Below are 487,587 nucleotides of genomic sequence, written 5' to 3'. Positions count from 1 at the left end.
CTTCTTGTGTTCCCTCTCTCACTGTCTCTGTCAAATAAATAAATAAAATCTAAAAAAAAATACTTAAGAAGCCTGGATTAGGACAGATTTGTGAGGTTTAGGACAATGATGAACTGAGGAACAATGAAAAGGCATTAAAATTCAACTAAGAGAAAAAGGAAGAGAAATCCCTCCGTGCTTCTTAAACAAAAACAGTATAAAGATCGCATAACACATCTTAATTAATTTGAATTTTATATTAAGGGTAGTAGAATGTCACTATAGGAGTTTAAAGAGAGGAGTACATAGACTTTTATAAAATATAAACCTGGTGGCAATGTAGAGACTGGGATTGCAGCCTGGTCAAATGGTTAGGTGGCTAAAGCAGTATGAAACATCTGAAATGATGGTGGCTTGAAATAAGATAATGGTAGTGGCTATTTGGAAGAATTGGATACACTGGAGAGATATGGAGCTTGAAGCAAAGGGACTCAGTAATGGAAGTGCGGGAAAAAGGAGAGTTAGAGAGAAAAAACCAAGTTATTACAATAAAGTATATCAGCTGCCATTGGTCTGCCATCGCCTTTTTTTTTTTTTTTAAAGATTTAATGTATTTATTTGACAGAGAGAAATCACAAGTAGATGGAGAGGCAGGCAGAGAGAGAGAAGCAGGCTCCCTGCTGAGCAGAGAGCCCGATGCGGGACTCGATCCCAGGACCCTAAGATCATGACCTGAGCCAAAGGCAGCGGCTTAACGCACTGAGCCACCCAGGCGCCCCTGCCATTGCCTTTTAATCTTAAATGCAAAATGAAGTCAAAGCAGTGAACTGAAATTTCTCTCTCCTTATTGTTTCTTTTTTCCAGTTTGTTTTGAAATGTAATTTTATATTCTTAAGATTTACCTCTTGGCAATCAGGAATTAAATTTCTGAGATTGCTGTAAATTATTTCCTTTCCTGGTTTCTCTTCCTCTTTCTTACTTCCCTGTTTTATGCGCAGTGCTTTCTTGTTTTAGTCGTATGCTAAAATACCTCACCATAACTTACCTTTCCCACCAAAATAACTGGGGAAAAACTGAGTATCTGAAAGTTGTCTTCAGGATCCTGTAAATTTCGTCCAGTTTCCTAGTTGCTACTCAGAAATGCTGAGGAAAAAAGTGTAATTCTCCTGTTTAGGTACCCTTTTTCACTGGAGACATTTAGCATTACAATCAATCCTTACCAATTCCTTTTCTCAGGCTCCTTTTCGTTGTTAAAGCGACGTGCGTTTTCATCACCTAATTCAATTTTGCACAGCTACTTCATATTTAATTTTCAAATATGATTTACAGGTAAGTCACTTACAAAAAACAGTAAAATTTAAACGACAGAAAAGATCGGGTTCTAGTAAGTAAATGCGGTCCGGGGGCCAGAGAAATACAAAATGTCCATCTCAAGACCCTTGGCTACCCAAAGCAGAATAACAAGGTTGCTCCGCCGCCCCGCCGCCCAGCGCCCCGCGACCCGGACGGGAACCTAGTTCGCAGCGGTTCTCCCCCGCGCAACACCGCCGCGTCGTTCCCGCCCGCCCTCCATAGAACGCGGGGTCCTCGCCCCCCTGCCTGAACAACTGTCTCCCTCCGAGAACAGACTCTTGCTGTTGCCGGACTGCGCGGTCACCGCATCCAGACCGCAGAGAACTTGCTTTGCATCGGCTGGAGACCACGGCGGCGAAGAAGGCCATCTCGCAGCCGGAGGAACAAGGACTATCGGCCGCGCCCGCGGCGGCCTCTTCTCCCGCGCTAGCGCGCCCACCTCGGCCCCGGAGGCTCTGCGCCGCGGGCGGGGGGCGAGCGAGGGGCGGGGCGGCCGCGGGCGCCGGGCGCCCCCTCTTGGAGCGCGCGCCCGAGTACCCGCGCGCCCGATCGGCCCGCCCCGGCCCGCGGCGCCCCCGCCCCTTTGGGCGCTCCGTAGCCGTGACGTGCGCGCGCCGGGGCCGGGGACTCTGCTGGGCGCCGGCCGGCGGGCGGAGACGGACCCGGGATCTGTCCGAGCAGGAAGCTAGCAGGATCCCGGTCGCCGCCTCCCCGTCTCCGAGCTTGTCCACGTCGCCGGCTTTTCGCTCAACTTCATCACCTTTGACCCCCGCCCTTCACCTCTCCGGCCACAGGTTGCCTCGCTGCCGCGCGCACCTGCCTTCGCCTCCGCACCGGTGAGTGACGCGGTGCCCCTGCTTCGGGGCGTCAGCGTCAGGCCTCGCTGCCCCGGCGGCCCGCCCTGCTTCGGGGCCTCTTCGGGCAGTCCGGGGGACCCACGGCTAGTTTCACCTCCCGAGGACGCCTCGGGTGAAGCAGGTGATGGGTGGGCCCGGCCGGCTGCTCGCCGTAGTGCCAGGGCTGGTTCTCATTTCCACAGGACAATGAGAGTCCCCTTTCATGGGTTTATCGTCACCAAGATACCTTTGTGTATCTACTCTCGCTCCTAGTTAGAAGCAGAGCTCTCAGGTGACCCACTCAGACTTGACACTGCGTGATAGTTTTCTCTTAAGTAAACAAGCTTAAAATTTAGTGTAGGAATAGGGCCGTTTGTTCTGAGCTATGAGGATCAGGTGACGGCCACTATTAAAGTAATAGTTTAATCGTGTAGGAGACCAGGCTGTGATTTTAGTTTTCAGGTTGTCTAGTACTTTGAGTATATTAATTTATATAGGTGCAACTGAACAAGCGCTTTTTAAAAAATTTGTTAATTTCCCCAAACTTCTTAAAACCATTAAAATGCTCCAATTCCGGAACAAGGTATTATTAAGTAGAAAATAATTTGGTAAGGTTATTGCTAGAATATCCGTGTCAGAAATACCATTTCTATACAGTTTAAGAAAACAGGTGATATTTTATCTGGCATAAAGTTGTGGTGGAGGAATGCTTGCATCCTAATCTACAGATATTAGTGAACAACTAGGAACACCGTCCCAACTTCACAGATCGCTGTACATGCTAAGCAAAAGTTCCATTTGCTGTTATGCTCTGGTAGTGTAGATGCAGTGTATCTTAATATATAGTCAGGGTTTGAGAGTTTTAGAAATTCTTAAGATTTACTTGAAACTATTCACACCATAAAATGTGAATCTTGGACTTGGGCTGGAATGGTCATGGTACAAAGGTTGGCAGCCAAAACAGCAAGTCTGTACAAATTAACTAAACTTCATAGATATGTTGAGCTGTGGTTTTACAGTTGGAAATTGATTAGTGGAAAAATTACCTTAGTGTTTTTTATCATTAATTTTAGAAATATTACAAACTGGGCCATAGCCAGAGCTTGAAACAATGCAGCCGTTCAGAATAACTCATTGACTTTTAAATATCCAGCTCATTTTGAGTATCTGAAGTTGTGCAGGAATTATATCCACAGTGGTAAACAGAAGTCGTTCTAGTCTTAGACTTGCCTATTACGTTTGTATATTTTATGCGACATATTGTTCTCCCAGTTTGAGTTACATTTTCGTTTTCAAAGACATTTTAAAAGGGAGTAACAGAAGTGATGAATGACTTTAATAAGATTATCATGATTAAAAACTCTAAGTATACATTATATAAAACTGTAATATACATATATTCTTCATTAGGGTCTAGAAACACGAGCAAGAAAAATGTAGTGTAAATTACATTATGTTTATATAGGTGCTACTGAACAAGAGCTTTTTTAAAATTACATCAATTACAAATAAAAATGTAAATTAATACAAGGTATTAAAACAGAGATCGTAAATCATAACTCATTGCACTTATCTGAAGTGCATCTTTTCCCTCTGTTTATGTTTATGTGATCAAGTTTTAAAATAACAGTGGCCAGGAAATCTGAGAGAGACTGAAGGCTCTTTTCTCATCCTGTTGTGACTTTGCCTGGAGACTGTGGTGTATCATGTAGCCCATTGTTTAGATAACTGGGCTGTCTCTGGGTTCTAAAGTACAGCTCTTTTCAGAAAGTTTTAAAATTTTTGACCATGTGAAGTTTAAATAAATATAAACACCCAAAACATTTTATGAAAATGAACCCGTTTTCACTGTTGATAATTGAAGCTTCATTTTGATATTTAAAAATGTCAGTTTTAAAAAGATTTCTAACCTCTCTGAATTTTTCATTTTTGTATATTAGAACATTTTCAGTAGAAGATTGAAAAAGATATTACAGCTTTAATAATTTTCATAGTTTGTGATCCCCTTAATGAGGTACTTCATAATAACTTCTGAACTTGAATAGTATAAGATCATTACCCCTGTATTAGGCATCTGCCATACTCAGAACACTAACTGAGGGATTTGATTTATAAAATAATTTTCAAGGTTGGTGGTCTTGTCCTTTTACATATGAAGACATTTAAGCTTAGAGAATTAAATATTTGCTCAACGTCTTACAACTCCAGAGGAACAAAGTCTGGATTCACACCTAAGTCTTCTGACCATGAAGCCCTGTCTTTTCTACCAGACCAGGTTGCCTTGATCTCAGTTCATTTGGTAGACTGCTCAAATAAACCTGCAGAACTGGTATTGTGTTAAAGAATGTAACTTGAAGAAGGCACATAGGAGTGAGGATGATAAAGGTCATGAATGTGGTTCTGAAACTGATGTTGAATTTTCTGCTTTTTTTCATTCTTAAGTTGACAACTTTGACAGTGATAGGGTGTTGCTTTCTCGTTTCTGATGTAAATTCCAGAATATTATACAAATTGTGCACTTTTTATTTTGATGGGTTTATAGGAGTTAGAATTAAGCTGTAATGTAACACTGGTTTTCATTGTAGATAAAATAAATAGTAGTCTTTTTGTTTCAGATAGAACTTTATATTTTCTTCCAATAAGAGAACGTTGTCCATAAATGCAGTAGCTATCTTTTAAAAATACTGCACAATTAACTTTGTAATCCTTGTGAGGGGGCTTGTTTTCAAAATATGACTAAATTCTCACCTGTACTATTTTCAGCTGTACTATTAGGACAATTTTTTATGGCCTATGTTTATTTCAGGAATGTCCCTTGAGGTATAATAGACACAAAGGACAAAAATGAGTATACAAAGTCCATCTTTTGTCACAAAGTAGGAGTCATTTCAGCAGTAGAATGTAGTTGGGTAAATGAGAAGAAAAATGGTAAGAAGGCTGAGTTGGGTGATTACATTTATAGGTATTTCATTATTTGGTTTGAACTCTAAGGAATGTTGCATCTCAAGGATACTCATATTCAACTGTAATATAAATTATTAATGGATATCTATAAGACATCTGCATGTGTGTGTGTATGTATGTGTAGATAATTAAGAACTAACTAAGGTCAAATAAGCTTGAATTCTGTTTTTGAGGAATTATATAATATTCAGAGGAACCAGGAAGTTTGTTGTTTGAAACAGCTATACTTTTATTTGACAAATTTAATTGGACTATCTGTAATCTTAAAATATGAGTGTGAGAATTTTTTTTCTGTTCATGGTCTTGAAAGAAAACTTTTCATATTTAGTATAAGAAATACATGGTAATTTAGGAAATGACCACAAGTCCACAAAAAGTTCTCCCTGTAAGTACTGAAGCATAGACTGTAAAACCAGAAGAACAACTCAGACATCTTTAGAAAATTTGCTAGGGTTAAAGAGAAGGGAAGTACTTTTCTGTACAGAAGGCATGCCACCAGTGAAACCAAAATACTGAGGAACATTCCTTGGGTGATATTCACATAGGTGAATATTTATATCCAGGCTGAGTAATGTGCACAAAGGAAGGCGGTGCTCTTGACAAAACCACAGGCATCTTTTATGTGAGTTACATCACTTGTTATTTTACTTGAAAGTAACCTGCTGCTTAACCTTTACAAGGTAAGGTATTGCATAGAGCAGAATCTTAGAATTTCTATTATATGTGGATGAACATCTTTTTCAACAATATTTACTGAGGGCCTAGTCTGTTTGAAATATGACTGTAGGTGGGAACTTTTTACTGGCAGATCTTTGGATCTAGGAAATATAAAGAGTGACAGAGACATAAAAAGAAATATGAATGGAAATACCCATTTAAAATCTGATGATATTTATATCAGATTTAACAACTTACATTTGTATGGCACTCTGTTGTTCTGGAAATCATTTTTTGTATCTTTGGTCCTTAAAACACCTTGTTGAAGTAGATGTGGTAAACTTACTCTTATTCTGCAGATGATAAAATGTTGGCAAAAAAAATTAAGTGCCTTGTTCAAGGTTACTTATGTGGCTGCTTAGAAACATAGCTAAGAAGGGAACTTCTGTGTATTCCCATAGTAGATCACAGTTATCTTCTAGGTGTTAGTTAGGGTTAACCTCTTAATGAGCAGTTACTTAATTTTGTTGCTTCAATTTGGATGGTTGCAAAAATTATGAAAAGTCAGCATCACTAAAGTGATAATTGTTAAATACTTACTAGGTTTGTTTTTGTTCTTGTTTGAATATAAGGTAGGAGATGAGCAGGATGCATTATTATGGGGCTCCTTTAACATTTTTAGTAGATTAATGGAGCTGAGGTTGAAGAGGTCCCCCCCCCATTGGAGAGTTTTTCAAGATTATTTTATTTTAGAGTGAGAGAGAGCATGCACGTGCATATGCAGGTGAATGAGTTTGGGGAGGGATAGCAAAGGGAGAGGAAGAGAGAATCTCAGGCTGACTCTGGGCTGAGTGTGGAGCTGCTGCAGGGCTTGATCTCATGACCCTGTGATCTCTACCTGAGCTGAAACCAAGAGTTGTCCCTTAACCCACTGTGCCACCCAGAACCCCTGGTTGGAGAGTTTTTAAAGGAAAGCCCATTGTTTGTTCTAAAAAAGAAAGGAGGGGTGTCTGGATGGCTCAGTGGGTTAAAGCCTCTGCCTTTGGCTCAGGTCATGATCCCAGGACCCTGGGATCGAGCCCCACATCGGACTCTCTGCTCAGCAGGGAGACTGCTTCCTCCCGCCCCGCCCCCACTTGCCTCTCTGCCTACTTGTGATCTCTGTCTGTCAAATAAATGAATAAAGTCTTTTAAAAAAAGGTAAATAAAAAGAAAGAACTCTGGAAAAAAAAAAAAAGCTGACTTCAGAGGCAGCATTGGTGTCTTATGTGAGGAAAAGTCAGAGTTCCATCTTTCCTCTCAGCCTGGGGGGTTTTCAGAGGGGATGGTCTCTGTGTCAGAAAAAATGCAGGTAGTAGACTTGGGTCTCTTGGAGGAAGATGGTGAGTTCAAGGAGTTCCCTGGGCTGGTTTAGGTAAAGATGAAGGTGCAAATGTCTGGAGGATGATTGGGATGAAGACAATGTAGATGATAACTTCTCCAATCAGGAGCTGAACTACAGAAACTTGGTTATAAGATGGAGACCTCATAGCATTCAGAAGAGCAACCTAAACTTTAACTGTTTACTAAATTCTAGGACAGAGAACCCAGGATGGGACACTTAAAAAAATATGTTTATTTCATTGCCTGCTTGGATTTATGTTTTTATAACACACACACACACACACACACACACACGCACACACACGCAGTTTTGCTCTTAAAAAAAAAGGAGAAAAATATTCTGGGGGAATTTTGAAAATAACTTTTGTTACTTGACACATTGGTATTGACCTGATAATTATGCTTGTTTTTGTAAAGATTCACTAATGAGCTAATTAATGTGTGTCTGCATTGGTGTCTTTATGCCTTAATTCATTTGACAAATATTTGAGTGTCTGCCATGAACCAGGTACAGTTCTAAGTGCTAATGATACTGTGATAAATTAAGACCAAGTTCCTGTGCTGAGTGATATTTTATTGTTGTTTTGAATTAAGTTAAATTATAGACTCTTATTACTAGAATGTAATCAACAGGGCTGACCCTAAAGTTGGGAAATGGATAGTTGTCAAAGTGGTAGAATTTGAGGGTTACCAAAAGACTTATTTACTAAAAAATATTCTACTCCTGGCCTTCAGTTCACTGTTACCAGTCTGCTCCTTATAAGTAAGAGTATGTTCCGTCTTCATCCAAGTCTCAGGAACGTAAGGCTGAGATAAAGGGAATATAGGATTGATATGTTAGCAGCTATTGTTTATTGAGTTTTTGCTATGTGTTTGTGTGTCAAGCAAGTACTTTGTGTACATTATCTCAGTTAATTACTACATGACTTACTTTAGTGCATTTGACATTATGACCCACAATTTACAGATTGGGAAACAGAGGCATAAGATGTTAAATTTGCTCAAGCTCATAGCCAGTACTTGATGAAGATGGAATTTGCATGTACTTAGCATGTAGTAGGTAGGAGTAGAGGAGTACTGATATACACACGGAGTTGTGATGTCCTATCAGTATGGGATGGCATACTGTGTAGGTGGAAGGCCTTGGTGAGTGATGGGTGGAGAGTCAAGAGAGCTTGTTGTGGGGAGGGAGTGGATGGGGATGATTATTGCTTGTGGAACTGCTTGGTCCTTAGGCGTAATCCTTTTTGTGGCAGTCCTGAAACTGCAGAATTGCATTTATATACAAGTGCTTGCTTACCCAGCTTGTAGATAAGAGGGACTGGCAGACCTGAGATGATTCTGGTTTTGCCAGTCACTACTGTAGTTGGATTACTTAGTGTCTCTGGGCTTCAGTTTTCTCATGACCCTGTGATCTCTACCTGAGCTGAAACCATCTATAAAATGGAGGCAACAGTGTTACCTACCTGTTACCTACCTGGTGTGGTTCTTGTGGGGAAGGAATTAGATAATACATGTGAAGCACATATCATTGTGATGTGTAGTTAGTGTGCATTATTATTGTTACTGTGTTTTTGTTTTTTGGTTTCTTTGGCCATGTTTAATGTGGAATGTTTATTCAAAAAGAATAAAGTGTCCTGGAGATTTCGGTGGAATCTTAAAGTTGGCCAAATTGAAGAAGTTTTGAAGTGTAGTGTTAATCATAATTATCTGGGAACTGGTAAAAACATTTGTCAGAAGGGTGTGGGTGAGGCCTGGGCACTAGCGTTTAACAAGTTTCTCGGTTGATTTACTTGCACACCAAAATTTGAGAAGCACTGGTTTAAAACTTTTCTTTATCCTATGCCTGGGAAGGCTTCAGTAAAACAACAAAAAGTGTTTGGATTAACCAGGCAGTGTATGGTAGAAGAAAGTGAAATATCAGTTACCGGAATCCCTTCCTTGATTTTGTGTGTGTGTGTGTGTGTGTATTAAGTTTATTTGGGGTTTATAAGCATTTATCTTTGAGAGGGGCAATGTTAAATTGCACACCTAACTTTAATTGTAATGAGTTTTCAGCTTTTAACAAGCTTCATTTAGAAGTGAGCTAGTTATATTTAATTTTTAAAGTTATACAAATAATAATAGGTAGTACTTGAATAGATCTTAAGACCTTGTTAAAATTTTTAAATTGGATTTCTTTAGATAATGTACTGTTTTGAATTAACCAGCTTTGGTATTGTTAACTTCATCAGGCAAGCTCCCAGCAGGAAAGAGATTTCATCCTGGTTGGTGCAAAAGAAGAGATTATAGAGGTTAGGGAACAAACAAGGGTGGGGGGGGGTGCACCCAGGGAATAGCAACGGTGGAGAAGCCGTTAATACTCCAGAGATTACCAAAACTGAGAGTTGAGAGCTGGCATTGGGGAGGAAGGCCCCAAGGAACTGTGGCTTTGAGACAGTCAGGCAGGGAGAGGAGGGGGAACTTCCATGACCTCTCCTCAGTCTTTGGGTCTTGTACACTGGCTTGCACTGCTGGAACCCACCTGCGGAGCCTAGGTGGTGATCTATGCAGGCTCATCTTCCCAGGGCAGGAACAGAGCATACATAGGAGGGGTGGGGGGTTTGATGGAGCAGGTGGAGAATAAATGTGGAGAATAAATAGGGCATTGATTAGAACCTTTGGGAATTTTTAGCATTTCTTGGTGTAGTTTAAATAACTTTGGGACCTGTGATACATCTCAAAAATACTGAGTCTGCTTATGTTATACATACTTAGAAAAAAATTCATTCACTTTCTCATCTAATTGGACAGTTATTCTAGGAACTTTTTTTTTTTTTTTAAAGTAATCTATCTCTGCCCAATGTGGGGCTCCAGCTTATGACCTGGAGATCAAGAATTGCATGCTCTACTGACTGACACAGCCAGGCTCCCCTTAGGAACTTTTATGATCCATATAACCCAATGAGAAACATAACCCAAGTCTATTAACATAAAACCCTTTTATTAATATATTGTTATACCTTAGCGAGGTTTCTGAACTTAGTCTTGGTTTGAAAGAGTACATGTCTTTCATAAGAAAAGATCTTTTTTTTTTTTTAAGATTTTATTTATTTATTTGACAGAGATCACAAGTAGGCAGAGAAGCAGGCAGAGGGTGAGGAGGAAGCAGGCTCCCCGCTGAGCAGAGAGCCCAGTGCGGGGCTCCATCCCAGGACCCTGGGATCATGACCTGAGCCGAAGGCAGAGGCTTTAACCCACTGAGCCACCCAGGTGCCCCTGGTCTTTTTTTTTTTAAACAAATAAGTTTACAAGCTTGACTGTAAAAGAATATGGGGCCCTCCTGGATGGCTCAATCAGTTAAGTGTCTGACTCTTGATTGCAGCTCAGGTCTTGATCTCAGAGTCTTGGGCTCCAAGCTGGGTGTGGAGCCTACTCAAGGAAAAAAAAAAAAAGAATATGATATAAAAAGAAACCGGTTTGAGGTAAATCACAGAACACCTGTGCTTGAAATAATACATTTAGATATGTTCTCTCTAAGTGGTCTTTTTTTCCCTTGAGAAAGAGATTTCATACTTTTTTGGGATCTTCTAAAAACATACTCTTTGTTTTCATTTGGTGCTGATAGAATTAGTATCCTGAAGGGGAGAATTGAGGCTGTTGGTTTTTCCATGTTATGCTCTTTGAATTTCCCTGATTTGAGGATTGAGTTATTCCAAAGAGAAATTTTCTTCAGTTCCTTGTTATTTTTTTTCTAAAATTAGATGAAACAACTGTGTTTTGGTTTGTGGGCATGATTTGCTGTCTGTTATCCTTTTGGTATTTTGGGGAAGAACAAAGTGTATTCATGTGTATGTGTTTTCAAGAGGAATGTATTAGCTTCTCTGCTCTTCCTGTCCATGATTGAAGTTGAGAGCAGTTGATTTTATGTATCTTTAATCCTTTTGTTTGAGATTTCAAACAAAACTACGGCTGTTTTGGCCAATGAGATGTTGGGGAAAAACAGATGAATGCTTAGTGTAGAAGTAGGCATCGTGTATTCAATGGCAAATTGAGGAGATTTATATTAGTTTGAGAAAGAATTTCTATCAGGCATGGTTGGGAGGGGAGAGAAGGATGGGAATTGAATGAGTTGAAACATGGGACAGATTTCACCACAGATGTTTTAGAAAACAGAAAAAAAACCCATTTATTTTAGTCAGTATTTTTTTTTTTAAGATTTTTATTTATTTATTTGACAGAGATCACAAGTAGGCAGAGAGGCAGAGAGCCTGATGCGGGACTCGATCCCAGGACCCTGAGATCATGACCTGAGCCGAAGGCAGCAGCCCAACCCACTGAGCCACCCAGGCGCCCCAGTCAGTATTTTTTATTGCATAGATACATTCTACATTTTTTTTTGAAGGTGTGGTACAGCAAAGTTAGGAATTTATAGACCAGTTGTTTAATTTAGTGATTTTAATGAGTTATTGGCAAAAATGAGGCTAACCTGATAGTAGTATACAAGAACGTTAATGTGTCAAAAAATGGGCTATTTAAAAAATTAAATTTAAATTTAAATTAAATTTAAATTTAAATTAAATTCTGGAACTTGTCCAGAATTTCATGGACTTTGGTTCTATTCTCTAGCATTCTATTTTTTGGCATACAACATTGACATAGTATTTTTAGTATGATAGAATAGTCGAACAGTGAAAGGTTTATGTCATGGGTTGGAAGGTGCTAATGTATTATAATGTTGGATTGAATGGGTGATCCAGATCCAGAATGCTCCTAGAACAGCATATTTCTAATGATTCTTGAGGGCCAGTGATATGCCACCACTTGAAGTGTTTTATAGTCATTTTCCCATTTCATTCTAATGTTGATGGAAACAATTTCCTAGGTTGATTTGAGTAGTAAGGTACAGAACTGAGAGATATCTTTAGGTGGTTTGGATCCAGAGCCTTTGACCCACCCATTTAGAACTCTAAGTTACCTTTTTCTGTGTTCTTTTTAAAGACTAAAAGCTTTGAAAATCCCTTCAAGATTAATCTCTTCTGTCTATTGTATCCAAACAAGGGATGGTAGCATCAGGATACTCTTAGAGCTATTGCCTGCTTTCAAGTGCAAAGCAGATAATTCCTCTATCATATCCTCTTTTGTTCCTTGCCTCAGATTGCTGTTCCACACAGTGCTCCAACTTTCCCTGCCCGCTGATGAGAGAGGGGAGACCTTCTGGACACACAGTGTCTAAACTATTCTTTACAATTTTTAAATCCCTTGACTATACATTTTTATTAATACTTCATGAATTTGCTTTAAACAGATGTATTCCTATAAAGTTTCATGTAAATTAAATAAAAATTAAATTGTAATTTCATAATATCCTGGGAAATATTCTTATTTATTTATTTAAAGTATTTCAATAATGATTTCTTTTGTAAACGGAAGAATCTTTTTGTTGAGTAGTGTTTGTTTTCTATATTATGTTAATATATATATTTCATATATTACTCATATAAACTTGGGTCTGGCTAAATACACATTTTATATAAATATGTGTAAATTAAGATTGATCTCATATTCTGCTTGATATTTACTAATAAAAAGAGGCTGGGTAATAGCGGTTTTTCTTAAATAAATGCTGTTTGTTGGAATTGCCCTTAAATGTTCTATAGTAGACCCATCTAGACTAAGAATAATACTCTTTTAAGGAGTAGAGTGAGGGTCAATATGTAACATAGTAGTATATATATATATTTTTTGAAATTATTTTTGTGTCATAAAATTTATTAGGTAAATGATGGTGTTCTGTTTTAATGCTAAAATCAGTGTTTTATGTGACTGAAATAAATTGAAAATAACAGTTAAATTTAGACATAGTTTTATTAAAAAATTATTATGGTTGAAAAGCAGACAAACTGTTTTTTGGAAAATATACTTTCTTGTAGCTCATTTATTTCCTGTACCTAATGCCATGCTAATGAGGCTATTGTAATCTGTGTTCTGCCCTAAACACTGAACAGAGACTACTCTGAAACCTCATAATTAATAGATCCAGTGGCCTCATTTAGATCATTATTCTTTTCAAACCTGTTCAGCTATTCACCAACTAATCCTCCTTGAATTCTTTTCTGTTAGCTTCTTTGGTCGTGCGTTCTCTCAGGTCTCTGACTTTTCCTGTTTTGTTTTTACTGCTTAATTCTCTCTGTGCATGCCATTACTGTTCATTTCTCATAAACTCCTGTACTTGGCACTTTGCTCTACTCATTCTGTTCTTATTTTTGATAATTATATTAGTCCCATGGTTGCAATTCTTATTTTTTAGTGCAGATTACCCCAGATTTCTTTCTGTATCAGCTTGACCATCATTTCTAAACTGATGGTCTACAGACGTCTTTAGATTTCATAATTCCCATCAATTGTACATCCTTTGAGAAACCTGGATCTTCTTCTGTTTCTTTCTGTTTCTGTATGATAGCCACATGGTCCTAGTTATTGAGGTTCAGAATTTTCACTCATCTTTTCCCTCTTGTCATATTCTTTCACTTGCCAAACTCTGTTCTGCTTTCTGGAAGGTCATCCTTCACTTTCTGTTCCCTCTGACTGAGTGCGGCCTTCATTACTTTTTTTTCCATGCACATCTTGTATTTGGCCCTTTTCCTCCATGTACAGCAGAGTCTATCCTGTGCTTTGCCATTAGAGCTGTGTTTCAAAGTAGAAATCTGATTGTAATATTTTCTTGCTGAATAAGAATCCTTATTAGCCTTTATTAATTAACATTTCAGAGTCCAAACTTGTACTGTGGGGTTGAAACCCTTCATGGCCTAACCTCTTGGCTCACTTTTCCACTTCAGCACTTGTCACACTTCTGCCACTGTGCCATGCTCTAGCCCCATTGACCTATTCCCTGAACATGCCCCCATTCTCTCATTTTTCTACTCTTGTTCAAAAAGACCTTATTCTGGAATTCATTTTCTTTTAGTCTTACCTATCTTTTAGGAACTGTTGGAATTAAATCCTTCAAAATAGTTTTCCCAGATTTACTGTTAGAATTATACCTGTATTATAAATGTGTGTCTTTTTTCATTGTCCCCTGCTCTCACTAGATTGATTATGAATGACTAGAGAATGTGAACTGCCTTGCAAAAGTTTTGGTAAGATTTTACGTAAATCAGCGGACCTCAGGTTTTAGGATTCTTTTGTATTAATAATTGTTGAGGACTCTGTAAAGATTTTGTATATTGGTTATATCAATATTTACTGTGTTAGAAATTAAAATTTAGAAATTAAAAACTTATTTAATCCATTTAAATACAAATGACAAATGCTTGTTAACAGAAAATGACATTTTATGAAAAATTACTGTTTTGGGGGTACCTGGCTGGCTCAGTCTGTAGAACATCTGACTCTTGATCTTGGGGTTGTGAATGTAAGCCCCACTTTGGGTGTGCAGATTACTTAAAATTAACAAAAAGAAAAATAACTATTTTCCAAGACAAAGATTTGTGGAAAAAATAGCACTATTTTATATTTTTGTAAATTTATATAATGTCTAATTTAATAGAAGATAACTGGATTTAATTTTCTTGCATTATGTTGTTTTTGGTTGAAGTATAATTGAAGAAATATGGCCTTTACACGGATAAATCCTTGGGGAAGGAAGTAGTAATGTACCTTTTAAGGTAATTGTGTATATCCTTCTTTGATCCTCACCAAAACTCAGCAGGTGATAATTTCTTAAAGTGCCAAGGTGGAATCTTAAATCATACTAATGAACTTTTGTACTCTGTTATATTACAATCTGCTGGTGTATTTTGTACTCTGAATGTATCTTTTACCCATGCATAGTTTTATAACATGATTATATTTGTCCTTTGAAACACACTTTTGCTGAATTATGTAGATCTCCCCAATTTTTGTAATATCAAAAATTATATTTTGATTTCATCAAAAACGTCTTAACTATTTAAACTTCAGTAGCATAAGCTGTTATGGTTAAGGTGGCAGCTACAGGTTTTCCCAGATTCTGCTTGTCACTTGAATTATATTGTCAACAAATATTGTCAGTTGCTTTCCTTGAGGTGACAGGCTTTACTCAAAAAACAAAATAAATCCCGAATTTGCCAATATCTCAAGTTTGAATAACCAAGATTTGTTAGTCAGTGTTTCCAGGAACCATGGTATTTTATGGGGAAAAAAAAAACGTTCTGAGGATTACAACTCAGACATTCACACAAGTATTTTCCTTGAGACAACCATCTTATTTTGTTTTACAGCAGAAGTACTTTATGTGCAATTCCTATTTCATCATATAGAATGTTAGGAAGATATATTTAGGATCAAGATATACTAATATTAATACATTTTACTGCTTAATCAAAATTATTCTTTTTTTTTTTAAAGATTTTATTTATTTGAGAGAGAGTGGGGAGAGCACAGAGGGAGAGGGAGAGGAAGAAGCTGACTCCCTGCTGAGCAGAGAGCCCAGTGTGGGACTCAGTTCCAGGTGTCTGAGATCATGACCTGAGCCTAAGGCAGACACTTAACTGACTGAGCCACCCAAGTGCCCCCCCCTTTTAAAAAAATATTTTATCTATTTATTTGACAGAAAGCAAGAGAACACAAGCAGGGGGAACAGCAGAGGGAGAGAGAAGAAGACTCCCCACTGAGCAAGGATCTCGACATGGGGCTCAATGCCAGGATCCTGGGATCATGACCTGAGCTGAAGGCAGATGTTTAATCAGCTGAGCCACAGGGCACGCCAGTCAAAAGTGTCCTTCAGTGAAACCAGCATTCTTTTACTCTGGGTGCAGTGACCACTGTCTTGGTTCTGGCTAAAGTGGTAGAAGTTTTACCTATCTTTGGTTCTGCATAATTAGGGTAAATATGACTATAGTGAAAAAGGCAAATGTCTTTGTATTATGAAAATAGTTTTGATCTTGTTGACTCTCTAAAATGGTCTTAGGGATCTTCAGGGGTCCAATGACTTGGAGAACTGCTGGTCTTGGTAATTGTCCACTTGAGTTGTGAATGTGTTCAGGTTTCCTGTAGGCCAGCCATGTAGAAGCCTAGAAAGTTAGAATTGGACCTTACCCTGGAGTTAATTTAATTCTAATTCCTCATTAAAAAGTTGAAGAAACAGGTTTAGAGAGGTTAAGAGACTTGATGAAGGCCATACAGTTAAATTAAAGGCAAAACTAAAAAGATAATTCATGTGGCTCTTAGTTCAGAATTCATTTTTTTCTATCAATATTATGAAATTTAAAAATTTAGAAGATGGGGCACCTGGGTGGCTCAGTCACTTAAGGGTCTCACTCTTGATTTTGGCTCAGGTCGTGATCTCAGAGTCAAGGGATAGAGCCTTACATTGTGGGCTCTGTGCTGGGTGTGGAGCTTGCTTAAGATTCTCTCTTTCCTTTTTCCTCTGCCCCCTTCCCCTCCAAATCTATAACTAGAAAATTTTTTTTGTTTTGTTTTTTTTAATGCTATAATAGGGATACTGTCATATAGAATTCCTTAGGGGGTAAATTTTTGAACTCTGTGAACCAGAACTCTAGGATCAGCTTTCATCTGTTTTTCACCTTTTTTTCCATCTAGTTGAATATGAAATTGTGGTGGTCACATGTACAGTTGAGAAATTGAGATAATTCAACAATTAATGTATAATCATTGCTAAGAAAAGTCTTAAAATACACCCTGGTAAAATCAGTATCATCAGTTTGACATTAAAGAGAACAGTGTATAATTATATATAAAAATGAAAAGTAATTGAGCATATTTAAAGAATATATGCATATTTTAAAAATCATTTTAGAAAGTTTTAAGCATATTAAGAAAAGATCTATGAACCACCATGTGCCTATCACCCAGATTCAACAGTTAGCAACTTATGACTGATCTTATTTTACTTTTTCATTATCTTAAATACCCCCCAAATTATTTTGAATCAGATTCCAGATATTATATAATATAATCTATAAACACTTAAGCTTGTAAAAGGGAGTATTTCTTAAAACTTGTAATTAGGTGTATATAATCAAATTAGGTGTATATAATTCAAATAATAATTTGAATGAACCTCTCAGAGTCTTTTCTAGCTTAACCAACAAAAACCAGAAACAAACAAAAATCCTTCTCCTTTTGATCCTGCCATTCTTCTTGTTCTTTTGCCTTGTATCTCTTAACCTTATTCTAAATTTCTTGAAAGAGAAGGCTCTGTGAGCTTCTATTATGAGTTTACTTTAGTTTTTTTTTTTTTAAAGATTTATCTATTTGAGAGAGAGAGAGCGAGCACAAGTGGTGGGGAGAAGGTCAAAGGGAGAGAAAGAAGTAGACTCTCCTCTGAGCAGGGATCCCAATGTGGGGCTCGATCCCAGGATCCTGAGATCATGACCTGAGCCAAAGGCAGATGCTCAACCAACTGAGCTCCCTTTTACTTTAGTTATTTAAATGTGTTTACTACAAAAATTACATTTTGCCTTTCCAAACATTTTACTCTTAGGATTTTTAAGATTGTGTCTGTTGCAAAATGCATAAATAACGTTTTTTACCTGGTAGTTTTAGACTATTGAGATGCCAGTAATCTGGTCTATTTTGGGTGAATTTAACACACGAATTTTTCTTTATTTTACAAGAGGGAGTACAGACTTATTTTAGTTATAAAATAGAACAAACAGATGGCTACCAGAGGGGAGGTGGGTGCTGGGATGGGTGAAATAGGCAAAGGGGATTAAGATTACATTTAAGATTATAATTATCGGGTCACCTGGGTGGCTCAGTGGGTTAAGTGTCTGCCTTCGGCTCAGGTCATGATCTCAGGGTCCTGGGATCAAGCCCCACATCGGGCTCTCTGCTCAGCGGGGAGCCTGCTTCCCCCTCTCTCTCTGCCTGTCTCTCTGCCTACTTGTGATCTCTCTCTCTCAAATAAATAAATAAAATCTTAAAAAAAGAGATTACATTTATCTTGAGTAATATTTAGAATTGTTGAATTGCTATATTGTGCTCCTGAAATTAATGTAACGATGTTAACTATACTGCAATTAAAAAAAAAAAACCGGAACCCAAACCAAAATAAATCAGATATGGGAATATAATGTACAACATAGAGAATGTAGTTAATATTTATAATACGACTGGTGACAGATGGTAGCTAGATTTACTGTGATAATGACTTTGTAATGTATTTAAATGCTGAATAACTATGTGGTACGGCTGAAACTAAAATAATATTGTGTATCTATAACATTTTAATAAAAAAAATGATACCATAGAGAGATTGTTGTAAAGATACATAAAGAGAGTCCATAGATACCTATTTGAAAACATGGCCAGAAATAATTTTCTCTTATTGTTTTAGTAAAGAATTAAATATTTGTTGTCTTCTATTTAGAATTCAAACTTCTAAACCACCCCCCATGTCTTTAGTTTTATAGACATTTCCCAGTGACTTATTATTTCTCTAACTGAAAGTTAGATCTCTCTCTTTTTAAAAAAATTATATGTCTTGTAATTGATTTATCTTTCCTGAGTTGTTTTTTTTTTTTTATAAAGATTTTGTTTATTTATTTGAGAGAGAGAGAGATCACAAATAGGCAGAGTCAGGCAGAGAGAGGGGGAAGCAGGCTCCTTGCTGAGCAGAGAGCCCCATGTGGGGCTCAATCCCAGGACACTGAGATCATGACCTGAGCCGAAGGCAGACACTTAACCCACTGAGCCACCCAGGCGCCCATTTCCTGAGTTTTTTTGATGTTATATTGACAATTCAGCTGAACCTTGATGGATAATAATATAATTAAAGAATCTTAGATTTGGGGCACCTGGGTGGCTTAGTGGGTTAAGCCTCTGCCTTCGGCTCAGGCCATGATCTCATGGTCCTGGGATGGAGCCTCGCATCAAGCTCTCTGCTTCAGCAGGGAGCCTGCTTCCCCCTTTCTCTCTGCCTGCCTCTCTTCCTACTTGTGATTTCTCTCTCTCTGTCAAATAAATAAATAAAATTAAAAAAAAAAAAAGAATCTTAAGATTTGTTAACAAAGGTAATGTGGATAGCTTTGTCCCAAAATATATAAAAATGTAAACTATAAGACACATATACATAAGTTAGCAGTGTTGTTTCTTACATTAGTTTTCTTTGTAAAAGAATTCTGCAGAGGGCCCTTTTACTGGCCTCTGTTAAAGTGTGTGTGTGTATATTATATATATATATATATATTTATATCTCTCCAAGAAATTGATTAATGAACAAAAAAGGAAAAAAACAGATACATTTATTATTATTAACAGCGGATACATTTATCTGTACTTATTTCTCATCAAAGCTGGAGTATTTTTTTTTCAAAATTTTTTTATTTTTTTATAAACATGTAATACATTATTAGCCCCAGGAGTACAGGTGTGTGAGTCACCAGGTTTACACACTTCACAGCACTCACCATAGCAAATACCCTCCCCAATGTCCATAACCCCACCACCCTCTCCCTACCCCCCTACCCCGGCAACCCTCAGTTTGTTTTGTGAGATTCAGAGTCTCTTATGGTTTGTCTCTCTCCCGATCCCATCTTGTTCCATTTATTCTTTTCCTTTCCCTCAAACCCCACATGTTGCATCTCCCCTTCCTCATATCAGGGAGATCATATGATAGTTGTCTTTCTCCAATTGACTTATTTCGCTAAGCATAATACCCTCTAGTTACATCCACGTCATCGCAAATGGCAAGATTTCATTTCTTTTGATGGCTGCATAGTATTCCGTTGTGTATATATACCGCATCTTCTTTATCCATTCATCTGTTGATGGACATCGAGGTTCTTTCCATAGTTTGGCTCTTGTGGACATTGTTGCTATAAACATTCGGGTACGCTTGCCCCTTCAGATCACTACGTTTTTATCTTTAGGGTAAATACCCAGTAGTGCAATTGCTAGGTCATAGGGTAGCTCTATTTTCAACTTTTTGAGGAACCTCCATGCTTTTTTCCAGTGTGGTTGCGCCAGCTTGCATTTTCACCAACAGTGTAGGAGGGTGCCCCTTTCTCCACATCCTCACTAGCATCTGTCATTTCCTGACTTGTTAATTTTAGCCATTCTGACTGGTGTGAGGTGGTATCTCATAGTGATTTTTTTTTTTAAGATTTATTTATTTATTTGACAGACAGCGATCACAAGCAGGCAAAGAGGCAGGCAGAGAGAGAGAGAAGGAAGCAGGCTCCTGGCTGAGCAGAAAGCCCGATGCGGGGCTCGATCCCAGGACCCTGGGATCATGACCTGAGCGAAAGGCAGCAGCTTAACCCACTGAGCCACCCAGGCACCCCTCTCATAGTGGTTTTGATTTGTATTTCCCTGATGCCGAGTGATGTGGAACACTTTTTCATGTGTCTGTTGGCCATCTGGATGTCTTCTTTGCAGAAATGTCTGTTCACGTCCTCTGCCCATTTCTTGATTGGATTATTTGTTCTTTGGGTGTTGAGTTTGCTAAGCTCTTTATAGATTTTGGACACTAGTCCTTTATCTGATATGTTGTTTGCAAATATCTTCTCCCATTCTGTCAGTTGTCTTTTGGTTTTGTTAACTGTTTCTTTTGCTGTGCAAAAGAAGCTGGAGTATTTATATTTGGACTCCAGATGTTCAGTATAAATAAATAAAATTTAGGGGAAGAAATCAGCTAATCAAAGTTATAACCTGAACAGTAAAAATTCCCAATTGTGCAAGACAAAATATGAAATATTTCCCCTATTCCTATCTGCAGTATAAATGAGAATTTGGGGTGACTTTCTAAATAGTACCATGTCAACATAAGTGTGATTTGATTTGTATTTGTTACTGTTGGAAGTGAAGGAAAAACTTCTTGGGTTGTTTTAAAAATCCTGATGTCTGGGGGCTCCTGAGTGGCTCAGTTGGTTGAGCACCTGAGTCTTGACTTTGGTTCTGGTCATGGTCTCAGGGTCCTGAGATCCAGCCCTGCTTCAGGCTCCCTGCCTCTCTGCCTACCCCCCAACCCCCTAGGCATTCTCTCCCTCTCCCATTCTCTTTCTCAAATAAATAAATCTTTAAAAAGAATCCTAATGTCTGGGCCACAGCCTGGACCCATTAAATAAATCTGAGATTTGGGGAGGGTGAGACCTAAATGTCAGTACTTTTTCAAAGGTCTTCAGATGACTCCAGTGTGCAGCTCAGTTGCTTCTCTTTTTTTTTTAGTATTAAATCTGTGTAAACAAAACTTTCTGTCAAATACTGAGAAAACTTTTGATGATCAAAATGTTTTAAAAAGGGGTGCCTGCCTTAAAAGCGTCTGCCTTTGGCTCAGGTCATAATCCTAGGGTCCTGGAATTGAGCCCCGAGTTGGGCTCCCTGCTTAGCAGGGAGTTTGTTTCTCCCTCTGCCCCTCCCCCTACTCATGCTTGTTGGAACACTCTTTCTCTCAAATAAATAAATAAATCTTTTAAAAAAATGTTTAAAAATTTTAAGAATGATTTTATTTATCTGATAGAGAGAGAGCACAAGCAGGGGGAGCAGCAGAGGGAGAGGGAGAAGCAGGCGCTCTGCTCAGCAGGAAGCCCCATGTGGGGCTCGATCCCAAAGTGTGGGATCATACCCAAGCTGAAGGCAGATGCTTAACCAGCCATCCAGGTGCCCCCCAAATTCAGTTTTTATATAGTAATTATTAAATGTTGAATATCTCATGGAGGAATTAAAGAATAGAACACATTCTATGGTGTAGACTTAAGAATTACTGAAAATTATTAGAGCCACCTGTGTGGCTCAGTCAGTTAAGTGTCTACCTTTAGTTCAGGTCACGATTCCAGGATTCAGGGATCAAGCCCAACATTGGGCTTCCTGCTCAGTGGGGAATCTGCTTCTCTTTTTCTCTCTGCCGCTCTCCCCACACTGATATGTCACACTTTCTCTCTAATAAATAGAAAAAAAATCTTAAAAAGAAAATTATTAAAATGACATACTTGTTATTCATTACAGAATTTGGAAGCAGAAGTTAATTTTGTTTAATTTAGTTTATAGGTTACTTTGTGGACCAGTGAATCCTGTTTTAAGCCTCTATACAATTATTGTTTGTTCATTATGGAGATTCACGTAACCAAAAGGAAGTGGATAATAATCCTTGATATTTCTACTCTGTATAGATAATCACTATTGTTGGTATTTTGCTGGATGATATTTTGGTGTGTGCCTGTATGTACACCTGTATATTTTTAACAAAAATGAAATTAAAGTAAAAATAAGTCCCCTCCCCTTTATTGGATGGCCTTAAAAATTAAATGCATTTTAATCTCTGTAAGGTGATTCGAGAAATTTTATTTCTGTACCTGGAATTTATGATTTTTGGGTTCTGTGACTATTGCTTCTGGATAAAGAAAAGTAATTATCCTTAGATGCTGCCTTAACACTTTGCTATAGCCCCGCTTAATAACTTCTTGATGATTTATGTAGATGAATGTTCATTTATAGTCCAAACCAAATATGTTTTTCTTGAGGTGTTAACATAATATAAACATTTTTGTCTTTTAATTTTTATAAAAAATGGTTACAAATTATTTATTTACTTTACTAAGAATATTATTTAAAAACATGATTTCAGTATTATGGCACCAGGTAGGATTAATGAATTTATATTATTTATAGCCCTGTACAAATTTAAAGAAATTGTAGATTTTCCTTCCATAATCCAGTAGGTTAAACAAACTTATCTTTTATCTTTGACACGGTCTTTTTATATAATTATGTGTCTTAGTGCCACTAAATTGCTCATATCCTCTTATATTCTGTTGGATCTTTTTTGCCATTGTTAGAGAATAACTAGCATTTAGTGTGTTATGTGAGTGTTGAGATCTTTAATGAAAATACTAACGCAGTGTTGTTTTTTACTTTTCATGTAACAGCTGTCTTTTACCTTTTGTTTATTTATTTAATTAATTTTGAGAGAGAACAAGAGGTGAGGAGAGGGGCAGAGAGAGAGGGAGAGAGAATCGGGGTTTCCTTACGCAGGTCTCCATCTCACAACCCTGAGAGCAGACAGAGCGTAACCTGAGCCGAAATCAAGAGCTGGATGCTTAACCAACTGAGCCACCTAGGCTCCCTGTCTTCTACCTTTTAAGAAATGATCTCTTAAGTATAGAATGTTATGGTGTATTTCTTAGAGATTTTTCTTTAGTGAAGAAAACCAAGGAAATGAGAATTTTCCCCTTAGCTTTTAATCTCCTCTCCCTTCCCTGATTTGGTGAAGTGTGCTTAAAAACTTGGGTGGTTCAGATGGGGGATTGTTTTATTGCAATGTATGCAAGATTATACTTTGATAGAACCATTTCTATGTTGTAAAGAAGCTACTATTTTCACAGAACTTAGTTATGTCCCAATAGACCAAAGTGTTCTCTCCAGTAAATATGATCCTCCTAGGACTTGGAATTTGCGGTTGCTGGGTTGCCACTGGTAAGTTTAGAGTCAGAATAGTAATTGGGCTGAGCAAATTCTCCTGTGGCTATCAACAGGCATAGAAAAATGTGTGCAGGTTACCTCTGGGTTGAGAATATGTACAGTAAGTACTGCTGCCTTGGCTTCTGGCATGGGACGCTGGGCTGGCGCTTGTCCCTGGCTACTTTGAATGAGACACTTTGGCAACTATCCAGATTGGAAATATACCTTCTTAGGTTCCAGATCTACCTTGGCTCATATGAGGTGAGTGTATGGGGATAGCAGCACCCCAGGTGGATGCCTGGTTTTGCCAAAGATCAGTCTTCTGCCTGGAGAGCTGTGCTGCTTATCTGTTGACAGTCTGGGAGCAGATTGCCAAATATAGGTCAGGAGGTATATATGACCTGTAAAAGGATCTTCTGCTTTTCCAGTTAGGCTGTTCAAAGCTTGAGCTTTGTGTGGTTGTTATTAAAAAAAATTTTTTTTAAGGGTTATAGTATTTTTTCAAAATACTTAATATATTTAAGTAATCCCCACACCCATTGTGGGGTTCGAACTCAGTATCCCGAGATCAAGAGTCATATGTTCTACCAGCTGAGCCAGCTAGGCACCCCTAAAGGGTTATATTATTTATTATTATTATTATTATTATTATTTATTTTTTAAGATTTTATTTATTTATTTGACAGACAGAAATCACAAGTTGGCAGAGAGGCAGGCAGAGAGTGAGGAGGATGCAGGCTCCTGGCTGAGCAGAGAGCCTGATATGGGGCTCGATCCCAGGACCCTGGGATCATGACCTGAGCCGAAGGCAGGAGCTTTAACCCACTGAGCCACCCAGGCGCCCCTATTTATTATTATTTTTTAACGTAATCTCTACTCCCAGCATGGGACTCAAGAGTTGCATGTGCCGTGGACTGAGGCAGCCAAGCATCACTGGTTGTTACTTTTTAATGTTATTTTGTTATTGGTTAACAATTTTGATGTCTAGTCAGAAGTTTAGTAATACATTTGAGGGACTATGGCCTATATCAGAAATTCATAGTGCTACCCTTAATAAAAGTGGCTTTTTAATGGAGTTGACTAGTGCATTTCTAGTAACAGTAATCAGTAACAATTACAAGATAGTTTGAATTCAGATATGTAGAGCACATTGGTGTTTTGTTTTGTTTTTCTGGAATGAATAACATATCACCACTTTACATTTTATTCTACTCATCTTTTATAATATTTCATTGAAATGGATCTCCTTTGTCCTGGGCCTTGTTTTTCACTACCTCCATCACCATTAGTCCCCATACCTGTGAATACTTTGTGTTAGCACTTTAAGTGTTGATTACCTACAGTTTACTTGTCTTTCTCCTTCAGTTACTTGTAAACACTCTGGTTTTATTCTTGGGTGTTCAAGGCCTTATACTTTGCCCTGTTGTAGTAGATACCCAATTAATATCAATTCAGGGAATAAGTTAATTATAAATTTCAACTGTGAATATATTGTCTACCTTTTCTTTTTAAGATTTTATTTATTTATTTGACGTAGAAAGAGAGTCACAAGTAGGTAGGGAGGCAGGCAGAGAGAGATGAGGAAGCAAGCTCCCCGCTGAGTAGAGAGTGGGATGTGTGTGGGGCTCCATCCCAGGACCCTGAGATCATGACCAGAGTCAAAGGCAGAGGCTTAACCCTCTGAGCCACCCAGGCACCCCTGTCTACTTCTTTTGAAAATTGTTTTCTCCAAATATAAACTCTAGGTCAGCCCACTTACATAAAATCATTTAGAGATGGTGAAATTGGGATAGTGGGCTAATGAGCCCAGGAAGCTGGAGAATTGCTTAAAAAAAAATACTCATAATAATGGCGAGAAAGGATTTTTATTTTTTAAGATTTTATTTATTTATTTGACAGAGAGAGAGAGAAAACACAAGCAGGGGGAGGGGAGAGGAAGAAGCAGGCTTCCTGCTGAACAGAGAGTCCAATGTGGGGCTCGATCCGAAGGCAGATGCCTAACGACTGAGCTTCTCAGGTGCCCCAAGATTTATTTGTTTTTAGAGAGAGAGAGAGGGGAAGTGGGCATGCACTCATGAGTGGGGTGAGGGCAGAGGGCCTCTCAGGCAGACTCCCTGCTAAGCGCAGGCTCAGTCTTAGGACCGAGATCATTACCTGAGCTGAAATCGGGAGTCTAATTTAACTAACTTGCAGACATCCCTGAGAGTTATTTTAAAGATCACTTTTTTTTCTGATATAAAACCAATAGCTATCCTTCAGAAAGTTTTAAAAATGGGAACGTGTAAAGGAGAAAAGAAAAATCATTTATAATGCCACCACTTAGAAGTAGTATTAATATTTTTATATATCTTCTGTTTTTAAAAACTTTATTAATTCTTATTGCCAAATCAGATAAATATTATGCTCTATTTTCTTCAAAAAGTCTTTTCTCTTTTTTCCTAATTGTAATTTATCTGAATTTTTTTTGGATCATGGTTGAAAAGTTATTTTGAAGTTATAATAATCATTTTTCTTTTTCTTTCTACTGAGAAAGAAAAGTCTGATCTTTTGACTGTTTTTAGGGAAGTTTTATTATTTAATTCTTTATATTCTTTGTCATGCCCTATAGATTTTTTTGAAAATTATTTTTTATATTGCCTTCATTTAAAATTGATCACTTATAAGAGAATGCATTCTTTGCCAACAGCAAATCAAAACAATATGATACAGATACAGTTGACATACCCCTAGATCACCACCTTGTTGTTTTCCATCTAGAAACTGAGCGTTGTTATCATTTTTGTTTGTATACTTTTGTATCTTTTACTCTTATTGCAGTTTTGGGCTTGTAGAAATAATATAGTGGGTTATGTTTTGTTTTAAGTTGTGCGTGGAGCCCAGCATGGGGCTTGCACTCATGACCCCAAGATCAGGACCTGAGCTGAGGTCAAGAGTTGGACATTTAACCAACTGAGCCATCCAGGTGTCCCAAAATAATGTAGTTTTGTATGTTTTTGACATTGAAGAGTTGTATTCTACAAATGTTTTGCAACTTCATTTTTTTTATGTAACTTAGACCATAGGTGTCTATCTTGAAAGGTAAAGATTCACTTTACTGTTTTTATTTTACTTATTATTATTTTCTTTAAGCTGTGTGCCCAGTGTGGGGCTTGAACTCATGACCCTGAGATTAGGGGTTGAATGCTCTACTGACTGAACTAGCCAGGTACCCCTCGCTTTACTGTTTTTAAATGCTGCATGACTTTCTGTAATTCAGATATAGCATAGTTTATTAAACCATCATTGAAAGGCATTAAGGTTGTTTGCATTTTTTCTTTTATTCACAGTTGTACAAGAAATATCCTTGGTGTATACTGAGTGCTGGTTCAGAAAATTTACTATAGTCTCACTAACAGAAAACTTGACATTACAGGTTTTTAATTTTTGTCACTGACGTAGGTGAAAAGTAACTTGTTTTAATTACATAAAACAATACCTTTCTTAAGGAGAAATACCAGAATTTAATGATAAAGATGAGTGAAATATGGTTTCTGGTATAACTCTTCACAGAGATATGGCTGGCTCTTTGAAACAGACTTTGTGTTTAAAAGATTAATAAAAAAGTTGAAGTTGTCATTTTTATATGAAGAAGCACTGAATCTGCTTTTCCTAATTCATTTTAGTTAGTTTAGTTTACATTTGAATTGAGTTGTAATTCGGAGAAAAAAGCCTTCTTTGCTTTTCAGTTTCCAGAATCAGATTTTTTAAAAATCTAAGACCTTGGGAAACAGTCCTAAACTTGAGAAAACACAATTTATCTTGTGAAATATGAACCATGACAACCTTTTATATTCTGATTTATAGGAATAGAGAAAAAAAGAATAAATTTTAAAATGGTGTGGAAAATAGGCAAGTCATAGATTAATTAGAATTCACATATTAAGAGGGTTGCTTTTTAAATTTAAGTATTTTATATATGCATTGTTGGTATTTGGTTGGTAGTATCATGATCTTTAAGATAAGCAAACTGAAATAAAAAGGAATATGGTTTTAAAAGGAAATGATCATATGGGCTCTCTGCTCAGTTGGGAGCCTGCTTCCCTTCCTCTCTCTGCCTGCCTCTCTGCCTACTTGTGATCTCTGTCAAATAAATAAATAAAATCTTAAAAAAAAAAAGGAAATGATCATAAAGTAACCCGATCAAGTAGTTCCTCTGATGTAAATTTCACTTAAAAAAAAAAAAGATTTTATTTATTTATTTTAGAGAGAATATGAACATGTTTGAATGAGCAGGGGAGGGGCAGAGGGAGAGAGAATCTGAAGCAGACTCTGCCCTCTGCACGGAGCCCCTCATGGGGGCTCAGTCCCATGACGATGAGATCACAATGGCGTTGAAGCCAAGAGTTGAACGTTTAACTAACTGAGCCACCCAGGGACCGCTAAAGTTCACTTTTATTAGTGATTTCCTATGTCTGTTTTGATTATAATTTTCAAATAATGGTCAAGGTCTAAAGTACCATATAATTATTATACAGTATAGTATATTTTCTTCTGAATTTTATTATTTCTTGAGAATTATGCAGATAGTAAACAATATTTTTGAGTTATTTTTATGGTATTGTTAAAATTTTTTTTAGAGAGACTGCATGCAAGTGGTGGAGAAAGTTGGAGGAAGAGGGGGAGAGAGAGAGAGAAACTTAAGCAGGTTCCATGCTCAGCAGGGAGCATGGTGTGGGGCTCAATCTCATGACCCTGAGGTCATGACCTGAGCCAAAATCAAGAGTTGGACACTCAACCAACTGAGCTACCCAGGTGCCCCTTTGTGGTGTAGTTTTATGTGTCCTTTATTTGTTTAGTGAAAATAACTAAGAGGAATAGCTTTAAAAAATTAAATCCCTTTGAGGCATAGACTTGGTCTCATTCATTTATAGTATCCAGGCCAGAGTAAACCCTTGCATCCTTAGATGCTCCTTGAAATCACCCGCCAAAGCCACAATTCTCTCTCTCTTTTTTTTTTTTTTTAAAAGATTTTATTTATTTGACAGACAGTGATCACAGGTAGGCTGAGAGGCAGGCAGAGAGAGGGGAAGGGAAGTAGGCTCCCTGCTGAGCAGAGAGCCCTATGTAGGGCTCGATTCCAGGACATTGGGATCATGACCTAAGCTGAAGGCAGAGGCTTTAACCCACTGAGCCACCCAGGCGCCCCAGCCACAATTTTAAAATAGGTTCTAATACCTCTTTCTGAGAAGCCCATCATTCTCTGTAATGAGAATTCTCCCTTACTGCAACAATAAACCCAACTTATTCAACAATTAAAAAATTAAAACTCTGCTGTCACTTTTCTTATTTTCTGGAGGGGGATAAACACTTTAAAAGTAGGGCCTTTAACTTTGCTTTTTGTTTTTGTTTTTAATATTTCTTTCTTTCTTTTTTTTTCTTAGTAGGTTCCACACTGGGTATGGACTTGAACTCACAACATGGGGCTTGAAATTACAACCCTCAGCTGAGATAGAGTCTGACACTTAACCTATTAAGCTGCCCCATATCCCCATGCCCCTAATTTTGTTATTTAAATTCTCACTTAAAAAAATTTTTTTTTTAAGATTTTATTTTTAAATAATCTCTGCACCAAACATGGGGCTCAAACTCACAATGCTGAGATCAAGAGTCACATGCTCTACCATCTGAGCCAGCCAGGTGCCCCTTAAAATGCCTTTAAAAGCATGCATATTTATAACAGTATTATATTTACATGTTTTAATTCACAAAGTTGTCTTTCATTTGTGATACTTTATTGTAATGTGTCAGTTTTATTTTAGGAACTACATGTTGTATTCAGTAACATTTTTGGATAATGGCAAATATCATTGCTAAAATGGAACACTTTAAATATGTGATGTTAATATACTGAAAGCATATTATGAATCTCTTGTTCTTTGCAGAGGCAAGGGAAGGTATGTGTTGGATTTGAAATTCTGTAGAGATCAAGCAGTGGTGGTACATCCCTGCTTCCCCAAAACTTTGTTGTTTGTACATGATCTGAACTAACATGCAGCTTTGTTTAGCTATCTGACTTGAAGAGGGCATTCATTACTCATCTGTTCATTCAACAAATACTTAATTCCCCATATTTGATATACTGCATAAAGTACTGGCAGTATATGGGTGAACAGGACATGATTCTTGTCTTTAAACTCTAGGAGATATTAAAATTTAACAACAAAGTACCAAAGTAGAGAGAAACTAATGTTTTAGAGAGTTAAAAGCTGGTGCAGAGGGAGAAGCATCTAATTTTGAGAAGGGTTTTGTGAAAGATTTCAAGGAAGAGAGATTTGCTTATTTTATTTTTTTAAAGATTTCATTTATTTGAGAGAGAGAGAGAGGGAGAGAAAGTAGGGGAAGGGGCAGAGAGAGAGGAGCCCAATGTGGGGCTGGATCCCGGGACCCTTGGATCATGACCTGAGCCAAAGGCAGACACTTAACCAACTGAGCCACCCAAGGATCCCATATTTGTTTAATTTTTGAAACAGTGAGTAGAAATGCAATATGTGCAGAACAGTGGAGAGGTTTTTCTGGCAGAAAGAATGTAAATTGTGTGGGGGTAAGGGTGACTCTTGAGTGTACTTGGGGCACAGAATACATGCTGAGTGTAGAAGGTGCTCTGGAGAAATTAAGCCGCGCAGTCTAGTGAGAAAAGATACAGTCTGAGTACCTTCATCTCCAAAATGGTGTTGACATGTTGATCTGTGCTCTGTGATAAACTCAGCTTTCCAGGTTTTCAAGATTGCATGTGTTTCCTCTAGTGTCACTTGGAGAAACTGTTTCTTTCAAGATAAGATAAGACAAAGGGATGGGAGGAGTGGGGTGTCACCTAAACCACACACAGACAGATGAGGAGCTGTGCTGGAGCTCAGAGTGAAACTAATTATTCTGAGTAACCTAACTCCAAATATTGAACTGAGGTGAGTCTGTTAATGCACAGGCAGGGTAATGGAAATAACTTTGGAATGGAATTCACAGTTCATGGCTGAATAGAATTTTCATTAATGTGTTTTATTTGCATTTTGAACCTGAGCTTGTGCTGGACATTTTGTTGGAAGTTAGTGATAGGTTGAAATGCAATTAATATACATTAATTTTCTTAATTCTTATCTGTTTAAAATAGCTTTATATTGTTGTGAATTTATCTTTTTTTTCCTGTCCCTTCCTTACCCTGTAGTCAAGATGAGTGTCTCTTATTGCTGCTTCCATAGAATCTTGTTTTTTTAATCTTTTCTATATAGCTGCTGAAAAATAAAAATAGAAAAAAAGACATAATTTGGGTATTTAACATAGCAATTATTACATTTTTTTTTCTAATTTTCCCTTTGCCTGCTATTTATTTAGTTTACCATGTCAAATAAATTATTGTTTTCTTAACCAGTATGTTGCTTTGGTGGTTATATTTATCATCCTTGCTCTGATATCCCATCTCTAGATTCATGTTTCCTTTCTCTTCTTTCCCTTTTCCCTTTTAAGCCTGTTTTCCATTTGTCCTTGTTTCCTTGCCCTGTATCTGTTATTTTTGTGCTTCCTGTCTCTTAAATTGAAAACAGATTCTCTCTCTGACCAAGGATTCTGGCTGTCTTCATGAACCTCTCTGAAATCTATGTGTTGCAAATTTAGCTTTTCACAAAAAGACAAGTGATAGTCTTTGATATCCGTAGATAGCCTAGAGTCTCTCATTCCTCAAAGTGCCTCTAGTTTACTCTCAGAGCTTTATTTTTCTCTGTCCTTTGGAAAATAGGCTACTGGCATAAGGTCTGTGTTTATTTCAAATGAGGAATATTACATGGGTTACATGATTATTTTGTTCACTGAACCAGTAACCCAACTTATGAAATTAGGACGCTGAAGTGGCCTTGTTAAATGGGACTTTCAGTGCTCCTTCCTTTGACCCTTCCTATATTTTGGTGACAGCTCACAGGGTGGAGCTCCTTATTTTAACAATGAGGTATTTCATGGAGGGGGTAGTTTACACCTCTAAGATGACATTTGGTATCTCATTTGTTATTGCTCTTTTAAACATTCTACTTGCCTCAGTAATTTGGACACATACTATAATTAGACAAGGCCTTGAGCTGTATCAAGAGATCAATAAAATCGACTGTTTTGACAATAACAGCAAGGCTCCTCATTAAGGTCCAGAATTATTGCTATTTAATATTTGGTAGTAGTTTTGAAAGAGTTGGAAATTTATTCTTTAGATTGAGTCATGTTTGCATGAATTTTACTTATATTTGTGAATCTTTTAAGTGAGGCAGAGCAAAAAGGCAGGCTGTGTTTTAGGGAGAAGTCAGTTTCTGCCTTAATGTGAAGGAATGGAGGGAAGAAGTTGGAATGTAGTCCTTATTCATCAGTTTGCCTTCAGTAGGACCATGGTGAAAGGACCTATCTGTATGAGTAGATTAAGAGATCCTGGATGAAGGTGACTTTATTTGAGGATTTGGGTGTTGGGATAGAAGTGTGATCTAACTCAGGTTGGGCATAGAGAGTGGAGTGAAGTTGAAAGCTAGAATAAGGAGTGTAATCAAGTCAGGCTGGAGAAAACTAACAGACTGTAGGATGTGGCAGAAAAGAGCAGAGCAGGGTGAAAGGGATGTTTGTACTGCTTTAAGGAGGCAGAGAAAAAGATGAGGATGGAGTAGAGGAATAAAATATCAGCCTGCTTGAGATGGAAAAGTATTGTAGTTTGAAATCATTATAGAAAAACTGAAAGCCATTTATCTAATCTGCTAATCCATGGAAATGGTGGAAGAGGTAATGATGTAAGATGTAAGATGTAAGATCTTACATGATGTAAGAAATCCCTTTGTAATTCATTACATGTTAGTATTCAATGCATACTTGTATTTTCCATGTATAGATTCATTATACATGTAATATTTCTCATTAAGTAAATGTAAATTTTCATATATGTAGTCATTTATTGGTGACTTTTTTTTAAAGATTTATTTTTTTGACAGAGCGATCACAAGTAGGCAGAGAGGCAGGCAGAGAGAGGAAGGGAAGCAGGCTCCCTGCCGAGCAGAGAGCCCAACTTGGGGCTCGATCCCAGGACCCTGAGACCATGACCCGAGCCGAAGGTAGAGGCTTTAACCCACTGAGCCACCCAGGCGCCCCTATTGGTGACTTTTTTTTTTTTTTTTTTTAATTTTACTTGTTTGACAGACAGAGGTCACATGTAGGCAGAGAAGCAGGCAGAGAGAGAGAGGAGGAAGCAGGCTCCCTGCTGAGCACAGAGCCCGATGCAGGGCTTGATCCCAGGACCCTGGGATCATGACCCGAGCTGAAGGCAGAGGCTTTAACCCACTGAGCCACCCAGATGCCCCTATGGTGACTTTTTTGTTGTGTGTCAACTAAATGGTAGGGTATCCCAGATCAGGAAAAGGGAAAGAGAAATGTGAATAAGTATAATCTATTCTATTGCTGGGTTAACAGAGGAATGGGCTTCATATGATGTGGAAGTTGCTTTGGTTTACCTGTGATTTTTCCAAACAAGTTAATTCCTTGAAGCGTAGGGTAGCAACCTTTCTCATATTGAAGAAAGTCATACCAACTTGTGAGCCATAGAAAAAGATGAAAATTTTGCTAAAAGTGCCTTCTTTGAGGAAAAGTAGTGTAGTAATGAGGAACACAAATTGTCAGTTTTATTCATCTTTTTCTTTTGTGGTTAATTTTTTTCTCCTGTTTTGAGTTTCCCCTTTCTGAGGTCATGAACGTAATCTCCTGTATGAATTTCTAAAATCTTTATTGTTTGCCTTTCACAATTAGATTTATAACCTGCTTATGTATATTTGAATATAATGTGAAGTAAATCTCAGTTTATATTTTTTCCAAATGTATACTTAGTTTTCCTTGTAGCATTTATTGACAAGTTAACCTTTCCCCTGGATTGCTTTTATTCTGTATTGCTGTTTTTGTCATAAATCATATCATATATGTACAAATCTTTGTTCTCTTTTATTGGTCTATTTGTCTCTTCATGTACCATTACCACACTGTCCTTTTGTAGCTTTATAGTAAATCTTACATTTCTGTTTTTTCAAGAATGTCTTCACTATTCTTGGCCCTTATATTTCAGTATAAATTTTAGAATCATTTTACAGAGTTAAAAAAAAAAAAACTGTTGAAATTTTAGTTGGGATTACATTCAACCTAGAGATCACATTGGAAAGAATTGACATCTACCATATTGAGTCTTCATCTAGGATCATAGGGTATTGCTTAATTTATTTAGGTCTTTGCTAATTATTCTTAATATTCTCTGCAGTAGTTTTACATTTTTTTTTAACTTTTACTTTGCTTTAATTTTAGACTTTTGGAAAAGTTGCAAGAACAATACTCTCTCAAAGTTCCTGCATACCTTTCACCTAGATTCCGTAAATGAGCACTTTGCCACATTTTCTTTATCCTTCTTTCTCTTTACAAACACACACACGCATATGCAACCTCTCACACTTAGATTTTTTTGATCGTGTAAGTTGCATACTTATACCTCCTCCTTTACCCCTAAACACTTTGGTGTCTATTTCCTAATAACAAAATCATTATTTTGCATGACCACAAATAACACTTATTAATGTTTATAATAATTTAAAATCTGCAGACATTATTCTGAGTTCACAAATTGGCCCAAATATGTCATTCATAACAAAAATAAATCCCAGATCATGTGTTACATTCAATTGTCTTGTTCCTTTGGTGTCCTGTCACCTGAGCATCTCCTCATCTTCCTTTGTGTTTCATGGGCCCTTTAAATTTTTGAATAATTCAAGTAGTAGTTGTTTTGTGTAAAACCTTCCCACCCCTCAATTTGGGTTTGTCTGATATTTCCTCATGATGAAATTTAGGTTATACCTTTTTGGCACTAGTAGTACAGAAATGGTATGATGTACTGAGCAGAATTTTGATCATTTGGTTAAAATGGTGTCTGCCTCCTTGCATATAAAGTTACTGTTTTTTGCTTTGTAATTAAATATTTTTGGGGAGATGCACATATTTTAAAGTTAGATTTGTTCCTAGGTATTTTTTTAAATATTTTATTTATTTATTTGACAGGCAGAGATCATAAGTAGGCAGAGAGAAAGGCAGAGGGAGAGGAGGAAGCAGGCTCCCTGCTGAACACAGAGCCTGAGGACCCTGGGATCATGACCTGAGCCGAAGGCAGAGGCTTTAACCCACTGAGCCACCCAGGTGCCCCATGTTCTTAGGTATTTGAAGTTGTTGGATGCTATCTTAAATAATATATTTTTAAAAAGTCATTTTTTTTTTAAAGACTTTTAGAGAAAGCTAGAGCGACAGTGAGAGAGCACCAAGGAACCTAGGGGAAGAGCTAGGGGAGAAGCAGACTCCCCGCTGAGCAGGGAACCCCATGTGGGGCTTGATCCCATTACCCTGGGATCATGACCTGAGCCAAAAGCAGACACTTAACCGACTGAGCCACCCAGGGGCCCCAAACATTCTTGATATATGTATATAGCCACACTGTTTTTCAAAATATAACGCCAGTTTACTTTTTTCACAGCAGTGCTTTCAGTTGTAAGTCCCACCATAACTTCTTCAGCATTGGTTATTACAATAAATTTTTTTTTTCTAAATCTGTAAATAAAATTGGTAAAAAAGTATTGCCACCTGATCTTTTTTTTTTTTTTTTAAAGATTTTATTTATTTATTTGACACACCGAGATCACAAGTAGCAGAGAGACAGGCAGAGAGAGAGAGAGAGGAGGAAGCAGACTTCCTGCCGAGTAGAGAGCCCGATGCGGGGCTCGATCCCAGGACCCTGGAATCATGACCTGAGCCGAAGGCAGAGGCTTTAATCCACTGAGCCACCCAGGCGCCCCACCACCCTGATTTTTTATAAGAATCTGAATACTTTTGAGGCAGAAACCTTTGGTTTGAACATTTAAAAAGATTTCTCTTGAACCACACTGACTGCTATCCATTTCTAAATGGCTTTCAGTTATGTTATTGTAGCACATTATTGAATCTTTCTCTTGGGAACAAAAAACAGAGTATTAAGTAATATTAGGGGTGCCTGAGTGGCTCAGTCTCTTGGGCATCTGCCTTCAGCTCAGGTCATGATCCTGGGGTCCTGGGATGAGCTCAGTTTTGGACTCCCTGCTCAGCTGGGAGTCTGCTTCTCTCCCTCTGCCTACTGCTCCCCTGCTCTTGCTCTCTGTCAAATAAATAAATAAAATGTAAAAAATAAAAATAAAAAGGTAATATATATTAAAATGCAGAATTTTCTTGTGACAAAATATTTCTGCCAGTGGGCCCTCATAGAAACAGATTTTTAAGGAAAATAGAAGTGTTGGCACAATTTTTTTGAAAGCAAGTGGATGGACAAAGAGGATCCTTGTCTTAGTGCTCTTTGTTAATGTGGCTATGGATGAGTCACTTAAGTTTTCCCTGCCTTTGTTTTTGTATTTGGAAATGAGCACAATAACATGGGTCATTGACTGTTCATATTTTAAAAACAGATTCTGATATTCTGCGGAAGAGTTGATGTACCAGTCACTGTTTTTTCTGACTCGAAGTTTCTAAGTTTTGGGTTAAGATAGATTTATTTCATGACTTGATCCAATCCAACACATTTTAAATGTTTTTGCTTTGTTGATATTAATGTGGTACCCTGTATGATGATATGAATTATTAGTTTTTTATTAACAAAAGAAGCTGTTATCATTCTCTAGAAGATAGGCTGAAGCATTTATTTTCTGTAAAGTTAAAAAAGAATTTGTGCCATAGAAATTAAGATACCAGATATGTGTTTTTGTTGTTTTGCCAGAAAATAATGGTGGGTTCTCTCAAAAATATTCAGTGATAGAGTATCTTTGAATATTTCTACATTTCTTTTTATCCAATTGTAGGACTTCATTTAGAACGTAGCAGTTATTTATTTATTTATTTAGCATTTGCGAATATTGAAATGAAGCAAAAATACTAAAGATGTAGGCTGTTTTGGGGATTGCTGCCATGTGGTGGGTACAGTATATGAAGAGTGATGACCAGTAGTAGTGGTTTTGCTAGTTTTGGGTACTTATATTTTTCCTTTATTGCACTGTTTTATTTATTGTATACTTTTGAGCAACTGTAAACTTCTTTTCATAATGATTTTAAAATTTAAAAGATCATAAATGATTTTATTCTACCCTGGGAGTAAACCTCTTTCCATTTAGGGAACACATTTCCAATTTTATAAAGAAAGTTAGTGAGAATACAAGTCAGTGAAAGAAAGCATAATTCACTTACCTGTAATCCATTTCATGGCAACCTTTCAAAGATTAAGCTCCATCTCTTAAGTTAGGAATAATTGTATTAATAGAATATTGGAGCTTTTAAAAAAAGTGATTAAAGCTTCAAATGTGAAATTGTCAGATTAACAAGGTTTCTTAAATATTTTCAGTGCAATGATGAAAATAATTAACAGTGCATTGTATCAAAATATTTTTCCTTGTTAAACCCGAATTTCTTGTTTGCATACATTTATCTCTTTTTTTTTTTCCTGTACTTCATTAAAATAGATAGTAGAGGAATAAAAAAAAAAAAAGAAATCTAAAAGGGCAAAGAGAAGAACTAAAAGTAGATGAGGGATTTCAGCAAATTTGGATAGAGGAATAGTACCTGACTTAGTTAAGCAGAGGAATCTGTATTCTGAGTTCTTGCAGTGAGGAAGACCAACAAGAACGGATAGATCAAACTGAAGAATCCCTGAAAGATGTAGGGTTTGGAGGTTTCATTTATCTCTAAAGGTTAGGGTAAAGCCTTGGGGCCGAAAACAGTGGTGTTGGTTGAAAAGCTGTGGTTGAAGAGGTTAGGCCTCCAGGTCCTTAATTCTCTTGCCAAACACTAGAGGCCTAGTTCTCTGGAAAACTGAACTTAATTATAGGAAGACGAACAGATGCTAACAGTGGGAACATCCCCACAAAAAAGTTGGGTACTGCCCAGTTGCTTTAGAATGAAATATGCCAGGTGATCGTCTTGAAGTATATACACAGCTTTTGGCCAGCTTTATTGCCTTCTAAATGTGAATGGAAAACTAGATGTGTTGAGGAAGACCTTTCTACGGAAGAGAACAGAAATGGTAGGGGAAAAAAGCAATGAGAAAGCAACAAAGATAATGGAGGGATATAAAAAATGTGATTGTAGAAATAATATTTCCAGTAGAAGAATTAGAAAGTCAAGTGGGAGACATTTCCATAAAAGTAGAATAAAGAGAGAAAGAAATGGGAAATAGAGGAGAACATGGGATTATTAGTCTCATAGAGGTAGAGCATCAGATTATAGAACTTTTAGAAAGAGATAACAGAAAATAGGGGAACATGTTTTCAAATAAATAGTAGTAGTAGTAGTATCAGAACATCTAAGCTTTGTATGGTGTGTGCCTCAAGACTGCATCTGTTCTCATAGTGAGGCAGCAATGTGAATTCAGGCTGTGTATGTTTAGCTTTTGTCATCATGGAAATTTAGAGCATCCATTAAGAAAAAATCCTTTAAACTTGCAGCTTGGAGGAAGAACCAGAGAGGGGTATAAAATGATCAGGAATCTGAAAGATAGCAGTTCTGGATGCTGAAAATATTTGTTATACCTTTAAAATCCTGAAGAAAAATAACTTCCAAGCTGGAATTCAGGCGTGTGTGTGTGTGTGTGTGTGTGTATGTTTTCAATCTGTCATTTAAGTCTGAAGGTAGAATAAAGACTTGGACATGAAAGGACTCCATTATACTATATACCCAGGAGAGATCCGTGCAGGGAAAGTCCTAGAATGATAGGCAGCAAGTTTACAGAGCAAGAATGTAAGGGCTGGGGAAGGGTAGAGTGAAGGGCAGGGCCCTGTTGTTGGTTGTAAAGCCTTTTAAAGTAGCGTATTTGGCTTTAAAAAAAGGCTGCTCCTGGGGTGCTTGCGTGGCTCCATCAGTTAAGTGTCTGCCTCAGCTCCAGTTGTGAGGATTGTGATCCCATGGTCCTGGGATTGAGCCCCATGTGGGGCTCCCTGCTCAGTGAGGAGCCTCCTTCTCCCGCTCCTCCTGCTTATGTGCTAATAAATAAATAAAATGTTAAAAAAAAAAACCCACTTTTTTTTTTAAATCACTTCAATAAACAATTAATATGAAAGTACATTTTTATGAAGCTCTATCAGTATTGAATGGGGCTTATGAAAAGGTTGTGGTTAGTACTACTTTAATGTGAACAACTAAACTGAAGGAAAAAAACAGGCTCAAACCATGGGTATGAAGAAATTCTTCCTTCATGAAGAGTACTCCTCGGTAGTTTTAATGGATTGTATTCCAGGATGGTAATTCTTGTGAATTGAGACTAAATTGTAGCTGAGTTGAATTTTAATTGTTGAATAATCACTGTGTAATTAAGTCCAGAAAATGAATGAATTATAAAAGTAGTAACTGAGTACTTAAAACTACTGTGACTTAAAGTTTTGGACTCAATTGACCTTAATAACTAGGGACTTTCTAAAGTTGATACTGTTAAAGCTCAAGATAGGATTTCGGTGTAGGTGGAAAGCAGCAGCTTTAAAGAAAACCATTCACTGCTGCGTTGGTGGTTAAGCGTGAAGGCAAAATGCCCAGTGTGTGGTAGTGGAGAGGATTTTCACTGGGAGATCTACTTAAAAAAACAACACAACAGTTTGCTTATTTTAAACTGTTTAGGGAAACTGAAGCCCTTTAACCCTATAAATAACATTCCTTTGAGATATTGTCAGGCTTTATGAGCTGAGAAGAAGTATGAAGCTTTGGATCATATAATCACTATTTTACATATAAAAGAATGATTTTGTTTGTGAAAAGTTAATTATTTGATTACTTTTTGGTGTGCCTTGACAAAACCATTGTGGTTTCGTAGAACACATTCTATTTACTTATTTACTTTAAAAGATTTTATTTATTTCAGAGAGAGTGAGAGAATGTATGTAAGCATGAGCAAGGGGAGGGCAGAGGGAGAAGCAGACACCCTGGTGAGCAGGGAGCCTGATGTGGGACTCCATTACAGGACCCTGGGATCATAAAACACGTTAAAAAAAAGATTATTTATTTTGAGAGAGAGAGAATGCACCTGCATGTAGGGTGAGGAGTCGCAGAAGGAAAGGGAGAGTCTTAAGGAGGCTCCATGCCCAGTGTGGAGCCTGATGCAGGGCTCCATTTCACAACCCTGAGGTCACAACCTGAGCAGAAATCAAGAGTCAGATGCTTAACCAGCTGGGCCACCCAGTGCCCTAAAATACTTTTTATGAAGGATCATGATAACACATGAATTGTGTTTATCTCAGGTCTTGCTCTGAAAATCAAAAGTCCTGGTAGATTTTTCTAACTCAGAGAAATCTCCATTATGTTGTTTGATTTATTTGGTTACTTGGAAATCTACTTTTTATTGATATCTACTTGAAAAAAAAGTCTAACTCTTGCCTAAACTTCGGCAGCTGTTAGGTGAAACTTTGTGTTTTCAGCCATGTTTTGAGAATGTGTTGTGTTGCTCTATTTCCTTAATTTTATTTATCCAGCACATTTGTGTGAAATGCTAAGTTGAATGAGCAGCAACTAATAGATCTGATTTGAGGTGTTATGTACAGTCCAACAGATTATAATATCAGAAAAATCTAGTTGCTGAACAATAACCGTAAAAGATGATTGCTACACTGAATTTGCTATGTAGTAGATCTGTGAGACAAGTCTTCTTAAAAAAAATTTCTTTTTTAAAGCTTTATTCACCTGGGATGCCTGCGTGGCTCAGCTGGTAAAGCATCTGCCCTTGGCTCAGGTTATGGTCCCAGGGTCTCAGGGTTGAGTCCTGCATCAGGCTCCCTGCTCAGCCAGGAGCCTGCTTCTCCCTCTGCCTGCTGCTCCCTGTCTCATGCGCATTCTCTCTCTCTCTCCAATGAATAAAATCTTTACAAAAAAATTTATTCGCCTATTTTAGAGAGAGTGTGCATGTGAGTGGGGAAGGGTCAGAAGGAGAGAGTCAGAGAGAATCCCAAGCATAATATTCTCTACTCAGTGTGGAGTCCCACCCGGCACTCAATCCCAGGACCCCTGAACTGAAATCAAGAGTCAGTCGCTCAACCAACCCAGCCACCTAGAAGCTCCAAGTCTTATAAAATTGATAGCCAACTAACTATCTTCATACATCAGGGATTAGATTTCTCATATAATATTAATTTTTCTTTCCTTTTTTTTTTTTTTTTAAAGATTTTATTTATTAGAGAGAGCAAGTGAGCATGCTTGAGTGGGGTGGGGGCAAAGGGAGAGGGACAAGCAGACTCCCTGTTGAGCAGGGAGCCCAGTGCGGGGCATAATCCCGGGACCCCGAGACCATGACCTGAGCTGAAGTCACATGTTTAACTGACTGAGCCGCCTAGGCACCCCTTAGTGTTTTTTTTTTTTTTAATATGGTTTGAAATACCCAGTCAGCTACTAAATCTGTTAAGTTTATTTGTTCATTCACGTACTTAGTAACTCTTTGCTATCTGATATCTATCCCATTTTGTCATTCTCTCTGATACTGCCCTCATTTTGATATCTTGTTTTTTTTCCTCTCATCTTATTGAATTCTTACAGTCTCTTCTACCAGAACACAGTAGTCTTTTCAACATGCCAATTTAATTAGCTTGCTCATCATTGCCTATAGAATAAAGAATTAGAGTTAAGGACCTTTATACTTTGACATGGGCCTATCTTTCCAGCTTCATCTTCCACCAAATCTTTTTTCTTCTCTTTCGTAATCTGTCCTCCAGTTATGGTTCCACATTTTTAAATTTGTTTGCCATTTTATTTGTATAGAATACCACTCCATAATTCTCTATTTGTTGAAATTCTTGGACTTTCAGGATCGGCTTAAACTGCTCTTTCTAAAGCCCAAGTATGTCCACTTGGGCTGACTTCACTCAGGCAAAGTAATCCTGCCTTGATGTTCCCATATAAAAGTATTTTACTTTGGTCACTTAATTATATGAAACACTTCAGCCAAAGAAGAACAAAGATGTTTATCGGTGAGAGAGGGACAGGATGAAAGATCAGGAAAAAGCAATGTGAACATAGTACATATCATCAGTGTTTGGAATGTTCATATTAATATTTAAAAAAAGTAGTAGACCTAAGGAATTAATAAGGCACGCAAATGTAGACTTCTTTATAAGGCAAGAAAATATTTGCTTTGTCACCCAACCCCCACTCCTGGCCCCCATTTACTTAGTGAAAAGTAAGGTTTGTAGTTTGAGGTTTGAGTGTTCATCTCAAGGAATTAAAATAGCCCTTATGCCTTGATTTTTGCGTTTTTTTGGGCCTAAGTTTGTGTTCTCAGTTGGAGAAAATACAAGGAAAGAGAGGGTGGTTTAGATGGACTTTGTCCACTTTATAGTGCTTAGAGACATCGCACAGCACTTAATTCTTGAGTACTTCTTTCTAGCCTCTACCACCTGCCCTCCCCCGCCCCAAAATAATTAGTTGGAATTCTTTTAATGACAATGGGAGATAATGTTGTAATTTTAGCGATTTTTAGGATTTTATTTCTACATGTGCTTCTGTTTTGTTTTGTTTTAGAAAAAAGTGTGCTTTTGTTTTTTGTTTAGGATGAGAAATACAATTTTTATTTTTTTGGTGCTATGCCTGACATCATAATAGGAATTCAGTACATCCTCACAGGATGTATTTGTAATAATGCTACTTCATGGTGCAGAGCCCCTTGAAATTTCACTTTCCCCAAACAGTTCCCCCATAAATATGTGACATGTGCTTAAGATATTAAATTTTGTAGGAAGACTTATTGTTAAAGTACTTATAGAGTCTCATCATTCTATTACTGCTTGAGGGTTAGTATTTGTCATCACAAGAGAAGTATATAGTTCTTCATAAAAGTGAGAAGAACTAAAATCAAGTAAATCTGTATTTTCTATAGGAGCTATTTTAGAATGGATTTGTCAGAGAATTAGCATTTTAGTGTTCTGATGGTTGCCTTTTCTGCTGGTGGTTGGTAGTTGAGAAAGAAAAATTGTTCCTAAAGTTCCTAAGTATTTTTCAGTTTATTCTTTCAAAGTGAGTGAAATTAGTGTTATCCCCAGAGACTAGAAAATATTATTAGATAACATATGGTTCACTATGAGGCTTTTACCCATTTATGCTAGGATATCTGGTTGAGGACTAATTCTGTGAAAAAGATTTATTGATTCTATTACATTAAGTTGACTTTTTTTTTTTTTTAAGACTTTATTTATTTATTTGACAGAGAGAAATCACAAGTAGGTAGAGAGGCAGGCAGAGAGAGAGAGAGGAGGAAGCAGGCTCCCTGCTGAGCAGAGAGCCCGATGCGGGACTCGATCCCAGGACCCTGAGATCATGACCTGAGCCGAAGGCAGCGGCTTAACCACTGAGCCACCGCAGCGGCTTAACCACTGAGCCACCCAGGCGCCCGACTTTTTTTTTTTTTTTTAACTCAAATGTCTGGAGGAATCTGCAATATTTGCTCTATGACTAATTAAAAGTTAAAATTTATGCCCTCTTGTAAAACTGCTTCCTAAAAGCCTTTCTCATTATTTAAGAACATTTAATCAGAGACCCACCTCAGTATATAATGAACTTTTGGAAAGTTCTCCTGTGAAGTGAGAATGCCTAGCTAAGAATGGACATTGGCCTTCTTTTCCTTAGATTGTTGTTTGCTTAATATTTAGTTATATAAGAAAAGTGACATCAGGCCTTACTTTAACCAAAGAAAATTCGGAATTGGTATGAAGCTGAATGAATTTGAATGGATTAACACTACCATTTATAAATGTGTACCATGGTTAGGTATGTTGCCTAACAAAATCAAGAGCAGTCAGGACCTGGGAACTGCTTAAGAAGTACTAAGATTCCTATCTCAAGGGCCTTCAAGTATAAGTGGATCTCCTTAATCCATTTTCAGTATTTCAAAAAGCCTGATGGAAGGTTTATATTTGCTGTGATGGAGGTGGTGTAGGCCAGCTGAGCTGCTGTTTTTTTGCTTTTGGTTTTTTGCTTCACTGTAGTAACACTAGCTATTTTATAGGTGACAGAGCTATAAAATTAATTTGTCAGTTTAACAGATGTCTGTTTTGTGCCAAGCACTGTTTTTAGGCTTCTACATTCATAGCAGTGAATTTTTTTAAAAAGCCTCTGGGTTCAAGAAGCTTGTACTCTAAATAAGTAAATAATATATGTCAGATGTTAAGGGCTGTAGGAAAAACAAAGTAGGCAAGGGTGTTAGGGTGTGCTGATTTTGAGTAGATGGATGGGGTTGCTATTTTATGAAAGGTGGTGTATGACGCCTCCTTGATAAGATAATAGAGCAAAGACTTAAAGAAGATAGGGAGCGAAGTTTACTGGTATCTTTTAGGCAGAGGTATTGAATGAGTAAGTGCCAGAGTCCTGAAATGGATGCATGCCTAGTGCATTCAAGGAATAGCAAGGAGACCATCATGAATCAAGTAGAGTGAGTAAAAAGGGGAGTGGGGGGAGACTACACCAGAATGCTTATGAGCAGGGGATACAATTTGTGAAGAATCTTGTGGGCCACTGTGAAAAGTTGGGCTTTTATGTGAGTGAGATGGGAGGCACTGGAGAATGTTGAGCAGAGAGTACCACATAATTTATGTTATAAAAGGATCAAACTGCCATACTGAGCACTGACTCTGTGTAGGCAACAGAGGAAGCAGGAAAGACAGCTGCAAGTTACGACAGTACTTTTGGTGAAAGCCAGTGTTGACTAGGAACAGGGTGGAGCTGGTTGCACTGGTGAGACCTGGTCGGAATCTAGCTATAATTGAAAGAGCCAACAGGATTTGTCAAAGGATTTGATGTAGGAAGGGAGAGAGGAGAGTTGAGGATGACATCAAAATTTTTGGCGTGTGTAAGAGTAAGGATGAAATTGTCATTTTGTGAGAGAAGAAGAGGTCTATAAAAGGAGTAATTTGAAAGGAGAGACGGTAGGTCATTTTAGAATATGATAACTTTGAGATGGCTGTTGGTTTCCTAAGTAGTGATATTAAGTAGGCTATGAACTCTATAGATATCTGGAATTCAGTGGAGAGGTGTTACCTGAGGATAGAAATTTGGGCATTATTAACATGTGGGTAATGTTTAAATATTTGACTAGACAAGAAAGCAAGGGGATGAGAATGGAGAGACAAACACAGTCCAAGGATTAAGCCTTGGACTTTCCTGATGTTGAAGAGGTAAGGGGGATCCCAGCCAAAGGAGACCAGACTTTTTTTTTTGACAGATAGCTTTGTAGATATGATCATCAAAGCAAGCTATAGTGTGGGATTCAAAATAATTAATTAAATTTACATTTAAAAGAAATTCAAGGGCGTCTGGGTGGCTCAGTGCGTTAAGCCTCTGCCTTCGGCTCAGGCCATGATCCCAGGGTCCTGGGATCGAGCCCTGCATCAGGCTCTCTGCTCAGCAGGGAGCCTGCTTCTCCGTCTCTCTCTGCCTGCCTCTGCCTACTTGTGATCTCCGTCTGTCAAATAAATAAATAAAATCTTAAAAGAAAATAAATCTAGCACTAAGTACAAAACTGAGTAACTTCTAGGTGTAATCATTGGGCAATATACAAGATTAGTCATAGGGTATGGAAAATCTGAATCACCTGGGATAAATTAGTATCTTGCTATTCTGGTATTTCACCCTCTGTAAAAGAAATTTTGGGGTTCTGAAATAAACTGAGATATTTAGTTTCTGAGAATATAGGACTTTCTCTAGAATGATCTACATTTTGACCAGGTTATCTTAGTATAGATTATCTCCATATTATTGTTATTATTTTTAATTTCAACTCAGACCTTTTATTGTTATTGTTGGCATTCAGCCGTGCAATCTGTATAACTTTTTAAAAAATTTTACTAGACAAAGACTTTTTTAAAATTTAAATTCAGTTAATTAACATATAGTGTATTATTAGTTTCAGAGGTAGAGTTCAATGATTCATCAGTCTTATATAATATCTAGGGCTCATTACATCATTTCCCCTCCTTATGTCCATCACCCAATTACCCTATTTCCCGCATCCCCCCTCCCCTCCAGCAACCCTCTTTGTTTCCTCTGATTAAGAGTCTCTGTCTCTCTGATTTCATCTTGATTTATTTTTCCCTCTCTTTTCCTATGACCCTCTGTTTTTTTTTTCTTAAATTGCACATATGAGGCAGATCATTTGGTAATTGTCTTTCTCTGGTTGACTTATTTCTCTAAGCCTAATAGCATTTAGTTTCATCTAGGTCATTGCAAATGGCAAAATTTCAATTTTATTGATGGCTGAGTAGTACTCTATTGTGCCTTTTGTATCCATTCATCTGTTGGGGACATTGGAGCTCTTTCCATAGTTTGGTTATTATGGATATTGCTGCTATAAACATTGGGGTGTAGGTGCCCCTTCAGATCACTACATTTGTATCTTTGGAGTAGTTACCTAGTAGTGTATTTGCTGGGTTGTAGGATAGCTCATTTTCAACTTTTGAGGAACCTCCCTGCTGTTTTCCAGAGTGACTGCATCAGTTTGCATTCCCACTAACTGTGTTGGAGGGTTCCCCTTTTGTCAAATCCTTGGTAACACCCGTCATTTCCTGAGTTGTTAATTTTAGCCATTCTGACTGGTATGAGGTGATATCTTATTGTGGTTTTTGATTTGTATTTCCTGACGCCAAATGATGTTGAGCATTTTTTTCATGCATCTTTTGGCCATGTAAGTGTCTTCTTTGTATAAATATCTGTTCATACCTTCTGCCCATTTCTTGATTGGGTTATTCTTTGGGTGTTGTGTTTGATAAGTTCTTTATAGATTTTGGATACTAGGCCTTTATATGATAAGACATTTGTAAATATCTTCCCCCATTCTGTTGGTTATCTTTTGGTTTTGTTGACTATTCCCTTTGCTTTTCAAAAGCTTTCTATCTTGAAGAAGTCCCAGTAATTCATTTTTGCCTTTATTTCCCTTGCCTTTGGAGACATGTCTAACAAGAAGTTGCTGCAGCTGAGGTCAGAGAGGTTGCTGCCTGTGTTCTCCTCTAGGATTTTGCTGGATTCCTGTCTCACATTTAGGTCTTTTATCCATTTTTGAGTCTAATTTTGTGTATGGTATAGAAAATGGTCCAGTAATATTCTTCTGCATGTGTCTGTCCAATTTTCCCAACACCATTTGTTGACGAGACTTTCGTTTTTCCATTGGATATTCTTTCCTGCTTTGTTGAAGATTAGTTGGCCATAGAGTTGAGGGTCAGTTTCTACATTCTCTGTTCTGTTCCATTGATCTGTATGTTTTTTTTTTTTTTTTTTTTTTTTGCCAGTAACATACTTCTTGATGATTACAGCTTTGTAATAGAGCTTGAAGTCCAGCATTTTGATGCCACTAGCATTGCTTTTCTTTATCAGAGCATTCCTCTGGCTATTCAGGGTCTTTTCTGGTTCCATACAAATTTTAGGACTTTTTGTTAAAGCTCTGTGAGGAAAGTTGATGGCATTTTGATAGAGGTTGCATTAAATGTATAGATTGTTCTAGGTAGCATAGATGTTTTGACAGTATTTTTTCTTCCAGTCCATGAGTGTGGGATGTTTTTCCATTTCTTTTTGTCTCCTTCAGTTTCTTTCATGAGTGTTCTATAGTTTTCTGAGTTCTGATCCCATGCCTCTTCAGTTAGGTTTATTCTTAGGTATCTTACGGTTTGGGGTGCAACTGGAAATGGGATTGACTTCTTAATTTCTCTTTCTTCTGTCTCATTCTTGGTGTTTAGAAATACAACTGGTTTCTGTGCATTGGTTTCATATCCTGCCACTTTGCTGAGTTTCTGTATGAGTTCTAGCAATTTTGGGGTGGAGTCTTTTGGACTTTCCACATAGAGTATCATGTCATCTGCAAAGAGTGAGAGTTGGACTTCTTTGCCATTCGGATGCCTTCCATTTCTTTTCTTTTCTTTTTTTTTTTTTTTAAAGATTTTATTTATTTTATTTGACAGATAGAGATCACAAGTAGGCAGAGAGGCAGGCAGAGAGAGAGGGAGGAGGAAGCAGGCTCCCTGCCAAGCAGACAGCCCAACGCGGGGCTCGATCCCAGGACCCCGGGATCATGACCTAAGCTGAAGGCAGAGGCTTTAACCCACTGAGCCATGCAGGAGCCCCCTTCCATTTCTTTTTGTTGTCTGATTGCTGAGGCTAGGACTTCTAGTACTATGTTGAATAGCAGTGGTGATCGTGGACATCTCTGGCGTGTTCCTGACCTTAGCAGAAAAGCTCTCAGTTTTTCCCCATTGAGAATGATATTTGCTGTCGGCTTTTTGTGTATGGCTTTTATGATATTGAGGTATATTCCCTTTATCCCTATACTGTGAAGAGTTTTAGTCAAGAAAGGATGCTGTACTTTGTCAAATGCTTTTTCTGCATTTATTGGGAGGATTATATGGTTCTTGTCCCTTGTTTTATTAATATATTGTAATATATTTATTAATATATGTTATTAATATATTTTATCACATTGATTGATCTTGCAGCCCTGGTGAATAATCCTTTTAATGTACTGTTGGATCCTATTGGCAAGTCTATCTTAGTGAGAATTTTTGCATCTGTGTTCATCAAGGATATTGGTTTGTAATTCTCCTTATTAGTGGGGGATCTTTGGTTTTGGGATCAAGGTAATGCTGGCCTCATAGAAAGAGATTGGAAGTTTTCCTTCCATTTCTGTGTTTTGAAACAACTTTAGAAGAATAGCTATTAATTCTTATTTTAATGTTTTATGGAATTCCCCTGGGAAGCCATCTGGCCCTGTACTCTTGTTTGTTGGGAGATTTTTGATAACTCCTTCAATTTCCTTGCTAGTTATGTGTCCATTCAGGTCTTCTCTTCCTGTTTCAGTTTTGGTAGTTTATACATTCCTAGGAATGCATCCATTTCTTCCATATTGCCTAATTTGTTGGCATATAGTTGCTCAAAATAAGTTCTTATAGTTGTTTGTATTTCTTTGTTGGTTGTGATCTCTGTTTTTTCATTCATGATTTTATTGATTTGGGTCCTTTCTCTTCTTTTGGTAAGTCTGGCCAGGGGTTTATTGATCTTATTATAATTCTTTCAAAGAATCAGCTCCTAGTTTTGTTGATCTGTTCTACTGTTCTTCTGGTTTCTATTTCATTGATTTCCGCTCTGATCTTTATTAATTCTCTTCTGCTGGGTTTAGGCTTTATTTGCTGTCCTTTCTCCAGCTCCTTTAGGTGCGAGATTAGGTTGTGTATTTGAGACCTTTCTTGTTTTTTCAGAAATTAAAATCATTTTGTAAATATTTTTAATACTTAATAACCATATAATGAAGTTACCAATAAAATACTAGCTTTTATTTTTTTAACCCTCTTTTTTTGGTTGGCAAGTTAATTTTAGCTGTACCAGTTAAGTTGAAGTTAGCCTTGGTGTTCTGAGTCTATTTCTAAGAATCACATGGTCATAGACTTAGCTTTAAATATTAATCAGTACATTGGGCTTTCTGAGGCTTATTTGGAAGTATAGTATAACTGTACACAGGATCATGGCTAAGATCAGTTGGACCTACTACTATTAAAACCAGAAAGAGTGTCATAGCTGACCTAGACATTTTTTACTTTTTTTTTTTTTTTAAAGATTTTATTTATTTGACAGAAGGAACACATGCAGGGGGAGTGGCAGACAAAGGGGAAAGGAGAAGCAGACTCCCCCCTAGCAATGAGCCCAATGTGGGACTTGATATGGAGCTCGATCCCAGGACCCTGGGATCATGACCTGGGCTGAAGACAGATGCTTAACTGAGTCACCTAGATGCCCCAACATTTCTTGTCTTTTTAGATGTAGACTGAGAAACAGAGCTTTTATTTTTTCAACAATATCTAAAGCTGAAACAGTGGTTGGGTTTTTATAGGGCTTGATAAATATTTACTTAAAAAACGAGTGCATATCAGGCTTCTTAATTATATTTAGGTAGGTTTTAGATCTTATTATCTTGATATGGTTTCTGATTTTTTAAATTATATTTTTAAAAAGATTTTATTTATTTGAGAGAGCACATAAGTGGGCAGAGAGAGAGAGAGAGGGAGAAGCAGACTCCCCACTAGGCAGGGAGCACAACCTGGGGCTCTATCCCAGGACCTTAGGATCATGATCTGAGCTGAAGACAGCCTCTTAACCAACTGAGCCACCCAGGCATCCCTCTCATTTAATTAATTAATTAATTAATTAGTTAACTGATTAATTTGACTGTGCCACTCCAGTGCTCTTAGGTACCCCTCTTTATTTTGTTTTATTTTATTATTTTTACTTATTTATTTGTGCCACCCCAGTGCCCCTAAAAATATTTTAATCAGAGAAATGCAATGAAAAAAGAAAAATATCATTTGGAGAAATAAACAATAGCAGGAGAGTGGAGTGATTTAATCTGGCCTCATAAAATATATTTGTTCTTACATCCTTTTCCCTCAAAGGTTATTATTATAATTTTTTAAAGTTTATTTGACAGAGAAAGAGCAGAACGAGGGGGGAGCAGCTGAGGGAGAAGCAGGCTCCCCGCTGTACCCCTCTTATTTTATTTCTTTGTCATGAGTTTGGACTTTGTGGTAGGTATTTTATCCCCCTTGTTAATGAATGGTCATTGCTGATAAAACCAAGGTAATAACAATTTTCAGTACTGATGTTTAATGAATGTGTTATCCAGTATTACAGCAATCATATAATTCCTATACTTCGTACAATTAGCAGAACAAGATTAACTTGGAAATGTTTTCTAGGAAGGTCTTTTCAAAGGTAATTTAGTGACTAGATGGAACCCTGCTGAAGTATTTTGGAGAATTTTGTTGTATAAGGAAGTTCTTATGGAACTGAAGTGCTCAATGAAAGATTGCACTAGGTACACACAGAATACACCAACCATAGCCAGCTGTTACCTTGTGCCCTGTTTTTTCACAATATTTGCACACCAGAGAAGCTAATAACCTTCAGGATATACTGATATAGAGGAGAGTAGCTGCCAGTTTAAAGCTTGTGTGCCAAAGGTGCGCATAACATTCTTTTGACCAGAGAGGCCAGAGCCTGGCCAGATGAAAGAGTAGCAGATTTAATACATCTATGCCACTTTCTTACCCCCAAGTAGAATGTAAGATCCTGGAGGGCAGGGGTTTATGCCTGTTTTATTTACTGCATTATTCCAGCTGGTTATTTTCCTATTAGAAAACTGCATGAGGACGGCATACCTGGCTGGCTCAGTTAGTGGAGCATGTGACTCTTGATCTCCAGGTTGTGAGTTCAAACATCACATTTGGGTGTAGGGATAACTTAAAAAAGAAAAAAGAAAGCTGTACAAGGCCAGATTGTGTCTCTTTTTGCTCACCATTATATCTCTACCAGTTAGCAGTATGTAATACATAATAGGAGACTAAGTAATTAATTCATGGAATAAATTATGTAGAAGGCAGACTTATAAAGGTTCTGCACACTTTGCTTAATGCTCCTTTCTTCCTTTATGATATCTTATTCTGGCTCTTTTAGCCGAGCTCTAAATTACCTTTAGTTAGTACTCAATTCCTAATACCCTAGACAATAAAATATAAGGCATTGTTATGAATCATAGCTATGGTATTTGAGGTGTAATCTTTGAAGGTAAAGGAGTAGGTAATGGCTCATGTTTTGTGGTATGGGCCTACCCTTTCTGCTTGTGGCCCAGAGTTTTTATTGTGATTATCACTGGAATTGTTGAGAAGGAAGAACATGGATGTATTTTGTTTGTTACTGTAACCTTTAATATGTCTGATCCCCAGGGAGACTTCTGGTGCTACGCTTCTGACCTTTAAACAAAGAATAAATGAAAAGTTAGCATAATGCCTCTGGAAGGCTACAGATTTCCTTCTGTAGATTAATAAGTGCTTCTGTAGATTACAGTTGACCCTTGACAACATGGGGGGATGGAGTACTGACACCACCCCAAGAATTGGACATCTGCTTATAACTTTAGACTCCCCCCCCCCCAACTTTATTGATAGGGAAACTGCAAGAGATCACTTTTTACTGTAATACAATTTGTATTGTACTGTAATACAATTTGTCTAATTTTCATACTGAAGAAATGAATTGCTCACTGAGAGATGATTAGTGTCACATGGTATTTTAAGTGGATACTTGCAACACTCGAGCTTACTGCAATAGCAACAGGAGGTGGTTATGAAGTTATTATCATAGTACAGCATGCACTATAGTTAATTTTATGTAGCTATGATTCAGTACTGTCTATGGTTCTCTCAGCTGTGAATGGTATCTTGTATGGTCTGTGTTTGTGCAAATTTTTATAAATTCTAACTTTATATTTACATATATTTAATGGTATCAAGTGATAAATTAGTTTAAATGCATGTTATTCAATGGTCAACTGTACTTCTATAGATTACTGTAATGCTTACTTAAAAAAATATGATTGTCAATTAAGTTCTAAAAACTAGGTAATTTTTAGTTGATGACGGCATATTGTAAAATATTTTCTCTAAAAATCTTAAGGAATTTCAAATTTGCTAACCTAACTCTAATGATACATATATGTGATCAGGCTTTAATGTGTTTAAGGTTTCCAGTATAATTGCACTGGGAATTGAGATGTCTTTTTAAAATTTCCTTTGTAGTTTCTTTTTAAGTATTCTTCATAAGCAAACATGCTTTAATAAGTGTGAATGCTGATTGCATGGGTTTTTTCTGAATGGTTTTCTGGGAACAAATAATAACATGTCTAAAAAAATTTTGTCTTTTGTGGGTTGAATAAATTGGACTTCATTGTTAAGGGATAATTTGTTATAGGTAGGATTCTAAAAACCATTAAGTGAAACTTTATTTAAAAAGAGATTTATTCTAATATAAATTATGTACTAGGTAGAAAATAATATTTAATTTAATAGGGGAGGATATGAAGTATCCACAGTTTCTCCAGACACAAATACATAATCGGTACAGAGTTAGAGTAAGACAAGTTTAGATGAGAATCTAGGCCAACTTCATGAGGTCCAAGGTCAGTAGATACCTTTGATGATAGTGCTCAACACGGCTGTTTCTTGGGTCATACTGTGCCAGTTTAGGCTGCTTGTTTGCCTAAGTACAGGGCTCTAAGTTGGAAATAATTTTCCTTTGGAATTTTATCAGCATTGCTTTGTTGACTTCCTGCTTCAGTATTGCTGACGTCATTTTGATTTATGATCCTTCGGATATGGTCCATGTTTTTTTCTTCTGATATCTCTAGATATGTGTAACATCTTCTCTTTATTTCTGGTGATCTGAATTTGACGTGCTGTCTTTATGTGCTTGTGTTTGTGTGTATTTGTGTGTGTGTGTGTGTTTCCCAGTTATTGAATTGAGGACTTAATGGGCATTTTGGCTAAACTCTAAAAAATCATGCCTTTCAGTTCAGTTTCTTTGGATATTTTAATTTTCTCCCTTCTGTTTTTTTAGGGGGGCAGGATGTCTGCTGTTCCTGGTATTTTGATGCTTAATCTCTTTGTCTAATTTTCATATCTTTTTCTTTGCCCCCCTTCTATCTCTTTTTTTCTTCACTTTCTGTAAAATTGTATTAACATTATTTTTTTACCTTCTAGTGAATATTTCATTTCTGCTCTTACATCATTAAAGGAAAATTATTTCAACACTTGTTAAAATAACAGGGAAGACCATTCAGGATTATTGCCATAGGAGTGTATTAGTCTATTTGGTCTGCCATAATAAAATGATATAGATTGGATGCTTTAAAACAACAGAAGTTTATTTTCTCACAGTTCTAGGGGCCGATGGCCTGAGATCAGGATACCAGCATGGTTGAGTTCTAGCAAGGACTCTCTTTTTGGCTTTCAGATGGCCACCATCTTGCTGTTATAATCACATGGCCATTGTGGAGTTGGGGGAGGGATCTGGGATCTCCTTTCCTCTTTTCATAAGCCACTGGGCCTATTGTATCAGGACCTCATCACTTATGATGTCATTAACCTCATTACCTCCTAAAAGCCCTATCTTTAAATATAGTCATATTGGGAGTTAGTATTCACGTATTAAAAAATAAGAATTCTGTGGGAGGAACAACAAAATTAAGTCCCCAGCAATCTATAACAAAGGGTGTTAAAATAGAGAGAGATGGGGCTCAGTTATGAATATAGCAAAGACAGCTGGGGTATATAGCCAATAAGCAGAGTGAGGGGTCAGTGAATACAAAATAACTAAGAGAAAACAGCAAGGATAGGAGATTCTTGAAGGTAGTTCAAGGATTATACGTCAAAGTTAGGGGATGAAAAACTTAACCAGGCATCAAGGGAGAGGGAATTTTTCCAAATTGGCCTATCAGGATTCTTACTAAAACTGGCCTACGTAGACCCAACAAGGATTGGACCAACATGGAAGGCCTAGTGTCATGGCCTTGTCAAGAAGCAGGGTGAGAGTTGCCTAACTAAAGTTTGGTTAAGGAGAGAGTTTTTTTTTTTTAGCATGTGGCAGTGTATATATATATATATATATATATATATATATATATATATGCACACACACACATACACATTCTTAATTGTTCTGGTATTTCTCATTCCAGAGAATGTCTTTTTCAGAGAATAACCTTGAAGCTTCTCTCAGGGTAGTGATGGGAGTGGGGGTGTATTTGCCTAGCAATGTGGAGTATGTGCATGTTAGAGGAAATCTCTTAAACAACTTTCACTTAGTCTTTCTTATGTTAGATTCTCTTTTTTTGGACTTGGTTCTAGAAATTTCTTTGCAGTAGAGTTATTATGTCTTTTGAGATTCAGTGGTATAATTTGGGGTTTCTTCATCTTTCCCTATTCCTGACTTGAGATTCAGCTCTCTCAGGTTTGCTGAGTCAGTTGCCTATTAACCATTTGCTTTCTGACTTCCAAAATACTGTTGCTATTGTCTCCTCTTTGTTTTTTCCCATCCTAGTGGGCTGATTTCTTTTTAAGCAATCAGTTTGCTGTAAATTTAGGAATTTGATGAAGGGGCAACATTAGATATGTGCTTTTAAATCTGTTGTCATAACTGGGAAGTTGCAGCTAATGATTCAGAATGAGAAAGCAATTTGAATAGTTCAAGGGAATTTGCCATTTTTTTTTTTTTTGACTTTGAGGATTTTCCTGTGTTTTTTTTTTTTTCTTTCAGATACTTAATTATTGCTAAGTGGTATTTCATAACTATTCTGTAATTTCTCTCTGTACTTAGAAGAATAGCAAGACTTTTTGTAAAATTTATTGGTGGCTACAAACAACAGATATTGGAGAAAATAAGTGAGAGCAGTATGACACGTATCTGTTGGGTACCATTAGGATGATGATCTCAGTTTTATGTCACTTAATCCTCATAGCAATTCTGTAAGGTAAGTGATATCACTTATGGGTAAGGAAAGATAATGATCAGAGAGATTAAGTAACTTGCTTAAGAGCTAGTCAGCGTTGGAGCTTAGTTTCAAGCTTAGGTTTTTAAGACCTTTCACCTCTTTTTAGTTCACCATCTCCTTTTGCTCTTCAGAACTATGTACACAATTCATTCATTCACTCAGTGACTGTTAACTTGCCTGCTCTGTGTTGGGCCTTGGGAACACAGAGGGGACTAGGTCATGCCTTGATGGAATAGGGATGGACATGATCAGATTTACCTTTCAGTAGGATTTCTGGTGATCCACGCAGATTGACAAGAGTAGCAACAATAGGCAGCTTAAGTTAATTACAGAAGTCCTGGTAAAAGACTGTGTTGGTTTTAACTAGATAACAGAGGCAATATAGAAAAGTGGGTGAAAATGAGATGCCTATTGGAGATAGAATTGACAGGTTTAGGGGAGTGATGTGAATTTGCAGGGAGCTGGAAGAACTGAGGATGACTCCATGTTTGATCTGAATTGAGTGCTGTTGGTGCCCTTACTGATACAAGGAATAACAGGCTGGTGTGGTGGAAGAGAGTAATAATATAATCATAGCAATGTTACATCTTTTAGAGGTACCTGTGGGAAGATGTCCAGTAGGCACATAAACACCTGAGAACTCAACTGAGTGCTGTTAATGGGCTAGAGCAATAAATTTGGGTGTCACTCACCTAAAGATAGTACTTAAAGCCATGGGACTACATAGAATTATTTAGGTAAAGTGTGTAGACATAGGTGTAGTAAGTCTGAAGCAGTGTTACTGATTCACTTCTATGGAGAATCATCATTAAACTTCTTATCTTGGAATTACATATAAACCTAATAGCATTTGCTGTTTGGGAAAAGCAAATCCCACTGTGTAGTCATGTCATAAAAAACATTAACCAACAAGTATACTGAAAACATGTCAGTAGTTCACAGCTTTTTGACTGAACTACGTACTACACGTCCTTGACTTTCATGAGAGAATAGACCTGACAACATTCACATGGGAAATCCCAGATTTGCAAATTCAGCAAAAGAGGAGAGTTTATGGTATGTACATCAACTTTTCTTTAAGTATAGATAAGTAAAGAAAAATAAGTTCCCACTGAGATGCTGAAACTCAAACATCTGGGATCACTTATTAGCCAATTCACTATTACACATTAGTCTCATAGAATCCGAGCTTTTTAAAATTAAAAGTTTTACATTTCATGAACACTTCAGGTTGAATTATAAATGTTAGATATGCTAAGCATGAAAGAAGCTTTATAAGAACACTTGAAAAATTAGAATTTACAATAGGCAAAACCTGGAAGCAATCCCAGTGTCCATCAGTAGGACAGTAGGTAAATAATTGTGGTATAATTGGGCTAGTATATACAACAACATGGTTGAATATCAAAAACATTTTATTGAGTGGAAAAAGCCACATATAAAATCTATAAAATTTCATTTATATGAAGTTCAAGAAAGGGCAAAAACTAATTTATAATGAGACAAACCAGAACATTGAATCCCTATGGAGATTATTGATTGACCATAAGGGAACTGCCAGGGGATGATGGAAATGTTCTATATATTGATTGCCGTGTTTGTTAAATGGGTGTATGCATTTGTCGAAACTCACCAACTTGTATACATAGGATTTGTACATTTCATTGTGTATAAGTTTTACTTCAGTTAAAAAAAAATGTGAGGATACATACAGGGAACCACACTGGTGAGGCATTCCTGTTGTCTCAGATAATCAGGATAAGTTTCTCAGGGGAGGTAGTCTTTCACATGTCTCATTTTTATCCCTCAGGTTTAAGATGACTTTTGTTAAACTCTTAGTTAACTCCACACAATAACAGCTATTCCTAGGACAGCTGTTGAATTTATTGTGTGATTTAGAATACTTGAGGTAATAAAAGGAACTGTTGTTATCAGCTACACTGGGGCATTAAGTAAAAACTGTGACCATTTTTCCCGGTTTTTGGAGTACTACACTCCACTACAGTCACAGTTGAAGGAAGGCAATAGCAGAGCAGGTATTACCTGAGGGTATAGTCTCTGCTTGGTCCTTATCTAAAGGTGGATAAAAGGGGTCAGGGTTGGCAAAATGGAGAGAGGTGGAGATTACTTGTGGCGGGGCTGACATGTGTTTCTGTAAATTGCAACTTACATGTTAGCTTTCTAGAAAGATACGTTATTTATTTTTATTTCCAGAGTTATTCATGTTGTTTTATTTGTTCCTTTCAAACAGGAGATAGTGGATACTCCCTTCAAAAATGGAGGATGGAAAGCCCGTTTGGGCTCCACACCCTACAGATGGATTTCAGATGGGCAATATTGTAGATATTGGCCCTGACAGCTTAACAATTGAACCCTTGAACCAAAAAGGCAAGGTGAGTTTCTCAGCTGAGATTTCAAAATTTGATTTTTTTCTAGAGATATCTTCCTTCTTAATGAAATAGATATTCCTAGCACAGTGTAAGGGAAAGCAATTTTCTGGTAAGTGAGTCTTAATTTTCTAGTGAGTTATTTAATTTATTGTGTAAGTATACATCCCAGGAAAAAAGTGATGTCCTATCATAAAATCAGACAGAAATCTAGTGAGCCTTTTATTATCTCATTCTTAAGATATAGCTATATGATAAAATATGAACAATAACTTTTATTCCTTATACTATTTTGCTAAAGCTCATGTATCTGTGATGTAGTCAAATGTTATAAAACAAAAATATGGGAAGTGAATGGGATTTTATCAAAGTTTTCTTTTTGCTTTAGCTTCTAGATGATTTTTTTTAAAGCTTTTTATTTACTTAAATTTATTAGCGTGGGGTTGGCATAAATATATTTCTAAATTTTTTTTAAAGATTTTTAATTATTTATTTGACAGAGAGAGAGATCACAGGTAGGCAGAGCAGCAGGCAGAGAGAGAGAGAGGGGAAAGCATGCTCCCTACTGAGCAGAGTGCCTGATGTGGGGCTCGATCCTAGGACCCTGATATCATGACCTGAGCCGGAGGCAGTAGCTTTACCCACTGAGCCACCAGGCACCCCTGGAATAAATATATTTCTATTAAATAAAGATAGTTAATTTTTTTTTTAAGATACTTAAGTGTTGCAAACCCATCTATTATTATTAATATTTTCACTATAATGATAGGGTTTTTTTTTTATTATAGTGATAGTTTTTAAAATATAAAAGCGTATTAAATTTTGTCTACATGGCGTCTATTTCTTTTTTCCTTAGACTAGATAGTATTACAAAATGGGAGTTTGGGGAAAATGTGATCAGGAGTCTCTCTGAGTGTTCATGGGGACTGTAAGGTCCGTTTTTGTGGGAGAACTTCACAATTTTTAGTTTAATAAATATTCCTGTTAAACAGATCTTCTGACTAAATTAAACTTGTTGATGTCATTTCTGTTTACTTTAGACTCTGAGACTGTACGTGAATAATTTATATTCTACTGATACATGGTTAACTAATGCCATATGACTGCCATCCTTCTGGGAACCTTAGAAAAACAAGGTGGATCTCTCATGAGGTCTTTTCACAGAGAAAACTATTCTGTTACTGTAAACAACCCAGGAACCTAAATGCATAATATATAATGTGCTGTGTTAGAGGAGGCCAATTAAAGATACTCTGAAGAAAGAAAACACAAAGTGTTTCTAGTTTTTCCTCTTATTAACAAGTACTTATTTGTTCTTACAGTGCTGTACATGTTCAGAGAATGACAGAGTTAAGAAATAAGCACAATTATTTTCATATATTTGAAGTTGTAGGGGAGGGAAAATTTCCTCTATGCTTTCAGGTTTCCGGGTGGACCTAAGAATAAAACTGATATAAGACATGGTATAAAAGCTTACCATTTTTATTACATTTTAATGTGTATATGTGTATGTGTATATCTTCACAAGAGAATGAAGATCCAAAGAGGTGACCCGAGCAGAAAGCTCTTACATTTTTTTGACAAACAATAAATTTGTGGAGAATTGATAAGACAAAGGGGTTTGGGTTAGGGGCAGTACATTGTGAAGAAGGAATTAGGAAGGTAAGAGTTAGTATGACAGAGTTTGTATAGATTTGTCTTGGCCTTGATTTCCTTTCTCTGGTGATAAGAATATCTTCTTTCTGCCTGGTACAGGCAGGGCACTTTTCACATAGGAATTTTATCTCCTGATTTCAAGGATAAAAAGGAGGGTGAGAATGGCTTTTTTGCACTTGCTTCTTCTCAAGAGCTTTTAATTCAAAATTATCAGTATGTCAAAGTAGCATATTTAGGGTTATAGAAATTTAGTGAGCTTTTCAGTATCCTTCAAAAAGTTTTTTTTCATTTTTGTGTAGCATATTTTATAAGGACAGTAAATTGAAGGCTGCAATGAAATGAGAAGTACTATTTCCTAGGTATATTCTGTTGTATATATTTTGTTTTATCCACAGGTGACAAAATAATTCAGTTCAGGCATAGAGGAAACTTTATGAGTATATGCTTTTTCCTATTTTAAATATTTGTGTGCTTTCAACTTTGCCTTATTAGTATTAATCTGTACATACATAGAAGCAATAAAAATATTTCAAATTTAAATTGTGGAGTTAGTTATGAAAACTTTGTGGATCTGTAGTTAATTCTATAAACTAAGAAGCTTCTTTCCATAAACATTTTTTGGAAGTTAACAAGTTCTCAGGGATTGGTTCTAATTTTAATTTTTTCTCTTACTCTCTCATCAGGGTCTTAATAAATTAAAACATGTCATAATAACCATACAGTTGAGAAGATCCATAAGAATAGCAGTCTTTTGCTTAGGTAATTCGTGGTAGAGAGGACATCATCTTTTATTTTTTTTTTTATTTTTATTTTTATTTTTTTTAAGATTTTATTTATTCAACAGAGAGAAATCACAAGTAGGAGAGGTAGTCAGAGAGGCAGGCAGAGAGAGAGGAAGGGAAGCAGGCCCCCTGCTGAGCAGAGAGCCCACGGGCCTCGATCCCAGGACCCTGAGATCATGACCTGAGCTGAAGGCAGCAGCTTAAACCACTGGGCCACCCAGGCGCCCGAACATCATCTTTTAAATATGAAGAAATTAAGTGCATAAATCGATGGACAAGTCAAGTGGATCTGTTTGCTGATATAGTAGAAGCATGAAAGAGGGAATTAGTAGCTCTGGTGGGGAACATGTCTGATGGTAGTAATGGCTTTAAAATTTTTTGATTGTGGCCAATATTAAGAAATGGATTTTACATTGTATTTGATGTGTGTATTGTGCATGTGTATATATTTATAAGAAATAGATTATATTTGTCAACAAGTATGTGTATTGTGTGTGTATGCATACTCATAAATTAAACATCTTATCACATGTGATACATTTTGGTGTTTTTTAATATCTTTTTTGCTGTTAAAAATGCTGTCTTGAACCTCTAAATTGATTTCATGTTCCTTATTTGCAGCAAACTGGACTTTAGGCTAAAGCCCTAAGTATATGGCATATTATGGGTCCACATTGTCTTTTTCTCTCCACTTTGCTAGTCTTATCTTTTATCAGTCAACAGTCTCCTTCTCATGCTCTTGCCATATGCTTATACTTGTGTGTCTGTTTTTCCTTTTCTTCCATCTTTCCTCTCCAGTATTTATCATGCCCTCACCATATATCAGGTGGTTTGGGGTACTTTGTGTCCTTGCTCACAGTGCTCTTTTTGTCACTCTCTTTAGCTTTTTGCTTAGCAAATTTTATTTATCTCGTAAGACTGAGGTCACCTTTCTGAAATTTTTCCATAGATACCCAGTCTCTCCTTCCTCCTCCCATGCAGTAGAATTTACTGTTGATTATTTGTTCTTTGGAGCAGTGCTAAAAATTCTTAGCTGCCTGTAATATTTTATCAGAGATATTTGTTTATATTTCTCTCCTCCTCCCTACTAGACTGTAATCTTCTCAAATGCAGAGACTTTTATTTGTCCGTTTTGTCACTGTAGCTTGATATGCTGTGTTTGATGTGTGGTAGATGTTTACTGCTGGTGATCAATGTGTGCTTTGTTATGTGATCGTCCCTTGATAAGAGAAAATGCATCCTCCCTCTAAAAAGAAAACAGTTGCTTTAATGAAACAAATTTTCTTTCTCACTGAGTAGGCAATAAAGGGGAGAAGATAAGGGGTGGTGATGATTGGGGGGTGAAGGGGAGAGAAACTATCTTCTAAGATTCATTACTGGCCTCTTACTCCTGCTCTTAACCTTCCCATTTTAGGAATTTGTTTTCTTCGACTGCTGCCCCACTTTCAGGAGCCTCTTATATTTGATATGTCTCCAAACAAGAAAGAACCAAAATCTGGGGTTTGGCAAGTCCTTACCCCCTTTGCCACAGCTATGAAAGAAGGCTAATGTCTGTGACATGACCAGTTATTTTTGAATACATTTTCCTATAGAATCATTGTTAAAAGTTATAGATCGCTTTATATTGCCATTAGTATACTTAATGTACATTATGGATCAATTCTGATTTTGTGATTGATCTTGTAAACCTTTGCACATTTATAACATTAAGAGCATGTGTTCTGGGTTCCAAATACGTAACTTTCAGAGTTTTTAGGCCTAACAGTTTTCTAATTTGGGTGTGACTTAGAATAAGTGATCTCAAATTACATCTAAAGAGTATTAAATTTTATTCATGTCATTCTAAAAGTTATCTTTAAATTTATACTTCTCAAACAATTACAATCACTCTTGTGGTTGAACTTTCCATCCATATCAAATAAAACTAAGGAAAAATGGTCAATTATTTTAAAATAATATTTAGAGTTCTACACATGTACATACATGCATGAGTATAAGACTACTGCTATAGTTTACAGAGTAAATCCAGGCTGCTGATAGTACCTTAATTCACTCTTCCAAGATACTATCTTAATGCTAGAGCCATAGCATTTAAGTGGTATAATAAATACAAACTTATTTTATGGACCAAATAGTTTTGGATACTGTTAAATTTCTGATACATTTCTATATAGGAATTTGGGTCTAATATGCCTTACTCAAACATTACCATTAGTTAAATAATACTCTGTAGTGGTCACATATTTAATATATATATTTAAACAATAAAATTGCTTTATATACAAACATTAAATTTAAGAAAAAAATTGTTAAAGTATATACCATGTAAATTTAATATTAATATGCTTCTTGTTTTGCCCCATTGTAGGTGTTAGAGCATAGGATCTTTTTTATTGAGTTCCATTATTTTTTTTTCTAAGATTTTATTTATTTATTTGACACGGAGAGAGAAAGAGATCACAAGTAGGCAGAGAGGCAGGCAGAGAGAAAGGGGGAAGCAGGCTCCCTGCCGAGCAGAAAGCCCGATGTGGGGCTCGATTTCAGCCGAAGGCAGAGGCTTAACCCACTGAGCCACCCAGGTGCCCCTGATTTCCATTATTGATTTCATGTTCATGGTAAATGGATAATATTTGAGTAAGGGTATTATCCTCTTTTTGGGTTAGTGACTTATTAAATAGAAGGATCTTGTATTACATTTTAATGAAAAGCATACTGTTGGCTGTTATTACAGGTATGCACCCAATTAATCACCTTTATTTTTCTTATTATTTATAAGCTGCTAGTTTAATGAGCTCTTGTTTTGTTTGCTAGACATTTTTGGCTCTCATAAACCAAGTGTTCCCTGCAGAAGAAGACAGCAAAAAAGATGTGGAAGATAATTGTAAGTATCAGGTCAAGAAATAGTTCTCAGTGCAGTAAAGGAAGTTATCCTTCCAAAAAGTAACTTAGTGGTTTTATTACTAGGTATACTATACTGGTTCAAAAGAAATGTAGCCTTTTGATGTGAAGGTTCATGTGAATGGAGGAGCTCAAACGTCCTGAATTCATTATTGTCTTACATTTGTACTTTGGTGAAAGAGTCTTACATATCCTTTTAAAGTGTTATTTCGGTTGTGTAAATGTGGGAAATGGTCATAATTTACTATGAAGTCTGAACCAAAAATCTCTTGTTAACAGTTTTGAAAGAGTTCTTTTGAAGCTCATCTAGAATCAAATAGCTTTTATAGTAGTATGTATGGCTAATTTGGAAGTTGAGTCAAGAGGTCCCATTTAATGTCACTGTTTAAAGGAAACAAACATTAAAAAAATGTATAGTAAGTACTAATTGAAAAGTCGCTTTTATTTATTTATTTTTAAATATTTTATTTATTCATTTGACAGAGATCACAAGTAGGCAGAGAGGCAGGGAGAGAGAGAAAGAGAGGAAAGGCTCCCTGCTGAGCAGAGAGCCCGATGCGGGACTCGATCCCAGGACCTGAGATCATGACCTGAGCCAAAGGCAGAGGCTTAACCCACTGAGCCACCCAAGTGCCCCGAAAAGTTTATTTTATTTTTATTTTTTTAAAAGATTTTATTTATTTGACAGAGAGAGAGAGATCACAAGTAGGCAGAGAAGCAGACAGAGAGAGAGAGGGGAGGAGGGGAGAAAGCAGGCTCCCTGTGGAGCAGAGAACCTGACGCAGGCTCGATCCCAGGACCCTGGGATCATGACCTGAGCCGAAGGCAAAGGCATTAACCCACTGAGCCACCCAGGTGCCCTGAAAAGTTGATTTTAGAACCTTGAATTTTTTTTTTTTTAAAGCACAATTTGCCTTCTTTTTTTTTTTTTTCAAAGATTTTATTCACTTATTTGACAGACAAAGATCACAAGTAGGCAGAGAGAGAGAGGAGAAAGCAGACTCCCCAAGGAGCAGAGAGCCCGATGTGGGGCTCGATCCCAGGACCCTGGGATCATCACCTGAGCCGAAGGCAGAGGCTTTAACCCACTGAGCCACCGAGGCGCCCAGAACCTTGAATTTTATCTTAGCCTGGTGAACAGGCTATGTTTATTGTTACATTTTCAAGGTTAAGCAGTTTTATTTTTTATTTGGCAGTAGTTTTCTTTAAAGATTTATTTGTTTTAGGGAGAGAGTGTGCAAGCTGGGGAAGGAAGAGAAGGAAAGAGAGGAGAGAAGCAGACTCCCTTGGAACCCAAGACAGGGCTTCAAAGGGGGTCAGTCTCATGCCCCTGATATCATGACCTGTGCTGAAATCAAGAGTTGGACAGTTAACCTGCTGAGTGACCCATGCACCCCTCTTTGGCATTGTTTAAGAATCATGGGTATCATTAATTGGGTCTGACATCAAAAACTCTCCATTTAAGGAAGAAAGGGACTCCCAGCTGGTTTAGTCGTTAAAGCGTGTATTTCTTGATCTGGGGGTTGTGGGTTCGAGCCCCCAGTGGGTGTAGAGATTAACTAAAATCTTAAAAAAAGGAGAAAAAAGGTAAGAGAAAAGAATGTATTTTGTCCTTGTTGATTTTTCTCTGGAGTTCACATTTGAGTACGTGTATAATGTCCCCATATGTGAATGGGACAGCGTGGAATAGTAGAGTAATGGGAGAGCCGGGGACTCAGGGAAAGCCTGAATTTTGATTCGGACTGCTGTTGGGAAACTGTGTGCCTTTGTCAATTTATCTCTCCTCTTTGAGCTTTTCACCTGTAAATTGGGAGTGATAATGTGTATATTGCATGTTTAGAGATGATATCTTTAAAGTGCTTGATGCAGTACCTGACCTCTAACAGTCTCTCAAATGGTAGCTGTTGTTATTAGGTGTAGGAGATTGAGGAAAAAAAAAATATGTGGAGTTCCTTTCCAAAATTGTTGGAGAATTTGTCTTATGGGATATTTTTTTGAAGAGTAATCAGAACCAAAACAAAACAAAAAAAAAAAAAAAAAGAAAGAAACAAAGAATGAGATTCTACAGTATTTAAAATCAGAGAAATGGTTTTTTTCTGTTAAAACTTGCCGGCACATTCAGAACTACAAATTAATCCTTTTTGTATATTAAAATAAAACTTTTTTGTTTACGTATCCACATGTAGCTAAACATAATAAATGGTTTTGAATTACTTTTAAACCATTTCTTAAATTAATATTTTAAAACATGATTGTATTATATTCTCTGTGCTTCCTTTAAGTTAGAATTCCTAATCTCACAATATGTTCCCCTGAAAAAACTAGTAATTTAAACCTGTACTGACATGCGAATGACAGCTTGCTCTTATTTCTTTACTTCCTTCCATACACACCCACAGCCTTATCAGGAATATCTGTTAACGAAACTAAATAAACCCCTACGTAATAAAATATCTGCCAGTGGACACAAGGGTCTTCCTCTTAAATTGTACTACTCGAGCTATTTTATTTCATTAAGACTTGGAAAGGTAAATGGTATTTCAGAATGGTAGTTCAGAGGAATATGAGAGAAGGGGGAGTGGTTTAGCATTGTGTTTTGGATAAGAAAAAATGACATGTAGATCACAGGCTCTTGGGGGATGAAGGTGGAAGTAGTATAGGGATATAGAAAGGTTGGTGCCCAGAAGCCAGACAAGTATACCTCTGCTGCCTACCTTCTCCAGATCTTTCTCAATTCAAGGGAAAGATGCCTTTCAACTGTTAGGAGTCTTCACTCAGTAACTTCTTGTTGTATTCTGCCACAAATGGCATTAGAAAATAGTGAGATGGGCACGTGGTAGCTCAGTTCATTAAGCATCTGATTCCTGATTTCAGCTTAGGCCATGATTTTGGGGTTATGAGATCTAACCTCATGTTGGGTTCCACACTGGGCATTGAGCCTGCTTGGATTCTCTCTCTTCCTCTCCCTCTGCCCTTCCTGTCCCTTTTGTCTTTCTCTCTCTTTAAAGAAAAAAAAAAAAAGAAAGAAAAAAGAGAAAACAGTGACATGTGTGCTTGGAAAGTGAACTGGCTGCATTATATGACAATAGAGGCATAAACAGTCTTTTTTGAGGCAGATATCATAGGAAACTCTTGTTTGACAGGACTGGTCTGTGGTAAGCATCATAAACAAAGTACAAAGAAGGAAGTAGTTCTAGTGGTGATGGTGGTAGGGGAATTATCCTTTGTGAAATAATTTTTTTTTTTCAGATTTTATTTATTTATTTGACAGACAGAGATCACAAGCAGGTAGAGAGGCAGGCAGAGAGAGAGAGAGAGAGAGAGGAGGAAGCAGGCTCCCTGCTGAGCAGAGAGCCCGATGTGGGACTCGATCCCAGGACCCTGAGATCATGACCTGAGCCGAAGGCAGAGGCTTAACCCTTTGAGCCACCCAGGCGCCCTGTGAAATAATTTTTGAACAGACCTTAAAATATAGGTAGATTTTTGACATATAGAGATATAGAGGGTAGAGTCCAATGCATGAATATATTTGGGTTTGATAAGTAGTTTAGTCTGCCTGCAAGTTAGTTAGTAAAGGGAGTTATGGACAATTATATAAAAATTATATGAAAAGGTGAGTTGAATGCAGGTTTAATAAGGGCCTTGATTATCAGACTTGAATATGGATTTTGGTAGTTGATGGAGACTCACTTATGTTTTTTGAAGAGGAGAAAGATTTTTTTTTTTTTTTAGATTTTATTTATTTGACAGTGAGAGAGAGGGAGAGAGATCACAAGTAGGCAGAGAGGCAGACACAGAGAGGGGGAAGCAGGCTTCCCTCCAAGAAGAGAATTCAATGCGGGGCTCAATCCCAGGACTCTGAGGTCATGACCCGGGCCGAAGGCAGAGGTTTAACCCACTGAGCCACCCAAGCGCCCCGAAGAGGAGAGAGATTTAATTAGTGTTCTAGTTCAGTTAGATTTATGTGCTGAGTAGTCTGGATAAATTAGAGAAGAGACAGAGTGCTAATAATAGAAACAAAGAGATTGGGGAAAAAGAGTGGTTTGTCTACTATAGCATGTGGTAGAAATGGAGAAATGAAACCCAAGGGAGTGGAGGGCTGGGAGAGTCTATATTAGACTGGGAGAATAGAATAAGTCAGATATATTATACTATGATAATGTATGATACAATGTATGTTAACAATTATATATATATAAAATACTGCATATATATATATATAGAGAGAGAGAGAGAGAATTGCACTCTGATGTATTAGTAGAGCAGATTTCAGAAAAACAAAATTTCTACCCTGATTGTATTGTTTAATTAGCTGCATGTGCTGGGTTAACCCATATAATTTTCCTGGGACTCTTATTTCATATCAGATGTAAGGTACTGACTGAATGATCTCATGGTCCCTTCTCATTCTAAACTTTTATCTTTTTTTTTGTTTTCCCTGTAAAATTCTGAGCATCTCATTTGATTGGTATAATCACTTTATTATATTGAAAGTATTAAAATCAGCGCTCAAGTAGTACTTAATTTCCACTTGACTTGTATTCAACTTCTTAGCCAACTTCCATTAATATGTACTCACCTGTAATCACTAGATGTACTCACCTTTTTGGAAATTCATTGTTTAAAAATACCACTGTAACACATAAGTAAACTGGATATATTTTAATTTGGCCTCTGCGGTTTTACATGTCCCAGCGTTTTAAAAAGATGGAATTAAATCTAACCTAGCCAGGTGGATTTTAGCTTGAATCAGAGTGATTCAGATTAAGGTAGTATTGTTTTATTTTACTTTTCTTCTTCAAATATTTAGTGTTTTACAAATTTTATGTTTCAGGTTCACTAATGTATTTAAATGAAGCCACTCTTCTTCATAATATCAAAGTTCGATACAGTAAAGACAGAATTTATGTAAGTATTTTACAGATGATTTGGGTTTTTGTGGGGATAATTGTTTTAAATGCTGCTTTGTGGTTTTTGTTAAGCTTCAAATTTTCTAACAGGAAAATTTTATCTGAGCCTGTTGAATAGAGTGTGACCTCCATAAGGATAAGGATTTTTTTTCTAGTTTACTGCTCTGAACACTTAATGAATATTTGTGGAATGAAATAATGAATTCAGAACATCATCTAATATCTTTCCAACTTAACAAGTCCAATTTGGTTGTTTCAAAAAACACTAATTATTTGGGATTTTGATTTCTTATTTTTGGCATATGTCTATAAATATATTTAATTAATTCACTTTCCATATTCTGGAAAAAGTTAAGGTAACTTAAAAAGATAAAGAATGTATATTGAAATAAAAACTTTAATGACAAAGAAATGTAAATTAAAATAGTACCTCAGTACCTGAGGAAATCTCAAAAACACTAAAACACTGATCATAGAGCCTAATAGTTGCAATATTTCATTAAATCTTATATAACTTACCTTATAAAACCAGAACATTAAAAAATGAAAGAAAGTTCTTTTAATATTAGTTAATAAGATTTATACCACATTGTTCAGATGGATACTTAACTAGTATGTTTTAATTATAATTATTCATTGGGAATGTATGAGGTTTTATTCTAATATGACCTAGTTGTAGATTCCTTTGTTAGTTGGAGATAAATGTAGTTCTCCTGTTGTAAAGATGGGACTCCATTATTTTTGAAAGAAGAAAACACATGGCTTCTTTGACTCTTCCCAGATCAAATGGCAGTCTTAATCTTTTATATCACTATCAATTTGCCTAATTATACTGACTTAATTCTGACTAAATTACCTTTAGTCTTTGCCATCTGTCCACATAGTGACAGCTGGGAAATAGAACTAGTCTTGTCTTTTTCAGGAGAGTTTACTTGCTGTCTTTCAATTGTATACAATATTAGTCTTCACTTTCTTTTTTGATTTTTTTCAGAATCAACTGAACAGGATATATTTGGGTTGATATGTGGCTATTTTTGATAGGAAGTATATTTAGAAGCAAAATTCACTCAATCAGCAAACTAATATTGAGAAGCTGCTGTATGCTAAATGCTGTTTTAGTTACCAAAATAATACACATTTTTTAAAACTTGTTAAAACAATTGAACTGTGGTAATAAGTTATTAAAAGTTGATTTGGAGCTAACCAGGAAGCATCACCTTTCAAATAAAAAAGGTCACTATTTTTTCTGTACATGCCTTACATCACTTGGTGGTAGAGCAGTCATGTTTATTTTAGCAAATTTTAATTGTTTTAATATTTTTTCTAGAAATTTGGAAAATTTCTATTACTTTTACAAGGAATGATTATACTTTTTAAGAATTGAGATACTTCATTTTAATTTGGGATATTTATATGAAAGCTTGACACTCATGGGATTTTTATTGGCCTTTTACTAAATTTCCTGTGTTGCAGTGTATTGCACATTACTGACTCTGACCATTAATAACTGGAGATTTATACGCACATTAGTTACACTTTAAAGAATATTAGTTGTCTTTTTATCACATATAGTTGACCTACAAGTCTTTTCCTAAATTGCATGATTGATTAAAAAAAAAATTACCCGCTTTAGTTTTTGTTTTTCTTGTATAATGTCTATTATCACTAGAGTATTTTAAGTTTATTCCTAGATTTTTTGATCTTTCTTTTCCTAAAATATGTATGCAGTTGGGCAAATGACCTCTGTTAGATTGTGACTGTCTGGCATCATCAGCTTCTGTTTGGAAAACCAGTATTTTCAAAGTTACCTGAGGCCATGATTGGTATGTTTTTTCCTAGCCAATTATGTCTTTTAGTTAAAAAACTATTAAGAATCAGCAGTGCATAACTATAGTTATTATTACTATAACATATGGAAGAAATGGAAGCAGTTTGGAATAAGAGTTTAGATTTGATTTTTTTCTATTTCTCAACAACCAAAATGATCACTTTTCTTCCTTAGACTTAAGTAGAACAACAGCTAACTCAAATTTAACATTTTCATTTGTTGCTAAAATCTGTTATTTTCCTTTGTTTCCCACAGAAAGATTATTACCTGGAATTTAAGATTTTTTTTACTCCACTGCAGTAAACATTTTTGAGAGCATTCATTGAATTTTAGATTAGTAGTCTGAGAGTTCTTGGTTTCTGCATCATTTCCTTTCTACGGCTAGGAACAGAAAAGAGAAAAATATGGTCCTGTCTGCCCTAGTTTAGCTGATAAACAACTAATTGCTAAACCACAACTTTTTTTTCTACCCACAAGGAATTTTATAAATCCTATTGGTGCATTTTTCTGGTATTTTAGAGCCACAGTTAAATTCCAAATTTAAAAGCAAACTGAAGTTGCTCATTAAACATTTAGCCTGTCAATATTCTAGGCAATGGTTCACATACCTTGTTTTGCAAAAATGTGGGACCAAGTGGTCACCAGAGCACTAAATTAGTCCTTGGCTTTCAGTGATGGAGATTGGCCTAGAGGATCCTATGAACTCTTTAAGCTCTTTAGTAACAGGGTAAATAAAGTAGTCCAGGTAAGGAATATAAATGACTAAGACTCAAGCTGTAGGAATAGAAAGAAGTAGGAGAGTAGAGTTCTTAAGTAGAGTCAACAAAGAAGGCTGATTGAAATGGAGGCTTAGACTCAGCCCCTGTCTCAATGTCTGTGGTGGCTTGGTGGTGATGCTGTGAACCAGGGGGCAGGAAGGAGCATATGGGAGGAGAGTGTGTTCTTTGAGGCAAAGGGTAGTCAAGAGAGGTAATCTTGATTTTGGATCTGCTGAGTTTAAGGTGCATATCAGGGTGAGAAGTTGAAAGTATTTATTAATTCATATCTCTCAATAGTTACCCTGAATGTGAATGGGCTAAATGCCCCTGTCAAAAGACACAGGGTATCAGAATGGATAAAAAAACAAAACCCATCTATATGTTGCTTCCAAGAAACACATTTTAAGCCCGAAGACACCTCCAGATTTAAAGTGAGGGGGTGGAAAAGAATTTACCATGCTAATGGACATCAGAAGAAAGCAGGAGTGGCAATCCTTATATCAGATCAATTAGATTTTAAGCCAAAGACTATAATAAGAGATGAGGAAGGACACTATATCATACTCAAAGGGTCTGTCCAACAAGAAGATTTAACAATTTTAAATATCTATGCCCCCAATGTGGGAGCAGCCAACTATATAAACCAATTAATAACAAAATCAAAGAAACACATCAACAATAATACAATAATAGTAGGGGACTTTAACACTCCCCTCACTGAAATGGACAGGTCATCCAAGCAAAAGATCAGCAAGGAAATAAAGGCCTTAAATGACACACTGGACCAGATGGACATCACAGATATATTCAGAATATTTCATCCCAAAGCAACAGAATACACATTCTTCTCTAGTGCACATGGAACATTCTCCAGAATAGATCACATCCTCGGTCCTAAATCAGGACTCAACCGGTATCAAAAGATTGGGATCATTCCCTGCATATTTTCAGACCACAATGCTCTAAAGCTAGAACTCAACCACAAAAGGAAGTTTGGAAAGAACCCAAATACATGGAGACTAAACAGTATCCTTCTAAAGAATGAATGGGTCAACCGGGAAATTAAAGAAGAATTGAAAAAAATCATGGAAACAAATGATAATGAAAATACAACGGTTTCAAAATCTGTGGGACACAACAAAGGCAGTCCTGAGAGGAAAATATATAGCGGTACAAGCCTTTCTCAAGAAACAAGAAAGGTCTCAGGTACACAACCTAACCCTACACCTAAAGGAGCTGGAGAAAGAACAAGAAAGAAACCCTAAGCCCAGCAGGAGAAGAGAAATCATAAAGATCAGAGCAGAAATCAATGAAATAGAAACCAAAAAAACAATAGAACAAATCAACGAAACTAGGAGCTGGTTCTTTGAAAGAATTAATAAAATTGATAAACCCCTGGCCAGACTTATCAAAAAGAAAAGAGAAAGGACCCAAATAAATAAAATCATGAATGAAAGAGGAGAGATCACAACTAACACCAAAGAAATACAAACTATTATAAGAACATACTATGAGCAACTCTACGGCAATAAATTTGACAATCTGGAAGAAATGGATGCATTCCTAGAAACATATAAACTACCACAACTGAACCAGGAGGAAATAGAAAGCCTGAACAGACCCATAACCAGTAAGGAGATTGAAACAGTCATTCAAAATCTCCAAACAAACAAAAGCCCAGGGCCAGACGGCTTCCCGGGGGAATTCTACCAAACATTTAAAGAAGAACTAATTCCTATTCTCCTGAAACTGTTCCAAAAAATAGAAATGGAAGGAAAACTTCCAAACTCATTTTATGAGGCCAGCATCACCTTGATCCCAAAACCAGACAAGGATCCCACCAAAAAAGAGAGCTATAGACCGATATCCTTGATGAACACAGATGCGAAAATACTCAACAAAATACTAGCCAATAGGATTCAACAGTACATTAAAAAGATTATTCACCACGACCAAGTGGGATTTATTCCAGGGCTGCAAGGTTGGTTCAACATCCGCAAATCAGTCAATGTGATACAACACATCAATAAAAGAAAGAACAAGAACCATATGATACTCTCAATAGATGCTGAAAAAGCATTTGACAAAGTACAACATCCCTTCCTGATCAAAACTCTTCAAAGTGTAGGGATAGAGGGCACATACCTCAATATCATCAAAGCCATCTATGAAAAACCCACCGCAAATATCATTCTCAATGGAGAAAAACTGAAAGCTTTTCCGCTAAGGTCAGGAACACGGCAGGGATGTCCATTATCACCACTGCTATTCAACATCGTACTAGAGGTCCTAGCCTCGGCAATCAGACAACAAAAGGAAATTAAAGGCATCCAAATCGGCAAAGAAGAAGTCAAATTATCACTCTTCGCAGATGATATGATACTATATGTGGAAAACCCAAAAGATTCCACTCCAAAACTGCTAGAACTTATACAGGAATTCAGTAAAGTGTCAGGATATAAAATCAATGCACAGAAATCAGTTGCATTTCTCTACACCAACAACAAGACAGAAGAAAGAGATATTAAGGAGTCAATCCCATTTACAATTGCATCCAAAACCATAAGATACCTAGGAATAAACCTAACCAAAGAGACACAGAATCTATACTCAGAAAACTATAAAGTACTCATGAAAGAAATTGAGGAAGACACAAAGAAATGGAAAAATGTTCCATGCTCCTGGATTGGAAGAATAAATATTGTGAAAATGTCTATGCTACCTAAAGCAATCTACACATTTAATGCAATTCCTATCAAAGTACCATCCATCTTTTTCAAAGAAATGGAACAAATAATTCTAAAATTTATATGGAACCAGAAAAGACCTCGAATAGCCAAAGGGATATTGAAAAAGAAAGCCAACGTTGGTGGCATCACAATTCCGGACTTCAAGCTCTATTACAAAGCTGTCATCATCAAGACAGCATGGTACTGGCACAAAAAACAGACACATAGATCAATGGAACAGAATAGAGAGCCCAGAAATAGACCCTCAAATCTATGGTCAACTAATCTTCGACAAAGCAGGAAAGAATGTCCAATGGAAAAAAGACAGCCTCTTCAATAAATGGTGCTGGGAAAAAAATTGGACAGCCACATGCAGAAAAATGAAATTGGACCATTTCCTTACACCACACACAAAAAATAGACTCAAAATGGATGAAGGACCTCAATGTACGAAAGGAATCCATCAAAATCCTTGAGGAGAACACGGGCAGCAACCTCTTCGACCTCTGCCGCAGCAACATCTTCCTAGGAACAACGCAAAAGGCAAGGGAAGCAAGGGAAAAAAATGAACTACTGGGATTTCATCAAGATCAAAAGCTTTTGCACAGCAAAGGAAACAGTTAACAAAAATCAAAAGACAACTGACAGAATGGGAGAAGATATTTGCAAACGACATATCAGATAAAGGACTAGTGTCCAGAATCTATAAAGAACTTAGCAAACTCAACACCCAAAGAACAAATAATCCAATCAAGAAATGGGCAGAAGACATGAACAGACATTTCTGCAAAGAAGACATCCAGATGGCCAACAGACACATGAAAAAGTGCTCCATATCACTCGGCATCAGGGAAATACAAATCAAAACCACAATGAGATATCACCTCACACCAGTCAGAATGGCTAAAATCAACAAGTCAGGAAATGACAGATGCTGGCGAGGATGCGGAGAAAGGGGAACCCTCCTACACTGTTGGTGGGAATGCAAGCTGGTGCAGCCACTCTGGAAAACAGCATGGAGGTTCCTCAAAATGTTGAAAATAGAACTGCCCTATGACCCAGCAATTGCACTATTGGGTATTTACCCTAAAGATACAAATGTAGTGATCCAAAGGGACACATGCACCCGAATGTTTATAGCAGCAATGTCCACAATAGCCAAACTATGGAAAGAACCTAGATGTCCATCAACAGATGAATGGATCAAGAAGATGTGGTATATATACACAATGGAATACTATGCAGCCATCAAAAGAAATGAAATCTTGCCATTTGCGACAACATGGATGGAACTAGAGCGTATCATGCTTAGCGAAATAAGTCAAGCAGAGAAAGACAACTATCATATGATCTCCCTGATATGAGGAAGTGGTGATGCAACATGGAGGCTTAAGTGGGTAGAAGAAGAATAAATGAAACAAGATGGGATTGGGAGGGAGACAAACCATAAGTGACTCTTAATCTCACAAAACGAACTGAGGGTTGCCGGGGGGAGGGGGTTTGGGAGAAGGGGGTGGGATTATGGACATTGGGGAGGGTATGTGATTTGGTGAGTGTTGTGAAATGTGTAAACCTGGTGATTCACAGACCTGTACCCCTGGGGATAAAAATATATGTTTATAAAAAATAAAAAATTAAAAAAAAAAAAAAAGAAAAAAAAAAAAAAGAATTGGAGAAATATGGGTCCTATAGAGTATATGTTTAGGGCTTGAAATGCAGATTTGGAAGTCCTAATTTATATAAAGAATTAAAGGTGTCTTATTTACTGTATTTTCTTTCTCCCATGAGCCTTGTTTAGTTTTAGATTAAAATAGTAATTGGAAAATTTTATGTTCACGCTTTTTCTATTTAGACGTATGTCGCCAACATTCTGATTGCAGTGAACCCATACTTTGACATACCTAAAATATATTCTTCAGAAACAATTAAGTCATATCAAGGAAAATCTCTTGGAACAATGCCACCTCATGTCTTTGCAATTGGTAAGTAATTTAATTTTTTTCCTTATATTGTACAAATTTGATGTTTTTCTTTTGGATTAATAAAAGCTGTGAGTTGAATACGTATTTTGGTGGCCTTTATCTATTTTGAATGTATCGCCATTATTTAGGAGCATGTATCTTACACAGGATGGAGAAGACTAGTTTTGCAGCTAACTCATGGGGTAGTTGTACATCATTATCTTTGTTAAATGTGTCTGTGTCTTCCTAAATATGTTCACCCATTTGAAAGTAGGATGTAATAAAAGCTGACCTAATGGTTCTTTTGACTCCTTGACATGATCAGCTCCATCTTACAAGTGTCCTCCTTCATAGCTTTGAGGCCCAGGCCTTCCATCGTTATCCAGGTCATCACTTGTGAGTGTGTTGCTAAGGCTTAGATATAAGCCATAAGAGCAGACTTCTTCCCTACCTTATCTTGCATCAGGGCTCTATAAGTGTTAAGAATTAGAAAAGATATATGCTTCTTATCTCTAGGGAATCCACGTGGAAAGACAGCAGTTTTTGCCTCAGTTTTTCTCTCATCTTTAGCTCTGAGGAACACAGAGATGGTTTTTTTTTTTTACACACACACACCCCTACCATAGCTGGTGACTGCAAGTACAGAGATGTTAGTTAACCCTTTGGATCCAGACATAACCAGCAGTTAAATGATGACATGTTTTGTTAGTAGTTCTTAGTGCAGTCTGTTTCTCTTTGGGCCTTCTTTTCATGCCTACGTTTTGACCAAACCAGGCTTCACTTCCCAATTTGGCTGACTTGAATACTAGGTAGAGTGAATAAGTCAGCCAAATCCAGTGCAATAGCGGAGTGACTTTTGGTTCTGAGATGCTTTGATGGGCATTAGTATGTTTCGTATTAGCTAGAAAATGGTTCAAAATCCTTAGAACCTGAATATGACCAAGCTCATCACTGGAGAGAAATTATGTATTTAAAATGTAATAGACTGACTTATTTTTAGTTGTTAACTGCTAAAAAAAAGTGTCTAGAATAGTATCATGAAAGTGGGTGGAACAGATTGTTGATAAATTTTCCCCTTATCCTAACCCCTGGTCAGAAGGATGAATATACTCTTGCATGGTTTCCATTTGGTCCAATACAGTAAAAACCATTTGTAAAGCTTCATTTGTATGGGTAGCACATGTCTGAAATGAAGAAATAGTTGCCTATAGAGCTAAATTGGCTAGGACCTAATTTTGAATTAAAACTATCTTAATATAAGACCATTTAACAGAATCAAATTGTGTTCAACTTGTCTTTGTAATACTACTACTACCACATAGATTTTACAGTTATGAATTTTTATTTCCAGCAGAATTTTTGGTTGCCTGATTTCTTAATTGGTAGCTGTTACTTCTTGCTTTTCCCTTGGCCTTCATTTCCCTGGGACTTCAGTGAATATTGTATTATTATTATTATCATTGTTATTATTATATTGTATTATTATATTATATATATTATATGTATATTGAGCATTCTTTTTTTTTTTTTTTTATCTTCTCTGGAATTAGGAAGAACTGAGCCACAGCTAATAATATGAGACATGCTAGTACAAACATAAGAGTTGTTTATTTGGATTTCATATTACTTATTTGTCAGCGTAATAAGATAGGACATTTAAAGTAAAAACTTTGAGAGATATTCTGAACACTTTTGAATGATTTTATTTTAAAGTGTTACTATCTATAAACACACATTTATTATTTAAGAGTAAGTGTTCTTTGATAATAAAACAACTTTGTATCATTTAGGAAATTTGTATTTAGTACACCTCTCATCATTAATGTGTTATTTTCACCCTAGCTGATAAGGCTTTTCGAGATATGAAGGTGCTTAAGATGAGTCAGTCTATCATCGTATCTGGAGAATCAGGAGCTGGCAAAACAGAAAATACAAAATTTGTTCTAAGGTGAGGTGTTTTTAGCTAACCTTTTAGAATCTTTTGAATAGGTTTATTTATTTTTTTTTAATTTGTGGAAAAAATCTTTAGCATAACACTTAGCAGTTTAAACATTTCTCAGTGTATAGTTCAGTAGTATGAAGTATATTCACATTGTTTTTCAGCCAATCTCCAGAACTTTTTTTAATCTAAAACTGAAACTCTCTGCCTGTTAAACAACTCCATTTCCCCCATCTCAGCCCATGCCAACTACCCTTCAGCTTTCTACTTCTGATTTTGACTACTCTAGGTACCTCAAATAAGTGAATCATACAGTATTTGTCTTTCTGTGACTGGCTTATCCCACTTAGCATAATGTCCTCAAGTTTTATCCTTGTTGTATCATGTGTCACGATTTCCTTTTTTTTTTTTTTTTTTTTTTAGTTTTTTTATTTAGACAGAGCAAGCACAAGCAGAGAGGAGGGTCAGAGAGAGGGAGGGAGAAGCAGACTCTCTGCTGAGCAGGGAGCCCAATGCGGAATTTGATCCCAGGACCCTGAGACCATGACCTAAGCTGAAGGCAGAGGCTTAACTGACTGAGCCACTTAGGTGCCCCTTGATTTCCTTTTTAAGGCTGCATAATATTCATTTTGTTTACCTAGTCATTCATCAGTGGGCACTTCAGTTACTTCTGAATCTTGGCTATTGGGAATAGTACTGCTGTTGAACATGATATGAATAAAGAGATACAAATATCTCTTTGATTGAACAGGTTGACTTTGCATACCTTTGCACACTTTATTTTATTGTATTTTTTTAAAGATTTTATTTTGAATTTATTATTTATTATATATCTTTTTTTAGAGAGGAAGAGTGGGGAGGGGGCAAAGGGAAAGGGAGAGGGAGAGATAGAATCTGGATCTCACAACCCTGAGATAACGACCTGCGCAAAAATCAAGAGTCAGATCTTAACTGACTGATCCACCCAGGTGCCCTAAAGATTTTATTGTAAGTAATATCTATACCCAGCTTGAGGTTGAGACCCACAACCCTGAGATCAAGAGTTGTATGCTCTATCGACTGGGCCAGCAGGGTGCCCAGTGCATACTTTATGACACAGTTTGAATTGGTAGGTTCTATCCCTTTTAAAAACAGACACCTTATGTGGAAGCTATAGATTGTTGAAAACTAGTTCTGACGTGTTCTTCTTAAATGAGGATCCTAGAGGAGACCGATGCTAGTCAGCCTTTACATTCTGTTCTCAGTATTCCTGCTGTGAGTGTGGTTGAAACCATTTTTTACCTTAAGCTTATGACAGTTGGCCTTCTAATTCTATCTCCTCATAACCCTGTCTCAGTGTATCCCCTTTGTGGCCATCAAATTAAATTCCACACTTTGTTTATAATCATTGCATTATAAATATGGAAGGAACTATAGCACTCATTAGTTTCGTTCCTTCAGTTTACATACTTCAGTTAACTTAGAAAAGTTAAATCTAGCGTTGAAGCTACTGGTAGGACCAGTGCATTCTGAATTCTCTCCAGTATTATTCCCACTAATACAGTCTTAGCCAATTGCTGATGGGTCCCTTCTTGACATTTTCTATTTTTTTATGCAAATGTATGCTATTCAGTTATTTATATAAAATTAATTTAGAAGTTTGTTATTGTGCGTTATGTATATGCAATTCTGATTAAATGAGTGCTTCCTAATACTTTGGGAATTTTAAGTGGCTCAATTTCTTACTTCTCTTCTGTATGTAAGAATCATACATTGAGTCTATAGTTTATATACAGCTTTGAAAATGAACAAATAATTTAGAAACTGTAAACTTCTAATACAAACTTATGTTCTAAGTTAAAGATTACTTTTTGTTTTGAAATGTTCTGGGAAAATAGTTGTTCAATTATATTTAATCTTTGGATAAAACAACATGAAGAGTGGTAATTTCCTCATTGTTCCATGGCAAATTACCTTATTTTCTCTAACCATATAAATTGAATTAATATGCTATCACAGAAGACTTTGGAATCTTATATAGACAATGAATATTCTTATGTAAAATGTGTCACATCTTTAAAACCAAATAGTTGGTTAAATTCAGAATATTTCCAAAAACAGTTTAAAAATAATGCTGATTTTGATGTTCAAGGTAATCCAAATTGCATTTCAGGTGTTTAAAATGCTGTAACAGGCATCTGGGTGGCATTTGGTTAAATGTCCAACTCTTGATTTTGGCTCAGGTCCTGATCTCAGGGTTGTGAGATTGAGCCTGAGGTCGGGCTTCATAATGAGCATGGAGCCTTCTTAAGATTCTCTCTGCCCCCAGTGGTGTCAGGCTCTGTGCTCAGTGGGGAGTCTGCTTGACAATTCTCTCTCTCCTTCTGCCCATACCCCTGCTTTGTTTTCTTTCCCCCTCTCTCTCAAATCTTAAAAAAAGAAAGGGATAGCAGAATAGTTGCATTTAAATATAAATTTGTAAATTTTAAATGACTAGTTACAGAAATGATCCTGGTTTAAATTTTATATGTATTAAATAATACTAAAGTTTCAACTATGGGTCTCCTGGGTGACTGAGTCAGTTGGTTAAGGGTCTGCCTTCAGCTCACATCATGATCCTGGGGTCTGGGATTGAGCCCCATATCGGGCTCCCTGCTAAGTGGGGAGTCTGTTTTCCTTTCTGTGTCTGCCTCTCCTTCCTTGGGTGTGCTTTCTCTCAAATAAATCAATAATATCTTTTAAAAAAAGTTACAATTATAATGTATACAATGTTGTTGTCATGTAAATTTTTTTATCCTATATTTTAAACAGATATCTGACTGAATCCTATGGAACAGGTCAAGATATTGATGATAGAATTGTTGAAGGTATTGTTAATCTTTAAAATTTTTATTTTTTATTGTTAGATATATACTGAAATAAACTTGTGAGAATCCTCTAAGTGATCTGGAATGCTCTCCCAGAGATCCAAAAGACTCTTCCATCTCCTACAGATCTTTGCTGAGATATCTTTTGCTTTATTTAATGTCTATTGTTTTCCCTCTCACCCAATGTAAGTGCTAAGAAGACAGGGATTTTTATATATTCCAGTCTCTTAGAATAGTGTCTGATACATGAAATATGACCCATAAGTATCTCTCAGACGAATGAAATAAATACAGGAAGCTTTCTGGCCTCTTGTTTGTTTTGTTGACCTTGTTTTTTGCAAAGGAGAGAGGAAGAGGGTTATTTAGAATTAAAATGTTTTTTGAGGGGAAATTTTAATGACTTAGTACAGTTGGAAGGCAGGAGTCTGTAAATTGATTTCCTGAAGTTTAGTACTTGCATACCCCTTAGAACGTTTTCTTACACCTGGTTTGGAGACTGCTGGTCTGGTCAACCACCAGGTTGAATCCACACCATACTCCTGCATCATAGATTCCTTTCTGCTCCCCCCACTTACATTCTTGTTTCCCTGTAATTTGTTCTCTATTTGGAAGTTGGGATGATCTCTTTTGCTTTTAGTCTTTTAATGGCTTCATATTGCTCTCAAGATAAAGCTGTAAATCTGTAACACAGAAAGTGAGAGGAAGTTCTGGGTAGGCTAGGGCAATGGCTGCGTATGTGGTTGGCCTGCAGGCAAGCCAGAGACAGGGAAAAGGGAGAAGGTAAAACCTACCCATGGATCGTAAGCATGAGAGCTGAGGTGGGACTATGACTGTCAAAATTGTCTCTTGACTTCTCACCAGGTGGGCGGGGAGGGATCTAGTTCCTGAGGTACCAAATGAGATAACTCTCTTTCTTCTCATAATGATGATGAAATTAACATGTGTAAGATGTATTATGCATTGTGTTGCTTGCTGAGTATCTTTTCTTAATTTAAATCCCTATAGAATGAGGTAGGTACAATTTTATCCCTACAGTACAGATTAAAAACTGAGGTTAAAAAAATTTTTAAGTGGCTTGTTGAAGAGCATATAGCTCATCAAATGTGGAAATGGGATATAATAAACTCAGGCATCTTAACAATGTGCTATATACTAAGAGCATATTTTAACACTGTTACTATTTTAAAGAAAAATTTCAGTTGAACAAAAATTTATTAAGGTCCTTCTGTGTTCATACGTTTTGATAAATCACAGCTAGCAAATGTGTATATTTTTTCACAATTATGTGAAATATACATGTAGATGAACATAAATACTCTAATAAACATTTTTATTAAGTTTGCATCAATGAAGTTTTTCATGTTGATATAAATTTATAGTTTTACTTACAGTTCTCATTGTGGTATTATAACACACCCAGGTGTGAAGATCTCATAAGTAATGCTTTATTCACTATAAAGCACCTCTCTTTAATGAGGGAATAACCTTTTAAAATTGAATAAATAAATAAACAAATTATGGACTAATTCAATAAAGTACTAATTAGTATTCTGAGTTGTTTCCTTGAAGTACAAACTTAACTTGCAAATTGGATATTAACCTGGTTCCTTCTGTGAGAATGTGGTGTATGTATACATAGTGTGCGATAGTTGAGAAAAGTTGGAAAGTATTCCAAACGTTTCAGTAGAGGATAGTAGATATTAACTAGCAGAACATAGAAATCATTTGATGCCATTTTTAATTGAAGATTGGTTGTTGGTTTTAGAATGAGTACATCAGTAGCATTACTGTAATCTTCTGATAGGCTGTTATCCTAATTTTGGATATTTTACTTAATATATTTGATACTTCAGCAAAAACTAGTCGTTACCAGTAAAGAAGTTGGGGAGACCTGTAATTGAGTTCCCTTTTGGCTGGAAGCTAGTCATGTGGCTTTTCACAAGTCAGTTGATTTTGTTAATCCATCAGAAAGGTTAGGTATATATGCAAACTTTTGTTTCAGTTTTAATATTTTCTTACTTTTTTTGGCAAATGAAACAGCCAGAGAGTAATCTTTAAAAGGATTTGGATACTTGTTAAGCTTTCTATGGTAGATAGAATAAGAGAGATGAACTTTAAAAGATTTCATAAGAAAATTCTAATAATAAACATTGTGAAGCAATTTATGAGGTTGCAGATAGAAAATATATAATATTGGCACAAATCTGGGATGTTTATAGTTGAGACTGATGATTATAACAATAGACTCTAATGGGGAGCCTGGCTGGCTCAGTTGATTGTGATCGACTCTTGATCTCCACTCAGGTCTGATCTCAGGGTTGTGAGTTCAAGCTCTGCATTGGGCTCCACACCTAGTGTGGAGTACTTAAAAACAACATGAGAGAAAACAAACAATAGACTCTAATAAACCTTTTTTAGTCATATGGTATGTATACATTATTATAAGATAAAAACAAAATTTTACATTTGTTTATTGGGAGTTTATTTTCATTAAAAATATTTTTATTAAGTTTTAAATTTTAATTCCACTGTAATTAACATACAGTGTTATATTAGTTTCAGGTATAAAATACGGTGATTCAACAACTCTTTACATCATTACTCAGTGCTTATCATGATAAGTGTACTCTTTAATCCCCTCCACTTATTTTACCCATTCCCCCATCCACCTTGTCTCTGATTTTTTTTTTAAGGTTTTATTTATTTATTTGATAAAGACACAGCAAGAAATGGAACACAAGCTGGGGGAGTGGTAGAGGGAGAAGCAGGCTTCCCACTGAGCAGGGAGCCTGATGTGGAGCTCGATCCCAGGACCCTGGAATCATGACCTGAGCCGAAGGCAGCCACTTAACAACTGAGCCACCCATGTACCCCTGATACGGTTTGTTTTAAATGAGTACCCTCAAAAGTTATTTTTTTTTCAACAAGAACATTTTTTATTGAAGCATACATTAGGAACCATGGTTCTAAAATATAAATATAATATATTCCATCCAAGAAAAATAGAATACACTTTCTTTAAGTACACAGAAGACTCCCTGACTAAATCACATAGAAAGAGACATGGCAATTATTAGAAATTTAGGAAGACTGACGTCATACCAAGTATATTCTCCAACCAAAATGGTACAAGACTAGAGATAAAACAAGGCTGGAAAATCTACAATGTAAATATTATATATTTAATGGTAAATATTAAATAACACACTACTGTAGAAGCAGTGGACCAAATAAGAAATCAAATGGTAAATCAAAATATGTCTCAAAACAAATGAAAAAGAAAATACAATATTCCAGAATCTATAGAATGCAGCAAAAGCAGATGTTAGAGCGAAATTTATACTATAAATGCTTGTATTAAGAAAATAAATAACATTACACCGTAAGGATCTAGAACAAGAATAAATTTAGGTGAAATGCTGAAATTTCGTAGAGGAAGGAAAAAACAAAGAAGAATCAGAAATAAATAAAACAGACAATAGCAGTATTATAACATGAAAGTAATGACCAGTTTTTCCAAAAAAAGATAAAGTTGACACTGCTTTAACTACATTAAGAAGAAAAGGAGAAGTGGGGTACTGGGGTGGCTCAGAGGGTTAAGCCTCTGCCTTCAGCTCAGGTCATGGTCCCAGTGTTCTGGGATTGAGCCCCGCATTAGGCTCTCTTCTCAGCAGGGAGCCTGCTTCCCCCTCTCTCTCTGCCTACTTGTGATCTTTCTCTCTGTCAAATAAATAAAATCTTAAAAAAAAAAAAAAAGAAAAAAAAGGAGAAGACTTGAAAACTAAAATGAGAAATGAAAAACAGTATGACAGATAACCCCAGAAATACATACATAGTGTGATAATAGATTACTATAAACAGTTAATACTAACAAGTCAGGTAACTTAGACAAAAACAGGATGATTCCTAAACACACACAAGTTACCACAATTGAATCATGAATCTTGAATCCAGGAAATAGGAAATCTTCTTACCCCAATAAAAAGAATGGAAATTGAGTTAGGAATCAAAAATCTCCCAGCACAGAAAAGGCTAAGACCACATGGGCTTTGTGAATTCTACCAAAACATTAACAAAATAATAATAATGACAGTCTTTATCAAAGTCTTATAAATAATGGAATGGAGGGAACATACTTAAAATCATTCTATGAGACCGTGCCACCCTGTCACCAAAGCAGGATAAAAACAATACAAGAAAAAAAAGTCTAGTTTGTCTGATAGAAGTATTGCTACTCTGACATTTGTGTGATAAATATTTCTCTACCCTTTCACTTTCAACCTGTATGTGTCTTTACATCTAAAATGAGTCTTTTGTAGGCTGGGAATTTAAAAACTGTTGTTCTGAGGATCTTTTTTAGTCATTCTCTAACTTATATGTTAGATTTTGTTGGATGTACATGAAAATATTAAGTATGGAGGCTTTATTAATATATAAAAGATTTTAGGAAAGTAAGTCAACTAATAACTTCTTGCGTGTATTTTGTTCACCAGGGTTTTGCTCTTTACTCTATATTATAGTTCCTATTCCTTTAGGGCTGATGTACTTGTGAAAACCTTTAAATATATAGGGAGTAATTTTTAAAGCTGAGTTCTGAATTTTGTAACCTAATGACTTTAAAATTTAGTCTTTCCTTTACCATTTACATTTTCTTTTTACATAATTTGAGTAGTTTCCCCATCTTCTGTACTTTACTAGAGCCTGAATATAGTGGTAATCAATACATATTTGAGGGATTTGACATTACATGTAAATTCCTGCATGGTAATATTTTTGAAAACATTTTTTTGTATTAATAAGGAAACACACTATGCATATTGTTTTTTAATTTTCCTTCGTGCTGTTTTTTTGATGAAATATTTTTATTTCTTTTTCAATAGCTAACCCACTCTTAGAAGCCTTTGGAAATGCAAAGACTGTTCGCAACAATAATAGCAGTAGATTTGGAAAATTTGTAGAAATACATTTCAATGAAAAGGTAAGTGAGAATGAGTTTTGGGATGGTATCTTTGGGAAGTGTTTGTGAAAAACACAAGGGTCTTGGGGCACGTGGATGGCTTAGTTGGTTAAATGTCCAACTCTTGATCTCAGTTCAGGTCTGGATTTCAGGGTCATGAGTTCAAGCGCCATACTGGGCTCTGCATTGGGTCTGGAGCCTACATAAAAAAAAAAAAAAAAAAAGAAAGAAAAAGAAAAACACAAGGGTCTTGACAAAATTGGTGCTGTCACTGAACTCCTGGTAAATCCATTTGCGTTTCTCTCTTTACTTTAGGTAATTGGGAGAATATATATATATTCAGTATGACTTTCATAAATATTGTAAGCTTACATTTATTTAGTTATCTTCTTTTTTTCCCTTTACTTGATAACTTTTATAACCTCTTTGATATAGACAAATGTTCATTAGAAGAATAATTCAACATTGGTAGGTTATACTTTCAGTACAGACAAAAGGTTGATATCCAGGATCTATAATGAACTCCTCAAACTCAACCCACACGAAACAGGCAAACATATCAAAAAATGGGAAGAAGATATGAACAGACACTTCTCCAATCAAGACATACAAATGGCTATCAGACACATGAGAAAATGTTCACCATCATTAGCCCTCAGGGAGATTCAAATTAAAACCACATTGAGATATCACCTTACACCAGTTAGAATGGCCAAAATTAACAATACAGGAAACAACATGTGTTGGAGAGGATGTGGAGAAAGGGGAACCCTCCTACACTGTTGGTGGGAATGCAGGTTGGTGCAGCATCTTTGGAGAACAGTGTGGAGATTCCTCAAGAAATTAAAAATAGAACTTCTGATTGAGAGTCAAGATGGCGGAGAAGTAGCAGGCTGAGACTACTTCAGCTAGCAGGAGATCAGCTAGATAGCTTATCTAAAGATTGCAAACACCTGTAAATCCATCGGCAGATGGAAGAGAAGAAGAACAGCAATTCTGGAAACAGAAAAACAACCACTTTTTGAAAGGTAGGACCTGTGGAGAAGTGAATCCAAAGCGACGGGAAGATAGACCCTGGGGGGAGGGGCCGGCTCCCGGCAAGCGGCAGAGCAACGGAGCACAAAATCAGGACTTTTAAAAGTCTGTTCCGCTAAGGGACATTGCTCCAGAGGCTAAACCGGGGCGAAGCCCACGCCAGGTCAGCGTGGCCTCAGGTCCCGCAGGGTCACAGAAGGATCGGGGGTGTCTGAGGGTCGCAGAGCTTGCGGGTATTGGAACAGGAAAGCTGGCTACAGAGACAGAGCTGACAGTAAGATCACAGCTCGGGGTTACCTTGAACCGGTCCCAGGCTCGGTGAGCTCAGAGCGCGGCCGGAGGTCAGGCAGATGGGAGTAACTGGGCGCTGTTCTCTGAGGACACACTGAGGAGTGGGGCCCCCGGGCTCTCGGCTCCTCCAGGCCGGAGACCAGGAGGCCGCCATTTGTATTCCTGTCCTCCGGAACTCTATGAAAGCGCTCAGGGAACAAAAGCTCCTGTAGCAAACCCGAGTGGATTACTTAGCCCGGCCCCTGGTAAGGGCGGTGCAATTCTGCCTGGGGCAAAGACACTTGAGAATCACTACACCAGGCCCCTTCCCCAGAAGATCAATAAGAAATCCAGCCAAGACCAAGTTCACCTACCAAGGAGTGCGGTTTCAATACCAAGGAGAGCAGCAGAATTCCAGAGGAGGAGAAAGCAAAGCACGGAATTCATGGCTTTCTCCCTGTGATTTTCTTTTTTTCTTTTCCTTGTGATTTTTTTAGTCTTGCAGTTAATTTTTTTCTTTTTCATTTTTTTTCTTTTCTTCTGCTAAAATTTTTAAACTTTTACCCTTTTCTTTTTTAACGTTTTTGAACTAGTTTAATATATATATATTTTACTTTTTATATTTTTCTTTATTCATTTTCTTTTTTTAAATTCTTTTATTTATTTTTTCTTTTTTATTTCTTTCTTTTTGAACCTCTTTTTTATTCCCTTTCTCCCCCTTCACGATTTGGGATCTCTTCTGATTTGGTTAAAGCATATTGTCCTGGGGTTGTTGCCACCCTTTTAGTATTTTACTTGCTCCTTCATATATGCTTATCTGGACTAAATGACAAGGCAGAAAAATTCACCACAAAAAAAAGAACACGAGGCAGTACCGAAGGTTAGGGACCTAATCAACACAGACATTGGTAATATGTCAGATCTAGAGTTCAGAATGACAATTCTCAAGGTTCTAGCCGGGCTCGAAAAAGGCATGGAAGATATTAGAGAAATCCTCTCGGGAGATATAAAAGCCCTTTCTGGAGAAATAAAAGAACTAAAATCTAACCAAGTTGAAATCAAAAAAGCTATTAATGAGGTGCAATAAAAAATGGAGGCTTTCACTGCTAGGATAAATGAGGCAGAAGAACGAATTAGTGATATAGAAGACCAAATGACAGAGAATAAAGAAGCTGAGCAAAAGAGGGACAAACAGCTACTGGACCACGAGGGGAGAATTCGAGAGATAAATGACACCATAAGACTAAACAACATTAGGATAATTGGGATTCCAGAAGAAGAAGAAAGAGAGAGGGGAGCAGAAGGTATACTGGAGAGAATTATTGGGGAGAATTTCCCCAATATGGCAAAGGGAACGAGCATCAAAATTCAGGAGGTTCAAAGAAGGCCCCTCAAAATCAAGAAGAATAGGCCCACACCCCGTCACCTAATAGTAAAATTTACAAGTCTCAGTGACAAAGAGAAAATCCTTAAAGCAGCCCGGGAAAAGAAGTCTGTAACATACAATGGTAAAAATATTAGATTGGCAGCTGACTTATCCACAGAGACCTGGCAGGCCAGAAAGAGCTGGCATGATATTTTCAGAGCACTAAACGAGAAAAACATGCAGCCCAGAATACTATATCCAGCTAGGCTATCATTGAAAATAGAAGGAGAGATTAAAAGCTTCCAGGACAAACAAAAACTGAAAGAATTTGCAAACACCAAACCAGCTCTACAGGAAATATTGAAAGGGGTCCTCTAAGCAAAGAGAGAGCCTACAAGTGGTAGATCAGTAAGGAACAGAGACAATATACAGTAACAATCACCTTACAGGCAATACAATGGCACTAAATTCATATCTCTCAATAGTTACCCTGAATGTTAATGGGCTAAATGCCCCAATCAAAAGACACAGGGTATCAGAATGGATAAAAAAAACAAAACCCATTTATATGTTGCCTCCAAGAAACTCATTTTAAGCCTGAAGACACCTCCAGATTTAAAGTGAGGGGGTGGAAAAGAATTTACCATGCTAATGGACATCAGAAGAAAGCAGGAGTGGCAATCCTTATATCAGATCAATTAGATTTTAAGCCAAAGACTATAATAAGAATGAGGAAGGACACTATATCATACTCAAAGGGTCTGTCCAACAAGAAGATCTAACAATTTTAAATATCTATGCCCCGAACGTGGGAGCAGCCAACTATATAAACCAATTAATAACAAAATCAAAGAAACACATCAACAATAATACAAATAATAGTAGGGGACTTTAACACTCCCCTCACTGAAATGGACAGATCATCCAAGCAAAAGATCAGCAAGGAAATAAAGGCCTTAAATGACACACTGGACCAGATGGACATCACAGATATATTCAGAGCATTTCATCCCAAAGCAACAGAATACACATTCTTCTCTAGTGCACATGGAACATTCTCCAGAATAGATCACATCCTCGGTCCTAAATCAGGACTCAACCGGTATCAAAAGATTGGGATCATTCCCTGCATATTTTCAGACCACAATGCTCTGAAGCTAGAACTCAACCACAAGAGGAAGTTTGGAAAGAACCCAAATACATGGAGACTAAACAGCATCCTTCTAAAGAATAAATGGGTCAACCGGGAAATTAAAGAAGAATTGAAAAAAATCATGGAAACAAATGATAATGAAAATACAATGGTTCAAAATCTGTGGGATACAACAAAGGCAGTCCTGAGAGGAAAATATATAGCAGTACAAGCCTTCCTGAAGAAACAAGAAAGGTCTCAGGTACACAGCCTAACCCTACACCTAAAGAAGCTGGAGAAAGAACAAGAAGGAAACCCCAAGCCCAGCAGGAGAAGAGAAATCATAAAGATCAGAGCAGAAATCAATGAAATAGAAACCAAAAAGACAATAGAGCAAATCAATGAAACTAGGAGCTGGTTCTTTGAAAGAATTAATAAAATTGATAAACCCCTGGCCAGACTTATCAAAAAGAAAAGAGAAAGGACCCAAATAAATAAAATCATGAATGAAAGAGGAGAGATCACAACTAACACCAAAGAAATACAAACTATTATAAGAACATACTATGAGCAACTCTATGCCAACAAATTTGACAATCTGGAAGAAATGGATGCATTCCTAGAAACATATAACCTACCACAACTGAACCAGGAAGAAGTAGAAAGCCTGAACAGACCCAGAACCAGTAAGGAGATTGAAACAGTCATTCAAAATCTCCAAACAAACAAAAGCCCAGGGCCAGACAGCTTCCCGGGGGAATTCTACCAAACATTTAAAGAAGAACTAATTCCTATTCTCCTGAAACTGTTCCAAAAAATAGCAATGGAAGGAAAACTTCCAAACTCATTTTATGAGGCCAGCATCACCTTGATCCCCAAACCAGACAAGGATCCCATCAAAAAAGAGAGCTATAGACCAATATCCTTGATGAACACAGATGCGAAAATTCTTACCAAAATACTAGCCAATAGGATTCAACAGTATGTCGGAGGCAGGCCCCTGGCCAGGCGGCCTCTGCCATTAAACGATGGTGCCTGGCTAGTTGCCAGGTTAGGATTGCTTCGTGAGACTAAGCGGAACGCCCAAAGAGGAAGTAAACAGCATTGGTTGCTAGCGAAGTTGTTCGTATAGGTGCACAGCCTGATTCGCTCCCTTCTGTACCCTGCTCGCTGATTGGTCATGTAAGTGTATATAAGTGTGTAGACTTGCGGAAATAAAGAGAGAGAAGATGCATCCGAACCAGGCTTCTTGTCGTCCTTGTGGGTCGAGGGCAATAACAGTACATTACAAGGATTATTCACCATGACCAAGTGGGATTTATTCCAGGGCTGCAAGGTTGGTTTAGCATCCGCAAATCAGTCAATGTGATACAACACATCAATAAAAGAAAGAACAAGAACCTTATGATACTCTCAATAGATGCTCTGTTACTGGTTCAAGCTCTATTACAAAGCTGTCATCATCAAGACAGCGTGGTACTGGCACAAAAACAGACACATAGATCAATGGAACAGAATAGAGAGCCCAGAAATAGACCCTCAACTCTATGGTCAACTAATCTTCGACAAAGCAGGAAAGAATGTCCAAGGGAAAAAAGACAGCCTCTTCAATAAATGGTGTTGGGAAAATTAGACAGCCACATGCAGAAAAATGAAATTGGACCATTTCCTTACACCACACACAAAAATAGACTCAAAATGGATGAAGGACCTCAGTGTGAGAAAGGAATCCATCAAAATCCTTGAGGAGAACACAGGCAGCAACCTCTTCAACCTCAGCCGCAGCAACATCTTCCTAGGAACATCGTCAAAGGCAAGGGAAGCAAGGGCAAAAATGAACTATTGGGATTCCATCAAGATCAAAAGCTTTTGCACAGCAAAGGAAACAGTTAACAAAATCAAAAGACAACTGACAGAATGGGAGAAGATATTTGCAAACGACATATCAGATAAAGGACTAGTGTCCAAAATCTATAAAGAACTTAGCAAACTCAACACCCAAAGAACAAATAATCCAATCAAGAAATGGGCAGAGGACATGAACAGACATTTCTCCAAGGAAGACATCCAGATGGCCAACAGACACATGAAAAAGTGCTCCATGTCACTCGGCATCAGGGAAATACAAATCAAAACCACAATGAGATATCACCTCACACCAGTCAGAATGGCTAAAATAAACAAGTCAGGAAATGACATGCTGGCGAGGATGCGGAGAAAGGGGAACCCTCCTCCACTGTTGGTGGGAATGCAAGCTGGTGCAGCCACTCTGGAAAACAGCATGGAGGTTCCTCAAAATGTTGAAAATAGAACTGCCCTATGACCCAGCAATTGCACTACTGGGTATTTACCCTAAAGATACAAACGTAGTGATCCAAAGGGGCACGTGCACCCGAATGTTTATAGCAGCAATGTCTACAATAGCCAAACTATGGAAAGAACCTAGATGTCCATCAACAGATGAATGGATCAAGAAGATGTGGTATATATACACAATGGAATACTATGCAGCCATCAAAAGAAATGAAATCTTGCCATTTGCGACAACATGGATGGAACTAGAGCGTATCATGCTTAGCGAAATAAGTCAAGCAGAGAAAGACAACTATCATATGATCTCCCTGATATGAGGAAGTGGTGATGCAACATGGGGGCTTAAGTGGGTAGGAGAAGAATCAATGAAACAAGATGGGATTGGGAGGGAGACAAACCATAAGTGACTCTTAATCTCACAAAACAAACTGAGGGTTGCTGGGGGGAGGGGGGTTGGGAGAAGGGGGTGGGATTATGGACATTGGGGAGGGTATGTGCTTTGGTGAGTGCTGTGAAGTGTGTAAACCTGGTGATTCACAGACCTGTACCCCTGGGGATAAAAATAAATGTTTATAAAAAATAAAAAAAAAATAGAACTTCCCTATGACCCTGCCATTGCACTCCTGGGTATTTACCCCAAAGATACTTTCAGACCTTAAATGCAAAAACTGTATTTTCTCTCTGTTTTGTTTTTCAGAGTTCAGTTGTTGGAGGGTTTGTTTCACATTACCTTCTAGAGAAATCTAGAATCTGTGTTCAAGGCAAAGAGGAAAGGAATTACCATATCTTTTATAGGTTGTGTGCTGGTGCTTCTGAAGATATTAGGGAAAAACTTCATTTGAGCTCCCCGGATAATTTTCGGGTAGGTTGGATTAAAAGAAATTACTTAGAGTTTTTGCAAATTTAATTGACTTCAATTCTAAAACTTACTTTAATGGATTCTTATATCTAGTTGTATGTAGCTTATATTGCATCCAGTGTAACATGATAGATTGTAGGTCTCTATTGAGATTTACTGCTGAATTTATAATATAATACTATATGAAAAGATATATAATCAGAAAGATAAAATGATAGATGGGAAACCACTTATCATTTTAAACTCAATAAGAAATCTATAATAGTTCTGTCGTAATGCTACTTTTTAGAGTTATCTTTGACTTGAATTCAACAGTAAATATTTATTGCTTGCTTTTTTGGTACCAGGCATTGTACCTCGGTGAAAAAGATGAGCAGTTCCTGCTCATGAGCAACTTAGAATCTGGTGTGAAACACACACACGTACAAACACAAAGCCTGACTGATAGGTTGAAAGATTAAGAAAGAGATATGCATAGGATGCTGGGAATTTTGGAAAAACTTCAAGGAACAACTGATGTTTGATCAGAATCCTGAAGGATTTTCAAGTGTTAACTAGAGAAAGAAAGATGCAAAGACTATTCCTACTAGATGCAAAAAGGTGAACAAAGAAAGGCAAGAAACAGCTGAAAGGGTAAGGCAGGAAATGGTGGGAGTTGAGGGTAGAAAGTTTGGTCTTCTGTAGTTAATAAGGAGCTATTGAAGGGATTTAAGTATAAATTTGGATAGGTCTGTGCTTACCTCTGGCTTTAAAATGGAGGGTATCTTGAAGAGGGTGGGGTTGGGAATGGATTGAAAATGCAAGTAAGGGTAAATTTGTCGGAAATCTTATGGCTATCACTGAAGTAAGTTACTTAGGGCCTGAATTTGGTTAGAGAGTATGGGATGTCCAAAATATTGGGAGGTAAAGTGATAGGAATTGGAGACTGAGTATGGTAGGGAGAAGGAGAAAAATTTGACTAGGGTAACTGGGTGGATGTAATTACCACACGAGGGCCAGATGGAAGATTTGTAGCATATAGGCTCAGTTTAGTTTTGGAACTTATGATCACCTTAGGGAGAGGATTAGAAGATGGTTGGGTATCCTAATCTGAAGATTATTATTAGTGCTGTCATGATAGGTTTGGGAGATGTCAGTACTCTGGTGGTAATTAAAACTATGACAGTGAGTAGATGAGATTGTCCAGAGAGATTGTATAATGTAGAAAAGCATGTGCTGTATCCAGACTCTGGAGTTGAAGAGTATGGTTGGTGAAGAGTTGCCCAAGAAGGAAAGCCCAAGTGGGATTATACGATAAGTACAAGGAAAATGAGGAGTGCCAAGAATCACAAGCTAATAGAGTTTCAAGAAGTGGTAAGACTGGAGATGGCTAGCGGTTTATAAATTCACAGCTAGGGAACAGTGTCCTTGTGAGGAATATGCAGGATTATGAGAATGGGTAAGGAATGAAGTTTGAGTAAAGTTCTACAGGTGATTCTGGATAATCCTCTTTGGATAGGAGTTCTCCACATAAGAATCATGACACATATTATATTTAATTATTGTTCTCTGTGTCTGTGTTTATGTTTGCAATTCAGCTTTTATTACTTCAGTTAGTTTCTTTTAATATGTATTTGGAAAACCTAAAACTACTGTTTTACAATGCTTTACAACTGTGCCTATTCATCTACTTCTACAATGTCTCACCTTCTCTAGAACTCATTAAATCAGTTGGAATTTGAAGTTAGTTGCTCACATTATAATCAGGAAGACAGCAGAGATACTTCTATACAATGATTTTTAGAAAAGGAGTATAAGTTCCTATGAATCATATGAAATTTAATAATAATGATGTGATGTTGTTGGCTCTGAGTTAATGGTAAAGTAATGTGACTATTCTTAATTTAGCATTTCTTTCTGTTTGGAGGCTTGAGAGCATATTTTTTTGTGTATCTTAGAATGTATAACTTTTCCTGGCACAATGGCAGTCATCCTTAGAAGGTAGTTACTGAAATTCTTTATCAGGTTAGAGAGTTTCCTGCCTCTGTAATATGAACTGGGAGCCTTGATTTCTTCACTTCCCAGCGTTCTTATACTGGTTAGGAGGAGACTAGACGAACAGTATTGTCTTTCACCCAAATATATCTGCTGTCATGGTTATTCCTCTCATGCATGCACATGCATATCTCTGTATCCCTTCCCCCAAATGATTCTGCCTTCAAGTGCCCTTGAAAGTGTGTTGATAGTTTCATCAGGTTTTTCTGTGGATTAGTTTAGGTCTTCAACTCATAGATTACAACTCATAGTTAAGGTCATAAAGACAAAGAATTCCAAAGTAGTGTTCAACAGTTCCAAAAAATTTTTTGTCACTACTTTGTCCAAAATAGTACATTAAGAATTGTAGGGATACTATTTGAAAACATTTGTAACTACTCATGTATTTTAGAAAATAAAAGGTTTAAAAGATTGCATTATTCAGATATTCAAATATTTTTGATTATGTTTTATGAGCATTTGTTACAGTCATGCAAAGATCCTTGAATAGAAATAAAGCTTGGATAGAATAAGAATGGATAGCAAGAATAGTTATAGTTTTCTAGCTATAGGGAAGTTGGAAAAAACAAGTAGTTGGTTTTAATACTGTGTTTAGCTATCCAAAAGCCAAGTATTTGATAAAGCAATCTAGGGTTGTGGAGATAAAACCCTTGCTAGCAAAGAAAACATTTGTTTAATTAAGCTACTATTATCTTACTAAGTAAAATAGCGTTTTTTGAAATAGTAAATTGAAATTACTTAATAATATTATTTCTCCCTCTTTTTTATTTTTTTTTCCTGAAGATTCGAAGGTGGAAAGAACAACTCATTGTATATCGTTTTCTGGTTTTCTCTGTGTTTTAATATTTCATTATAATGGAGGTACACAAATAAATGTATTCCACCTAAATTAATATCATCTAGAATGTTAATTTATTCCCAAATCATTCAAAATGTAATGTACATTTAAAAAATTTATTTATTTATTTATTTGATAGAGATCACAAACAGGCAGAGAGGCAAGCAGACAGAGAAGGGGGGGAAGCAGGCTCCCCGCTGAGCAAGGAGCCCGATTTGGGGCTCGATCCCAGGACCCTGAGATCGTGACCTGAGCTGAAGGCAGAGGCTTAACCCACTGAGCCACCTAGGCGCCCCTGTAATGTACATTTTTTTCATAGCATCTATATGATGTGTGGTGTATTTAATCTCAGAATTCATGCCATGGTACAGTGGGATCATAGTGACCTGATTAAAGAGAAGCTGAGATGTTTAAAAACATTTTCTTTTCTTTTTTTTTTTTAAGATTTTATTTATTTGACACAGAGAGAGTACTAATAGGGAGCAGCAGGGCGGGGGAGAGGGAGAAGCAGGCTCCACACTGAGCCTGATGTGGGGTTCAATCCCAGGACCCTGGGATCATGACCTGAGCTGAAGACGGTCACTTAACTGACTGAGCCACCCAGGCGCCCCTAAAAACATTTTCCATTCTGTTTCCTGTGTACTTCCTTCCTGACTATACCCCCACCTTCAGTGTGGGTAATAGATTCACTTTGGGACTAATAAATTATTTTCTTCTCAGCTGCTTCCCTTCTTCTATGTTTTTAGTGCTTAATCTTTAAAAGGGCATCTTAATCTTCTGGGCAGCAAAGTAAATCATTGAGATAAGAGCTGAAATTGTAATTTGGATACCTGTGAAGGTTTGTAAAGCAAGTATTATAATTTATGTGTGGTCACTGTTAACTGTCAACAAATATGGATGGCATGTTTTGAATAACTCATTTTAAAAATCAGAAATTAAGAAACTTAGGGCTATTATTCTGTTACTCAGCATTAAAAATATTACTTGAAATGTTAAACCACAATGTGTAGGTTCTTATTTGAGACTATATATTTAGTAGAAAGGTGATTTTCATTATATCTATAGTACTTACTTTATGAACTATATTTTTAAGACGATATTTGACATTGAGATTTAAAATTGCTACCCTTTAAAAACAGGAAAGCTTTATGGTACTGATTTTTATGTTACTGTTTAATTTAATCTGCTTTCAAAAATCAGAATTTTAAATATCCCTGGTTTGATTAGTAGGAGTAAAAATGTTTACAATATATAGAAGTTATCAGTTGTACTTGAGAGATTATTTAGGTTATATTTAAAAGTTCTTTTTGTTTACCACTGTTTTGATAAATTGTGTTTTCTTTTGTATTATTTTCATGTGGATTGTATTTGTTATACTTATATTTCTTTTTCCTAGTATTTAAACCGAGGCTGCACTAGATACTTTGCTAACAAAGAAACTGACAAACAGATTTTACAGAACCGAAAAAGTCCCGAGGTATAGTAGACTGTTGTTTTTAAATTAAAATCCTTAATACAAAAAAAAATCATACTCAAAGATATATTTTTTATTTTGGAGCCCTAATAATATTTCTTACTTTTAGGCTTATACTTAAAAAACAAAATGCTCATCTAAGTCTTTCTTGCAGTGTAATACTTTATGCCTCTGTTGGTATCTACCAAAGCTATAAGTTTGGTTTTTCTTAGTTAGGCCTCAGTGCACTGCTATCCTTCTGTTCTTTTTCCCCCACATGAGGGTATTATAATTGCCTAAGAATTATCCTTTGCTAATAAAATTTTTAACTTACTCTCACTTACCCACTTGGACTTTAGTATAAAATATGTCCATAATTTATTTTCTACTTTAAGGCCAAAGTAAGCTTTGAAGTAGACATTAAATAGAGTAAGCATTCTTGTGAACTAATGCTTATGTATTGTTATATTTCTCTTTAAAACATTATATTTCTGCAATATACTATGGAAAGTCTTTTTTTTTTTTTTTAAGATTTTATTTATTTATTTGACAGACAGAGATCACAAGCAGGCAGAGAGGGAGGCAGAGAGAGAGAGGAAGGGACACAGGTTCCCTGCTGAGCAGAGAGCTGGATGCGGGGCTTGATCCCAGGACTCTGGGATCATGACCTGAGCCAAAGGCAGAGGCTTTAACCCACTAAGCCACCCAGGCGCCCCTATGGAAAGTCTTATATTTAGGTTTTACTTATTATGTTTCTAAGGGCAATTAGATGTAATTATACTATTATTATTTTTAAAACATTAAATCCTTAACCTAAAAATCTATAACTCTTACAAATTTCAATATGTAATGTTCAAGTAATAAGTAGTATTACGTTATATCTACTCCACGAGGTTAAATTATGAAATACTGAGTCAGGATTAATTTTAGGGACTAGTTCATTTTGTCTCTCTATTTAAAGTTTTATATGGAATGTTGAATTGTACAGTTTTTATTATATCCAGTTTTAAATGTGTGAATCAGATGATTTTGACTCCTTTCAAAATGAGTGAGATGAATTATATCTTTAATATGTTCCTTGAAAAGAACAGAAAACAAACAAAAATTCCCATTATTTCAAATTCTAAACAGATGAGTACAGTTAATTTATTTGTTAACATTTATCATTTTATTTTTATTTATTTTTTAAAGATTTTATTTATTAGAGAGAGAGAGAATGCTCATAGAGTGGAGGGAATGATAGAGGGGACGGGAGAGGGAGAGAGAAGATCTCAAGCTCCCCGCTGAGCATGCAGCCTTCTGGGGGGCATGACCTCACAGCCCAGAGATGATGACCTGAGCTGAAATCAAGAGTCAGGTACTCAACCAACTGAGCCACCCAGGTGCCTCAACAATTATTTTTTAGGCATAAATATTTGAATTATAAATCATAAACTTTAGGTGAAATTCATGGTTGGAACTTTAAGAAGTAATTTTAATATTTATTATGGTATCTTCCTTTGTCATGATAACCTTTATTTTTATGAAGTATCATCAAAATACAGAAATTTTATTCTTCCTACTAAAATAATGGAAACATTACCTAGTGGAATAGGGATAGTGCATCTGTCCTTAAGGAAGAAGATAGATCTCTAAATTTTATCTTTAACATGGAAAAAACTGAGTAAAGAGGGAGGAAAACTAGATTTGACTCTCCAAAGAGTAACATGTACTCTTTGTATTCTGATAAGATGAAAGTGTACTCTTTGTGATTCTAGAGTCATCAAACTTTGTGAGATAGTTTGTTCATATTATTGAGTGTATATATAAAAATATATAAGTGAATAATGGATTAATATGTTTAAATTACTTTTTATGTCTTCTTTATCAGGAGGATGAGGTGATAATTTTTAACTAATTAGAATCCTTTGCTTAATTCCATTTGAGTGTCTAAGCTGTGTGCCATTTTTAGGAAAATGCAGTATTTTTAGTCTACCACAATAATATATTCTTAATATTTGATTAGAAAGATTTTAAATGAAGTAACCATTCAGTAGCAAGACTAAAAATTCTGCATGATCTGTGTTTTCTATTAACTTTGGCTGCATGTGATTATTTCCTTTGCTTCTTTTAAGAATAAAATTAAATTTCTTTATCTAGACATTTTCCAGAAATTTCACCCAAGCATAATTAAGCATTTTAAAGAATTTTGTGGATGATAATCCAAATTTAGCTGGGAAGGAATTGGCATCTGGGAGGGGGAAAAAATCTCCTAGAGATGTCTTTAGTGGGCAGTTAATTCTGGTGCTGCGTTACCTGTTTAATTTTACCTATTCATTGTCAATTTCTGGAAAATTCCTAGTCCAATTTTTCTGTGTCCAGTAACTTTTATTTTTCTACTTCTATAAGGTTTCTGCAGCCCTAAATTTCTTATTTTTTCTTCTGAGCTTTTAAATAGGTTCTAACAATTGAATACTTTAGATGTAAATTATTTTAGGAGAGAAAATTTTTCTTTATTTTTTCTGAAATGTGACTCATTGCAAAAATTCTGAGTAAGCACAATGCTTACTAATACACCTTACCTCATATGCTTATATAGGAGGATCTAAAAATCGATTCTCTGGTTATGAAAATTGTTATTAGTCTGTCCAGTATTTATTATTGCTGAATACTGATGCAGTTGATGGCAGTTAACCTAAAGGAATATAATGCTAAGTGTTATATTTGAATTTTTATTATAATTTTTCACCTTAGTTCCTTTTGATCTGTGGATTCATATTGATTCCTTTCAACCACTGATATTCCCTTCTTTTTCACTCAATTTAGATTTTTATCTAATGTATTTTAGCATTATAATGCCTTAGAATTAAAATTATAATTTAACTGGTAAACCTCTCATTCCATTTTGACTGATATTTATTGAGATAATTGTAGAGTGACAGGCAGTTGAAAGAAGTAATACAGAGAGATCCTGTGTATACTTTGCACATTTAGTTTTTGCATTGATAGAATAGTAAAGTTTTTCTATTGACATTTTGTTTTTGCATGTCATTTAGTGCATTAATAGACCTTGTGTAGTAGTTTTAGTATACTTAAATAATGACAAAGAACAATTAATTGATGTCTTCTTGTTTTGTAGTATCTTAAGGCAGGTTCTTTGAAAGATCCTCTGTTAGATGACCATGGAGATTTTATTAGAATGTGCACAGCCATGAAAAAGATTGGTTTGGATGATGAAGAAAAACTTGATCTGTTCCGGGTAGTAGCTGGTGTCCTGCACCTTGGAAATATTGATTTTGAGGAAGCCGGCAACACTTCAGGTTTTTTTGTTTGTGGTTGTTTTGTTTTGTTTAAAGAGGAATGAAAGAAGTTCTGTCATTTCTTTGTCATATGTAAATTCAATCTGTTTGTATGCATGTTTTTAATACCCTGAAATTTCTAGAATATATTATGTTACATAGTGAATGTTGGGAATGAAGGATGCTGCATTACTAGTCATTATGAACTCTGTTTTGAACAAATCAGTGATAGTGATGGGAAATAAGCTCATTTTATGAATGATAAGTAACTGTGACTGTCAGGGTCATATTTAGTTAAAATATTCAACTAATAATTATACTTCTGCAGTATGTGCACATACTATTAAGGAATTTTGACATTTTTTCCAGTTCATTGATATAAACTTTAATCCATTAATTAGGGCAATTGAACATGTACAAGCCCATATACTTTATTACTTGGGAAAGGAAATAGGTCATACTTTATACATATTGAAAAGAGCATTTAATGCCTGCATGATAGTAACTTTTCAACTTAGGGGTTTCAGTCTCTACATAAACAATAAGACATTTTTTGTATAATCTTAAATTTGATCCATGAATTACAGGGGTTGGAAAACTATGGCCTATGGCCAAATTTGACCAGCTGCCTGTTTCTGTAAATAGCGTGTTTTTGGAACAAAGCTGCACCCATTCATTTATGTCTTATCTGTGCCAGCTTTCATGCTACAGCAGCAGAGTTTAGTAGTTGTCATAGAAACTGTATGGCCAGCAAAGCCTAAAATCTGACACTTAGGAGAAAAAAAATGTTGACTCCTGGTTAAATACATTATTAAAATATTTTATACCAAGAATGAGTTAAAAAAATCAAAAGGATCATTTAATATAGTAGTCAGTAACATGGGCTTTAGTGTCAGATCCCAGAAGCTTTCTGATGCTTGCTTTTTTCATTTGTAAAATAATGAAGAAACAGTCCATTAGAAGTACTTTTAAAGTATATTACCTAGCCATTGTATATATGCATATAAAGAAGGAGCATCAGAAGAAAGAAGAAAGAACATTTTAAAAATGTGCCTGCTATGTGCAAGACCTTTCATATACTGTGTTTCATCGTAAACAACATAATCATAATCTAATCTAAACTTCGTAAAAATAATGGGGTAGAGGGCATTATCTATATTTTATGGAAGTGAAACCTCTGCATCAGTAATTTATTTACTAATGAAGTTGTAGATGTGAAAGCTGGGTTCTCCCCAAGTCTGACTAACTTAGGTACTTGTGATCATTGTCCCAAATTGCCTCCAGTCACTGAACCTCACTGAGAGTCCTGACCTGTGAATGAGCAGACTGAAACAGTCTTCATGACTTTCAGATTTAATATCCTGCGATGTTGCGCAGTCGGTAACATCAGATGCAGCACAGTGTAGTGTTGAAGAGTACGTGCTCTTGAGCCAGAGTATTCGTCACAAGCATATTATCTTGTGTGGCCTTGGGCCAGGAACTTTACTTCTCTGTGTCTCAGTTTCCTTACCTCTAACTGGGAGATAACAACACTCCTGCCTCATGTTGTATAGGGGAATAAATGTGTTAAATATTAAATGATGTCAATATTTATGTCCAGCACATAGTAATCACTGTAAGTGTTTTTAATGAATAAGTAAAATAAAAATACGAATTAATTCTAGTTTAAAATGTAAAAAAGCAAAATCAGTATGTTCTTAATGTACACTAAAGTTTTAGGTTTTATGAGGGATTCAGTATTCTTATTTTGAAAATGTAATGAATGTTAGAATATATCTCATTTGCTCTCTAGTATTGTTATACAAAGGGAGTATGTGGAAAGTTCTAAGTAACACAAAAAAAGTTTAGATTAAGGCCCACTTTGGAAATGTTAGAAGTGATAGTTGCCATTTTCACATCTCATTATGCTGTGGTAGAGCGTGCAGATATATACAGAGGATCATAAATGTGATGTGATCCAGTTAGTTGAAAAGCACTTAAACAGTTAAAAGGGAAATAGCACATATTTACATTATCTTTTATCTTTCTTCTCAAAATTCTTTCTGTTGAAAGGAAAATGAGCAGAAAGCAGAGGAGATTGGAGTGAAGCAACAAATTAAGGAAACTAATAAACTAGGTTATTTTGGGGTCCCTGAGTGGGTCAGTTGGTTAAGCGTCTGCCTTTGGCTCAGGTCATGATCTTCAGGTCCTGGGACTGAGCCCCCTGAAGGTCTCCCTGCAGAGAGTCTGCTTCTCTCTGTCTCTCTCCCTCTGCCTCCCCATTGCTCATTCTCTCTCTTCTTCAAATAAATAAAATCTTTTAAGAAAATAAAATAGGTTATTTTAATTTTAATAGCTCAGATTTTATTAATTTTCATCTTTTCTGTGATCCTTACTATAGAACCAAATGGTTTTTTTTCTAGTTAGAATCGATTTTTTTCCCTCCTTGAGAGCTCAATTTTGGCATATCCTAACAACTCAAAAAAGCTGTGGATATTTTTATAATTATTTTATCAAAAAATTTTTCTACTGTAAATGTTTAGAAGACTCCTACTTGTATTGAAAAGGTTTTACGTGGTAGCATATGCAAAAAATGCCTGTTTTTTAAAATTCTGCATCACAAAAGTGATTCCCTAATTCCTGAAAGTGTGTAAGAAACTTTGCAAAACAGTAAAAAGAAATGTTTAAATATATTAATGAATTATTGCTGGTCAGTTTATTGAGAGCTATGTAATTTAGATAATGGTGTGTGTGTATGTGTGTAGAAGCTAGAAATCAGTAGTAAGCTTATTTTCATAGAATTAAAGGTTCAGTGTATCTTCTAAGTATTCTTGTCCCCTTGTTCTTTTTCTTTGGTAACAGCTTTATTGAAATATAGTTCATAGACTGTTCAATTCACCCATTTAAAATACACAATTCAGTGGTTTTTAATAGAGTCAAAGTTGCGCAGTCATCACTTCGGTTAGTTTTTAGAACATTTTCATTACTTCAGCATTTACCTCTCATTCCTTCCCAAATCCCTGTTGTTAAAAATAGCATTTATGCTATCATGCAAAAAACCTTTTCAATATAAGTAGGAGTATTCTAAACATTTATAGTAGAATAAATTTTCTGATAAAATAATTACAAAAATATCCACAGCTTCTTCAGTGTAGCTGTATTCATTTCATGTTCTCATCAGCAGTGTATGAAGGTTCCTCTTTCTCCACATCCTAACACTGTCTGTGTGATTATAGCCATCCTAGTATGTGTGAAGCGTTTTACTTCATTGTGGTTTTTATTTACATTTTTCTGAAGGCCCATGAAATTGAACATTTTTTTCATGTCTTTATTGACCTTCTGTATCTATTTTTTGGAGAAATGTCTATTTATATCCTTTGCCCATTAATTGGGTTGTCTTTTTATTGTCAAGTTGTAAGAGTTTTTTAAAAACTACATTCTAGACACAGGTTCTTTATCAGATATATAATTTGGAAATATTTTCTCTCAATCTGTGTCTTGTCCTTTAAATTTTGGGGTAATGTTCTTTGAAACAAAGAAGTTTTTCATTTTGATGAAGCCTAATTTGTCTGATTTTTTTGTTGTTTGTGCTCTTGGTGCCATATCTAAGAAACCATTACCTGGTCCAAGATCACGAGTTTAATAGTTTTAGTTCATAATTTAGGTCTTTAGCTCATAATTTTTATTTATGGTGTGAAACAGGGATCAGTCTTCATTCTTTTGCATGCAGAAACCCAGTCTCAGTTCCATTTGCTGAAAAGGCTGTTTTTTCTCCAGTGAGTTATCCTGAAGCCCCTCCTTCTCCTCCCTATCCTCCTCTCCCTCTTTCTTCTTTTAAGATTCTGTTTATTTTTTTGACAGAGAGAGGGGGTGTGTGTGCATGCGCAAGCAGGGGGGAAGGGCAGAGGCAGAGGGAGAAGCGGGCTTCCTGCTCATAAAATACCCATCCTGGGTTTGATCCCAGAACCCTGGGATCATGACCTGAGCTGAAGGCAGATACTTAACCAACTGGACCACCCAGGTGCTCACAACCCTTATTCTTCGGAAATCTCATGGTCTGTTTCTCCTGAGACAGGGTATTAAATAGTTTACTAATTTGTCACGACAAGCTTATTTCTTTTTATAAACTTAGGATTTTTTCACATTCTTTATAGTTTTGAAGTTAGTCTTGCGATGAATTACTTACAAACATTAAACCTTAAAGATATTAGTAAAATGTTTACTTTTAAACTATTAGTAGTAACAATAAAAATGATAGTAGTTAACCTTTATATAGTGCTTACTGTGTACCAGGTACTATTTTGAGAACTTCACATATATAACTTCATTAATCTCTATAACAGCCTTATTAGATAAGTACAGTTATTATCTGTTAAATGGATGAAGAAACTGAACACAGAAAGACTTGTTCAGGATTACACAGCTAATAAGTCTTACAACCACATCAGGCCAGAGACTAAAGCATTATAGTATAGTTCTTTTTACATAATATTTTTTAAAACATCTTCCATTACTAGAAATCTATGGATATGATGTACAGGGAATAGCAGTTATCTCCTGAGCAACAGGAGCACATACATACCCAGCATGGGTACACAGAGATATACCACACACATAAATAAAACCTCATATGTTGACTGCCAGCCACACTGACCTACTGAAACGCCAGTGTTTGCTATTAAAATTATTCCTTAAGGTTTTCAGGAATCATATGAATTTTAATGATAAGGTACTATATTTTTCTAGAGATTTACAAGGATTATAATCTATCAGTATATTCTGCTTGCCAGGTCATAAAAAATGAAAGGTCCAGGTTAATATTGATGGGCTGAAAGATTATATCGTGGATGTCTTGTGTGAGGGTCTCCCATTGACCTTGGCAGTATGACTTTTTTTTTTTTTTAAAGATTTTATTTATTTATTTATTTGTCAGAGAGAGAGAGAGAGAGAGCACGCACAGGCAGACAGAGTGGCAGGCAGAGGAGGCCAAGAGAGAAGCAGTCTCCCCACTGAGCAAGGAGGCCAATGTGGGACTTGATCCCAGGACCCTGGGAACATGACTTGAGCTGAAGGCAGCCACTTAATGGACTGGTCCACCCAGGCATCTCTCTCTCTCTCTTTTTTATTTTATTTTATTTTATTTTATTTTACTTACATGACAGAGATCACAAGTAGGCAGAGAGGCAGGCAGGGAGAGAGGAGAAGTGGGCACCCTGCTGAGCAGAGAGTCCACCTCAAGGCTTGATCCCAGGATCCTGATCATGACCTGAGCCAAAGGCAAAGACTTAACCCACTGAGTGGGGTGGTGAAAAAAAGTGAAGTGAAATTAAAAGTCACAAATAAGCCTGGTCTATTCCATAGATTTATGTAAGTGAAGTATACTTCTAAGAAGTGATCTTGGAAATCTGGTTTATAAAATGTCTGTTAACTTGAAATTTAAATGTATTTTCATTAGGTGGTTGTAATCTGAAGAATAAATCTACTCAGGCATTGGAATATTGTGCTGAATTACTAGGTTTGGATCAAGATGATCTTCGTGTAAGTTTAACTACAAGAGTCATGCTAACAACAGCAGGGGGCACCAAAGGAACAGTTATAAAGTAAGTTCCTTAACTCACTGCTCTGTAAAAATGCTGCCTTATGGTTTGTCAGGGAAAAATCTTTGAGAACAATAAGATTTAAAGTTGATCTTTATGATCATTATAATGTTCTAAAACATATGCTTGATAGGTAAGAATTCTGTGCATATTACTGCAGTAATCTACTATATAAGTAAATGCTGCTCTTAAAGTTGTTCCTTACAGATATGCCGAATGCCACAGATTTGTAGTTTATAAAGTTTATTATTTGTAGTTTATAAAGTAGTTTATAAAGTTTATTATTTGTAGTTTATAAAGTAAGAGAAGTTTACTTTTGTACAACTACAAAAATATGAGTTGATTATGTTAATATTTGTTTTAGGCAACAATTTTTTTCCAAATTTTCCAGACTTTTTTTTTTGAGAAATAATTCACTCTTCTAAAAGGTACAGTTTAGTATTTTTAAAGTGTATTTACAAGGTTGTACAACCATCACCATTTAGTTTCAGAAGGAAACAGATCATTTTACTTTAAAAGTCATTTTCCTTGCAACTGTCATGTTCTAAAACTTATTAAGTAAAACTTACTCCAGTAAAACACACAGCAAATGGATTTCCCCCTTACCTCTTAGAGTCTTCATTTAGAGGAAATTGCAAATGATAGGAAAATAAGAGCGTAGCCAAAGTTTCTCTGATCTGTAACCAAGAACTTCTAGGTTATATTTGGGCGTCTGTACACTTTTGGCTCAATATCCTGTGTTTTAGGCATTTCTGGTTTTGATACTATAAAATAAAATCGATATTCAGCCGTCATTCTGAAGCACTGGAAGATCTTCATTTGTAGGGAAAAAAGTCAGATCCTCTATCCCTTGCTAAATAAGGCAGTCAGTGAGCTCTAGTGACCTATTTCAGGAAGATTTTCAACAAATTTATCTAAGAAGGATTTAAAAACAAACTTTTAGCCACACAGAAAGTTTGGTACTTCTTTCATTTTGGGAAACATTAACAAGGTATGTTTAGCCTGATTGTTTGCTAAACTAATTCCAAATTATTATAAAGTAAACCTTACCAAGGAGAATGTATAGTAGTACCATACAGTTGCTTTTCCTTGGAAATATTTCTGGGACACAAGGGAACTACAGTAAATGCACACGTGTGTGATCTTCAGGTAGCATTTCCTTCATTTCTCCTTTGTTAAAGCACTTCTTTTATGTGTTTTATGTATGGGGTACTCAGAGAAGTTTCACTTTAGGAACGGGTTCTGTTGCAGGAAGTTTAAGTTGGAAAACCAGTTTAGAAGAGATTCAAGTATTAGTCTGACCTGAAAAACTTTTTTTCTTTTTTTTTTTTTTTTTAAGATTTTATTTATTTATTTGACAGACAGAGATCACAAGTAGGCAGAGAGGCAGAGAGAGAGAGGGGGAAGCAGGCTCCCCGCTGAGCAGAGAGCCCATCGGGGCTCGATCCCAGGACCCTGAGATCATGACCTGAGCTGAAGGTAGAGGCTTTAACCCACTGAACCACCCAGGTGCCCCGACCTGAAAGACTTTTTTTTTTGTTAAGATTTTATTTATTTATTTGACAGACCGAGATCACAAGTAGGCAGAGAGGCAGGCAAAGAGAGAGGAGGAAGGAAGGAGGAAGGAGGAAGCAGGCTCCCTGCTGAGTAGAGAGCCTGATGCAGGGCTCGATCCCAGGACCTGGGATCATGACCCAAGCAGAAGGCAGAGACTTTAACCCACTGAGCTACCCAGGCGCCCCCCGACCTGAAAGACTTTTAAGGTTACTTCCAAATTTGACTTTTTTTTTTTTTTGGTGTTCCCATGGTGCCTTCTACTTACCCTTATGATAGCATTAAGCATGCGTTTTGAAAATTCACTTTTATGGTAGTTTCTTCATTAGAGTATAATTTTCTTTAGGAAGAGGGCTCTGTGTCTGTATCTGCAACATCTAGCATTGTTGTGTTGTCCAATTCTACTATTTTAATATAGTAGAATTGGACAGTCCAGATTTTTAGATGTAAACATTTCTTCCTAAACAATGTTAAATAAGGTACCATACTTTAAAGTTACCCTGAATTAAACACGGTTTCCTTTGCATTTAAAGTAAATCTTTGAAGGTCGAAAGGAAGATTATTCCTCTGAATAATTTTTTATATATTCATCATGTGCAATAAAGCATAAATTAAGACGAAACCATTTTTTGAGCCTAAAGTTTTTACTCAATAAAACTTTTTTTTATCTACGTGTAGATAACTTCTTTAGTTCTTTTACTATGCTTCTTAGCCCCATTTATTTGTGCCTATTGGCAGATGACCTTCTGTAGCTATTTATTTTGTTCTTCACAGTGAATGTTTTGGATACACTTTGATCTTGATATCTGGCATTATTTTCCCAGTTATTACTGTAAAAAAGTTTCATTGGTATAGTCTTCTTTTATAGGGTACCCTTGAAAGTGGAGCAAGCAAACAATGCTCGTGATGCCTTGGCAAAGACTGTCTATAGCCATCTTTTTGATCATGTGGTAAACAGAGTAAATCAGTGTTTTCCTTTTGAAACATCATCTTATTTTATTGGAGTCCTAGATATTGCTGGTTTTGGTAAGTACAGTTTTGTTCATGAATCTGTATTTGATATTTTTTATTCAGTTTTTCACATATATTTAAAATGTAAAAAAACCTTTTTCCCTTGTAATACCTTTCACTTGATGTATTTTCAGTTATATGTCCATACTTAGATTTCATTTCATAATGTTATTTAAATAGGAAGCCGATGCTTAAGAAAGGGAAAAACTCATAGATTTTGGTCACACTAATGCTGAAATTAAAACATGTTGACTGAGGGGCGCCTGGGTGGCTTATTTGTCTAAGTGTCTGACTCTTGATTCTGGCTTAGGTCATGATCTCAACATCGTGAGATTGAGCTCTGCTTGGTGTCTGCACTAGGTGTGGAGCCTGTTTAAGATTCTCTCTCTCCCCCCCTTGGCCCCTCCCCCACCTCAAAAAAAAGAAAAAGAAAAAAACATGTTGATTGAAACCATTATTGTTAGGGGATGTCTCTGTACTCCTAAAGGAAAGCAACTGAATAAAGGTAAAGTCTTGAATGCTACTAATAAAGAAGATTAAGTCCCTAAAACCACTGACAATAGTGTAGTACTGGGTACTAGTTGACCTACCATATATGTCAAACTCATTGCTCTATGTAGAAATTCATCATTAGTGTTATCAACAGGTAGCTATGTCCAGTGAATTCCCACCAAATGAAAAAACATATTTTTTAAGGATATAGCACATAGTATAGTACATAAAGTACATACAAGATATTTTATGTTAATATATATTCAAGATAAATATTGAGAACAACCATCGGGCTCTGCAATCAGAAATGAAATGGGTCACTAACATCTGAATGCCATGTTGTTTTGAATGACTGTTTTGTAAAAAATCTCATAGTAAATCTGACTGATTTTATATTGGGCTTTATCAATGTGGGTGTTCCTTCTGCCTGTGTATGAGCGGTGTTTTCTTCCTGTGTAGTTTGTTTGCTTTTGCCGAGGGAAAGTTTGCGTGTTTACTTTTTGGGGGAATAGAGTTTTGGTTTTGAAGTGATATATATGTTAAAACTTTTTGTCCAAAGGTAGGCAAACACTCATCACTGACTTAAGATTTCTGAATCTTCAGACATTTGTTTCCTGGTCTGCACTAGGTTTAGTGTAACAGGCACATACACAGAATCATAACATTTTAGAGCTGCAGGGATCTTAGAGATAATGTAATATAGTCTTTTCATTTTAAAAATGAGTTAGTGTTCATGTTTTTTTATAACTGTAATTTTACAGATTACACAGAAAAAGATCTAAAGCACTTGCATTTAGGTCATTTTTGTTCTTTAGTTAATTTAGATTGCTGTTAACACTTGCGCTTAAGAAAATTATGTTGTAAGTGGCTTACATTTTGTATCTTACACTATATAATATTTATCTCATTCAACACACACTGTTTTTGTTGAGTAAAACACAGTATTTTCAGTACCTAAATACTTAAAACATTTTGTCTTGAAATAAGAGCATTTGAGGAATCTAAAAACAATTATTTGAAATTTTTTTAACCTAATTTTAAACTAAGCATTGATACAATAAAATTTTATCCTAAGATAAATTTATAATATGAAGTTGATGACTTTTGATTCTGGTTTTATATTTTACAGAGTACTTTGAACACAACAGTTTTGAACAATTTTGCATCAACTATTGCAATGAAAAACTTCAACAATTTTTTAATGAAAGGATTCTGAAAGAGGTAATTGCTATTACAATTTAAATTAAGAACCGCATTATGCTATTTTAATTTCAAGGAACAGAGACATGCTGCAGTTACACTGATAGAAGGGGTATAATGTAAGATGGTTCAGGAGATCAGAGATGGCTAGGACAGGCCCCCAGTGGCTTAGCTGTTGCTCAGGTACATCAGAAGTGTTAATTGTACACCTAAGCTTAGGAACCCAGTAAAAACTCTAGCAGGCACCTCTGCAGAAGTGAACATCTATTGCTTCGTACTAGTGTCTTTTGCTAGACTGGGAATTTCCGTTGTTTCTTTTTCTGAGTCTGTTGCCCCTACTTCTGCCACTGCCAAACAACTTTCTACTCTCATCTTTGACATTGGCATCTCCCACCCTTCCTCTGCTTTTACCCACTCTGCTACGTGCTCACCCTTTCTGTGTGTCACAGGAAAGCCACCAAATCAGTGTGGCCAATGGCCTGGAGTGCCTCTGGCCAGTGCTTTCTCTGCCAGGCTACAGTGTGCACTGCCCAGTTGCCACTGCTCCTAGTGAGTAACTGTGGGTGTGACCAACACTCACAACCCCAAGTCTAGGAAGTTATTTTATAATTCTTTACAGAATAAGTAAAGATAGGTTTGGATCACTTGATGTGTGATTAGACTCACCATTCTTAGCTTGTATTTGAATTCTCCTTTGTACAAATCCTTTGTATTTGGCTTTCCTTCCTTTTTGAGCTATTGGAGATATGTTTTACTGAATGTAGACAGTAGAGTTACAGGGAACTCAGAGATGATCTATTTCAGCTTTTTATTTTACAAATGAAGAAACTGATTACCAGAGCAGGTTACTGACTACTGCAGGTCTGAACCCACCTTCGAGCGGCTGGCCCACAACCATGTTCTCCTCATATTAGTACTGCTGTTTTCTAAGTTCTCTTCTCCACTGTATCTGGTCTTGAAATGTGAAATATTCTTTCCTTTTCGCATTCCATTAATCTTTTCTCACATTTTTATTTTATTTTGTTTTTATGGGTTTCCGAGCACTTTCCCTGTTATACTTTTTACTTGTATACTATACTGTAGGTTAAGCCAATTCTGGCATAAATGAATAGGTAAACCAAATACTCATCAGTCCCTTCCGCACCAGCCCAGCAAGCTTTATCTAGAAACATGACCATGAGATGGTATTTTGATACATGTTTATTTTTATAACAGTTCTTTAAAATAAATGTTTGGATTTCAAATTCAGATTGGTTCTTAAATGGATACTGACTTCTAAAATGATAGAAACCTTTTCTAGTATATCTTGTGGGAGGAAATATTTAAACATTTGGGAAAAAAGATTAAAATACATATCAGCCTAAGTTCAATGCATTGCTCACCCATCTTTGATAAATCCTTTTTTTTTTTTTTTTTCTTTAAGAAGGTACCAGGCTTATATGTAGGAACTCAACTTTAACTTGTATATTATTCTTCCAAATTACACTTACTTTTTACAATGTTATATTCCTTGTATGTATCACTGTGTAGCTACTAGAGCCCATTTGCAATTAATTGCGGTTTCTTTGATTTTAGTGCCTGTGTGTACATGTTAAAAATCTCTCCTATCTTTGGACAACAGTTTAGGACTATTGAGGAAATAGAAGAAGAAGTTTCATGTCAAAGGGAGCTACTTTGTTTAGCTGTTCTTTAAACTTTTAAAAACTATCACAGCAAGTTCTTATGTTCTTCTGTGTATTCCAGGGGTTGATAGACTATGGCCTTTGGGACAGATCCAGCAGGCTGCCTATTTATGCAAATGAAGTTTTATTGGAACACAGCCATGTTTCTTCATTAACTGTTATCTATGGCTGCTTTTGTGCTGTAGTGGCTTAATTGAGTAGTTTTGACAAAGACCATGTGATTCACAATTGAAAATATTTACTCTCTAGCCCTTTACAGAAAAAGTTTGCTGACTCTTGGTCTATTTTTCTAATAAGTTTGACTTTAAAATTGCTGAAGGTATTTCAGAGCCTGGCCTTTCCTTGAGTTTGAACAGATCTCCATATGTGTGTGTAATTTCTCTGCATATTTCAAGAAAAGTGTGCTTATCTGTAGGTGGGAACATTTCCACATATATAAATCATATGTTGGTCATTAGTTTCTGACTTTACATTGCTTTAGGGGCAGGGATCTTTCTTCCCTAATGTTTTGTATGTCTCCTTAACCACTGAACTAGTTGGTATGAGCCTTTGTACTCTGGACTAATCAACAAAAGTTATGAGAAGTGGCACAAAACACACCATTTCATATCATAACAGTATTTCCATATCTGTGATTATGATTATTTTATTTTAGGAACAAGAACTTTATCAAAAAGAAGGTTTAGGTGTTAATGAAGTGCATTATGTGGATAATCAGGACTGTATAGGTATGTGGGTTTTTTTATTCTACTTTTGGAAAGTATGGGAAGATATAGTACATGCTTTTACTAGTAATTTTTCTGTGCTCTGTGATTGAAATTAATTGTTATGGGACTTGAAACTCTGGTATTTGAGAAAAGTTTTACTTCTCTTGTTCTGCCAGGAAGTTTTTTTCCTACCAAGGCATCAAATTCAGCCATTGGCTAAAGTTTTCCTTAAATTTCTTTTGTTTACCGTGATGAACATTTTCATTCTTAAACAGCCAACATGTGAGTAAGTTAAGATGGGAACTAAATGCCTTAAGTAGTAAAGAGATAAATTATCTCACTTGAGGAAGCCCATAGGTTAGCCAGGCTCTGAGTGAGGTTTTTCAGTGTTTGACTCTTCTGTAGTTTAGTTCCCTTGTTTTGTTCTCTGCATTGTCAGCACCCTCCGATCCATTGCAAGTTAGCTTCACAAGTTTCATGTGTCAGATCTGGATAATGCAGTGCAGCCAGGAGAACAGGGTTTCTCTTTTTATCAGTAAGGAAACCTTTCCCCGTCACCTTCCAGCTTAGTGCTCAATCTTTCTTTATTTTCCTACCTCATCATGAAAATCAACTGTTGGGCTGACTTTGTTTTCAAAACTCCATATGACAATTGAGTCAGTAACTCATGTGCTACATTTGGAAACCATGTATAATAATAATAATAATAATAATAAAAGTAATAGTAATAATACTTTATACTGATACAACTTTCCAAAGCATTTTTACATCCTAGCTGGCTCACAGAGTGTTTCCTTTACACATCACAGCTTTTCTCAGATCTCTGTGCCTTTGACTTTATATCTTGGCTGGAACTCCTCCTATTTTGTTTATCTTTTGCCCACTTTCATATCCTTCTATCAAAATACTCATTTATAGCTTAATTCAGCTGCCCCCCTTTCACCATCACCACTTGCCTAAAAAGTATCATTCTCTGAACAATGCAGTTAGAATTTTGATTTCTTTTCATATGTTCTATGCTTTTGGAGTCTTGTCCCATTTAATAGATTTTATATACTTTTTTTAAGCACTTTATATTTTATAGATATTTTGTATAAGCAGGAAATTCAAATTACCTGAATGGTAGGAGGATAAAAATGTGCTGTTACTGAAGTTTTGCTGGAAAACATTTGAGTCAGTATTGAAAAGTAGTTTTAAAAGCTCTGCATGTGAAAGTTTCTGTAGTTTTACTTCATTTTGAATGTAGGTATTATATGGAGAGGAGGAATTTTTGGTTCTTTAGCCTCTCTCATCCAAGCCTGCAGATAGAATGGTTATTACATTAATTATATGTGCCTGGTATTATTTTTCTAAAACTTATATTAGTTTCCCCTGCTATCTGAAAATAGAGCATTTTTATGAAAACTTTGAAAGCCAAAATGGTATAAATCAGAGAAGCAGTTACCATTTTGTAAGTGCAAATATTCTCTTTCGATTTCTTTCAGCTAGTGAAAATAGGCATTAATGTAGGTCTTCCATAAAAGCAAAGTGGCATAAAGCAGACTTTTCCATAGTGGAGGAAACCTGTATATGATTTTACTTTCCAAAAAATTGTCAGATTTGAAATAAAATACCTGCTTTCTGTACCTGTGAGGATATTTACAAATCTGCTATATTGCTTCTGACCAGTACTTTAAATTTGTGATTAGTAAATTGTTCATATATCTTTAAAATGTTTTTACCCTAACATATTTTAATTTTTTTTGGAATAGATTTAATTGAAGCAAAATTAGTGGGGATATTGGATATTTTAGATGAAGAAAATCGCCTTCCCCAGCCAAGTGACCAACACTTTACATCTGCAGTTCACCAGAAGCACAAAGAACATTTCCGACTCACTGTGAGTTTACCATTCCAAAACTGAGACTCTGTGGTGGGAAGAGAAATCTTTAGAAAGATATACTAGATACTGCATATTAAATAATCAGAATAATAAATTATATGGGGCTGAGAATAACTGTAATTTTTTCAGCACAGCATCTTCTGTAGATAGGCACTGAATTTATACATGTATAGTTTGGGTGATGATGATCTATCTAATGAAGACCCTTTTAGCTGAATAGAAAGTACATTTTATCAATCTAAAATGTACAAAATGGTTTACCTGCTGTTTTTATGTTCTTCCTTTTAGTAAAGTGGCCACGGGTTGCTTTTTTTTCTATCATGAGACCTTGATCATGTTCCAGGGTTTGGCACCTAGAATCACAAAGAGCCGCCAGTCTGCACGTTTATAAGACGAGCAGTAAAGTTCATGGCTTAGAGACTGACTGGTGCAAGCAATCCATATTAGGTAACGGGTAGGCAATTTATTTTAATGTTCTTTCCTAGGGAGTTTTGAATGGAAAATATACCCAGAGACAGACATAGAAACTGAAGCAGTAGAAGAATTAGCTGAGGGGAAAACCAGACACAGAGCTATAGAAATAAATGAGAAGTACACTTGTTTTTTTTCTATCCCTTTTTGAAGATTTTTTTTTTTTTTTAAATTTTAGAGAGAGAGCACATGTGCAGGGGTAGGGGCAGAGGGGGAGGGAGAGAGGATCTCAAGCAGACTCTGTGCTGAGCACAGAACCTGACAGGGGGCTCAATCTCATGACCCTGAGATCATGACCTAAGCCAAAGCCAGGAGTCAGCCGCTCAACTGACTGAGCCACCCAGGCGCCAGAAGACTTAGTTCCCTGCACTGCTGTTGGGATATAGAGCTGAGGTTGAATCCTTGCAGCAGTGAATTGTAGGGCTGTTCTGCATGAGGCTGGCCCCTGTGGCTCTTGAGGTTTACCTTATTCACCTAATTCTGTGTTTATCTTTACACTCAGCTGTTATTACTTGAGGTAATACAAGGACACCTCCATCCTTGTGCCCAGTAAGAACTGATTAGCCCAGAGAAATGTGGATGTTAATTTGATCCAGGAAGATAGGTGCTGCCTTAACTTACAGAGGACAACAAAGGAAAGGCAGGAAAAGGAAGAGAAGCTGCTTAGAGTGGCAAATGCCTCCCATTCTGTTTATTGTTTTGAGATTGTAACCTAGTGTAACAGCCAGGACTTTGATAGCCCTAAGAGCTGAAGTGAATGAAGACAAATATTCTTGTTTCCATACATCAGTAACTAAATTAAGAATGTGTAAGGTAAATAGGTTGAATGTATTTCCTTGAAAAGCTAATGTAATTATGGTAACCTCAAGGGGACTGAATCTAACAATCACCTGTCCCACTGACTTGGAGTTCTTCTGTTTCTCTTCAGTGGAGATTGAAATAAAACAATATGTATCCTCCCTCAACAAACTTTTGCTATGATTGAAGAGGTGTTATATCCAGTCCTATTTATTTACTGTTCACTGGTCTTTGTAATGACCAGCCTGATGCATGGTTACCTTTAACAAGAGTACTGATTGCTGGTCAACAGAATTGTGACTACCTGGAGTTATATAGTACATATAACTATAGGGACAGCAAGCTAAAACATCAAGAATGGACTTTGGCTGCTTGTTTCAAAAGAGAACAAGAGCAAGACAGTAAATTCTAATTTTTATAAACCATTGATTTTGTTATAATTCTTTGGAAATAAAAATAATAATCATTATCTATTGAACACTTAGTATGTGCTAGTCATTGATCTTGAAGTATTTTATTTAAACCTCATAATCCCTGCAGTGGATCCTGTTTGTATCCCCATGCCAGAGATGAGGAGACATACACAAAGAGGTTAAGTGACCGGTCATGTATAGCATAGTAAGGAAAGTGGTGGAATTGGGAATCAGGCCAGACATTTTGAGTCCAGCGCCTTTACTCTGACTCATGCTGGTGTTATCACCTCAGAGAAGAGCCTCCTTGGTCTGCCAGCTCTCTCACCTAGAAAAGGCCTGGTAAGGCTCTCAAAGTCTTAGCTTCTGCATTTTTTTTTTTTAAGATTTTATTTATTTATTTGACAGAGATCACAAGGAGGCAGAGAGGCAACGGGTGGTGGGGGGGAAGCAGGCCCCCCACGGAGCAGAGAGCCTGATGTGGGGCTCCATCCCAGGACTCTAGGATCACAACCTGAGCCGAAGACAGAGGCCTTAACCCACTGAGCCACCCAGGTTGCCCCAGGCTTCTGCATTTTTAAATGAGAATGTCTTTCTTATCCTTAGGTTATTTTTTTTTTTTTTTTTAAAGATTTTATTTATTTATTTGACAGAGAGAAATCACAAGTAGGCAGAGAGGCAGGCAGAGAGAGAGAGAGAGAGAGAGGAGGAAGCAGGCTCCCTGCTGAGCAGAGAGCCCGATGCGGGACTCGATCCCAGGACCCTGAGATCATGACCTGAGCCGAAGGCAGCGGCTTAACCACTGAGCCACCCAGGCGCCCCTCCTTAGGTTATTTTGAGGGTCAGACGTATACTCTTATATGAAGGCATTTTGGAGATTTTTAAATATTAGATGCTATAATTGATAGTATAACCCTAAAATGATTCAGTGTCCTTCAGATAGATTCAGGCTCCTCTATACACATGTTAGAATGTATAGCCGTAATAGTGGAAAAGTTCCTGTACTGATTTCAGATGTGTTTTAGAACGACCTTGGCTGTAGCTAGGAATCATCGGATATAAATGGTATGGGATTTAGGAGGTTTAAAAGTTTTTTGGGTAAATGTTTATAGCAACAATATCTACAATAGCCAAACTATGGAAAGAACCTAGATGTCCATCCACAGATGAATGGATAAAGAAGATGTGGTATATATACACAATGGAATATTATGCAGCCATCAAAAGAAACGAAATCTTGCCATTTGCGATGACATGGATGGAACTAGAGGGTATCATGCTTAGTGAAATAAATCAATCGGAGAAAGGCAACTATCATATGATCTCCTTGATATAAGGAAGTAGAGATGCAACATGGGGGGTTTAAGGGGGTAGGAGAAGAATAATGAAACAAGATGGGATTGGGAGGGAGACAAACCATAAGTGACTCTTAATCTCACAAAACAAACTGAGGGTTGCTGGGGGAAGGGGGTTGGGAGAGGGGGGACGGTAGGGGAGGGGTTATGGACATTGGGGAGGGTATGTGCTATGGTGAGTGCTGTGAAGTGTGTAAACCTGGCTATTCACAGACCTGTATCCCTGGGGATAAAAATACATTATATGTTTATTAAAATTAAGAAAAATAAATTTTAAAAAGTTCTTTGGGTAATTTGCCAATCAAGATCAAGAACCACTACTTTAAACATAAATAGTTAACTTTATAAAAATGCCCATTGTTTTGCATACTTACAGTGTTGTTTTTTTGTCTTAGTTCTTTTTTCTTTTCTAAGAGATTATAACCAAATACTTGCTAGATTTCATTGGTAGTTTAAAGCTTACTAGATGTTTCAAAGGTAATATAATTGTGTGAAGTGTGAAAATATCCTTTAAAAGTTTTTTAATTTTTTAAAATTAACATATAATGTATTATTTGTTTCAGGGGTACATTTCTGTGTATCCTTTATAATTTAAGTATTTCACATCCCAGATGTTTTCTAAAGGAAATTATGTAATCTGTTTTTGATATTTTAATAACTGATATATGTACTCTTTTCAGATACCCAGAAAATCTAAGTTGGCAATTCATAGGAACATCAGAGATGATGAAGGCTTCATTATCCGGCATTTTGCAGGGGCAGTGTGCTATGAAACAGTGAGTATGACTTTTACCAAGAGAAAACCATCTGAGGTTGAAGCTTCACTGTACAGAATGTTAATCTCTAGCCACATCTGTTATTTCCATTTAAATTTAATAAAGTTTAAAATTTAGTTCCTCAGTACACTAGCCATACCTCATGTGCTCCGTGTCTATATTGGTGGCAACTGTGTTGGACAGTGCAGATACAGAACAGTTCTGTCATCTTGGAAAATTCTATTGAACAGAGCTATATCAAAGGATATTACCATAGAATGGACTGAATCATTCCTGTTCCTTTATTTTTCAGACCCAATTTGTGGAAAAAAATAATGATGCTTTACATATGTCTCTTGAATCCTTAATATGTGAGTCCAGGGATAAATTTATACGAGAGTTATTTGAATCATCCACAAATAACAACAAGGATACGAAACAAAAAGCAGGAAAACTTAGCTTCATCAGTGTGGGAAACAAGTTTAAGGTATTTGTGTTAAATTTATTACTTGAAATATTGTTTTTGTTGCATTTAGAGTAAAATATATTGTTTTATACTTATAGAAGATAATATAGATTACTATAAAAAATCCCTTGAGTGAAATGCAAGAGCAGACCCTGCCTTGTTGATATTTGCATACAAAATAACATAAAATAGGTGTAGTAATTGTACATACAGAAATTCTTAAAATTTTATGAATCTGTTCTTTCTTGTTGCTTAACATATCCGATTCATACCTGCTTCTCCTAATGTTCTTGCTTCTGCTTACTGTTTGGTTGACCTTCAAACCTTCTCTTTCCCATGTGTTTTCTGTTTCCTTCCTCATTCAACAGTTTTGTTTTAGCTGGAGTAGTCCAGCTCGGGATGGCTAGAGAGGACTAGTTGAGTTGAGAGAGAAAAGCAGGCACAGCCAGGGGCTTCAGGTAAATGATCACTTTCATAGACTCTTATTTATAGAATGGCTGCCATGTTAAAAAGAGCCCGTCTCAAGTCAATGATTCAGTTTTTAATTTATTTTCAGTGTGTTTTCTTTCACTGTGATTTATGGGTGTATGTATTGCATTGAAATTTGATTAAAGCTTTTAATAACTTTGTAAAAGATAAGTGCTTTGTGTGACAAACCCTTCAAACTGCTTATTTAACATTGAAGAACATCTCGCTTGTTTATTTTGGATCAGAAATTTATTCTTTGAAGTCTGACAAGGAATTGTCACATGATGTGTCTTAGAAATGGAACACTACTAATTGGTTTGAATTGTTGAGTATTTAGCATAGAGAAAGGTAATTTAAAAACTTTTGTATCATAAGTTAAATGAATAAAAAATCATAATAAATAGGACAAAGACATGAAATGAACTTCTCTTTTATGCATTTCCATAAAATATTGTTGTTGTATTTATAAGAAAATTCTGCATGTGGGTTTCATTATGAGTATTTTAAATATTAAAAAATGGTGTAATTAGAAACTATTTAAGCATGAGAATACTATAATAATAACAACAGTGTAAGGCTCCTGAAATCCCTTGTGGATTGAAATAAGCTCTAAATAACTACCTTCATAAAATAATGTTTATAAAGCTAGATTTTTAAAAAAATAAATATAAATGTAAGAGAAAGCTTTTAATACTTTTCAGGTAATTGAATAAAAACTCTAACTTTGTTATAAGTTATATTCATTAATTATGAGTTCCTAATTCTCTTGAACAATATTTTTTCCTCTTATTTTGATACCCTGAAATTCCTGAGTAGACATATGATAGCAGATTAGTTTAAATAATATATTGACCTAAATGAAATGGTTATTATTATTGTTTTTGTACTGTAGTATTATAGTAGTATTGCTGGTAAGAACATACTTGAAATTTTAGAAAATATAAATAAAAACAAAAACATTCTTAAAATTCTCTGAATTAAAGTATTATGTTGACACTTGAAATGTCTAAATATTGCTTATGTGCAAAATAAGATATATTTTGCATATTAAGCTGCTAAAACCTATAACTGATATTATTAATAAAATTTTAAAATGTTTTATGAGATACTTTAATATGAAGTATTAATAATTCTTTTTAATTTAAATTCCATTAGCCAACATATATCATTAATTTCAGAGTGGTATTCAGCAATCCTTCAGTTGTGTATAATATCCAGTGCTCATCACATCATGTGCCCTCCTTAATGCCCATCGTCCAGTTAACCCATCCCCCCATCCCTCTTCCCTCTAGCAACCCTCAGTTTATTTCCTATAGTAAAGAGTCTCTCATGGTTTGTCTCCTGCTCTAATGACTTCCCATTTAGCTTTCTCCTTGATCCTCTTCCTCTATGATCCTCTGCGATGTTTCTTAGATTCCACATATGAATGAAACCATATGATAATTGTCTTAGTATTAGTAATTCTTAATTTAAAATAGAATAGCTTGTTAAATTCAAGTTATTTGAAACAATAAAACAAAAGAGGCTAGCGTTTACACTGAGAACTTCAGTTATCCATCATTTCTGAGAAACAGCAGTTCTCTACTGAAAAGTAACATTTTCAGGTTATTGAAACATAATTCTTTTACTGTTAGTGTTTTAGAAAAATAATCCTTTTTGATGGAAATCTTACTCTATTATGTATATAAATATTTGTATGCTTTAAAATGAAAATAAAATACAAATAAAGCGTGGGTTTCATAAAACTCTTTATACCTTTCAGCCATTGACTGCTTCCTTGGTAACTGACATTTTCCCCTCCTTTCTCAAGTTTGTTTTTGCTGCTTCTACTCTGTCTCCATTTTTTTTGGAGAGCACTGTGTTTAGTCTGTGGATTAAGAGGCATGGACTTTGTGACAGTTTTCTTTTCAAATTAGTGGCTCTCATACTTGCTCTTCAGTTATTTAGTGATCCAGATTGATAAAAGTTGTCCAAACTCAGTCAACCAGATAAGTGGGGTATGGCTGTATTTTTTTAATCCATTGGGAAATTCATTCCATTTTTATGACTTAACTCTATGATATCTGAAGTACACTTCAGTATCATAGGTGAAAGAATGAACTTTATTAGGCCTTGTTGGAATTTTGGCTTTATTATTACTAGTTCCATGGTCTTAAGCAAGTAAGTTATCTCCTTGAATCTTAATGCTTGCACCTAAAACATGAGGCTAATAATATAGAATTAGAATTATATAATAGTATTATATAATTGTATATTTAAATTACATAATAAAAATATATAGAATTATAAATATAAATAAATATATTATATATATATATAATAATTAGAATTGTTGTGCAGATTAAACATGATAATGCCTGTGAAAAGCTTTGAAGCAGTGCCTGACTCATGGAATGCATTCAGTACAATCTACCAGTTATTATTATTATTATTATTAAATATAGCTATGATCCAGTATGTTGATTTAAGAATTAGCATCTTAATTTAATCTTTTTGTGAGTAGTATAGCAAGCATCTTAGTATAAAATTGACATAAGAATTTTATATAATTTACTTTGTAGAGAAATAAAGCAAATCATGTTATTAATGTATTAAACCAATTTAAATTATTACCACTTAATATTATTATAAATAGGAAAATATAGTAACTCATAGTGTTTATTATCAAGTTGTTTTTGAGAAAATTGTCCAAGCTTTTAAAAATAACTGGAATGTGAAATATTTTAAAATAACAAATGGGGGGGCGCCTGGGTGATTCAGTCATTAAGGGTCTGCCTTCCGCTCAGGTAATGATCCCAGCGTCCTGGGATCAAGCCCCCCATCAGGCTCCCTGCTCAGTGGGAAACCTGCTTCTCCCTCTCCCACTCCCTTTGCCAGTATTCCCTCTCTCGCTGTCTCTCTGTCAAATAAATAAATAAAATCTCTTAAAAAAAAATAACAGAGGGTTTCTTTAGCTAGGCAGGACAATTCATTTAAGATAAGTGTTATATAAAACATTTCCAATATATACCGTTAGTATGTATTTTAAGTATGTCTTCATTCTTCAGTGGAATCTGACAGCAGCTACACCCAGCTTGCTACATATTCAAGTACTGCCCCGTTAATCTCTTCTGGAATGCATCTGCTGTATTTTCATTTACTTCCTTTGTTGCCTGTACACTTTTTGCTCTTCCATTCCACCTGCAAGTGTGCATGTATATTTTTTAGCCTTGCTAATATTCAATCTTTTAATGATATAAGTTCTGTATAAGTCGTGTAAGTTATTGTCCTTAGCATTATATTAGCCATATAGTGCATGTTACTGTCAAAGAATTTATGTATCAGTTGTTAAATTGTACAGTGTTGTATGTTGATGTTATTGCATGTTATTTTATGCTAATGTTGGAGAGCTAATATTAACTTAATAACATTGCGTACTTTTGCTTTTTGAAATAATGAAGTGATTTTCTTTCTTCTACAGACACAACTAAATCTGCTTCTGGATAAACTTCGAAGTACTGTGAGTACACTTACAAAAATCCAGGGTTTTTAAATGGTCCTCTTTAAATTATTAGTAATTACTCAAATAGGCACAGTAAACCTGGAATGATTAGAAATTTTTTTTTTTAAAGATTTTATTTCTATTTGAGAGAAAGTGAGAGAGCGAGCGAGCACAAGCCAGGGGAGGGGTAGAGAAGCAGGTTGCCCACTTGAGCAGGGAGCCCAACATGGGACTTGATTCGAGGATTCCGGGATTATGACCTGAGCTGAAGGCAGAGGCTCAACCAACTGAGCCACCCAGGTGCCCATAGAAAGTAATTCTTAAACTGAATTGCCTCATTTTGAAAAATCAGTTTTTAGGGGTGCCTGGCAGGCTTAGATGGTAAAGCTTCTGTCTTCAGCTCAGGTCATGATCTCAGGGTCCTGGAATTGAGCCCTGTGTAGGGCTCCCATCTCAGTGGGGAGCCCACTTCTCCCTTTCTCTCTGCCTCTCCCTCTGCTTGTGTGCTGTCTCTTTCTCAAATGAATAGATAAAGTATTTTAAAAAAATTAAAAATCAGTTTTTAAAATGTCATTTTGGTTAGGCTTGTTCTGAAGAAAAGTCAAATATATATGTGAAGTCATGATTTTAGAAATATACAGAATTCTCCCAATGTTATTAAATTAAAGTTTTCCTGTAGTTTCAAAAAAGTGAAAATAATTAGTTATGTGGAGAAGAAAATGTATTTTTTAGGATTAAACATAATGCATGTAATTCATTTTCATTTTATTATTCTATTAGTTACATTTTGCAGCATGGCAGCATTGATATGGAAAAAATGGGCATGATATCTTTATGCCCTGTTATAGAGGCAGAATTTCTTAGAATCTATTTTTTAAACTAGTTTTAGTAGTTCACTGTATTTTTTATTTTTTAATTTTTTGTTTTTAAAAATTATTTATTTGAGAGGGAGCAGGGGGAAGGGCAGAGGGAGAGGGAGAGAGAGTCTTAAACATACTCTGAGCTGAGTGCAGAGCCCAATGCAGGGCTCTTATCTCATGACCCAAAAATGATAACCTGAGCCAAAACCAAGAGTCTGATGCCCGACGGACTCTGCCATCCAGGTGCCTCAGTTCACTCTTTTTTTTAATGGAAAATTTATCAGAGAAACAAGTCTGATATGTGGGTTATATAAATGAGGCATGATTCCAAGGTGAGACATTTTTAAAATAGATCTGCTGAACTAACCAGGTATTCTTCCTTATCAAGTTGGCATTTTGGAAAGCCAGATATTTATTCTGTTGGTGCTGTTATTGCTTAACTTATTGTTAGACTGGCTTTGCGGACCATTAAGAAATTTTTGCACATGACCTCATTGTTTGCAAATATTTATCTCTTGTGAACCAAACATCTTTAAAAACCAAATCTGTTGAGGAGGGTGTTTTATTTTTGTCACCCAAATATAGTGCTACTATAAAATAAGGAGAATACTTTTGTGATTTATAAGAAGAAGGTATTTCTAAAAAGTGTTCTGAAAGTGTTTGCAATGAGCATCATTGTTGAAATAGATATTCAGTGTTCTGCTGGGACTACTGTGAAAAGAAACAGTAATTTGAAAGTTGAGTATATTCACTTTAATACCCAGCAGTTTCATTGTGTACATATATATATATTCTTTCTGCCTCATTCAGCATAATCTGATAACTGATTCCAAATGAATGCCTTTAAAAGCTTTTTAAACTACTGTTTAACAAATAGAACTTTAAAATGTGCAGTGGTGCAGCTTCAGGACTTACTGTATACTTTTGAAGTAGAATGATGAAAAAGTTTGAACTTTTCTCCCCACTTTGGTCTAAATTTGAAGAGGCAGAACTTTATTTATTTCTCCTGTTATAGGACAGTTTTCTTATCACAGAAATATGGCACATCAATACACTTAAATGTAGAATAAAATCATATATATATATATCAGCCTGAAAAATACATTGTTTAAATATGTTAAAATATTTTATGATGAAAGAGTTTTCTTTTTACAATAATACAATTTTTGGCACTCAAATCTACAATCCTTCCTTCCTTCCTTCCTTCCTTCCTCCTTCCTTCCTTCCTTCCTTCCTTCCTTCCTTCTGATATATTTGATTTGGAGAGAGAGCATGAATGCAAGGGGCAGAGGGAGAGGAAGAGAGAATCCCAATCAGGCGTCGTGCTTAGTGTTGAGCCTGACGTGGAGCTCTGTCCCACAACCCCAAGATCATGAACTGAGCCAAAACCAGGAGTCGTGTTTCCAATGAACTGTACCACCCAGGCATCCAGTATTTTTCTGATATTAGTATATAATGCAGAGATTTGTTCCAAGCTTGAAGTTTTAAAACTGTCTATGTTTTAAATTCTTTAGTGATAATTTTAAAAGAATTCAAATAGGGGCGCCTGGGTGGCTCAGTGGGTTAAAGCCTCTGCCTTCGGCTCAGGTCATGATCTCAGGGTCTTGAGATCGAGCCCCACATCGGGCTCTTTGCTCAGCAGGGAGCCTGCTTCTCCCCTCTCTCTGCCTGCTGCTCTGCCTACTTGTGATCTGTCCCTCTCTCTGTCAAATAAATAAATAAAATCTTAAAAAAAAAAAAAAAAAAATAAATAAAAGAATTCAAATATTAATGTTAACATGTCTGAAATTTACTGATATTCATAAAAATAGAAAAGCAAGAATGCTCTATGTGTAGTCTTTAAAAAGTACCTTTATTCTCCTAGGGTGCAAGCTTTATTCGTTGTATCAAACCTAATTTAAAGATGACAAGCCACCACTTTGAAGGTGCCCAAATTTTATCTCAACTTCAATGTTCAGGTATTTTCATATTTTTGTATTTATATTCATGTGTGTTGGGAGTCTTAACTCAGATACACTTTACTATGTATAGTGTTTTCAAACAACTCACAGTTATCTTGATTGTTTTTAAGTGGATTGATTTTTACTTTCTATTTCTTTTAATTATAAGAAAAGTATGGCTAACAAATTATTTGAACAATACTGGGGTATAGTTTATTGTGAAATAAAACAATTTTACAGCATTGAAGTAAAATTTATGAAAACTCTTTAACTGCAAACCTAGGTCTTCCTTAAGTAGGTTGCTTTCCAATGGCCTTCTCAGCCTGGCAGCAGTTCATTTCTCATGCCCCATGTAGCTGGGGCAGGAGGTAGGTTTGGGTGTCCTTGCTCTCACTCTACCACTTTAAAAAAAAATGAAAACACAATGCCCTTGGCTGCTGCAGAACTTCTGTGCACTTGGTTAAACCACCTCCTATCTCTCACCTGCCACATTCTAACTTTGCTCAGTCACAGAAGTCTTGGGCTCTGTTTTTCCTGTACTGATGCATATCCATCTGCTGTCTCCACCCATTCTACTCCTACTTTCTCCCAAGGCATTAGTCTTCTCCTTGCTTTTTGATCTTTCTCAGGCTTGTAATACTTCCTTAAACTGTCTTGTCTTTCTCACTCCTTATATTGTTCCTCTTAAAATCAGATTTATTATAGAAGTACTTTTTTCGTAAATTACAATTATATAAACTTTAAGTAGACTCACCCTATTCTCCTTAAATCTGAGTCTCTGCCAACAGACAGCCTTACTTCTTTACTAGAAGATGGAAAGCTTCACCTATGTGCTCCCGAACACTGCTATCTACCTGCATATCCTTCCCTCCTATGAAGAAGGTGGAAGTGCCTCTCTTCTTAGTTGAGATAATAATTCTTTGGAATCATTTCTCCTACCTTCTTATGAATCTTCAATATCGATTAGCTATATTGAACCATTCCCTTTGAGGTGGTTTCTCTCATTACCATTTAAATATGTGGAGACCTCATCTTAATTCCCTCTGACCCACATTCCCTTCCACCTTCTTCCTTATATCTCATCTCACTTTTTGCTCTCTAGTTTTTCCCTTTCAGTCCAAGAGTAGTCTGTTCTTGCTTTCTCGGTTTCCTGCCTTCCACTCACTCTTAAACCCAAGAGAATTCAGATTCCACCTTGATCAGTCCAACAAAAAATTCTTGATAAGGTCACCCGTAATTTCCCTGATCCTAAATCAGATGTTCATTTTGCAGCCTGTCTCTTAGTAGATGTCACAGTAGCATTTGACTTGACCAGTCCCCCTCACGTATCTTGCCTTGGCTCCTGATTCAGCTCATGTTCCTGCTTTTCTCTTTAATTCTCGGGTAATTCCTGACTCCTCTATAGGGTCTTCTTCTTTTACCTGGGTATTATATGTTAGAGTTTTTCAGACTTTGGGTTAGGCCTCGTTTCTTTCTCACTCTTAACCAGTGCTGTCTGATACAACTTTCCATGTTGATGGAAATATTTTGTATCTGTGTTATATAGCATGGTAGATACTTGTGGCTGTTGAGGACTTGAAATGTGGCTGTGTGACTTAGATACTGATTTTTAAATTTTATTTAATTTTTTAAAATTTAAATAGTCACATGTAGTATATATAGTATATATACACAGACCTATACCCCTGAAACAAATAATACATTATTTGTCAATAAAAATATTTTTTTCATAAAAAGGATGTAAGATTTGAATTCTACACTGCCTTTCTATTTTCATTATTTTTTTCCAAATAAAGTAGAATTAATTCATTTAGTACATCATTTACTAAAATTACTATCTTCTCATTAGCCAACATCAGGGCAAAGTAGGGGAGGATAAGAGAAGGCAGATGTTCTTCCTCTTTAACCTTGGGGTTGTGCTGCCTGTCTGTGGCAACAAAAAGCATTCTGAGTATAACCAATCAGACTGCATCAACAAGCCCCTCACCAAACTCTCAGAGAAGGAGCCAGGGAATGGAAATTTCTAGAAGGAAGAGTACTTGATTTGATGTTTTTAATTTTTATTTTTTAAGTGTTGAAAGGTCTTTATTGTAAATTAGCTTCAGGTGCTGAGAAAGCAGTCCAGGTCTTGGCAATTTGTTAAGCTTCATGATACTCTTAATGAACTTTTGTCAGACAGTTCATATGCTGTCTTCAGCTATTGGGCAAGCCAGGAGACTCAGAGGTGGCAGATGTATACATTCCCTAGGGTACTTGTTTATTTGATATAAATGGACAAGAATTGTAACGATACCAAACCTTTAATTTCTCCTAGCAGAGCCCAGAACTAATTAGATTTAGTTTTAGGTATTTCTTTACATAGGAATGATTGCCTTTATGTGCTTCATTAATTAGTATTAAAAATTACAGAAGTTACATTATTGACTCTAATGAAAATCAAATAGTACAGAATAATATAAGTAAAAAGTCTCATTTCTCAGGGACGACCACTTAATTTTGTTTTGGGTATATTTATTATACAGATTGAATCTCTGCCGTGTTCTTTTTAATGAATACATCATATTCTACCATATGATTGTAACACAATTTAATTGATTGATATTTAAGTTGTTTCTGTTTTTTTTTTCCTTTCATTACAGTGACACAGTGGACATGTGTGCATTCTCTATGAATATCTCTATCCACATGTCTGATAAATTATAGGGCAGATTCAAAGAAGTAGAAAGTACTGAGTCAAGGGAATAAATATTTCCAAGTTGCTATCCAAAATTGTTGCACTGGTATACTTTCCCAATGGTAGTATAGGTGTGTGTTTTCTTACATTGTCATCAACCCTGAGTACCATTGGTCTTTTAAACCTTTGCCAGGTAGGTTAAAAGTCAATAGGTTAAAATCCAATTTGACTGCCTAGAAAATATATCTTTCCTATGAGATTATGTCAAAATAAACATCCACTCATTTAAAAAAAAATTTAGTAGTCTCATTTTGCTAATTTAAATTTTTTTTAAGATTTTATTTATTTATTTGACGGATATCACAAGTAGGCAGAGAGGCAGGCAGAGAGAGAGGAGGAAGAAGCTCCCTGCTGAGCAGAGACCTTGATGTGGGGCTCAATCCCAGGACCCTGGGATCATGACTGGAGCTGAAGGCAGAGGCTTTAACCCAATTGAGCCATACAGGCACCCCTGAATTTTTGACCACCAGGAATTTAATTTGATATAAGGAGTGAGATTGGGATCCAGTGTTATGTTTGTTTTCTAAATGGTTGGCCATTTGTCCTAATATTTTTTTGTTGAATTATTTTATTCCTGTTGATTTGAAAGTCCTAGACAGTGAAACCTAGCTATTTTTATAAATAAAAGTACTACCATTTTCTATAGTTGTTGAGCCTTCCCCTGACTACTTCATACTTTTCCTAACATGAAAAGTTCATACTGATTCAAGGCTCAAATTACAAGCTCCTAGAGTTATACTGAAAATATTCATTCTAAATAGACTAGTTTCTTTGAGAGGTGAGTGAAAGGGGATCTTTATAGTGAAATAGTGAGCTCTCCTTTCTTTTTCTTTTGCTTTGTGTAAGCATAGGTAAGAATTTGGAAATGTGTCTGGCTACTTCTTGGGGATTCTATCAGGAATCTTGTTTTAAAATTAGCCTCAGAACTGGGAAAGTGGCTTAATGCAGGCCTTTATCTCATATGCTATTGATTGTGACAGACGTTTCTAGCAGGAAAAAGAAACTAGGTTGAGCTTTCTAGGGACCAGTAATTTATCCCTAGAAAATAGTTAGGAAAACTGATTTTTGAGGAAATTTGCTATAATAGTTTTAGGTAGCGGGTATGTTCATACTTACTGAATATGAGTATGATACTCCCTATGTAATATTTCATTGTTGATGATTCCTATAAATTGCCCTTTTCTAAATATTAATTTGTAAAATTGTTAGATCATTTACAAGTTCTTTTTGGACTTCTGTTCAGAGATTGGCAATAATTTGTGTTTGTTTATGAATCTAGGTATGGTGTCTGTTTTGGACTTAATGCAGGGTGGTTTCCCATCGCGAGCCTCCTTTCATGAACTCTACAACATGTATAAAAAGTATATGCCAGATAAACTTGCAAGATTAGACCCAAGACTGTTTTGCAAGGTACGAACACTGCTTAAACTGAAATTTCTTAGCTATGAACTATCTTTCTTACTAATTACTGTTCGGCATTTAACTATTGAACTTTTATTTTTCAGGCTCTTTTTAAAGCTTTGGGCTTAAATGAAGTTGACTACAAGTTTGGATTAACAAAAGTATTTTTTAGACCTGGCAAGGTAAATACGTCTTATTTTCAACTTTAACATGATGAATATGGATAGTAGGAGTCAATGCGTATTTTTGCGTTTAGTGATTTGTGTTATTCATGAATTATGATCACTAACAGTATATGTGTATATATATACACAGTTTCCCTGCCTGTGAGAAGTTTGCAATGTGTAATATTCTATACAAGTTTTACAACTTCTATTTCACATTTGGAAGTACTGGAATCAGGGCATTGCTTGTTTTTTTTTTTTTTTTTTTTGCTTAAATAAGGATTAACCAGAAAATACTTACAATTTATTTTTTAAAATTTATTTTATTTAATACATTTTTTAAAGTAGGCTCCATGCCCAATGTGGGGCTTGAACTTTCCCGAGATAAAGAGTCCCATGTTCTAGCACTGAGGTAGAGCACCCCTGCCAGAAAATACTTACTGAAATCTTTTCTTTTTCTTTTTCTTTTTTTTTTTTTTTAAAGATTTTTATTTATTTATTTGACAGACCGAGATCACAAGTAGGCAGAGAGGCAGGCAGAGAGAGAGAGGAGGAATCAGGCTCCCTGCCGAGCAGAGAGCCCGATGCGGGGCTTGATCCCAGGACCCTGGGATCATGACCTGAGCCGAAGGCAGAGGCTTTAACCCACTGAGCCACCCAGGCGCCCCTGAAATCTTGTCTAAAACATTAATTCAGTTTTCAATAATTAAAAATTTTGCAGTACCTTTGAGTCTTCCTTGTAAGAACAAGTTTTATTGGCATATGATAGTCATATAAGGTATAGGAAATTGGACTGAAGTTTGTGCCAATTTCTGTCAAACCCCAGACTGAGTGAATGTATGTACTTTTGTATGTAACATAATTATGCTAACCCATAGTTTTTGTATTTATAGATTTTTGTACTAAATTACAAGACTGACTTACAGAGTATTTCATAGCAAATATGTACAAAACAAAAACATCTAAATGCTATTCACAGTCTGTAATATTGTCACCATTCCTAACTTTGTATTGAATAATAGCATCCTCATAATTTTAAGCACAACTATAATTATATAATAGCCAACTATGCTTGTTGGACTTAGCAATATCATTAATAAATATCTCTACTGCCTTGAAAGCTAGATTAATGATAATCTGATTTCACATTTTTGGGCACGAGATAAAAATCTATGTAATACCTCTCTCTGAATATTTTTACTCCAGAGGACCCATACTATATCTTGTATAAAAGAAAAAATATTAAAAGAAAACAAATAATATATTCATAGTTGGCTTAGCTATAATCATACATATTTATCATAAGTTCAACATTTCTCTTATTTCAGGGCTATAGTAATAATTTTAGAATTAATAGCCTGAGAAAACACTTGGTCTTATTTGCCCTGAGAAAAATTAATCAGAAGAATATGTTGAAAACATAAAGCAGGCTTTCAAAGATCTTTATTCTTGTTATGTTACCTTTAACTTTATTTTTGATTATAGGAAGCCTTTGTATTGATAGGTGTGTGACATCCTTAGTATATTGTCATGAGGTATTTGATAAAGGATAGAAATCATTTTATAATTTGGTGGTAAGTTGTGAAAATAATGCATTTTATTTTTTAATAGCCTAATAGCTCTTTTATTTGTATTGTCTTTCTCTTAGTAGCGATTTCTTATTATCTGACCAAAATGAGGATGGAGGTTGGGAAAGTCAGTAGTTTTAGTGGTACCTGATTTTATTATATAGATGACCTTTACTTGTCAGAAACTGTACACAGTTATCTACATAAGTATGTGGATAAGCAATTCAGAAACTTATTAGCCCTTTTATCATTCTTTCCTCGGTTAAACTTTTTTTCCAACCATCTGTAATTGTCGTTTAAGGTTAAGGTTTTTTCTACTTTTATTATTGAATCTGTTAACTAGTAATGAGTAACTCCCTTTTACCCCTCCAAAAAAGGATGCTGAAGGAAGGAAGAGAAAGGCAGCAAAATATAGCTAAATATGTTTGAGTTTGCTGAGACTTGTGTCTGTAATTGGTTTGTGATCATTTCCAGGAAGTTAGATTTTTGACTTGACTTCTGGTTATTTTGTATCTCTCTGTGTGTTTAAGCACATTTGTCTTTTGATATTGATGCTAAATTATTTCATTTCCTAGTTTGCAGAATTTGATCAGATTATGAAGTCTGACCCTGATCATTTAGCAGAATTGGTTAAAAGAGTCAATCACTGGCTTATCTGCAGTCGCTGGAAGAAAGTTCAGTGGTGCTCACTCTCAGTCATCAAATGTAGGTGTTTTCTTTTACATCAAGATCTGTAATTATTTTGGAAATGAATTGGTTTATGGAATGTTATGCGTTACCACAGTGGTGAGTGCTGGGCCATAGGGACCACTTTGCTTATTCATGCTGTGTTCCTGGTTCCATGTAACACCTCCATGTAGAGTACATGGTAAATATTGAGACAATATTTTGTGTGTGTGTTACTTATCTTCCTATCCAGATACATTATGGGAGAATTACTTTCATCATATCCTGAACAAAGCAGAAACAGAGCTCATGGTCTCGATTCCTTTCCCTCCCTCCACATCATCCCCTCATTTCTCAGAGTTCAGCCAGAACTTTTCTCTTTCCACCTGCATGGCATCTGCAGTTCACACACCAGAAATTTCAAGATTGTGATTGTCTGTCCTTTCTTGTCCCTGAAATCGTGTCAGTGAACAAATCCTGTTGATTCCTTTCCCAAATACTATACGTTCTTTCCTCTGTATTGCCAGGGTCTTAGTGGTACCTCACTCTCCCACTCACGTAATAACTTCGGTAGCTCCCAAACTGGGTTTTCTCAGCTTCTTAGGAGTACTCTTCCCAGAGTTTCTTTCTAAACTAAAAGCCTTTTATTAAGACTTTCCTATAATATAGGGCAAGGTCTTAGAATGTCTTTCAAGACCCCGTGAAGTGGGGTTTTCAGCTTCTCTTTCTAGCCTCCACTCCTGCCACTGCTCTTTTAGACCCTGTTCTCTGACGCGCTGCTAGGTCACAGCCACTGTTTATCTCTGCCCAAAACAAGGATGAGGGGCAAAATGTTTTTACCTGACAGTCTGTGGCAAATAGTTAATTGTGTAGAATTATTGTCAGTAACTTGATTAAATTTATAATTGTCCCTTCCACCTCCCCACTTGCCAGTGCTAGGCACTCGAAAAGGATTAAGTAAGATATATCGTATTAAGAGAAAAGTACGTCCCTTTGATGTAACCAAAAGGGACCATGCAAACAAAGATTATTATTGAGGTCTTTTGTTAGACAGTCATGAATATAGATAAAAAGAAGACAATAAGAAAGAAAAAAAAAACAGTTCTTTTTCCGACAAGTTTTCCAAGTAAAATATAAACACATTTGTCAGTATAGTTCAGTGCTTTCAGCTTTATACATTGCATTATGGTAGAAAACACATTATATTTAAATTATTGTGCTACACCATTTGTGGATTGTGTTATGCAATAGTTTAATCAGTAACCAGACAGGATCTTTGCAGGATGTTTATAGAGAAGTTCTGAAAAAAATGTTTCAAGGTCATTTTGTAGAATATTCAAGGTCATTAGTGTAGAATGTTCTGGATATCTGAAGTTAAATAGATTCCTTTACTGTAGGGCTCTCAGAGGCTTCACTGTGTGTGTTCATTGTGAATCTTGTACAGGAGGTATAGCGTATAGCTTTTCTTAAATTCATTTGACAGGTGAACCCTTTTTATCCCAAGCCAGACCTGTTAACATTTAATAGACCCATATTTCCTAGGACAATTTGGGAAGCAGTAGTGTGACATAATAAGGAAATAACACATTTAAAATGTAAATCTAGCCACACACATGATATACTTTTTATTTTAAGAAATACAAGGAATTAAAGAAATGTTCAACTTCATGATTTGTTATCTGGTATAATATGTTCATCACAGTTTCATGTGTCTTGAAAATTGCTTTGTGGAAATGAGTGGTTTTTAAGAATATGATATGCCTGATATAAACTGAAAAATTGTCTATCATTGTATTTTCCTCTTACACATAGTGAAAAATAAAATAAAATACCGAGCTGAAGCCTGCATTAAAATGCAAAAAACTATTCGAATGTGGCTTTGCAAAAGGAGACACAAACCTCGGTAAGATGAATAGTGCCTAAAGAATCCTACTAAACCTATTTACCCTAATACAAAATGGTTATAAAGTCATAATGAAGAGCACTTTGGATACTCTTAGAGTTTTCTCCATTCTCCTGTTCTTTGTAAAAAGGCATATTATTTGTGATTTTTTATTATGTACTTGGAATTAATTAATTAATTAATTAACTAATTCAGTATTACTTGCTCATACTACAAAAGGATATGAAGTACCTTAAAAAAATGTAAACACTATAAAAAGTTGAAATAAATGGCTAACAGAAACTCTTTTATTCTGAGTATTTTATTATCTTGAGTTGTTTGATAATCAAAATGTTAAATTGGGGTTGTTTTTAAAAAACCTCATTAATGTTTTCATCATAACTCTCAAGATTATCTATAGGAATTATATTATCTCACTGTAAGTTTGGTCTTTATTTTTGAGTCTTATTAATTTAGACTTTTAAAACTTAGAGTTCTGAATAACTGTTAATCCCTAAACCTTTTTAAAGAGATTAGATAACTCTTTTAAGTTCTATAATTAGAAATCTCAAATTTTCAGAGTAAATACAGAAGGCTAAATATTACGGATAGGCATCAGTGTCATTCACACTCATACTTGATTCTTTTTTTACCTTTAATAAGAGATCTAAAAAAGAGAATCCTGGATAGTATGAAAACAGAAGTGAAATACCCTATTTAGCAGTATGTTTGGCATTTTATTAAGATGAAAAATGTATGCATAGCATTAAGTGGTGAATTTAAACTCTGATGAAGTATTTCTTTGCAGCATTGATGGCCTGGTTAAGGTGGGCACACTGAAAAAACGACTTGATAAATTTAATGAAGTTGTCAGTGCATTGAAAGATGGAAAACCAGAGGTGAATAAACAGGTCAAGGACCTTGAAATTTCTATTGATGCTTTAATGGCCAAAATTAAGGTATGTAATTTTAATCCAAATGGCTGACTTGTTTTTTTTTAAATAATTTAATACGCTTGTTATTGGTATTGAATTTTATAGAAAAAAATTCTTTTTAAAAAAAATACAAATGTTGCACAAGTTGAGTCTCAGTGATGGCAAGTGATTCTCATTATAGTGTTCTTTCCGTGTTTGAAAATTTTTATAGCAAAAAACTGAAAAGATAATTTTTATGCAGCTTCATTTGTTAGGAAAGTCCTTCTTCCCACCCAAAGTAGTAACTAAAATACTATACTCTGTTAGTAAGCTTTTATATAATCATTACTGAGACAGGAGTAATGCGAGTTATTTTCATTTGTCTCATTTTTTTTTTTTACCTTCAGAAACTAATTTTCAAATTATAAAAGTAATATTATGGAAAATTTGGAGAAAACCACCAAAAACCCCTTTAACCCCAACAATAACACATTCAGCTATTACTCTGTTGCAGTCACCTTTCAGTCTTTTTTAGAAGCACGTTTGTATGGTTCTCCTCACAATTTAATTTTGTGCCCCTTTTGTTATGTTATGTCTTGTTCCTGTTATTACATTATCTTTATATTGGCTATATCATGAACTACTTAGGTGTTTTGAGCTTAGCAATTAATTTTCCTTCAAGCTTTTTAGGGAAAAAATAATGGGCCTTTTTTTTGGTCTTAATTTTCATTTATTTGATTACCAGTGGGACTGAAAATGTTTTTGGTATATTCACATTGTGTGGCAGAAGATAATTTTTAAGTACATGCTTATTATTTTTTTTAAGTCCACTATGATGACAAGGGAACAAATACAGAGAGAATATGATGCACTAGTGAAAAGCTCAGAAGAACTTCTTAGTGCATTACAGAGAAAAAAACAGCAGGAAGAGGAAGCAGAAAGGCTGAGGCGTATTCAAGAAGAAATGGAAAAAGAAAGAAAAAGACGTGAAGAAGATGAACAACGTCGAAGAAAGGAAGAGGAGGAAAGGCGGATGTAAGATATTTATATTGTTTTGAATTAGAAACTAACAGCATAGTGAATTCTTGGTGTTGAGGCTGGTTAATGAATATTCTTATTTTAAAAGTTATATTCTTATTTTAAAACACTAATTTTAGAATTAGTTTAAAAATAGAGAAAAGTTCATTATATAATAATAACATAATGATTTTAACTATAATCTGGGTTTCTTTTTTAATTTTTTATTTTTTATAAACATATATTTTTATCCCCAGGGGTACAGGTCTGTGAATCACCAGGTTTACACACTTCACAGCACTCACCAAAGCACATACCCTCCCCAATGTCCATAATCCCTCCCCCCTTCTCCCAAACCCCCTCCCCCCAGCAACCCTCAGTTTGTTTTGTGAGATTAAGAGTCACTTTTGGCTAAACTCTTACACCTGATGATTTCTTAACTTTTTTTTAAAGCTGTGACTTGTTATTTTATAAGCAAGAAAAAGGGCACTTATACTTTTCTGCATTTTTGAAACAACTTTTTGGAAGTTTACCACATAGGGCAGTCAGGAGTTGTAAGAATTGTTTAATTGGGGGAGGAGGAGAGGGAGGACCGTGTGATCAGGATTTCAGGTAGGCTTTATAACCAAGTTAATCTACATGTTTAAAAGTTATAGAATATAATTGTATTTGTTTTTGTTTATTACAGAAAGATTACTGTCAGTAGAGTTAGATTTTGTGTTTTTAAAATAAGCTCATAATATATATAGCCAGGAGGTTAATTTGAGTTCTCACTCTATAATCTCTGTTTATTAATAGTTAAATTGCCTTCTGAAGGATTTTTTATTTTCTATAAAATTTTAGAGGAGTTTTCTATTTTTTGTTAGGAAACTTGAGATGGAAGCAAAGAGAAAACAAGAAGAAGAAGAGAGAAAGAAAAGGGAAGATGATGAAAAACGTATTCAGGTATATAATTATTAGACAGGTTCTTTCAGAATAGAATCTATAAGATTATAGCACAAAAGGAGCTGAAAACAAATTTTGATTTGCTACATAAGCTGTCTTTGGTTTACCCCAGAGACAAAGGCATCTTCTGTGGTTGGTTATGGGAGGGACTTTGGAACTAGGGAAGTAGATTCAGATCCAGGCTCTGTCCCTGATAGAAATTGTGACATTGCACAAGTCACAATGAGTTAACTGTGGGCTATAGGTTTTTTTCCTCTGAGGAATGGGCATAAATGATAGTTGTAAGCATTAAATGAGTTGGCACATGTTTAAAGCATTTAGAACCTGAGTGCCCAGTTAATAAATATTAGTTTGTTGTTACTGTTATCATACTCAGGGGAAAGTCAGATGAATGGTCACTTAAAACATAATTGTAATTTTATATCTTTGTAGATACTAATATCAGTAAGTTAGAATTGAGATAGTCTCCTTACCCCCATTTTTAAAAAAGTCCGTGTCTGAGAATAATTGATCACGTATTTGAGTTTCTGTTTGTCTTGGCTTTCATAATTCATCCTGAGTGCAAACAACCTTTAAATCACTGACATCTGCTGTATAGCTGCCGGTGTTAATGTGATACCTAGGGTTCTCATGCAATATTTGGGATACTGTTGGTGATAGAATGGTAGAAATGTGGTTTCCCCACCTTCGCTTGGATTTGAGAGAGATAGGAAGCATTAGTCAAAATCTAGAAGAGGATGGAGACTGGAGAGATTTCTGATTAAACAATTTGTATTCCTTAGTAAAGAACTTGTGTGGGGCAATTTTAGATAGGATCTATCAAGTAAACAAGTGGCGAGAGAGCTTGTTGAGGTAGCCTTCTGTCATTGGCAGGCTGAAGTGGAGGAGCAGCTGGCCCGACAGCGGGAGGAGGAGTCCCAGCAGCAGGCAGTTCTGGAGCAGGAGCGCCGGGACCGGGAGCTGGCCCTGCGGATAGCCCAGAGTGAAGCTGAGCTCATCAGCGACGAGGCCCAGGCTGACCTGGCACTCCGGAGGTACTGGGCCCCTGGGTGGGGTGTGATGCCTCTGCTTGCTTTCCCTCCCTGCTTCTCATTTCAGTGTGAAGGGCCTGGGGGAAAATCATATTCTTTAGGTCCTGATATATTTTAAGTAAAATAATTTAAAAATTATTTGTATCCACTTTTACACCCAAGCAAATGAAACAGTTGATTTCATCAAATTGTTGAACTATTGAAAATAAAATTGATATTTCAGCTCATGAAGCATCTCAACTTTTACTCTGAAATTGTCAAGGAATATTGTATAAAAAGTTGACATCTAATTTCTAAATACCTGCCATTAAATATGGGCACAGAAATCAGTATATTATAATCCAGTTTAATATATTTGAGGTTGGGATTTATTATTTTCCTAATGCAATTTTTTAAATAAACACCCTAACACTTAGAATGAGGAAAAATTTTACATACACACCCATCATGTTTCACAATAGATTTCCCTTTCCAAGAAGGAAGGTTTATCATATTGAAGTGTTTTAGCTACCCAGGTTTCCAAATTATCTCTAAATACTGAATTTTACTGGAGTGTAAAAAAGTATGGATGTTCTTGTAGAAAGTTGCAGGAAGTCTTAATATAAAAGATTCATTTTTAAAAATTTAGAATATAGAGACATTCATTATTTTGATTATTAGTAAAAACAGAGCAAAACTAGTTTGTGGGTTTCTTTGTACTTAGGTGTATAAGTTGTATATATATTGAGATTTATGTAACCATGCTTTTCAGAATGTCAGGGCACTGTTTGTAACAAAATATAAAGTGTAACCACTAGGTGTTGCTGTTTCCTCATGAAAGGAAAAAACCTCATTAAAATGGCAAGGCAGTGATTGGATTCTCTTTAGCTAAAACAGAATGGGAAAGGGTTGTTGCCTTCATGGTTTTTCTAGTAAGTGTTTACATTGGGGAGCCCTGGGGTCTGAACTGTATATGAAAGTATATTATATTAAATAAAGTGAAAAGGCCTACCAAACACAAAGTATTATAATAATTAATAAGCTCTTGGGTTTGAATCCAATATTTGAGCTCTTTGTTTACATTTCACTGGAATTTAAAAAATATTTTCTCTGGGCTGTGGCTCTTCTAACTGCAGACTCAACTCAGCTGCTCTTCTGTTCCTTCCACCTGTGTTATGTTGGAATGTCTGGGGGCCTTTGTGTGTAACTGAGTAGTAGCTGGGCCAGTCTCCTAAATGAACCAAGCTTGTAACAGCTGCTCTCCCTGATGTGTGTGAGGAAGCATTGCAGTTGACCCAAGGTGGCTTCACTATGGCTGAAGTTCATTTCTCAGGGACTAATTATTGGAGTCAGTATTGGTATTTATGGCCAACCAAGCTTTACGTTTAAGCATTTGAACTATTAAACTACATCCAGTGCCATTCCAAATAATATGTATAAGATACTGGCTCATATGTGGGCTCCTTCCCATCTTCAGACAGGTGCACGTCTCACAAGGGTGAGTGGTCTCTTGGAGAACGAGTGGATCATTCAGTAACTTTAACATAATGACAAGTTACCTGTGATTTAAGTTAAGCAGAATTAACTATGTAATGATACCACTACTAAGTAATTCGGAGATATTTAAACAGTTATGATTTGAATTGCAAAGAGTTAGTTTTAGTTTTCCTGTGAGACAGCTCCTGGGTTGTGGTCCCCACCTCTATGGAACACCCTTTTAAGTCCTTTTTGGCAGCCCTTTCCAGGAAAGCTTTCCCTGACCCTCATGTCCTCATGAGGTCCTACCTTCAGAACCTCCTGGTTATTTTATATTTTGTACAAGCATTAGCACTTCATTATGGATGATGTTCTATACATATTTTCCATGTTTGATAATTTCATTTTACTACATGGGGTACAAGCAAATGTTTCTGGATGTCTATGTTACCTTTGTTAGCACTGAATTATTTCTGACAAATTTATGAGTAAGAACTCACTTAAGTAAAACTGTTCTTAATATATAGCATGAAAATGTCATTCTTGGGCTCTGTGATGCATTTAAAAATATATGTAAATGGGTTCTGCTGCATTAAACAATTTCAAAGTTACTTTTCCAGCTTGGATTCCCGTCCAGTAACTTCTAAGTAAGAATTGTTTTCTACATATATTTAAAAAATATGATCTTAACTACACATATGATCCTTGATGCAAAGTGATTTCACATTACCTAAAATTATGAAATAATATTCAGATTCTGTTAAAAAAAGCGTTCTTCATAGTATATGAGTTTTCTAATCTAAATGTAATAAATTTGCTCTTTAATTTTCATTGAATGCCTTTAATTTATGCTTTTCTCATAATTTTTAGGGAAAATTTTAAACATTAAAATTTTGAGTGATCTCGTAGATTAAAGATAATGGCATTTTTTTAATGTCAGTGAGTAAAGTCATTGAAACACAAATTTGTCACAATCCAGTTTTTCGTGATTCAGAATTACTTAATGACATTAACTAAAATATATTATTTTTCACAGAATCGATGGAACAAGACCCAAAATGACACCGTATGTCATTTCTCTTTTCAAAATTTGATTTAGTTTTAAAACTTTTTTTTTCCTTTAACAGATGGCTGTTAATTTTTAGGAGAAATAGTTTCCTCACTGTAGTAAATTTTTGTGTGTTTTTTTTTTTGCATATACTTTATATATATATACTATATATATATAAAATTCTGGAATATTTATGAAATCTGAATTTTAACACTTTAGGACCCCCACTGTAACATTTATAATGATGGTTCTCAATTTTGTCAGAACCTAATACCAATGACAGTTGTTTTATAAGTCATGCAACCTGCATAGATAATTCTCTCCAAACATGACATGTAAAAGAAGAATGAGAGGACAGTAATATATAATAAAACAATATTTAAAATGAAAGTGCTCGCAACTGTAGGAAAACATAATCAAATACTGAAATATTTTTATTTATACGTAGCATCACCATAAATGTGACAGCGACACATGCAAATTGCAAATTGATATAAGAATGTTAGATTGGTCAATTGAATGCTGTGAAATTGTGAACAGTGCTTTGTAAAATTCTAAACAGAGTTAAGTACAATCTTGTCTCCCTTTAGTAGTTGCATTCCTAGAAAAACTCTGTGAATGTTAAAACCATGCCAAAAAGAAAGACTCTTTACATGTAAAAGTTTGTTTACATGTAAAACTGCTTGTATGTGGATGTGTTTCACCTCTCTTAGGTGGGCGTGTCAGTGTCACATGGGACCCGGGACAGTTGTTCCTTGTGGCACCCCTGACCCCTGAGCTCCTCAGATGCCAGCAGTGCACTCTCACCACAGCATTGTTTTCATAGGGCACCGAAATTTTTGAAAACATCTCTGGGTGGCTCACTTACATGTCCAACTCTCAGTCTAGGCTCAGGTCGTGATCTCAGGGTCCTGGGATCAGATCAAGCCCTGAGCTGGGTTCTGTGCTCAATGGAGAGTTTGCTTGAGACTCTCCCTCTCCCTTTGCCCCTCTCCCTACTCATGTATGTACATGTACTCTCTCTATATATAATAAATATATTTTTATATATTTATATATATAAAATATTTATATATTTATTATATATATAAATATATTTTTATATATCTCTCTGTATAAATAAATCTAAAAAAAAAAGAAAAAAGGAACCTTGAGGTACAGTGATAATAGAATTCAAAATATTTATCAAAATCATGCCAAGTTTGAAAGTTAGAAAATTCTGACTAGCCTAATTGGAGATTGATAAATGGATTGCTCAGTAGATAATTTTATACATATTTGGGCTTTTTACTTTGTATTTAGAATCTCTGATCATCAGTTTTGAAAGATTACTTTTTCTCTGACTGTGCTTATTGGATAGACTTCTGTCAGCCTCTATTCTTAGCCAGTGTTCATTACAAGGAAGGAGAATTACAGGAGTCCTTTGCTCCTTTATCATCACCTGACAGGCATGCAGGAAACTGCACCCTAATGCAAACATACCCTTTCTCTTTTCTTATGATTTTTACTCATTTGTAAGAGGTTGCCAGAGTCTGATGAATAGAATGAGCCATGAGAAAATGATTAATTATGAAGGAAGAAAGAAAGAACAGGAAAATAAAATAATGAGATTAATGAATTATTGATGAGCATGATGAAACATCCATCCCATTTCACAGAATTAAACAAATATTGGGAAAAGTTGCATTCCCCTGAGTAATAAAAGTAAGTTTTGCCTTTGGGAAATGTTTATCTGTAGACTCAGAACACTTTGGTGTTTAACACATACTTGATGTATTTGAGTTCTTCTACTTTTTTAAAAATCATGCTTTGATTTAGAATTTTTGAGTTTAAATATACTAGACTCTTAAATTCTGACACTAGAAAATAGCTTAACTAGGTATCACTGTTTCGTCATCTAATTAATATATATTATGCAACCCCAGTGCAAAAATCCTTCTATAGAATCTATATCTGCCAAGGTGGTCCAGTATGCATTTAGAACATGCAGATTATATGCCATACATAAAAAAATACCACAAAAGCACTTTTATCTAAAAGTTCCTACTGCAGAAATGGAGTTCAAGCAACCTTAACTGTATTTAAACAGAAGTTTGCTGTATTTTATGGTTATAGATGATGTTGAAAAGTATATTATTATAGTCTTTTACAAAGTGAAATGATAGTGAATGATTAATGAATCAATAATCCTATTGAAAAGATACATTTTAATTATACTTTTAGATCTTTTAGGTAATGTATGTAGTTTTCTTTTATATGACTGTGCTGTATTATCATTTTTCTTATAGGGAACAAATGGAGAAGGAAATGGCAGAATTTCTGCGTAGGTTAGTGCAGTGGAATTTGGGGAAATAAGTGTCACCTCAAAATCATGTTTTTAAATCACTGTTCAGTATTTGGACCAGAACCTGTTATATGAATAGTCTATTCTTTCCATATAAATTTTCTGTACAGGAAATGTCACTTCACCCTTATACCACTGTAAAAGAAAAAGACAAAAACAGTGCTCTAAATTGGTGCCACTCAATGGGGACACCATTGGCATTTTGGATGGGCCTCTTCCTTGTTGGTGGTATTGCCATATTTATCACTGGCTTTACCAACTCAATCTCAGTAGAGGAACCTTTCCTCTCAAACCAAATAAATGTTTTGAAACTTTCTATGGAGGTGGTGGTGTCCCTCTCCCTCTTACCCACCCCCACATGTCAGCTGGGAACCTCTGTACCTAGTTCCTAGTTGAAGGGGAAGTAGAAAAGAGTGTGGTTTCTGAGGGCCTTCTCCCCATAGCACATGTTTTAAAAACCACTGATATAAAAATTGAGCCACCACAGACTATGACCTCCCAGCAGGATCTGGTCCTTTACAAGTGGGTATCAATCAGTAACATCTTAACTGTCAATTTTGAAGTTAGAGTTAATTGAAAGTCTTAAAATTAATACACTTTTTTAAAAATCAGAAGTCAGTTTTTCTACTACTTCGTATGTCATTTACATGATTGTCTTTATAACAAACCTAAATAATCAGTAAATTAAACCTTTATTTTACTATTTTAATAATTCCAGAGATGGGGAAGAGCATTTAAATGCATTTCATTCATGTATTTAAGATGCTGAATATGTTTTTTAGCATATGTATTTTGATGTAATACAAATGAAAAGTTAGTAATAGTAAGCCATATTTTAAGCAATAATAATTTGAATTCAATATTATTTTTTAAATTATCCAAATATATCTTATGTATGTTGGCACTTCATGTGTATTCTGACAATCTATAGAACTGTACATTATGTAAATTCACTCTCTTCCAAAAGAAAATAACAAAAACCTGTAATAATTTTCAGCTGCTCTCCTAGAAAAGACTCTTAGAGGTGCTAGGAAGAAAAGATGATTTTTTTGTTAGTTTACTGAATGGTGGTTTACGGATGTAGAAGAGAAAAAAAAAGAATATTTGAATAAATGTTAAAACATAATTTATTTCTAAGGGTAATAGAGAGACCTTGCTGACACACAGCTGGCTCTTTTTGAACGAAGCAATTAAGAGGAAAAGCTACATGGAAAATTGCCAGTCACAGTGCTTATGAAAAGGATAGATTCTGCAATAAATCTAAAACAGATCCAAACCTAAAAAGCAGGAAGAATGCAGGAAGAACTAACTGGCCACACATTATTCTTTAGTCAGGCTTATGTGTTAGTGACAATCATCATGTCTCACCATTGTTAAGTAGATAGAGTGAAGTGTGCTATTTTTTTATTCTCTAAAATGAAAGTATAAATAGGCCTTTTATAGAGGCCCACAGTACCTTATTTATTTCATTGCTAAGCTTCATACGGAGGAATCATTTCCTTTATTTCAGGAAGAAGTATACATATTTTCACACATCATTTCTCATTAAATGTCTATGTCTTAACTGCCAAGATTGCTGTTATCTTCAGAATGTGAAATAATGAGGAAATATGACCTCATTTTCAGGTATTATACCTTGATCATCCCTCTTTAAGAGGAAATATTTTCTAAGTAGTGGATGATAAGAGTAAAATTTCTTGTGTGATACCTGAGTAGCAATATTTTAGTACTTTTAAAAATTTAGCTGTTTTCATATTTGTGCCACCTTTCTTTTTATGTCTTGAAATGCGATGTGTTTAAATTCTTCCTTTGTTACATTGATCTTACTTGCGGCTTATTCTAAGTGTCTGCTGTGTGGCAGGAGTCATCTTTTGCTGAAAAGTAATGTTTATTATTACAGAAAAGAAGTCATGTCCATATTTTCTGAATAATTATTTCAAATTATGTATATAGAAACAAGTTGGAAGCCCTGAATAGCACTGCTATGAAGAAGTATTTATCCCATTTTATTTTTTAATTTATTATTTTATATTTATATATATATTTCATTTATTTCTTCTTTCCCCATTCCAGTGTTTCTACTTTACTTGTGCTCTTTCAAATCTATTGTGTCTCATGACCTAAACCTCTTCTTTAGTTAATAATAATAATAATTTTTTAGCTTACACATCTCTGTGTCAGCTCCTTGCACAGGTGAAGGGCTGGTCTAAGTGGGTGCTCATTAATGTTTGTAGAATGAATAAACCAAATAAAGGAAGGCAGAGTCATGACTAAGACCAAGGCTTTAGAGTCAGAACAAGCTGGGTTTCCATCCCAGGTGCAACCATTTTACTAGCAATGTGGGACCTTGGACATGATCTTTATTTCACTGCTCTGAATCTTGTCTACTCATTTTATTTTTCTTTATCATAAGTGTACTCTTTAATTCCCATCACCTATTTCACCCATCTCTCTCTGGTAACCATCAGTTAGTTGTCTATAGTTAGGAGTCTGTTTCTTGGGTGCCTGGGTGGCTCAGTGGGTTAAGCCTCTGCCTTTGGCCTTTGTCATGATCTCAGGTTCCTGGGATTGAGGCCCATATCGGGCTCTCTGCTCAGCAGGGAGTCTGCTTCCTCCTCTCTCTCTGCCTGCCTGTCTACTTGTGACCTCTCTCTCTCAAATAAAATAAATCTTAAAAAAAAGACTTAAAAAAAAAAAGTCTTGGTTATCTGTTTTTTTTTTCTCCTTGCTCATTTGTTTTGTTTCTTAAATTCCTTGTATAAGTGATATCATATGGTATTTGTTGTTCTTTGACTGACTTCACTTAGCATTATACACTCTAACTCCATCCATGTTATTATAAATGCAAGATTTCATTCTTTTTAATGGGTGAATAGTATTCCATTGCATATTAATACCTTATCTTCTTTATCCAGTCATCTATCAATGGATACTAGGACTGCTTCCATAATTTACAACTACAACTAGTCATATTACTCACTGAATATGAGAGCATGATTTTATTTCCTTCTAGCACTTTCCTAAGTGTTCTATTTAATAGTGATGCAAAAAGTTATAGGGGGTTTCCAGACTCTGGCTGTTCTTTTAGCCCATCTTTAATGAGGAAGGCAGGGGATTGTAGTTTGGCTACTCACCTGTTGACCCCGCAAACATCCAGATACTCAGGGAGGTTCTGAGCCAGTAGCTCTGGCTGGGACTTGGCTATCTGTAGCTTCAGTAATCGGCAGGTGATTGTACTGTGTGGCCTTATGGCTCATAAACCCTTAATGGTTCTAATGATTTTTTTGAGAAATCAGGAGGATTTCCTTTTTGATTTTGAGGAATATATATACATGTATTTTTAACTTTAGAAGTTCTGATTGAAAACACAATATGGCTATTAAATGGCACATTGGAAAATTTTAATTTACCTAGGAATCCTATAGTATACCATTCTTAATCTCATCTGTCAAAAATACAAAAATTATGTTTTTCTAGTAGTTATTTCCATTTCTCAAACTTAGATTCATTTTCTTGCCCCTTTAGTCAACATTTGATTCATGTTTCTAGTTTAAACATGCAAAAATATATAATAATTACAGAGGTCCTGCTGTACAAGCCACCAAGGCAGCTGCTGGTACCAAGAAATATGATCTCAGTAAATGGAAATATGCAGAACTACGTGATACCATCAATACTTCTTGTGGTAAGTGTATGGAGGTCATGAAAAATGGGAAGCCTCTGTGGCTGACAGGTAATAAAGAAATACCTATATGGGGGTGTAATTTTTTCTATTTTTTGGCGCATAAATTAAGCCATTCTCTTTGTTATTCTCACCTTGAAGTGAAGGCATAGTTTACTCACAAACATAAAGGGAAGGCATACTCACTAAATTCATTTTGCCTGTCTCTTATCTAGGTAGGAGAGGAAAAACATGGAGAAATTGTGGTATGGCCTGTGTTAATGATGTACTTTGCATACATAGGTCAGAGTCTTGACCTGTGTATGCAAAGTAAAGAATGGCAATGCAGTCCTTTCTTTTTAAAGCTATTTTTCCTCCAACAGAACTGTAAATGCTATATCCAGTTGATTCCATATAATTGTGTTCTTGTTTAAATCATAGTGTTTGAGTTTAGGATGTTATGCCTAGGAACTAACGTACCAAATTGTGTGGAATTTGGTATGTTCTCTCCCTCCTCACCGAAGTTATCTGCATAAATACAAACATAAAAAATCTGATTAATGTAAATCTAGCTTGTATTTGAGCACAGTGACTTTTTACTCTATTTTTATGGCCTCTGACCTTGGACAGGTAACCTAACCTCTCTGATTCAGGTTCACCTGTAAAAGACCTAGTTAGCCCAGGGTTCTTGTGTAGAGCAAATGATATAGTAATAATGCATAAGAAAATGCTCTGTAAATGTAAAAGATAATATTGCCACAAAATGCTTATCTTTATCAATAATGTGCTTACTTTTGATTTTGTACTATTAATTTAAAAACAAAAAATTTATTATATGTATAAATATATGTTTATGTCACCAACTAATTATTTTAGATGATTAAATTAGGATGCTAATTCCTTTTTTTGGGGGGGGGGACTCTTTCCATATAATCCATAGATATTGAGCTCCTGGCAGCTTGCAGAGAAGAATTTCACAGGAGACTAAAAGTGTATCATGCGTGGAAATCGAAGAATAAGAAGAGAAATACTGAAACAGAGCAACGTGCTCCAAAGTCTGTTACTGATTATGGTAAAAACAAATCTGTACTTTTAAATGTTCCAGAGTATCTGTATATAATGTATGTAACTATACATAAGACTTGGGGTAAAATATTCAGTACAAAATTTCTCTTACTGTGCAGCTGTGATCTGTTGAGCCTAATACAACCACAATGCCTTATCTTTCACAGCATTATTTCTGTTATGTCTTTAAAGTCATATTTATTAAGAAGTATTTGTATATAGTCAAGATAAATTTTGGAGATAAGAATATTGTTGTCTATACTAAAGAAGTTGTGCAGTAATGTTGTAAATATGTATTTTTTCCACATATACATATATATACATATAGAATGATTACATGTGGAAATGTAAAGAATACTGTGAAATGAAAAAGAATGTTTGCTGCAAACATAATTTTACAATACTGTCCAAATATAAGAATGAGAAATAGTAGCTTGGTTTAGACCAGTTTTGCCTATACCAGGATTTGATTTTTTGACTGAGATTCAAAAACTAAATTGTGACTTTGTTATGTATACAGAAGACAAAGTTGTATACTTGAAATTGGAAAGTAGAGGATAGACCTAATCTAGTAAAGTATGCACTAGCTTTAACATTAATTGAGAATACCTGTGATATATGAATTGTAATTTCAATCTTAAAACAATAATTGGAATTTCATTTGTTCAGTTTGCTACTTTCAAACTGGCATAATTTATTGGCTTAATTGTGTCCAGTGTCAAAGTGACAACATGTTTAATGTTTTCATTTAAAAAGTATATTCCCAGCACCTGGTAGTATAATTTAATAATACATGACCCAAGGTGAGATAGAAAATGAGCTTTCCCTCACTACCTTCCTAGCAAATAAAAGCAGTGTTTGATTAAAATCAATTAAATGTTAGAGTTTTAGTATTTCCAAGTTGTTGTAAAGAGTGGATTGGGTAAAGGCAAAGTATTAATAAGAGAGAGGTTACTGCTAGTGATTATGTAGGAGGTGTCCTCAGTACAATGTGCTCAATACAATGTGCTGGAAGGGCCGTGAGAGATCACCCAGAATGAGGAAATGGCAAACGGAAGGCCCTCTAAACATTGATATTGTGGCCACCTCTCTCTTCGCCAATTTACCAATTTGTCCCTGCGAACTGAAAATAATAGGATGATTCCATTAGCAGTTCACTGTACCAAGTTTTTAGCCAGTTACCTTTGTTTTATAAAAATGGCAAAGGGCTATTCCTTCAAGTGATAACCTTTTTAGCTGTAATGTTCTAATTATGGCCTTTAGCTGAAAGGCTTTCATCATGTTGTCCCCCCCCCCAAATGTAAACATCTGAATGATTGCACTTTTTAAAACAAGAAAAGTAATGTTGTAATATATGGCATATACATTTTTAACGAACATATAAATGTTTCTTGTGTTTTTAAACCAAACTTTGGTACTGTACTCATCCAGCTTTGCCCTCAAAGGGGGAGGTGATACATGGCACGCCTTGCTTTGTTCTTATGTTTCCGTTTATAATATACCCTTTGAAAGAACAAAAGAGTAGATTAAGAAAATTTCCCAAGAGTCCCCCATCTAGGTATATGTGAACAAATTCAGGAATTTTCTGTGAACACACTCCACAATATGTTGCCTTCAAAGAATTTGATTATGGGCAAATTTCAGGATAAAACGTAAGTTCTGCTCTGAAAAGTACTTATTGCTCTATTTTTTTTTTCCATGTAAAATACATTCTGACACAGAAGTACAGCATAAAGGAAAGGTGCAGTGCCTCAAGATGCTTAGCAGTTGAGAAAATTCTATACTTGGATAGCTTCCTAATGGGACAGCTAATCAGCCTTTAAAAGGAACTACTCTGCATTTTAATATTTAGAAGGGTTAGAATTCCTTAATGTGAGAAAATAAATTGACAACTTATGGACAAAAACATAATTAAATATTATTTTAGGGTAATACATTGATAAATCATGGTAAAGTCTTGTAATTGGGCGGGGAGAGCCTCAGCCCCTCCTCCTGTGTGCTGCACTGGGTGAACACATTCTCCTTGCATCTAATACAGAAAGAGATTTCCAGAAATAATTCTTGGGGCAGATTCCGTAGTAAGAATTCACAATGTTTAGTTGATTAAAACTGACTTGGGAGAGTGGTTTTATTTCATAGTTCCTAAAATAAAAATTGCATGAGTTTAAGATTGAGATAATTTGAAGAAATTTAAACATACTGAGTGTATATAAACAACATGGCAGTACTTTTTCTCTAAGGCATCTATTTTTTTGATGAATTTAGAAGTTTTTTATTTCTACAGAATTTCTAGTAATGCTTTGGAGGTACTAGAATGACTATTACTGAGTCATTGTTTTGGATTTATGTTTGAATATTATTGTGTCCCAGGATTACAAATGAAATATAATTTTAAAATTTAGGTCCTCTTTATATGTCCATCAAACAGAGTTTCCTAAAGAATAATCAAAATAGCTTTTTTCTTTCTTTCTTTCTTTTTTTTAACCTTTTTAAATCAGAAAGCAGAATCTACTTGTAGGTAATTCTGAGAGTATTGGTTGTGGATAGGATGTTTTCTTGTTAGTCACCACCTCGATTGATTGGGAAGCCTTTTTTATAAATTACAAGAATGCTCATTTAACAGTTCTGCCATTTTTATCTTTTCTTCAACATAAAATATTTATTCACAGATTTTGCACCATTTTTGAACAATTCACGTAAGTCAATGGGTGGTAACTTATGAGCTAACTGGAAGATGGGTTAAAAATACTTTATAAAGTACTAACTTCTGTTAAACATTGTTTTGCTACAATTTTTAAGTGGAGTTGTAGTACATTAATGTTGGTTTGTCTTTACTAAGATATTTAATTTCAGATGATGCTTTTATTTGGGTCACTCCAAAATATATTTGCAGAACAAAATTAATTTTTTTATGAAATTACTTCCTTTTAAAAAAATAACTGGCACTTTATGCTGGGAATATACACAATTCTCATTGTAGCAAAACTCAATAAGCAGCTGATCTTTTAGAATAAAGACTAACTTCAGGTGCTGGTTTCACACACACACTGTTACAGTATGAACACTTCTGTCCAAAGAGATCTGAGTTTTGTATGATAATGTACAAGGTTTAATAGGATGCCTCCTAATAGGAGATTATTCTCTGACTTGTATATATCACACCCTGTGATGCACATTTTTGATAATTTAAAAGCTTGGAGTCCTCTTAATATGTAGTAAATTTTTTCTGCTTCAGATGATCAATAATGATTTGGATATAATGCCATATTTGTTGCCAGCTTGTTGGACCTGGATTTTTTTAAGTGTTTCTAGTAATTTATAGGGCCAAATTTAGAACTTATTTCATATGTTAAAGATGACACAATAGGATGTGAAAGAGTCATGTATTAGTTTCAGATGTTCAACATTTGTATCTTTGTGCTTTTCCAGATGAACATTTGTGGAAATGAAGGCTTCCTTAATATAATTTCAGTTCTCACATAGTTAAAAAAAAAAAGCTATCAAAACTTTCCCTTGAGTTTTATTAACTTTACTTAATATATTACAATATAGGAGACTGTTAATTTAATAAGAAAAAATAAGTGACCATCAATACCATAGTAAGTTCCCTATCAACTGGGTATTCTAAGTTACTGCTTAATATGGAGGGAAGGGTTTGTTTTTGTTTTTGTTTTCCTTATCCTTTTAAAGTTCCTTAAAGTAGAGTTAGCATATTTTCTGAAGAGTAAGGAATTTTTAAAACTTGAAATAGAAACACTAAATTGTAAGTAGTTTGGAGGGACTACAGGACCAAAAGATTAAATGAGCTCCTCTCTGTTAACACGCTAAAGGTGACGCGGCTTTTTAAGTCACTAACACAACGGGGCCTCTGTTTCGTTCTTTCACTGGCATATATAGCTTTGCTAACTGCTTTTTGCTTTCTCTGGTTTGCACAGAAATGAATTCAGCTGCTATAAAGCTTTTGCTATTGTGTAAAAAGTTAAGAACAAGAGTATTTTCATCCTTTCAGTATTTGGAAGTTCTTACAAAAAACCCTGTGGCTGTTCTTGACTTACATATATTCTGTAATTTTTCATTGACATACTTGAGCATATCAGTGAGATTCTTAATTGAGCTGCAGTAAATGGTTGGCCAACTTTTAAAGTTGTGAGAAAAAAGCACATTAAACAGACTTGCTAAAATTACAGCTGCTGAAGCTGTAAAGTTATTATCCCAGAGAAATGTTTATATTTGCAGATAAAATAAAAACCCCACTGTTTCATTATGAAACTTGAGCAAGGGGAAAAAATTGATATAAGTGCAGTGTCCAGTCCTAGCAGAAAAGTAAGGGTTTTTCTTTTCTGTAACAAAGAGAACAAATACTACACTTTCCACTTACTTCAGTGGATTTTATTCCAAGAGAAATCTGATTTTAGAGTAAGCAAATATCTCTGAGGGAAATTGTATGGTTTTACTGGTTACAGTTTTTTGTTGTCATGAACTTTTCTAAATATTACTAGTAATATATGTCTTCTGGCCATTTTAAATCCCAAAATCAGTTGGCAAAAGAGCAAACTTTTGTCTTCTACTTTTCCAAGGAAAGTGATTAAATTGACAGATATCTATAATTCTTTACATTTGTGAAATTATGTTCATTTGTTTTATCATAAATAGTCCCATTAAAGTTATTCTGTGATCTTTGATTTTGAACTCTTTGGAGATAAAATATAAATCCTAGCAAATAATACTAGTTTGCTATTCTGCCATGTGAGTTTCAGGTTACTGATACAGTCATTTGTGGGAATCTACTTGGGCTAGTTTGTTTTATTGCTGGTGTTGCAGTGTGTGTGTGTGTGTGTGTTGCAATGTTAAGGAACATCTTTAGGGAAAGAAAATTCTAAAATCTCACTAAATTTTATTCATTTATAAGTAATTAATATTTACATCTTGTTTTAAAGTTATTACTAGGAATCCTCTTCTTCTTTTCTTAAAAATGTGTAGTGCATTTTAGGATTAAGGCTGTTTTCATTATCCCCTGGGCTGCTGGTGTAACTTTCCTTGTTCTTTGTAACAGCTCAGCAGAACCCAGCCTCTCAGCTTCCTGCCAGGCAGCAGGAGATCGAAATGAACCGACAGCAACGCTTCTTCCGCATCCCATTCATCCGCCCTGCCGACCAGTACAAAGACCCGCAGAATAAGAAAAAAGGCTGGTGGTATGCCCATTTCGATGGACCGTGGATTGCCCGGCAGATGGAACTCCATCCTGACAAGCCACCCATCCTTCTTGTGGCTGGTGTGTATGATTCACATGGAAAAAAACCTTATACAGCAAAAAAGGAGTATGAACCCTCTGAATGAAACAGTCTAATATATAATGTAATAACTCATTAAATTTCAGGATTAAGGAACGGTGTTCTGCAGTTGGATCACATTTCCAGTTAATTGAGGGTTAATTTATTTATGATGTGAAATCGCTTAATTATGTCCTTTTAGAGCACATAGGAATTTGTCTGTGTCCTAAGAACCTTTTCATTGGTGTTTACTTATATCAGTTGATTTTTAATTGTTTAGAGAAATGTAGCAGTTTTATTAAGACTGGTAACTTGTTTGATCAACTGCAGTGTTAATACTTTCTGAAAGTGTTCTTGGTGGAGGACAAATTTAACTTGTTTCTGGTAAATTTATTAAGCAGATTTCTGTCGTAAAGAAAGAAAGTTTTGAAAGTTCTTGAATAGATGAGAATTGATAACTATAGCAGTTTCAGGAATAAAGTTTATGATAAGTGCTTCTGAAGAGATTGATGGCTAATTCTCTGATGTCTCCCCTGTGCAGGTAAGGATGACATGGAGATGTGTGAGCTGAATCTGGAAGAGACAGGCCTGACTCGAAAGCGTGGTGCTGAGATTTTGCCAAGACAGTTTGAAGAGATTTGGGAACGCTGTGGAGGCATCCAGTACCTTCAGAGTGCAATTGAGAGCAGGCAGGCTAGGCCCACATATGCAACGGCCATGCTGCAGAATCTGTTAAAGTAGCAGCCTTCCCTGCCATGGGAGCCCGGGCCATGGTACCAGGTCGGGTGTGTGCCCAGAGGTGGGACCATCCTGTGATCATGTTAGAACTGCTTATACAAAGTGAACAGATTTCAGTAATCATGGCTTTTTGTTGATTTCAGGTAAATGATGGTAGTGAATTGGGGACCTAAACATTATTTTCCTGTATCCAGCTGTAACTGTTAAACTTCTCCTCATTTTAATACTTGTTAACACTTGGACAGAATCTGACATCTCTCCTCCTTTGCCAATAGACTACCTTGAAGTCCATCATAATTGTTCTCTAGTGAAAGAAATTTTTGAAAAACTCAAAATACTTGCATTTGCAAGGATGGCACAGAACCCATAAAGCTGAAATAATGAAACCTTAGCTTAAAGTTTCTTACAAAAGTTAAGGCACTTAAAATAATCAAGGCACTGATATTTTGATCTGAAAAGCTGTGTACTTTTTTAAATTTACTTTTTCAGAAATTCATGGAAATTTGCAAAGATGGGAATTTTTATTTTCCCCCCTCCTTTGTAGTGTGTCTTAGTTTGAGTAAAGCAGTTCATTTGAACTTCTAGAATTCCAGAAAAAGCCTGAATGTATTTGATGTACTCTGTGATAAAGAAGGTACTCACACAGTATCTTGCACAGACTTATTTTTCTTTTCTATCACACTGTGTTGCTATAAAAAAATATTTTCTTCTATTCCATGGACAAATAAAGGAAATTCAGACAATTTAAATGCTTAAAAGTTTTGAGATAACTTGTTTCTCTAAAAAAGGAAATAGGTTTTCAGTGGCTCTGCGGCTGAACTGGACTGAATGCAAATACTCTTTCAACTTCATCTCAATTGTGATTTTTATATCAGAATCCTGTCCAAGTTGTTTCATATGATTTAAGCTAGTGTTCTGCTGCAAAACATCTTTGTTTTTAAAAAATTCCTAGTGTCTTTTTTTGGCCTTGAGATTTTGGTAATTGTAGAGCTGTTTTATAAGCTTTGTGATTCAAAAGTCCAATACTTAGTAAGTAATTGCTTATTACATGTAACTGATAACTTAATTTTTTTTCTTTGTGTGGTGTTAGTTTTGATCAAATATCAGCAGTTTTAAGCCTAATATTTATGACTTTATGTTAGGAATTTGGAGACAAAGATACATCAAGGAGTTATGATGACATTAACTCTAATAAGACCTTGTTAGTATTTTGAATAAAATTAGAAGAATAAAATTATTCTTTGCACTTTTTCTCCCTAAATTTTAAAGACCTTAACCTTTGAAATGGATTTCTAGTGATTTTTCTTTTCTAGAAAGAATACCTCAGTTAGGAAAATATTTCCCAGCTGATTAGATTAGTGCTTTTGAGCCACAGACACTGTTTTCAGAATTGCTTCTCTCATAATACGTGTCTTAGTACAGAAATATTTATTTATTATGATACTGTGCAAATGAGTGTCTCCTGGTAAAGAAATTAAATGGTCCTGTGTGTGCTGTTGAGAATGTGAATACGATTATACGTAGAAGGCTGCGTTACTGCAGAGATTCACCTCTCCCCACCCCACCATGGGTCATTTGGTCCCTGCGATTGCTAACAGAAGCTCTGGTTACTGAAAATAAATGACCTATTCTCTCTCTTCTCATCACTCGCCTTTAACTGGTGTTTTTATTTGTATAGGATAGAGCATGATAAGCTTAACTAGTAGCAAGTAAAGTCCTTGAAGAAAATTTAATAACCAATTTGATTTTTAGTGAGTTCTCTCTTTAGTGCTGTTTTCAGGAGTTTTTTCATTTTATATCTCCTAGATACATATAGGCACTAGATGAAAACTCATCAAACAGGTTAAAATTATTGTAATGAGAAACTTAATGTCTTAAAGACATTTATCACAGCAAAGCATCATTGCAAGTCTTTAGTAGATAATAAAATTATAGTTTTAAGCCATTTTGTTGCTAATTGTGTCACACAGCTGTCCTAGAACTTAGCTATTTCAGGTATTCTCCTGAGTTAATTTTGGCTACCAGGAGAATTGCCCTAGTTCAGATAGACTTACGATAACCTACATACACACCCAGGCCCCTTTGCTGGAAAAATTTAGGACCCTGTCAGCCTTTAAGGGAAATAGCAGAAATGGCCTGCTAATAGATATTGATACAGCTGCTTTAGAGTATTCACAATCACACCCATAAATGTTATGTGAAAACTGTAGGAATCAAAAGTAAATTCTTATTTTAATGTCATTTTAATTGAGATTGAAAATTTGACCTTTAAACCAGCATACTGTATATTAAGAAATAATCTTCTCTTAATGCTTGTCTTATTCAATACATGTTCCTTCCTTAATGTATACTTTGCAAAAGTAGACATACATAAAATATTAAAAACGAGAAGGAAAAATGTTTTCACATTCACTTTAATTATAATGTAATTCCTAATGCCACTAACACATTTGAGAAATGTATTATGAGTTGTAGGTATGCACTGAAAGTTTCTCTAATACACATATTTCAAGAGAACAATGAATTTTCTTAGTTGTAAAGTTGAATGGATGGCACCTTCTCAAAGGATTATGTGAGGAAAAAATAAAATAATGCATGCAGAAGTACAAGCCCACAAAAGAGACGTTTTATTGTAGCTCACATTCTGCTTCCTATGACTTTTTAATAGGTCATTCCTTCCGGTAACACAGTGAACACTTTTGTAAGAAAATACATCTTATGTGGAAAATAGGTGGTATTTATGGAAGCTTAGCTAGAGAATAGAGAAATTCACAAGCAAGAATAATAATGAGGATTAATTATAGAGCTTTATTAATTGGATTTTAAAATTTTTTCTTTAAATTTTCATTCACAGGTTATTACTATGGTTCTCAGGGGATCCAGACATGTAGATTTTTGGTTTCTCTACCTAAAGTACCTTAAGAGTACTTGGATAAGTAGAATAAGTATTTATTGGATGAATCAGTCAGTTCGTTAATACATTGTTAGTGGTAGGTCTACCTCCTTTTACAGAGGAGGAAAAAGAGATTGAGAGGGGTCAAAGAATTTCGTTCTGGACCATGAAAGAGACATAAATGCTTTTGCTTCAATCAGATGGAAGAAAAAGAATCAAAACAAGCAAAGCTTCTTGAGTTGCCCCTTACCAATTTACAAAGGGTTGCTCCTTTGTCATTCCACATCTTCAGAAGGTGTGACATATTTTCTGCGTGTATCATTACCAGAAATAACAAGTATTGAGAGTTTGTACTTCTCTAAGAAGAAGTAAAAGTAAGCTAACAAGGGAGAGGAGGACAGAAGATCTCTAAAAATGAGAATAAGGACAAGTTGAGGCGATCAGTTGTAAAAAGAAAGAGAAAAGCAGTGGTGGAAGAGAAAGAATGGATCTGCCCCTGAAGACTCTACATCCCCAGGTTGAAAAACACTGACACTTTTCAGGTGACAAAACACTCCGAGATCTTAGCTGAGTTCTAGAATGAACTGTGTGTACTACAGGAGCAAAACCTATGGTTATTAAAACTTGGATCAGGATAGACCTGGGGTATAAATTCTTAGCCTGTAGAAATGGCACTGCCACACTGGAGAAGGCCAGCAAGAGGGAGACATTCTGTGCATAAGCCTCACAGAGGAATAAAGTTGGAGAGACTTTGGGAGGGAGAGTCTACCCATGTTAGGACCAGATCATTGAATACAGTTAAGTTCAGTTCAGGTCAATGTATTCCTTCTTCCCCAGCACTCACCTAATGTATGAAGTAAGTTTGGTTGTCATATTTTTCAAGAAATTTTTAAAAAGATAATCAGGAAAAAAATGTGCAATTAAAAAGAGAATCTTTAATACTAATTTGTATCTACGCAGCAGATATCTCACCTTCAGAACTTACATAGGCTTATTAATTGGCCATTTTCTTTTCACTTTTCAAAATCCATCTAATTGCAACTGTTACTTAATTTTTCCTCATTTCTTTAAAAATTGTATATCTGATTCTTTCCTAAAACACTGATGTACTGGAAATAGAAATAATAAATGCTATCTCTGTAGAACTTCCTCTTGTATCTTTTTTGTGCTTTTAATACAGTTACAGCGCATTATGAGCAAAACAGTTGTAAATGTTGCTCTTGTTGCTCCATGTCTCAGATGGACTAAGTTGGAGAAGTCTGGGGTGCCAAGTTTCATGGAGTCACCAGAGCTAGAAACACTGCTCTATGTGGCTGGGGGAAAAGGCAAGGGAACTCGGGTGACTGGAACATCCTTGAGTTTTGGTCCCAAACTTCCGTGGATTTTCCATCCAGGGAATAAGCAGGACCATGTGTGACCTGTGACTGCTTGCACTGACTAGATTAGAGAAAACCTAAACCTTGGCTGTCTTTACCTAGGCCCTTGCTAGTCTGTTTACAAGATGACACAGGATGTAAAAACTGGGGATCCAAAGAAGAGGCCTTCTTGCTGAGACTTTGAATATAGGTAGTCTCTCTAGGCTACTACATGCCCCCCATCTGGAACCTGCTATATTCCCGGTGAGACTTCTGAGAGGGCAGGTCAAAGAGCTCTTCTCCAACTGGTTGAAAAAACCAATCCAAAATGTGGGTGATCCAAATGAGAGGCCCTTGTTTGAGAGGGCCACCTTTCTAACAGAGGATGGAGTGTTTACCTATTTCTCATTCCCCATCAAAAAAATGACATTCCCTGTTCTTGTTAGAGCACAACTTCAATGTGGAGGGTGGAGGGCATGTTATGAGGAGGTGATCATTGTTAGATTTCCTTTCTAATATTTTAAAAGATTTTATTTATTTATTTCTCAGAGAGACAGCGCGCATAAGCAGGTAGAGTGGCAGGCAGAGGCAGAGAGAGAAGCAGGCTCCCTGCTAAGCAAGGAGCCCGATGCAAGACTCGGTCCCAGGACCCTGGGATCATGACCTGAGCCAAAGGCAGCAGCTTTACCTACTGAGCCACCCAGGCATCCCTCTTTTTAATTTTTTAATTCTTTTTATTTATTTATTTTTTTAATGATTTATCACAGAGAACAGAAGCTGAGCATGGAGCCTGTCTCCGGGCTGGGTCCCAGGACCCTGAGATCACAACCTGAGACAAAGGCAGACGCTTAACTGACTGAGCCACCCAGCTGCCCCTTGTTTTCTCTCCTGATGGAATTATTTTGTGTTTTGGTCAGCCAATCATGCATCTAACAAGCACGTTTTCCTTTGGGTTCCAAGGCTATCGAAGTGAGTAGGTACATCTCCTGCCACCGTTCCTCGCTTTGTGGCGCTCCCATCAATATATCACAGTTTGAAGTCCTTATCCCATAATCACAGCTCCTCACTTTAGCGGGGAGGACCGGGGTGGGGATAGGGATGAATGCTATGCATTTCTGAGGCCAACAGGAGTGGATTTTCAAGGGTTTGTAATAAGGTGTGTGTGGGGGGAGAGTGTGTCTATTATTAAGAAACACTTGTTTTTATTCTTGAAGTTTTACTGCTAAAATACTGCTGTCGATGTTGAATATTTTGCTATCTTTTGGTAGCATGAAAATCATCATTTACCATATTTATGGATTATGGATTATGATAAATCATTTATCATAATCCATAAAGCAAATCCAGGGAATAGCTAGTAAAACACAGACCCATTTTATTATAAATCTATAAATATGGTGCTTATATTTTATTGAAATTAAGGTTTTGCAGCAAATATATTAATAGTGGAATATTTGAAATAGATACAGAGAAATCATTTTTCACTAAGTAGTACATTAAAAACTGGCTAAAATGGATTACCTTGATGTCAATCTACCTGTGCACCCAGGAAAGTTAGAGTCCAGAAGTATTCAATGGAATTATTAAATTAGAAGACATGGTTCATCTGTGATGGAAAACAGGCATTGGTTATGTCATAAAGCATAACATTACTTCCCTCCCTCCCTCCAATATAGAGTCTTCCTTTAAAATAGCTTTATGTGGTCATAAGAAGAGTTAGAGTTCTCATGGCGTGTATATGTGAACCCCAGTTCCTTTTTCTTTTAAAGGAACTAATTCAGAAATTATTGGCAACAAAAATATCTACTGTGTAAGCACTAATTTCTTCTAAAACTAGTGTGCCTAAGGCTGAAGAGGGATATGTGTGTGTGTATAACAGACATTGTGTGGAGCAATATACCTTCACCAGTGTTTGCATACTGGATACACCATGATTCAGAGAGACCTGCATCCCCATGCATAAGTAGTCCTCTTTTATGAACATTGTAACATGAAGAATTTTCCTGATACATTGTTCAACCTCCTCTAAATAATAAGTAAGTTGCACTTGTATATGATCTGGAAGCAGTATTTTAAGGGCAGCTGGAAGCAAATCTGTCTTGCTATACTTTGACTATCAGTCTGGAGTAGCTGAAATATGTTTTAATGATTGTGTTTTGGGTTTTGATAATAAGCTTTTTCTGTAGAAGGTAGCAGTCATCAAGTACACGATTCTTCTCTATTTGAAACATGGTATGTGTTGGTTCTCAGTTTTGACTCTATGCCTGGATTCTGATGACCAGTGAATATGCCTGCGTGTGTTTTCAGAATTTTAACAGAGTGGATACAATTTTCCTTGAGAAAGCAAACCACTTGTCTTGAGACAGATTAAGTTATCTGTATATTTTTAGTTTTTAATTTCCTTCCCAATCTTGAAAGTTAAATTCTTCATATCCTCCAGTCAGTAATTCAGAATCTCTTCTCCTGATTATCTGGAAGAGAAATTGTTTTAAGAGCTTAAGAAATGCCACTTGAGGTCAAATCCATATTTCATCCCAGTGTCACTTCAACTGGTGTTTGAAAGAACATGCTTGCTATTTAGGACATCTTTGAAAGGTTTGGAGATGCCCTCCAAAATATTCCTAACTTTATAATGTAGTAGGGATATATTCTCTCTCTTAGACCCATTTAGATTCTCAGGTTGAGCCATCTTTTAAAGCAGAGGGGGCAAACAGACATGATGATTCCATGCTTCTGCTTCATATGAAATGTGACCCTTAATTCTCCCTGGGACTTTAGTATTTACTTGGTGTTTGCTTCAACCCAGACCTTTTATTAATATCAGATCTGGTGTTTCATTGCCATTTTATGTCTCAAGTTTGAACTTTTTCTGTCTTTCTAATTGCCTTTGTTGCAGGAAATCAAAATGGCACACATTACTTTCTGTATGCACCTGGATACATGAAATTATGATTGGCCTTTGGTGTGCTTGTCTCAGGGTCCTTGACGTCTATTGTAATAACTTGGTTCAAGTACAAGCTTTGAGGTGTTTGTTTCCACCCAACACTACCGGTCTCAGGTACAGCGGGCACTGGCTGATTATCACTCTGACCATCAAAGATGGTTTGATTTTTTTTGAAATTTTTTATTTTAGACTAAAAGTTGTCCAAGATATTTTCTCAAAAGTTATTTAAAAAAAATCTATATTTAACCTGGTTACAGATAAGTTATTTCCCTTCATAAGACAATTATTTTAGTAAAATAAGTTGGATGAATAATTTGGGATACCTCGGACACTTGGAGGGAATGTTCATCTGAGGATGAACTTCTGGAATTTTTGAAGTTACTCCCAGTTCACAAATCACATTTCCTCTATTTCTCTACATATTTTTGCTTTACTTCATTATTTGAAATAAAAAGATATTTTAATAAGAATAGGTACAAAATTATTCAGTTCCAAGAATACAAATTGTTGTGAAAATTGCAACCTGTTGCAATGCATTTGATAAATTGCACGTATATTTTTACAAGAAAAAGTGAATATAAATACTTGGATTGTTTCTGTTTTTTTATTGTTTTGTCTGTACATTTCAGTTAATGTCAGCCTTCCATCTCTGTCTTTCTCACACCAAGGAATGCATTCCCCCCCCCTTCCAATACTAAATTAAAAATCTTGGCAAATAAAGCCCTTACTTATCTCTTACTTCTTATTTCTTGCTCTTACTTATTTCTATTTATAACAACAGTCAGACCTAGAGATGTTTTAAATTTTCTTTAAAATTCAGTAATCAAAACCAACATATAGAAGTATTATTTTACCTTGTTATCTTGCTGATGTTGGAACTTTTTAACACTAGTTTTGTATGCTTGATTTTTAGAGTGACCTGGTGACCTACAAAAGAAAGCAAAAACATGGTATCCTATTTCATGGGCTTATCACCATTAATAGCAACTACAACTTTCTATTATTTAAGCTTTAAAATTAATATGACAATGAAAACGGATAGCCTATTTTTGCAGGTGCTTTCCATCAGGGCTGGCAGAACTATGCTCTCTGCCTCTGCTCCTGAGTTCGGCCTCCCAGCTGGCCTGCTATTTCTTAGGCAGTGGTATTAGAAGGACTGAACAAAGCTCATGGGAAAGATGAGTGATAACTTCATCTTGCAAAAAGTGGAGTTATTATTATTTTTTGGCATTATTTTTAAAATCAGGTTCTGAAAAACAACTGCAATGACATTTGTTCATAAAGTTTAAAAATAAAAGTTATTTAAAAATTTGATATATATAATTCCAGACTTTTTAATACACATATAATTTCTGATGATAGTGTATACACATTTTGCATCTTGCCTTTTCCCTCTTTACATTCTAAAATGGATATAATATTTGGGGAATGCTTTCTGACATATGTTCCCTTATGAGTAAATGGTTTTCTTTCTCCCAATATTTTGTCCATTGTCATTTCAGGGAAAGGCTGAGAGATGGCATCACGCTAGGAAAAAGGAAGAGCCTATCTGGGAGGTGTAGTTGGAAGACAAGTTCCTTGTTCTTTTTACCACCAGCTAAGATAGCATTTCTGGTTCCTACTTACCCTGGCTGGGTGACTTGGAGGCTCAGAGAACCAAGGGCTCAGTATGTGTCTGGGGTCAGAACTAAGAGATCGCAGGTGGGGGAAATAAGAGGATAGAATCTTTCCGAAGGGATTGGTGTCTTAATTAGGGAAGGCTTTTTTAGCTCAGGATTATGGACGTGGTTTTAAAAATAGTTTTCCTTGGGTGGTTCCATCGTTAAGCGTCTGCCTTTGGCTCAGGATGGAGGCCCACATGGGTCTCCTGGCTCAGCGGGGAGCCTGCTTCTCCCTCCCCACTCTCCCTGCTCGTGTTCCCTCTCTCTCTGACTCTCTGCCAAATAAATAAAATCTTTAAAAAAAATAGTTTTCTGGGGCGCCTGGGTGGCTCAGTGGGTTAAAGCCTCTGCCTTCAGCTAGGGTTATGATCTCAGGGTCGTGGGATCAAGCCCCGCATCGGGCTCTCTGCTTGATGGGGAGCCTGTTTCCTCCTCTCTCTCTGCCTGCTGCTCTGCCTACTCATGATCTCTGTCTGTCAAATAAATAAATAAATAAATAAAATCTTAAAAGAAAGTTTTCCTCACATTTTCAACGTTTTGATTTTGTTTTAATCTTTGATACAGAATTGATTTGTGTATAGTAAAAAAACTAATTTTATTTTATTTTCTAAATGGAAGGCCAATTGTATTCTAACTATTACTGGCAGTCCATACTTTCTCTACTGATTTGAAACTCTTGTTAAGATAAGTTCTCTAAATATAAGGGTCTATTTGGGGCATGTATATATATGTGTGTGTGTGTGTATGTGTGTGTGTTTGTATATATATATATATATACAAACACACACATATATTTTTATATATTTATATATATATATATATACACATACATACATATTTGTTCTGTGTACTTACTGTCTGTCTTAGTGTTCTAAATATTATTTTATTTTATTTTTATTTTTTAAAGACTTATTTTTATTTTTTATATATTTATATATTATATATATATATAAATTTCTCATGACGAAAGCTGTATTTACAAATAGGAAAAAAACTATATATATATTTTTTATATATTTATATATTATATATATAAAATAAATATATATTTATTTTAAAATAAATATATTTATTTATTTGATAAATAAATTTATTTAAAAATAAAATAAATTTATTTAAAGACTTTATTTTATTATTTAATAAATAAATTAAAAAGTCTATTTATTTATTTATTTATTTATTTGACATTTTCATTTCCAGAGCAAATTTAGAACCAGAATGTCAAATTCCATCTAGAATCCTATTGGAATTTTATTTGAGATTAACTTGGAGAAAGTTGACAGCATTATCATAATCCTCACTCACTTGGATACTCTTGTGCTTTATGTTCTTTGTAAAGATGCTTTATAAACAGAAGTTCATATACCCTTTGCAGTAACCCAATAGATGGGTTTTATTAGTCTCATTATCAAATGAGGGAATTGAGATTTGGAGATGTAATTGGTCCAAGGTGACTTGATTAGTAAGTTGCTAAGCCAAAAATTTTTTAAAGATTTATTTATTTGTTTAATTGATAGCACAAGCAGGGGAATAGCAGACAGAGGGAGAAGCAGACTCACCGCTGAGCATGGAGACTGATGTGGGGCTCAATTCCAGAACCTTGGGATCATGACCTGAGCCGAAGGCAGCACTTAACCAACTAGCCACCAAGGTGTCCCTAAGCCAAAATTTTAATCATTTGTCGGACTCCAGAATATTGCTTCTTAACCATCACTGGGTTAAATCATTGTCTTTTAAAGTGTTAATACTTTGAAAGAACAGGTACTTTTCATGAAGAGAAAGGCTAAACCTCTCTAGCTTCTTGTTGATGGAGTAAAGCAGATGGCCATGAGCTCCCTGGTAGGAAACTAGAGATGGTGGCCACTAAAATAAATGGGAGGAAGTAAAAACAAACACAGGATTATCTACTCAAGATATGGGTCTAAGCTGATCACCACTGAGATGTTCCAGAGTGTGTCACTGGAGAGACTTGGCTGAGAAAGGTGAGACAGGCTCAGGAAGAAGCTCTCCAGGGCAGAGTGCACAGTATGGACTTGATCTGGGTGTCACAGGACTTGTAGAAGAGTAAGGAGTCTGTGTCCCCTGATCATTCATAACACCACCTACACCCTAAAGTCTGGTTCGTGAATACAAGGCCAGTAATATCTAGCATTCTTTTCCTCGTCTTAAGAGCTTCTCTTAACCTTTCTGTTGGAAATAAAGGATGGATTAAACATGTATCTACTGAATAGACTACTATTTAATCATTAAAATGGCACCTGTGTGGCTCAGTTGTTAAGCGTCTGCCTTTGGCTCAGGTCATGATCCCAGGGTCCTGGGATTGAGCCCTGCATCAGGCTCCCTGCTCTGCGGGAAGCCTGCTTCTCTTTCTCCCCCCCCCCCCGCTTGTGTTCCCTTTCTGCCCATGTCTCTCTCTGTCAAATAAATAAAAATCTTTAAAAAAATCATTAAAAATGATGGTACAGAATATATTTAATGACATGGGGGAATGTTCTATGTGAAAGAGCTGAGTATAAAAGAAGAAGCCAGTCTGATTCCACTTTGCTTTAGGACATTCTACGTAAACATTCTGTATAAACATATACATCAAAAGATAAGAATTAATATGAATATCACATTTTTTCCCTCATAATTCTGTATTTTCCAAATTTCTCATGACGAAAGCTGTATTTACAAATAGGAAAAAAACAAGTATCTTTCTCTCTCTCTCTCTCTCTCACACACACACACACACACACACGCTTCAACACCAATTAATGAAGGAAACCACACGGTATTGGGTCTTGAAGCTGATGCAGGCTCTTTTCCCTTCCTTATTGGTCTTAATGCAATACGGCTGCGAGGCTGGAGCAGTGGCTTTGAAGTGTGGTCCCTAGACCAGCAGCAGCAGCCTTACTTGGGCCCTACCCAGACCTACTGCATCAAAAAAACTTGGCAGAAGCCGGCCATGTGTTTAAAGACGTCCTCCTCTGGGAGATTTTGATGTTCACTGGAGACGGAGAACCATGGGTTTAGAGGAACGTACACATTCATTCTAAAGACAGGTTTCTCAAAAGCAAGAAGAGCAAATTCCTGGGTCTGTAGGTGACCGTGCTCAACCTACCTGCATGGAACTCCCTTTCCCTGCAGGACCTCACACTCCTCGGTGGGGCCACAGAGGCCTGCGGCCCGGTGGTGCTGGCGCCCTGGCCTGCAGCGACACTCGGCTTCCCCGGTCCGCTCGTTTTTTACACACTCGGCAAATTCGCCACAGGCCAGGAATTTGCAGGGATCTGCTTGGTCGGCTGTAAGAGAGGGACCAGATTTTAGTGGATACATAGCTGCCCAAGTGGAGGAACTGGTGGAAATCAAAGGCCAGAGACCAGAGATAATGGCCATCACTCCATTTTGGAGTGATTGTCCAGTAGTGATGACAGACTGGAGTGAAAAGTGAAATGCACATTTCTGTCTTTTTGAGTTTATGGACACAGGTGAGAACATATTTACTCAGAATATAATTGTGCACAAACTTAGTTGGGCATCCGAATCAGCTAGAGGCCTTGTTAGAACACAGGTTCCTGGCCCCATCCTCAGAGTTTTGGAAGCAGAGGGCTTGGGATGGCGACTGAGAATCTATATTTCTAAGGAGGTCTCAGGGGGGCTGATGCATCTGGAGGGCACATTAGGGAACCAGTGCATTAGAGAATTAAGACTTTTGTTTGCTAGGTTTTTAAAGTAAGCATTTTCTGCAGAGATGAGTTCTGAAAGTATATATTTAAGACCAGGTCTACCTTACAAAGTAGTCAAGTAGTCATGTATGTGGACAGTTTTGAGAACTCAGGACAATTTCCTCACTATTAGTCCTTTGTTAGAGATCTTTCCTTTGGATTAATAGTTTATCTTCTATTAAAGTTCAAATAGATCTCTAGTCTCTGTTTTTGCTTTTTGTTGTTTTGTTTTGTGTTGATTGTTCTCTGATATTCTAAATTCGGTAGCATTGTCTCAAATTTTTTTGTAAACTGGATTATAAGTCAAGGGAATCTCAGAATATTTAGATCCAGAAGGCCTGTAGCCCCCTGTCAGCTTTTCCTTGTTTTTTTGTTTTTGTTTGTGTGTGTGTGTTTAAGATTTTATTTATTAACTTGGGAGAAAGAGAGAGAGAGAGAGAGAATGTGCCAGCAGGAGACGGAGTGAAGGGCAGAGAGGGAGAAGCAGGCTAAGCAGGGAGCCTGAAGCAGGGCTCAGTCAGGACCCCGGGATCATGACCCGAGCCCCAGGCAGGTGCTTAATGGACTGAGCCACCCAGGTACCCTTTCCCCTGTTTTTACACAGGTGAGCACACTAAGTTGTCGGGCAGAGAAGCGAATGGTCCGAGTCCCCACATGCTGATGACAGAACCAGAACAAGCCTCTGGTCCTCAGACCATTGCTCTATCTGCCCTGGGAGGGAATCCTGTTGAATCCCAGCAGTCATTTAACCTTCAGGTTATTCTTTCCATAAGAACCTATTCTGGGGGCACCTGGGTGGCTCAGTGGGTTAAAGCCTCTGCCTTCAGCTCAGGTCATGATCCCAGGGTCCTGGGATCGAGCCCCACATGGGGCTCTCTGCTCCGAAGGGAGCCTGCTTCCTCCTCTCTCTCTGCCTGCCTCTCTGCCTACTTGTGATCTCTGTCTGTCAAATAAAAAAAAAAAAAATAGAATCTTAAAAAAAAAAAAAAGAACCTATTCTGTGCAAGGAGCTAGTGCACAGGCAGCCATGCATAAAGCTGTCCTTCCAAGAAGCCTAGGGGAAGGTAAGAAATATAGACAGATATTTCTATATGAAAAACCCAGTACCTTGTCTAGTATAAGGGCTGTAAAGATGAGCTCTAAATATAAATTAGAGGTCATTGTTTTGTTTATTTAAAGTGATTGGCATTTGTATGTGCAAAGACTATAAAAGGCTTCCCAACTGGACCCGGCAGCATGAACAGAGGCACAGAGGTGATAACGCATCAGATAAGAGAGCCTACGAGATCCACTTTGGGGGCAGCAGACACTCATGGGCAGGAAAGAAGGGAACTCAGATTGGAAAGATAACTTAAGGCCAATTTTCTGGTAGTTCTTGAAGGCGATGCTAAGGAATTGGACTCTATAGGGAGGGGGAAGCCATGGAGGATTTCTGTTCGAAGGAAGGGTCTCATCAGAATTGTCCATTAGAAGATACGTAATAGAACTGTCAGGGTTAGGATGCTTTCAAGTGGTCATCTGGTTCTGTGTTTTCCATGAGGGAACATCTGCAGAACTCTAATTTAGCAGGACTTAATGGGTTTTATACTAAGAAGAGGTTGGTGGCTAAATAACCCCCCCCCCCAATGCAGGGTGAAATAAATTTAACAAGTTTCTCTCTTTCCCTTGTTCCTCTTTCTCTTCCCTTCAAACTTACCCCCTTCTCTTTTTACATTTAAGTTTCTTAGGGTCATTAATAAGCTAATGTCTATTTTGAATCTTCAAGTGGAGAACACAGTCAGCAGCTTTGCCAAGTTTACTGCCCCCAGAAGCTCTACCTAGGGTCACTGGGGTTCAGGTTGTGGGGTGAGAATTCCAATGAACACTTCTATTCGCGGCTCCGATCCAGCGCCTCCTAGTGGTCCAGAAGTGAAAGCGCGTGAGATTAGTAAAACCGCCCCAAGCTGTGGGCAAGAGCAGGTCCTGGAAAACACCTGTTTTGGTCTCCTAGCAGGTAGACCTGCTAAAAGACTTCACATGAACTTGTATCTGCAGCATGAGGGTCCCTTATGGACAAGCAGGTCTCACTTATGTGAACTGGCTTCCTCTGCTTGAAAGTTCTAAAGCTCACCATGTTACAGGATCCTTGTCACTGTTTAGAAAATGACTCAGATTTACCCGGACAACCCAGGCGATTCACATCAGGGCCTGGCTTAATAAATAACAGCTGTCAGCAACCTTACACTCAACACTTACCGTCTTGATAACAGAAGTTAGAGGGAATAGTTGGAGCTCCATTTCCTTCTCTCTGCCCCAGAGAAATGTATCAACTAGGAAAGCTGATGGCCCGCACAGATTCTAACCCTCTGAAGAGTAAATGTGTGATAACCAAATGAGTTTCCCATTAAAAAAAAATATTACTATTTTATTCTCATTTCCTTCAAGCCACTCAGGCATAGTCTAGGCACCAGTAAAGCCAAACAGAACACAATAAGGCAACACTGTCTTGAGAAATAAATTTATCCACATTTCAGGCCCTGGATCAGATATACTTGAAGAACAAATGCACCTAGTTTTAGATAACTTGCTTTCCCCGTGTTGTGGATTCAGAACCAGTCTACAGAGAAGTAGGAGACTTCAAATCACGGAGCTTAGTTTTTGTTCGCTGTGTGTTTGCTGTGTACACCTTCCTGGGTAACTAAGACAACACTCGTTGACTCAACAAATATCAACTTGGCCCTTCAGAATCTTCAGCACTAAGAATTTCAGGCCAACTAATTGCTTAAGATTTTAATTTTAACCTTATATAAAATTTTACATTTTAGATAGAGTGTTAGAGATGAAAGGTATTTTAGAACCTTCTCACGAACTGGCTCACTTTGCTGATGAGGAAGCCGAGACTCCGAAGTTGAGTGTTGCAAAGCCCAAGGCTGTTTGTGAGGGTCCTCTGCGTGAGGAGGAAGTGCCAGGGAAGGAAAGAGCCAGGAGGGGGCGCTGTGGGATCAGGCATGAAAAGGCAATTATGGTTAATTAGAATCGTTAATAGAAGAGATCATATATAGAAATGTAATTTGTGAAGCAGACGGTACTGTTCCATTATTATATCTCAAAAATACTGTTCCTATCTGTGTTGATGGTCCTTTACTTACCCACTAGTCTTGGAGGGGCACCTACAACTTTGGGCTAAAGGCAAAGACTGAGAACTAGATGTGGCTGATGATGGGGAGGAAGGGCCATGGAAGAGAAAACATTGTACAACGGATGAAAATTTTGAGGAATATTTTTAAGCGAAGCTTTCCCTCTACTGTTATTATTTTCTTTCCTTGTCATATCCCAAAGACATTTCTCCTTAGAATGATGGACTCATCCATCAGTCACCGTTAGGCTATATGACTATTTGCCTCCTCCTTAATATGTCCCCAAGACTTGGCACAAAACAAAATTTGCACAGAATCAGTCTGAACTTCCCCCGTCTGCTCTTCATTTGGTCAATACTGACAGTGTGAACATTAGGTAACAACAACCTGCAGTGCTCTTTTCTGAACATCTGTAGCTTGGAAAGAGGGGGGACTCTGACTGGAGATCAGTAGTTGATGAGGAAGAGTGGAACCAGATGCCATTTTTTCTAGAAGAATATTTTCAAGTCATAATCAAGTTGTGTGTGGATTTGAAGAAGTGAAGTCCTCATGATTGGTGCAAAGACTAGTTGGCCGATAATTGCCTTAGCTTCCCCAATTTGCTTAAGCCCTCTTCCAATATGTTATTTTTATGGTTGGCACTATAGAAAGGTTTCTTCAAGAGCCTGTACCACACCCACTAGGGATCACGATCCTGAACCTCCAGTTTCACCAGGAGTGCAATGACAGTTACTTACAGGAACAGGGAGCTCACATTTATTGAGGCCATTTTGTGTTTGGCGGTGTGCTGGGCACTTCAAGCATGTCTTCACTCATATGCATAACCACCTTCCAAAGCAGATATTATTGCCCTCATTTTCATAAGTGAGAAACCCGAAGTCCATTTTAGCTAGAAAGTATAGCCCCAGACTAGCATCTGTACGTCTGCTTACAATGTTCAGCTTTTGACACCATTCTAATGGTTTTCCAATATGGGGTTTCCAGGAGACCCAAGGGGCTGACAAAGGATGGTGGGGGTAGGGAGAGGCCCAAACATGCCAGCGTCTCCCCTCTTACCAGTTCACATATGAGACTTCCACAAATGCTTTCTTTTGAACAAAGGCTCTCTTAACTAAACAAAAGGTCAAAACCACAGTCTGCCAAAACTCCTTCATTAGTTAGAATGTTTCCTTAGAGAAGTACAGTCTGACACTATAGCAACTCCACATTTGTTTCTGTTGCTCAATGTGACAGCAATGGACACGGCTTGAAGGAAGTGAGCTGCTACGCGGGGCCTGGACGTATGTGTGTCATTCCAAGATGTACAGCGTAAGCACATTTTCTGTATCAGTTTCTCCCTGAATTTGCTTATGTAACGTCTTTTAATCTCTATCCCAAAGGTCCTGAAAAGCATTCCCAACTGCCTCATGAGGATGTCCCTTAGCTCTTTATCATGTGATAGAAGCCATTTAAATAAATGTCCCTTGCCTGCAGGGAACACTTTGAGGCATTTTACAGTTAACATTAAAAAGATTATGGTCTTGGTCACCAAGCAGTTTATAAATTCATAGGTCCCTGATGTCCAAGGCTGTCTTTCTCAAACTTCTTGTCATGCTTGTCAGGCCCGATAAAAGGATCTCCCAGTCTCTCGGGCCTCTGAGGGTCTGTGGTGCGCATGTCACCAGCTCGAGTTCATTGCACGGCGCCCCTTTCCCACATACAGCAGTCGGTCCTGCCACTTGTCCCCCCAACCTTGGGGCTGTGTCCTGACTGATTGTCTTTCTGCCCTGTTCTTTATCGTTCTTTATAATTTCATGATGCCCTTCTCTTGCGCTCTGTGGCAACACTCACGTGTTGGACAGGAATGGAAGCATCGCCTTTGACAGGGTCCGGTCCTAAGGCAAGATTTCAGCTCAATTTGGCTGAAACTCAGGCTTCCCCTGGGCTGGCGTGGGCGGCGGACCTGTTGGACGCCTCTCCTCCCGCTCCAGGAGCCCTCTTCAGTGTGATGACACCGAGTGTTCGCTAGATGGCGCTCAATAGCAAAACAAGTAGGAAGAGACTTCGGGGATGAAACTGTAGGAGCCCCAAGTGCTTTCGGTCTTCCTAAAAACCACTGTGCGGTGCGCGCGGGTGGAGGGAAGAGAAATCTGGAAGGAACTCGCGCCGTGGCGGAAGGAGCTCCAAGGGACGGCTGATAGAGCCACGAGTACTGCGAGATGACCGCGACAGGCTGGGGGAAGGTAGCGGAAACTCCTGGATCCCTTTTCCCGTTCCCAAAAGGCAGACCTAGGGCTCCGGAGTTCGAGGCAGGGGGGACCCTCACGCGCCCCGGCGCCCAGCCTCACCAAGCCTCACTCCTGGACGCGGTGACTAGATTTCCCGCGGATGGAGAGGGAGTAAACCCGGCCACGTGCGCGCACCTGCCGCTGCAGGGTGGGGGTGGGGAAGGGCTGGGTGGGGGGAGCTGTAGCGCCATCTCTCCCTCCCCTCCCAGCTCATTGCCAAGGTTGTGAGGTCCGGGTTTCTCTTTGCCCAGAGCATGAGTGGATGACAAACCTACCCGTCACTGGCAGTCAAGGCAGTACGCAGGGCGCAGGACACCTGCTTACCTCACCATACTTCTAAGTACTCAACATGTTTTAAATTCTTTAAAATCCGAAAAAACCCCACAATATAATCCACATTGGGTATTCGTCTTTATACCAATAATCATAAGATATAATTTTACGTATTTTTACTTTTATTGATTTTTTGACTGACTTTAAAGATTTAAAAAATATTTGAGAGAGAGAGGGAGAGATCACGAGCCGCAGCAGGAGGGGGAGACGGAGTTTCAAGCAGACTGTGCTGAGCCGGAACTCGATCTCAGGACTCCTCAGGACCCTGAGATCATTACCTGATCGGAAACCAAGACACTGGGGTGGAATTGACTACGCCACCCAGGACCCCTTAATTTTAAGTATTTTTAGTAATTGTTAAGTTTTTATTAATATTCATGAAAGGCCCAGAGCTCACAAAATCTTAATGCAGCATTGGTGGTCTACCTCCTTCTCAAGATGGGAATGTTGCCAAAAATACAGTGTTTGGTGCTCAGCACTCAGTAATGTATATGGCTGTGCCTATCCCCTAAGGGTTCTTTTGAGCTCTACGCAGGGACCTCACCTTCCACATAGGCCCAGCTGGTTTATTTTCCCAAATCCTGAGAATATTCCAGGATTTGCTGGACCAGCGGAGGGAGTGAGTTGGCTTATGGCTGCTGTCAGCGTTGCTGCCCCCAGGAAAGTGCCCTGGGTGGAGGAACCACCCCGGGAACAGTCTGTGCCCTTGGGAATGTAGCTTAGCATCTTTAGTCCCACTCTGCCCTTCTATAAAATGGGTTATTTAAACCAGATCATCGCTAATGTCCTTGAAGCTCAAATATCTATCTCCAGTTCTAGGTGTCCTAAGGGAACCTCACAGCTGGACATTACTGGGACATGTCCCTCTAGAACTCCTCATGGAACTCAGTGATGAAAATAACGTTAAGAAGAATCTATAACCTAAGTTGATACTTCATTGTTTTATTTTATTATTGGCCAAAACATGTTTTGCTCCTGCTTTAGAGCAGAAGGACAGGATTAGAGAATAATCACTCAATGACACAGCACCAGGCATGTGGCTGGAGATTAATTAACACACATTTGTGGAATTGAGTGAGTTACTAACAGTTGTTCTTTCTGGGTGAAAGGGACATGTAGGGTGAAAAATCTTGGGTTTCATTTTAAGCATCCACCATTCTTAAGAACAATAATCACAAACTGTTTAGCGCAGGTACTCAGAATCTCTTCCTTCTGTGAACGGATGTGAATGCCCTTACACATCTTGTCCTGGCTCAGAGACTAAAGGATTCTTTCTGCTCTCCCTCATTATTCCTGTTTGCCACACTGAGGCATTTTGAATGCATTGGTGTTAGGATTTCAATGTCCCAGGAATCAGCTGGTGGATGGAGAGCTCTTAGAGCAGGGGCTGTGGGAGGCGGCCTGACAGCAGGGCTGAAGCCCAGGCTTCCATGCAGGCTTTGCACTCAGGGGTTCCGTGAAGGATTCCGGGAGCATCTTAAACTCACATGTGGAATGAGGACCCTGGCTGAAACTCTGGAGAGGGCTAAAGGTACCTGGAGGTCTAGGCAATGCTGGGGTTCCCTAATGGAAGCAGGCGTTAGCAGAAAATCCCCATGATGGCATCCCAGGACGCACAGGGCAGAAGCAGTGGAAAAACAAGAGAGGAGGCCAGAGTCAGGATGGGGGTGGGTTGGGGGAGGGTGGGGCGGGGAATGGGGGGCAGAGGCTGGGAGTGTCTCCTGGAAGAATTCCTGTGGGTGCCTCAGCTCAGAAGGGACATTCCTAGCAGAGCCCGGAGTACCTGTGAAGGGGACATTAAGAAGTTCAGGACTTTTGTTTCTGAAAGTGAACTTTTTTCTTTCTTTTCTTTTCTTTTTTTTTTTTTTTTTTAGCATTCTAAAAATATAACAAAATATAAGAAATTTCACTTGGTGAAATGTGAAATCTAACAGTTCATTTAGGACTAATTAAACTTGTGTGTTGTCATTGTTTTCTAAGTAGATTAAACATTTGTATACCCAGTAAGAGGGTTGATAAGACTCTATAGGGCGCCTGGGTGGCTCCATCGTTAAGCGTCTGCCTTTGGCTCAGGTCATGATCCCAGGATCCTCAGATGAGTCCTGCATAGGGCTCCCTGCTCGGCAGGGAGTCTGCTTCGCCCCCTGCCCTTCCCCCTGCTCATGCTCGCTCTCTCTCACAAAAATAAATAAATAAAATCTTTTAAAAAAAGACTCTTTATAAAGAGGCAATAGACAGACTTGAAGAAAGCACACAAAACTGCTACCAAGTTCCAACTGCAGCCCTCAGTGATTGTGTGACAAGTGTTAAGTTACTTACAATTCTCTAAGATACAGTTTCTCTGTATAATGAGGAGAAATACCTACTTTTCATAGTTATTTATTAAGATTAAAAATAACGTCAATTACTAGTAGCTGTTATTGTTCTTATGGTCACTACTGCGATACGTGACATCTATGACCTTTCCAGAGCTGGCCACTAAAGGGTTTGTTCTGGCTGGAGGCATCCTGGATGCCAGTGTATAATTAATTTCAGTGTTCACCATTTACCAGCCTTGAAATTTCCCCATTTTTGAAGAGACTTTTTGGGAATTCAAGGAGAGAGTGAGTTAGAATAAGTATGTGTAGTTTTGCATTGTTGAAATCTTCAACCTGCGCAGCTAACTGGCATAAAAGCCGTACATGCTTCTAAAGAATTTTCAGAGCAGCCTAAATGAAAGACGACTCTAGCTGCCAGGATGCCGGCAGAATCGTGAGCAAGCTGTGATTTATTCCATCTTTCAGTTGATAAATCACAGATAGTTCTAACATTGGTTTATACTTTCTATATCATAGATTCCTTTATTCGGGTTGTTTTCAAAAGCTGAATGGCAACCACACGTGGTGATAACACGGTGTCACTTCTCCTACGTGTCTGTACCTCTGCAGATGTCATTTGGCTTAACCCATTACTGGCCCTCATTTAGACACACAGCCAGGAATTCAGACGCTGATCTGAATGTGGAATGCTACCCACCTAGAAATCTCATGAGAAGTTTCAAAATTTCTCTTCTTTAGTCTAAAAGTAACCATGGGATATTTCCCCCTCCCAGTATTACCATGACAAACTACATTTCCACCTTGATGTTAGGCCAGAAAAAAACAAATGAAAATGACTTGACTGGATTTTGTCTCAAGTTTTGCCAATAGAATTAAATAAGTGATCTATTTGGACATTTCCTATAAATATGATAAAATCAGGGCTAGAAGAGAAATGCTAAGTCCTCTGACCAAGAGTGCCTTAACCCTTCCCTCAGCTTGACTAACTCTAGACCCCTCACTTCTCTTAGTGTAGCTAGTTTACAAAACTTGTAAATTCATTCTCTGCTCCTTTGAGATATCAATCTTCTTTAAAGCTTCTTGCCAGTATTACAACTCAAGACTGTCTTCCCCAAGGACCTAGGAACCATTCCTTTGAAATGTAAGCATCAAAGAAGTAGCACCCCTGTCTCCCAGTCTCTGTGGGAGGGTAGGATCCTTGCTCTGTATTGTGAGACAGGCGGGGGACAGGCCATGTGGATGGTCTCCTTTTCTACTTCATCCCAACCTCACTAAGATCTCACCTCTGCTCTTGCCATTCTGTAGACTGCTTTTCCGAAGGGTTCTAGCAACCTCTGGATGATCTGCTTAAATGACTGCCATGCATTGTTCACTCACAGCTGCTGAAATAGCTGGATGTCCTTCTCTCCTGCTCTTCTCTCCCCGGCTTCAGCAACGCCGTCTTTGGCTCCTTTCAATGACAATCCTTCTATTCCCCATTAAGTGTTGGGGTTCCTCAGAGATCCAGTCCCAGTTCTCCTTTCCTCCTGCCCTACACCTTGTCCTGGACCATTTTTTCACCTGTTCTCTGGTTTCAACTGAGGTTTCCCAAATGTGTATTTTCCATGCTGGCCTCTGGCCTCAAGACACCTGCTTCATAGGATAGCAGTCAGTTCACCGAATGTCCATTTCTGTAAAACTGGTTTTCCCCAAAACATTTTTTGAGTATTTTTATGTCCTTAAGACAGCTTATTAATTTCACTTTGTTTTCTGCATTAAAAACTTTAATGAAGTTAAATGTATGCAGCTTTTGTAGTTTTATATTTTTGCAAAGTATTTTTAAAATTGGCAATATTTTAGGAATGATGAAATATATATATATACACACACACACATATATATATATATTTTTTTGAGAGAGAGAGTGCACCCCTGTGCACGCAAGGTGGGGGGAGGGGCAGAGAGTGAGGGAGAGAGGGAGAGAGCAAGAATCTTAAACAGATTTCACACCCAGTGGGGAGCCCATTGTGGGGCTTGATCCCAGGACCGTGGAATCATGACCTGAGCCGAAATCAAGAGTCCAGAGATCAACTGACTGTGTCACTCAGGTTCCCCCATATTATATGTTTTAATTTTATAATTTTGAGACTACTTTAAGGACTGTTTAGTACCTAGTTTGAAGACTCTTTGAGTTTTTATAAAATTTTATTGAACCGTAAAAGACCACAGTCATAAAAAAAGAAAGGAAGAAAGAAAAGAAAAACAGGACACCAAAGTGGTGCACAGAGATCCAACAGGGGCTTTTAGACATCCTGGCCTCAAACGCACTGGCTCAGCACGCCCTTCCCTTCCAGGCTGAGCTCCCTTCTTTCCGTACTTCACGTCCGAAGCTGCTAGCACAGTGAAATAACGGAAGTACCCTGAAACTCCTGCCCTTTTGTGGGGGGAGGGATGGGGGAGCCCAGCCCTACCCTTCTCAGCCTGGGTGACGGGGTTGGGGGAGGATGAGGGGGTGGGGGGGTGTTCTCCAAGGTATCGCGCACTCGACAGCGCCATCTGTGGAGAAAGCCTGCCATGACATCCCCTGGCCTCTAGAATTAATTGCTGTCTCTCGTGGGTCATAATATTTCTGCACATATCCTGATCATTGTATTTGGTAAACTTAATTATAGCTCTTTGCATATATATCTATTTCTCTTGGCTGATAGGGATTTGGCTCCTTGAGGGCAGGGATACACTTTTGGGGTTCTAGTGCCTATAATAGTGTCTGACTGGTAGCAGATAACCCCTACTTAATATATGAACAGGGGCCCAATCATGATTGTATTATCATTTATTTGTCTAACTTTTCTATAGCAGCAAAGATAAGGGCCAGAGGGAGTAAGATGCTGGTGGTTTAAGAAAAACCATCCAACAATAGGAAACAAAGAGAAACATGGACCGCATTAACCTTAAAAGTCATCCTAGAGCACTAACAAGCCCAGCAAGCCCCCCCTCCTCAACCCCCCCAGCAGACAGGGATCACCTGTGGGCCAACCCAGCCAGCTGCCTACATTTTTACGGGCTACAAGCTAAGAAGAGTTTTTCGGTTTTTAAATGGTTATATAAGTACCTACAATATACCCTTGATTTGCCTTTTGGTTTACAGAGCCAAATATTTACTATCTGTCCCTTTTAGGCACATTTTGCTGACCCCTAAAATGCATCAACTTTGTCTGATTTACCATTTGCTCTTGGTGATGCTGTCTTACAACTCCAGAGAGTAGGAAGTTACACTGTATAGGAAACGGATAAGATGAAAGGGTGGTACTTTCTGTTTTCTATTGAGTACGACATCCTTATTTTATCATTCTGCTTTGTTCTCTGGCTGTGTCGAGTTCCCTTTCCGGAGCCTCTTTACACCAGATTTGTCATCCTAATGATTCCCTCATTAATGAGTGAGGTAAAACTTTGATATACATCACTCGCTGTTTGTATGAAAATGACGTTTTCCACATTTTAAGGGTTATTCCTTGATAAAGGTTGGGCGAGGAAGGGATGGGTGGGGCTGGTGGCTCCCAGGCCTGGGCAACATTGGACATGAGGCAGGGGGACCTCCAGGGTCTCGCAGCCTACTTTTTTTTTTTTTTAAGATTTTATTTATTTATTTGACAGAGAGAGATCACAAGTAGGCAGAGAGGCAGGCAGAGAGAGAGAGAGGAGGAAGCAGGCTCCCTGCTGAGCAGAGAGCCTGATGTGGGACTCGATCCCAGGACCCTGGAGATCATGACCTGAGCCGAAGGCAGCGGCTTAACCCACTGAGCCACCCAGGTGCCCTCGAAGCCTACTTCTGATCGCCTGTTTCTCCCAAGAAGAGAAGCTAGGGAAGGGCAAAGGGTGAGACACAAAGTAAGTGTTGCTGTATTGGGCCATCCTGGTTGGGAAAAGGTTAAAATTATAGGATGCCTTTTCTGTTTTCCAAGCATAGATTATTGGGATTTTCTCCCAGAGATCAAGCTGGGTATTTATTCCCGGCACACGGTACTTCCTGCAACCACCTCCTCTTCTCTTTAAAGTTTTCCCCCTTTTAATTCTCTTTCCAGGAGAGTTTTCTCAACGGACTGGGCCAGTACCAGTGAGTTCAAGTAAACACTGGCGAGAGCAAACATGAATCAGGGAGGTTCCTTGTATTTGCTAGATGACCTTCTGGAACTATCTGGGATTTGAAGTGCCCCTCAGACCTCTTTTAATACATGCTGGCAGCTGCGCACTGTTGCACATCAGCCCGAGCCTTAGACACTGGAAAAGACTATGCTAGCAAGAGAGCCAGGGGCTGTGTAAATTGGAATTTGAGTCCCTGTTCTTCAGGAACCTGAAGTAATTATCTTCATTTGGGGTGCAGGGACCTGAGAGGCAACATGATCAGCTGGTTGCACTGGTTGGTTGTACTAGGAGGACATTTTAATCAGCTTGCCTGTCAATCACCACGACAGCTTGCACTCCAGCATACCACTAAAAGGAGAAAATCTGGATCAGTCAGTCACATTGAAAACCTAGGAGCAAAATAGCTGTCATATTCTAGATTAAAGAAAAAAAAAAAAAGAAAAAAGGAAGAAAACTATTGGAAATCATCTACATTTGTTTCCTCAATTTCTTTTAAAATCTAGACACCCATTTTTTTCCTATGACCACAACACTAATATTGTGCATATTCCCCCAAACTAAAATCATACAGGAGAACTCAGGCTAGACACTCACGCTAGAGACAGTTTACTGTAACTACAGGTTTTTTGTTTGTTTGTTTTTGTTTTGTTTTGTTTTAAATGGTGTTTTAAAATTCAGGTTCAAGAAGGTTTATAAAATAAGCGGATTAACAGACATAAGAGTTCATTACCTCTGTTGAGAAGCAATGGTGGTGAATGTTTTAGGGTTGGGGCCATCCCTGCCTGGACTGCGCCAGGACGTGAATAGGAAGGAGGAGCTGTGGACAGTGCGAGGAATAGGTGGGGGTCGGCGGGTCTGTCGCTGGGGTGGGCGCCTGACTGCTACTCACTCTTGGGGGTCCTTCTCTCCTTCTTCCATCCCCAACCCCTTCCAACTGCAGGGGCACTACTGCAGTAGTGCAGTGTGTGTGTGTGTGTGTGTGTGGCTGGCATCCTGCCTCTCCAGCTCTGGTGCTGACCAAGCTCTACTCAGCCTCCCTGGAAATTCTCAACTTGGTCTCTACTTTTGAGCTTCAGTGTTCCCCTCTTCGTTGTCCAATTTTAGCAAGAAGAATTTCTTCTCAGTAAGTTCCATCCACTGCCCTCCACCCTGCTCTTTGGTTATAAATTCCCACTTGCTCATGCAGGAGAGTCCCCTCTCCCCTACATCAAGACCCCACTGCAGTGGTCCCCACATCCATCGAGATGGCCCTCCTTGAATAGTCTTCCTTACCATCTTGCCAAGTGTCATCGAATTATTTTTTTCTTTTTTGGCAGTACTGGCTACCTTGGTGGCTGCTCAGCCCTCGCCAGCACCAGCCACCACAGGTTGTCTCACTGGGGGAGACCAGCCCAGAGGGACTAGAATTCTCTACATTAATATCTAGCCCTAAATGCTCTCTTGCCGTCAGACAGTGGGTCTCAGTGAAATGGGATTTTATAGGAAAATTCAGTGCTTTCTTCATTATGCTTCAGTGATTCCCAAACTGAAGCAATTTGTAGCTGAAAGTGGCATATCAGAAAGTGCTCATTACAAAGTCTTTTTGAATGAAACAGGCAGAAGTCTGATCACTCTAAAGTATCCCCCTTTGGGCATCCTGCAAGTTCTTTCGGGCAGGGACTGAATTCCATGTATTCATGTCTTGTGTGGGGGTGGATAATGTTTATTGTTTTGGATTAAGCATGCAGAAGATGGTCAAGGTCTGATAATCAACCACTTGCTGGTTGGGCAAGTCTATCCTTTGCCTTTGGGAAAATAATTAAACCAGGATCTCTAGAGACGTGGTGAGGAGCTCACCTCTACTCTCGCCTATTCATACCTTCTTCCTTTCCACCTCTGCCTCCATTGATTGGAAGAAATGCTTTTGGGGGCAGGTTGGCACAGTGGCCTTTCCCAGTAAACAGGAGCCCTTTTAGGTATTGGATTTATCCATTTTGGTATATATATAGAGGAATTTGTAAAGTTACATTGTTATAGATTTTTAACTTTTATAAAATCCTATTTTGACTTTCTAACTCTGCTGTCCTCAAATCCTTTGGTTCAGGCTTTACTCATGTCCCAGCTGGCTCACTACAGCCAATTCTTGGCAGACTTCATCCATCTGTCCATCTGTCCATCCATCCATTTTTCTGTGAGTTTTCAATGTATCAGAAATTCAGATTTTTCTCATTCTCTAAGTATCTAGTAAGAAAGAGTATCTAGTAAGGTAATGTCCCAGGCAGTCCCTTGTTGTTCTAACATTAAAAGAATAAATTGCCCATGTACCCCACAGTAGACGAGGCAGTCCGGAGGCAATTCTGGGATAGCTCCGTATAATTTTGTCTCCAGCAGGGACTGAAACCAAAGTTAACAGCATCTCGTTTTGGTTGCTTTTAGCTTTTTAGAGGAAAAGCTACATAGTCCAACTGGTCCCAGGAAATAAGCACAATTTCAGTTCCAGCCTCCATACAAATACCCTGTCAGGGTACTTTTTATTGTTCTCACTGGTGCCCTGTGTTTCTAGAAGGACCCTTTGCACAAAGTTATTAAGGACAGTGTTACCGTATTAACTACCAATATTCCTTAGTTGGCTGTGATGTAGTAGTTGTGAACACTTCTTCACAACTGGGTGTTGTGAACATTTGTTCAGTTAATCCTCACAACTGTTTATGATCCCCATTTCCCAGTTGTGGAAATTGAGTGCTGCCATTAGCGCATAGGATTCATATTCAAGGGCCATATTCATGGCCCTCCCAAGTCATTGCTGTGCTGTGTTTCCCTCCAACATCACACGGTCCTCTTGGCACCCCTGGCAATGTGTTACCAGCTTCCTGCTGTCTTTCTAAGGCGCTACTTAAGTGGCACCTTCGCTGAGAAGCCCATCTCCAGAGCAGCACACCTGAGTTCTCCCGTCTCAACATGGCTCCTTACGCTGACCTTCTCATGCTGTTCGATGGGTCTCTAAGTCAACTGTCAGTTCTCCAAGGGAGAAAGGAGGCTGGACACTCACCTCTGTTACACTTTCTAAGTTTTGTACAGGTCCCTGCTCATTGCTTTCAACTGACTGGAGAAATTGGTCTCCTGATCCTACTTGGCAGGGACCCCCATGGTTCCTTCTCAGTTCTGAGGTGGTTTTCAGGGGAAGAGGCAGTATATTACCAGCATTTAGGAGGTCTTTGATTTCTTAGGGGGTCCTTGGGGCTTTCTTAGCTGCCCCTGTTCAGAGGTAATCACTCCCAGACTCAGTGCCTAAGGGTGATCTGTCTTTTTAATGATCCTGTTTACTGAAATAGGAGGCAATTTTCTTTAAGTTGCTCAAAGTTCTGTTCTGTCAAAGGTAAGTGTCTCCCAACTGAGTCTCTTTGATCGCATTTTGCCCAAGGCCCCTTTTCCCTGGGCCTTCATTGTGAGTCCACAGAAAGCTAGAGAGGATGTTGAAGATTCACTTCACTAATTCACAACCAATTAGGAAACTTTGTTTTGAACCTGACTAGAATGTAGCAGGGGCAGTAGATTTGGAGACTTGCCTCTCCACACTCTGGGGTATTTAAAAAAAAAAAAAAAATCTTCCTTTGATTGGTTAGAAAACAGAATTTTGAAAGTAGTGATGGCAACACTCATTTAGGCATAGCTGGTTACAGTGGTACACACAGCATGTTTTATTATCAGAACGAATATAAAATAGAATTTGCTTTCTACTATGTAGCTTTGGGCTAACCCCCATTATCATTATCTTCTAAAGTTTTCTTCACATCTAAGACTGCTCTGTTTTAACCTGAGCACGGAAGCTGATCTAGGCTGTACAAATGGGAAGGGACATTATTTTCTCCTTTCCTTGTTGATGGTGCAGTGGCTTTTTTTTTTTTTTTTCAAGTTTGGATTTTGGTCTAATGATTAGTTTTCTTTCCTCAGGACACTGTTTTAGTTTCATCCTGAATTGTGTTATTAGGAGGCAGTGCTGATAGTTAACTATGACTGGAAGGTTTCTTAGGTAGAAACCCTCCAGGTTGCTGCAGTTTGCTAAGAAAGTGAGTCTGACTTCTAGCAGAATGCAAAGTAGCTTGGCTGTGGGGTACATTAAAAAACAACAACAACAAAAACAATCTCTGAAGGCACAGCAAAAGTTGTGTTCTGAGGGGGAAATTAAAGCTCCCAGACTGTGAAGCACGAGGTGTGCTTGTTTTCTGCTCTTTGATGTAAGAAAATAGAACCTGCGTGGTTTAGGGCCCTATCTTTCTAATAAGGTGATCCATTAGCTTCCAAAATGTTATTTAACAAGTGGGATTTTAATTTGATTTTTGTGGCCTCACAAAAACTGTGAGTCAAACTTTGTGGCCTCACAAAGACTGTGTGTTAAACAAACAATCAAAACCAAGAAAACTCCCACAGTTTTCTGGGTTGGCTTTTTTTTTTTTTTTTACCTGGTTCGATGTTGAGAGAGTAGCTGTCTATCTCCAGTTCAAGTCGTTGGGCTGCAGCAGAACGAAAATCCTCCAAGACCCCCTGCACAGCCTTGGTGAGGTTATAGGGCACTGACTTAGCGAACCTCATTTTGCTATTCACGATCACACTCCCATTTCTGAAGTTAAGTATTTCAAGTTGTTTAAATCCTGTCAGATTGGAGCGTAGATATGGAACCAGCTGCAAAACAAAAGATGGTATACCCTTAACTGTGTTCTAAGTGCTCAGCTGTTGCTAATTCCATTTATACTCACTTCTCATTATCTGAGGCATAAATTTCAGTTCCTTTTTGATTGTCTTTATTTTTGTGTTTGGATTTTATGGGAGACCGGAACATGATTATTTAATGATCTATTTGCACTGATTATGTCCCATATTTCCACCTTTCTGTTTGTGTATTGAGATGGATGGGCAGTGATTTTCTTCATGATGAATTGTGAGAACAGAGGATTTTTAAAAATCTAGGCCAATGTTGTCAGCAAAGCAGGAATGCCAGGTTAAGTTACTAAAAAAAAAAAAATCCAAGCAAATAAAAACATGTTCCAAACTGAGCCCAGGAGCAGACTGACCTATGCCTGTATAAATGGGACGTCTATTTGGAAGCAACCAATTGAAATGACCTATTGAAGGAACAGCTTACATATCAGCTTGTCTGTCTATGCAGGACATGCTTCCTGGTCAACCAGTAGGTCGTACAGTAGGAACAACAGGAGACTGGCCATCAGAAGACTTGGTTGTCAGTCCTGAAACTGTCTCCAGCCAGCTGTGTGACCTTCATCAAACCATTCATCCATTGTATTGGACCTCAGTGCCCTTATCTGAATTGTGAGGAAGAAGAAAAAGTGGTTCCCTGAGGAACTTTCCCAAATTGGAATTTAATAACCTCAAAAGCATGCCTAAGGGCATATTGTGGTTCAGATTCCCAAACCTGCCTATTGTGAGCCACAGCCACCCCTGAGATCACCTTCCAGAAATGTCTGAAACTCAGCAGTGTCTGCCTTGTTCTTGGCCCCGAAAGTTAACCTCCTCTTTAATAAACTGACACCTATGAATATAGAGAATACACAGATGCAAGCTAAAATCTCCCAGGCCTAGCCCAGAACTACTTTTTCTTGTTTCTGTCTCCACCCCACCAGAATTTTGACTCTAACCTTGCCCACATTCCAATAGCCATCCCCCCAGTAGGCAGATCATTGGCTGCTCCCCTCTCCCAAATCCATTTTCCTCTTCACTGGAAAGAGGCTGCCTGGCTAGAAACCACATTTCCCAGTCTCCCTTGCAGCAAGGTGTGGCCATGTGCTAGTTCCCATCTACAGAATATGAGTGGAAAAGTTGTGGGGAAATTTGGTATCACGCACTTTCTTAGGGAACTGCTTGCCCTGGGCTTCCTCTCTTGCCTCTTCTCACACGTGGAAACAAGGATTTACCGGTGACTCAGCTTTGTGTGAATGAGAAGACACCATTGGGGTTGCCAGAGTTACAAGACAGAGGAAATGTGAGTCCCTGGATGACACTGTAGAGCAGAATTGCCCTGCCCATCAAGTTGAAGAGAAATAAACTTGTATCTTATTTAAGTTACTACATTCCTTTTTTTTTTTTTTGAGGTAGAGTTGACAAACAACGTTATATTAGTTTCAGTTGTACGACATAGTGATTCATCAAGTCTGTTATGCTACCCTCACCACAAGTGTAGCTACCATCTGTCACCATATTTAAGTTACCATATTTTTGATCTCTTCATTATGGAAGCTTAGCACGTACTCTAATTAATACACCTGAGCTAGGTGCACAGGGACTCTGTTCCCTGAGATTGTCCCAATATCTACTCACCTCACCTCACTGGGGTGGGGGGAGACCTCACAAAGTCTTCCTTTAAAGTTCACTTGAAGACCTCGGTTTTTATGTGGTTTTAATTTGTATAATGATTTAACTTACATGAAGCTTACAAATATTTTTTCTGTTATTTTCAGAAATTCTACAGTCTTTGCACTGGGTACTTTAATTGGCTGTGACTATATACAGATATCACAGAGTTGAGCATGTCTTATTATCTGTGTGTTTCTTATGGTACATGTAGAAACAAAATAAACATGTGAGCTTTGGGAGTATTGTATAATCAAAAGTATATGCCATCACGATCATCATCTCACTTTCTTTGTTAGGAATCAGGGATGATATGCCATTTAGCTATTTTTTAGTTTTATGAGAACTTAAGGGTAACTAAGAAATGAGTGCTTACACTTGAACTCTGGTCTCATGTGTTGTGGACCTTTCTGGTTTTGACTCCTTCCATTTGATGGCTGGAAAGCAGCCTGTGGCATTATAATTAGGGAGAGCTTGCTCACACTGCTTTTAAATTCCACGTTCAGTACTTGAGTGGTTATGTATTATTCCTGGGAAAACTCCATTAAGAAGAACTTAATGAAAAGTTCTTAAGGATAAGATCTCATGGGGCTGGATGGCAGTATCTGTCTGGAGTGTACACGGCAGAACTTTCTTGCTTATTGGATCTGAATCCATCCCCACACTTCAGCTGAATGCCCTCGGCCATAGCTATGTCAGAGGCTTGTCTTTTGTGACCTTCATTGCTCAAGACAACCAGTGATGATCTTGTAAAGGAGAAAAAAAAAGAAAAAAAGAAAGGATGTGCAGGGACTTGGAGGCAGTGCTTACTCACCAGCTGTGTGAATTGTTGCTCCAGAGCTTGGTACTCCAGAGAGCTCTTGTTGAACAGGTTGTTGGAGAAGGGCATGTTGGCGACTCTCAGGCTGAAGAACACCACCAGTTCATGGCCCTTGGGGGCAATGGTCATGGAGCTAGTGGTGATGTACTGTAAAGCTGGGCTGGGAGTTGTAGTCTCCAAGAAATGACCTGCGGTAGAAACATCCCCACTGAGTCTTGGCACCTCAGAGGTGACGGGAGTGTTCGTTAGATCCATTATGGCTAAGTCTCTCCCGCTATCTTGGCTGCCTGAAGATGCAGTTGAATGTGAAATTTCCAGAGCTGACTGGCTGATGGCAGAATAGCCATCCGTGGGGATGATTAGTCCTGGGATTGGTACTGTCTGATCAACGGGCATTATGTCTATGGTGTTTTGATCAGTCAGAGAGAAGATGCTGGATGGTGTAAAGAAAGGTAGATTGTCTGATAGTGAAGCAGAGGCCTTAGCAGAAGGAGACCAAGAATGGTCTGTGGAAAAAGCTTCTCAGTCCAATTCATTTTGTCCAGGTATTTTCCCCAAAGAGGAGAAAGCAAAAAAGGAAATCTAACGTTAGACTTAACTTAAAAAAAAATGCATTTGCATTGATTGTTTTAATGTGATTTTTTTTTAAAGATTTATTTATTTATGTATTTGACAGAGAGATCACAAGTAGACAGAGAGGCAGGCAGAGAGAGAGAGAGAGAGAGAGAGAGAGAGAAGCAGGCTCCCTGCTGAGCAGAGAGCCCTATGCGGGACTCGATCCCAGGACCCTGAGATCATGACCTGAGCCGAAGGCAGCGGCTTAACCCACTGAGCCACCCAGGCGCCCTTAAAGTGATATTTTTAAAGAAGAAGAAATTGGTATAGAAAGGACATGCAGTCCTGTGTTCAAACCTAGGGAAGGAGAGGGTGGGTCCCCGCACTCATTGTATTCAGGCCCAAGTAGTTTCAGATCGATGAGAGTAAAAGACCACCAGTAACCCCAAATTTCTGCTTAGCCAGAAACAACACATCTAGGGACCAGCTGGTAGAAACTCACTAGGTCACCAGGTGGTGCCAAAACACAGATGGCATTAGAATAGATTTGGATTCCACATTCCCATCTGGAACTCCCAACCAATTAGCTATGCAGTTTGGGCACAGAAATTTTATTCACCTTCCAATCATGCAAGCCTGCAGTTTATGCATTTGGAGTTTTTTTTGGATCCGAGTTATCACATTTTTGGTAGTTTTACCACTTTAAATTTAAATTATGCTTTTCCAAAATTGGATAATCTGACTGAATAACTTGCCAATTTTCAAAATGATTTTGAGAAAGTAAAGGTGTGGGCGACACATATAATTTGAACATTATATTGGCCATTCAACTTGTTAAATATCTGATAGCATTTGAAGGTCTTTCCACTTTTACATGAGTATACCTTGATAATTTCTACCACCACTTTGCATTTCTTCCTTGGGTAAGAACACATTGAACTACTAAAGTCTATTCTCTTTTTGGTACAAAATTAAAATCAGTAAGTATTTATGAACCAAGAAAGTGGTTATATGAGACTTTCAGATAAAGAGATCGGTGGGTTATTAAAATATTCCAATAAACCTAAATCCAGAGCCACTGATGATATTTAAGGCATCAGGTAGATCAAAACAAGGAGCTTTCTGTGATTACTTCAGTGGCATTCTGGCAAACATGTGGAAAAGCTTGTGCTGAAATCCGAATGCTAAGCATGATGAATGGCCTGTCTGGATGCAGATAGAATCTTTGGACTCTCAGTCAGCTAATTTACTAGAGTGCAATCACCCAAACTGAAACTCCAAGTGATAAACAGCTCTGAAACGTGGAATCATATTATTTTTATGAGTTTCCAAAATAAAACCTGCTTGTTGGTGAACTGTACCCAGATTTCAGAGAAGTACCCTCCTTTCTCTCACCCAAGGAGAATGCCTGGGCATGTCACCCATCCTTATTCAACTGCCGGAGGATATTTTCTAACATGCACAGTCTCTCTGGATACACACCCGTAGTTTTAAGTCTTCGCTGCCATGGACTGACTGTTTTCTCTCTCTCCCAAATGCATACTTTGAAGCCCTAATCTCCAATGGGACAGTATTTGGAGGCGGGTCTTTGGGAGGTAATTAGGTCATGAAGGTGGATCCAGCATGAATGGGATTAGTGCTCCTATAAGAGGAGACACGGAGAGGGAGAGATGATCTCTCCCTCTGCTATGTGAGGACACAGCAAGAAGGCATCTTTCTGCAAACCAGAAAGAAGTGCTCCATAAGGGGCCAAACCAGCTGACAGCTTGATGGAGGGCATCCCAGCCTCCAGAACTGTGAAAAATAAATTCCTGTTGTTTAAGCTCCCCTGTCAATGGTATTTTGTTGCAGCAGCCTGAGCGGACTAAGACATCCCCAGAAGGATCTCAGATGAATAAATGAAAAGGCTGCAAATACTCGTGGTTTGATTTGACTTCTTTGTGTCATGGGGAGCTGGATATGAACCTGTGTTCCTATGATGTGATCTTTCTGCTCCTCCAGATGATAAGGGTTTGGGAATAAACACAATGATATCTTCATTCTGCCCTTGGGCCAGAATCTTATTACTCACACTTCTGTTACTAGATAGACTTTAGCCAGATTAAAATAGTCTGCGGCCTTAATGTCATCAACCAATAAAAGTGAATTTCAAACTCCTTCCCTTTGTGGCACTTTAACATTAATCTTTTACATTCAGAACAAACCTAACCAAGTTCTTTCACTGATAGAACAGCTGGCTATTTCAATGTAGGGTTACTAGGGATGTCTGGGTGGCTCAGTCGGTTAAGTGTTTGTTTTTGGCTCAGGTCATGATTCCAGGGTTCTGGGATCGAGTTCTGCATCAGGCTCCTTGCTCAGCAGGGAGCCTGCTTGCCCCTCTGCCTGCCACTTCCCCTGCTTGTTCTCTTGCCTCCCTCTGGCAAATATATAAATAAAATCTTACAAAAAATTAAATGTAGGGTTGCAAGATAAACTGCAGGATTCTCATTGGAAAATACATTACAAATTTTTTACATGCTTATCTGAAATTCAGATTTAGCTGGGTGTCTTATATTTTTATTTCCTGAACCTAGTAGTCCTATTTAAGTGTGGTTTTACAAGACTCTATTCTTTCTTTACTTGAGATTGAAACTATTAAGGCTATGGCCAATTCTTTTGAAATAAAAATATTATCAAACCTCATCAGTACTTACAAATGTATTTTAAACAATTACGTTTTCATTTGGTTTTTATGTAAAAATTAGACATGTCAATGACACAGGCCATTTCAACATTAAGTTTTTTACACGGTAACAGAGAAGTCAAGCACTAAAAGCCAATGCCATTTATTTTATCATGAGGTATGCAAAATAAGCAGACTCAAAATAACTTGACTTTTAGCTGTCATGGCTAAGTGTGCGTGGGGTTCCTGTGAGGGTGTGGGGTGAGCTTCTATGTCAGTGTGCATGGTGAGCGTGTTGGTTAGAATTTCAGCTACTGTGTGTAAAATAAATGGCTAGTTTGGCCACTTTCTGGGCAAGAGACCTGTCCAAAAGCAAAGGCCACAGATAAAATGGTCCGAACCAAAGTATATAAATTTAGGTTTAGCTGAAACCCACAGTGAGTGATGCTGGTAACGGGTGAAGATGGGCACAGTGGGGGCAGCCAGAAGCCTGACTTACTGCCAAAGGAAGGCAAAGCAGAAGATGAATAAGGTGTGAGGAACAAGTACAGATGAAAGAATATTTTAAATGCTTCTAGAAAAAGATAAACACACTTGACATAAACATCAAGTGGACATCTAATTTATGTTTACACTTGATCTTAACCAAAAGGCTGAGAAGCAATCTAATTTATGTTTAAATAGCTAATCTTTTAAAAATATTCAAGTGGCATGACCAACAATTGCTTAATTCCATATCAAACAAATCCATTCTTATTTATCATAACAAGAAAATTATTATTTCCCTTTTGGCATAGTATAGGAATAGGAAATAAGTCTTTAGTACACATTCATTCAACAAATAAATATTGAGAGCCTACTATGTGCCAGGCACTGTTTCAGGTGCTGGAATAGATCAGTGAACAAAACAGATGAAAGTTTTGGCTCCAAGGAGTTTACTGTCTAGTGGAGGAAGACAGGAAGTAGACAAATAAACAATGGGAAATAGATAGTATACCAAGTTGTGACAAGTGCTATGGAAATAAAGTAAAGTGGGAAGTGGGGTGAGAGTACTGGGTTGACAATTTATATAGAATGGTCATTGAAAATATAATATTTGAGCAAGACCTGAAGGAGGCCGGAGAGTTTAGCATGCAGCAAATGCAAATAAAGAAAGCCAAAGGAAGAAGGGTGTCTTTCATGTTTCAGTAACAGCTGGCTAGGAGGGCAGCATGGCTAGAATGGAGTTCTGTTCTAGCAATCAAGTATGAGGGTGATGAATGATATTTTCAAACACTCAAGACTCAAAGAATTCCTCCTAGGCTTCCTTTTCTAGGACGTTTTCACCTAAAATGATGGCAAACCAAGAAATAGGAAGAAATGGGATACTGAAAAAAACTTAGGGAAACCCCCTGACAGGTGGTGAAGGGGTCTTTCAGAGAGAGAGGTACTGTGGGTGTCTCAAGTATATAGAATACTGGTATCATCAAAGCCTCTGCCATTGTGGTAAATTATTTAACTAGACAAAACTGCTGGAGGATGTTCTCTACAAGACAAGAGAGTAAATCCAGAGAGAGAAAGCCTTGAGATCTAGGGATCAGGGAATCCATCTCAGTAGAAAGGCCAAGGAAAGTATAAGGATGACCGAAGAGGAGAGTCCCAGTGACAGCTCTCCAAAAGGCTTAGAAAGTAGCACTCTAGGAGAAAGAGAAGAAGGTCTCTGAAAATTGGAAGAGTTAAGTTACCTGATGTGGAAAAGTATCTTGGAAAATTCAATGGAAAATTTGGGAATAGTTGACATTAAATACAAAGAAAACAAAGCAAATTAAAAAAAATCAAAGAAAACATTAACTCTAACAGAAAGGAAACACAGAGCAAATAGATCAGCTGTGAATATATAATATAAGTGCTGAGTATTGATTTAATAACAGTTATCACCATTTTGGGAGATGGGGTAAAAGCAGAAGGATGGTATTGTAGAAACACAAACCTTTATTTACGATAATAGGAAGACAATAAACGATATATAAAACTGATGACTCAAAAAATTTATATTATTTGAAATTATAGGATGAGTAAATGCCAGAAGAAATAGCTGAGTTAAGACACTACTTTTGGTAACTGGGATTGCACAGTGGGGAGGTGTGAGATAGTGAAATGCTGTATTTGTCAGAACACTTTAATGTGACTTGACTTAAGAAAACTTAAGTGTTTTATTTTGGGATAATTGTACATTCAAGTGCAGTTCTAAGAAATAATAGAAAGTGACATCGGTAAAAATGGCATAGTAAGAAACTCCAAAAGTCAAGTTGTCCTTTACATTCAAAACTTGTAGCGAGTAAGTAGTTGTGATATAATAGGAAATATATATTTGGTCTCTGCCTCCAGTTCCTAACACAGAGCTCCTAAATTCCTTGTAATTTCCTGGGTGATAGGAGCATCTTTCGTTCTAGTAACGTGACTTTTGGTGGGTTCTTGCATAGCATCAGGATGGAAGCTGGACACTGGAATGACCAAGGCAGGATTAGAAGCTTGGAAAATTTCCCCCACCCCCTATCCTCTGAGGAGGAGGGAGGGGCCAGAAATTGAGTTAATCATTGATCATGTCTATGTGATGAAGCCTCCATAAAAATTCCTGAACTATGGGTTTTGTAGAACTTCTGGGTTGGCGAACACACCCATATGCCAGGAGAATAGTGCACTCCAGTTCCACAGGGACAGATGCTTCTGCACCTGGGAACTTTCCAGAACCTCACTCTATCTATCTATCTATCTATCTATCATCTATCACCTATCATTCTCCATGTCCTGAATCTAACTAGAATTGGTGTAGTTTGTCCGCTTCCTTTTGGTTCTCTAGATACATCTAAGGATGGTGCTAACTATTCAGGGAAGCTGGGTGTTCTAGAGTCCTATCCATCTGGACTAACAGCAGAAGCCATCAGCCCACCCCTCCATACCACACCCTTCATTTGGCTACTCACTTATATATTTTTAATGTCCTTTATAATAAGCTGGTAAACATAAGTATTTCCCTGAGCTCTGTGAGCCATTATAGCAGATTATGAAATTGAGAAGGGGCTGGTGGGTACTGTAATTTATTTTTTATTTTTCTAAATGTTATTTATTTTAATAAAAATTGTATATATTTAAGGCATAGAACATGATTTGACATACATATGCATAGTGAAATGATTGCAAAAGTCAAGTTAATTAACCTATCTCCTCAGATAGTTATCCTTTTCTTTGTGAAAAGGACACTTGAAATCTCCTGCAGTATTCAATACAGCATTATTAAATGTAGTCATCATGCTATACTTAAGATCTCTAGACTTACTCATCCTATGTAACCGCAACTTTATATCCTTTGATAAACATCTTCCTCCCCACCTCTCTGCCCCTGGTGACCACCAATATGCTCACTGCCTCCAGATATTTGAATTTTAAGATTCTACATTTAAGTGAGATCATGCAGTTTTTTCTTTCTGTGTCTGGCTTATTTCACTTAGCACAATGTCCTCAAGGTTCATTCATGTTGTTGTAAATGGCAGAATCTCCTTTTTAAATATATATCCCACAATTTTTTTAAAATGTTCATCCACTGATAGACACTTACAGCTGGCTGATCAGAAGTACAAGTGGTAAGTGACAGCCTGGGACTTGCAACAGGCAAGTGGCGGGGGGCGGGGGCAGTCTTGTGGAGCTGAGCGCTTAACCTGTGGGGTCTGCACCAAATGTGGGTAGGTAGTGTCATACTGAATTGTTCGATATCCAGATGCTGTCTGGAGAGTTGGAGAATTGGTTGACACTGAAAACCCCTCCATATATATAGTTGATGTTAGAAGTATTGTGAATAGAGAAATAGTTTTCCTTTTAGTAGGTAAGCCCTCAGGAACTTTGGCACCCATGAGACCCTCTTAAAACAATTATCTCATGACACATTCCTGCCAACTCCAAGATAAAGCAGAGAACTCAGGAATGTAGAAGCTGTGGTGTTTGAGAGTGAGACTTACATCCACTTAAATATGGAAATCTGCCTAAGAAGCCATAAGAGTTGTGACTGCAGAACCATTTCTAAACTTATGAAATGTGACAATTGTAACATAGTCATCTTACTACCAAAACTGGGATGTGGGGGAGTGAAGATGGCTGGATTATGAGTGTTTTGATACATTTATCTTTCATAGCAGTACATCAAAAATGCTGCCTAGTGTTGATACATGTAGTGTAAATGATAACAACTCCAAATTAATGTTTCAGGTAATCTTTCTTTAGGGATGTCTTAAGAATGAATATGTCATGAGGTAAGCAAATATTTATCTGAAATTCAGCAATTTCTTGCATGTCATTTCAGTTTCTTTTTCTTCTATTAAAGTCAAGCAAAATTAAGTGCAGTCCATTTGATTAGGATGACATTGTAGAGAAATTCAATTTTTGTAAAAGTACTTCTATCCTTTTTTTTTTTTTTTTAAAGATTTTGTATATTTATTTGACAGAGAGAGATTACATGTAGGCAGAGAGGCAAGCAGAGAGAGAGAGGAGGAAGCAGGCTCCCTGCTGAGCAGAGAGCCCGATGTGGGACTCGATCCCAGGACCCTGGGATCATGACCTGAGCTGAAGGCAGCGGCTTAACCCACTGAGCCACCCAGGCGCCCTATCCTATCTTTTTAATTATATTGAGAGATAATTGAAATGGTAGCTATCATTTAGCTATTTCTGAGTTGCAGAACTTTAGCCATGTTACTTCACTTTTTTTTTTTTTTTTTTGGTAATTTCCTCCATCTTTTAACATTTTATTTTATTTTATTTTATTTTTTGAGAGACAGTGAGCATATGTGTATGAGTGAGGGGTGGGGGTGGAGGTCAGAAGGAGAGAGAGAATCTTTTTAAAAAACTTTTTAAAATTTTTTATTTTTATTTTTTAAAAAGTTTTTATTCAAATTCAATTTAGTTAACATATAGTGTATTATTAGTTTCAGGTGTAGAATTTAGTGATTCATCAATTGCATATAACACCCAGTGCTCATTACATCAAGTGCCCTCCTTAATGTCCATCACCCAGTTATCCCATCCCCCCACCCACCAGAGAGGGAGGTTCTTTTTTTTTTATATTTAATTTTTTAATAAACATATAATGTATTTTTATCCCCAGGGGTACAGGTCTGTGAATCGCCAGGTTTACACACTTCACAGCACTCACCATAGCACATACCCTCCCCAATGTCCATAACCCCACCACCCTCTCCTGAACCCCCTACCCTCCCCCAGCGCTCAGTTTGTTTTGTGAGATTAAGAGTCTCTTATGGTTTGTCTCAGAGAGGGAGATTCTTAAACAGGCTCCACCCCTAGCACAGAGCTCATCTCAGGGATGGATCTCACAACCATGAGATCCTGACCTGAGCCAAAATCAAGAGTCTGATGCTTAACCAACTGAGCCACTCAGGTGCTCCTGATAATTATTATTTTTTAAAAAGCCTCTTGTTTAGTCATTCAATATAAATATATACTTACCGTTTTTCTCATAGACATAGATACTTTGTAAACCTCGGTGGAAAAAAAAATAGCTTCATGGTTATCTGGAGTAAATGTGAAATTTCAGATATATCTGCACTTTAAGTAAAAGTCTTAAGCAGAGCCACCAAAGAAGCAAAATATTTTACTATGAATTCTTTATTGTTACTAATAATGTTAAATAACATCTGGACTAAAACTGAAGCTGGTAAGAATCTTAATTTGTAAGCCCTGGAGAACTTCATTGTGTTTTCTTACTATTTTAATTAGATGTTTCTATCAGGTTATGTCTTAAAGTCTAGTCTTAGAATCTTGGGAGGCAGGATTGAGGATAGGATAGGAGGAAACTAATATTTATTTGGCACCTGTTATGTTCTAGGTCCTATACAGTGATATTTAAAAAAAAATTCTCCATTTAGTTTAAGCTGTTTTATATATACCCAAGTGATTATAAACTCTGCATTTGCTACTTAAAGTGAAGTATCAGAGTCTTGAAGTATCTAATTATGGCTTCTCAAATGATGTAACTGGGTAATTAAGAGAGGTACCTGAAGGCTACAAAGATGAGTGTCCCCTCAACCAGTGGTCATCATTAGAATGAAATATGGATGTCTATGTACTCTAGCCTGATGCATTCCTCTTTCCAAATATCAACAAAGGTACTTTTTTTTTTTTTTGCAGTTTAGTTTATTACACTTTTCCCTCATTTAAAAAAATGCTGAACCTGAGAAATCTTGTGAGACTTAAACTGTGCCTTATATAATATAAAAATTTCAGACCTCAGAGCTGCAACGCACCTGATTACTTTCTCCCTTCACTGTGGGTAACGTATCTTTAATAACTTTCAATTTAAAATCAGACCTATATAAGAAAATTGTGAGGATGCATTTGGAAAAAGAGCCCAGCTATGTCTTTCCCTCATTTGTTGGTGGTCTTAATAAAATTTTTGGCTGTCTGCTCTGAAGAAATAAACATTTTGGGACAAATGAAGTAATTGTTACATGGATATAACATGCAGTGATGCTATAGCTTTTAATAACTCAGTCATAATTCAATTCTGAATGGCTTCTGAATTATTTATTCCAAGATTATTGAAGAGGTTGTTTTTCTAGCTCTGGCTTGCAAAGCAAAATAATCAATATTTTTCTCTTTATTAATAACTTCATATGTATCTAAGGAAATAATAAAGATTACTATAAAATAAAATGTGAGTTTGGGAATATGGAAAGCACACAAAATATTATGTGGTAGACAGCCTCTAATATGGCCACTGATGACCTTCACTTTCTGTTATTCATATCCTTGTACAGTCCCTCCTACATGCATGGAAGTTACCTCCACAGAATGCTATGGAGGTAATGATTAAAAGTTTCTGGCACCCAATTTCAATGAGAAGGGAGTTTCCCCACAAACCAAACAATTCTCTAACACCAGCTGGGTATAACACAATGTAACTCAATCCTGATACCATTTACCTGGATTCCACATGTTAAGGGCTCAGCCCTGCAAGACTTGTCTTCCATTTCAGATGCCATTTGTAAGCCCAGATTGTTACCTGTGCTTCTGACTGACTCGCTACATATTGGGGGGTTCCCACAAACCCCTCCCTGAAGTAAATTTCCTACAGTAGCTCACAGAACTCAGGAAACCCATTTACTCACTAAATTACCAATATATTACAAAGGATATTAAAGGATACAAATCAAGAGCCACATGAAGGATACATAGGGCCGGGTCCCAAACATAGGAGCTTCTGTCCTTGTGGAGTTTGGAGCCCAGCATGGTGGCATGTGGAAGACTTTTGGCTCTCCAACCTGGAAGTTCTCCAAACCCCTTCCTTTGGGGTTTTTATGGAGGCTTCATTATATAGGCATGATTGATTAAATCATTGGCCATTGGTGATTGATTCAATGCCCAGTCCCTCTCCCCTTTAAGAAATCAGGGGTGTACTGAAATTTTCACCCCTCTATTCACGATTAGTTCCCCTGGCAACGAGCCCTCCTCCTTCAGTGCTTTCCAAAAATCAACTCATCAACATAAACCTAGTTGTGGTGAAAAGGGCTTGATATGAACAACAAGATGCCCATTTCACCTTTATGTCTCTGAAGTGATTTCAAAGACAAGAAGACAAATATAAGAAGAGACGTTCCCATTGCCCTTATTGCTCAGGATATTGCGAGGGTTTGGGGAGCTGGGACCCAGGCCCTATGGATGAAGACTAAATATGTATGAGAAATGTTTTTGTTATCCGAATAGCCAAGCATATATTTCCTATAAATCGCAATATTGCAGTGATGTATGGTTATGAGTCTAGGTCACAAAAGATGTTACGTCCTTTGCCTTTCTCTCTTGAATCAATTATCCCAGGGGAATCAGCTGCCATGTTGCGAGGACACTCAAGCAGCCATGTGGAGAAGCCCATATGAAGAAGAACTGAAGCCTTCCTGTAACTAATTTGCCAGGTGTGTAATTCACCTTGGAAGTAGCTCCATCAGTCCCTGTCAAGTCTCTAGAGGACTGCAGCCTTGGTTGATATCTTGACTGCGACCTCAGGAAAGACCCTAAGCCTGAACTACCCAGTTAAGTCACTCCTTGATTTCTGATCTACAGAAACTGGGAGAGATAATAAATGCTTGTTGTTGCTTTAAGCCGCTAGGTTGTGGAGTAATTTTCTATGCAGCAATAGGTAACCAATATACACAGAAACCCTTAAAGGTCTGGAATTACAAGATTGTAGGTATACCAATCTCTGACTCTGGCTTTTATCAGAATACCACAAAGAATGTCACTTTTGGTTTAGAATAATTATTTTTAAACATGCCCTTCTTATTTTATAAGAATGCATCATAATTTGCATTAGACAGGCTGGAAGATTATATCGGTATTCTGATCTGCACTGGAGACATTAGATTCCAACTATTAATAGTAAAGCTTTTAGAATGGAGTATGGGTTTGTATTTATGATATGAAAAGGGGAAGAATGAGTAGAAGGGACAGAGAAAAGATAGATTACAGATTTAGGAATATGGTTTCTAAGATTGGTTTTGCCACTCTGAGTTGCATTTACCTAATCTAGGTTGCAATAGGCAGCCTCCCTGCCAGGTGTTCCCAATCAATCAACTCAGTACCCCCTTTCCTAACAAATACTTTGTAATGCCACCTTACATTGACCTAAGTGAACTTAATCAAGAATATAACCTAGCTAATATGCATTTCCAAAAAAGTCAATGCATTGTTCAAACTGTGACATAAAGGAGAAATAAAAGGAAAATAATTTATTATAATATATATCTCAGAAGACAGTACAACACCATAAGACACAATAAAGCAGTTAGATGCTTGTACTTATATGTAAATATCTATAAATATCACCGGATTCCACAGATACAAAGACAGACTGATTCAGCTATTGTTCTGGCAACATAAATACCATGATCAATCACCACTATCCTAAGAGAACTGATTTTCTGAAATGATGGTTAGCACTTAGTAAAGTTCAAACAAAACAAAATACAATCTCCCCTTAATTTATGTATTAGTTGCATTCCTAGAAAAGTCACATTAAATAAAAGTTTTGCAGAATATACTTGCAAATCATACTTATGTGAAAAAAGAAAGGTCAGGAAAAAATGTGAACCTTTTAAGTGTCCTTAGTGTAACTGCTAGGTTATCTGATTTATAGGGGCCTGCCTTTTATTGCTTTGCGATCTGTTAGTTGAAGGATGCCTAGAATAATGCAAATCATTGTTGTCCATAGAAAGGCAAAGGATTTTCATCAAGCAGAAAAGAATTGCTTATTTCCTTGTGGATATTCACCAATTCTGCATACAATGGTATATTTATTTCCTTTTTTTTTTTGGGAGAGGTCACCCAGATTCCAACTGCCCTCATTTTTAATTGCTGATCATGTGTTGTTTGAATTCTCTTTCAAAGTGGTCATAGCATCTTGTTTTCCTGTTAATTAATTTGTTAGGCACAATTTTTGTTTGACACATGTCATTTTATAAATGTGTAAGAGTCATGATTTTACTTTTTAATAAAATTTTACTTTGATAGGAGCTAAGGTCTAGGTTTAGAAGTTAATAGTTTTTTTCCCCCACATACATGAATGTCTAGCAAGATAAACAAAAGTCTTGTTGGAAGCAGATGAATTCTTTGTTGTGTAGTATTGTTCTCAAATTCTAGAATTTCTCTTCCCACTAAATATTAGTGATGCCCTCCCATTATTGCAGCACTAAAAATTGCCGTTTTCCCCCAAATCCACAAACCATATCCTACAAGGTTGTATACTGCCCCATTGAGAATTACTGCTGACAACGTTGAACTTTAACCTGAACTTTACCAGAAAACATTTATGGTTAAGAATCCCTCACCTCAACAATTTTGCTTTCTGGAATCTCCCCACCATCTTTTGTTCTGGGAAAGGGCTAAATACAAAGAATCGCCTTTCCTCCTAGGACTCTGGTAAGACTTGTCTACTCTTTCCCATGACTCCCATAAGCCACATAGATGACTCCCTTTTACCTGCCTTTATAAAACTCCATCTCCTCTGAGACAATCTGGATGGACCTAGAATGTATTATACTAAGTGAAATAATTTAGATTGAGAAAGACAAATAGGGTATTATTTCATTCATATGTGGAACCTAAACAAACAAAATAAATGAATGCACAAAGAAAAAGCAGAACCAGACCTATAAATACAGAGAACAAATTGATGGTTGCCAGAGGGGAGGGAGATAGGGTGTCAGGCAAGATGGGTGAAGGGAAGAGGGAGATATAGACTTCTAACCATGGAATGAATAAGTCATGTGAATAAAAGGCACAGCATAGGGAATACAGTTAATGATACTGTAACAACGATGTAACAGAACAGATGGTAGTCATACTTGTGGTGAACACAGCATAATGTATAAACTTGTCAAATTGCTAAGTTGTGTACATGAAACTACTGTAACATTGTGTGTCAGCTACACTCAAATAAAACAACAACAACAACAACAACAACAGCCCATCCATACTTTCCTTTGAGACATTCCTCATTAATGAATGTTCTCCATATTCTAACAGTGTGAATAAAATTGTGTCCTTAATTATCTGGTACATTTTGTTTTACACACTGTTCTAAGCTCTAACTTTACAGATTGTATGAATGTACACATTCTTCATTGATTCCCTAAATCAATCATTCCTCAGTTATTGAACATCTACTACATTCCAGTATAAAATGGTGATTTAAACCAATTGCTAGCGATGCCTTTATGGTTATTTTAAAGGTACATTGGCTTTAAGTCATGGACTGGAGCGGCAAACCAGAAAAGATATTTCCAGTTAATCCGATGATCAGTTTTATAGAGAATCAGTGGATTCATTGTTTGATAATTTACTGGAATCTTGTTTTCTAAAATTAAGCTTTCTGTATATTCATGAAAACATGGGTGAAGAGTAAAAAGGCATTGGCCTTGGAATATTTGAACATTTGGTTCAATTCTGCCTTACTTCACTCAATCATTCATTCATTTAACAAATATTTATTGCTTATTGATAAGTGCCAGGCATTTTGCTAGTTCATAATAACAGCTCTTATTTTTTTTGTTACTTGGTACATATTAGACACAGTTCTAAGCGCTGTACACATTAACTAAATCTTCACAAGAACCCTCCAAATTAGTACTATAATGACCATTGCACAGATGAAAAATGAGGCACAGATAGAAGTTAAAAAACTTGCCCAAGGCAGCGCATGGTTGAGCTGGAGGCTACAGGCACACAGCACACACTCCAGAACCCATCTTCCTGCTCTGCTGAGGCTGGGGTAATTAATGCAACAGACCCAGGCCTTGTCTTCAGGGAACATTCAGTCTTCAAGATTAGCTATCTAATCACAAGTATGCCAAGTGCTGTGAGAGAGGACACTTGGAGTGCTTTGGGAGGCATAAAAGGGAGACCTAATTTTCATGAGCTGGTAGAACTGCATTTGTGAAATGAAGCTGGGAAGAAGATCTGCTCTCTTGGCTTTAGGGTTGGGGTGAGGAGCAAAACCAAACATGATATAAGGAAGCAAAATTTAGCAAGTGCAATTCGCCAAACCACAAGCTGTGCTCATTTTCAGAAAACAAACAAAACTAGTGTACATTGGAGATGCCAGTCTGGCTTCAGGAGAGAGTCTCTTCAGAGAATGACCTTAAGTAATTTTGATTGTGAACTGCTAAGCTCAAAGCAAGTGTTATTTATTTATTTATTTTTAAAGAAGGTACACATTTCAGGGCAAATTTGGAAAATTGTTTACTTCACAAAGAATCTTTATAAGAATATCATAAAAACACTGAAGGTATGTTTAATGAGGATTTTCTTAATTGCAATAAATATTCAACAGTTTAAATGAAAATAAGGTTTATTTAAAAGTCAAGCATACTTGGGGCGCCTGGGTGGCTCAGTGGATTAAGCCTCTGCCTTCGGCCCAGGTCATGATCCCAGGGTGCTGGAATTGAGCCCCTTGTCCAGCTCTCTGCTCAGCAGGGAGCCTGCTTCCCTTCCTCTCTCTCTACCTGCCTCTCTGCCTACTTGTGATCTCTGTCTGTTAAATAAATAAAATCTTAAAAAAAAAAAAGTCAAGCATACTCTTTAAAGGATGATCAGGGACTTGGTTTTTATGCAGGTTTGTTTTTCTACTAGTCAATGAAAGAAATGCAGCATGGATAGGAACTTTAGAGGGATGTTGCATTTTCTTTTGGGAACATAGGAGGCTATAAATCATAAGTCAGTCAGACCTAAAATAGAGTATCTCCATTGGCTTGGAAATGCCCGTGCCAGGAATGTATGTTCCCTGAGGGCAGCCTGGGCCCTCCATTTGAAAGCATCTTGAACAGAGCACTTTGCACATGCCCAGTAATGACTCATGTTTGGTCGGTTGACTGAGAAGCTGGCAGAGATCATTGAGTTGGTGGTGAGTTCCTGGTGTGTGCCAAGTTCATGAGGCAGAGAAGGTGAGCTATGAAACAGGGTCTGGCCATGCTCTAAATATATCGGGACAAAATGAATTCTGTTCAGAGTCTATCTCTGATGTCCTAAAAAAATTAAAGTAGTTTAGTTTCTGCTGGGAAACATTGGGAAAAGTTGTGAAATGAGTTTAAAAGATTATTAGGTGTCTTTTCAAGAAGATACTGAGCAACACCTAGCAGACCTTTGGAGGTTATGTGATTTTTAGAGGGTTCTGTGATTTTCATGGTCTTTGAGCAATTTTATAACTCTACAAGCTATAGAAAACTCATGGTAATTAAAATAATTTAGTCCTTAGAAATGCAGGCAAATTTTTTTTGGATGGGGATGCCATTGATTTCCTTCCTATGGAAAAGATAATTCTAAACATTCTATTTTTATTGCTGAGTGATTCTGACAGGTTTTGCATCATTTTGCGAATTTGTGTCAGCATTCCTGATTGCCTTTATCATGGGTTGGCAAATTTCTTCTGGAAAGAGCCAAATAGTCAATATTTTGGACTGTATAGGTCCTGTGGTCTCTATTGTAACTGTTGAACTATGCTGTTATAGATCTAAAGTAGCCACAGTAAACCATGGGTATGGCTGAATGTGCGTGGTGAAACTGAATTTCATATAATTTTCACATGTCATGAAATGTTGTAATTTTTTTTTTAATATTTTCTAACCATTTAGAAACATAACCACCATGCCTATCTTGCAGGCTGTACAGAAACAGGCAGGAAGCTGGATTTGGCCCACAGGACTGTAGTTTGCTGTTCCCTGGCTTATAGTTTGTCTGTTCTTTGGATTCTCCTTTGAACCATCTGCAACATCTTATTGGCTCCTACATTAACTAATGAATTAAATAAAATCTTCGACTATGTGCTCACTTTCACTTTATATTTGAATGAGAGTCTTGATCTTACCTTAAAAAACTATTCTTTTTTAAAATAAAGATTGATTTATTCGCTTGAGAAAGAGAGAGAGCGAGCAAGCAGGGGAAGAGCAGAGAGAGAGGGAGACAGACTTCCTGCTGAGCCCAAACTGGGGCTCCACCCCAGGACCCTGAGATCATGACCTGAGCTGAATCAACAAAGAGTTGGATACTCAACCAACTGAGCCACCCAGGTGCCCCTAAGTTTTTTTCTTTAACATTTGTGAAACGCAGTTACTAGAATTCAATTGAGTTATTTGGAGAACATGAATCAAAAGACTGAGATTTTCTGCCCTAGGTAAATATTAGACTCCTGGGAAGTTTTCAGAACTATATCAATATCTGGGCCCTTTTGTAAAGGAATTAAGTTAGACCTTTAACGGACGGCCTCTACATTGGTATGTTTAAAAAACGTTTGAGGGCATTCTCATGGGCTACAAAATACCAAGTGATTTTATTGCTATCTTACACCGTGTACCTGGGAAAGTTTTTTTTACATGTTTTATCTAAAATGATCCTCAAAATTTTAGTAAATATTATAAAAAGTAATTGCATTGCATACAAATTTGTAATTTATTTCCCATACCAAACCAAACCCTTTCCCATTATTTGATTTAATATCAGTTAACTAAATAACAAATACAAACTTTCCTTTGGCTTTTTGTTTCCTTCCCTCTGTGTTGTCTGCATCTGGACCTCTCTCTCCTGACTCTGACATTCTCACGCAGTGCAGCTAGTCAGCTGTTGCAGGGAGTCTTTGTATCCAAGACAATGCATTTTTGTTCCTTCTCCATCTTTCCTTTTAATGAGTTCCAATATACTCTTTAATTTTTGGCATATTTTGTTATTGCCTTCTTTTCTCTGGGCTCATTCTTTATATAATTTATGTCTTTTAACAGCCCTGTGAGAAATGGGGTTGTACTCTATTTACAGACAAGGAATCTGAGACTGAGAAAATTTAAAAGTCCTACTCAAAATTAACTTACGACACAGCACAAAAGTTCAATTTTCCTAACATGTCCATTTGATTTCCATACAAAATTCTTAAAGTTGCTGACATTTCCCTCTTTGCCAGGGCTTTATTCATTCGTGTATGTGAACCTGCACTCATTCAACAAAAATCACTGAGTATCTACCATTTGCCGGGTACTTGTTAGACACGGGGCAATTGCAGTGAATGAGAGAAATACATTTCCTGTCGCAGTGTTTAGAGTAGCTAAAAATACAGCAAGAGCTCCAACTTATTGATCATCTTCTATGTATGTATTTTATTGTACTGAAAGATCACATCCAAGTTTTAAGGTGTTACCATTCGCACTACACAGATAAAGAAACTGAAAGCACAGAAAAATAAATATTCTTAAAATAAATAAAAATAAATTCTTAACATAGTACCAGTGATGAGTACTTAATAAGGCTGGTATTGGGATAATATACTCTTGGTCTCAAGGAAAAAGGGGAGTTTAGCAGGTGGTAGATGTAATATATGTTATGAGGGGGTGGATGGAAAAGGGATGAGGGGTGGGGACATTCAACGAAATGGTGCTGCTGAACCTTTGTGGATTACATGCTATTGACAGCACAGAACAATGACCCTGCCAGTTGGGGGCATGTGGATTTACTAACATAGGAAATAAAATAAGAACTTGGCTTCTCGTTTTTTTAATAAAAAGTCTCTAAACCACTTATGCCACTATTTTCCAGGTGGTGTAACTGTCTCCAACTGCTGGGAGAAGTCGTCTACTGACAATGTCACCACCACTTTCCATTTTTGTTTAGGGACAGCCCGGAAGCTGAGATTTGTGTAATCGCTAAGCAAGGAGTCCACAGAGACCTTTTTTCAATGAAAAGACAGACTGGAGAAACTTCAAGTTAAGGAAAATTATGTCAGGTACAATTTAACAATTGTGAGTCTGACAATGAAACAAAATCCTTGTTTATATTCTTATAAGATTTTATAATAAAAGAGTAATTGAATTTATTAGCAATAAACTTTTACTCAGAAGGGCAGCTTACCCTGTTAAATCCCAGGCTCTGATGAGGCTAGTGCTGAAATTAATGAGCCAAATGGAAAAGTCAAAGAAGAGTCAAAGTACTTATGATAAGAAAAAAAACATATTGAAGCAAGGATGAGAAATGGGAATCTGAGTCCACAGAGTATTGGGGGATTAGCTCCCCAGTTTTCTATTGATGAGTACGTCTCACCAGACACACCACAAGACAATTTCCAACAGAGTCACACTCTTATGGAATGGTGAATTTTTAAAAAGACATACCACAAAATGAACATATTTGAAGGAGAAATTGGGTTCATGAATACTAAAATGAAGACAAAATAGATACATATAAAAGACTAACTTATCCTGATATAATATTGTACAGCAAATCTTATGAAACCCCTTTTCCAGAAAAATTTAAACATAAGTATCAGGGTATACCAGGAAGAGAAAACAATATACCCAAAGACACAGAAGTGGAAGAGAGCTGGGGTCCCCCTAAGGCAGGGACTGAAATCAGCCCTTTGAGCAAGGGCTGGGTGTGAGTGGAGAGAGAGGGGAGTCCTAGATGCTTCCAGGCGTCCAGCTTGGGCACTTTCCTCGGTGGTTGGTGTATTCAATGAGACAGAGAATAGAGGAGAAGAAGCCTTAGCGTTTTTCATTTATAATCCATAAAATGAAGAGAATTGGCTATTTTGTGCATCTTATGGGATGGTTTAGAAATGAATTAAATAAAAAGGCAAGAAGGGGCCCTTGGGTGCCTCAGTGGGTTAAATGTCTGACTCTTGATTTTTGGCTCAGGTCATGATCTCAAGGATTGTGTGATGAAGTCCTGCACAAGGCTCCATGCTGGGTGTGGAGCTTGCTTAAGATCCTCTCTGCCCTTCTCTCTCTCTCTCTCTGTTTCTCTCACTCTCAAAAAAAAAAAAAAAAAAAAAAAAAGACCTAAAAGAGCCTGGAAAGTATTAAAGCCCAAATGTCAGTCGTAGCTGTAGCTGTCACCATGGAGCAGTAGATCCCTAAGGATCCCATGCCCAGCAGCATCGAAATCCCTGGAGAGTTTGCTAGAAATGAAAATTTGCCCCATCCCAGTCCTTCAGAATCAAAAATCTGGGGGAAGGGCCCAGCAATCTGTGTTTGAACAAGGTCTCGGGGGGAATTCTGATTCACGGAAAAGTTTGAGAACCTTCGTAATGGAAAGGTTCTATAGGGTATTATGGGAACGTTCACAGTGATGGAAGCCCAGCTAAGATCTGCTCCTGAGGAGGATGTCAAACACCATTGTTCTTCTGCCCTCATGCCTTGAGAGTGGCTCCATCTACAGGTACCTCTTTACTGTATTTTTCTGTAAAGACTTGGGTCAAGAAGAGCTACATGAACATTTACATTTAATACCAAAGTCTGCGAAAGGGGAGCTCTTCCTTAGAATTAATTTAATTATAGGCAAGGAAATTCAACTTTAGGCAGTAGCTTTGTACTCTGAAGAATAAGAAATTCATAATGTGATCACACTGAAGTTCCTTTAGAAATGTTCTTCCATTTGACATTTAAAATGCTTTTTATATCAACGAATGCCATTTTGGAAAAAAAATGACATTTTGTGCAGTATATTTATAGAACTTGTTAAAAAGCAAATACGTGTTAAAACGCATGTTTGAATTTCCAGAATGTTGTCAATTCAAGCTGGTTAACACCTATCTTTGCTTACTTCTTAATGGAATATAAATCTCCCATAGAAAGAGAACTAGTTATGATCATTATTCATGGTTTTGCTGAAGTAATGGTTGCAGAAGATATTTGCATTTCAGCCACTTAAAGCAATCACTTCCTGCCTCAATGCGTTTTGTGAGTTGGTTCTGCAAATACATACTTTGAGAATATTCCTAGAGTACATCACATTGTACCAGCTAGAGGGAATCATTACGTTCAAAGAAGGAAAGAATGAAAGAGACTGGTTCTAAATTTCTGTTTTTAAAAGACAGTTTAGAAGCATGAACATTTTTCTTATACTTTAATAGTTCCAGTTGGAGTTATTTAAAGCTCAAATTTCTAACCATTATTCATCCCCAAGTGATCTACCAAAAGCACTTGAACTGCCTTTAGTGCATTTTGTTAATTTCATGTTCTCGCTATTGACAATTATACCTAAAATACATTTCATATGCTTTTATTTTACAATAGATTTTGAAGAATTTGCAAGATCTATTAAGAATAATGAACTGCACTTGAAGAAATCATAGTCTAATCACATATTAACATTAACTCATTAAAAAATTCAACTCCATAGGATATTGCTGGTGGTGGTGGTAGGATTTATAGCATCCTGCAAAGGCAGAATGCATAGGGAATATGAGCATTAAAAGAAAATCTGAATAATTCTGGCAACAGCTTATTATTTATTATCTGGATAAAGAAAATGTATCCATACTCTCCTTACTTGCAGTGAAGAATGCCTGAATCATTAATATCTTTCTAAGCAAATCATCTCCCTCTACTTTCAACATTTTAACTATGGTTAGGCAATAAAATATCACATTAATTAGGTTTACATTTGGTACCTATGACCCTGAAATCAACTAACCATAACAATCTTTGAGTCTCACTGCTACAAAAAAAAAATGCTGGGAACATCTCATTTAAAATCCAAGGACATCATAATTATTATTAATATCCATCCATCCTCTATCACCCATCCACACCCACCCTCACCCATTTATCTATCCGTTTATCTAGAGAGTGTCTTGGGGTAGAGGAAGACAAGATAATGGTCAAAAGTTATTGTAGAAAGATAGAGATTGCTTCAATTCAAGGACAGTTAAAATGGACCACCACATCTAGATGTCAGCACTGGGAACTATCCCAGGTGATTATGCTGTTTATCACTTTATTGAAACTGACAGATTTGGGTACACAAGAAGACATTTCCATGGGAAAATAGGCAATTCTGTAGCAACTTTAAAATTACTCAATACAGAGGGAGAGAGCCTCCTTCTTTTTATTAATTCAACCAATAGGGAGCTAATTCTGAAATACAATGGCATGTATGTCTGTGGTTCCCACAATATTGGAATGGAATGAGTGGACAGCGAGAGCTCTCGGTTGATGTTGGCTGAGCAGTGTTTCATGATGTTACTCCAAATGCCGCACTGCTCCTTGATGATGGATCCCCTTATGAAATGGGCCCTGAGCTGATCCTGGGCTGGGTTTCCCTCAGTCATTCTTGCTCTTTCCTCGGCTTGGACACTGACCCCTGTAGGTTACATTTCAAAGTCCTCTGTACCATCTGGTTTCTGGGTAGGTTTGGCCAACATGAGCAGTGGCAGACAGGGAAGGAAAAAGTGGGGCTTATTTCTTCTCCTCCATGTGTGCCTCAAGTCACTGTCCTGGTAACAACTGTCTCTCCTCTGTGTCTGCACTCCCACTGGATTAGGCACTCCAGGTTTCCAGATTTCCACAGATAAGCTGGCTCCTGGATTCTGGTGATACCATCTCTTGTTTTTAGCTCCTTAAGCTCTGGGCAGTAGCAGTGCCTGCTCTTCCTAATCTCTGCGTTTTCCCCTAACCTCTCTTGTTTGGTTTCTCAGCTCCTTCTCTATCTGAGTAACAAATTCCCTGCATTAAAGTCCCTTTCTTGGGGCGCCTGGGTGGCTCAGCTGGTTGGGCGACAGCCTTCAGCTCAGGTCATGAGCGTGGAGGACCGAGTCTGGCGTCAGACTCTGCTCTAAGGGAGCCTGCTTCTCCCTCTGACGCTCCCCCTTCTCATGCTGTCTCTCCCATTCTTTCTCTCTCTCTCAAATAAATAAATAAAAATATTTTTTAAAAAAAAGTCCCTTTCTTGTAAATAATAGTTTGAACCATTCTATACTGCTGATGTTTGACTGTTTGACCTTTAAAATTGGCCACCTCATGCCTAAAGTAGTTTGTGGGTTTTTTTCTAGTTAGATTCTGACTGCTATGGGTCAACTAAGAAGAGACACTTCCCACCAAAAAGGGACTTTAAAGTGCTGGCCTTAGCAGAGCGGTTGCAGTGGGCATAGAGCACAGGGGCCCAGACACAGCACTGGGTGAGCAGGCAAGGTGTGAGAGAATCGCCTGGCCAGTCTGGGGAATGTGCATAGGTAGCCAGCGCTTCCCACATGAGACCAGATCAGAGATTTTAACCTTAAATAGACTGGTTGAGTCATTAAGGAAGAGAAAATAGAAAGCTGATTCCAGAACCCTATGGAAAACTTAATGCATTTCTCACCCAAAATAATGCTTAAGTGATTTACAACAAACTCTTCAGCATCCTTATAGGTGCCCCTTTTTATACTATTTATGTCATTATCTGGACCGTTTTAACCCTACCACTCCATTATCTGGCACCAGGATGCTGGACAAAGCTTGGAGAGCAGTTCTGCTTACCGAATATGGTTTTAGCAAGATTTAGTTCTCTGTGTGTGGAGCCTATTGGATCTTGAGGCAAAAGGGAAAATGGGATCCTCTGTATACACTTACCAAACAATCCTCCCATATTTTAACCAAATAGACAAAGTTAATAAAAGCACTACAGCTTGGGGTACCTGGGTGGCTCAGTGGGTTAAAGACTCTGCCTTCGGCTCAGGTCATGATCCCAGGGTCCTGGGATCAAGCCCCAAATCGGGCTCTCTGCTCAGCAGGGAGCCTGCTTCCTCCTCTCTCTCTGCCTCTCTGCCTACTTGTGATCTCTGTCTGTCAAATAAATAAGTAAAACCTCAAAAAAAAAAAAAGCACTACAGCTCAAAATCATGACTATATGTGAAGCTCCATGTTGTTTCAGTCTGTTTATACCCATGTCAATCCTTGAAAGCCTGCCTGAAGGGGTACACAAAGGCCATTCAGGCAGGAACAGTGGGCAGGCTAGAAACGACTGTTCATGTCATACAATAAAGCAGGGTTGTAAAATAAATGATGGTTTTTCTTTACTTTTTAAAATTTTGGTATTTTGTTCATGAATTTTTTTTGCAATTATTCTGAGTTTCAGAAATCTTGCATTTAAGTATAATCTTGACTACTTAGTTTTTTGCTTTCCTTGAAATTTTGTGTCAGGAGACTAGTGTCTTACTCACTGTCCCATAGCGCAGCCCTACCCGGGCCCTACACATTATACATGCACAGAGTGGGTGTTGGGATTGGGTTGAGAGAAAGAAGAAAGAGAAAAGATCAGGCAAGTCTTGCAGGAATCCATGGAAGAGGATTCTAAAGAGTCGGCATTTCAGTATAGACTGGAGGTCTTAATAATTATTACAGAAAAATCTGAGGAAAAAACTAGGTCCACCAAATCCTGGAGAAATGGGTTTTGGATTGGTGGTGAGGCCACTGAAAACACAGATCTATATGGCAGTCTGCATAAAGATACGTTGTAGTAGGGGCACCTGGGTAGCTCAGTGCATTAAGGATCTTGCTCTTGATCTCAGCTCAGGTCTTGATCTCAGGGTTGGGAGCCCAAGCCCCACACTGGGCTCCAAACTGGGCATGGAGCTTACTTAAAAAAAAAAAAAAAAAAGACACTTTATTCTATGTCATGAATTTGTCAAGAAAAGTTGAAATTGGAAAAATGGCCTCAGAGAGCAGAGAATGACATTTGTAATATAACCTGGTATTACCAAGCAAAGTTGATGTCAATAATAACGGTTGAAAGATAGCATCACAGGGACGTGGCTGTAACTGCATACCATGTCACACTGGGTCTCTCCTGCAGCCTGTGCTTTGTGAGAGGAAGAAACAAGGTTAAGCAATGAGGAGAGAAAAAGAGGCTTCCCTGAGGCAAAATGAATTGAGGAATTCATAAGTTTGTGTGTGGAGGCTGCAAACTTAAAGAAAAAAACAAACAAAACAAGCCTACAAACCTACAAAACCTCAGATGATACTCATGAAAACAAGAGAGTTTCGTATCTTTTGTGGATGATGAAGGAATGGATTGAATTGCTCCAGAACTGTGAATTCTAATGTCTAATAAATCTCAGAAAGGTTTTTTCAAAATCATTTTTTCCTTTTTCTTTTTTTAGCTAGGAATTCAGGGCAGGCACTCCTCCATGAGTCATGCCAAGCAGAGGTTCCATTTTCCATGATGAATATTAAGGCAGTGAGGGCCCAGGTACTGCAGCACTCCTGTTGTTCTGTGGTTATGTTGAACTTCCCTTTTGTCAAAGCAGAAAAACCCACATTGAGAGAGGTGGTGAGTGAAAAGTTTACCTGGACGAGTTGCAGCGGGGCCCTCAGCAAGGGCCTTCCACCTGTCTAACCCCTCTGTCATCCCCGAGGAAGATGGGATGCTCTCTTCTTTCTGGACTTCAGTCGGCTTCCATAGTCTCACTCTCACTTCCATGGGCAGTCATTCCAAATACTCAGCCACTTACGGCAATGCTAGAACGCTAGAGTAACGTTTATAAGCTAGAAAATTATAGGTGCATAGCATAGGGTCAGTGTCTCTGTCCAACTTACAAGATGCATCTGCTTCCTTGAATTAGTTCTGCTTTTCTCCTTTCACTGAACTAGGTGCTCCTCCCCACCCCTGGTCCTTGATCAGGCATTGCTCTTTTGAATTCACTCTCCCAGGGAGATGCTTGAGCTGCAACCCAGCTTCCGTTCCAGGAGGCCCCTGCATTCCCAGTGCTGGTGCTTCTTTGCCCAGCACCTCCCACTACTGTTTTATTCCCAAGATCTCTCCCCTTACTCAGCTTCTCTCTTGCTGCCCTCCAGATCCCGTAGTTAAAACAAATATTCCCAACTATTAAAAAGCCCTTAAGGGGTTCCTGGGTGGCTCAGTGGGTTAAACCTCTGCCTTTGGCTCAGGTCATGTTCTCAGGGTCTTGGGATCGAGCCCCGATCGAGCCTCTCAGCAGAGAGTCTTCTTCTCCCCCAGCCCCCTCTGCCTGTCTCTCTGCCTACTTGTGATCTCCGTCAAATAAATAAATTAATTAAAAAAAAAAAAAAACAAAGCCCCTTTTAGCTATTTAATTGTATTCTTCCTAACTTATTGTCCTTCTCCTGGCCCTCCTCCTCCTCTCCACTGTCCAGATCTCCCAGCTATAATATTTCTTCCTCTGTGTCTTGAAATTGCAAAACATCATGTCCTACTACTACTTTTTAAACTTAACATTCAAAAGATGCTCAAAACAAAAAGTGGCACACATCATTTGCTTAGTGTCCTTGGGTCACTCTGACTTTCAAAGTTGAAGAAATTTCCTGAAAGATCATTTGAGAATGTCACAAATATGCAACTGAAAGATCTGGTGGACATTATGGCAAACTCTCATATAGAAACTCTAATCAATAGGAAATTTGTCATCCTCCAGAATGAAGGTTTGGATGGAGAATCTAAAGAGACAGATTTTCCTAAACTCCAAACATATTCTAATTCAAAACAGACAAACAGATAAATACAAATAGATTTATTTATTTATCTTTCTACAAATGCTTTAATTTGTTTCATCTCTATAAATAAAGTTTGGTAAGTTTTGTAAATGCTGACTTTGGATGATATTTAGTAAGCATTTTATTAAAATTCTGTGGATTAGCACTTGTTTCAACATTCCAAATAGCATAAATCTAATATGTACCCTCTGGCAAGCATTCTACTTAACCTACCATACAAAGAACTTGCCAACTAGAAGAGGAGAGTTGTTTTTCTACCCCGATCATTGCCAAGCTAGAAAAATAGAGGTAAAAGAAACTGAAAATCCTCTTATCTTTTGGTACTCAGTGGTCAAAAGATGTTAATTTTTTTTCGGAGATGAATAGGATCTATTTAAAGATCAGGGTCCCATTTTCCTGAGATTTACATTTTTAAGTTCAAATGGAGGACGGGACCTGTCACAGAGCAGAACTGCATGACAATGACAAAAGTTTGTTCAGTTGCCTGTGTAGACTGCCCTTCTAGAAACTGACCACTGCATGTAACTTGTAACCTACTGACAATTTTAGAAAAGCAGTTTCATCTTAAAAACTAAATCAGGGCGCCTGGGTGTCTCAGTTGGTTAAGCATCTGTTCTCTCTCTCTCTCTCTCAAATAAATAAAAAAATATTAAAAAAAACCCTTAAAAATGAAAAGAAACTATTTGTGAGAGTTTCCATCCATGCCCTCCAATCCCCTTACAAATGCTGTTCCTGTTTCTACTTTAGGATTGCTAAGATGTCACTTTTCTTCAATGTAAGAGTTGCTTCTTTGATTAAAGTGCTGATCATATTATCAACCTGTGATTCTTCACAATAGGACCCAAAGTGACGTTCCTTCCCCACAGTCTCAAAAGTGACCTTGTTTGCTCCTGGTTACTCAAATCATTTTGGCCATCACTATGAGGCCATGACTGGAACCTTATAGTATTTGTAAAATTAGAGAAAAGAGGGGCAGAATTACTTGGCTTCTCTCCTTAATTGCATAACCTCGTGTGAATCAAGATAAAGGTATACAAGATAAAGATCCTTGTAGCTATAAATGCATCATATCCCAGTAAGTTGGGAAGTGATAAATGGTGGTAATGGATGACTATGGAATCAGTTAGATGCCATTATGTCCATCTAGCCTTGTCACCCTGTACCTCATTTGTCATGGCTTTCTTCTAGACAGCTCTCTTTCTAGCTATTGGGTATGTATTTTTTGCTGCTGTTTCTACCTTGGGTTCCTTCCAGTTCCACAAATACTGACTACCTATTATCACTAATGACATACATCTTTTACATTATGATTAAGGGCCTGCCATGAGGCCACCCTGTTTTCTCTTTGTACCAGATAAATTGTCTGATTATGACCAGATTCTGCCTGTTCTAGTTCTGGCTTTGCATTTTTTTTCCCCCTGCAGATCTAAGTATAAAGCATCCTCTGTTTGTTTTGTTTTGTTTTTACACCTACTAGGCAGAGCCATTCAAGAGATACTGTGATAGTTAATTTTATGTGTCAAGTGGGCTAGGCATGGTATCCAGATATTTGGTCAAACATTATTCTAGATGTTTCTGTGAAGTTTTTTTTTTTTTTCTTTTTAGGTGAAATGAACATTTCAATTCATAGACTCTGTGTAAAGCAGGTTTTCCTGTATATTGTGTGTGGGCTTCATTAAACCAGTTGAAATCCTTAATTCAAAAAACAAAAAACAAAAACAACAACAAAAAAGTTCTCCCCAGAGGAAATGGAAATTCTGTAAGCAGACTTCTTCCGAGTCTCTAGTTTGCCCATCTATCTTATAGATTCAGATTTGCCAGTCTCCACAACTGCATAAAACAATTCCTTAAAATAACTCACTCTCTCTCTCTCTCTCTCTCTCTCTCCACACACACACACACACACACACACACACCCTATTGGTTCTGTCTCTCTGGAGAATACGGACTAATACACATACTGAGCATTTGACTTACCTCTATGTAAAATTCTGATCACTTAAGTGGGGGGTTCCTAATACATATTAGAAAACTCCTATTGTCTGACTTGTACTGATTTTTCCAAGATAGAAAGAGAAGGAGGGAAGGAGGGGGAGGAAGAGAGATACTGACAAACATGCAGAGAGAACATATTGTTATTGTGTTCCATTAGACTTTAACTTCTAGGGTGGGAAGAAATTTGGTATCTTGTGTATAACATGGATGACGATAGGGGGTGTTAAACCTGATGGTGGTCCAAATCCTTCAACCTGTCCTCCTCCATCCATCATTATCTAAATTAGTCCCTGGTTTATTCTATTTTATATTATTTTATTTTACATTTAAACTTTATTTTTTAAAATAAAATCTTCCATATCTCTGTTTCCTCCTCTCTTCCTCTGCTTCTACCCTCATCCATGGCTCCAAAACGTTGTATCAGATATGGGTCAAAATCCCTCACTGTCCTACTTTCAGCCACCAAAGCTGTGGCCAGACTAACTTTCCTAAGCCTCATTTTCATCATTCATTTCCTGAAAACTCAGAAGAAACTCTTTTGCTAACTTTAAGCCCTGCTTATACAAATCCTTTATCTACTTATTTCTCGTATTCTTCTCTGAATCATACTCCAGCCTCTGCTTTTTCTTCTCATGAAACTTCTTCTATCTGAGGGTCATCTCCCTTTTCTTTAGCAAAGTGCTATGCTCCCTTTGGGGCCCACTTACAGCTCCATGTGTGCCTTGTTTGTTGCTTCTGCTTCTCATGGATTTTCTTCCCCTATGACCTAAGACAGACACATATGCTTTGTCTAGAAAATAATTTTAAGTAGTGTTTCTCTCTTATGCATAAATCTTACATTGTTTCTATTTCATATGTGTAGGTCTTGAATAACGGAGATCCATGGATGAGCCTGGTGGTGGGTATTAAGGAGGGCACGTATTGCATGGTGCACTGGGTGTGGTGCATAAACAGTGAATCTTGGAACACTGAAAAAAATTTAAAAAATTTTCAAAAAAATATAGATGGAAAGTGCACTGTAGTCTAGTGTGAACTGAATTTTCTTTTTCAGAGCTGTTCTCTCTGCTTGTTGAACAATCAGGCTGATACTGTTGTAAATAAGAGTTCTCCAACATGAAATTTTAATTTACTCCCAAATCTAGGCCTTGGAAACACTGCAGATGCATGTGACAATGCATTCTTTTTATTTATTTTTATTTTTTTTTAAAGATTTTGTTTATTTATTTGACAGGGAGAGGAGAAAGAGAGTGAGGAGGGGGAGAAAGAGCATCCACAAGCAGGAGGAACAGGAGAGAGAGAAGCAGGCTCCCAGATGAGGAGGGAGCCAAATTCGGGGCTCGATTTCAGGCCTCTGAGATCATGACCTGAGCCAAAGGCGGACGTTTAACCAGCAGAGCCACCCAGGCGCCCCAGGACAGTGCATTCTTATCCTAAAGATGGGATTGCATTATTGAGGGTGAAGTATTTCTTCCAATATTTTCCCCAAGCAGTATCACCTTAATCTCTCTCCCCGTTTTGTCTTATCTTCTTTCTGAAAACTTTGTCTCTTATTTACATGTAATAATGGAATGATAGGTTTTTAGATTAAGATCTCTCTTTTTTTTTAAGATTTATTTGTTTATTTTAGAGACAGTGAGTGAGCATGGGGGAGGGGAAGGGCAGCAGGAGAGGAAGAGAGAGTCCCAGGCGACTCCCTAGTGAGCGCAAGCCCGGAAGTGGGGCTTGATTTCGTGACCCCGAGGTCACGACCTGAGCCAAAACCAAGAGTCAGAGGCTTAACCCACTGAGCCACGCTAGCGCCCTTAAGTTAAGATTTCTGTTAAAATTGTCATAATGGCTTAATTTTGAAATTCATTTAAGGGCTTATTCATGTAAACATTCTCCTTGTCATTATAGCTGTCTTCCACTGAGGGATGATCCAGGAACCAGAGCCCAACAAGTTTGTTCTCATTGTTTGAGTGCCGCCAAGTGCGAAAGGAAACAGAATGGAGCTGGTGTCCAGATAATCTGTGAAGAGGCTGTCATGCTCTGTGGTGTGGGGCACACCTCTTGCTGAGCCAAGAGCTGCTGCATGCTGGTTTTCTGGCACGAGTGAGGAGCTGACATTTCAGCTCCACTGAGTAAAATACAAACACAACTGCAGTTTGCTAGTGGCCACTCCAAGAAATGAGAAGGGATAGAATGCAGATGCTAAACCAAAAGTGAAAAATAGGACAGATGCCAAACACTGAAATTAAAAAACAAAAAACCAAACATTACTGGGTTGTTAGAATAGAACCTCTAAATTGGGATGTATAGGGGATCAAGTCCTCATAGGTGTTACTAGCTCTGTAGATTTAAAGTAATCATGGAAGTAGCTTCCTGGAACAGTCAGAAAAAGAATTCCAGAGTCCTCCTGAATTGTTATATTTACTTATATATGCAACACAGTTCTTTATATTTGTGGGCCTCTTTGTAAAATACTGGACAGATCAATCAAAAGCATTTGATTGATCAATAATAATGGATCCTCATCCATCTTTCTTATTAAGTAAATTTAAGTCAACAAAAATTAATGTAAGTGATAAAAGTGACCATGTCAAGGATCTGAGAACCAACACATGTTGACATCTCCAAGAATGTGCTCACCAGTCAGATGACAATAAAGTGCTAACAGGGAGGAAATATCTGGATATCTGAGAGGCATGGCCAAAACCAGTTCACCAGCCTGTTACAGACTCTGCAGACATGTGTATTACTACTTCCCACTGATGAGCCTATAACAGATATTGCTCATTAATCAGATCAGGCTTTCTTGATGAACCTGCTCATGGCTTCAGAATTCTTCATAATGATTTTGCCTCTTAAATACCACTCAATCAATTCACGTTTGTTCATCTCCCCTTCTATCACTCTAGACCAAGCTATCAATATTCGTAGTCCAGATTGTTGTTAAGACTCTTCTAATTGATTGCTTGCATTTTCCCACCTCCAGCCAATTTCCCACAAGCAGTGAGATCTATTTAAGCTCAAAGTTGATGTGTCACTCCTTTGCTTAAAACATTTAATGGTATTAACAGGGCTTATCAAACTCTACGTTTCTAGAGCTTCACTGCCTTTTTTTTTTAAGATTTTATTTATTTATTTGACAGACAGATCACAAGTGGGCAGAGAGGCAGGCAGAGAGAGAGAGAGAAGGGGAAGCAGACTCCCTGCCTATCAGAGAGCCCCATGCAGGGCCCAATCCCAGGACCCTGGGAACATGACCTGAGCCAAAGGCAGAGGCTTTAACCCACTGAGCCACCCAGGCGCCCCTAGAGCTTCTCTGTTTTCTAACTCTCTTTGACTCCTTGTGCGCTAGCTATGCCGGCTTTCTTCACTTTCCTTCAATATGCCATGCTTCTTCCAGCTTTCACTACTCGCCTCTGCCCAAAACACTCTTCACCATTCCTCCCCAATCCTTGTTTTTGTCTTCCTGCCATTCAGATCTGTGTACATATTATTTCCTTAGGAAAATCAATTGACTATATAGAATTGAAAATAAAGAATATATATATTATGAATTGTGCACCCCATATCCTTTGTATCAGCCAAATTTTATACTAAACTTTTGTATGCATATGTATCACACTGCTTTGTTTTTTATTTTGGATTTGTTGTTAAACATTCACCAGCACTTCACAGAGGAACTCCAGTGGTCACAAAACTAATGGGCTGTATTGGTTTCCCTCCCTTTCCTGTTTTAGTTTCCTGTTCCTTTACTGGTTTTCTTGGGATCATCTCCAAAATACCCCCTTATAATCAAATCCTTATCTCAGGCTCTATTTTGTGGGAGACTCAAACCTTGCCAGTCATGGAGTGTATACGTAATCCACTATTTTATCTCCATATCTAACAAGCACAACATAAATATTTGTTGAATGAATAAAATAAGCACAGGATCCCAGAGAGCCACTACTAGCTAAATGAACTTGTTGAAATCTTTTTTACTCTGGTTTACTGGCCCAAGGCGGGTTTGCTTGGATCTGTGGCCTGCAGTGCTGCTGCAATTCACCTGTGATGGACCAGTCTCTCATCTAAAGATGTGCAGGGAATCTAGATGGAGCCCTTGGAAAAAAGTCAATGTGTACCAGTGCCAAATGAGACAAAACCAGAGAGTGGACTTCAGTGAAATGGAGGAAAAAGTGAGCTCCCCTGAGAAGGGAAGAAGAAGAAACGGTGGTGTTAAGGTGAGATAAAGTTGCCACGGGTTACCGCAAGCTGCTTGGTACCGACCATCCTCTGAATATCTACGTGAGTGTGTTTAAGGGAAGGACTATGAGGGTGGGAGGAAGGGAAAGTTGCGATTTCTAACGACAACTGCTTCTACCTGCTTTTTGCCCTTGCAGGATTGGCAGAATTGATCTTAGAAACATGGTCTTGGTTCAGTATAATGTTAGCAAGAGATTAAACAGAACACTGTTCTGCATAAAAAATAGGATCATAATAAAATCGGGAAGAGTCTAGAAAAAGAATGGTCACTGAGGGGGGGTTTTGAGAGAATAGGGGCTGACCATGGAGCAGCAGGGAAGTTCCACGTGGGGGCGGGAAGTCAGAGCACAGATCTCCTTGGGAATTGCTGAAATTTGGGTCATGGCCCTGAATTTCCCAAACTTAAATTCTGAAGGACAGCACTATCTCGCCTGACATCTAGGTGAAGTTTAGAATGACCAAATTAGAGAGTTGGACGGACTTCAATTCACTCTTCCTCTTTCTCTGGGCATTGTGAAGATCGGATCTACAGCCCAAGTGTAATCGCAAGTCTCAGCGGAATGGCTATTCCTTCCTTCTTCCAGACGCTATTTTCCTCATAGACCTCTCTGAACAATTTTTATCAGCAACCTATTCCTATTAGGGAAACTTACTGTTTGAGCCTCAATTTAAAGTACGAAGAAGAAAAGGCAAAAATATTGACCACAGTGATTTAAAGTTCAGGTGAGTTTTTCTTAGAAATCTTTCCAAGTCTTTCTATTGTCCTTTCATCCTAAAGTGGAACAATTTAAATAATGCCTTTGCCAGGACTTCATGGTTAAGTTAGGATATGAAAAGTTTTTGGTTAGCAGAATGGCCGATGGCATATTTTTTTCACTTCGTGACTACACATTAATCAGTGTGGAAGTTAATGTATCAAGTGTGGAGGAGCTGATGAAAGTTCTTCAGCACTCTTATTTTGATTAAGGTATTTACCAGTGAGGAATAGCACCTTGTATCACCTTCCACGTGAGGCTGTCTGTCTCTAGCTGCAGAAGAACTGACACAGGGTGGGGTGCACCTTCCAGAAGTTTGCGGTCTGAGACTTACTACAGTGGTAGACTCATTAAGGTTGACAATAGTAACAAATAATTATGAAACCCTAATCATGTGCCACACACTGTGTTTAGTGCAGGAGGTTTTGTTTTGTTTTGTTTTTGTTTTTGTTTTTGTTTTTTTTAAACGTGTTCTTTTATTTTAGGAATTCAGTTTTAAGGGGTTACCAGACATGCATAGTAATAATTTCAGTACGGAGTGGTAAATGTTTGATGGTGGTATATATGGAGTCAGGAAACAGATGGTAATTATGAGTTTTTTCAGGGAACGGTTGGGGAAAGCTTCGCTGAGGAGGTGGCACATTAGCTAGAATTTAAAGCACGAGTAGGAGGTCATTAGGCAAAAGGAAAGGAAGGGTATTATAGGCATGAGAGAAAATAATTGGTGCAAAGTCACAAGCATGAATATGGATGACGTATTTTGGCAGTGATGGGTGGTGTGACCAGAAGAGATAGCAGGCTACTGTTTCTGGATCACTGAATTGGTTTTCTCTGAACTTCTTAGTAGGTAGGGCAAAAAAAGAAATAATCAAATTTATTCTTATGAACTCTGACTTTCATGGAGGTATATGATACAAATTCATTCTTTTGCTCCTTCAATTACTCAACATATGTTAATTGCTTGCCTAGTAGATGCCAAGCATCTGGCTGGACACTGATGATACTGCAAAAATAGAGATGGAATGAGTCCTTAACCTCATGAAACATTAGCAGCTCTCTCTATTGAGTTCTCTATTGAGTTCATTCAGTTTAGATCATCTCACTGCTTCCTTTCAATGGAGTCAAATGCTGAGGTGAGATTAAGAAAATTTGGAAACGTGAGGTGATTTTAATGTATTACCTAGATGGGATGTGCTTGCTAATTTTATGTCAGCTTGACTGGGCCATGGGGTGCCCAGATATTTGGTTAAAGCTGATGTGGTTGTAAGGGTACTTCCAGATGCATTTAACATTTGAATAGGTAGATGAAGTAAATTGCAGATTGCCTTCCCTAATATGGGCCTCATCTAATCAGTTGGAGACATGAATAGAACAAAAAGCTAAGTAAGGGAGAATTCTCTTTGCTTGACTGTGTTTGAGCTGGGACATTGGTTTTTCTGCCTTTGGACTTAGACTGAAATTATACCATTGGCTCTTGTGGGTCTCCAGCTTGCTGACTGTACATCCTGGGACTTCTCAGCCTCCATAGCCACATAAGCCAATTCCTAATATTAAATCAGATATAGATAGGGATGCCTGGGTGGCTCAGTCAGTTCAGTGTCCAACTCAGGTGGTGGTCTCAGGTGGAGATCTCAGGGCTGTGGGATTAGGTCCTGCGGTCAAGCTCTGTGCTGGGGCATGGACCCTGCTTGGGATTCTCCCTCTCCTGATCCTGCTTTTCTCTCTCCATCTCACTCTCTCTCAATCCCCCTTCCTCTCAAAAAAAAAAAAATCAGAAATAGATATAAATTTCTTATTGGTTCTGTTTTTCTGGAGAACTCAGACTAAATACAGGGGAATAAATGACAAAACAATGTCCAATAGCAGAATAGCTTTGCCCAAAGTTTGCTTTTTCACTACTTAAAATATAAATTTCTTATTGGTTCTGTTTTTCTGGAGAACTCAGACTAAATACAGGGGAATAAATGACAAAACAATGTCCAATAGCAGAATAGCTTTGCCCAAAGTTTGCTTTTTCACTACTTAAAATATTGCAATTTATTAGGAGATCTGGCTTGCGACTTAAATGAAATGTCCAGCAAGTGAAAATAGCCTATAATTTGGAAGAGAGAACACTAAAGAGGTTTTCTCTCTCTCTCTCTTTTTTTAAAGATTTTATTTATTTATTTATTTGACATAGAGAGAGAGAGAGATCACAAGTAGGCAGAAAGGCAGTCAGAGAGGGAGGGTGAAGCAGGCTCCCTGCTGAGTAGAGAACCCAATGCAGGGATTGATCCCAGGGCCCTGAAATTGTGACATGAGTCAAAAGGCAAAGGCTTAACCCACTGAGCCACCCAGGTGCCCCAAGAAGTTCTCGTTTGATAGATCAGATCATCATTCTAATGAGGGAAAAGAAAGATTTTTGTTGTCAATACACGCCTAAAACAAATCAAACCACAAAAAAATTGATAAAATTTTTGAACAAGATGGATTCATGTTATGAGGAAGACAGGGTGTTGAGTTTCTCCAATATTTTATGACTCTCACTTTATGAAATAGGAGTGATCTTAACAGTTAATTGGCTCTGTAAGAACGAACGGCTTAGGATCAACTACCTCCCCAAAATGTTAATAATAGAAGATCTCAGAATTTTATACAAAATACCAATTCATTTAGCGTTCTAGAGGTATATTTTGCAAGTACTTTATCTCAAGGGATTAACTACTAAGTCAAACTGCTTAAACTGAGAGATTTCTATGAGTGCTTTATTGAGATTTTAATGGGTTGGTGGGTGTTTGGTGACACTAACCTTAAAAATTTTCCAGGCTAAATTTACCTCAGTAATACCATGGTGTAGGAAGTTTGGAGTCCTGGTTGTCATTTTACCTGTGCATGGGGGAGATGCAGAACTGTGTTTTAAGAGAGGGAAGCTTTGGTCTTGTCTAGAATGCTTGTGTTCCCCTCCCCTCATTTCCATGTGTATAAATAGAAGGCCTTTTTATTAGGACACTTACTAGTTAGGGTTTTCATTTTTCATTAAGATATGGCATTTCTCTTCCCAGCTGGGCTGATTATGAAAGCATGTGGCTCTGCCTTTAATTGGTAACAGAATATTTGCACTCTAGGCCCCTGTCAGCAAATGCAGTGCTTCTTGGTCAATACTAATCAAAAGCTGAGTTATGAGATATAATTTTTATTTATGGAACATTGACTAAAAATTATGCAATACATTCATTTCTCTGGATACTCTAAAATCAATCCTTGAATTAAAGCAGACTGTCAGAACCTAGCCCCTCAAAGAACTGCTGTAATGAACTAGGCTTTAGCATTCCTTATGCCTCTTAGCAAAGTGCTAAGAAACTCAGAGGCAAATTCACAAGTTACCCAAAGCAAACTTAAAGAACTGTATAATGTTTATTTTGTACACAATTTTCCCTAGAGTCATTTGATTTAAAAAAGCAAACTCTTGAGGTGAAACATAACATAAAATTTTAAAATGCATGATTCAGTAATTGTGAATTAGTAAATTTACAATGTTGTGCAAATACCACCTCTATCTAGTTCCAAAATTGTTTTATTACTTCAAGAGTCATCTGACATTTTTTGCTTTATCTTTTCTTCTATTTTTCTAATTCTCTAAAATCTTTTTGTATTTCCTCCATGTCTATAAATCATCATAATTTTTTTTGAATGAGGTAGGATTTTAATAAGCAAATTATAAATAAAAACTAACAATAAGCTCCAGTGCAGGAGATTGAAGAGGAGGAGTCAGGAAATATGAGAGGAATCAAGAAGTGATTTTGTGGAAGCCAGATGAAGAAGGAATTTCAAGAAGGGAGTGGTTGACAGGAGCCCTTGCTAGAAACATCAAGTAAAATAAAGATGGAAATGAGGCTGCTAAATTGATTAATTAGGATCCCATCTGTGATTTTTTTGAAAATTGTGTCCCTGTAATGTATGGTTAGAGGTGAAACCTTTGTGAAACTTAAAAAAAAAAAAAATCGATAGCGTTGTAAAACAGAGAGAAAAGAAGCTGTGGTTTGAAGGCAAAACAAGTTTGAGGGAATTTTTTTAATGGTGGGGTAGGTAAGCCAAATAGAACAGTGGGTGGAGGAAAACTGACATGGTGTCAGCTTTGCAACCAGCTACAGTGTGACCTTGAGCAAGACACTTCACATTGCTAGCCTTGATTTTCTTATCCATGAAGCACAGTAGCTTAACCAGATTATGTCTAAGATTCCTTCCAGCTTTAATGTTCTAAAATACAATCTTGAGTGAAAGGAATGTATAAATATATGAGAACAGTAAAGCAATTTTGAAAACACAGTAATGCACTCATCATGATATAGAATCATTTTTATTAACCTACCTGAAATACTGATCTTTAATAAGGTTTTATGATATCATAATGAAAGAAAGGAATCCACTGAGCATTTGCTATCAACAACTTTACCATAAAGGTTTGCTTTGTATTATACAGCCCACTTATTTTTTTTTATTTTTAAAATTTTTTCCAAAGATTTATTTGTTTATTTTAGTGAGTGTGAGAAAGAGAGAGAGTGAGGGCATGGAGAGGGGCAGAGAGAGAGGGAGAGAAATCCTCAATCAGATTCCCCACTGAGTGTTGAGCCCAATGTGGGGCTCCATCCCAGTATCCTGAGATCATGACTTGAGTCAAAATCGAGTCAGACCATTAACCAGTTGAGCCACCCAGGCACCCCTACAACCAACTTTCAAATAATTTGAAAGTCAAAATAGTGGTTGATGTGGATTGTAGTGGATTATAAATGGCCATAAAATTTTTGATACTTCTCCTATCTAGAGATAAGGTCTATGTTTCCTCTTCCTGAACTGAGATGATCTCTATGGCTATCTAGTCATTAGGATGTGAGGAATTGACACTGTTTCCAAGCTGTTAAGCTTCCACTTTCTGACTCCTGCAATACTGACTCTTTAAACCTATGCTGCCATGCTTTAAGGATGCCCAAGTAGCCCTGTTAAAGAGATCTAGATAGAATAGAAATGAGTCCCTGCACCCCAGCTCCACCAACCAACAGCTGTGGTTGAGTACTGAATTGCCAGCCATATGAATAAAAAAAGATGTTCAACACCTGTTAGCTTGAGATACTCTAGGTGACACAACGTGTGGCAGAGAAAGACTGTTCTCACTGATCCCTGCCCAAATCTCAGACTTAAGGGCAAAATAAATGATCAATGTTTTAAGCCACAAACTTTGGGGATGGTTTGTAGTGCAAAAATAGGTAACTGTATCATGCAGTTAAAATTTATTCACTGATAATCAGGTAAGCCAAACATAATCTTTATGGGTGGTTCTGCTTTTGTGCCAATATGTATTTGAGAAAAAAACTTGTATTCCATAAAATTTCATACTAATTGCACACAAGGTTTATGAGGAAGGTAGTAGTGAAATAGACCACTCAAAACCTGTAGAATTTTGTAAAGAGAGCCCTACCTAAAACAGTAACAATCCTATTAAAAACATCAACCATAACATAGTAATTTGACAACAGTTGTAGAAATAAAAGCAAAATTAAACTATTGAGAGCATACCAAAATAAAAAACTTTTATACAACAAAGGAAAGCATCAACAAAACAAAAAGGCAACCTATTGAAAGGGAGAAGATATTTGCAAATGATATATCCCATGGGGGTTATATGCAACATACATAAAGAATTTATACAACTCAACACCAAAAAAATCAAATAATCCAACTAAAAAATGGACAGCGGACCTGAATAGATATTTTTCCGAACACCGAAGAAGATATATAGATGGCAAACAGATACATTTGAAGTCGCTCAATGTCAATAATGATGAGAGAAATGCAAATTAAAACCACCATGAAATATCACCTGGCTACCTGTCAGAATGGTTAAAATAAAAAACACAAGAAATGGGCAGAAGATATGAACAGACACTTCTCCAATGAAGACATACAAATGGCTATCAGACACATGAAAAAATGTTCATCATCACATTGAGATATCACCTTATACCAGTTAGAATGGCCAAAATTAGCAAGACAGGAAACAACATGTGTTGGAGGAGATGTAGAGAAAGGGGAACCCTCTTACACTGTTGGTGGGAATACAAGTTGGTGCAGCCTCTTTGGAGAACAGTGTGGAGATTCCTCAAGAAATTAAAAATAGAATTTCCCTATGACCCTGCAATTGCACTCCTGGGTATTTACCCCAAAGATACAGATGTAGTGAAAAGAAGGGCATCTATACCCCAATGTTTATAGCAGCAATGGCCACAGTCGCCTAACTGTGGAAAGAACCAAGATGCCCTTCAATGGACGAATGGATAAGGAAGATGTGGTCCATATACACTATGGAGTATTATGCCTCCATCAGAAAGGATGAATACCCAACTTTTGTAGCAACATGGACGGGACTGGAAGAGATTATGCTGAGTGAAATAAGTCAAGCAGAGAGAGTCAATTATCATATGGTTTCACTTATTTGTGGAGCATAACAAATAGCATGGAGGACATGGGGAGATAGGAGAAGGGAGTTGGGGGAAATTGGAAGGGGAGATGAACCATGAGAGACTATGGACTCTGAAAAACAATAGATGTGGAGAAAAAGAAACCTTTGGCACTGTTGGTGGGTATGCAAATTAGTGCAGCCACTGTGGAAAATACTAGTTTCCTCAAAAAATTAAAAACAGAATTACCATATAATTCTATAATTCAACTACTGGGTATTTACCCAGAGAAAACAGAAACACTAATTTTGAAAAGATACATGTACCTTCACGTTTATTGCAGCATTATTTACAATAGCCAAGATATGGAAGCAACTCAGTTGTTCATAGATAGATGAATGGATAAAGAAGATATGGTATATACCTATAGTGGAATGTTACTCAGTCATTAAAAAGAATGAAATATTGCTATTTGCAATAACATATTTGGACCTAGAGTGTATAATGCTAATTGAAATAAATCAGAGAAAGATAAATATGTGGAATTTAAGAAACAGCAAATGAACAAAGGAAAAAAGAGAAACAAAAAAAATAGGCTCTTAAACACAGAGGAAAAACTGTTGGTTAGCAAATGGAAGGTGCGTGGGGGGGATGGGTGAAATTGATAATGGGCATTAAGAGTACATTTATCTTGATGAACACTGAGAAATGTATAGAATTGTTGAATCATTATATTGTACACTTGAAACTAATACAATACTGTATTTTAATTATACCTGAATTTAAAAAATAAGTTTAAAAAATTTTTAAAAATTAAAAGAAATCAGCTATAACAAATCTCCTTTGTCATTTGCATTTAGAATCACGGTTCCTCCTTATCAGCCTTATATCCTGGGTTTCCTGTTTCCTTAAAGACATTATTATGTATAGCTTCACCAGAAAGCTATACAAAGTGGAAAGCATAAGGGGCTCTAGAAGCCACTAAATCAGCTTCTTTTTGCACTAAAAACAAGACTGCTGCAGAATTTTAATTTTTTTCTTAAATTCTTCATAAATTGCTAAAATTCCTTTTTAACTGTGATAAAGTTGAACTCTATTGCCTCAAAAATGAACGGTTTTGGAAATTCAAAAGTGAACCTAGAAGATTCCAATGTTTACTGACATCCTTCCTTTTCAATTACACATGAGCTAATAGGCACCAAAGAAACATATGTAGCAGAACAGATGGTATGAATGGTCAGCCTGTATATGGCAAACAATACATATACTGACTGTAAAGGTCAGTACTGTGTTGCTGTAGTCCCTTATCCCTTAGGACTTACCTTGTCCTGATGGACTCTCAGTTTTGAAGCCTGGAAGAGAAGGCTGCTCTGTGTGTGCAGCAGTTGGTACTGCTTTGGTTTCAGCTTCTTTCGCCAGATCCATCAGGAAAGGGGGATCAGTGCTCTCTGTGGGCCTAGGGCCCAGGGAGGGGGAAGGACACTGAAGGTAGCCTCTTCTTCAGAAGAGAGTGGTTCAATGGATTGCTCTTCAGTCAGAAATGCAGGTGTGAGGAGACCTTCTGACTTAAGAATGATTTTACCACTAGTCTTTGAGGTGGTGTCATAGAGTCCTCATAGAGGATGTAATTAGCTAACAAAGACTTTGTGGTAAAAAACTCACCAGGTACACTGTGTCCTGTTCTGTCCACTGTCTCAAGCCTGGATTGACCAAAAGGAAGTTCTGGACTCAAAGTAGCATCCTGAAGAATGAATTGAGAAAGACATGTTGAGAAGCGACATCTCCCTGTATGTGAGAAGGGCTACACTCTGTGCTTTTCTCTTTTATTTAGAGTTAAGCAAATCATTTTGTAGTTGACTTGAATCTACTATGGATTCGTCTTTTTTCCTACTGTGGATTCTGATATAGGTTCTGATACAGAAGTTTGTCATGGAAGGAAGACATGCATTGATAAAGTGGCAAAATATGATTAATTGGCCTCTTGGCTAACTGAGTTTGCCTGGGTAGGGCTAATAAATAGCTGAAATACTTTGAATTTTCTACCATGTTTGAATTTACAAATTCCTTCATTTAAAGAAGGAATAGAGCTTAGTCAGCACTTCCAATTATGAATATTCCATTGACAACTTTTGGCATAAATTAAGCAGACATAGCTTTAAATGAAATATAAAAATTATTACAGAATTTATTATTTTATTTTGAATACATTAAACCCTCATAAATAAATACAAGTAAGGCCTTAAGACTTAAGAACATGCTTATAAAGTATGCTTATGTTTATATTTATTTCCAAAAGTCAATATTACATTATATATTCTGCTTTAAGTATTCTTTTCAGTTCATGAACATGTGTTTCTTTTATCAAAAAAGCAAATCTTGACACTAATTGAAACAAAGATCTAACAACATTGAAGAAAATTTTTGAGTTTTAGGATATTTGAAATGCAAGTTGTATCATATTTTTTTTAACACAGAAACTGGAAGTGGGCAACAAAGTACTGCCTGTAAGAAAAAAATTATAATTTGCATTGCAAAGAAGATTTTGCTCTGTTCAGTCTTTAAATTGATTTTTTTTTTTTTTGATGCAAGCTTTTGAGGCTTTGTTCCTACTTGAAGAGCAAAAGAACAACAAACTCACTTACCTTTGTGATATCAGCAAGGAGTGTAGGCAGCACTGACTGGAAGTCAGGATCAGTGCCTGGCAATGACCCCCAAAGTTCTGCAGGTGAAAAATCACAAGGTTTGAGTATTTCTTTCTTTTTTTTCTTTTGTGGTTGGACACTAAAACAGTCAGGGTTGAAAGATGTGGCAATAATCAGTTTTTAAAGGCTGGTATAGCAAATCATTAATAAATTAGCATCATACAAACTAATAGTCATTGATGTGAATGATATATTGGAGGACAGATGCAAAGGGTACATCTTGTATGTTTATGTGATAAGAACAGTTATCAAAGTAGATTTTTAGAGTACTTAGTTTAATTGTATAGATTTGGATCAGGCAGGCATATAGATTGGCTAGGCCAGTGGGGATGAAGATATAATGAAGCTAACAAAAAGAAATAGCTAGAATAAGCACTAGAACCAAAGACCACTTGCAGAGTCCTATTTCCACCTAGAAACCTGATTCTCAGAATATCCCAGAAGGTTGAACAGAGACAAACCAGAGTACCAGATGGTCTTTAAGATGACTCTGAAGTTCATGTTCTTTTGTCTAGGAGATTCTCTTGCCCTGCATCTTGTCCTCAGAAACTTTTTGATGTTTTCCAGTATTGAGTTTGACTACCTAAACCAGAGAAATAGAACTGGCAGAGAATGCCAGTTTCATGTCGTGTCATGCTAAAATAGAATTTCTAGTGTCCACCTATTCTGTTAAGAGTGCTGGGCATAATGAGGAATTCTAGGTTTATGGGCCCCTCCAGGTACCCTCTGAGAATCCTGAATGTGCCTGATGATCTTGTTAATTTTTTTAGACTGCCTGCTATTCTCTGCCCTCAGAGGTTGACTTATATGGACTATATCAATGGCTTTTTGCCCTCTGGCCTTGGGAAGGCTTAGATCATTAGGTAAACCCTTCACGCCTTGAGGTAGTAATGGGGCCTTGCTGCTTCTGGCACCAGAGAACTGTCCTGTTCTTTTGTGTATTAGGAAAAACTTTATAAATAACTCCTTCATCAAACTCTCATGCTGTCCCAATTTGAATGGCCATCTGTTTCCTTCTTGGACTCAACCAATTTACTAGGTGAAGGAATCTGTTTGGGTCATGCCAGTGGAACAGAACTATCCACAGGTGCTTCTTTCTACCTGGACTCCACTGGGTAACTGTGGCTAACTACTGAATGGAAACTCTGGGCTTCTCCTAGACCTATTCTTGTTATGAAGTAGCACCCAATGACTCACCAAATGAGACCCAGGTTGGAGTGAGGAAAGAGAAGTGATTCCATTCATGAGATGCCTGTCACAGAAATGACTGATTCTATAAAGCCCAAGTGGAAATGACACCTCCTAATGTTGCTGTCAGAATGCGGATAAAACTAGAACTACGAAATCACCAACTTACCATCAATGAACTGGATTGTTTCCACATCCAAGGATTTGTCTTCCTCTAGTGCTTTGCTGATCAGCTTTTTGAGGTCTAAATCTGTGAGATAGATTTCTGGTTGCTTGTCCTCCTCCATCGTTCCGTGAGGGGGTCCTTCACTTCCAATTTTGTTGGAATCAAAAGACAGGAGGTCACTCTCAGGGCTTTTTGATTCTTCACTGTCTCTCTTAAAGATGGCCATAAGCCTTGTCTCTATGGAGCTTGAACTGTAGAGAGCAGAGGACACAATGCACCCAAACCCATTGTTACATGCTTTACAAAGAGAGTCATTATGTGCTATGAAGATTCCAGACAGCTTCATCCTCTTTTCTGATAGGCTCTTAAAGGAGTATCCCATTTCAAAACTAGTTTAAATGTTTATCAGAAATTTGAAATGTGGAAGAAGAATCCACGTGTATTTTAGTTATTAGATAGAATGACAGGAAGGGGGGGCGGGTGGTAAGTCCAGCTTGAAGACTGGCTACTAAACGAGTCAAGTGATCACAGAGTTTGACTTTATTCTTTATGAAAAAGTATTATTTGTCAAGAGTTGTTATTATTCACCAGTGTTTTTTGTGGCCTTATAGGTAAAGTCATGAAGTGCCCATCAGCAAGAAGGATGAATTGTCCTTTTCTCTACAAACAGCCTTCTTTAGGAGGGTCTCTGAAATAGCAGCATAGGATACAGCAGTGGGACAGTTGTATGTGCATATTATAACCAAGTCAAAGGTTCAATTCTTAAGTTTATTTTTCCTCTACTTCTTTCAAGAAGTATTTTTTAATAAAAAAACAAAATTCTAAATCAAACATAATTTTTTCCCTCAAGCTGCTTTTAAGATAACATCTTAGAAGAAAGGTGTGAGAAAAGAGAAAGGGAAGTCGTATATAATTAACCATATTTATTATCATATTTATTGACTTGATACCTTTTTGCATATAAAAATGAAATAGGATTCTCTTTAACTCTTTCCTCTAGGATCAGGTTTTACCTTTTAGTTTATGCCATAAATCCACACCGAGGGATGCAAATGTGTTTTAGAGCCACAGAAACTGATAATGTGTACGCTTGGCAGTTCTTTGGGCCACACAATCAGTTAGAGTCTACAGTTCATTATTTCACTAGTCAATTAGAGAAGCCAAAGCTGGATTCTTATTACTGAGCTCTCCGAGGTAAAGTGGCTCTGTCCCAATTCAAACTGACCTTGGAACCAAGTTGCAAATTAGTTTCTCTGCTTTGTTTCAGACTTAGGTTGGCTGGTTGTACAAGTGTGCATTCAGACAGACAACTTCCCATCACACATGATATTTAAGAAATTGTTAAAACATGCACAGAAATGTGTTTTTATGTTTTTCTAATTGGATTCTGAGTTTTAGAGAATATACTTTCACTGATCACATCATTATTTACATACTTATCTCATGTAGTCATTTTGACTTGATCTTTTTTCTACTACTGAGTAACTGATCAATTACTCTCATTTAAATAACACACCAATAAAAAGCCATTAGTTTATCCCAGACTTGGTATGTAAAATTATTTTTTAAAAATCAGCATATAAATTTGTGGGGGAAAAGGTACTATATTTCAAAACATTAGAAAAGTCCAAATTACCCATCTCTTCCTTTCTTTGGTCTTCATTTCACCATATGCAATGGGAACATGCAAGGGAGAAAGAATTTTTATGAAATTTATTAAGACATTTACTGAATCACTGCATATACCAGAGAGAGGAAAAGAGAGAGAGAGAGAGAGAAAGAGAGAGAGAGATATTTCTTTCCATTGTCTCCCATGTTTGCCCAGAGCTTGGAAGAAAATACATAAACTGCCATCAGAATTTGGATAGGAATTTTGAGAGCTGTATGAATCTTAGGAAGTAAACAGAATTATATGATGTTCCTGATTGGGATTCAATCTTAAGTTCAAAGACTAAATATACTATTTATTTTAATTTTTAAATTTAAATTTAATTAGCCAACATATAGTACATCATTTGTCTCAGATGTGGTGTTCAACATGTACTTTTGGTTCTCTTCAGAAACTCTTTAAAAACATAAATAAACTCTTTGATTTCTTCATATTCTTCCCAAAGAGGTGGTAAATATATATATCTTACATTTTGGGTAGTGCTGGTGCCAGGAAGTTTTTAAAGAAAGTATTTTATAAATGAATTTCTCACCCTCTGAGTAGCATTAAATGTTTAATTCTGAAGGTAATTTATCTGAGATTGGACACTGGAACTGGTGTTTTGTTGACTGGTTTCAAATTATTTAATCATTAAGCCTTGAGGGAATGGTACAATTCATCATGGAACAGGTTGCAAGAAAAATAAACACCTGTTTACTGAGTGGGTGGTCTGTGCCAGGCGGTTTTCATGCACCTTCATTTAATCTTTTCAACAACACATCTCCATTCTCCAGAGAAAGGAACACACACACAGGGGGAAGTTGTTAGCTGGAAGGTGGCAGAGCCAGGATTCAAACCCTGTCCTGCCTGACTTCAAGTTTGAGCCCATTTGCTATGCCACTACCTGCTCAAGCCTCAAAAGAGGCCATTTGGTCATCACACTGGCGAGTATTCTGGACTCCTCTGGGCATCTACATGAATTTGGTTTAGAAGCTATATTCAGCTTCCTCTTTTCACATTTCAGATGATATTTGTTGACAAAGACATTCTACGCATGTGATGGAATTTGTGTTGCTGCTCTTTCTGCCTGGAGTATGAATTCATTTAACTTTCATACCTTGATAATATATGACTGAAATAGACTTCACTATGACTTTCCTTCTGAGGAAGCAGGGGACAATCTATGACTTTTTCATTGGGGCTGCTCTGTGGGAAGGACTTCTGTACTGACTAGACATTCATTTAGGGCTTGCCTCATGCTTCTTTCAGCAGTGGCTTGTAGTTTGGAGAGAAGCGGGGCTTCTTGAGCCAAGAACCTAATTCTGCTCATTAAAAAAAAATGTATACTGAATTGAAATATAATTGTCATGAAACCAACTGCAAATGTTGAAGGTGTAGAGTTTGATCTAAGTTTGACCCTATACACAGTGCAATCATTACCACAGTCAAATTAATTCCTCCCAAAGGTTTACTCATGCCCCTTTGAAACCCTTCCCTCCTATCCTTTCTGTGTCAACCCCCACAAGAAACTACTGATCTGTTTTCTATCATTATAGATTAGTTTGTGTGTTCTAGAGTTACATACAAATGGAACCATAATATACTCCTTTCCTTCTGGCTTCCTTCACTCAACATAGTTATTCTGAGATGAACCCATATTGTTGTGTATTCTATTAGCTCCTCCCTCTGCTGAGGAGTTGTCTATGGTAACAATAGTCCACAGTTTGTGTTATCTGTTGCTCTGTTGATGGACTTTTAGGTTGCCTCTAGTCCTCAGCTACTTCAAATAAAGCTGCTATGGACATTTATGAACTAGTCTTTGAAAGACCCTCCAACCAGATTAAATGATTGTTAATAGTTTCCCATATTTGCTGTAAGTAATAAAGCAGAATTTAAAGTGGATCTTTTTCTGTTCGTCCTTATAATTGTGTTAATATTAGATGTCCTTCCAACTTCCCAGTTGTGTTGGGAGACTCAGACGAGGTCACTAATAAAAATGTACTTATTAAATTATAGATCAGGTTTTATACAAATGAGCTGAAATAAAGACAGTATCGGGAGATTCATAGTGTTTTAGGGGATCTGGCTCCATGAGAAAGTAATTTCCTTCGCACTAAGTTTACTTTACATTATTCTGAGCATTGTTAGATACGATAAAACATATTGTTTATAGTATTCAGGGTCATACTCATAAACATATTGTTTATAGTATTCAGGGTCAAAATGTTTTCTGGGGGACTAAGTATTCATTCCATAACGGAAATCATTAGAAATATACGGTCAAATTTACTTCATAAGTATCTTTGGCAGAAATAAGAATAAAGTCTTACAGAGACAAACACACGGGAAAGATGCAGCTTCAGGGGCTACACCTTTTTTTACCTTGTGAAATTTCATCATCCTAACATTTTCATTTTCTTCCGAAATAGATTTTTTTTTATTATTAGTTTTTCATTTATTTGAAGGGAGGGCATAATGAGCAAATTGAACATTCACCGGGAGGACGGTTCGTATCATTTCCTTCAGCTTTAAATGAAACATCTGCTCTTAGCACAGTGGCTTGTCCAGAAGACCTTGCCACGTATGCAGAATATTCTACTATCACCTTTTATTTCTTTCTAATCCATCTGATTTCACATGGAATATCGTGGAGCAGCATCGTGAAATAAAGAAAAATGAGACTGCTGTGGTACATATTAAGGGTTTCATCTTTTATAACTTTCACTTTCCAATACTTTCTTCCCCTGGAGTCAGACAAATCAGAGGGGCCTGAGAGCTTTGAAAGGAAAGAACCGGTGGAGCTCACCCAGAAGCTATTCCTCGTGAGTGTGGAAACTTGCTCTGGGCACCTGGCTTTAAGACAAGAGACAGTGGAGGGGCCAGGAAGTAGTCTGGGGGAGGCCTTCTCTTCTCACTTTATGAATCACCGTTGGGGCAGGGAATCTCATTCTGACACACCAGGGTTGACATACACCTTGTGGCACATTTGAAAAAAAAGATCACATTAGGACCCTGCCTGTAGCTGTTTTGAGTGAGAACTTAGAAAGAGGATGTAAAACTGCTTGCCAAAAATCATAGTACCCACCCAGATTAGAGTGTTGGGATGCTCATGGATATAGGCTTGCTTGTGGGGAAGCCATGGAAACACAAGTCAGCCCTGCTTTAGCATGGCACTATTCTTTAATTTCATTTCCTTTATTTAAAATTATAATTTAATAATTTTTGTGTGGTAATGCATTACTACAGTTTAGACATCAAAATGATAATAAAAGCTGTATTTTGGGAAGTATTCCTTCCACTTCTGTCCCTTTCTACCCCATTCCTTCAACTCCCTTATCCCCAAAGGTACTAACTACTTTTTTTAGTTTCACCTGATTCCCTAGGGTCACACTGATTTGTTTCAATGATGATGATATTTGGCATTCAACAGGGAACCAGGCAATCAGGCTCTAAGGTAACTAATTGCTACTTCTTTTGACCTGTCCCTACTGAGGTGTTCTCCTAAGAGGTTTGTTAATAACATTGCCAGAGACAGCAGATGAGCTCTCTGCAGAGAGCAGTGTTTCTGCCTCCAGAGGGAGGAGGGAATACAGCTTCTGTGTTACCCCTTAAAAAATCACCTAGAGTCATGTTCTAATTAGACAGTTCCTTTATCTCAAATGTATTCGGTTTTCAGGATCTGGCAGGGCTAAACAACTTGGGGGAAAGGAACCTTATAATCCTCATGACACTGCTTTTAAAATGGACAGGGAGAAAGTAATTTAAAAATTGAGAAGAGCCCGGTTCTCTTACTTACCTAAATCCTAGCACATGGATTTCTTTGAATCCTGGAAGTTTCTTAAATACCTTTTGCATCTGCAGAAGGAAAGAAATTTATGAGACACTCTTCAGGCGCTACTGGGTCAGATCTTACCTAACTGAAAAAGCCTAAATACTTCTGATGAGTTTGGGGAAAAACATGAAAATGCAAAATTGAAGCAATTATTGAGGCCAAACTCTTTGTTCTTAGTTATTTCTGAAACCCAGAGGAAAGTGTTTTGGTATTTATTTAAAAGCTGCAATTGTGGGGCGGGGGGTGCCTTGATGGCTTAGTTGTTTAAACATCTGACTCTTGATTTTGGCTCAGGTCATGATCTCAGTGGAGCCTGCCTAAGATTCTCTTTCTCCCTCTCCCTCTCCCTACGCCCCTCCCCACCTTGCACACTCTTTCTCTCTCTCTTAAAAAAAAAAAAATAGAAAAATTTAAAAAGGTGCAATTGGGTAGTTCAGACCTGCTTTAATGGTTACTTTAAATAGAATATGAAATAACTTTAAGGTGGTACTTGGAAGAAACATTTTTGGCTACAGTGTTTTTATTTATACATACAGAGTAACTATTATATTTTCTGAGTTGAATAAGATGATTTGGAAAATATAATGTTCAAGGAATTATTAAAATCAAAATGGCTGCTGTAACTAAATAACATGGTACAATCAGACTCTAATAGGTTAGATTATAGATTTATTTCTTAATTAGTCTGACCTTGCTAATGAGGCGTATTATCAGAATATTTTACAATTGTTATACTCAATGACTCCTGACCCACTACAGTCTGGCTTCTGCCTCTGGATTTGTCTAGGAGGGACAGTTTTCTCCAGGCAGTTGCCTCTTGGCTCTCTCCAAATCCAGTGGCATTTTCCGTTCCTCTTCCAGGGTTTGCCTGCCTTTTCCCCTGGTTCTTCTTCTATCTCAAGGACCACTTTCTCAGTCTTGTTTAATCCATCTTATTCATGTCTGCACTCTACTTTATATATAAAGATTCTGGAAATTTGCACTCAGCCTCCTTATCTCACTCTCCCCACTTATTTAGTAAGTGGGGAAACATTTCGTTTCCACCATGTTCTTATTCCCATGGCAGGTGTACTCTTCCCATCTCCCTTTTTACATAGCTGAAATGGTTTTCTAGGTGTGCATGAGGAAAGGAAGGAGAAATTTGGGGGAGGGATATGTTGGGGCAGGAGGAAAAAGAGGAGATGTCTCCTTGACCACATTTTTATTTCCAAGGTAATCATTCCATATCTGTTGTTCTTCACTATAAGTCCCTTGCTGGGCGGCACTGCCCATTGAAGAAGCTCCAGTTCTTTAGAATGGCATTTAAGACCCTCTGCAATCTACCTTCTCCATTCCCCAAGTACTTTATCATTTATTCTTCCTGCCATCATTACCTCCTTGGCCAATATTGTATCCTCTAATTTCACTAAACCAAGGCTTATCTCTCCTCAAATACAACATGTACCTCATTCAGACTTCTATAACTTATTTCCCCTTTAGCCCAAGATGCAACTTCTACCTTCTGTTTATTGACTGCCCACGCCCCCATCTTTCAAAGCCGGCACAAACTCATTCTCTATTTTTTAAAAGGTTGTTATTATTTATTTGAGAGAGAGACAGAGAGAACAAGGGATGGAGAGAAAGAGAGAGAGAATGAGAGAGATGGAGAAAGAGAGCAGAGAGCATAAGCAGGGGGAGAAGCAGGCTCCCAGCTGAGCAGGGAGACTGATGTGGGGCTTAGTCCTAGGACCCCGAGATCAGGCTGAGCCAAAGACAGATGCCTAACTGACCGAGTCACCCAGGCACCCCAAACATATTCTCAATTGAAAAGCATCCGTAGAGCCCTTAAGTCAGGTTCAATGATTTCTTCTCCCTACTACTCTAGAACTTAATGCACTAGGTCCCATAAAACAGTCTGTGAGCTGCATGATGTCTTCCTCACTGAGATTATGCTCTTTGGGCTCAGGAACCATGGCTTATTGACTCATCTTCATCTCCCTCCCTCTCAGTACCTAGGAGACCATCATCAGTCCCATAGTAGGGACTCAGCAAAGTTTGTTTAATTGCCTTGAGCGCCTCTCTTCATTCTCTAAACTCATCGACATGCAACTGCATTGTCACTGTATCTAAAATTACTGCTGACTCTACATTATCTATGCCAAGGACTAAGGCAGTGATGCACAGATAATCCCCAAATCACTTACACCGGGCTTTGAAACGCATCATGGATTTCTTTTTCCAGCAGACTGTTTTACCTCCCAAGTCATATTTTCTTGCACCAATGTTAAAAATAGTTTTCATCCCCTGAGTATATGATAACTGCAGTGATGAAGGTAGGCCAGTTTTTGGGTGAGGAGGTAGCTGTGTAGGCTTGAGTTTAAATATTGGTTCTGCTACTTTCTCCTTATTAAGGCCTGGAGTTTATTGCTTAGCCATAAGCAATATGATCTCTGAATCTGATCTCCTTAGCCAAAAGGGGACAACAATACTTATAATTTGAGGCTCCTATAAGGAATAACTAATAAGTGCTGGACACACAATGGGCAAAGAGTGGATGATACTGTATTATTGATTTACTTAGTTTCTATCTCTCCTACTGGATTACTACTAGCTCCTCGGTAGGCCAATTTTCTTTTACTTCTTCTGTGGTCACATACCATGGGGCCTGATGAGAGCAGACAGAGCAGGCCTTTAGTCGGTTGTTTTTAAAAGACTCAGTGAGGGGAAGGACAGAGTGAGGGTCTCCGTAGAGGTTAGGGCGAGGGAGCCTGAGTAATAAGTTTCTGTTTCTCCACGGCCACCCCCACCACAGGCTTACCAGAGGAGAGCTAGGAGTTTAGGCGTGGGGGACCTGGTCTTTAGTATGGGGGCAAGTAGTAAGGAGCTGTGTACATGCTCCAGGTCTATTCTGGCCTCCTGTGACAAACAGCTCTGGGGCCACAAGGCATTTGTCATGCCATTCCAGGAACAACACCTGGGACTCAATGTTTAAGCGTGAGCAGCAGTTTCTGGAGCAGAAGATTCAGATCCTGACTTGTTCCTCTTTCTTATCCAGGATATCAGAGATGCTGTTCTATGGAGGAAAACAAGCACGGAGCTGCTTCCAGAGAGGCTCACAGCCGCAGCATGGGCAGCAGGGAACATCTCCAGGGAGAGCCGTCCTCCCCTCCAGGAGTGCTCCACGGCACTGCCTCTGGTGGAGGGGAATTTTGCTTGTTGTCTATGTCCTCTTTGTGAACCTGCCTGTGATTGATTAAGAGCCAGCTCTGCTTAGGAGGGTGCAGAAGGCATCTAGGGAGGAGATGACAAAGGCCTTCAGTTAATTCCGCTAAATAATCTTCTGGGGACCTTCCAATCATGGAGTGCTAACCACTAAATTGCTAATTAAGTGCCCAGTTAACCTTATTAATAATACTAACTGCACAGGGGCCTCCCTGATTCTGCTGGAATGTATGCTAACGGGGCTATAAAAAGGCAGCCGTGTTGAGTTCTCATGAATGTTTGCACAGGAGAAAGCATTCAGACAACAACTAAGCATTCCTTTTGACATTTGTATTAAATTGCTCATTAGGTTTATTGTGGAAATTAAATTACTGCAAAGCACTGTCCATTAATTCCTGATTAGGCCTGAATGGCTGTGCTGATGCAAGTCTGGGCTGTGGTGGAGTTGCTTAGTTATGTGTGGGCAGGCTGCTAGGTGGTCTGGATTGCTCAGGAGCCTGGAAAGGGAACAGATGCTCTAAGCAGAGGGGCTCCATTTCAGAGAAGCCAGTGATCATGCAGAGGAACCAGCAGGACTGATGTAATGGGTCTCTGGAACAAGACTGAGCAAGAAGACATAGTCTTTTGGCTAATAAGGTTTTGAGTCTAGAATGGACTTGTTTATCTGATGATGGTACAAAAATCCCTGCCTTGAAGATATTTATTTGGGAAAAATGGGAAGTATAGCATAATGATTAAGAATAGGGGTTCTGATGCCAGGCTGCTTGGGTTTGAATCTTGGCCAACTAACCAATTTTGAAGATAACTCTGATTATACTCAGAACTTTCTGAAAAGAATATTTTAAAGAACAAACAGAAAGTTCACAGACAATTTTTAATTCATTCTATCTAAGAATCCATGTCTAAGTACCTCTCCAGTTCATAAACACCCCATGCTGATGTTTTCTCTTTGAAGTGTGTAGACATGATTCTTTATATTTTATTGGCTGAATGGTGATGCAGGGAGTGGTTGGAGGTTTAAAATTTTTGCTTATTCTGGGGGCTTAAGGCGGTAGGAGAAGAATAAATGAAACAAGATGGGATTGGGAGGGAGACAAACCATAAGTGACTCTTAATCTCACAAAACAAACTGAGGGTTGCTAGGGGGTTGGGGGTTAGGAGAAGGGGGGTGGGGTTATGGACATTGGGGAGGGTATGTGCTTTGGTGAGTGCTGTGAAGTGTGTAAACCTGGCGATTCACAGACCTGTACCCCTGGGGATAAAAATATATTACATGTTTATAAAAAATAAAAAATTAAACAAACAAATTGGGGAGAGTATGTGCTTTGGTGAGTGCTGATTCACAGACCTGTACCCCTGGGGATAAAAATACATGTTTATAAAAAATAAAAAATTAAAAAAAATAAATTAATTAATTAAAAAAAAAACACAAAACAAAACACAAAAAATTTTTGCTTATTCATCATCTCCTCAGTTGAGAGGAGGTAAGCCTTGAATTCTCCACATGTGAGAAGTAGGGGCCTGTAGGTTCCCTGGCCGTGCTGTGTGAGATGCTTGGGCTATCCAAAAATGTAGTTCACAGTTATGTTATTGTATGAATGCATCGATTCTCAATTGCATTTCTATAATTACAGAATAGTTAACTGAATCCCAACTCCATATTAGGCGGTAAGTCCTCAGAGATCAAGAAATTGTTCCTGCCCTCAAGGGGACACCCAGAGCCTGAAGGCAGTGAGGTGCTGGGTGAAGAGGGAGAAATAGAGACAACAAAAGCCATAGACGTGTAAACAAACAATCTCAAGACAGGGTGATAACTCTTGGGACAGCAGTGGGCACTGAGTGTTAGCTCAGAGGAGAGGTACTGAACCCAGGATGAGTGGAGAGAACTTTCCTTGATGAAGTTTACAAAATTTGAAACCCAGGGAAGGGACATTGCGGACAGAGGAAGCAGCACATGGAAAGGCTAAAGGTGAGAAGAGATTTGCAAGCAGTTTGTATTTCCTGTAAAGTAGTGTGCCAAGGAGGGGGATGGGAAAGGCCTAGTGTTCTGATGAAGCTGGAAAGGAAGGCAGGACTCTCTTCATGGTGAATAGAAGCCACAGTCAGCACAGCGCTTTGGATTCATCCTGTGGCGAATGAAGAGGTGGGCAGAGGAGATAATGGTCAGAGATGGAGGAGACATCTTGGGGCAGCTCCTAAGTTTCCTGGATGACATGGACAACATAATTGGCTTTCATTTTCACCCATGAAAAATGCCAAGGTTTTAAATTGCATCAAACTGCAAAAGTGGAAACATTATGTAAGACAAATATGGGTTAAAAATTCATATTTCAACCCAGCATATTCCCTAGTTGGTGCTTACATGAACATTTTAGACCTATAAAATATGTGCTTTGTGCCTTTCAGTTAAAGGAGATTTAAAAACCCACTAATACTTAAAGAAAACCTAAATATAAGTGACTTTTAGGATAGAGAAGCTGGAATAGAAAAACTTTTCTAGAGATCCATTTGCCCTAACATTTTGGGACATATTGCAGTTTTTGATTTCTTTCAAATGGTTAAAAATGAATGCCTAGTCACAAGAAGTTGGAACTCAACTCAAAGGGTTTAGGTCCTGTTAGCTCTCAGATTCTGATTCATGACTCAGGCTGTGGTTGTGTGGGACGGGCTCACTTACCTGGAGCTGAGACTTTGCTGCCAGCTCCTGATAATATGGGGACTGAGAGTCAGTGAGTTCCGCCTCGAGCTTCGGGTTTGCCAGAGTGACGCTCAGCAACACCTTCTGCTCCAATGGGCCCTTGGATATCTTAGTGGGTTCTACTTTTCTTTCCTAAATTAAAAAATAAAGTCTTCTCTTAACATAAAGTATAAGCATATGGTAATATTAAACATTATATATTGATAATGTCCCAAGAAGTATATTATGAAGGCTCAAGTGCTTTTAAAATCCTATGAACTAGAAGTGTCCTCTGAATTTCATTGAGAGACAATGTACCAAAGCTCCAATGAGTTAACTGTTTAGAATCCTTGAGAACACTGCTATGTGCTCTTCATGAAAGCATTTACACATATACACACACACACACATAATTCATAAATACTGCATGTATATATACATACATAATCCCATCACTGGGATTGTGCCACCTTCTTGCATAACTTTATAAATACTCTTTGATGACGACTGGATTACCCAAAATAACCTAAGGATGCTGAGCGATTACTTAATATAATCTTTTCTTAGGGAAGAGTCTAGGCTGGTTTAATGAGACCATTTGTGCTTAAACTTCACATTGAACCTAGTTAGATCAAGAGAGGGTTTGAAATATCTCTCAGAAGGAATGGCATATTGGGGCCACCTTTGGTAGCATGTGACTTAGAAGAGAAGCACTCTTTTGAGGACCTGGATTTGGCCTCTGATCAAGGACCAGAGGTCATCCTTCTTGCCCTCTGGACTGAGAACAGGCAGAAGTCTCTCACTGTTCTGAATTCATGTAGGCCCCCAGGGTACAGATCAAGCCTAGAGCTGGGGTTCAAACTTGAGGTTTGACAGATTTTCAATATTGGGCACCCAGATGGTCATGAAATCTGAACAGCTTTCTTAAAAGAGTAAAAATCATGTCTATAGAAAATGGAAAGTCTTTGGTAATGTACATTTTCTCTTATTAGTGAAATTAAAGCTGTGGAAGCTGAAAGAGACCAACCAATGGAAAATGACATGAGGGACAAATCTCATGTGGGTGGTAGTCAATGTAGTCTCTCTTCATTTCTCACCACAAAGTTCTCTTTTCCATGGGACAGCAGCATAGCCTCTAACTTTAATAGTGCACACAGAGGATGTAGACTCACACTCGCCAGACTATTGATGTTTGTTTTCATTCATTCATTCACTCACTTATTGAAATAACACACATTAAGCATCTGTATGGTATAGAACAGTGCTAGGACATATGGAAAGTTAAAAGAAAAATGTATGGCATGTGGTATTATCTTCTAGAAGCTTACCATTTAACTGGGCATATTTAAAGTTCATATGAGACATTTAAATAAATTCTTTAGATGTAATCGTGAGACATCTTCTAATTACCTTCAGCTACTGGATTAATTTTCCATGTTTCTTACCCAGCATCCTCAGTGATACTCTATTATCTATGCGTAAAATTCCAAAGTTCTTTCCTGACCTCCAAGGCTCTCCACAATCTGATCTCAATCTGCTTGAACAATTTTATTTATTTTTTATATATTTTTTCATGAAAGTTTTTTTTTAATTAAACTACTGAGTAGGCCCAGGTAGTGTATTCTATTTTTAAAATAGAATATTTTAAATTTAAATTTAAAATTTAATTTAAAATTTAAATAATCTAAAATTTAAAATTTTAATTTTAAAATATTTTAAATTTTAATTCCAGTTAGTTAAGATACACTGTTATTTTAGTCTCAGGTGTACAATATAGTGATTCAACACTTCCATACATCATCCTGTGCTCATCATGACAAGTGCAGCCCTTAATCCCCATCACCTATTTCACCCACCCCTATCCCACCTCCCCTCTGATAACCATTAGTTTGTTCTCTATAGTTAAGAATCTGTTTCTAGGTTTCTCTCTCTCTCTTTCCCTTTGCTCATTTGTTTTGTTTCTTAAATCTGAGTGAAATCATCTGATATTTGTCTTTCTCTGACTAACTTATTTCACTTAGCATTATACTCTCTAGCATAGGGTTACATCCTTGCAAATGGCAAGATTTCATTCTTTTTTATGGTTGAGGAATATTCCATTGCATGTATATACACCACATTTTTAAATATCCATTCATCAGCTGACAGATACTTGGGCTTTTTCCATAACTTGTCTATTGTAAATAATGCTACTGTAAACAGGGGTTCATGTGTCTGTCTGAATTAGTGTTTTTGTATTATTTGGATAAATACTCAATAGTGCAATTGCTGGGTCACAGGGTAGTTCTATTTTTAACTTTTTGAGGAACCTCCATATAGTTCTCCAGAGTGGCTCCACCAGTTGGCATTCCTACCAATAGTGCAAGAGGGTTCCTTTTTTCTCCACATCCTTGCCAACATCTATTATTTCTTGTGTTGTTGATTTTAGTCATTCTGAAAGCTGTGAGGTGATACCTCATTGTAGTTTTGATTTGTATTTCCCTGATGATGAATGATGATCATTTTTTCATGTGTCTCTTGGCCGTCTGTTCTCCTTCTTTGGAAAAACGTCTCTTTATGTCTTCTGCCCTTTTTAAAATTGGGTTATTTGTTTTTGGGGTGTTGAGTTTTATAAGTTCTTTATACATTCTGGATAATAACCTTTCATCAGATATGCCACTTACAAATATCTTCTTCCATTCTGTAGACTTTTAGTTTTATTGATTTTTTTCTTCGCTGTGTAGAAGCTTTTTATTTTGATGTGGTCCCAACAGTTTATTTTTGTTTTTATTTCCCTTGCCTCAGGAGACATATCTAGAAATAAGTTGCTGTGGCCAATGTCAAAGAGGTTACTGTCTGTATTCCCTTCTCTGTTTTTTTTATGGTTTTATTTATGGTTTCCTGTCTCACGACTAGATTTTTAATACATTTTGTATTTATATTTGTGTATGGTATAATAAAGGGGTCCAATTACTTTCTTTTGCATGTTGCTGTCCAGTTTTCCCAACACTATTTGGCAAAGAGACTGTCCTTTTCTCATTCGATATTCTCTTCTGCTTCGTCAAAAATTAGTTGACCATACAGTTTTGGGTTTATTTCTGGGTTTTCAATTCTGTTCCATTGATTTATATGTCTATTTTTGTGCCAGTACCATACTGTTTTGATTACTACAGTTTTATAATTTAACTGAAATCCAGAATTGTGACACCTCCAGTTTTGCTCTTCTTTTTCAAGGTTGCTTGGTCTGTTTGGGGTCTTTTGTGGTTCCATACAAATTTCAAGATTCTTAGTTCTAGCTCTTTGAAAAATGCTCTTGGTATTTTGATAAGGATTACATTAAATGTGTAAATTGCTTTGGGTGGTATAGACATTTTAACAATATTTATTCTTCTAATCCATGTGCAAGGAATGCCTTTTTATATCTTTGTGTCATCTTCAGTTTCTTTCATCAGTATTTTATAGTTTTCAGAGTACAGGTTTTTCACCTCTTTGGTTTGATTTATTCCTAGATATATAATTTTTGTAAATGGAATTGTTGCTGCTTGAATAACTGTAGTCTGTATCATTTTTCCCTGCACTGACTACCAGATAGCTTGTTCACTGTTTATAAGATACCATATCGCTTGTGCTAATCTCCTGACTGGAGACCCTCCTCACTGCTCTCCATGCTCATCCCAGCACTAAAACATGGGGATACACACATATATACACACACACATTTTTACTTCTTACTAATATTTTATGGTTCATTTAAAATAATATTTCCTCTGATCATTTAGGGAAGAAATCTTTGTCTCCTCTAATCTCCTGGAGCAGTGAATAATATTTTAATTTCTCATTTAATATCTATGCCATACTCACCCAGAGTCTTTTTATATGGTAATCTTGTCACTCCACATATAATCTCCTGAATCCAGTATGATTCTCATACTTCATTAAATCTCCCAAAGTTAAAAAAAAAACAGTGACCATTTACGCACAAACTCTCTGTGAATATACAGGACTGGGGGTCACATCCTTTGCAACCTGTTCTGGTCTATCATTTTGATCCATTCTATATACCTGCCATCTTCAAGTACAGCAACTAGATTATTTTGTTGTACTTATTTGCATTATAAATTTCTTGAAGGCGGAACTGTGTCTTACTCAACTTAGGATCTTTGGCACATACCCCAATGTCTGGCATATCAGAGGATTTTAGTAAAACGTTTGCTGAATGAAAGAATAAGTGATAGATGCAGGTGATAAAAAGGGTAAGAGGAAGATGTGGTAAATACAAAAGGAAACGTTCAGGGAATATTTACTGGAGAAGGGGGGACCTATAATAGATTTTGAAGGAACGGGAGGCAAGTAGTGTGAGAAAAGAGAAGGCAAACCAGAATTGTCTTTGAAATTTTATAGTGAATACGTTTAATCTCAATATTTTTTTTCCAACAGCAATTTTCACTGTTCTTGGACTAATATTTTTGAGAAAAATGGAACATTTTAATTCTTTGTTCACAGCAATAGTTCCAGCGAATCCGCAGCCATATGACCTATAGGTCAAATAGAATGGTACTGGGGGTAAAAGGGTCCTTGCCATCCTGGAGTTTATAATTGAGTTGTTTCTTGCAATCCCTCCCACCTTATTCTAGTTTTCAACCATTTTCCCCTCATTCCCTAGAGGAAGGAAGAATCTCGAATAGAACAAAGTCACTGACTCTTAATTGGAGTGATAAAAATGCAGCACCAGTGATACTGAATGGCTAATTCACCCATTCTCTTTTCTTGCATTACTAATAAAACAAAAACAGGCATGTAAAGAGATAGATTCACTCTCAGAACTTCTTACTATTGTAGGCATCTTGGTGTCATTGAGGAGTGGGAGTGTGTCCTCCAGAGTGAGCGGGAAGGGTCCGAGGGAGACACTGGCAACGTCTATGGAAATTAAAAACATGACAGGCACAAAAATGAGATTGGAGAAATTTACATTAGAACAAGGTCAAAGTTTCATGTGTTTTTTCTGTCATTCTGGAATTTATAGATGTGGGATGCCTTCTTACCTCATTTTTTTTTTTTAAGATCACATAAATATGTTCTTGAGAAAAATATAACTCAAACTTTTGATCCTAGTTGAAGTCTCCATTCTTCTCTTCTAGGTGCTATCCTAGTTTGGTGCTATCCTAGGTATGTTACAGTTAAATGGTTTCGACAATGAGATCTAGTTAATTTTTCCACTTGTAACTATATAAAGGATGCAAGACAGATATTTGTCTTGAGTTTATTTGTTTGAAAATATTGGTAATGATTGTCTCCAAGTTGTAGGATAATGGGTGATTTGGCTTTACCTTTATTCTTTTCTAAACTTTTCAAGTTTTATACAAAGCATTTAAATTATTTTCTTAAGTTAGAAATATCATTTAGCTTTGAGAAAGTATGTTATGAATTCTGTCAGCTTCAATTAAGGATTGCTTTTTAAATGATATACTTTCATGATCATTTGAATTAAGGTTCAGGAGCAGGTGAAGGAGGAGACCTAAGCTTACCTGTAGAAAACACAGGGGTCTCACCCGGCTCTCCAAATGTCTCCTCTGTAGATGCTTCATCTTTTCTAACACCACAGCAGAAAAGAAAGAAGAGGTGATGAAAAGGAGCTTGATAACAACAGGAGAAATGCATTTACTTTCCCTATACTCAACAGACCTAAAAATTAGAGGAGACCCCTTTAAAACTGGGTTTGCCTATTTCTTTCATTATAGAAGTAATCTTCAAGTGTATTTTCATTGAAGAAAAATTCAAACAACTCTTGAAAATGGTTATGTTTGACTCTAGGGTGTTCCATAAGCATCTTTCATGTGGTCCTGGGGAGCACTTCCATCATAAGCAAAACTGGTCTTCGGGGCTTTTTTATGTTTTATAGTCCCATTGTACTTGCACTGTGTCCTTGACATCAAAGGTAATTGCATGATATGATCTATGGCTGAATGTTCTTGCTAAAATCTCCGATCCTCAAACCTGCAAATCCAGAGAGTTCTTAAGTTTATTTACTAAAGTAACTCTTGTGGTTACTGGTTACAGTAATAGGAGAGAGGAAGATTTCTGGATAATGCGGGTGTATTAAATACTTATTCCGGACACAGAAGGAGTTCTTGGGTAGGCTGTTATGGGTAAGTTGGCACTGCCATGCAGAGGCAGTCTGGAAGATAGCTAAGGGCAAATCCAAGGGCATGGTTATATAGCTGTCTGTTATGACGTTGGCCTGTTCTAGCAAGCAACTTCTATATAGAGAGGAGTAGCAGTAGTAATCTCTTTTGAAGCTCACTGAAAGATTTGTTACTATAAGCTATTAGGTTTAATTATCTTGTGTCTGCGTTAGTACAATTTAGTAATAGTTGCCCAATATACTCGATCCAGTTTTCTGTGATTCATGATGATGGGAAGACCAAAGGAAATGGTTAGATGCTCTGTGTTGTAGAGTCATCCTGACTGGCTCAAGACAATGGGATCATCTACATACATATTTCTAACACACCCAGTTTTACCAAAGTCTTAATAGACATAATATACAAAATATTATCCACAGCATGGGCTGTGACCAATTAGAATAGATGTAAACATGTGACCAATTAGAATAGATGTAAACACAATATAGTATAAACACTATATTGGTACACACGGGCTAAACATAACTTCAGACCATTTTGGAATTAGGTATTCTTGTTTGTTTCTACTGGTACTTTGCTATATACTTAGGAAATATTTTTTATGGATATCATATTTATAAAGATCTCATATCAAACAGAGCATTTGTGATTTAGACGATTTTCCTTTTTTTTCACTTTATAGAACTTTGTTTATAGTAAGATATCTTTCCTCTTACTATAACTCTGGCATCCTTGTTTTACCTTCCTATAAAAAAGAAAACAGCCAAGAGGAACAGTTATTAAAGTGCTGGCTATAGCATTAGTTACAAGTCAACAGCCTGCTTTGAGCAGGATCCTGTGTCAGATGCTATTTCCTCATCCTTTGCCACTGGGTGTAATTCTGTTACTGCAATGACAATCTAGACCATTCCTCAGAAGCTATAATTTGGGAAGCTGGGACACTGGGTTCTTTCACTGGCTTTTATTTTAAAGTCATTTGAAACTGGCAGATTTACAGGCTACTCAGGTGAGAAAGTTTTCTGTTTCGTCTTCCTAGAAAGGCTTGCAATAACGGGCTGGCCGTCCTCCCTCCCTCCCTTTCTTCCCAATTTGGTGACCATAGTTAATGTTCAATGTTTGTCTCTTACATCGTAGCCATTCTTTCCAGCAATGTTGGTAGACACAGGAATGGATGAGATGATTCTATTTCTTTCTCCTTCTGTCTTTGGTAGCTGTTTCCTATGATTTTTAATTTTTTTTTTAATCAATTCTTGGTACACCCTGTTGGATTTTTTTCTTATGGATGGATGGCCTTTCCTTTGTTTTCTTTTTCTTTTTTTTGAAGACGGGGGAATAAGTACCATCCTATAGTTAATCAGAAGACTGAATATCTGTGTCTTGTGAACAAAGTTAATACTCTAGTAGTAAGGTTTTCTTCAATCACATTATTTCTTCTCATAACAACTTTTTAAAATTTCTAAAGAGTGGCTCTGTAGACTTACCAATTAACAAAATATATGAGAATTTTGCTCAGGTCTGTGGTGGTGGGTAGAGAGATATGAAAAGTTTCCTGCCCTTGAGGAGTTTAAACTCTTACAGGAAAATATGGTAAAATGAGGGAAGTGTTAAATAATAATGTAAGTGCCAAAAGGAGCATAAAGTTCAAAGCAGGGAGCTACTGCTGCAGGCTCAAATGGGCTGTTACGACATCATGGAATCCAGGTGGGACTTCACTATGAGCTGGAAGGAGAGTAGGATTTGGATAGGTAACGTAGAAAAGGCAGGTTTTCCGAGCAAGAGGGAAAGGCTAGGAGTCAGAATCCAGGATGAGGAAGACGTGGTCTATGTGCAGTGGGTGACACGGTAGCAACAGTGGGATCATGGGTAATGGATGCAAAGTTGGAAAGGTCAGGGGGTGGAAGGTCTCAAATGATTAGTTTGGCCTATGCCTCAGTGAAGGTCCTGGCAGGACACAGACGGCTCACTCATTGTGGGATGATTTGAGCAAAGTTTAAAAAAGGAATGACTTATTAAGGTGTGGGAAGAGTATAAGAACAACCACAAAGCCAAGCGCAGTACCCCAAGGCTGGTAACAGTGGGGTGCTCAAAGTACGCTTAGCCCAGTTACCATGAACCAGAGACAGAGAGGGATCTGTGGAAAGGCTGCTTGACAGGAGCTGAGTTGAAGCTGAAGGAGAACAACAGCCCTTGGAGACTTTGCAAGCTGGAGGTGAGGAGAGGTGAGAAATTCACTCATCTCATTCTCTTCTCTCCCTCTGATCTCCTGCTCCCCCACTGGCTGGTCCTACCTAGGAGTCAGGGCAAAAGCTGTGCATGACTCTATCCTTACCAGTCAGCCTTCTGCACACAGAGCATGAAGGTAACAGTGGGCAGAGGATATTCAGAAGGGTAAGAGGAACATGTGGGATTCTTTTGAATGTCATTGAACAAAGCCCAATGAGACAAAAGGAATTTTTTTTCAGGCTTATTAATCCCGTAACAGTTATACAAGTTAAGGAGGGGAAGAGGTTAGAGGCAGGGAAATCCATTAGGGAGATCAGATTTGACATTTTTCACAGCGTAAATTAGTAAGGTCCTAGAAGAGGTTGTTGGCAAAGAGAATAGAAATGAAGGAACAAATGTGAAAAGCATTATAAAGAATTGTCAGTAAGTCATACAGCCAAATTTGTGTCTCTCTTAGTATTGTCTTCAGAATTAGATTTCTAAATGTTATAAAATGTACGTAATTTGTGTTTAGAGTTTGTCTCTCTTCTTTAATCATTTTATTTAATGTACTTTTCCCTGCCTTTTTCTCATTTTGATTTTCTTATTTGATATTTAGTTCTTGCTGAGAGTATAGCTCAGTGCTTTGGTAATTTAGTTTGAGAAATATTAATGCTTCACAGAATACCAAATGAGAGTTCAAAATGCAGGTTGCTGTCTGATTGTATTAGTATTTTCCTGATGTAACTAATAGTTTATCATAAATTCTAAAAATCAAACTATTTTAATTGTTCTATATCTTATAAGTGAAAATACATATTAGATACTTAACACATAGTAATGGATCCATTTTATCTGCAAACATAGCACCAACATTTATCTAGTCTTTAGGGTCTATCCATTTCCCCTTTATATACTCATTTATCTTTAGCACAGTATATGCATAATTTGTCTGTCAGAATAACTTACACAGATTTCAGTGCTGACATAATATCATAAAAGTACAATAGCTCAGTCTCACTCCATTATATGATCTTTCAAAAGTCAAGAGCATGCTGCACTCTATTTTGGGTACTTACCTCTCAGGGAAGTGTCTCTGTTTTATTCTCTGCAGAAAGATAAAAAGTAATTTTACCAGGGGAAAATGTCAACTGAAGAGCTAAAGTCTATTTTCATCCCCTTTTTCCTTTAACTTCACTTCAACCAGCCTGTACAATGCTATTTTGCAAAAATAAAATTCTGGTTGGCTTTCTCAAATATCTCTAAGCATTTCTTCAACTAATCCTTATACAGTAGAAACCAAATGAAAAGGGGCAGGGACTGGAGGCCTGGGAGCTCTTTGGACAGTGTTCCAAATGTACAGTGCTTAGGTTCACCTGCTGAAGAATGTCCAGATGCTCCTGGGAATTGCTGAAATTTTTTCCGATGTCGAAGAGGCAGAAAGTCTCCTGCTGGCAGAGGCCGACCCAGTCCTGGTATTCCCCTGGCTCAGGGATGCGATCCAGAAAGATCCGATATGCTTCCCACACTGCTTCCTGACACACTGCAATGAAACACCATAGAGAGCAGAAAATGGCCACATCCTGAGATGATCCCTGTTTCCCAGCCCAAGCATAATCTTAGAACATGGAGCACTCTTTGATGGCTTATGTGGACACACTGATTTATAGCCCACAGAAATTAATTCATTTAGCAAATATATATTGAACTCTTCTATGTGTTATAGGGAAAAATAAAAGAAGGAAGACAGGGTATATGGGGGGGCTGGGAGAGAGAGAGAGAGAGAGAGAAGTTGTAGTTTAAAATAAGGCAGTTGAGGAAGATCTCGTTGTAAAAGTGACTTTTGAGCAGGCCTCAAGGCTAGAGAATGCTCTGAACATTGAAGGAACAGCAAAGAAGTCAGTGTGACTAGGGCAAGTATGACAGTAAAATAGGATGAAGACAGAAAGATATGGTGAGGGGAACAGGGACTGTTTAGAACCTTGTGGACCAATAATCTTCAAACTGGGGCATAGGAACCTGGCTGTATTTAAAGACTTTTCAAGGGATACAGAGGCACACAGACAATCTAAAGAGAAGCACTATCTACATTTCATTTTTCCTATCATGCTTCCCTAAAGTCCATCTGCCTGAGGACACATCTTTCCTTTTCCACTTTCCCTTTGGCCCGCATTCTTCCCCCATTCAACCCTCCCAAATCTTACTGCGGCTCAGTGCCTCTAAGTTGCCACACAAAGGGACCATGTCAAATAACAGTGTGGAGGTTAAGAAACCAAGTGAACTCAGTTGAGGGGTAATGCTTGTTTTTGCAGCAGGGTGGTTTCTGATTCTTTGCTTTCAACACATTAGAAGTAGTCCCAATGGAGTTGACTGCTGTCAAATCATTAAAAATAATAACAGATCATGATGTGATTGTAAGCATTTAATGTCAAAATAACTTAAAGAATAAAGATATTACTGGGGCACCTGGGTAGCTCAGTGGGTTAAAGCCTCTGACTTCGGCTCAGGTCATGATCTCAGAGTCCTGGGATAGAGCCCCACATCGGGGTCTCTGCTCAGCAGGGAGCCTGCTTCCTCCTCTCTCTCTGCTTGCCTCTCTGCCTACTTGTAATCTCTGTCTGTCAAATAAATAAATAAAATCTTAAAAAAAAAGATATTTCTATAATAAAACTCCCATCTGTTTCCATCTACTTATTTACATTTAAATTTTCTCAGCATTAAGGGAAACCAAGTAAAAAAATGGATAAAATTGGTGCTAAGTCCTATCTCATTTTGGCAACACATAATAAGAAGTAATGGTACATAAACTAATATGAGGAACAACACCAAAGCACTCCATGTGTCCAGAGGCTGAAGCTAATGAAACTTAAGCTACAGGCCCTTCATGTACACTGGGCTCTTCCAAAGTCTTGTTCCTAAATTTGTATTTGCAAATGTTAGTCCCACAAAACCTGTATCTGATCTTATATCTGTCAAAAGAAATATATTTAATTTTTTTGTTAAATTTGAATCTAGTTGTTTCAATTAATTATATATTAAAGGTAATTATAAATGCTGAACCCAGGAATTTCTTTGTACACATAAAGCCTATAAGAGTCTCGTGCTCTACCGACTGAGCTAGCTGGGCCACATAAAGCCTATAGTAACAGGAAAAAAATAAAATCTGTAAATTTATATACGTATTTTTATTACTGAGAAGTATGTAAGAGTAACCACTAACAGACTTTCGAGCACAAAATACATTAAGATAAGGCTGTGAAGTGGGAAGTGGGGTGGCAATGGGGTTATATGAAGAAAAAGGACCCCTGTGGCATTTCCTACTGTTGAGAAGAGTATATGAAGGGATGCGCTATGGAGTATTTGATGGTAACTACTGTGTAGCTATGGTAGATTCTATTAGGTGCACACGAATGTTCTAATTTTTGTTTCATTTTCAATATCAATATCTACAACTCACCAGAAGTTGCCTCTTATCTGATTATTCAAACTTAAGACAAAAAACTTCAGATGTTAACCGAAAAGCATGCAAAGGGGTACATAATTTAAAAAATTATTTTTAAAAATTATTTAAAAATTATTTTAGTGAAGTGTGTAAACCTGGTGATTCACAGACCTGTACCCCTGGGGATAAAAATATATGTTTATAAAAAATAAAAAATTAAAAAAAAAAAAAAAGAATTGACACACACACAAAAAAAATTATTTTAGAGTATTAAGTGAGGGTAAAAAGTAAGATGATATCTGTCATAGGCAATTATAATATGTTGATTTTTACCTCAGGAGAAATGGGGAGCAATTGGAGGCTTTGGGGCAGAAGCTGACATCATCTGACTTTCTAGAGAAACTCTGCCTGCATGCTGAGAGAAGGGATTGGGGGAAGGAACAAAGGGAAAGAAGACCAGTTTGGAGAGTCTTACTCCTATGCTTTATAGTCCTTCACTCCCATTTTTTGTATGTCTGGATTTTTCTTAACTTTTTGTTTTAAGAGGCAAAGAGAATTCCAGACCAATTGAAGCTCAGGTTAATTTACCAGCAGCCACCTCACCAGAACCCACAAAGCCAGGAGTGGGTGCAGTCCCCTCCACCTCAAATATGCCATCAAGTTTTCCACACCTGGGAAAGTAATACAGGTCAGCACACCTGGAGAGCAGGTGAATAGCTTCACCAGGAGAACACACTTTTGTGAATGTTAGCTTCCTCCTGTCAGGCAAGGATCTGAGAGTTGTAATGCCTTTTCCAGTACCAACAACCCTGCAGTCTTTGATCTTCATTTCTACTCAAGGGTCTACATACAATGCAAGAAAGAAACAACACTTGAGTATCTTGACACTTGCCCAGATCTTTTTTTCCCCCTTTTTCTGTTTTTTCTTTCTTATTAATTATTTTTATTAACATATAATGTATTATTTGCCCCAGGGGTACAGGTCTGTGAATCATCAGGCTTACACACTTCACAGCACTCACCATATTACATACCTTCCTCAATGTCCATAACCTAACCACCCTCTCCACATCCTCCCTCCCCCCAGCAACCCTCAGTTTGTTTTGTAAGATTAAGAGAGACTTGCCCAAATCTTAAGAGTTGCATGTCCAGCCTAAGCAAATCAGTTGCCCTTGCTATGTTTCTCATGTACTTACTCCATATTCTCTGTTGGGGTGTTATTTTGACTTTCTCTCCCCAATGCACCTGCTAATTTAGTTCAAATCACATTTAAGCGCCAGAGACACAGCATTAATATATACATAAAATCAAGTAGCACTGCCTTTGAGGACTTAGTGTTGGCGACTTTCACTGATAATATCTCTGTGTGAAACATCTGGGAGAACATAATATGATAATCCTTCTATTTACCAGTTCAACGTACCCTCAGGCATGTTGCTTTTGGTCTCAGGTTAAGTCTTCCTTTTATTTCAGTCCAATTTAAAGCTTGTTTTTTGCCTACATCTTTCTAGCTCTGCTCCTTTCTCTGCTGCCCTTTTCCTACTTCAGAGACACAGAACACCCTCACCACCATTAAAATCTCCTTTTCACAAAGGCTCTGAGAGAACTTTCTCCCTAAAGCACACATGTCTGAAGCTGCTTAAGGAATTATTTTCCGGGGAGGAGAGGTTACAGCCAATGCTACATAAATACAAACAATTATAAGAGAATATTATGAAAAATTATTTGCCAACAAATTGGGCAATCTGGAAGAAATAGATAAATTCCTAGAAACACACAAATTACCCCCAAACAGGAAGAAATAGAAAACTTGAAGAGATGAATAATCAGCAAGGAAACTGAATCAGAAATAAAAAATCTCTCAATAGAAGTCCAGGGCCAGAGACTTCCCAGGGGAATTCTACCAAACATTTAAGGAAGAATTAATACCTATTCTCAAACTGTTTTAAAAAAAAATAGAAATGAAAGTAAACTTCTAATCTCACTCTACAAGGCCAGCATTATCTTGATTCCAAACCCAGACAAAGACCATACTAAAAAAGAGAACTATAGGCCAATATCCTTGATGAACACAAATTAAAATATTCTCAAAATCTAGCAAATTGCATCCAACAGTACATTCAAAAAGAATCATTCCACATGATCAGTGGGATATATTCCTGGGCTGCAAAGGTGGTTCAATATTCACAAATCAATCAATGAGATAAACCACATTAATAAAAGAAAGTATAAGAACCATATGCTCCTCTCAACAGGTGCAGAAAAAGCATTCGATGAAGTATAACAACGATTCTTAATAAAAACCCTCAGCAAAGCAGGGATAGAGGGAACATACCTCAACATCATAAAGGCTGTATACGAAAGACCCACAGGTAATATCATCCTTAAGCAGGAAAAACTGAAAGCTTTTCCTCTACAGTCAGGAAAAGATAGGGATGTTCACTCTCATTACCATTACTGAAGTCCTAACCTTAGCAATCAGACAACAAAAAGAAATACAAGGCATCCAAATAGGCAAGGAAAGAGTCAAACATTCATTATTTGCAGATGACATGATACTCTATGTAGAAAACTCAGAAGACTCTACCAAATAATTGCTAGAACTGATATATGAATTCAGTAAAGTCACAATATACAAGATCAACATACATAAATCTGTTGTATTTCTATACGCCAATAATGCAGCAGTAGAAAGAGAAAGCAAGGAAATGATTCCATATAATTGCACCCTATAAGAACCCTATAAGATATCTAAGAAAAAAACCTAAACAAAGAGGTAAAAGATCTGTACTCTGAAATCTAGAAAATGCTAATGAAAGAAATTGAAGACACAAAGAAATGGAAAAACATTCCATGCTCACGTATTAGAACAACAAAGATTGTGAAAATGTCTATACTACCCAAGCAATCTACACATTTAGTGCAATCCCTATCAAAATACCAACAGCGTTTTTCATAGAGCTAGAACGAACAATCCTAAAATTTCTATGGAACCAGAAAAGACCACGAATAGCCACAGCAATCCGATAAAGAAAAACAAAGATGGAGGTATCACAATTGTGGACTTCAAGTTATATTACAAAGCTATAGTGATCAAGACAGTATGGTACTGGTTCAAAAACAGACACATATATTAGTGGAACAGAATAAAAAAACCCACAAATAAACCCACACACTCTGATCAATCTTCAATGAAGCAGGAAAGAATATGCAATAGAAAAAGGACAATCTCTTCAAAAAATGCTGCAGGGAATACTGGAAAGCAACATGTAAAGGGATGAAACTGAACCACTTTCTTACATCAGACACAAAATAAATTAATAAATTAAATTAAATTAAATAATAAAATAAAATAATAATAAATAAAATAAATTAATAAATTAAAAATTGGTGAAAGACCTAAATGTGAGACAGGAAACCATCAAAATCCTAGAGAACAAAGGCAGTAACCTCTTTGACAATGGCCAGAGCAACTTCTTAGTAGATGCGTCTCCTGAGGCAAGGCAAACAAAATCATAAAAGGAACTATTGGGACTTAATCAAGATATAAAGCTTCTGCACAGCAAAGGAAACAATAGATAAAAAAAAAAAAAGGCACCTACAGAACCAGAGAAGATATTTGCAAGTGCCATATCTGATAGAGGGTTAGTATCCAAAATATATAAAGAACTTACAAAACTCAACACCCAAAAACAAATAATTCAATTTAAAAAATGGGCAAAAGATATGAAAAGACATTTTTCCAAAGAAGGCATGTGGCTGACTAAGAGGCACATGAAAAGATGTTCAACACCACTCATCATAAGGGAAAAGCAAATCAAAATTACAGTGAGATATCACCTCACGCATGTCAGAATGACCGAAATGAACAACATAGGAAACAACATATGTTGGTGAGGATGTGGTAAGTGGAACCCTCTTGCACTGTTGGTGGGAAGGCAAATTCATACAGCCACTCTGGAAAACAGTATGGAGGTTCCTCAAAAAGTTAAAAATAGAATTACCCTATGACCCATAATTGCAGTACTTGATATTTACCCAAAGGATATAAAAACACAGATTTGAAGGGGCACATGCACCCTGATGTTTATAACAGCATTATCAACAATAGCCAAACTATGGAGAGAGCCCAAATGTCCACTGACTGATGAATGGATGAAGAAGATATGGTGTGTATATATATATACATATATGTGTGTCTACACACACACACACACACACACATATACACACACAGGAATATTACTCAGCCATCAAAAAGAATGAAATCTTGCCATTTGTAAGGATATGGATGGAGGTAGAGTATAATATACAAAGTAAGTCAGAGAAGGACAAAACCATATCATTTCACTCATATGTGGAATTTAAGAAGTGAAACACATGAACATGGCAGGGGAAAGAGAGAGGCAAACTATAAGACAGACTCTTAACTGTAAAGAACAAACTGAGGGTTGCTGGAGGGAGGTTTTTAAGGGGATGGTTTAAATGGTTTTAAGGTGATGGGTATTAAGGAGAGAACTTGTGTTGAGCACTGGGTATTATATGTAAGTGATGAAACACTACATTCTACTCCTGAAGCTACTACACCACATGTTAACCAACTGGAGTTTAACTTAAAAAAAAAAAAAAAGAAAAAAAAAAGAAAAGAAAGAAAGAAAGAAAGAAAAGGAAAAAAAAAAGAATTATTTCCCCGGGGCATTGTCATTTATAGGGATTAAAATGTGAAAGATGAAACAGGGACCAGTAGTTTTTCTTTAGACTTTCTGAGGGGCAGGTTGTTTTGGTGACTGCTCTGATGTCATTTTTCTGACCTCTTAGCTTAGCACAAAGCAGGAGGTGTAGAAATTGTCTGATTGGGAGAACAGGGTCACGAGCCCATGTCCCACCAGGAGAGTTCCCCCATCCTTACAAGAGAGCATCAAAAGAACCCTTGAAATTTGAAGCATGAAAGGATCTCAGGTCTTAGAGGAGTCTGAAAACCTCTGAAAGCTGGGTTTTTCTAACCTTTTAACTTTCCTGTTATCTAACTTACATCACCATCCTTCCCTAAATCTACTGGGAGAGATTTCTGCATAGATTCTAGGGAAATCCTAGACCTTGCCTCTTTAGTCTTCCACTGTTGCTGGCCGATGTCTGAAATCTGACCAGAGTCTTAATCTTTTGGCTGAAAGCTATACTGTAGGCTATTTGGTAATGTGGGACGAACGCCAGGGAACATGCATCCTGGAGGCTGGCATGCCCTGGGATAATCACTCACACTTGTAAGGATTAGGTTAGACCAATGGTATGTAAAAATGTCTGCCACCAGGTTGGGTAAGCATTAGATGGAGAGATAACACACTGGAGTAGGAGTCAGAATGATGTGTTCTAACCCTGCTCTGCCACCAATGATGGCCCTGACTGAGCATGTTATCTCATTTTTAAAATTTCTGTTGTGGGGGTGTTTGCTAGATGTTCTCTAGACCAGTGCTTCTAGAACTTTAGAGTGCAAATGGATTACTTGGGGATCTTATTCAAATACAGATTCTGGAAGTAGATGTGATGGGGTTAAAGCAAGATCGCATTTCTAACAAGCAGCCAAATCCTGGTGATGCTGCTGGTCTCTGGACAACATATAGAGAAGCAGGAAGTAGGATGCCCTCTATCTTAAACTTTCTCTAAGGCATATATTAATGTGAAAGAAAGATGTAGCTTTTGGTATTGAGTTTGGGACAGGGGTGGAGGGAGAAAGAAGAAGAAGGAAGAAGAAGAGGAAGAGGAGGAGAGTGAGGGGGAAGAGAGGGAGGGAGATAGGAATGGGGACTTGAAGGGAGTTTGCCTAGGGAGGAGAACAGGGTTCCCCTGGAAGGCTACCAGAAACAAGCTTGCCTGTCTTGAATTTGTGTTTTGGGATGAGTATGATTATGAGTCTACCATGAAGCTCAGCTCATTTTCATTTGTGTTGCTTTAAGCATTAGAGAAAGAAATATCTCAATATTCCATTTGATTTGATGAATGTGGAAGCTTTCTTTCCTAAGTTTGAAAGATGTCAAAAGATAATTTTGTAAAAGCAGCAACAAAAACAAGAAGTGTGTTACTCTGTCAAAGGAGCACCACTTTGTAGCTGGGTCTTATTTCTTGTTTCTTTGTGAACCAATTTGCTAGACTTAAGAAACCCATGCTGATGAATAGTAAAATTTCATATCACCCAGGGGCAACCATAAAGATAATGGACTGTTGTTCCTGTGGGTATAAAAACAGTGGTTTGTTTCATCCAGGAAAGCAAGAATGAAAAAGGTAAACCTAATCAAGAATAATGAATAAAATTCAGAGTTAAAAATTTGGTTGCAGCAATAAATAGCCTATTTCATAAATACCTGCGATGAATCCTATTTGTGAATGTCATAAAGCATTAGAAGTTATATGAAAATAGCAGTTGTGCTCATATTCTACGTGATGCATATGCTACATATTTCACTTCCATTCATGAACAAATAACATGAAATTTACCAGTGTCATTATCTGATCAATGTGTAGGCACATTCAAAATGAATAATTTACGCATTTATTGTCTTTTCTTTGCATTCCCAATGGCCTCTTTGCCTCCTGTATCCATCAATAAGCATTTACTCAGACACTGCTATGCAGAGGTGCCATGCTAGGACCTCAGAATAATAATATAGTGTGCTTCATTTTCTATAATTAGAGTTCTCCTTCTGACTGTGATCCAGCACTTGTCATTTGTCTGTGGGTGTGGCTTCTGTGAGAAAGCAAATGTCTCTTCCACATAAAATGAGACATATGAGGAACATAAGGCTTGATATTTTTGAGACTGTTACGTATGCCTCCAAAACCCAGCAAAAACTCCCAGACTAACTTAACCTTTGTATATTTTACAGATGGAGATACTCAAGAACTTTGTAGAACGTTGGTATCATGAGAGAGGTTCTCTGCTGTTGTAATTTGCAATACATCGCAGGCTAGAATTGAACTAGCACGTTATAGGTAATGGACTTAAAACAATAGAGCAGAGCAGGTTGTGTTTTTTGGATTGGAAAAAAATGATCTCCTGTGATGAAGGTGGACCTCAGCAAACCCTTCACCTTTCTGGTGTAAGATGAATTGAGTTTAGGCTTCCAGCTAGCTAAGATATTTTGCATTATTTGGAGCAACCTGGGGGATTTAATAGTATCTACTAACGATTGTATTTTGTTTTGTTTCCATTTAAAGAAGTCATGGTGACTTTCATCTGTAGTGAGTGAATGACAAGGATATCCGCTGATAGCTGTGGTGTGATTGAACTCCATAATGATTTCTGAGAAAGCCACAAGAATCCCGTTATGCTGACTTGGGGTGAAAACTGCACTGTAACTCTGCTGGAAATCACAGTAATTGTGTTGTAAATTCTGTTAACAACCCCTGCATTATATCTTGATAACCACTGTTAATTTGTGACTCCTCTGCACTTGGGTGTGTCACCAGGTTTCCAAACTTCAGACCTTTTTGCTGGATCAGCAATAAACAACTTAAACTCAACAAGAAGGGAGAGAGGATCTGGACTGTAATGTGGCTTTTGAAAAATGAAATCTTAAGTCATAAATCAACTTGCTCAGATTCCTGACATTGCAATCATTCTGTGCTTCTCACTTCATAATAATAACATTAAAATTCAATATTGGGCTTTGGCAAAAATAAAACAAAGAGATAATACTCAGATGCTAAGACCTTCTGATGACTTGTTAAATGCCTAATGGTTCTATGTTGCATAGGACATTATTTTAAATGTAAAGCAGGTATCTACCGTAGTTTTGAATGTCTACTACTCATTGCTCTCAGATTAGTTGACTGATTTTTATAACCCTTGTGACTAAATAAGAGATTTGGGAAATTTGGGGCTAAAGACAACGTATAGATGAGTGAAAGGAAAAAGATAAAAAGAAAGAGAGGCTAAACAGTTTCCATCTCTTTCCTTACCTCTCAATCTATAATAAGCTTGAAGACTGGCTAAAATCTGTTTCATGGATTCTTGTGGACAGACTTTAACCCCAGTTGGGAAAAATGTTGACCTTTTTGTTCGATGCTTGGCCAAATCGAATATTCGTTTCATGGTTGACACTTTGTACATTTTTGCAGTACTTTCGGTTGTTTCGATTCTTGGGGCATTGTCTATGTCTTTAGTTTCAGAATGGTATATTTTAATGGAGAGATCTGTAAAAGAAAGATTGATTTCCTGGTGAATATATACATTGATATATGTGAAACATACGATAAATGAATGAAATAAACTAAAAGTTATAATCCTCTGATTTATTCAAGTTCTACTTTCGTTCAACTGCCAAATTTCAGTGACGAGGCATTTTTAGAAATAAGGGAATAGCATAATGAGCTGATCAAGTGCATTTTTTTTAAACCAACATCTCAAATCATCTTCCTTTAGGAGCTGCCAAATATTGAAACCATTTCCCACACATCTCTAAAAATCACTCCCCACTTAGCACTCAAGCCTCCCAAGAGATGCCTCTTTTGATAGACATTATAATTCAAGTGGGGAATGAGAGCACATTGTGGTACCCAGAGGTACACTCTGGATGAGGAAGTGGAGTGCTTCTAGAAGCCTGGGGGGGAAATGCAACAAAACAATCTTCCTGTCTATTAGTGGCAGCCCTAGGATTTCTGTATGGTGGGGCTTAGAGGGCAGCACAGTGAAAGTGGGTTGGGGCAAGAACATGTGTTAGAGTTGACTTTACAGAGTGAGCAGGATATTTTATGGGGGGACGTTAAAGGAAAAATTAAGGGGCCTATGAAGAGATCAGGTTGGCAGAGGATTTCACTCCCTGAGCCATTTCATCCTGCTGGCATTGCTGTATCAATTAGGGTTAGGTCTAGGCTTCATTTTTAACTCTCTGGACCTTTCATAACAGTAACTTACATTCATTGAATATTTTCTTACTTTGAATTTCTCTCACATGTGTTATATTATTTCACAAAAGCTCTGCTATGTTGATGAAACGGACACGATTTTTCTCAGTTTATCACATGGTAGGGTATACTGAGGCTTGGAGGTGTCAGAGCCTGTTAACAGTGGTCAGATCTCCATTCCTCCTGTCCTGTTTCACCTCTTTCCATTTATCTGTCTTCCGTTTAAGAAAGGAATGACTGAGGAACAGTTGGGACTATTCACTATGGCCCCTTGAGATCCTAAGCTTGTGGCTTACTGAGACTTAGATTCCCACTCTGCTAAAGAAAGAAGGGCCTCAAACTCTAGTCTTCTGGCACAGACAAGGGAATCAAGCAGAAATACAAGAAGGTTAGCTGCAGAGCAACTCAAGTCTTGCCACTAAGCATAAAAGTCCCTCCTTCTTTAGAGAGGGTGGACCAAGTCCTGAGGGAATACATACATATTCTCTGGCATTTTGAGGAGTCTTAGAGGACTCTGTCAATCTCGGACAGTGATAAATTCTTAGGACTCTCCAGGAAGAAAGGGAGCGTATGGATTACTTTGCTCATCCAGCTACACATCAAACCAATAAATCATAATCTCTGAGTGGAACGCAGCATCAGCAACTTTGGAAGGTCCCTAGGTAATTCTATATGCATGCAGGCTTGGGAAACCTCTGTTTTATGGATCTGTAAGGGCATTTCAGGTGAAGAGTCAAGACAACCCATTTCCAAAATGGCTTAAACAAAAAGGAAGTTATTGCATAGAAAGGAAAGCTAACAGTAAGGAATGCCTGGGGAAAGTGGAGCTCTAACTCTGCCTTTCTGCCCTTCTTCTTTCCTTTTTCAGTCCCCTCATGTGGTGACTTGATCTGTAGGCTGGCTTCCACCAAATTAAACTTGATTACCTTTGTTCATTTTGAAAAACAACCTTTCCCTAAAGTATGGCTGACTTACGCCTTATGTCTGGACCAACACCGGTTGCCAAGGGATACACCAATGCCACTGGTTTGAGTTGAATGATCACAGAGCAGGGGACTGGAATTACCCTGCGTGGCTCATTCTAACTGTGGAGGTGGCCAGTTTCCCCTGAGTTAGGCTGGCTGCATGGCAGACTGGAAGGTGCCCATTGAACACTGGCAAGTCCAAGAAGGGGATAGGAGCTGAGTGTATAGCCATTAGTGCCCACTACAGTTAGTAAAATGGGAATTCTAGCTTAGGAATGTTAATTTTTAGTAAACTTTCAAGCACTCACAAGTTTCAGTGTAAGCCACAGAAAAGTTTTTGTAATTAAATTTCAAATACCACTAAGAATGGAAGAAAAAATGTGCATCCTTAGATAATTCTAGGCCTATCCGATAGAGTAAGCACAGACCATACTTCGGAAAACTGTGCTATCCATACATTCTGCACTTCTTTCTTCTCACAGTGCCTATCACAATGCTGGTCCTGCTCTCCACTTTGTCACCCCCCACAAAGCTCTGCCCTTCAGGGTTGGTTCTATTCTTACTTTTTTATGTTATGCTCTAGTAGAACTCTCTGAATGACTTGCTTTGGGAATAGTATTTACTTCCCCCTCCCCCCGGCTCTGGGAAGAATGTCCCTGTCCTGGCATTGTTTCTACATGGATTCTTCAGGATCTTAACACTTTACTCATATCCAGGCTTTCTCACATAGATCTACTTGTTCTGGGCCTTTGGACTTCATTCTGTCAGGATAGGAATAGAAGGTGGTGAAAAAACTACAAATTTGCTCTGTGTCCCAGAGTCCTATGAGCTCTGACCTGTTCCCTTTTCCTTACCAGGGTCAATCTTCCCTATTCTCCACATGTCCAGTACACATAACTGGTGATCAACAATGAGGGTGAATTAGGATGAAGTGAGACTTGGTTTGCTTGGGATATCCTGGTTTATTGCAGCTATCCCTTCATTCTCAAATGTATCCTTGTTTGGAAAATGAATTATATGGACATTGAATTTTTAATATCTCCTGGCTAAGGGAGATCCATGACAAATTTTCTACAAGTGGTTGTCTGCCTCATAAAGGAAGCACCTCATTTCATTTTTAAAATCTCTACGTAGTAATTCTTTCTTTGAGATGAAAATTATCTTCTAGTAGCTTCCACCCATTAGTCCTATTTCTGCTCTCTGGAATACCAAAGGCCAAGTTCACAGTTCCTCCTGTTTCCCCTATGTTAAACATTTCTCTACTTTGGGTTAACCATCTTCCATCTTTCTCTGGCGTCCTTTTTCACATGAGTATCTGACACCTCAGCTTGTGTTCCTCTAAATTACATAGAGACAACTACAGGGGATTGCCTGTGATGATACTAATCACTTATGGATCAGAATCTTCTGCCTGCATCTTGACCCCAAGTCATCACTAGAAAAGAAGTAGGCAAAGTCTCTGAGAACAGGGACTAGGGTTACCTGGGTCCAAAAATATTTATAGAACTAGCCACACTTACAAAGTCTATCTTTCCCAAGGATTTCCAATCAAATAAATTCCAAATTTAAAGAACTGAAACATGGAATGCTACAGATTCCAAAGAAGTAAAAAGAGCTGACATTTATTGGAGCTAATGGAAGCAAGCTTTGGCAAAAACAATTAGATCATTAGATGTTATCCTCTGTCCTGCCTAAATAGTAATGTCGAAATTGAACTGAACTTTGATTCTCTGGATGTATTTTCATGTGTTTGATATTTTTACTTTATATAAGTATTTAGAAAGAGTAGGTAAAAGTTTGATGAGAATGAATTGATAGTTGAATGACCTGCTATAAAAAAGGAGCATACTTAATAGAAGATTAGAAAACCTTTTGAGGCTGAAAATACTTGACAAAACATGAGTCTAAGCTCTATGATGATGAATTGGCTGCCATCAACAGCTGTTTCTGGGTGAAGTTCAAAGTTACAAAGAAAAAGAAGGGCAAAGTGAGTTCAGAAAAAACAAACAAAAAAACCCCTCTATTTTTTCCAGAGTACAAGAATATTAGAAAATTTAGTTAATTATAATATGTATTTGGACAAAAATAAATGCAATCGTACTATATCATATTATGGATTAATCACCAGGAAAACAATCCTAAGCCAATAGTTTTGGGAAATAGTCATATCACTGAATGAGGAAAAGAGAAAAATGGAAATTAATACATTTGCTTATTCAGAACTTCTAAATATAGGCAAGAGACAGTTAATATTCATTGCTTACTTTCTAAATTTAATTTAAATATGTTCATAATTTGTGAAAGAAAAATGTAATAGCAACAGAAATCATATGCTGCTCAACTAGTCAAAATGTTCTAATAGCACTAGTGGGGCACAGGGCCTTGGCTCTGTGACTCACCAGCTGCACAAGTTGGAAGCACTTGACCTGCCTGTGCCTCAGTTTCCTCCCCTGTAAAATGGTGAACGACAGTGCCTCTCTTACAGGGTTTCTGTGACATTAGTAAAGGAGTTACTGCTTGGGCAGCACTTAAAACACTGTTGCGCATAGGGTAAGCACTCAGTAAAAACTCCTTTATCCAACTGTCCATGCAGGCCACTTCCTGGTATCTGTCTTCCTTCTTTCCAGGCTCTTTCACGACCTTGTCCTCAGTCCTCAGACAAGACTATGCGCGTCCCCGAAGACTTCCTGTGCTTCCATGCTTTAATGCTCTTCTCATGTTTGTCTGTGCCTTCAAATTAGAGGGCTTCTCTTTTTCTTCTTCTTTCATGGGTCAGTTTCTAAGCTTTCTTTCCTTCCTACTAAGCTTTCTTAGAACCCACACTCAGAATTCATTCATTGATCCCTTGCATTGTTTTAGTGTGGCTCAGATCTCTACTAAATTACTGATTCCCCAGTGTTCATTAAATATCTACTATGTTTCAGCCCAGGATGGCATATAGTGGTAAATTAGATGGACAAATGTCATGAAATTTGTGTTGCTGTGCTTGCTTGAAGAATAATTTGTTGTAAATACATTTTCCCCTTTAGACTTCAAATACCTGAGTATTATGAGGTTGTCCCCTCCCCAGTTCACCTTGGTGCTTACCTAGTACAGGGTCTGGACAGGACACATACGCAGTATATATTCATCAAGTTAATTCATGAAAAATTCATGTAGAACTAGTAATGAGTCTTTTACAATATATGTATGAATTGGATTCATTAAAAAAACCATTAGGCCATAAAAATTAGTTTCCTATGTCCTGTTCACCTATATTATTGCAACCTCCTTTTAAATTTTTTTCTATAGGGTTTAATATCAGAGGCTTTGGACACAGCTATCTTATTAAAGATAATATCCCAAGTGAAAAGACAAAAGATTCCTTTGTGAATGAAAACCAAAAGAACAGAAAGAAGATGAGTTATGCATATATTTTAGTAAAGTCAGCATTTCTAGATACTTTCAATTTATTCAAGAGTAAATAAATAATAAATGGAACCAATTAAAACCATGGATATCAATGGGAAATAATATTAATATTGCCTATCTCTTTAGGATGACAAGTCCTCAATTCCCTTGCCTCTCAATTATTGTAATTGAGAGGTAAAACCATAACCATGTTAAATTCAGCCCTCTTTCTCATCCTCACTCGCACCCTTGTAGCTGAACACGGATGGAGAAAAACAACCATTTGGATTCACTTTCAATGTATAATACTTAACTAGGATCATACTAAGTTTCCTTGGTCCACTGAGTTTCTCACTCTCTGGGAGAACTGCATACAACTTTTCTCAGATTTCCTGCACTTCTTGCCAATTCTCACTTTCAGCTGATGACCTTGTTCCACATTTTATTAAGAATAAGAGGAGCAAGAAGAGGATTTGATCGGTGTTCAGCACTGCATCTGCTCACTGACTGCATCCGAGTTTATACACTCTGCTTTCCCTCCCGTGACTGCTTGATGAGCAGTGCGCTCCTACTCAAGGCCTATTCATTCACTTATGCACTGGATCCTACCTTTTTCTTTTTTCTTTTTCCTTTTTTTAACCTCTTGAGGACATTCTTTCAGAAACTCTTCTATCTTTTGCCCACATCATTATTTCCCTTCTTTATGCTGGATTATTCCTAGTGGCCTATAAACATGCTATTACTTTTCCCTTCTTCTTAAAGGATTCTCTTGATACTGTTTCCTCTCCAGCTATTGGCCCATTTTTCCCCATTCCCACTGCAAAATTCTTTGAACAATCTTTACCTGAAACAAAGCAAGGTGCTATTTGGGTGAGGATTCCTCTGATACTACATGTAAAGCTATCAACATATCCCCTTGTATTTTCTTCTCTCTTTTCCTCCATTCCTGTGTGTGTGTGTATTTAATTGATTAATTAATTAATTAAATTTCTTTTCAGCGTAACAGAATTCATTGTTTATCCACCACACCCAGTGCTCCATGCCATATGTGCCCTCCATAATACCCACCACCCGGCTCCCCCAACCTCCCAACCTCTGCCCCTTCAAAACCCTCAGATTGTTTTTCAGAGTCCACAGGCTCTCATGGTTCATCTCCCCTTCCAATTTCCCTCAACTCCCTTCTCTCCATCTCCCCATGTCCTCCATGTTATTTGTTATGCTCCACAAATAAGTGAAACCATATGATAATTGACTCTCTCTGCTTGACTTATTTCACTCAGCATAATCTCTTCCAGTCCCGTCCATGTTGCTACAAAAGCTGGGTATTCATCCTTTCTCATGGAAGCATAATACTCCACAGTGTATATGGACCACATCTTCCTTATCCATTCATCTGTTGAAGGCCATCTTGGTTCTTTCCACAGTTTGGCGACCGTGGCCATTGTTGCTATAAACATTGGAGTACAGATAGCCCTTCTTTTCACTACATCTGTATCTTTGGGGTAAATACCCAGTAGTGCAATTACAGGGTCATAGGGAAGCTCTATTTTTAATTTCTTAAGGAATCTCCACACTGTTCTCTAAAGTGGCTGCACCAACTTGCATTCCCACCAACAGTGTAAGAGGGTTCCCCTCCATTCCTTTTTTATTTGGAGGTTTGCAATGTGCTCATAGAGCCTGGTATATCCGACCTGCTGATGTATTACTTCACCAGAAGGTGTCACTATGTAACATAAAATATGCCGAAAACTCTTGGAAAATAAACTCTGTTTGGAATTGTAGATGTTGAGTACTGGCTTTTGTTGATGGCGGTGATTTTTCAGCAAAACAGATCATTTGAGGAAGGTCTGAGACAGCAATGGTGGAATGGACTACCAACAGATTGGGAGGTTCTCATGAGAGGTGTGGCAAAAATATTTAGGTGTGCAGGAAGGAAGACAACATGTCCATGGGCAGAGCACCCTCTAGCAGGCTAAGAAAAGTGGTCAACACTGACGGTTTAAACTGGTGAGGGTCTTTTCTTTTCTTTTTTTTTTTTTTTCTTTAGCCACTCTCCCCTGGAGCTAACCCAAATCCTGCAACTTGGTATAGCTATGACAAGTTTGGAAATTTTCATGTATCTAGAAAAGGAATTTAATTCAACAAACACTGAATTCAAATACTAAATTAAAATATGACTTTATCCTAAGGAAAAGTCAAATCTGTCCAAGGGTAGGGTGGCAAAAGCCTCTGAAATACCGGGCTTTTGATTCTTCATTTATTGTTTTAAAATTAAATTGCCTAAGCACATCTACTAGCTAATGTGAAGGCTAGCCCTTCATTCCAAAGTATCTTTTCCACTCTAGGTTCTAGGCTGGTGGCCATATGGCCTTGATGTTAGCATTCATCCTGGAAGCCCTGATAGTCCACACCATCTCCGTCAAATCATTTTTTTTCCTTCCTATACCAAAGTTGGCTTCCAGTTTTAGGCTGCTTATGAAGTTTCCATTTCATGGCTCAGCTTTGCCCATGAATCAGTCTCTTTCTTGGTTATATATTCAAGTGGATCCTTAACCATCCTGTTTGGACCACTCCTCACTAAACTCACTTCTAGAGAGAGATTTTCCAGCCATCTAATCCTGCAGCTTCACAATATAGGATTACATACACACATTGTGACAATAAAACAGACAACAGGAAAGGAAGGAATGGGGCTTTTATGGCAGCACTGTTATGAGAGCAACAGTCACTGGTATAAGCACTTAGCAAACCCATTATGTTTCCTAAGGGAAAAGGCTGCAATGCCTTAATGAATGAATTAACAGAAGTAGAGAGAAAAGTTACTGGAATTCCTATAGAACAAAAACTTCCATTCGAAGAACAGAATTCCACAGAGAGAAAGTAGATAACATTCCAGGATCAAATCAATGACTGGAAATTTTCAAAAATAATAATTCAATCTTGCATAAACTTCCTGACCTTACCAAAAATGAGTGGGGGGGGGGTTATGGCCTTTATGCAAGTGCTCAGCTTCTTTGTGATCAAATATATTCCTGTCTACCTACTACCTTAGAAGAAATGTTTGATTACACACTTGAGAAATTTTCCAATGAGCAAGGACAAGATGTACATTGTGCTTAACACACCTGAATATGCCTCAAAACTTGTACAGATATACTGAATGCCTTGTTTAATGTTTTTCCAAAAAGTTGCATGGATTTTAAGCATACTGTTTTCTACACGATCAAGTGAGAAACACAGGAGGTTCTACATCTTGTTTTCCCACCTTTCTTCCTACATGTGTTCCCATTAAATTTCTATAATACCACCCCCTCCTAGTAAAAATATGTTGGAATAAATGATAGAGAAGATAATCATAGAAATGAAGGAAATGTCCAGTGATTTTCCTTAATGAAATAGGAAGTGAATAAACTCTTTGAATAGTCAGCATACAGATCGATTGACTGTCAACGATGCATGGGTTTCTCTCTCTGAAGCTTTTGAAACTAGGATGCCATCACAGCCTTCCTTACCTTCAAAACGCATTTGTTCAGCAACATCACACTCTATGAGAATGGTGATCAGTGGTCCCTTGTCTCAAAGAATTAGAGCAGTTGCATTATCTTTTTCCTCATTGCAAAATCAGGTTTAGCCATTATATTTGGTATGTCAGAACAAAAAGGGTCAGCACCTTGGAAAACCATTATAAGAAATAAAGGTTGCTAATTCCTATTTTCTTTTTTTGATTTTTAAAATATTTTATTTATTTATTTTTGGGGGGGGGATAGCACAAGCAGGGGGTGGGGGTAGGGGCACGGGAGACAGAGAAGCAGACTCCCTGCTGAGCAGGGAGCCCAACACGGGGCTCAACCCCAGGACCCTGAGATCATGACCTGAGCCAAAGGTAGACACTTAATGACTGAGCCACCCATGCACCCGAATTCCTATTTTCTTTTTTTTTTTTTTAAAGATTTTATTTATTTATTTGACAGAGAGAGATCACAAGTAGATGGAGAGGCAGGCAGAGAGAGAGAAAGGGAAGCAGGCTCCCTGCTGAGCAGAGAGCCCGATGCGGGACTCGATCCCAGGACTCTGAGATCATGACCTGAGCCGAAGGCAGCGGCTTAACCCACTGAGCCACCCAGGCGCCCCTCGAATTCCTATTTTCTAGTCTTTCTTTCTATACCTTAAGTATTGAGCTCCTTCTCTACCTCATTGCATTGAAAAAACAAAAAACAAAAACCAAAAAATCCCCTCATCTTATAGGTGAGGTACTGACCTCATCTGAGAAATTCGTTGAGGTACAGAATTGCATTTCTTGTTGAGGGCACATGCAACTTGGTGAGTGGGCAGGAACAGGACAGAAGTAAGCAAGAGAAAGGGGGTGTCTCTTTTGTGTGTCCAGAGGGGGTAACCTCTGAATAGGTGGAATCATAAGTTTTTCAGGTGTGGTGTCAGGAGTGTAGGGGCAGGGGTCCAGCAGGGCCATGTGCTCAACTATATTTGGAACAGAAATGTGTGCTAATTCCTCCATCCCTTCATGGGGAGAGAGAGGAGGGCATATGGAGAAGGAGAGGAGAATCAAAGATGACTGGCCTCTCTGTCTGGGAGAGGAGAGAAACCCAATGGAAGTACTTGTCATAGGGTAGTGTGAAGATCTCACACTGCTGCTTTCATCTAACACATGGCATCGCTTCATAATGGGCGATGGCTGAGGTCCATGCGCAGCCACTGCCGGTTCCAGGGCCTTGTTCCTGCTGTGATTCCAGAACCACAGGAATGCCCTTGACTCTCAAGTGTTCTCAAGGTACATTGTATGGGGTCACACAGATTGTGGGAAACTGCAGGATCAACACATTGCCTCTGCACGGAGTGCTACATTTTCTTGAGAATTTAAGCAGGAAAGTTTAAAATGTTAAGGATTATAAATGAATTTCATGTGAGTACATAAGCAAAATTAGCAAAATCCTTTCTCCCCCAAATAAGCCAGTCTTGAAAGTTTGAAAAGTAGGATATTTCTATAAAAGCTGCAGTTAACTGTAAAGTATATTATTTTGAAAAACTGGTGAGTGGAGCTGGTTGAGTGCCGAGGTCAGGTAAACAGGATGTGAAACTGAGGTGAGAACAGTTATGTTCAAGTTGTTCGCCAGCCTAGCTGGGGCTTATTTTGAGGAGCTAAAAAGGAAGCCAGCAGTGTTTTCTCTAGCAACTGGATTTTTAGTACCCCTCAAATCATTCTGGGTAGGCAGCTTCCTTCTCTCTATACAAGTGGGGCCAATTCCCTTAAGTTGCTTTTAATCTTCTCATCCTTACATTAACTTAAATCCTATTAATTTTTTTCCTTTCTTCTGCTTCCCAGTTTTTAATACATCATGGATACTTTTTTGACACCATCTCCATAGGTTTCAGAATCCTTCCAGAGTTTAAATAAACACACAGGTTATGGATAAGAGAATCCAAATGGAATATTACCAGTAAATCTGATATGTGGTTGACCAGTTGCAATTGTACCTCAGAAATGTATGGGACATTATAGTTTAGAGCATTTTTTGAGCGTAGCTTGACACAAATGTTCGGTGGTATGGAAAACAAATGGTTATGCTTGAACAGTACCAGGTAATTCTTAAGCCAGAGACAGTCCATGATGAGTTCATGATCTGCTTAGTAGTGGATTAAGAAGACAAGTGATAGGAATTCACAGAGAACTACCAAGAGCCTACAGAAAAAAAAATTCTCCAAAATTCAGGAAAAAAGAAAGTAAGAATGTGGATTTGTTTATGGGACACATTAAATGACATGTGCCAAATACCCACTTTTCTTCTGGTTCCAGCTGTGCGGGGATGCTGGACCATGGAGTATCTCTCTCCCTGTGATTCCATGGGTGCTATATAGTTGGAACATATGATGCCTACAGAACTCATATTAGAATTAGCTGTAATTTATCTCAGCATCTCTATATTCTAATTCTTATTGCTGCTTGTGATTCTGATACTGCAAACCATGAAAGACAATATTCATCATTTTTAGTGCTTTCATGTAAGTCTGATCTTGGAGTATGTGGGAATTCTGAGTAGAGAGAATTGTATGTATAGCACTGGTGCATATATTTCCATAAACAAAAAACATTTTAACTACTCAAGAAGAACAGAGTTGGGGCAGGTTAAACAGAAATAGTTGTAAATCTCTGCTTGTTAGCTTTTTGATGCACAAAGACCCATCACAATTCATGTAGAGTAGCAAAGTAAACTTCATTTTGAATACCTGTGGGGCTAAAGTTATAGTAAGATAGTCCTGCCTTTTTGAGACACTTGCTAAACTTGGGCAATCACCTCTACATGTGTCAGATTTCTAACCTATAAAGGGTATGATAATAATTCCAATACCATAGTTTTGGATTAATACTTGCATGCTATGGTTTTGTTTTGTTTTGAAGACTAAATGACAAAATGTCAAGAGTTTTACAGAAGGCCTGGCACATTGCTTTATTTATTTATTTGACAGAGAAAAAGATCACAAGTAGGCATAGAGGCAGGCAGAGAGAGAGGGGGAAGCAAGCTCCCTGCTGAACAGAGAGCCCGATGTGGGGATCAATCCCAAGATCCTGGGATCATGACCTGAGCTGAAAGCAGAGGCTTTAACCCACTGAGCCACCCAGGCGCCCCAGCCTGGCACATTGTTAACTGTTACTATGATCTGGTACCATTCTATTCTGAGGCTTAAGGCTAGGAACAGGATAGGAATAGAATCACCTGACTTACCAAATAAAATACAAGACATCCAGGCAAACTTGAATTTCAGATGAACAGCTAATAATTTTTTTAGTTTAAGTATATTCCATGTAACATTTGGACACATTAAATGCAAATGGACAAAATGTTCCTGTTAAAAGATAGAGATTGTCATACTGCATTGAAAAAAAAATTCACTATATGCTGTTTTCGGAGACATATATAAATAGGAAGAGAAGTTGAAATTAAAAGGATAGAAAAAGTTATAATTTGCAAACACCAACCAAAGGAAAGTTGGTGTAGCTATATCAATATCGAATGAAGTCAGAGCTGTGCGGGTAAATGTTTAATAACCAGCTCTTGGGGGTGGATGAGAAGGCTTGATTTGTGGCATTTGCTAATTTCCATGTGTCAGTATTCCCTCATGGCTGATTTCAAGCCACCAGTGTGACATTACCAAATACTAACTTGTGAAGAGATGTGCACAATTGGCTCCTGCAAGTTAGTATGAGTCAGTTTCAGCACACCAGTGGACAAAGTTTCTTATTTGCCAGAAGGTATTAGAAAGAAGATAGTTTAAATGATAGAAGTTCAAAAGTCATCAGAAAGGGTACCTGGGTGGCTCAGTGGGTTAAAGCCTCTGTCTTCAGCTCAGGTCATGATCCCAAGTTCCTGGGATTGAGCCCTGCATCCAGCTCTCTGCTAGGCAGGGAGCCTGCTTTCCCTCCCAACCGCTCCCCCCCACCTGCCTCTCTGCATATTTGTGATCTGTCAAACTAATAAATTAAAAAATCTTAAGAAAAATAAAAAAAATTTTTAAAAAGTCTTCAGAAGGAGGTAACAAGTCAAGATTTTTTGTACTTAATATTATAACTTCAAAATATTTAAAGCAAAAGTTGACAGGCTAATAACGAAAGTTAATGAAATCAACAATAATAGCAGGTGAATTTTAAGGATCTTTCTTCAGCAATTGATAGAAAAAGCATATAAACTCAGTAAGAATATAGATGATTGAAAATATAGTTAAATTTGACCTAATAGACATGTATAGAACAGTACAAAATTAAAATATTAAGTATTATAAAACATGTTATATTTATAATATAAAATATCCTTTTTTTCAAACACAGGGAGAATTTATGCAAATATTGGCTATATATTGAACTATAATGCAGGTGCATTATGTTCTCGGACAACAGAGAAGTAAACTAAAAATCAGTTGTAAAAAAACAACTGAAAAATCACATATTTGGAAACTAAAAAAAAAAAATCCTTATAAAAAACTGTTATATCAGAGAACTAATGCCACATATTAGAAATATTTCTAGCAATGATAAACAAGTTTAAGGCACAAAAGAATTCTTTTTAAGATCAATAATAAGGTAAGGATATGTGCAATCATCATTTGTCTTTAATGTACTAGATAGCATCAAGGATAGTAAGAAAATATAAAAAAATAAAAGATACAAAGACCCATAAAGAAAAACTCAAATTTTCTTTTCTTCATGATTAAAAAATTTTTAATTATGTTAAAAAATTCTTAACTCCAAAGAACTACTAGTGAATTTTCAGAATTAAGATTGCTCAGCAAAGCTAAGCTAAAACCAATCATTTTTTACATAGAAAAAGTAATAAGAATGCCATTAACACGATCACAATTAATATAAAGTAGCTAGGGATAAATCCAATATATGTAATTCCTTTAATAAAGTAATCATGCAACTTTATTGTAAGGTAGTAATAAAAGGAGAGATATTCCATGCTCTTGGATAGGAAGCCTTAACATTACAAAGGTATCAATTCTCCCCATATTGATCTACAGAGTCAATACCATTTCAACTGTGTTTAGTAAGTGTTTTGTAGAACTTGGTGAGCTAATTTTAGAATCTTATGGAAGAATGGGGGGGTCAAGAATAGCTTAGACACTCCTGTAGAAAGTGAACAAAGCCAGAGAAACATGGTTATATCATAATATAAGTTTGTGATAATTAAATCAATGTGGTATTGGCTCAGGGATAATAAAATGGACAAAAACTATGTTCATGACAGGAGGGACATCACACAGCAGAGAGGAAAGCAGAAACTACTCAGTAAATGATGCTAAAACAATTAATTACCCACATTAAAAAAAAGATAATGTCTTCCTACTTCCTGTACACACACACACCCCCACACACATGCACAATCAATTTTAGTGGCTTAAGTATGAAAAGTAAAACTTTACAACTTGCATAAGACAATAGAGAAGAATATTTTCATGGCTTTAAGCTAGGGAAGGTTTTAAGTAGGACAGAAAATGAAGTTAAAGGATGAAGTTGAAGGATGATATATTCAACTATGTTAAAATAAAGAATGTCAGCTCATCAGAGGTTACCATTAAGAAATTAACAAGACAGGCTACAAACTGGAAAAAGGTTTCTGAAGGGTACATAACTACAGATGGACTAATATTCACTTTTATTTATTTATTTAAAAGATTTTATTTATTTGACAGAGATCACAAGTAGGCAGAGATGCAGGCAGAGAGAGAAGGGGAAGCAGGCTCCCCACCATGCAGAGGGCCTGAGATGTGGGGCTTGATCCCAGGACTCTGGGATCATGACCTGAGCTGAAGGCAGACGCTTAACCACTGAGCCACCCAGGCACCCCCCTAATTTTTACTTTTAAGAACTGCTCTAAATCAGTAAGAAAAGACATACATGCCAAAGAAAAAATGCGTAAAATTCTTTAAACATTTTCTAGAAAAGGAAAAAATATATGAAAAGATACTGAAACTCATTACCATGGAAGGAAATACAAAATAAAACAACAATGAGATACGATTTCACTATGATTTCTCCCCCCGCCCCCCCAAACAGTCAGGCAGTACCAATACGAAGTGTGTTTGAGCATTTGGAACAAAATTCTCACTGAAAATGGCACAAACATTTAGGAAAACAGTTTGGTGTCACCTGGTAAAATTGAAAGCATGCATACCTCACAACACCACAATCACTCTCCTACTTAGAACAGAGACAGAGAGGGGCACCTGGGAGCCTCAGTAGGTTAAGCGTCTGCCTTCAGCTCAGGTGGTCCTGGATTGAGCTCCATGGTTTTCCTTCTCCCTCTGCCTGCTGCTCCCCCTGCTTGTTCTCACTCTCTTTCTGTCAAATAAATCAATAAAATCTTGAGGAAAAAAAAAAGAGAGAGAGAGAGAGAGAATGAGAGTCCTAGACTCTGGAGAGACTCTGCCTCCTGTTTGCACCAGCAGACACACAGAGAAGTGTAAAACAGCAAAGTCCACGGACAGAATAACGGCTGTAGGTGGTGCATCCCTACAAGGCAATAGTGTGTCTCAGATGCCTCTCCCGTACCATCTCAAACCCTCTTAGCCTCACCACTTTCTCAGACCAGCTTTTAGCTCTTCATAAGTTCTGAAGCACTGCAGGAGACACAGCCTACAGCTCTTGGCTGTTGTTTCATAGTTGTTTCATGGCATTTTTCCCTCCTGTCCCAGAGTTTTCTGTTGCTGCTGAGGTATGAGAAGCACCAGGACCCCCAACAGCCCATAAATAGGGTTCAGGAAACTGCAGAGAAGTTAATCTTCTTTGGGGCACACTTTTTTTTTTTTAAGATTTTATGTATTTATTTGACAGAGAGACTGAGAGCATGAGAGGGGAGAAGGTCAGAGGAAGAAGCGGACTCCTTGCCAAGCAGGGAGCCCGATGAGGGACTCGATCCTGGGACTCTGGGATCATGACCTGAGCTGAAGGCAGTCGCTTAACCAACTGAGCCACCCAGGCGCCCTGAGGCACACTTTTGAGATCTCTTATCAATTCTTTTCCATTTCCCTCCAGGCTCCCACCCTGAAAAAGCACTCTGGAAGGAAGAGGAACAAGTAAACTTTTGTCTCAGGTCTGCTAAATGCAACAATGTGGATGAATCTTAAAAACATACTGTTGAGCCAGAGAACTGTCTTAGGAGAGAACACATACAGAATGATGTTATTTATATTAAAATCACAAAACCAAATCGTATTATTTAGATAAATACACCTATACCTGGAAACACTAATGACAGGCAATGATGTGATTAACACAAAATTCATGACCATGGCTACCTTTGGCACAGAGCAAAGAAAGGGGCAGAGACCCTGGCAGAGCTAACCGGGAACTTATAAGATACGATCAATGGTTTATTATTTAATCTGGGATATGAGCATTTTATTATTATTCTCTAAATATCACAGATATGTTTTGTATACTCTTGATGTACATTTCCCAAGTAAGGAGATCTACAGAAGCAATGCATCTAGCCTGGCAGAACTCAAGCAGTCCCTAAGAGTTCAGCTGGAAAGGAAGGTGGAGGCCAGATCATAAGGACCCTCAAGTGAAATTATTGGACTTGATTCTGGAGGCATGGAGGGGGCTTTGGAAGTTCTGTTCTTTACTGTTTCCGCGCCAAGCAGTGAATGTGGTTAACAATGAGCTAGTTCAAGCTCAAGAAACAGGAGACAGTTCTGAGGTAGGTATTCACAAGATTTGTCACTGATTTGACTAGTTAGGTTTCATGGGTTTAGGAAATAGAGAAGTCAAAGGTCAGAACCTGAGAGAGGAAACAGTTATCCATTGCCCTGGCCAATGAGGATGAAGACGCCAAAGCTGGATTAAAGAAACACTGTGCGGAAGTTGTTAATGAGGGGTTGTGCTGAACAAGGCAAGCTCACAGGGGCTCCGGGCACCTAAAAGCCAAGTGTGCACGGTCACGTTAGACGCTGTCATGTTGGTAGATGCAAATCAGCCTTGATAGGAGCGTTGACAGCATGGACACTGACAAACTCTGTGAAGAAGAAACTGTTGCCAAACATTTATCAGCATACCATTTGATAGGATCTGGTGACTGTTTGGATATAAAGAGGAGGTTCTTATATGATCCCAAAATTTCCAACTCTAGAGATAGATGATGACAGCCTGCAATGGACAGAAGCATAGTGGATCATGCCAGAAAGGGGGTGGGTGCTGATGATATGACTGAGAACAAATGGACGTGGGCCCTACCCTCACGAAGCATTTAATCTATGTTTAACAGTGTGCATTAGAATGCTCCGTGTAGCTTTTAAAAAAATACATATTCCTGTAACCTATCTATGCCCTAAATTTTTTTAAAAAATTATTTATTTGACAGAAGGAGAAACACAGCGAGAAAGGGCACACAAGCAGGGGGACTGGGAGAGGGAGAACAGGCTTCCCGCGGAGGAGGGAGCCTGATGCGGGCGGCTCGATGGGGCTCGAACCCAGGACCCTGGGATCATGATCTGAGCCAAAGGCAGATGCCCAGTGACTGAGCCACCTAGGTGCCCCTGCCCTAATTTTGTAGAACGGTTAAAAAAAAAAAAAAGAAACATAGCGGAGGGAATGATTACCCAAACCACTCTATCAGCCCTATTAAATAATGAGACCACTCCCTCCAAACTACCAACATATTTATGATAAAATATTTACCAAAGAAAGGAAGATTAAAACAAACTCCCGGGTGGCTCATAATATAATGAACCGTATATCACATCTTCCCAGAAGGGCAATAAATCATGCTTCTCCAACCTGGCTACAAATTGCCTGGCTAGCTTTAACAATTATTCAGCTTGGGTCCCACCCAGACAAATTAAAATCGGAATCTTCAAAGCTGGAGCCCCAGCACCGGTGTTTTTACCAATGTTGAGAAATGTTGCATTAAATTCTTTAGGCTGGGAAAATGAAACCAATGGAAAGGAGACTGGCAGAGTAAAGCTGCAGGCAAAGTGGTTGAAAATGGAGTTAAAGTCATAGGTAGATAGAAATAACATTAGCAAAAATATGAAATATTTTTATTCTCTTTGAAACAACAGAACGTGAGAAGAGTTTGGATATAGATTGAAAGTTTGAAGTAGAAAAAAGGAGATATCAGATGACTTCAGTCTTTTCAGTATGTAGGAGGAAGTCATCACAGTCCTCTAGTATCCAGCATTTATCGAGCAATTTTATAGTAGATGCCTCACAAAGAGCTTCATAAACATTACTTCACTTATCTTCATCACACTATATGGGTGAGACACTGATACTATTATTCCGATTTTATAGATATGAAACCACAAACTGGAGATACGTACGAGATTGAGCAATTTGCTAAGGTCACTTAACTAGTCACAGAGCTGATCTGTACAACTGCGTTCTGTGTTGAATGCAGTCCTGTGAAAGCCTTAAAGCCTTCCTCTTGACTGTGCCATTATGTGAATGAGGGAGAATCAGGCTGCTGGCTTGAGGAGAGAGAGAGGTTTGGAAATTGGACTCAGAGATGAGTAGAGCTGTGGACTGGTTTGGAGGGCCCGACTAGGGTTATGGTGCATGAATTTGTTTCGTGTAAGCACTTTATTTTGGATTCTCTAAAACATCTGGCAGCTCAGAAATGAGAGTGGACAAAGTGAAAGCTAAATTTACCCAGAGTGAGATTAACCAAGCAAATAGGGCAGAAGATCAAGGAGTGAGGTTTATATTGTACTGTCAAGATGAGTGTTGAGGAAAGCTGAGGAGTGGCCTCCAGCACCTAGGATTAATGAGTAGGACACTGAGGCCTAGATGGGCTACACAAGTGGAGGAACTGGGAGAAGCTGAGGGACTGGGATGTTTTGATGAGACTAAAACTCAGATTCCATAAAAGGAAGAAAGAGAAATTATTAGAAAGGGATATTTCAGAATTGTTGATCTCTAGAGTTTGAAAATATTGTAAATCTGGAGGTTAAATTTCAGAGTTTTGATGGGGAAGTACCTTTGGTTTCAGAAGAGACTTTCTGAATGTGTCACATCACATCCATTAGGCCAAGTTCTGCTTTTAAATACATAATCATAAATAAGGCACTTAGTGCTAAACTTAGATTTTAATGGTGGGCATTTAAAAGGATACCATGAATAAATGACTCTATTTTGTTAAGGAGTTCAAAATGCCACACTTTTTTCTTAATGAGTAACAAAACTCCTAAAATTATGCCTTCATTTTTAGGGTAGAGGATATGGCCTATGATCTCTCCTGTGTTCAGTCATGCAAACAGTCATACAACAGAAATGGCACAGAACCAGCAATCATCTGGTGTTAGAAGAGGAAAGTTGGCTTATGAATTAATAGTAAAATCCATATTAATTTCACTCATCATATTATATTGGACTGATTAATAGACTAAGCAGGTATAAGACAGGACTGGATACAGCTCAAATCCCAGTTTTGGTTCTAATCTTCTCATACTGAATGACTTTAGGAGCGTTACATAGTATTATTCTCTGCCCTGGGCTCCTGAACAGAAATGAGCAGATTGTCTACCAGCCACTGAAATCTTGAGAAGATTAATTAAAATGTGCTTGAGCTTTTATAAAAAAAAAGGATATTTAAACTAAAGGACTGTTAATATGATAGCTACGTACAAAGTGTTTTGATCAGGTCTGAACTGACTAAAATGGTTGGTAATAGTGCCCTTGGGTTTCAGAGTTGGGCTTAATTAAATGTAACTTTTGTTTCTTCATAAATGAAGCAGGAATCTTAAGACAGACAAATTAGCCCTACATATGTTATTTCTATATAAAGTTAAAGTATTTCTGATGTGGAAAGTTTTCATTAGTTTCAAGGTCCTGAATTTTCTCCACAAAATTTCTTTTGGTGTAGTTTCCTTTAATTTTTCTTCTAGGAGAGCAATTATGAAAATAGATGCTTGTTGCAGTGAGTGAGGGGACTAAAGATGGCTGAATGAAGAAAACCAAGTTGGGATGAATTAAGATGACTTTACAAAGGCACATGGAAAGACATTGTTTCCGGGGACTTGGGTGGCTCAGTTGGTTAAGGGGCTGCCTTTGGCTCAGATCATGATCCCTGCGTCCTCAGACTGGGTGCATCAAGCTCCCTGCTCAGCGGGGAGTCTGCTTCTTCCTCTGCTCCACCCCTCCTCCCCCCCACCCACTGCTCTTTCTTGTTCCTCTCTCTCTCAAATAAATAAATAAAATCTTTTTAAAAAGACATTGTTTCCTGAAGAATGACTGTTGATGGGAGAATATTTATCTCCTGAATACAACCATATGCTTAGAAGCATTTGTAACGTTCTGTAGCTCCTTCTTATTCTTCCCACATTCACTGTGGCCAGAGGGGAGTGCAGCAATGAGAGTACATTCTCAATAAATAATTATAGTGATGCATGTAGTTCACACTTGACAATGGCATTTCCATATATGAATTCCCATTACCATGACTATGCCAGTCAACCATATCGACTCATTGTAGGATAAGCTTTGGCATGCTGGTTACCTTGGTCCACAGCACCTTCTTTCCTTATTAAAATGGTTCCATCAGACTTGGTGCTTCTGATTTGTGCCATTGAAATGCCAGTGACACTGTCTCTTACTCTCAGTGAGCTCAGACCCAACGGTTGCTAAAAACTGTCCACTTTGGAAGGCTGAAACTCACAGGGTGGTCAGAGACTTTCCTTCCTTTCAACAAGCTGCTCTGTGGTATTCCAAAGATTGGTATAACCGATTCCCTCCCGCGACTGCAGAAGTGTCTTTCACACCCTGAAGTAAGAGGCAGCAGTGTGGATGGAGACCTCAGGCACCCTGGAGGCAGATACTGCACAATATAGCAATGATGTCAGAACTTCTACTGTGGTCATTACCACATATATGCTGAATTAGAATATAAGCCTAGAAACCATTGTGGGGGGAAGAAAACCCAAACCTTTGTTGCCTTAGATAGATTATTTTAAAACATCATAAAATCTGCTGTGAACATGACTGTGGAAACAAAGGTATATAGGATCTGAATTTCCAGAGACGATTAGCATGCAAACACAGTGTATATTTAAGGAGGCTGCCCACTCATGATTGATATAAATGGCCAAGAAAGCAGCAGGTCTTGTCAGTGCTGCCTAATTAGTTCACACATGTAATCGTCCTTTAGTGTGATCATTGATAAAGGTATAGAGGGGCCACAAGGCAGAATTTGCTTTTTATTTTTAAAGTAAGTATTTAATCTAACAAATGGCTTCAGGTGTGCTGCCAGAGTCTGCAAGGTTGAACACAAAGTATCTTCAATTTACACAGCTTTGATGATAAGGCCATCTTCTCAGATATAACTGAACAGAAAGTCCGCCTTGAACTTTTTGAATTATACTGTCCTGAGACTATAGCAGAGATGAACAAAGTCTAGGAGCTTCAAAGTTAATGTGACTGTCATTGGGCAGCCATCTCAGACCTAAAAATGAAACCATGTTTTCTGTTAATGGAGCCACAGTGAGGGAAAAAACTTCCTGGGTAATTTTATGAAATGCGAACATATCCCAGTAGTAAAGGCTTAGCAAGAAGTAGAGTGTCTTCAAATGCAAATTTTTCTGACACTTCATAGCTATAAAAATAATTACCATACCTTGGTAACTTTAACTTAAAGGTTTCATTTAGTATACAACCAACTGTAATGCAAAAGGCACATACTCTGATAAACACTATTTCCATTTTAGGACTTGCCAAGGGTAGACTTTTTTCTCTCCTCTTACTCCACACATTGTGATGTCATAAGCAATTAGATGAAATTATTTATGTGAAATGAAAGGGTAAAAGTGTAAAGCAGTACTGTGCATATCAGATGCAACTAGCATCCCCACTATGAATCTGAGAGAAGCCTTGGTAAGTGACTGTTCTTCGAAATTATCAAACTGTCCTGTTGTGTAAACAGTCTTATTTAATAAATGTTTTGCAGCCAAAAGTGTTTCGCTTTACATATCAATGGAAAAAGTACATTTAGAATTGAAAAGCTTAAAGGAAAACTTTGAAAGTATTGGCATGTCTTTAAGTTTCTTAATACTCTGTGTCTAGTGCAGTATTGGGTAGCTGGTAAACACTGTGGAATTGAATCGGGAAAAGTCACCTTAAGGCATAGGAAAACTTTTGAGAAGCAAATTGGCAAATATGAATCATATACCATAAAACTGTTTATGCTTCTTTGTCCCAATAATTTTACTTTAGTGAACTTATGAGAAGAATCTTAAATACTAAGAGAGGCTATAGCTAAGGATATTAATTGCAATGGTATTCATAATAACAGTATAATTAGGAAAAACTTTCTCTTTTGTTCAGTATTATGTAAAGCAAATCATGACATATCAACTGAAAGGAACATTATACAGCCAAAAAATGATACTTGTCAAAACTAGGTTGCAATTTAGAACATTCATCTAATATAACAGAAGTATAAAAACCCTGACATAAAATTGTGCTGTAGAACTGCAATCATGTAAAAATTAAGTAACTGTACATAGAAGGAAGACTGAGAAAACATATGAAGGTGCTACGTAGACTGTATTTGAGTGGAAGTGCAGCTTTTTTCAAACCTTTTTTGATTTTTTAAGTAATCTATAATTTTTAAAAAAGAAACTTTTGAATTTGTGCTCTCAGTTGTTATGCTTAACAGCTAGTTATATTAAATTGAACTCTTCTCACTCCCCAAACCATTTTTTATGTAAATATACTCACGATGGTTAATTAGACACAAACGGAAAACCAGTCTAGCTCTAGTACATAAATTCTAATTAATGTAGACCTCAGTAATTGGAGATTAACAGAAGTTTGCAGATCTCAGATTCTTGTAGAATAAAAAGTCCCTGATGAGTAAAATATTAGGATGTTTTATTACACAGTTAATCCTACTTTGTTTTGTAGAAATTGGCATATAATAAATTATGCTTTTTGGTGAGCTTATTTAACTTTCTGTAAGTGATTATGCTATTTGTAATTGTAATGTTTGATATACAATGTACAAAAATAGCAAAAACAGTTAAATAATTTAACACAATTATTTAAACAACAACAAAAACAAACCCAAAGCTGAATTACCTAGTCAAGTATATAAAATAGACAGTATGCTTGCTCAGCAGATTAAGCTCAAAATACATGGGAATCCATGCTCTGTTTCTAGTTAAAATGTTTTCATAAATGTAAACATTTATATATAATTGACATTGAAAGGAAAGGTAAGTAAACTTTTGTTTCGCCCACCATCACTTATATGTTGAAAAACATAAAAGGAATTTTTATATAATCTTTTCTAGAAAATTAATGCAACCTCTAAATGCAACCACTAAAAAGTTAATAACTGATGGGATCAGTTATTTTGGTTCTTAAAATGCAACAAATCTTTGTTTTATTTACTCTGGACATTTTCAATCTAATACTTCAATTAAAATGTTAATTTTCTGAGGCTGTGTCATCCTTATGTAAGAACCAAACATTGATTTCAAATGTCTTAAAAAGCCTGAATATGTTATAATGACAGGGTTTACTGTTAAAAAAAAAAAAACAAAACAAAAAGAAAGTGATGCTTTCTTCAACAGGTTTTAAAAACCTACATTATTTTTCTTCAATATGACTGTTTAGTTGCTTGCTTTAATTTTAAATTTATTTGAAGATTTTTCATAAGAACATTCACTGCCTCATTCTTTTATGGATATAACTTTTGAGTTTGTCACCATCATGAATTCTGAAGACAAAGCTCATTAGCTATTTTTTAAGGAAAATCAACTCATGATTTAACTGTGAAAAAGTAAGAAATACATTTTTTTGTCTGATCATAGCTTAAAACACTAGTTTCAAAAAAATATTAGTTTCAATTTGAAAATTTTATTTGTCAATTTTAAGAGATAAATGGAATGGTTTCATGGATCTACTATTGTAATTGATATTAGTAATATGAATTTGTATTCAATGTCTTATAAAAGCAAAAATGGTTTATTTATCTCTATTTTGTTAACACAAATTGCACTTAAAATTATACAGCAAATAAATATTCAATTGAGTGAAAATCATTTCTGACAATCATTCAATCAATTAAGCAATATAATTCAGGGCCTACTATATCCCTCTGAGGCACTGTGTTGACTTTCTTCTTTTTGAATGCTCACTTCTGCAAATATATTTTATAGATAAGCAAAATTTAAAAATAAATATTTAAATAACTTACCTTTGGTTCCTTGAACTTGGAGAAGAATCCAAAGAAGAAAAATAGCCCTTCTAGTTTCCAGATACATTCTGGCTTTTGTGCATTGGTAATTCTGGTAACAATCACAGAACAGTCCCAAATCTCATAAAAAAATAAATAAATAAAATGACAGAAATAGGAAAAATAATTAAATATTGGTGCTAACTGAGTGAGAATAACCTTCTTGGTTTACCTTTATAAGGGTGCTAATTTATGAAGAACAGGAAGCAGTGTCTGTTTCTGGAATAATCTGCTTATCTTCCCCTCAGGAGTAATCTCTGCTTAAGGGCCAGCTGGAGGAACCTTTATCTCATTAACCTTCTGGAGAAGCATCTGTCAGCCTAGCTCCAGGACCCTGAATGCCATTATAAACAAGTGTCCACAGGCAGAAGAAATGCTTTTTTCTTAGTTATTCACCTGTTACAGTGACACATAGAGCCAGGGGGAAGTCCTGCCAAATGCAGAAGAAGGCTGACAGTTTAGGGTCAAATGTTTTCCAAAATGACATACTCAAGGAATACCCATTGAAAGAGCTTAACTGCTATCCCTGAAGTGTATGTAGTTTTTCACTATATTGGTCTCCTGAGACAGCAATGTTGTTTCCATTCTCAGAAATGCACTGCTTTGTAAATAGCTTTCTTTCTGGCATTACATGCAGATCACTTTTTTGGTTCAAGTTTGATTTTAATTTCTTAAAATCTGTTTTTCACAGATAGTGTTTAAGAAGTTAGTTTGTAAAAAGTAATGGTGCTATTCCTCCATTCAAGGGAAACCAATTTTAAGTTTCTAAGCTGACTCTAGTATTTTCCTTTGTACTTCTAACCTAGTATGCTGCTTCTATTACTATTTTTTTTGTTTTCACTTTCAGGCATTATCAAATAATAGATCATTCCCCACTCTCCCTAAACACGTAATCATCCTTCTACACACCTCAGCATTATTGTACTTTCCATTTATTGAATTTTCAAGTTATATTTCTGTGACAGTATACATGTTACATACAGCTGAGCCATGGTGTATTCTGTAATTACTAACATGTACCGAGCTCTTACATTGTGGTAGACCACTGCTCTTAGACATTTCCATAGTTTATCCATATATTCCTTAATACAATGTTATGAGGGGTATATTATTATTAGGATCTGTTTTATATTTGAGGAAGCTAAGGTGTACCTGGCAGAGCCAGTATATGAACCCAGAGTCTGGTTTCAGAACATATACTTTAATTGTTGTCCCCATGATGCTTTTTGCAATTGTCTCACACTTTTCCCCTTAGATTTTTAAATACAAAACAATAAATTATCCCCAATTGTTATCCCAGATGTGTAAATTTCCTCTTCTTATGGTTAAACACTTCAAACAGCATGTCTTTCCCAGGACCTGCTCCTACTAACCCCCACCAGTCTTTACTGTTTCTTTCCTTGCTCACAGTAGTCATCTGGGATCCTCCTTCACAGTCAGGTTGGGAATGGCTTTTACCTCTCTTGTGTTGGGTCCTGAGTTCTCTGGATTCTCTGCTGCCTTCTTTCTTAACCTAATCTCTTGTTTTAGGCCAGCATATGCTCCAGTTTATTACTGAAAGTTCACAGTATTAGAGATCTTACATGTTTAAAAGTGGCCTCCATCTGTATTCATCCTTGATTGATAGTTTGGTCAGTGCTATAGATTTAATGTCTGCGTCCTAGAATTCATATGTTGAAAACCAGCCCCCCAGTGTGATGGTATGTAAAGGTGGGGCATTTGGGAGGTGATTGGGTCATGTGGGGGAAGCCCTCAGGAATAGGATTAGCTCCCTTATAATAGAGGTACCACAGAGTTCCTTTGCTCCTTGCATCCTGTGAAGCACAGTGACAAGACCAGGCTATGAACCAGGAGGCAGGCTTTCATCAGACACTGAATATGCCTGCATCGGGATCTTGGACTTCCAACCTCCATAACTAAGGGATTTCTGTCTTTTATAAGCTACTCAAGTCTTTGGCATTCTGTTATAGCAGCCCAAATGGACTAAAGATGACTGAAAATAGAATTCTAGGCTGGAAATAACATTCACTTAGAATACTGAGGACATTAATCCATTGTCTTTTAGCTTCTTGTGCTACTAAAATGTGAAGTCCTTTTTGTTCTTGGTTCTTCATATAGGATGTTTCTAGAAGATCTAGGAGATCTGTCTCTCTGAGAAGAATGTTCTGAGAGAGACAGAGAGAGACAGGGTGAAGGAGTGGGAGAGAGTGCTTCTTTACTGCCAGTTTAAGATTTTTCCTTCTAATCTGCTACCATTCCATGCATGTTTTAGAATGTTGCTTAAACCTACATGTTCAGCCCAATAAAATCATTACAAAGTGAACACTCTAGGAATATCTAGGTAAAGATATAGAATATTAATAGCACCCTAGAAGGATCTATGTCCCCCACTCACAAACACAAAACTTTCTTCTCCATTAAACATAGTCATTATTCTGATTTTACGGTAATCACTTACAAGCTTTTCTTTATACTTTTAACTACCTATCTGCATATCTGAAGGCAACTTTGCATATCTTACCACTATTTATGGAAAAGATTATTTCCTCTACTGTTCTGAAGTTCCACCTTTGTCATAAATCAATAATACATGTCTGTGAGTTCTCTTTCCTATTTGTTTATTCTTGTGTCACACTATCTTAATTATTGTACCTTTTTGTTATATGTCTTCACATCTGCAGAACAAGTTTTCCCATTTCATTTCTCTTCAAAATTGTCTTGTTTACCTTTGGTGTTTTGAATTTTTATATGCATTTCAGGGTCATATTGTCAAGTTCCACAAAAGAGTTTACTAGATTGTGTAAATAGGTGATGGGGGTTAAGGAGTGCACCTGTTGTGATGAGCACTGGCTGTTGTATGGAAGTGCTGAATCACTATATTGCACAGCTGAAGATATTGTTACACTGTACATTAACGAATTTAAATAAAAATTTGAAAAAAATTATATTGGACAACAGATCGATTTGGGGAAATTGGCATCTTTACCTTACTCAATTTTCTAATTCATGAACATGATTTATCTATTTATTTATTTAGGTTTAATTTTGTCTTATATATATTTCATTTGATTTTTTCTAAGTATTTGATATTCTTATTGTATTGTAAGAAGTATTAAATTTTATTTTCTAATTGGCTACTGCCAAGATATAAAAACACACTTTTTGTATATTGATCCTCTGTGCATTGATCTTGAGAAATAAATGTATTAATTATAATAATTTATGAATTTATTCTTTGCAATTTCCTACGAATACTATTGTCACCTATGAATAATAAGTCTTTTCTTCTTTTCTTACTCATCCTTATACATTTTTTTTCTTCTCCTTGATTTTCTGCACTGATTAGGACCTCTAATAAAATGATGAATAAAATGGTGGTAGGTAATCTTTTTTCTGGTTCCAAAAGGAAAACTTCTATTTTATCATTAAGAAAGATGTTTGTAATAGGCAAGTGTTAAGAAAACCTATTATGGAATAAGGAATTTTCTTCTTCCTAGATTTTTTTTAAATAAAATAGTGGATGGCTACTGAATATTATTACTTGATTTGTATATATTTTGAAATTATCATAGATTTTTACCCTTTATCTCTTAATAGGATAAAGTACATTGATTTTTCTAATGCTAAACTAACCTCACTTTCCTAGAATAAGACTATGTTGGTTAAAATGTTAATATTCTGTATATATTGCTGGATTCAGTTTGCTAACTTTTTTAATCCCTTAAACATCTATGTTCATGAGTAAAATTGCCTACAATATTGCTATCTTATAATATACTAGTAGATAATTCTCATAAAAGGAGTTAAAGAGTGTTAATTCTTTCTCTAGTCTATGAATAGTTTTATGTCAAATTAGTAATGTCTTACATTTTACTAGTAAAGCTTATAATTTTCTTTGTGATAAGATTTTAAATTTTGGATTCATTTTATTTTATTTATTTGAGAGAGATAGGGAGAGAGAGAGCACAAGCAGGGGGTAGGGTCTGAGAGAGAAGCAGACTCCCTGCTGAGCTGGAATCCAGATGTGGGACTCCATCCCAGGACCCTGGGAACATGAACCGAGCCAAAGGCAGATGCTTAACTGGCTGAGCTATCTTCATTTTATTTTATTTTTTTAACTCATTTTACTTTTTTTTTTTTAACTCCTAGCTTTATGGAGACACAATCACATAGAGCATCATGTAAGTTTAAGGTATATAATGTGATGATTATATTATATGTATAATATTATATGTATAACATTGAGACGTGATTACCATAATAAGGTTAATTAACACATCTATCACTTCACTCATTACCATTTTGTGTGTGTGGCGGGGGGGTGGTAAAAAGATTTCAAGATTTACTTTCTTAATAACTTTCATGTATGTACTGCAGTATTGTTAACTTTGTCATGCTGTACATTATACCCCTAGAACTTACTCCTCTTGTAACTGGAAATTTTTACCCTTTGATTGCCAATTTCTCACCACCTTCTGCTTTCCCCACCAGGCTCTCTCTACTCTTTTTCTATGAGTTTCATTTTTTAGATTCCACATAAAAGTGAGATAATACAGTTTATTTTCTTCTGTCTTATTTCACTTAGCATTATGTCCTCATGGTCCATCCATGTTGTCACAAATGTCAGGATTTCCTTATATTTTATGGTTGAATAATACTCTATTGTATGGGTATATACAGTGTATGTCTATCACATGTTATCACATTGTGAATACTGTGGTAATGAACATGGAGGTGCAGATATCCCTTAACATAGTGATTTCGTTTCCTTCAGATATATGCCCAGAAGTGGAATTAATGGTTCATATGGTAGTCCTATTTTTATTGTTTTGAGGAATCTCCATACTGTTTTCCATAATGGCTGTTCCAATTTACAATCCCACCAAGAGTGCACAAAGGTTCTCTTTTCTCAATTTCCTCACCAGTATTTGTTATTTCTTGTCTTTTTGAGGATAGCGATTCCAACAGACATGAAGTGATATCTCCTGGTGATCAAATTTGCATTTTGATTTGATTTCATGATTAGTGATATTAAGCACATTTTCATTTACCTGTTGGCATTTGTATATCTTCTTTGGAAAAATATCTACTTAAGTCTTTTTCCCATTTTTAAATTGGATTGTTTATTTTTTTGTTTTTGAGTTGTATAAGTTCTTTATATATTTTGCATATTAATTCCTTACTTTCTCCTATTCTGTAGGCTGACTTTTCATTTTTGTTGATCATTTACTTTGTTGTGCAAAAGCATTTTAGTTTGATATAATCCCACTTTTCAATTTTTTATTTTCTTATTTGTGTTTTAGGTATCATATCTAAAAATTAGTGCCAATACTCAGGTCAGGGAGCTTTTTTCCCTGCTTTCTTTTGTAGTTTTATAATTTCAGGTCTTACCTGTAAGTCTTTAATCTATTTCAAGTTAACTTTTATAACTGGTATAAAGATCTGGTTTCATTCTTTTGCATGTGAATATCCAATTTTTCCAGCACCATTTATTGAAGAGATTATCTTTTCTCTATTAAATATTCTTGTCTCCTTGTTAAATATTAGTTGACTGCGAATGTATGGGTTTATGGGCTTTCAATTCTGTTCTATTGACCTATGTGTCTGTTTTTATGCAGTACCATAGTTTTGATCACTGATGCTTTATAATATAGCTAAAAATCAGGAAGTGTGATGCTTCACTCTTTGTTCTTTCTTAGGACTGCTTTGGCTATTTGGGGTCTTTTGTGGTTCTGTATAAGTTTTGGGATTGTTTCTTCTACTTCTGTAAAAACTACCATTGGAATCTTTATTTTTTTTTTAAGATTTTTTTTACTTATTTGACAGAGAGAGAGAGAGAGAGAGATTGAGAGAGGGAACACAAGCAGGGGTAATGGGAGAGGGAGAAGCAGGCTTCCACTGAACAGGGAACCCAATGCAGGGCTCCATCCTAGACCCTGGGATCATGACCTGAGCCCAAGGCAGATGCTTAACAACTAAGCCACCCAGGCACCCCTACCTTTGGAATCTTGATAGTAATTGCATTGAATCTATAGATGGACAATATCAGTTTTCCAATCCGTGAGTATGGGATACTTTTTCATTTATTTGTGTCATCTTTGATTTCTTTCCTCAACATTTTGTACTTTTCAATGAAGAGATCTTTCAACCCCTTGGTTAAATTTTGCCTTATTATTTTACTGTTTTTTATACTATTGTAAATCAGATTGTTTTGAAACATTGTTTTTTCAGATAATTAGTTGCTAGTGCATAGAAATTTTACTGTTTTGTTCTACATTAATTTTGTATCTTGCAACTTTACTGAATTTGTTGCATAGATCTAACAAGTTTTTGAGGGAGTTCTCAAAATTTTTATACGTATTAATTCATGTTATCTGCTAATGGAAACAATTTTAGTTCTTCCTTTCCGTTTCTGATGTCTTTTATTTATTTCTTTTTTGCTTGATTACTCTAGCTAGGACTTGAATAAGAGTGGTGATGGTGGGCTCCCTTGTCTTATCCCTGATTTTAGAGGAAATCTTTTAATATTTCACCATTGAATAGGATATTAGTTATGGACCTATCATATATGGCCTTTATTATGTTGAGGTACATTCCTTCTATACCTAATTTAATATCATTTAACAAATGTTGAATTTTATCAAATGCTTTTTCTGTGTCTATTGATGCAATCATGATTTTTTTTTTAATTCTGTTAATGTGATATATCACATTTATTAATTTGCCTAGGTTGAACCATCCCTGTATCTCAGGGATAAATCTCACTTGATCATGGTGAATGATCCTTTTAATGTGCTCCTGAATTTGATTTGCTAGTGTTTTATTGAGAACTTTTGCATCTATATTAATCAGAGATATTGGCCTTTAGTTTTCTTTTCTCATAGTGTCCTTTTCTGTCTGTGGTATCAGGAAAATGCTGGCTCCTAAATTGAGTTTGGGAGTGTTTCATTTCCTATTTTTGGAAGAGTTTGAGGCGGATTGGTGTTTTTAAGCGTTTCGTAAAATTCATTAGTGAACCCATCTTGTCCTGGGCTTTTTTTTTTTTTTTTTGGTTGAAAGATTTTGATTACTGATTCAGTCTCCTTACTAGTGTCTGTTGAAATTTTCTATTTCTTCCTGATTCAGTCTTGGTATGTTGCCTGTTTCTATGAATTCATCTATTTCTTCTAGGTTGTTTGTTGGCATATAGTTACGTATAGTAGCATTTTATGATCATTTGTATTTCTGTGGTACCAGTTGTGATTTTTTTATTTATAATTTTGTTGAATTGGATTCTTTTTTCCCCTTGGTTAGTCAAATTTGGTTTGTCAGTTTTATTTTTTCAAAGAACCAACTCTTAATGTCATTGATCTTTTCTATTGTTTTTCTAATCTCTATTTGTGCTCTAATCTTTATTATTTTCTTCCATCTGCTAACTTTTGGTTTAGTTTGTTCTTTTTCTAGTTCCTTGAGAGATAGAGTTTAGTTGAGACCTTTCTTCTTCTTAAGGTAGACATTTATTGCTATGACCTTTCCTTTTAGAACTGCTTTTGCTGCATCTCATTGTTTTGATGTGTTATATTTCATTTTTGTTTATTTCTAGATACTTTTAATTTCCTTTTTAATTTATTCTTTGGTCCATTGGTTGTTTAGGAAAGTGTTGTTTAATTTCTACACAATTGTGAATTCCTAGTTTTCTTATTCCTATTGATTTCTAGTTTCATACCATTGTGTTCAGTGAAGATAGTATGATTTCTATCTTTGATTTCCTAAGACTTGTTTATGGCCTAACATATAGTCTATGTTATGATTGCCCTGTGTGCTTCAGAAGAATGTGTATTCTAGTTTTGTAAGATAAAGTGTTCTATATCTGTCTGTTAGATCCATTTGGTATAAAGTGTTGTTCAAATCCACTGTTCCTTATTTATTCTCTGTCTGTATAATCTATCTAGTATTGAGAGTGGGGTGTTAAAATCCCCAGCTATTATTGTATTTGTTTTTATTTTACCTTCTAGTTTTGCTTTCTATATTTATGTTTATATTTAGTTTTTTCTATATTTATATTCTATATGCATAAATGTTCATAATTGTTATATATTCTTGAAGGATTGGCCCCTTTATGATTATATAATGACCTTCTTTGTCTCTTTTTACTGTTTTTAGTCTAACGTCTACTTTTCTCAATAGAAGTAAAGCTATTCTTCCTTTTCTTTTTTGTTATCATTTACTTGAAATATATTCTTCCATCCCTTCATTCTCAGTCTGTGTGTCTTCTTTTTTTTAAAAAAGATTTTATTTATTTTTGACAGACAGAGATCACAAGTGGGCAGAGAGGCAAGCAGAAGGGGGGAGGGGGAAGCAGTCCCCCTGCTGAGAAGAGAGCCCAATGCGGGGCTACATCCCAGGATCCTGGGATCATGACCTGAGCTGAAGGCAGAGCTTTAACCCACTGAGTCACCCAGGTGCCCCTATGTGTGTCTTTAAACATAAAATGAGTCTCTTAGAGGAAGCCTATCATTGGATTTTTAAAAATCCAGTCAGTCATTCTATGTCTTTTGACCAGAGAATTTTGTGTTTTTGCTATTGAGTTGTAATAATTCCTTATACATTTTGGATATTAATTCCTTATCAGAAAGATGGCTTGGATATAGTTTCTCCCATTCCATAAGTTTCTTTTTCATTTTGTTGATCATTTCTTTTGCTGGGCAGAAACATTTTAGTTTATTTCCACTTGTTTATTTTTGTTGACTGTGCTCAGACCAATATCTAAAAAATATCATTGCAAAGACCAATGCCAAGGAGCTTTTCCCCTCTGTTTTCTTCTAAGAGTTTTATGGATTTAGGTCTTTTTGTTTTGTTGTGTTTGTTTTTTAGAGAGAGGGGGAGAGAGGGAGAAAGAGGGAGAGAATGAGGCAGGGAGGGGACAGAGAGAGAAGGAGAAGGAGAATTTTATGTAGGCTTCATGCCCAACATGGAGTTGGATGCAGGGCTTGATCTCATAACCCTGAGATCATGACCTGCGCCAAAATCAAGAGTTGGATGCTTAACTGACTTAAGCCACCTAGACACCCCTTTATGGTTTTAGGTTTTACATTTTAGTTCTGGTCAAGTGGGACCAAAAGCTAACCTCTGATTGTTCAGGGTTATTTGTTGGGCTCCTTGTCTAACCAAAGCTTGGGGCTGGGTTTAGTATTCAGGTGATCCGTAAGTTGGGGTTCCTTGCTGGACAATGCTATAGGCTGGGATTCAAGACTACCTAGGGTCACTGTTCAGGCTCCCTGGTAATGTGTGTCTAGAAGTCTATGCTCAGCCATTGCACAGGGATTCTGGTTTGGTTCATTGCTTGGGAGGGGCTGTAGAATGGACTCTAGCTGTTTGGGTTCTCCGTACATGTTTTTTGATCAGACGGGATTGGCAGCTAGACACAGCAATTGGGCAGGGCTGTGAATATGCTTCCCTGCATGGATGGGACCATAGAGCATGCTCCAGGACTAGTCCAGCCTATTCGCTGGAGACTCAAATTATGCAGAACTGCTAAGAGTTACCTGGCCAGATGGCGCTATGAGCTTGGCTATGCAGATGGTCAGGTCCACTGACTAAGATCTCCGTTTCTGCTCAGGTACAGCTGCAAGCAGGAATGTGGCCCTCTTGATCCAGATATGAGTGCTGGTTGCACCTATCCCCTTCTCCATCTCTTTTTGATACCCAGTGGTTGAATTGAGCCCATTTTCCCAGTGATTCCTGTGAGGTGAGATCTGTATCGGCCTCTTGGGAAGAATCCTATAATGCTGTGGTTGCTAGATGCCCACGTTGGGCTCTCTTTTGTCAGTAGAAAAACCATAAGCCCTCTCAGTGCAGCACTGTATCATTCTGGGGAAGTAGCAATGTAGTCAAGGAGAAACCACTTCCCTTAATCCTTCTAATGAGGTTCTTCTCTCTTCTAATGAGGTCCAAGGGGATGCTTCAGTCTTACTCCTGGGTTCTGAAATTATCAGAATGGTATCTTGTCTATGGATAGTTCCTAGCTGGTCTTCTTGTGAGGGTTGCTGAAGTTGGCAATGATCTATGTCTCCATCTTGATGATGTAACCTCCCTGGATTCTATTTCTTAATAATTATCTGCTTATTTAAAGTTTTTCTTTTGTAAGTTGCACTCATTTATTTATAACTTACCTAATTATTTTTCTATATGGATTTGTTGGGATATAATTAACTCCAGTCACTCCAAAAAGTATCTCATACACATGAGCAGGTTATTCACCATTTCATCCTACATATATCATTATTGTTTCTAAAGTTAGTATTCCTTTGGATTTACAAAATATTTATTATTTTCATTCTTTTAAGTCCTTCCTTCATCTCAAAACAATTTTACCTTTTGCTCAAAAAACTCATTTGAATGTTTCTTTTGTTGTAATTATGCTCCTAATGATTTATCTTAATTTTTGTTTGCTAAAATGGCTTTATGTCACTTTCATTATTGAAAGATATTTTTCCTACCTACAAAATTTTAAGTTGTTTGTTTTCTTTTAGCACTTTGAAGACAACAGTCCAATGTGTTCTTGTTTCCACTGTTTCTACTGAAATCAGGTTATCAGTCCAATTGTTGCTCATTTGGAAGTAATGCAACATATATTCTCTGGCTACTTTATAAAGCATTTCATTTTGTCTTTATTTTCTGTAATTTCATGATGATGTGTCAGTCTGTGCATGTTATGCAATTTATATCCTCCTGGATTTGTTTAACTTGTGAATCTGTGGATTGAATCTATGGCTTTGTTTTGAAAAAGTCTTGCCTTTATTTCTTCAAATATTGCATCACCCTAGTTTCTTTCCCTTTTATTTTGTGATTCCAGTTTCTAAGATTTAGGTCATCTCATTCAATTCTGTGTATCACATATAATCATGTTCTCCCAACCTTTTCCATCCTTTTTGTTTCATCATATTAACTTACTTTTTATTTCACTATTTTCCCATTATCTGAATCTAATTTGTTGTTCTTAATTTCAGTTACTCTATTTTTTTCAGTTCTGAGATTTCTATTTTGTTCTTTTTCAATTCTTCACCTCTTTTTTTTAATAGTTTATACTTCTGTACTAAAATTTTTAATATTGTCTTTTATCCTACTGAATATAGTAAGACTAGTCTGATAACTCCAAATTCTGCAGATTTCAGGATTGCCCTTCTATTGTCTTGTTTTTTTTTCCTGTTTTCTTTTTTATGTTGTGTTATATTCTTGTCTAAGTGGTAATTTTTTTCTAACTGTATGTCACATACTATATTTTAAGGGTTGTCTTACAGTAAGAAAAACAGTCAGGTATTGGTGGAAAAATATATGCAAAAATCAATGGAAAAGAATAAGAAAGTAGGCCCACATACAGTCAATTGTTTTTTGAGGAAGATGCAAAGGCAATTTTGTGGAGAAAGGATTGTCTTTTAAAAAATGGTGCCATAAGCAAAAAAACCAAGCCAAACCATATAAACAAAAAAATCTCCAAATCCCCAGAAAACAAACAAACCAAAAATGGAGCTAGACACAGACATTGCACCTTACCCAGAAATTAATTAAAAATGCATCTTACATATTAGTGTAAAATGCATGTCAATCTTCTAGAAGAAAATATAGGGGCAAATCTATAATGACCTCTTTCTTTCAGAGAGAGTGTGAGTGGAGGGGAGAGGCAAAAGGCCAAGGAAAGAGAGAATCTTAAGTAGGCTCTACACTGGGGTGAAACCCATCTTGTGGTTTGATCTTATAATGCTGAGATCATGATGTGAGCCAAAATCAAAAGTGGAATGCTTAACCACCTGAGCTACCCAGGCACCCCTGACCTTAGTCTTGATAATAAGATTTTAGATACAACACAATAGAGAATGTGAGAATGAGACAAAAAAAACAAAAAACAAAAAACAATACATTGGATTTTATTACAATGAAAAACTTCTGTTCTGGTAAAGACACTGTAAACAAAATTAAAAGATAAGCCACAACTAGAAGAATATATTTGCATAATACATTGCTGATAAAGGACTTGTATCCTGAATATATAAAGAAAACTTGAAGCTCAAAAATAAGGAGACCTAACAATTCAATTAAAAATGATCCAAAGATCTGAACAACACTTAACCAAAGAAGAGATACAGATGGCAAATAAGCATATGAAAACATGTTCAACATCATTTGTCATTAGGAAAATGCAAACTGAAACAACAATGTGGTATCACTATGTACCAATTAGAATGACTAAAAAACAAAATAAAAAACAAAGCAAAACCCTGACGCTACTGCTTGTTGGTAAGACTGCAGAGCAACAAGAACTCTCGTTCATCACTGGTGGTAGTGCACTTCCATAGGGGCACTTTGGAAAATGGTTTGGCAGCATTCTACAAAGCTAAACATATTCATACTATACAATCCATCAATCAAACTCCTATGTATTTACCCAATTGATTTGAAAATGTATATTCCCTATAAAAACCCGCATTTGAATGTTTATAGCAGTTTTTTTTTAGTAATTTTGAAAACCTAGAGCAACCAAGATGTTCTTTAGTAGGTGAATTTATAAAGAAACTGTGGAATACTATTAGCAATAAAAGGGTATGAGCTATCAAACCATCCAGAAACATGGATGAATTTTGAATTCATATTGCTAGGTAAAAGAAGTCAGTCTGAAAAGTCTTCATACTGTATCATTGCATTTATATGACACTCCCCAAAAGAAAAAAAGGTGTCCTCTGTCTTAGGGAGTGCATACGTGCTTTGAATACATGAAGCATAGGAGGTTAGGTCAGTGAAACTATTTTGTATAATATTGTAATGCATACCATGACACATAAAACCTATCAAACTTTACAGCAGAAGAGTAAATCTTATGGCATATAAATTTAAGAAATCCTTCAGGTAGTCTCTATGCTACAGGGCACACTGTGACAAAAGAACCTACCTGCATTAAAAATGTATGAAACAATCTCACTGAAGGGGTTGGGAGGAAAAGCTGACCTAAATAATTTCAGAAATGAGTGGGGTCTGTAAGACTAGAGACAAAAGAACTGTATAGAAGTAGTGTACTCTAGTTGAAAAAAAAAACCGTCTTCTACAGGCATATCAGTTAACAATTCTGAAACAACTATAACATTGAGGAGTTAAGGAATTGAGGAGTTAAGTAAATAGATGATGGATGGTGGGAGTCAGATTTCTTACTCTTGGAGTGCAAGGTTACAGACAAGCAAGGGGAAGAAGAGGCAGGAATCATCCATATGGCAAAGGAGTAGAGTTGGAGACATCAGTATAAACTACTGTTTAACATAGAGATGGATATATATATCTGTGTGTAAGTATATATATTCTGGTTAGTATGCACATATTTCCTTTCTCCATCAGCTGTGAGGGCCTAGAAGCAATGGCACTCCCATAGCAAAGAATACATTTAACACCCAGATCTTGATGTATAAGTCATTCTTTAGTAAAATAAACCAGGACTCCTTGGAGAAATGGCTTATTGTAAAACTGGGGCAGGACATATACAAGATGAACCCAGAATGTCTTGTAGTGCTAGAAAGTAAGGAAGTGCTCAAACCAACCAACCAAACACCCCCCCATCCCCCGACATACAACCCCCATAAAGCCCCATATAACAACAGCTTCACAATGATGGTGGTATATCAAAGGGACACAGGAGTCACCTGAAAGGGCTTCCAATGGCCAAATTTGGAGCAATTTTAGGAATAAAATGAAGTAGCACTGCATTATTACACAAAGTGTAAAATAAATATCCATGAGTCTATACTGATACAAATAAATTATTGAAAAAATAAATAAGTGGGAGAGAATAGATAAATGTTCCAGGCAGAAGAACTCCTAATAATTTAAGCAACAATTTATGCCCCCAAGCAGGTAGAGCATAATTCCCATTTTTAAGGTATGACCTGCATGCAATGACATTCTCCTATAATTTTTAATTTTTTATAAACATATAATGTATTATTAGCCCCAGGGGTACAGGTCTGTGAATCGCCAGGTTTACACACTGCACAGCACTTACCATAGCACATACCTTCCCCAATGTCCATAACCCCACCACCCACTCCCTAGCGCCCCCCATCCCTCAGTAGTTTGTTTTGTGAGATTAAGAGTCTCTTATGGTTTGTCTCCCTCCCAATCCCCACTTCCTCATATCAGGGAGATCATATGATAGTTATCTTTCTCTGATTGACTTATTTCGCTAAGCATAATATCCTCTAGTTCCATCCATGTTGCAGTGACATTCTTCTAAAGAGTACAATGTAGAAAGGGGGGAGAAAGATTAACTTTACACTAAAGAATCCTGACAAACATAACTTCAGTCAAGGTCCATATCAACAGTGAAGTCATGTTGATAGTATGCTTCCTTCATACAGTATGATGAAAATGGCACTTTTCTCTCTCGTCTTCCTCCAAAAAAACCCATAGCCCAGTCTAATCATTAGAAAAACATCACACAAATCTCAATTGAGGGTCATTCTACAAAATACCTGATTGGTATGCTTCAAAACTATCAAGATCATCATAAACAAGGAAAATCTGAGAAACTATCACTACCAAGAGGAGCTTATGGAGAGAGACATGATGACTAAAGGCAATGTAGTGTCCTGGATGGACTCTTGGAACAGAAAAAGGATGTTAGGTTATAAGGGGGGAAAAACAACTATGAAAATCTGAGTAAAGTATCAGCTTTGGTTGATGATGATATGTCAATATTGCTTCATCAAATGCAACACAATAATGTAAAATGTTAATATGAGGGAAGATATGTGTGGGGTATATGGGAACTCTCTACTATCCTCACGGTTTTTTTCTTTTCTTCTTAAAGTGTTTATTTATATGATAGAGATCAAAAGTAGGCAGAGAGGCAGGCAGAGAGAGACAGGGAAGCAAGGTCCCTGCTGAGCAGAGAGCCCAATGCAGGGCTTGATCCCAGGACCCTGGAACCATGAACTGAGCCAAAGGCAGAAGCTTTAACCCACTGAGCCACCCAGGTGCCCCCTCACAGTTTTTCTATAAGTCTAAATCTATTCCAAAATAAAAAAGTTTATTAAAAATATAAAAAATAAGTTTATAAAAAGAGTCGGAAGTCTAGGATATCTCTAAGTAGGATTTTTTTCCTTGCTTCTTTCATCCACTAGGGATTACTAGCAATCCAAGGTCAGTTCAGTAAAATTTCTGGGTTGGAGATTTTCTAAACTATACAGATGATTCAGAGTTGGGCTCTACACCTGTGGCAGAGGCATGGTTCCCTTTGTGTTTGCCTTTGTTCCTAGGATGCAGCCCTTTGGGTTACCAGGGCTTTACTTGCTCCTAGACTCCAACTTTTTTTCATTTCTTATGAAGAGATTTTCAAAAGCACTTCAGCCTCTGCCTTTCTTACAGATCAAATGCTCTGGGGGGCAAAAGTGGCCCCCAGAGTTAAGCTCACCTGTCTTGATGCTGACCTTTTGTAAATCTTCATTTTGGTAATGCTTCATTATTTTGTTAGCTCTTTATTCCCTTTGATTAGATGATTTTATACTTTATCCAGCTTTTCTAAATTTCCTCAGCAGGAGGATTGGTTCAAAAGATCTAATGGATTTATCTGCTGTAGGAATTCTAAAATTTTATTACTCTTGTCTTCTTTCTCTTTCTGTTGACTGTTGTGGCTTCATACTTCAAAAAAAATCCTTTAATATTTTCTGGGGGTATCTGGAGGTAGCATAGGGTAATGGGTTTTCAGCTTTCTTCTTTCACTACAGATTATTTTGGTGATAACTAAAGAAAATTAGAATCATCAAATTGGTGTAGAGTCTTACTAGAACAGTGTATCTGAAAATGGGAAATGAAGTAGGGAAAAGAGGACTTTTAAATAACCACATCTAGGAAAAATTATATGGGGACTTAGATACATACTTAAATATAAATACACATATAAATATTTTTAATATATATTCATATGGGCTGGAAAGCTGGTAGGTGCTAATAAAGTTCTTTCTGTTTGCTGTATATCCCTGTTATGTGTATGTTTCTTTTTAAAATTTTTTTACTAATTATTTTTATTAACATATAATGTATTATTTGCCCCAGGGGTACAGGTCTGTGAATCATCAGGATTACACACTTCATAGCACTCACCATTCCACATACCCCCCCAATGTCCATCACCCAGACACCCTCTCCTGACCCTCCTCCCTCCATGAGTATGTTTCTAACCCTGTTGTGAAACATCAGTGTTCTTTCTCTAAGAAAGCAATGATTTTAAGTTATGAAGACAATTTCCACTTAATAGCCTCCTTAATAAAACATGTTACTTAAAGGAAAATGTGGTGTAGTCCACTTCATGTTATTAAAAACATTCTATGTCATACATATGATTATAGAGATACTGAATTTATATTATGATGATAAATGTTTTAAAGTTTCTCTTCACAGCAGTACCTTATTAATTTTCCCCATTTTTAATTAAAAATCTGGATAACTAATGTTGATAACTGCCACTTAGGAAGCTAATAAAAATGATAAACACTCATTATTCCTGCAACAATTCTTTCTGGGACCATCAGGCCTTTTTCTAAGTACTGTTGTATTTAATTATGGGTCATTGTTAATCAATCCAGAAGTGCTTCTTCAAGTTGGGTGACTGTCAACAATAATTATATATCCTTAAAGAGGTAAGCATTCTCCTTTATTTTATGGCAAAATTTCAGTTGTGCATTTAAAATGTACAAGATAAGGTATAAAGGGGAGTATGTCTTTGCAGATATATTCCTTCATCTGAAATCAGTAGAAATGAGAAATGGTTACCAAAATGAATCAGTTAATATCATAAAGAAACGATTCCATTTGTTAGTACTTTATATGCATAGATGGCATCTTCCCATCACTTCCTGGAAGTACTATTTTTATTTCTGTTTTACAGATGAGAAAATTGAGGCTCAGAGTTGGTAAGTATATTTCCCAGCTATGTACCTGGGAAAGGTGGACCAGGGTTTTCAACTTAGATATTTCTAATTCCAAAGCCTATGTTCTCTTTATTGCTATATTTTTTTTGTTTTGTTTTGTTTTTTTAAGCAGAAAAACAGATGCTAAGAAAGTAACTGGGGGCACCTGGGTGGCTCTGTGGATTAAAGCCTCTGCCTTCGGCTTGGGTCCTGACTCCAGGGTCCTGGGATCGAGCCCCACATCGGGCTCTCTGCTCCGTGGGGAGCCTGCTTCCTCCTCCTCTCTCTCTCTGCCTGCCTCTCTGACTAGTTGTGATCTCTATCTGTCAAATATATAGAATCTTAAAAAAAAAAAAAAGAGTCTCTTATGGCTTGTTTCCCCCTCTCCTTAAAAACAAACAAACAAACAATCAAACAAACAAACAAAAAACAAAGTAACTGATACTCTTCAGACAGATCAGCAACTAATGGGTCCTGGTCACCGGTCCAGTGTGAGTGAGTGTGTGTGAGTGTGTGTGTGTATGCACGCTGGGTGGAGTCTTCTCTATACCAGCAAGTATTCTTGGACACCAGCTGCTCAGAGCCCAGCAATTCAGTTCAATTCTGACACTATTTACCTGGATATAGCCTCAGGTCCCACAGGTTAAACCCTCAGTCCAACAAGACCACCCACCCCCCTCACAATTCACAAGCAACTGCAAGTCCAGGTTGTCACCTGAGCTTCTGACTGGCTATAGATTGAAAGTTCCAACAACCCCTCCTTGGCTTCAAAAAATTTGTTAGAGTGGCTCACAGAACTCACAGAAACATTTTGTTTTCTAGATTACCTGTTTATTATAAAACAATATAACCCAGGAACAGAGGGATGCAAGAGATCTATGGGGCAAAGTATGGAGATAGGGCAGAGAATTCTATGCCCACACCAGGTAAGCCACTGTCCCCAGATCTCCACGTGTTCACCAACCTGGAAGCTCTCCAAACCTTGTTTTTTGGGTTTGGACAACCAAATGGAGGCTTCATTATATGGGCACAACTGATTAAATCGTTGGTCATTAGTGATTGAACTTAATCTCTAGCCCATTTCCCCTTTCAGGAGGTCAAGGGGGGTAAGATTGAAAGTTCTGATCTTATAATGGCAAGGCTGATTCCCCCCACCCCCACCCTTAGGGGTGTGTGTGTGTGTGTGTGTGTGTGTGTGTGTCTCCCTAAGTGACCTCATTAACATAACAAAAACACTATTGTAGCTCTAACCACTTAAGAGATTCAAAAGTGTTTAAGGAGTTCCCTGTTGGAAACCAGGGACAAAGACCAAATAGTTATTTTCTTTTTAAATCACAATATCACAAGATTGAATAAAAAGAGAAGCCAATGATAACTTTAGGAAACAAACTGAGGGTTGCTGGAGGGAAGAGCAATGGGAGGGATGGGAGGGATGGGGTGGCTGGGTGATGGACATTGGGGAGGATATGTGCTACAGTGAATGCAGTGAATTGTGTAAGACTGATGAATTACAGACCTGTACCCGTGAAACAAATAATACACTATATGTTAATTAATAATAAAAAAGAGAAGTTAATGAAAATGCAAGCTCACATCAGAAGTTTGCTGTTTGCATTGATCTTTTCCTTAACATTGCACCTACTAATTTGGACATCATGGGTAAAGTGGCTACACAGGAATCTGGAAAGTTTCCATCTCTGAAATCTTTTCTGTGCTAGATGGACAGCTGTCTGCTTAGCATTCTAGGTTTCTTTTTGCTCACATTGTTGGTTTATCTCTTATGTTCAGATAAGAGTATAAGAGTTCTGAACTCTTAAGTTCAGAAAAGGGTATTCCTGAGGCATTTCCATCACCATCAAAATGTGTGACTCATCAGGAGTGGTTGAACAACTCCTAGAAGAAATGAATCCTAGGAGGGGTAGGTAGGCAGTGCTGTGTTAAATCCTTGATCTTGGGAGGAAGTTCCATTATCTCTGATAAAAACCCAGTGTCCTCCACCATACTTCTGAGTGTCTTAAATCAGTGTCTTTCTTGTTAATAGAAGATTTACACTGCTTAGCTCTGAGAGTTTCCCCTACATTACTACCCATATCTTAGGAAGAAGGGATATAACACACAAAAAGAAGTACAAGGGTAACACCAATTGGGATGTTATCTAAAGTGGGCTCCCATCTTTGGCATTTGCCCTCCAGATCATCTCAGTTTGGTGGGCAGCTAATGACCAAAGGATTAAATAAAAAAGACTGCCTCACCTTGGGCATAATGAGGGGAGAAGCAGCAGATGGAATCTGACAAAAACTGACTGCATAAGGGCAGGAATGGAGGGACATGATTATAGGGCCATGGGAATGAGAGTGTTAATGAGGATATGAATGATAGCAACCCAGGGACAGAGGTCCATCCACCTTCATTATTTTCTCAGAAACTTTCCTGATGAATCCTGATATGGGAGGACTTGAATGATCCCTTCCTCTTCTGCAGACAAAGCGGGCCAGACTCTTAGCACAGAGCTCTCTTCTCTTTCTCCTTCTTGCCCCCTCTGAATCCTTGGTAGTAAATACAGTAATGCAGAATAAACTGAACTATTCCCCCCCTTGGGAGAAATAATTATAACCTGGACACTATAAAAGCAAGTAATTTTTAAAAAATTTTATTTTAAAGATGTCAATCTGTGTGTATTTTAATATTTTTCATAATCTGTGCAGCTTCTATTCCAGTCAGAAAGTAATCAGTTATATATACAGTCTAAAAACAGTATAAAAGGTGAATTAAAAGACCCACAGTCTATCTGAGGTAGGGACAGATGGGCTGGTCCAGCACTGTATCTGGAAGCTTGGGAAGAGGACCAATGACAGGACCAAGCAGAGAAAGGCTCTCTGCACATAGGGTAGAAAGGAAACTGCCTGCCTGTCTAAGTCTGCTCACCTGTTCCACACACAAGACACACAAGGCAGAAAGAGACCCTGAGACTGTGGCCAGCCTGGCTTGGACTGGCCAAGAAGAAGTCAAGACACAGCCTGGAAGTCCAAACTTTCATAGTGCTATCCACAGCCCTGAGAAGAGCTGGCCCCTGGCACATGGCCAGCCCGGTCACAGTGCACTTGTGATGCAGCAGTCTACATGCTGATCATTTTGCTCACACTCCAGACCCTGAGGGACCTGTCACAGGACATGCTGGAGACAATGGTCTGGTCTGGCATTGAATGACTGTCAGGGCCTACATAGTGCCAATGCAGCCTATTAGGACCCACACCTGTTACTTAGACTTGATGTCTCATGTGTGAATGAGGTTCTGCTAGGTGCCACACTGTGGCCATTCATTATGTCAATATAGTAGATGCTGCTGGTGGTATCTGTAGGACGTCAGTGCAGCGGAGGGTTCAGATGTCCCAGATCTTGATTATCTGGTTAGGAGCCACTGTACATGTAGCTTTGACCAGGGCCTGCACACAATGGTTGAGGCCATGAACTCCTTCTTTAACTTCAGCTTGTTGGGTCGGAGGTTCCGGGAATGCAGGAGGAACAATAGAAATGACCACCGGGTCCGCTATCTTCCAGTCCCCCGCCCCCCTCCTGCATGCTTCCTTAACCCTAGACCCTCCCGCCAAAAGGGTGTATGTCCAGGTCATGTCTCCATAGGTAACCCCATACCTATGCAGGAAACGGGAGTATCAGGAGACCTCACCCCATACCTTCCGATCACCAAATATGGATGTGAGCCCATGCCCTGCCTTGGCCTCCCCCACTAACTCCCTCCCAGTGCGACTTCCCCCACTCCCCTTTCCGGAGTCAAGGAACCTCGCCAGAGGGTGCCCACCTCCTCCCGGTGTGACTTCCTTGGCTCCCCTTCTCCTGAGCCCTGAAACTTCGCTGGAGACTGCTGTTAATAAATCTTGCCTTGCGCCTATCTCCCCTGGTGTCGTGTTTATCTCGCCTATAAAACCTAACGCAACTTAGTGCCCATGTCCCAGACCTGGATGTCCTCAAGAGCTGCTGAAGAGCATGCTGTATGAGGAGACCAGTGTGTATACCAATTGTCTGGGCCTGGGTCACGTTTACCCTATGCAGGTTCTGGATATCCCATATGCTGTATGGTCTTCTGTGCTACTGTCAAGCTTGTGCCCCTGAAGGCAGAGCAATCAGCACAACCCTCCAGCATCTCCTGGCACTTGCAGGTGGTACCAATATCCCACATGTCACCCATGGAATAGATGCAGAGACACCAGACAGGGCCACTTTGGCCCATGCGGTTTCCTTTGCACTTGAAGGTCTGCTGAGAGTCATAGGATCCTTGGATGCCTGTGTTCAGCCGTGGATTGATGTAGAACAGCTTGTCATTCAACATGGATACGTCCCTCCAGAGCTCCAATTTTAGTATATGTGCTGCCGAAGCGAGCACCCTCCAGAGCTCCATAGGGTCTTCTCTGAGCTCCCTGATTTTAGTCCAGAATATCAAACTTGAGCTTAGGCTCTTCTCCAGCTGGTCAATCTTCTCTGAGATCTTGCCCAAGCACGAAGTGCTGAAAACAGTCCCCTGGTTCTTCTGGGTCAGCACTATGTGTATTTTGTGGAAGCTGTCAGCCTTTTGCTGGAGGAACTCCTTCAGGTTTTCTCAACTCATACATAACCTGGTTTCCCATGAACAGGCACCTGAAAGAGTGGGGATACTCGATGTGCTTGTAATCCTTAAGGGGTCCTTCAGGTTCATCTTGAGGGGGGGATGGCCACTAGGGTTGTTGGAACACCATACAGGCCTGCAGTCACAGCAGCCCTTAGGGTCTTCCCAGGCACTGTGCTTGATGGTGAAGGGGTCCCCACTGGCATCTACCTCAAAGCTGATGGGCTTCCTGCCAGCCACCAGTCGACAGCCATGCCTGCAGTGAAGGAAGAGCTCCCAGATCTACACTCCACTGCAATTTTGTTCATTACCACCATCAACTTGGTGTTTGTGGGACACTTCTTTGACTTTAAGATCCATCTTTGATAAAACATGTGCCTCCACGTGCTGATCACAGGGTCCCTGAACACACTGTAGCAGAGCTGGCAACAGAGCTTCACTGACGGCTGCTCAGCAAACACCAGTGGCTCCAGCTACTCTTCATACTCTGGCAGCAAGAATGCAGAGTGCAGAGACAGGCTGGACTCTGAGTGTAGGCAGCTGCCAGAGATGGCACAGTATAGCTTGGATGCAGAGTGCAGGGTGCTAGGGACCTGCTGTCTTCCTCAACCTGAGGGAGGCAGGTAAGGGTGCTGGAGGAGTGGGGGGGGGGGCACGCCATGGTACTCTTTGTGAATGTTGGTCCTATTGGCTTTTACAATGGTAGTGACAGCTGAAAAGGAGGGCCCCAAAGTCTTTTCCATCCTGGTCCCTATGGTGAGATCTGGGGTGGATGGCTTTGTAGGCTTCCCAGAGCAGTTGTAGCAGGTGCCTTTGCCTGACCTCATGCTCATGAGAGGTATTTTGGGCATTTATGTAACGTCCCCTACCTGTGGCCACCGGGAAATAGCAATGCCACCCTCCAGCTTCATCGGGCCCCCTTGACTGCCTCTCTAGAAAGGAACCTGTGTGCATTTTAAAACACAGAATTTTAAAAATAATTATTAGCCACATCTACTAAGAGAATCAACAAGGTAAGTTTGGTATCATTAAGTTATACATATTCCCTTCTACATAAGGTCATGATAAATTTTGCACAATGTAAGAGCACAGAGACCATCAGGGACTTCAATTTTACAGATACTAAGCTCAGTTTAAATGACAGAATTGAAAGACCTTTGAGGTCTGAATTTCTCCAGTGCTCACTGCCTGAGTACTGAGACACACAGCAAGAAAAAGTGAATAGTCAGCGGGGTCAAGGGCTGCAAAAAGAATGAAGAAGAGGGGTGCTGAGGAAACACTGTTGGATCTATAATAGGGAGGAATCCATGACCTTTGGGAGAGCATTTTCAGTAGTTAGTGGAGAAGGGAGTTGGCTTGCAGTGCATTACAGAGTAATTGGGTAGTAGAAAAGAGACAGTGAGTGAGACTTCTCTTTATATAGTGTAGCAGTGAAAGATGAGAGGGAATGAGTTTGACAAGCTAGCTGGGCCAAAGTACATTTTTTTTTTCTTTTTCTAAAGGATTGTTTTTTGGCAGAGCAGGAGGCATGAGTAAGATGCGAATCTGTAGCAGAGTTCACGGAGTGGAGAAATATAGAGACAGAGCGGGAGAGAGAGAGACAGAGGGAGACTAGTACAAGAATCCCACAAGCAGATGCTCTTTTTGTCTAATAAGTGTTCATCCTTAAAGGAAGTTTCCAAAATTGCCTCACTTTTGTAGGACTCAAAAGAGTTTTAGAGCACGAAACACAGACATTTACCCTGGAGGAGCTTGCCATTTAAAAATGATACTGTGTACACAGACATAATGAAATGGAGTTATCACTTAAGCACCTTTCAAAAGATGTTAGCCAATATATTCTAACCACACTAAAATAAAATCGATGACTTTGTTTAATTTATTCACATATTATCCACATTAGGTAGGGATTATTTTTGCATATGAGGAAACTGAAACTTAGGCAGGCCTACAGGCTAAGGAAGTTCTTAAGTTCTTGTTTTTTTAAGATTTTATTTACTTATTGAGAGAGAGAGAGTGGGAGCATTAGTGGGGAAGGGGGAATGGGATGGGAAAGGGCAGAGGGAGAGGGAGAAGCAGACTCCCTGCTAAGCAAGGAGCCTGCTGGGGGGCTCCATCAAACCCTGGACCCTGGGATCATGAACTGAGCTGAAGGCAGATGCTTAACTGACTGAACCACCCAGGTGCCCCGAGGCTAAGTTAGTTCTTAATGTCTCATGGCTAATCAATGATTTTAGTCCAGTTGCAGATTACAAACTAGGATCCTACACCATTTGCAACAGTGGTTGAATATGAGATAATACCTTATGATTAAATACATTGTTAGTTCTGTAGCAAAATATGAATATTACTACTCAGTTACAAAATAAAGACTATAAGTCTTAAAAAAATAAAATAAAAATATAAAAATATTGAGTGAAGCTTGTAATTTCAAATCTCAAATGAGAACTCAACAATGTCTGCATCTTATTTAAGGTAAGATAATGTCTGCATCTTTAAAATATTTTGACAGAGGCACACATGTGTGCATGTGTGTGTGTGTTTGCCTGTGTGGGTCTGAGCTATACTATTGGTATGACCAATTGCCTGGTTGTAATGCATACTCTAGGAGGAGGGAGGGGATAACCAATATTTAATAAAAGAGGCTATAGTCCAGAGACAGCTATTATAATCTTCAAAAATCTAATTTCAGTTAACATCAAATTTTAAAATATTACCATAATGAAGGATAGAGATGGATATTCATTGGTGAAATTAGTGGCTTGTTAATTAAATAATAGATGTTGGAAATAGGCTTCATTAGTGAGATTAGTGATAGCTGAAATCTGTGAATTGCCTAAAATATTCTAGAAATACTCCCTACCTTGCCATGAGTCTAGTAAGTCACCCTTCACTGTTAGAAATAAGTTGGGAGCTTGACGCTCAGTAGTCCAGTGTGCAATCATTACCTTGGAACTTTCTGGTTGACTGCTAATGACCACTAGGCTAACTGAATTCTGCCTTTAGAATGGTCTCACATTTGTCCCAAAGAGATTTCACTAGGCTTACAGAATAGGCTATATGACCTATTTGAAGTTCACTTATTATTATTTTAAAAAATATTTTATTTTTTCTTTGACAAAGAGAGGGGAAGGGGGAGAAAGTATGAGCCAGGGGCAGAGGCAGAAGCAGACTCTTTGCTGAGCAGGGAGCATGACTCAGGGCTTGATGACAGGACTTTGGGATCATGACCTGAGCCAAAGGGAGATGCCCAAGCAACTGAGCCACCCATGTATTCCAAAGGTCTGCTTATTGATAAAGTTAATTCAATTATGGTCTATATGTATGAACAACTTTCTTCTGATTCTTTTACTAAAACCTGGTAATAAGATAGTATAGAAGTAGTAAACTCACCACTCTCAACTCCTGGTGTCCACTGCTATCTACTAAAATTAACCTATTTGTGTTTAACCAAATTGGCTTAGGTTGGTCAGACATTTATTTCTTTGAATCTCCTCTATAAATTCCCTTTTCAACTTTTAGAAAACCTGTTCTTCACCTTCTTAGTATGTCTCCCCTGATGACCTTGTCCCCAGCCTCTACCTGTATGCTCTCCAGTTTTACTGAGAATACAGATACAATCAGATAGACAGTCTGTTCCTTTTGTCTTCCATCATCAAATCCTCCAACCTGCCTGTATCTGCCCTTTTTGCCTTTCTTCTTTATGACAAGGAAAGGAGTATAGCTTCACTTGTGAAAGGTGAGCCTTTCCACTTAAGCTTAGCATCCGGTCTTGCTTTCCTGCGTAGGGACCTCATTTCTGTGTTTTACCCATTCTCTTTTGAATCAATTTCTCCCTTTCTGTTAGATTACTCACACTGGTATACAAAAAGCTCTAGCATCTTCTATCGTAGACAAAAACAAACAAAACTTATCTTGATCCTTTTAAGGAATCCCTCTATTTCTCTGTCCCTATACAGTAAAACGACTCAAATTGTCTTAACTGTTTTTACTTCTTTACTTTTCATTCTTTTTAAGTTATGAAATAATTCAAACACAGAGAAAAATTAAGGAATAATATAATACACACCTATGAACACACACAGCTACTGTCCAATAAAACTTTTAATGGTTTTATTTGCTTTACCTTTTTAAGAGAACTATTACAGATATAACTGAAGCCCTTCACCAATGCATTCTCTCCCATCCCCAATGGTAACCATTTAACCAGAAGTTGGTGTTCAGCATGCCTGTACATGTCTTTATATATTACTACACAAATATATATCTATAGCTGAGAGCTATACTTTAGTCTGTACTGATGAATTTTAATCCCCACCAACAGTAAACTAGAGGTTCCTATTTCTCCATATTCATGACAACACTTGACTTGTCAGCCTTTTTAATTTTGTCAAACTGGCTAGTTTGAATTGTTATTTCACTATGATTTTAATTTGCATTTCCCTGACATCTAGTAAAATAGAGCATCTTTTCATATTTTTTATTAGCCATTGGTGTTTCCATCTTTAGAATCGCCTATTTATCTTTTGTGCATTTGTCTTAACATCTTGAATGAACAGACCATCATTTCTGCACTGCTTTGTAATGCCACCTCTATTTTATATTCTTTTCTGGATCCCTACATTGTTTCATTGGTTTACTTGTTTATTTCTGCATCAAGAGCACAAGATCTGCTATAACTTCATAAGAACTAATTCTTCAGTACAGCATCTCCCCCAGTACCTTCTTTAAAATATTCATAGATATTTTTACCTTTCTGGCCTGCATGTGAATTTTGGGATTTTATGTCAAGATCATGAAACCCTGATCCCATGACCCTGAGATCATGACCTGAAATCAGTAGCTGGACACTTAACCAACTGAGTCACCCAGGTGCCCCTTAAATTTACTATTTATAAAAATAAATTATAGGGGCACCTGGGTGGCTCAGTGGGTTAAAGCCTCTAAACTTCGGCCCAGGTCATGATCCCAGGGTCCTGGGATCAAGCCCCACATTGGGCTCTCTGCTCAGCGGGGAGTCTGCTTCCCCTCTCTCTCTGCCTGCCTCTCTCCCTACTTGTGATCTCTCTCTCTCTGTCAAATAACTAAATAAAAAAAATCTTAAAAAAATAAATTATAGAGATTAGAGAGAAAATCATGGTAAAAGAAAATAAACCTGCAATAAAATTATTATCCAAATTTCATGTAATATGGCTACAGACTCATTTCTAAATGTTCTGACAGCCACTTCAAAGAAAAATTAATCAATTACCTGATTCTTGTTGTGCATGAGATAAATAGGATAATGCATTAGGAGAGGCCTGAATATTCTTGTAGTAAGCCTGGAGAGACTTCTCCCATGAGTTATTACAAAACAATCTTCATTAGTAGTATTTGTCCTGCTAATAAAATGAGGTATGCCATCATGCTCTTCCTAAAAATGTTCTTCAATATATGCTAAAGACATAAAGACCAAGGGCAGTCAAGTAAAATATTGCTGTGAAATGAAACAACAACACAGTCTGGTTCTTCAGCTTAGCAGAGGGGCTAGCAAGAAGACTGAATGGCAAATCCTTCAGGCAACGCTCTGCATATGTCATTTTAGCAATTGATCCTATAATAGATACTGGCCAGAGGAAAATCTGAAGTTATACTCCTTGACATATATACACCTGGACAAGCAGGTATTTTGTGTTATTAGACAAGCATAATCCATGCACATTAACCATTGGCTGAGCTGGAAATAAGGTTATGATATCAAAGCCCCTACCAGGGATACACGTGTGATTAGCAAGCTGCCTCTAGGGATGGAAAAGTAAAGGTTCCTCCACAAAGCAGTACTGGTTCTGCTTTAACACAGAATGAATGGACAACCTGGCCCCAGGGTTCTATACCACAGGGCATATCTATATGCTCATGATCCTATTTTCTGGATGCATTCTTTATAGAATGCATATTTATATTTATTCTTTATTCTTTTATTTTTTACTCAGACTGAACCGTTTCAGAGATCTCAGCTTTAGTTAGCCCCACAGGTCCCTGGACTCTACCCAGGTGTCGCACCCTGGAGACAGGCCTCCCTCAGCAGTATCAGTTGCTCCTGATTTCCGCAGGTTTAGAAGTCTCTGTCTCTTTTCTTCCAAGATTCCTTGACCACACCTGGGCTATACCATCTGCTTCTCTAACTATCACTGTCTAAGTTGTTCATTCATTCAACAAACTTTATTCTATTTCTCAGGGTATCACCTTTTGAGGCACATGGTGAATATGTTAATTTTGAGATTCCCATTAGAAAACCAAGCTGTATTGTTGTATACACAGCTAGAAAGTATTAGGTTTTGAGGACAGGTCAGGTGGGAGATTTAGGTGTTTATCTTTAAGCCATTGTTAGGAGTTAGTTGGACAGTTAGGTAGTCAGGGCCAGGGTGCCCCATAAGAAAATAAGGAGTCAGGGCAGCTAAAATAAAACAGCACTAAAGTCATGTTTTGCAGCTTCGACAGGACCACACTAGCATTCTGTTTTGCAGCCTTTGCAGAAATGACTTCTGCAAAATGTCCTAAAATAAGACAATTAACCACAAGGCATTTGTCCCTATCATGGGCAAGGAGCAGTTAAGACATAAGCTCCCAGATGTCAGCAAAAAAGACCATCAGCAGGTAGACAGATAGGTGACCAAAGCCCGGACTGGCACAACTCAGCATACCCTTACTGCTTAAAATAGTTCTGCAAAAGAACTCATAAAAGTCCCTAAACTTAGAAACTCCGGGAGGTTACCCTCCTGTGCCCCCCACCCCCCCAGGAGCTTTGTGCTATTACTCAATGTACTTTGCTTTGCTGCCCACCATGCTTCGTCTGGTCTACCTCTTCATTCTTTGAAGCCATGTGGCCAAGAACCACAGGCACTAAAGTCAGAGAAATCCTGCAACACCATGAGGTTACTCAGGAATGAGAATAGATAGGTAGATAGAATATTACCAAAGTCCCATTTAAATTTGAGCAACATTAAGTGCTTGGCCTCAGCAGCTCAGATGCCCTGGTTGGCTTCTGCTTCTGTCAAGTACTTCTCTGCCCCAGGAGCCACTTTCCTGCCTAAAACAGGCCTCCCAAATCCCTAGAGATACATCATACTAGCTCTCTATCTTAGGTCACCTCATTTATTTGCTTTATTTGATACTTGCTTAATACATGAGAAGACAAAGGACAAACTAGTATTCTACAGCCCTTAAAACCCCAATTCAAATCTATGTATGCACTCCTTGACCTTCCTGCAATATGATTCCCCATGATCAGTTCCCTATTAGGATTTTTAAAGCTAGGAACAAGACTCACCAGGAGTCCCTCTGGGCTGTGATTATCCTGAGTTTTATACCTTTTTAATTCTTCTATCATTTGGTTAGTGGTGGTAGAGAATTTGCTAATTGTTTCCTTCTTATTAGTAGGGGGAGAAATAACAGCATTTTAAGGCATGTAGTCCAGGGTGTACACTGACATTCATGTCCTGCTCTAATCTAGGGCACAAGTCCCTGTAGAACAGTGTCTGTTTTGCTTGTACCCAGTACGGTGTGAGAATATGCTGTAGAGGCAAGCTGTTGAGCATGGCAGAGACACTGCATGGAAGTAAAAAGAGTTAGCAAAAATAGTTATAACTTGAGCATTAACTGAGTGTTAGAGATTGTGCTGTGTTTCTTGTGTTATTTAATAGAGTATACCTCAATGGGGGTGTTATTGCTCCCCTGGGGGCATTGTGGAGATTTGCAGAGTTGTTTTTGCAGCTATAGTGACTTGTGACAGGGCTAGGGATGGTAGACTTCCTGCAAGATAGACTGTCCCACTTAGTAAAGACCTGACTTCACTCAGGTCTCACAGAAGTGTCTCTAATGTCCTGTGGCCATTTCAGCTTTTACAACCTTATAAATCTTGTAGACCCTCGTTTTGTTTTTGCATTTAAACAGAAAGTAATTTGAATTTAAATATTTCTAAGATACTGACATTTCCAAGAGTGTATCTCTCATGCAAATTAAGAGGAGATCAGAAAATTGTACTTTGTTTTATTTGGAATCTTATCTAGAGTCTTTACTATTTTGGGCATTATGTCCCTGCCTACAGTACATGGCTAATGGTTGTTAACAGCTGCTGCATTAATGGTGAGTCTGTGTATATGTGCAAGAATCGGGGCAATTTATTATATCTTCTACATTAATCATATCTGGGCATTTACATATTAACACATACATTGTTTTATCTCAAATTACCTTTCTTCTATTTCTTTATATTACAGATAAGGCATTACATTAATTTAAAAAAGAATACCTTAGTAAATAGCATTATCTACTAGCTATTCATAGTTAGTAAGCTAGGGGCCAGAGTTTGAACACAGCCTTCTAGATCCCAGAGATACACACTCTTAACCACACATACTCTGTTTTGTTTTGTTTTTTTTTTAATCACAGGAAACCAATAGAAATATCAGGCAAAAAGAGGGCAGAGTTCTGGACAGAACTTGAGAGGCAGGGAGTATGTGGTTCTGAAAATGCAGATCAGTACACCGTCTCCATGTAGTGTGGCTTGTAGCAGAACTGGTGAAGGTTACTGAGACACCTCTTTCATGGGTTTCAAGTGAAGGCAGGATGGTCTGCAGATGTCCATTCTGAGTGACAGGAGTAGAGCTCGGTGGACTGCTGCAGATTCCATGGTTCCTGCTATGGAGGACCAGGGTTCCATGGTCTCCCCATCTCGCCAGGAAAGAATGGATGGATGATCCACTGATAGTTTTGAACTCACAGCACTGTTCCTGCTACACACCTACTGGAATCTATATTATTCACTGACACATTCAACATTCCACTTTTAGTAAGCATGTAGGATAGCCCTTTGCTATACTCCAGAAAAGCTAAAGAAAAGCTTTGATCAAGTTCCCTCACACCAGCAAACAACCTTGAACTTTTTCTGTCTGGGTTTATCCAGACATTTTTTCCATATGCTAATATCAATGGGCTGAATTTCCTCTTGGTTGAGAATTTATCTTTGATTTAAAATTGATTACTGAATCTTGAAAATCAAGGAAAGTTTTCATGTGTGGATACAATTTTTTTTTAAGTGGGTCAAAAATGTTCAGTGTAGCTTTTGCTGATGAAGATTAGGAATGGTGGATTAGAAAAATCTGCCTGTCTGGATTTATTTCGCATAGGCCTCAATTGCCCTACTTAGGTTTTCATTTTTCTGGGAGCTTCTTAAGATGATGATGAGTAGAGTTCTAATGAGCTGGAACCTTCTTCCTTAGCTACAGTTTTGACAGGTTGTTTGTCTCTAGCTTGAAGAGACTCTTATTGAGGTTAAATAGAAGACACACAGAATCCAGAGAAATCTATAGCTTAGTATATTAAAATGTATCTGCCTCTTCTATTTTGAAATAACTGCTCATGGCAGTTCTTGGCCTATTTGTTGACAAATCACTCTGGAATAATTAGATAAGAGGCAGCTGTATGTACACTTTAATTAGCTGTTCTTGTCCCAAAAACTTGATCAGAAACTTTTCCTTAACTCATTGCTGTCAGGCCAACACCGCTATAACTTTCCTCTTAATGCATATGAACTTTGTAGGCCTATTAAAAACCATGAAATACATACATATGCTGAATGAAAACATTTTTATGTATCTGTAGGATTAAAATGGAGGGAGGAATTGATAGGAGTAGATTTCAGATTAAGGCAGTGCGGCTGTGATAAGTTTATTTGAGGCATTTTTTGCCTGTATAAAGAATACTGGCAAGACATATTGATCACTTGTTTATAATATTTGGTCAGAAGTTGTGCTCTAGCACCAACACAAGCGTTGATGAATACTATTAACTTTTATGCATGAGTGATAACCAAATATTTATCTTACTTTAAAACTGGATGAACTGAACCCTCTTAAAACCTGTTCCCAGTTTAGAGATGGCTTGTACTTTGATAATTCTTCAATTAGCTATTTGGAACCTGGAAATCAGTTCCTCATAATATTGTGTGATTTTTTTCTTACAGCCTAAAAACACCAGAGGTCAAGGAACTTTTTCTCTGAAGGGCCAGACAGTAAGTAATTTAGACCTGGGGTGTCATAGTGACCCTGTCCTAACTACTCATGTGGTAAAGGAAAAGCAGCCATAGATAGTACCTAAACATGTGGGCATGGCTGTGTTCCAAAAAATATTCTTTAGGCATACTGCAATAGAAATGTCATATGATTTTCATGTTACATAATATTATTTTTCTTTTAATTTTTCCATCCATTTAAAATTTTAAAAACCATTTTTAGTTCACAGGTTGTACAACAACAGGTGGCAGGCCATGTTTGACCCTGAGCAGCAGTTTGCAGATGCCCGATACGCACAGAAGTGGGTTCTGCTCACAACACTAAAGAATGTAACCATATGTATGCTCAAATACTTGAGATACTTGACCTTCGAATAAGAAAACGCATTTTATGTCTAATTGGAATTGTCACGGACACATCTGTTACAAAGTGATCTAAGCCAAGTTGGCTGTGCACAATCAATGGATATGTTTCTATTGGTAGATATGACAGCCACTATTACTTTGCTGTAGTTGAGGGCTACAGATCTCCCACTTCCATATCGAAAGACACCTACCCTCCCCACCTGGGGCTCTATTTAAAGAAGCTTATTTGACCTGAGCTGAAATCAAGAGTGGGTTGCTTAACCCACTGAGCCACCTAGGCACCCCTGGAAAGACATTTTTCTTTCTTTTCTTTTTCTTTCTTTCTTTCTTTAAATATATATATGTTTTAAAGACTTTATTTATTTATTTGACAGAGAGAGATCACAAGTAGGCAGAGAGGCAGGCAGGGGGCGCGGGAGGGGAAGCAGGCTCCCTGCTGAGCAGAGAGCCCATGTGGGGCTCCATCCCAGGACGCTGAGACCATGACCTGAGCCTAAGGCAGAGGCTTAACCTACTGAGCCCCCCAGGCGCCACCGGAAAGACATTTCTAATATATCATATGCTAATTAACAAACCCTCTCGTGCTGATAGGAAGAGTTAAAAACACTTGTGGTAGCTGCCTCTGGAATATGGGCTTCTTCTTCTTTTTTTTTCTTAAAGATTTTATGTATTAATTTGATAGAGAGAGAGAGAGGGCGAGAGCATGAGCCAGGGGGAGAGGCGGAGGAAGAAGAAACAGACTCCTCACTGAGCAAGGAGCCCGAGGTGAGGCTCAATCAAGGAATCCCGTGATCTTGACTTGAGCGGAAGGCAGTGGGTTAAGGACTGAGCCACCCAGGCGCCCCTAGAACACGGGCTTCTTATTAGCAGCACTCAATTACTAGCCACCCACCCATGGAGTGAGCTTGAATAAGGCCCATTAAATAAAAGTTAACATTCAGTTAGAGATTAAAACTAACATACACTCTCACTATAATTCCTATGTTCATGTACTGAAAAAATAAACCACGGACAATAGAATATTCTTTCACGGGACGCCTTCCACAGCGAGAACAGTGATTCCTTTCCCCCCTAGCAGTCTAGCCTCCGAAAACTGAGAATAGAAACCCTTTCCACACAATGGCTGGGGGTGGCTGTTCCTTGGGAGGGGCCAGGAAGATTTTGGGTAGGCGTGAGGACAGCATTTTTTTTTTTTTAAAGATTTTATTTATTTATTTGACAGAAATCACAAGTAGACAGAGAGGCAGGCAGAGGGAGAGGGAGGGAAGCAGGCTCCCCGCTGAGCTGAGAGCCCGATGCGGGACTCGATCCCAGGACCCTGAGATCACGACCCCAGCCGAAGGCAGCGGCTTAACCCACTGAGCCACCCAGGCGCCCCGAGGACAGCATTTTTAAGGAACGGCGGCTGTGAAATCTTTGAGGGCACGGGCTTCTGGGAGTAGAAGCCTACGGGAGCCCGGCTTCAAGATGGCGGTGTGAGAGCATCGTGAACCGATCTCCTTCCACTGACAGCCGAAGCTACAGCTACGTACGGAACAACTTCCTCAGGAAAAAACAAAACAAAAAAAAAACAAAAACAAAAACACAAAAACCCTAAACCCCGGCTGGGCAGCTGCTATGCACCGGCGAGAGTCGGCCAGGACAAAGCAGGTAGGAGAAGCCAGGACGTGACGTCGCTTTAAAGCCCGCACCAGCCTTCCCGCCACGGGGCTGGGAATGCAAAACCCGGAGCTTCTCTCTGAGGAGCGGAGTGCGAACCCTACATCACACATCTCCACTTTTAGGACCTTCACCTGGGAGACAGCCTCCCCCCCCCCCCCCCCCCAAACAGCTAGCTTTAAAAACCAGTGGAGTGGCTGCGCCAACAGACCCACAAGCGATAAGGAACTGAGAAACGGCCCTTAAAGGGTCTGTGTGCTCAGTCAGACTCACCTGCCCGTGGGCCCTGCGCAGAGGCCGATGGCGGGTGCGGGTGTTGAGGTGCTGGCCGCGTGCCGCCGAGGCTTGTCGTGGCGTGTCCAGAGCACCGGGCATCCGCTTTGACACATAACTGGGGGCCTGCTGGGGTGCTCTCTGGAATGGGGAGGGGCAGGTGCCGGCTTCACGCCGGCCTCCATGCTTGGTTCCCGCAGGCCGATGCCATCTTCTTTTGTTTCCGCTCGGGTTCCATCTTCCTTCCTGCCCTCCCTCTGCTGTGCTGCAGAGTGCCAGAATCTCCCGGGCGGAGGGCCTTTACACACGTCGGCTACCCCGGTTTTACGTCTGGTCCCCCAGGTTTTTGCGGCGGCTGTCAAGGGACACGTCCAGATCGCCTGACTGGGGGTGTGGGGGTGGTGGTGGTGATAGTGGGGTTTACTGCTGGGTGGCACAGGACTGTCACAAGTGCACAATACATCCAGTGGGCTACGTTCTCCCTGGGGGTGGGATGGGGGGGTGCTTTTCCCCTCTCCATGGAATAGAACACAACCTTTTCTCTTTCCTGACCTTGAAACGCTAGTGAGGCTTGTACAAAAAAATACAAAGAATTCAAACTGTATAAAGCAGAAGAGACAGTGGATGAAAAGAACAAAAGTTTTATTGCAGAATCCTTCACAATAAAGCGGACTCTGACGAAATTATGGGTGATTTTTTTCTTTCTATATTTTTTTAAGTTTTTTTTTCTTCTGCTGCTGTATAGCAGTAATTAGAATGTTACCAGATTCTGATCCTTCGTAGTTTTTCTTTCTCTATAACCACATCTTTACAATTTTATATTTTAAATTATGTAATATCCAATAATAGAATTTCATGGCTAGTATTTCAGCTATGTCCTCCTCTCCTTGCCCCAGGCTTGTATTATTTTTGATGAAGTTTTAGAATATAGGTGAGTTTCAGTGGGGTGGAGTCTGGAGCCCACAACCAAGAAAGAATTCTTGAGACATCTTTGAACAAAATGGTTGTTTATTAAAGCATGGGGACAGGACTCATGGGCAGAAAGAGTTGCTGCCCTGGGGTTGTGAAGGGTGGCAGGTTGTCTACCTGGTGTTGGGGGAGGTAAGAAAAAAAGGGAGGTTTCAATAGAACTTTCAGATGCTAAAGGCCTACAGGATAGGATACCTTCCTTTCTCAGCAAGGTATAAGCATAAAGATAGTTGGGAGATGCCTAAAGAATGTCACATATGTCCCACCCAGTTGCCGGGTGTCAGCTTCTGCTTTGTTCTCAACCACCCTTCTGTTCCCTCATCATCTGAAGAAAATCTCTTCTGTTCTTTTATCTATACATATCTAAGTTTGTATTTCTAGAAGATGAGGATTCATTTAAAAATTAACAGTAATCCCAGTGTCACACCAAACCAAACCAAACAAAACAAAACCCCAGTAATCCCATAATATCATCAAACATGCAGTGTTTATATTTTTAAATTATGTGATAAGATTAAAAAATTGCAACTGGTTGGTATGCATTTGAATCTCTTTGATGTGGTTTTGGGATATAGGTGAGTTCCGGTGGGGTGGAGTCCATAGCTACGGACCAAGAAAAAATTTTTGAGATGTCTTTGGTGCAAAGTGGTGGTTTTCTAAAGCACAGAGACAGGACCCACGGGCAGAAAGAGCTGCTGCATGGGGGTTGTGAAGGGTGGCTGATTATATACTATGGGGTTGGGAGAGGTTAGGAAAAACGGAGGCGTTGAATATATGCTGAATATGAAAGTCCTTTCAACACCTCCCCAAGAAGACTTCCTGGATACTAGAGGCCTTGCCACTGTCTAGTTAAGGTTGTTTACCTGTCTAGTAAGGCGCTAACATTTAGATAGTTGGGAACTTCCTGGAGGAATGTTACATTCTGCCCACTTCAAGTATCTGTTGGTGGGCTGCAGGTTATAGAGACATTTAATTGGATTTACAATCCGTTATAAAGACGATTAATTTTATTTACATTCCATTCTGGAAGCTATTGCTAAGGCTTTTGTAAGTAAACGGAGGGAGACTTGAGTCTTGCAGGATTGTGGTCTCTACGAGTAAACTATTTGTTTTTCCTTTAGGGCAGCCAGGAATGCCTGAGGAATGTCACATATATCCCATGGAGAGGGTGGGTTTCGGGGTATCAGCTTCTGCTTTGTCCTTAGCTTGCCTTCTGGTCCCTCATCATTTTCTAATTTACAACATCTGTCATTTATGCTTTTCTCTCCCTTCCTTGCAATTCACCATGTGAAGACATTTTTCTATTTCTAGTTTTTCCATAATCTGGCTTTTTGCTGATTCATATTTGATTTTGAGAATTTTCCTTTATTTCTTTTTTCTTAATATTTTTGTTATATTTGTTACTTCATTGTATTTCATGTTGGAGGTTTTAAAAAAATATTTATTGGGGCGCCTGGGTGGCTCAGTGGGTTAAGCCACTGCCTTCGGCTCAGGTCATGATCTCAGGGTCCTGGGATCCAGTCCCACATCGGGCTCTCTGCTCAGCAGGGAGCCTGCTTCCCTCTCTCTCTCTCTGCCAGCCTCTCTACCTACCTGTGATCTCTCTCTGTCAAATAAAATAAAATAAAATCTTAAAAAAAAAAATCTAAAAAATATTTATTTAATTTTTAAATATGGAGACATATAAAAAGAAGTATTTTAGTTCCTCTTCCTCTCTGAGGGTAGCTCTGCCACTAGACCTCTTTCAGTTGTTGGGATAGTGCTCTTGAGGTCTCTTCTTAGGAATGAAACTAGCCCAACAAATATCTTCCTTCTTTATCCCTCTCCATCACTCATTAAACCAGTGGTTCTTAGCAGAATAGTACTGTCCCAAGGATTATTCTTTAAACTTTTGGGTTATTTTAGTTGTCAGATTGTTGAGGGGGTCAGGAAGGCTAATGGACTCAGCAGGCAGGAGCTGAGAGGTTAGACTTCCTACAATATGTGGCACCTTCCTTCACAGTGAAGAATTGTCCCGTGTATTGCACTGCTTTTGAATGTTACCTCAAATTCATGTAAGTCAAAAGTTATTTATAATACTCTGAGACTGGATCTTAGTTCTGTTTTTCCTATAACTGCAAAGTCATTTTTCCATGTTTTTTACTATACATTGAATTTAATACAAATACAGTTAGTGTGGTATCTCAATTGGGTATCTGTCCGATCAGTTAGGGCCCCCCAATGTGGGGCCATGATCAGGTGGAAGCCAGTGGTGTGGGAAGCAAAAGAATTCACCTGAGGTGGGACAAAGGAGATGGAAGTCTATTAAATACACAACAGGGGAGTGGAGGGCTGGACAACAAAGGAGAGCTTGTATTTAAGGAGGCAGTGGGTGTGGGAAGGTGTTTTTAAAGGGGGAAGATGAGGAGGTATGGTGATTTACGGAATCATCCTTTTTTCTGTAACTCTTGCCTACTTGTAAGTAGCCCATTGATCAGTTAGGCCTCTGGATATTTTGATGTGGGAGGCCTTCTAGGCCTGTCTGTGTTCAGCCAGGTGGTCGCTGTGGGCCTTTCCATTGCTCAAGCCTGTTTGCCTAAAAGCAGCCTCTATAGTTACTGGGTAAATTGAGGCAACACGGAAATCTATTTTGTTTGGATCTTTCTATTTGAGAAAACTACTAGTAGTGTTACCACTCATGGTTTTTGAATTGCCAACACAACATAACTGCACTGTGTGCTTTTTGGCTGTTGCCTCCACCAGGCTGCTTCTAAATAAAGGTATGTGATGAGTTCTTCATTATGTCTTCTCATTCAGGGCAGTGCCTCCTAAACCATAATGTGAGGTTGCTGTTGTAGTCTGCCCAAGCAGTTACGTTGTGAAGCTGTATTATTTTATTTTATTTATTTTTTAAGGAGTTTATTTATTTTAGAGAGAGAGCACGCTTATGCAACCTTGGATGGGGTGGTGGGGATAGAAGCAGAGGGAGAGAGAGAATCTCAAGCCCACTCCATGCTGACTGCAGAGCCTGATCCCACAACTGTGAGATCTGACCTGCTTTGAAATCAAGAGTTGAACGCTCAACCAAGCCACCCAGGTGCCCCGAAGCAGAGTTATTTTATTATAATTTTTACATCTCCTACTTACTATAGTTGGGGCTTTAAATAAGTTATTTTGAAATAATGTACATCTATGGATTTTATTTTAACATGGTATGATGGGACTGCAAATATTTGTTATTAAAGTGAGGATTGGGTCTGATGAGATTGAGCCCCCACAGGTTTAGTTTGGTGGGGAGAGTCAAACAGCATTGAGCAGTTAGGAATCACTGAATATGTGAAAAGATTTTAACAGTGGAGTTTACATAATAATAGCTGACACTTTAGGTAGTGCTTGTGTAATATGCTGGGAACTCTCTTTTCCAGATGTCTTACCTAAATCAACTTCTTCAATGCTCATTACAGCTCCAGGAGGTCAGTGGGAGCTATCAGTCTCCCCTTCTCATAAATGAAAAAACAAGAGACCCACATATGAAGTAATTTACCCAAGGTCACATAACTAATAAATGCCAGAGCTGGGATACAAACCCTGGCAATGAGGCTACGAAATCTACTCTCTTTACCACTGCTTTTGATTGGTTTTCTTTTGAAGCACAATTCACTGAGCAGCAAGGAAGGAAAAATCAAACATACTGGCAGAAAATATACAGGTGCTAGATTTAAAGGGAAAGTGGATATGTAATTTTGCCTTTTAGAGGCTAGTTGTGCAGAGTTGCATGTTGGTAGGGTGGGAACTAAACCTTTTAAGTGGTAACAGTCCTCTGGAGGAGCTCAAAAAATGTTTGTTGAGTGAATGAAGTACTTTATAGGGCTGGCTGAAGTGGAAAATAAAATTATGGAAGAGTCTCAAAGTTAATAAAGAGAGTAAGGCAGAACTTGGGCATCTATACTATGCAAAGGACGTACCAGGTGCCTTTTTTGAAGTGTAGCACACCTGAAGTGTGTCTGGTGTTTCCACCATAAGCATCCTTGTTGCTGGTGTTTTCATGGCATAACTAATTGCTGTAAGGTAATTTTACTGTAAAAAGATAAAATCATGAAAAATAAAAGAGGGACATTGATGTGGGAAACAGAGGCAGAAGAAAAATTATTAAATTTCCTTACCTACTGACAAGCCCTTGAAACATGCAGAGTGATTATCCTCTAGGGACTCAACTACCCTCACCTTGAGGCTTTGCTAAGGGCAAAGGACAATCCTAGCCTGACCGATGCCCTACCCCCAACCAGGATCCTATAAGTCTACTTTAACAATTCCCTTAGGAGACTTTATCTCTAAAACTCCAAGATAGTGTCGACAATCATTCCCAAGCATATGACCCACTGATCTAAAGGGTTTCAAGAGAAGGTTTTTATTACTGGTAATGAATAACCTTTTCCCCAGACAATAGCTAGCCCTTCAAGTTCCTAGAAACCTTGCTTCCAAAATTCCTTAGAGACTTACGCCATTCCTAATCCCCTTCCCACTTACAAGTATATAATAGACCACTCCTCACATCCCCGGGGCAGCAGCTCTTCCTGCCCAGGGGTCCTGTCCCCGTGCTTTCATAAACCACCATTTTGCACCAAAGATGTCTCAAGAATTCTTTCTTGGTCATCGGCTCCGGACCTCACCCCACCGAACCTTACCTATGTTCTAGAACTTCATCAGCATTCATTAAAAAAGACTATTAAATGACATGAAAAATGATTAACAAAATTAAAAAGTCTTTATTGAGAAATAGAAAATTGAATACATTTAAAATATATGTAGATTCATGGCAATACTGTGCAAATAACTGATTTAAATTTGTGGACTGTACCAAAGCACTTGTCTTCAAGGTTTTTGTTCATAATATTATACTTTCTTTCTTTTTTTTTTTTTTTTTAAAGATTTTATGGGGCGCCTGGGTGGCTCAGTGGGTTAAGCCACTGCCTTCGGCTCGGGTCATGATCTCAGGGTCCTGGGATCGAGTCCCGCGTCGGGCTCTCTGCTCGGCGGGGAGCCTGCTTCCTCCTCTCTCTCTCTCTCTCTCTGCCTGCCTCTCTGCCTACTTACTTGTGATCTCTCTCTGTCGAATAAATAATAAAATATTAAAAAAAAAAGATTTTATTTATTTATTTGACAGAGAGAGATCACAAGTAGGCAGAGAGGCAGGCAGAGAGAGAGGAGGAAGCAGGCTCCCAGCTGAGCAGAGAGCCCGATGTAGGGCTCTATCCCAGGACCCTGGGATCATGACCCAAGCCGAAGGCAGAGGCGTTAACCCACTGAGCCAGCCAGGCGCCCCCATAATATTATACTTTCTTTACAAAAGATTTTGTTTATTTGTGAGAGAGAGCACTTACATGAGTTGGGGGAAGGGCAGAGGGAGAGGGAGAATCAGACTCCCCACTGAGCAGGGAGCCTGGCCTGGGCTGAATCCCAAGACTCTAGGATCACGACCTGAGCTGAAGGAGGACACTTCACCAAAGGAAACAGCCACCTCTCCTTTTTTTTTTTTTTTAACTAAAACCTTTTCCTTCATTAAGAGTGGTATCAGTTTCCAAATATTGGGACACATACTTTGTAAATGAACTTTGAATTGTATTGTGAAAGCCTCTTATGCTGGTGTGTGTTCTTGGAGTATTGTCATATCATGTCCTTTGATAGATGTTCGAAAGTTCTATGTGAAATGTGGGTTCAAAACTACATCACTGTATAGATATTATGAGTGGTAAGAGTAATATAATATAAAAATGAGAGTATTGCTTTATTGGAGAAACGTAACCAAACTGTCAAACCAACAAACTGTCAAACCAATCTGTCAACCAGTTATTTATTTATTTTTTAATGGCAGAATTGCCTTACAGCCAATTAGTTATGCAGAGAAAATGTTCGCATGAAAATCTTGCAGAGAAAATGCTTTTGGCAAAGAAGCTCATTGCAAAACTAGCTAGAACCAATAAGAGGAATTTCACGTGGGAATTGCTGAATTTGCTTACCCAGGACCACAGAATTTTTTTTTTTTTAAAGATTTTATTACTTATTTGACAGAGATCACAAGTAGGTAGAGAGGCAGGCAGAGAGAGAGAGAGGAGGAAGCAGGCTCCCCGCTGAGCAGAGAGCCTGATGTGGGGCTGGATCTCAGGACCCTGGGATCATGACCTGAGCCAAAGGCAGAGGCTTTATTTAACCCACTGAGCCACCCAAAATTCTGACCGCAGAATTTTAACTATAAATGTTCATTAGGATACATCTGGTTCAAATATCCATCTTGACAAGATCTGACTGGGACTAGAATAGAAGGGGGTGTTTCTTAACAGAAATTTTAAATAAATTGATAGAACTCACATTATAAATACATCATATCAAAGAGTTAACTTAAATATGGAAATATTTACTCTAATCTCTCCTGAACAAGGAGTTGGCAGAACTGTTATTTAGGGACAGCTCCAGGAATCATCTTTGTCCTGGTCTTATTGGGAGTCTTCTCTGGTTTGCCCCTGGATCCTCTGCAGTGTCCTTCACAAGTTTTGGTCACATGCCAGTTCGTCTGAATGACCATTTCCCTTTGTCTGCTTCTGTCTACACCTGGCCAATGTTTCAAAGCTCAGACTTTAATTATACAATTTTATCAGTGGGATTGCTATAGCTATAGCTATTACATAAATTGGCATAAAGGACGAACTTCAGAAGGTTTATTCCCTTCATTTTCCTTGTGTTTTCTAGTGATGCATTCCTAGGTCAGCAAATCTGCTTAATACCTTGGTCAGCTCTGGTTGCAGTATGATACAGTGCAAACGGAAGATTTTGACATTTGGCCATTCATTGGGTTTCCACTTCTAAGCCACAGAATAAGAAAGGAATGATAGGGGTTCTTGATTCCTCCAAAGATGGTATATTAACAATAACCTTTTAGATACAAAAGGGAGCCATCACTGTATTACATTCATGAAATGACTGAGGTGGACATTAGGGTGTAGTTATCTCATGAAATTTGTTAAGAGCAGCTCTAAAATTCCACCCTTGGCCAAGATTTTCACCGAGCTGGTCACAAACCAGCCATATTAGATGTTACTCCCTAGCTATTATGGAGTTAGTTTTAGAACTGCGCCATTGGTTGGTTTGAACATCACTCCATTGCTCAGTCTTCTTATGGCTGAGGTGGACTTGTTTCTTAGTACTTCATCTACCAAGTTAACTACTTTGATGTCATTTTTAGTTAACTTCCTGCTTCTCATTGTTGGCTTTCTTTCTTTCTTTCTTTTTTTTTTTTTTGTTGCCAGTAAACCTTTTGCTATTTGATGTTAATAGTGAGTAGTAATTTTAGGCTTTGACATGTCTCTGAATGCTCTATAACTATGTACTGAAATCTGTGTGGAACTCATGCCTGGTGTGGCACTGACCTACGGTTGGTCTTACTTAGAAGAGTCTTCTCCATGCGATCAAAGGCTGTGGCTCTAAGTTACTTCCTATAAAAAAAATGACCCTCTACCTTGCTTTTAGAAAATTTTTTTCTTTCTGGTCTTTATAAATCCCTTTTTATTAGGTATTCACTTTACATGCATCATACCTTTCATCCTCACAAACTGTTGTGGAGAAATAAACAACTTTTTATTTTATTTAATGATTTATTTACTTATTTTTAAGATTTATTTATTTATTTTGAGAGAGAGAGAGAGAGAGAGTGAAAGCAAGCGGGTATGGGGGTAGGGAGGGCAGAGGGAGAAGGAGAGAAGCAGGCTTCCTCCTGAGCATGGAGCCCAATGGCAGGCTCAGTACCACAACCCTGAGACCATGACCTGAGCCCAAACCAAGAGTTGGATGCTCAGCTGCCTGAACCACCCACGTGCCCCACAACTCCTCTTTTAAAGAAGAGCAAACCAAATCCTCACGGTTAAGATTGAAGTCATTTTTTGTAGACCTTCAAGCTTTCCTATATTAAGTCATTTTTTGTAGACCTTCAAGCTCTCCTATATTATTTGTCATATTATCCTGTTAACTTTACCTTTAGAGTGATTATCAGTTTTATCCCTTCATTTCTTTTCTCAAGGCAACTGCCCTAAAACAGCATCTCATTAACTCTCACACCTAGAGGACTTAAACAGCTTCTTAATCGGCTTCCCAGCTCTATCTCCTGTCTTCCATGATTTCTACATTCTCTCACTAGAAGTACTTTTTTCAAACACAAAATTTATCATGCCACTTTACTGCTCTGACTCCCTCTCTCTTCCCCCCTCCCCATGGACAATAGAACAAATTTTTAAAGCGTGTGTGTGGCTCAGGGCTTTCAATCTGTCCAAACGTATCTTTCCAGTCTTTCTCACATAGTGTATCTTCAGGCATTTTCTACTACAGCAGAAGCACACTCCTAGCACACTCCTACTGTTTCTAGAACAAATCCTCTGACTTGCAGGCTCTGTACTTCATGCAGTTTCTCCTGCCTGGTAGGCCTTCCCTTCTCTTCCTTACATCTCTGCCTATTCAGACCACACCAGTCTTTCAGTATCTATCCAGTACTTTGAGAACTTTGTGAACTCTTACTGAGCTTAGTAAACTATCCTTTGCCTTCAGACCCCATCAGAATTTATATTTTTCATGACATGTACTACCATTATTGACCTTTTATTGTAGTCATCTGTGTGCTTTCCTATCTCTTCATTTGCTTCATTTGAATGCTTAGAAGCCTAGCCCTGCAGTTAAGAAGATGTCTTCTACTGTTAAATGTCCTCTAGCATTTAAGAAAATGCTTTGAATATATCATGGACTCAGCAAAATTTGGTTCAGTTTAAAAAGTATCCTGTTTTAAAATACATATATGCTTAGAAATTAGAGAACTTCACTTGAACATTCATACCACTGCTTAGTGGTCCTCAACTGGGGGACGGAGTCTGTGAAGATGGCAAATACAGTCCTTGAACTACTTTAGTATTTTAATAGGCCTCGTGGAAATCATACCCTTACCTATAATGAGGCTGGGAGGCTAATATATCAATTTTCTGTCTATAGTTATATTAATTCTGTAAGAATAGTATTAATTTCTTAGTCTAGGATTGTTTGGTAGTAACAGAATATGCTCAAATTAATGTATGGAAATGGGGAAACTTGATACGATGACATAGGGACATCTTGTGTAAGCCCAAAGGTAGGTCTCACAAAGGATTGAACCAGAGAGAGAGAAATTACTGAAAATGAAGATAGCAGTCTTAAGAATTCTTCCCCTGAGTCCTCAGGTATTCCTCTGCTTCCTGTCGACATCAGTTTCATCTTCCTCTCTGCAGACTGGGTACTTAGGCTCTGCTAACACACAACTGTTACGATGTCTATATCTATTTAAAAACACGTCAGTGGAGATAGCATGTGTGTATGTCTAGCTATATCTATATCTACACATATGTTTGTATATATATAGATGTACACATGCATGTATGTATGCATTATGTGTATTTATACATCTATGCATATTTGATGCTTACTTGAGGGGCCAGTAACTGAATTTCGAAGTACCCAGCCAGACACTCTTTCCAAGAAATTGACAACATACACTAGTCAACATTTGAAAGAGCTTAACCAGAAATCCATATTCGAAAGACAGCTCCTACAAGTTGCAAACATATTTACCTCAGCTTAGCTCTAGACAGTTTTAAAATCAGCAAAAAGGGCATTGGAAATGACTTTGAATTAGTGAAATGTGTGATGTTCAAGATATAGGGGTTGACTAAAAATACTGTGTATGTGACTTTCTATGAGCAAGTGTAAGATTATATTTCCGGAGGGGCATTTCTTATCTTAGGACTTAGTTTGGCTCTGTTCCTGTGTTCTGTTGTCCAGCTGTGGTGAGAAGTGAGAAGTGTAGCTCAGTCCCGAGGCTAAAATAGTATTGCCTCTGCCTTCAGTGAAAGAACCCAATAGCTAAAAATGGTCAACTTATTTGCCATGAGGGCATGTCATCATCATGCCAGAACTCATTGTGTACAGATGCATTTAGGCCTTTAGTTTCCAGATAACTGGAATGTCTCAATTTTCTTTCCAGTTTCTCTGGAAAGAGAATTGACTGGCTCATTTTGGGGAAGGTCCTGGCCCAATCTACAGTGACCAAGGGAGTCTATGAGTTATGTAGTAACCAACAGTGCTAAAGAAAGCTTCTCACCAGAAGCTATGAGTATGCAATCTCTGGAAAGGGGTCCAGGCTGGGTTGTGGGTAAAGAGTAGATTTCATAGAAATGAAACTGTTTGAGACTTCATGTTGAACAAATTCAAAGCTATATTTCTTCGAACAGAAGAGGATATAAAATCTTTTTTTTTTAAATTTTATTTATTTATTTGACAGAGATCACAAGCAGGCAGAGAGGCAGGCAGAGAGAGAGAGAGAGAGAGGAGGAAGCAGGCTCCCTGCGGAGCAGAGAGCACAATGCGGGGCTCGATCCCAGGACCCTGGGATCATGACCTGAACCGAAGGCAGAGGCTTTAACCCACTGAGCCATCCAGGTGCCCCTAAAATCTTTTTTTTTTTTTAAAGCTATGGTTATTTATTATTTGTTAATAAAGAAGGTTGTTCTTTCCTTTAAAAAGAAAGTGACATTAAAAGGGTCACTTTTTAATGACCCTTAATGAAGGGTTGAGTCTCCTTGGGGTGCTGGACGGTACTGTAGTTGTATAATGCCAGAGGGAGGCTCAGGTGGTGGCTTTCTTTACACTGGACCACATTGAGTGCTTCACTCCCTGTGTGGCCTGCACTCCTTCTTAGTGCATTTTGATGTCTAGAACCGCACCTTCTGGCTCTGGATCCTTTATTAAGGCTCCCTGGGGGGAGGTCACCATAATGGGTGGAGGGCCCCATTCCTTCTGGAATTCTACAACATGGAGACTTCTTTCTTTGTTTCTTTGTTTGTTTGTTTCTTTCTTTCTTTGACAGACAGAGATCACAAGTAGGCAGAGAGGCAGGCAGAGAGAAAGGAGGAAGCAGGCTCCCTGCTGAGCAGAGAGCCTGATGCGGGGCTTGATTCCAGGACCCTGAGATCATGACCTGAGCCAAAGCCAGAGGCTTTAACCCACTGAGCCACCCAGGCGCCCCAACATGGAGACTTCTTATCAGCCAGCTGTTGATGGGTTTCCTGGTGGGAGAGCCCTTGTGAGGCTGAGCATGTTGAGGACCCAGAGACCTTGGCATACATGTCTTTTATGCCAGTGAGTTGGCAGGTGGTGATGATGGCCCAATGACAGCCGAGGCCATAGCCTCTGGGTTGTTTCTTCATCTTGATATGGGTCCTTTAAAATCTTAAAGAAATATTGTGGAATATCATATGGTCTTCATATAGTTCTGCATAATGCAAACAGTGAACTGCTCTGTTCTTCTCTTTTCTGAAAGCATCCATCCAATCAGGGGCTTTCCTAATGGAAAAACCTGCAGCTCCTCTGCCGTTCCCCACAGCGACCAGGACATGGACTGATTCCTTTCTTCCCTCTTCGGCTGCCATATATTTTTTTATTTATTTGTCACAAGTAGGCAGAGAGGCAGGCAGAGAGGTGGGTGGGAGCAGGCTCCCCACCGAGCAGAGAGCCCGCTGTGGGGTTCAATCCCAGGACCCTGAGATCTTGACCTAAGCCAAAGGCAGAGCTTAACCCACTGAGTCACCCAGGCACCCCTTTTTCTGTCATATTGAAAACATTTCTTACCTCAAGTATCCTGGTATCAAAAGCAGCATATTTTTCTCCACTGAGACCAGAATCAGGGGGGCCAAGACTGAAACCTCCCCATGTGTTTCTGCTCCATCCTGCTCCCATTTAAGCTTCCTCTTCTTCTGGTCCCATTCCTTCCTCTGCTGGACCAGATTAGCCTCTACCATCTTCTGCTCTTCCTTGCTTCTTTGGACAATGATCTGCACATCCTCCCTGTCTAGGAGGAACATTCAAACCAGGCTATAGGAAGCCATGACTCCCTTCACCAATGATCTGACCCCAGTTCACATCCTTTTTTCTCTTTTCTTAGTTCTTTTGCCTCTTCCTTTTCTTGCTTCTGTTTCAGACTCTGTTAAAGTGCCTTTCCAAAGCTCCTCTGCTCTCAATTTAGTGAAGAAACTATAGGACCTATACTGTCAACCCATCAAATTACTGGGAGAAGAAATACAGCACTATGTTTGTAGCACACAGGTCAAGCTAGTGAAATGATGGTTGTTTCTGGGTCCTGGAGACAACAGAGGGCCATTGTTGAGAACTGTCTTCAGTGCCAAAATGGAAACTGTTGGAAAGGTAATGCTGCCTGGAACATATGTGACTGCTGGCATGGTGGAGCCTTGAGAGCACCTCGGGATATAAAATACTTTAAAAATTCAGCAGACATTTTTTAAAAGTTGAGTTTTACAGACAGGGGGGTTGATTGGTAAAATATTAAAAGCATTCTTGACATGCAATAGTTTTCCTTTAAATAGCTTTATTAATGGATGAATTTTCCAGGGGATGGGGACTGATCATTGGAAGAAAGAGGCACTTCCATGGAAGGCAGGGAAATAGACCACTTGCTCATGGGAGAAGGGGCCCAAGTGGGATAGAAGGGAGATGGATGAGAGAAGGAGTGAGCGGGACCTAGCGGACGGACTATTTTCATTTTTATATGGCAGACCAGCTCTGCCTACTTAAAATGCACACAGCAGATATTACCAATTAAAATTTTTTTCCTTTATGGAGAATGACTCTGACATAGAGTGTGATTGTTGCAAGGCCATTCAACACAGCAAGTGTTTGTTGTGCAAAACTTGTTTTGATGAGGCCAGCAAGGCTGTTTCTATGGGCCATCTGCTGGGACATAAAGTCTTGTTAGTCAGAATCCTTGTTTAACGTGCATCTATGGAAAAAGAGTTGCTAAGTAAATTAATAGATTAAACAAGGGAAATGTTATGCTGATTGAGAGTGAAGGCCTTCAGCTGAAACATTTGCATTCAGACAATGGATACACTAATTATAAATATGTTATCAGTTAAAGTACTTTCACAGCTTGCCTTCCCCTGACAGTGGTTTCCCTTGCTTTGCCCTGGAATGTTTTGAAACCCAGTTTCTTCATAAAAATTTTCTTCCTCAAAATTTCCATTGCGTTAAATGACCTTTTTTTCTTTTTCTCTTCCCCCCCCCCCCCCAGTTATAATGAACCACAGAGGTTTACTGTATTCAGAAACTTGGTGGGTCACTTGGGTAGCTGTGTTGGTTAAGTGTCTGCTTTTAGCACAGGTCATGATCCTGGGGTCCTGGGATCCACCACCTCCACTCCCCTGCCTCACTGGGCCCCCTGCTCAGCCTGGGAGCCTGCTTCTCCCTCTCCCTCCCCTCCTCCCCCTCCCTCTGCTCCTCCTCACTGCTCATGCTCTCTCTCTCAAATAAATAAATAAAATCTTAAAAACAACAACAACAACAACAACTTTGAGTCCAGATATCAGCAGTTTCAGAGAACAATTATGGTGGTTGGAAGGAAGGGAGAAAGGAGGAGGCTAAGGTAGGAGGGTATGAAGAGCATGGCAAAGGGAGCTCAAAGTGGGGAAGATAGAAAGGTGGAGAGGGGGAAAAGGAAGATTAGAAAAAAAATAATAAGCACAAAGAGAGTGGAATAAAGAGATGAAAGAACTGTAGAAAGAACTGTAAGGTGTGAAGAAGCAGGGAAAGGAGGCAAGGGTAGATCTGGAAGAAAGGGTTTGTCAGAATGATTGGCTTTTAAAAAAAAAAATTTAAGTTTATTTTTTCAGTGTTCCAAGATTCATTGTTTATGTACCACACCCAGTGCTCCATGCAATACATGCCCTCCTTAATACCCACCACCAGGCTCACACAACTCCCCATCCTTCTCCCCTCCAAAACCTTCAGTTTGTTTCTCAGAGTCTCCCACGATTCATCTCCCCCAGCCCCCGTCCCGATTTCCCCCAATTCACTTTTCCTTCCCTTCTCTCAATTTCCTCCATGTTATTCCTTATTCTCCACAAGTAAGTGAAATCATATGATAATTGACTCTCTCTGCTTGACTTGTTTCACTGAGCATAATCTCCTCTAGTCCCGTCCATGTTGATACAAAAGTTGGGTATTCATCCTTTCTGATGGAGGCATAATATTCCACTGTATATATGGACCATATCTTCTTTATTCATTCGTCTGTTGAAGGGCGTCTTGGCTCTTTCCACAGTTTGGTGACTGTGGCCATTGCTGCTATGAGCATTGGGATACAGATGGTCCTTCTTTTCACTACATCTCTATCTTTGGGGTAAATACCCAGTAGCGCAATTGCAGGGTCATAGAGTAGCTCTATTTTAATTTCTTAAGGAATCTCCACACTGTTTTCCAAAGTGGCTGCATCAACTTGCATTTCCACCAACAGTGTAAGAGGGTTCCCCTTTCTCCACATCCTCTCCAACACACGTTGTTTACTGTCTTGTTGATTTTGGCCATTCTAACTGGTATAAGTTGGTATCTCAATGTGGTTTTGATTTGTATCTCCCTGATGGCTAATGATGAACCTTTTTTCATGTGTCTGTTAGCCATTTGTATGTCTTCTTTAGAGAATTGTCTGCTCATGTCTTCTGCCCATTTTTTGATGTGATTATCTGTTTCTTGACTGTTGAGTTTGAAGAATTCTCTATAGATCTCGGATATCAGCCGTTTTTAGTGTCATTTGCGAATATCTTCCCCCATTCCATGGGTTGTCTCTTTGTTTTGTTGACTGTTTCTTTTGCAGTGCGAAGCTTTTGATCTTGATGAAATCCCAGAAGTTCATTTTTGCTTCTGTTTCCTTAGCCTGTGGAGACATGTCTTGAAAGAATTTGCTGTGGCCAGTGTCGAAGAGGTTACTGCCTATGTTCTCCTCTAGGGTTTTGATAGATTCCTGCCTCATGTTGAGGTCTTTTATCCATTTTGAGTTTAAATTATTGGCTTTTAATATTTATTAGTCATCTGGAAGTTAAGTGGAAATTGAAGTCGCAGTGAACTGAGAAGGAAGAATTATCTTTCAAACTTGGGTCTCTACAGTTACTACAATAGGAAACATTAGAATGTTATTGGAAGACCAGTATTTAATAGAGGCTTCCTTGGCTCTGTGCTTCCCAGCTAATTGGGTTGACCATATCTCCTTACACCTACCACCTCAGGTCAGACTCCTATTAACCAGGCTTCTTCTAGGCCAGGTAATTGGTACTGGCTGATTTGAAATGTAAAGGAAATCATACAACCTTGAGTAAAGGTTACATCTTCAGGATCTGTCTCTCCTTATACCATTCCTTCATTCACTGTGCTCCTTTTCTCTTTTTCTCTCTCAGAACTTCTCTGTCTCTTTGTCTCTCTTTCACACACACACAATAGGTGCAGAGGGTGGAAAGTTGCTTTAAGAGAGCGATGTGCTTAATGTGAGTTCTATAGTTTATACATTATGAAAAAATACTTAAGATTCAAACAGGGCCATTGCCTATTTCTTAGTCTCTGGTGTACCTTTGCATTTCTTGGTGGTTGTAACATAAATACCAGACATTATTTTGCTCTTACAGAGACTGTGGTTTGAGAGTCAGTGGCAGATTTGGTGCTACATTTTTTCTTTTTTCCAACCTGGGTCTGTCTGGGCCAATGCGTCCTACTAAGTTGAGGACCAGGTAGAAGGTGAGTTCTCTTAGCCTGTCGACATTGCTTTCTTGGTTCTAAGTTTTCCAGGGGAATTTCCACTCCTGAAGAGGTCATTTGGAAGCAGGAAATTAATAAAAACTCTCTTATTTTTTTCTTGGCAACTCTGAGAGACCAGACTTTTTGGTAGATGGGGGCTACATTAGTGGCTCCTTTTAAATCTACTGTACATTCTGCTCGTATCAAGTAGTACCTGGACTCTGGGACCCATTATGCTAATGGATGCTTATTTTCTCGCCTCACTTCCCTGTCAAAGATTTTCCCTGAAGCTGGTTTCATTATAATTTTAAAAATACCATCTGTCTGTCTAAGAGTCTTTTCCCCTCTCTTTTGGACAGGTTCGTATCTGATTTCTTTCACACAGTTCTATTGAACTTTTCCAGGTGCAGAGAGTAGCCATTATACAGCTTCTGTCCAAAGTCATCTTTTTTCGTACTATTGCTGTGCAACTGTTGGGGGAGTTTGTCGCTATTAACCTTGGGCTTTTGTAGCAACGATTAAGCTCCTTTATTGGTTTATCCAGCATGACACCGGTATAATTTAAATCACATCCTTGTCTATGCACAGTTCATTGCTTTCACCCCATTTTTTTTTTTTTCATGCGTTAAGGCAAAATCAATGGTACTAATATTCATGGATGGATGACTATCCAGGGGCCGTAATTTAGAGCATGAATTACTGTCATTCACTCATCAAAATTTTTTGGAGTACTTTTTATATCTATGTGTTGTAGAGAATAAAAACCACAAAGTTCACAAATAAGGCTTCCCTCATTTTTCTCCCCTCACAGTACCTTGGAGAGATGTCCTTGGGTCCTTTGTATTTTGCACCTGTATGTTTTTCTGCCTGTGGTATTCTTCTTTACTCATGCGTTACATGCACTTCAATGACCTATGTACTATTGTGTTGGTTCTAGCCAGTGCTCACAATGGCCCAGATGTATTGTTTAATTGCCTTTTCAGCTATTAACATTTTTGGTAGTGACATCTTGGAAATGAAACATGAGAAAAATGTGGCAGTTTTCTGGGTGACCACTTTTATGTTGGTTTTCTTTGTTTCTTTCCTATGAAGATTTCCCCTTGCCTATAGTCTTTTTGAAAAATACACTTTACTTCCTTCAAATGATTTCAGTTGTTCCCATGTCCTTCATTCTAATCTTTTCCATAATTTTTAACTCACATACAAAGTGTTTTTTAATGGGATGTTTGTTTTATTTTTAAAGGTAAGGACCTCATATATTAGCTTTTGTTTTATCCTCTTGCCCTATCTTTTCATTGTTCTGATTTTAGGACCCAGAATATTTGTAATCCAATGACTTATAGACAAACCCATTTTTTTTTTTTTCATGCGTTAAGGCAAAATCAATGGTACTAATATTCATGGATGGATGACTATCCAGGGGCCGTAATTTAGAGCATGAATTACTGTCATTCACTCATCAAAATTTTTTGGAGTACTTTTTATATCTATGTGTTGTAGAGAATAAAAACCACAAAGTTCACAAATAAGGCTTCCCTCATTATATACACCTGCACTGCAAGAAAGAGAGGGAACACTACCCAGTGGCTGGGGCCCATCACATCTAGTTCCTTAACATGCAAAAATGAAGGACTTTCTTTGGTACATTTGGTAGTCAGTACCACCTCCAAGATTTGCTTAATGGTCAGCAGGGGAGAGCTTGTCTTTATGACCCTTGGATAAAGAAGTTGATATATCAAGATGCTCATCAGGGATGGGAAGAGTGGATCTTATAGTTCTACCATGCTTCAAAAAGGCTCTTTGAAAGCATTTGATGATAGCATTGGAAAAAGTTCACAGTATTTGTCCAGTAAGATATTTAGGATCTATAAAAAGGGTAATGTATTGGGTGCCTGGGTGGCTCAGTGGGTTAAAGCCTCTGCCTTAGGCTCAGGTCATGATCTCAAGGTCCTGGGATCAAGGCTCGAATCAGACTCTCTGCTCAGCAGGGAGCCTGCTTCCTCCTCTTTCTCTCTCTCTCTCTGCCTGCCTCTCTGCCTACTTGTGATCTCTGTCTGTCAAATAAGTAAATAAAATCTTTAAAAAAAAAAGGGTAACATATTTGTCAAGGGGAGTAAGACATGATATCTTCTTGTCAGTTGAGATCTTTACTTTTAGAAGCTATGATAGAAGCTGTTCTTAGGGAGGGAATTGATTTCTCATCACATGATAGTAGGTGCTGGGAGTATGATGGTGAGCTGTCGATACTGAGTAGCTATTAAACCCTTTTGACTGAAAGAAGTCATCCTAACTGAGGAATAAGGTCTGGGGAGACTAGAGGGACAATCAGATGCATGCATACTCCAGATGCTGTACTGGACAGAGCAGTGGCAGTATTTGCACAATATGTCAGGGGCAGGAGAGGGGAAAGGAGGAACACCCAAGGCACAAGTTGGGTAGATAGCTCAGGTAACTGCTGAGAAGAGAAGTGGGATTCACGAATGGAGATCAGGAACTCTGGTGAACCATCAACTCAATGGGTCAAATGATCATGGAAGGACAAGGTGGTTGGTTCTGTAACAACAAAATCATACTGCCATTAGTTTTATTTATGGATGGGGAATAAAGGTGTTAAGTATAAAGGGCGTAAATAGGATGAGCTTACTTGCCTCAAGGAATATGTATATTGGAGGGCGTATTCATTCTTAGGAACCCATCCCAGAAGGACTTGCTGTCACTGGAGACTGATATCCTTGTTTTAACCCATGTAGGTCTAACAAGTGTTTCTCCTGCACCAAGGTTTAATAGAGTCCCCAAATCAGCTCACATCTCTCCAGATTACTGGAAGTCTAGTTCTCCATTAGTACTTTCTGTTTCCAAGATGATCAGAAAAGGATACACCTACACTCTCTGGAGGTGATTTGTCTCCTTTGTTTGGCTGCTCCTCTGCTGCTTGGACCTGGGTACTACTGCTCCCCCTGTTGATATTTCCTTCATGCCCATTGATGTAACTGATATGGCTTTGACTGCATTTCTAATCTATGGCTCCCACCATTGCCATCCCTAAGGTTGTCACCACTCACTTTACTCCTGGGTTCTGGGTCCTTCACCAGCTTGCCACTGTACTGTGGCAGCTCTGCTTGCCAGGCTACAGATTATTCTGTGCTCTCTCCTGGGTCTGGGCAGTGGGGATAATGGCTCGCTCTGTCTTAATGTAGCCAGGACTATTGTTTGCTCTGTTTCACTGTTTCTGGCAGCTGGAATTGTTGAGTCTGAGAAGAAATAGATGTGTTTTCCCCAACCTTTAAAAAATCCATATTAGGGGCGCCTGGGTGGCTCAGTGGGTTAAGCCTCTACCTTCAGCTCAGGTCGTGATCCCAGGGTCCTGGGATCGAGCCCCACATCGGGCTCTCTGCTCAGCGGGGAGCCTGCTTCCTCCCCTCTTTCTGTCTGCCTCTCTGCCTACTCGTGATCTCTCTCCCTCTGTCAAATAAATAAATAAATAAAATCTTTAAAAAATCCATATTATAATTTCTATGATTCCTGGCCAGGAAGTGAGGAGGATCTTCCTCTGCCTCCCCATCTCTGGCCTTGCAGCTGGACGTTCTTCCTGGGCCTCTGTGCTCCACCTATCATCTCTCAGAGACTGCGAACCCCGACGTAAAACTGAGAGCGATCATATGGATGGCAATGATGGTGGCAGTGAAAGGGAAAATTGCAGTGGCTTCATAGGAAGATATAGATTCCTTTGATTTTGACTTTTTTTACACAGGAAATTTAGGGGAGCCACTGGCCAAATTAACTCTGCAAGGGAGCTACAAAACTGACCTCAGTGATGGTTCTGAATGAATTGGAACAAAGCTGTTACCTTATTTCCAAGACAATTCAGAACCTCTGTGGACAATTTGTGTTCCAAAATCCATGGTTGCTGACTGTGGCCAATTATACGGAGTGCCCTGTATCACAGACAGTGAAGGAAATCATTGTGGAACTTTACCTAGGGAGGGATCTATAATTCAATTTCCTAAGACTGGTGCTGGAGAACATCCAGGTAGTCTTGAATGTTCCTCCAAAACTTTCTTAAGAAGGTCATAATCATTGGAACCTTTATTATGTTGACCTACTTCCAGGATAAACTTGAGCAAATTGATTTTCCTCTCTTCAATGCATAGGTTCAAAAATTTCCTCGTATTTTTATATAGTCAGCTGTCTTGCAATTATGTAACATTCATACCAGTTTATTTATTATTGTTTTATCTTTCCTAGCGCTATGAAAGCTTCACGAAGCCATGGATTATATTATCTTTCTCACCATCGCATCCCTGGCATTAACTAGAGTATCCGGTAAACAAGTGCTCAATAGTAGTTGTTGAATGAATAAGTGAATGAAGTATGGTAACCCAGAAGTTCCTTGGATTCAGACATGATGGGGCATGTCTATAGGACTGGAGGAACAGGTCTACCTTATTCACTATAGGGAAGGAAAAACCTCTTTGGAGGTTTTCAGTCCAAGTAAATCTTTGGAGGGAATTCAGTCCCAAGTAAAGAGATCATCATTGAGACATCAGCTGTGCTAAAAGGACTGTGGAGTAGTATCTTAAAGGAGGAGGGACTCAGATAATGGCAAATGTTGTCATTGTAATCTGATGTAGACTCCTGGGCTGAGCTCCGGGGTAAGAGAATTCTGATTAAAGTTGAGTGAAAACTAGAGGAACTATAAATCCAATATCAGCTACATCAAGGCCAGTAGCTTTTACCGTGATGGCAGATAGTGTTGGAGTCTCTGTTGGGATGACAGATGGCACTCCTGTGACATACATGGAGTCACACACTGTCAGCACCTGGGGTGGACAGCGTATAGGTGTCGAGGCACTGACAGTCGTGGCACTGCCATGGTGAGCAGAGCAGCAGAGGTGCCTCCAATAACATGATTCTGGGACAGCCAGCATAAATTAGGAAAAGAGAAAGTGGAAGATCCCATGGGCCACTGAGAGGAAGTCCCATTCTGTGCCATGAAGTACTGAGCTGATGCCACTAGGTTGCGCAGAAATGTTGGTGGAGAATTTGAGAAGGACTCAGTACTCACAGGTTGGCCTTAGGGGAGAGGGGAGAAATTGCAAGTTTGGATGGTTATTTCCCTCCCTGGTTGTTGCTGTCTCACCCTCCCATTTCCCCCTGGATTGGAGTATCTTGGAAAACATGAACTAATAAACATAAACTAATTGGTTACGCCTGGAGTTATCCCCACCTGGGGTTTTGCACCTCAGTTCTGGGATCCTTAAGATCTGGGAACTGAATTTACTCCCTCACTCCAGGACAATGCAGCTTTTATTGAAAAAACAATCCTTAGCTTGTCACAACTAGTAAAAGAAGTCCTGCTGCAACCTTCCCTTGTGTACCTGGAGAAAAATTGCACAGCCTTTTTGGTTAGGCTAGAGACACCTTAGAGCAAAGTATATAATGTTGAGACTCCACATTTTAGCAGGAAATCATTTCTACTAATAATCTTTACCCAGTCTCAACTTCTCTTCTGCTTGAATTCATTTGTGCAGTTCATTTGGGTCCTAACATCTTGAGACTCCATTCCCCCTCCAACTGAGAATCTCATTTGGTGGACTTCCCTCCTATCTGCCACACTAACCATTTTTTTTTTTTTTACTTGAATGTGATCCTTTTACAAGTTTCATTTAATATTCCCAGAGCCCAGTGTTTAGCCCCATGCACATCCAATTTCATTCTCATCAACTCTGGACAACTCTCAGCCTGCAGAGCTGGCTGACTTTCCCGCCAGCCCTTTTTCTTGGGCACGTTCACTGAAAAAAATCTATAAATTTACCCACCCCAAGAAGTTGGTCAGGTATGCGGTATTCACCAGGCTTGTCAAACCCTGTCAGAGTTAGCAAATCAGAAATTGTAGACACATTTGACTTTAAGTTACAAAAGGCAAGCAGCTGCATATTCTCTGATCCTGTCAGCTTTAAATGTTTCAGGAAACAAAAAAAAAAAAAAAAAAAAAAAGAATTTTATCTTGAAATTTGGCAGGGCACAGAAGTAAACAGACTGACTCTCACATAAAAGCCTTCCCTGACTCTCTTCCCAGGGGAGTTAACATACTCTGCCTGCAAGTGACCTAAATTTTAAAGGATAAGTTACCTTCCGTTCAAGGTCTTAGGTTTCTTCATGAATTTTTTCCCCCTGAATTAGATAATGAAACCAGTGACCAGGGAGATCAGTATTATTAATTATTGTTATATTAACACTCTAGATCACTGGTTGAAAGTGATTGCTTCTTTAATCCCAATATATGTCCCCCCCACCCCAGGATGACCCCCTTTGGAACTGTAGCATGCAGAATTAGAATGGTGTGATAGGGAGGTTCAGGAAGCTCGGAGAGAGTGAAAGAAAACATTTTGTTCTTGTCAGCCATTCTTTTATAGTCCAAGAAATGGACTACAATTTGCTATGGCCGCTTTTTGTGTGATATATCTTCATTTTTTCATCTGCCTCCAAATTATGCTGATCCTCACATCAGAAAGGGGTGTGTGTGTGTGTGATCATCAGATTTGCTCCTTGCAATTTTATAATGGGTTCCTAGTAGAAATTACAGGGATTTCTTTTTCTTTTTTTCCTTTTTAAAAAGATTTTATTTATTTATTTGACAGACAGAGATCACAAGTAGGCAGAGAGGCAGGCAGAGAGAGATAGAGGAGGAAGCAGGCTCCCCGCTGAGCAGAGAGCCCGATGTGGGGCTCCATCCCAGGACCCTGGGATCATGACTGGAGCCGAAGGCAGAGGCTTTAACCCATTGAACCACCCAGGTGCCCCAAATTACAGGGATTTTAATGAAGTTGCTGGCAGGGGAACACTATATGCTAGGTAACCAGAAAGGTTGTTCTTCAACGTTAAAGCAGAATCAAATGTGTGCTGAGAATAGGATGAGCCAAAATGTTCAAGTGCCTCTGTCAGTCTGATGAGACAGACTATCAAGAATGAGCCAAAGTAAAAAGTATAAAATGAACTGAATATGACAAAGTGTGGAGTTGTTTGTGTCAGCCAATGGCTCTGTATTCCGGTCATCTAGGGGAAAAATGTGTTCCAGTAGTTTATGCATTCTAGATGGCAGGGTTATGGGTAAATAGCCCAAGGTTACACTCATGAGGGATGGAATGGAAGCCTGGGGGTCAGACAGTTCGCAAGATTGGATCCTGATTTTTCTTCTAACATATATTTCTCTAGCCATGTGTATGGGTAAGTAATACTAGCTGCTTAACAAGAAATTTCCAAATATATAAGCTCACACATGCTAGATGTTTATTTCTTGCTCCCAAGTTGTCGAGCCCTTGCTCACGTAGCTGTGACTTGGGACCCACGTACTTTTTAGAGATCGGGCCCAAGTAATTGTAGCTTGAGAAGCTCCACAGGTGATTCTGGTTTTCAGCCCCAGTTGGTTAACAAACAGCCAACAACATAGTCAAAGAAGATCATTTATGTAAGAGCTCTTGAAACCGTTTTCTTATTCTGAATTTGAATTTTTGCAATATCAGTTATACTAATTCATTTCTCCAATAGAGTCTCCGCAGGGAGAATATAAAATTTGGTCTTGCTTCAAATACTGATCACCTACCTCCAACATTACATGTACATCTGCATTCTGAACAGTTTCTCAGTTCTTTGCAGCAATTTTTCCCAAGGATGGCATTGGTTTTTATAATTTATCTTCTTGCTTGAGAAATAGGCAGGGTTTAGGCTTTAGTGTTCCATAATTGATTATAGTTTTAGAGTTCTGCTTTACCTGAATAGGAATAATTATATATATATTTATAACTTTTACAACTTTTTATTGAGCTTTAATTAGATACACAAACATTGTTTATGGACTGACTTATATGATCTTTATGTATATCAAAGATTTTCCAGATTTTTTAGAAAGTGTTGATTGCAAAAATAGTTCTAGAGTCAAATCAGGCAGGGATAATCTTCTACTAGAGAAAATTCTTATTTTAAATGTAGCAAAACAGGCTGTATCTTGCTTCATCTTTTAAAGTGTGTTCCTGAATAATTTTAGATGAAAGACATGTGACTTCCTGCAAATAGGATTCCTGGTTTTACCTGTGCTGATGACAGGGACTGCCTTTCACACTGTGGTGGCAGTGTGAAGAATTAGCTCAGCCTTGTCAGAAAGAACATCTAAATATTATTGGAAAACTCCAAATCAACATTTTAGACAAATGCTTTGACATAAAGATGGATTATATAAATATTATGCAATAAGTAATATTACTTGGCTAATGAGGGGTCCATCTGTGATTAATATCCTGTTAGACACTGGAATTCAACACTGTTCCAAATTGCCTTGTTTGGCAGGATAAAGTTCCATAGTTCTAAAGGTGGTAACTGTAATTTTCAAAATCTTCAAGGCCATTGATTGCCATTTCATTTGTATATATGGAGAGGTATATAGTTATATACACTTTGGGACATTTGGCCGGCATTAGAGCTTATCTCTGAGAAAAGACTTGAACCCCATTTGTGGGCACTCCTATGGCATTTTAGATGTACAACTATTCAAGACTCTAAGCGAGACCTAGCAATGGCCCTAGGAGAGCAACATCTTGGTTATAAGGATATTCTTCCAATTGATACTATAGAATGTCTACTCTTCAGGAATTGCTCATTTCTGGTGTTCTTATTATATCAATTCTTCTCAGAAACCTGGTGGCGTAACTGATCTTTGATAGGAATAGTAAGGGATAAGTTAAGCAGTCATCCTATAAGCTTCTTTCAAATTTATCTACGTATTAGGAGAAATAATCAGAATGCTACATTATCTATAGTGTATCGCCATACTCTGCCCTTCATTTGAAATTCTTCTAAAAACCAAAAACTTTACCTTCCATCCTCAGCTTTCGCAAAGGTCTAGTATAAGGAATAAAGTGTATGTGGAAGTTTTTTTCTTTTTTAAAGGTTTTATTTATTTATTTGACAGAGAGAAAGAGATCACGAGTAGGCAGAGAGGCAGGCAGAGAGAGAGAGAGGGGAAGCAGGCTCCCTGCCAAGCAGAGAGCCCGGTATGGGGCTCTATCTCAGGACCCTGAGATCATGACCTGAGCTGAAGGCAGAGGCTTAACCCACTGAGCCACCCAGGCACCCCAGGAAGTTTTTTATAATAGCTTTCAGTAAATGGCTTTTGAGAATGTGGCCATTATACTACTCAATCTTTTATATAAATACCTATGTGACAAAGCCTGCTTGGGAACTGATGAATAGCTATTCATTATTCTGTGAAATTATGCCTCTATTAAGCTCATTTTTGTAAGATCTTTACTTTGATTTTTGGGAAGTTCAGTTTCTAGCCAATTCGTGCAGCTTTCCTTAGCCAAGTGCTTCATCGTTTAATGTTGTTTCACTCTTTTTGTATTTCTCCAATTTTTTTATTTACTATTTTTTACTTTTATGCTTTTATTGATTGGTTGATTAATTGAATTGAAAGGTAGAAAGAGGTGGCGGATAGGGGCAGAGGGAGAGGGAGAGAAAGAATCTTTAGCAGTCTCCATGTGCAGCCTGGAGCCCAGTGCGGGGCCCTATCTCACAACCTCAGATCACAACCTGAGCTGAAATCAAGAGTCAGATGCTTAACTGACTGAGCCAGGCAGGTGCCCCATTATGTTATTTATTGATTAATTATATCTTGGAATTAGTACCATTTTTTGTTTTTATGTTATTTATTACTCATTAATTCAACAAAGTAATTAATTCCTGCTGTGGGGATAGGGTGGGGTTAGAGAAGACATTCCTTGCATCTTAAACACTTGAAGAGTTTTCAGTCCTTATTTCTATTGTTAATGGCTTCCGAATATTTTGGAACAAATTAAATGTAAATATATATCCCATCTCTCCCTGCTATTGTGACACCAGCTTTCTCCTCCTGCAAAAAATCTCTCCAGTTGGATCTCAAAGTCTGCAGTGTGTGTGTGATGATTTCTTCTGGGCATGTGCCTTTTGTCTTCTGTCATTTTCCCTCCTCAGATCTCTTTTTCACACTGCTCTTCTGAGCCTGTTTGAGGCATCTCTCTGCTGCCTCTCCAAACCATTCTGTACCAAGGTCACCTTGAACAAAAATGCTCTGTCAACTTGGGTATACTCTTTTCCTCTCTTCCCCACCTCCTCACCTCATTCTGCCATGATAAACCATAAAGTGCTGCCTTGCTTGCTCACTGTTGTATAGAGATTATTTTTTTAAGGATTTTATTTATTTATTTGACAGACAGAGATCACAAGTAGGCAGAGAGGCAGGCAGAGAGAGAGAGGGGGAAGCAGGCTCCCTGCCGAGCAAAGAGCCAATGCAGGGCTCTATCCCAGAACCCTGGGATCATGACCTGAGCCAAAGGCAGAGGCTTTAACCTGCTGAGCCACCCAGGCGCCCTTTATAGAGATTTCTAGGAAACAACTACATCTTAGAGATTTTCTTTGCAGCTCACTCTCTGGGACTCTTACTTGTCTCCCTACTTCTGGCTATCCAAATCCCTGAGAGCTCCTAGTCTGTCCTAGGTTTGTATTTAATGTTGTCATGTTCATTATAATTAACCAAATGTGTGGAATGTGTGTACACTGATAAGGGGTTTCAGAACTTTTCCTCCGCCATTGTCAAATAGTCTGTCTATTAGCTTTATTCTTGTTGGTCAGCACTTCAGATAGTTGGGATATAGTTTAGATGATGACATTTTCTATCACAGTTACATAGAGGAAAATTACACTTAATGGTTTAGTGACTCACTGGAAAGAATACATGATAATCTTTCCAAAGCCCTTATTCCTTTTTTTTTTTCCCCTCCAGATTAGGAAGGCAAGCCATGGTTTTTACGGAAGGGTTGTTTTTTGCTGAACCCATTTTATCCTCTTTGGTAATTATCACGACACCATAAGGAAAGGTGGTTAATACTCTCTGATTCTAATACATAAGTCAATAGCACAACTGATAACTTGCAAGCAAGTTGAGAAGACTTGTGATGATAGTATTGTAATAGAAGGAACTCAGCATTACACCAGGGAAAGGAGAAAAATCCAATTAATAAAAGCAATAAAGGAAATAAACTTTAATAGAAGGAGATAAGAGGCATTTCAGATCATCTTTTGGTTATATTTTTGGTTAGCCGCTTGGTGTGCTTAGGAGACCTGCCTGAAGCATTTTGCTGAATTACTTATTAATTTAATGTCAGAGATTAGCTGGGTTTTGAATTTTGTAGCCGGATCAGAGTACTATCCTGATGAGTGGGAGAGGACTAGGCCAGAAGGTGAATAGGTCTTAGGCATGTAAGAGATCATCACAGATCATACCTAAAAAATGATTCACTATAGTATATAGCAGCTCTTCCCAGGATTCTGAAAGTCAGTTTGTTCTTGAAAATGCCAAAGGGACTCTGTATTACCTTTATCAGTCGGGATAGTAGGGCCACTTTGAGTTTATGAGATAAGTGATTTCTCTAGCAGAAACTAGAGTATACACAGTTGTTGGGGGAGTGGGAAGTAAAGGTCTTCAAGGCAGGATTGAGGAGGAGTCCCTAACCGGTCAGCCTGATAGGCCAGCATGACTGAACTAATGGGATTGTAGGGAAACCTGCAAAGTAAGTACATTCAGCTGCTGAAGTGGGACCATCACTCCCTGAGTGATATATGGGAAGTAGCTTCTGGGTTTCACTGTGGGGAAATATGAGGGTGGCTGGTGGAAGCGACAGTTGAGAAGACAGGCTGGATTTAGAATGGAGGAGAGTTGAGGCCCACACTTCTTCATCTGTTCATTCCCGTGTCTTACCACAATGATTTCTGAACAATCGTTTTGCATTACTTGTGCTTTCCAACTTGTGCAGATTTTTCTTTTTGGCTAGCTCTAACTCAGGAACATACAGAGTAGGAAACAATGGGAAACAAAAAAAGCTCACAGCTTAATCAAATTGATACAGCAAAATCCAGCAAACTCTTGCATCCATAAAAGATGCCTCAACTTTGTCCAGAGGATGGAATGTCAAGGAAAGAATTCCATATTCATTTCCATGGCATTGTAATTCCCACAGGGCCATGGCCACGTTATACCTAGTTCATATGCCTAGTTTATATGACCTGGTTCATAGTGGGAACTTTGGCAGCTATCAGGGTGCCTGGCTCAGAGGAGTTATGTAAATATACATTGGATAAACATAACTGATTTTAAGTCAAAATCTCTGAGTTCAGTTCTGTTTCTGCCACTGTATCAGTTATCTGATACTTGGCTCTTGAAAGCTTATCCTTTTATATTCTCATAGTTCATACTTTTTTTTTTTTTAAGATTTTATTTTTTTGTTTGACAGAGAGAGATCACAAGCAGGCAGAGAGAGAGAGAGAAGGAAGCAGGCTCCTGGCTGAGCAGAGAGCCCGATGTGGGGCTCGATCCCAGGACCCTGGGATCATGACCTGAGCCGAAGGCAGCGGCTTAACCCACTGAGCCACCCAGGCACCCCTCATAGTTCATACTTTTATATTCTTTTTTGTATTACACTTGGTGGGAAGTAAAAAAACCATATTTCCTGGAAACTCTTGACATAGCCAATGGGACGCTGCATCATGAAATAGGAGAGAGAGCTGTATTTTTTCTGCTTCTGGCTTTGGCAGCTGCAGGAGCAGTGGTAAGTGACCGTGGAACCTAGCAATGAAAGCAACCAGTCCAGGACTTTCAGCAGAACTGTTGGCTTCTGGTTTCTTGCCCAAAGACACATAGGTTCATAGAGTTTTGCTCAGTAGTACAGTGTCCATTGGCTCTGGATATTACTACTTCCTTTTCTTCCAGCTCTAGTGATGGTAGTGGCTTCCTGACACTACTGATCATCTCTTTTTCCTCTTCTACCTTTTCCAACACATTGGCAACCAATTTCTTGTATTAAGTTACTTTTAATCAAAATAGTGAGTATAGTTGCTGTTTCTCTAGATAGATATGTATGGTTCAATCTTCTGTTAGCTTTGGAACCTTGAGCATTTGACTCTCGATTATCTCAACTTAAAAATGATGGTGAGAATTTCCATGGCATTGTAAAGGTCTAGTGCAATAATGTTTGTAAAGGTGCCCTAAATATTATAAACCACTTTTCACATCCAAGTTGTTATTAGATAACATTTAGTTTTTCTGGAGGGAGAGTCATATAGTGAGGTTGGGTGAATAGCGTACTTCTCTAAGTATGTTTTCCTATATATAAATTGGGTGATAATAGCACTTATCTTACCAGATAGGAGGTATTAAGTGAGATATCACATGTAAAGCAATTAACTCAGTGTCTGGAACGTCATAAATGCCCATTATTATTATTGTTGTTATTATTACTCTGTGTAATTAGTGAGGGTAGTGTGTAATGTATTATGGGAGAGAGTTGTATGATGGAATTGAGAGAACTAGCAGTCAATCTGAAAAAATGATTAGAAATAGATTAATGTAAGGAGCAACTTCTGTGATTTAACAGACAAAACAGAGTGAGTAAACTTTTACAGTTTTGAGAAAAGAAAAATGAAAATCGTTTCTTCAGATTCTGAATATCAAAACATTGATTTGTACTTACTTTGAAAATATTTAGTTTATTCATAATCAAGATTGTAATAATATTTGTTATAGATAAATTTAAAAAACATAAGCATAAAAAGAAAAGAATAAAATAACCTAATTCTAGTACCTGGATATGACTATGTTAACATCTCATTATAGGTAATTCTACTTTAGACCTCGCTTAGTGATAGATACACACAGAAGACAGATACATACTTTTCAGCAACTCTTGTTTTGGGTACTACATGAAATAAATGTTCATTTTTTTTAAGATGATTGGGTAACTCGAGAAAAATGGTCCATTGCCCACTGAAGACATGGCTCTGTGTCTAACTTACTAACCTGCCTTCAGATCAGGAATCAGAACCTGCATTTTTTAAAATATTTTATTTATTTGTCAGAGAGAGAGGGAGAGAGAGCGAGCACAGGCAGACAGAATGGCAGGCAGAGGCAGAGGGAGAAGCAGGCTCCCTGCCGAGCAAGGAGCCCGATGTGGGACTCGATCCCAGGACGCTAGGTTCATGACCTGAGTGGAAGGCAGCTGCTTAACCAACTGAGCTACCCAGGTGTCCCAGAACCTGCATTTTTAAAAAAAGATTTATTTATTTATTTGAGAGAGAGAGAGAGAGAGAGAGAGAACAAGTGGGAGGGGCAGAGGCAGAGGGAGAGAATCTCAAGCAGACTCTATGCTGAGCTCCAATCCTAACGCAGGGCTTGATCTCACCCTGAGATCATGACTTGAACCGAAACAAAGAGTTAGGTGCCTAACTGATTGCAACATGCAGGTGACCCAGGAACCCATATTTTTAACTACTTTATTCAATTGGAATTAAAAAAATTTAACACCAGTGTTAAAATTTGAATCCTGGATTCTACATTCCTTCTGAGTCATGATGGTTAGTTGTTTAAACAAATATTCCTGCTTCTGGTGTCAGCACCTGCTAAGGCTTGGACTACATTCTTCAAACCCTATTTCATCTAAGGTATAGTCGACTATATTACTGGTTCTTACCAACAGAAGATAAATGGAAATGGTATGTGTTGCTTTTGATCTAATGCAATTGAGAAGTGGGTTTGTTTTCCCTATCTTTTCTGTCTGGACACTGGGGGATGGTGGAGCCATAGATGGAAGGTATGTAGGTCCCTGGATCATTATACAAAGGAAAACTTTTGACAGACCAATAACACTTGCATTAGAATTACATAATTGGGAAATAAATTTCCATTGGATTAAGCTACTGAAATTAGCATTATCTTAATATCCATCTTGAGCCTGTATTGTTTCCTCAGTGTTTCATTTTTCCTCATTTCATTTTTCTTCAATGTTTCCCTTGTATATTGATCTTTATATTTTCCATAGCTCTTAGCACACAGTACATGTACATATTAGGCACTTAATTAATGTTAATTACAGTTAGCCATTTACATTTACTAATGTAAATCCTTAAAATGGGCTTGAAACAGTTTCAAGGTAGCATTTGGAAAAATGTAATATTCTTATAATGTAGTATAGACTAAGTACAAAAAAACTTTTATTACAACTAGAAGAAGATTCATATAAAAATAAGCTCAAGTGCAAGATTTATTTTCTATTTCTAGAGGCACTTAAAATAGAAGATTGGGAAAGGTGGCATATTTGTGTATGTGTGGCAGGCAGATCTTAAATAAAATTGAGATTGCTTTCTCTTCTCTTTTCATTATCTTTCTTTATTGACCCTTTTCTTTCTTGCATTTTTCTAAACTTTTTATGCCCTTTTAAACAGGAGAGCACCAGAAAGCTCTCTTCAATTAACCCAAGTGCCTTGACAGCCATCTTCCCAAAGGCCTGTTCCTGCATTTGATAGGTAAACCAGAATTGTGAATATTTCAGAACTGTCATGCATGGCCTACGTGGAGGTATTTTTTTAGCTGATGGGCCTACATCACTCCAAGGAGGCATCTCCCTTCTGAATATGCAAACATTGCACTCTCAGATATAAACGATCCCATCTAACTCAATCATGCTTCAGATCTCTGAGTGGAGCTTCTGTCAGAATTAATCATAATTTTGAAACTGACCCTCAACAAGAGGAATTGCATGTTCTAGTTTGCTTTCTTCCAATAGCTTTTAGTTCTAATATCTGTGTTTATTTTATTAATGTCTTCAAATAAGATACATTTATTTTTTATTATGCAAAAAATCCAAAGAGTTGGAGTGCCTGGGTGGCTCAGTCAGTTAAGCATCTGCCTTCGGCTTAGGTCATGATCTCAGGGTTCTAGTATTGAGCCCTGCCTGCATCAGGTTCCTTGCTCAGTGGGGAGTCTGCTTCTTCCTCTGCCACCCCCCCTTTTTCTCTTAAGTAAATAGAATACTTAAAAAAAAATTCAAAGGATTGTTGGGTTGGGCTGATAACACAAAGAGCATTGCTAGAAAACATAGTCAATGTCTATAACTTCATACAGTATTTTATTATATGATAAACATCTAAACAACACTTAAAAAAATTTAGATCCAGGATCATCTCAGAGCCTTTGAAGACCAGTCAAATTCTACAGAATGAAAGAAGCTTGGAAATAATGATTACTAATTATATATTCTGTAAAAACAGCGAGTTTCCTTTTATTTCTGCCTGTTTCATAGTTTTGCTAAGGTGAAGAAGAGTGCAGGATATCACCACCAGGTGCACAGCTAAAGGCCTAAGACAGAAAGACAAAGATTGGATTTCAGAGAGCTCTGAGCAATTGCATAGAACCAGGAAGACAATATTTCAAATAAAGTGTCTAATAGCTTTATAATAATTGACTTTCTAGAGGCATGACAGCATGTGTATATTTGTCTATCAGCATGTGAATCATGCCTTCTGCAACTCTGTGTCTCCAGTGTATAGTAGCAAACTTAGAAAATAATAAAGACACTCTGCAAATGTCTGTTAAATGAAGACCCTGGATTCTGAAATCTTGGGTTTAAGTTTCGGTGTACTGCTTATTGCTTGTGTGCATCCTTTCAATTATTCATCCTTTTATTTTTCCTTTCATTCTACTACCATATATGGAGCTCCCATCCTGTGTCAGTTTTGTGCAAAATGCTGGAAATATAGAGATGAATGAGAGTCATTGGTCCGCTCTCAGCATCTAAATGGAGAGGTAGGGAGCAGACAAAGCTTAATGTCATTTGATAAAATTTGTGAAAGGGTGAGCAAAGAAGGAGGCAACGTATCTCTGAGGAGGTAGGCAAGGAACAATCAAAGATAGCTTCTTTTAGAAGTGATGCTTGAACTGAGTCCTGTGTAGTGTTTTCCACCTATTCATCAGAAACAGATCTTCTCCTCAGTCTCCTATCTCCCCTAAGAAGGATCTATTAAAAGTAGTTGATTATTTATCATCAGCTTATTATTTTTTACACTAGTTCAGAGAAGTGAAGTCTAAATATTATAGGCTCCATGGCTTTGTTGTGTGAAGGGAGAAAAAATTTAATAAATTAATATCCAAAAGTAAAATATTTGAAGTCAGAATATTTAATAAAACTCTGATTTTCCTTTTTCCCAAGATGAGGTAATTGTAACAGCATTTTGTAGAAATTCTACAAAGAGCAATAGCATTTTCTAAGTAACTACTTTTGTTAGGTGCTGTGTATCAGATACAAACCTCTACTCAGGGTGATGCTTATTAATACTTATGGGCATCAAACTTTTAGTGTTAACTCTAATAAATAGTATAAAACAAAAACAGTAACACGGGAGACTTTTAAAACCTGGATTAATGAGTCAGTTAATTAGTTAAGAAAGAAAAAGACTATTGAAGACAACTTCTCTTTTATCGTAGAAAATGTGCTCAGAGCTCTGGGTCCTCAAATAATGAAGAGCACACTAACTTAGTTATTTAAAAAAAAAGGGGGGTCAGCTAACTTGTATTGTGTTCTGGGTGACGATGATTATTTGTTGATATCCGTAGTCTATATACAGTCTATGAAAGGACATTAAGATTTTATAACAAAGTCATAAATTTCAGTTGCATTTGGCATAACTTGGGTCTTTGATAAAATTTTTTAATGATTCAATTATATTTTTAATAAAAACTGGTACTGGTAGTAATTTTCTATATAAGGAAATTAGGAAGTAGAATATCTACTCTGCATTTTGCTCCCATTTTTTCTATGAGACTACTAAATTGCTCATGGTCACTTAAAAATTTCTAGACTTCATTGGTTCACCTGTAAGTGCACACATCTACATGCTTTTCCACTTCCAGGAGCATAATGAAGTTTAATTATATTTCTTTTTAAATATCCATTGAAATTTTTACAGTTTGAAAGTGGTAGGATTAACAATAACTTTCTTTGCTACTATCTGCGATCAAAAGCTGATATCCACTATGCATGCTTTGAAATTTCTCATTCAAGGTTTTGAAATAGAAGCTGCTTAATGGAGGTTATACTTTTCCATATAACAGTATAAAATAAACTTTTGATGAAGAGAAATGGATGGCACATGAAAGTCTAGTCAAGGACTGGCTTCACTGCTTCATCTACAAACCTCGCTGAACAAGAGTGTTCTTCAACCCATGAATAATCATGTAGACCATATATCTCAGCAATGCCACAGGGAAACAAAAAAGTAAAGCAACAAAGCCTTTTGAAGTCTAGACCATCTGATAGGAGCCACTAATCTGTTTATGACATATAGCCTCAGTGCAGATACATGTCCAGCAATGTTCCAACACTTTATTGCAGCTAATTTGCAGCAAAAATACAAAGTTGCTAACTCTATTAATAGGTGAGTTTTTGAAGGTGATTGAGCAAAGTAATACTTGGTAATTATACTTGCGATATGTAATTATGTGGATTTTCCCCTTCATTTTGATTATTATAGACAGTTAAGTCTTATCCTGGATTAACCTCTCCCCTAAAATGCAGCATACTTCTCTGAAACTTATCTTAAAACACTTTTTTTAAGTTAATGCAAGCACATTTTTGTATTAGTCCCTGTGAGGCAGTTCAGAAAAGTGAATCTATTAAACATCAGAACTTGTATTCTGATTATTTACACCTTTGTATTGCTTCATTGGAATAGATACTCAGAAGTTTACTATAATCAAGAGCATCATTCCAAAACAAGGAAGACAGAATTGTATGTGGTTGAATAAGCCTAAGTCCATGTGAGATGATCCAATGGATTTCAGAGAAAAAAACAGAAAATTTACTTAGAGAGTGTTTAGGAGATGATAGGAAAATTAAGTCCTATTTTATCAATTCCAAAGTGCTAATTTGAATTCATTAATGTATTTATGCATCCACAATTTTCTGAGTGTCTGCTATGTGAGGTTGGCTGCTGTTTATAGTCTATACAAAAGAAAAAATAATTTTTTATTCAAGGAACTTCCAGTTCATTATCAGTTTTACAGGTTTAGATAGTATGCCCTAGGAAGAGGTTTTGTTAAAGAAATATGATAATAAGAAAAGGTAAAAATTCTTTTGGGCTGGGCAGTTTTAGAAATACGAACTTTATTGAGGAAGTGGTGACAAAACAAAAAAGAAATAAGCACTGTTGTCAGTGAGATGCAAAGAGCCTAATCAATAACAAATAGAACTTCTATCCATAGGTACCACAAAAATAAAGTGTTGAAAAGGAAGCTTAATTAATTTTTTATTGTTAGAAGCTAAATCACCAGTTATTCTGATTTTTCTTGTTGAATTTACTAATCACATAGAAATCTGACCCACTCCTAGGAAGCTCAGAATTTCAGTTGTTTTGGCTTCCTGTCGACACAGAAAAACCATTGTAAAATGGGAAGATAAGAAAATAATATGATTTTTTAAAAGGTTGAAAGAACAGGACTAAAAAAAAATCTTGCCTAAAGGAGGGCAGCAGAAGCATTTTTTTCTAATTTATATGAAAATCTAAGGTGTCTTATTGGCTTTATCTGTGAGAATTCAAATCAGCTCTGCAAGGTAACCTATTCATGTAAATTATGATCTGAAGGATCATAATATGGACAGACCGATAATAAATGTTTTGGAACTGCTTAAAGTTCTATAAAACTTGAAAACTTCGGTTTTTGGATGCATGGATGATTCAGTGTGACATCTGAAATGATGGTGATAAAATGGCATGTTACTTATTTTTCTGACTTTCTGAGGTTGATGGCTTGACTTTTCTGAGCTGTGAAGGGTAGGTAAGCAAATTTGCTTGTGTTTTAGTGCATATGTAACTGGTGTAGTGTATCTACACAGAAATAGGTCTCTCTAGGCAGAGTTCCTGTAATGGGCTCAGTGCCTGGTTTGCCTACTCTGAAGGCTTATCTGGGTTTTAACTACAAGAGTCAGGAAGGAGCTCTTCATTGTAGTTCTCCATCTGTGGCTATATTTCAAGGGATATTTGTAACTGAGAAGTTTATGGGGACAATGGAAAAGCCTAGTAGAGAATGTCTGAATCCTTACCATAGGATGAGAACAGAGCTTTTCCATGGCAGTTGAATCCAAGCCCCCTTTCCTAAGAAACCCTCAAGCCCCCAGCTTTTAGCCAATGTATTTAAATCTTTCTGATTATTTTTTTCTAGCACTGCTCTGATGTTCTGAGTTTTTCCTGTGTTCCATGAGGTTTCTTTTTTCTTTTCTTTTTCTTTTTGTTCCATGAAGTTTCTGACATGCAGTACTCTGAGCCAAGTTGTCACTTCCTTGGAGAGCTTTTGTGGATGTGGTGAAAAATGAGGAGTTTCTGATATGTAATCACTCCCATGTTCTTCCCTCCCTTCCTCCCTTCTTTCCTTCCTTCCTCCTTCCCTCTCTCTTCCCTCTGTTTCTTTCTGTTTAAAAGGTTTTATTTTATATTTCACAAAAAATGTATAAGACTCAAAGTAAATATAATCAATAATATTATAACATTTTATGATAGAATAACTACACTTATCATGGTGAGCATGTGTACTGTATAGAATTGCCATGTTGTGTACCTGAAACTTATATAACAGTGCATGTCAACTATACTTCAATAGTAAAATTTTTTAAATAAGACTCAGCTACCGGGGCACCTGGGTGGCTCAGTGGGTTAAGTGGGCTCATGATCTCAGGGTCCTGGGATTGAGCCCCGCATCAGGCTCTCTGCTCAGCAGGGAGCCTGCTTCCCCTCTGACTGCCTCTCTGCCTACTTGTGATCTCTGTCTGTCAAATAAATAAATAAAATCTTAAAAAAAAACTCAGCTAGGAAGACAGCTTTGTCACAAGTGAATGAGACAGTAGTAATTTAAACTCAATATACACTCTATTATGAGTTATTTATATAATGTTATATATAATAATTTAAAATATGCAGGCCCAGTTTGTTTGTTTGTTTGTTTGTTAAGTTAGATCTGCATATAGAAGACATTTGTGATTAAATTTTAAGATTGGTAAAGCCAATTTCAAGATACTTATATTTTGAGTATAGATTCACCAGTTAAGTAACAGAATAATAATCCTCAAAGGTCCTCTCTTTGTCCTGTGCTCACACATTATAATGTGAGTCTATTTGCTAATTTACATTCTTTTAATTACTTCTCAAATTACAGTAGTTAGGCATTGAGTTCCCTGTGCATTTCACCTGTTTCCTTTATTTCAGCCTTCCCATTCGCCGTTCTCTTTTTCCGGAAAAAAACAGCGCAATGATTTCTGTTGCCATCATTATAATTACAGAAATAATCCAGCTCTTAGACCCTGCATTGAAAATTCAGGTACTTTTTTTTTTTTTTTTAAGATTTTATTTATTTATTTGACAGAGAGATTGAGAGAGAGTACAAGTAGGCAGAGTGGCAGGCAGAGGCAGAGGGAGAAGCAGGCTCTCGGCTGAGCAAGGAGCCCCATGTGGGGCTCAATCCCAGGACCCTGGGATCGTGCATGACCTGAGCCGAAGGTAGCCACTTAAGTGACTGAGCCACCCAGGTGGCCCTCAGGTACTTTTTCATTATTGTAGTAAATTAGAGTTTGACCAGGATGCAGATTTCTCATTGATTACTCTAAATACCTTGTCCCTATATGTGTTGTTTATAAAGAAGCATTTTCTAAAATTTTCTATTAATTACTAGTGGCCTTTGTTCTTTATTAGAAGAGTATTTTTCAAACATTTTTAATTGTGATTCACACTAAGAAACACATTTTACATTAAGGTCCGTTACACAAATATATATACATATATTAATGAAAAGAAGATGAGTTCATGACTCAGTATTGTCATCATTTGATATATGGTGCACTTATTTTTCTGTTCTAGACTCATCTATTTTATTAAGCAATGTGGTTTGGAACCACACAATTGATATTTCTGATCTGCTAATCGATCAGAAGCATCAACTGATAAACAATTGCCTACGAATGCAACTTTGCCTTCTCTCTGATGGCTCTCTGCTCCTGAGCTTGCTTCTCTCCTTTCTGTTTTTATGTCAACACTGGGGTGTTTGGGGTTCATTCCTTTTGGCAGGAGAGTAACTTCCAGAGCTAGATCTGTGTTGAACATTTTTCATTCTTGGTTGGAACCACAAACACCATGACACCTGTTATAACATTTTCCAAGTATCCCTCCTGGTAATTGGCTACAATATTCTCTCAGGAGCTGAGTTCACTTAGAACCATTTTATCCTATTCATTAGTGTGTGGGCTCTACATGAACTCTGTGATACGTATTTCCAGTGGTCAGTGGTCCTGCTATACTCATGTTGAGTCAAGGGTGTGCATAAGGCACAGTGGGCTAATGTGCTCTAAATTCCATTCTGACTTTCTAATCTATAAGCCATGGTAGATGATGCCAGGGAGAATATATTTCTGTTTTTTCCCCTCTCAGGTTTATTGAGACATTATTGACAAATAACATATGTAAGTTACATGTTATATAACAACATAATTACTTGATACATATATTGTGAAATGATTACAACAATAAGGTTGGTTAATGCCACCATCACCTCACATAATTACCTCTTTCTGTGGTGATAACATTTAAGATTTACTTTTTAAACAACTTTTAAGTATATAATGCAGTATTGTCAATTATGGTCATCATGCTCTACTTTAGATCCTAAGAACTTATTAGTCTTAAAGGTGGAGATTTGTACTCTTTGACCAACATCTCCCCATTTTCCCCACCTCCAGCCTTGTGGCAACTATTATTCAACTCTCTATTTCTATGAGTTTGTTCTTTATAGATTCTGTATGTGAGTGAGATCATGCAGTATTTATTTTTCTCTGAGTAATGCTGTAATGAACAAGGGGGTGCAGATACTTCTTTGAGATAGTGGTTTCATTTCTTTCAGATATATACCAGAATGGGGTTGCTAGATCATATATTTTTATATTTAATTTTAATTTTTATAGTTTTATATTTAATTTTTTGAAGAATCTTCATACTACCTTCTATTAGTGGCTATGCAAGTTTACATCCCTACCAAAGTGCACAAGGGCTCCTTTTCTCTACGTCCATGACAACATTTGTTATTATCTCTTGTCTTTTGATAATACCCATTCTAACAGGTGTGAGGTGATACCTCATTGTGGTTTTTATTTTCACTTCCTTGATGAATGAGTGCTGTTGGGTAACTTTCCATGTACCTACTGGCCATATGTGTCTTTCTTGGAAAAATGTTTTTTTAAGTCCTCTACCCATTTTTATTTTTATTTTAAAAATTCATTATACATTTATTTATTTTAGAGAGAGAGAGAGAAAGAGAGAGAGAGGAGGGGTCTGGTGGGGCAGAAAGAAAGGGAGAGAGAGAATCTTAATCTGCTCCATGCTCAGCACAGAGCCTGATCAGGCCTCAATCTCATGACGCTGAGATCATGACCTGAGCCAAAATCAATAGTCAGATGCTTAACTGACAGAAAGACCAGGTGCCCGGGCCCTTCATCCATTTTTAAATTGGATTGTTTATCTTTTGTTATTTTTGTTAAGATGTTATTTTTTGTTATTGTTATTTTTTGTTATTTTGTTATTTTTGTTAAGATGTTATTTCTTACATCTTTTGGATATTAACCCCTTCTCAGATATATGGTTTGCAAATATTTTCTCCTTTACTGTAGGTTGTCTTTTCATTTTGTTGATTATTTCATTTGCTGTGCAGAAATTTTTTCATTTGATATAGTCACACTTAATAATTTTTGCTTTTGTTTCTTGTGCTTTTGATGCTATAACCAAAAAAAAAAAAAAATCATTGCCAAGATGAATGTTAAAGAGCTTTTTCTCTGTTTTTGAGCTTTTTCTCTGTTTTGTTTTTCTAGTAGCTTCCAGGTTGGGGTCTTCCATTTAAGTCTGTAATCCATTTTGAGTTAATTTTTGTGAGTGATGTGATATAGGAGTTCAGTTTCATTCTTTTGCATGTGGATATCTAGTTTTCCCAATACCATTACTTGAAGGAACTCTTATTTTCCCATTGAGTATTCTTGGCTATGAAATATCAGTTGACTGTGTATGCGTAGACTTTTTTCCCAGATTCTTTATTCTTTCTATTGGTCTCTGTGTTTGTTTTTATGTAATACTTTGCTATTTTGATTATTATAGCTTTGTAATAAGGTTTGAAATCAGGAAGTGTGATGCCTCCAGCTTGTTTCTTATTTCTCAGCATTGCTTTGTTTTTTAAGGGCTTTTTGTGGTGCAGTACAAATTTTAGGATTGCTTTTTCTATTTCTGTGAAAATGCCATTAGAATCTTGATAAAGATTATATTATATCTATAGATCACTTCAGGTAGTATGATCACATTAATAATTATTAATTCTTCTGATCCATGGGCATGGGATATTTTTCTACATATTTTTATGGGTCCTCCTCAATGTCTTTTATTAATATCTTACAACTTTCAGTATACAGATCTTTCACTCCTTATTTAAATATATTCTTAGGTATTTTATTATTTTTCATGCTATTGTAAATAGGATTGTTTTCCTTATTTCTTTTTCAAATAGTTGTTAGTGTATAGAAATTCAGTTGATTTTTTTATGTGGATTTTGTGTCCTGCAACTTTACTAAATTTGTTTATTCTAACAATTTTTTTGTGAAGTCTTCAGGATTTTCTCTATGTAAGATCATATCATCTGCAAACAGATACAATTTTACTTTTTCTTTTCCATTTCAGATGCCTTTTATTTCCTTTTCTTGCCTGATTGCTCTGGCTAGCATTTCCAGTACTATGTGAATAGGAATGTAAGTGTGGATACCCTATCATTTTATTGTTCTTAGTGGGAAAGATTTCAACCTTTTGCTTTTGAATATGGTGTTAGTTGTGGCTTTGTCATATATAGCTTCTGTTTATCTGAGGTATGTTTCTTCTATACCCAATTTTGAGAGCCTTTAACCATAAAAAGGATGTTAAATTTTGTCAAATGCTTTGTCTGCATCTATTGATTGACCATAGCACTTTTATCTATCATTCTATTAATGTAGTGTTTTGTATCTATAAATTTACATATGTTGACCCATCCTTACATCCCAGGGATAAAACTTACTTGATTGTAGCATATGATCTGTAATATATTATTGAATTCAGTTTGCTGGTATTTTGTTGAGATTTATATTCATCAGAATTTCTTACAGTGACATTATTTGGCTTTGGTGTCAGGGTAATGCTGGTCTTGTAAGATAAGTTTGGAAGTGTTCCCTCCTTTTTAAATTTTTTTTAAGAGGTTGAGAAGAATTGGCATTAATTCTTTAAATGTTTAGTAGAATTTACCAGTGAAACCCCTTGGTTCTGGGCTTTTCTTTGTTGTGAGTTTTTTTTTTTTTAAGATTTTATTTATTTATTTGACAGACAGAGATCACAAGTAGGCAGAGGGGGAGGCAGAGAAAGAGAGGAAAGGAAGCAGGCTCCCTGCTGAGCAGAGAGCCCAATGCAGGGCTCCATCCCAGGACTCTGAGATCATGACCTGAGCTAAAGGTAGAGGCATAACCCACTGAGCCACCCAGGCATCCCTTCTTACAGGCTTTTTTTTTTCCTAAGATTTTATTTATGTTGTGAGGTTTTTGATTACTGTTTCACTTCTTGTCATTGCTCTGTGCAGCTTTCTATGTCTTCATAATTCAGTCTTGGTAAGTTTTATGTTTCTAGGAATTTACCTCTTTCTTCTAAGTTATCCAGTTAGTTTGCATATGATTCATTATAGTTTTTATGACCCTTTATATTATTATTGAATCAGTTTTAAAGTCTCCTCTTTCATTTCTAATTTTATTTGACTCTTCTTTTTTCTTAGTCTAGCTAAAGTTTCTTTAATTTTTTTATCTTTTCAAAAAAACCAACTTTTAATTTTATTGATCTTTCCTATTTTTTTTTTTCTGATCTCTGTTTTGTTTATTTCTGCTCTGATAATTATTTTCTAGCTCAGCTAACTTTGGGCATGGTTTGTTCTTTGTTTTCTGGTTCCTTAGGTTGTAAAGTTATCACTTATTTGTCATCTGTATTTTTTCTTAATTTAGGTATTTATTGCTATAAATTTCCCTCTTTTTTTTTAAGATTTTATTTATTTATTTTAGACAGAGAGAGAGAGAGAGAGAGAGCAGAAGCAGGGAGAGGGCAGAGGGAGAAGCAGAGACCCCACTGAACAGGGAGCCTAGAGCATACACTTAACTGACTGAGCCACCCAGGCTCTCCTAAACTTCCTTCCAAAAACTGCTTTTGCCAACATCCCATAAATTCTGGCATGCGTTTTTTATTTTCATTTGTTTCACTGTATTTTTAAAAAATGTCTAAGATTTTTAAAATTTTATTGTAATTACAGTATAGTTAATATACAGTGTTATATTAGTTTTAGCAGTACAATATAGGTGATTCAACAATTCCATACAACGCTATGTGCTCATCAGAATAAGTGCACTCCTTAATCCCGATCACCTATTTAACCCATCCCCCTATCCTGCTCCCCTCTGGTAATCATCAGTTTGTACTTTATAGTTGAGTCTGTTTCTTAATTTGTCTCTCCCTCTCACTCTCTCTCTTTTTTTACCCTTTGCTCATTTGTTTTGTTTCTTAAATTCCACATATGAGTGAAACCATATGGTATTTGTCTTTTTCTGACTTATTTTACTTAGTATTATACTCTTTAGCTCTACTCATGCTGTTACAAATGGCAAGATTTCAGTTTTTTTATGGCTGAAAAATACTCCATTGTGTGTGTGTGTGTGTGTATACTACTTATGCTTTATCCCTTCATCATTCACATCAATCAGTGAACATTTGGACTGCTTCCCTATCTTGGCTATTGTAAATAATGCTTCTATAAACTTAAGCTTGCATGAATCCCTTTGAATTAGTGTTTTTGTATTCTTGAATAAATACCTAGTACTGTGATTGCTGAGTCATATGGCAGTTCTATTTTTAAATTTTAGAGGAACCTCCATACTGTTTTCCACAGTACCTGCACCAGTTTGCATCCCCACCAACACTGCACAAGAGTTCTTTTTTCTCCACATTCTTGTTAACACTTGTTTCTTGTGTTGTTGATTTTAGCCATTCTGACAGGTGTGAGGTTATACCTCATGGTAGTTTTGATTTGCATTTCTCCAATAATGAGTGATGTTGAGTATCTTTTCATGTGTCTGTTTCAATATATTTTTAAAAATTCTTTTTGAATTTTTCTTTGACCCATTGGTCATTCAGGACCATGTTGTTTAACCTCTACATATTTGTGAGTTTTCCAGTTTTCTTCTTGTAATTCTGGTAATTGATTTCATTCCACTGTTGTTGGAAAAGATACTTGGTATGACCTCAGTCTTTTTACATTTGCCAAGGCCTATTTTGTGACCTAATAAGTTATCTATTCTGGAGAATATTCCATGTGTACTTGAGAAGAATGTGTATTCTATTCCTGTTAGGTAGAATGTTCTGAACATGTATATTAAGTCAGTTTGGTTTAAGGTATACTTTATGTCCAGTATTTCCTTACTAGTTTACTTTTTGGATGATCTGTCTATTGTTGAAAGTAGGTCCTAAAGTCTCCTACTATTAATGTATATTGTTTATTTCTTTGTTCAGATTTGTTATTATTTGCTTAATATATTTAGGTGCTCTGAAGTTGGGTGTGTATATATTTACTATTGTTATATCCTTTTGACGAATTGACCCTTTTATTATTATGTTCTTTTTTTTTCTTTTTAAAAATTTTGACTTAAACTCCATTTTGTCTTATATAAATATAGATGCCTCTACTTTCTTTTTGTTTCCTGTAGAAGTTAGCCTGGCTCACCTGGAGCCCGAGTTGTTTTGTGTTTTGTTTTGTTTTCTGGAGGCTGATTGAGAACCTGGAGCTACAGGAGCTGGCCCATTCTGTGAGAACTAGCTGGAATTGAGATTCATGGGATTCTTATAACTTGGGCTCTGGGGAACCTGCCAGGAGACTGGTGCCATGGAAGATGCCAGCACCAAAGTGGGCAAGGAGTCTGGGTTTGGATGATCCTGTTGGGAGACCAGGTCCATGATAGTTGGCCAGTGCGATGAACTAGGAGCCTGGTTCTGCAGGAACTTTCCAGAGAAATGGGATCTGGAAGGTGGTGGGATGGGTCAGGGGTTTGGGTTCTTGGGGTCCTGCTGGGAGTCTGGTGCTCTGAAAGCCAACTGGGGCATTTGTAGCCACATAAGGTCACTAGAGCCAGCTGGTATGCATTTCTTAAAACTAACAGATGCATTTCTTAAAACCAACAGTCCAGTGCTTACTGTTAGAATTCCCTATTTAGCTCACAATGATTCTGATATCTTCCATTCCATAGTGATGGCTCCTTATATCCACTATGAGCATTAAGATACAGCTTCTCTCCTGTTGCTCTCATCTCTGCCAGTCACACGGTAGGCATCTGATCCAACATGGGAGTTGCATGAACATTTAGAATTGGTGCTGTGAGTAAGGAGAGAGAAGTCGGAAAAACTACAAAAAGGCCAGTGTAACAAGCATATAAAGTATGGGGAATAAGGGTCAGGCAAAACTGGGGAGAGAAGCAAGTGTAAACAGTGCAATGACAGGCTTTGTTAAGAATTTTTGTCTTTATTCACAATGATGGAAAGCCACTGAGAATTTTAAGAGGATGAGGCTGCAGTGGAGAGGTGATGTCACCAGTTTAGCATGGTGAAAGGTCAATTGGGCTATAGTGTGCAAACTATAGGAGGAGGCCAGATTATGTGGTGGTAGATCATCCAGAAGGTGATTTCAGTAGTCCAGGCAAGTTGTGATGGCAGTTAGAATTTACGGAAGTGGTGGTGGAAAAAGAGAGAAATGGATATATTGTCAGATTTTAAAAAAATCACTGTCATCGTTATCATAAATTTCCCTGAGTTCCTTGAACTCTTTTTTGTTTTGTTTTTTTTTTTCCTCTTTTTCTTCCTTTGTTTTGTTTTGTTTTCTTCTTTCTCTTTCTCTTTCTCTCTCTTCATTTCTTTTCTTTTCTTGTAATGCTTAGGGTGGGGAAATTCTCCCCAAATAAGACATTGTTTAGATTTAGTCCAATAACTGTGACTAAGAAAACTGAAGTAGATATTTAATCTATAATATAAAAGCTGAATCTCATTTTGCCTTAAAATTGATTAACTTATTAGTATATTTATATTTAACAGATGAGTCAGACAGAGGAAGAAAGAATGAATTTATTTATTTATTTTAGAAGATTTTTATTATTTATTTGAGAGAGAGTGAGCATGAGCAAGGGGAGAGGAAGAGGGAGAGGGAGAAGCAGACTCCTCACTGACCAGAGAGCCTGATCCCAGGCTCAGTCCCAGGATCCTGAGATCATGACCTGAGCCAAAGGCAGACTCTTAACCAGCTGAGCTATCCAGGTGCCCCAATTATTTATTTGAATACGAGTGAAGTCATTTAGAGACAGGAGCAGCAATATGTTAATAAAAAGATAAGTCCAAGAATATATAGCTTTTTAAAAACTAAGGATTCACTTGATACTCTGACTGGTAATATGTGACTCTTCCTAAATGATGGTAAGATATGCAAATACTCATTTATCTGCTCTGTGCTATTGGTGTTTGTAGTATCAATAGGAATAAAAACCATATAAAATAAGTATATGATATACACATACATTTACTGGAATTGTTACTGTTGACTGGGTTTTGAGATAGAGTTGTCTATTCTGATGCTTACTCTCACTTTCAAAATAAAAAGAAAGATATTTAATTTCCTTAGTGGAGGGAAGACTTCCTGGGGAAACAAAAATCACCCAAGTTAAAGAGCGACTTAACTGTTGGATCTTTGTACTGTTCATTGCCCGAAATTTAGTGATTTTTTTTTTAAATTAATGGAGGTGATTGAGTGGAATAATTCATTACATACCTTTCTTGGCATTTAAGCCATTCTATCAAAATATTCTAAAAATGACATTTCAATTGTTAGTGGACTTTAAAAGAGTTAATTTTCTTGAGGAACAAAAACTCAGAACCCAATTTCTTCTTCTCTCTATGCTCAGCTCATCATTTTCCAAGAAATTACATCTTTGGAAATTGCCAAAAACTATTTTTGGAAGAACAATATATCCACTGTGGTAAAAAGAAAAATGAATAAATGAAACTGCCATAGAGCATATAAACTTCTTAAAATTTTATTTAATTAGATTACCCCTGATGTCCCATATCCATTTTCTATTCTGATGAAAAGATTTTAGACTTTTTTCACATTTAGCTTTGAAAAAAAAAATAGTGAGAACTTTTTTGGTAACATTCATGCTAAAATTATTTTCCTTCATTTCTTTCTATCTAATGCTGAACTTACTTTTTAAAAAAAAGAATAAATGCAATATCTGCACTTTTTAAAGATTTTTTGCAATATCTGTACTTCAAATGTATTTTTTTGGACCTAACATCTATTTAGTAGTCAAAGTGTACCAAATTGGTGATATCAGGAAATTGTCTATGTCCTGCAGAGTATACTTTTTAGTCATTCAATATTGAACTTAATTTTAATGGGGAGGTAATCAGGTTAACAGTGATGGTAATCCTAGAGAATACACGATCATTGCTAGGCCTACAGGCTTGCATGGGATATGATGGAAGCAGAAAGAAGGAAAGCAAATCTAGATGGATGGCTGTGTAGGTGGAGCAGGGACTGACAAAATCGTATCGGAGGAGATCATGCCTGACCCAAGGGTTGAAGGTTGTGTGGAATCAAGGCAGAAGGTGTAGGAGGTAGGAGGGGACTTGCATCAGTGACCCATGACTGGTACAAACAGTAGAGTGTGGAAGGCTGAGAGATGGCACTGAAGAGGCAGCAGTGACTAGATTATGACAGCCTTCCATGCCACATTTAGAAATTAGAAATTTACCTTAAAAGATTTAGGTGGATGGATGGGATGACTAAATTCTGTACTTTAGAGATGCATTTCTGTACTGTAGGAATTGTGATGTTCATTGTTATAACAGGGACCCTTCTACTGAGTACTTGCTATGCCCAGACATTGTTATTTTATGTAACTTTTAAGGCAGCATTACTCATGTTACAACCTAGAAAATAGGCTCTGAATGTTTAAAATTCTTGTCTAGAGGTATGTAAATTGAAAGTGGCCAAGCTTGGAGGCAGATCCAGATATAGCTGACTATAATTCAGTCTCCCCAGGCACTATGCAGTTGGCCTTCCACAGATCCTAAATTTAGGCATGTCAAAAAAAAAAAAAAAAAAAGAATTTTCATAGACTCTTGAACATATTCCTTTTGAGAAGTTGTCTCATTTTCCATCATTTTATGTTAGACTTGACCAATTGCATGTACCTGTTAAGTTGTTTTTCTGAGGAAAACTCAAGAATATCATGGAAAATCCAGTTTATTGACAAGTTGAAAACCAGTTTGATGACACACTGTCAGCTTGAAGGACTAAGAGAAGCTGAGGGCTTGGGGACAGAGAGACCTGCAGTGGACATAAGAACCAATTTACTTTTTTCATGGAGCTTGAGGGGAGGGAAGAACCTAAGCTTTTTGATTCTCCATTTTATGATTGGTGACATGGACATAGTAATAGTTACTGTTTAGGGTTGTTACGTAGATTACAAGAGGTATGTCTTTAAAACCCCCTGTTTAGTGCTTGAATAGATTATTATTACCTCTAATCCATGGATTTTGACTTGGAAATATAGGATACCTAGGGAAAAGTGCCTCAAGTATATATGGGGAATATACAGGTGCTATAAAAGTTGCATCTGTTTAAGAACAGTGATAATTGTTTTGAAAATTCAGAAGGCATGATACTTACCATATACAACTTTGTATTATAAAATGGTACAAAAATCATTGGCATCTGAGTTGTTTTATATTGTGGTATGTCTATAAGGATTAAGATATTTATCATTTTGAGGTTAGAAATAAATCCCAGGAAAGAGGTTATCTATTGAAGACTGAAGGAATAAATAAATAAATAAATAAAGAGATGCCATATAAAGTAGTTACAATTATAAGACTGGTAGAACCAAGAGGAAGAGAATAGCAAGTTGTGGAGTTTTGAGAGCTTAAATATGGGTTAACACTGTGGTGGTAGAAATGATGGAAAAATCTCAGGATAGGAACATGGCTGTAATAGTCTATGCAGTTAATATGCAGTTCCTGGATTGATGCAATACTTTAATTTTATTGCAAGAAATATTGCTTAATTGATGTGATCCATGAACTGGGGTTAGAAAAGGGTTTTACAAGGCATTGGCTTCCTTTGGGTTGGTATTTCTGGTAGGGACATTTGGTTATACTGCTTTAACTAAAATTGTTTGTGGCTCTAGAGGATAGAATTGGTATATTTAGATAAATCAATGCTTTTCCCCAAGCACGATGCTGTAATTGCTTTATGGGGAACCAAAGGAAGCCAGATGGAAAGAGAAAGTGGGCATATGAATCATCACACGGACAGACTGTGAGCATGGCCGAAGGTCCTATGCGACCAAGAGGATGGGCTCTAGTTGAAGGCTCACAACCCAGACTGCCTCTGAGGGGTAATCATTCAGTCTGAGGGAGAATGCTCATTACTTGTGTGCACAAATATTAAACTGCAAACAGCTACTGGTCCCTTTAGTACAAACTGGAAATTAGACCTGTATTTTTAGGTTTTAAAGAAAGCATTAAATATTTTTGGTTATCAAAATGACAAATCAGAGTTTTCCATTACATGCCAATTCTTATGGATGAGTCACTTTATCCCTCTTACTCTTCTCTGAACACAATTGTTATCTAATTCAACCAGGTGGAAATTAGTCATTTACTTCACTATAGCTCATCAGGTGTTGTTTCTTAACTCATTTTTGGGTTAGATTAATATTCAAGAAGCACTGATTGATTGTCATGTTTGCTTTCCATTTTTTTTTTGCCAAATCTGTCGTAGCTCTCCAGGACGAGAAGTAGGTCTTATTGCTCTTTGAGACTCCAAATCTCCTAGCCCTGTGCCCTGCAGTGCTTAATGACTGTTGGTTAGTTGAAAATTAGGGTGGTTGTCCTTAAAGCTGCAACTCAAATACAAATAAGCACAAATTTCAAACACATCAAATTCTAAATGATTAAAAACTTGATAAAATAGCATGTAAATTCACAGAAACATTTTTTGAATAGGCAGTGATATTTTAATTGAATAGTAATTCCACTGAATAAGCACAGTATATAAAAAAATAAAACAGAAACCAGATTTGAGTGTGTTTCTGTGGATCTGGCTTATTAGGAAAGCTTTATTGTTTTTGTTTTTGTTTCTTTAAGAGCACTTATTCTTTTTTTATTTTATTAACGTATAATATATTATTTGCTTCGGGGGTATATAGGTCTGTGAATCATCAGTCTTACATAATTCACAGCACTCCCCAAAGCACATACTCTCCCCAATGTCCATCACCCAGCCACCCTATCCCTTCCACAACCCCACCCCACAGCAACCCTCAGAATAGCCTTTATTCTTTAGAGCAGTTTAGGTTCACAGCAAAATTAATGTGAAGGAACATTATATCTTTTATATCCTCTGCCCCCACACATACATAGCATCCCCTCATCAACAACCCCCACAAAAGTGGCACAGTTTTTACAATTGATGAACCTACATTGATGCATCACTGAAGTCTAGATAGAGTTCATTCTTGGTGTTTTATATTCTGTGGGTTTGGATGAACTTTTAACGACAAATATCGATCATTTTAGGATTATGCAAGGTAGTTTCACTGCCCGAAAAATCTGCTATGCTCCACCTATTCAAATACCTTCCTTCCCACAACCCCTAGCAACCACCAGTCTTTTTACTGTCTCCATAGTTTTGCCTTTTCCAGAATGTCATATAGTTGGGATCATGCAGTAGATAGACTTTTCAGATTGGCTTCTTTACTTAGTAATATGTATTTAAGTTTCTTCCTTGTCTTCTCACGGCTTGATAGCTCATTTCACTTTTGTGCTGAATAATTCTGTTGTCTGCATATACTACAGTTTCTATTTATCCATTCACCTACTTAAGGACATTTTGATTACTTCCAAGTTGGCAACTGTGAATAAGCTGCTATAAACATTGAGTGCAGGTTTTGTGTGGACATTAAGTTTTCAACTCTTTGGGGTAAATACCAAGGAGTGAGATTGCTTGTTCATATGTTGAGTATGTTTAGTTTTATAAGAAATTGCAAATCTGCCTTCCAAAGTGGCTGTACCATTTTGCGTTCCCATCAGCAATGAATGAATGAGAGTCCCTGTTGTGCCATAGCCTCACCAGCATTTGGTGTTGTCAGTGTTCTGGATTTTGGCCATTCTAATGAGGTGTGCAGTGGTGTCTCATTATTGTTTTAATTTGCATTTCTCTGATGACATTTGATATGGAGCATCTTTTCATATGCTTATCTGCCATCTGTGTATCTTCTTTGGTGAGGAGCATCTTTTCATATGCTTATTTGCCATCTGTGTATCTTCTTTGGTGAGGTGTCTATTAAGGTTTTTGGCTCATCTTTTAATCTGGTTTGTTTTTTTACTGTTGAGTTTAAAGAATTTGTGTATTTGGGGTAACAGTCCTTTATCTGGTTTGGTTTTTGCAAATATTTTTCCCAGTCTGTGGCTTGTCTTCTACTTCTCTTGACATTGTCTTTCACAGAGCAGTTTTTTTTAAATTTAATATTAATGAAGTGTAATTTATTGATTCTTTCTTTCATAGATTGTGTCTTTGGTCTTGTATCTGAAAAGTCATCACCATACCCAAGGTCATCTAGATTTTCTCCTATGTTATCTTCAGGAGTTTTATATTTTGGCATTTTACACTTGGGTCTGTGCTTCATTTTGAATTATTTTTTTGTGAAAGGTATAAGGTCTAGGTCTAAATTCACTTTTCTATGTGTAGCTCTCCAGTTGTTCTAGCATCATTAGTTAAAAAGACTCTTTCCTGATTGTATTGTATTGTTCCTTTGTTAAAGATAAGTTGATTGTATTTTTGTGAGTCAGTTGTACCTCTTAAAGAGTGTGATAGGAGAATTCTGAATTAACTGTTACAGTTTATATTCATTTATCATTGTCTTAACCACAAATGTTACATGAAAGGCACTATAATGAGACTTCAGATTATTCCAAAACAGGATTTTGTTCTCATGCAGTATAAGGCAAATTATGTAAATCCTTTCTGGGTTTCTCTTCTTTAATGAATACTTATTGAACTGTCTCCAGTGATCGAACAAGTTTTTGATCTTTTGATTGAAAGAATTTAACTAAAATAGCATATCATTTGGTTCCCTGTACTGGAGTGGTGTTCTAGAGAAGAAGGTGTTAAAGTGTTAGAGATGGAGGGAGTACCATAAGCTTACCTTGAGCTATGAAAACTTAGTACTACAGAGAGACATCTTAAAGGTAACGTCGTATATACTATCTCTAAGGGGGAATGAATTCTGTAGGAAACATATCTCCCCCCACCCCTCACCACCTTTGGAACGAGAGATCATTTCTGCCTTTCTCTAGGGCTCACAGTTGTCATTTGGCTTAGAGGCCCTGGAACATCAGTACCTTCTAACCATTGTTACTGATTGAAGGAGAGCAATGACACATGATCAAAGTAGCATTTCCGTCTCTCAGCACTGCCTGGTCTTTTACCACAGCCTCTTAGTTGGTTCTTCTGCCTCTCTTCTGAAAACACTCAAATCTATTCTCTACATATCAGCTAGAATGCTCTTCCTAAGGGGGTGAATAATGCTGAATGGTTTTACTTTTCTGCGTACAACACATAAGAAACAGCACCCTAGCCCAGCATCTGATGCCCTGGCTGTTTCCTTGGTTTCGTCTCCTGCTGTGGTCTCCCATACTTTATGGTCCAGGGATTCCAAACTACCTGCAGCAACCTGTTGTATGTCGCACGGTTCTGGAATACTCTTGTCTCTCTGGATGCTATGGCATTTCCCCCTTCTGTTCCAGTCGAATTTATTTCAAAACAATGCTTATATTTAAGTTAAATGTTGATAAAAATTTTTACTTAAATAAAAACACTGCTCAGGTGCTATTTCTTTTCAGAAGACTTCCTGAGCTCCATGGGTAGACCTAATCATTTCTGGACCTCTATGTCTCCCGTAGTTGTTGTTTTTGCATATGCTGCACCCCTGCTTTGAACAATCATGCACAATCTAATATTGCATTTCAACGACCTATTTATTTGTTCTATTTCAGACTATGAGAAATCTGAGAGCTGAAATCACTTTGGCTTCTTGTAGTGGTGGGGTTATCCCATAGGACTCTACAGAAGCTAGTTAGGCTGAATTGCATATTAAAGAAGCATGAATGGTTAGAATAGAAGAGGACTTGAGTTGGAGCAATGAGAAGAGGGGTCGCAGTCACCTGAAGGCTACGGGTTTTCTTTTGGAATTAGGTTATCTTCCTCATCATTTGCAATTTTTTAAAAATTACCATGACTTTCCCAATGACATGAAAAAATGGTATAAAGAAGTGACTGAAACTCATGCCTGTACATATGACTAATCATTAGATAGTTTGGTCCAACAAAAATGACTAGGTGGATAATCAAAGGTTACTAATTAAAATGTGACTATGCATCCATTCAGAAAGATTTTCCTTAAATATTTGGGTAATTCCTACTGAATCCCAGTACTAGGCATGTTGGGAAATGCTGGGACAGACAAGACAAGCTTGACATGGTGCCTGACTTCCCAAAGTATCCTGGCCAATGGGAATTCTAGACAGTAAACAGGAACTAGGCTACTGGGATATTTATTAGGAATACTATCAGTGTAGTAAATAGGACATAATAAGAAAGAAGCTGTAATAAGGGGGTGTAGGTTTTTATATGATGAAAGCATATATGGGGATGCCTAATGCATACATGTGAGTCAGCAGGCTTTCCTGAGGGAGTAAAGAACGCTAAAGATGATCTCAGGCAAAATTTGGGGAGTGTGGAGTAGGGAGGATGTTTATCACTCATCACACTGCATCATACACATTTTTTAAAAAATTTCTAGCTGTTTTGTATCCTGTAGGAGAAATTATTTTAAAGTTCATTATGTCTTTGGTGTCTTACTCCAGGTAAATATCATATGTAGTACACAAATGCACAGAAAGACAGTAAATATACTTGACTCATTCATACCTTGGACACCTCATGCAAAATAGTTTTCAAAGCAAGATTTTCCCTTCATGAATATTTTGATAAATCATAAATCACCATTTAAGTGATAAAATGCTAATTAATTTTTTCCTTCTTCTGTCATAAGACATTAAAAATAGCCTAGAGAAGGGAGTTCGTTGCTGTCATAGCCATTAACTATGTGAAATTGAAATTAGAAAGATTCACCATAGAACGCTCAAGTTCAACATTTATTTTCTCTAGTTCCTAATCTCTTACACATATGGTACTCAGATTGATTTTACTATTATAGTTATGTTTCAGCTATAAAACATGCTAACATATATTATTTTACATTATTCTATTAATGTAATAAATGATTTGATTAAGATTTGTCCCAGTGTGTTTTACATCAAGAAAATAAAAAGTAAAGTCGGAAAAAGAGTGGTCATGTCAGCTTCAGCTTGGGCCTGAGGTGGACAGCCTGTATGGGACTTGTTTCTGTAGGTAGCTCCTCATCTGCTCTAATTAACTAAGGTTTCACTTCATCCAGCCACAATATAGTTACTATTTTATAACAGAAAAGTTGTGTCTGGCACATTTGGGCTTTTGTCATTAAATTTTGTTTGTGGCTGCTTATTACCAAGTTTATGGTACTACAAATTACCTTTTTAAACCACCCTAAACTTGGTGTGTGCCCTTGTCTTAAAGGGCTTTAAAAGTCTCCATTACCAGTTTTCTTTGGCTACCTGTTGACATTCAAATACTCCTTACAACCTGATGTCTAGGTCTACTTTGCAACAATGTTGCCTTTACGGGTCTCTGATTTAGGCTGTGAAATGGCACCTTGATCTGCCTACAGATACCATGAAGAGAGCAAGGAGAAAGTTCTAGATGATGGATAATTCATAGCATGGCTTTGTTCAAGGCCTGTCATATTTTCTGCTTCTTTAGCACTTTTAAGCGTCATTACTCTGTGGTGTTGGAGCCCTTTATGATAGGGCCATTTTAACCCTCTGAATTTTTGAATTTTATATTTCTATCCCAAAGATTGCTAATATTTTTAAAAATTATTTTATTAAGCATCACCTGGGAAATAAATTTTTGGCAAGAATGTATTGCTCTTTGGCTTTTCAACAAATGACAATTTCCTCAGTCTTCTTTCTAGAAATTTAATAGGAAGCAAACAGCATTTTCCTTAATATTTCTCTAGAAGCTCTGGTTGTTGCTATGAGAATAATCTCTCAGTATGAATGGTGAGAAGCAGCAAAACATCTCCCTGGATACCTTTGGGCAGTAAATGAGGATTGCCCTTATTTCTCAAAACTATACCAATTAGTTAGGGAAAAAAAAAATCAACGGCCTACCTTAAAATGAAGTAGATTTTTATTTCTAGTCACCACCTAATTATCTCATAAAAATCTAATTTTTGTCACTTAGGTTTGAGCTTTGACTTCTTTTTTGTGGGCAAGGTTCTGTGAAACTGGAAGGGCTTCCTGTCCTGAGGAATATAATCCCTGTTCTTCCTAACACCTGTGAGGCCCAGAGCAAGAGTACAGATGGGCAGCTGCAAATCAGATACCAAATCAAAATTATGTAAATAAAACAGGTCTTAAAACTAATTTTAAGAAATTAATTAAATTTTACTTCATATTTTATTAGACTATTTGCAATGCTAGTCAATGTTCATTTAGTGGGAAGTGGGAAAAATTAATGTATCTTTTTATGGAGGCCAGGCTAAGACATCTCAGAAATGGGTATGCAGATTAGTGACATCATGTCCATCATGGTAAAGAATGAACAAATATTTCAAAAATGTTTCATCCTGGGGTAGGTAAAGTAGTACTATTGTGTATGTTTATGAAATTTTGAAAGTTCATGTCTGACTGTAGGAAGTTAATAACATGATTGCAGAGGTTAGCTCATATTATCTTGAATCTAATAACATTTTTTAATACTGTAATTATAAATTTATGGAGCTTATGGAGATCAAGCAAAGCTTTTCATTCACATAAATCTTCTTATGATTATAACTTAAATTTTAATTCAAACATTTTATGTCTGTCAAAGATGGGATTCAACTTTTCTGTACTTGGCATGAGAACGGAAAAGGAAAAATAAGGAAATATTAACATAAAGATCATATCTTCTGGTTGGACCCTGAAAAAATAATTGGAGTGTGGGTAGTTTTATTTGGGAGGTGGTCCTAGGGAACATTGCCAGGAAAGAAAGGAAGCCAATAGGTGTATTAATAAGCAGATTGGCACTGTGGGCACCTATACTTCAATGCCAGGGTAGATCTTTTGGATACTGTGTAGAGCATATCTGGGTGTCCTGCCAGAGGGACCAGTAAGCCTCAGATATTCGTCTACTAACTGTCCATCAGTGGTTAAAGGCTTCTCCTGAGTGCATTAATTTTCCAGCATTTTGGCCTCCCAGTTGAAACATGTTTTTGGGGGCACTTGGGTGGCTCAGTAAGTTAAGCATCTGCCTTTGGCTCAGGTCATGATCCTGGAGTCCTGGGATTGAGACCCATGTCATGTTCTCTGCACAATGGGAAGCCTGCTTCTCCCTCTCCCTCTGTCTGATGCATCCCCTGCTTGTGTGTGCCTGCTCTCCCCCTCTCTGTCACATAAATAAATAAAATCTTAAAAAACAAAACAAAACATGTTTTTTCAGTCTCAGATATTCAGTCCTCAGGTGGAGTATAGGTGCTTGCAATTAGAAGCTCTTGGCCTGGGGGTACCTTGGTGGCTCAGTTGTTTAAGTATCTGCCTTTGGAACATGACCTCATGATCCCAGAGGCCTGGGATTGAGCCCTGCATTGGGCTCCCTGCTCAGCCAAGAGCCTGATTTTTCCATTCCCACTCCCCCTGCTTGTGCTCTCTCTGTCTCTCTGACAAATAAATAAATAAAATCTTAAAAAAAAAAAAAAGCTTTTGGCATGAATGAGAATGACAAAACTAAGGACTATGGTGGGAGCAGAATATGTCTGTTACAGAGGTGATCTTATGGGAAAGGAGAATTTCCAGAACACAGAGAGCAAATGAGAAAGAAGATATGAAAACTGGACAAGAACAGAGGATTTTTATCAAATTTGACTGAAGATTTCTATCTTCTTGTTACTTAGATTAGTCCCACATAAATGAGGGATCAAATTGTTGATCTTTGAGATAGTGAGAACCTAATAGAGGAAGAATTACCACTTGATACTATGGATTTGGTTCTTCCACAGTGGGACTAACCCATGTAACAATTATAATAAAACATATGTATTGATTTATAGGTCAAATTTTCATGAATTTTCATATATTCTCATTTTGTGATAGGTATGATGAGTTTAAAAGAGAACATTAGCCACAAAAGAGTTAGAAAAATTTAAGTATAACAGATGTAGAAATTGGGATAGATAATACCATCCAAGAAATGAACATATTAACACTTTCTTCCTGAGCATTGGTAGGGTGTTGGCAATTTAGTACACAGATTAATTAATTTCATGAGGTAAAGCAAAACCAGTAAGTGGCTTTAGAAAACAAAATGATTTTTTTTTGTTTTTTTTTTCAGAATAGGTTACCTGTGAGCGCTTAGGTGGCTCAGTGGGTTAAGCCTCTGCCTTTGGCTCAGGTCATAGTCTCAGAGTCCTGGGAATGAGCCCCACATCAGGCTCGGCTGAGCAGGGAACCTGCTTTTCCCTCTCCCTCTGCCTGCCTTTCTGCCTAATTGTGATCTCTCTGTCTCTGTCAAATAGATAAATAAAATGTTAAAAAAAAAGAACAGTTTACCTGGATTGACTATAATTCATCATCAGACATTATCTGTTGTTCAATATAAGTGATTATAAGAAGAGAGATAGACGAGTCTACTTGTATATAGAGACACAAAAATTTTTGAAAAGTAATTGCTTTATTTTATAAGGTTAATTTCTTTAATATTTATTTAAGTCTGGATTGTCTGTAATAGCCTAATTATCGACTATGTACAAAAATAGGTCAAATCTTGCATTTTGAATACTATATTCTTGGTCTTGGAAAAGTTATAGTGATTTTCAATTTGAACAGTATTATTTTCAAGAGAGATAATATTTCAATGATAGAATACTATTCCTGCTACTTACAGCAAAGTTTGGCATTTTTTTTTTTTCAACTGCAGAAATCTAGTACAGCTTAAGGAAAGGGCAAACCTGCATGATGAAATTTAGCAATGCCATTAAAATGCGGCAAGTATGCTAAATAGTTTGTTCTTTTTCACTGTTAAGCCTTTCTAATAAAAGAGGTTCAAAGAAAATGGTAAAGATGATTAAAAACTTGGAAAAAAGTGACCCATAAGGGAAAAGGTAAAAGAACAGATATTATTTGGCCTCAACATTGAAGGTCATTTTCATAATTGTCTTCCAGTACTTGTCTAACATTTACCCTAAGTGTGTTACTTTACACATATATCTTCACTAAGGAAAATAAAAGGTAAGATGAGCTGAAATTGTAGTATAATGAATTTAATTAGATTGTAAGGAAGAATTTTGGAAGGAACAGTAAAGGAACTTAAAAATTATAATGATCAACTGATGGAAGCTTTAGGTCATCTATTGAGGGCTTTAATATACAGGCAATAACTACATTTGATACTGTTTTAGGAAAGAGGAATGAATGGAATGACTTCTTAAAGCTCTATCCATTTTGTAACTGTTAACATTTACCTGGCCATTTTCTTGAAGTGTGGTCCCTAGACCACCAGCATGGGTATCACACAGGAACTTGTTAGATATGCAGATTTTTAGGCCCTATGAAACAGACATTATTTAGCCTCAAGACTAAAATTAGTTTAGTTTTTTAGTCCCCCATTTACCGGACAGGTTTTTTTCTGATTAGATTATGGTTATAGGTGTTTGGGAGGAAGACCATGCAGGTAAAATATCATTCTCATTACATCACAGGAAGGGTACATGCTATCAAGATGACTTTACTATTGATGTTGACCTTGATCACCTGCCTGAAGTAGTTTCTGTCATGTTTTCCCACTGTATAGTTAACTTCTTTCCCTCTTTTTCATTCTATGTTCTTCGGAAGTAAGTCACTATGGACAGCCACACTTAAGGATTTGGGAATTGTGCTCTACTTCCCCGAGGGTGGAGTATTACATCAATTATTTGGAATTTCTTGGCACAGAATATTTGACTCTCAATCAATCAGGCAATTAATTGATTCAGTTGTTTACTTACAGCAGTATGGACTCATTGATATTTATTTTACAACATGGGTTATTTTGACCTTCCTCCCTTGCTCGTTTGTAACCTCCCACTCCAGCGGTGAGAAGCCCGACTCCACCATCCATCATCATTTACTTAAGTGTTAATTCATGTGTAAATATCCCTTCCTTTCCAAAATTTAGCCCAGATTACTTTACAAAGGAGCTGGATCAAATTTCCATGGCACAGTTGATTTCTGTTTTATTTTTTAGAACCTATTTCAGAAAATAATAAAGAACAAAAGCTTCCCATCTTCTGTAGTACTAGCATAATCTTGATGGCAAAACCAGATATACACAATACAAGAAAAAACTTAACTCATGAATGTACTTACAAAAACTTAAATACTGGCTATCTAGTAGTGCATGAAAAAAAGTAGTGTATCAGTATTACATTAGGTTTTTCCATAAAGGCAATGATTGCTCAACATAAGTAATCTATTGATATAATTTATAATTAAACTAAAGAAGAAAAGTAATAGGATTATCTTAATTAGTGCTAAAGAATTATTTGTTAAGATTTAATACCTATTTATTATAAAGCCTTGTAACAAATGAGGACTAGAAAGGAACTTTTTTACTTGGTAAAGATTTGATACCAAACATTATATTTAATGGAGAAAATTTGCATGCATTTATTTTAGTACCAAAGTCTTGAATATTATCTTAAAAAATAAATTATATCTTCCTTTACATTGGAAAGGAAGATATAATTATACTATGCAGATTATATAATTGTCTGCCTGAAAAAACAAAATCAGCTTAGAATTAATAAAAGAGGTCAGAACATTTGCAGAATAAACAAAATCAATCTACAAAAATCAGTAGCACTTTTCTCACCAGTGGTAAAAATTTCCAGAAACAGAAGCTATAAAGTACTTGGGAAAGAATCTAATGAAGACTTCCATGGAGGAAATATTAAAATGCTTGAATATAGGGCAATGAAATACAGTGGTCCCTGAGTGACAAGAAACAAACCAGGTGAACCCTAAAATTGCCTCAGCTTACTACCTTGAGAGACTTTCAATAGTGAAATAAATTAGAAATCAATGACTGAAAGATATTTGCAAAATTTCTAGTGTATTAGAAAATTAAAATACACATTCCTAAGTAACCTATGGGTCAAATAATAAACTAATTTTTTAAGTAAATGAAAATTATAGCACATATCCAAATTTGCGTGATATAGCTAATGCAGTGTTTAGAAGAAAATTGATAGCTTTCACAACCCTATTGCTGAAGAAGAGTCCTAAATCAGTGACCTCAGCTTCTACCTAAGAATTTAGAAAAGAGAGAGAAAAATGGAACCAAACACTAAGCATAAGAAAGGAAATGATCAGGAAATAATATGATAATCAATGAAATAGAAAACAAAATTAATAGATAAAGTCAATGAATTAATAGATAAAATAAATACAAAAAATCAAAAGCTAATTCTTTGAGAAGATTAATAAAATTGATAAATCTCTAGCCAGAGTGATCAGGAAGAAAAAAAGAGAAGACACAATTACCAATGTCAGGAATGAGAAAAGGGAAATAACTGCAGATTCTATAGCTATTATAAGGATAGCAAGAAATAGTATTTACAACTTTACTGAATTAGTTTAAATGAAATGAACACATTTCTTGAAAAATACAAACTATCAAAGCTCACTTCAGAAAAAATAGATTATCTTAGAAGCGCCTATGTCTACTAAAGAAATTGAATTTGTAGTTAAAAATCTTTCACACATATACATATACCCCACTGACAATATTGGCTTCACTGCTGAATTCTACCAAGTATTTCATAAAGAATATTAATTTTATAAACCACTTTCAGAAAGTTGAAAAGAATGGAGTAATTTCAGCTAATGTTATTAGGCTGGTATTAATCTGATACCCAAACTAGACAAAGACATTATAAGAACAAAACTATAGAGCAATATCTCTAATGAACATAGACTATTTTTTTTTTAGTAAACAGAATGCAACATTATATAAAAAAGGATAATCCATCATGATCAAGCAGATTTAACCTGAAAATGCAAGATTAGTTCAGTGTTTTAAGTTAATAGATATAATCCACTATATAAATAAAAAGAACATATAAGCATCTCAATACATGATGAAAAGGCACTTGATAAAATCCAACATTCATTCCTAATAATAATTTTCAGCAGAGTTGAAATACAAGAGAACTTACTTAACTTGATAAGGAGCATTAATGAAAAACCTACAGCTAATATCACACTAAATGATTTAGACCAATAGGAATAAGGCAAGAATATCCACTTCCACCACTTCTATTCAACAGTGTACTGGAGCTTTTTGCTAGGGGGAATAAAAAAAGGCATACAGATTTGAAAGGAAGAAGTAAAATTGTCTTCACACATAGGCAATAGGATAACTTGAGTAGAAAGCCCTAAGATATCTACAAAGAAATCTGTCAGAACTAATATGTGAATGTAACAACTTTGCAGAATACTTGATCAACATGTACAAATCAATGTATCCTTAGTATATTATAAACTTCCCAGACTCTATAATAAGAAAACAAATATCCCAATAAAAAAATAGATAAAATGAAGAGATACCTTATTAAAAAAGTTAAATATAACCAAAATCATCATGATTTTTTTTTTGGACCATTTGAGAACAAATTGCAGATATGAAGCCCTATCATCCCCAAATTCTTTGTTTTTCCAAAAAACAGGGATCTTCTCCTACCTAGACTTTAGTGCAACCATTCAAACCAAGAAATCACCATTGACATATGAGTAGCATCTAATCCACAGACCCCTTTCAGATTTTGGCAGCGGTTTTAACAACATCGTTTTTTTTTCCGGGTCCAAGATACAAATTAGGTGCCTCCTTATTCCTCCCTCCTTCTTCACCCCTTGGCTGTTTTCCAAGGGAGGGGAAGAAGAGCCTTTTAAGAAATACTTAATGGGAGTACATTTTTAAATTTAAAAAAAATTTTTAATTTTTTTGGAAATTTGTTTTTTAGAGAGGAAGAGAGAGAGAATGGGGGGAAGGGCAGAGGGAGAGGGAGAGAGAATCTCAAGCTGACTCCCTGCTGGGCATGGAGCCTGATGTTGGGGGGGGGGGCTGCTCTATCTTATGACTCTGAGATCAAGACCTGAACTGAAATCAAGAGTTGGATGCTTAACTGACTGAGTCACCCAGTAGCCCCTGTGTTGCCATTTTTAAATGGAAAGTTCATTAGTGTTGAGTACATTGACATTGTGTGATCAGTTACTAGAATGTTTTTCATCTTGTAGAACTAAAGCTATATCCACTAAACAATTCCCATTCCCCCTCACTCCAGCTCCTAGAAACCACCATTCAGCTTTTTGTCCCTATGAATTCAACTACTATAGGTACCTCATATAAGTACAATCATAACATATTTGTCTTTTTGTTACTGGCTTATGTCACTTAGGAAAGTGTCTTCAAGCTTCACCCATGTTGTAGCATGCATCAGAATTTCCTTCTTTTTAAAAGCTGAGTAACATTTCACTCTATGTATACACATTTTGTTTATCCATTCATTCTGTTGATGGATGTTTAAGTTGCTCCCATATTTTAGTGTGAATAATGCTGTTCATAGCAGCATTATTCTTTAAGGTCTTTAAGACCCTGCTTTTAATTCTTTTGAGTATATACTCAGAAGTGGAATTGCTGTGGTACATATGGTACATATGTACCACATATGTACATATGGTACATATGGTACATATGTATGTGGTACATACATTTTCTGAGGAACTACCAAACTTTTTTATAGAAACTGCACCATTTTAATTATATCCAACAGTGAACAAGAGTTCTAATTTCTCCATATCCTTGCCGACACTTGATATTTTCTGTTTCCGTTGTTGTAGCTATCCTAATGGATATGAGGCGGTATCTCACTGTAGTTTTGATTTTGATTTTCTTCCTGGTTAGTGAGGTTGAGCATCTTTTCATATGCTTGTTGTCCATTTGTGTATCTTCTTTGCAGACATGTCTATTCATGTCCTTTGCCATTTTTAAAATGGCTTATTTTTTTGCTGTGTTTGTATATTCCAGATATTAAATCCTTAGAAAATCTGTGATTTGCTAATGTTTCCCCCTATTTTAGGTTGCCTTTTCATATTGCTGGTTATATTCTTTGAAGCACAGAAGTTTTTAATTTTATATAATCTGGTTTATCTGTTTCTACTTTTGTCACCTATAATATTGGTTTATATCCAAGAAACCATTGTCAAATCCAATGTCATAAAGCTTTCCCTCACCTTTCCTTCTTAAAGTTTTATAGTTTTTTTTAAAGATTTTATTTATTTATTTGATAGACAGAGATCACAAGTAGGCAGAGAGGCAGGCAGAGAGAGAGAGAGAGGAGGAAACAGCCTCCCTGCTGAGCAGAGAGCCTGATGCGGGGCTTGATCCCAGGGCCCTGGGATCATGACCCAAGCCGAAGGCAGAGGCTTTAACCTACTGAGCCACCCAGGCGCCCCAAGTTTTATAGTTTTAAATCTTATGTTTAAGTATTTGATTTATTTTGATATGTATATATGTATATTATATAAGATAAAGGTCCAACTTTTTTTTTTTTTTTAATGTGTGGATATAAAATTTTCCCAACACCATTTGTTGAAAACAAAAACAAAGCCAAAAACAACTCTTTTCTCCTTTGAATGGTCTTGGCACCCTTGTCAAAAATCATTTGACCACATATGCAAATTTTATTTCCGGTCTGTTTTATTCCATTATATGTCTGGAGGTATACTTTAAAATACATTTTATGTCTGAATTAAAAAAAAATAAACACCCAAGTTAGCAAATAGCTTGACTGGGGTTCTCATATCTCTTCAAGATGAATAGTGTATTTTTGAAGAATGTATTTTATTCTCCCTCTATGTCTTAGCTTCTTCTTTTTTTTTTAAAATTTTTTATTTTTTATAAACATATATTTTTATCCCCAGGGGTACAGGTCTGTGAATCACCAGGTTTACACACTTCACAGCACTCACCAAAGCACATACCCTCCCCAATGTCTATAATCCCACCCCCTTCTCCCAAACCCCCTCCCCCCAGCAACCCTCAGTTTGTTTTGTGAGATTAAGCTTCTTTTGTTCTGATACTGTTTTCTTATCTTCCAGGGTAGAAGCCTTCCTCAGATCTCTGATAATTGTTGGCTGTCTACTCTTGGTTGAAAATGGGGAATAGAAACCTTAATGGAAACTTTGCATTGTCAAGAATTATCAATTTTGAACTTTTCTGTAGGATAGTGTTTCTCAACCTCAGAACTACTGATATTTTGGGCTAGATAATTCTTCGTTATGGGTGAGGGGGACCAGTTCCATGCCTTATAGGACATAGAGCAGCATTACTGGTCTCTACCTACTAGATGCTAGGAACATTCTCTCCAACTAGAATACCAAAAATGTCTCCAGATATTGCCAAATTTCTCCCAAGGGTGGAAAAATTGCCCCCTCCTCAACTGTAGTAGGGTAGATGTTTCTTGGGGCAACTCCCATAACATCCCCCCCAATCTTCTTAGGCTGGTCAGATTTTCAGGGAAGAACAGCCTTCTGATCTCTTGTCTGGGGGATAAAGATGGAGCTTTCAGATGTCTGAGGGCTCTCAGCAGGTGAAGGCTATTGGGAATCTCTGCATTCATATTGTATGTCTGGAACATTATTTCCCCTTGCATAGATGTGATAACTAAGCCCTCAACTATTCCCACAGCCCCCACCCCCAGTCCAGAGAGACCCCTCAACTGTTCCCACAGCCCTCAGACCAGAGACTTTTTATTTTCTCTCTCCAAAGATAGATTTTCTGTCAAGATTTCAGGGGTAGGGAGAGATTTAGGAATATCATATTTAGGAAATTTAGGAATATAAACACCCTTTTAGAATGAAATCTTTCCTATTTTGGTCCTCCATCTCTACCATTAAGCTCCTCTACCAGAAGTGCCTGATGTTATCTGCTCCTGAACCTTTTGGAAATACTGTGCTATAAACTGGGTTGGTTTTTAACTTCCACTGTTACTGGCTTGGGATCTACCTTTCTTGACTCTAAGCCTTTTTAATTCCTAAAATTGTATTGCTGTGCTCTTTAGTATATTTATGGACATTGTCTTAGTCAGTTCAGGCTGCTATAACAAAGTACCACATAGACTCCTTGACTTATAAACAACAGTAATTTATTTCCCACATTTTTGGAGACTAGAAATCTGAGATCAGGTGTATTTCTTTGTTTAAAAAATTCCTTTTACTGTGTTTCAGCAGTGTTTCAAGAAGGAAGAAATTTAGATATACATTTTCACATTTTAACTCAAAATATTCCATTTTGTTTTTATTTTTTCTTTGTCTTATTAAAATTATTTGTTTAAATTCAATTTAGTTAACATGTACTGCATTATTAGTTTCAGGGGTAGAATTTAGTGATTCATCAGTTGCATATAATACCCAGTGCTCATTATGTCAAGTGCCCTCCTTAATGCCCATCACCCAAGTTACTGCACCCCCCTCACCCACCTCCCCTCCAGCACCCTCATGTTGTGCCCTATGGTTAAGAGTTTCTTATCACTTGGTTTTATTTTGTTTTTTAAAGATTTTTGAAATGTTAGTAAAATTTGATGTATTAAAACAATGTCTGACTTAGACTTATAAGGGTAGATTTCTGGGGCACGTTGGGTGGCTCAGTCAGTTAAGTATCTGCCTTCAGCTCAGGTCATGATCTCGGGGTCCTGGGATTGAGACCCTCATTGGGTTCCCTACTCAGCAGGGTGTCTGCTTCTCTCTCTCCTTCTCCCCCCCACCAACTGCTCATGCTCTCTCTCTCTCTCACAAATAAACAAAATCTTTAAAAAGAAAAAAAAAGAGTAGAGTTCCCAGAAAACTTTATTTGTTTAATTTGAAAGCCTGCTCTTTAGTATTTAACATATTCGAGCCACTGAGATTTAAATTATTTAAGGGAATTTGATTAATTATGTATATAAGTAGTATTAAATGTTTTAAAAGGATTTAATCTGTTAAACTTATGAATTATTATACATCATTCAAAGAAGAAGTGAAATTGAGGTTTCTATTTTTAGCCAAAAATTCAGATATAAAATAAGATCTTTCAATTTTTCTTATGGTGTTAAGTAAAGCTATATTTTAAAATGTATAAATTTAATAAATTAAGTATTAATCAGAATCTTGAAAATAATGGGGAATTTCTTTCCATGCAAGGCTGCCCCTCCATCTCCAGATGGTAAAAGACAACTGACAAATATCCATTGTAGATGAAATTCGGTATCGCTTTAAAATAAGAGATAGAAAAAAGAAGTATAAGCATTGAAAAGTGAAAAACAAATCCTATTGTTTGAGAGCAGTCTTTCTTCTTGTGCCTGTATAGAAATACAAGATAATGCAAAGAAAAACTAGATTACCAGAGACAATTTAGGTTATAATAGTTAAGGCAGAGGACACTAGATCTGGCATATTTTGAATGGGGTGATAGAGATACTGAGCTTGGAAAAATGATCTGGGCTGGCAGTAGATATTCTTTCAACTCTTGTGCAGAGGGGAGTTTGTCAGCTCACTCAGGAAAAATAATAGTGTAGTGAGAAGAAAGGAAAGCCTATCTATACTTTGTCACACATAATGGTAAATTATTAGGCTGTAAAACCCATAAAATTGTTAAATCTTATATAATGAATTTAAACTGTATTTTAAACTTAATTTATTAGACAACACAGATTATTTTGATCTGTAGGAAACATTTTTCTTTAGAGACTATGTATTAAGGTACTTATGAGAATGGTATTATGCCATTAATGTGCTGTATAAATTAATTTAAACAAGCACAGCTTATACCTTCGATCAGGTTTAAAATACCCTCCCTCCTCTTCTTCACATATGGAGTTACAAAGCCAGAAGGGACGTCAAGTCCATACAGTCTCAGCCCTTATCTCATGTCTGGATCTCTTGTGCAGTATTTCTGACAAGTGGTGGTTGACCTTTTGCTTGAACACCTGCAGTGACAGGGAGGACTCACATTCATTCAACTTTATATAGCTTTGATTGTTTCATAAAGTTTTCCTCATACTGAACGGAAACATTCTTCTCTGTATTTTCCAGCCATGATTCTTATTTTGCTTTAAGAGGCCATCTAGAATATATATCTTGCAAATATTTAATGATTCTTATTGAGTTTTTTTTTTAATTTTATTATTTATTTGACAGAGATCACAAGTAGGCAGGGAGGCAAGCAGAGAGGCAGGCAGAGAGAGAGGGGGAAGCAGGCTCCCTGCTGAGCAGAGAGCCCAATGCGGGGCTCAGTTTCGGGACACTGGGATCATGACCTGAGCCGAAGGCAGGGGCTTTAACCCACTGAGCTGCCCAGGCGCCCCGAGTTTTCTGATGTATTATCATAATGTAAACATCCAGTATAGCAAATTTCTGAGTTCGGTCTAGTTCTTTGATCCTTTCTGTTATCAGTTCTCTAAAATGGGACTACCTGAGTGAACTGCAGTACTATGGATGTTAACTGACTGGTACAAATTTGGTCCCACCGTTGTCCACCTTGTTTGGACACTGAACTTCTATTAATGTAGCTCAAGATTACGTTGCCTTTTTTTTTTTTTTTTGGACAGCTACATTACAGTATTATCTCATGCTGGAACTTGAAATCTATTAAAATCCTTTTATGTACCAGCTGCTAACCATACCTGTTCCCTCTAGAACTGGTACATTTGATTTTTTTAAACTTAATTATAGGGCCTGGCTGTTATTCTGTGAAATTTCATCCTGCTAATTTAGCCAACACTTTCAGCTTGTCAAGAATTTTTTACAGCTTGGTTTTGTCCTTTAGTACATTTGTTTGTATTACCTGAAATTTTGTAAGCAAAGCTGACATCTTTGTTCAGGTCATTTTCATACATGTTCTTTCATCTTGTGCTTACAAGGTGCAGCTTTTTTTTTTTTTTTAAAGATTTTATTTATTTATTTATGTGACACAGAGAGAGATCACAAGTAGGCAGAGAAGCAGGCAGAGACAGAGAGGGGGAAGCAGGCTCCCCGCTGAGCAGAGAGCCTGATGTGGGGCTCGATCCCAAGACCCTGAGATCATGACCCGAGCTGAAGGCAGAGGCTTTAACCCACTGAGCCACCAGGTGCCCTCACAAGGTGCAGTTTTTATGAAAGATTTTTCCAGTCCCTGGGGGCAGGGTAGCACATGATGGAGAGGAAAATGGGATGTGAATTCCAGTTCAACCACACTAGCTGTGTGGTTTGGGCAAGTTCTGTTACTCTCTCTCTCTCTTTTTTTTTCCCCTTAACGGTAAAACAGGAATAGTAATAAGTGCCTTGTGAATTTGTTCTGAAGAGAAAGAATAATTGCTGTAAACCACTTAGCACAGCTCATGAGCAAGGTGGGTCTTGAATAAGTGTTAGCTTTTTGGTTTTAGTAATTCCTTTCCAGTGAGGGGACTGAGGTCGGGAGAATTTAGTATAGCCCTCAGGCTGTTAGGAGAATTTAGCGACTAACATGAATAAAACCTATGTTGTCTGGCTCCACAAAAGATGATTCCCCCTTTCCCATTTATCTGTCTATCTATCATCTATCTATCTATCTATCTATCTATCATCTATCTACCTTTCTTTCTTTCTTTTGATTTTATTTATTCACTTGTCAGAGAGAAAGAGAGGAGAGAGTACAACCAGAAGGAGGGGTAGGCAGAGCAGGCAGAGGGAGAAGCAGGCTCCCAGCTGAGCAAGGAGCCCAACTCGGGACTTGATGAGCAATGAGCCTGACTTGGGACTTGATCCTAGGATGCTGGGATCATGACCTGACCTGAAGGCAGATGCTTAACCGACTGAACCATCCAGACATCCTTCCTTTCCTATCTTTCTTAATCTATTTCTCCCCCACCCAAACCCATGAGTATAAATTAGATAAAATAGGAAAAGCACTTTAGTCTGTAGTATGGCACATAAAATGCATTCACTAAATAAGAGCTAATTTGACAACATGTTATACCTATGGGATTTGAGGAAATCAGAAAATATTCCTGAGTGCATCCTTATTGTTTAATTAAAATAAGCAAACATATAATTTCAAAGTATTATTTTTGTTTTTAAAATAAAATGTTTTAAATTAAAATATATACAATCTGAGATAGTAGAATCAATTGATATTTAGATTGTCAAAGTCCTATAGAACTTGAGAAAGATGAAGGGGCAAAGTTGATCACTGAACTCAGAGAAGACTGATGGCAGAGTTCCACTTAGGATGGACTATCTTTTACAAATGGATAGCATTTGAAAAATTTTACCAAAAGAGGGACCCATAAAGATTTAGGGAATTCCTTTGCTTCTGGCAATAGAGGCAGTCACCAAATTATGAGTGGGTTAGTAGGCAGAAACAGACCTGAAAGAGAATTTAAACTTTTATTGATTAAATATGTACCCAGAAAAGACTGATTTAAATGGATTTTAAAAACTAACAAATGAAGGTAATGTTTCTGTTCACATAGACTTGACATTTCCACCATGTTTTAGTTTGAACTTTATTAGGGCAAAGATGTTCAAGCAAACATCTCCAGTTCCTTTCTCAGGCATTAAGTTCATTTGGAGACAGGTATAGAATTAGTAGTAACATCTGTATACTGTATTTAATGAGAGTTTACTACGTACCAAGCACCACTTTGTATGTGCATTTAATCCTCACAAGAATCCTGTAGGAAGATACAGTTACTATTTTCATCTCACATGTGAGGAGACTGAGGCTCAGAAAGATTACTTTCCTGGAGGCCACATGATGAGTCAGTGGTGGAGGTGAGATTGACTGAAAGAGTCAGATCCAAGAAACTGCTCTCAGTCATGAAGCTGTGGGAGAGACTCATACCCAGCCAGGGGGGCAAGATAGTGGAGAGAAGATGGGTTTGAGAGACTAGTGGGGTTGACCAAAGGTCAGTCTCTGACCAATTCTGGGTTTTGGTCCTATAGTGATGGTATAATTCTTTCAACATAAGGTATTGACTGAGCAGTCCTTTGGGATTTTTGGCAACTATAATTTATCTGCTGTATCTGTTTTTGCACATTAGTTCAGGTGGGAGAAAGCACAAGACATATACAGATTACAACTGTGCTGCATTTTTGTACATGATTCTCAGAGCTCTACTATTTGTGGCTTAATCCTCTTCAAAATGGATTCTCCTCTTCAGCTGTCTCTCTCTCTTTGCTTTTTTTTTTTTTTGATATTTCTTGAGATTTTTTTGCTTCTGTGTTAATATCCTTGCCTTCTCTCCCTGCCCTGCAGAGTCTCAGGCAGAATGGTGAATATATGAGTTAGTGTTACACTGGTCAACCAGAGTGCTCATGGACAGAGTGCTCATAGGGTGTCTTGAAAAACAGCCCTTTATGGTTGAAGAAGTCTATTTATGTATACATTGTGTTGCCTGGTACAGATCTCTCATCAGGGTTTAAGAAGAAATAGTTGTGGGAAAGTCAGACTTTTCCCTTGAACCAATTTCACTGCTTAATAAACACCACATAGTACCCATCTTCAGCTGAAGGCAGTGGGACTACAGACTGGCTTCAACTTTATTCCATGGGATGTTAAGTAAAAACCAACAAAACCAGAGAAAACAAAACAAAAAGCAAGCAAGCAAACAAAAACCTATCTCTTTTCCAGGCTATACTGAATAGACACTGAACAAAGGTAACATTAGCATCAACCCATATGAATAAAAATATAGGGATTAAAATTTATTGATAACATTATTTCACTTGCTTTGTAATATTGCCATTTTGCTGCTTATGATGCTTTTCTATATGAGACTCGTTGATGGAAAGGTATTCCTACTAATTGGACAAAAATGGCACATGAATTTTATTGGTCCATGGAAATCTGTAACAATGAGTTTACAATGAATTTACTCATTTATAACACCTTAAAGTTTTTTTTTTTAATATTTTATTTATTTGACAGAAATCACAAGTAGGCAGAGAGGCAGGCAGAGAGAGAAAGGAGAGAGCAGGCTCCCTGCTGAGCAGAGAGCCCGATGCGGGGCTCCATCCCAGGACCCTGGGATCATGACCTGAGCCGAAGGCAGAGGCTTAATGACTAACCCACCCAGGGGCCCCTTAGTCTTTTTATAATACCTTCTATAATTGTTAATTTAAAAAAAATTTATATTATCTCTATATTTATAAAATATAGTTGACAAAAGTTATATATAAAATGATTTGATATACATATATATTATGAAATGATTACCATAATCAAGCTACTTCATACATCCATCACCTCACATACTTACCATTTTTTGTATGTGTAGTGAAAACAGTTGAAATCTATCCTCTTAACAGTTTTCAAGTGTGCAATGAAGTATTTTTAACTATAGTCACCTAGCTGTACATTGGATTTCCAGAATTTATTCATCTTATAAATTAAAGTGAGTACAGTTTGATTAACATCTGCTTATCTCCTGACCACCCATCCTCTAACACCTTTCTAGTCTGTTTCCATGAGTTTAATATTTTCTTAGATTCCACCTATAAGTGAAATCATATAGTATTTCTTTCTCTGAATGACTTATTTCACTTAGCATAATGCCCTCAGGTTTCCCCAATGTTGTCACAAATGGCAGGATTTCTTTTGCTTTTCCCCTCATTTCATTTAATTCCTTTCATTTCATTATTTCATTATTTTATTTTATTTCTTTTCAGTGTTCCAAAATTCATTGTTTATGCACCACATTCAATGCTCCATGCAATACCCACCACCAGGCTCACCCAACCCCCTACCCTCCTCCCCTCCAAAAATCCTCAGTTTGTTTCTCGGAGTCCACAGCCTCTCATGTTTTGTCTCCCCCTCTGATTTCCCCCAACTCACTTCTCCTCTCCTTTTCTCAATGTCCTCCATGTTATTCCTTGTGCTCCACAAGTAAGTGAAACCATATGATAATTGACTCTGCTTGACTTACTTCACTCAGCATCATCTCTTCCAGTCCCGTCCATATTGATACAAAAGTTGGGTATTCATCCTTTCTGATGGAGTCATAATATTCCATTGTATACAATGTTGTTAAAGGGCATCTTGGCTCTCTCCACAGTTTGGCAAGTGTGGCCATTGCTGCTATAAACACTGGGGTACAGATGGCCCTTCTTTTCACTACATCTGTATCTTTGGGGTAAATACCCAGTAGTGCAATTGCAAGATCATAGAGTAGCTCTATTTTTTATTTCTTCAGGAATCTCCACACTGTTTTCCAAAGTGGCTGCATCAACTTGCGTTTCCACCAGCAGTGTAAGAGGGCTCCCCTTTCTCCACATCCTCTCCCAGACATGTAGTTTACTGTCCTGTTGATTTTGGCCATTCTAACTGGTGTAAGGTGGTGTATCAATGTGGTTTTGATTTGAATCTCCCTGATGGCTAATGATGATGAGTATTTTTTCATGTGTTTGTTAACCATTTTTATGTCTTCTTGGGAGAAGTGTCTGTTTATGTCTTTTGCCCATTTTTTGATGTGATTATCTGCATTGTGTATGTATATTATATTTTCTATATCTCTTCATTCTTTGATGGACACTTTGACTATATATCCTTTGGTTATATATCCAGAAGTGAAGTTGTTGGATCATATAGTAGTTCTACATTTAAATTTAGGGAGGCTTCCAGAATATTTCTATACAATTATGCCAATTCACATTCCCAAGAATAGTGTACATGGGTTCCCTTTTCTCCACACTCTCAGCAACACTCATTATTTCTTGTCTTTTTGTAAAAGCCATTCTAACAGGTATGAGGTGATATCTTGTTGTGGTTTTGATTTGCATTTCCCTGATGATTAGTGATGTTGAGCACATTTTCATGTACCTGTTGGCCATCTGTATGTCTTTGGGAAAAACTCTATTCAGGTACTTTGCCCATTATTTAATTAGATTATTTGTTGCTGTTGTTACTATTGTTGTTTTGCTATTGAGTTGGTTAAGTGCCCTGAATATTTGGAAAATTCACTTCACATCAGATACATGATTTGCAAATATTGTCTCTTATGACATCATTTACCTCTTCACTTTATTGTTTCCTTTGCTATTCAGAGCTTTTTAGTTTGATGTAATCTCAGTTGTCTATTTGTGTTTTCATTGCTTATGTTTTTGGTGTCATATCCAAAAAAATAATCATTGCCAAAACCAATATAAAGAAGCTTTCCCTCTATGTTTTCTTCTAGAAATTTTAGGGTTTCAGTTCTTACATTCAAGTCTTTAATTCCTTTAATGATGATTTACCATAAAGTAAAACATACTTTACCAAGTAAAGTAAATTTACTTGGTAAATTTACCAAGATTTACTGTTCATGAGTCCTGGAGGGTATAATACATATTAAGAACTGCACAGGTACATCCTGGGGATAGAGAACTTGGAATTCTGCCTCTATAGGGTCTGAGCTTGTGGTGTCTAGAGCTTCATGGTTTCCTCTTTTATTGGTTAATTAAAGCATAAGAATGGGACTTATGGTATAGAAAGGGAGAAGTGGAGTCACTCAAATGGTTTGAAGAGGGACCTTCATGGGTAGAAGCAGCCCAGTTTAGTAGCAGTGCCACACAGCTGGCAATATGTTTATTCATGATAGATGTCTTTTGAAAAGGGTGCCTTGGCAATCAAAAGCTTAATTGTTAGGCACTTGTACTACGATCAAAAGCTTAATGTCAGGCACTTACACTACTGTGTAGCAGTTCTTTTTTACTGCCATGTTGGATATTGTAGTATGAAAATACCACACAATTTTAATTTTAATCATTGTACTGTTGTGGACATTTGCATTATTTTTAGTTTATGGTTATTATGAATAGAACTGTTATGAACATTTTTATATGTGTCTTTTGGTTAACATGATTTTATTATCCTAGAGTATGTACCTAGAAGTAGAACTGATATTTTTTAGAGTAGGTAGGTCTGTGTTTAGCTTTCGTAAATACCTTTAGTTTTCCAAAATGACTATACAAATTTACAGTTGAACCAACAATATATGAAAAATTCCAGTTGGTGCTTATCTTCCTCAATTCTTGGGATTGTCACTCTTTTAATTTAAACCATTCTGATGAGACTTTGGTGTTAATTTTCTTTTTGCTGATGAATAATGATGTTGAACATTTTTAAATTAACTTACTGGCTGTTTGGATATACTTTTTCTGATGTGTCTGCTAAGCCTTTTGCTCATTGTAAATTGGATTGTCTCTTATTGCTTTGTAGAACTTTCTCTTTTATTTTGGATATCACTTTTGGGGCAGGTATATTTGTTAAAAATATCTCCCAGTCTATGGCTTGCCTTTTCAACTCTCTTAATGATGTCTTTTGAGATATCTTGTGGTTCTTTAATGACTATACAGTAGCCCACTATAGAAATATAGCATAGTTTTACAAATAACTACCACTATTTGTATATGGCTTATAATTCTATAAAGTAAATCTTTTTTTCTAGGACTTGTTACTATTTACGTCTTAGGAAAGTCTCTGTGAGCACTGTTATCTTTAGATAGAATTATTAAATAGAAGAGTTTTAGTTTTCACTTGTTTTTTACTCCTTTTGAAACCTCTAACATCTGTTTTATAAATCATCTCTTTATTTTCTTAGGTCTTAACTCTGAGGTAATATGCTCATGGATAAGCACTGACTACTTAAAGAGTGATTCTAGATGCAAAGCTACTGCATTTGTTTTTTATTTTAGGTGACATTCCGAAAATAATCTTGAACAAAAGACACATTTAGAGTGTCCTAAATCAGCGCAATATGCAAATATCTACTAAGTGAAACCATTTTCCTCCATAAAATAATGCAAACATATGCTCTGTCTGTGAACAGCTTACTTTGTCCATGTTCCCAATGATCTCCATTGAGCACAAAGCCTGGAATACAAACTCCTGATTATGGGCTTCAAGGCACTGCCTAGTCCACATCTTGCTTGTTTCTCCAGTTGATCATGTACTACTTTTCCCCTTGCTCAAGCTCTCCAACCACACTGGCTACTTTTGATTTCTCCAACAAGATTGTCTCTTGCCTTAAAACCTTTGCATTTGAAAGAGTTTCCACCAGAACAGTCGATGGCTGGCTCTCTCACACTTTTTTAAAAGTCATTTAATTTCCTTTTCTTTCTTTCTTTCTTTCTTTCTTTCTTTCTTTCTTTCTTTCTTTCTTTCTTTCTTTCTTTATTTCTTTCTTTTTTGAAAGAGAGAGAGGGATCATACATGCCTGCGAATGAGGCTGGGGGAGGGGCATAGGGAGACAGAGAATCTTAAGCAGACCCCTTGCCCAGCTGGTTGTGGCATTTGATTTCACAACCCTGAGATCATAACCTGAGCCAAAAGCAAAAGTTGGGTATTCAACCTATGGAGTCACCCAGGCATCCCACAAACTCATATGATTTTAATTCAATTATTACAGTTACAGAAAGTTATTCTTACCTGGCAACATTATCTAGAGTACTCTCTCCTTCTGCCATCATATCCTCCTGTTTCTTTCTTTCATAGCACTTACCACTATCTGAGGTAATCCTGTTTATTAATTTGTTTAGTAGTTCCTTACATGTTCCCTGCTTTTAGAGTGTAACTCTAGGGACTATGTCTGTCTTTTTTTCTGCTGGGCCCTCATTGCTTAAAACAGTGATCAACATATGGTTGGTTCTAGTAATTCTAGTTGACTGAGTTGAATGAATAAATTTTAAGTACAACAAGGTCAACAAATAGAAAAAGCTGCTTTCGGAAAGTTTTAAATTGCTAATTAGTAACTGGTTTCTTTGAATTGGTACTTAGTTACTTCAGGAGGGTAGACTTTATCTCTGCAATGAGGCTTAAAGCTCCTATGACTCCTTTGGAATCATACAAAGTGCAGAACCCTGTATATTTCCCTTCCCAGGGAGCTAGTTGCTTCCTGCATATACTCTTCATATACTTTGGAGTATATGTAGTCTCCATATATGCTGTAATCTCCTTATACTTTGCATTCAACTGTATTAAGTATATTCGAAATACTATATAATATATAAAGTATATTCATGGTATTATAATGATTTGTTTACATGTGTGTTTCCTCCTTCCTCTTCGCTTCAATCCAGCTCCTGCCCCCAACCTCCTCAGTAAGTGTCTATGAAAAGAAAGACCTAATTTATTCTTGTTTAAAACTTTAGTTCCCTGCACAGTGTCTAGCACAGTCTACCAATGTTTGGGGAATAAATACAAAATAATGTTTCAGTAAATATTGTTGAATTGTTAACATATTTTTTTGATCACTGAATATCTGAAAATGAAAACTTACTGATCTTTTTTACTGAACATAATAGATTTCTTGGCTTTTAATACAGAAGAAGAGTCTTTCATTTTACTATAAATCTCTTACTTGACAGTGGAATCATTTTTGGGTGAGGGAGAAGCAGCTATATATGTATTCCTTTGCAGTCTACCTATGGGGAGCCATTTTTTTTTTTTTTTTTTTACTTTCATGATATTTGTTTAGGAAGAAGTATCAAAAAGTACACGAAAAGTTGCTTTTAGAAAACAAATATATATTTGTTTTGCATATATATTTGTTTGCATATATATTTTTAAGTATGATTGTATTTATATTTTTGGAACTTATCTCCCTTTATTTATTAGAAAACAGCAAGGTGTTTGAAACTAGTCTGTGAGGAGAGAAGTTTATACTTTTATTTTTTAATTCCAGTATAATTAGCAGTGTTATATTAATTCAGGTATAAAATAAAGTGATTTAACAATTCTAGACATTACTCAGTGTTCATCATGATAAGTGTACTCTTTATGTCCTTCCCCTGTTTTACCCATTCCCTCTGCTGTAACCACCAGTTTGTTCTCTATAGTTAAGAATATGTTTTTGTTTGTCTCTCTTTTTTTTTTGTTTATTCATTTTGTTTTATTTCTTTTATTGTTTTGTTTTTATGTATGCTCCATGTCATGGAGCCCAGTGTGGGGCCTGAACTCATAACCCTAATGTCAATACCCAAGTTGAGATCAAGAGTTGGATGCTCAACCAACTGAGCCACACAGGTGCTCCTTGTTTTGTTTCTTAAATTCCACATGTGAGTGAAATCATATGGAATTTGTCTTTCTCTGACTGACTTCTTTCATTTAGCATTATACTCTCTAGACCCATCTGTGTTGTTGCAATGGCAAGATTTCATTCCTTTCTATGGTTGAGTAATAGGCCATTGTGTGTGTGTGTGTATGTACGTATGTGTACCACATCTTCTTTATCCAATCATCTATCTATGGACATTTGGGTTGTTTCCATATCTTTGCTATTATAAATAATGCTGCAATAAAAAAGGGGTTATGTATATCTTTTCAAATTTTGATTTTCTTTGGGTAAATACCAGTAGTGGAATTAGTGGATCATATAGTAATTCTATTTTTAATTTTTTGAGGTACCTTCATGCTATTTTCTACCATGGCTACACCATTTTGCATTCCCACAAGAGTGCATAAACATTCTTTTTCTCTATATCCTTGCCAGCATTTGTTGTTTCTTAGGTTTTTTATTTTAGCCATTCTGATTAGTGTGAAGTGATATCTCATTGTGGTTTTGATTCGTATTTCTCTAATGATGAGTGATGTTGAACATCTTTTTATGTGTCTGCTGGCTTTCTGGATGTCTTCTTTGGAAAAATGTCTATTTATGTCTTCTGCCCATTTTTTAACTGGATTATTTTTGTTGTTGAGTTATATAAAATCTTTATATATGTTGCATATTAAGCCTTTATCAGATACATCATTTACAAATATCTTCTCCCATTCAGGGGGGTTTCTTTTAGTTTCTTCTAGTTTGTGTAGAAACTTTTCATTGTGATATAACCCCAATAGTTAATTTTGCTTTTGTTTACCTAGCCAAAGGATACATATCTAGAAAAATATTCCTACAGGTGATGTAAAAGAGATTATTGCCTGTATTTTCCTCTAGAAATTTTATGGTTTCGGGTTTCATATTTAGGTCTCTCATCCGTTTTGAATTTATTTTTGTGTATGGTGTAAGAAAGTGGTCCAGTGTCATTCTTTTGCATGTAGCAATCAGGTTTTCCCAGCACCATTTGTTAAAGAGACTTTTTCCCATTGTGTATTCTTACCTCCTATGTTGTAGATTAATTGTATACTTAATATTTCTAGGATCTCTATTTTGTTGCATTAACGCATGTGTACATTTTTGTGCCAGTACCATATTGTTTTGATTACTACAGGTTTATATTGTATCATAAAATCTAGGATTGTGATACCTCCAATTTTGTTCTTTTTCAAGATTGCTTTGGCTACTCAGAGTCTTTTGTGGTTCCAAACAAATTTTAAGATTATTTGTCCTAGTTCTGTGAAAAATACTCTTAATGTTTTGATAAGGATTGCATTAAATATGTAGATTACTTTGGGTAGTATAGAAATTTTATTTTATTTTATTTATTTATTTTTTGGGTAGTATAGAAATTTTAATGATACTGTTTTTCTCAATCTATGAGATGGACTATCTTTCCATTTTGTGTGTGTGTGTGTGTGCCATCTTCAATTTCTTTCAGTTTTGTTTTTTTTTTAAAGATTTATTTATTTTAGAGAGAAAGAGAGAGACAGAGAAAGAGTAAGAGCTATGGGTGGGTGGGGTTGTGTAGAGGGAGAGGGAAAGTAAGAATTCCAAGTAGGCTTCATGACCAATGAGGAGCCCAACATAGGGGAAGTCTCACTATTCTGAGATCATGGTCCAAGCCCAAATCAAGTGTCAGATGCTCAACCAACTGTGCCACCCAGGCATGCCTCCTCAATGTTTTATAGTTTTTGAAGTATAAGTCTTTCATTTTCTTGGTTAAGTTTATTCCTACTATTTTGTTCTTTTGGTGCAATTGTATATGGGGTTGTTTCCTTAATTTCTTTTTCTGCTATTTATAGAAATTCAATAGATTTCTATATTTTGATTTTATACTCTGTGACTTTACTGAATTCATTTAGCAATTTTTTGGTGGAGTCCTTTGGTTTTTCTATCTATATTGTTACACCATCTGCAACTAGAAAATTTTACTTCTTCCTTTGCAATTTGGATGCCTTTTATTCCTTTTTGTTGTCTGATTGCTGTGGCTAGGACTTCGGTACTATGTTGGATAACAGTGGGGAGAGTGGACTTTCTTGTCTTGTTTCTGATCTTAGAGGAAAAGTTTTCAGCATTTCACCATTGAGTATGATGCTAGCTTTGGATTTTTCATATATGGCCTTTATTATGTTGAGGTATGTTCCCTCTAAACCTACTTTGTTGAGGTTTTTTTCATGAATGGATGTTATGCTTTGTCAAATGCTTTTTCTATGTCTATTGAAATGATCATATGGTTATTAACCTTTCTCTCATTGAAGTGATATATCACTTTGATTGATTTGTGAATAGTGAAATACCTTTGCAGCCAAGATTAAGTCCCACTTGATTGTGGAGAATGATTTTTTTTTTTTTTTTTTTTTTTACTTTTGCTGATATTTTGTTGAGGATTTTAAGTCTATGTTCTTCATAGATACTGGCCTGTATTTTCCCTTTTTTGGTGGTGTCTTTATCTGGTTTTGGTATCAGGGTAATGCTAGCTTCATCGGATGAATTTGGAAGTTTACCTTCCTCTTTTTTTTTTTTTTTTAATAGTTTGAGAAGAACAGGTATTAACTCTTCTTTAAATCTTTGGTAGAATTCATCAGTGAAGCCATCTGGTTCTGGACTTTTTTTTTGTTGGGAGTTTTTAAATTACTGTTTCAATTTCATTGCTAGTAACTGGTCTATTCAAATTTATATTCTTCCTGACTTAGTTTTGGGAATTTATGTTTCTAGGAATTTATCCATTTCTTCTAGGTTGTCTACTTTTTTGGTATACAATTTTTCACAAGATTTTCTTATTATCTTTTACATTTCTGTGATATTGGTTGTTATTTGCAGAAACAAATTTGTTTTTCAAGAAATAAAATAGTTTTATTTCTGATTTTATTTAGTTGAGTCCTGCCCTCCCCCTTTGATGAGTCTGGCTAAAAGTTTATCAATTTTATTGACCTTTTCAAGGAGTGAGCTCCTGGTTTCATTGATCTGTATTTTTTTTTTTTAAGTGTCTATTCCATTTATTTCTGTTCTAATCTTTATTTTTTCCTTCCTTGTACTTATTTGGGGCTTTGTTTATTCTTTTACTAGCTTTAGGCATAAGGTAAGGTAAGGTTGTTTATTTGAGATTTTTCTTGCTTTTTGAGGTAGGCCTGAATTGCTATAATCTCTCTTAGAACTGCTTTTGCTGCATTACAAGATTTTGGACCATTGTGTTTTCATTTCCATTTGTCTAGGAAAAGAGTTTATCTTTTTTGAAAAGAGATTAAATTTGCTCCTTGTGAAATTATCAATCATCTTTAGAAGGAAAAGAGTGATCCACATACAGGTAAATATTCCTTTAATGTTTAATTTAAACCACACACTTCCTTTTATAGTGGATGATCACCACATATTAAATGTGCACTTTTGGGGGGTTTTAGATCTATGCCTGGGGCTCTGAAGTGGACACAAAGGGGAAAAGAAGACAAAGGCTCTACTTCTAAGGCTCCTCTTAGAAGAGACCGTGAACTAAATTGTACTGTCTTGTTTTTTGAGGTTTGATAAAATTCCAGTGGTGTGTAAATGAAACATGAACTTTTCTCAAAGAACAAGTTATTTTGGGAAAGTGAACAGTATGATGAGTTTCTTTTCTTAACTCTTTTATGTTGTTGTATTAGTAGCACATCTGGGGCTTTCTAGGGGTGCTTGTGTATGTCCATGCTTGATGTGTTATCTAAGAGAAAGTGTTCCTCTCAAAAGTTGGAAGACTTATTAGTGGCACTGATCACACCATTTTGCCCAAATATGGACAAATGTGGACCAGGAATACATATGTTCTTAAAATTAGAAGAATATATTTAATGGTTCCATGATGATAGTTATGTTAAAAGTGCATATCATATAGTATCCCAATTGTCGGACATAGAAGTGAAGAAGAGTTAGAAAATTTGACCTGATTCCCTTGGGAGTTTAAATTTATTGATATAAATATCACACACCTATTTATGGCAGCCCTGACCAGAGATTCTGTAGAGTTAGCCTCCAGAGGAAGCCAGGACAGTCAAGGCGGTTGTGAAGATTATATCAGGCCACAGCCAATGAATGCCTTGGCATTATTTATGAAATGTAGTGGTTGCTCATAAATCCTTTGTTAGATCCCTCCAAAGAATTCATTAATAGTTTAGGGACATTTTTTAAGCCCAGCAGAGTTAACATAATGGATATGCTTTATGTGTTGAAGGAGACCTGTACCTCCTATATTGGATATAGTGAAATATAGAATAAGTGCAATATTTATTGAGGCCCTTCTGAGTCAGAACTCTCAGGGCACAATTAAGTTCTGATTTGTTGTTAAAAATTAAAGAATGAAGAAAAGTTAGTCAGGTCACCTATTTAAAATAAATACATCTCACTTAACAATCTTATTCTGTTTATTTATAAGGTTCTAAATACAATGCAGGATCATCATTACTTGTGAACAAAGTGGGGACCAGTGGCCAGGAAGATAGCCAACAGGGAAAGTTTTTTGATTGTTAGGTTTTTAAACAGGAGTGACATCATTTCATGTGCTACTGGTTGACTGTAGTTCACACATCTTAACTATTAGCATCTGGTTGACAAATGAAAAGTCATTTGGTTGTGCTATTCAGAATGGCAGATTCAAAGGGGCAAGGAAAAGCTTGTGTTAGCATAGTTTGTGACTTTGAATAAGGTAAGTTTCCATATTGAGAAACTTAATTTCCATATGTGGAAAATATTGTTAAGATTTGTATTGCATTTACAAATTGAAAAAGGAACGGACGATAATCCGTTGTGTGGTTTTGCTTTCCTGCTGCCTCTCTGGAGTTTATCCTAATATATATAATTTGTAAAACAATATTGTCCAGAACTAAAGGACTTTGGTTAATGCTAAGTGGGATAGGAATATTGTAAATCCCTCCTGAGACAATTAAAAAAAAATACCTAAGGAAATTTAATTACATTAAATAAGTAATTTAAGTGTAGATTTTCTTAAACCTTATATCTATGATCAAAAGCATAAATAAGTAATCTCTGAGATAAGTGGGTCTTGTATAATAGATGAATACTGAAAATTAAAGAGTACATAAGCTCTAGACTGCAGCACCTTCTCCCACTGCTTCTGTTCTTCCTTTTATTGCTGAATATGGTCTGGATGTAATTAAAGTAAAAGTCATAGTGTCAAGGTTTTGTAGTACAAATTCAAAATAAGAATAAATTTAATTTTTTTCAGCACCCATTTTAACTTGTCTTTTGCTAAATTACAGTCATAAACAAATTCTTTTATGTAAAATTTCAAGAAAAATGACAGAAAATTATATTATGCATACACTATAAATATATATATACACACTATGTATGTACTATATACTATATATACACTATATACTATATATTATATATGTTACATATATAATATATTATACTATATATTATATATGTAATTATACTATTATGTAATTATATTATACTATATATTATATATGTAATTACATATGGTATATATGATACTGAAGTTAAATTGTGGTACAGAAGAACTTTACATATACTCTTCATGATTTGCATGATGTATCTGAAAGTTATTGCATTCCTTCTCATTACCAATTATAGCATTGCAGTGAAGAGTTATACTTGCCAAAATAGACATAATTCACTTAGTCAGTCAGTCCCATTACCTGAAAAGAGACTTAATCTAATTATGCTAATCTTTCATAAAATAAATTCCAACATCTAGTTTCTTTAGGCAGAAAAAGGGTTATGCCTTGAAACATGGCAAATCAGGGATATATTTACATATAGAAATAGAGCTATAATTTGACAGGGTTGCATGGAGTAAAATCTTTTCCAAATTCAGTCTCTTCCTATTCCTGAGGTGAGATTGCTGATACATCTATACCTGGCTGCTCATCATCATACCTTGAACTGCTCCTTCCTAGAACAATCCAAACCATGTCTCCAACATCTCTTCCCACATGCCTCTTATCCTCTCTTTAGTATCAATCTCTTGCTTCACCCACATGGCTACCTCTCCTTTGGAGAACCACTTCTACTGCCCAGGTTTTTCTCTCCCCAGAAGCCCTTCCTGTCTCCTTTAGGTCAGAGACACATCTCTTTGGAAAAGCTATCCCAGTGATTTCTTAATTCTGTGCATTCCGTAACACATTATCTGTCTCATAATACCAAGGTACTTCATTTAATATAGTATATATATATTTTTTTGTTAGTAGACTCCTAGTATGCAAGGTGTCAGGACACTGTATTGTATATATATATTATCATTTTAACTGTGGATAGAAAAATGTGTAAAGGAGGGATTTGATGAAATGATTTTGATTTAGTATTTTTGTATATATATATGTGTGTTTGTATATGTATGTATATACATAGTTTTTTGCAATGAGCCTATATATTCAGAGGAAAAAAAGGGAAAAAAAAACTGGAAAGAAATATACATGAGAAAAGGAGTCTCTCAGACAATGTCTAATCACTAAGTCATGCTATTATATAAAATAGGGGTAGGCAATATATTTTTTTAAGAACTTAAATGCAAAAGCAAAATATTTTGGGGGAGCTTTCAAAAAAGCAGATCGGATATTTTTGTTACTATTGTTTCATGTAAATGAAATTAAAAAGTTTAATTCTATACAGAAAATTCTAGCTAAAAAGACACATTTCTTCTACAACTCTGAGTAGTTAGGTAGAAAGCAGGTTACTTTAATCCCACATGGATTATTTACAGAGACTCAAGAGGAATGGGAGCTTGAAATCCCAGGCTCTGCAAACTCCTGGTGGTGGGGGAGGCATGAGGGCCTTTGTCAGAACATATTAATGAATCTTCGGGTAAGCGCAGCTGTGGAAAGGAGGCAGTGAGATGTAAATTGTTCTGCACCATGAAGTGAAAAAGTGGAGCTTCTGGAAGGGAATCCAGAAAACAAGCTGGGAGATGTGATGAGACTCTGGAGGCTCATTGCTTTAATTGACAAGTATTTACTGAGTGCCTAACATGGGTAAGCATTATCCTAGGTACTGGAGATTCCTTGAAAATCTGCCCTAGTGTGCAGGAAGTGGAATAGATAAAATACATTAAAAAATAGGTAAAATTAGATGGATAAAAATTTCTGCCCTAGGGCAGTTTATATTCTAGTGGGGAGGATGCTGAAGCCTGAGTGTCTTTTGGGGGGAAGTACAAGTGAGGTGAGGGCACTAGAGGACTTTTAAGAAAAGGGATATTCAGTGTTTTATGCATTGCTGCCATGTTACCCCCAAATTTCTAGCAAAGGTACAGCGTTTCCAAATGCTGTGTGAAAGAGATTTGGGGTTATAATGGTGCTGAGACAAAGCAGGGGAAAGAGATGAAGCTAGAAAGCTAGCAGCTCAATCAGACACTGGTGGAGTCCGCCTTGTCCTTGTTCTCCGCGTCATCACTACCTCCCAGTGCACCCCACACTCCTGTGTTGTCGTGATGTGCTTAGTATGCCAGGAGCCAAGGCTATATGCACTGCCTGTATCACAAAGCAGGAAAGAGGCAGCTCTTCTCATCCTTCTCTGTTTTAATCTGTTGGAGAGTGATCCAAGTCACCTTGCCTATGCAGTGATATTTTGCAAGGTTTACCAAAAATAATAGTTTCAATTTTAGTTGGTGGTCTCAGCCTCTTTATCTTCTCTGCTTAAAACTTTCCCATGGCTTCTCACTACCCTCAGGATAAGGCCCCATATCCTTAAAATAAGGTAAAAGAGGCGTGTAATCCAGTGTCCCCTGATTCCCACTTTGGCCCTACTTGAGTTGAGTCCATCCAATTGATCCTTAGGGGCTTTGCATGACTTTATCCCTCAGACCTTTGCTTCTGGCCTCTGCCTGGGTAAATCGTAATTTAATTGTTTCTTCTCCAGATAAGCTTTCTTTGACTCCCCTGGGCTGGATCTTTCTATGAAATGCTCTTAGAGTGCCCCGCAGCTCCTCACACACTGATTTCACTGTAGTAGCCTGCTGTGTAGTGCCTAGTTTCTCTGCTAGACTTTCAGTATCAGCTGCTCACTGACCACCCTCATATTGCTTACCTCTATATCCTTGGAGCTCACCACAGTGCAGAGTGGGAGTTTCATAGTTTCGGATTTTCATAGCCAGTCCCCGTGGGCTTTCAGGTCAGTTCAAGTGACATACTCTAAGCTGTCTTTGGAATCTACTTCCTTTCCCCCGATCAAGGGGCTTGGTGCCTGAGCAGGCTTTTCTTGACTTGGCTGGATGCACTCCCGGGAGACTCCTTACAGCTTCATGGATATACATTCTATTTTGCTTGTTTGGGCTCAGAATGGGACCTAGGATGCAAATCATTTGTAAATGTTCAGCATAAAATAACCCAGGATGCCCACAGAGGGATAAAGTTAGTTAACTACAGAGGACCAGCAACTCTGCAAGAGCAGCCAATAGTGTCCAGCCACTAACTGACTTGTTACTATTCTCAGGGCAAGGAAAGCAAATGCTTGCCTGTGATAATAACTCTCACAGCTTTGGCTTTGGAACTTTGGGATTGTTAGTGTGTGTGCAAAATAATTTGTGTTCTGGTAAGGTCCTGAATTGTATAACTGATGCAGTTTCCTTCACCCACATCTTCCCAAATTACCCTACTCAGTTTGACACATAGTGCTCTGTTTACTCTTCACAGAATTGCCTTCAAGGGTGTCAGACATTTCTGCTTCTTCTTAAAATCCGTAATGCTCCTTTCTTTGATTTCTGCACCTTGTCTCCTCTCGCCCGCCTATCATCCGCCTCTTCGCGAGGGTTCTGTGACACACCTCTAACTCTTATTTTTATTTTATACTCAATTTTTTTCAGCCCAAAATCCTACAGAGAGTAGGTTGTCATTTTTATGTAGACACTGGCCTTGATGCATCTATTTTCCTATCAGAGCCTCCAGAATCCTTGGGGATCCAAGAGGCAGAGTGGGGGAAAACCATCTGTGGAAAAAGCTTGTGTCATCTGCATGGTAAAGGGCCCTTGTCTGTGTGCCTAGTGAGCTCCCCACATCAATCTTTTCAGTTCTATCTACACACACTGGAAGCCATGCTGTGCTCTAATTTTGAGGGCAGTATGTGTGCTGACAGAAAAACATCTACATCACATCCTTCCTTACTACCCCATAATTTTTAACAAACCAGGTGGAACCGGGCCCTGCTTACCAGAGGGTAATTTGGAGTGGTCTGTTCTTATTAACACTGACATCATGTGTTGTATCAGTTCTGTTTTAAATGTACAGTCAGGCCATGTGACATATGCCAATTAAGCTTGCAAAAATTGAATTTGACTTGAATTATTTCATCTTGTACAGAGATAGTTTCCAAGAGCCATTAACCTGTAAGAGAGAAAAAAAATTAGAAAAGTTACTCATTTCTTTTTCTTTTTTTTTTTTGAAATGGATCATGAAATCGAATTTAAATAACAACTTTAAGAAATTACATGCTGTTTCTACTTGATGTTACACAAAAGCTCTGTCTCTTCTTGTTGGCCACCTCTGTTGTCATGGCAACAGCTGCGATTTCTCAGATGCAGCGGTGTGTTTGCTGAGCAGGAAGACAAGACCACTGTTTATTACAATAATTATTTAAGAACAGGTGTCATTAACATAAGACTCATGTCAAACTCATTAGGGAAAGGACAGAATGAAATATTGCTATCACATGAGATCAGGAAAATATTGAGAAAATAATAGCATAAATATATAAGACACTTCAATGTATAGAGCTTTTTTGTGTAGACTAATCCAGAATGAATATAATAATTTATGGAATGTAAACATAGGATCATTAAAATTTAGTCCGGAAACTTAACCTGAGAAATAATCTAGAATAAACTCGTAACTTGTTCTAATGCAGAAAAAAAAAAAAAGGTGCTATTTCTCGGCAAGCTGCATGTATAATTTCTTGTGGAAAATCAATGAACTCTAGAAATTTATACTGATATCAGGAGAAATGTGGTGCTAATCTAAGTGGCCATCATAAGGTTTCAAATTCACCTTCTTATTAATGAGATAAATATATTTTCTCATAATACCTGAGAAGCTGATTGGAGTACACGTTTATGGTAATGAACCATTACATCTAGGAAAGTCATCTCAACTGGCAAAGTAATTGAGTTTTTAATACAATTTTTTCTTGCGTATGTGAGATAACTAATTATTTCTCACTGAAAATGAGGGTGAAATTGAGCCAAATTGTGTTATTCTTGAAGGTATAAAGAACGACTCTGAGTTAAAGAGCAGTTGCTCGTAGCCCTCTAAACTCTTTTAGTCAGTCCTTAAAAATCATCTAATAATATTCCCCTTCAAAATTACTTGAAAATAAATGGGCTGGGTAAGAGTCTTTCAGTTTCAAGAGAATTCAGGATTTAGGTGAAGTGCTAATGAATAGTTTGTGAACCAATAGTAAGACTGCCAACAGCTTTAATAATGTCCCTGAAATCCTGGGGCATCTCTTTTCTCACAATGTGATTATTATTAGGTTGTACTTTCAGTGACTTCTCCAAGGTTTAAGCTTTTCCTTCTCTAAGATTTATAGGACATTTTCAACATCACAGGCACTATTAGATTTGCCAGTTTCAGAAAAGTAAATGATATTTTCATGTCAATTGCTGTTGTGGAATTCTATCTGGTATGTCTTGGCATTGTTTATAACCACACCTTTTTTTTCATTTTATGTGTGTAATTTTTCCTTTTACTGATAAAAGATGATGACAAAATTGATATATGGATTGTAGGATCAGGTTCATTATTCCACATTGAGTAATAGGATTTAGTTTTTAGATACAAAACTAAGAGGAAAATGTGGATTTAGGGACTTACTATATTGCTTTGCATCAAAGTTAACACTTAATTTGAAAGAAATTTTTAGTATGTCTAGCTATTGGTACTAACTGAAATTTCATTGCATAGAGTGGAGAAGGCGTGAGAGGCAGGGAAGATTTGGGGACCATGGTATAACCAAATAATGAAGGAGTTTGCAGATATTTACTATTACGACAATTTTTATACCAAATATTTAGTCAATGGGTGAATTAAAAGCAACAACTCCATTTAGCATACACTCTCAAAAGGCCATCAATCTAAATAACTGTGGCTCCACATCAGTCATGAGCGTGTCAATAATTAGACCAGTTAGCTTGACACACAGTTCTGAAGGCTTTAAGCTAGTGAAAAGAAAAACCATGCTATCTGAATGCTAAGAACCACCAAGTATTCATTATAAGCAATTAAATCTAGTGGTTAAAAGAATGAACTTTGGAGTCAGAGAGAGGTTCTAATCCATGTGTGGACTCTTACATATTCTGAAACTTTAGGTAAGTTAAACTCTCTATGCCTCTCAGTTTTAATGCCATAAAATGGGAATAATAACTTTCTAACTCATAGGGTTGAGTATCAAAGTGTTAAAAAAAGTATGTATAGGTATACTTGCATATGATAGGTACAAAACAGTAGTAATAATAGTAATTATTTTGATAGGCTTAGTGAATTTTTGTATGGTGGAAGTAATATGTCATTATTCCTTTTCACTTTAATAAAAATAGTTTTGTTCTAAGAAGTAAATGCAGAAGAACTATAACGAAGATGTTGAAGTTTTTTTTTTGAAGATTTTATTTGAGAGCGAGTGAGAGCATGAGCACAAGGTGGGGTGGGGGAGGGGGAGAGGGACTGGGAGAAGCAGACTCCCTTCTGAGCAGGCAGCCCAACACAGGGCTCCATCCCAGGATCCTGGGATCATGACCTGAGCCGAAGGCAGACACTTTACCAATGGAGCCACCCAAGTGCCCCAGAGTGAAGTATTTAAAATAGACTTCTGGATTACTACACATAGGCTTGTTGTGACTCTCATAAAATACATACATTATATTATTTACTGTCTAACAAACCTGAACGTTGTCAGTTATACACTTACCTGGACAATGGGCAATAAGGAATGTTGAGCTTTCTGCTAGGGAGCTAATAAATATGTGAATATTATATGACATTATTTTTATTAGAAGTCAAATACTCAAGAAAGATGACCCAACTACTGTGTGGTGCCACTTCTTTGAAGTCATTGCTGTCCTGGGTCCTAGATTAGATTGCTCATGTTGGGACTGCTGACTGTATGCCTGACCAGGTGCTCTCTCAACAATTGTAACAGAATGACCATCTCAGGAGCCAAAGGCCATACTTAGAGCATTGGGGCAATTTTCTCAGGACATGTACTTCTATCGTGGGTGATTTCAGCTGTAATGCCTAAATATTTAACAATTAGTTCTCTCCAATAGGAGCCAGCTTCCGCACATCCTGCTCCATAACACGTCTCAGTTTGAGAAGCAGATTTGTTCTCATCTCCAAATTTAAAGTGGAAGGAGCTGACATTTCCCTTATTGCAATGTTGAAGTAAGTGTAAATGCTTAGGTACAGACTTGATGGACTCACAGAAGAGAAAAAGTCAGTTAAGTACCTTTTTTGATTTCCCATGCACATAGAAGTTCAAAAGTCAATGACATGATGATATATAAAAGGCTTTCTGTAGGTTTTTATGATTCTGAGGAGGGAACAGTTTATCTTCATAAAAAGATACTATATGTGCCCCCAACCCAACATACCCCTGTGTATATGTGTGTGTTTGTGTGTGTGTATAATTGGATTATCCTTGATAATAATTGGATTAGCTATAAAGATAGAACTTCTCCAATCAGATGTGTGTATAATTCTTACATTTATAAATACCATTAAATAATTTGTGAAGGTATTTTATCTTTTTTTGGTTAAAGTATTATAATTGATGCTATTTTGGGGAACAAATTTGCACTAAATTGCAGATGTCTGATGTAAAAGAATATTCATTTTGAAAAGAGATGTAATTGAAATAATTGAACCTTTCATTATGGTTGAATTTTCCTCTTGTCTCTTTTTAGCAGTAATGATAGATTACAGAATTAATTTCTTTTACATTTTGTGGTTTGATTAAATCCCCTTAAATATTCTAGAGAGAGAATTAAAAAAAAAAATCCCACCCAGTTTCTTTACAGTCCTGGTATTGACTTTCTCATGGAGCTTTCTTTCTAGGTTGGTTTAGTGGAAAAGGTGGGGTTATGGACCTGAATTACTGTTAGAGAAGAAAGTTTAGTCTATACACTCCTCGCAGACACAGAATCAGGTATTATTTTAATCATATTCACAAACCGTAGTAACCATCTACATTATGCAGAGCACTGGACTGGGAATTCAAGAGTGGGTGTTACTAACTGTGTTTGGGGCTTTATTCCCCCTTGAGACGTCTTGAGCTACATATAGTAGATGTACACACAGATTTGTGGCTGTTATATTATAATCCCACAATTACTGGAGAATTTCACCATATGTCAGAACTATTTTACTCTGGTAGTTTTAACTATGCCAAGTTATTTTAAGAAACTGATTGGTGATTAATAGCAGAACTCTTCAGAAAGTCTTCAGGAAGAAAACACTGTGTCCAGGCATTTGTCCCAGCCACACATACGTAATACAGAGGAAGCCATTACTGAGCCCATATGTCCAGAGATTTCTCTCACCTATGTTATATGCTTCCTGTTTCAACTTCTCTATCTCCATAATAATGCAGATAACCTTCAGCATTGAAGAAGGAAGATGAGTTAGAAATGTACAGCATCAAACAGTCAGGACTTCAAGATGAATTCAGGTCAAACTCCCTCGAGAAGAATAGTTTCCATAACTTGGCACAGGTCTCAGTGTGAGTTGAAGAAATGAGATATTGTAAGAAAAGGAGAGAGAGAATCATTGATTTTGTGGGCTGTTAATAGTCATGGCAAATGAGCTCTGTTACAGGAAAGAAAGGCAGCATCTCTGAAAATAGAGATGAGGGGGATTCAAGAATAAAAAGAAGAAAACAAAGATTTTAGGGTATTTTAAATTTGGTTTTTGGGAGTTGGGATATCTGTAATTCTTGCATATATGACTGTAGTTAAGTAACAGGGAAATAAAATAGAGAAAGAAACAGGAAGTCTATTATTAAACCCTGCTCAAATATTAAGTTATTTTTTCTCTACAGCATCATTTTTTTGGTGTATAGATTTCCATCTTTTTTTGTCATTGAATTCAAGAGCAAAGCTATATGTGGATTGTAATGCAATATCCTGTCCCTGAATTTTAAACTATAGATGAATTTTAAAATGAGACAAGTTATTTTAACTAATACATCCCAGATTTAAATTCAGATGTTGTAGTTTATGAGGAAACAACCATGGATGATGTCCAAGAATCTATGCAAGGCAGAGGGAGCCAATGTAGGTGCACCCAGGCCATTTACTGAGATGTTTTTAAGGCTGTTGATCCAGTCTGGGACTGGAACCAACAATTTATTGAGTACATACTAGATGCTAGAACTGTGGTAAGTACTAATATTTCTTCATAACCTCTCTACAAAATTGGATTATGAAATCGTAGCCACAGAGAGGGGGGATTAAATGTTTGGAGAAATGAACTACTGTGTGACAAATTGCACAGGTAAAGGTGACAGATCCATGTGGGCTTTACTGTGAGTGCCCATGCTGCCCACTGGAGCATGCTACCCTTCCAGCAGGTGTATAGGTGTAAATTAATGGGGTTGATAAAGCTATTTTATATGCATTAGCTCATTAGATTCTGGGAGGTAGGATTTATTTATTTATTTATAGTATGGTTGACACACAATGTTACATTAGTTTCAAGCGTTCATCATAGTGATTCAACAACTCTGTACTTATGCTATGCTCATCAGGAGTGTGGTTACCATCTGCCTCCATACACTCCTATTACAATGCCATCTTTCAGCAGCCAACACTTAAAAACTTCAAGCTAGAGGTAAGAACCTCAGTAGGGGGTGCCTGGGTGGTTCAGTGGGTTAAGCCTCTGCCTTAGGCTCAGGTCATGATCTCAGGGTCCTAGGATTGAGCCCCATACTGGGCTCTCTGCTCAGCAGGGAGTCTGCTTCCCTTCCCCTCTCTCTGCCTGCCTCTCTGCCTACTTGTGATCTCTCTCTATCAAATAGAACCTCAGTATGGTTAAAGTTTGCTTCTTCCCTCATTGAGGACTCAGAACTACTCTTTCCTGGTCAAGCAAAGCTTTGAATTCCTTCAAAGAGGCAGCTGTTAAGACCTAAATCCAGGGCCCAGGGTTTGTGAAGAGCAGTGGTCTCAAAGTGTGGTTGGAGGACTCCTGGGAGTCACTGAGATCCTCTTGGGAGGTGCCCAAGAGTCTTCCTTTTCCACTGACGTATCTCTGAAGGCTGGGTTCTCTTCATCTGTTCCAGTGAAATATGTTATTTTCATATCATAATGGTTGACTACAGAAGCCAACATGAGAATTCAGCTGCCTTCTGCCAGACATTAAAGATTTTTGAAAAAACAAAAACAACAAAAAAAAACAACAATGTCATTCTTCTCACATATTTCTTTTTGTTTGTTTTGGGTAGTAGAGCTATTTTTATATTTATTTAAAGCAAGTAAACATTTAATAATTATCTTACTTTTTATTTTTATTAATTTATTTTATTTATTATTAAAATATTTTTTTAGTTTTAGCTTTTTATACAGTAAATATCAGTAGATAGAATCCACATAAACAAAGTCTCTTGGGGGGGGGTCTTCAATTTTTAAGAGTTTAAAGGGGTTTGAAGATCAAACATTTGAGAACTTCTGGTGTAGAATATTGTTTCTCTACACTAACTTGGATATAGACCAGAACACAGTTGATAAGATAAGATAAAATGGGCTATGACTATTATATTTTGGAAGTCCATCAATAATTTAAAACCCAATTTCATTTTCAGAGTGACCTATGTAGTCTAATTTTTATCTCATTTATTAGTTTTCTGAATCCTCAAAAGAGGAAAATAACCAGTCAAGAATATCAGAAATCTCAAATTCCCCAATTAATCAAATCAAATCAAATCTACCATTAAAAGTAGTCAGGGAAAATATGCCAGACATTCATTTCAAGTTTAATTGGACAATTTCTATAAGTCCATGTAACCTTTTTAATATTACTTAGGTCTCTACAAATTAGATCACAAGTCTCAGTTAAAATCAAATATAGCATCCACTTCATAGCATAGCTTTAATTTAATTTAATTGATATGTCTCCTTTCTTGCTGAATAAAGTATACCAAGCTGCTATTCCATTTATTAACCAATACCTTTACAAGTCAGTCCAGTAATTCTTGACAAAATCCCAGAATATTTTATCAGTAAATAAAGCAGATGCATGTAGTACATTTAGAGTAGCCCCGCTTTATTCATTATAGACGCCACTGCAGAACAGGTGCTATGTCCCTAAATTGCGTGGACTAAAAAGCCATGTTGGTGTCACTAGCTTTACATCCTATGGGGTTGTATACCCAGAAGACCAAATAATGATAGATGAAGGGCATCTGAAAATTCTAAAATAAAAAATGAATTGACCCAGTATTGTGAAGAGGGTGCCAGTGGTGGCTGGTACATGGCTACACAGGAAGAAAGAAAATGGGTAGCCTCCCTTGCAGTTATTAATGTTTTTGTGACTAAGTTACTGACAAAGAAATATGAGTTAATGGGATATTAGAATCCATAAGGAGAGAGGGGTCACTCCACTGTTGTAAGCCTCTGAATAACTGTGTGGAAGACTACTGTGCTCGGTGACTACATGGAGAAGAAATAAACTTCTATTTTGGTAGAACCATTGTATTTTTGTCTTTCTTTGTTACAGCTGAGCCTTCACTCCCTACTAATGCATATTCAAAATAAAAATATAGAATTTTGACATAACATCTATAGGTTAAAGAATGCAGCCAATTAAAATTGTACAAAGGTCCAAACAATAGACTTGATTACATTAATTTTATAATTTTAAATGTTTATTCTTTTATCAATGACAAGGTTTAATAATTAAAAGTTTTAGCAATTATAAACATGTCCACTGCACAGCTACACAGAAATAGATACTTGGCTCTTTGTTGTAGCAAAACCTGAGGGCATTATAATCCTCTTAAATTGAATTTAATTTTCTATGGCTATTTTGCAGAATTATGTTATCTCACTTTGGGCATAAAAACTTAGAGTGAAATTTTCCTAAGATTTCCCTACATCTTCCTTATCCCAACATACACATAAAGATAGAATTGTTGTTTTTCATCCTTTACACTGGATTTTAAGGCTTCATTCTGCTATTGGCTTCTTGCACATGGGTTATCTGGCTTGTCAAACTTTAGTCTCCCTACAGAATTAGAACATTCGGAAAAACAGACTCATGGTAGAGAAGTTCTCTGTTCCTGGAAATACTCAAGGACACAAGGACAGAGTATGTGTCAGGGAGAACAAGGTATAAGTAGTTGTTAGGACAGAGGCCCACAACATTTTAACCTGAGGATATGCTTGATATTCTCATGTCTGACACTCCGTGGGCTCACTTACTGGTGCCGTGACCAATTTGCTAGTCATAACTTCATCTCTTTTTTCCCTTCTCATGAAAGCATATCAGAATGCCAGTGAGTGAGAAGAAAATACTTATTATGCCAGTAATATCACACGTGTTCTAATTTATTGCAAAACTAAAGTATCTAAACTTTAATATTTTTAGCTATTGCTAGCTCTCAATTATTTTTTATATTTCCCAATAAATGAAGTAACCATCATGTTGTCAAATTCTTGACTAAGAATTCTAGATTAGGTAGATGTTGAGGGTTAAAAAATAGAGTCAAGGAGGGGAACCTGAGTGGCTGAGTGGTTAAGTGTCCATCTCTTGGTTTCTGCTCAGGTCATGATCTCATGGTGGTGGGATTGAACCCTGTGACCAGCTACATGCTAAGTGAAGTCTGCTTCAGATTCTCTCTCCTGTTTATTCATGCTCTCTTTCTCTCAAATAAATAAGTAAAATCTTTAAAGAAAGAACAACAGAGCCAAGAAATTCCTAATGAATTTACTCTCAATACTAGCACAATGGTGTTTGAAGCTTTTAGCTTCTATAACTCATTATAAGTGAAAACATAATACAATACAACGCTTGCCATAATATATAATATATGAAATAAACTTAGGCTATTTATACATAAAATGGTCTTTGGTTTCCATCTGTTTCAAACAATGATTGGTGGGACATAAAATATGACTTACATATGTGAAATATATATAAGATATATAAATAAAATGTGAGAATTCAGGAATCCATACTAGGGAGGGAACTCAAATGTTGCACAAGGGGCTTTGTTCAATGAATGTCTGAACCCTGATAATATATAATTTTTTCAAATTACTTCGAATTATTTATGCTATCTGATTTTTAAATGTCACCCTTTTAAAAATGGCATTATACCTTTAATGTCAAGTAAAAATGAATTTGTATCTTCTGTATATAAAGGCCTATGACATTCACTTACTAGGGTAAGGCTAGTCAATATTGGACTTTTTAATTTTGGTCTCCCCATAGCATCTTATGGAGAATACTCTGTTTTCTATCTTATCACAGTCATCATAACTTCTTTCAGTTCCCCATCTACCCACCCCTGCCCCCACCGTTTACTTCCAGTGCACCTGAAGCTCATGGGGGCGGTGACTGTACTGTACTGCTCACTCCTCTAGTCTCAGCATTTTGCACAATGGCTGCCAGACAGCCAATTCCTAGCAAACACTTAATTGGAACTAATTGAATTGATCAGAATTAAGTCCTCAATAAATACCTCTCAAATATTAAAACTCATTTATCTAGGAGAAAACTCATAATTGAATAAAAGCAACATAAAACCTGGATTCAAGACAGTAATTTCAATTATGCTCTAATTGAAGGTTTAGCTGTATTCTTTCCTTAACCTTTCATGGGCCAAGTACTCAGGCTCTCATGTTCTCTTTCCTATTCCCTCTAGACTGGTGCTAGTTGGGAGGAAGAATCTAAATGTTTATTTCCGGTCCGACAACTTAATATTTAGAATCATAGAATTTAGTTACATTGCTCATTAAGTTTTTGTGCATCTCAGTTTTCCTTCTCCAAAATTAGAGAATTGTGTCGCATCATTGTGTCATGGATGGAAGGGAAATTGTTATTTGGCACATGAGCTTTAACTGCTCAATCCTTGTGGAGATCCATCAGGCAAGGGAAGTGCTAAATATAGAATTCCTCTGGGTTCTGGTCAATCCACTTTCAAACTTAATAGAGTTAAAACTGATAGTTACAACTCAGATATGCAGACATATAACTTTATTTCTCCACAAGTGAACAGGTTATCCTTTGAGTCATCTCCTGATGGCTGACAGAAACTCCAGGTATGTCTGTAGTCTTCCAGACTTCTCCCTACCTACACCCTACACTCTCCCAACAGTGGGGCCCTACCACCATTTCTACTCTACTTTGGCCATCTATTGTCAGTTTGGGGCTTATGGAAAGATGACCTCAGATTGAAAAATAAGCTATAAAATGAATGGAAGTTGTGGAAGTAATAATAGTGAGTGTGGACATCAGGATACAATTGTTTTTAAGGGAGGGTAGAAAAATAAGGCATTGTATAGAGGGAGGTTGGGTCCAGAGAGTGGCTTGCTGGTGGGATAGAGACAGTGAACACACTGTCCTAGACACCTCCCCCACATTGTCTTTGTTTGTTTTGTGTTACCTGTGAAACTCTCTCCTGTGGCTGAGTTGGTTTACATTTCATTTATTTATTCAGCAAATATTTATTTTAACCCTGCCATATGCCAGGTCCAAATTGCCCACATTTCCACATTTTTGTCATATTTAGTTTGTTTTAATGTGAAATTTCAAAATAATATAAAATTGATCATATAGCAAAGGACTCTTCTCCCATATATGTGTTAGCTTATACTTCAATCTGATCACAAGAATTGTATTTTTTTTAAAAGATTTTTATTTATTTATTTGACAGAGATCGTAAGTAGGCAGAGAGGCAGGCAGAGAGAGAGAGGAGGGAGCAGGCTCCCTGCTGAGCAGAGCGCCTGATGCGGGGCTCGATCCCAGAGCCCTAGGATCATGACCCGAGCCGAAGGCAGTGGCTTAACCACTGCGCCACCCAGGTGCCCACAAGAATTGTATTTTTTTGAATCTTGCGGACATAGTGTGGCTGCCACAGCCTGAGGCTGGTTCTGTCAGCAGGGTCTGTGCACAGTGGTTCCTTCATGTTAGTCATATAGCTACGACTTCACTGGAATAAAACTCTTAGATCACCAGAAGCTGTGTGGAAGGAGATGGATCCAAACTATGTCCATGTATAAAGGAAATGAAGAAAGAGCTATCTTACTATTTGTGGGTCAAATGTCTGGTAGGAATTGGTAGCAATCATGCAAGACAGAATAGGTGCTTAAAGTTTGCCAGTAGCATCTCCTCATACACACCCTTAACATAGAAATTTCCCTTGAAATTGATCTGTTCTCTAAAGGGGAATATGGCCCTTTACAACCATTTTCTAGGTAGATATGCATCTAAACTCAAGGTATAGTGTATATGGTGGTGACAGTTGAGTGGAGTTAAAGACCTTTAACTCAAAAAATAAGTCAGAAAATATTGTTTTTATGATTAAAGAATGATTTTGGCAGTAAATTAAAAACAACAACAACAACAACAACTTCTGGACTTTGTGTTTCAGAAAAGGAAAAGGTAAAGGGTACCTGGGTGACTCAGTTGGTTAAGTGTCTACCTTCGGCCCAGGTCATGATTGCAGGGTCCTGGGATCGAGCCCTGCATAGGGCTTCCTGATCAATGGGGAGTCTACTTCTCCCTCTCCTTCTGGCCTTCCCTCCTGCTTGTGCTCCCCTCCCCTCGATGTTCTCTGTCGCTCTGTCAAATAAATAAAATCTTAAAAAAAAAAAAAAAAAGGAAAAGGAAAAAGGGAAGAAAAAGGTAGATTTATTTTTGAGATAAATGGAAAATTCTATTTAAATTATAGCAGGGAAGGGCAAGGAGAACACTAAAGCCTTTATTTTATGTAATATCAGAGCTATTAAAACATTCTAAAATATTTTTGAAAAGATTTTTATTTATTTATTTGACAGACAGAGATCACAAGTAGGCAGAGGGGCAGGCAGAGAGAGAGAGAGGAGGAAGCAGGCTCCCTGCAGAGCAGAGAGCCCTGATGCGATGCAATGCAGGACTCCATCCCAGGACTCTGAGATCATGACCTGAGCGGAAGACAGAGGCTTAAACCACTGAGCCATCTAGGCGCCCCATAAAACATTCTAAAATGGTTTTATTCACCATTTAGTTAATAACCAAATATAAAAATATGAGCATCATGGAGTATAAAGTAATTACTTTTTAATAAAATCATCAGAATTCTGAAAGTAGATTTCAATATTTGGATATAGCGAATGATATAAACGTGTTTGAATTAAACACATTGAACATATCAATAAGTTTTATAATCTAAAACTAAACACTTAACAGTACAAACTACCTTATAGGAGTACTGCATAGGTATAGGGAAATAAACATGCCTTAACCTCTATTTGCATCGCACTACCTGAGGTGAAATCTTTCTTTCCTCTAATATCTATCTCAAGCGTTTTGGTCTTTGTTTTTAGATGATAAAGCTGCAAGAAAGGCTTCATAGAAGAAATAAGGAAAAAAGAGGATTCTGTCATTGTTACAAAATCTTTTGAAGACAAGGAGAGGAGGCTAACTTTAAAGAACAGAGAGATCCATATTCTTTTCTTTTCTTAAAATTTGCCACTTTTAAGAAAACAGGAACTTTTTTCTCTGGTACCTTTTCTAGGCCTCTTAAGTCTTCAATCAGTAAAACTCTCTCAGTATTACAATAGTTTTTAGAAATGTGGTCTTAGGTAACGGCCGTTTAGATAACAAGGTGCTAATTTTCAAGTCCTTTGAGTCCTTTGATTCTATATTAGGCATTGAACTGTAGATAGGTCAATTATTCAGATGCACCTGAGGGAAAAATTTAAGAAGTTTAGATGAAGATTCTGCTTTGGTGTTAATTCTTTTAAGCCCCTAGATATCACTTACGCAAAACCGTGTTGCTGCTTAGGAATACCTTTGGAAGGTTTAAACAATTTTGCTATTATTGTAGAATATGCCAGCCTATTTATGCTTCTCTGATGTTCATTATGTATGCTTATCTAATTTTTAATCAGGAGACTTTGATAATGGGATCATCACAAAGAAACCCAATATCATTTTATTCAAGTAGTGGAAATCATATTGCACTGTTATTTAGGATTTAAGCCTTAGAAAGAATTTGATGCTTGTGAGATTAATCGTAGTGCAAAATATTATCCTTTATTCTGTTGTATGTCTAGAAAGAAATTTTGGTGCTGGGTTTTATTATACTATACAGTCAACCGGATCACCTTTTACAAATATGTCTTTTCAGGAAGTATGCTTATGGCTAAAGAATTCATACAGACACACACACACACACACACACACACACACACACACAACTCCTTTCACCCCTGGCTTAATGAAATATAATTGACATATAACATTGTATAAGCTTAAGATATAAACACAGTGATGATTTGATATATGTATATATTGGGAAATAATTACCAAAATACGGTTATTTAACATATCAGTTGCTCACATTGTTACCAGTTTTCTATTGTTTGTTTTTTATTTTGTGGTGAGAACTTTTAACATTTTCTTTCTTAACTTTCCAATATACAATAGATTATTGTTAACTATAGTCAGCTAGGTATACATTAGATCCCCAGAGCTTATTCAGTCTATAACTGGAAGTTTGTACGCTTTGACCACATTCACCCTTTTTCCCTCACCCCTACCCCTGGCCACCACCAATCTACTCTCTGTTTCTATAAATTTTGGTTTTTAGTGATACCATGCAGTATTTGTCTATATCTGTCTGGCTTATTTCACTTAGTATAATGCCCTCCAGGTTAATCTATGTTTTTAAAATGACAGGATTTCCTTTTTTTTTTTTTTATAGTTGAATGATATTTCATCTATCTGCACACACACACACACACACACACACGCCACATTTTCTTTATCCATTCATCCACTGATGGACATTCAGATTATTTCTATGTTTGGGCTATTGTAAACAGCACTGCAGTGAATAATACAAATAGTTGTGGTGTTTTTTGTTTGTTTGTTTGCTTGTTTGTTTTTAGATACTGAGTTTCCTTCAGGTATACACCCAGAAGGGAGATTACTGGATCATATTGTAATTCTATTTTTGTTTTTTTGAGGAACCTCCATACTGTTTTCCATAGTAGCTATACCAGTTTACATTCCCACTAATAGTGTACAAGTGTTTCCTTTTTTCCATCTCCTTGCTAGCATTTATCTCTTTTTGATAATAAAGATCCTAAAAGGCATGAGGTGATATCTCATTGTGATTTTGATTTATATTACCTTGATGATTAGTAATGGGGAGCACTTTCTCATGTATCTGTTACCCATCTGTATGTCTTAGGAAAAATGTCTATTTAGGTCCTCTGCCATTTTTAAATTAGGTTATTTGTTTTTTGATTGTTGTTGTTTGCTGTTGAGTCATATATTTGCTATCAGGGCTCCTTATATATTTTGGATATTAACTTCATATTGGATATATGGTTTGTAAATATTTTTCCCCATTTCATATATTGCCTCTTTATTGATTGTTTCTCTTGCTGTGCAGAAGCTATTTAATTTGATGTAGTCACACTTTTATTTTGGCTCTTGTTGATTGTACTTTAGGTGGCATATCCAAAAAATCATGCCAAGAATGCCAAGGGGGCTTTCCCATGTTTTCTTCTAGGAGTTCTATGGTTTTAGGTCTTAGATTTAAGTCTTTAATTTACTTTGAGTTAATTTTTTGTGAGTGTGGTAAGAGAGCGGTTGAGTTTCATTTTTTGTATTTGGATATCCCATTTTCCCAACACCATTGATTGAAAAGACTATTGTATCCACATTGAGAATTCTTGACTCTCTTGTCAAATATTAGTTGATCAGCTATACCTGGGTTTATTTCTGGGCTTCAGTTCTGTTCCGTTGGTGTATGTGCCTATTTTTTTATGCCAATACCATACTGTGTTGATTACTCTAGCTTCAGAGTATAGTTTGAAATTGGAAAGTATGACGCCTCCAACTTTGTTCTTTCTAATGAATGCTTTGGCTATTTAGGGCTTTTGTTGGTTCCATAAAAGTTTTAAAATTGCCTTTTCTAGTTCTGTGAAAGATGTCATTGGAATTTTGATGAGTATCGCATTGAATCTGTAAATTGCCATGGGTAGTTTGAACATTTTAACAATATTAATTCTCCCAATTCATGAACATGGGATATCTTTCCATTTATTTGTCCCTTCTTCACTTTCTTTCATCAGTGTCTTAAAGTTTTTTGCATACACACACCTTTTAAAATTGAAGTACAATTGACACACAGTGTTGCGTTAATTTCTTCTCTCTCTCTTTTTTTTTTTTTAAGATTTTATTTACTTAACTGACAGAAAGAGAAATCACAGGTAGGCAGAGAGGCAGGCAGAAAGAGGGGGAGGCAGGCTTCCTGCTGAGTAGAGAGCCTGATGCTCTATACCAGGACCTTGAGATCATGACCTGAGCCGTAGGCAGAGGCTTAACCCACTGAGTCACCCAGGCGCCCCTGTTTCATTAATTTCAAATGTACTACACTTTTCATCTAAATGAAACTAACTGAAATATAGAGGGATAAAGCTTATTTCAGAAGGTATTGTGTGGAAGGAGATGGGTCCAAATTATGTCCAGGTGTAAAAGAACTGAAGAAAGAGCTGCTAATTCTTATGGGGCTTACATATAACATTTTAAAAAGCACTCACTTTTAAGATTGAGCCTAGATTGATCCAGTTAGGTGAATTATAATGACGCTGATAATCTTTCTGAAGATGAATAAGTAGTAGTGATAAATTGAAAAGTAAGTTGAAGATTCAACCGAAGATCTTTAAGAGTTTAGAATAGTTTTCCTGAACCCCCTGTTTACCTTGATTCCTGCTTGGATATGGATTTCAGAGTCTAGCTTTTGTTGGTTATAAGTTGATGAAAAGATATGTGGGCATTGATGCCATCTATGAATGGCCCACCTAAGGAGTCATAAAAAAGATGCAAGCATTGTGCCTAAAAATTTTCATTGCTAATCCTTTTGTAGTTAAAGTAATGCAGACTGCTATTGAGCTCATTCAGTCTAACTTCACATCAGTAATCTCTTAGTGATTGAATTAACTCTGTTCTTCATAAAACATCTGATTTAATTGTATTATCTTAGCTATCTGGTAAAGTTCCAAGGACATTTGTGCGAATGAGATCTGGGGGGTGAGAGTGGGCTTCCTTGTGATGTACAGGGGTCAATATGAAGGGACAAAGACAGAGTCAGAGGCTAGGAAATTTGGTATTATTGTGAAGGTTCATTTAGGGACATAACTCTTTTGCTGAAGTTTGAAGAGTACTTAGGATTGAATAGGATCATGAGATGGAGGAATTTCCTGCCTGAGGAAAGAGAGTTATAAAAAAATGAGGAGCTATAAATCTGCTATGTATATAGTATCTGAAATTGAACTGATAGAGTGTAGACAAATTTACTTTCAACAATTAGGAGACTCAAAAATAAAATTTCTTCTGATTATATTTTATATAATATTAGGTGGTGGTATATTCTATTAACTCTTGAAATTTTATTATGGGATTCACTATGTTGCAAATAACTGGGTAAAAGGAGGAGAAAGAAGGTAAAGATGTATTCAAGTCATGGAATACCAAAATTAGCTATGATTCTGGTGAGAAAATGGCAACAAGGGACGTTGCTACTCACAAAATGTATTGTAAGATAAAACTGGAATGGTAAAGGAAGGCTTTAGGTTCTACTTCATAAGGCTAAGTCACTTAAGTTGAAGGCAGTCTTAGAGGGAACACATGACCAGGAAAGAGGTCTTAGGACTGAATTGAGTCAAGAACATGTGTTCTAATGGAAACTGTCTTGTATCCTTAAAATTTTTGGACTTTTTGCCATTGGTAAGAATTAAAAACCTTCAAAACTTATGGCCTGATGTTACACAGTGCAAGGGTTTCTTCATTTTGCAAGGCATGCTGGTACATGGTTCTTTCGTAATACTGTTTTTGATGAGGATAAAGCTGGGCCATTGCAATTATGTGAAGTAGGTCGTACAGTGTTTTCTTTTGAGAAGTTCATGCTGAAATGAGAGGAGCTGAGTGAACAGGTCACATAAAGGGTATAGGTAACAGAGTTGCAGAAGCTCAATAGGAAAGAAAAGCTATTAGCTGAATATACAAATCTGAATAAACATAAGGGTGAGAATATGAGACCAAGAGGCAGTTTAGGTCAGATGAAGGATGGAGCCAGGTGAGGGGTGCTTCTGCACATGCATATTCAACTCAGTTAAAGTTGGAGTATCAGGGATGATGGAATCTCAGTTAAAGGCCTTCAGAGGACTTTCCTAGGGGAATAATAATTATCAATCCAAGCAAAGTCAATTCTACCATCACAACTTCTGAAAAACTCAACTTATGACAAATAGGTAGCTTTTACCTAGAAATATTCCACCCACGTTAGCTTTTGCACAGATTTCTTTTGATACTCCATCTGTATATTTCTGCTAAATTCTCTAATTTGTGAATTTGTTCTTGATTTGGGTTTTCTACTCTTATCTCAATGTTCCTTCATAATCTGTCAGCTTGGCCTCAAAACCAGGTATGTCACAGTGACTTGTATAAATTTTTATCATTATTTCCAGTACTCCAGAGTTTAGCCCCTTGGCACTTCTTTTTGATACTTCTCACCAGCCTTCTTTTTGTTTACCTTTAATCTGCTCCATCAGTTAGGAACTAAAATGTGTTAAGTTGTGGAAAAATGTAAAATTTATAAGATATAAAATACCTTAGCTAAGTGATAGACATAGGCACAGAGTATTTATATCTTGATTAATTCTATTTCATTTAATAATACTTTTCTTCAAAAAGACTTAAGAAGTACAATTGAGAAATGTCAATCTCTGCACATATTTTTTTTCTTGCACATCAAATGTCTGATTTGACAGTGGCATATTCACAGCCTTCTAAAAATCTGATGAGCACAAGGGTGTGAAGTGCTTAGGAGGAAGGGTTAAAATTTGGTGAAATTTTTTGCTTATTTGCCTCGTTTCTCCTTGATTTTCAAAGAGAAAGATTTCAAGGGGAAGAAATGAATGACAAATAGCTAAAGATGTTCAAAAATATTATTGACACCTACACCAGGTACAAATTAAACTATAATCATCTCAGATCTGCTTTTTAAAAATCTTTAATGATATGTGTATATATATATGCCTTGGTGATAGTCTTAATCGGAACAGTTGGTCTTTCAGTTCTGATATTTACTGCATTTTCAGGAAAGTATGACTAAACTGTATACAAACATAATAGCATTAGAAGATGGAAACTCAGTCTCACTGTAAAATATGTCCTTCTTAGCAAATAGAGCAACATTGTCATCTCCTCTCATAAAATAATACTATGAAAATTTTGAGGTTCTGTGGGGTTGGCAGTGTTAACTCTTATGTTCACATTCATTTTTGTTGGTTATGCTACTAATTGCTTTTTTCTGCTGTGATTCTACTTTCAAGTTCATCCCTCTCTCAGGAGTTTATAATGTAGAGGTGGAAACTAGACACAGACTTATGAAACAGGAAATTGCAAAAGGCAAAAATGAGGGAGAGATGCCAACAAGTATAAATATTGAAAAATGGAGATGATTTGGAATAGCTAGAGAGGTCTTCAACAAAGATAGAGATCTTTATAGTAACCTGTAAGGTTGGGTAGAATTTGAATAGGTAGAAAGAATTGCATGTGAAGCTGGAGAGGGAATGGGTATTTAACCATGCTCTTGGGGTATTAAGAGGTGATGTGAGAATGAATGGGTGAAACCATATTGTGCTGAATCTTATAGGCTGCTTATTCCAACGGGACTTCATCTTAAGGTCAATAACAAGACACTGGAAATTTGGCAGAGCAGAATGACAAGGGGAAAGCATTATTTTAGGAAGATAAGTTTTGATTTTATAATAATTGTCTTAATTTTTCTGTTCTGTGTACTTATAAAATACATAAAGCGAGGAAGAGGGAGTGGGTTACAAAGAGACTTAATCCCTATTTAAATAGATTATTTTAAGTGAATCTGAGGTCAGTTACTTAGGGAATTCAAGGACGGGAAGATATGATGAGAGTTTAGAGTCACAGGGAGGGTATGTTGGCTGGGTAAGACCCAGACCCCAGTCTATGAACTCTACCCAGCACTCCTTCTTCTTTATTAAGTTCGGTTACATTATGTCTTCAACTCCTTGCATTCTTCCCACTGTCCCTAAAAACTCTGCTTTAAAACATATGCGATCTTAAGCAATTACTTAACAAATCCTATCATTAACAAGGCTTTTATGCCTCATATCTCTAGTTTGGCAGTCAAAAAGTTTAAACTACTCAAAATATTTTGTTCTGGAAGTTAATAATAAAGGTGGAAGTTACTGTTTTCCTGGAAAGCCAACAATAATTAATATTGTTATTTACCTAAATAGTAATAATGAAGCAATACAGTGTTTTATTTTATTTTTAAAATTTTATTAAAATTCAATTAATTAACATATAGCGTATTATGAGTTTCAGAGGTAGAGTTCAGCGATTCATCGGTTGTGTATAATGCCTTAATGTCCATCACCCAGTTACCCCATCCCTTTTGCCCCTCCCCTCCAGCAACCCTCAATTTGTTTTCTAGAGTTAAGAGTCTCTTATGTCTCCCTCTCTGATTGCATCTTGCAATACAATGTTTAAAAATGTATTATCTCGTTTGATTCTCAGCATGGTCCTGCTAGGCAGGGAGAACAAACACTAGACTGGCTAGAAGTAATTGTTTTGTGAAGCAACCACAGAGAGGAAGGAAACAGAACTTGACTCTTAATTTCATGTGCATCAGATATTTCTACAAGGGGTCTACTAGTTATAGGTTATGTTTGGCTCTGTCAGTTTAAGTTGTACATATACTTTTCTTCATCATAAAACTGAGGTTATACTTATTTCCTTGATTTGCAGGGTTGAATAAAAACATAAATATTGTATGATTGACTTAAATATAATAATTTTCTATAGGTAGATCTCAATACTGTAGATTATTTCCCAATCATGTAATCTTTGAAAGAGAACCCTAATGGAGTTTCTTGAAGCAGGTAGCTTTTTTTTTTTTTTCAAAAAAAGGAAAAGAAATGATTTTTCTGTTAAACTGTCATAGAGACATCTGAAAAGAGACTTTAGAATAGAGTGCTACAATCATGAATGATTTGAGGGTTCAAAACCAATTTTAGAAATCATTTTTACCTAAGATTAAAGGAAGACACAGGTTTGCAGTATAAGAAGCATTTTACAAAGGTCTTGCCCATTGTTTGATGTTTTACATGATTTAGGGGGAAAATGGTAGTTTCTTCTTATGGCAGACCTCACATATAATAGAAGAAGAAACTGTCAAAAGTAGTGTGATTTAAAGGGTATCTTCCCCCAAATAAGAGCATATTTACATATAAACATGCACAGACATATATATGCCTCACTTTTGGCTGCCTGTCATCTGTCTAGTTCTGTCTGTCTGTCTATCTATCACCTACCTATTATCATCCTATCATTACATATCTCTTTTACACTTAGACTATTATAGTCTGTAAAAGCCATGATCAAAGAGTTGGCATATAGATTTAAAATTTGAGTATTTATATATTAATGTATATGCCCATGTAAATATTCACAGTAACAAAGGGGGTAACTCTGTTTTATATTTGAGAACTGCTATAATCAGAAGACAAGTGATACTAAAGGAACTTTGTTTGAAAGGAGGTGGGGAGAGATTCTTAAGGCAAGTAGCAGGGGTCATGGTAGGGTATGTGTGTGTATGTGTTTGTGTAGGGGGGGTGTGATGATTATCTGGGCAACAGGCGAATAGCATGAAAGTGCTGTGGGGGAAGAAAGGGAAGTGGGAGGGCTGAAAGGAAATGCTAAGCTGCTTCTAATATCTTCTTAATTGTAGTCCAACAGTGAATCTTTTCTTCTATGTGTTAAGATTTTGGCCTTTATTGATAATGCAGTGCTTTCAGGTTAGTCCTATATATAGTGACTAGATATATAGTCAACTTCAACTAGTCATATATGATATATATGTATGATAAATATATATGATGTATATGTGATATATTGTATTTGTGATGGATATGCAAATATAAACAAGATCTTTCTAGCCTGCAAACTTAGCCACCATCACTATAAGTGGATATGGTTTGATGTAAGAAGAACATAGAGAGAGGCATATTAATTATTGGAACATAGGGAATATTCCATTGGCTTTCTATTCTCAGATGGCTGTCCGAGAAGGAAAAATGTTGCTATATGAGAGAATAGATTATTTGGAGAGGAAGAAATTAAGGGTTTCTCCTTCCTCTCCAGAAAGATTATAGTTGGTCCTCAAGTGATCCATAGGTTTTACAACGTGGCTAGTGACATCAATAAATACAACCTCTATAGAAATTTTGAGAGAAATAATATTTTTATTTCATATTTTTGTCTTCTTAAGCTGAAAACCTAGCAGAATTTCTTGCCTCTAATATTGCTCAGATTCAGTTTAATATTACCCAAATCCTGTTTTAGCTTAGTTTTCTTCAAAGTTATACAGTCATTAGTCAATCAAAGTGCACCTGCTTTTCAGTTTCATACAGAGACACATGGAGCTGGGTTTTTTTCAACCTGAGAAATGTCAGTTTTCTGGAGATGTGAATGTGACCTGAGAAGTCTGGTTTTGCTAGAGAGAGATTTTTTTGAACCCTCATTAAAAAAAAAAAAAAAAAAAAAAAAGTGGTGCCCAATTTTTTGTATTGCCTTACAGTTTTTACAGTGTATTATTTCACTTTTTACTCCCATCAAAACTATCACCTGAGAGAGTTGTTACCTCTGTTTTACTCCTGAGGAAACTGAGAGTTGAAGAGAACACATAACATGCTCAGTCACTGAGCTGAAAGCAGCAGCACTGGGATTCACACTGGGTCTTCTGACCCCATGTCTACACACCTTTACTGGATGACCCACTAATGCTTGTCAAAGAATGTTCTGGTAAAATGCTTCTTTTCAGGTCAACATGATACATGTGATGTGTACGTTTTACAGATACTAGAAAGTAACAAGAAAATTGCTGAATGTTAATTAAGAATTATGGTCAAAGGCTTTTGTTTGTTTTGTTATATAGGCAAAGTATGTTTCTTACATACCCAGCTGGTCATATTAGGAACAAGCCATACTAAGAAAGCAGCTCTGTACCCACTACTACCAGGCTCATGACTACAGACAAGAATGTGAGGATCAAGACTTGGCAGGTGGAGCTGAAAGTATCCTGGAGAGCATGAGGGAATTCATAGGAGAAGTAGGAGAAAATGGGCCTTGGGGATGATCAATCAGTTTGTTTACTAACCTTTCTCTGTATCAGCATACTATCAGGCAGAAAAGGAATATACTTTGGTTTGCACGGTATGTTTTCTTGTCTGATTTGCTGGAGTTTCACACTACTTAAAATATGTTTAATTTTAGTATGGTATCTGATACTGACATGGATGGAATTAGCCAATATTCTGTACAACTATAATTTACATAATTTTGTGATTTCTAGCTCTGGAAAATTATTGATGACTTTTAATTATCAATGACTTTACCTTTAAATTCATAGATTAACTCATAAAGTATTATTATTGATCAAATAAACACTATTTTTTAGTAGGTAATTGTCTTTTGTGAGGACAAAAATATGTCTAATGGCACATTCCTACATATTGTTTAAAATTTTGTTTTCATTACAAAACTAAGAAAAGGATGCATTTCAAATTGGTTATGTGGTTGAATTATTACCCTTCTAACTAGACAAAGACATGGAGCAAAACTTTGCTTTTGACTGGATGATGAAAAGCCAGTTCTCTTGCAGGTAAAGGATAATTAAATGTGTTGGTGGAAGATCTTTCATTGAAAGCCATTTCTTGTTCTTCAGGAAAATGAGAATTGGGGATCATTTGTTTAGGTTACTAGTATTTGAACTCAGCTGAGATTGACAAAAATTCCTTAACTAAACTCTAGAAGAGTTCCTTTGAACTCTTCTACACAGGACCTGATCTTTTCTTTCCTTTTTTTTTTTTTTTAATTTTAATCGTAGTATAGTTAATTTGCAGTGTTATATTAGATTCTGGTATACAATATAGTAATTCAGCAATTCCACATATTAGTATTCATCAGGATAGCTGTACTTTTTTTTTTTTTTTAATGGATCAGTTATTTAATTAGATTCTTCGTAAGAAATTTAGAACATCAATTTGTGAGGGCAAACTCCTTTTCTGAGAGAAAACAGAGAGGAACAGCTTTGATTTTTTGACTGAATTTGCAAGTCCACAGCTTTCTGATCAACCTTGTGCTACTCCATAATCTCATATTTCTCCTTGACCGTTTCAAAGATCTCACCTTCCTGATGTCTGGGTTTGTACAGCTTCTCCTTCTTGAGATGTTTGGGGATTTTCTCGTTGTTGATGTCAGTTTTTGGTGGAAGTGGCAATGACAGATTTCTAGTGTGTTCTATGCAGAGGAACTTGATTGAGGGCCAGAAGTCCTATCACAAGTAGCAAGCCACTGCTCAGTTGCTTCAGGAAAACCACCTTCTTGTCTCTGTGGCACCCAGTGAGGATGATCAAAATGGTCTCAGGGGTAATGCTAGCTCAAAATTTTCTCACATGTTGACTCAAAGTTTTTTTGCTGTGGCTCAACAGCTTTTGAGGCACATCTTCAGTAGAAAATATCTAGGCATTTTGCAAAGTTTAAACACTCAGATACCACCATTGTTGTCACCACCAAGTGGTTTTGTGACAGTAGCAAGAAACTTTTCCTTCCTTTTCTTTTCAACCCTGGATTTAACTGTTGAATACTTTCTCTTGTACATGATCTTTCCTGAATACATAGCTAGTCATAACCAACAAGGATATTTGCCAATTCTGATTAGGACAGGTTTCAGCTACAGTGGGGCTTCCCTTCTTTGGCATTTTGGCCTTGAGATTATCCTTCTTAACCTTGCCACCAGCATCAGCCTTCTTGGCTTCAGGATTCTTCTTATTATTTTCTAGCTTCTCAGGTTTTTCACCCACCATCTTACAAGACAGGAAAGAGAACTAAAAAATAATGTACTCTTAATCCCCTTCACTTATTTCACCCATTTCCCTGCCTAGCTCCCCTTTGGTAACCAACAGTTTGTTCTCTATAGTTAAGAGTTTGTTTTTTGGTTTGTCTCTCTCTCTCTCTTTTTTTTCTTTTGTTTGTTTTGTTTCTTAAATTCCACATATGAGTGAAATCACATGTCTTTTTCTGTCTGACTTATTTTGCTTTGCATTATACTATCTAGCTCCATCTATGTTGTTGCAAATGTCAAGATTTCATTGTTTTTTTTATGGCTGAATAATATTCCTGTGTGTGTGTGTGTGTGTGTGTGTGTGTGTGTGTATCACAGCTTCTTTATCCATTTATCCATTAATGGATACTTGGGCTGTTTCCATAATTTAATTATTGTAAGTAATGCTGCAGTAAAATCAGGGTGCATATATCCTTATGAATTAGTGTTTTTGTATTCTTTGTGTGAATACCCAATAGTGATTACTGAAATATCATAAGATATTTCTATATTTAATTTTTTGAGAAACCTCCATACTGTCTTCCATAATGGCTACCAGTTTGCATGCCCATCAACAGTGCATGAGGGTTCCTTTTTCTCCACATCCTTGCCAATACTTGATGGCCACCCTGCTCCTTGGCTATAGAGTCTTACTTTTTCTTGTTGTATTTAGAATTGAGCAGTCTCTCTTCCATACTTCAAAATTCCATTGCAGTTGTCCCTATACCTATTGTGATAGCTCCTGTTACTCTTTAACAAGTGTTGCAAATATTTTTTTTTCTTGAACAGATAAAAAATTTGATCATTAATCAGAGGTCAAATAGTTAATTTTTTGCTGTTTTAGATAATGGTATTGAGCCTTAAATTATTGAGTCCATTCAAAAGCAGAAACTGAATCAAGAAGGCTGGAGTGTTTTCATGAGGTTGGTAAGCAATGTGGCATCTAAGTCCAGATCCATTATTGGAAAGACTAACATGTCAGAATAAGTAGTTTAGACTTCATTTTGTAATAGGGACTTAATCGTGGTCTTTCCAGAAATGTTATTGAAGGTTCTGGCACCATGTATAAAACAGAACGTGAAGGAAGGAAAAGTGGAGGGAAATTCAGAGACTCGACCAGTGCTGCAGATAAAAAGTCATAAAGGCCTAAAGTAAGTTAGTGGTGGTGAGATTTAAGAAGTAATGAACGTTATAGCTGTTATGAAGGCTGAATGAATATTGACTACATGTTGGCAATCAAAAAAAGGGAAGTGCTAGCAATTTGAAAATGTTTTCAGCCTAAGGTATCAGGGGGATGATGTCCCATGAGGGAGGAAATATATTAAGTTCAGTAAAAAAAATGTAGGTTCAACTATAGTTTAAGATGTGGGGCTGAGTTTGAAAGATAAGTAAGAGCTATAAACAGATATGTAGAAATGATCAACATCCAGGTGTTACTTGATGTCATGAGCCTGGGTGAAACTGGAAGGGAGAAAACATAAAAGATTAAAAACAAAGCCATGAATCAGTCCTTGGGAAATAACTGTATTTGGGCTGGTGCCATGAGACAGAGTAGCTACCAACGAAGAAGAGAGATAGGGAATGGGAACATAAGAGTCTGTAGTGAAAAACAGAAATGAGGATTTGATACAAGAAAGCTTCTGTCAAAATTGAGTGCTGCAGAGAGAGATTAAAGTGAGAAAAAGCACCGAATTTGATGGGTAGGAGGCCTTGGAAGCCTTGGGAGAGAGGTTTCAGTGGAGCCAATGAGAATGTATGTTGGATTTCAATAAATGGAGGGGAAAACATAGAGATTTGCTAGTGTATTTTCCTTGCAAAGTTTGGCAGAGAAAGGAAGAAAACAGATAAGATTGTAGCTGGTGATGGAAGAGGTAAGGAAGGATTGTTGTTCTAGAAGAGGGCATGAGTACGTTCATGAGCTGAGGGGAAGAATCCTATGAGAATGTGTAATTAGAGAAAGGAGAAGTGGGGAGATAATTCATGAGCTCATCCTCACAGAAGGTGAGCCAGGTGGCATCAAGGGCAAAATGGAGGGATTGTTCTTTTTTCCTCTGAAATTTAAGGTAATAGAGAAGACTTGAGTAAGTCAGGGAAGTGTTTTTGTTTTTGTGTGTGGTGATCTCAAACTTCACAATGATGTGAGATAGATGTAAAATGGATTTTATGTTCTAATTTTATTCTTTATAAATATTCCTTAATCCATTAAGTGTTGTTACTAGAATGAACTAATAGTGGTACTATTTAATTACATAGTTATTAGTTATGGAGTGGAAGATTTCCCTCATTTTAAAAATTTATTTATTTATTTATTTTCAATTTTAATAAGTATATACATTCTTCAAAGTTTGTACATCAGAAATAACAAAATTAGTGGTAAAAAATGAAATGAAAGTAGATCAGTTTTAATATGAATTTTTTTGAGATTTCAAGATAACAAATTTGAATCACAAATTGTGATTATCATAGAAGCATGCTTAAATTAAGATGTTATCTTGGTTCCCTTGACCTGTCCTCATTTGCTAGAATGGTCTAGCAAATGTCTCTCTGTCTCTCTGATATTTCTGAGTGTCTCTCTGATATTTCCCCTTAAATATCTGAAAGTCCTTTCAAAGTCAGCCTGTCCTTTGCTGAACTCACCATTGTTTCCCGGTGTTGGCCAGCCTTCAAGCTGTTCCCTAATGATCCCTACTTCCTGGTATTCACCCACTTGTGTGGTCCCTTCTCACATTATACCAGGGTTGATCTGTGTGACCAGTACCATATGGCAGACACAGTGGCATGTCCCTTCTGTTATTAGGTTAGAAAATTCTGCAGCTTCTATTTTGAAAGCTTTCTGTTGCTTATGCTTTCTCTTTTTTGAGTATCTCACTGAAGGGAGGGGCCGTGGGGGCAAGTAAACTGCCATGATGAGAGTAGTCCTGTGGAGAGGCTTCTGTTACATGGGCCTGAAATCTCCAGACATCAACTAAGGAGGAACTAAGACCTGCCAATAATGATATAAGTAAACTTTGAAGTGGATTCTTCAATCATGGTAGATCACTGAAATGACTGCAGACCTGATTGGTAGCTTGGTTGCAAGAAGTAGAAAACCTGTTCCAGTACTACCTAGTTAATTTGTTCACATATCTCTGAAACTCTCTGTCTCCTGTTTTAAGTTGCTGCCTTTCGGGGTAATTTGCTAAGCAGCAATAGAGAATAATACATCCCTGACCAGGCTCTCTTGGATTTCCAGTCTCGGTGAGTTGCACTTATCTTCTCCCTTCCACAAGCCAAGACCCTAAGAGTCTAGGATATAGTCTACCAGGATACTGCCTTCTCCCCTACTCTGCTAATCAACTTTAAAGTTTTGTTAAGAACCTATTGTGTACTAAGATACAAAAATGAACAAAAAAAGATATTTCTCTTCCTATCGAATTTACATTTTAGTGGGGGGATCAAACAATAAACAGTGAATAATAGAAATGTCTGATGGTAGGATAAATGCAGGTGAATGGAAAGGTGAAGCTAATTTATGGAGGACAGTCAGAGAAGGCAGCTTTGGTAAAGTCATCTGAAGGAAGGGTCTGTGTGGATGCCATCCAAGGTGTGGTCTAGACAGTGGGCATCATGAGTACAAAGGTCCTCAGAAAAGATTGTGTTTGATATGTCGGAGGAAGAGCAAGGAGACTGTTGTGGCTGGATCAGAGAGGGTAAAGGAATATGGTAGGTATGGAAGAATATCAGAGAGGTAGGGGTGACCTTGTAGATCCATGGAAATGATTTTGGATCTTACTCTACATTACTTAGAAAGCTGCTCGAAAGGTTTGAGTACAGAAGTGACAAGATCAGAATTAGGTTTCAAACTATCACTATGATTGTGCTGTTGAGAACAGATTTGTTGGGAAATCTAGGAGTTGGAAGAAGAACAACAGGAAATGATGGTGGTATAGATTAGAATGGCAGAGTTGGAGGTGGTCTGACATGATCAAATTTTAGATTTATTTTGAAGTTTGCTTTGACAATGAGCTGATGGATTGGATGTGAGTATAAGAGAAAGTGGGGAACCACAGGTGTTGTCAGATGATGTTGAGATGCTCTAGTATACCTGAGGGAAGGGTTATGTCAGTCTGTGTTGGTCCTCCCAATTCTTATGTACCCAGTCCATCACCCCTCCCCACAACCCGCATTTCATGACTTCTGTACCTCAAGTAATACCTCAGAACTCCTGAGTGAATTCTTCAAAATCCCCTCAAAAACAATTGCTGTGGTAAGAGTGGTCGGCAACTCTGATAATACTGATCTTTGAGGTAATGTTAAACCTCCTCCTATCCCAAGTTATAATTAGACATTATTCTTTCTAATATACTATAAAATGAACTTTAATGTATAAATGGTGAGATGTATGGCAGCTTATAGTATTCAGCATTTTTCATAGATTCTTAACTTCTTACAGCAATCTATGAAGTAGGAACTATTATTATGACAACTTCATGGTCAAGAAGATGGAGGGTTTGAAAGTTAGCTTGTCCATGTCCACACAGCTAAATAGTGGGAGAGAGAAATAACATGTAATTCCATCCGATTCCAAAGCCAGCCGCTTTCCAGCAGAACTACATTCAAAAGCTACTTTGCCTCTTTAAAGGAGCATGTCTTTAACATAATCAGTTATATAGCAAGATTATGTCTGTCTCACTTTCAAATACTTTTTCTTAAGTTACATATTTGAAGACTAAAATACTTATTAGTTGACAAATATTAGCAATGATATGCTAACAGAGCCCTGGACAGATGATATCAGTGCTACCTATACACTAAATGACTTCAACATCCATAGTGATGGACTAATGACTGACTAATAAGAACTGACTGATAAAAATTGCTACTGTCTAAGTGTTTGTTCCCAAAGAATCTAATTTGCCTGGAGAACTGGTGTGGGACTTGTCACAGATGCCAATACTGAAATAGCTGTCCCATTTGTGAGTCAACAACACTGAGAATCCAGACTAATAGGTTAGTGTGACATTTCCAATTTGCCACTAATTCTCTAAATTGTTATGTTGTCTTAAGCTCAGGCTGTTATAATTTATATTATGAGCTATCAGAACTCAGTCACCCAGGTATTTTTATAGATAAAGCGAAGTTCAGAGGTCAAAATTAGAGAAATGTTTGTGCCTTTTTTTCTTAGATGTTTGATTTTTTCAACTATTTTAAAATTCACTACAGATGCTATTATATTATCCAAATAATGACAGTAATGCCAGTAATTCAATAGCCCATTTGCCTTCTTTTCATTATAAAATGATGTTTAAGTACTTTAAGCTCCTTGGAAGAAAATCATTATTACTATGATGATGGTGATTGCTACTATTTTGGTCACTTTTCTCCCTTTTTAGGATATTAAAAAATGTCTGGGAAAGGGGAAATGTCTATTACTATTTCTTATATAACATCTGCAAGAAATGTTGTTACTTTTTAACAAAATGTTTGAAATCATTTTCTTTTTTTTAATTTTTATTTTTCTAAATTTTAATCCAATTAATATATAATGTATTATTGGTTTCACAGGGTCAGGTCTGTGATTCATCAGTCTTATATAATGCCCAGTTGAAATAATTTTCTGTCTCTAAAGAAATTAGAGACTTGTAGTGATAAGACTCCAGTCACCTTCTTTCTTCAGCAAACTGGTTGTTTTGTGTAAATTCTCATATTTTTCCAGTGTACGGAAGTGTCACATACAGACACAAGATATTTTTAAATAATCAACTTGGATATAATGAATTCTAATACTCTTTTTTCCCTTTTTAAAAAAATTATTTAAATTGTGTTAGTTAACACATAGTACAATATTCATTTCCGGAGTAGAATTCAGTGATTCATCACTCACATACAACACCCAGCGCTCATCACAAGTGCCCTTGTTAATACCCATCACTCATCTAGCCCATTCCCGCCAGCTAACCTCCCTCCATTAATCCTCAGTTTGTTCATTGAGTCACTTATGTCTTGTTTCCCTCTCTCCTTTTCTTCTTTCCCCCCTCCTATACGTTCATCTGTTTTCTTTCTTAAATTCCACATATGAGTGAATCATATGATATCATTCTTATTCTGGGTTCAAGTGCTTGTTTCTCCACAAAGTAAAGATGGCAAACTCAGCCAGAAATGGCTAATGGGGCCACACCTCAATGTCCCAGGATTTCCTCCCTTTGATTCCTCTTCTCTGAGTTGACAGAAATGGGGAGATTCCATGTAGTTGGGTCTGGGTTGCTTTCCATTACACTTTTCTCAAAGATGTTTTCTTGCTGAACCTCTTTCCAGGAATGAGGTTTGACCAGTGGTTTTAAGGCATTCATCCTTCCCACAAGCTCCTAAAGAAGCTGAAATATAGAACCTACCTCTACACCTTTCCTTTCCCTTGAGTCATCCAAAGAGGCCTGGAAGGGATGGGTGTTGATTTGTACTAAGGGAAGATTTAAATGGGAGGAAGGAAAGAATAAAAGATGCAAAATATGAGGACTCTTCATGTATTCTTTTTTTTATTACACTTCTGTTACAAAATTAAGATTTAGAAGACCAGATTCTTTCTAACTCAAAAAATGACTCTGAAGTGCCAGTGGAGTATCTTTTGTTTTATACATCTATATAACTCACACTTACATAACGTTTACTATGTGCCAGGCACTCTCTATTTGTTTTACATTATTGTAGTCCCCAACCAACCTATGTGGTGGATACTATTATCCTTCGGAAATGAAAATGAAGCCAGGACTGGCTGCATGGGCCTGCAACATATGTAGTTTCATAGGACCTCAGAGGGACCATGGGCTTGGTTTAATGCTATATTGTCACTGTCTTGAAATTCTTAATTTTTGAACAAGAAGCATTGCATTTAGATGAAACACATAGAGCCATAACACTTAGGGTCTTTTGGGGGGCACAGAGGGGGTGGTTGTTTCTTTTGCACATTAGTTTGTTAGACTAAAAAGCAGAAAAAAATGGTTACCAAGTAAAAAATAATGGGAAGATATTGGAAATAAAATCATTCTCCCATGGGATCATGTTTATTTGATTTCAGTGAATTTAATAGTGTGTTCTTCATGGATTGAGATGAACATGCTTTTCCTAGGTGATTGCTATGTCTTTATATATTCTTTGTTGGTGCCTGGATCTCCCAAATTCATACCCTGATCTAGAGTGGGCTTCTGATTTGGAGACTCAAATATAAAACATCTCCACTAGGATGGTTCTCCGATAATCCTGTTGAACAAGTCCAAAACTGTGTCCTTGACCTTCCTTTTTTGAAACTCTTCTTCCTCCAACTTAACTACTTTGGAACATAACAGCTCCTGTCACCCTTGCAGTTGCTCATACCAGTGAGTCATCCTTGTCACTCACTTCCTCTCTCTCTACATCCAATTCGTTACCAAATCTTTGACTCTGTGCTTCATATCATCTATATTTCTTATTTCTGTTGCTGTCATTCCCAACTAAGCTGCCATCATTTCTCACCTTGATTATTACACTGGCTTCTCTAAAGGTCTCCCTGCCCCTTTTCCTGCCCCCTTCAAGTTTTCCACATTGCCACCAGTAATCTTAGTTAAGACAAAACTTGGCTCATATCTGATCAAAACCATCCAGTGGTTTCCCAGTCTGATGACATCAAAACCCAAATTGAAGTTGGGTTTAAAGGAGTCTGTCCCCAGCTTGTCCTCAGTCTTATTTCATACCTTTCCTCTGAGCTTACCAAGACAGCAGCTACACTTCCTTCCCTTGTCACAGTTCCAGAAATGTGCTCGGCTTGGTCCTGCTTTGGGCCTGGGTACAGGCTGAGGCCTCTCCCTGAAAGCTTTTCTGTAAAGATCACCTAATTCCTATTCATTGTTCAGAACTCAGAAGATACTTCTTCTTTAGGGAAGTTCTCCTTCAATAACTTCAATCTGAAATAGACCCCCTCACTATCTTCTAAGTGTTCTGTTCATTTGTTTAATGTCTTCTTCTCCAATAGATGATAAGATTCATGAGGGTCAGGCTGTGTATTTGATTTGTTTCTATCCTTTGGGCCTAGCACAATGCCTAATGCATATAGAAGTGTTCAGTAAATACTTAATAAATGAAATAACCACAGCCTTAATGTTGCCACTTGCATACTTTGTGTATTTTGTACCTTGACGTTTGTTTTTAGTGGACTCTCTTAAACATCCTCACCTTCCTTAAATGCTTTCTTTTTTTTTTTTTCTTGCTCCTACACTGGTCATGCCCCCACGATATTCCAAATCCAAACAGTACTGCTACTCATCTCTGGTGAACTGTTCGCAACTCAGGACCCGAAGGAGTGTTTCTACCAAAGTATCATCCACTGACAGTATGAGGTGGGAGGTGAAGGGTGTGTGGGTGGGTGTATATGGAGCTCTGGGAACATGCCCTAGGTACTGACCACAAACATGGGATTTATTTGCATCTCCTATTTTAAAGAAAGTTTGCATCCTACTAATAGTTACTCCATATTTGTTTTTATTTTAAAAAGTGCTTGGGGTCACTTCTGCAGCTTGTATGTATTCCCCAGAAACTCTGATTAAGACATTTTTAGGCATTTTAAGCTTGGCTCAGTTTTCTAAACAGTTTCTTATAGCAGAGGCCTCCTGAGCACTCTAAAAGGTACTCAAGTCCTGCCCCTACCTTTCTGATTTTCTTGTTCTGGTTTGCTTGCCTTGTTTCTTTTATCCCTTCACCCTAATTCTGCTTCTGGGCTGCTATTTGCATTTTGGGTTGAAAAATTCTTTATTGTGCTGGGCAGTCTTGTAATTGTCCTTCCTACCTGTCCTCATGGTACAGAGAGGTTAGAATCCCTGGCCTCCACCTACTACCTGCTGAATGTACCCAGAGTCATTGTGACAAAGCCAACTTCCCACCATATATTCAAACACCCATTAGTAGGTTGTTCCTCTTCCATTTGAGAACCACTACTCAGATTGTTCATACCTTTTACGAAATCCAGAACCTTGATGATAGGTTTAGAGGTTAACAGCTATTTTATTCATTCAAAACTCAGACAACTAATTATTAAATGTCTGCTGTGTGCCAGGCACAGTTCGAGTCAATGGAAATATAGCCAAGAATAGACTCACCACCTGAGAATTATTGTGTGGTTCTTTCTACCTACCAACTCGCTTATTTTTTGTTTGTTTTTGAACAAGTTTGCTCTCCTCAATGTATTGTTGAATAGTCTTCACTTAGCGTTCTGATGAATTCTAATTTAAATGTGATAAGGACATTGACATTTAGCATAGATGAAAACATTGACCAAAATAATACCAAAAAATTTAAAAACCAGAAAACATGAGTGATTGTTCCCTAATTGGCAAAACATTAGCAGAGTGTTACAATTTAAGCATATTGTACATTTAAAAAGATTTTAGTGCTGAATAATTTTATAAGAATTCCTGCTGTAATTTTACTTCTTTTTGACATAAGTAGTTCAGTTTGGCAGCAGTGATTTTATTTGCTTTATGTGATTATTTAATTTCTCTGGATTTACTTACATTGTCGCGTCATTCTAACATACTATGTATTTATTCATGTGTAGTTGTACAATATTTGAGGAAGCTGCTGAATGCTATTAGAAGCAGCAGAGAGAGAGCCCCCAAATCTATTAAGTGAAGCAGCCCCACAAGATGGGGAAAGGAGGGGTGCTGGGCTGGTAAGATACTATTCTGGTGAGAACAAGGGGCATGCATGTTTCCAAATAAAGTGACATGACCTATGAAAAATGAGTGTCAACCTGAAGTATTAAAATCAGGTACCTCCTTCTTTCCTCCCTGTTAACATTCCCTGCAGATTTCAGAGTCTGTGGTGCCTAGAAGATCAATGGGAATATTTTATATCCCTTTCTGTGTGTCAGCCACCATTTGAAATACTTTATACATGTTACTTTTTTTTTTGTTTTTTTAGATTTCATTGTTTATTTGATAGAGAGAGAGAGCACAAGTAGGCAGATCGGCAGGCAGAGGCAGAGGGAGAAGCAGGCTCTCCGCTGAGCAAGGAGCCCGATGTGGGGCTTGATCCCAGGACCCTGGGATCATGACCTGAGCCGAAGGCAGAGGCTTAACGACTGAGCCACCCAGGCGCCCCATATACATTTCTTTAATTTTCACAGCAAACTTGTAAAGTAGGGTTGTCGTCACCACCACCACCACCATCATCATCATCATTTTCATCATCCTTATTTTCCACCTGAGGGTACTGGGGCACTGGGAGATTAAGTGACAGGTAGTATCAGAGACGGACTCCAAATGGAGAGAGTGTGGCTCTAAGGTTTGGGTGTTTAGCTTTTACACTGTACCACCTCTGGGGGGGAAGGGCAAACAATGTTGAGAGTGAAGTAACATAACACTCTCTTTACTGATAAACTATGTGTTAGATGCTTAATATCAGGATGGGTAAAACGATGTGTTTTGGCATTTTTTACATTGAAATTTGATCTTTTTAAAAATCTAATTATAATTAACTTATTTTAATTTTTAAAAAAGATTTATTTATTTTGAGAGAGAGAGAGAGCTCAAGTGTGTGCACATATGACTAGGGGGAGGGACAGAGGAAGAGGGAGAGAAGCAGACTCTCTGCTGAGTATAGAGCCCAACTGGGGTTGGTCTCAGGACCCAGTCATGATCCTATCTAAAGTCAAGAGTCAGATGCTTAACCAACTGAGCCACCAAGGAGCCCCTAAATTATTGTAACTTTAACTCCTTTTTTGCATAAAAGTGACAATTCTTCAGTTTTGTTACAAATCAGCATTTTACTCTTTTTAACAAAGGCATTATTTTGTAGAAAAAAAATTTGTACAATAATATAATAAGCAGTTATATTATATTTCTCTTAATTTTACTTTTCCAGAAAGATGTAGTTGAAATAAAAGCACAATTAGTTTCAAAGGGAAATTATTAAATTCAGAACAGGTCAAATATCAGCTATCACCTGTATAAAGACTGCCAAGATGTAAATACCTGAATGTTTGTTTCTTTTTTCTTCCTGTCTACTTTGTCTCATTTTGTTTTTTTACTTTCAAATTTTAGAGGATGTTTTACATACCTTTTTTTCTTTGTAGCTTCACTTACTCTAGCTAAATTGACAATTATCTCCAGGGATAAAAACCACAGAAACCATGATAAAGATATGGCCGAATGGCCCCTAATTGACTTGCCTAATCCAATAAAGTGTTTCCTTCTGAGACAATTAGAAGGTCAGAATGGAATACTCTGGAATGCAATACATTACATGAGCTTCTCTTAACTAATTTATGTACTCACTATTTGCTGAACACAAAACCTCAGTTTTTAGACTTTAACTGTTGTTTCTGTTAATCCAAAAGCAGATGCTTCACCTTTCACTGATTCGTTTCTGCCCTTTAATTTCTGAGTTTATTTTCTCATCTGGCCACCACTGCTCTTATGGCTATTTATGTATGCAGGTAAGATGGAAAAAAATATAGGAAAACTATGTATCCATTCTTCAGGAAGTATTCTCTTTTGCTAATTACCTAAAAGCATTAAGAAATGTATCCATTTGGCTAGATATTTTTGAAAACCAAAAATAAAGTTAGAAAAAATCTCTAGTGTGTGTAACATCCAGATCTTTCCAATTAATTCAACATTCACATTGGTAAAGAGGACTAAATAATTTTTTCAAGGTATCACTCCAAGTATCCAGGGACATGAAAGATTCATGGTGATAGTTCAAACAATTTCAGCAACTAAGTGACACTGAAATGTGAATTGAGGTACAAATGTTCAGTCAATGTAGTCAGAATAAATGAAATAAATGTAGAAGTATGAAAAATACCAATTGTCTCCTTCTCTGCTAAAAGCTGCCTTTTATAGTGGACACTTTTGGGGCCCCCTCTTCTTCGAGAACTATTGCTGCCTCTTTCCTAGCTATGTTTACATTTCTTGTTGTAACCATCACAACTATCCATCTCCAGAACAGTTTTCTCAACTGGAAGTCTATATTCATTAAACAATAACTCCCACTCCTCCACTGCCCAGCCCTTGGCAACCACTACTCTGCTCTCTGTTTTATGAATTTGACTTCTCTAGGTACCACATATAAGTGGAATCATGCAGTATTCATCTTTTGTGACTGGCTTATGTCTCTTAGTATAAAGTCTTCACGGTTCATCCATGTTGTAGCATGTGTCTGAATTTTATTCCTTTTAAGTTTGAATAAATACTCCATTGTGTGTATATTTACATTTTACTTATCTATTGATGGACATTTGGGTTCTTTCTGCCTTCTGGCTGTTGTTTGAGCATGATTGTCCCTGTTTTCAATTTTTTTGCATACATATTCTAATTCCACAAGTGCAATTGCTAGACCGTATGGTAATTTTCTTTAATTTTTTGACCCTGTTTTCCATAGCAGCTGCACCATTTTATATTCACACCAGCAGTGCACTAGGGCACCCATTTCTTCACATCCTCACTAACACTGGTTATTTTCTCTTTTTTCTCTCTTCCTTTCTTCCTTTTTTAGTAGCCATCATCCTAACGGATATTAAGTGGTATCTCTCTATGGGTTTAATTTCCGTTTCCATAATGATTTGTGATGTTGAGCATCTTTGCATGTGGTTATTGGCTCTCACTAGCAGAATGTTTAAGGAACTGTAATAATCAGAACTTTTCTCGTTTTGAGCTTTCCAAGCTCAGGATGCTCAATTTATTCTTGTATTTCCTAAGACTATTCAGTGTCCTCCCACTCCCCTTTTTGCTTAAAGCTTGATTTCTGTTACTTGTAACCAAAATTTCTGATTCAGCTTTCCTAGGGAACTCTACGTTCCTCCTTGCCTCTATCTCCTTGCCTCCACTGACGTTACAAATCACTGCAGCACTTGAGTTACCCACTATTTTTGTGAAACATTTCAGCTACGTTCTTACCATTTCTGCTTATTTTTGATAGAGAAAATTATTAGCTATGGTAAAGAAAAAATCCTAAAAATATCATCTTTTACTTTAGTTAATAAATATGGGAGTAGCCCTTTTCTATGGGAGTCTCCCAGAGACATGTTTAGTACTGCCTCTTTTTTTTTTTTTTAAAGATTTTATTTATCAGAGAGAGAAAGGGGAGAGAGCGAGCACAGGCAGACAGAATGGCAGGCAGAGGCAGAGGGAGAAGCAGGCTCCCCGCCGAGCAAGGAGCCTGATGTGGGACTCGATCCCAGGACACTGGGATCATGACCCGAGCCGAAGGCAGCCGCTTAACCAACTGAGCCACGCAGGCGTCCCATAGTATTGCCTCTTTAACTTGGGTTCTCTGTATGGAGGGCTGTCAGGACAATAGTAGTTTATGCTGTCACAGCCACTCAAGTCCACCTCCCAAGGCAGAGGAACAGCAACCTGGAGTGGTGCTGTGAAGGTGGTGTACTGTGGGGGAGAGGGGTGGACTTTGTTTGGGTCTCCACATCTCTAGTAATGTCAATCCCTGGCCTTCCTGTTTTAGGATCTCATATAGTAGAATGAGAATTAAATGACATAATCTATATACAGCACTTCATACAGTGCTTGGCATTTAATAAGAGATCAGTAAAGGTTAGCAATATCCCTCCAAATAAAAGATATTTTAATATTAAAATTTTTAAGTTCCCTTTGTTCTAGGGTGGCTTTCTCCTGCCTGGCATTTAGGGAGGATGACATATAGACATTTTATTTCTTTTTAAATTAATGTCTTACATTTAATGCAACAAGGTGGTTTTCTAATTATATAGTAATTAAACTTAAGCAAACGTTACAGTAAGAAAGGGGCATTGACGGTGTCATGATTTAAATATGGAATGAAGATAAGATCAATGCCTTGATTTTCCATAATCATCATAAGGGTCACATAAAATGACATTTTCTGTAATGGGGACTACATCTTCGTTCTAACATTAGGACTTCTGAAGTAATGAAGAAGGAAAAAAGAGTTTTTGTGTATTTCACTGACAGCTTAGAAGAACTGAATTAATATTCTTTAAGAATCTATAGAGTTTCAACAAATAATAGTTCAGTTTAAGTTAAAATGAAATTGCAGTGATATTTTTCCTCTGAGAAAGACCTCCTTTGTCTGATTTGAAACTGTATCATCATTTATTCTTATGTTATTAGAATGATCATTCAATCATATTTTCTTCTTTTAGAGTTAGTTACAAGCATAAAGACTTGCCATGAGCTTTCTCCTCACTGACATGACTATATCCTAGAATGTATCATCAGGATTCTGACAAAGTGTGCTGTTAGATCTGCATCTATCTTTCCTTTTATGTTTTTGGAAGGAAAGTGAGTCAAATTGAGTATATAATTTATCAGTAGTAAGAAATTGCCACATTTGACCTTTTTAAAATTTTTTTTATTTTTATTTTATTTATTTTTTTTATAAACATATAATATATTTCTATCCCCGGGGGTACAAGTCTGTGAATCGCCAGGTTGGCACACTTCACAGCACTCAGCATAGCACATACCCTCCCTAGTGTCCATAACCCCACACCCTTCTCCCAACCCCCCCTCCCCCTAGCAACCCTCAGTTTGTTTTGTGAGATTAAGAGTCACTTATGGTTTGTCTCCCTCCCAATCCCATCTTGTTTCATTTATTCTTCTCCTACCCCCTTAACCTTCCATGTTGCATCTCCACTTCCTCATAGATCATATGAAAGTTGTCTTTCTCCGATTGACTTATTTCACTAAGCATGATACCCTAGTTCCATCCACGTCGTTGCAAATGGCAAGATTTCATTTCTTTTGATGGCTGTATAGTATTCCATTGTGTGTATATATACCACATCTTCTTGATCCATTCATCTGTTGATGGACATTTAGGTTCTTTCCATAGTTTGGCTATTGTAGACATTGCTGCTATAAACATCTGGGTGCACATGCCCCTTTGGATCACTACATTTGTATCTTTAGAGTAAATACCCAGTAGTGCAATTGCTAGGTCATAGGGTAGTTCTATTTTCAACATTTTGAGGAACCTCCATGCTGTTTCCCAGAGTGGTTGCACCAGCTTGCATTCCCACCAACAGTGTAGGAGGGTTCTCCTTTCTCCACATTCTCGCTAGCATCTGTCATTTCCTGACTTGTTTATTTTAGCCATTCTGACTGGTGTGAGGTGATATCTCATTGTAGTTTTTTTTTTTTCAAGAAAACAATCTTCATTTTATTTTAATGGTATACTCTTTGAAATAAAAATAGTTTTTAATGTTTTTTTTTAATTTTTAATTTTTTATAAACATGTATTTTTAGCCCCAGGGGTACAGGTCTGTGAATTGCCAGGTTTAGACACTTCACAGCACTCACCAAAGCACATACCCTCCCCAATGTCCATAACCCCTCCCCCCTTCTCCCAACCCCCCTCCCCCTAGCAACCCTCAGTTTGTTTTGTGAGATTAAGAGTCACTTATGGTTTGTCTCCCTCCCAATCCCATCTTGTTTCATTTATTCTTCTCTTATCCCCTTAACCTTCCATGTTGCATCTCCACTTCCTCATAGATCATATGAAAGTTGTCTTTCTCCGATTGACTTATTTCACTAAGCATGATACCCTAGTTCCATCCACGTCGTTGCAAATGGCAAGATTTCATTTCTTTTGATGGCTGTATAGTATTCCATTGTGTATATATACCACATCTTCTTGATCCATTCATCTGTTGATGGACATCTAGGTTCTTTCCATAGTTTGGCTATTGTGGACATTGCTGCTATAAACATTCGGTGCACGTGCCCCTTTGGATCACTACGTTTGTATCTTTAGGGTAAATACCCAGTAGTGCAATTGCTGAGTCATAGGGCAGTTCTATTTTCAACATTTTGAGGCTGAGGTCGAAGAGGTTGCTGCCTGTGTTCTCCTCAAGGATTTTGATGGATTCCTTTCGCACATTGAGGTCCTTCATCCATTTTGAGTCTATTTTTGTGTGTGGTGTAAGGAAATGGTCCAATTTCATTTTTCTGCATGTGGCTGTCCAATTTTCCCAGCACCATTTGTTGAAGAGGCTGTCTTTTTTCCATTGGACATTCTTTCCTGCTTTGTTGAAGATTAGTTGACCATAGAGTTGAGGGTTTATTTCTGGACTCTCTATTCTGTTCCATTGATCTATGTGTCTGTTTTTGTGCCAGTACCACCATGCTGTCTTGATGATGACAGCTTTGTAATAGAGCTTGAAGTCTGGAATTGTGATGCCACCAACTTTGGCTTTCTTTTTCAATATTCATTTGGCTATTCGAGGTATTTCTGGTTCCATATAAATTTTAGGATTTTTGTTCCATTTCTTTGAAAAAAATGGATGGTATTTTGATAGGAATTGCATTAAATGTGTAGATTGCTTTAGGTAGCATAGACATTTTCACAATATTTATTCTTCCAATTCAGGAGCATGGAACATTTTTCCATTTCTTTGTGTCTTCCTCAATTTCTTTCATGAGTACTTTATAGTTTTCTGAGTATAGATTCTTAGCCTCTTTGGTTAGGTTTATTCCTAGGTATCTTATGATTTTGGGTGCAATTGTAAATGGGATTGACTCCTTAATTTTCTTTCTTCTGTCTTGTTGTTGGTGTAGAGAAACGCAACTGATTTCTGTGCATTGATTTTATATCCTGACACTTTACTGAATTCCTGTACAAATTCTAGCAGTTTTGGAGTGGACTCTTTTGGGTTTTCCACACATAGTATCATATCATCTGCGAAGTGTGATAGTTTGACTTCTTCTTTGCCGATTTGGATGCCTTTAATTTCCTTTTGTTGTCTGATTGCTGAGGCTAGGACTTCTAGTACTATGTTGAATAGCAGTGGTGATAATGGACATCCCTGCCATGTTCCTGAATTTAGAGGAAAAGCTTTCAGTTTTTCTCCATTGAGAATGATATTTGCGGTGGGTTTTTCATAGATGGCTTTGATAATATTGAGGTATGTGCCCTCTATCCCTACACTTTGAAGAGTTTTGATCAGGAAGGGAAGCTGTACTTTGTCAAATGCTTTTTCAGCATCTATTGAGAGTATCATATGGTTCTTGTTCTTTCTTTTATTAATGTGTTGTATCACATTGATTGATTTGAGGATGTTGAACCAACCTTGCAGCCCTGGAATAAATCCCACTTGGTCATGGTGAATAATTCTTTTAATGTACTGTTGAATCCTATTGGCTAGTATTTTGGTGAGAATTTTCGCATCTGTGTTCATCAAGGATATTGGTCTCTTTTTTTGATGGGATCCTTGTCTGGTTTTGGGATCAAGGTGATGCTGGCCTCATAAAATGAATCTGGAAGTTTTCTTTTCATTTCTATTTTTTGGAACAGTTTCAGGAGAATAGGAATTAGTTATTCTTTAAATGTTTGGTAGAATTTTCCCGGGAAGCCATCTGGCCCTGGGCTTTTGTTTGTTTGGAGATTTTTGATGACTGTTTCAATCTCCTTACTGGTTATGGGTCTGTTCAGGTTTTCTATTTCTTCCTGGTTTAGTTGTGGTAGTTTATATGTCTTTAGGAATGCATCCATTTCTTCCAGATTGTCAAATTTGTTGGTGTAGAGTTGCTCATAGTATGTTCTTATAATTGTCTGTATTTCTTTGGTGTTAGTTGTGATCTCTCCTCTTTCCTTCATGATTTTATTTATTTGGGTCCTTTCTATTTTCTTTTTGATAAGTCTGACCAGGGGTTTATCAATTTTATTAATTCTTTCAAAGAACCAGCTCCTTGTTTCACATTTGACCTTTTTTAAGACTTGTGTCTACTTTCCTTAAGGAATGTTACATTGTGTTCCACCAGAACCACCAGTATAGATCTGGAAAAACTGTGATTCACCCTTAGTCAATGGAAATCACAGAACTGAGCCATAATGCTGTGCAGTACTTACACACTCTGTCAGACATGATGATAGTTTCTGTTTATAGCTATTTGGTTTCTTAAACCATGGCAATTCTCTGCCATCTCTCTAAATTGAAAAATGTTTGTATTCTTTGTTCCTTTTACTCTGGAGTTAGACTTTCATGAGAAGATAATGATTCCTCAAGACTTCAGTGTCCTTTTTCCCCCTGCCCCCAAACACCGAAATGTTCTGTGTATAGTTGTTAGAATGCTACCAACCAAGCCCTGTACAATTGCATCTGGACCGTAATACATACAATTCCAGTTAATGCTTTGAGAATTGGATGTGGTATTGTCATTTGCCTCACTAGTAAATGGATATGGTTTTTTTTCTAGTTGGCAAGATGTCATCTTCTTAGCTATAAGGAGGCTCCTGTGTGTATCTTTGATCACAGAAATGATATTTTTAAATTAGAGACATGACTTCACATAGAAAACAAAACAGACTTGGTCTCCACTGGAAAGAAATGATTCCTGACTATCAACATAAAAAAAAAAAAGGTTTAAAGATACAGAATGCTAAAAAGTGTTAAGTCTGGTATTGTACCAAATCCAGCCACAAAATGAAAGAAAACAGTGTCATTCTTGAAACGGCCCCATTCTGCCTTAGGTTTTGTTTCTATCAGATGTGATCTTTACAGCTTAAGGGTTTGACAGATTTTTGTACTAGCTTCATAATTCCCTAACATTTTTACTTTACCTGAGAAAAAACTGTGATTATGACTGCTCTCAGGATAGGGTGATGCCTTACTTATGTCCACCTCTCTAGCATGCTCTGCTTTTCCTGACTCTTAGTGGAGTTCAATAAATAAGAGCTAAATGGAATTTTCCCCTTATTTTCTACTTTTCCATAGCTTGAACTTCCTCTTAAAGACACTGTATCTGATGATACTTGACAATTTGTTACAGCATTTTTTTTATCACAAATGAAGCTGTGGTCTGTATGCCTGATCTAAGAAGAACAAGAGGACTTTGTTTCTTGAGTAAAAGCTGCTTTTTAAGAACCTCTGTTAGCTTTTTTTTTTTTCTTTTTCTTTATGGTCTTTGAAAATCTCTCAAATTGTAGGAGCATCTGTTCTCACACATTTTTAACTGTCTTCTCAGTTCCTCCATTTATATGTCCTATGGCCCTAACACTCATTAGATCTCAAGCTGAACCCACCATTTTTTTTTTTTTTACCCCTTTTAACCAGTTCCCTCTGGCTGTTTGTGTTAATATCATTACCTTTATTCCAGTCACTTCTTTCACTAACTTGGCCTTGTGCTTGACGTCTATACTTTCCTATACATGGCTTTTGATTTCCTGCCCAATACTGCCAATTCCACCTCCCCAATATCACTTACATCTATCTCCTTTTTTTTAAAAAAGATTTTATTTATTTATTTGAGAGGGAGAAGCAGAGTCCCCACTGAGCAGGGAGCCCGATGTGGGGCCCGATGTGGGGCCTGATCCTAGGACTCTGGGATCATGACCTGAGCTGAAGGCAGACACTTAACGACTGAGCCATCCAGGAGTACCACATCCATCTCCCTTTCTGCACACCCACTGCCACCAACCTCATTACATCTTGTGTGTTTTTCTATCTTCTTTTTGCTCTACTCTCTTCCCTTTAAATCGAAATGAATCATCTTCAAGCAGATGTATAATTGTGTCATTCAGTCATTCACTCTTTACCTTAAGGCCCCCAACTTCTTTTTTTTAAGATTTTATTTATTTATCTGACAGACAGAGATCACAAGTAGGTAGAGAGGCAGACAGAGGGAGAGGAGGAAACAGGCTCCCTGTGGAGCAGGGAGCCCAATGCGGGGCTTGATCCCAGGACCCTGGAATCATGACCTAAGCTGAAGGCAGAGACTTTAACCCACTGAGCCACATAGGTGCCCCAAGGCCCCCAACTTCTTATAGAAAAAGCATAAACATTCTATCTATTATTCTAGAACAGAAGGTGATTTTCACCACATGTGTAATTTAAAATGTCATAACTACATTAAAAAGTGAAAAGAAATATATTTTAACTCAATATATTAAAATACTATTTCAACATATCACTATAAGAAGTATTGATATTTTGTATTATTTTCTCTAAGTCTTTGGAATATGTTTGTAGCTACATTTCAAGGGTTTGGTGTCACACGTGGCTAATGGCTACCCTAACAGTGCAGCTCCCCTACCTTTTACAAATCTGTTCTTGACTCTAATTTCCTTTCCCTTGTATACATTCCATCCTCTAGCCGCACTGAGCTCTATGTTCATATCTGTAAACCATTCAAGTTATTTTGCCACAATGTCTTTGTGCTGTTCTGTATCCATGGAATGCTATTATTCTCCTCCCCACGTCCAAATCCTGGAAGTGGTTTAAGGCTTTGTTCAAATGCCACCTGACCCAGGAGGTTTTATCTTCCTTCACATGAAATTAACTATCCCCTCTCTGACTTTCCATAGCTTCTTTTCTGTGATGGCACTTAGCAATCTTAATTTTTCTACACACCCATCATACCTCCTTTCTAGGTCATAAATTTCTTAAGAGCAATCACTGTGATTTCTTCTTCAGGTCACAAAGCTTAGTCCTGTGCTTTGTTCATAAAGGCATTTACTGAATGCTTGATGAATCACAAGTTAAACTTCGCCTGAAGGTGGTTTTATTAACTAGAGTTAGAAATTATTGCTAATAGTCAGAAATGAAAAAGTGTACCTATATACATATGTAATTGTTTTGAATTTATGTGACATTTAATACAGTGCTTCCAAGTTAAAGAAAATTCAGCTTTAACAACAACAGCATACTCATGTGGCTTATATAAAAAATTAGTAAGAACATATTTTTACTTAATAAGTGCCAGGAGAATACTTTCATAGATTTCTTTACAATCACCTTGATTAACCATTCCTATTGAAGGTTGCTTTTGTTTTACTTATCAATTCCTAGCTAAGGACTACAGGGAATCAGAATATTTGCCTCTCTAGACCTCTCCCTGGGACATATAACTAAGCTTATCTTGTCTGTTTTGCATTCTCATTTCCTTCAAGATAATTGAGTCAGGCAATTGACTGTCTCTAAGGAAGTTTGATATTGGTGAGAATTAGATATAGTTTTGTTTGTTTGTTTGTTTCTTTGGTTTGGTTTGTTACCATTTTGTCTCTTCTTAAATTTGCCTTAGACTGATTCCTACCATTGTAAAATAGATTCTTCTAATATAAAAGCCTGAAATCTGTTAATTGATACACCAGAGCATACCAAGGTTATATATTCCAACCTAGCTTCTTTCTCTTTTTTTGAGACATAACTTAATGGAGATCTCTCCTTGGTTACTGAGTGTAACAGATGCTGTCAGTTCTTCATTCATATCCCTGGGATCCCTTTACCTTTTCTGCTCATTCCAGCCTGACTTCCAACATCCAAGACCTTTGTCCAGAATCCAAGACTTTTGTACAGCTGGAGAAGTAAAGGGAGTAGCCCCTAAGCAGTTACTGAAGACCGTGGGTTTAAATTCACTCCAGCTATCTTGTGTCTTGGCTGGAAGGCAGGCATTTTGCACTGTTACCAATTTCCTTTTAATCCTCATCAGTTTCCCACAGTGCTTGCTGCCTTAATAATACATCCTTAACGGTTTGCTTTTCCTTCCCTTTCTGTACCACTGCTCCATCCAATATGGGTGTCCTTGCCCCTCCCAAGTAGATTAGATGCACTCAGTCCTCGACTCAGTGTTTTCCGGAGAACCTAAGACACCAAGCTAATCATAGCTTTGAAGTCTTTAGTGTGGTTTCTATCTTTCCCTCTTTCCTTCTCCTTTCTCTCTCTTACTTTCTTTCCTCCCCATGACATTTTTTCCTTTCCTTACCCAATATTTATGGAGTGTGTATTTTATGTTAATCATCCAAGAAACAGAAATGCAAACCAGTTTCCTAAATGGAAACTAAATGGAACTAAGATAGCTTTAATTTTGATAAAACATCAGTGAAAGTCAACAAGAGAAAAGTATTTATTCCACATACTTAATTCTAAATTACTGCAGTTCATGCATAGGTATGGTTGAGTTGATCCTAGGAGACTAACTTTGACAGGGTGCATTATTGGGTAGACTGCCATCAATCATTTGAGAACCATCTTAACAACACAAATCTAGTAAGAGGAAAAAAAAAAAATCAGTCCTGAATATTTGGTGTGCTATCAGAATAACACCTGGCTGATAACTTAAAAAAACAAAACAACAACAACAACAAAAACCCTTCCTATGATTGTTTTGTCATTTTAAATTAGGTAATGGAAAAACCTTTTTGATCTAAATAGGTATTAAATGGTTTTCCTTTCATTGTGTGCCAACTGGCATATCATAATAAAAACATAATAAAAGTCAAAGCAATTTGAATATAATACTACAAATCCTGGCAGTAAGATTGTTTGAAAGGCTGATTACCAACATCATTAGAGAAGAGTAAATAGAAACACATACTCAAATATAAACCAGGAGCAGAGAGTTTCAAATAATTTTTTTACATTCTTATAGCTTTGCTAATCCTATTGTTTCTAATAGAAAATCATTGTGTCATCATCCCACGGGGACATACCCATGCATTATCATTTCATACTCAATTATATTTGTTTTTATTATATATAAGACATGTAGCCCCATTTTATTTGCATATGATAGGAACAGCTAAAGTTGACCTAAATTATGTGAATTTAGATTGGTCTTTTCTCAAAGTAAATCCTTTCCTTATATTCCTGTTATTCAGAGTCATCATCATTTTCCCCATGAATGTAGATGAAAATCTGAGTTTTATTTTTGACCTTTCCTGTTTTAATCAGCTCAGGCTGCCACAATAAATGCCGTAGACTGAGCGGCTTAAACAATAGAATTTTATTTCTCATAGTTCTAGAGGCTGAGAAATCCAAGGTCGAGGTGCTGGCAAGGAGTTTCATTGTGAGGCTTCCTTTCTTGGCTTGTGGGTGGCTACCACCCATCTCGCTGTGTGCTCACATGACCTCTTCATGTGTTTAGGGGGATATCACAAAATTCCTCTTTTTTAAGTCTACAAAATATTCCATTGTGTATATATGCCACACCTTCATCCATTTGCCCATCCATGGACACTTTAGCTATTCTAAATAAAGCTGCAGTGAACATGGATGTGCATCTGTCTTTTTGAGTTAGTGCTTTCATTTTCTTTGAATAAATACCTTGAAGTGGAATTGCTGGATCATATGATATTTCTATTTTTAGTTTTTTGAGGACCTCCACACTCTTTTCTGTGGTGGCTATAGCAATTTACGTTCCTACCAACAGTGTGTGAGAGTTTCCTTTTCTCTATATCCTTGCTAAAACTTGTTATTTCTTGTCTTTTTGATAATAGCCAATCTATTGAGTTATAAGGTGGTATCTCATTGTTTTGGTTTGCATTTCTCTGATGACTGATGATGTTGAGCACCTTTTCATGTACCTGTTGGCCATCCATATGTCTTCTTTGGAAAAATGTCTATTCATGCCCTCTGCCTATTTTTAAATCAGATTGTTTATCATTGAGTTTTATGAGTTCTTTATATATTTTCACTGTTAACCTTTTATCAGATATATTATTTGCAAATATTTTCTCCCATCCAGTAGATTGCCTTTTCATTTAGTTGATTGTTTCCTTTGCTGTGCAGAAGCTTTTTAGTTTTATGCAGTCCCACTTACTGATTTTTGCTTTCGTTGCCTGTAATTTGGTGTCAAATGCAAAAGAAATCATTGCCAAGACTGATGTCACAGGAGTTTACTACAGTTATTTTCTTCTAGGAGTTTTATTGTTTCAAGTCTTATATTTACATCTTTAGTACATTTTGAGTTAATTTTTGCTTATGGTATAAGATAGTGGTCTGGATTTATTATTTTTCACAGGGCTGCCTCATTTTCCCAACACCATTTATTAGAGAGACTATCTGTTCTGCATAATGTATCCTTGGCTCCTTTGTCATAAATTAATTGATGATATATGTGTGGGTTTATTTCTGGGCTCTGTATTCTATTCCTTTGATCTTTGTGTCTGTCTGTTTTCATCCCAGCACCATTCTATTTTGATTACTATAGCTTTGTAATATAGTTCAAAAGCAAGGAGAATGAAGCCTACAGTTTTGTTTTCTCTCCTAAAATTATTTTGCTTCAGGAATCTTTTGTAGTTTCATACAGATTTTAGGATTTTTTTCTATTCCTGTGAAAAATGCCCCTGGAATTTTGGTGATTGCATTGAATTTGCATTGAATTGCATTGAATCTATAGATTGCTTTGGGTAGTATGTACATTTTAACAATATTAATTCTTCCAGGGGTGCATGGATGGCTCAGTTGGTTAAAGCATCTGCCTTCAGCTCTTGGGGTCCTGGGATCAAGTCCAGCATCAAGCTGCCTGCTCAGTGGGGAGCCTGCTTCTCTCACTGCCCATCCCCCTCCACTCATGCTCTGTCTCTCACTTTCTCTCTCTCTCAAATAAATAAATAAATAAATAAAATCTTTAAAGAATATATTAATTCTTCCAATCCTTGAGCATGGAATATCTTTCCATTAATTTGTGTTCTCTTCAATTTCTTTCATCAGTGTCTTACAGTTTTTAGTGCATAGGTCTTTCACCTCCCTTGGTCAAATTTTGTTCCTTCATAATTTATTCTCTTTGATGCAATTTTAAATGGAATTTTTTTTTAAAATTTGTCTGTCTGATTTCTCGTTATCAGTGTACATAATAGCAACAGATTTTTTGTATATTGATTTTGTATCTTGTAGATATCAGGTTATGTGCAAATAGTGATGGTTTCACTTCTTCCTTTCCAATTTGGATGCCTTTTATTTCTTTTTCTTGCCTAATTGCTCTGGCCAGGATTTCCAATACTATGTTGAATCAAAGTGCTGAGAGAGGGCATCTTTATCTTCCTGATCTTAGAGGAAAAGTTTTCAGCTATTCACCATTTGTCAAATGCTTTTTCATTTTCACTAGTTTTATTTACCATAAATAAGTTATTGATTGCTATTTCCCAAAATTGTAGTGCTAATACTTTCTAGACTTTCTCATTCTCATTATTGTAGAAAATATTTTTTTCTCACTCTAAACCTGTCTTCCAAAAATAATTTATATTTTTCTAGGTTGTTTTTTGTTTTGTTTTGTTAAATGATCTAAGTATCTTAAAACTAAATGGATACATTGATATATCCTGCTTTTAGGACTATTAGATAGGTTTCCTAAATACATGAATTAGAAAAATCTCAGTATTCGGTATGCTGTCACTTCCAGACTAGAGACAGCAATGTTTAACTGAATTAGGAACTTACTAGCACTGGTGTTTCTTTGCCAAAACTTTAGAAGGGTTACATTGACCAAAGTAGCTATCTGTTGGTCAAAACACTGAATTGCTTATTATTATTCTGTTGGTTTTGTGGTTAAGACACTTGAGTAATAGAAAATCAGTATTTTCTTAAATATATCCGTAACATGTAAGATATCTTGTTTGTTTCTTTGTTCATCAATGTTATAACTTCACCGAAAAGCTATCAACTTAGTCTGATTTATTCCCTCAGAACTCGTGCTGCTTTTGCTAATGGTCCTTTGTGTTCTCTATTTTCTTTGTAAATGCTTATTTCATTATTTTTACCTAAATTGAAAAAGGTTTTCAAGAATGTAATTTTCAGGCTCAGTCTAAGTATTTGAAAGACTGTGCCAATTTCTCTTTTAATCTTCACTTCTCCTTTTTTGAAACAAGGGCGAACAATTTATATGCATGTATGTACCCTAACAACTCTATTAGAAGTTAATCTCCAGTGGTGGATAACTCTGTGCCAATTTTGCTTTCAAGCTAAATCAAATAAAGAGAGGTAAGATGCTTGAAGTGGAATGGTTTTTGGGGTGGGCATATGTTAAACGAACATTTTAGTGACTTGCCGGTTTTTACTGAGCAGAGCATTAGAATTGATCAACTCTTATGTGCTCATTACTAGACATTGGTGCTTAGTGGCACTTGCCATTGTAAGCTCTGAGTTTTAAGGGAAAAAAAATAGTATCTAAAACACGTACTCTTTTCCCTGTCATTCAGCAGAACTGACTTGAAAATGAGTAAGCGACATATTGTGAATTATGTCCTATTACTCAGACATAGAATGTCATGTAACACTTAAAATTTGCCAGTGTCATATGTCAGGCATTTTTGAAATACCGTTGACAAGGTGGTTTTTCGAGGAAGGCATATAACGTAAGGTGATATAATTAGATGTTGTTTCTGAAATCAATGTTCCTATCCAAAAATAAGAGGAAAATTGAGAGCTCTAGGCACCTGGACACAGGCAGGCTTTGCAGTGTCCTCACAGTGTTAATTTAATTTGAGTGGGACTCTGTTTTTGTATGGATGTTACCAAGTAAAGATTATAGAGATCTGGAACAAAAGACATACACAGAGTATAAGTGATTTGTATAAGAAAAGAAGCAACGGTTTGAATTATTTACTAAAGTCATTGCTTTTCATTGAGGAAATACTTAAAAGGCAAATTACTTGGCTTTGGGCCCAGTAATATAAATTAGCTCTTGGGAGGTCATTAGAAGGCATCCTACAGGTTGATAGACAGAGCCGACCTGTCAGATCACATCTTAGAGTAGTTACACACTTTATTGTTTCCAGATCCAAATTATACCTGGCATTTACTGTTAAATCCCAGGTGCCTTCATAGTAAAACCAATATGTTCTCTGCAACTGTGCTCTTTGCCATCACCAATCAATGGTTACTCAGTTTGCAGGTATTCTTTGGAGCTGTGTACGTGCTTCCCCATGACCTTCTGGTAGAAACTGCTTCTCAGGACAGGTGGAATTGTTGGAATGCAAACAGGCATAAATAGTCATAGGCATAAAACTGCAACAAACGGCAGTGCATATAGTGGATACAGTTAGTAGTTATCTAGCCATGGGACAAAAAGGTCTGTCAACTGACCTAGTAATTCTAAAAGCAGAACACTCCACATGCCCCAGTTTTCTCCTTTTATATTAGAGTAGCAAGCCCAGTTTCCTCCTTAGAGTTCGTTGTAAGAATCAGATATGATAGTGATGAAATATATTCAACTCTGAATCTTCCTTACCGTGACTAGTCTATGAAGAAAAAGTCTTGTTTTTGCAGTTGTTCTGTAAAACAATACGAAGGATTTTTATTTTTACAAATAACTTATTTTCTTTCATATGCTTATTCTTCTGGATTTCTAGCATGATTGATATTTTAGGAATATTTAGAATTGTTCTTTATGTCATGCCTAGAAGTTTGTTTGTTGTTAGTCCTGACCACATGTGGTTTTGGGTTCATATATGCTTAGGGCCAAGCAGTCTGAGGAGCTGGAGCCTCCTGTCCCTCCTGGCATTATTTCTTTAAGGAACTAGTGATAGCATAATGTTTTCAAGGGCTTGAGTGCTTTTGAATTATAACTTCACTCTTTTGCCAAAGCAGTCTATCATTTTAGGGGTGTATAATAGCTTTATTCAATAGCATGTGTGTGATGGAAGTATAGCTTCTGCCACTATTTAAGAAAGTGCTATTTAAGAATATGCTTGGTGTACCTGGCTGGCTTAGTTGGTAGAGCTTAAAACTGGATATCATGGTCAGGAGTTCAAGCCGCATGTTGGATGTGGAGTCTACTTTAAAAAATGTGCTTGACTATCTTCTTTTAGAAGGTGGTTCATACAAATAGAATATAGCTTTTTTTTTTTTAACAAATTAACATCTAATGTATTATTTGCCCCAGAGGTACAGGTCTGTGAATCATCAGACTTACACATTTCATAGCATTCACCCTAGCACATACCCTCTCCAATGTCCGTAACCCAGCCACCCTATTGCTACAGAATTAGTTACCTTTAAATCCAAATATCAATTATTTTTTAATATACTTAGAAGCAAACATTTTAAATCTAAATACATAATCTTAGTATTTTAATATTACTGCATTTTTTGCTTAAATAAAAATAAAGGATGTTAGATCAACTTCAGATTTGTTCCTATTGAATATATTCTACTAGGTATAGTATTTGGCTTCCTGTGACCTACTGTGGTAGCAGAGAGACTGGAAGGCCTGAAGATCTTCAGTCCAAAGACACACTGAAGATTGAAAGACTGGGAGTCAGTGATAGGTTGGAAGTGATAGGCAAGGAGAGGGAAGATTTAAGACGGATGCCATGCCTCTGACTTGAGTAAGTGAAAGGGAGAAAACAGATTTGGGAGCAAGATGAATTTGGCTTTGGATATATAGAATATGAGCTACTGAAGGACACAGAGCAGAAATATCTAGTAAACATATGCATTTGGGCTACAAACTCGGGGAGTCATTGTCATAAAGATAGTAGTTGAATTGAGTGAGGTAGCTTGCTTCTAGCCTTTCTCCACACATGCTTCCCAGGCACAGAAGAAAAAACCCTGAAGAGCACCCAGAAATAGGGGTAGAACAGAAAGAGGAAGACACAAGTTGACTCAGAAAAATCAGCCGAAGAAGGTGGTGTAAGATCAAGGAGTCACAGTGTCAGAGAAGCCTAGGGACAAAAGTATGACAAAGAAGTAGGGTGGTAATGATGGCCCAGTGCCACAGCAAGGTCAAGTAGCACATGAGCTTAAATGTGTTCACTGAATTTATCATAAGGTATTGGGTCCTGGAAAGTATATTTCAGAGAGGCCAAGGATCAAATTAAAGCATTTCTAGTGATGGCAGTGATGGGATGTGGCCACGATGCAGATGGGGATGAAGGAGAACAGATAATTGAGCCATTAGATTGTAGCCTGGGTTAATGGATTAGTCAGGATTCTCTAGAGAGGCAGAACCAAGATAAGAAGAGATTTATTATGGGAATTAGCTCACACAGTTACAGAGGCAGAAAAGTCTCATAATATCCTGCAAGCTGGATAACCAGGAAAGCCTATAGTATAGTTCAGTCTGAGTCCAAAGGCTTGAGAATGGGAGGGGAATATGAGAGTATGGGGTGGGCTTGGGGGTGCTAGTGTAATTCCAGGATTCTAACAACCTGAGAATCAGGAGCTCCGATGTCTGAGAGCAGGATAAGATGGATGTCCCAGTTGAAGGAGAGAGAGAGAGAGAGAGAGAGAGAGAATATATATATATACATATATATATATATATATATATTTTTTTTTTTTTTCCCTTTCTTGACTGCTGTCAAAGAATTGGATGATGCCCACCATATTGGTGAGAATGGACCTTCTTTACTTAGGTTACTGATTCAAATGCTGATCTCTTCTGGAGACATCTTTATAGACACACCCAGAAATAATGTCTATCTGGACATCCCTTAGCCCAGTAAAATTGACACATAAAATTTACCATCACAGTTATCAACATGATACTCAAGTTACCTAGCATCGTGGTAGTATTTGGAGTAAGGTCAAGGTGATACGTCAAAGTCTCTGTGGATTAGTTGGAGTGATCAGGATTGTAGAAGAAATCAGTGTTAGGAATAGGCAGTAACTAGTGAAGCTCAAAATAAACAGAATTTTTCTAAATGTAGTGAGTTAATGGTCTATATTCTCTTGTGTCTCTTCTGAGAAAATTAAACAAAAATTTAATTTGATATATGGTGGTTTAATATCAAGGCACTGGAAACAAAGTAGAGCCACTGGGAAATATAAATGGGTTCTCAGGAGCTGAGCTGCTTTGTGTCCAACTTTCTAAGTATATATTAAAGATTCCTCTCATTTTTCTGAGTTCTGTCTGTATTTTCTGATTTTCCTCACCTTACTATTGTTTTGCACATAATACCCAGTGTCAGTCCCACCCTTGAGTTTCAAGACCTCTAATCTCTACTCCCCACCACTAACTCTCAAGAGTCTCAATGTATTTCAGTTCAAATGGTGAGGAGGGCATTAAAGCCTGCCTTGTACAGTTTATAAAGGACATCCCAATCAAAGGCAATATCTATCTCACTCCTGACTTTGAAAGGCTGGGGGAATAATTTAGCTTCTAGTTCATAGGTTTAGGGGAAGCCTGAGTATGTTAAGTTCAGAATGTCAGGACAGAGGCAATTCGTTAACCACAGAAAGGAGGTTCCAGAATGGATTTAGTGAGGAGTAGAGCAAGGTTAGTTGGGAAGAGTAAGGCATTTAACCATTTGGCCTTTGTCTAACCATTTTTTTGAATTATATGGTCCCTGAAAATATTTCACATCTTTAATTAGATTGTGGTGTCTTATAGGGCTTAGTACTATAGCTTATATTTCTTCTGGATCCCGTACCTCTCCGCCCCCCCCCCCATATGTACCCAGCATAATGCCCTCTGTGTTCTGTGGATTTTGGATATTTTCTTCTTTTGAATTATATTTAATAGTGTATATGTCCTATCAGTTACACAGTAAGTTGTGTGGTTTTTTAAGATTTTATTTATTTATTTGACAAGTAGACAGAGAGGCAGGCAGGCAGAGAGGGGGAAGCAGGCTCCCTGCTGAGCAGAGAGCCCGATGCAGAGCTTGATCCCAGGACCCTGAGATCATGACCCGAGCCAAAGGCAGAGGCTTAACGCACTGAGCCACCCAGGCGTCCTACACACTAAGTTGTATAGGACTTCATCTTTATACCTACCACATCTTGCTACACTCAGGCTTGTGCCTGGCCATTACACAGTAATTGACTGAATCAATTTAAATAAGGGGTAATAGGATAGAACAAAATTAGAACATTGTTTCTAGTGCTTGGGATTTTAGCAACTTTTTCAACACTTTGAGAGGTGTCACACAGTTTCATGTGATATTTAACGACTTCTTCCATTAATGATACATATCCATTCTGTTTTTTCCATATTCTTTGATTTATTTTTAACAGACTCCTGGGATTAAAAGTCTGCCAGACAAAAATAAAGGTGGAAATGGTTACAGAATGTGCTGAAGTTACTTCCTCTGGAATTGTAAAGACAGGAGGAGGGATGATATGGCCAGAGGGAATTTTCCAAAAGAAAAGCGAGAGATGATATTTTCTAAATGCAGGCTATGTGATACTGAGCAACAACTGACTAAGTAGATTCTGCTGTCACTCTGGATGGCTTTGTGGCAAAGTTTCATGACTGCCTCTTCATAATGCTGGACACCCCTCTCCAATGCAGGGTCCATTTCTCTTCAGGACGATCAGTTAGCTTTTCCTTACCTAAATGGTGAGGAGCTGAAGTTGTACAAGATTTGGAGGATGAGGAATTGGAGGTGGAAATAGTTGCTGTGTTTATCGTAATTGTAGAATGAGACCAATTTTGGGTATCAAATTATAGATTATAATAGATATAGATGATAATAGAGTAACTCAAGGTTCAGGAATATGATTGAGACTTACTAAAACTGCCATATTTAAAGCTTTCTACTTTCTCCCTCCCTGTATGAATCATAGCATATGGCATAACTTTTAGGAGATTTATTTCATAGCATTTAACTCATATCATTTTCTCTTTATTTGCTGTATTCTTCACTCTTTTATTTTTTTTTTTATATTTTATTTATTTGATAGAGATCACAAGTAGGCAGAGCGGCAGACAGAGAGGCAGGCAGAGAGAGAGGGGGAAGCAGGCTCCCTGCCAAGCAGAGAGCCTGATGCGGGGCTTGATCCCAGGACCCTGGATCATGACCTGAGCCAAAGGCAGAGGCTTTAACCCACTGAGCCACCCATGTGCCCCTGTATTCTTCACTCTTACAATCAAAGACATGGGCTGCATTATCATCTTGTTTAGTTCCACCATGCTATTATATAATTACTCTAAATAATGAGAGGTTTGAGGCTTAGCTATGAGCTGAGCTGTGCCTGGTCACCTGTGGTCGTTACACTCTTCTAATTTCATCATGATGAGGGGAGTGGGCAGGCAGGCAGCCAGCATTTCTGCAGGCACTGTCCTGACACCCAGCACTTTCTTATAACTCTGATCGTAAGTCGGACCAATGTTCATATTTTGCTGGTGGTGATGTGTCAAGAGCATAATTCTTGAGGATGAATATTCTCTGCAGTTGATTTATTCTTTAAACAGTTATTTAATCAACTGTTCTATCACTGTTCCTCAGAATTTCTCCCTTCTGCATCAGGTTTTGAATTATCTGATCACTAATAGAAGACAAAGATATATTTCTAACCATGAATTATGTTAAAACAAAAATACTTAGATTCCATCATCAAACATGTTATACCATCATATTGTTATGATAATAAGTATTTAATGAAAATTATGTGACATGTTTTTACAAATACAGAACTTGCTCAGCTAACTTTCTCATTTGATTTGTTTCTAATGTGTTACTTGAAGAACTTTTAAAATGAAGAAAATGAAGATTGGGGAAACTTTTAAAAGTGATTTCCAGAATATATTTAAGTAAGAGTGGCACAAATATAACTCTTTATTCAAATGGAGATAAAGGAATTGAATAAAGGATTTAAAGAACAAAAATTCACCGAAGTTTAGCTATATTTTCTGAGCTATTTTTTATTTTAAATCTAAATGTTTTGCTTAATTCTTAACTAAACCACTGCATTAAAAAAAAAAAAAAAGTAAATCCCCCAGGTAATTTCTCCTCATGGATCATTTCAAATAAGGCATTTTCTAGAATGCATTGGGAAAGTTACAACATGGGTTTGGTAGTTTTTCTTACCATGAATGTATTTTGAGCAAGTGATTATCATGTAACTTCCATATCATATTTTCAGTAAGAAAAATAAGTATGGAGAATCCTTTTCACCTTTGAAAGGCCATTCTCACCTACATGAAACTTTGATGCACAGCCTTGTATTTTAGCCCTTGCTCTTTTCCAGCTGTGTGAAATTCACCAATGTGCTGGTTTTAGTTCCCTCCAGAGGGCATACTGGAGATAAGTTTTTTTTTTTTTTAATTTTTTATTTTTTATAAACATATATTTTTATCCCCAGGGGTACAGGTCTGTGAATCACCAGGTTTACCCGAATGTTTATAGCAGCAATGTCCACAATAGCCAAACTATGGAGATAAGTTTTTAATAAAGACAGGGGACAAACCATGTTTAGAGGTAGTCCTTTCAAACAGTAGTTCTCAATTCTCGGTCCCTGACAGAGAAACCCTTTCTCTCATGTCCAGGGGAGTCATACCCCCCTACTGCTTTCCTCAGCAGTGTTTTGGAAGTTCGCACTGTGATCCACTGTGATCACTGCTTCCAGGACTTTCCAAGGGTCCTTACTGGCTAATTCCAGACTCTCAATTACACCAAGCTGTCTCTTGTGTCAGAATGCTGGGTAAGAAAATCACTTTTCCTAAAATCACTTTAGTTTTTCTTGTTTTCTTCCTCTTGCCAGATGTCTCTGCCTTTCTCCTTGTCTTTTATCCTCAAAGATTCATAAACAATTTCCTTTTTTTCCATCGCCACCCACGTTTTGTTGTTGTTAAATCTCAAATACTATATTTCAATAGATAATATTAAGTTGAAAAAGATTATAGTTATCATCGTGGGTTATAAGTTAACTCTTAAAAATAGTTTTATCATTTTTCTTTCAACTTTGGGGAGTTTTCCATATATGTCCATAGCAAAGGACAGACCCAGTACTTGGAAAACATGAGAATTCTTAGTGTAGTATTTGATGGCCTTAGATTGATTACCCAAATACACATCTCTCTCTAATAAGTAGAATGAAGGGAAGAAGCATAAATGAATAAATGAGCTGACTTTAAGGTAAGGAAAAAGAAGTAGATTTTTTTTTTAGTGTTATCAACTATCTGTTACATACATACATCTTTTACATACATTATTACATCAGTCTTCACATTGAAACTTGAATTTTTGTTTCAGGAGACTGAAGTTTAGAGAAGTTAAGCAACTTGTTCCAAGGCTAAAGCTTGTTGGTGGCAATACTTAGATTCAAAATCAGGTTTGTTGGACTCTAAAATTCATGTTTTTCATTATATTATCTTTTCTTAGAGAGTGTTATGTGGAACACTGTGCCAGTGAGAGATTTCATGAAAAATAAGTGTTTTCTGTTTAATTAAGATCGACAATTTCTGCAACCAAGCAACTGGTTCAATTTTGTTTAACCATGATGGCCAGACTTTTTACTCTGGTGACTTTTCCTTATGATTAATATTCTGTGGAGTTCATATTTTTCTCTTGTAGTTTTAATTGTGAAACTTTTTGGTTCATCAGAGCCTGGTTGTATTACGGTTCTTCAGCATTCATCTGGGCATTGTTTTTGCATGATAACTTCAGACAATAAATCCCAAACATCTAGGAGTCCTGTTGTGATAAATTAAAAACATGGTCACAAGTTCTTTGCTGCTCCTTTATCATGAGAACAAAACTATCTACCCATCGTATGAATTTGGGATGGCTTTGTGATGTGCTTTGACTAATCAAATGTATCTAAAGTGGTGTTGTATGACATCTTGCTGCCTCTTGGAATGCTGCCATAAAGTTTATGGAAGGAAGCTGGTCTTGCCTCTCAGAGGACAAGCGACCATGTGGAGGAAAATTGAAATCTCCTAACAGCCAGCCAGCAGACTGCTGGACATGAGTGATGCCACCTGTAGTTTCTGCTGGAGGTGCAGCCTGTGAGTGAACCAGGTAAAACCTGAAGGACCATCTAGCCAACCCAGGAATTACTGAGAAATAATACATCACTGTTTTTAGCCACTCAATTCTGGGCTGGTTTCTTACTCAGAAAGAGTTAACTAATACACGTATAAAAACCATACCTGGTAATCTGGGAATGTTGACGTTCTAGCCGTAGGATATTTCTTGGTTTTAAGAATTTTATATTTAGTTTATTGTTAACCTTGTTGAAATTAATATTTTATGTATTATATATGCTGTCCCTTGGGAGATAATTCTCCATGGGTTTCTCATGTTTCTACACGTTTTGTGAGCAGAAACATTGTCAGCTTTTGTTCTAAGCTAACTTTTTAAAGATGTTTGTATAGTGAACAGCCTTGGAAGATAGAGATAGTATCTCCTTAGGGGGAGAAGGCAGATTTGTTTTTCATCTGGGACAATAAAGATAATGTCTTTCTCAGAGGCAAGTGTTAGTCAGGTTTGCCTAAGCTCAAAGTTTCTCAGCTGGGACACAAGCCCTCCATGTGAGCAGTATCTACTTGATCTCCTCCCCATTGCTGCGTTGCGACGTGGAGGCTAAGAAGAAACATAGTGAACATGGAGCTCATGCTGCCTAATGTGTCGTGACGGATCAAGTTCTTTGTCTGTGATCTGGGCATCTCGTGTCTCCTGCCTCGGTTCTGAAATGGTGGCAAGCTAACTTGTTGTTTGCCAGGCTGGAAAAATCTCAGACTCTCCACGGTTCTTGAAATGATCTATTTTGAACTTAATGCAGAACACAAGATACTTGATGAAAATTGTATGAGCTTCTGATGTATTTTCAGGGACAGATTTATGAGACATTCTGCTTATTCCTTCTGAAATGTATAATTATTCATAAGCATCTGTATGTTGGTCCCTCATGAGTTCAATGATTAGATTCATTAGGAGTTGTATCTAAGAAGAATGAGTTTTTAAATTGCAGTTATAATTATACATCTGAATGAATAAAACATTAATATTTTGTTAGTGACTGTTATGTTCTGCTAAAACAGTGTAAGCTATGCTAGATATAGTTTGTTTTTTTAATAATTGTTTAATTTTCTGTCTGCACTTTTTCTGTTAAACTTTTATTTTTGTGTATTTATGATTTCTCTACTCCCATCTCTTTTTTTCACATTAATTATGCCAGTGGTTTATTTAGTTTATTATTTTATTTTCAAGAACACCACTCTTAAATTTATTTGTTCTTTTTTTCTGATTTATAAGTCATACATTTCTGACTTTATTAATCTCTTCCTTCTTTTTTCCTTGAGGCATTTTTTTTGTTCTTTTTGCTAGCTTCTTGAGATGAAATATTTAATTCACTTATTTTCACTCTTACTTGATCCTTAGCATTACAAATCTTTGCTGTATTCTAAAGACTCAAATATGTACTTTTTTCATAATTATTATTTTTACTTCTGGTTATAATTTTTTTTCTTAAACTAAAATGTTATGGAGATAGAACTTTGACCTGTCCTGATAACTGTTTTGCCTGTTTGTTTTTTCTTTTTCCATTTTTTAAATTTCTGGAGTTAGTGCACTGTGATCAGAGAATAGACTTTGTTTTGTTTTAAGATTTTATTAATTTGAGATAGAATGAGAATGAGAAAGAGATAGAACACAAAAGCAGGGGGAGCAGAAGGGAGAGGGAGAAGCAGACTCCCTTCTGAGCAGGGAGCCCATTGAGGGGCTTGATCCCAGGACTCAGATCATGACCAGAGCCAGAGGCAGACACTTAACCAACTGAGCCACTCAGGGACGCCCAGAGAATAGACTTTGTAGCAGATGCAATTTTTGGAATTTTTTTGAGGGTTTCTTTGTACGTAATGTGTCGTCAATTTGGGGAGCTGTAATAGAGGTCCTTTTTAAGTAGTGATTTTCTTTTGTTAATGTGAAGTTTCTAAACTCAGGGTTTCCTGTGGGCTAGGATTTGAATATGAAGGCAAAGGATAAGTAAATATCAAGCAAGCCTACTAGGTGTTTGGTATAATATGGTGAGATGTACAAAATAGTAAAGATGACCTTTGACACTCCCTGTTGACCATGAGGATGTTGAACAACTTTAATATCATTTGCTGAGAATATGACCATAAAAATCTTAGTTTTAGGCTGGTGATGTTATTACCCATTTGGAATAGCAAGTTAGATCATTGCCTAAAACATATAGTTTCTTCTAGGAACACAAAAAGAATTTGCCATTTTTCATCTCACTTCAGTTGTAAGCTTCTAGTTGTTTTCCGTGGCCATAGCTAAAATCAGCCCTTTTCAGTTGATCACGAGAACTTGGAATCCACCCATATTTTCTGCCATTTAGACTATTTAGCACTGGGAGCTGAGAGTGAATTCTAGAATAAAACTCAGTCTGATTATCCTGATTTCTGACTGCCTCCCTCTTGAATGATTTTTAGAGCTAGAGAGATCTGGATTTGAAGTCCAGCTTTACCCTCAATTATCTGTGCATCCTTGGGCAAGTTGTATAACTTACCTGAGTCTTTTTTTTTTTTCTCTTTTATAAAAAGGGAGATAACAAAATTCACCTGCAATGTCACTTTGAAGATTAAATGAAATGAATGAAAACTGGGACAGTGGCTTATACTGTTTCATCTCTTCCATGAATTTAGGTCTTTGGAATAAATGCCCTGGGGAATGGAAACTCAATCTTAACTTAATCAGAGATTCAAATTCCCTTCCTTAATTAGCAGTTTCGGGCTTCTGACTACAGGAAGGTTTACTGTTGTCATCATTGGTGAGGAACACTGGTGTCCTTGTTCAGTGGTAGCACATTGTGCGGCAGCTCTGTGTGGTGACATAGGTACCGACTCTGAGGCCCCAACAGCTGGGTCCAACCCCCCCACCCCGTTTCTTCTTCCTAACTTTGTGACATTGGCCAATGTAATTAATCTTTCCAAGCCTAGTTCTCTCCCACTGTAAAACTGGAATAAAAATAGTGCCTGACCCCAAAGGTTGTTGTGAAGGATAAATTCAGTAAAGCATGGGAAGCAGTTAGCCCTGTACCGAGAGCATATGCATTGTCATCACCTCACAAATGTGTTACATATAATTTTCTTGGGAAGACTCATTATTGAAAAGTTAAAAGTTAAAAATAGCCTGTTAGACTTGAGTAATGATAGAAGATAGTTTTTTCTTCTGTTTTCAAATTCTGATGATAAATATTTAAGGTAAAGCATATTAAAATACAGAAACAAAGCATTTGATTAAACCATACATCAATCTAAACAAGGAGCATTGGTGCTGAGGCTTTATGTAGCAGTTATGGTTGCCCTGGAATTAAAAAAAAAAAAATACAGGTCTGCTCCACAAAACTATCATTTTATAGGAAAGGCTAGAAATACAGTTTATAGGAAAGGCAAAAAATATAGGAAAGGCATACAAATATAGTAGGAAAAATACTAGGAGAATATGGAAAAAATGGCAATTCAGCTGTAGCCAGTTAATGAAAATAACTCACCCTTCCTTGCAGGGTGTTGTTTCTAAGTGATGTTGGGTTATGCTGGGTTACTTTTCACCAAACCATAGGAGCTTCTGGCTTGAATTAAAATGTGTAAATTGTGGCACTGGGGTTTTCCCTTAAAGAGGTCTTTGGGTTCAAGCTGTTACAAATTCTAGATGCCTCTGGTTGTTTGAATGACACATCACAAGGGACAGTTCTTCCTTCTGAAGATTACAGAAACTCACTGATTTCTTTAAATAGAAATAGCAGATTTATGTAAAGCCATTTATCAAAGCCTCCTGGATGATGAGCACCAGGGCTGCCCTGTGTCAGTACCATGAAACAATCCTGCAAATGGGAGAGAATAAAAGTCTCCTTTCCCAGTGGGACTTCTCAGCATGGCCCAAACCCAGGTGTTCCGTTCTCTCCTATATATATTCATGATGAAAACAAAAATAAAGGAAGGGGTGATGTAAGACATCACACCAGCATACAGAATATGATTTTATCACTCCAAAGAAGCTGTATTCTTAAAATGGAATTCCTAAGCTCTAGGAAGATAGCTAGAAATGTAGCACCATATTTTTAGGGAACAATTTTTCATGTCTCTCTCATGATTGGATTCTTCTCTGACAGCTAAGTGTTGACAGAAAATAAGGCAGAAGTTAACCTGTGTAAAGACCAACCTTTCTTCCTACTTTCATATTCTAGGGTTTTTTTTTTTATTAGTTGCAAATATGAAACCTTTCCTAATAGAACTGTATTCCCATGGAATCTACCAATAATCACCTGGGCTGCAAATCTCCTTGATTTAGGCTAAGCCTGCTCATGTTTGCAAGAGATCTGTGTTACACTGATGTGGCAGGGACTTAATTTCCAAGGAAGTATTATCTATGTACCCTGGCAGGTGGTGAGGGAGTCCAACATGTAAGCCGTGGGCTGTGACTGAAGGAATTTGCAACATAACTTGATTAGTTTTATGTTGTTTTGATTCCTTTGGGAATGCTGATGAAAGTTACAGTCCCTTGTTTAAAAGAATATTTAATCCAACCTTTGTAGCAGTGCCTCTATGTGCTTCACGCCTTTCTTTAGTCTTTTCTTCCAATTGTAATCCTCAACAAAACATGAAGGACCTACTATGGACATTTTTTTTCGTTGATGCTGATGCTGATTGGTGGGATGATGTGGCCCATCAGGAAGCTTGAGAAACAGTCTTGTTGAAGAAGAAGCTCCCAAAGAGACAGAAATAGAAATCGCCTCAGGTAACTTTCCACAGCAGCAAACTCTCAAGGGAGGAAAGGGAAGTCATAGAGTAGTAGGACTGCTGGGGAAGATCACATGTGCTAGTAGTCTGCCTTGCAGTCTTACAGGGCAGGTACATCTTTAGACCAAACACGCAGCCACGTAATAAACTTAATTTTCTTGTCATTGGATATAATGTATATTTTCAGCTCCTATTCCTCTGATGAGCGGCTGTGTGATTTCAGCCGTTTTGGGTTTTGCTTCCTCCCTCCATCAGTTGGTGCTCATAGTGTGTGAAAGACGGAGATGGGTGCCAGAGAAGCACCTGTGCTGAGGTGTCAGCCCCTGATGAACAGGGGTGGAGACATGGATGTGACGGGAGGATGAACCCAGTGAAGCTACTTCATCTGAAATTACAAAGAATGCAAAGCACGTCAGGTAATTTGTGATCATATTATCTCATTACATGTGAAAACATTTTACATCACTTAAGTATGAGGGGCTTACATATGGAAATCCAGCTTTCTGACTTCTCTTGAAAAATCAGAGTCATACTGGTGCTATATTCCTGCAATACTCATTCATTTCTAAATCTCTACATTTATGGTAGTAACCAGGTTCTGAGGTCTCATTTTGTAATCCATAATATAAGAGGCTTGGATGGAGTCTTGAGGGAAAGGTAAGATATTTACACAATAACAGAAGAGCACTAAAAACATTCAAGCAAGTCAATGAAATGTGGAATGGATGAAATAGGGGTTGAGGATTAAACAATACACTTCATATGATGAGCACTGAGTAATGTATAGAATTGTTCAATCACTTGTATTATACAACTGAAACTAATATAGCACTGTATGTTAGCTATCCTGGAATTAAAATAACAAACTTAATAAAAGGGGGAAAAAAACATTTAAGCAAGGCAAAGGAGGAGGATATGAAAGATATTTGATGTACAATAAGGAATCAGGTTTAAATATGGGGTGAATGCAAAGGTGGGCAGGACATGAAATTACAGAAATAGGGAGGGATGAGAATGGGAATTGGGAGACTTTGTTCTGTGAACTATGGAAAATCACTGATGAATTTTAATTGATATGCTAGCTAATGTTTTGGTAAGGTTTTTGTTTTTTAAGATTTTATTTATTTATTTGACAGACAGATATCACAAGTAGGCAGAGAGGCAGGCAGAGAGAAGGAAGGGAAGCAGGCTCCCCACTGAGCAGAGAGCCCAATGTGGGGCTTGATCCCAGGTCCCTGAGATCATGACCTGAGCTGAAGGCAGCAGCTATAACCCACTGAGCCACCCAGGTGCCCCTGTTTTGGTAAGTTTTATATGGGCATAGTGTGGAATAGGGCAGAAGAGATACAGAAAGGTAGAAAAAAAGAGTTAAAAACTGAATTAGGAAATTCTGTTCTTTTGAAGGTCTTACAGCTTTTGGGAGCAGCAATTTTTGGTAGAAAATTTTTACGTTGATGTCTCATACTATTTTTGACTGATAGAGGCTTATAATTCAAGTGTTCTGCAGCTTTTTGGGTCTATGTTCTGTATGCAGCTGGTCAGTATTTGCCATCAACTTTTGCATGCATTCTTTGGTTCTGATTTTTTATACCTCACAATTCATTTTGTTGCATGTATAAAGTTTGAAGTTAGTGACTGTTCAATAGAAAGAGCAGAGTAGACTGCAAGCTCTGGTGAAACTCTGCTGTTGCCAGCAAGGTCAGCTTTCAAACAGCATGACCTACAGCATGATGTGTAGGTCCACTGAGCACAAATGGCCTTGAACCCATCTCTGATTTGGACTATTATCTTTTGTTGATGTGAAATTGACTACTGTGGAGTTGCCACTTAGGCAACTCAGAAACAGCATGTTTCTTAGATTTTTTTTACTGCTTGCTGTGCATGCATGCCTAGAACTGAGTTAGTTTTAGATAGATTTTTTTCACCTGAACTGCATAAAGTATTCTTTAACAATGGCAAATTTTTGTTAAGGCAACATTTTATTCACTTAGCAATTGTTTGTTGCATCTAAATCTCTGTTAGAAAGACTCTTAAGTATGCATTGTGAATATGTTAATGGTCAATATCAATTATAAAGCACTGACATGATGATAATAACTGTAATTTACTGAGCAGTGTGCTACATATTATGGCTATAAATTTGATCTAGATCTTTACAAAACTCTAAGGCACTACGAGAAAGGTATTCTTCTTCCTGTTTTACAAATGAGAAAAGTAAGGTCCAGAGAGATTGAGAAACTTATTCAAGATAACACAGATAGTAGATAGCAGAGATGTTTAACTTACTATTTTGTGTCCTACGTAGAGTCACAGACACAAAAGCACATTGAGAATTTGGGTATGTAATAAAATGAAAACTGCAATAACACTGAATTGTACTTTCGTTAATGCCAAATGAATTCACAGTATTCCAGCAGACAGCAGAGCTCTTACTCTTGACAAATATCTTGCAGAGTTAACATGTAGCAATATTGGATTTGTTTTATGGGATGATGATGTTACCAGTTCAGTGTTACCAGGCAGGCATGAATAGAGTTACTTTTCTGAAGGAGTGATAGATAGATTCAACTCTACTTTTCTAATTCACTTTACAACAGATGGATGCACATTAGCGAGGGGGCTGCCTTCACTGAGAACTGAAGGTTGTAGGGTGCTATCATTACCATGTTGGCTCATATTCTAGAAAAATCATCATTCTAGTTATCAAGGCTTAAAACTTTTATGGATTTTCTTTTACTAATTTATTTTAAATCATTGCATACTTTGTTAAGACAAGTGCTTTTTAATGTCATTAGCCATTAGTCATTTGGAGAAGAATTTTCTCCGTTAGAGTTCAGAACTGTCTTGTCAGTGGTTCATGGGCTCTGACAGTTCATGCACTCTGATAAGTGGATGTCAGAAGGGATTTTGGTCATTCAGGGACTTACCAATGAGTTTTAACCCAGTATTTATAAAATCAATAAAGTGGCTTAATCTGGGGCAGCTTGAATAATTTCAGTATACCATCTAATCTCAAGATTCATTTCTTAAAACTTTTTATAAAAGAATCTCTTCATAAAAGCTACTAAAATGTTTCTTTTACAGGGTAAGATTTTGATATGTCAGAGACCCTAGTAACTGATATTCAGAAATGTAAGGATTTATTTATTATTATTATTTTTAAAGATTTTATTTATTTATTTGACAGAGACAGATCACAAGTAGGCAGAGAGGCAGGCAGAGAGAGAGAAGGAAGCAGGCTCCCTGCTGAGCAGAGAGCCCGGTGCAGGACTCTATCCCAGGACCCTGAGATCATGACCTGAGCCAAAGGCAGCGGCTTAACCCACTGAGCCACCCAGGTGCCCCTCAGAAATGTAAGGAATTTAATGCAACTTTTTCATTTTATTGAATGGTATTGTATAGCTCTTATATAATGAGACACTTTTGAATTTGTTAGGCTGTGGTTCTTTTATGCATTTAAGGAAAAAGTGTTAATTATGTCATGTGAAAGTTTTAGAAGAAATATAATGTATTAAATTATTAAATTATAATATGTTCTCCTTAAAATGTGAGATATGTTGTCACTAATATCAACAACAATATTATCAGAAATATATATTACCTTCCCGTGTCTTGGTTTATTGTGTGCTTGAACATTTGTTCTTATAAAAATGTTAGTAATGAATTTTTAAAGTAATGTGACTGGAATATGCTTCATTACTTTTTTAAAGTCCCAATTTGAGACTTCTGGAAGCTGTGATTTGAAAGCCTTCCTCTAACACAGTTTCTTTTCAAACTCAATTTAGTAGCAGTAACAGCACACAAAGATTTGAATGAAAGAGGTATGGTGTTGGTTGCACTTATCAAATTATATCAGCTCAGTCCTTAGTTAGGCAGCAGCTATTGTGAAAACTTGGCTCATAAATTTCTATCTTTCCTTATATCAATCAGTTGTTTCTGCAAGCAAATTGGAAGGGCAGTGAGTTGTGTGTGGGAGTATAGATTGGTGAAAATTTCCTGGACTGGTTTTGTCACATGCATTAAAAATCCAAAAACGGTTACATTTTTTGACATGGCGATTTCATTCCTATGTATTTATACTAAGAAAATAGAGGAATACATGCACTAATGGTCATATGAGTCAACGAGTCATATGAGGATGTTTATGTTTTTTATAATACTGAAAAAGTAGGAACAACTTAAATATTTAGTAATTGGGAATGAGTTAATTATATTCTCTATATAATATAATTATGTAGAGCCATTAAACCACATATAGTACCAATAGTAATGTTTACATTTACTGAATATTTACTATTTACCACTTAATGCCCTTAAATACATTTCAAAATTTAATCCTCATTCCGATCTAATGCCTTGGAAAAGTGTTACAATACCTGAAAGCCACATATTAGGTAAATGATTGGACTTGGAATCAGACTCAGGTGTGACTGTTTATAAGGCTCAAGCCTATCAGACTTTATGAATATTTAATTACATTGAGAAATATACAAAATTTATTGCTATATTATCACATTAAAAAATCTCCAAATGAATGGGAAAAAGATGGAAATGTGTTATCAAAATTAAAATAGTTATTTCTGGGCAGAGGGACTGCTGATAATTTTTTGTTGTTGTTTCATTGGTAGATTTTACTTGTTTTCCAAGTTTTATGAGCGTGTGTTGTTTATGAAATTAAAAAAGCAAGGTTTTTTTCCTCCCCCCCAATATGTCTGCCTGAAAATGTTAATTGCAGCATGATTTATAATATGATTTGGAACAACTTAAATGTCCAACAATAGAATTGCTTAATAAAATATTGTTTGCCAATTATGTGGATTAATACAAAATAAAATGATTTCTATTAAATGACTTCTATTAAATACATGCAACTAAATAATGTTCTGTGAAGTCAGGAAGAACGTAAAATATTATTTACTGTAAGATGACTATGATCTACATTAAGACTATGATGGAAATTCTGTATGCACATGGTGAAAGACTAGAATCTTTAGAATCATCAAAGTTACTGTGGTTTTCCAAGACTTGGGAGAAAAATGTTTTCTCTAATGTTTATTATTATTAGTATTAATTAATATTATTATTAATGAATAATATAAAATAAAAATAAATAACCTCTATGATGTGGTAAGCAACTGAATACACATGAAGGAAGACCTCTAAATGAACTTGATCTGTTTTGCTACCATGCAAAAGAAGTTTATTTCTAAGGGGGCAATAGAATTAGGTGCAGTCTGACTTCACAGCATTCATTCTTCTAATATTATTCAGTATCATCAGAAATCCCATGACTGCAAAGACAGAACAGCCTCTGGTTTTCTTTCCTTGCCGAGGCTCTTCCTACAGATTGCTGCCATCCCAAATTAGAAAGCAACCTGAATAAAAGTTCCCCAGACAGGTTGTCTCTGCTGCTTTGACAAATGCTGAGTACTCACTCTATCCTTGAGGTCACCGCAAATGACAGGCGGTGAGAAGTGAATAGAAAATGCTTCCCTAGCACTCTCTTATCTCTGGTTTGCTGAGTAAGATAGGCAGTGCAGAAAGCCAGCAGCTTCTGGAGAGAGGGCTTCCACAAAGGCGAAAATTTCTGTCTCCCCTGGAAGTGGATGTGCGATCTCAGCAGGTATCTTGCCTTTGGGGTATTGGAATGGTAGCTGGCAGCTTGCCTAGTTTTGTTTCAGAGTCCAGGTACAGGGGAAGCCAGATGTCAAGCTGCCCATTTCTGCACCAAGTGACATACCTGTCTTGTTCCTCTCCTTTCTAGGCTGCTTCCTGTAGGAAGGTTGTCATTGGTATAAAAACGCATTATTTGAGTTACTCAGTAGGACACCAGAGATTGTGAACCCAGCTACAATAAGTCAGTGTCTGCCAGTACTGTAAAATATAAGGTTTTTTTTCCTTAACATTTTAGCCCATTATTGATTTTTCTGAATTGTAAATGTATTGTAGAAGTACAGGCTTCTTAAGCTGCTGTGACAGGGCAGGGATTGATTTTGGTGATTCATGGGATCTCCTACAGAAAGAAAGAAACAGATAGATACGCTGCTCAAGCTAGCGGTTGCTTATTGGGACACGAAGATATACAAGTTCAATACATTTTCAGAGACAGAAGTTACCCAAGTGATCATGATTTTCAGTGCCTTCAACTGAAGATGTTTAAACTGTAATGTGATTTTCACAATAATTTCAGAGACTATTCTTAGCACTAGAAACATCTTAAAGAATTCTGATCTGAAGAACAAAGAGCATGGTGCCTGGGGGAACACATGAAGTTTGTGAATCTATCTGTGATCCTCCTTGGTATCCTTAACAGCAAATTTTAATTTCATCAGTACGAGTCAGGTAGCAACATTAGTGTCTGAGTTTTTGGACTGACATATAGTAGTGAACATATGAACATTTGAGAAGGATAATAAATTAGGAAATATGAATGGATTCTGTCGCTGAAAAATCATTTAATCCTTTAAAATGGCGTTGTAGTAATAGACTTTAATGGACAACATACTTTTTTTTTTTCTATACAATTCTCTTCTTTCTTTATTTTTTGGTGCTATTTCACTTTTTACCATATTTACCATATATCACCATAGCACATACCTTCCCTAATGTCCATAACCCAATGGACAGTATACTTCTTAAACACTGAAAAAAAAAAAAAAGGGTGGTTGCAATTATACAGAAAACATGAAACAGTCTCTAATGGGCTTTTGTGTGTCTTCTCCTACCTATTTCCTTGCTTTTCTACCAATAGTGCCCTGCCTTTCCAAAATGTTTCCTTTGGGGGAACCACTCTTTTTCCTTTCCAGTCAAATCTTTTTTGGGGGGCGGATTTCCCCCTTTCCTAGCTTCATGGTTAACTTTTCATAATCTTAAATTAAGCTGGCTAGCCATTCCATTTTCCCAGTCATAGTACCTGGCTCATAGATGGACACATAAACCAAAGACATTAGAATGGAAAGGAGATATTTGCTAAGTTTTGTGGAAAAAAGAAGCTTCCACTTTCCTCTACGGTAGTTACTGGCACAGGCACGTGAGTCTCTCAGGTTTATAACCATGGCATCTATTTGGGTACCTCTGCAGGTAGTCTTGTCTGATGTGTGTGTGTGTGTGTGTGTGTGTGTGTGTGTGTTGGTGGGAGAGGCCACTGAGCACTGGGTAGTGCCTGTACATGAAACTGAGACTATAGAAGGCAGTACAGAGAAATAATGATAAATAGGATCCTAAGCAAAAATTTTTTTTGAGCTGTATGATCAGTCTCTGCCTGAACTAAGAACTACTTCTGCTTATAAATTACATTTAGTAAACTCATTTGATTTTTGATCTCTTAAAACTTAAATAGCCCTAGCTGATACAGCTCCCAAGATTTTTGTAACAGGAAGTTCAACCATATGTTGAAAGAGAACACAATTTGCTTTCTTGGCAAGGTGCATCTCTTTGTTAGAGAATGGCACACAGTTAAATGTTCATATATTTATCTCAACGCACTACATTCTAGAGAGCAGTGACCCAGGAATCCAGGGACAGATTGCTCAGGTGTCCCCATGCTGTGTGTAGGACCAGCTATTAAACCTTATCTCACACTTCCTCTCATTTTATCATGGTATGAAAGGAGAGAAGTGAGGTCAGCTTAATTCAGATCAACAAACACCCATTCAGTGCCTAGTGAGGAGAACTTTTTGTATACATTTTCTACCCAGGATTTAAATCTCCTTCCTGTTTCAGAATTGCCTGAAAGAAAAAAGGAGGAGGAGGGAGGGGAGGGAGAGGAGGGAGAAGGAAGAAGAAAAAAACTATGTATACGCTTTCTCAGTCTCCCTTGCAGTAATGGGATGTGATCTAGGCTCTGCTAAATGATATGCTGCCCTAGAACTTTAGTCAAAAGCTAGTGATGTGAAGAAGCTGGCCCTATGCAGAATCTGATGGAGGCAGTGATACTAACCAAATTCAATAGTAGCTGTAGTTTTTGGGGTAGTGTCTTCCGTCATTTTTGTCAGAGGTACAAGGTATTGAGTTTATTTTCCAGACAATGGCAGTTATTCTTTCACTGGACCATTTCTGTGGATTGTTGGGTGGTTAGTTGGCCTTAAGACTCAATGATGTCTGAAGTATCTGGGAAAATGAAAATTTTATGTAGCTGTGCTGAACTCCATTTGGAGAATAGCAGTATTCCTTAGAACTTTAGAGAAAAACCAGACCCTTTCCAGCAAACAGCTGATTTCCTTTTGGGAAAGAGTTCCTGTTTTGCCACCACCCCTGGGAGAGATGAAAGCCTTACCATAGTTCATTGGTTGAACATGCAACAAAAGCTACCCATTAATGGGCATATAGAGCCATAAAGCTCCACTGCTGGAGCATGTGCAGTTATCAAATGAAGTGGAAATATAGACTGAGATCTAAGCAGATCTTGAAGAAAAACAAGAAACATGAATAATAGACTCACACTTACCATGTGCCTGCTTCTTTTAGCCCACAGTTTTGGCTACATAGGAGATTCACTGAAGTCAATCATCCCAAGGTGCACTGGCAAGTCATTGCGGTTCCCTCGGGTGTGTTTGTGGGATGGTGGAGGAGGGAGATATTCCTAATAGGTAGACTCAAACTTCGTCTTCATTTTCTGGAAGGAGAGATAGTTGGAGGCATGGTTCTGTCCCATTTATGAGATGTTGCAATCAGTCTGGCTGGATGGCCAGGAACTTAAAAGAAACATAATTAAAGGAAGGTTTCAGGAAGAGTTATTCGATGGACCTCTCAGAATGGACCCAGAATATGAGAATATTATATTTCGTGTGAATGCTAACCCAAAAGCCCTCCCAGCAATGAGTTCACTTGTTTTAGCAAATGTAACAAAATATATCAAATGCTTCCATTAAGTATAAGAAAATGTCCCCAACCTCATTTGTTAGCAGGTAGATGCAAATTAAAACACCAATAAATTCTTACTAAACACGTAAGAGAATGGCTAAATGTAAGAAGATGGAAAATACTGTCAATGTTCCAAGTGTCACATATTGGCAACTGTGTGGAGTAATCAGGACTCTAACCTTGCTGATGGGAGTATGAATTGAAAATTTCCATTTTGGAAGACTGTTTGTCAGTATCTACTAAAATATAACATATGCACATTCTTTGACTCAGCAATTCCATCTCTAGTTACATACTCAATATAATTGTATGCATGTGTGCACCAAAGACACCTAAAAGACCACTTGCACAAGCTGAGGATTCGCAAAATCAAAACCTAGAAACAATAAAATTATCCACTAATTAGAATAGATAAATAATGATTGCATATTTCAGCAATTGAATATTATATAGCAATGTAAACGGACAGACAATTGCTGCATTTAACGACATGGAGGGATCTCACAAGCACAATGCTGAAAAAATAAGAGCTAGATACAAAAGAGAACATAGTTTATGAATCCATTCATATGAAGTTCAAAAACCGCAGAACTAGCATGATGATAGTATTCAAGGTAGAAAAGGGATAGTTACTCCAGGAGAACTTTTGGGGTTGTTGATAATATTTTATATCTCCATCTGGTTGTGTTTGTATGGTGGTGTGTATCTTTGTAATCAAATTGTATACTTTGGTACACTTATATATGAGATATATTACAACAAAAATGTTTATTTAAACAGTAAAATATAGACAGATATAATCATAGAATATATGATAGCATTTTAAATTGAAAATGTATTAATGACTGCAATGGATTGAAAAATATCAAATACAATTCTTGAGTTCATATTGGTAAGACCAGTAAATAAAACCCATTGGTCCTCTTTGGTTGTTACTAAGGCACCAGTATACTTTGAATGATTCTATTTTGGATTAAATGAGCCAGAACTTCTATTACTTGCAACTGTGATACTCCTACTAAGTACCAGAGATCTGGTTAGGCTCAGGAGGTTCACACTGAATTAAGGATATCACCATTCTTAAGTTAGCATTCTAAGCTGAGCAGCCTGCATGACAACTAATTCTGGAGATACAAATCTCCTGAAGGCTATACTTTTTGGCTGGCTGTGTTGCCCTTTTAGCTCTTCATCTAGAATTGCTAGGCAGTTATCTTTTTCCTATCTAATTAAAGCTAGAGAAGTTTGTCATTCACTGGATTTGTGAACGTCCTTGTCATCTTTGAATACCTGACCACAGACATCTGATTTTAGGTATTCCTGAAGCTGCGATCACTAGCAGAGTTAAGGGGCTTCCGTGGCTGTAGGTCAGTTAGCAGTGAAGCTGTCCATGGAGAGCAGAGTGGTTGCCCCATCACCTTTTGGCCTGTCATTTTAACTCCTCGAAAAGGATTGAAAGAAAACAATAGAAAAACATAGTTTGAACAAATGTGTAAAATTCTTTAAACAATTCATTCTAGATTTCCGAGGAGGTTAATACCTACTTACCTACTCATCTTTATTTCACTTGTTTTTCAAAGATAGAACCTTAGTTCTTATTGGTGCTTTCAGATGCTCCCTTGTTAAACAATTTTAAGCTCTACCATTTATGTAGTGGCCCAGAGCCCAGTCAGGAGATAGGACTATAAATCTGAAAATTATTGACTAACTTCTGTGACCTTGGATAAGTTTATGCCATCTCTGTTTGTCTTCTTATATTTGAATTGGTATAGTAATATCTGAACTGTGTTTTAAGTGAAGGTGAAAGTTACCTTGTTTGGAAAAATCTTTTTAAACTCCTTGGGGAAATAACTGGGAATAAATAGACATTTCAAATGTCTTCATATCACTAGAATGTATCAGATGAAAGAGTTGTCAACTTCAAACACAATAGTTAATATTATTCTCATGTGGAAAGTCCTTAATGCTTCTACTTTTTGTGAGTAACATTAATCTTAAACCCACATGGAATTAAAGCTGTTTTAATTAAGCATATAATTTGGTGCTAACCTTAATTTTGGAGATGATAAAGCATTTTATAATGGTCAATGAATTTAGCACTCCTGAGGCTTTTATAGAAATGATTAGAAAGGACAACTACCCAATTATTCTGGATGTAGAGCTGAAAGATATGCAGGAGCCAGCTAAAAAGTTGTACTTCTGAAAGGCTTTCTTTCTGGAAATGAGTATTTGGAAAGTTGCTGATTCAAGAAGAATCATTTATAATGTTGAAATAGAGGAATGTATTTAATCACTCATTCAACAAATATTTATTGTGTACCTACTCTCTGCATTTTTCTCAGCATTGGAGATAGAGTAGTGACACAGCCATTATTCTTACAGACATCACATTCCAGAGAAGGAAGGAGAACAAATCGACAATGCTGTTGGTTAGGGCAGACTAGTATTTCAAACAAAAGACCCCACTAAGTTTAGCTGAAAATTCTGGACAGACTAGAAGGTATCAGTGTACTAACAAGAGATTAAAGAATCATGGGGCCAGGATGGAAGAGAATAGGGGTTGAACAATATCATTAGTAACATTGACCTAATGAATATTACTCCGGTGGGATTATGGACATTGGGGAGGGTATGTGATTTGGTGAGTGCTGTGAAGTGTGTAAACCTGGTGATTCACAGACCTGTACCCCTGGGGATAAAAATATATGTTTATAAAAAATAAAAAATTAAAAAAAAAAAAAAAAATAACTGCTTTTCTCAAACTGCAGAATATGCTTTCCTCACACATACATATGGAACATCTACAAAAATGGATTGTAGTAAGACAATAACGCAACTCTGAATAGTTTTGAAAGGATAGAAGGCATGGAGAGTATAGTATTTTACCATAATGCAATTAGAAGTCAACAGAAAAAAGATAACTAGCATACCATTATATGTTTTGAAATAAAGAGAAGCATGTACAAATAACCCATGGGTCAAATTACAAAATATATGATGGGAATTAGAAAATACTTTGAACTGAATAAGAGTGAATAATAGTGAAAATACTACTTTTGATATATAGTATTTTCACTATTATTCACTCTTATTCAGTTCAAAGTATTTTCTAATTCCCATCATATATTTTGTAATTTGATCCATGGGTTATTTGTACATGCTTCTCTAAATGGCATTTAGAGGGAAGTTTATAGCCTTGCATGCATATGTTAGAAATGAAAAAAAAAAAAAAAGAAGAAGAAGAAAAGAAAAGCAGAAATCAATGAGCAAAACTTGGATGCCAAGAAATTAGAAAAGAATACCAAGTTAAACCCAAAGTGAATAGAAAGAAGGAAATCAGATTTGGGAGTAGAAATTGTGGAAATAGAAAGCATATAGACAAGAACTGCCCTATGACCCAGCAATTGTACTATTGGGTATTTACCCTAAAGATACAAACGTAGTGATCCAAAGGGGCACGTGCACCCGAATGTTTATAGCAGCAATGTCCACAATAGCCAAACTATGGAAAGAACCTAGATGTCCATCAACAGATGAATGGATCAAGAAGATGTGGTATATATACACAATGGAATACTATGCAGCCATCAAAAGAAATGAAATCTTGCCATTTGTGACAACATGGATGGAACTAGAGCGTGTCATGCTTAGCGAAATAAGTTAAGCAGAGAAAGACAACTATCATATGATCTCCCTGATATGAGGAAGTGGTGATGCAACATGGGGGTTTAAGTGGGTAGGAGAAGAATCAATGAAACAAGATGGGATTGGGAGGGAGACAAACCATAAGTGACTCTTAATCTCACAAAACAAACTGAGGGTTGCTGGGGGGAGGGGGTTTGGGAGAAGGGGGTGGGATTATGGACATTGGGGAGGGTATGTGCTTTGGTGAGTGCTGTGAAGTGTGTAAACCTGGCAATTCACAGTCCTGTACCCCTGGGGATAAAAATATATGTTTATAAAAAATAAAAAATTAAAAAAAAATAAGTAAATAAAGGTGACCCTTAGAAAATTCAAAAAAAAAAAAAAAAAGAAAGCATATAGACAGTAAAGAGCACCAACTATATCAATAAACTCTTGGTGAGACTGGTCAGAAAACATAAGGAATGCACAAATAACCAGTATCAGGAATGTAAACAGATACTGAAGACATCAAAATCACAAGATGGATACTGTGAATAACTTGATGTCATGTCTTTGAACATTTCAGTGAAATGGATAACTTAGAAAAATACAGCTTACCAAAACTGATTATAAGAGGAAATAGAACAGTTGGATAGTCCTTTATGTATTAAAATAATTAGATTTTTAAATTAAAAATGGCTCACAAATGAAATTCTAGCCCACTGACAAGACATGCTCCTCCCCCACTTTTTTTTTTTTAAGATTTTATTTATTTATTTGACACAGAGAGAGAGTTAACAAGTAGGCAGAGAGGCAGGCAGAGAGAGAGGGGGAAACTGGCTACCTGCTGAGCAGAGAGCCCAATGCCGGGCTTGATCCCAAGACTCTGACACTATGACCTGAGCCAAAGGCTTAACCCACTGAGCCACCCAGGTGCCCCCAAGACCTGCTCCTTAACAAAACTTTGGTCAGGCTCTTCTGTATCCTCTTTTTGACTAGACACTTAACCTTTGTATTTGTTCATCTTGACATCACCCCAGTATCACCAAAAGTCTTGCTTACTCAATTCAGCAACAGTCCCCACTTTCTATCTATGATCACTCTTGATATTGATCAGATTCCTCATCTCCAAACTTTGCTATTTGATACCCAGTGACCGGCCTTTGGCAAGAATCCTAAGTCAGTTTAGCCAAGATTCATGACCTATGAGGTTTCCTCCTAATAATTTTCCATCTCCTGACCCCCACCCTGTCCTTGTCTATAAATCCCTACTTGTCCATGCTGTGTTGGAATTGAATCAGATTTTATACTGAGGTCTCTTCTCCGCTATTGCAATAGTTCCTGCATAAAATCTGCTTTCACCATTTTAACTGGCTATGGTTTTCCTTAACTTCTCTGTTGACTTGTTATAGGATCCTCCCTTCTTTACTTCTGTTCACATGCATTTCAGATCCTTACAAAAGCCAGTATTAATAAGAAAATAGGATGACATTATTCTATGTAGATGAATGTTTTTGTGATTTGTCCGGCATAACCGACCACCTGGACTTGCACATACACAGGCAGGCTAAGGAATGTTGTTTGTGAGACTGGTACTGTGTGAATAATCTTGGGAGTCTGATTGTAAACTATATTATCTGGCTTCCGGTCAGAGGAAGTGGTGATGCAACATGGGGGCTTAAGTGGGTAGGAGAAGAATCAATGAAACAAGATGGGATTGGGAGGGAGACAAACCATAAGTGACTCTTAATCTCACAAAACAAACTGAGGGTTGCTGGGGGGAGGGGGGTTTGGGAGAAGGGGGTGGGATTATGGACATTGGGGAGGGTATGTGCTTTGGTGAGTGCTGTGAAGTGTGAAAACCTGGTGATTCACAGACCTGTACCCCTGGGGATAAAAATATATGTTTATAAAAAATAAAAAATTAAAAAAAAAAAAAAAGAAGAACTGGCCCTTCTGTTCTGGATGCCAGGAGCTACAAATCTTATCTCACATCCCCTCCTGCTCCAGGCTTGGCTGGCCCCCCAGAATGGAATCCATGAAGGGAGGCAGATACACATAGCCCAGGTTCCTTGAAAATATAGAAACATGATAATGTGGAAATGCATCTTGCTCCACACTGCATGTAGGTGAACAAATGTTTCATTTCAAACCCTGTGATTTGCCCTATAATAATGGCCCTTATGGGCATGGTCAGTTGGAAGTCTTCCCCGAGGGGAGGACCCTCCACCCAGGCCTCTCTGTTGGGACTCCAGCCTGGCTCTTTCCACAGGGTTCCCCAGCTGATGAGGTTGGATGTTCTAAGTACCCAATTTGATGTAACTTTGCCTGATTCTCACTCATTTCCTACTATTACCTTCATCCATGTGTCGATTCCTTTCCTCTCCTGTTTCTATTAGGTTTCTATAATAATAATAATAATAATAATAATAAAGTTTTCTTTCTTTTTCAAAACTGAAACATGGCTATTAATCTTTTGTGCTGAACATAGTTTTAGTGGGGGTGGGGGATCAGAAAAAAATTTCACTGTTGATTTTTCCGAAGACTTAATAGAAGCTCTAAATCACAGAATGTATCTTTTTCTTTTTCATTTGTGTCTGCTAATTTGACCGTAACTATATAAGTCTAATTCTCACAACAGCCTTATAAAATAGGTGTTACTATCTTTTTAAAAATTGATGAGAAAATGATAGTTGAGAGAGATTCAGTAATTGTTGTGGCACAGAATTATTGAAATCAGCTTAAAAAATATAGCTCTGTCTGAACTACCCAACTTTCCTCCTCTGTGTGATACTGCCTCTTATTTTGTAGGTCAGGGTTGAACAACACCAACAAAGGAAACTCACTAAGACCTTCAAGCATTGTGCTTCATCAAGAAAGAGAACATGGCCTTATGGTTAGAAGAACTTGTGAACTTGTGTTCTTCCACTGTTTAGCTATGATCTTGTGCAATCCACTTAACTTTGTGCCTTATATTTTCAAACGACATAAGATTACAGTGAGAATTAAATGAAAGTATGTATGGGTAGAGAGCAAAATGGAGCCTCTCATGTCAAGCAGGAGCCTGTGTCAAGCTCCTGACACAAGCAGCTAAGGTACTGTAGCTGGGAGATACTATAGATATCCCCGGGACCAATGTCAGCTGACTCCTCAGAACAGATAATGGGCAGAACCAGAGGAGGTTTGCAGAGACCCAAAACTGATGAAATCCCCTTACAAAGGGAAAAATTTTGGCAGCAAACTCTGAGACTCTTCAGACTTGACCCCTCTATATCTGACCATTTAAAAAAGGCAACTGTCACCAAAGGTTCAGCCTGGATGATCTCCCAGCAAAACCGAGAGCCTTCCCTGCTTGAACATCAGAAGCAGTAAGTGCCTAGAGCTAACCCAGGCCAGACTGAGGCCTTATCTCAAATGCGCACCCACAGACTGACTTAACGTTGTATCCATTCACTTCCTACACCCTATTGTTAGCATGCTTGTTGTGTGGCTTATTTTTTGTCCTGCTTTGTGTGCTGCGTAAGAAGCCACGTTTAATCACATGGTGAATTGTCATTGCGTCCTACAAAACTTTCAAAGAAGAAATAACACCTATTCTCCTGAAGCTGTTTCAAAAAATTGAAGCAGAAGGAAAACTTCCAGACTCTTTCTATGAAGCCAGCATTATTACCCTGATTCCCCAAACCAGGCAAAGACCCTACCAAAAAGGAGAATTTCAGACCAATATCACTGATGAATATGGATGCTAAGATTCTCAACAAGATCCTAGCAAACAGGATCCAACAGCACATTAAAAAGATTATCCACCATGACCAAGTGGGATTCATCCCTGGGCTACAAGGATGGCTCAACATTTGCAAATCAATCAATGTGATAGAACAAATTAATATGAGAAGAGAGAAGAACCACATGGTCCTCTCAATCGATGCAGAAAAAGCATTTGACAAAATCCAGCATTTGTTCCTGATTAAAACGCTTCAAAGTATAGGGATAGAGGGAACATTCCTGAACTTCATCAAATCTATCTGTGAAAGACCCACAGCAAATATCATCCTGAATGGGAAAAAGCTTGCAGCCTTCCCATTGAGATCAGGAACACAACAAGGATGCCCACTCTCACCACTCTTGTTCAACATAGTATTAGAAGTCCTAGCATCAGCAATCAGACAACAAAGAGAAATAAAAGGTATCCAAATTGGCAATGAAGAAGTCAAACTTTCACTCTGCAGATGACATGATTCTTTATATGGAAAACCCAAAAGACTCCACCCCCAAACTACTAGAACTCATACAGCAATTCAGCAATGTGGCAGGATACAAAGTCAATGTACAGAAATCAGTGGCTTTCTTATACACTAACAATGAAAATACAGAAAGGGAAATTAGAGAATCGATTCCATTTATTATAGTGTTTGGAATACCGAACCTGCTTTAGAATTGTGATTCTACATTGCTTTACAACCAAATAAAACTGACATTGTGGAAACACACGGCTTGAGGATGTGCCTTCATTGCATGGTCATGACAAGATGTGACTGTTTTTATCATTACCACCAGAAACTTAATAGATGCTTTAAGTTCTTCTTACCTGAATGAAATGACTAAACATAATATGTAGATCTGACCTCTGAGTATTTCTTCATGATGTCTTCTAACCCACTCAGAAAAGGTCTGAGAAGTGTCTTCTAAAATATAGGCATTTCCTGCTCCTTTAAAATGATCTCTTAAACCTGTTATGCCTCCCTAAGAGAGAAACACTCACCTTCATTTCAATTCTGACATCAGTATGGGCATCTAGATGCTAATGCAAGAAGTTTCTTTGAAATAAATATTTTAAATAGGATTTTACTGCTTTAATAAACTCTTTCCCTGTTTCTCTACTTTCTCATTTTGATCAGCAATGCAAGAAAACACCTAGATGGGGTTGTCAAGTCTCATCTGTCATCAGAAATGAAGTCAGAAATCTGAATGAGAATCTTGAGGCACTTCCAGTAAGTAAATCATTTGTTTTTTTAATCATACTTCTGTGTTATTTTCTTTTCTAAGATCATTCAAATATGATGCAGATGTACTTCCAAAAAGACACAAAAATAGTTAACTTTCCTAAATTCAGAGTGAGGTAGGAATCATCAGACCTCTCAAGGCATTGTTCTCTTCTTGCTGAGTTGTATTCAAAGCACTGATGAGTAAAAGGAAGGAATTAGCGATGAAGTAACTCTGTAGCAGGTGGTTAAAAGAGAGAGAGGGATTCTTCAGCTGAGTTTTAAGTATGAAATCATGAAAATACAGCTTTTGAACTTTTAGCATTCTAAAAGGGGAAGAGCATTCCAGTTCTTTAGTATACTCATAAAAACTTTTCTGAATCTGATTATACTTTCTTATTACTGGATAACTTAGGAGTAAATTAGCAAAAATCTGAGTTCATTGTTTTTCTGTATATACTTTAGAGGGAGTTGTAAATCAACTTTTAGTCAAAGAAATCTGTGTTGAGGCCCCAGCTCTGCCACTTACTTTATTATTTAAGCATGCTAAGCTTCAGATACTACTACTAGCAGCATAGTTTGTCTACACAGCCTGCAGTCCTTCTACTAAGCCTTGTGCCTTGGAAGCTGGATATACCACAATCTTAGAAATGATGGAACTTCTAGCTCTTCAAAATGTTCTTTTTGAAAAATGAATCTATATTGTGAAGTATTATAGATTACACAAAAAAATTGGGTTGTAGGTTTCCTCCAAGTTAAATTCCTCCTATATGATTTCTATTCCTTTGTTTTTCTTTTTCTTCAAGAGAAGCATAGAAAAATAATTCTGTTTATTGAAATTCTAAGCTGTTTGGTTTCTAAGAGTTCTAAGAAGTGTGTGTGTGTGTGTGTTGTGAATTATAAATAAGTCAGTTTTGAATTAATCAGACTGAAACTGGTTTATATTTTCTCTTTCTTATCAGTCAAATCTAAAGTCATCAAAATGTTTTAAATAATTATGTTATTGCCACCAGACTGTTGTGCTTCACTGAAAACAACAGAAATTAAATTAAACAGTATGGTTCTTTTACTAAAAATTTTCATCACTTATGATGAATTTCTACTTAGCTTTTTAAGGGCTTTTATGTTTCTCTCAGGCACTATCCTATCATTAATTGTAGTGGAAATAGAAGGATTATTATCAGTATACTAGACTAACATGACTACTTTCTCATATTAAATTGAGTTATGAAAAATAGAGAAAATATGAGGAAACAACAGATTCAGTAAATTTTTTGATTTCATGAACTTTATACAATAAATATTAAAATTTAAAGAACACATTTCTTATGTGTTCTTATGTTCTTTAAATTTTAAAAATTCAAATGTGCCTCTGTGTGTGTGTGTGTGTGTGTCTGTGTGTGTCTGTGTCTGTGTTTTGCGCATGTGTATGCAGACAGCTCATGATTTCAATCAAGGAGTAAGTCAATGAGTAAGTGAGAGTTGACCAAAGAAATAGTGATCAATATATTTCACATTTGTGTGATTTATAGACTGAATGTAAAATCCCACCCCTGAATAAAGTATAGATATGTTGTGTACTGGTTTTACTTTCTTTTTCTCATTCTTACCCTTGTCACTGTGCCTTCTACCTGCCACTCTTCCTGACTAGAAAATTTCATGGTTGGTTATGTAGCTTTTCCATGTAGCATATTAGGTTTGGTGTATTTGTGTGAAAGTATGTGTGAATATATATAACAGCTTTGAGAGTTGGGTATCCTAGATCAATACTCCATTAAAAAAAGTAAAATAAAAAAAAATCCCTCGGAAAAATATAGGAAATAGTCTTTCAAAATGAGCTAAGTTGGCAAGTTAGTAAGTGAAGAATAATCAGTGTCCAAAGCTAAATGAAAGGAGGAAATTAGAAAGGTAAGTGGAGCATTGAAACTAGAAAGCAAATGGAGCATGGAAACCAAATTTTACTTTGCAGTTACTTGCCAAACCCAATGAGTTGTACCTTCTTTTCGTCTTGCAGGGTACAGCAGTGACATGAGACAAAGACCAGGGACTACTATGAGTCCTCAAAGTACCTTCTCTACATAAAACAGGAACACTAAAGGCATATACCTTCAGCTCCAAATAGTTTTATAGGCAACATTCACACTACTTAGATGGTTGAGAAACAATAAATCACTAAGTCAACAAGTTTAGCACAATTCTGAGTGGTGTCCTGAAGTGCTTGGTACATGGTGGAAGCATTTATCAAGAGCAAGGCAAAATAAAGACAAAGACAAAAAAAAAAAAATGAAGCTTTTGTAACTACCAGAGATAGACTTCAAGTATAAGGAAAATTATTCTAGTTATATATATACAAGTACTTTTGAATAAACCTAACACAATATGAGCAAGAACTTTATGGGAAAAAAAATCATAAAACTTTACTTCTAGGCATATACTAGACCCCAAATCTAAGTAAATAAGATAGGGAGACTCAATTTCAAAGGGCCAATGATCTATAGATGAATCTATAGTGCTAATGTATATTGATCTATAGACTTAACACAATCCCCACAAAATTCCCACAGGTGCTCTGGTGGAATTTGATAAGCTGATCCATGTCTATAGAAATGAAAAAGTCTCTTAAGGTGCAAAACACCCTTGAAGAAGTATCATGCGGGAATACATGTATTGCCAGATAAAAGGAAACTCATTATAAATTAGAGAATGTGGTACTGTTGCAGCGTGAGATAAAAAGACCGATGTGTTTGATTGCAGTGCCCTCAAAAAAGATGCATACAAATTATAAAAACTTAATATATAAACTTTATCTTGGTCAAAGCTAGCACAATAGGTAAGTGGGGGAAAATAAAGGACTTAATTAGAAATGATGTTGAAGCAATCAGAAATCATACAAAAGTTTAAAGACTTCTATGTGAAAAGTAAAACTATAAAACCTTTGCAAGACAACATGACGGAATATATTTATAACTCCTTAAAATTATTTAAACAGGCCAAAACATGCATATATCATAAAGGAAATGAAAGATGAATTTCACTAAATTAAAATTAAGAGCCTCTGTTCACCAACAAATGCTCTGAAACAAGAAGAAACATATATACAGAAGGAAGGAAATATTTGCAGCACACAAATCAATAGATTATAATTCAGCTCGACAGATACTATGACAAAAAGATAACCCAAAAGAAAAATGGGTCAAAGGCATGCATTAACATTTTCACAAAAGAGGAAACATGAATGACCCATGAACATATGAAATTGTGCCCACCCACATTGGTAACCATGAAAATGTAAGTTAAACCACAAGCAGACACCATTTTGCACAGTCTTGTAATTTTAAGGTGAAGATGTAGAGTGATGTGGATTCCGAAGGCATATTTGTGTGAGAAAGTTTAACAGAGATTTGAGTGACTTTTGCACCTCCCTCAGGAGATATGGCCAAGAATATTCAGGGCAAAAACATGGAGACAGATGAAAAGTCCAACACCAGCAAATGAGCAAATAAATGGTGGTACACTCATATACTAGAGTACTAGAGAATCATGGATAATGAAGAATTACAGCTATGAAGTACCAAAGTCAGTGACTCTCAGGAGGAATGTAATGTTGTAAGGAAAAGAGCAAGTTATAGAAAAATTCAATATGACTCTATGTAATGTTCAAAACCATATAAACTGAACAATATTCTCTTAGGGGAATAAGACCTATGTGGTTAAACTTTAAAGAAGAGCAAGAGAATGGTACACTCAGAAGATTGTGCTTAGCTCTGAGCAGGGAGTAACTGGAACGGGGTTGGGGAGGACGTGAGGGGCCCTCCAATGTACCCTTTTCTTACTTAAATTACTAGTGGGTACACAAGTATTTGCCTTACTTTTCTGCATAACTCATATGCTGCTTATAAATATTTTGTATCTAGTCAATATTCAATAAAAAATACTGAAAACAAATTAAGGGAGCAGCAGTTTTGAAATGGTTGAACAAATCTTGACTGTCACATGGGATGGATATTCACAGATAGAATTTTCCTAGAGCCTGGCTCATTGCTTTCTGTATGACTTCGCACAATTAGGCCCCTTCACCTAGTGATGGTACTTCAGGTTCCTGGCTGAAGAGTCTCTGAGAGTTCTTAATCCCAACAACAGTTAGGAGATGGCTTTTGGCATACTTGTTAGCAATACTGTTACCTCTGTATTGACCCAGAGGAGGAGACACTTTGCACAGAATTTGTGTCTAAGTGTGTTGCTATGGGATCCTCCAGTTCTCCAGGCATATGGGGGCATTCACTGAGTCTTGGAGCTGATTCTGTCTCTTTCTGTCTTTGGGGTAGTGAGGACTCTCATCTTTCTAGTCAAGCATTTATGGTTACTTCACGAGAAATTTATCTCTTTCT

General features: G+C 37.3%; 2 protein-coding genes, 1 long non-coding RNA gene and 3 pseudogenes across 9 annotated transcripts; 2 read left to right on the top strand and 4 right to left on the bottom strand.

Annotated features, from left to right (window-relative positions):
* The first annotated feature begins 2,035 nt into the window (after positions 1 to 2,035).
* Positions 2,036 to 156,232, top strand: MYO6 (myosin VI). 6 transcript variants are annotated; one of them, XM_004752787.2, is made up of 36 exons: positions 2,036 to 2,168; positions 57,203 to 57,344; positions 62,588 to 62,657; positions 67,509 to 67,582; positions 74,752 to 74,881; positions 76,703 to 76,808; positions 79,590 to 79,645; positions 84,526 to 84,623; positions 91,416 to 91,580; positions 95,846 to 95,926; positions 99,021 to 99,201; positions 104,615 to 104,759; positions 107,179 to 107,336; positions 108,943 to 109,034; positions 111,351 to 111,423; positions 113,154 to 113,281; positions 116,999 to 117,094; positions 117,387 to 117,560; positions 121,468 to 121,506; positions 124,213 to 124,306; positions 128,302 to 128,432; positions 128,528 to 128,605; positions 130,731 to 130,860; positions 132,634 to 132,724; positions 133,512 to 133,662; positions 134,444 to 134,652; positions 135,501 to 135,579; positions 136,453 to 136,613; positions 138,686 to 138,712; positions 139,102 to 139,131; positions 141,405 to 141,443; positions 145,042 to 145,145; positions 146,062 to 146,193; positions 148,856 to 148,882; positions 151,240 to 151,458; positions 151,998 to 156,232. In XM_004752787.2, exons 2-36 carry the CDS (start codon positions 57,228 to 57,230, stop codon positions 152,195 to 152,197), a joined length of 3,885 nt encoding a protein of 1,294 aa, XP_004752844.1. In that variant the 5' UTR covers positions 2,036 to 2,168; positions 57,203 to 57,227; the 3' UTR covers positions 152,198 to 156,232. The 6 variants fall into 6 exon arrangements, with proteins under 6 accessions (XP_004752844.1, XP_004752846.1, XP_004752845.1 ...); XM_004752789.2 differs by lacking the exon at positions 138,686 to 138,712; XM_004752788.3 differs by lacking the exon at positions 148,856 to 148,882.
* Positions 156,233 to 157,845: 1,613 nt separating this feature from the next.
* IMPG1 (interphotoreceptor matrix proteoglycan 1) lies at positions 157,846 to 282,700 on the bottom strand. Of its 2 annotated transcripts, XM_004752793.3 has the most exons (17): positions 282,634 to 282,700; positions 258,630 to 258,863; positions 248,611 to 248,777; positions 248,314 to 248,342; positions 244,415 to 244,479; positions 243,721 to 243,806; positions 238,911 to 239,063; positions 232,997 to 233,055; positions 229,189 to 229,209; positions 227,556 to 227,803; positions 226,139 to 226,215; positions 225,159 to 225,237; positions 184,067 to 184,578; positions 181,350 to 181,569; positions 164,151 to 164,331; positions 160,241 to 160,313; positions 157,846 to 158,913 (listed from the first exon to the last, which is right to left on the bottom strand). In XM_004752793.3, exons 1-17 carry the CDS (start codon positions 282,698 to 282,700, stop codon positions 158,836 to 158,838), a joined length of 2,349 nt encoding a protein of 782 aa, XP_004752850.1. In that variant the 3' UTR covers positions 157,846 to 158,835. The 2 variants fall into 2 exon arrangements, with proteins under 2 accessions (XP_004752850.1, XP_012911733.1); XM_013056279.2 differs by lacking the exon at positions 258,630 to 258,863.
* On the top strand, positions 169,914 to 200,638 carry LOC106005820. The gene is made up of 3 exons (XR_001179465.2): positions 169,914 to 170,092; positions 195,147 to 195,241; positions 200,481 to 200,638. It is a non-coding gene; the product is annotated as an uncharacterized LOC106005820 (long non-coding RNA).
* A 20,686-nt stretch (positions 282,701 to 303,386) lies between the features above and the next one.
* LOC101684898 lies at positions 303,387 to 305,042 on the bottom strand (annotated as a pseudogene).
* A 23,159-nt stretch (positions 305,043 to 328,201) lies between these two features.
* LOC101685183 lies at positions 328,202 to 329,757 on the bottom strand (annotated as a pseudogene).
* A 96,008-nt stretch (positions 329,758 to 425,765) lies between these two features.
* On the bottom strand, positions 425,766 to 426,592 carry LOC101685496 (annotated as a pseudogene).
* Positions 426,593 to 487,587: the final 60,995 nt, after the last annotated feature.

The sequence above is a fragment of the Mustela putorius genome, unplaced genomic scaffold (assembly GCF_011764305.1).
Source record: "Mustela putorius furo isolate JIRA1106 unplaced genomic scaffold, ASM1176430v1.1 tig00003863_pilon_pilon_pilon, whole genome shotgun sequence".
Lineage (NCBI taxonomy): Eukaryota > Metazoa > Chordata > Mammalia > Carnivora > Mustelidae > Mustela > Mustela putorius.
This window is presented reverse-complemented; position numbering and strand designations above follow the sequence as displayed.

What these genes read in the sequence shown, in the direction of transcription:
- IMPG1 (XM_004752793.3), bottom strand. Translation starts at nt 282,700, where the DNA reads ATGTATCTGGAAACTAGAAGGGCTATTTTTCTTCTTTGGATTCTTCTC. An exon ending in CCAAGTTCAAGGAACCAAAG is followed by an intron (nt 258,864 to 282,633) that starts GTAAGTTATTTA and finishes TTTCTTTTACAG; the next exon opens with ATCTCTCCATTAAAATATAC. An exon ending in AACAATCCAGTTCATTGATG is followed by an intron (nt 226,216 to 227,555) that starts GTAAGTTGGTGA and finishes TTTCACCTGCAG; the next exon opens with AACTTTGGGGGTCATTGCCA.
- MYO6 (XM_004752787.2), top strand. Translation starts at nt 57,228, where the DNA reads ATGGAGGATGGAAAGCCCGTTTGGGCTCCACACCCTACAGATGGATTT. An exon ending in ACCTCATGTCTTTGCAATTG is followed by an intron (nt 74,882 to 76,702) that starts GTAAGTAATTTA and finishes TTTTCACCCTAG; the next exon opens with CTGATAAGGCTTTTCGAGAT. An exon ending in AGAACCGAAAAAGTCCCGAG is followed by an intron (nt 95,927 to 99,020) that starts GTATAGTAGACT and finishes CTTGTTTTGTAG; the next exon opens with TATCTTAAGGCAGGTTCTTT.